The 535,203-nt window shown below is 40.5% G+C and overlaps 3 protein-coding genes and 1 long non-coding RNA gene across 12 annotated transcripts; 1 reads left to right on the top strand and 3 right to left on the bottom strand.

Moving 5' to 3' along the window:
* Window positions 1-172,413: 172,413 nt before the first annotated feature.
* LOC102972644 (cytochrome P450 26A1) lies at window positions 172,414-176,650 on the bottom strand. The gene is made up of 7 exons (XM_015536646.2): window positions 175,697-176,650; window positions 175,290-175,514; window positions 174,766-175,056; window positions 174,492-174,662; window positions 173,852-173,986; window positions 173,112-173,264; window positions 172,414-172,857 (listed from the first exon to the last, which is right to left on the bottom strand). Exons 1-7 carry the CDS (start codon window positions 175,883-175,885, stop codon window positions 172,516-172,518), a joined length of 1,506 nt encoding a protein of 501 aa, XP_015392132.2. The 5' UTR covers window positions 175,886-176,650; the 3' UTR covers window positions 172,414-172,515.
* Window positions 176,651-179,684: 3,034 nt separating this feature from the next.
* Window positions 179,685-188,822, bottom strand: LOC102972355 (cytochrome P450 26C1). Its single transcript, XM_042961020.1, has 6 exons — window positions 188,203-188,822; window positions 187,424-187,648; window positions 186,665-186,940; window positions 185,246-185,401; window positions 183,009-183,338; window positions 179,685-181,072 (listed from the first exon to the last, which is right to left on the bottom strand). Exons 1-6 carry the CDS (start codon window positions 188,404-188,406, stop codon window positions 180,695-180,697), a joined length of 1,569 nt encoding a protein of 522 aa, XP_042816954.1. The 5' UTR covers window positions 188,407-188,822; the 3' UTR covers window positions 179,685-180,694.
* A 139-nt stretch (window positions 188,823-188,961) lies between these two features.
* EXOC6 (exocyst complex component 6) lies at window positions 188,962-488,852 on the bottom strand. Of its 9 annotated transcripts, XM_042960758.1 has the most exons (23): window positions 397,815-397,870; window positions 372,725-372,819; window positions 364,482-364,653; window positions 362,944-362,991; window positions 362,764-362,854; window positions 359,820-359,865; window positions 343,481-343,685; window positions 332,356-332,508; window positions 330,937-331,005; window positions 319,462-319,545; window positions 314,435-314,481; window positions 314,182-314,302; window positions 313,060-313,131; window positions 308,262-308,359; window positions 301,718-301,823; window positions 297,370-297,479; window positions 289,403-289,514; window positions 288,702-288,836; window positions 269,104-269,283; window positions 245,483-245,624; window positions 228,085-228,158; window positions 192,943-193,055; window positions 188,966-191,351 (listed from the first exon to the last, which is right to left on the bottom strand). In XM_042960758.1, coding segments are annotated over exons 2-23 (2,313 nt in total). In that variant the 5' UTR covers window positions 372,727-372,819; window positions 397,815-397,870; the 3' UTR covers window positions 188,966-191,218. The 9 variants fall into 9 exon arrangements, 8 of the variants coding, with proteins under 8 accessions (XP_042816694.1, XP_042816689.1, XP_042816688.1 ...); XM_042960755.1 differs by lacking the exons at window positions 372,725-372,819; window positions 397,815-397,870 and adding an exon at window positions 438,183-438,737 and having other exon boundaries at window positions 188,965-191,351; XM_042960754.1 differs by lacking the exons at window positions 372,725-372,819; window positions 397,815-397,870 and adding an exon at window positions 387,659-388,211 and having other exon boundaries at window positions 188,965-191,351.
* Window positions 479,328-482,469, top strand: LOC122231911. Its single transcript, XR_006209205.1, has 2 exons — window positions 479,328-481,075; window positions 481,179-482,469. It is a non-coding gene; the product is annotated as an uncharacterized LOC122231911 (long non-coding RNA).
* Window positions 488,853-535,203: the final 46,351 nt, after the last annotated feature.

The raw sequence follows: 535,203 nt of genomic DNA, 5'->3' as shown, positions 1-535,203 counted from the left end.
ACAGGTGTCATCACAGCTGTCATGAACAGTCACGGGCTAGCCTCCTAACCCTTTGGAGTTATACTGTACCCACACCCAAACTGCTACTTTCTTACAATGTCACATCATCTTGCTTATAATGAACAGAAAGAAGGTCAACAGCTTTCATCTAATTTAGGAGACACTCTAATGATGTAAAGGATACAATGTATTTAAAATGGAATTGTCTTGGAGGAAAAAAAAAATAGGCTCCAAAGAAGACCACTGTTCCAGGCAAGGTTGTTATTTTGAACATTTAACAATCAGTATGGCATTGACACCAGCCAATCAGAACAGGTGCTTTACCCCATCACAATGGAGAATGGCTAGTAAAAGCCTAGAACCACCATACCAATACGTGCAGGTTGAATATTAGCTTTCCTTCCAGGGAACCCCACCAATATGTTCTCCCACAGTGCCTCACTCAAGGAATACAGGCATACCTCAGAGATATTGCAGGTTTGGTGAATGTAGCAATAAAGCGAGTCAAATGACTTTTGTTGGTTTCCCAGTGCATATAAAAGTGAAGTTTCCACCATATTGCAGTGTATTAAATGTGCAGTAGCATTATGTCTAAAAAAATAATGTACATACCTTAATTAAAAAAAAAAAAACTTTGGTGGGGTGCCTGGGTGGCTCAGTCAGTTAAGCGGCCGACTTCAGCTCAGGTCATGGTCTCGCGGCCCGTGAGTTTGAGCGCCGCGTCGGGCTCTGTGCTGACAGCTCAGAGCGTGGAGCCTGTTTCAGATTCTGTGTCTCCCTCTCTCTGACCCTCCCCCGTTCATGTTCTGTCTCTGTCTCAAAAATAAATAAACGTTAAAAAAAAAATTTTTTTTTTTTAAACTTTGGTAAAAAAATCCTAACCGTCACCTGACCTTTCAGAATCCTAATCTTCTTGCTGGTGGAGGCTCTTGCCTCTATGTTGGTGGCCACTGACTGATCAGGGTGGTGGTTGCTGAAGGCTGGGTGGCTGTGGCACTTTCTTAAATTAAGACAACAACGAAGTTTGCTGCATTGATGTGCTCTTCCTTTCATGAACGATTTCTCTGTAGCATGCGATGCGTTTGATAGCCTTTTACCCACAGCAGAACTTCTGTTAAAACTGAAGTCAGTCCTCTCACATTCTGCCTTTGCCTTATCACCAAGTTTATGCAACAGTCTAAATCTTTTGTCGTCATGTAAACAATCTTCACAGCATCTTCACCGGTAGATACCACCTCAAGAAATCGCTCTCTTTGCTCATTCCTAAAAAGCAACTTCTCATCCAAGACAGTCTCATCATGAGATCGCAGCCATTCAGTCCCAGCTTCAGGCTCCACTTCAGATTCCGGTTCTCTCGCTCTTTCCGCCACGTCGGCAGTTACTTCCTCCACGCCAGTCCTGAGCCCCTCAAAGTCATCCCTGGGTGCTGGAGTCAACTTCTTCCAAACGCCTGTGAATGTTGCAATCTTGACCTCTCCCCATGAATCACAAGTATTCTTAATGGCATCTAGAATGGTGAATTCTTTCTGGAAATTTTTCAATTTATTTTGCCCAGATCCATCAGAGAAATCACTATCAGTGGCAGCCACAGCCTTACAAATGTATTACCTAAATAATAAGAATGGAGAGTCAGAAATGACTCCTGGATTTATGGGCTGCGGAATAGATGTAGCGTTAGCAGCTATGAAAACAGCATTAGTCTCATGCATCTCCATCAGAGCTGTTGGGTGATCAGGGGTGCTGTCAGTGAGCAGTGATATTTTTGAAGGGATCTTTTTCCTGAGCAGTAGGTCTCCACAGTAGACATAAACCATTCAGTAAACCCTGTTGTGAACAGATGTTCTTGACCGAACATCTTTGTTGCTCCATTTATAGAGCACAGGTAAATTCAGCGTAATTCTTAAGAGCTCTACGAGTTTGGGTATAGTAAATGGGCAGTGGCTTCAACTGAAAGTCACCAGCCGCGTTAGCCCCTAACAAGAGGGTCAGCTTCTCCTTTGAAGCTTTGAAGCCAGGCACTGACCTCTGTAACTAGGAAAGTCCTAAGTGGCGTCTTCTTCCAATAGAAGACTGTTTCTGGTATATGGACAAATCTGTCATTTAGCATGGCCCCCTTCACGAATTACCTTAGCTAGATCTTCAGGATAACCTGCTGCAGCTTCTACATCAGCACTCGCTGCTTCACTTTTATGTTACGGAGACGGCTTCTTCGCTTAAACGCCATGAGCCAACCCGGCCTCAAATGTTTCTTCTGCAGCTTCCTCACCTCCCTCAGCCTTTACTGAAGAAAGTTAGGGCCTTGCTCCAGATTAGGCTTTAGCTTAAGGGAATGTTGTGGCTGGTTGGATCTTCTATCCAGACCGCTAGGCCTTTCTCCGTATCAGCAATGAGGCTGTTCTGCTTTCTTATCCTTCGTGTGTTCACTGGAGTAGCACTTTTAATTTCAAGAACTTTTCCTTTGCATTTGCAACTTGGCTAGCTGGCTCCAGCCTCTGGCCCCTCTCAGCTTTTAACAGGTCTTCCACACTGTGCGTCACCATTTCTGCTGCTGATTTAAAAGGAGAGACATGCCATTCTTCCTTTCACTTGGAGGCAACTATAGGGGTATTAGTTGGCCTAACTTCAGGGAATTGAAATTATTGTTGTGTCTCAGGGAACAGGGAAGCCTGAGAGAGGGCGAGAGATGGGGGAACAGCCAGTCGGTAGAGTAGTCAGAACACACACGTTTACTGATTAAGTTTGCTGTCCCACATGGGCGCAGTTCATGGCGCCCCCAAAACAGTTATCATAGTGACATCAAAGAGCGCTGATCACAGATCACCATCAAAAATAGAATAATAAAAGTGAAATTGTTTTAAATTAGCAAAATGTGGTGCAGAGACACAAAGTGAGCAGAGGCGGCTGGAAAAACGGTGCCAATAGACATGTTCGATATGGGACTGCAACAAACCTTCAATTTGTGCAAAACGCAATACCTTGTGAAGGGCAATCAAGTGACATTCAGTAAGACAAGGTTTGCCTGTAGTTGCTGAGTGGATAAGTGAACGGCTAGAAGGAAAGTCTTTTCCTCCTTTGCCTTGAGCAACCGGAATGCACTAGCGTGGTTCCTTTGAGTAAGTGGCTGTGAAGCTCCATTAGGAATGAAATAATTCCCAGAGAGAGTATTAAGCTGGCTTTCTGGGTAACACCCTGCCCCCTCCTCCCATCCCCCCCCCCCCGAAAATGCTTCATCTTGTCAAAAGATAATGGTCCCTCATTTGAGGTTGTTAGCCGCCTGGTGACCTATAAATGATAGCTAAAAGCTGGAACTAATCACAGTCCAGTCAGATTGTCGCTTCGCTGTGAATTAAATACCACTTAGTCCTAACTGATTCTAGCAAGTGCCACCATTACCGTTGGAACCTTCATTAGGAAAATAAATCTCCATCAATGTCTTGGGGTTGACAGGGAACTGAAAATCCTGACAGGCTAACACTTGATTTTGGTTTTGTTCCTCCTTTCTCATTGTAGGGTGACGGGGGAAAAATACATATATATATATATATATATATATATATATATATATATATATATATATATATATATATGTCACAATTAGACCTGCATGTTGCTTTAAAGAGCTATTTAAAAGGTGGGCTGAATTCTGGAGCCCATTTTGGCAAGGGAATGGAGGGGAGCTGAGCAGTCTGGTTTTCCAGCTGCTGTGGCCAAGTGGCAGTTCTCTGCCCCTCTGAGTTCACCCCAGCTCAGAGGATTGTTTGTCCAAAGACTGGAGCTGACTTGTTTCACCACTGTTGAGCAGATGTTATTACAAATACAAGGAGAAGGCAAGGGTGCTTTCCAGAAACTGCTGTTCAGTTCAGAGAAAGTACAACCTGACAGCCATATGGGGAACCAGCACTGACAAGGATTTCAAAGTTTAAAAACCCTCTACAGTTTAAATATTTCATGCTAAATAGATTTCTTTGTGCGGCCAATACGTTCAGGACTCGGGACCACATGCACGTAGGCTCCTCAAGCAGATGAAAATCCCGTTCCAAAGAATGCTTTTCAGAGTCTGCTTGCTATGGAATTAGTTCATAATGGAGTCGATGTTGTAAATAGATTAAGCACCCCCCATCTTTGCAGCCGAGTTTTGTGTTTGTTTAGCGTTGAATGGCAACTCCCTAATCTTTCTTAGGTTAAACATAATGGTGTCCCAAGGAAGATCAAAGGAAGGCTGCTTTTCCCTTGGATATACATCCCCGAAATGAAATGCCAGAGTTCATGAAGTTCAAGAAAAACACAAGAGAAACGTGTAGCACAGACTAACTGTGAGACCTGACGAGTAAGGGAATGTAATGAAAAACACAGGCCTGCCATATGTATGGTCAAACTCATAACTTCAGGGGTTCAGCTTCGTAGGAGATACAGACTCCAGATTTTTACTATCTAAATAAACTTAACAGGAAAGAAAAATTATAATTTTTTTGGGCGACTCCACGGTAAATTGAATACTTCTCAGGGCAACCTGATTTTGCCAGAGTTTATCTCGACTCCTTAAAAAGGCCCATTCAGCCCTTGACTAATATTAATGTGCTACTTCCGTATGTTTTCACAAAATCTGAGAGCCAAACCCGTAATCCTCTCCCCGTCATATTTCAGCTCAGTCCTGCCCCAGTAATGATCAGGGAGAGGACCGGGAATATCCAGCTGGATCCTGATGCGGCACGGCAGCCTCTCAGAAGAGGCTTCACTTGGGTCGACAGGATAAACAAAATGAACGGGTGGAATCCTGTCTTCGAGAACATGGGGCCAAGGGGTTGCAGACGTCTGGAAGCCTGTGAGCTCACCCGGTCGGTCACGGCACAACGCTGTGACTTTGGACATGTCCTCGTCGGCCTCCTTTCCCTTGTTTGTGAAAGTCAATGGTGAATGAAATGAGCCTGTCTGTCCTGGCACTGTTTACGGTTCCACTTCTCTGTGGCTTGGTTTCCTCACCTGGAAAATTGGGACAATAATCCTTGCAGAACGATTACGAAGATAAAATTATTACAAATATACGCAGAAGTGTTTAGAAGAGTGTTAGGAACAAAGTAAGCATGCAATGTATTTTAGTTAGTATCGCAAGGATCACCGATCATGGTCATTACCACAGGACAAGAAGAGCCAAAGAGATATGGGCCCAAGCGCTTCATCCATGGTCTGCTTTTGAAAAATGTAATTGGAGAAAGGATGTGAGTTGCCGCTATCCCAAACGATGCTGATTTCCTTCTGAGTTCTAACTGCATATCCGAAGTACAGAAAACAGGTAAAACCGCTAAGAGACTAGGACCGTTCCCTCCACCAAATTAGAGAGAATTACCATATGATATAGCAAGTCCACTTCTGGGTGTCCGCATTTAAAAATTAGCAAAATTAATATTAAGAAAATGTTTTGAGCTTTTCTTAGCAAATTGTAATTGTCAATACTTCACAGTGGGAAGAAAAAAAAAGAATCAACTGGAAGTCCCCAGGCTGGGTAGCTCTCTCAGCCTGTATCCCCCAACACAGCCATGCCCCTGCCCTGTCCACTCAGGGCCTCCCTCCCTCCTGGACCCTCCTCACTCTCCCCAGCTGCCCAAGTCAGCCACAACACCAAGGTTCCAGGAAAGTACAGTTAGCTGCTTTTTCAAACACACTCCTCTCGGAAAAGAACATGTGAACAGCCAATATGGAAAGAAGCTTACTGTCATTAGTAAGAAGGAAAATACAAGGTAAAGCCACAATGAGGTGTCCTTTCCCACTCCCCAGATGGGCAAAAATTCGAAAGTCTGACATCAAAGATTCATGAGGGATTGAACAACGTATATTTTGACACAGCTGGTGGGAGTATAAATTGGCAAAACCACTGTAGAAGACAATGTGGCATTATCTGCTAACAGTGGCATTCCCTGCTCCGTGACCCAGAGACTCCATGCCTCAGTTTGTATCCTAGAGAAATGTCGACGCTCAGGCACCTGCAGACAGACGGAAGAATATTTGAAAGAGCAGGACCCTGGAGAGACCCCCATGCCCATTAATAGTAGTTGCCTAATACAGTGAGGTGTAGTTCTGTAGCAGAATGCTGCAAAGCCCCGAGTGAATGGATTGGGAATGAATCACAGCCGCACACGAAATGCTTAGTAACAATGTTGAGTAGAAGAACAAGTCAGAGAAGAATACCTGCAACATTCTTTCTTTTATATACAATTTAAAAACATGTTTCTCCGGTAGCCACACGGTAGATCTGCTAAGACAAAGCAAAGGGTTGACGGCCTGGGGAGATGGAGATCTTTGGGGACGGGAGGAGGAGACCAAACCAGGGAGGGGTTCACTGACGGGTCCAAAGATAATGGTAAATGTTTCTTTGAACTGGGCAGCGGATACACGGATGTCTGTCCATTGAAGCATTATTCTTTTTTTTCTTTTTTTTTCTGTTTTTTGAGACAGAGAGAGAGAGACAGAGAGGGAGGGAGACACAGAATCTGAAGCAGGCTCCAGGCTCTGAGCTGTCAGCACAGAGCCAGACACGGGGTTCAAACTCACCCACAATGAGATCATGACCTGAGCTGAAGTCAGATGCTTAACCGATTGAGCCACCCAGGCGCCCCTTTTGAATCATTATTCTTTATGTTACATACTTCGTATAGACATATTCTTTTGGAGCCACTATGTGATTTTTCAGAAAATTTAAAAGTTGCTTCTTCTCCCAAAATGATTGTCCCCTGAGGTTAAATATGAGGAACGGCTTTTTGCAGAGTTGATCTGTGAACAAACACACAGTAAGTCTTGTAAAAGTTGTTTATCGTGGTCATTCAAAACCGCAGGTAGAGCGAAGGTCAGAAGAGTGGCGGAGTCCAGACAGGAAACAGAGTGCACATAGGGAGTTCAGGAGATGTACCTCTGCCAGGAAGTGAGGGGCGGAGGAGGCGGTGGGCTGCCCTGGGGGGACAGGGACCTCGGGGGCGATGCGGGCACGGCCAGCCACGTTGCCCAAAGCAGAGCAGGACAGGGGCAAGTGCCTCATCTCTTCCTGCCTCCTGTCCTCAGTCTCCCGGCAAGGCCTCCCACGGGCCAGCTGTAACTTGACAAACAGAGTTTGCCTCGTTTGGCCCCTCGCATGGAGAGGAGCACAGGGCAAGGGCGGGGAATGGAACTGAGTGGGGATGGGCAGGACGGGGAGAGCCACAGACAAGCCACAGCACCTGTCTACTGTGTGCGGATTCTCCTGTTTAATCTCGGCAACGACTGGATTGGGCAGATGATACATTGTTCCCCTTTTACATAAGAGTAAGGTTCAGAGAGGTTAAGGAACTGGCCCAAGATCGCTAAGCAATGCAGTGGTGGAGTCAGGACTGAGACCTGGACGATCTGACTCCAGAGCCACTCTATCTGTGGATTCCATTTCTTGATATCCCACTGAAGGGCGTAGGTCAGATGAAATAGTAACAAAACCTAACTGGGGGACCAAAACCTTAAGGACTGAATGAAACCATTTCATGACTGTCTTTCTCCCCACAGGGCCACATTTTTACTGTAATGTTCATCCCATTACATCTGTCAATCCTACACCACATTTGTCTCAGGGACTGAGACAAGGGCTTTCAGAGGAAAACCAGTTGACCTTCCTCATCACACGTGTGCCCTCGGTGAGTGTCCACTCCGGCTCCCACTGGCTCGCAGCGAGTTAGTGAGGACCCTGGATGCGAGCTCATGTCAGCCCTGGAGGGAGACACTGTGAGGGAGGCTACAGACAGGGGAAATCTGAGCGGCGATTCTCCCCTTACACCTGCAGCCTAGAAGGCCCAAACACGCCCCCTAGTCACTCTCTCTTTTTTTCCTTATTGCCTTTATGATTTTAAATTAATTCATATTCATTACAGGAGCTTCTGAAAAACACACACACACACAAAACATGAAAATGAAAATTTACTACTGTTAATATTTTATAATACTTCCTTCTGGTCTTTTTTTAAGCTACAAAATTAGGTTCCCACACCCAGAACTTCCCTGCCCTTGCCTTCACAAGTCTCTACTTTTATAGTTTGCTTTCTCCCCCTTTTTAAAATGGTATTTCTTGAACACTTTTGCACAGCATGGAAAAAAACTAATGCATAACAGCCATGTAAAATTCCATCATATGCATCTACTATAATTGAACGAATCCCCTATCAATGGACATGTGTTGTTTCCAATTCTTTGCTACTTTAAGAAATGCTGCTTTAAATACCTATGCACCAAGATCTTTGCCTGACTTTCGGGGCCTCCAGGTCTATTAAGCTGTTATCATTATAAAGGCAAGTTAGCGTTTGTCCTGTTCACCCAACCTAGCATATGACACAGAGCAGCCATCACTGAAGGAAGAAATGAATGGATGAATGAATGAATGAATTTCTCTTAAATTTAACTTAAGAATAGCTCTTTAAGTTAAATCCCTAAAGGAAGACAGAATTTTCACTAGGTTGAAACATGGATAAGAGAAGAAAAAAATACGTCAATCCTAAGAGTCAATATGGTTGTTCTTATTTAGGTTTAAAAAGTGACTCGGAATGTCCAGGAAGCTGAGGTGAAGAGAAAAATATCATATGGTTGCTTTTACCTACTCGGTAAAAATCTATCAGGTCCTCAGAAAAAGCAAAGTTATTTCTTAAACCAAAAGATGATAGAAATGTCTCAGCAGGATCTTAGTACAGTTCCTAACATTTGCTAAGTCCAGTAAATGTTAGCTGGTGTTGTTGTTCTTATCTGTAAATTATAGAAATATCTATGTAACAGCTTTTTTTTTTTTTAGAATTTTACTTAGTTAGTTAGTTTATTTTGAGAGAGACAGAGAAAGTGCGCAAGCTGAAGAGGGGCAGAGAGAGAGGGAGACAAAGGATCCAAAGTCAGTTCTATACTGACAGCCTGATGGGGGACTTGACCTGAGCCGAAGTCAGATGCTTAATTGACTGAGCCACCCAGGCACCCCTATAACAGCTTTTAATAAAAGCCAGAGCATGATAGGAAAGCACAGTCCTTTGAAGGACTATGTCGTTATGGCTGCCATATGTAACTATCAAGAAGAGTACAGCTTTTAAATGCTTTCCCATATATTTTTCCCAGCCTCCAGATGTTTCATCACCAGCTGGGTGATGATGCTCTCTGAGAAGGGCTGGCCTCGTGCACTGGAGATGTGCCGTCTCCGTGAGCCCCACATGCAGACGGATGGCATCCAGGAGTCCCTTATGCTAGACGGAAGCCATGTCTTCTCAGCACAGGAATGGGTCCAGGCCAATGCCACGGCCATGTGCTCTGTCGGTCTCCCACAGTCTCACTTGTCTCAGACATTTTCTCTTACTCAAGGATGCCACCAAAGCGCCCACCTTATCACTCCAGACCTGGTTGCACACCCAGCCCCTGCTGCCCAGGAAGGCTGGCACATTCAGAGCCCGTGATGGCATAAAAGTACTAAAATGACGATAATACTTCCTTCCCAATAGTTTTGACCTCAGAACAAAGACACCAGTGCTGGGGACACAAGGAAGCTGGTAGGATATCTTTGCAGTACCTGTGGGAAGATGGTTGCTGCCAGGCACTTTAGAAGGGCCCAAAGAGGGCACTTGCTTATTTGAGCTGATTCCAAGCCCCCAGGATGGACATTTCAGGGGGGGCCTCCGAGGTCTCTGGGGGTTATCTCTGTCACCTTAGAGTCTAGAGTCTCTCACTTCTCTTTGCACATCCTCTTCTCTCCTCTCCTTTCTAGTTCTTTCTCACACTCTCCTTTCATCTCTGCATCTCCTGTCTCCCCATGTATGTCTTTAACCCCTGCAGGTGTTACTTCACAGTACTTAGAGTTGAGAAATCTGCCAGCCAACAGGAGCAGGGCCCCGTCTTCCTAGCTCTGTGTTCCTGAAACACCATGCCTTGCGCCTGGCCCACGATGAATGCTCCTTAGTGAGTCCTTGAATAAAGTAGAAAGGACAACTGTACCGAGTTCAGCCGCCCCATGTGCCACTGCTTCTGTGTAAAGAAACGATACATGGGTATGTTGTGAATTTTTACCCCAAATACCTTAACACACAGGGGAATGGACTTAAAGCCTGGGGTTTTACCTGCAAGTTTGAAGCTTGGTGAAAGTCTTGCTTTAATTTACACATTTATTCTAACTTGTGCATTCCATTTCACCATCTTTATTTTAATCGGATTTTGGGGCTTTGTCTAGTATTACATCAAATGCAAACTGCCTATACATTTTCATCAAACACGGAGGACTTATTTGGGGTAATCTAACTCAAAATATAGGCTCTATGGAGCATGTGATACTCTCTGTGGGTCTCTTCCATCCCAGAGAACCTCAAAGAGAGAGGCTACCACTGTCCTCTCTCCAACCCCCAGCTGCCAGTGAACTGCTTCTCACACGGGCTCTGTGTCAAGTGCTCCAGGACAAAGAGCAAAAAAACACATGTACGGGTGGATTTAATAATGATTATGGTTTACCTGAGCGGTGCTGGGGAAGGGGGGCAGTCATATAAAAATAAAGTTGTAAATAACTAGTTAAATTGCTCCTTCCCCCACCCCCACTCATCACCTTCATCAATCTTTATTACAAATTATACTCCATGTCTTTCCTGTGGCTTTGCAACCCCCTGGCACATATACACAAGGAATGTCTTCCCCCTGTTTAACAGATCTTTATATTCTCCTAGTCTAGCACAGTCTTGGTGCCTAGTTGGTGCACAGAGACACATAGAATCTCCATGCCCAGTAGCTCTGACCAAGTCTCATGGTGCTCAGCGTCTTGTTGGGGAAGCAAACACATAAACAAACCGTTAAAACATGATGTGACTACACATACAGATACACTCTCCAGAATCAGACTGGCTGGGGTCAAGTCCTGGTTCCCTTGTCCCCCATACTAGCCAAGTACAAGTCGTGCAGCCATTCTGAGTCTCAATTTCCTTTCTCTGCCATAGAGATGGTAATCATGGCACAGGAATTAAGAAAGTTTTTTGATAATAAAGCACTTAGCACAGTGCCTGGAGTTCAATAAATGTGAGCTGTTATTATTATAATTATTATGATGAGTTCAACAGAGGAGTATAAAAAGATTAAGCATGCATCTGGAAATGTGGCCTAAAGCATTGGAAAGGAGAATATTCCATCAGAGGATCAGCCAAGATTTCTTTGGGAGAAGTGGAAGGGTGCAAAGGTCCGCTTGGGTCACTTCTTCTGTATTTCAAATACTGTCCACAAGATGGCAGCAGCGGCCTCACGTTCTCACTTGGCCCAGAAGGCATTCCATTCAGCCTGCATTCCACTTAACCCCGCCCCAGACAGGCATCTCTGGGACATATTTTAAGTGGAAGGTGACCAGCACCGCAAACTAAAGGATGCCCTTCCTTCTGGAATGCTATAGAAGTCTGACTAGACAGACAAGGACGCTCTGGCTTTGGGAAAAACTTGGAAACTGCCCATTCATTCATTTATTGGTTCATTCCTTCAACAAATATGTAGAGACCCGAAGACATCCCAGGCACCGTGCAAAGAATATGGCAGAGAAGGCCCTGCTCTCATGACCTTAGGGCCAGTCACACACAAATCAGTGGTAGATCACTGGAAGATGTCTCCCATCAAACTAAAAATTACCAGCCTGTGGAGTGAGGTAATAACCCACTGAAGGTCAAGCACAGAAAAAAAATACACGTGATAGCAGTCCCTGTTGACTCTGCTTTGTATATGCTGAAAAGGGTAAGAAGGAATTCAAAGTACTAGAAGTTGGTAGAATTAAATAGCAATTGGGGGTTTTGCCCCCTGCAAAATTACTTATGTTCTTTTTTGCCCCCCTTCTTTAAACTAGAAATCTGGGCCAGGCTAATGGAACCTGTCACCAGGAATGTCTGGGGCAGTTGTACAAGGTTACATTCCAGGCTCCAAGCAAAAAAATGCCAGCAATTTGCCTTTTGTCAGCTGCAAATTAAAGTAATTTCCACGTAGAGAGTTTCTTCTGCTGGTGGTGAGCACCCCAAAACACCGTGCCTGTTTGCAGTAAGACTTTACCCGGCCGGCCGGCCGGGGCAAACCCACCTGAGGTTGAAGGCACCTCTGGGTTGTAATCAGGGGATGGTTTGCTTGGCTCCTCTTTCACTGCAGCCTCCAACCCAGTGGGAATTACGCAGGGCTGGGAAACAGGGATGGCTATGTAGTCAGTGTTTCATGGCCCTTTCTAGAATATAGGACAAGAGAGGCTCTCAGCTTCAAAAAAATAGAAATTTAGGGACACCTGGGTGCCTCAGTCAGTGGAGCATCCAACTTCAGCTCAGGTCATGATCTCACGGTCCATGAGTTCGAGCCCCACGTCGGGCTCTGTGCTGACAGCTTGGAGCCCGGAGCCTGTTTTGGATTCTGTGTCTCCCTCTCTCTCTCTGCCCCTTCCCCGCTCATGCTCTCCTAAAAATAAATAAACATTTAAAAAAATGAAGAAAAGGTAAATTTGTGTGTGCTGCCATACCCAGCACTACGGTGACAATTAAAAATAGCCATCATTACTGAAGGTGCCACATAGCCATGACGCTAAGAACATTCCAGCCACGTATCACTGAATTATCAAAGAAGGCAAAACAAGTATTATTATCCTCATTTATAGATTTGAGCCTCTGAGAAGTTAAGCAGTTTGGAGAAAGTCACCAGTATTAAGTGATAAAGGTGGGTTTTCAACCCTTCTTTGTGAAACTCCTAAACTTAGATACTTCACCCCGACACAGCCAGCTAACCATAGAGGTGAACAGAGAAATGTGTTGCCACCAAAAACAAAGAAGAGGTTATTCATTCATTGATTCCGTAAGTATTTCTAGAGCACTCACTTGTAGCAGACACTAGGCATGCAGAAGTAAGTTCTGGCAACCACGAATCAATCTCCAGCCAGAGCAACGGCCGCCACGATGGGTCCAAGCTTGGAGACCAGAGGCAAACAGACCAAAGAGGGAGGCCAGTGCCTGGGGTTTTGATCAAGAGCACACAGACAAGGCCCCTTCAGTTACAGATGTGATACAGTGTCACACACACTTAGAAGGCAAGTTTTATGTCCCTCTGAGCACTCGTCGTAACCCTGGAAAGAGCTATGATCTGTCCCTACCCCCCAACACTCACACCCACCCCTCCCTCTGTTCCAGAGCCGGCACCTGCCTGGGGACCCTGAAGATTCCAGAATCTTTGCCAGCCGGCACCCACTCCCTCACTGTGTGACCTCATAGGAATTCCATCATCCTCCCTAATCTTTCTGGGCCTCCTTTTCCATCTGTTGGATGGACGACCTGAGGTCTCTTCTGGCTGAAACATTTCTGACAGCTGCCGTTTACTGAGTACCGACTATGCCCCACGTGCTGCTCCAGATTCTTACAGTCATTGCCTTGTTTAATCCTCACACACACCCCACCAGTGAGGGCAGCACGCCCACTCTGCAGATGAGAGTTAAGACTCACAGATAGACCAGGTGACTTTTCCAAAGCCATACAACTAGTAAGTCGAGTACCAGGATTAGAAGCCAGGTTGGCCCAACCCTCAAGGCCCCAATATTTCTCACTGCCTGGAAAGAAAAGAGGCGAAGGTTTACTGTGTCCTGTGGATCATTACGCAGCCCCACCGCCCCCCGTTCCCACTTACACAGCCCTCACCGAGTCCTTGCCACCATCGTCTTCCAGCTTCCTTGGCTTTGTTTCTGGGAAACGAGGTAGCAGACGCACCCTTGCCTGCCATCATTCACTCCGTGCTCATGAACTGTGCCCCTGGCCTTTGGCCTCCTAAGATCCTGCACTCCCACCCTGGGCACCCCCAGCCCGAGCCTGGACACCACATATACCTGTGGATACTCTGCCTCCAAATTCTTGAGCTCCGGGCCCCTGTCTCCAGTCACAACCACCACCCCATCAGCACCCTCACACATCCCACCGGCTCCTGGCCTCACTTGACCTCCTCCTGGACAGAATCCCTCCAAGCCACTTCCCTGCATCTCAGCCCTCTCAGCCCTCCTCCCTGCACCTCTGAATTGACTCCCTCCTTTCCAACCTGGCACATCACAACTTAACAAGATCTCTCCTTCAGTGTTGCCCCCACAGCAAGGTGACCTCCTCTCTAAGCTGCATTCACTCTCTGGGCCACCTCCTCCAGAAAGGACTGGTCTTTCTCAAATATTTCTTTCCCTTCTGGCATCTTCAAACTTTCCCTCTCTTTGAGCATGTTCCCCCACAACCCCCAGCTTGGGAAATCTCCCCAGCTGGACAGATGGTGATGTTTCTCTACTTGGTCACTTTTGGAAGACCCACTCTTCACACCCTGTTCTCGCCATGTCTGACAGCCCATTTCCCTCCCCTAAAACACCACCCTTCAGACGCCGTCAACTGCAGCTTCTAAATCTAATGATCTTTTCTCAGTGCTTATTCCTTTGGACCTGGAGAGGTAGAATTTGCTATCAACCCAGCTCCTCATGACTCCACTGCTCTCAACTTTCTCCTTCACATTGCCTTTCGGCTCTAAGCTTCCTGACCGCCCTGAGCCTCAGTTTCCCATCTACTAAAGGAGAAGAACGAACGCCAACTTCGTAGGGTTGTTGCGGGCCCTGAATGAGACACCATGTGCCTGACATGTTGAAGGGCCCCTAACTGGTTGTTGCTACAGTGTTGCTTTTCTCTTATGTTGGGAGAATCTCTCTTCACTTAGCAATCCTTATTCCACCCCACAACAGAAAACACTGCAAGCCACTTAAGGGTGGAGATCCTTCTGGCCCTAAGAAAACCCAGGAATCTGCCTTGCACACAGTAGGGCACAGTTCACAGTAGGCACGGTTCACTGTTGACAGTGATGGCTGCCTTATAACCTCAAGCTACTTCCCCAGTCTTTTAACTTCAGTAAACCACGAATGCTTTTTCCACGACCGATTTGGCTGTTTAACGGTTTCAATCCTTTGAAAAGGAAAATGACTCCCTTATTTTTCACTTACTTTCTGGTGTTAGAGCCCTTTGATGTTCCAAAGGCCTTTCAAGAAAGCCTCTTTAGAAATAGGACCTTGGTTTTTGCCACAGGGAAGTGAACTTGAACCCCAAAGGTTGAGCTGGGACCCTGGAGTCCCAGGCAGGCGTTTTTTCCTCGCAGGCTCCAGGCCTGACCCCAGCCCAGAGCTTAGAGAAAATGCTATTTTCAAGGTCTTCATCCTTCTCAAAGCTGTCATTTTCGTCAGCCCCACTGGGCATTTTGACAAATGCCTTTGCTAATTACTTAATTATTTTGGCCTGCAAAAGTGTGGGGGCTATTTCCTTAAAGAAAAGAGGGCTTAGTTAGTCCATTCTTATCCATGCAAAGGCTTGAAAGTAGCCTCCTTCAATCCTATTAAAGTGTTTGGCTAACTAAGAACCCCTACCAGTCAAATTAACTCAAATATATTATGATGCCAGAACACAGAGGCACAAAGCCCTCCTCCCTCAAAGCCAGGCTAAAGCTAGCATCTGTTTTCTTATGCCACTGGCTCGTTTCTTCTAGTTCAAGCCTCTTTAGCATGGAAAAGAAACCTGTGCTTATCTGCTGACTTTCAATTAAAGAAACAATGAGGCTAAGTGGCGTCAATGTGTCCCTCCTGGAATTAGCCAGGAGTGTGAGCCTGTCACCCAGTCATCAGCACAGCGGGGTGCACTGCAGCAGGAAACTGTGGAAGACATTCTGCCCCTGGTGGGAGGTTTTCCCCAGCTTGGCCAGCCCTGACGTTCTCTCCCTAAGAAGGGCCCTCTCTGAGCTTCCTCTCTCTTGGGTACCACCGAATATGCCGAGCACGTCCATCACACTCCCTGGCTGTGTCTTCTGGCACCCTGGAGAAAAGGTCTTGACTAGTTCATCCGCTCAGGGAACACGGAGGCCAAAAAAACTCCGAATCAAGCCCGAAATGCAAACTGCAAACTGCACTGGGAGGTGTGAATTATCCACAGTGGTTGTCCACGGTGATCAGATACACAGCCAGCGGCCTGGTCCAGAGGCTAGCGCTGTGCCTGGCACCTGGTAGATGCCCCATAAAGGGCGGCTGGGTGTGGAATACAGCTCCTGCCCCCCCTGCTGGGGTCCCTGGGCTCCAGGAAGAGTGGAGTCAGGGCACAGTTGAGTCTTGGTGGATCACTGGAGGGGGCAGGGGACTCACAGGGGCTCCAATTAGGGTTGACCCAGGTATTTGTTTGCACAGCTGGGACCAGAGAAACTGAGCTGACCCTGGGTCTTTCTCATGAAAATGCAATGAGAGGCAGAGCTGCCCCCGAAAATACTAGCATCTTACGCATAGTGAAGGAACACTTCACTAACTCAACGAGCTTCAGACAAAGGGATCTGAGAGACACAAGGAAACTGAGGCCTGGAGAGGGGGAGGGGCTCGCCTGAGGTTACACAGCCAGGTAGAAAATAGGAAAAGCACATAATTCATTCGCTATGGTGACTGGAAAAGATACAATTCAGGGGGATGAATTTAACCAAGCGTCTGTAGAACCCACAGGAAGAAAACTTTAAAGTTTTAGCGAGATTCATAAAAGAAAACCGGAGTAAACGAGAAGACACGCCCTTCTTCTGGATGTCATTCTCCCTCAATTAATGTACACGCTCAATGCATTTTGACTTAAAATACCAAGAGGATTGGGACGGGGGTGATAAAATGAGATCAGGATTTATCTGGAAAAATAAACATGGGAAATATTTGGTTTGGAAAGGCCAAAGAAGAATGAAGTAGCACTAGACCTATTAGTTATTAAAATACATCACGAGGGGCGCCTGGGTGGCTCAGTCGGTTAAGCCTCCGACCTCGGCTCAGGTCGTGATCTCACGGTTCGTGAGTTTGAGCCCCGCATCGGGCTCTGTGCTGACAGTGCAGAGCCTGCTTAGGATTCTCACTCTCCCTCTGCCCCTGTCCCCACTCCTCTCTCAAAATAAATAAAGTTTTAAAACTAAATAAAAAAATAAAATACATCATGATACAACAATTAAAAACAGTTTATAGTGCAGAAAAAAATAGCGTTACAGTAGGGGACCATAAATAGACTGAAACACACGTGGAAATTTAGTTTATGATAAAAGTGTCACTCCAATTTAGTGAGGAAAGAGAGTTCCTCTGCCGGTGATTTGGGGTCATGGCTAATCAGTTGGACAAAGTCATGAAGTGAGACCCCCTACCTCAATCCTTAACACCAAAATAAATTTTAGTTGGATGCGAGATTTAAACTGTAAAAAGGAAACCACAGGATGTCTCAAAGAAGGCATGGAAAAGGTCTAAGAGTGGAGAAGAACTTTCTAAGCAGACCGTGAAACCCAGAAACAGGAACAATCGATACCTTTGACTACATAAAAATGTACAATTTCTGTAGGGCAAAAAATTAGTGCCAGAAACAAAATAAGATAAATAAGAATGGGAAAAAAAGGTTTGCAACCTACGACCGATAAACGGTCGGTTTCCTGTTTTACAAAGAGCGCACCCCAATCGGCAAGATCTGCAAGTGTGACTCAACAGAACAGGAAAAGGAGGCGAACACGCAGTTCACAGAACAAAAGATCCAGGTGACTTGGCAGAACTTACAATGGCGCCACTCTGGTCCATTAAACAATCTCTCCTCTGGTTTATTTTCATCAGAAAATCCACCGGTGGAATTTTTAGTTGTGTATTTGCTTCAGATTGCCATTGCTATGTTTGTTCCCCCTGAGCCCGCTCTCCACTGGGGAGTCTCAGGCATAGCCCACAAAGCCAGGACAACACCAGGGGACAAACCCCCTACCTGCCAGTCCCCACAGCCACTGCCAGCCCTCCCACAGGTACAGGCCAGTTTCCAGGGCAGGTGCCCGTGCTGCCCTCCTGCACTCGAGGAAAGGGACAAAACCCACACCATTTTAAGGTCGTGGAATATTCACACCACCTCCGGCTAATGCCTCTCTCACTGCTCTAGGCTCCCATAATAACCAGAAAGGTGGAATCGATGGTTAACACTCACTGTGGGTTTAAGTTTCCTGCAACTCCAGCTACCTAGAATGCAAAGAATCCACAACAGAAGCAAAAAAAATTGGCTCTTAACAGGGGTCACTCTTTCCCCAGAGGAGCGACTGTCCCTTGTCAGTTCTGGCTTTATGCACAGTCCCATCAAGGCTGGCCACCTGCTGATTTCTCAGACTGTGGCTAGTCTGCCATAGTAAACCGGCTGATGGCAGAAAGGCTGGTTAAAGGCACACAAAGTGAAGGGTAGCACAGAGGTGATGCCTCAGGGACAGATTCAAAGAATCAGCTCAGTGATTGCCTAAAATCACATACTGTGGAATATTAACAAATGAAGTACTGATGCGGCTCAGGGTCAGTAACTCCCCTAGTTATTTGTTTCTGTTTGCTTTAAGCATCAGCCACGTTGTAAGAGCAACAGGAGAACCAAGGAGTGACAGTGTGGAATCCTATGAAACTTCTAGCCTTGATCTTCAGACAAACAGATAAACAGGAAGCTCAGCATAAACAGGAAGCTAAATGGACTGAGTTTATGTCACTTAGAGTGTTCTCCTGTTACAAATTAACCAGAGCCCCAGGTTCCTCAACTATAAGTAACAACGCCCACCAAAAAAGTTTTATTGTCACCTTAAATAAGGTATGTCAAGGGCCTAACAGGCACCAGGCGTGGGGCAGACACACGATAACAGGAGCTTCACTGTTACCATTCTGGTGTGTTTTCTTAAGGTCAATTTCTCATTTTCCAGGGGGTCTCAGAATCAATCATCATTTTTCTTTATAACATTAAATCAGTATCCTCTGTCCTTCTCTCTCTCCCACCCACACCCATACCTCTTACATACCTTAAAACACAAAGGTTCTTGGGACACATGGGTGGCTCAGGTGGTTAAGCATCTGACTCTTGATTTTTGGCTCCTGTCATGATCTCAGTTCAAGCCCCACATTGGGCTCCATGCTGACAGCGCAAAGCCTGCTTGGGATTTTCTCTCTCTCTCTCTCTTTCAAAAATAATAAAAAAAGAACACTTAAAAGTTTTTATTTAAAAAAAGCACAAAGATTCTGTATTTTGGTTGATCACAGGCTAAAATCCTTCATTTTCAATGCTTCATAATCGAAATGGGCTCACATGTAATGGCTGTGTGCTGGGCACTGGCCTCAGGATTTCACGTGAATTAACTCATGTAATCCTCACAACATTCTCGTGAGATATTTTTATTGCCCCCCATTTTACAGATGAGATTGAGCACAAGGAAATGAATGACATTACAGGTCTCATAGCAAGTAAGTAGGCCAGAGAAGGACCTGAAAAAAAGCATGAACATGTGTGTTCCATAGATTATCATTAAACCTAAGTGTGTACACATGCACGCACACACACGTGCACGCAGCTTCACGAGGTCGGGGGTGGGGGGGGTAATTTGGGAACAAGGGGTAGGAGGAACATTTGCTTTTTACTTCTGAACCTTTCGAATTTTTTGGTGACTGTTCTACTCCTTCAAGAAATTAATTGGAAGGTTCCCACTCAAGCTGCTCACCCCCTCTCAGGGGTCCTCTGCCCCTGCTACCAGGTGTAGGCCTATCTCCAGGCCCCCAACGCCCACTGCACACAGGACAGTGTCTTGAGGGCAAGAGTGCCAGGCTGGGCCCGTTTTAGTGTGGAGACAGCTGGACCCCAGGTCACAGACAGCTACGTAGCTCACTTCCAGAAACCAACTGTCAGGGGTGACACTCCTCCAGCATGGGTTTAATCTGCACTGCGCTCAGAGGTAGATGTTTGGGGTGGGGAGGGGGCCCTCTTCACCTGATTCCCATTGTCAGCCCTTGGTGTCAGAGGAGACAAAGGCTTGCATTCCACAATTAGGGACAGAAGGTTTAAAATGCAAATTCGTGGAGGGGCTCACAAACCCTTGTGAAAGAGTTTCCACTTAGGTGTTAATTATTTCCACCTCCTTCCTGGGCTGGGCAGAGGAGGGGGCAGTAGGGAGGGTGTGGGGGAGGGGAAGAGAAGGAGAAAGCCCTTGTGGGCCCCCCAACCTGTGGGGCCCAGAAGAGTGGAGGGTGGTGTGGTGCCAAGGGTGAAGGTTGGGGGCACCTCCCTAGTCACCCCTCCCCCCTCCCGGCATGAGGCAGAACTAACCAGAGGGGCACCCACCGGCACGCCCTGTCACCAGCACTTCTCTAGACTGGGAAAGCTGGGCAGAGCCACGCAAGAGCCCAGAAAAAATAACCACCTGCAGGTCTCCTGCTCCACACCGAGAGGAGATACATACCTGTGTGCCCAAAGATCCAAGGGGCCCAAGATCGGTGCTATCTGAAGAGTCATCTGAGTAGGATGGGCACAGACTTGAGTGACTTGAAGGGTCTTGTCCCCTGTCTCCCAGAGAGCGGAAGCCACCAGGAGAGCAGAGGAATGTGTTAGGACAGTACTCAAAGATGAGAAGCTGAATAAATGATACCGAATATCTCTGCATTCTTTGGTTTAAAAATGGCAAGAGTAACACATGTTTATTCAAACATTACAGGAGAATGTAAAACTCCCCCTCTCCCCACTGAGTTTAATGCAGGTTTTTCCAGAACATTGTATGTATGTATGATCAAATACATCTGTAGAAAGTTTTACACTAATGAGATCACGTTCTATGTATTGTCCTATGGCTTTGCTCTTTTTCTCCACTCAGTAATATATTGTAGATATCTTTCCATATCAGTGCATTTGATAACTATGGTTAATATCAGTTGTTTACATAAATACCTCACAAGAAGGCATGTTCATTGTTTTTTCTGATTCCAAAAGGTGGCACATATTTGAAGCAGAAAACCTGGAAAGTCTGGGAGCCTGGGTGGCTAAGTCGGTTAAGCGTCCGACTTTAGCTCAGGTCATGGTCTCACAGTTCATGAGTTCGAGCCCCGTGTTGGGCTCTGTGCTGACAGCTCAGAGCCTGGAGCCTGCTTGGGATCTGTATCTCCCTCTCTCTCCATCTCCTCCCCTGTTCACACTCTGCCCCTCTCTCTCTCAAAAATAAGTAAACTTAAAAAAAAATTTTTTTTTAACTTGGAAAGTATGCCAAAGTATAAGGAAGAAAACAGAAGCACCCACAGTACCAGCACCCTGAAATACCCACTGTCCCCACTTTGCCTGCTTCGTGCAGGCCAGGGCTCTGTGGCGCTGGGGGTTCCTGCGGTGCCGGTGCTGATGGCAACCAGTAAGTGAGCTTTCGCAGGATGGGCTGCTGCAGCAAACGCAGCAAACATTATCCACAGTCCTTGGCACAAACCTGCATCAGACTGGCACTGGGATACAAGTGCAGGGCCTCAGGGGTCCATCCGTCCCTGATCCAACAGTGCTGGTGTCGCCCACTTCCTGCAGGAGGCGGGGCTTGCCCTTATTCTACCAACTCTTTTGCCGGTTTCTTCTTTCTCCCCAGGAAATGTATCACACACTCTTCAACAATCTCGTTCCTCCCCTCCCCAGACCACTAGACTATAAGCTCCGTGAACCAAAGACCATGTTCTGTTTATCTGTGCCCGACACAGGATCGGCTCTCAGTAAATGTCTGTTGAATAAATGAATCAACTAAGCCAGTCTACATGCACCCCACCTCCTGGCCTTTGCTTGTACCATTTCCCCTGCCTGCGGCACGCTTTCCTTCCATATGAAGTGTCCGTGCCTAGGTCCTGCTTCAAAGCTCATCTCCAAGCCTTTCCCGGCAGGCTCCTTTCTCTTGACTCAAACCAGCCCTCATTTTCTCTATATTTTGATTTTTGCCAATCATTCACCACATGGGCCGGCATTCACAGCCCCATCCACCATATATATATTTTTTCTTTTGGAAAGCTGAGCCAAGGGGGAACGGCTTTCTTTGGTGGGTTGTATTGCTTCAGTCTCAGAGTGGAGGTTAGGAGGCTGCCTGTGTGAGCTGTCTGCCATACTTTCTCTTTCTTGGTCTGGTTTCCTCTTTTGTAAACGAAGGGATTGCCCTACGATCATTCTGTGGTTTCTTCCAAGTGCCAAGTTTTAGGATTCCAGACTTGGATGTATGTTTCCATTTATTTCGTAAGAACTTTCATTTTGATACGAAGTCTCACCTTCGGATTTCATGAACCTGGATTCCTGGCTTCAATTTTAAGACTACGCAATTGGAAAACACAACTGGCCTTCATTTAATTAGAGTGGATTTTCAAGAGTAATTCTTGAGTTTGCTAATTAGTCTTTCTTATTCCACATCATAGTTGTAATTTATGATGTACGGACAGTGCCCTACTTCTGAATGACTTAGTGAGAGCTGTGATGCCTCCTTCAGCCACCACTTTTCCATTTTTCCCAGAGAAGATCTGGCTTCTGCTGCCTAAGAATCTGGTCTGATGCTGATGCTACCCTTGTTATCAAAGAAGTCAACACCTTTGAGATCCCCGAAGCACTAAGGAATTCCACTTTCCAGAGCTCTTTTCTATTTCCCTTCCCCTACCACCTACATACAGCTCCAATTACACCAAGCCTAATGTCCCTTTCCATGACAGACATTGCCTCTCACCTTCTCCCAGCTAGACTAGTCCCCAACCCATCTATGAAAGTATATTGTGTTTAACTTCAGTTCCTGTATGTTCTATTTCTGGAAGTTCTATTTGGTTCTTTTTCATATCTGCTAGATTTTTTTTTCTAAATGTGTATTTACTTAGACAGAGAGATTGTGAGCAGGGGAGGGGCAGAGGGCGGGGGGAGAGAGAGTTCCAAGCAGTCTCTGCACTGTTAGCACACAGCCCGATGCAGGGCTCAATCTCACAAACAGTGAGATCGTGACTTAGGCTGAAATCAAGAGTCAGATGCTTAATCAACTGAGCCACCCTGGCACCCCGATTTTTTTAGAGTTTATGATTCCTTAAAAATACATTCAAGTTTATGATTTATATAATGAATAAACTTGTTTTATAATTTGTCTCTGATAATTTCACTCTTGAAGGTAGGTGCAAGTTTGTTTTTGTTATCTGTTGTTTCTCTTGATTTTTACTCTTCTTGCATTTCTTGTGTTAGCCACAATATTAGAGGATAAAAATGCTTTAAATGATACACAGAAACAAAATTCTCCAATCACTCATTTTTTTTTAGAAGAGAGAGAGATAAAGCACAAGTGGGGGCAGAGAGAGAGAGAGAGTCTTAAGCAGACTCCACACTCAATGCAGAGCCTGACAGGTGGCTTGATCCCATGACCCTGGGATCATGACCTGAGCTAAAATTGAGAGTCAGACACTCAACTGACTGAGCCACCCAGGTGCCCCTCTTCAGTCATTCTTAAACAGTAATTCACAACCATCTGGATGCAGGAAAAAGGGATATGTGTTAGAAATACTTGTGTAAGCCCAGGATCACCTGTCAACGTCTGTTGGAGTTCAGTCTACTGAACTCTTGATCTCATCTCTTTGTAGAGCTGACTTCCTGTGACCTTTCTTCCTAATTCATCCTTGGCTATAACTCACCCACTGTCCTCAGGCTTACCTTATAATTGTATGTGAAGTTTGCAAAGGTTGTCACATCCGTGACTACTGTGATTCTCCCTGCAGTCCTTTGAGATAGACAGATCTGGTGTTTTATCCCCATTTCCCAGACAAATGGGGATAAAACAGTTTCAGTGAGTTCAAATGTCTTGCCCAAAGTCAGAAGGGTACAGAATAGGGAGAGAAATAGCAGACCCTGGTGCTCTTTTCCCGGTAGTATCTCTTCATTGGTGGATTATAGGCAGCTGACCTCCCAAACCACTGCATTTCTTGTCAAGAGATATTTCCTTCCAGCAGTTGGGTTGAAAAACATGACTTTATGGGAATGAGCCACATCTTCCTTGGTCACTTGAACTGGCTGGAAGGCAACAGCTCCTCCAGCATGGCACTCCACTCTCTTTCTGTGAAACCTGGATTCCCACACGTGGCCAACCCAGAAGCTCTTGTGATTTCTCTTTGTCCCAAGTGAGAGGAAGAGCAATCACCAGGCGAGGTGGAAGGAAGGAGGAGGGACAGACCTCATTAACAGGAGCGGAGGAACCACGTCTGTTGGGTCAGACCTGTTAGGGCTAAAAGCCCCTGGAGAAATGTTGCACCTACTTGTAGAAACCTTTACAGCAGGAAGAAGGAGAGACAGACCACTCACGGAGCCCCGGAAAATGAGGTTTTAGAAAATGCCTGCAATAGTTTGAAAGTGGACATTTTTTAATGGCTGGAACGCTCCCCTGGGGTGTGAGAGGTAGGGAATAGTAAATAGCATTTTCAAAGATTTCCCAGCCTCTCTGTCAAGCTGATGACTGCTGGAATGTGCAGACGCAGAGGTAACAGGCCAGACACTTTTTTCAGTGAAGCAATCTAATAGGGATGCAATAGAGAGGGACTCCTTTTAGAGCCGCAAGGACCCTCGAGCCCCATGAGAGGGTGTGTGACGCCAAAGCCAGACAGACCTGGTTCACAATGCAAGCTCTCCAGTGACTGGCTGCTGACCTTGGGCAAATTGTTTAAGTTCTTTGAACTTCAGTGTCTTCATCAACAAAATAGGGATAGCAACAACAGCACTGCCTATGCTATAGGATGGTTTAGAGAGAATGAAACGACCTGAAACATTTTAAGTGCATGGCACACTATTAGCTAGTAATGCTACCCTACATTTTATAAATAGAGTCACTGAGGTCCAGAGAGGTGGCTTGCCCAACGTTATCCAGGAAAGGCTGCCTGATGGGTGGTCATTACAGTAAAGCACTTATTTGGATTTTTAAAAAGCTTTTCTTAAAGATTCAGTTTCCTCATCTGTAAAATGGTTATGATATATGTTCTCAATACTTTATCCAGAACCTTGGAGCCAGGTTTTCTAAGCTTAGAAAATTCTATGTAAATACCAATTTCCAGTATTTCTGCAGCAAAATGTGAGGGAGTTTACATTAAATGGGGGAAATGAAGACTATATATTGTTTCATGTTGGCTCAGGTCAGACTTCGCTAACCTGCTAACATGAAATTGTAGTAAGAAGAATTTTGGTTTTGGGTGCTCTGAAATTTCAGATTGTGGATATATGAGACCTACTTCAGACGCTTTGGAGGACTCTACAAGATGGCCCACCCCAAGAGGCTGGAAAAGGTGGGAGCTCTATATTTAAGTTGATTAACTATTATCACCAGCTAGTCCAGTGCTCCACCACAGTGCTATAAGCTGTTAAGTCGTGGAGAATGTCCGGACAGGATATGACAATCTCAGAGACCCTCAGGAAGATGTCTACCCTAGCACTCAGCCCAAGCACACCATGCCCTTCCTGCAGGGCTGAGGAAGAGAAGAGAAGGGGGCGATGCCCGGTGAAAACCTCCCATACCATCAGTCTGAACTATGAGCCCCTTACGAGCTCCCTTGAAGCACCACTGGAGTTCTACAGAGTAGGAGCCCAGATTCTGGAGCCTCTAGAAACTGTGTAGGTTATTTTAACTGGGGTATAAGGGGGATGATGCTCTAAACCAGAAACTGAAACCTCAAGGGCTAGGCAGGTAATGTAAAGGAACAAAAGAGTTGGGTGTGGCCTATGGCAAGTGGGAAAATACTTGCCCATCCCAAAGGGAAGATGCCACCCACCTGAGCCATTGGTTTCCATGTGGGTATTTAAGCCTTGCGTTGTTTGACCGATTGAATTTTCAAGAGGAGTCAAAATCTGAAATATGTGAAACATCCTGACTTTTACTGGTGGCCACTAATATTTTTAAACAGTGTACAAACACAACAAAATGGCTGTGGACCTCTGATCTAAATAATCGTAGTGAGGGTAATTTAAGTGAGAGTTTACTACATGTTAGGCAGTGCCATAGAAGTACTATGTGCTTACATTTAGTCCTATAGCAACATTACGAAGGAGAAGCTATTTAGTGGCATTTTACAGAGCAGGAAAATTGAGGCTCAGATTACATTACATAAAAATGGATAATGTCTTACAAGTCAATAAAAACTGTAACCTTTGGGGGTCTCTTCTTTCTACAAACAGAAGTCATTCACATCCGTACTGAAAAAACAACTTCTCAATCTTTTACAAGTTGATACTCAAAGTTAGAGAGTCTGGACTTTGAACAGTAGTTGTCTTCATCAGCTCAGGCTGACATAACAAAATACCCCATGCTGGGTGGCTTAAAGAACAGAAATTTATTTTCTCACAGTTCTAGAGGCTTGAAGTCCATGATCAAGGTTCTGGCCGATTCTGGCCATCTGGTGAGGGCTCTCCTCTGGCTTATAGAAGGCCATCTACTTGCTATGTCCTCACATGACCTTCCTTGATGCATGCACATGGGGCAGTGGGGAAAGAATTCTTTGGTGTCTCTTCTTATGAGGACACTAATCCTGTCAAATCGGGGCCTCACTCTCGTTATAACCTTAATCACTTCTTAGAGATCCCATCTCAAAAGACAGCTACAATGGGGTTTAGGGCTTCAACATATGAATTTTGGAGAGACACAAACATTTAGTTTCTAACAGCTAATAAACAGTAAGTCAAATGAAATGATAAATCCTTGGAGCATCAGATGATTCTGAGGTTAGTTTACCAGACAGTTCTCTCTCTGACATTGAAACAAGAGCATGTAATAACTTCTTTGTCTTCTTTCTAGGTTTTGGAAAATTTTTCTTAATAAGAACTTTGAAATAAAATCTTAATGAACCATTCCTGTTAACTCAGGAAAGCTGTTTTACTCACATGAAAATAAAAGTTAGCACTGAAAATTGCCACACGAATACTAGCAAACCTTTATCCATTGATTCTCTTGTTAAAATATTCTTTGTATCCTTACCAAATTAGTCTGTCATTATAATGCTTCCTTAGGACAGGCTTGAAGTTTTAGCTTCTCTTTCATTGGTTACATTTTTTTTTTCTTAGAGCCTGCAAGTGGGGGAGAAGGGAGGAGGAAGAGAGGGAGAGAATCTTAAGCAGGCTCCATGCTCAGTGTGAAGTCTGACACAAAGCTCAATCCCATGACCCTGGGATCATGACCTGAGCCAAAATCAAGAGTCAGACACTCAAGCTGAACTGACTGACCCACCCAGATGCCCCACATTGGTTACATTTTAAATTGGTGATTCCTTTTCAGAGTCACTGGAGCCTCTTGCTAAGATTAGTGCAGTCCTCTAATTTTATTTCACACACCCCACATTTATGAAGCATACATCATTGTGCCAGGCACTGTGCTCAGGTTTCTTGAATATGCTATACCATTTAATCCTCCCACTAGCTCTGTAAGCCAGATGCTATTGACCCATTTTAAAGATGTGAAAATTGATGCTCACAGCTTGTAAGGAGAAATGCCAGAAATCAGACTTGGGATTTCTGACTCCAAGTCTGATGTGCCTGCCATGGTTGAGTAGTCTAGCTGCTACAGTATTTCCTGGAAAGACTGAAATGGTGATATTTATTAACTAAACAAATCGGTGGTCAGCACTAAACAACATATTGGTAGACTCTAGAGATCAAGCAATGAATACCATCAATAGAGCCCCTGTCCTCACAGATCTTCCAGCCGAAGACATAGCTTATCTTATCCATTTTGTGTCATTTCTTCTTCTTTCAATTTCAGAGAGTCACATTCTATAAACTTATTCCAGGATCTCAGGTAAACAGTCTGTTTGGGTTCCTTAGTCTCTGGAATCTGAAACACAGGCAATTTTGCCAAGGAAGCTTCAAAGGCAGGGCCATGGCCAGAGCCCCCTAGACACCTGAGGATGTAGTTTCCCAATGGCACTGGTATCAAATGCCTCCAGCACTGAATTAAGCCAGGATCATTAATACATGAGAAATAGACGTCCAAGAGTATTTCTTTCCTAAACGAGGACTGTCTTCCTGGGCAATCCACTCCACTGGAATTCTTTCTGTTTCACGGAAGGGCTCACTGGCAAATACTCTTCCTTGGATTAAAAAAAAAAATGGCTATTTAAAGATGCAGCACAAGAAGAATGGGATTCCCTTCTATATTCAATTTTTCTTGCTTTATTCCTCTGGCTCTACAACTTAGGATGACAAGAGGAAAGCAATTATATCCATTTAATTTCACAGATGGATGAAAACCTCAGAGAACTGGCTGTCCCTCTCTATAAATAAGGAATAAATAAATTGTAAAGACAGAAGCCAAGACTTGGCCAATATTTCCAATCAGGAAGCTGTCTCTAAACTCGCCAATTGAACTACATGGTGGGAACTCAACAGATGGATGAAAGGATGGATGGGTAGATGGTTGGGTAATGTACTGAACTAATGCTTATGGTGGCTCTTGACTCCATTTTTCTCTACTACAAGGGAAAAGTGGGAAGATTTACTGGTCTAGCCAGGCATAGTTTGTGAATTTTTGGAAATCTGGGTTCAATACGAAGAAAGTCTATAGGCACTTGCTATCTGGACCTCCAAAGACTTAAAGAAATTGAGTTTGCTGGAGCTGATCATATCACTGGACTGAAAACACATAAGTGTGCCCTGACTCATACCCATGAGTTCAATGTCCTTTGAGCTATTTTTATTCTTTATTTTGTATCCATAGCATGATTTCCCCAACCCTGAATAACTGGGCTTACTTGATTACATTCAGCATATGTCTTCCCTGGAGGTTTTATTGCCATATTATTGTTCTCATCGGCCTATTTATGCCATAGAATGAAAACACTACATTCTGAAAAGGACGGTGTGTTTTTTGTGTGAGGGAAAGAAAGACTCATAATTGGTTTTGATTGTTAAACATTAAGAATAGGCCCTGTCATCTCTATTTAAACTCAGTGAAATGAGAAAACGAAGTTCCAGCTCTGAATGAATAATCCATATTGCCTAAGTAGAGTAATTATAAAGGGATAAGTGGAGAGAAATGGAAGGAAAAATAAAGGCCATGACGCAGCATGACTGAGAACAAGTGTTCAAAATACTGCCAGTCCTCGCGTCTCCATTAACTGCCTATGTGTCCTTGAGCAGGACAGTGAGCCCCTCTGCCCCTTGTTCCTTCATCTACAAAAAATGGGGATGGGTCCTGAGGATCTCGTCCCATTTCAAAACCTTGCTTTTCGCACCAGAATCTTGCTATTTACTAGCATTGTGAGTTTTTCAGAGGAAAACTTCTATGAGATCCTTATTTCAGATAGAAACTAGCTTTATTTTCTCCCTTTCTTTGGTTTTACCATTCCCTCCTTTCAGCCCCAAGTCACCTTTGCTCTTTCAGGTTTCTCAATGTTATTTTTCTTGCTGCCCTTGACTCTGTCTTTCTTTTCTGTTGACATGTTCTCCTGGGCATTCCTACTGCTTACTGCAATGTCAATCTCAGAGAAAACTGGGTTGCAAGAGTTGTGAACTCTGATGTTGAGTCAGAACAGATAAATAGCATGTCCATGGAAAAGGTACTTGAGGTATTTGCCTCTGAGGTAACTGTCATGAGCCAAGGTTTCACATCAGTACTTTCTAATATTTGAGTTTTTAAAATGGAGCCTTTAAGAGAATGCTTTTGACCCTGCAAGTCCCCTTTAGGAATGCACTTCACAGGAGTACAAGGCTATAGATTCAGAAATGAGCTCTGTGGCATTGTTGGGAAGAGTCAAAATGGAAACCATGTAAGGGCTCTGCGATGATTAGAAAAATCATGATACATCCAGGCAACAGGCAGCCCGTTGGGGCTCTGTGATGTTTTCAGGACACCTTATTCAAAGGTGCCTTTAAGTGGCCTAAACTCTGTAACGATTTTCTTTGTATGGCGCAGCAACATGAGCTTCCTACTAACACCCTTTAGATAGTAGTAGGGAAAGGCCATGATGCTCTACTCCATTTTGCAAATAAGTGTGTATGCCTGTAAACTTCTCCTTGAGGTGCAGGATCAGATTTTTACTCTCTTCCTGATCATAAATGAAGTCTTATGTCCAGATTAACTGACATCTACTGAGCTCTAACCAGGAGTGCTGGGTGCTAGGACTAGAAAGATGATCAAATTCCTGGCCTCAAAAGGTACACAGACACCCAAACAGACAATCATAGTATAGTGTGTGTATGCCATGAAAGGGATAACCTCACAAAGCTGTGGGAATGTGGAATCTGAGGTAAGGGGCAACCCAGTCCAGGCTGGCAGGAGACAGTGGGGATGGGAGGTGGAAGGGCAGGGAGAGTGGGGGCTGTGAAGAAAGGTTTCCTAAAGAAGATGATCCAGAACTTAGAGAGACTGACCTTTCTGGGATCAGTCAGTGCCCAAACATCCTGTAAATCTGCGTAAGACTTCTCTCCGCCTATGACTTCCTCTTTGCCCTCTTTTCTCTTCCAACTCAGCAGGAGGCACCCCACCTGTTACAACTGGTCCCTCCATGCTTCTCATTCTGATACTCCAAGGACAGTGTGGTTATGTGTTCAGAGTTTTGTGTTTTTTTTAATATATTTTTTTAATTTTTTTTTAATGTTTATTTATTTTTGAGACAGAGAGAGACAGAGCATGAACGGGGGGAAGGTCAGAGAGAGGGAGACACAGAATCTGAAACAGGCTCCAGGCTCTGAGCTGTCAGCACAGAGCCTGATGCGGGGCTCGAACTCACAGACCGCGAGATCATGACCTGAGCCGAAGTCGGCCGCTTAACCAAGTGAGCCACCCAGGTGCCCCTTAAATATTTTTTAAGACTTTTTTTAATGTTTATTTTTTTAGAGAGAGAGAGATAAAGAGAGAGAAAGAGAGAACATGAGTTGGGGAGGGGCAGAGAGAGATGGAGACACAGAATCTGAAGCAGGCTCCAGGCTCCAAGCTGTCAGCACAGAGCCCAACACAGGGCTCAAACTCATGAAACACAAGATCATGACCTGAGCCAAAGTCGGATGCTTAACTGACTGAGCCACCCAGGCATCCCTATGTGTTCAGTGTTAATTGTTAGACTTGAGCCTTAGTTTCCACATCTGTGAAATGGCATTAATCATAGTTTCTAAGCTACAAAAGCAAAAATAAACAAGTTGGACTACATCAATCAAACTAAAAAGCTTCTGCACAGCAAAGGAAACCATCAACAAAATGAAAAGGCAATCTACTTCATGGGGAGAAACATTTGTAAATCATATATCTGATAAGGGACTAACATCCAAAAAAATATATAAAGAATTCATACAACTCAATTGCAAAAAAAATCTGATTAAGAAATGGGCTTAGGGTTTGAGTAGACATTTTCCAAAGAAGACATACAGATGGCCAACAGGTACATGAAAAGATGCTCAACACCACTAATCACCAGGGAAATACAAATCAAAACCACAATGAGATACCACCTCACACCTGTTAGAATGGATATTATCAAAAAGACTAGAAGTAACAAGTGTTGATGAGGATGTGGAGAAAAGGGAACTCTCATGTACTGTTGGTGGGAATGTAAACTGGTGCAGCCACTATGGAAAACAGTGCGGAGGACATTAAAAATAGAACAATCATATAATCCAGCAATTCCACTTCTGAGTATTTATCTGAAGAAAATGAAAATACTAACTCAAAAAGATATCTGCACCCCCATGTTCACTGCAGCAGTATTTATAATAGTCAAGATATGTTAACAACATAAGTATTCAGTGATGGATGAATGGATTCCAATATATATATGCTGAAATATTAGCCACAGAAAAAGAATGAAATCTTAACATCTGCAACAACATGGATGACCTTGAGGATATTATGCTGAGTGAAATAAGACAAAGAAAGGCTAATACTATATGATCTCACTTCTATGTGGAATCTTAAAAAAATTTAATTAAATTAAAAAAAAAAACAAGCTCAGGGGTATCTGGGTGGCTCAGTTAAGTGTCTGACTTCGGTTCAGGTCATGATCTCATGGTTTGTGGGTTTGAGCCCCACATGAGGCTCTGTGCTGATAGTGCAGAGACTGCGTGGGATTCTCTCTCTCTCCCTCTCTCTCTCTGTCCCTCCCCCCATCTCTCAAAATAAATAAATAAACTTAAAAAAAAAAACAAGCTCACAGATCTAGAGAACAGATTAGTAGTTGCCAGAGGTGGGGGCTGGGGAGGGTGGAGGAATGGGAGAACTGTTTTGCTTTTTTTAAGTTTAAATAAATTGAATTAATAAAAATTTTTTAATCATGGTATTTATCTTATAAATTTATTAACAATGAAAGCTTTCATAAATGGTTGATTATGTACCAAAAACTATGCTAAGCACTTTTACACATATTATCCTTTCATTTAATTCTCAACCGGTGAAGTAGTTATAATGCTATCTCCATTTTATGCACCTGGGAAATGACCATAGCGTACTCAAGTAACTTGCCAAGGCTACCAACTTGTCATGCTCTTAGCCCAGTATCTTGCTTCAAGGATTAGGTGAAATAGTGCCTATAAATGCTTAGCAGAGTGCTGGGATACAGCAAGCACTCAGTAAATGTTAGTTATTGTTGTTGTGGGGGATAAGCTCCATTTAGTGCAAAGACTTGACTGTTTGGGTTTTGCTTTATCCTCAGCACCCTGCAAGAACTATGCCTGACACATAGAGGTGCTCAAAATATATGTGATGAAGGTATTATTCAAGAGTCCTTGATCCTGTTTTATTCTCCCTCTCCGGGCCAGCTCCTCTCTCAGCACCTGTTAAGTAGGGGGTCCCTGACATCTTAGGACAAGCCTGAAAATAAATGGGCTTTTTAAATCTGCGAGCAAATCACTGACACGGTTTGTCTTTGGTGGCTTTTCTGACTGCCTTCAGTTTTTGCCAGGATATCTAAGAAGATCCTCGGCAGTAGTACTTAAGGGAAAGGAAAGGATGAAAACAAAGATATTGAAGTCATAAAGCCTGGGGGTTGAAAGGGTGAGTTCTGGATTTATGCTACCTGGACTCCAGTCCTGGCTCTGCCTCTTTCTAGCTCAGGCAAGTTACTTAACTTATCCAAGGTTCTGTTTCCTCTCACTTAAACTCAGACAATAATAATTAGCACATACTACCTATCTTGTTCGAAGGATGAGACAATACAACTTACGTGCTCTGTGTCTGGTTCAAAGATTGCAGTAGCAGCCCAGGAAAAGCACAAATCCAGGGGCTGCCCTCAAGTTTCTTTTGGTTACCATTCTCCTCTGATTCTTCAGAAACTGACACTCACCAACAGGAGTCCTTTTGCACTTGCAAGTTTGCAAATAAAGGGAAAGTGCTTTTATTACCATTATCAGATATTATTATTAATTCTACCCGCTAATGGAAATCATTGCAGCCAGCATTATGTTGGTAAGTGTTTAACAGGCTCTCAAAGGAGGAGGGGAAGGGGGAGGGGGAGGGGGAGGAGGGGGAAAAGAGAAGAAAGCCCTGATTAGAAGCATCTGCTGATGTCCCTGGTATAAACACGCCCACTGTGGTTGATTTTAAGCTACAAATGGATGCTATTGGATGTGGAGTTTGTAAAGAGATGCTAGGGACCAGCTCCGACCTGGCTCCAGTGATTGTGTCATTTCATCCAAAGACACTCACTTAGAAAGTGTTGATTACATCCCTCAGTCTCACTTGACTTTTTCCTTGCCATTACACGAAGAATGAGACGTACCGTGCACCAGAGGCAGTGCTGCGGACTAAGCCAGCCTCCTGGGGTCACATCTTACTGGTCTGTGACCATCATTTACTGGTCTGTGACCTTAGATTTGGGTAGTTATTTACCATCTTTCTCCTTCAGCTTCTTCACTGGTTAATTGGGACTAAGATATAACTGACCTCCTAAATGTACGTGGACATTGTGTGACGTGCTGGCATGTGCCTGGTGTACATGTGTAGCTCATGTCGGTTGTTATCATCAGCATTGAGCTAGCACAGGGAATTCTTGCTGCCAACACAATTAGGGGCTTACATTTGTATAGAAACTCTTCATTCATAAAACACTTTTCACATGTTATCATATTTGACTTTCATAATAGCCCTGTGTTGAGACCACCCTGCCCCACGGTTGAAAAACCTGAGGGCCGGCATCTTATGGGTGATGTTGTGGCTGTTAGGTTGATCCTTGTCTTTCAGCCCTTGCTCCCAGGTTCAAGTTCTGTCTTAAGCAGACACACTGGAGAACATGAGTTTACATCATGAAATTGAGTCTGTTCCTGAAACTCCTTTAAAATCTTCAGAGTTATCAGGAATGAATCAAAGAACACATGATTTGCTATGTAACAAGGCAGAAAACACATCAAGAGGCCTGAACGGGTGTTCCAGAGACCCAGAGTGCAATTACCCTTGTCTTGATAACCCTGAGAATCACGATGACCCAGGCATACACTAATATACACACTTAGCTCACAGCCTCGCCCCCCAGCTCTTCCTCTCGCAGCCACTGAAGGACGCTCTCGGAACCATGTTTTCTTCCTGATTCCCAGGTGTGCTCTGCTGGGGTAAGGTTGCCTAAGGAGTCCCAAGATGGGTGAGATATCATTGTACCAAACAGTGAGGAAATAAGTTGCTGAGAAAGAAAGCACTGCAATGTGCCTAATATTTTCTATTTAAACATTTGCTCCTTGCAAATTCACTACTTCAACCATTTTAAAGAGTGCAATTTGTGGTACTTAGTACATTCACGATGTTGTGCAACTATCGCTGCTAATTCCAGAATATTTTCACCATCCCCAAAAGAAACCCTGTACCCATTAGCAACACTTCCCATTCCCCACCTCCCTGCCACTGGCAACAACAAATCTGCTTTTTTTTTTTTTAATTTTTAAATTTGAGTACAGTTAACACACACTGTTACATTAGCTTCCGGTGCACAACATTAGTGATTCTACAAATCCATGCATTATGCTGTGCTCACAGGTATAGCCACCCTCTGTCACCATATGCTATTACAATACCGTTAACTATATTCGTTATGCCATGCCTTATTTCCCCATGATTTATTCAGTCCATAACTGGAAGCCTGGACCTCCCACTCCTCTTCACTCATTTTGCCCATCCTCCCACCCTCCTCCCCTCTGGCAACCATCAGTTTGTTCTCTGTATTTATAGGTTTGATTCTGTTTTTGTTTGCATATGATCCAATAATTCCACTACTGGGTATTTACCCAAAGAATATGAAAACACTCAAAAAGATACATGCACCCCTATGTTTACTGCAGCATTATTTACAATAGCCAAGAAAGATATGGAAACAACCTAAGAGTTATCTATAGACAAATGGATAAGGAATATGTGGTATATACACGCAGTGGAGTATCACACAACCTCAAAAAGAAGGAGATTGTGCCATTTGCAACAACTTAGAGGGTATTATGCCAATAATCTGTTTTTTGTCTCTTTGGATTTGCCTATTGTAGACATAGCACATCTTTGGAAGCATAATGTGTGGTCCTTTGTGACTGGCTTCCTTAATTTAGCATCATGTTTTCAAGGTTCATCCGTGTTCCACCATGTAACAGCACTTCATTCCTTTTTATGACTGAATAATAGTCCATCGTATGTATATACCACATTTTGCTTACCCATTCATCAGTTTGTGGATATTTGGGTTATTTCCATGTTTTGGCTATTGTGAGCAGTGATGCTATGAACATTTGTGTACACATGTTTGATCATCGGCCTTTGATTCATTTTGCTAGGAGTAGAATTGCTGGAGCATATGGTAGTTCTGTTAATTTATTAGTGATGTTTTCTTCTTATCAAAGATAAACCTAGGGAAAAGCTCTCTTAGAATATGAGCTTTGGGACCAGAGAAACCTGACTGAATCTCAGCTCTTTGACAAGCAGCTAGTTGACCCTGTAAACCTTTCTACACGGTTGATGGAAGAGCAATACCTTAATGACCGTAGCATTACTAGTAAAAATACTTTATTGTTTCCCAGACTCAGAAAAAGAAGAGGAATTTCTCTCTTTTTTAATGAGGCTGAGGCTTTACTTGGTATGTCCAAAGTTCCAAGCAGAAGTGGTGCAAACAAGGTTATGTTGAGTCAATAGACTCTTACTAGCTCCCAGCCCCATCTACTCATCAAATCAGACCTTATTTAACACATATTCTCTCCCCCAACACTCATTTTCCAGGATTCCCAAGGGAGTCTGGTCTCCAAATACACAGCAGTGAGTCTGCTTGTGGTCCTCTGCCTCTGCAAAGCACCACGCCCTGTCCCCTACCACACCACTGCCCACTGCAGGGACTCTGTCGCTGGTCCCCTTGGATCTGCAGGACTGCCCTTCAGTCTGGGCAGAATGGAAGAGGTGTGGGGGCAACTAGCCCTCTTCCTGCTCAGTGTGACATTTTGTCTCTTGGGCTCTGAGCCAACAGAGCCAACGGTGCTTGGGCACAGTCTCCAAAAGTCTCCCTTGCAGAGGGCTGTATCTGTGACAGGGGGACAGAAACAGTGATCATTTCCTCCATTCTTCCTCCTTCCCCAGGCACTCCTGAGGGGAAAAAGCAATGACAGCAAACTCTGCACCCTCCTCTCTCAACCAAGAACCAAACTGCTGTGCACATCAATTCATGCAAGCAGGCCTTGGGGTACATGGCCACCCTATCCCCTCCCAGAGATCCCTCCAGCCCAGCTCGGCATCGACAGCAGCTTTCATAAATAGTCTCAATCAGTCCACAATCTTGTGAGCTAGCTAACCTTATCCCATTTCATACACTGTAGAAAAGTATCATAGTATGAGTTGTTCAATATGAAAACCAAACAGGCCAAGCCAATGTGGCAAGCAACAAATTCAGTGAATTCCCATCCATCATCCGTGGCCAGGGATTTTGTTATCTTAAGGCACATTGCTGGAATGCCTGGACACCTGCATATAAACTTCCCTTTGTGGCTTCCTTTTTCTAGCTAATTGTTCAAGAATAACCCTGCTGATCCCCTATCTTTGCTGGCTATGGTCTTTTATGACCCCTGACAGGATCCCAGACCACCCCTTGGTATGTAAAAGTTTTAGACAACTCAGGGTCTGTGAAAACAGATGCCAATCTCGGCTCCCAAAAGGCTACGATGGTAGGACAAGTCAGGGTCTGGCCTAGTTGTGTTGTTTACCCTGGCCAACAGGAAGAAAATGAGGTTCTGGAAAACATGGATGTAAAAAGCCTGCCATCCATTATGGATGGAGGAGGGGATTTTGAGATTTAGATAAACCTGGGCCAAGATGCTCGCCTGGTTTTGTCCGCCTTTTTAAAGGAGCCCCAGGACTCATAGCAAGCCTCCATTTCTGAGGACTGCATGTTGGTATCTAATCACAAGAGGGGAAACTGAGGCTCGGAGAGGCTAAACAACTGCCCAAGTTCACACAGGTGGGCCAAGCCAGGACAAGATCACCCCAAACTATGAAGTTAGAAGTTGGAGCTCTTGCTTCAGGCCTGGATGGCAGAAGAACTTTTCTCCCAACTCCAAGCAGTGACCTCAGTGTGGCCCCAGGCTACTGCAGCTTTCCAGGACCTGCAAAGAGAACTCCAGGGGGTCTTGAGCTTGTACAGGAAGTAATGACACCTTCCTTTTCACAAATCTCTGACTGAAATTTAGCATTTCCTTCAATCATCAATGCAAGCAACAAACTACAGGACTGTTGGTAGAACCTGGGACTCTGTTACTGAAATCACGGATGTTTTCATAGCATATTCTTGTTACAGCACATATATCAAAATATCATTTACACTCACAACTGTTTCAAAATTAAGGCAGTTATCAGGCCTGCTCCTAGATCTTATTTACTGTATTAGTAAAGGAGCTGATGTATTTCTATGTCACAACTTGTTTCTAATATATATATCGGTAACTGTATATCAATGTAATTGTTTTCCTTTGTGATCATGTTATATCTAACACACACACAGACACACACACACATAATTTTATGCATTTTAAAACATTATTTGGCACATTTTCAACAGCCAAAAGGTAGAGGTAACCCAAGTGTCCACTGACAGATGAATAAACAAAATGTGATGTGTGTGTGTATACATATATACATATACATATACACATATACATATATATATGTCTATACATATGTGTGTGTGTGTGTGTGTGTGTGTGTGTATATATATATATATATATATATATATATATATATATATAAAGGGAAAGGAAGGAAATTCTGACACATGCTACAACATGGATGAACCCTGACAACACTATGCCGACTGAAAAAAACAGTCACAAAAGGACAAATACTATATGTTTCTACTTCTGGGAGGTACCTAGAGTAGTCATATTCATAGAGACAGAAAGTAGAATGGTGTGTGCCAGGGGCTGGAAAAGGATTGGGGAATTAGCGTTCATTGAGTACAGAGTTTCAGTTTTGTAAGATAAAAACAGTTCTGTGGATGGTAGCACAACAATGTGAATGGTACATTCACCCTTACATGTACCCTTTAAGGGTACATGTAACCTTAAAAATGGGAAGGAAGGAAATTTTATGTTATGTGTATTTACCATAATTAAATATTTTTTAAATTGCTGGCAATGCAATCCACAGACTTCACCAGACTGCCAAAGAAGCCCACGGCACAAAAAAAAGGTTAAGAATACTGCTCTTTTTTTTTTTTTTTTTTTTTGAGAGACAGAGTGCGCGCGCACATGATGGCCTGTACATATGCACACATGTGAGCGGAAGAGGGGCAGAGGGGGAGGGAGAGACAGAATCCTAAGTAGGCTCCATACCCAGCACAGAGCCCAACATGGGCTCGATCTCAGCACCCTGGGATCGTGATCTGAGTCAAAATAAAGAGTCAGAAGCTTAACCGGCAATCCCTATCAAAATAGCACCAGAATTCATCACAGAGCTAGAAACAACAATCCTAAAATTTGTATGGAACCAGAAAAGACCCCAAATAGCCAAAGCAATCTTGAAAAAGAAAACCAAAGCTGGAGGCATCACAATCCCAGACTTCAAGCTGTATTACAAAGCTGTAATCATCAAGACAGTGTGGAGCTTGGCACAAAAACAGACATCAATGTAACAGAACAGACAACCCAGAAATGGACCCACATATGTATGACCAACTAATCTTTGACAAAGCAGGAAGGAATATCCAATGGAATAAAGACAGTCTCTTCAGCAAATGATGCTAGGAAAGCTGGACAGCGACATGCAGAAAAATGAACCTGGACCACTTTCTTATACCAAAAATAAACTCAAAATGGATGAAAGACCTAAATGTAAGACAGGATGCCAGCAAAATCCTAGAGGAGAAAGCAGGCAAAACCTCTTTGACCTCTGCTGCAGCAGCTTCTTACTAGACAGGTCTCCAGAGGCAAGGGAAACAAAAGCAAAAATGAACTACTGGGACCTCATCAAAATAAAAAGCTTCTGCATAGCAAAGGAAACAATCAACAAAACTAAAAGGCAACCAATGGAATGGGAGAAGATATTTGCAAATGACATATCAGACAAAGGGTTAGTATACAAAATCTATAAAGAAATTATCAAACTCAACACCCCAAAAACAAATAATCCAGTGAAGAAATTGGTAAAAGATATGAATAGACACTTCTCCAAAGAAGACATCCATATGGACAACCCACACATGAAAAAATGCTCAACATTACTCATCATCAGGGAAATACAAATCAAAACCACAATGAGATAGCAGAATGGCTAACATTAACAACTCAGGCAACAACAGATGTTGGTGAGGATGCGGAGAAAGAGGATCTCTTTTGCACTGCTGGTGGGAATGCAAATTGGTGCAAACACTCTGGAAAACAGTATGGAGGTTCCTCAAAAAATTAAAAATAGAACTACCCTACGACACTACTAGGTATTTATCCAAGGGACACAGGTATGCTGTTTCGAAGGGACACATGCACCCCAATGTTTATAGCAGCACTATCAACAATAGCCAAAGTATGGAAAGAGCCCAAATGTCCATCGATGGATGAATTGATAAAGAAGATGTGGTATATATATATAATGGAGTATTACTCGGCAATAAAAAAGAATGCAATCTTGCCATTTGCAACTATGTGGATGGAACTAGAGGGTATTGTGCTAAGTGAAATTAGTCAGAGAAAGACAAATATCATATGATTTCATTCATATGAAGAATTTAAGATACAAAACAGATGAACATAAGGGAAGGGAAGCAAAAATAATATAAAAATGGGGGGAACAAAACATAAAAGACAAATATAGAAAATAAACAGAGGGTTTCTGGAGGGGTTGTGGGGGGGATGGGCTAAATGGTTAAGGGGCATTAAGGAATCTACTCCTGAAATCACCATTGTACTATATGCTAACTAACTTGGATGTAAATTTAAAAATAAATTAATCTAAAAAAAAAAAGAAGCTTAACCAACTGAGCCACCCAGGCACCCCAAGAATGCTGCTTTTAAACAAATAATGAAGGGGCGCCTGGGTGGCTCAGTCGGTTAAGCGTCCGACTTCAGCTCAGGTCATGATCTCACGGTCCGTGAGTTCGAGCCCCACGTCGGGCTCTGTGCTGACGGCTCAGAGCCTGGAGCCTGCTTCACATTCTGTGTCTCCCTCTCTCTCTGGCCCTCCCCCGTTCATGCTCTGTCTCTCTCTGTCTCAAAAATAAATAAACATTAAAAAAAAATTTTAAACAAATGATGAAAGCTACAATATTTTTTTAGTTGAGAGAGAGAGAGAGCAAGAGTGGGAAAGGGAGAGGGACAGAGAGAGAGAGAGAGAAAGAGAGAGAGATAATCTTAAGCAGGCTCCATACTCAGAATGGAGCCTGACACAGAGCTCAATCTCACAATGGTGAGATCATGACTTGAGCCAAAATTAAGAGTCAGATGCTTAATGGACTGAGCCACCTAGGTGCCCTGAAAATTATACATTTTATGGTACAAGAGGGTCCATACCCCATCTCCCATACTCTATGCACAAAACTTCCATGCTTCCCTGCTGCTTGTAAAATGGAAGGAGTCCAGCAGCCTGAGGACCTATTTCCATCACTTAGTAAGTGGGTGACTATGAGCAAGTCACATAACCTCTTTCAGCTTCCTTCATTTCAAAATGGAAATGAGCATCCCTGTCTCTCCTCCTTCGTGGAGCTGTGGGGAAGATCAGGGGAGGCCATGGCATCTGTGACTTCCCTCACTGATCCCTCTACCCACCATGAAATGCTCCCCTCAGCCTGTAGAACCTTCCTGCATCCTGCCCCTCCACAAAGTCATCTTTGACCATTCTGGCTGAAGCAATGGCTCCACATCCACCTTCGATTAGTGGATGATCTTTCACCCACTATACTCCCCTTCTTCACCAGCAATCAAGAGCAATGGCTTTGGAATTAGAGTCTGGATGTGATCCTCAGCTTTGGCACTGACTCACAGCTGTTAAGTCTTAGATGGAGAGCAAGCTACTTAGCCTCCCTGAGGTTTATGAAATATGAAATGGATGAGAATAGTCACTTCATTACAACTGTTGTGCCAATTCAATGAGATAATAAACATAAAATGCCTGGTACAGAGTAAATATTAAGTAAGTGGTAGTTAGTACTCTTATTATTCTTGTACAATAAATACCTTCGGACATGGATTAAAAATGTGTACCCCCACAGAACCTTAGACATGATAATAATAATTGATTAGCCTCACAGGCTCATAATAAATATTGGATACACAGACAAGGACAGAGAAATACTGTCTACAAATTATCTGTCCAAACACATCACTCTTCGGACCTATTAGGTGAGCAAAGTAGGTATTAGGATTTCTCTCTCTTAGAGGGTCAGAAACTCTAAGAGGTAAGTAGTATCATCATTATTCTTATTATCCTAAGAACACAGACAAATAGAACACAGCTAATGAGAGGCAGAACCCTATGCAGCCTGTCTCTAGAGCCCAATTCTTAACCTCTTTACTATACTGCTTCCCAAATGGGCATAAAATACAGCTACAGTAAATGATTCAGAGTCATCAAAGCAACAGGAAACAGAAAGCATAAAGTCTTCTCCCTACCTCACACATTCTAGTCCTTTGTGTATACTCTGGGGCAAGCCACAGAATCCCGAGCCTCTGGTTCCCCACTTGTTACCAAGATAATGTTGCTTACCTACAGGGTTACTGTTAGGAGTCAATGCAGTACAGACACAAAGCACCTACCACTTAGTACGTACCTAACTTATAACAGTCCCCTCTCTCAATCCTAGATTGGAACCCCTTGACTTTGGCAATCTCAGGAAAGAACTTTGTTTTAGAGTGAACATGACAGATTCCTATCTGATGGAACACCCACATCATCAGCAGGAAGCTGGAGGCAGAAAGAGGGAAAAGAGCAATTCTGTGCTGGCCTTGGTCTAGTGGCTCTTTTCAGACACTGGAACTAGACAGAAGAGAGACTGGACCCAATAGATGGCCAATACCTGGGCTCTTGACACCTTTTTGGGGATTTCCAGTTATTGGTGTTCACGTGCACAGAGCAGAGGATGAGAACGTGAAGTTCTGACAGTCGTGTGTTCTCTAAACCTGGTGATGGGAGCACAGAAACAGGGTGGAGGGAAGAGAGAGGGCACTGGGAAACCAGAGCAGAGTCAAGTCTCATTCTGTATGCTCAGTGGAATTTGTGCAGCTTCCTGATTTCTTCAAACAAACAGCTTGGCTCTTTATATAGGTTCCTAGATCTCCACTGTGCCCAGTGAACTGCCAGCCGAGTCAGGCAGGTCCAGGGTCTGTCCATTACCCCCACCATACTCACTTCAGCCTTCTACATGCCAACGACATCTATCAACTCCCTGTCAGTGAACAGTTTGGCCTGAAATCTCCCTTTCTCTCTCCTCTTTTTTTCCTGATTATAAAGAATTACAATTGACTTCAAGAGGTCAAAGCATTCTTCATGGATGGCCTCAGCCAAGAATACCTTTGCACATGGCCTGCTGCAGATCATTTTTAGAGCCAACTCTTCAGCATATGATGCAGTATGCCATGGAGAAGATGTGGGAGGGAAACAGTAGGGTTGTGTTCCAGAAAGGGAGCATATAAATGTAGACTGAATAGAGACATGACTGAAGGTCTCTTGAGGGGCAGGTTGGGAACAATTAACCTTCAAGCCAGTTTCCTCTCAAAGTGTGGTCACAAGCCACTTCCATCCGAATCGGCAGGAGTGTTGGGTAACAATCTACTCAGATTACTGAATCAAATTCTCTGGGGGTGGGACCCCATAATGCTCATTGCTAAAGCAGCCCTACCCCAGCTCTGATGAGCTCTAATGTTTGAGAACCACTGTTTTCAGCCTCACCACCTCAGTCTAGAGCAGGCATTCCACCTTTCCAAAATGGGTCATTTCCATGTGTATGACGCCCACACCTCCCACCCTACAGCATGTCCCCTCCATCATCACACCCACTCACCCACTTCTTTTCCCTCCTATCTTCTCATATCTAACTTGATGAGCAGGTAAGCCTCAAGTCAAACTTAATATTTTAAGAATAAGACCTAGAAATAAGAATTCCAAGGAGAAAAAAAAAACCACTCTGTAATCATACTTTCTCGCAAGGGGGAATATAAAAATGGATATAAAAGGGCCCTTTCATCTCGACTTTCTATAAATGTTTAAAATAGGGTTGGTGATAATTAATGTTTCTATAAGTATATGCTTAAGAAGTTGTTACAATCAGCCTTTGTCTGCTCGGAGCTGGCAGCCTGGACCCACTGCATTTCAGAAGGGAATGTTTGAGGGTCATTTCACATTGCCTCACTCCTGGCAATCTGAGAGCCGCTATAATTCTGCCAAAGAACATAGAGGGTTTCCCAGTCAAGTTCCATCCTGATTTTGATTATTGTTTATCTCCAGTCCCTGTCTGAATAGTCGTAGTAAAATAGAGGAAGTTTTACTCCTGAATCCGAGGTCAGCTGGTAATGAACCATGGTTTCAATTGCATGAACAGCTGCTTCTTTTATAAGCAAGGAGGGTTCACTTACAGTTCAGGGTAACACAGAAATAATTTAAAGAACAAGGACGCTTCTATTCATTTCTTGATTTTTTTTTATGTTTTTGAAACATTTTGACATTTGAGTGGCTGTAGAATGTGGATTATTGACTAGACTCAACAAGGGAAAAAAAGAAGCCAATAAAGTTAAAAAAAATAAGATATACAATATTTCTTGACCCACCCCCCACACCCTAATCATTATATAAAAATTTAATTTGTGTAGAGTGAGTTCAAATAATTGAGCACACATTTTTTAAAAAGGTACACCGAACATTTTTTAAATTTTTACACCAGATACCTTCAAAAAGTTTCAAAAACATAAAGCAAACCTTCCCTTCCCACCCATCCCCCCCAAAACACTATCATGTGAATTTTTACAAATGGCTCTTCATTTAAAATTAAGACATAAAATGGAACTTTTTGAAGTTTGCATTTTCACGTTGCAAATGTCTGGCACTTAGCCAGCAATAGTATGGGATGTACTGCTCGGCTCTGAATCTGCAGGGACCTTGCAGGTCACACAGCCCAGCCTCCCACCTGCAGAAAGAAGAGCTGCCACCACATCCCTGAGAGCCAGACACAAGCCTAGTGATTGAATAAGCATGACTAGTGTCAGGAAACAGCATCTTCCACTGCGGCCAGTTCTGCTCATCACTACTGATCTCTTCAAGTTGGCACTATCTCTCAACATCAAACATGAATGTACCCTTGGACCCAAAAATTCCACTTGTAGAAATGTATCCAACCACTAGACTTGCCCGTTCGCAAAATGGCGTTATAACAAAGTTCTGCAATCCGGCTCTATTTGGAAACACCCTAAATAGGAGACCAGTTATATAAATTATGGTACATCCCTGCTGAATGTTACTATGTGCCAGGCCCTGCTCTAAGTGCTTTGAATGCATCAATTTATTTAATCCTTTTTTTCTTATAATTTTATGCCATCGTGCTAATGAAAAACCTAAAGCAAAAAGAAATGTAATAACTTGCCTAAGATTTCACAGCTAGTACGTGGTGAAGCTGGAATTTCAGACCAGACATTCATTCATTCATTCTTTTATTTATTCAACCATTCAATAAATATTCATTGTGTGCCTACTGCAATATACCCTACAGGACACTGGAACAAAGTCCCTGCTGTCACAGAGCTTGGTTTCTAATGGGAGGAGATGAATGATAAACAGCCAAACAAACGGATACATATTGTGCCAGGCTGTGCTAGGAAGGAAAATAATGGGGAGGTAGGGGATATAAGATGATGGTGGGATGCCATTCCAGATGAGGTGGCCTTTTTGTTTCATAGGCTTGACTGCAGCAAAGGAGCAGGCTGCAAGGCTAACCAGGGGCAATCTGGCTTCAGTACATGCATGTTTCCCCAATAGGACTGAACACCTCTCTGCCAGTAACACAACAAAGGCCACTCTGTGTGCAGCTTTGGAAAGTTCTACAAGTTTTTCTCTGAAACAATGTGTGAGCAGTGTGAAGAGTGTGGGGTCTCTTCTGGATACGTACACACGTGTCACATTAATAAATGCACATATTTTCCAGAAGGGCACAGAAGAAACAGACAGCAGTGGCCGCCTCCAAACTAGCAAAGGGAGTGAGACCTACCTTTACTATATGTGTTTTTGTATTAAAATTTTATTATGGATTGTTTGACATCTACAAAAGAATACGTGCAACATAGATGCAAGTTATGTGGTACAATTTTTAAAAATAAAATGTGGATAAATCCCCCCAGAGAGAGTACCTCACTGCTGGAACATGTTCAGTGCCATAAAGGCTACCTGTGGGCTCTTCCTCTACCCTATTCTTGTGTACCCCTCCTCTTCCCTCACATGTATCACCTTCTTGAGTTTTGTGTCCATTATTCTCTTGCCTTTTTTTTTTTTTTTTTTTTTTGAGAGAGAGAGAGCAACAAGAGCAAGCGCACATGTGCAGGGGAGGGGTGGAGAGAGAGAGGGAGACAGAGAATCTTAAGCAGGCTCCATACCCAGCACAGAACCGGACAGGGGGCTCTATCTCACAACTGTGAGATCATGACCTGAGCCAAAATCAAGAGTCAGACACTTAACCGACCAAGCCACCCAGGGTGTCCATCTCTTGCTACTTTTTTCAACGTTTTTTTTGTTTTTTGTTTTTTTTTAAATTTATTTATTTTTGGGACAGAGAGAGACAGAGCATGAACGGGGGAGGGGCAGAGAGAGAGGGAGACACAGAATCGGAAACAGTCTCCAGGCTCCGAGCCATCAGCCCAGAGCCTGACGCGGGGCTCGAACTCACGGACCGCGAGATCGTGACCTGGCTGAAGTCGGACGCTTAACCGACTGCGCCACCCAGGCGCCCCTCTTGCTACTTTTTTAAACAACTTTATTGAGATATAATTCACACACCATATGATTCACCCATGTAAAGTGGACATTTGATGGTGTTTGTTATATCTGTAGAATTGTGCAACCAACAAACACAAACCACAGTTTTAGAACATTTTCATTACCCCCAGGAAAGCTCTATGCCCATTAGCAGTCACTCCCCATTCCCTCTAAGAACCTCCCACCTCAGCCCTTAGGCAACCAGACATTTACTTTCTGTCTCTATGGATTTATTTATTAATTTCATATAAATGGAATCACTGGGACTGGCTTCCTTTACTCAGCATGCTTTCAAAACTTGTCTGTGTTTCTGCATGTAACAGTACTTTGCTTCTTTTTATTACCAAATCATATTCTATTGTATGGATATACCACATTTTATTTAGCCACTTACCAGCTGAAAGACAGTTGGATTGTTTCCATCTTTTGGCTATTATGAACAATGCTGTCTCTTATTATCTTTTAAAAATAGTTTTATCATATAGATACAGGTTTAAGCAATATATTGTTTCATCTGACTTGAAACTTGGGGTTTATAAAATCATGCTATATGTAGTCTTCTACGACTTACTTTTTACATGTCAATATTAAGTTTCTATGATTTTTCCATTGTATGGAAATTTTTCCATTGTATGTTGTTTCATGTATCTGTCGGTTTTTCACTTCCATCACTATATACTACTCCATTGTATGAAAATACTATATAATTTGTTGATCCATTCTCCTGTTGGTGGACATTTGGTCATTTCCAGTTTGAAGCTCTCTATCTTTCCCAGAACATTCTTGTATACATCTCCTGGTGCACATGTGCAATAATTTCTCTGGGAAATTCTCTGGGGTAAATTCTACGAGGCGGATGGTTAGGTCATGGAGTATAGAAACGGTGACTTCTTCCAAACAGGTTATATCACCAGCGATGTGTAAACATTTCTATTGACCCATATCCTTATTTGGCATTAACACTTTAAAATTTTGTACCATGTGTTTATATGTTTTTTCAAAAAATAAGGCAATTTTGGGGGGCTGGCTCAGTCGGTAGAATATGCAACTCTTGACCTCAGGGCTGTGAATTTGAGCCCATGTTTGGTGTGGAGATTACTTAAAAATAAAAACTTAAAAAAAATAATTTTTAAAACATTCTCTCTCATTAAGAAGTCAAGTCTGCTGACCTGGAATCTAGCCCCTGGCCCCTGCTCTGTTCTTCGGAGCTGTGCAGAGCAAATCTAAATCCCACTGTCTGAAGTGCCAACCCTCCATACATTTGAAGATAATTATCTTATTTGTTTAATCCAGTCTTCCCTAAGGTACCTAGATAATTCAAGGTGAGAAAACAAAAGTTAGGATTGCATGTACCCTTCCTTGATTAGATATGGAACAGAATTCCCTAGTTCCTTAGGAGGCTGATAGGATCTTTGTCTGGAAAGAAGCTCTGTGGGCAATGAATTTGGGACTGCTGGTTTAAGGGCAATGAGGGCATTTTCTTGGCCACAGGACTTCTCAGAACTACTTCACATTATAAATTTCTGAAAGAGGTCTTAGAATTAACCAAGCACTTTCTAAGAAACAGGCCAAGCTGGCCTTAAGACAAAGTGGGGAACTGGTCTGTGGTTCCCTTGACTTATTTTTATTCACTTTGTTTCCTTTAAGCTTATGTCTTCCTCCTCACTGTCCCTGTACTTCCCACCAAAAACATTTCTCATAAGAAAAAAAAATTTATATCAGAGATCTAGAACTCTAGTGTGAACTTTTAGTGAAGTCTTGTCTTCCCCAGGGGTTTTAGCCCTCAACTCTAGCACAGAAGCTTTGACTCTGGATGAAAGTGAATTCCAAAAAGAAGTAACTTCAAAGGAAGTATTGAAAGCATTTTCCTTCTTTCCTAATTCCTGCTCATTGCTGTGGTGAGAAAATGCAATTTCAAATGGCAAAAGCCAAATGAGATATTGCATGGTAATGTGTTTTATCAATGATCATGGACAAATATTCTGATGGTAAGGATTATATAATAATAGTGAACATTTCTACTTTACAGATAACATGATATTAGCCCCCCCCCACCAACAACTCTGCAAACTAGATGTTATCTGCATGTTACAGATGAGGAAACTGAGGCTTACCCAAATCATGCAGTTCCAGAAGTTTCTGTCTGATCCCAAAGTCCACACACTTAGTGCCTTGTTCACCCACCTTCATGGTCAACATTGGTCTCGTCAATTACTTGCCTTACAAACTCTGTTGTATATGACTCCACCTGATCAAAAGCACAGCCGCCATTCAATTGGCCTTCCTAGTTTTCCTGGAATACTAAGGGTCCCACCTCCTATAAACCCACTTGGGCTTCCAGGACGTAATTCTTAGCTAACCTCTCTCTGACAAGAATACTCTAGGCTTAATTTTGGCCTCTTAAATCTTCTATGGTCCCAGCCATCTTCTCTAGAAGGATGAAACCAAATTTCACTGACTATTCTTGGTGGATCCCAATCTTGATCCCATTCTAACCAGAAATGTGCCAACATGCCTTCCTTGACTGATGTTCCATCATGATGTTTGGCCTGAAAATTACCCATATAGAGCACTGTTCCTTTTAATCACCACTGAGGGTTCACTCTGACCCAAGCTTACCAGACCACTCTGACCCAGATATCTGGGGTTAGATACAGATTCAAGGGGCACCTGGATGGCTCAGTCGGTTAAGCATCGACTTCGGCTCAGGTCATGATCTCACGGTTTGTGAGTTCGAGCCCTGCGTCAGGCTCTGTGCTGTCAGCTCGGAGCCTGGAGCCTGCTTCAGATTCTGTGTCTCCCTGTCTCTCTGCCCTTCCCCCGCTTGCACTCTGTGTCTCTTTCTCTCTCAAAAATAAATAAAACATTTTAAAAAATTAAAAAAAAAAGTAGTCAAGAATGCCAGGGAATCCAAATGAGGGAGCTCTCCCCTCCTAGTTTTGCTTTCCCTTGTGTTCACAGACACCTAAGGGTTAAAAAAAAAAATGGGTTCCTGGATTCAGTTCTGGCTTCTTGAAACTCCATCTCTCACTTTGACCAGGTCACAACACTCATGGGGTTCAGGAACAATCAAGGGTGTCCTCAAGGGTTCTGATCTGAGAAGAAATACTACCACAATAATAAAACAGTTTCAGAGTACCTGTTCCCAAACACTGCCTTCTGGATGAATCTGCCTTATTTACAAGTGCTGCTGTTCTCAATGGTAATTTCCTCCCTCCCTTCCTTCTGTCTTTCCTTCTTTCCTTCCTCCTTCCCTCCCTTCTCTTCCTTTTCTTTTTTCTTTTCTCTTTCTTTATTTCTTTCTTTCTATTTCTTTCTTTTTCTTTCTTTCTTTCTTTCTTTCTTTCTTTCTTTCTTTCTCTTTTTCTTTCTTCCTTTCCTTTCCTTTTTCCTTTCTTTCTTTATAACAAAAATACAAGAAAACAAATCTACACTTGTATTTATTTACTTTTCAGTAAGTTTAAATCCTTGAGGGGTACAGCATCACATGGATTCTGTGGCCAATGGCTTTAGCAAGAAGGCTACTTTGGAATTTGGCATGAACTATGCCACTGTTTCCACGAGTTACGTCTCCCCGGATTACTCTGGTTTTGTTTGGTTTTCCACCAGGAGTCACATGTTGTTCTTTGCTTCCTATACACAAGCACATCTCTTGCCTAGATAGAATTCAGCTTCATCTCGAGCATAAACACCTTCAATTTTAAGAAAAGTCATGTGCTCCCTCTGGTTCCAGACACTCCCCTGCCCCTTTAGCCAGCAAAAATGGCCTTGGGCCATAGTCTTCCAGACATATTAGTCATTTCAGGAGTCCTGTTCACAGCAGCCCTCGACAGGCTCCAAGATGGCCCTCAATGGTCACGTCTATACCATATGAATTTGGCAATGACTAATGGGACCAGGAATGACATCTGACCCAATGAGGGGACTATCCATAAACCAGTCAGCAACCTATACCTTGTATGGCCTGGCTCAAGAAAATGAGGTTCTCTTTTGAGAATTTAAACTAAGAGCCTCCAAGGGAAATTGTCAGGTGGCTGCGGTGGTGGCACTACCATTGAAAAGCCAGGAGAATGGACACAGTGGTAGCCATTATGGTTATGTGCAAGGTGAGACTTGGGGGAAAGAAGAAATTGAAACCACATAGGAAAGCCAAAGAGAGAAGGGAGAGTAGACATGTGCTGAGAAAAGCCAAGAAGCCATGAGACAAGGAGAAGAGAGACAGACAGACAGATAGAACCCTTGCAGAGACAAGCCCCTATTCCTAATGGCTCTGGGGTTTCCCATCCTAGTTCTAGTGAAATGTGGTTGTGTTGAGCTCTTTAATACATATTTTGTTGTGTTTTCCTTTTGGATTCTCATAACGAAGTCCCCTTTTCTGGAACATATTCAAATGGGTCTCTGTTCTTAGAAACCAAAAGGATTCTGAGTAGAATTCCCCAAATTCTAAGGACCAGTGTCTACTGCCCCACCAGTTTGGCCCAAAGCAAACACTGCTAATCCATTTAAAACGTGGAAGCCCATTAAGAGAAGTTAAATTGCTAGGACACTTAAAATGTGGACAGGTCCATTTTTTTCCATTTGTTGTAGTTTTTAAAAAGCAACACAGACGTGCAAATATACACAATAATTTTATCTAGTATCTTATAATTCCACAGTCTTGTTTAAGAACAAGAAAATGTATTATACATACACTGTTTTCATATAACATGACTGAGTTTGAAGGTTAACATTTAAAGTTATATTTATTTAGACAATCACTACAAATTGACTATTGGATTTACCTCTACTATCCACTAAATTAGAATTTCCAAGAGGGAAGGGCTTTTATTTTTTTTTTTTCAACGTTTTTTTTTTTTTTTTTTTTGTTTTTTGTTTTTGTTTTAATTTTTGGGACAGAGAGAGACAGAGCATGAACGGGGGAGGGGCAGAGAGAGAGGGAGACACAGAATCGGAAACAGGCTCCAGGCTCCGAGCCATCAGCCCAGAGCCTGACGCGGGGCTCGAACTCACGGACCGCGAGATCGTGACCTGGCTGAAGTTGGACGCTTAACCGACTGTGCCACCCAGGCGCCCGAGGGAGGGGCTTTTAGATTTTTAGTATGTTTGTCAACTGCTATATCTCTATTCCAAGTACCTAGCACACAAATAATTAATTGATTAATGGATTTAAAATATCCATTTTTAAATTGAGTTATAAGCTAATAATTGTAAAGGATTTTCCAGATGAGTCTCTTTCTTTTCAAATTTTTACTTCACTCAAATCAGGCAAAACCTGAGAGCAAAAGAAATCATCCCCATCATCACAAGGTTCTAAACACTGCTGTCTTTTAAGGACAAACAGACACTAAAAGTGTTAATTTGTGGGAAAAGCTCCAAGGAAGAAATAAGGGGGAAAAAATTCCACAACTTATTAGGCATATTTTGTCCACAGAGAAATTGGCCTATATTTTCTGAGTTAGCCCTTTTAGTATTTTCCATTTCACCCAATACTTGACTTTTATTATCTTCATATATGCCTAAAAATGGGGGTTGTTTGGACAAAACAGAGATAAGTTGGAGAGACTCTAAGTCATGGTTAGAGACCCATTTCTGACACTTACCAGCCATGGAACAGATCTTGGGCCTCAGCTCTCCCACCTCTAAAGTGGTCAGAGAAGAAACAGGACAATCTCTCATTTCTTTTGAGTGCTAATCGTCCCTGATTCCAGACTGCTCACTTTCACAGATATATTCAGTCCTTTGCTGTATTTCTAGACCTAGACGGTTTCCTTCCCACATGGCAGAGATAGAGCTCTTAGAAGCCAGGGGAGACAGGGGCTGGGTCCTGCTGAGAACCTGCCAGCCTGGCACAGGCAGGCTATGCCTGGAAGTCACCCAGACCACATTCCTGATCCAAACACTCAGCGTCTGCGACATATGAAAGTACCTTTCCAACTTCAAGACCCAAGCTCTGTGTCAATTATTTAACCCACTCCAATGCAGGGAGTTTTACTTAGATTGCAGACTTTAAATCAGACAGAAGAGAGTTTTACCATTGGATGACTAATGGATGGATCAAGGAAAAGTTTCTAAAGTGTGTCTTTGCTTCATTCTCCTTTTTCAGGTGGAGAAACCCATCCTGAGGTTTCAGTCCCCATTTCCAGATTAGAGGCACCTGGACATTTTCCTAAAAATACAGATTTCCGTAAAAATACGGATTTTTCCTAAAAATACGAAATCTGCGACTTAACAAGTCCTCAGGTGATTGTGAGGAGCAGCTGGGTTTAGGACATACCACTATGAATCTCAGCTTAGGATTCTGGACTATTCCTGTGGGAATGCAGTACTCTGACTGATAGAGAGCTGATCTATGGGGACTCGCTGTAGAGGTGTCAGACATTTTAGATTTCATCAGAAGTAGCCATTCCAAGGCAGAAGCTGGGGCTCAGTCATCCAGTGTGAGGCTCCTCTCCCCACCGGTCCCAGGCAGGTGAGATGCCAGAGGCACCTGACAGTAGGGAACTGATCTCCTGGAAGGTTCAAATCTTTTTCCTTTTTCCATTCCCAGAAAATGTGCCTGTCAGAGGCAACAATGCTGACCAAGCCCCAAACGTGAGCTCAGCTGGACAAAGTGGACTGCATTGAGCAGGACTCCATGTACTTTTTTATAGCCCCAAGCTTGCTTTCCCTGCAAACTTCTTACTCTGAAAATTCTCAGTTCTATAGAAAAGATGAAGAAAACAATGCAACACACATCTCTATACTCTTTATCTAGAAAATTCAGTTCACATTTTATCATATTTGTGCCCGATTGTTCCTTTCTTCCTCCATTTTCTTCATATAAATACGTCTTTCCCCTTCAAAATCACTTGGGAGTAAGTGGCAGGCATCACAATACTTCATAGCTAAGTACTTCTGTATTTGTTTCCAAAGAACATGGACACTGTGCTCCATAAACACAATATAACCATCACAGGAAATTTCATATCAATAAGTACTATTATCTAATATAGGGTCCATATTCATAGCTCCCAAATTATCCCATAAATGCCCTCCTTTCTAACGTTTCCAAAAATATTAATGATCCAATCTATGATCACACATTGCTTTCAGTTGCCATGACAGCTTTTTTCTGTCTGTCTCCCATGATAGTGGTATTTTTTAAAGCATACCAGAAAGTCATTTTGCAGAATGGCCCTCAAATTTGGGTTTCTTCCCAAAGTTGATTGTTTCTTCATGATTAGGTTCAAGTTAAATGTTTGGCAAAAATACTACACAGGTGACCTTGTATCCTTATGGCAGAAGACATATTTGATTACTTATCTCATTTTAGATGATAAGTTTGATCATTTGACACAAAAGTACTTTTGTTTTCCTATAATGAGTGGACATTTATAGGGTGATATTTTGAGACTGTGTGAACATCCTATATCCTAATGGTTTTACCCAGTGGCTGAGCACCCACTGATCAACATTTACTTGCTCCAGTTATTGAATGGTGATTGGAAAATCATGATTTACTAATTTTGTTATTCCCTTTCCATTTCTTTGGTGACGTTTTTCTATGAAGAAGAGCTTTCCCATCTTTCTCTACACTTTCATTATCATTATCATTATTATTATTATTTGAATATCTCAATGGGCTCCTTGATCTTTTATTTTGTGTTATTATTTATGACTTTCACTATTCTTTTTGATGCTCCAATTGACCCAAACTTTACCAATTTGAGCTTCTTCAAGGTGGCTCCTATGTCTTTTTGACATCTCCTCAATGTTTTGCACACTTCCTTACTTGGAGTACTTTCTGGAATGACAAGACATTCCAGATCAACCTTGCATTTTCTCTTCTCTAGATCTGGAATCAGCCATTTCTCCAAGGAGTTCTGGTACCCTTTGAACTCATTACCACTGGGGCATCATTACTTCTAGGCCTTTGGAGTGGACAGAAATAGGAAACACATATCCATTTTTAAAGTATGTGTTTGTACAGTTACTTCTGATTCCAACCTAATACCAAAAGTTCTTCCTCTCCTTCCTTCATTCCATGGCCATATCTCCTTTCCCCCACAGTAAAATCCTAGCTCCCAAAATACCAATCTACTCACTCATTTACTACCATATACTCAAAATAGCTTAGGAATTACTTCATCACAATCTCTTCTGACCGCAAGCTGCCTAAGTTCAGGGGAAGATTTTTTTTCAGTTCAGTAATCCTTGGCCTACATCCCACCAAGGGTGTTCAGTAAGAGCACTGTGTTCACAAGTTCCTTGGATGGGTTCTTTGTTTTCCTCTGCATGGTTATATTGTCACTTTGATTTACAGTTAAGTTCAACTAAGCTTTTAATAAATATTGAGAAAAGCTCAAGGTTATAGTCACAGACAGAATCTGGAGGGAAAGACCCATGTTGCTAATTCAAAGCAAACTCATGCTTTCTGTCACAGAGGGGGTTGGAAGCAGAGGGGTCAACAGGATCCACATCCTCATAGGAAAATCGACCAGGATCCTTCCACCTCCACATGAAATGAAATGATCAGAAAATGAAAACACACACATTTGCAGAGCTGATGCCAAGTAAAGTTCCCCAGCTCAGACCTTTTAGCATCCAGGTTTGTCTCATTGCTCTAATGCATCTTGACTTGAGAAAGGAAAGCTGTGAACCAAGAACATGGGACACAGAGAAACAAAGTAGACAAGGAAGAGTCTAACGGAGAGAGAAGGAGAGAAAGCCACAGAGAGAGAGGGGAAAACAAAGACGAACAGGATGGCACTGACATCGAACCAAGGCCGTGTAGTGTCCTGCAAAGCCCAAGCTGCACTGGTCTTGAATGGACCTTCCCTGAATTCTCCTCTTTACAAAGGGGGTGAGTTTGAGTTGGAGGACGGGCCCTCCTGTCTGGGCTAATTCGACAGTTGGGAGAACCCCAGCCAGCTCTAGAGCTCCACAGTTGTGAACATGGGCTAAGCCTCTGGTCCAGTGTTGGCCAGACTCAAGCTGCAGCTATGGGCGGCGGCAGATGCCTGTGTTATCAGGATGCCACAGGGGGGTGCTGGCGTCCTTGTAAGACCTCCTCCCTAGTTTTCCGGGTATGACTCTGCTCAAACTAGGAATCTTCACTTTCATGGGCCATGCCATGGGCAGGGAAGAAGGAGAAGAGCTGAGTCCATCCTTTCTGATGTCTACTTTAGGAGGTCATGGTAAACACACACACACACACACGCCAGAAAATTCCACATCTGACTTGAGAGTGAGAAATCCCAGCGAGGGATAAAGATAAAGAGGAGCTGAGGGTCTGCCCTTCCTGCAGATGTACTTCCCCCACCCTCCTTGGCACTGCTCTCCACTGGCCAGCCTGCTAATGGAGGGACCACTGTGGACTTTGTGGGCTGTGGAAGAGTTCCCCCCACTGCTCCTCTGCTCTACCTGCTCTTTGGAAAGCAGTTAATACATATTCTCCCTAAAGTAAAAACCCAGATGTGATTTAAAATGTGATCCCTCCAAGAGAAACGTGAGTTTCAACAACAGATCCTTAGGAAGTAGAGGCTAGGGCAATAATGGTGGAGACTCAGACAGGCTTTTCCAAGCAGAATTGACATTCAGGGACAGCAGCTCCTTGGACTCCCTTCAGATCATGACACTGACCACTTACAAATCTGGCTCTGAATGGAACAAGATTTGGGGGATGCTTGGACAATTCTGTTCCCTCCTAATTAATCTTCTGCATTACCATAAAGCTCAAGGGCTTGAGTAAATTCAAGAGACACTATAAAATTTACTTTAGTAACAACCAGCCAAAATCTCACACGATTCTGCCCAACATATTCCATCCAATCACAGCAATAAATCAAAGCACTGATAGGAACCAGCCAAATTAGAGTATTACACCCCCTCCCTCCACCCTACACTTGTTCTTTGATACAGAGCGAAATGCTGGCATTGTTCTTTCATGAAGATGAATAAGGGAAAGGTGACTGGACATGGTATGAACCAAAGACCCAAGATGGAGGGAGATGTGACTATCACTATCTTCTGAGCTTTCTCAGAGGTCTGGAGAGCCACAAGTCTTAAAGAAGAATAAGAGGAAGGAAGCTTCCAGAAGCACCATTTCTGGAAAAATATGAAGCTGAGAGATGAGGTGACAGGTTTACTAATGGGAAAAACTGTTCTGAGACACACTGCTGGTGCACTGGAGGATATGGGGAGACTGAGCCAAAGGTTCAAAGAAATCTAAACAATGAAAAGAAATGAGCAGTAATTAGCCTCAGGAAACTAAAAAATTTATACAAAAAAATAAATGTCATAATAGTACACCACTTGGCTCAGCATTAAACAAGACTAACAGTTGGTTTTTTTTTTAAGTTATAAGCTTGTTAGCATTATTTGACTTTTTAAACTGTGTTCAAGTATTATTTTGATAAAAGCTAATTTGAAAAGCTTTTAGTGACTTTAAAATCTTCTTAAATTTGTTAGAGTAAGTAGATCAGACCTGAATTCCGTGTGGCATTTGGCAGGAAGTTAGATGTTGACATCCAGTGGTTTTATTCTCTTACCTCTTTTTTCTAAAAGGTTCAAGTTCAGAGGGAAGTCAGGGCCTTGGAATGTGACATCAGATCATGTCTCCTTGAAGTGGTGGGAATATCCCTGTGAGCCTGAAATTTCCCTGGCAGGACAGCTCTGGGGCTGAGAAGCAGTAGAGGGGTTCCAGTCCAGGTTGACAGTGTGGGGTAAACTTGAACAGTTCATTCCACATCCCACTCTTCATATCCTGGGCTCCAGTTTGCTCATTGCTAAAACTGCCAGGGCAGGGAAAGGCACAAGCTGGTTAGTTACCATGTCCTCCAATCATGGAAGTTGATCAATTACCTCCCACATCCCTACTGGTCACAGGAGTTAAGCTATCAGCCAGACTCACACAGGCTCTGCCCTCATATGGATTACAGTCTAGTTGGGGAGACAGACAAGAAACCAGGGAGCAGGCAAATACATAATGCAAATTCTTGAGATAAAAAATGATGGAGGGCAGGGTGTGGGATGCTTATTAGATGTGATGGTCAGGGAAGGCCTCTCTGAGGAGGTCACTTCCGAGCTGAGGTTTGAGTGATGAGAAGAAAGCAATTTGAGTTTTATCCAAAATGCCATGAGGAAAGAGGATTTAGAGAACCTTAAGTGGGTTTAAGAGGGAGCTATGTGATGTGGGCTGACTTGTGAGTTTCAAAGCATCCGCTGGCTGCTGTGAGAGGGCAGCAGGGGTGAAGTGGGGGACACCCTGAGAAGCTGATGCTGCCATGCAGGCAAGTATGAGGGCAGCTGGAAGGAATGACTAGATTTGCCATGGAATGGAGGGCCCTGAAGTATTTCTGCAGTTCCTTCCAGCTGGAGAGTCTATCACCACCTTCAGCTGGGCTCAGAGAGTTTCACCCTCTAGCCTTGGAAGGATTGGGGCCATCAAGTCATAAGCAGCGACTTAATGGTGACTCCTAAGGAAACTGAAGACCCAGACAGAGCCTTTGTTCACTTAAGAAACAAACAAACAAACAAACAAACACCCCACCCTTTTCACCAGGCAAATATAGAGATGCACCAGGGCTGGTAGTTTGGCCTGTGAGGATGATCTGAATTTGACCCCAGCAGTGCACTGGCTGCCAGATGGTATATGGCAGCTCTGTCCTCCAGGTGAGAAAGGCCATACGGCAAAAGTACACACACACACACACGCACACACACACACACACACCATTTAGCATTCTTTCAAAGGGTGACAGCCCCTCCACCCCACCAGCATCACTGCCAGCTTCAGTTCCTGATCCAACTGCTTCATTTCAGAAATGAGTAAACTGAGGCCTGGGAGAGGGGCTACAGCTTGCCTAAGGCCATAGCTGTGAAACGAAAGGGCAATGCTAAGACCTGTATTGTTCTGCCTCCCCAGGCTCCAAGGACCCAAGTGCACCTGGTCAGCCTGAGTCTACTGCCATCCTGGGCCTCCAGGGACAGCCTGGCTTCCTAGCCCATCTGGGTGTCCTTGAGCCGACCCCTGGTCAGAAGCATCACAGGGCAAAGGATTTCCGTCTGTGCCTGGAGGGAATGCTTAAGCACCCTGGGGAAGAGACTTTCTGACTTTTGCAGGCAAGGAATTAGGAGCCCTTTGAAGAGATTTCCTTCCCAGAAAATGAAAGGTTCGGACTGGCCGTGAGATGTCCCTTGGCGGTGCGCCCGCCCAAGTCTCCTCGCCCAGCTGCCCCTGCCTGACCCGCTCCTCCCCTAAGATCCTGCAATTCCTGGGGAGTCTGATACCCAGTGACAGCCCAGGCAGGCCTGGGAGGGAGGCAGGGGCACCCAAGAATCCACAGCAACAAACGGAGGGAAAGCAAGTGGGGTGGGAGGGAAGAGAGAGAGAGAAGGAGGGAAAGAGGGAAGACCCAAAGGGGAAACGGAGGGAAAGCAGACAGGAGAGCAAGGATGGCCTCAGGCTCATTAACTTTAAGGCACTGTCTGGGATCTAGACCCTTCCTCAACTCCCCATCCACATTTCTGGTCTATGTCTGTTCAGCCCCATCTATGTTCATTCGTTCATTCATTCACTCGGTTCATCAGTATTATTGAATGCCAGGCCTTGTGTGGGGTGTTGGGGCACAGACATGAGCCAAGCAAGCCAACGCCTGCCTCTGTAGAGCCCAGACAGACAGATAGCTGTCAAATCAATAAAATACAAATACAAAATAAAAAAACGATAATAAATCCTAAGAGGGAAAAGAACAACCAGTCTCTGAGCACATAATAGGGGGAAATGGACATCATATTTTGGGATCCCAGGACCCTGAGATTGAGATAAGTTTCCTTCCTCCCAAGTTTTTGTTTTGAAAATTTCAAACCTATAGAAAACTTACAAGATTATTACAAATAATACCTTATCCCCTTTATCTAGATTCACCAATAGTCACCATTTTGTCACATTTGCTCTCTCTACATATACTTTGTTGTTGTTGTGGTTGTTGTTGTTGCACCATTTGAAAGTCATAGATGATTTTTTACCCCTAAACATTTCAGCATATATATTCTAAAAACAAAGATATTCTAAATAACCGCAATGTCTTTTTTTAAATATTTTTTAAACGTTTATTCACTTTTTGAGAGGCAGAGACAGAGCATTAGTGGGGGAGGGGCAGAGAGAGAGGGAGACACAGAATCCAAAGCAGGCTCCAGGCCCTGAGCTGTCAGCACAGAGCCCAATGCGGGGCTTGAACTCCCGAACCATGAGATCATGACCTGAGCCGAAGTCGATGCTTAACCGACTGAGCCACCCAGGCACCCCAATAACCACAATGTCTTGTCCCATCCGCTAAGTTTAAGATCAAGAGCATCAATATTCAAATTGTTATGAGCTAAACTGTATCTCCCTAAAATTCACATGTTGAAGCCCTAACCTCCCACCCCCGTACCTCACACGTTACTGTTATGTGGAGATAGGGCCAAACTTAACAGAGGTAAATAAGGTAAAACAAGGTCACACACATGGGCCTTAGTTCAATATGACTGTATTCTTATAAGAAGAAGACATTAGGACACAGATGTGTACATACAGAGGAAAGGACACATGAGGATGCAGTGCCAAGGAAGCCATCTGCAAGCCAAGGAGAAGAAAAAACCAAATCTACAGATGCCTCAATCCTGGACTTCCAGCTTCCGGAACTGTGGACAATAAAATGTCTGTTGTTAAGCCACCAGTCTGTGGTACTGCATTACGGCAGTACTAGCAGACTACTACATAGACCGTAATCAAATTTTTCTAATTGTCCCAATAATATTCTTTATATCAATTTTTTTTAATTTTTTTAACGTTTATTTATTTTTGAGACAGATAGAGACAGAGCATGAACGGGGGAGGGTCAGAGAGAAGGAGACAGAATCTGAAACAGGCTCCAGGCTCTGAGCTGTCAGCACAGAGCCCGATGCGGGGCTCGAACTCACGGACCGTGAAATCATGACCTGAGCCGAAGTCGGCCGCTTAACCGACTGAGCCACCCAGGCGCCCCGATATATCAATTTTTTTTTAATCCAAAAACCACTCAAGGATCACAGGTTCCATTTGGTGGTCAGTCTAGTCTAGTAGAGCCTAGAGCATTTCCATAAATCTAGAACCATCTTCCCCACCTTTCTCTTTCTCGTCTGTCCTGCCACTGACATTTTGGAAGAATCCAAGCCAATTATCTTGTACAGTGTCCCGGAGTCTAGATTTGTTTGGTTGTTAGAGTCTGGTTTAATATTTGGGGCTTGGGCACTGCATGAGTGATGCCGTGTGGATGAAGCAGTGAGCACTCCAGGTAGGTGGAAATGATCTAAGCTGGCTTTCAGAACACTTGGTTCTGTGGCAGGCACTGCGCTGAGCATCCTAGGTGTATTCCATTCACAGAGGGTGATGAGAGGGTGTGCAGGGGGGAAAGTGCAGGGCTTTGGAAACACAAGGAGAGTGAGGCACAGAGGAAGAGGAATTTCATGATGGAAAAGGTAAACTGAAGCCAGAATAGACACCTGATGAACGTCAAGTTAAGGCACCTGGTTTCATACTAAGGCTTTAGGAACCCTTGGAGGTATCTGGAGGCCATGCAGAGTCAGGGACATGCTTGTGATCAGAAAGCCCAGAGGGTTCGGGTGGCCTGCCCAAATCACACAGGGAATAACAGAGCTAGAACTGGAGCCCATGACTCCTGATCCCTAGGAGTTGTCTACACACTATTAATACTTTAGCTCAAGTGCTTACTGGATGGTTAGAGTACCCCCTTGGGAATCCCGGAGCTCAAGCCCAGGGAGGACGAAAGATAGGACATGGAGGAGTTTAGTGGGAATCAGGGAGCCCACTAGTCTCTAGAACCCAGCTCAGACTGAGATGTAGTCTATGAAATTCCTGGTATACAGTAAGTGCCAAATAACCATCTGTCTCTTTCCTCCCTTTTGTTCTTTTGCAAACTGCTTTCACATTGCCTAGGCCATTTCTCCTAAAGAATAGCTCTATACAGTGATTAAGAAGATGTTCTCATTCAACAGATTTGAAAATCTGAGGCCCAGAGAAGTTCAGAAACAGTTCACAAAGGAGTTCACACTAGGGGTAGGGTGCCATGGTGGATTTCCCAGGATCCTCCAAGGTGCCCTGTGTCTCTTGGACATTTCAAATTCCATGGCATTCTTTTATCTCTCTCCAATTTGCTGTATGAAAATAGAGTTGAGCAAAAAGGTGAAGCAATTGTGGACTGGGCTCTAGGTTTGCAAAAGAATTTTTTTTTTTTAAAACAGCAACTCCTTGCTTTTCAAACCCATTTGTGAGCACTGCAGCAGCTGTGCCAATGAGGTCCCGGGTACAGACATTGAGCCCAGATGGGCCCAACCTGGAAGGATGGGGACAGCCAGGGTTCAGTGTGTCATATGGCAGTCACCACTAAGTTCTAAGACCCATGTGCACCTGGAAGCCCCTTCCAGGGAGCCAGTGCCAGGGTGAAAATGGGCTAAACCACAGCCCAGCCTGTGGGAGAAGAAATGATCCCATGGCTGCTGGCCCTAAGGGAGGAAGGGGCCTCTGCCAGGTCCTGTGATTTTCTCTGGAGCCAGGCCCTGCAGGTAGATCCTGAGACCCATGTGAGAGCCTGCGGGCAGCCAGGCTGCCCAGGCCTGTGCCAGAGGGAAAGGCTGGTGACAAAGACAACCAAATTATGCCCCCAAACCTTGGCTACACATGGCATTGATCACTATGAGACACTGTAGACCTGGCTTGGCATCTCCAAGGCCTGTGATGGGTCTGCAGGAGAATAAATAGGAGAGACACAGGTGATCAGGCTCAAATTCTCTGCCTGCCTTGTCTCCACCAAAACAAGCCACTCATCCACAGCACCCCTCTAATCCTTTCCCACATTCCCTTTGTTCCTGAAGAGGATGCGCTACAACATATCATCACCAACAATGGCTTACTGAGGGGGACAAAGAGCCAAGCAAGACCTAATCCTTGCCACGAAGAGGCTTTCATAAGGAAGTTGCTGAAGAGGAGGTCAGTCACCATAGCACTTTGATGGGTTAGTTTATGGGGAGAAAAAACAAGTGACAAATAATCCCAACATAGTACTTGGCCCAAAGCAAGAGCTCTGTAAGCTTGAAATGAAGTACAGACAAGAAAAGAAGTGAAGGAGGGAGGGAGGGAGAGAAAGGGAAGGAAAAAAAGGGGAAAGGGAGGAGGGAGGAGGGGAGAGAGGAGGGGGGAAGAGATTAGATAATAGTGACCCTGCAGCAATTGTTTGTAATGCTCTGGTGCCAATAGAAAACACTCTGAGTTCTGATATAAAAAGGCCACAGAACCTTATATCCTTGGGGCCCACACAACTTTCAGGCACACAGGCACACAGCCACATCCACAACTAAAGCCACATCCACTTAGGCAGACAGTAGACCTCACTCTATAGTCTCAACCCCCAAATTCCCCATAGGTCTGCAAGGACTCCTTCACCAGTTCCTCTCCTCTCCTCACTCACTCAGGCACTGGGATGGACCGTCCCGACCTGCCATGACCACATCACATTCAGGTCACACTCTCAAACACACACCACATCCCCAGGGATATGGCCATGCACACAACGCAACGTACAAAGTCAAACATGCAATGACCCTCAAACTCTGTGACCACCCCTCTCTGTAACCATGTTCACAGCCACCCTCTCTTCCCAACCAGAATCACACTGATGGTCTCTACTTTGGCCAGATTCACACCCAAAGGCAGTGGCTGGGGCTAGACCGGCTGGAAGGGACCGTATTCCTGTCTCTAGCACCACAATGTCAGATGGGGATCAGGGCTAGATTTTGTGACAGGGATTCCTACCTTCCAATAAAGTTGTCTTTGCCTCCTAAAGAGTATGTGTGTTGGGAGTCGGGTGAGGGGCAGGTAGTTGGAAAAGAAGAAAGGGAGAGAGACAAAGAAGGAAGGAGAGGAGATACTCAGCCTGAAGTAATAGCACGGCCTCTCTGCCCTAAGCCTGCATCCTATAGCACCTTGTGAAGATGAGAACATTCCTCACAAGAGCAGGCATCTAGCTCCTGGACAGAGTCCTAGGTATCCAGGTTCTAGAATGAGGTAGATGTCCGGGTGGGGGGTGGAGGGGGGGGGGAGAAAAAAAAAATCTGCCTCTCTGAGTAATCTCAAGGGACACATCCTGGTTCCATTAAGCTTCTCAGAGCAGGGCAAAAATAGTAACAAATAGCATTTCACATTTGAAACACCTTAATGATATTGTCATCATGTTATTATAACCATGTACTTTCAATCCATTATCTCATTTTATACAACCTACCTTATTCGTAATGTCCCAGTTCCTGTGTACTCTTGGCCAGGAGAAAAGAAATCTGGGTTCCAGTTCTTGGGAAGGCCACTTAAACTCCTGGAGCATCAGATTCCTCACCTTGAAAATGAGGGAATGCTCCAGACCATGCCTGAGGCCCCTTCCAGATTTAATGTTTTATGCCCCCATGCATCTAAAGCAGCACTGTCCAACAGAAATATCATGCAAGCTGTATACATATTTTAAAATTTCCTAGTCACCACATTAAAAAAGTCCAAAAAGTAGGTACAAATATTTTCATAACATATTTTGTATTTAACTGAAAACATCCAAATGATTAGCATCTATTTAGTAATCAATATGTACAAAATTATATTGATCTATTTTACACTCTTTTCTCATACTAAATCTCCAAAATCTGGTTTGTATTTTCCACTCACAGCACATCTCCATTCAGATGCTAAATTTTCATTGGAAATACTTAATCTGTTTTTAGATTTCATAAAAACGTACAGTTGTAAAAGGAAAAGGTAGGCTCCACATACCTAAGCTGTTCCAAACATATTTTATAAATGTTTCCAATACCTGAATCAAGCATCTGTTTTTTAATTAAAGCTAAATGAAATGTAAGGTTTCGGTCTTCGGTGGCACTAGCCTCATTTCAAGTGTAACCTAGCAGCATCAGGCCGGTGGCTACCACACCAGACAGCTGGGCAGTGAGGGCTGGAACGAGGAGGGCGGGAGTGGGTCCAGTGTGGGGGGGTATCCTGCCCTCTGTTCACCCTCCCTCCCCCCACCCCACCAGGAGCACTGGACACACTGAGCTGAGAGTGATGGGGATCGAAAAGGAGCCCAAGCCAACGTCATTCCAGCGACACCTGCCCCACCTCCTCACTGTCTGTGCGCCAAGAAGCTAGAGTAGGGGCTGACCCACCTCGCCCACGGAAACAGTCTCCAGCTCCTTTCCAGGGAACGGTCGCCAACGTTTCCGCAGGCGGAGGCCATGTTTCCAGCTCAGACGTGAAGGCACGGGCAGGCGTCTGAGCTTCCTTTCCTCACTCAAAGGAATGCCCGCCGGGCAGCCGCCCAGGGCTGCAGCCCAGACTCTACGTGTCACAGCAGAGATTTGGGTTTTATTAGCACAGGATGGTGGGGGCTGGGGGTGGAAAGCAGGTAAAGCATTAGCATCAAAAAGCAAGGTCAAGCGGACATATCCACTTCTGGCTCTGCATTCTACCATGGTTTCAGGGAGAGTGGCTGGATTTCAGAGATACCACCTGGAACCTCACAGCCCTGAGTGAGGAGAAGCCTTGAAAGACGCTTCCAGGATGATCTTCGATGCGTCCTAGAGCTGTGGAGAAAACTGAAAACCAGCAGGGCCTTCACACATGGTGTTATATCTTTGTGGAAAACCTGAAAGTCAACTAAGTTAAACAACTTGCCCAAGGTCATGCTGCTATAAAGCTGAAGTTCAAATTCAAGTCTGACTGACTCCAAAGTCTGCACTCTTTCTACTAATAATAGCTAATAATAATCAGTGATGTTTATTGAATGGTGTCACGTGCCCCCCACCATGCTGGATGCTTTGTAAAAGTAAACTCAGACTCACACCATCTCTCTGAAGGATGATGTCATGCCCATTTTACAAATAAAAGGGGAGGATCTTTTCTTGCCTCTTCCTGGATTCTGGTGGTTGCCAGCAATCCTGGAGGCTCCTTGGTTTCCAGCAGCAAAGCCCTATCCCTGCCTCTGTCCTCACATGGCCATCATCCTTCTGGATGTCTTTGTGACTCTCCTCTTCTTCTAAGAATGCCAGTCAGATTAAGGGCCCACCCTACTGCATATGACCTCATCTTAACTGATGACATCTGCAACCTTATTTCCAAATAGGATCACACTCTGAGGTTCTGGGAAGCACATGAATTTGGGAGGACACTCTTCAGCACATTTCAGGGTCCAAACTTCAAAACTGACGGGTGAGTAGGTCAGCAAATGCTCCAGGCACACCATCCTTTGGTGGCACAATTCTGAAATTGCTCCATATGGTTTCCCAGAGGTTCCCCACTGGGACTGAGTCTCGTTAGCCACAAGAACCCTCTCATTAACGTCCCCATTATCAGCTTTTCTCATTGCTCTGTCTCGCTTTCCCCACTTCTTCATTTGGGCTTCCTGGGGTCACCTCCCAAAGAAACTACCTGTCTCCAGGTTTGTTTTATGGGGAATCCAAGTGAATGACTTACTTTAGGTTGAATGTAAAGAGAAAACAAACCTCAGGCCCTAAGTCTGTTCAGCATGCTCTGCCTCATGCAGGCAGCCAGCAGACTTTCCAAGGATTAAGATGATTGCTTTCTACTCCACACTGGTTTAAGCAGAATGCTTGCGGCCCCACAAACACTTTGTAAAGGACACCCTGTGGGACGAAACAGAGTTGGAAGACATGGGATATCTGTCAAAAGACAGTAGCATCGTGTACAATGATTTGGCTAACAACTGTTGAGAATTTTATCAGTCAGTCCTGAGAAATGGTACCAGCATCAAGAAATGTTTTATAGGGGCACCTGGGTGGCTCAGTCGGTTAAGTGTCTGACTTCGGCTCAGGTCATGATCTCACGGTTTGTGAGTTCGAGCCCCGCATCAGGCTCTTTGCTGACAGCTTGGAGCCTGGAGCCTGCTTCGAATTCTGGTATCTCCCTCTCTCTCTGCCCCTCCCCTGCTCATACTCTGTCTCTCTGTCTCTCAAAAATAAATGTTTAAAAAAAAAAAAAAAGAAATGTTTTATAAACCAAGGAAATATAATATACTAGCACAGAGGAAAGATCTAAGAAAGGAAGAATATAGAATGGTTATAATGTAAATTAGGAATTTTCCAAGACTGTTATCTATTGCAACCATCAAGTCTGTGGGTTTGTTCACAATGGGGTCATCTATCACTGAGTTCAACATTTTTCAAAATGTGTCCTGCAAGATTTTCCTGAGAAAAAAGTCTCTCTGGCCCAATCAAGTTGATGAATGCTGATTACTATTTACTCTTCTGAACAATGTATAGTTCATATTAGTAAATCAGGTTTTCTAAAATCTTTCTTTTGGAAATAAAATTCAGATTAATATTGCTCCCCAAACTTATTTTGGCATGTAACCCTTTCATCACATACTATCTATCTAATATCCTATAGAACCAATATTCCACAGGATCCACTTTGGGAAATACCAATCTATTTGACCTCTATGTGTGCAAAAATGTCTGCTCCAGCCCACAGGACACTTATTGCAGAGTGCTCCAGGGAAAAACTGCCCATTTTTGTCCACATCTCATGCCCACCCCAATCTTCAACCTCCTTTCTTCCTTTTTGTTCCTTTCTCCATTTGGTTTCGGTCACATGGATTCCTGGCCATGGGCTAAATTCCTCCCCGACCGCCATCATGGGTGGGCCTGACACGTGCTCTCATCATTGTTAAGCTAAGCTTCTGAGCGGCCCCCTCATCCCTAACTCTCCCAAGAGAAGAACAGGGCAGGGAACCCTCCAGGGGAGAGACATCTACACAGGAAGGACTTCATTGCCAATGAGGATCTGTGAGCATCCACAGGCACTCAGCATGATTAACATCCTCCTGCTTCTCTGGAGACACCAAAACCACTTTCCAACCATGGGGTCTGTTATGGGTTGAATTGTGTCCCTGCCCCAATTCAAACATTGCATTCCTAACACCAGTACCTCAGAATGTGACCTTATTGGGAAACAGAGCCTTTGCAGATATAAGTACTTGAGGTCACACTGGGTAGAGCGGGTCTTTAATCCAGCATGATTGGTGACCTTTAAAAAGGGGGAAATGCAGAGACAGCTGCACCCAGAGAGAGTACCATGTGAAGACTGGAGTGTCCTACTGCCAGAAGCCAGGAGAGAGGCCTGGACCAGATCTTCCCTTAGCACCTTCAGCAGGGGCACAGCCTGCTGACACCTTGACTGCATACCTCCAGCCTCCAGAAAGCGAGACAATAAACTGTGTTGTTTAAGCCACTCCACTGGTGGTACTTTGTTATGGTGGCCCCAGCACACTAACATGTGGGGGCGGAATCTCCTCCTGACCTCCTATTCCCTGTTCACCTGTTCCCGACCCAACTCCTTCAGAGAGAGGTGGAGGAGGGTAAAAGATAGCGCTGGCAGTTATGTCGATAGATTCAGGACCCCCCTCTGGCTGGCTCTTTACGTCCTCCTGACTTCCACTGTGTCTCTGACCTCTGTCCCATCACATCCCAGGCTCTTGTGACTAGCAGGAGTGGCACTCCCAGTTTCCCTCCCAGGCCTCTGGGCTCACTAGAGACCCCTGATGAAGGAACCACGGAGGTGGCTGGAAGTGCTGCCTGGCTGCTTGGCTGCCTGGCTGGAAAAGCATCACTGAGAGGGATGTGCTGAAGGCCGACCTCAGGGACAAGGATCCTGACTCACTCAGAGATGCAGCCAAAGCTACCAGCCTCCCCTTAGCGCTTGATCAGGCTGGATCCTCCACACTTGGGTTGTTGCTGTGGAGATGAGCAGAATGAGCTGCCTGTTTCTAACAGACAGAGCCACTGAATTTGGAGGTATCAGATAGACCAGGTTTCTCAAGCTCAGCACCACTGACACTTGGGCAGGACAATTCTTTGTTGCAGGGCTGTTCCATGCACCACAGGATGTTCAATAGCTCTCCTGGCCTCTACCCACTAAATGCCATTAGCCCCACTCCCCAATTTGTGACAACCAAAAATGTCTCCACATGTCTCAGTCTGTTCAGGCTGCTATAACGAAATACCAGACTAGGCAGGTACCTTATAAAATACAGAAATGGATTTCTCAGAGTTCTGGAGGCTGGGAAGTCCAAGATCAAGGCACCTGCATGGTCCTATTCCGGTGATGGGCCTCTTCCTGTTGAAAGGGGACACATCCTTGCTGTGTCCTCATCTGGCAGAAGGCACTAGCAAGCTCTCTGGGGCCTCTTTTATAAGAGCACTAATACCATTCATGAGAGCTCCACCCTCATGACCTATGCATGTCCCACCTTTAACACTATCACATTGAGCATTGGGATTTCAAGGTATAAATTGGGGCATGAGGTAGAGGGAAGAAATATTCAGACCATAGCACCAGACACTGTCAAATGTCCCCTGGGGCAAAATCACCTACAACTGAGACTCCTTGAGATGAACCAACCTTGATACTCTCTAATCTGAGGTCCTCACAATCTGAGGTAATCTTATTTTATTATTTCAATGATTTTAGGTTTTAAAAACCTATCTACCTAATCTCAGTTATATAAGAAAAACCTACAAAGAAAAAAATGAGGGGCGCCTGGGTGGCTCAGTCGGTTAAGGTGCCGACTTCGGCTCAGGTCATGATCTCACGGTCCATGAGTTCAAGCCCCGCGTCGGGCTCTGTGCTGACAGCTCAGAGCCTGGAGCCTGTTTCAGATTCTGTGTCTCCCTCTCTCTGACCCTCCCCTGTTCATGCTCTGTCTCTCTCTGTCTCAAAAATAAATAAACGTTAAAAAAAATTTTTTTTAAAAGAAAAGAAAAGAAAAGAAAAGAAAAAAGAAAAAAATGACTAGAAGAAAATGCTAATCATTATTATCTCTAAATGTTAGGTAGTAGCTTTGCCAGCGGATTGTCTTTTCTTTCTACTTCTGTGGATTTTTTTTGTATTTGCTATATTGAGCATTGATTCATTTTGTACTTGAAAAAAAAAGCCCTATTTTATGACTCAGGCATCTTCATGTTAAATGCAATAGTAAGACCCTATGCACACATAAGAAACCTAATTAAAAATCAGCAGAGCAAGATGATAAAGGAGAAAAAGCATGGTTTTCAGTAACTACCATTCACTCACTAGCCATGGGGATATTGTTAATATCCACCCTGCTAGGCTAAGCCATACCTGAATGTGGGAATATTTGTAACACATCTAGAGAATGTTAGGGGTTTAATAAATGCCACTTGCAGAATTTGTCCTTTCAGCTCAAGGACCTGCATCCATCTTTATTCTCTGCCTGTGCTAGTGTGGAATCCCCTCAACAGAAAGAGTCACCAGCATGCCCTCACAAGGCCCAGTGCGAACTCCCTTGGCAAATGAGCCTTTCTTCTTGTTAGGAAGAGTATAATGGCCATCATTACTATCATTATTATTGTGACAGGCTGGGACCCACACTTTTCACACATGGCCTCTCAGCTTCCTCTCAACCACCCTCTAAGGCAGGAATAATGATCCCCTTTTTCAGCAATGGAGAATCCAGTTCAGGTTATGTAACTTCTCCAAGGCTACACAGCTGCTACACAGCAAGAGTCAGCATCAAATAGTCCAGCCCACTCATTTTACAGGTGATAAACTTGAAGCTCAGAGAAGGAAGTGACTTGGTGCTCAAGGTCAGCCACAATGCCACGAACAAGAGCCAGATTCTTAGTGACAGTGTAATAGTCCACAGAACACACATGGGAAGTTCCTACGGGAGGAGGAGGAGGTTGGGGCTGCCAACATTTTACTAAGCAATTAATGAAGTCAGGAGGCAAGGATAAAACCATGGTTTCCAAAGTAAGATCTGGAGCCAGACAGCCTGAGTTCAAATCCTAGCTCTGTCTCTTACCAGCTGTATTATCTTTTTTTTTTTTTTTAAGTTTATGTGTTTTTTGTTTGTTTGTTTTTGTTTTTTAGTAATCTCTATACCCAACACGGGGCTCAAACCCACGACCCAGAGATCAAGACTCACATGCTCTTCTGAGCCAGCCAGGTGTCTCCCAGCAGTATTATCTTGAGTAAGTTACTTAAAGTCTCTGGGCTCCTACTTCCTCATCTCTAAGAGGAAAATAAGAATGTATTTAAGAATAAATAAGTGAATCCACATACACACTTGGGACTATACCTGCCACATAATAAATACTCAATAAATATTGGGTATTATCAAACTTTGCACAGTGAGCTACTAAGAAATTAGGCAGTGACTAAATTTTTAGTTTTATTCCTTGCCAAAAAGCATTCTTCCCATTATTTAAAGTAAATCACTATCATTGTGAAAGACAGAAACATGTAAGGGAAATATAACAATCATCCAGAATGGTAACTAATTAAAAACAACAAAACCCCCTTTTCTTTGGGAAATTTCAAACATACACAAAAGTATAAAGAATAGTATAGTGAGCCTCCACATCCATTCACCCAATTTTCTTAAATACCACCTCCTGGCCAATATTATTTTAGTTACAGCCTCATTTAATTTTCTCCCCTTCCACCTTCAATCTCTTAGAGCAAATAGCATGTGATATAATTTCATCTTTAAATATTTCAGAATGCATCTCTGAAACACATGAACTCTCTGTCCTTTTTTAAAGTTCTAATACCAATATCACACCTTAAAAAACTAACAATAAATATTTAATATCATCATATTACCAGTCAGTGGCCAAATTTCCCCCAGTTGTCACATAAATTTTACACAGTTTGTTTGAATCAGGATCCAAATTACATCCACATGTTGGATTGGTTAATGTTTCTTCAATTTCTTTTCATCTATAGATTCCCTCGCCATCTCTTCTTCCCCTTGCAATTTGTTTGTTTAGGAAACTGAGTCATTTGTCCCGTAGAGTCTCTGTAGTTTGGGTTTTGCTGATTGTATCCCTGCGGTATTACTTCACATGTTCCTCTGGACCATGTGTTCCTTGTAAATTAGTAGTGCTAGAGTCTTGGTCATTTCCGGGTTTGATTTTGTGCCAAGAATGTATTATGGATGATGCAGTGGACTTCCACTGGAAAACATGTAATGTCTCTTGATCTGACCTTTTGAGAAGCGAGCAGCCTTTAATGAGCATAGCCCAGATCCACGAATTTTGTTAGAGGTTACAAAACAGTGATATTCTAAACTTATCAGTACTTTGTATTTTTCAGCTGGAATGTTTTTGTAAAAAGAAACTTACTTTCATCACAATACACAGTCTACATAGGAAAAGAAAGATAAATGCTTGATTCTTTCCCTTTAATGGCTATCTTTCAAAATAAAGATTGCTAGTATCTTCCAAAGGTGACAAGCAAATGCTGTTGCTATTGTTTGTTTCAGTATCATTACCAGTTGGTATCTATAGTATCGATTCATGGAAATGAACAGATTTTACATTGTTTCAGTCATTACAGTTATTAATCTCACAAATGCTTAATTTATCTGAAGTTTTTCTTCTTTTTCTTTGCTCCTAAGTAGAATTCATATTATTTGATTCTTAAACGTTTGGTAGAGTTTCCCTGTGAAACCATTTGGGCCTGGGGCTTTTTTGTAGGGAAACTCTTTATGTTTTGTATTTCTTCTTTGGTAATTGGTGTGTGAAGACCCTGTCTCTACTGAGATTACTTTATATAAGTTGTATTTTTCTAGAAAATTATCCATTTCATCTAGGTTTTCAAGTACTTTTGAATAGACTTGAAAAAAAAAAACAGACTCTTGCATTTTTCAGATTTCCTCTGCTTCGATGGTTTTCCCCACTTACCCACTGCTACCATTTCTAATTTAATGTGTCTATGCTTTCTACCATTTATTTTTTAAATTAGTTTAGCTGATCGTTTGTATATTGTATTGATTGTTTCAGCCCTGGGTTTATTTATTAGTTCTACTCTTTTTCTACTTTCTAACTTACTGATTTCTGTTTTTATCTTTATTGATTCCTTTCCTCTATATCCTTTTGGCTTACTTCATTGTTCTTTTCTATCATTTTGAGTGGGGTGCTGGATTCATTTATTTTTATTTGTGCTTATAGAGGTAAATGCTAAACTTTTCCCCCATTAGCTGCTTTCGCTGAATGTATTTTCATTATTATTTTCAAGGAATTCTACAATTGCATGTGGTACTTCTACCTCTGACCAACAGCTATTTATTAGCATGATTTTTGTTTTTTTAATTTTCAGATGAAATTGTCTTAGTTTTTCTATTTGTTAATAATTATTAGCTTCAACTATATTGTAATCAAAGAGTATTCTTTCTGTTCTTTGGTATTTAGGTTTTCTTTGTGGCCTAAGGTACGGTCACTTGAGAAGAGGGTGTTTTCACTACTACGGAGGTTCAGACTTCCACACAGATCTATAAGAGCTACCTTATTGGTTATGAATTTCAATCTTCTATATCTTTATCATTTACTTGATCTTTCTGGGATGAGAGAGATGTATTCAACTCACCTAGTATTACTGGGTTTCTATTTCCCCTGCATCCCCGCATCTCCAATTGTTAGTTGCATAAACAGTAACAACTGATATATCTTCATTGTGAATTGCTGCCTTTAGCACCTTATAGTCTCCTTCTTTGTCTCCATAGTGCTCTGTGATTTGAATTTCATCTTGTCAGATACCAAGATTGCAACTCTACTTTTAGGTTTTAATTTGTATTTAATATTTCTTTTTTTTTTTTTTAATTTTTTTTTTAATGTTTATTTATTTTTGAGACAGAGAGAGACAGAGCATGAACAGGGGAGGAGCAGAGAGAGAGCGAGACACAGGATCCGAAACAGGCTCCAGGCTCTGAGCTGTCAGCACAGAGCCCGAGGCGGGGCTCGAACTCACAGACCGTGAGATCATGACCTGAGCCGAAGTTGGACGCTTAACCCACCGAGCCACCCAGGTGCCCCTGTATTTAATATTTCTGCCTATCCTCTTATTTTTAACCTCAGGACTTCTTGTTTTAGGTATATCTCTTGTGTACAGCAGAATGTTGGATTTTGCTGTGTTAGCAAAACTGAAAATCTTTCTTTTATATAAGCAAGTTAAGCCCATTCACATTGATTGATAGGATTGATATGTTTGACCTCAACTCTGTCATCTTACTTTATCTTGTGACTAACTTCTAACACAATTTTTGAGCCCTTTCCTTCTTTGAGTAACTTTCCTTCGTTGAGTAACTTTCCTTCTAACTTTGTAATCCCTTTCCTGGGCGAAGTTCCACATGATTCGCTTTTGTTTCCCCCATCCTTCGTGCTGTTTTTGATGCTGTTTTGTAGTTCATACTGATCATATATCCGTCTTGTGGTCCTAAAGCTTGGAAACCTCCTCAGCCTGTTAAAACACTTAAGAGTCAAAGCATTAGTCGGCTGCAGTGTTCCATCACGAATGAAGGAGTTGTTTAGAGAGACTCACCCAGGCTTGCTTGACTTAGGAATGAACCCAGAGTTTGGAAATTAAAAGACAAAGGGTGTTAGGAGAGGAGAGAAATGTTTCTGGGAGCGTTTCTCCTTACTTAATGAATTACTAGGAGATTTGTGGCTGCCCAGCCCGTTCGGGTAAGTCTTTCAGCATGTGGACCAGAAGTGTCATGGGCTTGCTCCACTATATCCTCGCTGCCCTTTCCGTGAACTGTGACACTTCCTGTCACCAGTTTATTTTCACTTCTCTCCTGGCAGCTGTCCACTGTAGTCGGCATGCATTTGAAATCATTTGCTACTTACTTGAGAATTCACGCTAGGGAGAAAGGGAAGAAAATAACCATTCCTGGGGACACCACATCGCCATGAATTTGAAAGAAAAATCAACATTGCAGAAAGCTCATTTCCACCTTTTTTTTTTTTTTTTTTTTTTTTTTTTTGCCACCCAAATGACTGTGGATTAAGGACCCAGAGAATGCCAAATAAACTGTAGAAGGGAAAGAAAAGTTCAAGTCAGTTACCGGGAGGGGGCAGGGGGTGCCGTAATGAGGCCACAATCCCTTTGGAAGCCCCGCTCAAGCCAGGCAGCTCTGCAGGCCGCCAGGCCTCTCTCTTACGGCTGCTCTGGGTTCAGCGCCCATTCCTCCACCACAGGCAGAAGCCGCACGTGCTCAGGATTTTCTTGGGATTTTCTGGAGAGCTTTGGTTTGGTCTTGGAGGTGTAGGTTCTATTGTTTGTAAACTAGAAACAGGAAGCTGAAGTTGGGGGGGAACCTCAGAAGAAAGCAGTATGTCCGGTGGTCACTGCAAGAACTTTAGTTCAAATAGTCTTGGGTTCAGATCATACATAGGGCCGACACTATCTTTGTGACCTCCTGAGCATCAGTTGCCTCATCTAAACAATCAAGAATATGGTAACATACAGAGCTTCTGTACATCTTAAATGAATTAATATTAAGTCAATGGTCCTCAAAGTGTGGTCCCCAGATCAGCAGCATCAGCATCACCTGGCAACTTGTTAGAAATGCAAATTCTCAGTCCTTAACCCAGGCCCACTGAATCAGAACTCCAGGGGTTGGCCTTGCAATCAGTGTTCTGAAAGGCCCTGCAGGTGATTCTCTTGCCCAATGAAGTTTGAGAACCACCGGTGTAAGTAAAGCATCTAGCAGAGAGTCAGCAGCATATTAAGTCCTAGATAATTGAAGCTCTGAGCATTTTCATTACAATTCGGTCCCTGGATTTGATCGTGCCAGAGATAACTCCATCCTGACTTGCTGTGATGTGCTTATAGGAGATAATGAGGAATCATTTTTTCAAAAGTGAGTTGGAGTTGGATTTCTGTCACTTCCAACCAAACAAGTCCTGACAAATATATACCAGAAACAGAGCAAGGATCCAATCTGTGTCACCTGCCCATGTTATACATACCTGGTCCTATCTGGCACTGGTGAAGCAGGCACACTGGGGAGTCTGTGGACATGAGGAACTGAAGTGACTCTTTTAACTGCCTCCCATCTACCCACTCTGATGGCCCCCCAGGAGCCATCAAAGTCCTTACCCTAAGAACTCAGAATTAGGATGGAAAGAGAGTCTCTGTCTAGAACTGTTGTATGTGAATTCTGACACAGTGGGTAACTTTGCATCTGCCCCGCAGACCAAATATAGAGAGAGCTGGTGCACAATGTGAATGTCACAGAGGTCCAGACAAAAGCACAGCAAGAACTCCCTATGCCCATTTCCCACTTCCCAACTCCGCCATGCCATGATGTATTCCTGCTCTTAAATTTAGCAAGATATTCTTGAATCTCATTAATAAATTACCTCTCTTTGCTTTTAAAAGTTCAAGTGTATTTCTTTACTTGCTTCCAAAAGAGCATGAATGCACACACAATCAAATGTAATACAATCTCATGTGCAGAGGAACTCCCGCACTAGAGTACGAGGGAGGGCACAGAGTGGGTGCTAAACTGGGTTTATTCCCATTGATGCAAGTGGAGTATAAAGCATAATTAGACCGGAAAACAAAACCATGCAGAAGGGAGAGGACGGAAACATTTTTGCATCAGCATTATGTGGATGGATAGGCTCTTAGAAGAGCACCAGGGGAACCAGATACCTTGGGAGCACCCTAAGGGTGACTGTAACCAGGCCATGTGAGAATGTGGGTAGGATTATGATTAGGAAGGTGTCTTCAAGTCTCCTTATGGATGGAAATGAGAAATTTTGAGCTATGGCAGCTCTTACGATCAATCTGGCTGGGAAAACCACAAAGTAACTATTAGCTTCTATTTGTTGTGAACCTATTGATTCTTCCTTAAACATCAAGTAAGCGTTGTATAACCTAATAGAGATGAGCTCCTTCCTGGCTTAGCCCAAGCCAGGAGCTGCTGTCACTGAAACAACAGTCCAACAACCAAAAAATTATAAAATCTTTATCACTTTGTTCCCCCTCTCAGCACCCTTGGACACTGTAGATACCATTTAAATGGTTCTTTGTCTTTGGGCACCTATCCATGTCCAGGTCTCCTTGAAGATGAACTCTTACTCTTGTTGGATGACTAAATGCCCCCTGCCTTCCAACTTAGAGGTAGATGGTAGTGCTCTTCCTGCCTTGGCTTCCATCAACCACCAGGAACTGGGTCCTCCATCAACTCCTTCCTTTGTCCCTATCACGATCTAATTTTTCCTGACATTCCACAAGTTCTCATTCTGAGAAGGCAATTCTTTCCTTCTTTCCTTCTTTCCTTCTTTCTTTCTTTCTTTCTTTCTTTCTTTCTTTCTTTCTTTCATTCATTCATCTTTAGTCTAAATTACTTGTTGCATAATAAATCACCCTAAAAATTCATAGTTTGAAACAGCAACAACCACTTATCATCTCTTACGGCTTATATTGGTTGGAAATTTGGGAGTGGCTCAGTGGGGCAGTTCTGGCTTGGAATCTCTCATGAGGTTACAGTCACATACTGGCTGGGACTGCACTGTCTGAAGACTTGGCTGGGGCTGGAGGATCCAATTCCCAGGTAGCTTACTCACATGATTGGCAAGTTGATGGTGGCTATTTGTTAGAGATCTTTGTTCCTCTCTACATGGACTTCTCCATAGCACTGCTTGAGCGTCCTTGTGACATGGAAGCTGGCTTTCCCCAACATGAGAATTTCAAAAGTAAGAGAGTACCAGGTAGAAGCTATATCTTTTTTTTTGACAGTCTCAGAAGACACATAGCATTACTTCTGCTACATTCTATTTGTTAGAAGTGAGTTACCAATGGCCCACATTCAAGGGGAGAGGAATTAAACTCTGCCTTTTGAAGAAAGGCATGTCAAAGAATTTACAGACATATTTTAAAATCACTGCAACAACCAAGTATCTGTTTCCATGGAAATAAAGGGGGAAAGACTATAGTTCCTTCTTCCCTTTACTGAATATTTAAATACCTATAATCAGGGAAGGCTACCAGGATTCAAATCCTGTGCCAATTCCCACTTATTGCTTGCAGCTTCCAAGGGCATTATGTTACACAGGGTTCTAAGGTCTCATTCAGGTCCAGCAGGAAAGAGTGCCAGGGTTGATTAGTGATGTCTGCCATAAATATCAGAGCAGTGAGTACAGGCATGTGAGTCAAGTGTTTGCTATTTCTGTGGCAGGTGTTTAACCTTGTGATAGAGTGCTTGCTTCGGCAGCACATATACTAACCTTGTGATAGAGACAAATGTGAATACCACATAGGCCTAGCTCTCCAACTGTTTACAGTCTATTTACTGAAGATTATAACTTCAGTCTTTTTTTTTTTTTAAGTAAGTTCCACACCCAGTGCAGAGCCCAACACAGAGCTCGAACTCACAACCTTGAGATCAAGACCTGAGCTAAGATCAAGAGTCAGATCCTTAATTGACTGAGCCACCCAGGTGCCTCTCCATTTACTGAGGACTATAATGGGCATAGTGAGCTACTCACTGAATTCCATTCACCCCTTCTTTCGTAGTGATGGAACTATAGCTGGACACCTGGGTGCCAGCAGCTACATTCTCTACTCTCCTTCGAACTTAGGTGTGACCATGTGACTAAGTTTTCTCCAAAGTAAGTAGCAATAATATATGCCACTTCTAGCCTAATGCCTTAACACTAGGCCATACCTAAGACATGGTGGAGAAAAATACAGAAGGAGCAAAGGTCTATGAACAACCATGTGGTATGCCTCCTGGCCTTTTACATGAGAGAGAGAGAGAGTTAAATGTTTTTGCTCTTTAAGCAACTGGTCCTGGGGACCTTTTTCTTATAGCAACTAATATAACAAACACAGATGTGATACTTAATAAATGCTACAAAATCTTCACGTAGTACAGGATAAATACTCAAAAGACAACATAAACCGATGCAAGGACTAAATGAGTCCTACGGAATATTGGTGGTATTTTCAGCAGCAATAGCACCTAACTGTAAATAGTAATGACCCCTAGAATTGTTGTAAGGGTTAAATGAAATAAGAAGTGCTTTACCCCGGTGCACAAAATAATGCAAATATTTAATAAATGTCAGCTATTTTGTTCTTATAAATTCACTTTTAAACACTGGTATCATGTTTAGGCAAAAGATATATACACCAAACTGTTTTGTGTGGCTAAATACAAATCTGCTCCATTATTCCTTGTGTTTTCAGGGCCAGGTGTCTGTCTTGCCCACTAATCCATTACCTGATATGCAAGCAAGAGGATATCCAAGGCAAGAAAGCGAATGCACAACACGGATATGGCCTTAGTCTCTAAAGAGTTAATTGTCATCATGAAATTAGAAAACTAAAACCATGAAAGAAATTTAAAGCATTAGAAGTAAAATCAGTTATTCCAGGTCTAGGCCAAGGCAGTCTAAGTATCAGACACGTATTAATATTTTTGAGCAGAGCTGCTGTATAAGCACGAAAAGATGCACTTAGAAGAGAAACACACACCGCACAAATACATGATGGCAGAGAATGCCCCTTCTTCTTCACAAAGATCCCTCAGGAAGAAGAGCACAATGCAATTATCAGGAATTATACTCTTGGTTCTTCCTCAGCATCAGGAACAAAAACACCTTTACCTTTGTTTGTTCTTTCTGCACACTCTTTTGAGGCCCGGGACCCCCTCCGACAGTCAATGTGCTGATGTGTGGAAGCTTGGAGGCCACAGCTGTGGGAAATGAGACAAAAGATATGATCAGTTCCTGCCCTCACCAAGCTTACAATCTTCCTGGATGCTCACACAGGAAAAAATAAAAGAAACAAACACAGCCAATGAACAGTTAAATCACACAACCCAGCTGAATGCTGCTGAAGGCAGAGAATGTTAGTGCTAGAAGAGATGATGGACTTGGTATTGGTTTTCTTCTTATGGTTGGTAATTGCTTATTAGTCCAATTCCTGCTTGTATTGCATAAAAACATACATTCCAGAGCCAGGTAGAAAGAGATGAAAACTCACCACAGATTGTTTTTTGACTGGACGATGAGAGGGACTTTTTTGTTTGGGGGTATTTTTGTTTTGTTTTGTTTTGTTTTGTTTTGTTTTGTTTTGTTTTGTTTTGTTTTGTTTTTGGAATGGGGGTTGGTAAGGAGAAGGTGGTGGGGAATAAAAGAAAGAAGAGAGAGGACTTTTGTGTCCCTCCTTCTGGGGCAAACTCAGAATGCCCTCGCCGTACCCCCCAACTCCCTTTTGACCTTGGGTTGATTCTACTCTGATCTCTATTCAAGGAGAATCAAATGAACATATTTCAAGTGTCAGATAGCCTTCCAATATATTTGTTTTTACTTGTATATAAACTATCAAGGATTTCTCACTGGGATTTGAAGCTTTCAGAGCTCCCTTCCATTCCAAAGATGGCTTTGTCTTTTGAAAGTCTGAGAAATATCCCTTCAGCTGTATTTGAGATGTGAGAGAGTCAAGTTAGGGTAAAAAAAAATTTTTTTTAGCTTAAAAAAATTCTCAGACATTTTTTGCTAAGCCATAAATCAACAGTGGTTGAATTAAAACAGATCAAGCTTGGCTTGGAGTTAGACCTCCATGAGGTCTCTGGCTAAGCTTGAAGGGAAAAAAAAATAAGTTAATACTTTTTTAAAAACCAACTCCTGTGCATGTCCAGTTGGAAGAAAGCAAATCCCATTTAATGAGAGCCGGCTCTTCTAATCACCCCTACGTTTGTATCTACATAGCATTTCTGCACGTTGGCCCCAAATCTGGTTTTCTGTCCCTTTCCTTACACATACACCAAGGCAGACAGGGAAGAAAATGGAACTTATTTAGAGAATCCAGAGCCCACATTTAAGATAGTGTGGCTTGCCTAGGGAATTGGTACGTAATCCTTAATATTAACTTTGGTGAGAACATAAATATTGGGTCTTTTGGTCCCTGGCTTCCAAGCAGCAGCTTCCAGAAAGAGCCTTCCATGATGGTCTACTCCCCAAGACAGAATGTCTGGACACTGGAAGGAGGCTATATAGGAAGCTGAGAATCTCTTTCTCTTGAATGGGTCAAATCTAATGGAAACATCTTTGTTTTCACAGCTAAAAAACAAGTAGAACGTCATGAATGATTTCCAGAGGCAGCACCTGCACAGAACCAATGCCTCAACTGTTCTGATTACAAATCCTTTGGACGTCTCTCTGAATAGCAACATAAAAGAAGTTTCCAAAGCCTTGGGTTTTGGAGGATGCATATTACTTCCTAGGCACTACAAGCATTTGCTTCTCTGGGTCCACAACCTTGGAACTTGTATTACTTAAGTAACATAAGCATTTCACAATTGTATATGATTTTTTTCTTGTCTTCTTTCTTTCTTTTGTAATTTTATTATCCATGTTTAATTTGGGGCAACATATCTCAAAGGAGCTCTCCCCAAGCCCTATCTCAAGTTATAACCATTAACTGATTCACCTTGCTTTCTTTTTGACTAATGTAATGAGCAAAACAGTCATTTCATGGACAATTGAAGCTCTGGAAAGCTAAAACCCAGGGAGATACTTCACTAATGTTTATATAGGATAGACAAATATCCATTAGACCTAAAAATCTCTGGTTGATTCAGTTATCAAACATAACTATAATGATATTACATAAAGAAAATGGAAAAGTCAGAGCACCTGGGTGGATCAGTCAGTTAAGTGTTAGACTCTTGATTTCGATTCAGGTCATGATCTCATGGTTTGTGAGATCAAGCCCCACATCTGGCTCTGCACGAACTGTTAGTGCAGAGCCTGCTTGAGATGCTCTCTCTTTCCCTCTCTTTCTCCTCCTGCCCTGCTCACACACGCATGTGCTCTCTCTCTCAAAATAAATAAACATTAAAAAGAAAAGAAAAGAAAAGAAAATTAATTCTAAGTACAAAAAAGTTGTATTTAGTCTCTGATCTGGACTATCAACCTGTTGCTTTGGCTCTTTTAAGCCAAGTTTCGAAGAAGGTCTTCACAAAACATGTTAATACACTATCCAGCTTATAGGATGTTAGCATTATGCAGCCTATAAGATTGTTAAAAGTTACATCTTTTTAAAAATATTTTTAATGTTTATTTATCTTTGAGAGAGAAAGAGACAGAGCATGAGTAGAGGAGGGGCAGAGAGAGACAGAGACAAAGAATCTGAAGCAGGCTCCAGGCTCTGAGCTGTCTGCACAGAGCCCAACCCAGGGCTTGAACTCTTGAACGACGAGATCATGATCTGAGCCAAAATTGGTCACTTAACCAACTGAGCCACCCAGGTGTCCCAAAAGTTACATCTTTAATGCACATGCTGATTCTTCCTTGGTTCTCAGAGTATCAAATCTCTGCTAACTTCTTTCTTTCTAAAACTCTCAACACCAATCTTTCCTAGAAAGTCTTGTATCTTTCTTGTATCCGCTCTAACTTTTTTTTTGTAGTAGAAGCCTATGATGTCTCTTTATTTCCAAGGTTTCTGATTCTCTTCCTGTAGCTATGGAGATGTGGACTGAATTATCATGGGGGTAGAACTAGCAACCAGATATGGAATCATAATTTGCATACATTAATGCATGCATTCACCAGTTCATAAATTAAATGTATTTCAAAAATGTGTTATTTGTACTTGACATGCTTGTTCCCCATAGAGACCATATTATGAATGACAAGCGCAGTTTAAATGGCTCTTAGAAATGCATTGATATTATTATCAAGTTGAATGGTAATATTAGTTGCCGTCTAGTTTCCAATTATTTGCGTTACACCAGGAATTCTAAATTGTAACTGAGAAATCCAGACGCAGGGATGGCATCTTCCCCAATGCAACCCCAGAAACCAGAAGAGAGCCTCCATCTCCCAAACCCCACACCCAATGCCCCAGTAGCAAAAGGAAGTTTTTCTACCTGCTCCTCTTTCCAGATTAGAGACAAAAGAGGTAGTATTATAGTCTCATGGGCAAAGGATAAAACTGGTGTCTAAGTTTGGCTGCACAACCTATGGGAGCTTTGGGAAGTTATAAAACTGCTCTGAACTTCTGTTTCCTCCTAACACTTCCCTCTGAAGATATTAATATCTACTCACTGGATTGCCATAAGAGTTAAGTGAAGTAATGTATAGAATGCCCTCAGCACATGGTAAGTGCCCAATGAATAGCAGCAGTGATTTTCATCCACCTAGTCCCTTCCCAGTCTTGGTGGTGGGAGAGGACTTCACTCCCATCTAAATTCTTCCAGCCCCCCACAATGATACAGGTGTCTACCCAGGACCCCCTGTACCGTCTTTGCAATGAACCTCCCCCCAGCAACTGCAAGGCTAACATAGATTTCTTCAGGTTAAAATAAACAAACAAAAAACACTGGTGGTGTTTACAAAGAGGGTTTGGTAAGCCACAGCTGCCCACGCCTGTTGCCAATCAGTTCCAGCCACAAGCCAAACCAGCAGTAAATGCGGGACCCTCCACCAGACTGGGATTAGAGGGAGAACAAGAGGAGAGCTGCTGGTCAGATCAGTTTGGCTTTCTTAAAACAAAGAAAAATGGTGAGGCTGATACATTTGATGATGGCTAAAAAATAAACATTTAGGTCATCTTAACCACCTTTTAAATATAGATTCTGGTGCTGGGTCTATTTTAAAAACAGTATTAACATATTATGTAGACCAAAACTTTCCAAACTGTAGAGTGCAACCCATTAATACAGTATAAAATCAATTTAGGGGGTTACTATCAGTATTTTTTAAAGAAATAGGATAAGATAGGATAGGATAGGATAGGATGGAATGGAATGGAATGGAATGGAATGGAATGGAATGGAATGGAATAGAATAGAATAGAATAGAATAGAATAGAATAGAATAGAATAGAATAGAATAGAATAGAATAGAATAGAAAATACATCAAACAAGGTAGCAGTGAGTATTGTTTCATGAAACTGGGTTCACATATAAGATGTATTTTTTTTACTGTGGGCTGCAGTAAAAAATTTGAGTGCCGCTGATATGGACAGATTCTTCAAAAGGACTGTTTTCTTGTTAAAGTATTATCTACATTCATTAATACAAAGTTTTATTTTGAAAGTTCACAGAACTAAAAGTACTGCTCCTGCAAACATGCACGAGCGCACGTGTGCGCGCGCACGCGGACACACACACACACACACACACACACACAAATAACTTGAGTTCTAGCCCAGAAAAAAACCTGTAAACTTTGTTAGATTCAGAGAGGCTTTGGGATTCAGTTGTCCAGGACAGTCAAGTCAAGTCAAACAAAATTGAAATTCACCAAAAAAGTAAAGCAGATGTGGTTATAAAAATACTGGTCCAAATGGAAAGGATTATTTGGTATTTTATTAAAAAATGAAGGCGAAATGATCCCTATGAAAGGGAATGGGGGGGGGCAAATGGTACTTTTTCCAATAGTGCCTAGTGCATAGTAAATACCCAATAAATATTTTTAAATAAATGAAAATGATAATGTTACAAGGATAACCAGCCATGACTTTCAGAAAGCTTTTGTGGGAGGAAAAAAAAACCCAAGCCACAACTCTTGGGAGGTTTGACCAATAAAATGACATTTAGTAAGAGTTGATGGAAAACAATGCTAGGAGTAATTCCACATTCTGGGTAGGAGAGAGAATATCTGTCCTGGTTATTTTCCAAATTCTACTCATTCCTGCCCTGACCCAATCCATTTTCTATCCTTTTCTGCCCTGTTCTGTGTCCTTGGATGCTGATCCCCTTAGGGACTACATCATCTGTCTTTTTTGACCTCGCCCTTGGCCAGTGGGGTTTGGCTAATGGAGATCAACAGGTGGGAGGAGAAAGGTCAGCCTATTTGTTTCTGCTCCTATTCTGCTTCAGCATCTGATTCTGGTGGAGGCTGCATCCCGCCGAGGCTGTGGTTTCACCAGCTCCTTCTAAGGCACCAGCTTCACGTGCTCTCCAGTAACACTGGCTCCTTTTCTTGCCCCTTCAGGTCCAGAAGTGGTGCTGGATCCCCACTGTTGTTAGTCTCTAGATGCCCCAATTTCCCTTGGAGGTTCCCTCAACCCTGATTACCCCTCTATTAAGTGATCATTTCCCCAAAGTCCCTTAATTTGAACCATGTGGGGTCAATTCTGTTTCCTGCCTACACTCTGAGAAGTCTTATAGCTAAAGCATATAAAATTAGTTCTTTTTAATTGAAGAATGGCACAAAATATAGAAGCCAACAACTTTTCAAAGCACCATCCCCTCCATCTTTAATAAATGAAAAAGCATTTTAAGCTCTTGAGAAATTTCCAAGTCCTTGAAAATAGTGTTTAGTCTTGTAGAGAACTGTGAGCATTTCGGTGACTAGGCATCTGGTTGGTTGGTTTCTGGATAAAGAGAAATTTCCTGCCATGAGATATGAGGGTTGATAAGGCCCATCTGGGCTGGCAGTATGGGAAGTGCCTCAGTAGGAATATTCAGGTCTAAGGGCAGGAGGAAGGAGGGGTTTGGTGACCAGGGAAAGGGGAGAAGGAATGGGTCTGGCTTCCAGAGTTTTGGCAAGGAACGGAGAACGAAAGACAGTGTTTGAGACAACATAGAGGGCAAAGGCACAGCTTGGAGAAGCTCCTGGGAAGAGACTGAGCAACTCCCATGCTGCGGATTCATCAACTGCAGCGACGCTTACATCTGGGTCCCTCTCTCCTTTTGCTCCCCTCCCCTGCTTGGTATTGGCCACTCAACTATCTCATCCTTTTTTTTGTTTCTTCTCAACTGCTAGGTGAACTCAGTCATTCACCTTCTTCCAGCAGTACTTTTTTATCACTATTCTTGGACTTGGAGACTTTAACATTTTCTAGTTTTACTTCCAACCCAGCACGTCTAATGTGATGGAGACACTGGTAGGATCAGAGGCTAGGTGCAGACCAAACAACAGAAGGGTTAGTGAGTGGAAAAAGTCAGCAGTCTGCCCCCAAATGTGGGAAGACACACCAGGGCAATGTGCCTTCTTACTGGTGGAAGTGAGATTCCTGAGTCCAGGGACCACGTCTGTCTTGTTCATTGCTGTCTCCCCAGTGCAAGGCACATAGTAGATGTTCAGTGAATACTCATATAATGCATCATGGTGTCAGAAACCAACCAATAGTTTGTCTAAAACATCTATGGGCTGAGCAATGAACCCAAAAGTCAGGTGGGCAGACTCTAATAAAAAGCATATTACCCTAAAGTTAAAAAACATTGTGACTCCAACATGATACACTTATATCCTAACTTGAAATACTTCACCAAAAACCGGAGCCTCCACTGGGGAAGTTCCTTGGACCTACAGAGGCCCGTTTGCTCCCTACTGCCCCTCTCCCCAGATGAAAGGGGGCCCATCTGGCACATGCTGCTAACCAGATGTGCTGCAGGAACCAGCATAAAGGTCTCCCTGTGCTCACAATTCCTGTCTAGGAAGTCAGAGAACTTTTGGGAAATGCAGAGAAATGGCCAAATTGGTTTGCCATGGAATGTATAAACCCAACTGACCCCATGATTGGATTTCATCCTCTGACCACAAGAGTGCCAGGCAAGGAAAATGACTGAAGTTTTCCCCATCTAGGGCCCACGAAGACAAACTGATTGACTTTAAACTTTTAGATTTTAATTTGCCCTCTACCCAGATGGCCCCTAGGGATGGATGGAACCATGCTTCTCCCCTGAAAACTGGTTTAACTCTTTTTTTTGTTGGGGTTTCTTTGAAGATGGTATTATCTGATGGAATTTTTAAAATGTAATACATACTATTTTTCTAATTATAAAAGAAGTACATATCTATTGTAGAAAGTTCTGGAAGTCCCAAGAAAATATTTTTAAAATAACATTTAAAAATCAACTACAATTCCTTCACCCAAGAGATAATCTCACAATTATAAAATTGACACTTTGGTATATTTCTTATTGGACTTTTCATATGAATGTGTGTGGGTATGATGTGTATTTTTTTTTAAATCAGGACCGATATTTTTCTAGCATAAATTACCCTCTTATAAATAAATAGTCTGGAACATAAACTTTCTCCACATTTCTGTCCACATTTCCCCAGGCCTAATTTCTAAAAAAAGTAATTTGTGAATCAGACACAAACATTTTTGAGGCTCCTATGCTTGCATATTGTTACACTGCCCTCCAAGAAGGTTGTACCAATTTTTGCTTTATCTGGTAGTATGATTTTATTTTTGGAGGAAGTTTGCTTCCTTCCCTCCCAGTGTTCTATGAGATGAGACTCTGGGGCAGGGTAAGGCTTTTGAGTGACACAATCTGTCTGTGACAGCTGATGGCAGCCCACATGGACTTTTCTCCACTACAGGTGAAGAGGTGAGTTAGACCACCTCAGGAATGCTTTCCACCCATGAATCAAAGACTGTGCACTCAGGGATCCTCAGCCTCCAGCCCCTTTCACTCATTTAGGTACCAACGAGGGTTTGGCAGGGAGCATTATTAACATGTATTTTATTATAAGCACCAATAATTATACAGAACCAAATAAAAATCTGTCAAGGGAAAGGGCTTGAGGTCTGATGCTTGGAGATGGCAAAGATACTCCCCATGGAAGGTCACACAGTAACAGTGTTTGGGTGTGTTCAGGTAGGGTGATGAATCCAGGTATTTAATGACTTTTGGGCTGCCCTAACTTCTGATTCCCTTTCTATGTTTGAAAACTTCCACACCAAATGAGCTTCGGAACATGCATTTTCTTCACCTGAAAGCCAGATCCTTACTTTCCCAGCCTCTCTTGCAGTTGGATAGGGGCCTCTGATCCAAGCTGGGGTAAGCAGATGTCCACCCCAGACTCAGAATTGGGAGCTGTTGACTCATGAAGCAAGATAAAGAATTCTTTTCTGCAGTAGTGACAGTGGCAGCAACAACCGGTTTCCAAATGGCTGCAGTGGTGATGGCAGCTCCCAGGGTCCAGGGCTGGTGGTAGAGGGGAACAGTTCTGTAGTGAGGACTTGGCTGCACACCTTAGAGCATTTGTTCTAAGCCTGTTCCCGCCCTGTTTTCTAAGCCTGTCCTCTAACCTTCCCAGTGATTCTGTGAGCTCCTTGATACCTTTTCAATAAATTCCTTCTCTGCTTAAATCAATCTGTTGCTTGTCACCAAGGGCCTTGACTGATATATTAACAGCCTCTTCAGACTCCGTGTGCTCATCTATAAAATGGGACTATTAGCGCCACTTCAGAGCCCTGAGATGAGGACTAACGAAAGAGGACATGAAGGCACCTAAGCCAACACCGTGGCACATACTAGAAGCTCCATATATAGTGGATCTTCACCCTTGTTTCCAATTTTGGGAATCTGAGGTTACCAGATCCACAGAGATCAGAATATATTGGGGAGAAGAAGAATCAAGCTGTGTTCATCTCACCTGTCAATATCACCAACATCCTCTTGTCACAGTCATTTACCCAATGCCCTGCTGTGTTCCTGGCACCGTGCTCAGCAACACGCGTACCCTGCCTCTAATCCTCACAACACTGCAAGGTCCATATCGCTCCTATCTTACAGATGAAGAATCTGACACTTTAGGTGGCTCACAAATTGCCAAAATTATCCCAAGGACTTTAAGCCCAATGGAGCAGATGCTGGAGGAAGTGTGCAAAAGTCTAGAGAATTCTCAGAAAGATAGAAAAGCTTGAGATATGGCCATATTGAGACATACACACATGACCAATTCAACCATTTTGACCATATCAAAGCTATTAAACGGTTTGAGGTTTCAGAGTTGAAACCCTGACCAAGACTCCTGTGAGTTTAGTCAAGGGGCCAAAATAACCGTGAGACCTGAGAGTATCGATGGGTGTGGGATGGTGTTTATCAGAAAAGATAAAAGATCTTGTGAATTCTTACAAACCACACATACCCGCCCTCACTACCACCCCAAAGGAAAGGGACTGAGTGGCGGCAGCTGACACAAGAAGATCCTGAGACCAGTCTTAGATGGCTTGCAATTTGGGGAAACACAAGAGAAATTTTTGTCATGAAGACTCATAGTCCAGCTTTACTGTGTCGAGGCACTAGGAGTAAAAAAATTTCCAAGGTCAAAAATAAAAATACTAGTCTCGAACAGTGCAGCTGGAGTGACATTGCAATGACAGGAAAATGTAAACTATGTGAGAGAGGGAGAGGCAGACATGCACACAGACAAGCCCTTCTCAAAGTGGGGACTCCAGGGCTCCAGGCGTCTGGAAAGAGACGCCAACCCGCCCAGCAAAGGCCCTGTGCTGCTTGCAGGTCTTAAAAGCCAGGCTATACTTTGGCTTCTGAAATGAAAAATTACACCAAAGAGATGCCTGATTTTTATTAACTATCTTAAAAGGAGTCTTTCACTAATTCTGGGGAAGATATTTTGCTTGAGTGTTTTCCCACTTTGGCAAATATAACCCAGAGGGGGTGGATGGAAGGGGTTTTGCCCTGGGCAAATGGTTGAGCACAAAAACCCTGCTGACTCCAGGAACAATTTAAAGAAGAGGGAAGAGATTTCCTTGAATCAATATGGTGGAGCCAAAATAAATGGCTACTCTGGTTCTCTTGAGAAAACATTATTGCATTATTTCACAAAGAGATCTCTGATGCAACGGACCAGACAGCATACTAGGAGACCTTGGGTGAGGATTCAAAGAGTCTGGGCTGTGGCCTCGAGCCCCTGAAGCTGGTTGCTCAGCCACCATGTGGCGGGAGCAGCAGAAGGGGTGGAAGTGGCTTTGGATGGGAGCCACCCTTGACAGCATGTGAACGGACCCGGGGTTTTGACAGATTAAAGATGACTCCTGCAGATAAGGCAGGAGTGGGTGGCGCCAGGGCACTCACCCAAATCTCTCCGCCAACAGTGGCAAAGCAAAAACGCACATGGACAATCCTGGATCCGCAGTGAAGATTTTGGAAGGAAATCTTAGCAAAAAGCCAGAGCAAGAGACGGGAGCAATAAATCAGGCCGGGAGAAAGTCTGAGCCGAAGGATGCTGCTGCCTCGTCTATCACTCCCCGGCCAGCGGAAGCACACGTGGGTCCCAGCCGGCATTGACTCTAGCACCCTGCCAGTTTATTCTGGCTCCGAGAAAATGAGAACATCTTGGCTAAACATGTTGGGGGCAGTGAATGATTTTCAGTAAAGTAATTTTTCCCCAAAGGGGAACTGGAGGCCTGGAGCCTCTTACATCAGGCAAAATCTCTAACTACAGCCTGGTGGCCCATACTGAGGCTTACAGGGACAGTTCTCATCATCCTAAAAAGCTGATGGAAGAAAGAAAAGCAAGGCAAAAGAACCAGTCCCCATCTCTCAGAGATGTTTCCTTAGGTACCACACTGCTGATTAGGAAAAAAATGTGAATAGTGAAATGCTAACCCAAACCCCCCAGTCACTATAGTAGAGTGCTTCAAAGTCCAGAATTTTGATTCAGACCTCTGAACCTCAGTTTCCCCTTCCATATAATAGGTGCAGTAATTCCTACCTCATAACATAAGGATTAAACAAAGCACAAGACCTGGGTGTGGCAGCTGAGATCATTTACAACCACTTCAGAAAAGCGGTTTTCCAGAGAGTATGGCAGTTCATGGGAAAGATCCTCCACTCGTTGAAATTCCTAAGCAAATGGCCCAAGAAAAGCAGGGAACAATTAACTTACTAATTGTGTGTTGGTAAAAAAAAATTGGAAGGAAGGAAGAACAGAGGGAGGGAGGGATCTACTTTGTACTTTTCAGACTCTGCCTCTTCCAATCTACCCCTTACCATGAGGTCAGAGGGACCCTTATAAACCCAGATCCCTCTGACTAGGTCTTGTCCTTGTCCAGAATTTGCACTAGTTCTCCACACTCTAAGGAAGAGGTCCAACATTCTCCAGAGGCCTGGACAACAGTGACCCCCTCCCATGCAAGCCTGAAGAACTCTCTCCAGTGGTTCTCATGCAGGGTGGCACTGACCGCCACCCCTCCCCCCAGGTCCCCTCTCACCTTGGAACCTCTGGAAATGTTTGAAAGGTTCTGGTTGTCACTATGGAGTGCTAGGTGGGGAAGGGACATAAACCATGTGCAGCCTACTGAGGAGTCGGCCATGTCTTATGACAGTCCTGGCCAAAATGTCAACAGCAGCCCTGCTAAAAAACCCTGAGCCCCTCTGCAGTGTCCCCTGCCTAAAATGTTCTTCCCTTCACTCCATTCCATCTGGGGGTCTCCCCGAGCCCTCCAGCATGGGCCATGCCCTCCTCCCCATCCCCTTCCACAGACCTTCCACTCTGGGGAAGGTAGTCCACTGAACATGGTGGAGATGGCCTGTCATCTTCAAAGGTCTAGTCCAAAATTGATCTCCTCTAGGAAGACTTCCGGGACCCCTACACTCCCCCAACAGCAGAAATGATGGTTCTCTCCTACATGCTCCTTTGAACCAGCCTTTGCAGGACCCCTATTCACACTGGGTTACTTAGCACATCTGCTTCCCCCCACCCTGACACAGTGAGGCTCAATTATACATACTGAAGGAAGGAAGGAATGATGACCTCTAGTTCTCTTGCTCATCCATGAGCACATGTAAAACACAATTCCGGAGGGTAGGAGTCCACCTTCTCCAGGAAACTGCATGGAAGTCTTGCAAAATTAACTGTGAAAGCACATCACTACCAGCATTCTTGAACTCCGTTGCAAGCCGTGTTGCTGAGATGTCTGCTCTTCTCTTGACTTTTTTCTGTGAATTGAAGTATTTTTTCTGGGTCATTAAAAGTTGTTTGATTTGGTTAATACCTTATTTATTTAATAATAGATTCCACCCTGGAAGCCAAGTTCAGGAACTAGGAGGCAGGGTTGCTATTTCTTTGATAGAGATCTCCTTGGCTCCAGTCATCTTAGTCCAGGCATGCTCTAGGAAACAGACTCAAATTGAACATTTGGATTCCTCAGGGAGGTGCTGCAGTGGTGGAGACAAACACATAAATAACTATATGAAGCAGAAGGCGGTTGGTGCTGAGCAGAGGGGCAAGCACACAGAATAGAAGTAGGAAATAATACGTGGTGAATAAATAGAAACCAGCAATCAGTTGAGAATAGAGGAGACAGCAGGGACACAAGTTATTTCTATAATGATCATCTTTGTCTTAGCTTAAGAGGCAGCCCAAACTGTGATTATGACATTTGATTATTGTCTTACATTAATTAGTTGCCAGATTCATATCCTTCAATCCATTCACTGCCAGAGTACGCACTGCCACAGGTTGATATTCTGAAAATATCCTTCCTGCCTCTCTCCCCCATACTTGATTTTCAAAGCTTCCTATCTATAATCTATAGACCAAAGTCCTTAGCTTGGCATCTGGGGGTCTCCCCGAGCCCTCCAGCATGGGCCACGCCCTCTTCCCCATCCCCTTCCACGGACCTTCCACTCTGGGGAAGGTAGTCCACTGAACATGGTGGAGATGGCCTGTCACTTTTGTGATCTGATCATGCTGTTCCCGTTATCTGGAATGGCTTCCCCTTTCAACACCTCCTGATTCTGCCTTTTCAGCTTCAATTTCCCTACACTTGGTTGCTGAGATTCCCAAAGTCAAACCCTCCCAAACAGCCCGGCTGATTTTTTTCAGCCAGATTCAGAGCTTGGCAGCCCTCACGGCCAATCAGCTCTGGTGTAAAGGATGGCTTGCACGATCCAGACACAGCTAGGGGAGGCCGCTGCCTTAAGCACCCCCCAAGCAGGTTCAAGGCCCTGAGAATGGAAGGAAAAGAGGTTGAGAAGTGTGTAGCAAATTGAGCTTGTTTTTCACTTTTGCTTTTCTCATCACTGACAGCTTTTGCAAACGACCCAAAAAGAACTTTATTCTTCTTTGCAAAGTCCTGTTGGACAGGAATCCAGGTTCAAAACCTGGCTTGTGGCTTCAGGAGGGAGGCTGGGACCCACCTGGCTAAGGATGTCACCTCATCTTCTCCAATCCATCCCAGAGCATGAAAGTGCAGACCCAAACTGTCTTCCTGGTAGCCCATGGCTGTTCTCAAAGGCTGCCATTTCTATCCTCACCACCCAAGGACTCAAGTGAAAACCCCTTCCCCTTGAGGCCAGAAATTAGGGGAGCTGGCTCCCAGACCATCTCTGCCACCTTGTAGCTGGGTGCACCCAGTTAAGCCATTTAACCTCTGGGTCTCTATCTCCTCAATCGCAAGCTACAGATCCTGGCACATACCTAGCCAGACTGTTTAAGGATTACAGATAATGAAGATACTGATGCAAAGAAGAGGACCAGTGGCTGCCAGTTATGGTGACCTCTGGACAGCTTTGGGGGCTTGGTCCTAAAAACTAATGCAGAGTAAAATCCATACAGGCAGGTTAGTCACAGGGACAGAGCAGAGATCCACAGTGAGAGAAAGTTGGACTCTTCCTGCATGTGAAATGCTGCCCACCACCTCCACCCCTGCCAGGCAAACACCCTCAATTCAGCCGTTCTGAAGCCCGTGCAGATCATCTCAGGCTGCCCCCTAGAAGTTTTCTTTCTTTCCTGCTTTCCCACACATCTTTCTTTTATTCTGGGGTCACTGCCATGCACACTTTTGTCCCTTGAGAGCCTATACCCCTATCCCACTGTTCTGCAGACACAACCAAGGGGCACAGACCAGACCAGACCCCTGCCTTCACCCCCTAGTGTCTCCCCACAGAAGTCTCTTCCTCTCCCCACCCAATCTCTGCCTGACAGATGTCAATCATTCCCCCTGACATGTATTTTCTGTGGATGCTTTCTGAATGAATGAAAACTCCGGTCATTATTCACCATCGTACAAGTTCTTAAAAGAATGCCACCAACTCTCTCCTGTACTGGCCTTCTCAGGAGACACACAGCCCCACTATGAAGGGCAGGTCAACCAGAAGCCAGGCTGTCAAATCTGAGCAGCCCCGTTCACCCAGCCACAAAGGCGGTGATCCCCGCTTCCCCTTCCAGCCTTACACCCCAGGAAGACAGACCGCCTTTAACTAGGTCAACCAAATGCAGTCTTCACTCTACCCTCTCCGCCTTTATTGTTGTGCTGCTCAGTGGGAGGCACTGAGTTTATTGTGATGATTTATGTCAGGAAAATAAAACAGAAAGTTTCACCGATTCTTGACTGAACTGGACTAGACCTTCTTGTATGGAAAAGCACACTGGTAAGGACAATAGGATATCATCTGACTGTCTCCACTGGGGGAATTTTCTAAAAAGTGTTCTGAGCTGGCTATGGCTAAAATCCTGGCAACTCTGAGATAAAAGTCAGAAAAGAGGGAAACTGCTTTCAAAAAGCCAGTCCCATTTAGCTCACGAGGAGCCATCTGTCACAGGACTTGACCTTCTCACCCCTTCTCTTCCTCTCTGCTTCCACAAATGACCGAGCATAGCTTTGCTCTCATGACCCATAGACCAACCTCTTGGTAAATAAAGGGGAATAAACAACTGCCGTATAAAAACTCACCTTGCTCAGACCAACTCCCTCGCCCCAAGCCATCTGTCTCAAGCTGCCCCTTCACGAATACGCGCTGCACCGTAAAAACCAATGGGAAACACATTTCCTTGTAACAAATGAAGAAAATGTTGATGTGGCATCATGTCGTGTGCCATGGTGTTGAGGACGTGCCGGGGACAAGCTGAAAGACACCCTAACCCAAGGGAGTTTGTTATCTTGTTTGCTTTACCCCTGAAGGTAAAGCTGCACAAACACAAGGTTTACAAAACGAGGGGTTCTTGAACTTCATTTGTGTGTGTGTGTGTGTGTGTGTGTTTATTAATAGACAAGTGAAAATACAGCATTACTCTCATTTCTCATGAAACTCTCGCTTCGCCCTACACTTGTGTAACCAGGTCAAATCAAGCCTGAGTTCCATGAGAACACGGATTCTAACTTTAACAAATACATGAAGTCATGACCCTTTTGTTTTGATATGCTGCTGGTTCCAGACAGGCAGAAAAGCCACCACTAAAACCAAGAGGTATACAAGACTTCACAATTTATTAAGAAGATTAGCCGGCCTTAGTTTGTCCACTAATGATTAGTCACAAATGTTCCCTTGGAAGCCTCGGAGGTCAGGTAATTCAAGGAACAGTTTGGTTTGATTTCGCTTCCCTTTCTTTTTGATGTGTGACTGTGTGCTGTAAATTAAGGGCTGTTTCCCGTACACCCGTTCCTAACCAGATTATATACAATACGACAAGCCCACCTTAAATATTGTATGTTTTTTCACTTTCCACTATATTTGTAGAGCTGCCTGCTGTGAAATTACAAAGTTCATGGTTCAGCTGAACTTTTGAACTCAAGTGAGGATTTGACACAGCAAAACAATCTAAATGAACCCAACACGAAGTTTTCATAGTCGAAACTGCTTTTCAGCCTATTGTCTGGGGTAATTGGGTAGGAAAGTTCTTTATTGATGTTGTAAAAACTACCAGTTTAATAACAGGCAGAGGGAGTGGAGAGGAGTGGATGTACCTTGGAGCGTCTAAAATCACGCTTCTTTGCGAGTTCACTGAACTCTACCTGACCCCATGAGGAAGGTCTCCCCAGGATAACCCACCAACTCTGGGTTTTGTAACTGAGTGGCTGTAGCCTGCCAGTTCTTACTACCTCAGGGCGAATGACTTCTCAAGTGCTACACAAAATTATAATAATATTCATTTAAAAATCATTACCCAAAAAAAAGAATAGCCACTATAATGGCATCAAATGGCTACTAAGTGCCAGATCCTTTACCTAATTTTTTTTTCATTCAATTGTCAAAAAATGCAAGGAGGCTGCTATTATCATTCTTATTTTATAAATGAGGAAACCAGTACCAGAGAGATTAAGCAATTTTCCCAAGACCACACAGCTAGTATCTGATCTCTCTGTGTCCTCAGATTTCTCATCTGCAAGATAAAAATGTTGGACAAAGTGACCTCAGATTTGACGCTTTAGGTGCTGGATTATGCACATGCAACAAGTGCAAAGGGAAAGTTCTATGTAGAAGACGGAGAAGCTTTCATTCATAGTGACTCACTGAACCCTATCACAACCTATGAGGCAGGTAGGATGACCCCCCCCCCCACCAACACTTTCCTGAAGAACTGAGTTCAGGTGGCCTCACTGACTTGCAAGGTCACACAGCTGGCAAGAGCAGAGTTAAGATAAAATTCCTGACTCTAAAGCTTATTCTCCTTCCTTGACTGCAAAGTCAATGTGATGTCATTCAGGTTTCCAAGCTTCCACATCCCAAATTTGGATTGGGTTTGAAAGGAAGCGTTGGCAGGCTAAGGGTGGGGAAAGAAAGTTTGTTTTGTTTGGCTAAATATCAGATTGATTCCTGCAGAGGTTTTATTTTAAAACTGAAACATCATCTCCTGGATTGGGGAGCAAATGTGCCCAGAAAGCTCTCCTGCAGTGTGGTGCTAACTCCTGTTACCACTCTGTGCCCACCACCCTTTGGTGTGGCTGCTCCTGAGAAAGCCAACAAAGAAAGCCTGCTGGACACTGACCATTGAGATAAGCTGCATAAAATGCTTAGTCTAGTCCTTCAGTACACACCTAACAAAATTACCTATGATTGGATTTTTATTATTCCTCTTTTGAAAATAAGAACATTGGCAGCCCCACTCCACACCCCAGCCAAATGGGGTCCAACAGGCTTTATCTCTTCTGTTTTACATATGCCTCTTGTGAACAATATATAGACTTTGCTTTTTAACTTGACAATTTTATCTTTTAATTGAATACTTCATGTATTAATATTTAATGTGATTACTGACTTGTATGGGTTTAAATCTACCCTTTTATGGGGCGCCTGAATGGCTCAGTGGGTTAAGCATCCAACTTCAACTCAGGTCATGATCTCACAGTTTGTGAGTTCAAGCCCCACATCTGGCTGTGCTGTCAGCACAGAGCCTGCTTCAGATCCTCTGTCTCCCTCTCTCTCTGCCCCCTGCCCCACTCATGTGTGCTCTCTCTTTCTCTCTCAAAAATAAATAAACATTAAAAGACATCTACCATTTTAGGGGCGCCTGGGTGGCGCAGTCGGTTAAGCGTCCGACTTCAGCCAGGTCACGATCTCGCGGTCCGTGAGTTCGAGCCCCGCGTCAGGCTCTGGGCTGATGGCTCGGAGCCTGGAGCCTGTTTCCGATTCTGTGTCTCCCTCTCTCTCTGCCCCTCCCCCGTTCATGCTCTGTCTCTCTCTGTCCCAAAAATAAATAAAAAACGTTGAAAAAAAAAATTAAAAAAAAAAAAAAGACATCTACCATTTTATAATTTGCTTTCTTAGCTGTCCAGCCCATTCTGTGTTCCTTTTGCCTCCTTTCATGTCTTCTTTTGAATCACTCCAATATTCTATTATTCTACCAGTCCCACCATTTTGCTTGTAAATATATACACTCAGACTATTTTTTAGGGGCTACCCTAAAGATTATACATTCATTATCAAGTACTAGCATTATTTGATATTTTATTTCTTTCCTATTAACTACTCCTACACCACGTGATGCCATGATTATGTATTTTAACTTTATCAAATTCAGCTGACCCTTAAACACGGGTTTGAAATGCACTAATCCACTTACATATGGATTTTTTTCAATAAATATATTGGAAAAATTTTTTGGAGATTTGCAACAATTTGAAATAATTCACAAACCACATAGCCTAGAAAAAACAAAAAAATTAAGAAAGTTAGGTATTATTGCAAGAACATAGTGTCTAATACATATAGCATAGAAAATATGTGTTAACCAACAGTTTACATATCAGAAAGGCTTCCGGTCAACAATAGGCTATTAGCAGTTAAGTTTTGGGGGAGTCAAAAGTTATGTGCAAATTTTCAATTCTGTCTGAAGGGGGGCAGATCAGTGACCCTACTCCTGCATTGTTCAAGGGTCAACTGTATTTTTTTTAAGTTTATTTATTTATTTTGAGACAGAGAGAGAGAGAGAGAGAGAGAGAGAGAGAGAGAGAGTAGGGGAAGGACAGAGAGAGAGATAGAATCCCAAGCCAATGCAGGGCTTGATCTCATGAACCTCAAGATCATGACCTGAGCCAAAATCAAGAGTCAGGGGGTACCTGGGTAGCTCAGTCGTTAAGCATCTGACTTCAGCTCAGGTCATGATTTCATGGTTCGTGAGTTTGAGCCCTACTTTGGGGTGAGCACATGCTCCACTTTGGGTGAGCATGAGCCCCGCATTGGGTGAACATGAGCCCCACTTTGGGTAAACATGAGCCCTGCTTCTCTCTCTCTCTGCCCCTGGCTCACTTGCACCCTCTCTCTCAAAACAAAACAAAACAAAACAAAACAAAACAAAACAAAACAAAACAAAACAAAACATCACGAGTCAGACACTTAACTGAGACACCTGGGTGCCCCAAGGGTCAACTGTATTTCAAACTACACTAGATATTATGATGATTTTATACAGTCAATATTCATTTAGATTTACCAAACATTTGCCTTTTTAAAATGTTTATTCATTTTTGAGAGAGAGAGAGAGAGCACGAACAGGGGAGGGGCAGGGGGAGGGCGGACAGAGTATCTGAAGCAGGCTCCGTGCTGAGCAGACAGCCCGATGCAGGGCTCAAACCCACAAACCATACAATGATGACCTGAGCCAAAGGTGGATACTTAATTGACTGAGGCACCCAGGCGCCCCTTGCCTTTTTGTTGCTGTTAATGTCTTCCTGCACCTCTGAGCTTCCACTTGAGATTATTTTTTTCTCTGCTTAAAGAACATCATTTTATATTTCCTTTTTTGTAGTGTGCTGATGATTTATTTTCTTACCCTTTGTCCTTCATAAAGGATATGTTTTGAGGCTTAGAATAGTAAGTTGGCAGTTCTTTCAGCACATCAAAGATATAATTTCATTGTTTTCTGACTTCCATTGTTTTACTGAAAAGTCATTTCTTCTTTTGAGAAGTTAGATGTCAGTCTAATTGTTGCTCCTTTAAGTAATCTATATTCTTTCTCTGGCTGCATTTAAGATTTATCTTGCCAAGGTACCTGGGTGGCTCATTAGGTTAAGTGTCTGACTTTGGTTCAGGTCATGATCTAATGGTTCGTGAGTTCGAGCCCCACATCGGGCTTTGCATGCTGCCCTCGTAGAGCCTACTTGGGATTCTCTCTCCCTCTTTCTCTCTCTCTCTCCCTCCCTCCTTCTCTCTCTCTGCCCCTCCCCTGCTTGCACTTTCTGACTCTCTCAAAATCAATAAACTTTAAAAAAATTATATATGTATAAAAAAAGATCTTGTCTTTGGTTTCCAGTAGTTACTGATGTATCCAGGTGTATGTTTCCTTATATTTAACCTGTTTGGGTTTGAATCTGTGGTCTGATGATTTTATCAGTTTAGGAAAATTTTTAGACTTCATCTCTTCAAATATCATTTCTGCCCCACTTCCTCTCCTCTCTACTTCTGGGATTCCAAAAACATGTATGTTAGATCTTCTTCTGGACCCTTTACGTCTCTTACCCTCTCTTACATATTTTCTTTATTTTTTTTTCTTTTTATGTTTCATTCTGGATCTTTTTCACAGACCTATTTTCCATTTGATAAATTGTCTCTTAAACTGTGTCCAATCTTCTATAGAGCCTATCAACTGTATTCTTAATTTGTGTTATATTTTCAGTTCTAGAGTTTCTATTTGATTCTTTTCAAAATTTATTATGTCCTTTATTATAGTTTCCAGATCTCTGTCAAAATTTTCAATCTTGTCCTTTATTACTTTGAATATTAAACATAGTTACGTTATAGTCTGTGTTTGAGAATTCTAATATCTAGGGCCCATCTAAATCTGTTCTTTTATCTGTTGTTTCTCTTGGTATCATTCATGTTTTTTCTTATCTCCATGTGTGCTCGGCTATTTTTTACTATGTGCTACATGTTGTGTCTGGAAAATTATCTGTAGAATTATTTTGAGACCTAGGGTATTATCTTCCTCTAAAGAGGATTTATATTTACTTGTTACAAGTTAATAGGGACACTAGCAATCCCTACTTCCCTTAATCCAGTTTTAAGTACTAATATCAATCATTCAAAGCTAGGCTGAAAAAGCCCAAAGTTCACTTTTTCTCCTAATGTGAAACCTTGAAGATTTCAACCCAAAGGGGCAGTGGTGAGAGGGAGCAGCCAACCATTTTTATAGTTGAATTCCAAACTTTGTTCCCTTAGTCCTTTCAGATTGTTAGAAGTGCTCTCAACGACCATGTCCAGATTCCACAAACACTTTAAGAGCCAGGATCACCTTTCTGGATTTCCTTCTTCTCTTGGATCTTCGACCAGTAGTTGTTCACTCCCTGTCTTTTTTATGTCTCCAAATGATTTTTTAAAATATATTTTGTTTAGCTTTCCTAGTTATCCTCAGCAGGAGGGCTGATCTGAATTACCTCATCTATAATTATTGATATTGGAAACTTTCAAATTTTTAAAAAATGTCCTTTACTTTGAGATTGTTCTCTTTCTAGATTTCTTTTGGCATTAAAGTGCTTTTCCTTATATGAAGTGATGATCAAAGTGAATGAAAGTTTTATTTTTGTGTGCTCTGTTTTTAATATATTATTTGACAGAAAATAATATCAATATTATAAAAGACTTCAAAATTATTTTAAAGTTTTAATAATTCATAAGATGATTTCTAAGTCCTAGGACCACTGCACTGTTATAACAAACCTATAGGGTAAGTACTATCATTGTTCCCATTTTATAAACGAAGAGACTGGTTCATAGAAATTTCATACTATGACTTGCTCAAGATAGTACAGTTAGTAACAACTGAGTCAGATTTCAAGTCCAGGCTTAATCTTTCTCTAGAGACTGAGGAGTAATTTAAAAATGTTTTAATTCTCTATTGTGATTAAATATACATAAAATTTATCATTTTAAGTGTAAAGTTCTGTGCCATTGAGTACATTCACATTGTTGTACATTCACATCACTGCCATCCATCTCTAGAACTCTTCCTCTTCGCCAGTGGAAACTCTGTATCCATCAAACACTAACTCTCCATTCTTATCTCTCATTCTACTTTCTGTTGTTATAAACTTGACTACTCTCAGTACCTCATATAAGTAGAATCATACCGTCTTTGTCATCTTGTGACTGGCTTATTTTTATTAGTCATATGTCATCAAGGTTCATCCATGCTGTAGCATGTGTCAGAACGTCCTTGCTTTTTAAGGCTCAATAACATTCCCTTCTATGTGTATACCACACTTTGTTCATTCATTTTCCAGTTGATGGACACTTGGGTTGCCTCACCTTAAATTTTTTATTTGCAATTTATTTTATTTGCAAACTTTAGTATGTTCATTCATCCATTGATGCATCCATTCAACAAATATTCATGAGTTCTTATTGTAAGCTCTGGAGTGTACAGCTGCAGTAAGATAAACAAGGTTCTTGCTCTTACACGGCTTTTATACTAGTGGGGAAAGAAGATAATAGACAAAATATATGTATAAATAACCAATAACAACATATAAATAACCAAAAAAAGTCAGTATAAGTGATATACATAGAATTAAGATAGGGTGATGTGATAGAAGTGAGTTGGAGACTATTTTATTTTTACAGGGTGCTCAGGGAAGATATCCCTGAGAAGGTAATACTAAATGTAAAACAGGAGCCAATGGGCAAAGAGTATTCAAGGCAGAGAAACAGCAAGTACACAGGCCTTAAAGAAAAAAAATAAGCTTGTGTGTTCAAGAAAAAAACAAAGTCCTGTGCTTGAGTCCCAGTGGATGAGAGGAAGAATGGTGAGGAATGAAGCAGGAATGGTAGGCAGTGCTTTTTAAGATGGGATAGGAAGTTTTTATTTTTTTCTCAGTAGGATAGAGTAGTAGACATGTGGGTGTCCCATTCATATCTTCTCAGCATTCACATCTAAACACAAAAGTCGTTTACTGTGATTATCTGCCTAAGGACTGTATGCAGGGCATGCCAAAAGTTCTGGGGATCAATGCCCCAGGAACCTTCTCTCTGGTGGGGCCCTGGTGGATAAGTGCCACCACCATTGCTGGATAGATCCAGGGAGTTGGTGGATAAACACCCTATCATGTACCTTGGCTGGGATAACTGAGACATGACCTCACTGTCTTTCAGAGTTCCTCAGCGGACTGGAGCTTAAGTTGTAGCTCCTTATTTAATAACACATCTTTTGTTGGCATCTATGTCTCACATCTCCGCTCCCTTACAGGCCTTTCCTGGGATCATCTCCCACAAAAACAATTTACACTAAAAATCCTTATCTAACAATCTGCTTTTGAGAGAACTCAAACCAAAATAGGAAGCCATCACAGGAAATCCAATTTAATTTTTTTTAATGTTTATTTTTGAGAGAAGAGAGAGAAAGAGACAGAGTGTGAGCAGGCAAGGGGTAGAGAGAGAGAGGGAGACACAATCCGAAGCAGGCTCCAGGCTTTGAGCTGTCAGCACAGAGCCCAATGCGGGGCTTGAACTCACGAACTGCAAGATCATGACCTGAGCCAAAGTCGGATGCTTAACCGACTGAGCTACCCAGGCGCCCCTCCAATTTAAGTTTTTCAAGAATCACGCAGGAAGTTCTGGCTTCCGGTAAGGATGGATTAGTTTATATTGGACTATTCCTCTTATCAATAATTATAAACCCTGGACAAAACAAAAACAGTAACAGTTCAAAGGCACTAGAGAGCAAACCCAAAGCCAGTAGCAACAGGAAGGAATAGACTCTAATAAAAGATAGGAACTGAAATGGATGAAATCTACTTTTATATAGATTTTCACTTGAGGGCACTCCTCAGTCTGCCTGGTACAGGATAGATGGAGCTCAAATATAAAGTGTCAGTTTTGTGAGGCTGAAGAGTCAGAGCTCTCATAGCAGCTGCAAATTGAAGGGAACTGTGAGTCTAGGGGGAGGGGGTGCAGCTCAAATTTTCCATACAAATTATCCTCAAATCTTTGACCACCCCCTGAGCTATGCATGCATGGGAAAGACTACAGGAGTCCAGTGGAAGGTAAAACTGGAGGACTAAAAAACTGGATCCACGTGGGGGATCCAGAATTTGGATTTCATGTCCCAGCAAGTTACAGGGAGTTGGTAAACACTCTGAGCTTTCCATTGAAGCCCCAAAGGGCCACACCTTAAGGCAAGAATCACATCTCAATACTAAAGGCTATGCTCTAAAACTAAGGGCAAAATCCAAATAAATCCACTCTAACAAAGCATAAACCAAGCCCTCACAGGATCATGGTGATTTGCTTGCTAGAATCAAACTCAATACTCTTTATAAGACAGGGGTGCCTGGGTGGCTCAGTCGGTTAAGCATCCAACTTCAGCTCGGGTCATGATCTCACATCAAGTTCTCTGCTATTAGCACAGAGCCCGCTTCACATCCTCTGCCTCGCCTTCTCTCTGACCCCTCCCCCGCTCATGTTCTCTCTCTCAAAAATAAATAACAACACTTACAATTAAACAAAATACTCTTTATAAGACAAAAACAGACCCAGAATATCTGTGATGTATTTTGTACTTTTTGTATTTCGTCAAACAAAAATTACTAGATATGTGAAAAAAGCAGGAAAATGTGATTAAGACATGAAAAGAAAGAAAAGCAGTCAATAGAGGTGACCAAATGTTAGAATTACCAGACAACAATTTTAAAATAACCCTGATAAGTAGGAACAGATAATAAAAATAAATAAAACCGACAAATAAAATGGAATTTATTGGAAAAGGTGAATATAATAGGTGAAGAAATGGAGAATTTCAGGAAAGATATGGAAACTTTAAAAAGAATCAAAAAGATGGGGCGCCTAGGTGGCTCGATCAGTTGAGCATCCGACTTCAGCTCGGGTAGTGATCTCGCAATCTGTGAGTTCAAGCCCCGCATCGAGCTCTGTGCTGACAGCTCGGAGCCTGGAGCCTGCTTCGGATTCTGTGTCTCCCCCTCTCTCTGACCCTCCCCCATTCATGCTCTGTCCCTCTCTGTCTCAAAAATAAATAAACGTTTAAAAAAAATTTTTTAAAGAATCAAAAGGAATCCCTAGAACTGAAAAATACAATACTTAAAAAATTCATTGAACATTAAAAGCAAATTTGGCAATATAGAAAAAAGAATTTATGAACTTGCTGACAGGTTAATAGAAATTACACAAACTGAGTAACAGAGAAAAAAGATTGGAAAAAAATAGAGCCTTAATCACCCCTGGGAAAGTATCAACTGGCCTAATATGTAATTGAAACCCCAAAAAGTGAGAAAAGAGAACTAGGTAGAAAAAATACTTGAAGAAACATTGGCCAAAATTCTTCCTTATTTGATCAAGGATTGAAGACACTAAGGAAGCCCCAGGCAGAATAAAGTTGAGGAAAGCCACACCTAGGCACATCAAAGTAAAACTCCTGACAACCAAAGATAATGATAATATCTGAAAAGAAGTCAGAGAAAAAAAATGTATTTCATATATGAGGACATCCATACAAATGGCAGTAGATTGCTCATAGGAAACAGTCTTTTCAGAAAACAGTGAAATATAATTTTAAGACGTTGGACAGGGAAAAAAAAAAAACACCTGTCAATCTAAAATTCTATCTCTAGAGAAACTACCCCTTAAAAATTATAGTAACATCTGGGTGCCTACATGGCTCAGTTGGTTAAGCGTCCAACTTTGGCTCAGGTCATGATCTGGCAGCTCATGAGTTTGAGCCCGGTGTCGAGCTCTATGTTGACAGCTCAGAGCCTGGAGCCTGCTTTGGGTTCTGTGTCTCCCTCTCTCTCTGCCCCTCCCCCACTCATGCTCCATCTCTCTGTCTCTCTGTTTCTCTCTCAAAAATAAACATTTAAAAATATTAAAAAAAATTATAGTAACATCAAGACATTTTCAGGTAAAGGAAAACTAAGAGAACTCATCACCAGCAAAACTGCACTATAACCAAAATGATGGGGCACCTGGGTGTCTCAGTCAGTTGAGCATCTGACTTCAGCTCAGGTCATGATCTCACAGTTCATGGGTTTGAGCCCCACATCAGGCTCTGTGCTGACAGCTCAGAGCCTGGAGCCTGCTTCGGATTCTGTGTCTCCCTCTTTCTCTGCCTCTCCGCTGCTCATGCTTGTCTCTCTCTGTCTGTCTGTCTCTCTCTCTCTCTCTCTCAAAACTAAATAAACATTTAAAAATTAAAAAAAAACGAAATGCTAAAGGAATTCTTTGAGATGGGAAATGATACAAAATGTAAATATTGATCTATATGACAGAATGAAAAGCACTGGAAATGGTAATTATATGGGTAAAGAGAAAATACTATTTTTATTCCTTTTCTTAAGTACCTTAACAATCGACTAAAGTAAAAGTAACAAGGATTTAGTGTATAGTTTACAACTTATGTAAAAGAAAAGTAGAAGAAAATAATTGCACAAGGATGGGAGGAGGTAAATGAAATCAAGTTGTGTTGCAAGTTTCTTATATGCAAAGTCATAAAATATTAAGGAAGATTGTGATTAAGATAAAGATGCATATTATAGTCCCTGGAACAACCATTAAAAGAATAAAACAATACTGGCTAAAAATTCAATATAAGAAACAGAATGGAATATTAAAAATTTTTTTTGGTTAACCTGAAAGAAGGCAGAAAATTAGAAACCAAGAAACAAACAAACAAACAAACAAAAAACCAGAGAGAACAAATAGAAAACAAATAGCAAGATTACAGATTTGAACACAATCATATCAATAATTACATTAACTATAAATGGACTAACTACTCCAATTAAGAGTCGGAGATTGTCAGACCCAACTTTATGCTGTTTACAAGAGACACACACTAAATATATAGGCACAGACATGGTGAAAGAAGAGGGATGAAAAAGATACAAAAACTGACCATGTTGACATCAGATAAAGCATACTTCAAGACAAAGAGAATTACCAGAGATAAAAGAGAGACATTTCACAATGATTAAAGAGAATATAACCATCCTAACTGTTTATACCTAATAATGGGGCTTCAAAACACATAAAGCAAAAACTGACAGAATTAAAGGCAGAAATAGATAAATAACCATAAATAATTATGGTTAGAGAGTGTAACACTCCTCTCTGTGATTGATAGCACAAGAAGACAAAATGTCAGAAAGTATATAGATTTCAACATTATTAAACAACTGGTCTAATTAGCATTTATGGAGCACTGAACAACTGCAGAAAACACATTCTCTTCAAGTGCACATGGACCATTCACCACGACAGACCAAATACTATGACCCAAACTTGAAATGCAACTAGACATTGTTATTCTTAAAAAGTCTCCTGCCACCCTGCTTTACTGCTTCTCACTATTGCTTTGCAGTTGCCAACCCCTCTCTTCTTCATCCTTCTTTTCTCTCTTTCTGTTCCTTTATTATGCTAATCAAGTTGACTGTCAATGTTTATTCCCTTAATTTTGCTAACTCATGTTCTCAGAATCTTATCTTCTGCCTGGAGAGACTCAAAGACATTTCCTACCTGCGGGAAATTTTTGTTCCCTACCGTTGTTTGATTTTTCACCCAACTGTCAATTAAACTGAATTTTACCAGCAGTTTGCTCCACGTCAAGAGTTCTGGCCATAAGATGGCTCTTTGGGGGACTTCATGGTGATCTGAGGTCCTCTTACTCTCTCTCCCTACCTATGGGTATACACCACGGCTGAGATGGGAAGACACATTCAGTAGACACACCAGAGTACATTCAGCTCATAATCTGCTTTCCTATGTTGCTGCTTTGAAATTGTCTTATTTCAGGCAGGGGTGAGTTTCCCAGTGGCGGTCATCCATGCTGTGATGATGTGCTTCCCCAGAAGAGGGAAGTGGCTGATTCCCAGGAACCAGCAGTAGCAGACAGGCTTGGCTCCTAGAACAGACAGCATGGCTCCTCATAGGCGGAGTGGGAAGCAGAGAGGCCAAGCCACAAACAGGAGCAGCCTCAGCAGACACTGGGCACTCACAAAACCAAAGACCAGGCCTCCCACAGCCACACCATGCACAGGCTTCCTCACTCAGGGCAGCCCAAGTGGGGAGCAGAACCACCAGCAGAATCTTCTACAGACAAGATGTAGTGTGAGAACCATGACCCACCCACTCTAGGGAATTCAGACTGGCAAAGAAATAGCTTTTCCTAAGTGAACAACATGCCAGTCCTCTGAAGACAAGAGACTTCAATACATCTTCCCTTGAAAAAATGAAAAAAAAAATTTTATTATTTTTTTAATGTTTATTTATTTTTGAGACAGAGAGAGACAGAGCATGAGCAGAGGAGGGGTAGAGAGAGAAGGAGACACAGAATCCGAAGCAGGCTCCAGGCTCTGAGCTGTCAGCACAGAGCCCAACATGGGGCTCGAACTCACGAGCTGTGAGATCATGACCTGAGCCGAAGTCAGACGCTTAACCGACTGAGCCACCCAGCCGCCCCAAAAAATGAAAAATTTTTAATGCAGGCTAAGAAAAATAGCAATTCCTTTATGATTTCTAGGCACTTTTCTACATGTTTGTACATATACTATTTCTAATTCTCACAATAATCCTGCAACTCTATGTGAGGCATTTTTTATTTTCATTTTACAGATTAGGAATTGAGGTCTGGAGAGATTAAGAAACTCAACCAAAGAACACACCAGGGACATGGTGGAAAAAGAGTTAAAAATGAAGATACAAATAGTTCTAAAGCCCATACCACACTGCTTTTTCAAGAATTCCCTTAGAACCAACAAAGATTCATTAAACACCCACATCTATAATCCTAAAAGAAACTAACTGCTTCTGGCCACTTGCAGAACCTCCCAACTTCACTGATACTCTTGCCTTTGTTCTCATCCCTTCCAACTCTCTGTTGTCTCTTGGCCAAGTGGCTTCTGGATACAATCTTGTCCTTCTGGCCCTTGGCTTGTCCAGTTTAATACCTCCCACTGAAAAACATGAGATTTATTTTTCTAGGCTCCAACTTCTGATATTCTGCTAAGGTCTTCCTTTGTACTTCTGGTTTCTGGTCAGAAGACCAGGCCTAGGCCCAGTGGGATTTGTAGGACTGTGATAATTGACAATCATCAAGCCCAGTGAAAAATTTAGCCCCTCCCACTTCTGGAACACACAAAGGAAATGGTCTCACAAAGGCCACCCATTAGAAACCCAGTACTACTAGAGTTACCTTTTCTTTCTTAAACAAATTTTATTCTTTAGAGCAATTTTAGGTTCACAGCAAAATTAAAAAGGAAGGTACAGAGATTCTTCTATATACTCCCTTCCTCTACACATGCATAGCCTCCTACACTATCAACATTCCCCAACAGAGTGGCACATTCACAACTGATGAACCAATATTGACACATCATTATCATTCAAATTCTACAGTTTACATTGGGGTTCCAGTGTTAGCTTTTTAAAAAATAAAACTAAGGGCATCTGGGTGGCTTGGTCAGTTAATAGTCCGACTCTTGATTTCAGCTCAGGTCATGATCTCACGGTCTGTGGGATCAAGCCTGTGTCAGGCTCTGCATTAATAGCACGAAGACTGCTTGGGATTCTCTCTCCCCCTCTCTCTGTTCCTCCCCCATTTGTGCTCTCTCTCTCTCTCTCAAAAATAAACAAAAAAAATGTTAAAAAATTAAAAACCAAACAAATTTCATTATGTTATTCTCTTCCTTAAAAACTTCTGTTGGACCTCTGTTACCAAAGTCCACATATCTCAGGGGACAGATCATCAGGATCAAACCAACTTTTCCAGCCTCATCTCTACATTCCCATCATACTGAATTTCCCATATTTCTCCAAGTAAGCATGACCTTTTATATCTCCATGCATCTGTACTTATTGCTTCTTCTGCCAAGAAAACCCTTTCCCCACACCTATAGAATTCTAAGCCTAGCCAATTTTTTCTCAGAGCTCCCATGGCTTTTTTGCATATATCCCCATAACAGTGGTTCAGTGAAATCCAATTCAGTAAATACTTCATGAGTAACCACATTCTGGGCAAAGAGCTAGGCATTGGAGCCATAAAGATGAGATAGCCAGTGTGTCTGTTCTCAAGATGTTCCTAGCCCAGTGAAGGCAATAACACCAATGCCATCATCACAAACACATCTATCAAGAAGCGTAATACAATTTACGGAAAAGTTAATACACAAAGAGGAGAAAGGTCAATTCAGTCTGGGGAAGTCAGGGAAACCATTACTGAGGTAGATGACATGAGCACAACTGGATGAGTATGAATCTGTGGATGAATGGGGTAAGGAGTGAAATCCCACAAGAATATTCTTGTATAAAGTCAACAAGGTAAACATGCTTGTATCTTTAAGCATTTCTTGAGGAGAAATGAAATTGGGACTATTTCATCTACGGAATCCATAACAGAATTCTGTACCAGATATATATTCAGAATAAACAGAACCAAAACTTATTATGTAAATTATAAAATGAGATACAATAGTTCTTTACTAAATAAGTGATAATCACAACCTGATCTTTTGAGATTGTACATCACAACTACTATTTAGACCAAAAAAAATCACAAATTAATTCCACAAATCAGAACACAGCATTGCCACAAAGATCAGAATTCAGTAAGCCACCTGAGGTGGTTGTTGATGTAGCACATGAAAATCAACTGGATTGGACCAATTTGAAAAATAAATTAATCAATTTATAAGAATGTATTTGTTGCCAAAAAAAGAAAATATGCACCTGGAAGATAGTTTTGATCAAATCATCAGAAAGATGAAAATTAGAAATTTTTAAAGTTGTGTCTTGCCTCCAACTGACTTTCACTCAGGCTTTACTACCCCTATAGTTTCCCCAGCTATGCAGTTGGGAGTTTATCACCAAGCACAGAGAATAATTTGGAGCCAGAACTAGGCTTGGAGTGTGTCCTGATGAAGATGGAAAGGACAGGTGCTTAAACAACTAAATTAAAATGATTTCTCAACAGAAATGGCTCTGAGATTTCTCTAGATGAGTGAATTGGTGACAATAGTTAGAAGGGTGAGCTGGGAGCTTTTCTCAGGAGCCCTATTTTTGTTTAAATTGTTTATTTGGAATACTTTTGTGAAGGTTTATAGAGCTGATGGGAAGACCAAAGCCCCCACAAGCCACATCAGGCACCACTACTATTTATCAGTCACCACCCTGATTTTCAAAGGAGTGGTCTACAGCGCTGTTTCTCCTTCCCTCTCGTTGAAGCCAATTTCTACTCCCTCTACTGAGGCAATTTTCTCAAAGGTCACCAACAGCCTCTATTGGAGACACACACACACACACACACACACACACACACACACACACACACACAAAGGCCTTTTCAAGTTTTGTTCTCTTCAGCTTCTCCATAAAATTTATATCCTGACCATAGAATTTATAACTTTCCTGAAATCCTGCTCACACTGCAAACCTTGGTTTCCAAGGAAATATGTTGTGCTAATTATTTTTCTCCGTTCCTTCCCAATTCTTATTCTCCATTCTCCACCCCATCCCTTACAGATACATGAGAGTTTCTCAAAATTAGGCTTGACCTATTATTCGTTCACTTCAATACTTCAATATCTCTTTTGAGATCCACCTATGTTGAAGACTTTAATAATCACCTTCACACAAAGGACACTAAAAGCCTTCACACTTCAGTTTTAAAGATCCAAAAGAACTTTCTTTTTATTTCTTGTCATATTTCATTGTCTAGGATTTCTAGCCCAGTGCTAGTAGTAGGGCTGATATGTGCATCCTTGCTTATTCCGAACTGTAGTGCAAAGATTTCTAACATTTTATCATTTAGTATTATTAGTATAGGTTTCTAGCAGATACCCTTTATCATATTGAGGGAGTTAGTTGCTATCCCTATTTTGCTAAAAGTTTTATGTTTCTGTGCTGCTTTTGGGCATTTTTGCCTTTTTCCCTTTTTGTAATGGTAAATTACACATAAAATTTTCCTTGGTGATAATTAAGTACATTTGCAGTGTTCTACAACCATCACCACTATCTAGTTCCAGAACATTTTCATCACCCAAAAGAAATCTATGCCCATTAAACAGTTGCTCCCCATTCCTCCCTTCCCCTGACAATCATTAATCTGCTTTATGTGTCTGTAGCTTTGCAGATTCTAGATATTTTGTAAACGGAATCATACAATACATAGCTTTTTGTACATAATGTTAACGTTCATACATGGGGTAGCATATACCAGTACTTCTTTTTTTTAATTTTTTTAAATGATTTTATTTATTTTTGAGACAGAGAGAGACAGAGCTTGAGCAGGGGAGGGGCAGAAAGAGAGGGAGACACAGAATCTGAAGCAGGATCCAGGCTCTGAGCTGTCAGCACAAAGCCCGACGCAGGGCTCGAACTCATGGACTGTGAGATCATGACCAGAGCTGAAGTTGGACGCTTAACTGACTGAGCCACCCAGGCGCCCCTACCAGTACTTCTTTATTCAAGTAATATTTTGTTTATTCACATTTTGTCTCTTCATTTACCAGTTGATGGACATTTGGGTTGCTTCCATTTTTTAGCTATGTGAATAGTGTTGCTACAAACATTTACATACAAGTTTTTGTTTGAATACCTGTTTTCAGTTCTTTGGGGTATTTACCCAGGAATGAAATTATTGGGTCATATGCTAATTCAATGTTGAATTTACTGAGGAACTACCAAACTGGTTTCCATCTTACATTCCCGTCAGCAATGTACAAGAGTTCTGATTTCTCTACAACCTTGCCAACACTTGCTCTTTTCCTTTTTTTGTTGTTGTTGTAGTTATTATTGTAACTATCCTAGTGGATATAAAATAGTATCTGATTGTGGTTTTGATTTGCATTTTCCTAATGATGAATAATGTTGAGGATCACTTCATATGCTTTTTGGTCATGTGTATAACTTCTTTGGAGAAATGTCTATTCAATCATTTGTCCATTTTTCAGTTGAGTTGCTTGCCTTTTTGTTATTCAGTTGCCAATATTACTTGTATATCCTGGGTACTACATCCTTGTCAAATGTATGATTTAAAAATATTTTCTCCCATTTTTTGGGTTGTCTTTTCACTTTTTTGATCGTGTCCTTTGATGTTTTAAAGTTGTTAACTGTTATAAAGTCCAATATATCGTTTTTGTTGTCACTTGTGCTTTTGTTATCATATCTAAGAAACCCATTGCCAAATCCAAGGTCATGGAGATTCACACTTAAGTTTTCTTCTAAGAGTTTTATGGTCTTAGCTCTTACATTTAGGTCTTTTATCCATTTTAAGTTTTTTGCTTTTTGGGTGTGGGTTTTTTGTTTGTTTGTTTGTTTTTATGGTGTGAGGTAAGAAGCAACTTTCTTCTTTTGCTTCTGGATATCCAGTTGTCCTGGCACCATTTGTTGATGAGACTATTTTTGCTGCATTGAATGGTCTTGGCAACACTGTCAACAATAAATTGATCACAGGTGTTGGATTTATTTCTGGACTCTCAATTCTATTCCATTCATCTATATTTTCCTTATGGCAGGACCATAGTGTTTTTATCACAATAGCTTTGAAATTAGGAAGTAAATTTTGAAATTGGAAAGTGTAAGTCCTCCAATGATGTTCTTTTCCAAAATTCTTCTGACTATACTAAGTACTGTGCAATTTCACATGAATTTTTGAAGAACTTTCCCATTTCTGGAAAAAAAAAAAAGGATATTGGAATTTTGACAGTGATTGCATTGAATCTCTAGACCTCTTTGGGTAGTACTGCCCTCTTCACGATATTAAGCCTTCCAATCCATGAACACAGGGTGTCTTTCCAATTAGTTGTCTTCTCTAATTTCTTTCAGCAGTGTTTTGCAGTGTTCAGTGTATGAATCATGTATCTCTTTACTAAATTAATTTCCAAGTCTTTTATTTTGTTTGTTTTTAACTATAGGAAAAAGTGTCAATTTTATTAAATGTTTCTCTCAATCTATGATCTTATGATATTTTTTAGTTTGTTAATATAGTGAATTACACTGATAGATTTTCTAAAATTGAACCATCCTTGTAACCCTGACATAAACCTTACTTCTTCATGATATGTTATGCTTTTCATATGCTGCTGGGTGGAGGAAGGAAAAGATGGAAAGAAAGGTATCAGAGAAATGGAAACTAAAATCACAGGCATGGTGACTGATGGGATATGAGAGCTAAAAAATAAACAGGGATGATGGCTATATTTCTGGTTTGAATAACTGGGTTGACAGTAGTACCATTCACTCACATGAATGGGAATATATTTGAGAAGAAGATAAATTTTGTTGAGGACACACTGAATCTAGATGTCTTTGGGACATCCAAATGTGTTAAAAGGGTAAATACTAGGGAGTTTAGAATACTGACCCAAGATTGTTTGAAGTAATGGGCCATGAACTCTGAACCGGAAAAGGAAATGAAAATGGGAGTAAGGTATAACAAACACTGTTAGTTGTTTATGCAGTATCCATTATCCCCTTCTTCCTAATAAAATGCTGATTTCATTGGGGAGGTCAAACTTAAAAAAAAGGAAAGAAAAGAAAAGTCTGCCTTGCAGCTATGGGTGGGTAGTCATTTGACACAGTCTGGCCAAAGAGACAAAAGCATCAGTTACTAGGTGGGGCTTCCAGGAAGGCTCTCAAAAAGAGCTGATGTGGAGGGTCTAAGCCCCTCTTCCAGAAAAGCACGGTTGAAATAAAACTAGTTTGCATAGTGACTCATTTGGGTAATGGAGGCTGCTTTGGTGGCCAACACATCTGAAAGGGATTTGGGGAAAGGAACCTATTTTCTACTTAATTCTTGGGTAAGGAATCTAATAAATGGGATGACTAAATACCATTGGAATCCAAAGTTCTGAAGAAACATTCTCATTTGCCAGACCCATTTATTCCTATTCCTATTAAATGCCCTCAACTCTGAAGAGGAGACTCCTTCATTATGAGGTAAGGGGCAATACACAGTGATAATTCAGACCATGGGCTTTATGAACTCAGATCTGGACTCATGTCTCAGCTCTGCAAACTCTGTAGCATTACTTAACATCTCTGAGCTTCAATTTCCTCACCAGCGAAATGGTAATAATGATAATTCCTACCTTGTAGGAGTGTTGAGGGGTAAAGAATGAAATGAAATGTGTGTAAAGTGTATGGCACAGGACTTAAATATTAGTCATTGTTTTAATAATAATTGTTATTATTATTACTTATACATCAGTTTAAGTACACTAAAGTAGCTACTGCATTTTGTTTTATTTTATTTTATTTTATTTTTAAAGAGTGATGGAATGGGGTGCCTGGGTGGTTCAGTCGGTTAAGCGTCCGACTTCAGCTCAGGTCATGATCTCATGGTTTGTGAGTTCCAGCCCAGCGTCAGGCTCTGTGCTGACAGCTCAGAGCTTGGAGCCTGCTTTGGATTCTGTGTCTCCCTCTCTCTCTGCCCCTCTCCCACTCACACTCTGCCTCTCTCTCCTTCAAAAATAAATAAACAATAAATGTGTAGATAGCTTTGGGCAGTATTGACATTTTAACAATATTTATTCTTCCAATCCATGAGCATGGAATGTTTTTCCATTTCTTTGTATCTTCTTCAATTTCCTTCACAAGCTTTCTATAGTTTTCAGCATACAGATCTTTTACATCTTTGGTTAGGTTTATTCCTAGGTATTTTATGATTCTTGGATGCTACACATTCAATGCAATCCCAATCAAAATTGCACCAGCATTCTTCTTGAAGCTAGAACAAGCAATCCTAAAATCTGTATGGAACTACAAAAGACCCCAAATAGCCAAAGTAATATTGAAGAAGAAGACCAAAGCGGGAGGCATCACAATCCCAGACTTTAGCCTCTACTACAAAGCTCTAATCATCAAGACAGCACGGTACTGGCACAAAAACAGACACATAGACAAATGGAATAGAGTAGGGACTCCAGAACTGGACCCACAAAAGTATGGCCAATTAATCTTTGACAAAGCAGGAAGAATATCCACCGGAAAAAAGTCTCTTTAACAAATGGTGCTGGGAGAACTGGACAGCAACATGCAGAAGAATGAAACTAGACCACTTTCTTACACCATTCACAAAAATAAACTCAAAATGGATAAAGGACCTGAATGTGAGACAGGAAACCATCAAGACCCTAGAGGAGAAAGCAGGAAAAACCTCTCTGACCTCAGCCGCAGCAATTTCTTACTTGACACATCCCCAAAGGCAAGGGAATTAAAAGCAAAAATGAACTATGGGGACCTCATGAAGCTAAAAAGCTTCTGCACTGCAAAGGAAACAATCAACAAAACTAAAATTAGGCAACCAACGGAACGGGAAAAGATATTTGCAAATGACATATCGACAAAGGGCTAGTATCCAAAATCTATAAAGAACTCACCAAACTCCATACCCGAAAAACAAATAATCCAGTGAAGAAATGGGCAGAAAACATGAATAGACACTTCTCTAAAGAAGACATCCAGATGGCCAACAGGCACATGAAAAGATGCTCAACATCACTCCTCATCAGGAAAATATAAATCAAAACCACACTGAGATACCACCTCATGCCAGTCAGGGTGGCTAAAACGAACAAATCAGGAGACTATAGATGCTGGAGAGGATGTGGAGAAACGGGAACCCTCTTGCACTGCTGGTGGGAATGCAAATTGGTACAGCCACTCTGGAAAACAGTGTGGAGGTTCCTCAAAAAATTAAAAATAGATCCACCCTATGATCCAGCAATAGCACTGCTAGGAATTTACCCAAGGGATACAGAAGTGCTGATGCATAGGGGCACTTGTACCCCAATGTTTATAGCAGCATTTTCAACAATAGCCAAATTATAGAAAGAGCCTAAATGTCCATCAACTGATGAATGGATAAAGAAATTGTGGTTTATATACACAAGGGAATACTACTTGGCAATGAGAAAGAATGAAATATGGCCTTTTGTAGCAACATGGATGGAGCTGGAGAGTGTTATGCTAAGTGAAATAAGTCATACAGAGAAAGACAGATACCATATGTTTTCACTCTTATGTGGATCCTGAGAAACTTAACAGAAGACCACGGGGGAGGGGAAGGAATAAAAAAGTTAGAGAGGGTGAGAGCCAAACCATAAGAGACTCTTAAAAACTGAGAATAAACTGAGGGTTGATGGGGGGGTGGGAGGGAGGAGAGGGTGGGTGATGGGCACTGAGGAGGGCACCTGTTGGGATGAGCACCGGGTGTTGTATGGAAACCAATCTGACAATAAATTTCATATTAATAAATAAATAAACATGAAAAATTTTTGTTAATAAATAAAAAAGAGTGATGGAACAACATTATTTTTTTAAGTTTATTTATTTATTTTGAGAGAGAAAGCACATAGGAGGGGCAGAGAGAGTGAGAGAGAGAATCCCAAGCAGGCTGTGCACTGTCAGCACAGAGCCCAACGTGGGGCTTGAAATCACAAACCGTGAGATCATGACCTGAGCCAAAACCTAGAGTCAAACGCTTAACTGAGCCACCCAGGCACCCCACTACTACATTTTAAAAAACAATGATGTGTTTTTGGAAAGTCCTTCATTTGGGTTACTTGAGTGGACAGCATCATTTGTCAATAATCAAGGAAGTGATTATGGCACCTAATGACTACAGAACCTCAGGGAATAAGAGTCAGGAGCTTTGGGCCAAACTGCCTTCAATGCAGAACTGGCCTCTACTAAGTGGTAAGGAAGTACAGAGCAAGTGAGCCTGATCAAGCATGGGGCCAAGCTCCATGGATGGGGAAGGGCGGAGAGAATCTCAAGGAAGATAAGGTGACCAGGCAGGGACAAAATGGCCTCTTCCACTCTCTGGGTGCTGGGGAGGCTGGCCCAACTGCCAGCTCATAGCAGCAGACAGAGGGTGGAGCCTGGCCTCCCTCAAAGACAGATTCATCCATCATCCTCAGGTGTCATTTCTGGTAGAAATAGGCTTTCCTGAGATGACTGAAAAACATACCACAAGAAACTTCAGGGTTTTAAAAGGACATGGGTTTCTTCCTTTAAGAGTCTACAGCCGAGACAACTTGAGAAGCACAGCATGGCCTGAGGATCAGCTTTTTCCAGGGGCCAGGGATATCACAGTATCCCTGACCAGGAATGGGGCTAATAGTGGCAGGCTGGGGTGCAGGGGGAAGAGGAAATGCCTGAACACAGGGTTTTGCCTGGTGTAGCAGAAGATGTCAGTGCTCTGCCCAGAAGTGTTTGGATCCCAGCACCCTCTCCAGGCATACTGGCTCCCAGTATGTCTCCATTCCCAACAGCACCTGTGCCTCTTTTGATGAAGGGCTCCCCTCAAGCTATCAGAATTGCTTTCCCTGGGTACTGTGGAGAGCCAGAAGTACCTGGGAATTTATGTGTCCCTGGAGGCATCTCTTAACCAATGATAACAGCCCTCATCAGGACAATCCAGGAATGACCTACATGTCTCAGAGCTCCCCTGAGGGGTTGATCCAAAATACCCTCTGTGGGATTTTGCTTGATAAAACACCTTTGGCTGGCTTCCTCTCCTCCCTGCCCCATTCTCTCCTCCATTCTGACTTTTCCTGGAAACACTTGTGAACAAACCATATGACAGAGATCTTCCATGTCTCAGGATTTCTGGAGATCTGTATGCCTCACAGCAATGCCTCACAGCTGATCACCAGTATACACAATAAATAAATAGAGAACAGACATTTTGGTGTGCCCTAAACCACTTGTGTCCATTGACAAGAACGCAGGCCTGGACAGAACAGCACATGGTCAGAAGAGGAAAATCATTGTAACCTGAGGGCAGATAGGGCCAATACTTTGTCCTATCTGTGGGTAGAATTTCCTCTTCGCTTCCTTTTGTGAACGCCTCCACAAACCACAATGGGTTGGGTACAAAGTCTCTTTGACTCAGACCTGAAGGAAGTTCAATGTCAGGTCAAAAAACAAAGAAAGAGAGGGGAGAGGCCATGCCCAGAGAGGAGATCCAAGAGACATGGTGGCCACAGAGCATCACCAACCAGCCTCTGCTAGACAGCCAGGGGAGGTGGCACTGAGACCAGTGCCCCAAGGTTGGCAAATGCCCTGCCTCCTTTCAATCTCTTCTTTCTGTTTCTGCCACAGTGACCTATTTGGAATGGAGTCAGGGAAGACAGTACAGAGAAGATGACATTTCTGCTAGGTCACTGTGGTAGACAAAAAATAAATAAATAAATAACACCCCCTCCAAGATGTCCATGTCCTGTACCCAGAGCCCATGCCTATGTTTCCTTACATGGCAAAAGGGACTTCGCAGACATGATTTGGTTAAGGATCTTGAGATAGGACGTTGTCTTGGATTATCTGGGTGGCCCAATGTAATCACAAGAATCCTTTAAGAGAAACATAGGAGGATCCAAAAGAGAAATGTGAAGACAGAGGCAGAGGTCAGAATGATGTGGCCATGAGCCAAGGAATGTGGGCAGCCTCTTGAAGGAATACCTTTATTTTAGCAACATGAGACCCATTTCAGATTTATTACCTCCAAAACTATAAGAACTGTAAATAAATTTGGTTTGTTTTTAGCCACGGACCCTGGGGTAATTTGTAATAACAACATCAAGAAACGAATGCAGTCATAAAGGATGCAAAAGAGTTTTCCAGAAAGAAGTGGGGAGGCAAGACATTTTTGAGAACAAATACAAGAGCCATGATAGGTGTGGCAGAACATGGTGGGCTGAGGATACTGTAAATTCTTCCATATGCCAGAAAACCTGGTAGTGGACACAGTTTGTTGCCCATCCAGCATCAGTTTCTCCCTAATTCTTTCTCTATAAAATGGCACTTTTGCTCAGATCCCTCCTTCTACTTCATGAAGCGTGTGCCTCAGGAGAAGCTAGCACCACTCCCTACTCAGGAATAAAAGGGGCCCAGATGCCCTGATAGTGATGCCAGCCCCACACTGGTGGCTGATTGGGGAGTGGGTATAAGCCCAGTTCCGGCCAGTGAGAGATGAAGGGGAGTCTCCTGGGAAGGGGGGCCCTGAGGCATGTTCCTCATCTCTTCATCTTGGATACCTTCATCCAGACACATTGTTAGGTCTGGCTATGACTCCTGGAACCCCTCCAGCCATCTGCTACCCAGCTTGAGGATGAAGTCAACACACAAGGAAGAACAGAGCAGGGAGTTGAAAAGAACCTGGCCCTTGACTGGTAGCACGGATTCCTTGAAACCAACAACCTCTGGTCACCCTACAAGGTGTACTTTGTGGGTTTTGAGATGGCATCTTCCCGTTATTTGAGTCACATTTCTGTTATTTGCAGCCAAAAGCATCCTAACTGATACAGCTGCTTTTAGAAGGTTGAGGCCAGATTACGAAGGCCTTGAAGGCCACAAGGGATGAGAAAGGGAGCTACCTAACATCAAGGGATTAGACATTCTTAGCAGGGGAGTGTTTAGGACACTTCTAACTCGTGTTTAGGACACATGTTGGTGCACAGAAGTCAGTCTGAGATGGGGGAGACTGGAAAGAAGGAGGGAAAGTTACCACAACAGTTCCCCCTGAGGCAATACACAGGTCTGAATGAAAGCAAAAGGGGTGTCTGGGGGGTGAGGCAGAGGAAGGACCAGGTTCAGGAACCATCAGAGAGCTGGGAACCTCAGTGCACATGGAGAGTAGTTGGGGATGACGACAGGAAGTCTTAAAAGTATACATTACAGTAATCCCAAGAATGAAATATTTTAAATGCCTTTTAACATCTAACTCTGTTATCAGAGGGAAGCCTTGAGTCTCCTTTTTCAATGGGGCTCAAGCTCGGAATTATAGTACGTCAAAAGAAATAGTAACTGAAGTCAACAGAGATGTTAAGAGTAAGATTAACACCTAGAAATGCTGCAGGTCCATAACCCTCCCCCAGAGAAAGGGACCAACAAAGTGCTTTTTCTGTCACCTCTTGGATGCATATGAAAACGTGTCCCAGTTTAAACACCTGGAAGGATACCAGGGTCCTTCCTCTGCTTTTTGTTCTCCAGTTTTCCATCACAGGACAACCCAAGCAGTGTCCTTGGCAATGACACTAGCACTTCTGCAGTAGCCATGCCAGGGCCACTTTTCAATTAAAAAAACCTTCATTTCAGATTTTTGCCCCAGGTCAGAGATTCCTTTCTCAGGTACAAATGTCAACATAACCAGGGAAATGGGATGATGGAAAGGAAACCCAGAGCTCACATATTCCAAGTGGCACCTGACTTTCTGGCTCTCCACTGCTAAGAAAATACCACAAGCTGTTGAGAAATGATTAATAATCCTAAAACCATAAAGTGAAGAGTGATCAACACCACCACGATTTGAAGTATGAAGAGTATCTTGTGGACAATCTGCACGTTTAACGTCATAAAAGATGTACGATGAAAGATTTCTGCTCCAGAAGCAGCTACAGGTTTGCCTTCCCCTTTAGTCTGACTCCCATTCAGCCCCTATATTTATATATGTTAATATATTACAGTTTGAGATTTTCGGGTTATATTTCACAGATGACATTTTTAATCTGCCTCAAAAATGTAAACATAGCAAGGGTGTTCTGCAGACACACTGCCTGGAGCAACTGTCAAATGGAAAATTCGGTGGAAAGTTTAGCCTGTCTCCAGTTTAACGAAGTTGAGGAATGCTACAAAAGCAGGTGTTGTCTGACACAAGCAATAATTATCTTTCACCTTGATGGATGTTAGTTTAATCTGTTCCTTACATGGTAGCTTGGTCTCAGCTGACTGAATTTAGCGCCAGAAAAGCAGATGAGAGGGTGACTGTGGCTGGTATGTGACACTATTTATAAGACCAGGCTTTGGGGGCAGTTTTGATTGATTTTCATAAGGGGATTTAACCATTTCTCCTGTTTGCCCAATAAATATTTAAATCTAGATGGATATCACAGTACTCTGTTAACATACTAACATTTTCATTAATGGATTTTTAAAGTTTCATTGAGAGGATGATTTAATTCAATGACTTTAGCAGAAAAGGGAAAAGGAGTTACTAGAACATTCTCCTAAGACACAAACAGACCCTATGTATTAATGCTCCGGGAGAAGTTACTCAGCTAGCAGAACTGGGATGTTAGCTGGGGGGGAGGTAGGGGAGACACCTTCCAAATGCTGAGTATAAGCAGCCTGACTCAAAAGCGTCTGAACTGGAGGGCTGAGAATTTGAGGGAGCACTCATGTATCCAGCGGTCCCAGAGAGGCCTGTCTGTGCTAAAGGAGAAGTGGCATTGCCACTGTATGACACCTTCTTTTCAAACTCCTGGCAGCGTTGTTTTTTTTTTTAAACAATTCAAGAAGATGTTAATCTTGGCAATCATTTGGACACAGTTTTGTCAAAAGGGGAAATACTCTATCACCCCCGGATGTCAGGAATACATATTGTAGATCATCTTCAGAACAAGGTCGGAGGAGCTGAGCAAATTCGATACCTGTAATAGTTAGGTTCCTCCCATGAAAGTAGGCAGGGTGCAGTGGGTAAGGCTGGGTCCCTGGGTGGCCTGGACCTTGGCTCCTTCACCTACCAGCTGGGTGGCCTTGAGCAAGGCACTTACTTTCTCTAAGCCTCAGTTTCCTCATCTTCAAATGGGGGTGATGATATTGCTTACATTACATAACCCCATGGAGGATAAAACGACAAATAAGAGACATGTATGCGTGTGCATGCTCTCTCAAAGAACTGAGAATACAGTATGGGAAGCAGAGGTGCATGAATTATTGCAGAACAAATGGGATAATGACCAATGGTAATGTGTAAACAAAGCATCTGGGAACAAGAAATGATTTATCCCAACATGAGCAGGGCCTTGAAAAATGAGTAGGATCTCAGCAGCACAGGGATGTCGGCAAGTGGGGGAGACAAGCTGCAGCAATAGAGGAGTGCAGACAGTAATCTCCCCACTGACAGAACACAGTGAGGAAACCAAGCGAGGTTTTCCTACCATATACCCCTGTGCCAAATGCAAAGCACAGGGAATAGTCAGGGCTTTTTAGAAATACTGTCCTCGTCGGCCCAGATTAGGCTGTTTCAATAAGCCCAGAGCAGAGCCATCAGTTCAATGCGTACGAATAAACCATGAGCTGTACACAAGCCAGTGTCTTCTCTGGGCCCAGCCCCAGGATCAGAGGCCACAGGGACCAAAGAGCTGGAGAGAGAGCTGGCAGGAAGTAGACCCTGTGTGCACGGTACTCAGACGCCCCTTGTTTTAACAGTTACAGACATACTCCAAACTGCCCAGGCTTTTCCCTTGATTTCATTCCCAACTACTCCCTCCAGGAGTTCCATCTGGGAAACTCTCTCCGGCAATATTGGCTAACACTTACTGAGCTCCTATTATGTGCCAGGCACTGTTCTAGGCTCTCCACACTCTGGCGGTAGGTACTACTGTTATGCCCTTTACGGAGAGGCAGACACTCATATTAGGTCAGCCTATCTATAGAAAGCACAGCCCAGCAGCTTCTTGCTGTGCCTCACTGCCCTGTGATTGCTTCGGTTACTATTACCCTGACTCCCCCAGAATGCTAACCAGGCCGCCACTGGGCTCCTGTGGACCACCTAACAGGATCTTCTCCTGTTACCTGGGGTTCCTGCAGCAGAGGTGTTGGGTTCCCAGTGACAGCTCTTGCTTTAGCACCAAGCCCTTTTCCAGAGCACCCTTTGGTGAGGGGTTTGGGAGGGGAGTGGGCATGGGAATGCAGCCAACGTGTACCTGGATTCTTCTTAGCCCTGCTGCGTAATCTGTCCCCTCCAAACCTCCTAATTCCACGTGACCTTCCCACCAGGGATTTCACAGTCCTCTCTCAAGCCTGACCCCCTTTGGGGAATCCCTTCCCAGGCTATCAGACAGAACTTCATGTGTCCAAACCTAAACTGCGAGCAAGTTCAAGTGTGCCCTCCAGGTCCCAATAAATAAGATGAGACTGGGCCTTCAGTTCAGTATTCCTAAATGGTCCATGAAAGAAGAGGAGTTTCTGTAACATTCTGTGATAAGAGACCCTTTTGCCCAGAGCATACAGAAGGCTTCCGAAGATGGTGATCTCTACCCCAGCCTCATATTCCATGTAGAAATAGCCACATGCTGGGGCAACTGGGTGGCTCAGTCAGTTGAGCATCTGACTTCACCTCAGGTCATGATCTCATGGTTCATGAGTTTGAGCCCTGCGTCAGGCTCTGTACCAACAGCTTGGAGCCTAGAGCCTGGAGCCTGCTTTGGATTCTGTTTCTCCCTCTCTGCCCCTCCCCCACTCGTGCCCCCCCCCTCTCCCCCCCCCCACCCTCTCCTCTCAAAAATAAACATTCAAAAAAATTAAAAAAAAAAAAAAAAAAAAGAAATACCACACATCTGTAATTCTGAGGTCTTCCTAGAGGCCCAGGTCTGTGCTGATGTCCCTGGCAGGAGACAAAGAAAGCCCTACCTCACTGTATCTGCCTACTACCTTACCTACCCATGCACACCCAGGATGCACCCAGGATGGCTATTCTGCTCCAGAGCCAGAGCCAGATGGCCCAGTATGATCAGGAAATATTAATATATAATGACTAAGTCAGCTATGCTTGCCAACAAGCTCATGACAATATTAAAACTTCAGTGTTCTGAATGTAATAATATCCACCATTTATTGGGCATTGTCCATCCAAGCAGTTTATAGAGTCTAATCCATTAATTCTCTCAATAGCAATAATATGCGGGTATTACTCTATCCATTCAGAAATACATACATATATACATACATACATACATACATACATAAAAGGTTTAGAGAGGGAAAATCGCTTCATCCAAGTTGCACAACCAGCCGGCGGCAGAGTCAGAATTTAAACATGCACAGTCTAACTCAGAGGTGAGCTCTCGTCTGGCATGCTCTAGTCTCTCTTTAACAGACATGAAAGTTAATGGCATGGGTTTGTTAATGAGCTTCAGACCTGTTGGTAAATTCAGGGGCATGAATCCTAGTGTAAGAACTAGATTTTTCATTTGTGCTTTCCTGGGAAAAGCCTTCTTATCCACTCACCCTCCATGAGCGAGAATATGTGTTTTTCCTCTCTGATCCACACCCTCCAATGTCCATGGTCTGGTGACCTTGACTTCCTAACAGCCCTATCAGCTTCCTTCCTTCCAAACCACTTGGCACCATGGGGGTGAGGCAGAAGATGCATACCCCTGTAGTTCTCCTCATCCTTAGTATGAAAGGATTAAGGTTTGTAGGAAACAGTGAACGACCCCTATCCCCTTCTCATTTTTGTTATTTAATATATTCAAGTTCCAGTTATTGTCTCAGTTCTATTTGCTGCTTTCTTTTCCTCTTCCATCCCTAACTGGGTAGAGGCCCCTTGTCTGTTCTATTCCCAAGTTCAGTCCTGAGACATCTATTCCTCCCTAAGCCAAAGCTTTCAAACCACAAAGCCAAGAGCTGGCAGAGTCTGAAGAAGGGCCCAGGGCAGTCTAGCTGCAGATCTCACAACCAAAGAAGGCGTCTTCTCCACCAAATAGCCCCAGGAAAGACGGTTCTGATCTCCCTAGATGGGGCCAGGAGAAGCTACGGGCCCATGGCAATCCCTTCACCCACTCTTGGGGAAGGAGGCAGACAGCAGGGCTAGGAAGGGTGAGGGGTGGCATTTTAGGAACCCTCTGCCCGGGTCAGCAGACAACCTGCAGACCCAAATTCCAGACGTGGAAGTTCAAAGAGCTTCACGGGCCCCACCCATGTCAGCTCAGCCAAAGCCACAGAACCAGAGTGATGCTAGCCCACAGCTGGAGTAAAGTGATAGTTTTGGGGAATCAAAGGCTCAGAAGAAATGACATGATCAGACCTTAGTGAAATGTTGTCTGCAGTCAGGCAGTAGGAGTTTATCCTATCCCACTGTGGCCACAGTGCACCGGCCATGAGGACTATGAATGCTTCTCCAGCTCTGGGGCTTCCCAAACCCTGGAGGAAAGCAGCCCTCATAGATAGTGACTATAAGGTCCTTCCCTGGATTCCCTCGTTTCTTCTCTAGTCTCTTTCTTCCCTCCACCCTCATGAATAACTGGGCCTTTTCTACCAATCTGGTCCTCCCTCTGGGCCTTGGTTCCATTTGGAGGGGTAAAGCAGATCCTTGCGGTCCTCCAGACTCGTAGAGGGCACCAGATCTTTCATGCTGTCCACAGTAAACCTTTACAATAGAGACAAATGCTTACTTGGTAATAGTGGCCACAACTCTGATGCACTGTCCTCCTCACAGAGCCTCCTTTTCCTAGAAAGGGTGAGAAGAGAAAGGGTAGAAAGAGATGAAGGGAGAAGAACAACCCAACCTGCCATTCACTTATCACCCTAGCAACTACTCAAATGCTAAGTATCTCAATCTTTCCAGAAAAAGTGCCCAACATGGTGCTTGACACCTAATAAACACTCAATGAATGTGTTGAACTGAATTAAAATTCACACATTCAATTTCTAAATTTAAAGTCCCCAGAACCTAAGGAGAACCAAGAAGGCAAGCACTCTGAATGTACATCAGGAACTTATATAGAGCACGAACCACATTGTGACAAGTCCAGTGTAATGGCCCAGAAAAAAAATACAGATTTTCAAGAAAATGGCAAAGCTCATCAGTAATCCACAGACCTGGTGGGTCTCTCTTTCATGACCTCTTCCAGCTCATCAGGAAAGCTGGATTCCTGAAGATTTCACTCCTGGGCCAAACTCAAGTAGGTCAGATGCAGGTAGCTTTCCTTCTAGGAAGGCTTTCCTTCTAGGAAGGCTCTCCTTGGTTATAATCCAGGGACAAACCTATGGTCAGACCCAGGGACAAACCCAAACCCAAAAAGTCTAGAGTAGGAAAAGAGGGAGAGGAACACACACTAAATCCAGTGAAGCTATACTAGGAGAACAATGAAAATTTAAATGTGTCTGAGTGTATTCACGCATACATACACAAACACACACATATATATACACACAGAGAGTGAGTGAATCCCAGCATCCTGGAAGTTTACTTTGACAACTATAAGAAATAGACAAACAGAAATGAAAATTGACCCAGGTGTTTGCCATGAGTTTTTGCAACTCAACATTTAGTTGGCTTAATCATGTATTTTCGAATGCTTAATACATTCCCATTCTAGGGCTGGAGACGCAAAGATGAACATAACATTATCTATGCCCTTGAAGATCTTAAGACTTGCGGGGTGCCTGGGTGGCTCAGTCGGTTGAACATCCGACTTCGGCTCAGGTCATGATCTCACAGCTTGTGAGTTCAAGCCCCACGTCAGGCTCTGTGCTGACAGCTCAGAGCCTGGAGCCTGCTTTGGATTCTGAATCTCCCTCTCTCTCTGCCCCTAACCCACTCGCATTCTGTCTTTGTCTCTCTCAAAAATAAATAAACATTGGGGCACCTGGGTGGCTCAGTTGGTTAAGCATCTGACTTTGGCTCAGATCATGATCTTGCGGCCCGTGAGTCTGAGCCCCGCACTGGGCTCTGTGCTGACAGCTCAGAGCCTGGAGCCTGTTTCAGATTCTGTGTCTCGCTCTCTCTCTCTCTGACCCTCCCCTATTCATGCTCTGTCTCTGTCTCAAAAATAAATAAATGTTACAAAAAATTAATAAATATTTTAAAAAATTAAAAAAAAATCTTAAGACTTGGTAAACTATAGCTTCCCTTTCTCCGATGTCCATTTTGAGCATCTTAGAGGTTACATGGTCCTAGAAGAAGAAATTTGGTGTCAAAATCTGCCTTCATTACGGATAAACCAGCCACAGGCAGCTAACACAAGAATAAACAGATATTAGTAATCATTGATGAAACCACTTACTAGGTGCCAGCAACTATGCTAAGTGTTTTGCCATATATTATCCCCTTAGATACAACAACCATGTGCATTAGGCACTATTACTATTCAGCTTTACAGGTGAGGGAACAGAGGTGAGGGAGATGAAAAACTTGCTCAGTCATGCAATTAGTAAGTGTTAGAGAGGGGATTTGGACCTAGATCCATCTGACACCAGAGAAGCAAACTCTAAACTGCTAAACTGCATTATCTCCCAGGGTTACATAGTGGTTGCTGAGGGCATCTCACCAATCATGTCTTATTTGACTCTGGGACAGTAACTCCAACAAAGGAATGAAGAAATCACACTGAAGCAAGTATCTGAATGTCAGGAAGGATTGTAATTCCAATCAACTGACAAAGAAAGAGTCCAGAAGGCCTCCTAGATTAGGTGGGAACTGGAAGATGAGGTGAGGAAGATTAGGTGGGAACTGGAAGATGAGGAAGAGAATGACAATTTCAGTTAGTGCACATATATGGCTAGAGCAGAGAAAATGAGAGATTGGGTCAGAAGGGAAAAGTGGACAGACTAAACTAAGGACTCTTTATTGGAGACCACATGGAGCCTTTGGAAGATCATGAGCGGGAAAATGGCACACAGGAAGCTGAGGAAGCAACTGAATTGGGGGAAGGCATTGGACAATGACAGATAGATGGGAGAGGCCAATGCCAGAGTCAGAGAAACTCTGATGGGAAATGATGGGATGGGGTAAAAAGGGGTGAGAAGACCTGAACAGCCTCCATGGACACTTTCTATCACATCTGACCTCTGGTAATGAGAAGGTCCTGAAGAAAAGAAGGGAGGGTGGAGAATGGAAGGGAGAAAGGAAGAAGGAAGGAAGCTTTAGCTGGGTTTGGAATCTGACGGGAGGAAGATGAAAGACGAAGACAACCAAATCTAAGTTCAAGTCTATGCATCTTGAACAATGGTGTTGTCCTTAACAGAAAAAAAGAAGAAAGGAAAACCAGGTTTGCTGGCTGGGGTTCATGGGGGCTGGGGTGGCAGAAGCAGAGATGAGTTTTATGTTCACATTCTTTAAGTTTAACACAACAGAACCATCACTTGCGAATATTCCACACAAGCCTACAACCTAGAAGAGATCCCAAGGCCAGACTACAAATTTGGGAGTCATCTACTTTAAGAGGATCAAATTGTTCTCTGCGCCTAAAGCAAAAAGGAAAAAAAAAAAAAAAAAGAACCTGAAACCTTTCTGATTATGACCCTTTTTTCAAAGTGGGGTGGACTCTGAAGGGTAGAAGTAGTTAGTCATTGAGTGTCCATTTGACAAGTTTTGAATTTGGCACTTGCCACACATTATCTCATTTTATTGTCTTCCCCACAGCCCTGTGAGGAAGGAGTTATTTCCCCATTTCACAAGGCTCCGAGCAGTTGGCTAGATTGTACAAGATCACACAGTTTGTACATAGCAGAGCTAGGATTAGAAGTCTGGTGGGATTCCAAAATCCAGAGTTGCTTGTTGTTGTAGTCACAGAGCTAGTGGCATTAACTCACTGGTTTACTCAAAGATCAAGGTCAGAACGGTCCTCTGAACCATTAGCCAGCAAACACAGACCGACTCCAAGACCCTGGAATGTGGCTGCCAGCTTTCGAGCTTATAATGCTGGGCCATACATATCCACAGCTCCTGGGAAATTCTTCTGTCACAGACACTTTGGCACTGGTAAGAGAGCCATGGCCCATTCAACCCTTCAGATTGGAATACAACCATGTTAGCAGAAATGGCTACCTTTGATAGTAATAGCAAAGATTTTCAGAAATCCTAAGAAAGTTGAACAAAAGTATTATTCAAAAGACAAATTAATTTAAAACCCATTTATGAAATCAAGCATTCAGTTTCCCATAGGACATTGTCCAAGAAGACTCTCAGGCAGCAAAGCAGCTCTGAAGCCATTTCCTGAGAAGTGTGTAAAGAATTCCTCTTTTTTTATACATATATAAGGCATGTAAGAACTGAGATTCTTTTATGTTAATTAAAAATGCCAAGTTTGATTCTACAACACATACTTCACTCAAAGACAATCATTCTGCAAAATAGAGCCGCCAATAATTGGACCCTTCTACAGCCTGGCACCTTTCTTTCCCCTTGGGAAGGAGCCGTCTCCTAGAAATGCAGACAGCTCGTCCCCAGACACAGGGAGTCGTCACCAGCCTCTAATAACTGCTTGTCTTGCCAGGAAGACGGGCAAGCCAGGGCAAGCCCATGGCCTGCAGCATCTGTGTCCAATTCACTCTCCTCAATAAGCAAACTTTCTTCTTACCCTGAGAGTGGAGCAGATATCAGGCAGAACCATTTCATAAACTCAGACCCAGCAGAGGTCCATCTGGGATGCCACCCGCCATGCACGGTTTCTAAAAGGTTTTTATTGCAAAAGAACCCTTCACTGCAGACCTTCCTATTTCCCATAGCCCATGGCTGTCCACACCTCCCCCCCTCAAACACCCTCTCCCAAGCAGCCAGCACCCCATCCAGCCCCAGCTACTTGGGTCATGCAAACGCTGTTTCAAATGGACCTGTCCAGGAATCCTGCTTCCATGGTGGGAACTGGAAGGGGGTTTAAAAACCTAACTTTGAAGTTATGAAAAATTACTCTTGACAGTTTTTGAATGAGTAGAGTTGTCTTTGGGAGCACAGTTGGATCCACTCGTTCATCAGTGAGCTGCGGCTTTTTCCTGGGGTGTCAAGATGTTTGTTTGGTGTGTTGTTCCTGTTTGTTTTCATTGGCTTCTACACTCAAACAGGATTCCATTTTGCAAAGCAAATTCCCCAAATACAAGAAACTTTAAGAATTTTATGATTTCATTGCTAAGTGCAGCCTTTTATGAATAACTCTGGCCACCTAGTGGCTGGGTAATCTACATGATAGTAGCCTTGTTGGAGGAATGAAAGCTAAAGACAAACTTGGCAGCTTCATCCTCTTGAGGAGGAAAAGTGGTGGGCTCTCCCAGGAAATGAATCTTTCTTTGCCAGTATAAGCCAGGCTGCAGAAACATCCATCCTAGCTAGTTCATTGAGTCACATGAACTAATGGGTTCATAATGGGTTGAGGATGAGTTTTTCTTGTTACTTAGGACATTGCAGAAATCTCTTTTCTGAGTTTTTCACACACGTTCTTAAAGGCAAGGACAGTGTCTCTTGAGTGCCTAGCACTCCGTGGTAGTAGTTCCCATTCTACAGAAGAGATAACTGATGCTCAGAGCTAGTCTAACAGCTACTATGCAGTGGTGTCAAGACTCAAATACCTGCCAGTGGCCAGCTCTTACTGATTTTCTTTCCTCCCCTGGGTCAGTCCCAAGAATAAAGTCTCTGAGCTTCACCAGTCCTAACCATGTCCTGTGGGCTCTATAGCAACTTTTCCTGCTTCGTCATTCTCCTTCCCACCAGCCTTAAACCCTCTCACTTATATTAGGTGGAAGGATGAAGCTCAGGGTTGAGGTGGGAGGGAGAGGGAGGGGGAAGAGAGATACTTATAAGTAGTTGAGGGTCTGGTTCTATATATAGGTAAATATGTGTATACGTTACCATGTACTGAGTACCTACTATCTAAAAAGCATCCTACGACCTGGCATAGAGAAGGTATTCAATTAATGTTCAGTGAACAGAGATTTGAGTGAATTCACAAGCAAAGTTTTAGAAATCATATTGAATTTTTGCATTTATATCTTTGAGGGGAGTCCCAGGCACTGCTAACCAGCTCAGTGACCCTGAAGGAAATGTTCTCTATGGTACCAGTCCATTCATCTGCAAATGAGAAACTAGTCTAAGAGTGCTTTTTGGTCTTTCCTATCCAGGCATCATGGGAATCTATAACGCTGGTTTGTGAATTTCTTATCAACATGATGGGCCCCCCCATGTCTGTCAGATAGCTCTGCCATTCTTTAGCAGTCCTTGATGCTCAGTAAATACCTGTCAAGAGGCCACTATGGCAGCTGGCTCTACCCAAAAGAGTCCAGTTTCCTAGAAAGTCAGTTTCTGTCAGATGAATTCTATTTTGCTCCTGGTTTACATTGTCAGAAATTAATTTTGCTTGGGCTGCCAGGAAATAACAGCTGCAAGATATAATAAAAGCACACTCAGAATGTCAGCAATCAAAAGAAAAGCACACAGTTTTCCATTTCCAGCAATGTAACGACCTAGGTAACTGAAACACTATGGCTACCAAAAAAAAAAAAAGTTTAAAATGCTAAACAAAATATAGAAAGTCCTCCTTTAAATAAGCAGAGAAAGTTCCAAAAAATAAGAGTACCTCACCTCCCTGAGGCCAAGGTTGAAGCAAGAGACCAGAGCTCAGTGACTGCCTATGCTGGGGACACCTATGGATCTGCAGGTACTTCATAGTGAAGAACCAGACCAACTTGCAGAAAGCCAGGACTCGAGTAGCCTAGGCTCTGAGAAAAAGCTGAACTAGATGAAAACCCACCCTGCAGGGGCATACAACAAAGAAAATGGGCTGACATAGCATAGTCCTGGCTCTGGGTAAAACTAATAATACCAAAAATAACAATAAAATTTCCCTGAGATTTTATAACCACGAATTTGACCACAGACAGAGATCTAGGGCCACAAATTATAGTACCTGCATTGCCCCCCAAAAAAGGCAAGGAAAATTTCATATAAAATAAAAATTTTAAGCAAATGAGTTCACAATCAAAAATTACATAAAACAAAAGGAAACAAGCCACCAAGAGTAAAAGTCAGAAGAAATAACCAATAACAGAACCTGATTCATAAAGACTTCAGATATTAAAATTATTAGATACAAAATATAAAATAAGAATGTTTAATGTTTTTAAGAAATAAAAGAATCAAAAACACAAATAAAAACACATCTGAAAACAAACCAATTCTAACTTCTTGGAATTAAAATATTAACATTTAAGTTTAAAATCCAATGAAAGGGTTAAACCACAGGTTTAAAAAAAAAAATCACAACTAAAGAAACCAAATAGATGTGAAGAAATTAAACAGAAGACAACACAAAAAGAAAACCAAGAAATATGAAAGAGAGGGTAAGTAAACAAAAGGTCTCACAGACATCTAATTGATATTCCAGAAGGAGGTAAAAGAGAATGTTGAAAATTTTCCCAAATTGATCCAATTCCAATCTCTTATTCAGGAATTCCAATGAATTCAAAGCAGGATGAATTCTAGACAAAGAAAGGATGTTAAAAGTAGCCAAAAAGCCAAGATAGAATTCTCAGAGGAATGAAAATTAAGCTGACAGAAGACTTCTCAACAACAATGACAGTAGTCAGGGGCACCTGGGTGGCTCAGTGGGTTAAGCTCCTGACGTCGGCCTAGGTCATGATCTCACAATTTGTGAGTTCGAGCCCCGCATCCAGCTCTGTGCTGAAAGCTCAGAGCCTGGAGCCTACTTTAGATTCTGGCTCTCCCTCTCTCCCCCTCCCCCACCCCCGCTCATGCTGTCTCTCTCTTTCAAAAACAAACAAATGTTAAAAAAAAAAAAATGACAGTAGTCAGTAGACAGTAGAATAACATCTTCAAAGTGCCGAGAGAAAATAACTTCCAACCTAAGATCATGTACTTAGAGAAACTATCTTTCAAGAATAAGAGTAAAGACATTTTTAGGTAAACAAAAGTTGAGAAAATTCACCAAAAGACCCTCACTAAAAGTGCCTCTTTTTTTTTTAATGTTTATTCATTTTTTGAGAGAGAGACACAGGGCATAAGAGTGTCAGAGAGAGAGAGAGGAAGACACAGAATCTAAAGCAGGCTCCAGGCTCTGAGCTGTCAGCATAGAGCCCAATGCAGGACTCGAACTCACAAACTGCAAGATGGTGACCTGAGTCAAAATCAGACACTTAACCAACTAAGCCATCCAGGTGCCCTTAAAATGCTTCTTAAAGCATATTCCTCCAGGAAGAATTTACCCCAGAGGGCTATCTGAGCTACAAGAAGGCAGATGAAACACAAGGTATACATGTGAGTAACTAAATAATTCTGACTGTAGAATCACTACTAATAATGTTAACAAGAAGCACTTCACTTTCTAAAAACACAGCCATACTCCACTCTGATATTTCTCTGAATAATATTCATTCTTAAAAGAAACCAAAGTGAAAACACAGCTTTAACAAATATTTTTTACCCTTCCCCACTTCTTTCCTCATGCCTCCTTGCCTTCAGTTTCTCCACCTTCGGGTACATGAAGTTAAAAGTTAAACTGGCCACACCATATCTAAAGATAGAAGCAGTCATCAGAGTGTCAAACACCATAAAAAGATCAGCCAGGAAATATTTGGTGACCCAAGTAAGAGCAGTTTCGGTGGACTCTGCTGAGGTTGGAAGTGAGACACAGTAAGGGGAGAGGGGGAGGTAAGTAGCGGATGAGATGTTCGCAGGAGGACAAGGACAAGCACAGAGGTTCAGGGGCACCTTGCGCATCTGCAAAGAGCTCTTATATAGCCCCTACTCTAAGACTAGAGGTAATTCTGCCCAGGGTAAACCAGGATTCACTTAGCAGAAATTCAAACATCAGGAATACATGAATTGTGTGCAATCCAGAAGAATTAATATCCTTCTCTTTTAAGACTTATTTCTTCAAAGTTTGTGAAGATGATACTTTCTGAGTGCTGACTCCATACCAGTCATACAGCACTTTAGATTATTGTTTACTCCTCAAATGAACCTTATGAGGGGATCGCTATTTTTATACAATAAGGAAACCAAAGCTTGAGCAGTTAAATAATTTGCCCTAGGTCATGGAACTAGCAGCGGATCAAGTCAGGATTTAAACCCAAGCCAGACTAACTTCAGAGCTCATGCTCTCTCTCAGTTACTGAACTTTTTGCCTCCCTGAACTCTCTCCACTATAGGACTCTATTTACACTTTAAGTGCAGACCACCACGTGATAATAAAGCAACTGTGTGTGTATATATATTTAACTTATGTTACCATGTGTATATTTTACGTAATATGTTAATAACAAAAATCATCTATATTCTATTATAAATGTATGTATTACTTGTTTTATTTTATTTACTTTAATATAAGGCAATGACTTAAGGTCTTATGAACTCTGTAACCCACAGTCTGGGGCATCACTATTTTAGAACGCTCTCTGTCTTATTTGTCTTTGTCTTCTTTGTCTTTAGCACACAGCAGGTGCTTAATAAATGTTTGTTGAATGAAGTTCTATGACTTTCTCGTAGTCTGTATATACATTCATGCTTTTGAATGGAGACTGTTTAGAGATTTAATAGATGATGCCAATAAGGTAAGGATTAAAAAAAACAAGACCAGTTTTCCAAAACATGGTCCAAAAATCTCTGACAGAGTCAGGAGAGATGGATTCCTTTTCCAGGAAAATAACTACTTAGCTATTTTACTTCTCTGCAGTGGTATAAATACTGTGGCGTAAACATTTAACAACAGTTTTAAAAAAAAAGGCCTTGATTTATACCACTTGCTGATTTCCATGGTATAAATACTCCCGCCGTGGCTGATTTCCAGGTAACATGCCATTACTTGGTCACGGACATCTGTACTGATACCACTTTGAACAGAGCTGGAAAGAGACATGTAGTAGCCCATCATTTTCTAGTATTTCCACCCTACACATCCAATAGACACAAATAACCCCAAGAGCTTCAATTATAGAAAAACACAGTAAAATAAATAGGAAGTAACACATTTTGAGTATGTATGACCTATGTCTTTGTTACTTATTTAATGAATAATTTATTTCATTATAATTCAGCTATGCTTATATAACTTTTTAAATGGTTGTGTTGAACAACCACATTACAAAATTCCTGAAAATGTAACAACACCTCCTCACAAGCCACCATCAACACAGCCCTGCTGCCCTAGATCTCATTTTTCTCATCTACAAAATTTTCAGAATCATCCAAAGGAAACAGCTGAGGATTTTTGCAAAGATTTAAACTACAGGGATATTTACCACATTGTTATTCATAAAATCATAAACTATAAACAAACTAAGCCTCTGACAACAGAACAGCTACTACAACAACAACGGTAACGTTCCCCGAACACATACTGTGTGCCTGGCACCACAGTCTACTCGTTCCTAGCCTCCAGTTAACAAATTCACCAGCTGACCACCCATCATTCTGAAAAACATCCTGCCTGCAGCAAGCTGAACATCTGGCCTAGCTGGCCTCTCTCCCATAGACTGTTCTTGCGAGTAAGTCTGTGCTCTTCACAAGTAAGGTGTGCTTGGGGGGGCGCCTGGGGGGCTCATTTGGGTAAGCAACCAACTCTTGATTTCAGCTCGGGTCATGAGCTCACAGTTTGTGAGTTCCAGCCCTGCATCGCCCTCTGTGCTGTCAGCTTGGGATTCTCTGTTTCCCTCTCTCCACACCTCACTGCTCTTGCTCTCGCTCTTTCTCCCCCTCTCTCAAAAATAAACATTAAAAAAAAAAAAGTCCTTGTCCCCAAGCCTGCCTACTTGTTACACTGTGTGCTCTAATTAACCATTACATACTGCAAAGAAAAAAGTGTGATGAGAGAGTTACTATTTCTCTGAATCTCATTTCAATGATTTGGAAAGATTGCTCAAGACAAAAAAAAAGTCTTTCAAATTAGGTGGGAGAAAAACAACTCAAAAGATGGGGGAGATCATAAATATAAGAGAGTGTACTCAGGGTACACACTTACACCAAAAAAAAATTCTTTGCTGTTTATCTGAAATTTAAATTAAACCGGGTGTCCTGTATTTCACTGGCCACTCTACTGGTGACCCCTCTACATACTCCTTATCCTAAACACCCCAAGCATCAGCTTCAACTCACAGGAAAGTGTTTTATACTTATAGTAACTTTTGTGTCCCTACAGACGCCTGTCTGCCAGGAGAAAGAAAATCATTCTCCTCCTCTAGGACAAGGTTTGGGCCTCTGCTAGTCTGAAATGAGGGACTTCCCTAAAAGACAGCCTGAGCAGCTGGCTTTGTGGGAACCAGAAGTTCCCCAGGAGGTCCACAATGCTCTTAGTGCTTGGGGGCAGTGAAAAGGCAAGGCACCGCCCATAAGATAACCCTCACCTACTTGACACTTTTGACCAGGACTAGCCTAGCTCTTAACTAGGTCTGGGAAGCAAACCCAATTTCCCACAAGACCCCCTGTGCCCTTCTAGCAGCTCATCTCATACATCCAAACCCCTTTGAAATCCCCACTCCAGGATTAAACCCATCTTCAACTACAAATGAAGTCATATACATATCCTTCAAATGAGTCCAAATTCCGCTTAAACAGGAAAATGCCCTTCCCAGGCACGTCTGCCCAGAATAGAAGGTGAGACATTGTCTAAAAGCACTAGAGCATTGCACAGAGCACACGTGTGTAAACTTTTCCCTTGTCTTAAGGACCATCTATTTGGATGATGCATTTTGACACCCCCATGAAAGGTGAGGTTGCTTTTGCAATGAGGAAATTGCCTATGATTAGGGGAAAATGTGCAAGGACAGGAATGCCTCTTTGGAGCACCTCACATGCAGTAATAGCTGCCATGAAAATGACCCCAATTTTGCCTCTTCTCACTGGGGAACAAGAGAGGAATTTAACTTCTCAGCCTTTTGAAGGGGTATCCTTGGCATTAGTTTGGGATGTAGGGGATTTCTAACTTTCAAGAAAACCTATAGGTTTTAGGCAGAGGTCGCAGGAAGGCCCAGAGCTGGAAATCACATCTTGGATTTTGGTGAATGGAGATTTTACAATGATGCTGTTTGATAGTGGAAAAACTGAAAAGGTCATAATAGGATCGCTAAAATGAATGAGGGGCCTCACGGATAGAATTCTCTGTTGCCAGTAAACAAGACTAGTTAATGATGTGGAAGACATTCAATACACAATTAGGTGAAAGGTTGCAAGGGCGCCTGGCTGGCTCAGTTGGCAGAGCGTGTAACTCTTGATCTCACAACCCTGAGTTTGAGCCCCACATTGGGTATAGAGATTACTTAAAAAATAAAACTGAAAAAAAAAAAGTTTCAAAACATGTGCAATAGTAATTCACCAACATGTGGGCAGTGGTAATCTCTGAGTGGTAGAATTACTGATTATTTTCTTTTTGACCAATATTTATTTACTTTTTTTAAAAACAATGAACATGAATTGCTCTCATAAAAAATAAATCAAAAAAATTCATCCTACACATATTAAAAGCCTTTAAACACTACAGAACCAAAAAATTGTGCTTTTAATTCAGGTAAAAACCAAGGAACCAAAGATCTATTAAAATCAAACCATGGCAAAGAAATTCAGTGGGCCTTCAAACCACTCTCCACCTAATAGAAATGATATTTTTGAAACTTTGGGTTTATAGACTCCCCATGAAGCCAAAGAGGGTATATGTAAGCTATAAAGATCACAATGATAACACAGTGAATGAACAGCTAGTACTTCCAGAACTGTTCCTTACTCTGCACCAGGTATCAGGCTAAACACTGGATTACCTCACTTAATCTCTTAGCAACCCTAACAAATAGATACTATGATTATTCCCAGTTTTCAAGCTTGAAGATGTAAAGTACCTTGCCTAAGGGCCCATAGAGAAGAAACAGGTGATTCCGACCTCTGCCCTCACGTAACGGTTTCCTCACTTTCCAAGTGCCACACCTCTGAGTGTGTCTAATAAATAATGTCTCTCAGCCATTAGGGCAGCATCCTGACCTAACTGTCACATCAAGGTCTTTTTTCTATTCTGATTATCAGAAAAGAGAAACTTTAAAGGCACAAAGAATCTTTGTACTTTCTTCAGGAGTTCTGGGTGAAAAGCTAACCCAGGTTTATGTCCTGTGCACCAGAACCAAGGTCAGCAAACATCATAAAAGGTAGAGTCTGGGGGCGCTTGGGTAGCTCAGTTGGTTGAGTGTCTGACTTCAGCTCAGGTCATGATCTCACAGTTTGTGGATTCAAGCCCCACATTGGGCTCTGTGCTGACAACTCAGAGCCTGGAGCTTGCTTCAGGTTCTGTGTCTCCCTCTCTCTGCCCATCCTCTACTCACGCTCTATGTCTGTCTGTCTGTCTGTCTGTCTCTCTCTCTCTCTCTCTCAAAAATAAATGTAAAAAAAAAAAAAAGGTAGAGTCTGGTCAATCAGCTGGTTATTTGTAGAACAACCAGTTGGCCTGGATTGCTTTTTTAAATGTTCTAATCAGGTACCCCACTTCTATTCCCTACTCCTACTCCTGTACCAACCATCCCACCCAGGGAGGAAGAAAAATCAAGGTGGGTATATAATAAATATAGTCTGCACAACAGGGCAGGGAATGCAGACTAACAACCAGGTGTTTCTCTACACAACAAACAATCTTTTGATGTTTGTTTTTGTTTTGTTTTGTTTTTCTCCCTGAACGGCTGTTTGGTTATCTTGTCTTTGAAAACTATGGCAACATAGAAATATACTGGCCCTCTCTTCCTGGGGTCTGCGAGCTCCGTTCCCCATTACCTAGACAAAAGTAATACAATCTTGACCTCTAAATCTATAGGTATTTACCACCAAGACTATCAACTACGCTACTTGTGAGACTTTTAACTCGTGAAATGATCCCCACAGCCCAGATCTCACTAGCAACATGGCAGTGAGGTCTATTTAGAAAGAGCATAAACAAGGCAAAGTTAAGAGGAAGCTGGTGCCTTCCCTACACAGGCCTCCTTGGCATTAATCAGGGAAAGGGTGTGTTTCAGGAGTGCCGCTTAAAGGGAGTAAGAAAACCCGAGGCTTCATTCCATAATTCTTATTCGCTACTACAGCCGTGAGGCCAGGATGTGTGTTTAAAGCCTCTTTAATTCAAAGACCTGTTATCTTTACTTGACCTTATTTCCTGTCATTGGCAAGAATCAAGCTGCTTCTATTCCCCCTAATAGCCATATAGTATAACTCTTGCTGGGAACAACCGCTGTGTGTACCTTCCTTTGTGGCAGGCCGCAATCTTGGGAAGTAATATGTCTGTTTTGAAAAGAGTCATTTACAGCCTGCTGTTTGACCTAAGGGATCCAGGAGCCCACCCTTTTCTGGCCTCATACACTGTATTTCCTTCCTGGGTTTTTCGCAGGTTTAATGCAGCACAGGTGGTGGTGTTTCCAAACCAGGTGTCTGAGGCTAAAGACATTTGCTAAAATATTCAGCTTATATCTTTCTTTTTGGCTTGGAATTTAGCACTGTGAACTGCGGAGACTTGGTGATGGCTTTACTTGATTTTTATTACATTTTTTACTGTACTTTACACGGTCTTTCCTCCCTGCAGTTTGCCAGTCCCTGGAGATGCTATAAAGTCCTTGTAGTTTACTTCCCCACACTTCTCAGTGTCCTGTCGATGCCACACACACACACACACACATACTCTGCCCACTCTCCAGTTGACTGGGTATAGGCCTAGGGCTGCAACTACCTATCACTTTAAACATGGAGACATCAGAGTCCAGAGATGGTAAGGGACACCCCCACCCCAACCCACCCCCACCCATCCACCTCTGCCCTCCTCCACCCAGCCCCCTCAACTACATAGTATCATGTAGTTGATGTGACAAGGAAGGCCTGAATCCTGTCTGGTTCCCTTTGACATCATAATGGTTTCTTTAGTATAACAGAAAACCTTTTACTTCACAGTGTTAGGAGGACGAATAGAGTTGTGTTTATATCATAAGCAATGCATATTTATATATTATAGGATATAAATAAAATTTCACATCTATTTGTTTGCTTACTTAGTGTCTGTGTCCCTAACTAGACTCTAAGCTCCATGTGGGAGGGAACCAGGTAGATGGGAACCTAGAACCTTAAACAAAGGAGCTCAAAAATTTTTAAAAAGGGTTAATTTAGGGGTGCAGTCAGTTAAGCATCTGGCTTCAGCTCAGGTTGTGATCTCATGGTTCGTGGGTTCAAGACCTGCATCAGGCTCTGCCGACAGCTCAGAGCCTGGAAGCTGCTTTGGATTCTGTGTCTCCCTCTTTCTGCTCCTCTCCTGCTCCCACTCTGTCTGTCTCTCTCTCTCTCTCTCTCTCTCTCTCTCTCTCTGTCTCAAAAAAAAATTTTAAAAATGTTTTTAATAAATAAATAAATAAACATAAAAAATAAAAAGGGTAAATTTACAGATTTACAGATGCTAAACAGCACCATGGTGAAGAAATCATCAAAATCCAGATTGCAGAAAATATACAGGACAAACATCAGTTTCTTCAACAAATATGTTTCAGGGCCAAAAAAAAGAGGGAAGGTATCTACAGATTAAGAGAGATCCAAGGAAATGTATGAATCAGATGTGATGTGTGGCTCTAACTTGAACCAACGAAATGTTAGATTGATGAGATAATCAGGAAAATCTCAGACTGTATGGATGTTTGTTAATATCATTATTTTCTTTTAGGTGTAATAATAATACTGTGGTTGTGTTTAAGTAAGAGTACCTGTTTATTAGAAATACGCACCGAAATTTACAGCTGAGCTGACAAAAATGTCAGGAATTTTGTGCAGATAATCTGGGGTAGGAGGGGTGATTGGGAATAGAGATGAAAGAAGACTGGCCTCAAGTTGATAGTTGTTGAACCCAAAGGAAGTCTATCTGGGAGGTCCATGGGACTATTTTGCCATTTTTGTATATGTTTCAGAGTTTCTATAATAATTTAGAAGGAAGGAAAAAAGGGAGAGGAAGGGGAAAAAAGAAGGGAAGGAAGATCTCAGTCTTTGCTGTCAAACTTGGGTTCAAGCCTTGGCTCTCCCATTTGCCAGCTGTGACACAGTTACTACTAATCACCGGGTTCCTTAACTGTAATCGGATGAAAAATAGCACCTGTCTCCTAGTGAGAATCAAATAAAATATATGTAAAGTGTGTCTAATAAATAGCATGGAATAAATGGTAATTGTTGTGAAGACCAAATGTTAAACATGTTACCAGAGTATAATCGATGCTAAAAATAATTACACTTTAACAACAAAAATAACTAAATGGCAGAACCCTTAATAGACCCCATGCACTGTTCTAGATGTTAGATGTTCTGCAGTCAAAACTCATTTAATCCTCATACTTAAAGTGAATCCTCTCCAAACAAGATGTAAAAGTTTGTAGTAAAGGGGCACCTGGGTGGCTCAGTCAGTTAAGAATCCGACATCAGCTCAGGTCATGATCTCGTGGTCTCAGTTCAAGCCCTGCGTTGGGCTCTGTGCTGACAGCTCAGAGCCTGGAGTCTGCTTCAGATTCTGTATCTCCTTCTCTCTCTGCCCCTCCCCCACTCGCACTCTGTCTCTCTCTGTCTCTCAAAAGTAAATAAACATTGAAAAAATAAATAAAAGTTTGTAGTAAAGAGTGACACACTAAAGAGTGGCAAAAGTGATGGAAATTTATCTTTCAAGAATGAAGATGGAATGGGAGAAGATATTTGCAAACAACAGATAAAGGGTTAGTATCCAAAATCTATAAAGAACTTCTCAAACTCAACACCCAAAAAAACAAATAATCCAGTGAAGAAATGGGCAAAAGACATTAATAGACACTTCTTCAAAGAATACATCCAGATGGCCAACCGACACGTGAAAATGCTTAACACCACTCATCATCAGGGAAATACAAATCAAAACCACAATGAGATACCACCTCACACCTGTCAGAATGGCTAACATTAACAACTCAGGCAACAACAGATGTTGGTGAGGATGCGGAGAAAGATGATCTCTTTTGTCTGCTGGTGGGAATGCAAACTGGTGCAGCCACTCTGGAAAACAGTATGGAGGTTCCTCAAAAAATTGAAAATAGAATTACCCTACAACCCAGCAATTGCACTACTGGGTATTCATCCAAGGGATACAGGTATGCTGTTTTGAAGGGGCACACGCACCCCAATTTTAGAGCAGCACTATCAACAATAGCCAAAGTATAGAAAGAACCCAAATGTCCATCAATGGATGAATGGATAAAGATGTTATACACACACACACACACACACACACACACACACACACACACACAATGGAGTACTACTCGGCAATCAAAAAGAACGAAATCTTGCCATTTGCAACTACGTAGATGGAACTAGAGGGTATTATGCTAAGCAAAGTTAGAGAAAGACAAATATATGACTTCACTCTTAAGAGGACTTTAAGACACAGAACAGATGAGCACAAGGGAAGGGAAGCAAAACTCATATAAAAACAGGGAGGGGGACAAAACATAAGAGACTCTTAAATATGGAGAACAAACAGAGGGTTACTGGAGGGGTTGTGGGAGGGGGAATGGGCTAAATGGGTAAGGGGCATTAAGGAATTTGCCCCTGAAATCATTGTTGCATTATAAGCACTAACTTGGATGTTAAATAAATAAATAAATAAATCTAAATAAAAATAAATCGATTATATCTTACATTAGACCACATTTGGAAAATAATAGTAAATGTGCTCCAATTCATAGAACAAACAATAAATGACTAAGTTTTGAGGTTTTTGGTACAATTTTTCCTACATTACATAATAGCCTAATAGTAATATCCTTTTATTTTGTGGCATAATCATAAAAATAGTCATTCTCACAAAAATATTAGAGGACTTCATCCATTTTCTGAAGACTTTTTAAATATCTCATATTCGAATCATTCGCTTTGGAATCGTCCTGTCAATTATCTCTCCTCCAATTAATAGGTGGACAAATTCTGCCAGATTCACATTTGTTAACAGCTTTGTCTGAAATCAAGGAATTCTCCAACATCACCCTTCAGAATGCTTCATGAAGTCCTGCATCTTTGCAAAATTTATTTATGGTTTTAATTTGGATAGATGCTGATGTTAGGTTGGGTGGAGGGGTTAGAGGTATTCAAAGGGTATTAATTTTATAAATTGTTACTTATTAGAGAATTCTACTCCCCTGTGCAACCTGCCAATTGTTGGAACTAGAATACTGGATCTCTGCTGACCTCCTATGACAGTGCAAGTTTCATGAGTATCATGTATAGCCCCATACTCCTGAAAAGCATTATTAGAACTGACATTAGAATACTTCAGTCCAAAATGGTTTAGGCCTAATTATCTTTACAATTCCCCCAAATCTCTATCTCTCATTGATTTTTATGGATGTGGAAGAAACAACATTCTCCTAAACCCATCAGACGGACAAAGCTTGGAAGAGCACCAGGGGCTACCAAAGGCAACGTTAAGAAGTTAAATATGTATCTTGGCCTTTTATAGCTCAGTGTTAACCAAAATTCAAACTCTTGCCACTTAACCAGAGAATTCCTTTCAATTCAATTCATGCAAATAAATAGTTCAGCTCTAACATACAAAGTAAAATGGGGAATGTCACCACAGGGGACAAAAGTATCACTGCATTTTAGCCTTACCTCCTAATATAGACATAGTCTTCACTGATTATTTTAAATAAGGTCTAATTTGGGGCGCCTGGTTGGCTCAGTTAGTTGAGCATCCGACTGCGGCTCAGGTCATGATCTCACAGTTTGTGGGTTTGAGCCCCACATTAGGCTCTGTGCTGACAGTTCAGAGCCTGGAGCCTGCTTCAGATTCTGTGTCTCCCTCTCTCTCTCTCTCTCTCTCTCTCTGCCCCTGCCCTGCTCATGCTCTCTCTCTCTCTCTCATAAATAAATAAACATTAAAAATGTTAAAAATAAATAAGTAAATAATGTCACAATGTAAAAAAAAAATCTGAGCAGATTGGACAGAGATTGGGGGAAAGTACATAAATATAACATGAGAGATTTTACTTCCTAAACCACATAAAATCTTGCAAAGATAAACACTTTATAGCCAGCTGAGTTTATATCCATAAACATGAAAATCTGCCTATACCAATGTTGACCAAACTTGCCTGAGCACGTGGGGAATCAAGTTTGGAGCATGTTAAAAACAGATACTCAGGGGGTGCCTGGGTGGCGCAGTCGGTTAAGCGTCCGACTTCAACTCAGGTCATGATCTCACGGTCTGTGAGTTCGAGCCCCGCGTCGGGCTCTGGCCTGATGGCTAGGAGCCTGGAGCCTGCTTCCGATTCTGTGTCTCCCTCTCTCTCTCTGCCCCTCCCCCGTTCATGCTCTGTCTCTCTCTGTCTCAAAAATAAATAAACGTTAAAAAAACAAAAACCAAAAACAGATACTCAGGCTCCTCCTATAGAGATTCTAACCAGTAAGTAGTTCTAGGAATAGAGCCCAGGAATTGATACGTCTTATCAAACATCCCAGGAATCCTTAGGTTCACATAAATTTAAAAAACACTGACTGAGTCAAATTAGAACTTTAAAAGCCCCTGTTAAACAATGAACACAATGCCTCCAGCTGATCTCTGGAGTCAACATGGAGAGTAAACCGAAACAGGCTTTGGCATCCAGCAGATGTTAGGTTGGATCTTGACTTTGTCCCTTAGTTGCTCAGGGCCCTTGAACAAGTAGCTACCATTACCAAGCTTCTTTTTCCTTATATGTAAAATGGGTGTAACATCAACCCACAAGTTTGCTATAGAACTAAATAAGGTAAGTGTGAGAACTCTGCACTATATATGACTGCTAGTAGTCAGCGTGCTCCATTGATTCCATTCATCTTTTATATTGCTGGAAAACAGGCCCAACAAAGAATACGATAGGGCAATACAAGCTATGAGTGTTGGCATCCTTTATACGGGTCAGGTGTATACTGCCATTATCTTTCTCTGCCAGCCCCCTAACCGCTGCTTCCCATTCATCCCTCACCCCACAATCACACAGGACTTCTTCGGATGAATGAAAGTAGACACAACCCAGCTGTATTGTGCCAGTGGAGCCACCAGGGGACAGGCTGAAGAACTAATTTTCTCTTCCCCTCAAGGGGCTCATCTCCATGCTGCACTCCCGCCTTTTATTGTCACCGCTTCCCCTTCCATTACTAGCATCGGGCATTGCTTGCACTTGCAACCTCTCACTTTTCCTTCCCTCCTTTTGCTCAGAGGCCTCAGAAAACTCTTCCTCTTACCTGCCCCCAACATTCCACCTGTGTTCCATCTGGACACCAAAACCAAGCTCAACGGAGTCTGATGAACCGAAGAGCAGCTGTATGAGCTCTTCCATCAGAAGCACAGGACAGAAAAGCCATCCGTTCAAAGGTAAAGTTGGAATAAAAAGCATTGCTATCAACCTGGGATCCTTGCGCCTCTTTCTTAACCTTTAAGAAAAACTTTCTCCAATACCAACACTCATGACCAGTCACAATTGATTTCTGTTTTCATCTTTTTTTATTGCTGCTCCTGGAGGTGAGGAACCCTTGTCCAGGCTCATGCTGGAATCACCAAGGCCTGTAAATGTGAAGGTAGAGACATTCCCCCTACTCTGAATTGTTTCTTGACACTCATTCTGGTGTGCTCTTCAGAGGCGAGTAGAGAAAACCCTGTGGCTACTGGCCTGCTCAGACCCACACTGAGTTTCTCCCCTCTTCTGTCTTTCTCTCTTTTCTCTCCTCCCCATTCATTGCCTTTCCCACTTCCCAATTCAGCACCACCAGACCTGGATTAAAATTCTGGCAATATGACCTACTAGGTGCATGACATGCAGTAACTACCCTTCTGAGCCTCAGTGTTCCCATCTTTAAAATGGGAGTACTGACAGTACCAACTTCATAAGGTCACTGTGAAAATTAAATGTATTAATAAATTTAGAAAATGTGTGTGTGCATGTACGTGTGTGCACACAAGAGGATGTGTGTGCCTGTGTGTGCTGTACTCAGCTTCATGGCTGGCACAGAGTAAGCACTCAATAAATGTTAGCTCTTGCTTTTTAGTTCCTTTGTGTTTTTTACCTATGCTGGTGTGGGCTTGCCAGCGACCCTGAGAGAATATTCCTGGGCTCCTCAAGTGCCAGACTCATTCTTAATGCCAGCGATGTGTTTAAGTAGCAGCAGAGAAGGAATGAACAAGCTTTGGTGGGGGTAAGGAGCCTGCTGGACTTTTCCTAAAGGAGATTCACTTTTCTTAGGTCCTGGTTTTCAAGCCACGACAACTTCTTCAGGTCAGGGACCAACAGAAGCCAATTTAACCTTTGAACACACTTTAATTTTTTACCCAAGGTAAGGATACATTTTAATTACGTGATTATAAACAAGGCATGATTATTGAGGATAATTTGGGAAAACACAGAAAGGTTCAAAGAAGATAAAAATCACCTGAAATCCCTTCCTTCCAGAGAAAACCACTAACATTTGCAGCCTTTTCCATATGCATATAACTCTATGTTTGTTAAAAATACACTCCTACCAATTTTTAATGTTTTTGTTATGTGTTTATGTTCTGCTTTTGTCACTTATATAATGAACATTTCCCAGGATTAAATATCTGTCAAAAATGACTATAGTGAGGCGCCTGGGTGGCTCAGTCGGTTAAGTGTAGGACTTCGGCTCAGGTCATGATCTCATCGTTTGTGAGTTCGAGCCCCGTGTCAGCTCTGTGCTGACAGCTCAGAGCCTGGAGCCTGCTTCGGATTCTGTGTCCCCCTCTCTCACTGCTCCTCCCCCACTCACACTCTGTCTCTTGCTCTCTCAAAAATAAACATCAAAAAAAATTTTTTTAATGACTATATCATAACCCATTATGAACATTTGCCATAATTATTAACATAGCCTTCACTGTTTCCAATTTTATACAATTCAAACAATCCTGAACATTTTTATCAGAAATTTTTTATCCTCAATTCTGAGTATTTTGGGGGAGGCGAATATCCAGAGGGGGTTTTGCCTGGGTCAGAAAGGAATGCCTCTGTAGATATTGCAAAATCTTTCAGGAAGGTTGTACCGCCTTACAATCCCATCAGCAAAGTCGCAAGGCCCTAAGAGGCTCCTTTGTAGTCTCGGGGTCCCCGGTGAATAGCCCCTGTGGCTTCAGACTAGAGGTTGTAAAAGGTTACTTACGGGAGCACTGGAGAGGGATCGACACTGCTTCCTGCTGCTTGCTTCAAGGGAAGCTCGGGTGTATTAAAGAGGCATCATGCTTCAAACAATTCCTGTGGCCTGACACCACCCTAAATTTCTCCATCATCATTTTAGCGAAACTCCAAAGGCACCTGCACGCAGAACAACACTGCGAAAGCCACCAACACTACCCGTAATTAAGTAACTCAGCCCGTCATTACTCCCTCCCTAACACTAAGCCCAAGTGGTAACTCTCCGCTCCCTTGTTTCTCACGTGTCTCCCCACTACGCTGTAACCCCCACGAGGCGCCATCTCGTCTCAGATATCGCAGTACGCCCCGCCCCGCTGGGGCCGTCTGCGCAGGTGCGCCGCTAATATTGTTGAATGAATGATTCCTCTCGTCCTTCAAACAGCCTTCTATACCACACCTGCCCGTAGGTGCTGGTTTTTGTGTTTGTTTGTTTTTTTTTGAATTTAGGTAAAGATACGTTATTTACAAATATTTAGATTAATAGCACTTGTTACCTCAAATGAAGAGTACAGCAGTCTGATGAGTCCCGTCACAAAAGCAGTAAGACCCACTGTAACTAACTTTGGGAATCAGGGTACTGCACCCAAACAAAACCACAGTATTTAGTTTGCTGCCTTATATCCCTTATATATCTTGTAAATCCTCCCCCCCCCCAAGTTTACAAGTGTTGTTTTGGGGCCCATAAACAGATGAGAAACTTTAATACTAGGGGCTCCTGGGTGGCTCAGTCAGTTAAGTGTCCAACTCTTGATTTCGGCTCAGGTCATGATCTCACGATCGATTAATGGGATGGAGCCACCTCCCACTGCCCCCCAATCAGGCTCCACACTAACTGTGCAGAGGCTGCTTGGGATTCTTTCTCCCTGTCTCTCTGCCCCTCCCCTGCATGTGCTCACGTGCATGCTCTCTCGTGTGCTCTCGCTCTCTCTCAATAAGTAAACTTAAAAAAACTTTAATACTGACTTATAATATAGCCAGTTATTATATCACCAAGCAGGATGGAGTATCTTGATTGACAGACTATTTCGTCAACAAAATCCACTGCTGTTCCCCAACTTGCCAGATTTAGAAAGTCACTTGAAGCAGCACCACCAGCACAAGGTATTGGCTCCACCACTGCTCCACTGCCTCCACGGGGCTGGAACTCAATACCAGATTAGAAAGTCATATTGGCCTAGGAGTCACCTCTGGAATTCCAATTCTAGTGGGATATTTTAGCTGTTCAATTTGCCCAGCTGAAATGTTCACAACACCACGAGGCTAGAGTAAGCTAGACTGTCGGGAGAATTAGTTTGCTGTCATTTAAAGTTCGAAGTGCCCAAATTAAATGTACCCCAGCCCTCTCACTCACTAGTTACATGACTCTGAGTAAGTTACTTATCCTTACAGTGCCTCAGTTTCCTCATCTGTAAAATAATCCTAATGGTATCTTTCTCATATTGTCTTCAGGAAGACGAATGAACAAATACATGTAAAGCACTTGGAATAGCACCTTGCACATAGTAAGGACCAATGAAAAATCGCTGTCATTGTCATTGCTGTGCAACGGCCATCATCCCTTCCTGAAGACATAACCTTCAACTCTCTCCTTCAGCCCTACCCTCACCCCTTCTGGTTCCTCCTTCTCACATCTCAGTCATTTGACGACCTCTCGAGCACCAGCAACTATGCTAAGGGATAAGGACACAATTTGCCCTTCTTTTGGTATCCAGTACAGGAGACAGATAAGAAGTTACACCTGTATGATAAAAGTTAGGATGGGGGTAGAAGTGGGCTGCCTTTGGGGGCATCTGACCCAAGCTTGGCATACCAGAAAAGCTTTCCTGAACAGAAAGACCCAGAAGATAAGCAGAAATGAGACAGCTGTGGGTCACAGGAGACAAACACAAAGAAGCAAATTGTAAGAAGAGAGCAGAGCACACAGAAAAGCCTGGAGACAAGAGAGAAGGCAAATCCAGGGCATAAGAAGAGCTTCTTAGGACAGGAACAATTGGGATGCTAGGAGGGAGCACAGAATTCTAAGGGAACAGGCGTTGAACCCCGCAGGGCCAGATCATCTTAAGGAGCTTGAGTTAGTTATAGTGGGTCTTATCGCTTTTGTGGCAAGACTTATCAGAGACTGGTTAAGAGGCACAAGACCCACGTAGAATGGTGGCCAGATCCAGGGTGTCAGTGGGAAGTGGAGAGGGAGAGAAATGAGTGAATATGTGAGAATTTAAGGGGAGAGTGAGCCAGCCATGGTGAGGGACTGGATAGGAAGTCAGGACCCTCCTCCAGACCCTGACCTGGCCCTGGATCCTGCAGTGCCTCCGGGACCACCTGCCTGTTTCACTCACCTGGAAACCCAGCGGCTCCCACCTTCATTTCTCACTCAAACAGCTATCCTGCCCACTGTTTCCCTGCCTGGATGGGCTTTCCAGGCACAGAGATTGCTCATCCTTCCGACCTCTGCTTCAGTAGCACCTCTCAAAGGGGACTCCCTGTGCTCCCCCATGATTCCCTCTCAAGGCACTGACAGCATGCATCTGTAGCCTGCCTGATCCCCACACCCCACGTACACTTTGAATGTCAGATCCTGATGCCTGTTTTCCATCATCTCCCAGACACCTGGCACTGTGCCTCCCACACACTGGGGCTCAACAAAGATTTGTGTGGAGTGAAGGAAACACAATTCGTCCCCGACCATCAGTTGGGGCAATTCCCTTCATAATGCAAGCCTTGTGCTCCTCTCAAGAGGCATCTCCAACTTTACCCTTACATTCACATACCCCACCATTCCCTTATGGATGTGCACACACACACACACACACACACACACACAGACATCACACGCATGCACATACAATTTAGGCTCAACAATGCCAACCTGACTACAATTCCCTAAGTACAAGCCTGTACACAGTTTCCCCTACAGCCCTCTTATCAGTCCAGTCAACTCCTATCTATCCTTCAAAGCCCAGCCCAGACATTACCACTTTCAGGAAGACTTTCCTCACTATTCTGTCCCAGCTAAGTTACTCCCCCCTTTCCTCCCTGCTCCCTCTGTACTGTATGGTCATTTCAGTGTGTCTGAATTCTCTACACATCTCCCCTACTAGACTCAACAGAAGGTACGTTCTACCTTTCAACTCTGGAGCTCCAGAGCCAGGTTTCTGGAATAACACTATACTTGTTACACAGGTTACCTCCTCTATTCCGTTCTGAAAGACCTGCCCCAACCTCCCAAGGCCCTGGCACCAGCAGCCTTTCTGCTTTTAGACATGGTGCTGACTCTTGATTTGGTCTGCCTGGTCCTTGCCCTTCAACAGCCAAGGGCTAGCAGCAAATCAATATCCCTCCGTTGCCTTCATCCCCAACATTTTCATACAAGTAAAAGTAAATACACAAAATGGACATAGCAAACAAGAAACCAGGTACAATGGCTTCCTCTGGGAAATGAGAGAGGAGGTCTGGGGAGGGTAGGAGACTTCTTTTTGGTAAATGCCTTTTGTTGAATTTTATTACAGAAACATATTAGTTTTTCAGCTACGTTGTAATAACAAAGTCATTACTTAACAAACTGTACATCAAAGGCAGAAAGTCTTGAGATGGCAAAAGCACCATAGGTCAAAGGCCTCAAGGAGCGTGTGAAGGGGACAGGGGAAGGGGCTTCTGGGCCCATCTGTTTCCCCATCATCCCCACCCTCCATTGCTGGATGAACAAGTAGAGACATCCCCATACCCTGACACCACCACCATCACCAAACAAACAAAAATAGAATTGGTACTGTCCTCCCAATCCACCTGACCCAAGAGTTACAGGTACTGTCCTACAGGGCAGGAGAGAAAGCCCACACACCCATAACGAATGTGCCCTGGGGACTGTCTATCCCAGAAGCTGTGACCCAGGGCCTCCCCTCTCCCCATGAAGAGGGCAGCATATACCTTTATCAGCCTTACAGGGCTGCACATGTGTAAACAGCTACCCAGGTATGGTGCAGCCATAAAATGAGCACTGGGTACAAATGTGAATGGAGAAGAGATTAAGGATTTTTTGTTCTGACCATAGCTTCAGTTGGTTAGTGTCTCTGGGTCACATCTCCCCCTCCCCACCTATGCATATGGATGACCCAAAGCCATGTAGGCCCTGTTCCCAGCCACTGGAGGGGACTGGGACACCCAGTCCTGACATCAGGGCAGTGAGACTAGGGACCACTGGTGCTCTATGCCACCTCTTCTCCCAAGAGAAAGTAGCTCCTTTGTCCACAGGGTTGAAGCTAGACTGTGGGCTTCATGGGCTGGAAAACAGGGTGCCCGGTTTGTTTTATCCCCACCCCTTTATGAGCCTTGTTGAAAGGTCCTGTGTTGAACCTACCTTTGGCCATTGCGTCTCTTCATAATTATGCACAAGGCAAGGAAAAGCAACAACTGTAACTCGACACTTGGCAATTCAACTTGGCCACCTAAATAACTGCTAGCATGGGAATAAAACGCCCTGCAACAATGCAGACCCTATGGCTATTAGGGTGATTTACTCTGGACCACATGAAGTTCAGTGGCCGGGAAAGAGGGCTGAGCCTGAAATGGTCTTTCACGCTCTGTCGTAAATTCAGATCATGGCTTCAAAGGTGGTGCCAAAGTATTGGTAACCCAAAGTCAAGGGGCCTAGGTTTTGTTTTCCAGGGCAAAGGGACATCATCAATGATGGGAGAGCTCTGTGGAGGTGACCCAGGGATGGGTTCCCAGCCACCTCTCCCCTCGCTGTGTCCCTTTGGCCGGAGGAAGGGGCATAAAAGGTGTCAGTGGCCCCAATGCTCGGTAAATCACTGGGTCTGAACCCAGCTGGGCTGGGTGATGGCCTTCAGGGCCCTTTCTCCTAGAGGCCAAGCCCTGTGGGCCCCATACTCAGTGACCCCATGGATGGGTCACCAGAAGTGTGAGACCAGACAACTTGCTCAGTCACCAGAAAGGACTTCTTCCAGGGTTAGGGAGAGGTGACAGGAGAAGAGTCCTCAATTCCCCAAAAGAAATGGCCTCGACTGTCTCTCTGGATGGGAATTTTATTTCACAGAGCTCTCAGGAAAACACCACATGCTCATACTGACAACTGCATATTCTCCAACATTCATTGAGTATAGGCTTTATGCCAGGAATAGTGCTACTGAAAAAAAAACTTTTTTTTTTTTTGTTTCAGAACCAAAAAGACCAATTGGACAAAGTAGATACACTTCATGTGAAACAGGTACTAAGGTCATTCATCAACAAGAGCTCCCATCTGTTAAGGGAAGGCTTTGCCCAATATTGACTTCTAGAGGTAAATAGGGTTAGAACCGCCATTTTACAGGAAATTGAGGTCAAGACCTCACCACAATTTCACAGCTAGCTGCACCTAGGTGGGTACATGCTCTTTTATATGACATTGCTACGTTTAATTTACATTTAAAAATTCAGATTTGGGAATGGTGCATTTACACTTAGTGAGCAGGTCATTTTAAGTATTAAAAAAACACTCATTTTTATATACTTTTACACATTTTTCTACATTTTCTACATTTATTTTATTGGGTGCAGTAGAGAAACAAGTTGGCACAACTCCATCCTAAGATGGATATTTATTAAGTGGAGAGAGTTACCAACCAGAGTGACCCCAGGGGGACCGGGGGTTCAGGAGACCTGGGGTCCAGTCCCACCATATCATTGGCTTGCTGTGTGATCTTAGCCATCTTCCTTTCCCTTTCTGTGCCTCAGCTCATCTTCTAAGATGAGGAAGCTTATATCTCAGACTCCCCCAAACCAGTCCTGGAGTTGGAGTTTGCATTGGTGCACTGGGAGGGGAATCTGCCACCCGACACCCCATCCTGAGAGGGTGAAGGTTGTTAGGACCCTTTATTCTTGCCTTACTGTGTTGGTCAAGCTAGATGTGCACTATCCTGGAACTGTAGAGAAGCCTCAAGTTTTATGTAGGACAAGCTTCCCCCACTGACACTGCCATAAAGACCCGGCCCAGGGATGGCAAATAGATTTTATTTTGTTTGCATTATGTCAGTCAGGTCCAGTCAGAGGACAGAAATTGCATCAGTTATTTTAATAGAACTGAATATAAAGAATTGTTAATTAGGTAGCCAAAAGGGCAAATAAAAAAACTCTATGTATCAAGGGCAAATAAAGAATTCTATCAGCTATAGGAAACAGCTACCACCCCTACAGTCAGAGCCCAAAGGGAACTATTAAAACACAGAAGCTTGGATGAGGAGACCACGGAAGCAAACCTCCGACCCTTGAGGAAGGGGCTGGCAGGCTGGGGCCCAAATCTCTTGAACACCTCCACACCCCACACTCAACGTGTCCCATCTGGAATTCTTTTATTTTTTTAATTTTTTTTAATGGTTGTTTATTTTCGAGAGAGAAAGTGACAGAGCATGAGCAGATGGGGCAGAGAGAAGCGGAAGAATCCAAAGAAGCTTCCAGGCTCTGAGCTGACAGCACAGATCTGACAAAGGGCTTGAATTCACGAACCGTGAGATCATGACCTGAGCTGAAGTCAGACACTTAACTGACTGAGCCACCCAGGTACTCCTTGAATTCATCTTCCCTCTTCTCCTGAGATTTACCATGGTCTGCCTTCTCTATCCTAGTGATTGTTACTTCCATTTCTAGCCATTTCAGAGAGCTCCTTCACTCTTGTTCCTCACATCCAGTTAAGAATTCCTATGATTCGACTCCCTAGAGCTGCCTGCCTCTGTAGCCCTTCTCCCCAGGTACCTGAGAGCAGCCATTGTATCTCATGAAGACAACCAAATTCTCTTACAAACTCCTTTCCCTTCCCTTCTGCCTTGCTCCCTTTCAGTCCAGCCTTCAATGCCTAAAACCAATCTACATGTATTAAAGTTCCCTATTCAAGGGCTTCTTATTACTCATGTTCTAGAGCTGGAACTTTGGCGGGACACATATGGCTCTTCATCAACTGGAGATAACGTCCTGATCTTCAGCTTTATCTAGTCACTCTCTGTGCTGCCTGCTGCCTGCTCCAGCCACACTGAACTACTTGTGCTTTCTAGGTCTTTCTAGTTCCTTCTAGCACTATTTTTTTTCTGTTTGTACCTGGTAAGTCAGACCTATTTTTACAACTGTTTCTAGCTCCTCCTCTGTGTAGCCCTCTCAGATTCCCAACCTGTTTGATCAGAGTTGATAAGTTCTTCCTTGAGGTGACTTCTGGCATCTTTTAAAACATCCCTCCCTGGAGATGTTATATTAAAATCACCAAAGTAGACTTCAAGACAAAGAATGCTGCAAGGAAGACATTTCATGATAATAAAAGGGGCAATTCTTCAGAAGGTATAATAATCCTAAGCAGAGGGGTACCTGGGTGGCTCAGTTGGCTAAGCATCCAGACTCTTAATCTTGGCTCAGGTCATGATCTCATGGTTCACGACACTGAGCCCCAAGTCGGGCTCTATGCTGACAACAAGGAAACTGCTAGGGATTCTCGCTCTCCCTCTCTCTCTGCCCCTCCGCCACTCACGCTTGAGCACGCGCACGCTCTCTCTCTTTCTCAAGATAAGTAAACTGAAAAAAAATCCTGAGTGGGTATGAACCTAATAATAGAGCTTCAAAAATCATGAAGTAGAGGCACCTGCATGGCTCAGTCAGTTAAGCATCCGACTTCAGCTCAGGTCAAGATCTCACAGTTGGTGGGTTTGAGCCCGGCATTAGACTCTGTGCTGACAACTCAGAGCCTAGAGCCTGCCTCAGATTCTATGTCTCCCTCTCTCTCTGACCCTCCCCTGCTGACACTGTCTGTCTGTCTCTCTCTCTCTCTCTCAAAAACAAATAAACATTTTTAAAAAGTCATGAAGCAAAACCAAAAGAGATAAAGGGGGAAATAGACAAGTCCACAACTGTAGTTAGAGATTTTGACACTCCTCTCTCAGAATTTCGTAGCGTAAGTAGGCAAAAAAGTCATAAAGGACACAGAAGACAGAAGCAACCACATCAAGTACTTTGACAACCAATTCAAAAATATTTGTGCAGCTTCTTATAAAACTAAACCCACATCTACCCTTTGATCCAACAATTCCACTCCTAGGCATTTACGCAAGGTAAATGAAAATCTATGACCACAAAGATTTTGTTCACAAATGCTTACAGCTCTTTATTCAGCCCCAAACTGGAAACAGCCCAGAGGTCCATCAGCAGATGAACAGATAAACAAATTGTGATTCATCAATAACCTAGAATTTTACTCAGCAATAAAGAAGGACAAACTATGCATGCATCAACATGGATGACTTTTTTTTTTTAAGATTTTATTTTTAAACATTCTCTACACCCAACATGAGGCTGAAACTCACAACCCTGAGATCAAGAATCACATGCTCCACCGACTGAGCCAGTCAGGTGCCCTAACATGGATGACTGTTTAAAAACATTATACTGAGAAGGGGTGCCTGGGTGGCTCAGTTGGTTGAACGGTTTGTGGGTTCGAGCCCGGCGTCTGGCTCCACACTGATGGTGCAGAGCCTGCTTGGAATTCTCTCTCTCTTTATGCCCCTCCTCCACCCTCTCTCTCCAAATAAATAAATAAACTTTAAACAAAACAAAAGCATTATACTGAGCAAACGAAGTCAGATCTGAAAGAGCACATACTGCATATCATTTACATGAAGTTCTAGAACAAACAAAACTAATCTACAGTGACAGAAAACATATTAGTGGTTGGCTGGAGGAGGTATGAACTCCAACAGACATGAGGAAACTTTCTAAGGTGATAGAAATATTGTATTTTTTTATTGTGATGGTGATTACGCAAATGTATACATCTGACAAAGCTAATCGAACTGTAGACTATAAAATGTATGCAATTTACAGTATGTAAATTATACCTCAAAAAAAAAAAAAGAGGCTGGGAATATAAATGGTCTGGCCACTGCAGAAAACGGTATGGTGGTTCCTCAAGAAGTTAAACGTGGAGTTATCATATGACCCAGCAATTCCACTCCTAGTTATGTTCCCAAAAGAACTGGAAACAGGTACTGAGACAGACACACGGACAGGCACATTCATTGCCTCGCTACTCGCAATAGCCAAGAGGTGGAAATGGCCCAAATGTCCATCAACAGATTGCAGTGATGGTTTCATGGGTGCCTATGAATGTCAAGATTGTTGCATTTTTATACTTTATATATGTGCCATTTATGGTATGTGAATGATTCTTCAATAAATCTGTCAAAATAATACAGGCATAACAAATTTTTGAAACCTGCCCAGAATCAGCATTTTTGTTCAGAATTTCTTGCAGCTGCTGTTTTCCTGGTCACTTCCTCTCCCTGCTGCATAGAGACTGGGATGGGGCTGGAATGGCTGTGGTCAGCAGGGCATCAGGCTCTATCCCATCCCCATGTGGCCCAATACAAGCTCCAGGGCCTTTTCAGCTCCCTCACCCACAACTCCTCCCCCAGATTCCCTGGAAAGGCAAAGCCAACTCCCAACCCCTACTGATGCCCCCACCTTTCTGCCCTTCTCAGTATGTGTGTCCAATTGTCCCCCACAGCTTATCAGTTGTCCCCAGGCAGCAGCTGGAGTGTCTGCAGTAGAGAACCCCTTCCCCTGCTCCAGGCCCTTCTCTCATCTCCCTAGGCTGAGGACAGCACCTCCAGGGCCCTTCCTGTTTCCTAAACCCCAACCCAGCCCTCTGTCAGTTATTTCCAGGATGTCGGCAGTTGTCCCTTGGAGGAGATTGAAACAGTTTGGCTCTGCATAAAGCTTCTATTTGCATTAAGGAGTTTGTCACACATGCTAATGAATGGTGAGCAGACACAGAGGTGGAAGAAGGGGGGTGGCCTCTAACGAATTCTTCCTGGCTGCTGGCTGATAAGATGCAGACAAACAGATGAGTGGGGCCTCTCCTATCTCCTGGACTTAGGCTAGCTCACCTTCCCCAGCAGCTAAGCCCCCAGGCCTGTGTGCTTCTGAGGACCCCCTGGGCCAGAACAAGGCAGGAGCGGATGTGCTGGCCCAGTGAGGGTGGTCAGCTGGAGGGTTGGCAGGGCCCGACCCCGGACGGTTCCCCCACCTTGGCCAACTTCTGGGCTCCTAAGCCAAGACCCAGGGGTAGCTGAGCAACTTAGCCAAGGGCTTCAACACTTCAAGAGAACTCTCTTCTCCCTCCTTCACTCTTACTGGATTTTTTTCTTTTGACAAGAGTAGTTCTTATGTGTTGTATGGCATTTTGCAAATAAAGAAAACGTGGAAGGGGTGCCTGGCTGGCTCGGACGGTGGAGCATTCCACTCTTGATCTCAAGGTTGTAAGTTTGAGCTCCACCTTGGGTGTACAGATTACTTTAAAAAATAACATCATTATGGGGCACCTGGGGCTCAGTCAGTTAAGCTTCCCACTTTGGCTCAGGTCATGATCTCACTGTTCGTAAGTTCAAGCCTCACATCAGGCTCTGCACTGATGGCTTGGAGCCTGGATCCTGCTTCGGATTCTGTGTCTCCCCCTCTCTCTGCTCCTATCCCACTTGTGCTCTCTCTCTAAAAATAAAAAAACAAAAATTTTAAAAATCAAGAAAAAATCGGGGCGCCCGGGTGGCTCAGTTGGTTGAGCAGCCGACTTCGGCTCAGGTCATGATCTCACGGTCCGTGAGTTCGAGCCCCGCGTCAGGCTCTGTGCTGAAAGCTCAGAGCCTGGAGTCTGTTTCAGATTCTGTGTCTCCCTCTCTCTGACCCTCCCCCGTTCATGCTCTGTCTCTCTCTGTCTCAAAAATAAATAAATGTTAAAAATTAAGAAAAAATCTTTAGAAAAAGAAAACAGAAGAAAATGAAGCCACTGTGGTGTGATTCCATCACCCAGAGATAACCATTTTCATTTTGCTTTCCTTTCTTCCTTCCTTTTTTATGCATATGTTTTCATAAGCAGCATCATAATAATGATGGTAATATTTATTGAGCAAGTGCTGACTATGCACTAGGGGTCATACTAAGAACTTCACATGGATTATCCCTTTTAATTTTCACAATAACTCTGAGTGATGATGTGATTATGACCCCCATTTATGGGGTAATTTATGGAGTAATTAGGCTTAAAGAAGTTAAGCAGCTTGTCCAATGTCATCCAACAATGAAGTGGTGGGGCTAGGATTCCAACCTGGGAGATCTGGTTCCTGAACCCACACTCTCATCCTCCATGCTTTGACTAAATATTCTGCAAACCTTTTTCTGAGTCCTTAGACTTTGGTTTCACTTTTGATGACTAAATGGTAAACTATTGTCCAGATATACCAGGATCTACCAAAGCCCCAATCAGTGGACCTTGGTTGTTTTCAGTGTTTTCTATAATACATTCTCTGATGAACAACTTTATAGTTAAGTATTTGCTCAAAAACTAAAATTAGAATTTTGGGGTCAAAGCATATGTATAAATTTAAGGCTTTTGGTACATGTTGCCAAGACTGTCCTCCAAAAGTAATGACCAAATTATACCTCTACATCCTTATCCACACTGGACTACAAAGTGATTAGAGGCAGCTCAAATTCTGCCACATGAATAATACAATTTAGATTAATTAGGGGCTCGGGGTAGCCTAACCTTTTGCAGTGGAAATTCCATCTTCCCCAAGCAGAGGAGCTGGAGCCAGAGGTGGGGCAGGGAGGATTCTAGGGCCAAAAGCTCAAGACCAACTTCTGCTTCATCGAATCAGCTGAATAATTCCAAGCTTCTCAGAAATGCCTGTTCACCCATTGTCACAGGACGGTCACTGCCCGCGTCCAAGAGAAGAGTGTGTGCAGTGCCCCTGAGTCCCCCAGCTGCTGAGTCCAGCTGGCGGCAGCACAGAGAAGGGAGAGCACAGGGACCCAGGAGCCAGGACTCACGGGTTCTTATCCCAGCCCTGGCATTGCTTCTGAGCATGAGTAAGTCACGTTAAGCCTCATTTCCTTCACCTGCTAATGCTGGGAGTGCTAATGCCTAGAGTTCCCACCCCCCCCCCACCCCCTGCCGCACCCTGTATCCCAAACTAGGGCAAATCCGTGCCACACAGTCCCCTCCATGTGCCGTCTCAAACTCCCACCCTTCAAACCGCTTCCTTTAGGAAGGGCCTAGTCCCTTTTAAAGGTTTACCTGATGTTAAGGGCTTATCAGACCCACACAGGATAATTTCCTTTTTGATTAACTCAGCTGCTTAGGGATCTTAATTACATCTGCAAGTCCTTTCTGTCATATAAGGCATCCTAATCACAAGGCAAGCCCACCAGTCACCAGTCCTCCCTCACTCAGGAGGGGGGGACTATATAGGATGCATACCTCAGGGGTGGGAATCTGGAGGCCATCCCAGAATTCTGCCTACAGCAGTGACTGTGTGGACATGAGAGGAAATGATGAATGAAGGAATGCATGAATGAATGAAGTGCTCACCTGTGCAGGTGGCAGGGAAGAGAATGGTCTAACCGGGCACTAACTTTGGGATATACCCTAGAAATCAGAATTGGACAGACCCCGGGTTCACTTCACTCTTCAAGGAGCAGGGACTGTGATAGCTCCCCCCTTCTCCCCAGAGACCTTACAGAGAAGGTGAATGTGTGATTTGTTCTCTGAAGTTTGGAGCAGGGGTAAGTGATGATAATCCAGACTGGAGTAAAGACAAAAAAAAAAACAAAAAAAACAAAAAAACAACAAAAAACAAAACAAAACAAAGAAAAACGGCCATACTCTCTTTGTAAGGCAACAAACTTTGATTCCAAACCCCATTTTCCACTTCCCTTCCCTTCTCCCACCTTCTGAGTGTTTATACTGTCCCCCCCCCCCACCCACCCAGAGGAGCATCCTCTCACAGAGAGCCACTCTGCCTGCTCAGAGAATCCATCTGAGAAAGCCATATACATTCACCCAGCCATTAGAGACTATCCAGGAAGCCACCACCACCCACACTGAGCAAGTCCATGAAGAAAGGCAGGGCCCTCAGCGCCGTTAACTCCAGGTCTCCTCTTTGTAGCCCATAGAATCACCCTAATCCATGACCACATTACTCCTGAGTATCACATGAGCCCAGAGGGTTACACAGGAGCCAGAAAGAATATTCTCAGGGGGAGAGGCTGAGGCCACTTCACCATCGTTTGCCTTTCCCTGAGACCAACCAGGGCCTGGTGGTGACCATCTCAGATCCCCCCATGTATAACTCAGGATGCTTTCCTCATCTAGGGGACAAGAGGGAGGGCCATCCTGGTCTGTAGCCGGTGACAAGACGCCTCACTCAGCCTCACTCATGCTATCAACCTCAGGCACAGGAGTCCTGCCTCTTTCCGAGACCTATAATGGGCCAGGTACCTTTTGCTGGAAGCCAGCGGTATAGCCATCCAAAAAAATCCTTACCCTCAAAGACCTTATATTTGGTGAGGAAGAGAGTCTGTTAACAAGATAAGTAAGTAAATACTATAACTTATTAAATGGTGTTAAAGTGCTCTGAAAAAACAAAACATAACAATGCTGGTAAAGAGGAGAGGGAAGGCTCAGTCAGGGGAGGCCCAGGGAGGAAGGAAGCAATTTTAAATAGCGTAGGCGGGAAGGCCTCCCTGAGAAGGTGACATGTGAGCCAAGTTAAGGCTTAAAGGTGAAAAGGGAGTGAGTCAGCTGGATATTTGAGTAGCTGCAAGTGCAAAAGCCTGAGGCAATAGTGTGCAGAACAGCAAGGGGGCCAGATGCAGATGGAACCACAGGGGAAGAAACAGGAGATGGGACCAGGGGGCACAGAAGGCCTCCTCAGACGTTGTCACACCTTTCTTCCGCTTTTGTTCAGAGTGAAATGGGGGCCCTTACAGGGTTCTAAGGAGAAGAGTGCCAAGAGCCTACTTGCATTTTAAGGACACCTTATGGCCCCTATGTAGAAAACAAACTGTGGGGGTGTGCAGGGGTGGGCAGCCTCCCTGGGCCAGGAACAACAGGTCAGGCCCAAGGGGCCTCAGATCACAAGATAGTGGTTCTCCAGAAACAGATCTTGAGCAAATGAATTGGAAGTCGGGGTCTAAGGCCAGCTGACAGTCTGTGAAAAGCATAAGGCAGGAAGGGGACAAGGGGACATGGTTCCCAGGACCTCAGGAAGCTGGATTATAGCTAATGGATCAGCCAAGTAGAAAGAAGAAGTGGGTGGGATTAGCAATCTAGCTGGCCAGCAAGCCAGTAAGCCTCCTTCAGGAGCCTTCAGGCAGATGGTATTTGCCCTCTTCCCAAGCACTGTTTTGTTTTGTCCTTGTCCACTCACCAAATACCTACGGAGCTCCTACTATGTAGCAGGTACCTTGAACACAAAGCAGTAAACAAGACAATCAAGAGCTCTCTGCTTAGTGGGAAAGATAGTCAACTGATCATATAAATAAGAAATAAAATAAGTACGGTTCGTAGCAAGTGCTGTGAAAGATACAGTGTTAAGATAAAACAGCAGGGAAGGTCTCCTAAAGAGGTGATAGTTCAGGTGAACCTGGGCAAAGACTCAACCACCCAGTCGGGGAAGAAGAGTATTCCAGGCAGAGAAAAAACAGCATGTGCAAAGGCCCTGGGCAGGGGCAATCCACAGCATTTCTAGGAACCAGAGGGAAAACTCTATGGGTTAGAAAATGACACAGCAGCCTTGGTACTTCCTGCTTAGTACAGGGCTGTGGGGGGCCATGAGGAGAAACAGGTTGCAGCTGCCAGGGTGCTGGGGGTGGATGTGGGTCCTGAGCTCCGGCCATGCTCACTCCGACAGAGACCCCAGAAAATAACTGTCAGCACCAGTGGTTCCCAGACTGACTCTGAATGAAGAGCAAAGGGCACCAGTAACCATTGCTAAATGGTTCAAACATTTTAATAAGCTTGTACCTGAAAATGTGATCTGGAGTATAGGAGCTTGCTAACTGTTCTTTACCCCGTGAGAGTCACATTGCTGCTCAAAAACAGAGACAGGAGAGAATATAGACACTGTATTCCTTCCAGGTAGAACTCCAAAATAAAAGAATTCTATAGCTATATTTTTAGCTCAATTTTGGGATGAAAATAGAAAAGGGAAAAATAAAATCCACAGGAATGCCAGGTGAACGCTGCCTTTGCCACACAGGGTTGTCAAATCACATAATCTTCCAGTTCTATTGCAGAGAGCGTAAAACGTGTAGAATTAGATAGATGACATCCCACTAAGAGAAAGATGCTACTTCTTTTTCTCAACACAATAGAGAAAAGTGATAGAACTCTTCTAGACGATACAAACAGGCAAACAGCATTACTGACAAGAAGAATCAAAGCACTTTCCCCTTGGGCCTCAGTTTCCCCACCTAGAAAACAACTCAAGTGCTTCTTCTAGCTCCATGGCTGTGGCTCCTAAAGACCAGAAGTTGGGAGGCAGATTTGAATTTCCCACCTGTTTGGACCACATATTTGTATCCCCCTCCCCCCCACCCAGTTCATATGTTAAAACTCTGCCCTCACTGTGACTATATTGGGAGACAGGGTCTGTGAGGACGTGATAAAGGTTAAGTGAGATCATAAGGCCCTAATCCTATAGGGTTGGCATCCTCATAAGTAGAAGAAGAGACATCAAAGTTCTATCTCTCTGCCATGTGAGGACACAATACGAAGGTGGCCACGTGCAAGCTCTCCCAGGAACTCAATCAGCTGGCACCTTGATCTTGGACTTCCCAGCCTCCAAATCTAGTGAGAAAATACAATTCTGTTGTTTAAGCCACCAGTCTGTGGTATTTTGCTATGGCAGCCAGAGTGGACTAAGGCATCACCTCTTCCTCAAAATTGGGGGGGGGGGGGCGCTTTCTACAGTGATAGTTGCCTGGCATCACATCCTGAAAGCCCCCAGAACACATGTAGTCTTATCTCAAGGAGAGCAGCCACCAGAGGCATGAGCAGGAAAGGTTCTTTGGGAAGCTCCAAAACCTGCCCGGCCCTCAGTCCTTAGCCACTGCACTGCCAGGACCTGAGAGCTGAAAAAACTTCTGTCCATCCCTCTGGGAATCCATCCAGCCTTCTCCGTGCATTCCTGCTGCCTTCTCGGTGGGGAGAGAAAGCCCTACCTGGCAAACGGGCAGCCTTGGATGCAGGAAGCACAGCCCAGGCCTGAGTGGCCTAGGAGACCTGGCCGCTCCCGACTCCTGACGTGTTCCCCCAGCTTTCCTGCTGGGACGTGTGGAAAGTGCCAGACAGGCCCCCATGGAGTGCTGGGGACTGGATGGCCCCTCCTCCAACCAGGCTGCAAACACCCCCATTTACATAGAGGCTCCCCACTCTTCTCTTCCCTCATCTCAGTTGACCCTTTGCCTCCCCTGAGGCTCACAAAATGCCATTTCATTTCATTGTGTTTTCACTCAGTCAGGAAGACCACCCTGTTCATTAATAGGAGGACAGAGATAACAAAGCAGATCTTCAACCTTTGTTTGTTTTAAGAATGAAAGCAATTTCCTCAAAATCCAATTTTTAATGTCTTTTTTTTTTTTTCAATGTCTCAGCTTCCCTCTATAGTTCTCTCTCTCTCTTAGGCCTACATCAAGTCTTGTGCCCTTCGGAGTTACCTCCTGGAGAGCTGTTAAAAAAAAGAAAACCACAAAAGCCTTGCTCCTCCCCCCCACCTTGGCCTCTAGGCTCCATGGCTTCTCTCCCTCCTCCCTCTCTGGCTGGTCCATCTCTGGTTCATCCCCCTCCTCCCAATTCTTAGTGCCCCACCCAGCTGACATCATTCTCTCCCTCCGGACACGTCTCCACAAGCCAAGCTCTCCTGGAAGCAGATCTGGTGCAGCCTGCGGACACCTCCACCCGGTGTCCCGTGGGTCTCCACTCCACAAACCAACCGCCCCTTCCCCAAACCAGTGCCTGCTCTCAGTCCCCATCCCTCTCAGGGACCTCACTTGTGCCCAGTCCCCATGGCTCTCAAGCTGGGGCTCCCTCCTGCTCATCTTTCCCTGACCTAGAGCATCCCTGAGCCCCAGCACATCCACCTCCCCGATGTCTCTGACTTCTGCCCCCTTCTTGACACACCCAATCGTGCCCTCACTTCCTCTCATATGAACTCTTCCAATAACCTCCCAACTAATTACCAGCTGGGGAACTTAGGACAAATCACTCCACCTCCTTGAGTTTCCATTTTCCTCTCCTCAAATTTGGTGTAATGACACTCACTGTAGAGGGCTGTGGCGAGAACCAACTGTGGTCACAGGTATAAACATAAGTCACTTAGCACCGCGCTCAGCATGTGCCAAACAAATGTTAATCCATTTCTCCTTCCCCCACTTCTTCAGCCCTGCTCTCCAGCATGTGGTTTACCCTCTAGAGACAAATCCGATTTCTAGAGTGATAGTTTGCCAAACACACCCAGCAATTTTCTGCTTCCAATCATCCAGCTGCAAAAGTATTGAGTGTCTTTTTTTTTTTTTCCGTCTGAAACCAAGTTGATATTGTATAAAATTATCTGGTTATTTTGATTTATCTCAAATATTCAGATCAGGAGGATACCTGAATTTTAAAAAATAATTACGCTTTTTTAAAGCTTGTCTCAGGAAGTTTTTATAAAACCAAGGAGAAAGAACTCATTCCCATTAGGCATTACCCTTCCTACCCACTCTGCTTTTGGAAGGATTTGCAATCCAAATTGAGGATAAACTGTATTTTCACTTAGAAAAACACATTCCCTCTAGCAATGAAATTCTCTTTTGAAGAAATGCCCCCAAAAAGAGCCATATCTTTATATGTGCAACAATTTAGCAAGAAAATGCTATTGATCTTTTCTCGTTCTTATTCTTTCCCATCATCTCTGTAAAGATGGACATTTAGAACTGCACACTCACACACACACACACACACACACAATCTCCTGTGTCTTTCCAGATTTCTTCCAACAAATCCCCACAAATGACAGACCTCAGATTTAATTTAAAATTATTTTAGCTGACATCAGCTGAGGCCCAGATCCTCAGTGTCAAGACGGAACAGAAAACTGCATAAAACCCATAACTTGAGCTGAATTATCCTGACAATTGCCCAAATTTCTATACCCACTGAGAGAACTACTTTCAGACCGACATAGAAGAAAAAGCACATTGGTGTATTAGGTGATGGCTCTTGGAGCGTCCAGTGTGGGAATCAGGGGACCGACCTTCTGGCCCGGACCCCTGACTGTACCTCTTCCAGCTGAGGGACCATGGACGTGCTGATATCTCTGAGTTTCAGTTTTCTTATCTGGGGTTGTTGTGAAGATTACAGTAATTAACTCGTGTAACGCAGTAAGGACGAGGCCTGGCACATGCTAAGTGCACGGTGACAACAGGAGTTGTTATTATTCCAGATAAAATCAGTGTGGTTCCAAGTAGTACAAACCTGGAGGCAGTAGAATGTAATGACCAGAGACTTTTGCTTAGATATCCTGGGCTCAAACCCTGACTCCAGTACTCACTGGCTGTGTGACTCTGGGCAAGTTACATAGCCATCCTGTGCTTCAGCGACACCGTCTGTAGAAAAAAAAAACAACAACAGTCATTTAAATTGTACCTGGAATCATGGAAATGTTGTGAAAATGAAATGAGACAATATGAAACACCTAGCACAGATGGTAAACGCCCGGTGAATTTTGTCTGTCATGTTTCCTTGCGTTCTACAAAAATAAAGTTAATTAACTGCTTCCGCAACTACGCGGAGGCTTCCAAAGTGGTAGATTTTCCACTTTGGTGGGTTAGTAGCCAAATTGCCTCGCAGTACGCCTCCAGTTCAAGCGGCATCCCCACAGGTGAGCGGATGGCAAGGCCCCTCAGCCGGAAGGAGGTCAGACATTCCCTCGCGCCGGCACGTGGGCACGTGACCTGCGCTCACCCAATCAGACGCTCACAACTGGCAAATCGGACATTGTTAAAGCAGGGGGGGGGCGGGGCTGGAGGTGGGAAGGCTGGCGTCTCGGGTTTTTCTCTCTCCTAAGGTTCATGATTGCAAAATCAACACATGCTCTTTACAACCAGGAGAAGTAGCCCTAGATACATTCAGAAAGTGTGATTAATCTCTTTGCAAAACATCCTCAATTCTCCTCGCCAGTTTGCTAAGTCCCTCTGCAGCTGGTTCTCCCTAAGGTCATAGCCATTGCTCAAGGTCAGCGGAAGTCTATTGTACTCACTCTGTTATGGCTCCGGACTTTTCCATAGTATAAATGCATCACTATTTTTTAAAAACACTCCTCTTTGGACAGGAACCTTTTGGATATCCATTGCAGTTTTCAATGTACATCCTCATTGACCAAGCAACTCCCGTTTCAGTAATCAATCCTACAGAAATAAAGCACTAGTTTTCACGTAAGGCTGCACATACAAGGCTACTTATGGCACATTGCTTGCAATATCAGAACCTGGAAATAACCTAAATGCCCAGCAATCTCCCCCAATCTGTGTTGTTTATGGCATTTGGTGTGAGGGGAGAAAACTCACTGTGAAAGGTGTTTAATGAAAACCACTACTCAAACCCAGGTGAGAATTGGGAATTTTAGATTCCTTCCAACAATGAAATTTGAGACACTTTTCATTCTTGGGGGTTAGGGGAGGCAGGAAGGAAAAATGAGATAGGTGTGTCAAGGTGGGAGCACCACAGCACAAGTGGGTCATTGTTAGGTCTATTTTACTGACGTGGACAGCAAATCTGAATCCTTAGACAACCCAAGTTCAGATTTTGCTTCCATCCAGAGAGTCTCAAACCACTTAATGCATGAAACTCACCTGGGACTCTTGGTAAACTGCGGGGTGATTCAGCAGGACTGAGGTGAGGTCTGAGTTGGCACACCTCTAGCAAGCAACGGGATGATACAGATGCTGCTGGTCCGTGGACCACACCTTGACTGTAAGGATCTAATCGATTCACATCCGCTATCTGAACTGAATTTCCCTCATTTGTCAAATAATGTCGTTGATTAGGATGGTCATCCATGTGAGTTTTCCCAGGACTATCTCTGTTTTTGCACTAAAAGTCCTGAGTCCCAGGCAAACCAGGACAGTTGGATTAGGTCAGAGTCAGGCACCTCAGAAGCCTGAGAAGTCCTAAAAATGAATGAAGTAGGCTGGTTGGGGACTTTGGCAAACAGAAGAACTTAAATATCCACTCTCTCAAGCTCTACCCAAGATTTTCCAACTTGCAACCTTGGCCCAGATGATCCCTTAGAAATTCTGAGAAACTCTGTAATAGATTTTTTCTGATGGCAGCTATAAGTGTCCATAGGTAATGATGAAAATATTAGATGAAATGAAATATTACAATGAAAATTTTAGAAATCAATGACTGTCCAGAAACAAGATGAAAATAGTTTAAAGAGAGGGCAGAAAAGGAGGCTCCCCATCGATTCGAACACTTAGTATGGTAGCCAGCCCACAACGATTCTCAACTCCCAGTTTTCACATCCTTATGTGGGTCTCTTCTATCCTGAATAGGGCTAACCTGTCTAGTCCCTAGGATATTGTGATGACAACTGTACTTCAATAATAATTTTTTTGGAATAATTTTTTGTGGAAATGATGGGGCTTGACTTCCTAGGCCAGGTCATTGAGGCTTCTGTCTTACTGCTTTTTTAGATCACTTGCTCTAGGGGAAGCCAGCCGCCATGTTGCAGGGATACCCAAGCAGTCCTGTGGAGAGATTCATATAGCAAAGTACTGAGGCCTCCTGCCAACAGCCGTATGAGGGAGACATTTTGGAGGTGGAACCTCCAGCTTTAACCAAACCTTCAGAGGATATAGACCCAGCCAACATCTTAACTGCAACCTTAGGAGAGATTCTGAGATGGAACCACTCACCTAAGCCACTTTCTATCAAACTCCAAAAATTCCCAAGGACCCAAAAACCCAAGAAGTTGCAAACTGGAAGCCAGTAGGGCTGCAAACAAGTTGTATCTTGCCTGCATAAGTTTCTGTTAATGTGAATTAGTTACCAAATCTAAAAACCAGGATATTCCCATGCACAACTGGATTTCCAGCACCTCCTGAAAAATTAGAAGCACTTTTATTCCGACAGATCAAGGACAGGCCAGAGCTGAGCAGCACCCGCCCCTCCAGAGGGGACTGGCCTGCCCTGTATCAGCACACACTGCCGCCCCCCCCCCACCCCTCCCGCTGTCTCTCTCCCTGCCTAATGCCACTTGTTAACATTACATGCTGGCCCTCCTAAGACTCCTCCTTTACTTAGAGATCAGAACCCTTTTCACTGGTGATTCTCAAAGTGTGGTCCAGGGACCAATAGCACCTGGGAACTTGCTAGAAATGCAAATTTCTAGCAATCCAGAAATCCAGAAATTCTGGGGTGGAGCCCAGTAATCCGTATTCCAACAAGCCCTCCAGGGGATTCTGACACATAAGAAAGAACCACTGTTTCTCACAAATGAGGTTTTTGCTTGGGGGCACTGTATTAGTTTTCTAGGGCTTCCATTAAGAAGCTTAGAACAGCAGAAATTTATTCTCCTAGTTCTAGGGGCTAGAAGTGTAAAATCAAAGTGTCAGCTCCCTCTGGAACCCGGAGGGGAATTCTTCATTGACTCTTCCTGGCCTCTGGTGGATTGAGATACGTCACTTCAATCCTCTGTCCCTACATGGTGTTCTCCACGTGTGTCTTCACATCATCTTCCCTCTGAGTGTGACTGTCTCTGTGTCCAAATTTCCCCTTCTAATAAGGATTCCAGCCGTGTTGGATTAGGGCCTACCCTAAGACCTCAATTGAAGTTGATTATCTCTGTAAAGACCTTATGTCCAAATAAAGTCATATTCTGATGTCCTAAGTGAGGGTTAGGACTTCAGCATATTTGGGCGGAAAGGTGGGGGAATACAATTTACCCATAACAGAAACCATTTTCTGCTGGTCAGCAAAAAAAAAAAAAAAAAAAAGACAAAATCCTGATGATCTGGCTCTACCAGTGTGCAGACTGAGCCCTCGGCCGCACCAGAAATGCCAGAAGTCTTTACCTTCAGCCAGGCTTCATGTCCAATCCTTGGGGGCCACTCAACTCCAAGTTCTCAAGGCACCTGTGAGAGCCCGGGCACTTTCAGAGACACAGGAGGAGCAAGAACCTGGAAGCAATTTGGTCTTAAATAATCGGCTCACCTGCCCTTTTTCCCTGGCACATGTATAAACAAAGAATACGATTTTTTAAATTGAGGGCTAATCATAATGTATCGAACACTGAACTGCCAGTCCTAATTCTGTGTTGTGACTTTAAATTTCTTTGAGCCTCAGATTTCTCAGGTGTACACCGAGGGGTTCGGATGACCTGTCTGTAATCTCCCTTCCAGCTCCAAAAGTCTGTGACTAATTGACATTAAAGGAACTTTCCATTTCAGAATACCTAATCCCCTCCTCTATCATTGCATAAGCCACTGTTACGTTGACTGTATGACTGTATGTAATGAATCAATTCATGTGTTTTGTCAAATATCTATTATAAGCAAAGCCCCTTGTCTTCTTTTCACAATGCATTTGAGCTAAGTGAACCCATTAGTGACTTCAGATAAAAATCCGGAAGCATCTATGGTCAAAAATGAGTGAGTAGCTTTCCAACCCCCCCGCCCCCCGCCGGACAATGGAGGGGACTGGCAGTCGTGAGAACTGCAGTGTGGGTCAGCTTCTGTGCTGCAGGGGTCCGGTTATGAGTACTGCAACATGATAACCCTCGCCCAGAAAACCCACCACGTAATCCAGGGCTAAGTTTCCACCCTGTCCCAGGTTTCTAACTCAAGTTGACTCTACTTCAAAAGAAGGAGAGCTTGTTTGGCCTAATACCCATGAAGTGCCGATTTCAGGAACACAACATGCTGTTAAACCACAGCCGTGTAAGCTTGTGGCCACTGAGATTTTCCAAGGATGAGTTTCACTTTTCAAAGAAAAACATGGCACCGCAAAGCCAGAGAGACATGAGGTGACGGGTGTTGGTTGGCCCCAAGAAGCCTTCTCTCCCAAAGAACACCTACTATGTGTGGGTGTGTTCTGGGTGGGGGCCAGGGAGGCACAGGAGGGCGGGCTCACTTTCCAGCCATGAGACAGTGGCTGCCTCAGACTAGCTCTCCAGAGGGGAAGAGAAAGGACAGCTGGGCAGAGTCCGGCGTGGACGCGTGGCATCGTGCAGGCTGGGGAGCACTGGAGAAGGTGGCAGGGTGTTACAACCCTAGAAGCTGGGTCAAGTGGATGCTCAGCAAGACACAGCCGGGCGAAGCCCCGCTGCCAGAGCAGATGCAGAAGCCGGAGCTGGAAGCGCTCGGCCACAGGGCGGGAGGGAGGGTCCCCAGCAATCCACACAGGGGACTCAGTGTCTCTGTGAGATCACATGTCAGGCCCCCTGGGCTCCCACCTTCATATTTGGCTCCCAAGTTTGGCAGAATGGTCAACAAGAGCTGCTGAATGCCACTGGAAGATGACGCGGGTATGTCCTGTCTCCCTAGATTGGAGTTCATCTGCATTTCAAAGGAAAGTGAGTAGCTGCGGAACTGATACAGAATCAAAACTCAGAGAATCACGACTCTTTAATTTTGTGAAGGAACTAGGGGGTGATTGAACCTAACCTCTCCTTCCATGTCAGAATCCTTACAGTGGCTTAGTTTTCCAGCTTCTGTGTGGATGCCTCCACTGACAGGGAGCTTGTTCACTTGTAAGGTAACCTGTGTCATCACCAAGGGGATCTAGTCACCTCAAAATGTTTTCCTTATATGGTGTTAACTTCTTCCTTCTAACTTACCCTCCGAAGTGCATGCTCTGTCCTTTGAAACAGGCCTGAACCTGTATTTTCTGCAACAACCCTTTAACTATTTGAAGGCGGAGCCGCCAAAACCTCTCTAAACATCCCCAGTTCCTTGCATGGTACTTTTGTGGGACGGCTCCTGGACCTGGTTAAGGTCATCCGAACACTGCCCCTGTCCTTCGAAGAACGTGTTCTCCCCTTCCCCAAACTGAGGGCCGTTTTCCAGAGATACCAACAGCAATGTAGGTCAGATTGTGGGCTGTATGTGGGTAACGCTGGACACCTGAGCCAGGTGACCTCAAAGACCACAGATCATGGCCACTTCAGGAACTAAATGGTGATCCGGATCCACCCAGGGTGCCCAGGGTGACCCTTCCAGAGAAGCCAGGCAGCCTTGACCGGGCCTGAGGCTGAGTACTTGCTAAGCCTGGGAAGTCTGTAGCCTCTCATTGTTTGGGGTAAAAGCAGGCCCCGGGCCAGAGTCCGTGGATGCTGGATTTCATGGACACTGGTGGGGAAAACCACTGGGCCCTGAGGTTGGCATAGAAGGGAGAAGCCCGCCCCCTTGTGGACCTCTGGGGTGTGGCAAGGTGCAAAAGCACCCTGAAACCTCACTGATAAGGGATCTAGGGGAACAGCCACTTCCTGTCACGCTCCCATTTTACTGGTCGCCTCTGGCAGCCTGCAAGAGAAGTGATCTGGCCTGTCAGAGGGCAGGGGAATGGTAGCAGGGGACACATCCAGAAGTTAGGAGGTAGAGACCCCTGAATCAACTTGTCTGCCAACAGAAAGTTGGAGATAAACCAGGCAGGTGTTATTAGCTGCTGGGGAAAAAAAGAAAAAAGCAAAAAGCAAAAAAAAAAAAAAAAAAAAGGCAGCAGGAGGCCTTTCCTCGTTCAGCCACTCCCTGGGTGGCCCCAGGCAAATCACAGTCCCTCAGTGGGCCTCCCAAGGCTGAGCTGGGTGAAGGCTACATCCCTCTGAATGCTCACACATTATAGACCCAGCTGGAGGTTTCCACATGCCTGTACTGACAATAGCTTGTCATTGGTGGTGCCACACCCCCTGACTGAAGACAAGAGGGTTTATGGGGTGGCCGGGGCAAGGGCACGTGTGGAATGGGAGGCAGAGGGCACCGACTTGGCCAGCTTGGCTTCCCCACCAAGGCCCTGGAGAGCACACCATGACGTTCAGCATGCCGCAGGAAGCCCTGCAGCCATTTCTCACAGGGGTCTCCCCTACCTTGGGCCAATCCTAAATCTAGAACAGTCACCTCATCCTGAAACACTTCTCCACTGAGTGATGCCTGAACACTGACCCAAAGGCGTCCGTGTCATAAAATATGCTTGCCCCAGCTAGACGTGATCCAGGCCTGTTTAATGTTCAATATGGCAGTCCACAAACATTGATTCTGCCTCACGTCCAAACATCTCTACACTGTCTTTACGCAGCACTAAGCGTATTATCAAAGGTTGTGTTTTTAACGTATTTTCAGGGTAAATTCTGTACCACTCTGTAATCGATGAGCATAATTGGGCTAAATGTAACCTGGGAGATTCAAGCCAGAAGTGCTTTCCTCAACATTCTCCAGATGAAAGATAGAGGCAAATTTTAAAAATTGCATTATATTTTTAAACGGTTCGATATTTTTCCTGCACTGTGCTCACAGAGACAGAGAGTCACCAAAGATGTTATTTTAAAACACTTAACTGTCCTCTGGCAAAATGAAAGGTATTGAAACCTTTATAAAATATGGCCTTGTATAAATTACCTGAAATAATGTCCTCAGGCTAATGTGCTTCTAGCTGGAAGGATCTGGGGCAAATATTACGAGGGGAGGGGTCATCTTGCACACCAAGTTTCACTAAAGCTTTGGCTGAAACTAAATAAGCCTGTAATTTCTCATTAAAAAAAAAAAGCATTATAAAGTTATTATAAGACATTTTCAGTTATTATACAAATACCCCTTAAAAATTAGAGGATTCCAGCAAGAAGTACAATCCAAGTTCTACCTAAAAAGTAAAGTCAGGTGGAACATGTAACTCTAATTGCAGACAGAACCCTTTCCAAACACCTATTTAGACCACCCAGCTTCTGCAGTATTGCCAAATTCTAAAATTGTAATGAAAATTTTAAAGTCCAAAACCTACAAGCCATCAGAGGTTCAGCAAGCAGATTGTGCCATTTCAAAACTGAAAATGTGCTTGCATAAGCAAGTCACCGGGGCTAACCTTTCTGGATAGAGAGTCTGGCCTCCAGTTCAGAACATGGCTATGCCAGGGTCAGAAATGTGACCAAACTGCGCTTTCACGGAGGTTAGCCAAGGTTCACAAGGTCATGACTGGGCCATTTTATCAGTCCTGTCAGGCTCACACCCTATTGCCTGGCATAGATAAAAACTTTATCTGTCAGCTTGCTAAATCTACTCCTCCCGCCTTATTTTCAATAAAGAAAAGCCTGGACTAGCTTATCTAAACCAGAGACTGGCCTCTTCCAATACTGTTTTCAGATGCAACTTCTGGTCTCATTTTGGGTCACTAACTGTCCATAATTAGAGTGACCGGCTTCCTCTTACCTGAAACCTTCAGAAAAACAGTGCTGGCACTCTGCAACAACATAGATTCATTATGTTTATTAAACGTACTAAGTTTATGGCTGAAGGTTTTAGGTTAGAGTAGGATGTTCTCAAGCATTACCTTTTCAAATTCATCTTTCCCCAAAGCAAAGCAAGCAAAAAAAAAAAAAAAAAAAAAAATCTAAAATTAACTTTGATAGATTTTCCAAACAGGGAATCTAAACCACAGAAACATTTACAAATGTTGAACTAACTCACACTCACATTTGTATTTTTCTGATAACTGTGAAGAGAAAAAGCAGCTAAAGTTTCTTCCTCACAGAAAATAGATATGCGCAGATAACAAATAAAGCCATGCAGGTAGATGCTTAGAAATCTGGCTAAATATACAAATATAAAACCAGTGAGCTTTCCCCCCACAGGAATCTTAAATGCAAGACAAGCACCTTCAGATTTTACTTTATTTGGAAACTATCCAAATTCATTATTTTAATATTTAAAGACTGTGGTACTGTAGTAGAGACACATAAATATTATAATATACATTTAGAAATTAAATATAATAAAATCAACATGACACTATGTAAAACCTCATGTGCACTTCAAATAAGTCTGAAGGCTGGGCATTCACACCCATCAGGTTTCCCCCTGGAAACGGGTGAACCTTGCAGGGAGATCATCCACAGGGTACACGGTGGGACTAGTTTTCATTGTAGGAGGTCCATTTAGAAGCCGCCAGTCACAATGCCTGGCCAGCTCCACTGTAAATATTTTGAGAAGAATTTTTGCAAACTCTTTCCCTACGCAGCTCCTCAGGCCGCCTCCAAATGGAATGAAGCTGAACCTGGACGCATCCTCTGGGTGAGGCAGCATAAATCGGTCAGGATTAAATTCCTCCTTGTTGGTGAAGATATCTGCCACATCGTGAGTATCACAGATACTGTAGATAACATTCCAGCCCTTGGGAATCTGGTATCCCTGCAAAAGATTATGAAGTCCCAAGGGCTGACAAACTGGAATCTAACTTTCAACAACAAAAAGTTATCACTGATAACCGGACCAATTATGAGTTGAAAAAAAGGGATGTGTGGAGAGAGACAGGGCAGACAGACATTTTGATGGTGGAAACACGTGCGCACAGGGGGCAGGATGATGACATCAAAAGCATAAGAAATTGAAACCAATGCACAGGGAAGCAAGGGGAGATTCAAAACCACAACAAATTAACTTACATTTAATTCAAAAGTCTTAAGAGCGACCCGAAACCCTCCTGGAACTGGGGGATTCAGTCGAAGGGTCTCTTTAATAACACACCCAATGTATTTAAGCTGTCCCAAAATTTCCATGTCCAACTTGTTGTCTTGATTGCTTTTGCAAAGTAAACCCTATCAAAACAGTCATACAGAGGTGAGCGGTTATTTTGTGCTCCAGTAAAATCAGCCCAGCAGACGTAAACAGGGCTTAAGTGGCGGCTAGACCCAAAGGGCCCCATGTTGGGAGTTTTCCCCCTGAGGGGGAAACTGTGAGCAGCTAATGACCATTTGCCTCCACCCCTTGGCCCAAATCCACTATCTATTTACAACTCCAAGAGAAGGCTGCTCCCCACTTAGAACCACCAAGTTTTTCCCCCCGCCCCCATCACCACCACCACTGTCACCACCACCTAGGAGTCCCCATTCATGCCCTTGAAATACAAATTCAAGAAAGTGGAATCCAACTGAAAATCTCCAATGCACTGCAAAAAGTGGAGAACGCATAGGAATACAAGGATCAAACCCTGCCTGAGTGGGATCACAGCTCACAATTCCTTCCTTTTTATTCACAAAGCTAATTCTCTTTCGTCACCGGCCCACCCACCCCTTGGCCCTGCGCTTTCAAAATACTCAGAGAAGTCAGCACACTTACATATTGGCAAGATGGCTAGGGGACAGCAGAATTTCTCAAGCTAATTTCAAGGCCAGTGTCCCCCTACCTTACTCTTGAGCTCCTCTCGAACCTTCTGGAGAACATGGGGGTAGAGCCCCAAGTAAGTAATCAGAGACGTGGCTGCACTAGCTGTGGTTTCGTGTCCTCCAAAGAGGAGTTCGGTTGAAGATTGCTTTAGTGCCTAAGGATGGAATAATTCAAACGTTTTTTACAAGTTTGCATGCAATTTTACACAGCAATTACTCAGAACCCAACTGAAGGTTCTGGAAAGATGAGCCGAGCTAAAAGTTTGTTGATAGAAAGTCAAGGAAGGCTACACTTTTAAACATAATGCATAGTCCCTTTCGTTCAGCTAGAACAGGGAGGCCAGTAAAATCCCACTACGCTGGGAATTCTTGAATGAAAGCCTTGGTTGTATTAAAATCGCCCAACATTCTTTATTTGTATTTTGCAAATTCCAACGTTCCCCGGAAAGCCTGGTAGAGCTAGGGGACGCTCCCTGTTCCGCCGCATCCTCTCCCACAGCTCTCCGGACCCGGTGTCTCAACGTTCCGGGTCCCATCCCTGGGGTCTGGGCGGTCTGCTGACTGTGGAGTCTGGGCGTCACCTTTGGGGACCCCAGGTACCGCCCTTGGAAAGCCAGAGGACCCAATTCCGCAGTGCCTCTTCCTGGAATTGCCACTCACCTGCATGTCCAGCCTCTCTCCCCTCTCCCACGAGTGCTCAATCAACAGCTGCAGCGCATCTTTGCAGCCACCGCCCGCCTCCGCCTCCGCCTCCGCCGCCCGCAGCCCGCAGATCTTGGCGCGAATGTTCTCCTCTATGCGCGCGTGGATGAGGTTGCGCGCCTTCATGCCCTGAGGGCAGAGAGCGCACCGCAGTGAGCTGACGCCGAGCCCCCGCGTCCCCGCGTCCCCGCGTCCCCGCGCCCCTAGCTCCTCACGCTGCAAGCTCCCTTACCCGGTACAGCCCACTGAAGGGCACGTCGATGGGCAACGAGAAGAGATTGCGGGTCATTTCCTCGAAGGCCTCCACCAGCTGCTGCTCCGCGTCCCCGCCGTTCGCCAGTCGGGGCTCACAGCCCAGCAGGATGCGCATGGCGATGCGGAACATGAGGCGCTTCACCTGGGGGTAGACCAGGAGGCCGCGCTCGCCGGAGCTCAGCCACTGCTCCAGGCAAGTGCCCACTTCTTCCGCGATCACCGGCACGTAGTACTGGAGCGCCTCGCGGCTGAAGGCCCGCATAATCACCTGGGCTCCAAAAGAGGGAAAGTGTTAAAACCGCCCCCCTCGCCTTCCGGGATCCCCTTCCAGCCCCCCTCACCCCTGCCAGACCCAAGGCACTTCTCGGCTGATAGAGCTAAACTGGGCTTGAACGGGTCCCAACCGACATCTCGTGCAGCTAGCGCTCGCCCGGCATTTATCTGCTAGAACCCCTCCAGGGGACAGGGTCCCCCTCCCTGTCCGGGCACCGCCGCCCTCACCTTCTTGCGCTGCTTGTGCGAGGAGTCGTGCAGGTTGGAGAGGCAGCCGGAGCCCAGGATGGTGCGCACCGACGCGGGCCAGTGAACCGACACCAACCGGTGCTCCCCGAGCAAGATGCGCCGCACGTTGTCGGCGCCCATCACCCGCACTGTGGGCCGCCCGAACAGATGCGTCTTGTAGATGAAGCCGTATTTCCTGCGCTTCATCTGCAGGAACTTCCTTCGCTGGGAGAGGAGGGAGGAGGAGAGAGACAGGCGTGAGGGGGCGCCGGGGAGCGCCGCGCCTCCGGCTAGCCCGGATCCTAGCCATAGTCACCTCCCTCAAAGGGACGCCTACCCTGGCTTCTGGAAGCCCTGAGCCCAGTCGGGCTCCTGAGAATCGTCCTGTCCCGCCCAAGCTCCCTTACCTGTAGCACCATCTGCAGTGTTTCCCCAAAGAAGGGGAAGCCCATAGTTCCGGGGGGCAAAGGGAGCGCGCAGCTGCGGTCGCGGCTGCTCACGCAGTACAGGTCCCAGAGCTTGATCGCGGCCAGGAAGAGCAGCAGCGGTAGCACGAAGGTGCAGAGCGCACTGGCCAGCAGCGCCGGGAGCCCCATGGCGCGCCGCGGCCTCCCGCGCCACCTGCCGCCGTCGCCAGCGCTCCGAACCCCGCCGCGCGCCCGCTTTATAGGCGGCCCAGGTTGCTGCCCACGTTACCTTGGTCAGACAATTAGTTCACCCAAAGTTCATCTTTAATTGCGGATTGGGCCCCTGGCTCCTCCCCCCGCGAGGCGCTGCCCAAAATCTTTAACCGTTTGTTCCACGCCGAGGCAGAGGCGGCACGGTGGCTGCTTCCCTCCGAACGCGCCTCCTGGGGTGCGAGGCTAGAGAGAAGTCTGCCTCCCCCTTACAAGGTGTGCGGGGCTGACCGAGACGGCGGCAGAGGCCGACTTGGGCTCCGGGGAGCGGGAACTCCAAGCCCTGGGCTTCCTGGTGATCTTTTTGGAATCCCTCGCGCCGGGTCCGACGGGCGGTCCCAGAGCTGCCTTCAATGGCTTTTCATTTTCAGGCGCCGTGTGGGCTCCCTTCCACCTGCTGGCGGAAGCAAAGGGAAGTGCGTTCAGGGACCGACTAGCTTGCCACGTCCCACGCTGGGGAAACTGAGTTCCAGAACGCAGAGCAAAACGCAGACCTCCCGAATCTCCCGAAGATCCCGCAGAAGAGCCCAGGGCCGGAACCTAAGCGAGAGCAGGAGTGGTGTGTGTGTGCAGGGCGGGGGTCAGACATGATGGGAGGATCATAGATCCCAGCTCCCCAAACCCCTCAAGGAGGTCAGCACTCATGAAGTCTTGAAAGGTCCAACTTAAGGGTACAAGAGAGCCTCCAGATCCCTCAGGACTCCAGGTGTAACCTTGCGCAAGTCAGAGCCCCAACTCTGACGCCCCCAGCGGGAGACCACAGGGGCAATTCATCCACGGCTCAGCGCTCTGAGAACCGGCAGCAGCCGGCCGGATTCCGAGGGCCCTGGGACTCATAGCCCCAGCTAGGCAGAGAGGAAGGGGATCCTTAGGCCTGGGAAGATGAGGTGACAGAGATGGAGAAAGGAAAGCCCAGGAGTCTGTGCTCCGGCGCTCGGCTCCATCTCTACTTGCACGACCTGGAGTGAGTCACCACAAATCCTTGCTCCTGTCTCCTTCTCCTTAATATGAAGGCGGTAATTCCCAATCCGTCTACACAACACCCCGGGATAGTTGTGTTTTCAAGATGGGCTTCTGGTTGCAAATACTTTCCCCAGTTCCGCGCACTAGATTACGTCACCAGGATGACCTGGAGCCTTCCTCCGCTCTCACGGCCCCCGCCCACCGAAGCCACCCGGGTGAGAGGGGTGCTTGGCCCTGAACCCAGGCCTCTGCCGGCCGTTAATGGGAGTGTTGAGAGAATCCATCCTCGGAAGCAAGTCTGGCCCTTGCCCAGCTGCAATCAGCCGCTCCTGCAGCCGATGCCTGATGCCCGGAGCTCGGGCACTGCGGAGTGCACGTGCGCTCCCCACTTCTCACCTGGTGGGGCCACACGCATCGCATCCTCAGTTTGAGCGCCGGACTCACCAGCCGCGCGGAAAACGAAACAGAATACGTTTGTTTAAAACTAAACGCCGGCTCTTGCAGGAGCACGCCGCACGCCTCGGAAGGCGTCCTTTGTAAATGGAAAACTCTTTGATCCTAAGGGCTGTTAAATACGTGACCCTCCCGCGGTGGTCCCCAAAGCTGGCGGGATTGGAAAATGTGGAGTCCTAGGGACTGCACGGTCCCGCAACGCTCCACGCCGGAGTCGCCACAGAGCTTGCTTGGCAGTCTGCGTTTCCCGCATAACCCTACTCGGTGTTTCAGAGGCTCTAGAGAAGGGTCTTTCCCACCGTCATTTCATCTAACCGTTTGGCGACTGCAAACGGTGCCAGCCAACTTCTGGGCACCGGCAGGAACCGCGCGAGACGCACCAGAAGTGATTCGCAGAAATCCTGGGCCCGCCCCTTTCTAGACAGCGCTCGAGCCGGTGAGCAAAACTGGCGAGCGGGGGCGTGACCTGGGGCCCATTCCCAATCCTCTGGCCTGACCTGCCTGTGACCCCTGCAGCCCGGACCGTGACATCCGAGTGAACTCTGCAGGGCCACCTCGCCAAGTTCAGCGCGCGCCGGGTCACAAGATGAGTGGGGCCTGCGTGCTGGAAATTGCCGGGGGAGGGGGAGAGTTCTAATAAATCTGCCCATCGAGACACGCGGGGGCGTCCAGCGGGGTTGTCAGGCAGGAAAGGATTAAATGTGAAAGTGAAGATCATTAAAGAACATCTTGAATGGGGGAAGAGGTCAATAAATTATCAACCCGATAAGAACTTTGATTAGAAAACTTGCCAAGCTTTCTTCAGTGGTGGTGGGCGGGATGAGGATTGGTTCCGGGGGAAAACAAAATATTTCCAAGATGTTTACAAAATAGCCTCCCGGTTGCTAAGGGTTGGGGGTGGAAGGTGTGTTGTTTTTGTTTTTGTTTTTTGGGTTTTTTGTTTGTTTGTTTGTTTGTTTTTTTGCTGGAGGAGGGGAGTGAGGACCCAGAGGGAGACCCGAGTCAGGTCAGTTCCCAGCACCCTTCCTCACCTTTTACCCTCCAATCCCTATCCACATCTTGGGCACCCATTCTTGTCTCAGGGTGTTACACTCGCTGTTTCCTCTGCTTGGGGAGCACCTTTCCCAGATCACCGCTGGCTGGTTCCTTCCGAAGTCACATGCCACCTCCTCACGGAAGTCTTCCACCTTCCCACCCTGCAGAGTCTAGCCCCCAGGTACCAGGTATTACAGCCAGCTTTTATTTTCCTGACAGCACTTACCACCGTCTGACATACTCTCGCTCTTTCGCTTGCTAGTTTATTTATTATCTACCTCCTTCGTAAGCATATGCAGCCCGTGAGGGCAAGAACCAGTATGCTCCTTCCTCAGAGAATCTGGAACTACTGAAGCAGGAGCTCAGATATTCCCTGAAATTACTGAAAATGATGTATCGCTGGGAAATTGAAGCTGCCCCTGCTGGAGCTTATAGTTAGTACCAATCCCAGAGCAGGTAAACCAGGTCTCTTACCACATACACCATGGAGGCTTTGGAGAACCTCCTTCCTATGTTTCTCCTCTCTTCCCCCCAGTCGAAATCCACCCCAAGCCTCGATCCTCCTGCCCCCTCCCCCTGGTGGAGCTTCTCAGCCCGGATGTTGTCTGCAGCCTCAGGGAGCACCCTGAGGACAGGCCCCGGTTCTGCCATTTTTGCTGGCTCCACTGCCTCCCAGAGCCCATGGCCTGGCGCCGGGCCTGTGATCAGCAGTGGGTGATGAATTGCCCTGCATGGGGGTTATGGCAGTGTCAGCGGAGCTCTCTCGGAAGGGCCCGCTGCGCTCTTGAGCTACTGGCCCTGCCTGCGCCTGCTGCTTCCCCCTTTCCTTCTGGCCCGGGGATCCACCTTAAGCATAAGGTCAGGAGGGCACTAGCTTCCTTCTGGTTCACTAAGGGGTCAGCTTGGGGCCTGGGCGGCAACTTCCCTGGCTCACCCATCATGTCCAGCTGCCCTGGCCTGTCTGAAGATGGGTGGCAGGTTGCAGTGGGCTGTTGGGAATGGTGCCACTGGAGGCTCTTGGCTTTGATTTAAACACCAGTGGAAACCTCTGTGTCAGAGTCCTTAAGCCATAGGGATCACTATGAAAGGACAAAGGGCTGAGCCCTACATGGTAGCCACAGGCCCAGAGGCCCGAGCAAGGAGTAAGTGATGGGGTAGAGGAGTCCAGACGGGGTGGGCAGTCCACTGGCCAAATAGCCCGGGAGCGCATTGCTAGTTCCTCAGGGAAGTCTTCTGTTTGTCCTATGCCATAGGAGGCATAGGAGGGGGTTGAGGTAGTGAACCGGAAGGTCCCTGCAGCCAGCTATTACAGAGAGAATTCTCAGCCCAGCTCTTGGGATGTGCTCAGGAGGAGAGCTCTGGTCATACTCTGGGGTGGGTCTTTCCACCTTCCCACCAGGAAGAAGCTGCCCAGCTAAGCCTTAGCCTCCTCGCTCAACTGCTGCCGGGAAACTTCCTTCTTGGCCTTTCTGTTATCGCTAGAAATATCCCAAACCTCTCTGATTATGTCTCAACCTCCCATGAAAATAATCCAGCCTTAGAGATATCTCCATGTGCCTGTTCTCCCTTGTATATGTGGAAAGATTAAACACGTTCTCGAAGTAGGAATTTTTCTTTTAAGTCACCAGCAGAATCCAATGATATTGAGCTGTTCAGAGCCCTGGGAGAGCCCACAGTCATGTTTCTGCTGAGACTGAGACCAGCAGAGTGGCCGCAGGTCCCAAGCCGAGGCCCGCTCCCTGAGGGCCTTCTGTTGGGCGCCTTCTCGGTATGTCTTAACTGTAGCCCAAAGCCAGACCGGAGATGCGCTTCTTCCCAAGGGTTGCAGGTCCCAGCTGCGTTCGCTGGGCCTCTGGCACGGTCCAACCCTCCCCTGGCAATCGTCCCCGCGGCCCCAAGATCCATGTAACCTCCTGGGCTTGGCACAGGGAGGCGAGGACCCGCAGCTCCTAGTGAAGATCTGTTCCCTCCATCCCTGTTAGCAAACCTAGTAAAGGTTTAAGAGGCTGGGCTCAGGACCTTTCCTTCCTCAGGGCTCAGAGCCCAGGAAGCACCTTCCCACCGGCCTGGGCGCTTCTCCCGGGCTCCGCGGGCGCAGTGGCGGGGGCTCGCGTTCCTCCGCCCTCAAAGTCTGGCACAGAGCTGCATTCGGTGACCGTTTGTTGAGCGAGTGAGCGAGCGCCCTGCCCGGCACTAAGAAACCTAAGAAGCCGCAGATGGGCGGCGCTGAGAGCGCGCCGCTGCCGCTGGCCAAGCCTTGTTCCGAAGCGCAGAGGGTCAGAGGCGTAGCCCATCTCGCGCCGCCGAAGGCGCGAGCGGGTGGAAAAAGAGCCGCAGCCCGTCCACCGGGTGCACGATGGGCACGGTCTGCATGGCGGGGAAGGCAGGCGTGGCCAGTTCCCAGCGCGCCGTGCGCACCAGCTCCACGGCCAGCAGTTGGAGCACGGCCTGTGCCAGCTCCTGGCCGAGACAGCTGCGCGCTCCGCCGCCGAAGGGGATGTAATGGAAGCGGCCGCAGGCGCCCCGCGACTCCTCGCCCGCCGCGCCGAAGCGCTCGGGGTCGAAGCCCTCAGGCGGACTGCCGTACACTGCAGCCGTCTCGTGCGTGTCCCGGATGCTATACATCACGCTCCAGCCCTTGGGAATCTGGTAGCCCTGCGGGGAATGAGGAGACCCACCTGACCACGAGGCACCTGGGACCCAGGCCCGACCCGACCCTCCACCCCGGGTGCAAACAACAGGCTTCCAAAAATCGGCAGGAACGTTCATCTAACCCGGAAGCTAGGAGAACGCTCTGCGTTCCAATTTCCGCTCCTTTTCTGCTGAGCTGTGTGACCTTAGGATGGATACTCAAGCTCTCTGAGCCTCAGTTTCTTAACTGGTAAAACAGGAACAAAAATGCCCGTTTTGTTGTTGTGAGAATAGAATAAGTCTGGCATATATATTGATGGTCAGTAAATGTAATCTGTTGTTATGTATGCTTCAGTGTTTTGTTTTGTCTTGTCTTTCTTTTTTCTTCTGACATTAGATCAAGAGACCTAAGTTCTAGTTCTGAACCCACTCTCTGCATGGGCGGGAACAACACAAATGACAGGGACCCTCATTCCTCTATGATCTCCTCAATTATAAGGCTCTTCTTTGCACTGAACTGAAAACTGACTCTCTACCCGAACACCCTCCCACCCCCATTCCACTTGCCGTACAATCATATTCAGGTCTGGTAGCCACACTTCAAGGAAGTGAACATGGGACTCAAACCCAGGCATCCTTAAAAGGTTGTAAGGCAGCCTTCATGTTTCCTCTATCCACCTTCAGCTTTTTCAACTATTCTACTTTTTGATGTGTCTTCCAACCCCCTAACTCTCCTGCTTCCCTAGCCTGAATAGCTTCAGGATGTCTATTCAGTGGGTCTCAACAGGTGACAGATCTTAGAATCACCCAAAACATTGTCTCTCTCTCTCTCTCTCTCCTCTCTAGGCCTCAGTTTTCCCATCTGTAAACTGGACAATGGCTCTCCCTCTGCTCCCCCTGGTGGACCTGTGCTCCTCTTCCTCTGTTTCCCTTAGAGACTGTAGAATAAAGTCTGAATTCCAAGATGCAGCATCCAAAACACTTCTAAACACCTCATGATTCCACCCACCTTTGTCTGAATGGTCCCCCTCTCTGCTGGTGTGCTGTTCCATTTCAAATGTCAGCCCCCAAAACATTTTGGTGTCATTCCTTACTACAGATCTCTATCTTCCTCACATCCATTTGGGATGAAGTATAGGCCCTGGCCTCCTTTCTCTCCTGATGATTTCCTCCAGGGCAGAATCCCGGTGGCTCTGGTTCACTCCACCCCTGGTGTGGAATGGGCCACAGATGTTCCTTGGCTGTTTAAAGCGAGGGTCAGGGAAGGGAGTGCCCCATCTCTGCTTGGAGCCGCCCAGCGACTGAGCTGGGGGTCGAGGGGGACCGCAGCGACAGCCATTCAGGCAAACATCCTCAGTTCGCAAGTTTAGGGCTCCACTCTGATGCTGCCACTGTGCCGCCCAGCCCTGACACCACCTGACTGACGTGTCAGAGCTGGAAGGGACCAAGACCACTTCCTTCCAGAGAGCAAACTGAGGCCCAGAGCGAAGAGGGAATTGCCCAAGGGCTTAATACAAACGGAGCCAGATCCGGCTAACAATGGCCGGTTCCTTGCTTGTGAGGCAGCAGAGGGTGGGGTACGGGACACAGTTGGGGGCTCTCCTTGTTTCCCACCCACACTGGCTAACGGGAGTGCTGCTAACGGGAGAAAAGTATGTCTTATTCTAAAACTCGGTTCTGATTGAGTTGACCGACCCTCACCGCCGCTGAAAGCTCAAGTAGGCGGGGTTCCTAGTCTTATCCGCTCACCAGGCGCCAGGCTTCGCGCCCCCTCAACCGTGCTTCCCGGTAAACCGGACAGGGCTCGTCGCCCTTCGTAGGCGGAAATCGGAGGCCCCGGGGGGGGGGGGCGGGAAGAGGTGACCTCGCGGTCCTAATCCCCCCGACCCCGCCCGGTCGACCCCGCCCGGTCGACCCCGCGGCAGGAGGCGGCGGGGTGCGGGGCGGCGCGCGCACTTACGTCGAGCTCGAAGGTGCGCAGCGCAGTGCGGTAGCCCCCGGACACCGGCGGCAGGAGGCGCAGCACCTCCTTGACCACGCAGTCGATGTAGCGCAGACGGCCCAGCGCCGCCAGGCTGAGGTCAGGCTCGCAGCCGCAGTCGGGCCGGGGCCCCGTGCCGCCCCCCGCGGCCCCCGGCGCGCAGCCGCAAGCGCGCCCCAGCCCCTGCGCCGCCAGCTCCTGCCGGATCTTGGCGACGGCCGCCGGGTGCTGCAGTAGCAGCAGGACGAGGGACGTGCTGGCACTGGCCGTGGTGAGGAAGGCGGCGAAGAGGAGCTCCACAGCCGTCTCCTGCAAGACAGCCCGGGCGGCGCTGAGTCTCCCGCAGCGGGCCCTGGCCGCAAGGCCTCCCGGCCCTATGGCTGGGGAGCAAAGGGCCCAAATTTACCGTTGAGCAAAAGCCACAGTGGCGGCTCCGTAAGCAGGCCCGGAGTCGATCGAATCCCAAGTCTGCCCCTTGAGAAAGCCACATGTAGCAACGGCCCAAACCAGGATCTATCCACTTACTTTGGAAGGGCTCCCAGAGACGCGAGGAACTTATTCTGTGTGCTATTCTTAGTGCTTTAAGCGTTACTCCTTTGATTCTCATCCCAACCCTATAAGGCACAATTACTGCCCTCGTTTTACAGAAGTGGAAACTGAGGCTCCAAGAGGCGTTCAAGGTAGTCCCAGCGGTCGGGCTCAGGAGTCCAGTGCTCTAAACCACCTGGTGGTGCTGCCTGAATTCCTGTTGGGCGTCCTGACAGTGAATTGGGATGGGAGGAGGACAGAGGAAGGCACCTGTAGCAGCGGCGCCAGCCTCCAAGCAAAGGAGTCATCAGGGCTTCCTCCTCCAGCTGGGTGGAGTGGTCCAGTGAGTGATTAAACCTCTTCTTGGTCTGCACTGACTAGTAAGCACAGAGGAGGGCTTCATCCTCCAAGCCCCAGCACTTACTGCCTCCCTTTGCCCTCCCAGCTCCTGGTGTCTTCGTTCCTAGTGGCACCCACAGTTTGTGTTTATACATTTATTTATTTGATCATGGGATGAATGTGTACCCCTCCCTTCCCGCACCTTAAGGCCAGGGGCTGTGTTTTGCTCACTGCTATATCCTCAGTCCCAGTGTAGAGCCTGACACCAAATAGATATATCATAATATCTGTGGAATGAATGACCTGGTCCAAGGCTAACTGCCCGCCCTGGACAACATGGGGAGTCCCAGTGTCCTTCCTGGCCAGGCCTAATCTGCTTGGCCTGCCCCTGATGCCCAGACCAGAACTGAAGATTCCTGATCAGTGGGTTTCTTCCTGAGAATCTGGAGGGTGTTGTCACACCCTGTCAAACACTCCTCTTCAGAGCTAGGAACTATTCCTATCCAGGGGCTCTCCCAGGACTCATTTACTTCTAACCCCCTGGATTCTTGCAGCTCTCATAACCCCAGGTGTCAGGAGACAGATTATTAGCTCTATTCTCAAAGAAGAAACTAAGGCTGAGCCTTACCCTGCATGGGTCTTGGAAAGTGGGAAATTAACTCAGAAAGACTGGTAGTTGCTTTTGGAAGGGTTGAGGTGTTCCCATTTCTAACTTTCCCCTGCCTCCCCAACCTCTCCACTCCTTTTTGTGTTCTCCAGCAGGTCCTGGGGGCCATTCCAAAGCTTCTCTCCTTACTTCCATTGCCTGTGCTCTATGCATACATGGGGAGGGGTTCTAAACTTGGAGAGACTACGCAGTGGCCAAAGAGGTTAGCAGTGCCAGGTGACAAGGTGGCTCAGGGAAGGAGAATGTCGATTTCCAGAAGAAGAGGGAGCTTCAAGGAAGATATGGAGTTTGACCCTGAGCCCTTAGGGTTTGTAGAGAAAAGGAGTGGAGGGGGTTTCATAGACTGGGGACTGCAGAGGCAAAGGCATGGAGTGACAGAGAAGGGGGTGGGTGAGCATGTCTGTTTGTGGCCAGAACCTGTAAGTAAGGGCCGAGAATTCATGCCTTTCCACACTCCTACAGAGAGGGATGGTGACTGGCCCAAGGCCACAGAGCCGGTGGGTATGGCTAAGCCATGGCTGGAACCCATGTCTCCCCTTTCCCCTCCCCCTAAGGAGTTCCCAGGGCTTAAAGTGGAGCCAAACAGGACTCTGTTAGGGGCCGGGAGGAAAGGATGTAGCATGTGTATGGAGACCTGCTAGGAATGCAAAAGGGGGAGAAGTAAAACCTTCCCACCACCTACCTTCAGCTCCTGCACTGAGAGCTCATGGCCCAGCTCCCTAGTGCTGTGGATAATCATGTCGAGGGCGTCACTCAGCTCGGCAGCCTTGTCTTCGTGAAGCTTCTCTGTGATGGCCTCCTCCAGGTACCGATGTAACTGGTCTCGTGCCCGGATGCCCTGATATGTGGGGAGAGAGGGGAAGTGGGACAGGAAGTCTGAGGGGGCCAGGCCTGCACACCTAACCCCCAAATCTTCTTCCTTGGGCTGCTCTGGTCCACTGAGATCCAGGTGTCAAGTTTCTCAGCTTAGCTTCATGCCTGGCACATAGCAGGAGCTCAATAAATGCTCAGGAATTTATCCGCCATCTCTACACATAATTCTCTCTTGGTGATCACATTCTATACTGTCCCTGGTAGGGTGAAATCAGTCCATTGCCCTTTGCCTTCACTAGACTAGGCAGGGGCAGTGGGCACCAGTGTAGACAGGAAGGCACACTTTAATGGATCCAAAAGAGCTCTGGCTTAGAGAACACTACTGGAGGTGGGTCTAAGCATTAGCCTCTGTAAGCAGGTAGGCAAGAGGTAGGCAGTTCAGGGAGCAAGCACAGCAAAAGCATCTGAGCACTTGGGTTTTCAGATCATAGGAGATGGGGTTCAAATCCTGCCTCTGCTGGCCGGGTGTGTGATCTTGGGTAAGTCACTTAACCTCTCTGAGCTTCAGTTTCTTCACCAGTAAAATAAGAATAATAACACTTTAAATCAGAAAAAGCATTCAAAGCCATCAGCCTACAGCATGCCCCTTTATACATAACCATTCTTTTTATTCGGGGAAACAAAAACCAAGGCATCAGGACAGTGAGAAGCCCCAGCTTACAGACAAGGAAAAGGCAAATTCGGCCCTCCTGGTTGCTCTCTGGGCCTGGCCCACAGCTCTGAGGTCTGAAGAAGCAGCGGTTCTCTGATCCAGAAATTAGTGGGGCCGGGGCCGGGGCCGCGGACGGGAAGCCGGCACCCACACGTCTCCGACCCGGGCTAGGCCGGGGGAGTGTCTGCGGGGCTAGTGTTCCCATCGGTTCCGCAGCCATCCGGGCTTCCACAAAGGCGCTGGAGGCCGGGCCAGGGGGCACCGCTCTGGAGCCGTGCTGGGATGACGGGCTGGGTGCCCACCACGGAGACCCAAAGTCAGGAAGCCAGCGACTGCTGGGTCGAGCGCGCGGGCCCGGCAGGCGCGGCCCGGAGAGGCTGGGATCGCACAGCCAGTGAGGACAGAGGCCAGCCCCGACGCCCACCGCCACACCATGCCACCTCCCCACCCTGGGCGAAGCCTCGGTTCCCCGGGAGAGGCGACGCGTGGGGTGCGCAGAGAGACTGGTCTTCGCCTGGAAGACACACCCACGCTGGGAAGCCCCACGAGGAAGGTCTGAGGCCAGAGCGGCAGTACCTTGCGCAGGCCGCTGAAGGGTACGTCCAGGGGCAGCGAGAAGAGGTTCTCTACAAACTGCTCAAAGGTCCGGGCCAGCTCCGCGCACTGCGCGTCGTCCAGCCGTAGCCCCAGTAAGATGCGCGCAGCCATGCGAAAGGTAAGAGCCTTGGAGGCCTGGTAGACAGCAACCGGCCGGCGGGCCGCGCACCAGGAGCGTACCTCGCGCCGTAGCACCCCCTGCAGGCGGGGCACGAACCGCTGCAGCGCCGCACGGCTAAACGCTCGAGCCAGGACCTGTGGGAAGCCCGCGGCGTCAGCACTGGCCATGGTCCGGCTTCCTCTGCTCCGCGATTCCAGAGGCACCAGAATGCCAATGTCGGTCCCCTTCTCTTCTCCTAAGCGGCCCAGACCTAAATGTGTTGGCTTTTGCTATCGCCATTCCCAGACTCTAAATCTCTGATGTTTACAGTCCCTCCCATCCATCCAGGTTCCAGCTGCCACTTCCTCCGGGAAGTCGTCCCTGGTCCCTCTCTAAGGGGGGCTTTCTGGTCCCTTTTCCCCACCCATTCTGGTATCATCCACACATAGAAGATTGGAGATGAAATGCCCCTTAAGTCCCAGTCCTAGCCTTATAACCCAAAGCGGCAAAAGGTAAGGGACTGGACCAAAGCCACCACTGGTTAGCCAGGGGGCTCTGCCAGCTTCCAAGTGTGCCCCTAAAACCTAGCCCCGGCCTGACCCACAATAGGTGCCCAGGAATCGCAGGTTTTGGCTCACCTTGCGCCGCTGCCGATGAGGCTCACCGACTGAGCCGATCAGGGTGTGCGAGCCCAGTAGGATGTGCGCGCTCTGCGGCCACTGGCTGCGCACCAGGCGGTGCTCGCCCAGCAGGATTGTGCGCACGTTCTCGGCGCCGCTCACGCGGATCACCGGCCTGCCTAGCAGGTGCGTCTTGAACACTGTCCCGTAGCGCTCCCGGCGGGAGCTGTGGAAGCGAGAGCCCTGCAAGCGAGGCGGAGCGAGGCTGGAGCTGCTGGGTCTCGGCTGGGGGTCTGGCCCAGGCCTCCCAACCGCCCCTTGGTAACAACTCCCTGCTCCAGGCCGGCGCGTGGAATCTCTACAAAACCGAGTCTCAAATGGGCCTCCCGACTACCCTATTGAAATGTAGATTCTCCTGTTCCCGTTGGGGCGAGGAAGAGACTGAGGCTCAGAATGGGGATGTGAGTGCCCGAGGGCTCATGGCTGAGAGCGCCCGGGCTTCCTGATTATGTGCTTGCAGGGTATAGAGCGAATGCTTCTTAGAACCCCTCTGTTCACCCTGGCGTCGTGTCGTGTCGTGTTTAAGTAGCGCTGGGGAGAACCCCGGTGACATACGGTCCCTTCGAGGGAGCAGCTGGACAAAGGCGAGGGCTGTGTATGCTCTCTGGGGCCCTGGGCTATAGGTCGAGACCGGCTACGAACCCTGGGAGCACACTGAGAGCGAGGAGGGTCCCGTGGGAGTCAGGGAGGAAGGGGTCATGTCGGGGTGAGAGCACGATGGGGTGTGAGCCACTCACCTGAACTAACCAGTGCAGCGTTTCGCCGAAGAAGGGCCAGCCCATGGAACCCTTGGGCAGGGGCAGGGCGGAGGCCCGGTCCCGGCTCAGCGTCCAGCGGAGCGTCCAGAGGTGCTGGGCCAGGCTGAGCAGCAGGCCGGCGCACAGGAGAGCGGTGCCCGCTGCCCCCAGCACTGACAGGCAGCTCAGCCCCCAGGGGAACATGGCGAGCCTGCGGGGGGCGGCCAGGCGGCTCGGAGCACTGGGGGCGCGAGAGCTGGGGCGCTGGTAGCACGCAGTGCTCACCTGTTCGGTCCGGAAAGGGCCTGGGGCTTGGGGACCAAAACCGAGATTTATAACCTCGGACAGGGACTTCGCTCCAGAAGCAGACCCGTAGTAGAAGGCGGCAGTGACCACACGCCCTTAGGGAACGTGCCTTCCTCTAGTCCGACGCCTTCTGGGCCCAAATGCCAGGTCCTCGCTGGGGTGCCGGCTGCCTGGGGACCGGGGACGCCCGGCACCCGCGGCACCTCCCACCTCCTCCCCGGGTCAGCGCTCCTTTGATAGAAGCAGCGAGGGAGAGCCGAGGAGCAACTCACCGGTGTTGCCAACTTGGGCTGCGGTCACCGGGGCTGTAGACCCCCGCCCCACCTCCCTCTCTTCCCGGCCCACCCTGGCCACATTTATATAGATATTGGCTCCCTCCCTACGGACCGGTCCCGACTCATACAACGTGACGTGCCCATGCATATTTAAAGCCCTCCGAGCAGAGTAGTGATTGGAGGCGGTGGGCAGCGGCACGCTCACCCAGGGACGAGGAGTAAGGAGTGGCAGCCGCCGCGGCGCTCCGGCTGGGCTGGGGGCCGCGCCCCGCGCCGATCCTCGGGCGGGGCCTGCGATTTCGCGCCAGAAGTGCCCGGCTGTACGCCGCAGCCCCGCGGGTGGGCGAACCCCGCGCTCTCGGCTAACGCGGGCTCTGTGGCATCCCCACCCTCGGGGTTGCAGGTGCCCCTTCCCCTTCCGGCACTGCAAGGTGAAAGGGTTATCCCCTTTGCTCTGTTTCAGTTCCCAGGGAAACCGGGGTCTTAGATGCCTCGCATTGCAAGCACCTACAAGGGGTAGCCGGGGTCGAGATTCCCGGGCATCCCCACACCGCCCCGGTTTCTGACCTACCACTTCGGGACCCCTTCAAAACATGGTCGTGCGTGTCACTGCTGCCCAGAGCTTCACTGAGACACCCTAGTCCCACCAGAGGTAGAGATCTCCGGGCGCCCTACGGGTCTCAAGGGCCGATTTCACCGTTCCTTCCCACTCCGGAGGCCACCCCGCTCGACCCCAGTCAGTCTACCTGGTTGCTTCTCCGTTTTGTGTGGGTCCGTCCGAGGGCTCCAAATGCCCCAGGGTTCGTGCGGGTCCCTACAGTGCCACCCGCGGGTTGGCGGGAAGGGGGCGGGATGTTGTATGTATTATAGAAGAAAGGGAACCCCACACCATCACCGCCGTGGACCCACGGTGGTCTACTGCAAGCAGTCCTAAGGCGGCGTCTCTCCGGATCCGGGGACGCCTCAAAGAAAGCCAGAGAGAGACATCCCGAATGCCCTGCAGGGCTGGGTAAGGCGCGCGAGGGGCAGCCACATTCCACAGTCTTCAAAAAGAGCTAGCTGTTCACCGCTCTCTTCTAATTTCCAGATTTTATTGTGCCTGAAGAATTACCATGTTCTCCATGTAGGTTTTTTTTTTTTTTTAAATGTGCAGTACTTTAGGATTGAGGCGGTCAATAAATACTTGTATCTTTGTTTTGGTGACACTCCCCATTCCAATAACTAGGGAATAACATCAGTCTTTCTGAAGGAAGCAGTTATTTTAAATCAGGAAGCTCTGAATAGATGCAATAGCAATGCATTTTCAACTTGCTCAACATTTTTAATATTTCATCACAAAATCAAGAAATGTACATATAATTCTTTACACTTATTTTACAGAGTTAAGTATAAGTTTCTTACAGGCATAAATCCTGAAGATGGAAAAGAAATATTCAGCATAAATACAATGAGAAGAAAGTTGCGATCAGACTGATATTATCATTAGGACCATGGTGGTAATTTACACAGAAGAAAATGTACGTTCATTTCAGATTTTCCAGAGTTCATTTGGTTTGGCTTGTTTCCATACCGCGGACAGGTACTGAGATCTGCTACTGAAGAAAGGAACCTGAGCCCTGTGGTAACTTCTGTGTGTAGGAACATATCTACCCTAGCACAAGCAGCACCTCAAGTAGCTTACCCCACTTCGTTCCTGCCTTCTTTTAACTTGAATCAAACCAAACCAAATAAATCCTAGAATGGGGTCAGCTACAAACAATATAGTTAGAAATATTAACCCTGCTCAACAGCAACACTGCATCTCAAGAAAATACAAACACCTTTTCTTCATATTCAGAACCATTAAATTAAACCATCCAAGGAGAACAAATAATTCATATTCTTACAGAAATCAAGTTTGATTTCAGGGACCTTTAAAGATTTGTATACCACCCCCTGCCGAATCTGCAGAACTGGAAAATTTAGTCTACTTAAATCATATTGAGATGAAAATAAAAGTTAACAGTCACAAAATGACAGTGAAATACTCCCATATCAGACATGATTGCATTCCAAAACTGGATACTGATGAAAAAGAACCCAGAAAAATCATTCAAGTCTGAATAGAAAAAAATACTTATATGTAGAGGCATATAAGGTTTTTCTAATGTATTTACAATCAATTTCATATACAATTTTTGACCTGATTTATATGTTTTACCTTTTTTCCCTAAAAGTGAAAAAAATTAATGTCACCTTTTCCACATATAAAATAGTATCCAATTATTTAAAAATCCGTAGAAATGATATTTTTATTGTTTCTTGTTTACTCTCTCATTAGTGTCTTTTTTCTACTCCATTTTTTAATTCTGCAACCAAATTACTGTATCATGACCTGTGCCTGTTAGAGATCAATGTTGAATCACAGATTTGGTGTCACTGAGTGCAATCGAAGTCTAGGTGTGCTGGGACATACCATTCACCAAACTTCTTAGCTGTTTCACGACTGTCTCTATCAACTTCTGTTTGTCTCGATCATTCTTCCTGAACTGAGCAAATATGTTGTTCTTTTTGCTAGTATCCTTCATCCTAGGAATATATGTGAATGGAGAGGCTTGGTAAAAGGAAATTAAAAGCTATGCTGTCATAAGTAAATTATCTTGGCATGCTCTGAATTATCTCACACCAGTCCTATGCTTGAAAAATATTCTTCAAAGAAAATAGGTACTAATAAAAATACATAGATAGCAACCACACAAAAAATTAGCAGCTTCATTTTACATTCTATATGAAGTAGTGTTTTTGCATTAGTATGTAAATCTAAAGTATGTTACATTTTCTAATATCATACTATTTTCTAATATCATTCCACAAAGTATGCTAAAATACATACCCTCTATGGACTCTGCAAATCACATTCATAACAAGACAAGGTGAAAGAAAAATAACATTAGAAAATTTAAAGCAATATTTATTTATTTGTTTTTGGCCTCAGTAGTGTTTCATGATATGGTAAATTTACATTTATTTTATTTAAAAAAAATTTTTTTTAACGTTTTATTTATTTTTGAGACAGAGACAGAGCATGAACGGGGGAGGGGCAGAGAGAGAGGGAGACACAGAATCGGAAGCAGGCTCCAGGCTCTGAGCCATCAGCCCAGAGCCCGACGCGGGGCTCGAACTCACGGACCGCGAGATCGTGACCTGAGCTGAAGTCGGCCGCTTAACCGACTGAGCCACCCAGGCGCCCCTACATTTATTTTTTTTTTTTTTTTTTTTTTTTTTTTAAATTTTTTTTTTTTTCAACATTTTTTTATTTATTTTTGGGACAGAGAGAGACAGAGCATGAACGGGGGAGGGGCAGAGAGAGAGGGAGACACAGAATCGGAAACAGGCTCCAGGCTCCGAGCCATCAGCCCAGAGCCTGACGCGGGGCTCGAACTCACGGACCGCGAGATCGTGACCTGGCTGAAGTCGGACGCTCAACCGACTGCGCCACCCAGGCGCCCCACCCCTACATTTATTTTAAACATCTCACATCAAATACATCACAGATATTTGAAATGTGGGAAAATAATAGATATTTTTCATACTGATAACCTAAAATGAAATATGATTAAGCGAAAGGAAAATCTGTCACATAGTGAGGGAAAAGTAACCCCTAAACTTCTGTCATTTTTAATTGGACAAGATGCACCAGCAAATGTCCTGTTACTTCAGTTCTTACTATTTTATTTTTTCTATTTATTTTTTTTTTATCACATACTTCTCTATCTGCACAAAGAATCCAAGTCCATCATGGTAGGATATCGACAGCAAACATGCCAATTGCTAGCCACATTTTACAAAACACCTTCTTTTCTGTGTTATACCATTAAAAAAAAAAGTTCCAATTCTCACTCATCTCCAGTAAACGTATTCCTAAGGCCAATTAAGCCTGCTATTGAGGATGCAATAGGAAAATTTTTGTTCACATGAACATAAACAGCAATCTCATATAAAAACTACACCAACACTGCACCAAGAAAGAAAGAGGCTTATGTTTTGGCCATTAAAATGGACTGAGCTTTTAAGCTCCATTTAGACATTTCTCTTTTGTTGAAAATCTCTAGTTCTTCAATCATCACTAAATCACAAAATGCTAAAATGTTATGCAAAAATGTTTTCAGAATATACTCACTTCTCCAAAAGAGTAAGAGCTGTGTTTGGATTCACCCGAAGGTACTTAGAAGCAGGCTGTCCATAATCAGCGAGATAAGTAGACCAATCCCAAACCATAAACAGGTCAAGGAGCTGAGGAAGACAGGGCAAAAATGTTAAACCAACTTTTGAGTATTTATCCACAGCTAACACATAAAGTATATGTCATTCTTGATCCTTGATCTTAATGTGCCCTCCTTCCTAGGTGGAACAGAATAAGGAATTCAATTTTTAAACTTTATCATTAACTATACTTTATAACCAAAATAGCATGTACTATCTTTTTACTTTTGAAATTCCTAAATTGGCAGGGGATGATTTTCTAATACGGCACCTGATTGCATTTTCAAACAAGTGTACAATAATAAACACACTGTTCATAGAATTATATTAACACTTGTACTGATGTATAGAGATTTAATCTTTACACATTATTCAGTTTATACTCATTTAATTAGTAAGGGTTGGTGCTACTACCTGTTTGAAGAATTTCAAAGAACTTAAATTGAACCTTTTTTCTTAGAGGTTAAGTATGTTTACCTTTCAAAGAAGCCGTTTGTACCTAGACTTTTCCCAAAGTAATTTAAACCAAAAGCTCAGATAATCTCAATTAAGTGCATTAAACAACCTCTGCTGAATTCTCCCTGGTGACAGATCCTCAGTAGTGTTATGAAATGTGGGCTTCAGGACTCAGCCTGTTAACTCTAGGCAATCATTTTGTATAAACAAACAACAACAAAAAGAAGCCCTCTTGTATTCCATAGTGTTTTAAAATTGACTATTTGCTTTATAATCTCCAGTGAGAATTGTTGTCAAATATGGAAGTAATCTTTTAAAAGCAATGCCATGCCTAAACCAAAGCACCAAACTCCTTATCCAACTTTAAAACCCTAATCTCCCTTAAGCCATTTAAAACCAACTTCCTATCCCCATTTGAATTGTTTCAGAAAGCTAAATACTTTACTTACTACCTTCCTTCAGTTTTTATATTATTCTTTCTTCTTGTTTTTTAACTCACTTTATAAGTAAGGGGTGTACTGGTTTTGCTTCCAATTGAAGGAAGCATTTGTATTTACTCATAGGACATGTGAGCCAACCCATGGGCCCTAAGAGGGATAAAACTTCTGGGGTGATTAAAACCTAAACAAAGGTTACAAGAAACTAGCTCTTCTATAGGAAGGTAATGGACTTGTTTGACTCTTTTCTTATCTAACATAGAGACTTCCCTGTAAAAGGGTGAAAATTCTATAATGAAAATATTAACTGTTACTAATAAAATAAAAACCATTCTATTTTCCTTTGGACAATATTCTAGGCTACATCCAAAGTTAAAACATGGGTACAGGATCTACACCGAAACAATGTTAAAAGAATATATTGTCTGAGAGAGAGAAGTTATTTAAAGTTTAAATTTATTTAAACTTCTGTGTAATTTTTGACTCTTGCTTGGCAACAAGTACAGTTTTCCCTCCTTGTGAAAGGAGGGAAAAGTTATTTCCACACACACCCACGGTGAAAATGAAAACTGGCATAACGTCTCTGGAATGTGATTTTGTAATACCTGGTTAAGAACTTTATAGAAATGGTCGTTCTTTTTGATTCAGTAATCCTACTTCTAGGAATCGAACCTCAGGAAACAGTAATAAAGGTAGAGAACAATGATATTAATCTCAAAAATGTTATTTGTGTTATCAAAAAACTGAAGGGGAAAAAAACACCTGAAAACGTCCAAATCTCAATATTAAGAGAATGGTTAAGTAGTAAGGTGTATCTATCTGTAAGATGAATATCATGTAGTTATTAAAATTGATGTTCACACAAAATTTTAAGTATCTGTTAAGATGCTTATGCTAAACGTTCCTACTAAAATTACATAAAAACCCATCAAAAAAGACTGGAAGCAAATTTGACTGAATGCTAAGAATGGTTGTTATTTGTGCGGTAGGATTATGGGCAACTGTTGTCGTCTTCTTTATTTTCATAACATCCCACAATGGACACGTATTAACTCTGAGTTAGAAATAAAGTTTGCCTATTTATATATTAAAATAAATTTCAATAATAAATACTCCTCACACAGTTGTTAACAAAAGCCTCATTCTGAAGGATTCTTCTTTTAGGTATAAGTATGTTTGCACAAGTGTGTGTGGGCATGCGCACAGTCAGCAGAAAGTAACCACTTAATATACTGGCTGTAATCTCCCTTTCTTTCCAGAAGGCATTAGCAACATGACCTTTGGGATTTGGAAGAGGAAGAAGCCTTAAAATAAGTCTCTTTTTCTCTTGGGCTGATCTACCCCCAGGTGGGAAAGGAGGAGTCCACTTAATGAATTTAAAACCTACACCAACTCCAGCTGTGAATACAGAATTGACTCTTTTACACAACAGCACAAAAACAGATAAAGAAATACTATGCTTACAATTTTCACAAACTTCACAAATGCTTAAAATTTCACAATTTTCACATATTCATATGCAAGTCTCTTATCACTAGAAATAACAGGAACCATAAAATTTAACCTGCTTGCCTCCATGCAGACAAGTCTAATCTACATACTTTCAAATTTATACTAATACTTTATAGAAATACTCACCGTGCATCATTAACTTGTAGATATCTAAGGAAATCTGCATAAGTCTGCACATTCATGGTTAAGTAATATATTACCAATGTGGATAAAAGGCCAAGAATCTAGATAAGATTCATTTATTCATTCAACAAATATTGACTGCCCACCTTTTTTCTTTTTAATGTTTGTTTTTGAGAGAGAGAGAGAGGGAAACAGAAGGGCAGGGAGACAAAGAATATGAAGCAGGCTCCAGGCTCTGAGCTGTCAGCACATAGCCTAACGCGGGGCTCGAACTCACTGAACCCACGAGATCATCACTGAGCTGAAGTCTCATGCTTGACTGACTGAGCCACCCAGGCACCCCTCAAATTTTCATTGAAAGTCCAGCTAGTTAACATACAGGTAAGCTCCAATCAATTTAGCATGAAGATAGAAGCTACTGATTTCTTAGGAGCAAGTGACTGGTTGCTCATTATTCTCAGCCAACAAACCCAGTGGCTATAGACTCCAGCACCATTCTGTGTCTGTGCCCCAAAGGATGCATACACATGAGTGCAGAGGAAATACAGGGCCAGGAAGCACACTGATCCCATAGTCTGATTTCTCATTTCCATGTGTGTAAGGATTTTTCAAAAGCAGAATACTGCATTTAATAAGTAAATAGAAACAAACTTCACAAAGCTAGGCAGCCAAACTCATAGTGTGTCCAACAGAATGTAACCACTCAAGAGATATTCAAGAGGTAACTAATTGATGATGCCAGACTATTCCAAGTTTACCTGGGAGCTTTTTCCTTAGGCTTCTCAAAGTATAAAACTTGAACACCCTACAGACTTCTCTGGCTGATGCTCACAGCTTCCTGAAAAAGGTCAACGTTGGTCTGTGGACAAACTAGGGTGAGTGAATGCAGTCAACTGACTTCCCTCCACTGCTCCCAGTCTTTCCCTGGGGCACTGGTAAAGAAAATAGTTTCCCTCAAAGTAAAGAATTGGGTCTAATGTTAGTAGAGTTAAATCATCTTCCTAGAGAAAACACTAATATTTCTGAATGGTCTATCAGTGTCCTTCATCCCTAACTATTACAAGGTCCTGTTTCACTTTTTTAAATTGAAGTAGAATTGATATACAATATCCTATTGGTTTCAGGTATACATTGTAGTGATTTGTTATTTTTATACATCACAAAATGATCCCCAAGGTAAGTCTAGTTACCATCTGTCACCATACAAAGTATTACAATATTAATGACTATATATCCTATGCTGTACATCACATTCCCATCATTTATTTATTTTACAACTGGAAGTCTGTACAACTAAGTAATCCCTTTTACTTAGTGTGCCAACCCCCCCAATCACTCCCCTCTCTGGTAACCACCAATTGATTTCCTGTACCTATGAGTTTATGTCTGTTTTCTTTGCTCATTTGTTTTTTTAGATTCCACAGTGAAATCATACAGTATTTGTCTTTCTCTGACTTAGTTCATTCAGCATAATACTCTCTAGGTCCATTTATGTTATCACAAATAGTAAGACTTCATTATTTTTTATGGCCGAGCAATTTTCCATTATATATATATATATATATATATATATATATATATATAATATATTAGATTTATATATATATAATATACATATATTAGATTTATATATATATATTAGATATATATATATACACCACAGCTTCTTTATCCATTTATCTGTTGATGGATACTGTTGATGGATACTTAGGTTGCTTCCATTATCTTGGCGACTATAAATTATGCCACAATGAACATACTGGGTGTATACAGCTCTTCAAATTGGTGTTTTTGTTTCTTTGGATAAATACCCAGAAGTGGAATTGCTGGATTTTATGACAGTTCTATTTTTAATTTTTTGAGGAACCTCCACACTGCTGTCCATGGTGGCTGCATCAATTTATATTCCTACCAACAGTGCACAAGGGTTCCCTTTTCTTCACATCCTTGCCAACACTTGTTATTTTTCTGTCTTTTTGAGAACAGCTATTCTCATAGGTGTGAGGTTACATCTCATAGTGGTTTTGATTTGCATTTCCCTGATGATTAGTGATGTTGAGCACTTTTTCATGTGCCCATTGGCTATCTGTAGATCTTCTTTGGAAAAATGTCTATTCAAATCCTTTGCCCAATTTTTAACTGGATTGTTTAGTGTGTGTACACACACACACACAAACACACACACACACACACACTTTCACACCCACACTAAGTTATGTACGTTTTTTACATATTTTGGATATTAACCCTTTATCAAATGTATGATTTGCAAATATCTTCTCCCATTCGCTAGGTTGTCTTTTTGTTTTGTTGACAGTCTCCTTTGCTCTGCAAAAGCGTTTTAGTTTGATATAATCCCATTTTTTAAAGTACAGATCCACTGAAGCAAAAGATATAACACAAAGCTAGGACATTATTCTTGGGTCCTACCTAACCTTATGCCAGGCAGTTATGGCATGAGCCCATTTTTATAGGCTGCTACCCATGCCTGCTTTGACCAAAAGGCATGTTCCCTGGTTTTTGGAGTGGTTTAAAAAGAACACAACTGCTCTGGAGCCACAGTGTGATAGGAAGGGATGAAGAAACTGGAGTGGTGCCAGAAAAAAAATCACTGACACTCACCTTCACTCTACACAGTCATAGCCTTGGGGTCTACCTCTCACATCTGGTCAGGTTTCACAGGATGCACTATATCCTTAATATTAAAACCTAAATTATGGAAAACCTCAATTCTCTACCTTAAGCTTTGCTCCCTTCAGATGGCAGTACACAAACAATACATTTGTTATTAATTACACAAAATCTCTCTCAGTCTTGTAAATAAACAGTAAGACACAGCTTTGACAGGTGAATTTATTAATTAACATATATACCTGAAATTCAAAGATGTAGATCAAACATGAACAAAAACAAAAATCTTCCCTAGATTATTCAAAAGCAATTTTACAATTACTTATTAAAGGATAAAGTCAGGTATATTATAATGAAAATTGGTATTAAGTTCTATAAATGGGTTTGTTCCAATAGTCAAGTAAAGTAATTCTACCTTAAATCCTTTTGGGAAGTAAGCAAAGTATGGATCATACAAAAATGAATAGCAAAATAATATGCCTCAGTTCTATCTCATCATGATTTATAAGATTACCTAAAATTAGTATCCTAACTTCTTTTTTCACCAAGGATTCAAAAATACCCTTCATAACTAATCTGATAACATAAAGTAGATTTATGCCAATATCTGTAAGTGAGTTGTAAGTTTCACTTCCTCAGCATTCCTTGTGTGTGTCCAGCAAACAATAAGATTCAGCCTTAAGGAAAGAAATGGTTGCATGGGTGGTCCCATTTATATGCTCAAAATAGTTGAATCGCTTCAGAATCACTGAAGAATTCATGTGTGTCAAAGCATTTGGCTTGCTGACAGTTTCTTATCCTGTCTCACTCCTGGTCTACCCCCCAAGAAACTTGGGGTCTTGGACCTGTTGAAACCACTTTATGCAACTGACACAATGAATCTAGGCCAACTTAAAACCATTCTATGGAACTCTTGAAGTGACTTTCTGTCTTTGTAAAAGTGAACCCAGATTGCCAGGTCATTTTTTCCTTGAATCTGGTTTAACTTTCTTTGTTTTGAGTCTTTTGGGTTTTGCTTTTGAAGCACCTCAGGGGCAGTGACCCAAGACAGAAGATAAATAAAGTTAAGCCAACCTCAAGAGAAAAGCAATTGGGGATACCAGGTTTGCTTTTGTAAATGTGAACAGTGACCTGGGGGCTCAGGGTCAACCTTAGTCCCCCAAATTCCCTTTTCCAAACACCAATTCCACCTGGGATCTCAGAGTTGCTCTGCAGATTCCAAAAGTAAAGCAGAAGATCATTTTTCCTTTGCCTCCAAAACACAAAGCCAATGCAAGGGTTCCTAGAGCGCTTTGGAGATTTAAACAACAACAAAAATCCTAAACCATAATACAGCTTTAACAAAGAAATATGAACAAGTAGTCACTGGGGATTCAAGAAAACTGGATCTTACTAAATTAACCCAATGGGGGGAAATACAAGTCTCCTTTTTTCAAACAGATATTAAAATCAAATGATGAGCTTAGTATAATTTTTAAAGCTCTTAGCTCTACCCCCTTTCCAGCTACCTGAAAACACCACATTTGGAGAATTCCATATGAAGCACAGAAGAGAAATTTAAGTAGCAGCCAGAAAGTACCTAGGCAAAAACTGTAAAGAAGCAGTATAGTGCCTCCATCCACATCACTTTTTGCCTTCAGGGGTTAATTGTCCTTATGCTGCCTCACACTCTCTGATACACCTGACCCCTAACCCATGCCTGCCCTCTTCAAATGTCCCATGTGCCAAACCTGTTCTCAGTCAGCCTTTCCACGCCCACCTACGTAGGACCAAGAGCAAGCTCTGGGCACGGCCCTCTGCAGAGACCTTTTAATAGCACTGATCTCTTCAGGTTATTTCACTCAGATGAACTGCACACAGAAGAAGAATGTTCTCAAGGTATTTAAAAAAAATTTTTTTTAACGTTTATTTATTATTGAGAGACAGAACGTGAACAGGGGAGGGGCAGAGAGAGAGGGAGACACAGAATCCGAAGAGGGCTCCAGGCCTTGAGCTGTCAGCACAGAGCCCGATGCGGGGCTCGAACCCACAAATGGTAAGATCAGACCAAAGCAGGACGCTCGACTGACTGAGCCACCCAGGCACCCTTCAAAGTATTTTTGATGGTAAGCTATATAGTAGTCAGAGATAAACTAATTGGGTGGGTTCAGAATTTGGGAGAAGAGGCAAAAAAATGGGATTTATGTAATCAGATTTGTACATATCCACATTTGCTTTAATTGTTTGGTCACTATCATAGCTAAAATGGCATACAAATACATGCTATGTGTGGTTTTATGTGTTTAATTTCTTTATTAAAATTAATTTTACCAAGTAATAAATGGTTAATAATCAAATAAAGCCTATCATAGGGGCACCTGGGTGGCTCAGTTGGTTAAGTGTCCAACTTTGGCTCAGGTTATGATCTCACAGTTTGTGAGTTTGAGCCCCGCGTCAGGCTCTGTGCTGACAGCTCACAGCCTGGAGCCTGCTTTGGATTCTGTCCCTTCTCTCTCTGCCCCTCCCCACTTGTGTTCTATCTCTCTCTGCCTCTCAAAAATAAATAAATGTAAATAAATAAATAAATAAATAAATAAATAAATAAATATTAAAAAAAACAAAGCCTATCATAAAAAATGATAGTCCACTGCCCTACCCTTCCCATTCTCAGAAGCAATCAACGTTTAACTACTTCTGTTTTTAATTATGGTGATTACTTCAGTGTCTCTATGCTTATTTTTCTAGTTTTTTAAAAGTTTATTTATTTTGAGAGAGAGAGAGAGCACGAACAAGCAGGGGGAAGGGGGGGAGAGAGAGAGAGAGAGAGAGAGAGAGAGAGAGAGAGAACGCATCTCAAGCAGGCTCTGTTCAACACGGAGCCCAATGCAGGGCTCAATCTCACGACAGCGAGATCACAACCTGAGTCGCTATCAAGAGTTGGACACTTAACGGACTGAGCCATTCAGGTACCCCTCTAATTTTTGATTTATCAGCTTGCAGCTATCACATATGATGGTTTACCTTAATTATACAACCTTCCTATTTTTGGTAGCTGGCACAATTTTTCTCCATATTTTGCTTTTATAAATTTATGAAATATATATAATCTTTTATAAATAATATATAAAAATATATATTATAAAAATATAAAATATAATTAAACTTCTTGCTATGTCACCTTAAAAATGTTTTTTTTTTAAATTTTTTTTTAACGTTTTATTTATTTTTGAGACAGGGAGAGACAGAGCATGAACAGGGGAGGGTCAGAGAGAGGGAGTCACAGAGTCTGAAACAGGCTCCAGGCTCTGAGCTGTCAGCACAGAGCCCGACGCGGGGCTCGAACTCACGGACTGTGAGATCATGACCTGAGACGAAGTCGGCCGCTTAACCGACTGAGCCACCTAGGCGCCCCTGTCACCTTAAAAATGTTTTAAGACAGCTTTGAGATATATTTCACATACAATACAATTCATCCATTTAAAGGGTACAAATCAGAGGCGCCTGGGTTGCTCAATCGGGTAAGTGTCTGACTTCAGCTCAGGTCATGATCTCACAGCTCGTGGGTTTGAGCCCCACGTTGGGCACTGTGCTTACAGCTCGGAGCCTGGAGCCTGCTTCAGATTCTGTGTCTCCCTCTCTCTGCTTCTCTCCTGCTTGCACTCTGCCTGTCTTTCTCTCTCTCTTAATAATAAAAATAAGCATTAGAAAAAATAAAGTCTACAAATCAATGGTTTTTAATATACTCACAGAGTTGTGCAGCCATCTCAATCAATTTCAGAACATTTCTCTCATCCAAAAGAATTCCCATGCCATTAGCAGTCACTCTCCAAACAGGGGTCATATAACATGTGGTCTTCTGTAAGGAGCTTCTGTCACTTAGCATAATGTCTTCAAGGTTCATCCACATTGTAGCATGTGTCAGTACTTCATTCCTTTTTATTGTCAAATAATATTCTATTGTATGGTACCAGCTTTGTTTATCCATTCATCAGTTAATGGACATTGGGTTATTTCCATTTTTCAGCTATTATGAATGATACTCCTGTGAATGTTCATATACAAGTTTTGTGTGGATATATGTTTTCATTTTTCTTGGGTATATACCTGGGAGTAGAACTTGTTTCATAAACTTTTAAGAGGATCTTTCGACTCTCCATTTAGTAATATAAGAAATTAACACCTGAGGGGCACCTGGGTGGCTTAGTTGGCTAAGCGTCCGACTTCAGCTCTGGTCATGATCTCGCAGTTTGGTGAGTTCAAGCCCTGCATCCAGCTCTGTGCTGACAGCTCAGAGCCTGGAGCCTGCTTCAATTCTGTGTCTCCCTCTCTCTCTCTGCCCCTCCCCTGCTTGCACTCTGTCTCTCTCTCTCTCTCAAAAATAAATGCTAACAAAAATTAAAAAAAGAAAAAGACATTAATTTCTGGTTGAGTTTTAAAATAATCCTTTGGCAATTGGGGTTTAAATTATGTATACTACATATTTAAACCCAAATAACAATAGATGTTTAACTAAAGTTTCCTTGAATTTATTTATAAATGCAGAAAGATGTTAATGAAATCATTATCAAGAATTTTGCTAGCCTCTATTTCTGAAAAGCAAAATCCCTATATTTTCCAAAACAGGAAAGAAAATCTCAAATAGTTTCCTCAGGTACATTTACCTGAAATAGTTGAGTATGACTTTGATTTTTATAATACCTTTACATATATACTTGGCTTGTTTTTCTTTGGTCGTGAGAATACCTAGTTCCGCTTCCTGATATTGAAAGGTGGGTTACACAGTGAACAACAGAACCTACCTAATTACCCAAACCAGAAATGTGCATACGGTCTGCTTTGACTCCTCTCTTTTACAACTCCAGAATCTAACTTATTACCAAATCATGCCAATTTAACCTCCTAAATATTTCTTGAATTCACTTGCTTCCTACTTTCCATCCCTACTACTACTGCTATCTTAGTTCAGATATCATAATCTCTACCCTGGGGACTTTGGTCTTGGCTATCCCTTCTAATAATGCAGATCTATCAATCTCCACACTGCTTCCAGAGAGATCCAGCTAAAATACAAATGTGATCACACCATTCACTTGCTTAAAACCATCAATGGCTTCCCAACTTTTTCAAGATAAAGTTCAGGTTGTTTAATATGACATGCAAGGTGATCTTGCACCTACCTATTCCAGGTTGGTGAGGAGGAAAAATCTTGGTCTAACTGGACTAAGAATCAAATTGACATGAGACAGATTAAGTGGAGAAAATTAAATAACTAACCTATGGAGAATCTACACAGGCATGCAAATTTCAAAGACAATGAGCAAACATGAACCTTAAATGAGCTAGAGACAGCTGAAGGGTCTGAGGATACAAAGGGAAGAAGGACCATTAGCAGGAAGGAGATGTCTGGAAAACAAAGGTTGCCCTATTATGCAGAGAAGTATCTTAGGTGAAAGGGAATCGCTGTTAATAGCACTCTTCCTGGTACAAACTGGCAGTTGAGGGGGAGGTAAGGAGGTTTTCCTGTATCTGCTGGGTTTTAATTGATTTTAATGCAAAATAGTGTTCATGCCAAAGTGGCTCATCTTGGGTTGGCCTACCCTTGGCCCCTACAAGGTCAACCTTTTGGCTTCCTCTCCCGCCTTGTAATTTAAACTCCTATACAAGGAACTCCTAATAGTTCCCTTAAAAACCATGATGACCCCCAAGACATTGCTCATTTTCTTCTCTGTGTGGAGTCCCCTTCCCCTTCTTTGCCACCCGTGTAACTCTTTATTCCATAACATTTAAATCTCTTAAAATTTAAATCTTGCCTCTCTTAAGAAGCCTCCCCAGAACATTTTGGGATGGTTTTCTGTTCCTCTTTCGTGTCCTCAGAGAACCTGCCACATCTCTATCATGGAATTTTTCACAGTATATTGATGCATCTGCTGACCCGCTAGAGAAGTAAATATTGCCTTTACTTCCTCCTAATAGTGTACTTTGTAAGTGCCTCAAAACTGGCAGTTTGTGTTGCTTGTATGTGTATCTTCATATTTGGCCCCATACCTGGTATACAGTAGGCACCAAGTAAATGTATAATGAGATAAACTACATAGGTTACCTTTTGACACAGAATTTTGTGAGTCTACAGTGAACTCACTTCTGATATACTAATAAGATGGCTATGATATCTACTTTAATGTGAACTATTAATAATCTCTGAATTTTTGATAATGTTTTAATTATTCTGAAAGCTAACCTATTTATTGACTGATTTAATTTGTCCTAAATGCACTAAAAATGAACTAAAAATATTTCACAACTAAAGTTCTGCTCCTGAGATTACCTTTTGTAAACCAGTGATACCACCATTGAGCATGTTAAATAAACATTCCCAAGTCATACCTTTGATTTTCTGTCCAGATTCATTATATCAGCTGCCACACTTATGTAACAGGTAGTTTACGTAATGACTTCACCAGTAAAGCTCTCACTTCTAATACTCAGAAAATCAAACCATGAAACTCATAGTAAGAGGTGTTCACTAGACTTTCAATTCTCTAAGTCATTTTGCTTCCTCGAAGCTATGGAGAAATAAGATCTGATTGCATAAACTACGTAAGAATTAAAACAACAAAGGAAGACAATATGGATTAGCCAATGAAGAAAGACTGCATGCCGAAGTGTCTATACTCCAGGATACAGTACTTGCTTGAATGAAGGAAGCTAGACAAGGCTGGAGCTTCATTATGTGCTCCTTTAAAGTGCAACTGCAGGTAGGGACACCTGGTGGTTCAGTCAGTTGAGCTTTCAACTCAGGTCATGATCTCAGGGTCATGATCTCATGCCCTATCAGTGAGGAGCCTGCTCAGGATTCTCTCTCTCCTCTCTCTCTGCCCCTCCCCCTGCTCATGCAATGCTCTCTCTCTCCCAAAATAAATAAATAAAACATTTTTTAAAAGTGCAAATGTAAGAAGAAAAAGGAAGAGGGAATAACCACTTTTTAAAAATTTTGTGAATCTGAGTGGATATTCCTCTCCCTACAGTTATGATTTAAAATAAGGCAAATGTGGGGGTGTCTGGGTGGCTCAGTCAGTTAAGTGTCAGGCTCCTGGTTTAGGCTCAGGTCACAATCTCACAGTTTGTGGGACTGAGCCCCATGTCAGACTCTGTACTGACAGCGTGGACCCCCTTGGGAGTCTCTCTCTCCCTGCCCCTCCCCTGCTCGCTCTCTCAAAACACACACACACACACACACACACACACACACACACACACATACATAAAAAGTAAAATAAGACAAATGAAAACTTGGGAGAATCTAATAGATGGACTCATTTAGTCTTCAATAAAATTAGTCATAGGGTCCCTAGTGGCTCAGTCTTTAAGCATCTGACTTCAGCTCAGGTCACGATCTCACGGTTCATGAGTTTGAGGCCCGCTTCACGTGAGTTCAAGCCCCACTTTAGGTGAGCATGAGCCCTGCTTTGGGCGAGCTCCGCTTCTCTCTCTCTCTCTCTCTCTCTGCTGCTCATGAGACTGCCCCTTGTGGGATTCTCTCTCTCTGCCCCTCACTCACTTGTACCCTCTTGCTCTCTCTCTCAAAAAATTAGTCATATACGTTTTACTCTAAAACTTTAAGAAGTCAAGTAATGTGTATTATTTATAATTTGCCATTAGTTACAAATACTGACTTTTAGCTTTTGAAAAAGCAAAGTTAAACTAAAATTAAAACCAGATACTTCAGCCCCTAGAGTCACGTTGTCATTCTATTCTTTAAAATGACAAAAATAAATAAACTTTAAAAAGGGGTGCCTGCATGGCTCAGTCAGTTAAGCATCTGACTCTTGATGATTTCGGCTCAGGTCATGATCTCATGGTTTGTGGGATTGAGTCCTGCAACCGGCTTTGCACTGACAGCATGGAGTGTGCTTGGGATTCTCTCTCCCCCCTCTCTGCCTCTCCTCTGCTTGCATGCATGCATGTGCCTGCACACACGCTGTCTCTTAAAAATAAATAAACTTAAAAAAAATCTATAAAATAAAATAAAATAAAATGGAACTCAGGCCATTTGAAATTAATAAAACAAACCAAGACCATGAAATCCCAACCACTTCAGGAGGAAAAGGGGAATAGTTTCCACGGTAATTCCTTAGTAGGCAGGGACAAAAGTGGAGACCCAGTTCCAGTCACTGCATAACCAGACTTCACTTTGGTGAAATGGGGAGCTGAATTTCAGATGTGTATCTCATTTGTTCTGCTTTCTAGAGATGAGGTCTCAGTTTTATGTCTTAGAATATAAATACAGATGATTTACCATTTTGCCATGGATTCCCACAGGAAAGCAGAGTTAGCTAGACTACTATGAATGATGGAAATACAGAATATAAGAATCTTTGTGGTCTCCATTTAAGACAAATATTACACTATCTTGGTGAGTATTTGTATTTAAAGGGGCTTGTATCCTCATTCGTCTCTCTCTTTCAAATCTTAAAAATAAAGATTTTGTAATCTTTATTCAAACAATTTAAGAAAGTATTTATTTAGTTTACTTTTGTAGAATCTGAAAGGCATTTCTTTTATGCTAGCCAATTTATTAACCCTTAATTATCCAGTTACTTCCAAACCTGATTGTATATGTAATTACCTTTTGCCAGGTGTAATAATTTGGTCAATAAACATGTCAGAACACTTGCTGCTTAGTTCAACAGATAAATTCAGTTTTTCCACAGCCTCAAGGCATAACTAAATTTGAAAAAAAGGGCAGTTATCAAACTGCCCTGAAGCTGGTTCACTAAGGTAGAAATACACAGCAGGTAGCCATGGCTTACTTTGGGGCCTGATGCTTGCCTGAGTGCTTAATTAGTAAAAGATTTCTGGGACAGGGTAACGGTGACAACCCTGTGATACTCTGATGAATGCAGGTGTCCACATGAACCTCAAAATGGCCAACAGACAAACTTTAAGATGAAACTTAGTTAAAAAACATCTATTGGTAAAGACCTACTGGCATCACACCTTAACTACAGGTTACAGAATTAAAATATGAAAAGAGAAACTAAATACAAACAGCAGGAGGAGGTCTCATCTTCTTGGGAACATGAATGCAGCCAATGGAATTAAACAGATTGTGATCTAAGTGCTACAATGCTTGCATGATGCGAATCTGTATTATAGGAGTGCAAAAAGAAATCCCTACTTGACCTCTGGATAACCTAAACAGGAAATTAGGACATTTCTAAGCAAAACAGCCTGTGTCATACTGTTAAAATAATTATTTCCATCGACACTTTGTATTAGCAATGTACATTAGGCCATCAGAAAAAAACTCAAGCCAAAAAAACTCAAGCCAAAAGAGTTTCTTCCCTGTAACAGATAAAACAGCAGTTGGCCCAGTGCCCTCAACACAGTTGAGGGGGTAAAATTTATTGATAATTAGGAGGACAAAGAAGGGGAGAGAGGAATAATAAACAGGTAAGAAAGCTGGAAGCATTCTTTAAATATTCATAGATCAGTTGGAAATGAATTATTGAAATATACTTTTTATTTTTTAAATACTTATTTTGAGAGACAGAGAGGGAGCGGGGAGGGGAAGAGAGAGAGAGAGAGAGAAAGAGAGAGAAAGAGAGAGAGAGAATCTAAAGCAAGCTCCATGCTGTCAGCACAGAGCCTGACACAGGGCTCGAACTCACCAACTATGAGATCATGACTTGAGCCAAAATCAAGAGTCTGATGCTCAATGAACTGAGCCACCTAGGCACCCCAATAAAATTTATTTTTTTAAGTTTTGCTTAAGTAATCTCTACACTGGACACGGGGTTCAAACTCACAACTTCAAGATCAAGAGTCGCATGCTCTGTTGACTGAGCCAGCCAGGTGCCCTATGAATGGAATTTCACTCTTAGTCAGCATCTGGGATATTAAGAGAGTATTCGATGATTTTAAGAAAATATCCAACAAACACTACAACTTAAAATGAGTCAGCATTTTTTTTCGGAATAATTTTTAAATATCTGCTATTTGGTTATGGTGCTTCAGAATGTTAGAGACCGTCACCATTTGGTTGGGAAAATCAAGCCCCTCCAATGTCTCACCTAATCAATATTCTATGGATATTATTTGCTTATCCGATTATATTTCACTTGGATAAGAAGTGCTGTTTCTTATGACACCAATATTATTTATTTATTTGTGTTTATTTACAATGTATTTATTCTACGCCCTATTCAATTCCCTCCCAACTAAGTTAAAAAAAAAAAATCAAGGTACTTTCATTTTGAATTAATCATTTAAGGGAGTTGTAAACTCCGGGTCTCAATTTCCTGTTCTGTAAAACAAAGGAGTCATATTTGCATGTGACAAGCACTCTATTTGACACTAGCAGGGAAATGATGATGATGACCCAGTCTTTGTTTCAAGCAGTTCTTTAGTGTAATGGAAGAGATATTCACATAAGCATAATCATGAACAAAGGTGCAAATTACACTGGAGTTATGTACAGTTATTATTGGAGCATCCAGTCTTGTTTGGGGGTGAGAGGTAAACCCAAGAAGGCATCTGAGGTAGTACCCAAAATGAGTCTTAAAAAGGAGTTAATCAAGGGAGAGGCAGTGGTATTTCAAGCAGGTGGGACAGCATGAGTAAAGGCACAAAGATGGGAAACAGTTGTGCTTCTGGGGACTGTCATACATTTTAATGTTGCTTACACTTATCAGTAAAGGAGTAGTACAAAAAGGCTAGAGAAGAGGACAGGGGCTAGATCACAAAAGGACATATATGCCTTGTTCAGGAACTTTGGGAAATTTTTAAACAAGAAAGCTCACATGGTCAGACTCATTACTTACATATATAAATACAACAGCTCTGTGAAGAATGGATTTGAGGAGAAAAAAACTAAGGATGGGAAAAATAATTAAGAAACTGTTGTGATAACCTTGAAATACACTGGGATAAACAAGTAGGTAGCTGGGAAAGAGAGAAGCGGATGGATAGGTAATAGGGCAGGTAGTTAGGATGGAAAGAGGAGAATGGGTTTGAGAGGAAAAATCCCTAGGACATGATGATTGAATGGGGGGCATGGCAGAGTGGTGCCATCAACCAAAACAGACAACATGAAAAGATCTGATTAGAGAATGAGGGAAGATGATGTGTTGACAGCTTTGGTCACATAGGATGTAGGACACATATCCCAGTGGAAATGTTTATCAAGCAACTGCATATATATCTAAGGCACACAGCATTTGTGCCAGAGATATGATGGAGAGTGGATGAGTTCACCCAGACAGAGTATATACAGAACAGAGTTGTAAGTACAGAAACCTCAGGTACACCAACATTTGGGGGGCAGAGACATAAAAAGAACGTTAAGAGAGTAGCCTTTGAAGAAGAGAGAATTTTAATTTTTTTTCAGTTTATTTATTTATTTTGAGAGAGAGTAAGGGGGGGAGGCAGAAAGAGAGAGAGAGAGAGAGAGAGAGAGAGAGAGAGAGAGAGAGAATATCCCAAGCAGGCTCTGTGCTGTCAGCACAGAGCCAGATACAGGGCTTGATCCCACAGCCATGAGATCATGACCCGAGCCCAACGCTTAACTGAGCCACCCATATGCCTGAATAAGAAAGAATTTTAAAGAGGAAGTGATCAACATTATCAAACACAACAGAAAGAACCAATAAGGTAAGGGCTAAAAAGGTCTAGTGGCATTCCTTGGGTGACCTAAGTGAATGCTGTTTCAGCACTGTGGCAAAGCAGACAGTTGACTCAGGAATGAGTGAGACATGAGGAAATAAGGAAACAATCAATTATAAATAATTCTTTTAAGGAATCAGTATACAAAGGAGAAAAAAAGAGATCAGAAACAGTTAGAATGAGACTAGAGAAGATATCCCCCACCCACTCTCTCTCTCAGGCAGGAAAAATTTGAACATGTTTTTAAGCTAAGGTAGTTATGAAAAGGATAAAGCAAAGGAAAGGCAGATGAATAATGAAACAAGTCTCATAGAAAAATGGGGTCAAGGGCATAGGAAGACGAGAGAATCCTGAATAAAATGGTTACCTATCATAGGAGTCTGAAGGAAGGAAAATGATGAATGTGAATACAGATAAACCGATTGCAAAAGTAACAGTGAGAGATTAATGGTGATAGAGATGAACGAAGGAAGCTCAAAGGGGCTGAGGCTCTCACTCAAAAGTGGAAGAACAATGGTCTACAGATGGAAATGGGGGCTAAGAGAACAGGCTCTCTCATTTCACACTGTGCAGCCTATAAAAGAGTGCGTAGTTACCACTAGAGAGGGCTACTGGTTTAGCAGAGCCTCACAATTCTAAGACCGGAGGGAAGAAAACATTCTGCCAAAGCAATGAAGCTGTAGGGCCTAAGTTTACATTGGAATGTCTTCAGATGGCACATCCTAAGAGGGCTAGAAGAAGCAAAAAGATACAGAGTTAAACAAACCAATGAGTGAATGAGACAGGAAATAGGCAGGGAGGGCCGGAAGGAGGGGAATAAGAAAGCAGGAAGAGTAGGGAGAAAGTAGTTAACTTCACTGAGTAATCAAACATTTTAATCTTCTAAAATGAGGGATGCATGGTTGGGAAATGCCAGAAATGACAGTGTCTGACACCAGGTCTCAGGAAAAAGTGGTGAAGGCGGCCATGTGGCTTTTCAAAAGGGCAAAGAAGCCTCTATTTGAATGTAGAGGTTCTCAAGACACCAGGAACAGCCTCAAGAGCCCTGCCTGGTTAAGGGGAGAACCTGTAGGAGGTTTGGTTAGATTTTCTTACGTGCCTTCCAATTCTCAAACCTTAGGATTTCATGACCATGAAAATCACTGAATCACAGACTGAAGGTAACTGGAAGATGATCTGACATTTAAGAAAACATAAGAGTCAAAGAAAGAGAGAACTATAAATGTAAAACACTCCAGGGACTAAACTGTCACTTACTATTAAGTACTAAGCACTGTAATATACACCTAAGAAGGAAGTTCAAGGAAAATACTATAAAATATTAATTCTCAAATCAAATAATCCCTTCAGCAATTTCATTCTTTCAATATATATTAATAAAACTTTTCATCATGACTATATATCCACTTGACTCTTAAGAGGTCACTATTGACCCAAAAACCCCACCAAATTTCTTTTAATATATGGTTTTATGGATATCAGAGGTGGAATGCACCCCTTCGGAGTGCTACCTGAGTATCGGCAGTGTTGAGTTCTCTCAGCCATCTAAATGTGAGGATGGGTGGCTCTGCGGGCCCCTAACGTCTCACTCCTAAGCCTGAAGTATGTACATACACCTAGTTTTTTGGGTATGTTTGCTTTCACTTTCCAACCAAGTTATGAGTTCTTCAAGGGCAAAGGTAATAGCTCTTCCTTCTCCCTTAGGGTACTCAATAAAAGCTTGTTGCACTGAACTAAATTATATTTCATAGAAAACTTTGAGAAGCTGAAGTTTAATGACTGTGTCTTTTCTGCAACAAAAGGAAAAGCAGAGAGATTAATGCACACACACACAAAAAGCTTTTAATTTAAACCACTGGAAAAGCTCTGCATAAATATTGTTTGATTAAAAAAAATTTTTTTTAAATATTGTTTGATGGGGCGACTGGGTGGCTCAGTCAGTTAAGTGTCTGACTCTTGATTTCAGCTCAGGTCATGATCTCTCGGTTTGTGAGACTGAGCCCCACATCGGTTTGTGAGACTGAGCCCCACATTGCACTCTGTGCTGTCAGTGTGGAGCTTTGTTTGGGATCCTCTCTCTCCCTGTCTCTCTGCCCCTCCCCCCTGCTTGCACACACTCTCTCAAAATAAATAAATAAACTTTTAAAAAATCAAAAAACAAATTGTTTGAGTCCGGGGCTCTTTCACACACAGATTACCTACAAGGGGGCCTGAGAGACTGATAAGAGTCTTATACAAAGTTCACTATCACCTACTGTTAATTTTTCTTTATCTCCATTTCAGACCATTACTTGTATCTGTGTACAGCTTTTCACTTGAACATCTCATTCCAGTGAAGTACAGGCTTTTCTATACTTTATAAAAGGGAAACTGAGCTTCAGAGAGATTAAATGTCTTGTTCAAATTTATATGTAAAGTAGGATTAGGATCTAATTTCCTCAATTTATAAATTAAGTGCTTAAAACAACCAGATTAGGATGGTTTAATTTACACAAGATTTTCTTTTATTTGTATGTATAACCAATCAGCTTTCAAAAAGAATGCATGGTAAAGTTTTTTAGAACACTGTTGTAGATTCACGCTGGATATGGCAAATAGTACAAAGGCAGTCTAGAGAATTTTGTTTCATACAGTGAAAAGATCATAATAGTGAATATGGTGGTTCTAGTTTTAATACTCATTAGTATGTTAAACAGTGCATTATTGCTGTTTTTTCTGACAAAGCATTTAAATATTTAAACTTCTCATTAACTATCCTTCCAACTTGCAGAAATCTATAATAGAAAAATTTTTTCCATTCAATAAATAAAACAATTATCAGGGAAAAATAAATTTCTTCTTTTTAAGTTTATTTAGTTAGAGAGAGAGAGAGAGAGAGAGGGAGAGAGAGAGAGAGAGAATGAGGAGGGGAGGGGAGGGGCAGAGAGAGAGGGAGAGAGAAGATCCCAAGCAAGTTCAATCTCATGAACTGAGAGATCACGACCTCAGCTGAAATCAAGAGTCAGACACTAAATCAACTGAGCCACCCAGGCACTTGCAAGGAAAAATAGTTCTCATAAATGAATAATAAGGAGTTTGGCAAAAATGTGAATTAATGTTGAGAGAAGAATAACGTTCCCTGTTGCACAGTGTCAATATGGAGTTTATATCTAATACTTAATGGATGCATAATATTTATAAAAGACCAGCTATCACTATCCTTTCTTTACTGCTGGTAGACAATTCTAAAAATTTTAACCTATCACTCTCAGTGAAAAAAAAAAAAATACCACGAGTATTGATGATTAAATTTGGGATTGCCTCTCTTTACATTATACATGAACTTATAATTCTCCATCTATGGAGACAAAGATTTACTCCTTGTGTAACACACTGAAAAATGCACCTCAAAATTAATCACAACATGTAATATTTATAAGAAATATTCCATATTTTCCCAAATACACACTTATATGTATAATTTTTTCTTGTAAATCTGATACTTTTCTTTATAATCCTATTGCTAAGTTAAGTACTTCTCTTAAAAATAATTCTGAATGGAAGGGCACCTAGGTGGCTCAGCTGAATAAGCATCTGACTCTTGATATTGGCTCAGGTCATGATCTCTCGGTTTGTGAGATTGAGCCCCACACCAGGCTCTGTGCTGACAGTGCAAATGGAGACTGTTTGGGAGTCTCTCTCTCTTTCTGCTCCTCCCCCACTCGAGTGTGCATGCATGCTCACTCTCTCTTTCTCAGAATGAATAAATAAACTTAGAAAAAAATGTCACCTTGGGGGAAGCTGGGTAAAGTGTACATGGGACCTTATGGAACTATATTTGTAACTTTCTGTGAGTCTATAATTACTTAAAAATAAAAATCAAAAGAAAACCAATGAGCATTGTATTATTTTTGTAAATATTATGGTGTTGGTCTGCTTATTTGTTTTTCTGGTTTTCAAAAAATTATTTTAGAGGGTAATTTTCCAAACTACAAAACAGCTCCAACCTTTATCCTCAAAACAACCACAACAATCTATGCAGTCAAAAGTTATATCAATAACTGAAGGTATGAGCATAAATCACATATGTAGTTAAGCAATAAACTGTAAACCTCCAGAATTAGGACACTGGAACAAAAAGGGACAAAAAGGCAAAAGTCATTTAGGTTCAGACTAATCCTTCATAATCTAAGCTCTTGCAAAGGGCAGCATACTTTTCTAATATCTGGACCTTAAGGTAAATTTTGTGAGATGTCTGGTCTTGTTATATTCAAGAGTAAACCCAGAGACATCTTCCTTTAATTCTTTGGCACTTCAAATGAATTTAGGATTGTCTAAGGAAAAAAAACGTTTGCTGGAGGAGCTGTGTGAACAAGCTTGTTGTCCTGCTACTCTACCTAGTCAAGCATTCGGATACTACAACTTTGGCAAATCCCATTAATACTTTAAGAAGTCAAAGACTTTAAAACTTCTGAACAAAGTTCCTGTGAAGTAGTCACAGGGACAAGTTTAAGCAAGCAGAGTGTGTATACAATATAGTAACAAATATAATGCAAACAAAAGAAGATTTGTTTAATTATAGTGGAAATAATTGTTATTTAAAAGTGCCTCCTTCCTCATCATAAAAGAACAAACTGGACTAGTGGCAAAAGAATTGTATGTTATGATGCCTTAAGATTAGAAACAGAAGACAGAAATTTCAAAGTAAAGTCTTGGCAGACGCCCAGTCTCCACAATAAGAATTATGGCCAAACAATTCTTTCATAACCTCCAAGTCTTGTTCATGTCCCTTTAGGTAGACTCCAAAGTTGTACATTTTAAATCAAACACAAGCCTATGTATTTATCAGGCTTTGTCTATCTTTCTATGGTAAAGTATATCTGAACTTCTTTCCTAAACTTTATAACCATTTGGGGGTGTGGTAGAGAGGGGTTATTAGACTATGTATAAAAGAGTGGAAGTGAGGGAATAATGAGAACAAGGAGGGGGGTGCCCAGGGTACTTCCCTTATCAGGCAATACTGTTACAAGGACCTACGCTCCTCATGGTTCACCATGATGCAGATCTGGTACACCAGCCTCACCATCACCCTGATGAAGTGTGGGAAGTACAGAGATGGTAACTGCCAACTCAATCAATTAATGGCATCTGTGCAACACACGCTTCACATAATTCACTAATTTTAGCAATGAAGATTAAGCACACCATGGAAAACATCCCTCTCAGAAGTAAACTGTACTTTTCCCCACACACTTCATTAAACCATTAAGCTATATAGTTGAAACAGTTCAGGAAACAGTTTCCTAAGGTCATATAATAGTTATTAAGAGAAGTAGGACTCCATCCTATTTCCTGATTTCCTACAAGAGTGTCCTCGTCAACACACCATCTGGATACTTCAGCAGCTTTCTTTTTTCACTCCTTAACTTCTATCCTTTAGCCAAGATACCTGTCTGAACCTACTAATCTTCAACTTTATCTTCACTGATACCAACTAACTCATCTCTCAAATGGTCTAGTCCTTATTTTATTGTCTACTGTTCAATTCTATTTCCTCAGTGGGTGGCTATAGGAGGCACTTAATAAACATTTGCTGAATAAATGAATGAGTAAATGAAGAAAGAAGTGAAAATCCGTACATATAACGCAGACAGTTTTAGCATTCCATTCACAAATGTTTATTTACATGCTGTCTTCTTCCAAAGGGGCTTTAAGGGGCAACTTATAAAAATACTTGCAAGATAAACACAACTTAATAATCGAGAAAACTCAGGGCCGAAAGAAAGTGAAGGTAGAATAGAAGATGTTGGTACACAAAATGTATGTGATGCTATCCTATACAGCTAGCTATAAAGCAGTGAAGCTATTTTTAACAATAAAGGAAATATATTGAGGTAACTCACAGTATTTCGGTTACTAGAATACTAGTTACTCAGGATAAATGCAACTAATTCCAATAATGAAGACAGCAACTTCTGAGTCTACATGAAGGCACTGTGAAATATAGTGAACCACATCATTAGTAATTAGTTAACGGCAATCTAGCATCTGTAGCCTAGACTACCAAAATGATCATCTGCTCTTGATTCTCATGTTGTCCATTTCCAATCTACTTTCCTCAGAGCAGCCAGAACAATCTTTTAAAAATGTAAATCAGAGTATGATACTAATTTGTTGAAAACCCTTGAATGGTTTCCCATCATACTCAACGTCCCAAACTACCTCACAAGGCCCTCAAGGCCCTATACGACCTGGCTCTGATAACCTTCCCAACTGCATGTGTACTTCTTCCCCATGCTAATTTATAGCCATACTATTATCCTTTCTCTCTCTAGGCAGCACTTTAGGACTTTGCATCTGCTCTTTCTTCCTTCTGCTAGGAAAGCTATTTCCTCCTATTTCTCAACGGCATTCACAGATCTACTAAAATACCACCTCCTTAAAGGTGTTCCCTGAGAACCCAATACAAAGTGGTCCACCTTACCGCCAGTGATTTTAACACTAACCGGTTCTGTTCTCACAGGATCGAAATCTATTTAAAATTCTATCTGAAACTATTTAGCAATCATCACTGTTGTGGATCTTCCTCCAACAAAATGAGATTGTGACAGTGAGGATTTTGCCTATCTTGTTCACCGCTTGCATCCCCAGCATTTAAATAGCAGTGCCCAGAGGAGGTGCTCACATAATTTGTTCAGTGAATGAAGAAATATCTCAAAATAGAATAGCTCTTGGTGATCTGGCTTAGTCTGGACAGCTTTTGGCTTCCCTAGAGCAGTGGTAGCTGAATAACTGTTGTTAAGTCCTATACAATGCCTTTGACAATGTGCTGAAAACACTGGACCCTCTTCTCAGAAAAATGTACATACAAACAAAAAAATTTTTTTAATGTTTTTATTTATTTTTGAGACAGAGAGAGACAGAACATGAGCAAGCGAGGGGCAGAGAGAAAGGGAGACACAGAATCTGAAGCAGGATCTCACAGAATCTGAGCTGTCAGCACAGAGCCCGATGTGGGGCTCAAACTCACAGACTGTGAGTTCATGACCTGAGCTGAAGTCGGATGCTCAACCAACTGAGCCACCCAGGTGCCCCCATACATACAAAATTTTGCATGAACCTCCTAAAATCAATCCATGGTCCCCAGGTTAGAATCCCTGATCCACAGGTATGTAAGGGCCTTTATGCAATGCAATCTACATTTCACCAATTCCTGTCAATGAAGTTGAAGGCTGAGTGTAAAGAAAATCAATACAAAGCTGCAAATCACTCCTAACAGATTTCTCTACAAAGTGGTAGAAAATGAAGAACAGCCCTGGTGAATGGCTGCCTAGTCTCCTCATGCAACACACACTGTACTGGGAAGCCCAGCTCTGCAATTCATCAGGGAAGAAAATGGCCTATGTGTTGATGACATATACAGTAAGAAAACAGATTTGTAAAGGGAGAAGCTTATGGTTGCCTCTTTAAAACGGCAGAGACTACACTGTTGTTCCAACTAAATGAGATCATACTGGATCAGGATATGAATAGAAAAAGTCAAGTTCCAGGAACTGATAAAGTTAAAAAAAAACACAAAAACCAAAAAAACCCACCTAAACTGAGGCGCCTGACTGGCTCAGTGGGTACAGCATCCAACTCCTGATCTTGGGGCAGTGAGTTTAAGACCCACGATGGGCGTGGAGCCTACCTAAAAAAAGAAAACTCAACTAAAAAGAATTGATTTAATATTCAGAATGGTCCACGAACTCTTCTGAAGGAAGAGAAACTTCTGTGGGTACCTTTAATAAAAAGATGCCTGCTTAGGGTCACAAAGTGACTTTTGAAAATGTATTCTTTAAATTATGTCGGATCAAAGAAGCAACAGAAGGTAAGAATATATTTAGGTGTAAAACTCCTCCTTTGCCTGCGAGGGACTTGGGGGTCAAGTTAAAAAGTTCGGCTGAACAAAGTAGCTTTTGTCTCTGACCCCTTCTTGCTTTGTAGCTGTGGGTGCTTACAGCTAAGTTAGTGTGTAAAGTAAATCATCTGGGCAAGAAATTTCTACAAGTTCTAAAGGACTTAGAACTTTGTTCATCATATTTTTAGTACCACTAAATAGTAATACTCATTTTTCTTGGGGTTTTTTTTGGTGGCAGTTTTGGCTTTAAGGTGTTTATTTTGGCAAGTATTAGATTTTCTGTCTTAAGGAAAGGTTCAATTAATCTGGAAAAAAAGTCACTTCAACTATATTTCCTTTTCAACACTAAGGGACGCTCTTTACAACAAACAAAATATAGAACTTACCTTGATCATTTTATCAAATAATCTCTCCTTCAAAATGTTCCCATCTCGCATACAGTGTATTAAAGGAAGAAAAGTAGCAAATATATCCTTTATTTTCCTGCGTGCGTACTGTGGCTCAGTAACAACAGCCCTGATGATTCACTAAGGAATCCGACAACTGTTAGGATTTGAACTCCACATGAGCTGGTGTTTTAATTTCCCACTTAAATCTTTTCATTCTTCAGGAGCAATCTTGTGTTACCGTTTCATGCTTCTTAAAAACAAGTTATTCTGTATGACTGACTGACTGGTTTACTGCAGCTAAGCAGCGTTAATCCTCTGGTAATTATCACCCTTCATAAAATCCTCCAAATGTTTTTTGTTTTGTTTTAAAGGGAAGTACAGCAAATTACTCTTGAAAATCTATTTTTCATCATTTTTGTATCATTTGCATTTTAATATTTAAATTTCATCTATCTATTGAAAGACTCATCTATTTGCTATCGCAGCTCTCTTAATGAGACAGCTCTAGGAATCTATAAAGGAATGCAATGGTGGTCCACATAATTCAGTGTTAAACTGTGTGCTGTAGAACACTGCTTTGCAAGACAGTAAGAGATTTTCATTTGTGAAAAGTATTCAGTACTCAAACAAGTTTGGGGGCAAAAGGGGAAACACCTTTACTCTAAGACTTCTCAAAGCCTTTAATGTGCTAATGAAATCATGAATTCACAGAGAGGGACAAAATATGTCGGATTTCCGAAATTTATTTGGCCTTAATCTATTTTCTTCTTGACTCATTGTTCCAAACAATACTAGTTTAATAAATGCTCCTTTATTTAATTCTGCTTTATATTCAGTCATTGCTGATCACTTAATTAAGGTGTATATTACCTTTGTCTAAATTCCTATAATTCTCCTGGCCAAAATATTTCTTTATCCATAAAAGAATAAGCAATTGGTTTTGGAGTGATGACAACATTTCTTAGAAATAACTTATATTACTATTTGAGTATCCATAATGATGACTGAGATAAATCAAGAAATGTCTGTTACAGTTTTACTTGACAAAGCACAGAAATGTATCATGTATTTTTATAAATACTCTCCTCAAAAAACAACTGAAATAGAAAAATAAAATTTACTGCTTTTCAAGTATAAGTTTATATAGAATATCAACTTACATAGAATATCTCAATTCCTAATAAAGGTGTTTCTGTACCCCCCAAAATGCTTTTGAGTATAGCTAAAAAATGTGCATTCACTTATTCAACATGTACTGATTGTTCACTATGTGCCAAGAATAGCGTTTAGGCAATGGATGTGCAGCAGTGAACAAAAAAGGCATGATTCTTGTCCTTGTGGGCTTATAATTCAGCTTTTTCTTTTACATTGCCTGCACTGTTATGAATACTTACTCTAGAATTGTTTTGTTTTAAAAAATACCTTTGATGTGGTAAGACTATAGTTAGGCTGGTATTAAAAAACCTCAAACCTACAACTAATTTGCTCATGAGGAATGGCATGAACCATGAAATATAAGCATATAGTTAACTGGAAGGCAATAGAAACCATTTTACTTGTACATTAGAAGCACATATCATTTATATCTCACAGTCCTGTATTTTACAATTACTTTACATTAAAATGCTAGGAGATTCAGTTCTTTTCAAAAATTGGTGCTGGGTCAATTGGATAGCCATATGGAACAAAATGAATCTTGAGCCTCCACTCCATACCATGCTCAAAAATCAATTCCAGATGGACTATAAACCTAAATGTGAATGGTAAAACAATAAAACTTTTGGAAGAAAAAATAGAAACATATCTTTATAATTTCAGGGACAGGCAAGACTTCCTAAACAGGACATTAATAAGCACTAACCATAAAGGGGAAAATGGACTTCATTAAAAGTATGAACTTCTTTTCATCAAAAGGCACCAATAAGAGTAAACAGACAAATCACAGAGCAGAAGACATTTGCAATACATATATTTGACAGAGGACTCATATTCAGAATAGACAAAGAACTTCTACAAATAAGTAAGAAATGGACAATCCAATAGGAAAAAAAAAAAAGGCCCCCCCCCCAAAAAAAAAAATCCCTGCACAGGTTATTTACAAAAGAGGATATTCAGATGAACAGTAATAGGGGTGCCTGGGTGACTCTTGATTTCAGCTCAGGTCATGATCTCATGGTTTGTGAGTTTGAGCCCCGCATCAGGCTCTGCGCCGGTGGCACAGAGCCTGCCTGTAATTCTGTCTCCCCCTCTCTCTGTCCCTCCCCTACTTGCTCTCTCTCTCAAAATAAATGAAAATAAATTTAAAAAACCCAAATGAACAATAATATATGAAAAGGGATTCAATTTTATAAGTCAAATTTAAAAAATGCAGATTAAAACCACAATGTAAAACTACTGTATACCCACTGGAATGGCTATAAAGGAAGAGGCAGATAATACCAAATGACGACAAGGATGTAGAGTAGTAAGAATTCTTCTACACTGCTGGCTGAAGTATAAACTAGTACTCTTGTTTAGGAAAACTGCTTCACAGTATCTATTGTAACTGATCATATGCATATCCCCTGACGTAGCAATTCCACTCCCAGGTAAACACCTTAATAGAAATTTGCCTGTATGTTTACCCAAAAACATGCAAATAAATGTTCATGTTAGTACAATTTGTAACAATAAAACTGCAATCTATCAATAGTAGAATGTATAAATTATGGTATGTTTTGTATGATGACAGACTGCACAGCAAAGGGAATGAAGGAACCATAACTACATGTAACAACATGGATAAATTTCACGAACATATTGAGCAAAAGAAGGCAGAACCTTCTAAAAAATTAATACTACATGATTTCATGTATACAAAGTTCAAAATCTGGCTGAATTGATCTGTGGTGTCAGAGGTCATGAGGGGGTTACTCTTTGAGAGGGAGAACGGTAATGGCTGAAAGAACAGTAAGGGGAAGGGTCTCTTGAGGCACTTACTGCTCAAGTTTTCTTTCTTGATCTGGACGTTACCGAGATTATTTCAATTTGTGAAAATCAGCAACAGTACACTCAAGAATTGCCTGAATGTATGTTATACTTCAATAAAGCATCTATTTGAAAAGTGTTATGAGATGCAAATATATTTTGTGTAATTCAGATTCTTCAGAGGAATGATTACTCCTTTTTCCCCTAGTTTGCCTAAAATCAAATACTTGAAAACCAGATATAATCCTAGATGGGGAAAGGAATATTATAAGGTCACTTATGACACAGAACTGTCATAGGAAGAAAACAATGGTAATTCCTGACTCATACCCAGGCTAACAGGAAATACATATTTGATTTTTCCTTTAAGGCTTTAGACTACATATTCCCAGATTTTTAAAAGGCTCTTCCTATGACAAGGTATCTGGTCCCTCACTAGAGCTGGAATTTTCTCTGTATCTCTGCAATGTGTGTCTAAATCACTATGCAAAACTCAAGGCACCATCTTAACAGCCCCAAAGCACGGTAGTCTAACCCAAATATGACACTTAACTAATGCAGTCTAAGAATTCCTAGCACGCTGTTGGTTCATTTGAGATTAACTAAAACTACCAGACCTTTTTCATATTATAAGTCAGATTTTCTACATCTTGTATTTTTAAAAATTTAATTTGAAAATATTAAATACAGGGGGCACCTGGTTGGCTCAGTCAATAGAGCATGTAACTGGTTTTTTTTAATATTTATTTATTTTGAGAGAGAGAGAGCAAGCAAGCACGAGTGGGAGAGGGGCAGAGAGAAAGAAAGAGAGAGAATCCCAAGCAGGCTCTGCGCTATCAGTGCAGAGCCCAACACAGGGCTTGAACTCACCAGCCATGAAATCATGACCTGAGTCCAAATCCAGAGTCGGACACTTAACCGACTGAGCCACCCAGGCGCCCCAGAAGAGCAAGCGACTCTTGATCCCAGAATCATGAATTTGAGCCCCATGCTGGGTGTAGAGATTACTCTAAAAAAAAAAAAGTGAAAAACAGTATTTAATATTTTCCTTGCTAAATTTAACTTTGTTCACTTTCACTTATCACTCAAGCCTACTAAGAACACTTTGATTCTGTCTTCTATCATCTTAGGTACTCGGAGCTTTGTGTCATCTATACATATAATTCGTATTTCTTCTATGTATTTATTATCTGGGTTATTATTTTAAAAATATATTGATTCCAAACCGTCAAAGATAGACATCTAGAGGGTGCTTAAAGAAGCATTTCCCAAAGTATGTTTCATGTAATACAACCAAAACTGAGTAAGGGAGATGTTCTGTGATGAGTTTGGGAAATGCGGGGTTACCACAGAATTTCTCAGTCCTTACAATTCTAACGCACATGGTAAGTGTTTGAGAGGGAATTAGAGTATAAAATGTTTCCGAAACTTAGCTGACCTGGAAATGCCTTTAAAGAAATTTTTTCTCATCTTGAGAAATCAGTGTTCCCTGGAAAGACACTTTGAGAAATAAATACTGCCCAAGGGTAGTAATGATCCAAAGCCAACTTCTTTAGGCAAAAGACAGTTTTATTTTTATTTACTTATTATTATTTTTTTAAGTAGGCCCTATCCCCAATGTGGGGCTTGAACTCATAACCCTGAGATCACAAGTCACATGCTCTACTGACTAGGCCAGCCAGGTGCCCCAAGAGATCGTTTTATTAGCTTCAAATCCACCTAATTGCATTACCATCCAACCTACCTAAACTTCTTAATATTGTCTAAAAGTTTATCAAGACATTTGTTGAATGCAGCAATGATATCTTACAGTCTAATTTATCAGAAAGTGAAACAGGATCAGGTAAAGAGGCTTTAGTATTAGGATTAGTAAGCCATGGATGCTCAGTCTACTGTGAGAGTTGGGTTCAGTAAGAAGCTATACAGATGAGATTTAGATTTTGAAGTTTCCCACAAAATCGGCTACATTTTAAAAGTTTTGGTGATTAAAAACTAATCTTTAGTTACCTGAAAAATTCACTTACATGGGACACTTCCTTTTCTAATGATATTTAGTGAAATATTTCTGTGTATTAAGAATGAGTTATAGGGGTACCTGGCTGGCTCAGTTGGAGAAGTACACAACTCTTGATCTTGGGGTTGTGAGTTCAAGCCACATGTTGGATTACTTAAAAAAATTAGTTATAAAAAATGATCACTGAATTCTGTATACCATCTAGAGAGTATTATAATAAAAAAAAGCTGGAATTCTTTAAGGCTTTCATACATTGTAAAAAATTTTACAATTCATTTGAAATCCATTTGAAAGATTATTTAACAAAATAGACGGTCTTTATAGAAAATAGACATGTGTAAGTTTCCAAAGTTCTTCGTTCAGTGAATTAATTTCAGAACTGGGGGTAGGAGGATGATAGGATCTACTTACAAAAAAAGTTTACACATACATATATTAAAACAGCACATCTAAAATTGACTGAGACAGTACCTTCATATAATGCAGTCCCAGTACCACTAGTCCTCTGCATCGTCTATGGGGTAGAAGACCTTAAGATGTTGTTGAGATAACTGGCTTCCATTAGCAAGCATGTGATTGGCAGGATGATAAAGTCTTTTCACTCACAGGTCAGCTATTTCCTTTTCTTTAAAAGAGGGCAATTCTGATGATCCATCTTTTAGCTACAGTCTCTCATTGAGTCCCAATTCTCCTGCCTTCAGCTTTGATATGGTTCTAACTTTCCTCTTGTATCAGCTCATACTTGTCATCAACTCCTCTATTCAGAACAGCAAATATCAGGAGTTTGACCTCAGGGCAAAGTCCGGGTGGGCAGGTAAAATTTGACCACTGGACCTACTTCCTAATCTTTCATACCCAGCAATTCATGAAGCAGTATCAAATTCAAACTAAAAAACAGAAGCATGACCCCTTATAAGTACTATGAAAAGGGCTCTTTTGCCTTTCTAAGTATACTTGAAAAGAACTGTCAGCCACCCTATTAAGACAGAAATGGATCACAGACTAGAAAAAAAGAAGGAAAGGTGCAGAAACCCAACTGAAATGTAAATAAAAGTGTTAGCACCCTCTTTATGTTTGGTAATACAGTACTTCATATAAAAGGTATTAAAATAATATTCCATGAAATGTCTTTATGAAGTCAGGAACATTAAAACATTATTGAAACTTTAAGACATCTTTATTTAAATAACACTGACATCGGATACAAAAACTTCTATCACCTCATATGAAACATCAAAGACTAATTTTATTTTCAGTCAATTCCTATACTTGGCATTTCACCACTTAACTGTTTACAGATTAATTTGAAAAACAAATGTATATGAAAAATAACTATCTTTGTCAAGTTATTAAATCCAAGCTTCTAATACCGTAAAATTCAAGTATGTCTCAGTGGTCTGGCAGCTAAAGACAAAAATTAATAGCATCTTGTTTCAGGATACAAAAGTACAAAAATAAAGCATGATTAATTTTTAACATTAATAATCACGGAAAATTATTTTAGCCTCCTTTTAAAAACTAGGATAATACATTAAAAATGAGCTCATTAAAATTTATCCACTAGTAACTTCCACTGCATACTAAGTATCATACTTTTTTAAAGTTTATTTATTTATTTTGAGAGAGAGAGGGGGGAAAGGGCAGAGAGGGAGAGAACCCCAAGCAGGCTCCATGCTGCCAGCGCAGAGTCAGAAGTCAGGCTCGATCCCACAAGCCAGGGGATCATGACCTGAGCTGAAATCAAGAGTCAGATGCTTAACTGACAGAGCCACCCAGGTGCCTCTAAATATCATACTTTAGAACTGTGGTTTTTTAGTTGTTTTTTTTTTTAATATTTATTTATTGAGAGAGAGAGAGAGAGAGAGAGAACAAGTGGAGGGGCAGAGAGAAAGGGAGAGAGGGAATCCCAAGCAGGCTCCACACTGTCAGCGCAGAGTGCAGAACTCACGAACCGTGAGATCATGACCTGAGCTGAAATCAAGAGTCGGACGCTTAACTGACAGAGCCACCCAGGCACACCAAAACTGTGTTTTATATTAAATAGTTATTTCTATATAAATCTTTAACAGCTTTACATGTGTCATAATAGATTTCAGAATTCTAAATATTTCTGATAGATTTTTTTTATTCACTTAAAAGTTTCTTAAAAAGTTACACTAATGAGGAAGAGTCAACCAGGACTTAATGTCTGTAAGTGCACCTACATGAAAAGTAAATTCAACCCAAAAGACTTGAGATTTTTATTAATATTTCTAAGTATGCCTTAATAGTAATTCCATGAGGGAATGCTTTACATAGGGTTGTAAAAAGGCCTTCTTTGGTGTCTTTGAAGGAAGAAAGTACCTGGGATCAGAGTTTTAATCTGCACTGAGCCAACCACCTATCTGAACAAATCAAAGAACAGAATTTTTACCCATAGTTTCAAAAACTATGTGGTCCTATTCACAACTCTTCAATGAGATTACCAACTAGTTAACACCATACAAATTCATACAAAACTGAGAAAGTATCACATAATAAATTTCAAATTTTCTGGGAACAGATTATTCGTATATAATGGGAGATATCCTCAAATTACATACTCGTTAGCTTGGAGAACATATTCATGTCCTCGTAACAGGGAAACTTAACCCCAGTACATGGCTGTAACCTAACTGAAAAATGAACATACAACCAAGCCTATTTCCAGCTTGCTAAAGGACTCCATTTTTTGTATCAGATCATCTTATTCAGGGCAATAAGACTGCGACAGAATTCCTGAAAGAAATAGACCTACCTTCAACAGAAAGAATACCTTCTAGTAAACTAGAATAAAAGTTCAGAGTCTACCTTCTTCATTTTCTACTATCTTCTCCAACTTAGTAAGGCTAACCATTTACAGATCTAGGTCATCCATAACATTGTTCCTGGTGTGGCATAACACATGAGTATTGACTGCAGACAGAAATAAATATTAACATATATGTTCAGTGCTTTACAGATAAAATTGGGAGACAGGAATAATTTTTTCAGTTTCCTTCAAAACCTAACTTGAAGATATACCATTTATATCTACATGACTCACTGTCCTATAAGTATTCCTAAGCAGTTTGTGGGTGTTTTGTTTCTCTAAAAGAGTTTTAAGCTCCACAAGAACTAAACTCTCCCTTATATTATTTTTGTGTCTATTTCAACCACATCACCTCTCTCCAAATAATCAGTACATAGTAATACATCTTTATAGAACACTGGTATGGAATTAAAGCAAAAACACCTCTATTCTCAAACATTTACTGAAATCACAATTCTTTAACTGCTGAAATTGGTCCTGCTCTAAACATCACTGTTGGTAGAGTCTATTTATATCAATGGTGGGGCCCCATCCCAGTCATCTCCATCCCCAAAGGGGCTGGGACCATTAATAAACATTAATCACAGTGTTGTTGTTGTTTTTTAAGATTTTATTTTTAAGTAATCGCTATACCCAGTGTGGAGCTTGAACTCAGAACCCCTGGATCAATAATCACACGGCCAGCTAGGTACCTCCACAGTGGCTTTGTTTTAATTCCATCTCCATTTGGTTCTTCTTGTCAAGGGCAGCAGTCACTCCTGTTGTCAATTTTGTATCCCTGAGCCCTCTACCTTGGATCCACCCCCCCTCCATACTCCTGTGCCTCTCAGCTCTATTAAACTCCTTAAGCTTAAGATTAAGAAAAAAAAAAGGAGGAGGGGGGAAAGAGGAAGAAAGAAATAATAAGAAAAAATATGGGAGACATGGATAAAGGGTAATAGGAACTAAATAAAATGACGAGTGTAGAAATGTCAAAGAGTAGTAAAATGATTAGAAGAGATTAAAAATGATTAGGAGATATTATACTGGGGCACCTGGGTGGCTCAGTGGTTTAAGCATCTGACTCTTGATTTCGGTTCAGGTCACGAGCTCACAGTTTGGGAGTTTGAGCCCCACATTGGGCTCCATGCTGATGGGGCACAGCCTGCTTGGGATTCTCTCTCCCTCCCTCTCTGCTCCACCCCTGCTCTCTCTCTCTCTAAATAAACTTTGAAAAATTATCATATTTCTTACTCAGAGTTACATGACCAGAAAAGAATTATGTTAATGTATAATTACCTTTTTAAAAGTAGTTTTATCCTTTTTTCTGGAGGCATACAGATAATTTACTGAAAAAAACATTCTTGGGGCACGTGGGTGGTTCAGTCAGTTAAGCATCTGACTCTTGATTTCGGCTCAGGTTATGATCTCATGGGTTCAGGAGATCGAGCCCCACGTCTGGTTCTGCACTGACAGCTTGGAGCCTGCTTGGGATTCTCTCTTTCCCTCTCTCTCTGTTTGTGCATGCGCACGTGTGCGTGCTCTCTCTTTCTCAAAATAAATAAACATTTTAAAAAAGCATTCTTTATCACTGGCAAAATATTAAGCAAGGGGCTCCTTTCTACATTGTAATAATTTACATTTGACTTGGGTCCTGACACTAATTATATCACCAATTTTCATATAGGACCATGAAATCATTAAGAAATAACTCAAACTTCAGGGGTGCCTGGGTGGCTCAGTCAGTTGAGCATCTGACTCTTGACAGCAGCTCAGGCTGTGATCAAGATCATGCTGAGTGTGGAGCCTGCTTGGGATTCTCTTTCTCCCCCTCCCTCTACATCTTCCCTGCCTCACACACATGCACTTTCCCGCTCTCAAAATAAATATATAAACATTAAAAAAAAAACAAAGAACTCAAATTTCAAGTGTCATTACACCAAAGTATAAAGTTATTTAGTCATGTGCTTAGAAGGTAATGACCAAGTTAGATATTCACCAATGAGAATGCTCCATGAGGTTGAGACACCAAATAGAAATAGAAGTTCAGAGAGAAGGGCCAAACTCATAGTTATCAAAGAAGCAATTTTTCAAAGAAAGGTTGTTTCAAGGCAAAAGAGCAAGCATTCCTGTAGCATTAGAAAAAAAAAAAGACAACAGTTGATGGCAATAAGTGAGAACTACATTATTACATCTTACTTGTCTGAGGTCAATGAATGCTAGCTGCAGGGTATCCCCCTGGAATCCTGGCACGGGCTCAGAGCTGGCAAACACTATTTAAAAAAAAAGAATAAAAACAAATTGTGAAATATACAAGGATTTAGCCACTAAATTAATTTCTACTCATTACAAATGTATTATAATATTTACACATAATCATTTCAAATGAAGGCTATTTATGGCCTTCAATTTCCACTACTAAGAATGCTCTCCACACCCATTACCACAAATATTTTAATAATTTTAATCTTCTAATCTACCGTTTAATCACTGTAATCCTTAATTACAATAAATTTAGAATGGTTATCCCAGAAAAAGTTCAAGAGTAGTAATATACTTCAATCAAGAAAATTTTTCTGACTCTATTTAGCCTTAGGTGAATGATTATAGAAGCATTTTGAAACTATACCAATTCCATGGCTGTCAACATATTTCAAAAATTCTCCTTTGTTACAGAACATGCTTATAAAAATCCTACCTCTAGCTAAAAGCAATAATGGGCAGACACATAAAAAGTCAGCTTTATATGCAGACAACAGGTAAAGTGTTCTAAGTAGCAAAATGACGATGATGCAGGAATGTCTGTTCATGTCTAATAATTTTTTTCCATAGAAGGAATCTCATCTCTTTAAAAACTAAAAAATACTCTAAAACTGAAAAATACTTCAAAAATTTTTTTCAACAATTTTTTTACTTGAAAATTTTTAATACTAGTAACATAGCTTGTTTAGTTACATTGAAGACAATTCCAGTATTAGTTATTTTGAAGACAAAAGACTTTTATCTCACAAAAAAGACCTTCTCACTTTACATGAAAGCTTCTCTGATAAAAGAATGCCAGCAAGCATTCTCTCTCCTCATTAATATCTGAGTTTTCCTAAAAAACATTACAGATTTTTCATTTATGAATTTATGTAAGTCAGTATTTTAGAAGCCATTTAAATTTTCAACCTATATATATAGTTCTTGGAATAACAAAAATAATTCTAAGTTCAGTGCATTATATGTGAAATATAGTTTAGAAAGGCTCAGAATCATGTATTTGAATTTAAATACATGAAAGCTTAGCATAGCTTAATTTATCTGGCGCTTTTAGGGAATGAAAATGTCAAAATAAGTTTTTGTTGCTGCTCTTGTTTAAAGATAGTGTTAATTTTGCTTTAAGCATTAAAACTTTTTAATCTTAAGTATTTTTTGATGGAATTTTAAACTGTAACATAATACTTCCTTTGGTTTTAAACTTTTTTTTTGAGTATTCTAAATATTATTCAAACATTTCTTAATTCTCTGGATTACTGTTAAGAACATTTTTTATTCTGTACAGTACAATACATTCCCAGGGCTGCCGCAGTATTAAGGTCCTTTATTTATTTATTTATTTATTTATTTATTTATTTATTTATTTATTTAAATAGCTCAGAATGCTGTGCTGTTTGGGTTCTTGTATCTAGCCTTTATAATTTTTCTGCCTTCTCTCTTGCAGTTTTAACATCAATTCTTATTCCCTGCTCTCTCACTCATCTTATTAATATGCTACCTTTTATAGTCTTAAACTGGCTAGTCAGCTAATCAACTACTAGAATTGTGTCTAAAGAGCAAATACAGCCTGAGCAGGGGCCTCTCCCACAAGTAAGGTAAATGGGTTTTATATATGCCTTTGAGTATATGTACTTTTCTAGTAAGAGTAACCTTTTTGCTACTCAGAGGTGTATCATTTTTTCCCTTTATTTCTTGGTTCTCTGCTATGTACTTAACTACATATGTAGTTACGGCCATTAGATAGGTGACTCATTAGATAGATAGGTGACTCACTTTTCTCAGGCCCCCTATTTCCAGAAAACTACGATTTACTGAGCAAATCCAGCCATACTTCTCAGTATTTAGTGTAATTCATTCACATCATTGCCTTTTCGTACAGCGAAGAGTAGCATACTTTCATACTGTAGCAACCCCATCACCCCCAACCATGTCCCCAGTAATTGAGTTGTCTTTCTCTAGTACCATCAGGTCTTAATTGAAAAATAATAAACAAAATTATAATAACCTATTAAAAGTAAAAGTATTTTTTTAATGTTTACTTATTTTGAGAGAGAGTGTGTGTGTGAGTCAGGAGAGAGGCAGAGAGAGAGAGAAGAGAGAATTCTAAGAAGGCTCTGCACGGACAGCGTGGGGCTTGATCTGAAGCACTGTGAGACCATGACTTGAGCCAAAATCAGGAGTCAGACACTTAATTGACTGAGCCACCCAGGTGCCCCAAAAGTACTTTTTAATTTAAAGAGTAAAAAGTAGTTTTCTTAAGACCACCCAGTATATTGTTGGCTGTTTTGACCACAATCTCAGGCTACTGTTTCCAAGTAACAGTTCACTATGAATCCCTAATGGTTTCCCACCAAGGCTGTAAATGTTAGCTCAGCTTCTACCATTTCCACGTATACATACCCATACACAGAAAATAAATACTTCCTTTAACACAAGGAGACTTACTTTATATATCAGGCATAAAAATAAACTCAATTTCAATTATTATCTAATTCTCCCAGATTTCTCTCCCAGATTAAGATTAATATCTTAATCTACCAGAATTTTTCTGGACTGAAAATAATCTGCCATTTTCTTCTCTTTCAGAAGTTCCTATTTAAGGCACTGTAGTTTAAGCCCCATTACTTGGCATCAAACCAAAGAGCTTAGTGTCAAAATTATAATAGTACCATACATTTAAATAGCACCTCACAGTTTACAAAGCACTTTCTCACACACCACCTACTTTGATCATCACAATAACTTATTTTAGTAAATAGGACATGCAGATGATGGATCATAAAATCTTGCAGCTAGAAGAGAAACTCCCTTTGAAATACTTTCACTAGTCTCCTGAAGGCTTTTAAAAGCCACTCAGTACTTCATTTCATAGATTAAAAAACTGAACATGTCGTGACATTCCCAGGATCACATAGCTAATTCAGATCTCCTAGCATTCAATCCATTGATCCAGAATCTGATCAAATATTTAGCCTCTATCTTTTATCCTATCTCTCACAAGAACCTAACTAATATGGAAGTGCCACTTACTAATTTATAGCTCTCAGGCTTCTTCTCAAATGTGTTCTAGGGATAGAAGACAATTTAGCAATCTGATAGTCATCTGGTATCGAGGACCATTTGTAATTATATGCTATTCAATTTGTTCAATGGCTTCATATTTTTTTCTTCTTTAAAACTCAAATTCACTCAGTCCTGTTGTCTCTACCTTCTGAAACATCTTGAGTCTGAATCTGACTCTACCTTAGTCCAAGCTATCTTCTTGCTTGGATGTTAACACACACTCCTTTCTGATCTCTCTGCTTCTTCTGTGCCACTCTTCCATCCACTACTCCCTGTGTGATTTATGTAAGATATAAATGTGATTGGTGCCACTTCATAGTTTAACATTTTTTTCAATGGTTCCCCATCACCTTCACAATAAAGCAAGACAAAAAAGGTCCTTTATAATCTGGCCCGTGCCTATTTCTTTAGCCTCATCTCTTACCACTTCCCTAGGAGCACCTTAAACTCTTTCTATACCAAACTACCTGCACTTCCTTGCATATGCCACAGTCCCTTTCCATAGTTTCTGTTATCCTTCTGCCTGGAGCAGCCTTTCTCCCCTTTTTTTCCATCAGATAACTCTTACTTATCCTTCCATTCAATCATCACCTTCAGTGAAAAACTTCCATTATCTTACAAGCTGGGTGAGTCTCTCCTTGTTCTCACTGCAACTTCCTGTGCACAGGCTAACCACACCACCCATTTTGCTATCTTTTAATTGTTTGCCTTTCTCCTCTTCTTTTCCATCAGATAACTCTTACTTATCCTTCCATTCAATCATCTTCATTACCCCACAGGCTGGGTTAGCCTCTCTACACCACCTATTTTGCTATCTTATAATTGTTTATCTGTCTGGGTCTTCCCACCTGACCAGGAACTCCCTAGGGTAGAGAATATATTTTCATTTCCACATCCCTATCACCTAGCACGATGCCTGACATGTAATGAGTAGTCAATAGAAGTTTCTTAAATGAATGAAGGAAAACTGAACAAATGAACAAATAAATTCTAAAGGGATGCTATCCAGTCTTGGTAATTGATATATTATGTAGCTTGTTGTTTAGCTCATGAATGGCGCTGTCCAATAGAATGTTATTCAATAATGGAAATGTTATGTATCTGCACTTAACTGAATTTTTAGTTAATTTAAGTTTAATAGCCACATATGGCTAATGGACTGTAGAGCTAAAACATTCTGTGTTTATATACTACATTTATTTCAAAATAATTGAGGATGGCTCAAAAACATTAGGGGTATTGTTTTTACTAATTAAAACTAAATTGTTGAGTTCTTCCACTAAACAAGAAACTTGTGAGACGCAGAGATCATTTCTTTTACTTTTATATAATCCATGTCTGGTGTATCGGAAATATCCAATAAATGTGTTGAATGAATGAATGAAAATAAAAATAATTCATTTCTCTGCCGACTCCATAAAACGGTCATCCCCCAACACTTGCAGTGCAGCTCTTCCTGCCCATGGGTCCTGTCCCTGTGCTTTAATAAAATCACCTTTTTGCAGCAAAAAAAAAAAAAAAAAAAAATTCATTTCTATTAATATTGCCTATTGGTCCTAATAATTTTATTTTTTTTTAATTTTAAAAAATGTTTATTTATTTTTGAGAGAGAGACAGAACGTGAGCGAGGGAAGAGCAGAGAGGGAGGGAAACACAGAATCCAAAGCAGGCTCCAGGCTCTGAGCTGTCAGCACAGAGCCCGACATGGGGCTTGAACTCACAAAGGCGAATTTATGACCTGAAGTTGGACACTTAACCGACTGAGCCACCCAGGTGCCCCAATGGTCCCAATAATTTTAGAGATAGATTTCAACCTCTGAAGTTTTAAAGCATTGAATATTAATTTTTGGAATCCCTTTAAGTATTATCTTCAGATTCCTTCTTGGCTCATCCAGATCCTCATTTTGTATATGATTTGTCATATTTTGGGGTTTCTAGGTTTTCCCTCCAGTCATCTTTTCACTATTTCTATTTAATAATCCTACTTTCCTATTATGATATCTGTGTCTGTGTCACTTAGCCATGCCATGAGGGGTATTTTTAAAAAACACGAATTGGGAGTGCCTGGATGGTTCAGTCCGGTTAAGCATCAGACTCAATTTTAGTTCAGGTCATGAGCTCATGGTTCATGAGTTCAAGCCTTGCATCAGGCTCTGTGCTGACAGCAGGGAGCCTGCTTGGGATTCTCTTTCTCTCCCTTTGTCTCTGCCCCTCCTCTGCTTGTGCTATCTTTCTCTCTTTCAAAATGAATTAAAAACCAACCAACAAACAAACAAACACGCATTGATCCTGGTCTTCCAATAAAATTTAAACATAGTTTCCAGGAAAAAAAAAAGTTTCTGGGCTTTCTAAAGTTTTGTTTTTTGTTTTTGTTTTTTTAGGGGGGTCAGAAAAAGGCAGCAGAAAGAGTGAGAGAATCTCAAGCAGGCTCCATGGTCAGCATGAATCCTGACATGGGGCTCACTTCCACAACTGTGAGACTATGACCTGGGCTGAGATCAAGAGTCTGAGGCTTAACTGAGCCACCCAGATGCCCCAAAAGATTTTGTTTTTAAGTAATACCTTCACCCAACGTGGGTGGGGCTTGAACTTACATCCCCAAGACTAAGACTCTCATGCTCCACTGACTGAGCCAGCGAGGCACCCCTAAAGTATTTTTTTTAATGTTTACTATTTATTTTTGAGAGGGGGGAAGGGGTAGAGAGGAAGACAGAGGATCCTAAATGGAATCTGTGCTGACAGCAGACAGCCCGACAAGAGGCTCTAATTCATGAACCATGAGATAATGACCTGAGCCAAAGTTGGACACTTAACTGACTAGGCCACCCAGGAGCCCTAATCTTTTTTTTTTTCCTTAAATAAAGCTAGTATAAAACTTGGGGGGTTTTCCCCTCTTTTTTTAAACATTTATCTATTTTGAGAGAGAGAGAGAGAGAGAGAGCGCGCGCACATGTGGAACAGCACAGAGATGGGAGGGGCAAAGAGAGAGGGAGAGAGAATCCTAACCAGGCTCTGCCTTATCAGCACAGAGCCCCACACAGAGCTCAATCCCATAAGCTGGGAGATCATAACCTGAGCTGAAATCAAGAGTCAGACACCTAACTACTAAGCCACACAGGCACCCCTGGGGTTTTTTTCTCTTAAATGTCCAATTTGACCATTTATTTTTTGAAAGCAAAATACCTTCATGATATACTCATTTCCTCTTATTTTATGCTAGAATATGGAACTTCATAATAATAAATGATCCAAAGTTTTAAAATACCCTAAAAGAAAGACTAGAAAGGGAGATGTCTGATCTTACTGGGAAGGTCATTTAAAATAACAGAGTAAACCTCTGCTATATCAACCTAACCAGGAAGAGGACAAGTCTGAATTAATTTAGAAGAAAACTGAAAGCAAAAAATAATACATGCTATGTAAACTGTGATTATAATGACCAAAAAATGTCTTCCAAATTACCCATCTCTTAAGTTTTAAGATACTAAAGAATATTTGTAGATAAAAACACAAGTTATTTGTATATATAACAAAGCAATTTGCCTTCAGGATCTAAATAAAGACGTGCAGGATTTGGTATGGGAGTACAAAGACTGCTAGGATGTCAGACTGTAAGTATATATCCTGGCATGGAAGTACAAAACCTTCCCTGAAATTAAATACAGAGGAAATAAGTCCTTAAAGAATCTTGTCCTAGGCAGACAGCTATTTTACTGTGGGGTAGGGAATGTGCATTATTTGGACAACATCTACACAGGACATGTAGAATTGTCAGGGGGTGGGGGGGGGAAGGGAAAGAAAGAGTCATAAGAGCAAAAAGACCAAAAGAATTGACAAATGATTGAAAGAGAGGGTGAGGAGGTGAGGCTAGTCTGAAGACTGCCTGTGGATGGCAAAGCAGGGGCATATAAAATGGAATAATTTTGTAACTAAATAAAATGACTGAAAATAGTCTGCATATTGAAGAGATTCCTTATGATTCTGTTTCTTGCTAGAGCTGAAGATTTAAAGTAGCTAGGTAGAACTCAAATTCTGGCTAGGCAAAGAAAGTATTTGAAGTGCACCAGTTGTGTCATTAGAAGGAATGACTAAGAGCACCATCTAGTGGTTTTTCTGATCATGAAGAACTCATGCCTGGGAGTCGAGGGTCTTATTAGAATTCTTGAGTCTTAGACTTATATTGTTACATGTGGTTGGCAGCAATGGGGTATAAGCCTCTAGGACCAAATGCCCCTCTACATTCGTCACCTCACTTTTATATAAAGTAGTATCTAATCATCGCTCCTGGAATTACATATGGGCAAAGTAGTCTTATCTGATACCTTATGTCTATTAAAACCAGGACCAATTCACAGAGGCAAAATAGCATCCAGAAAGAGACACTGGGCAGGCGTCTGGGTGGCTCAGTCTGTTGAGCAACTTTGGCTCAGGTCGTGATCTCACAGTTTGTGAGTACAAGCCCCACATCAGGCTTGCTGCTGTCAGAGCAGAGCCTGCTTTGGATCCTCTGTTCCCTGCTCTCTTCTCCTCCTTTGTTCATGTTCTCTCTCAAACAAAAACAAAAACAGAAACAAACAAACAAACAAACAAAAACAACAGCAACAACAACAAGAAAACTAAACTAAAAAGAGGCACTGGGGCGTCTGCGTGACTCAGTCAGTTAAGCGTCCGACTCTTGATTTTTGCTCAAGTAATGATCTCAGGGGTTCATGAGTTAGAACCCTGCACTGGGCTCTACACTGACAGCTGCTTGCGATTCTCTCTTTCCCTCTCTCTATGCCCCTCCTCTGCACACTCTCACTCTTTCTCTCAAAATAAATAAATAAACTTAAAAAAAAGAGAGAGATACAAAAATACTGTTCTATGGATATATCCACACGATTTTCCCTGAATCCTTTTATTTGGAGGTATAGATCTCTTTTCAAGACTAGCATTAAGAGGCCTTGAGGTCAAAGCCGTGTGTGCGTGCACAAAGACACACACAATCCATAAAGAGCCTTCATCTTTTTTTTTAAGTGGGCTAAGCCTTTATCCAAATTGAAAAAGACCAAGGCCTTTACATGTAGAGATTCATCTGTTCCTCAATAACTCACCATTGAAGCAGAGGCTAGTACTCTTCAATCTGGAGCTTTTCTAACACCTATGGATTTAAGATGTTAAACTCTTAGGAATGGATACCCTCATTTGGATATTTATATAGAATGTATTAAAAAGGACATTCTAGATCTATTTTGGGGTACTTCAACTCTTTCTGATTGCCTGATGCTCTGGAAATACTCTGTATTTTGTTAGTGATGTAAAAGATTTCAGAGATACCCTTATAAAAACTTAAGAGGACATTTTGATCTTTTCCTCTATGCATTTGCATTTGTAAGGAACCTATGTCGGGGCCCAATATATAACAGGTGTTTAGTAAGTACAAAACAAAAGCACACATAAGATTTAGAACATCTGCTTCATACCAAGCGTGGAAAATCCTCTTCCAACCAAGAAGCAATTTCTCTGAAGTTATACAAAGTCTATTATAGGATCAAAGGTTCTATGCAGCTTTCAGAGGCAGCTACATTTGCAATTCCAAATGGACGCCTTCCTGACTTCTCCAGCCAGGTAGTTATAGTAGCATTGTGGGTTATAGTCAAGTTAATCAAAAGTATCCACTTCATTCATGCATAGACCCTACCTCATATTCTTAATCTATATAAATTTTTCTCTAAATTAGGTCTACTTCTTATACTTTCTCACAGTACCAAATACTTCCAAAAAATTTAACAATTTACAATCATATTTACCAGGTGCAATTATTTAATGATTGCCTCCCCTGGGGTTAAATCCCAAGACAGTAACAATCTTTTCTATTTTGTTTATCGTTGTGTTGCCTAAATACCAAACACACAGTAGATAAGGAATTAATTAGTGTATTTACTCCAAAGCCCCACATTGCTTTGCCTTAAATTTTTCTGCATCTCAATCTTAAACTAGGATATATCTTGGAAATTATCAATTTCAAATCTTACATTTTATAGGAAAAATTGAGGCCTCTTGATTGTCGGTTTGTTCAAAGTCACTTGCCCAAAAAGAGCCAGGACTGGAACCATGGTCTCAACTTTCTGACATATATTCAGACCATCTTAAGGCTGATTTGAAAGAATTTTTAAAAAAATTCTATGTAAGGGGGCACCTGGCTGGTTCACTAGTGGAGCATGTGTCTCTTGATCTTGGGTTATAGGTTCAAGCCCCATGTTGGGTGTAGAGATTACTTAAAAAGTAAAACCTTAAAAAAAAAAGTTCTACATAAGTTCATATAATTCTGCATTCCTGAACCCAGACTTTAAAAAAAATTTTTTTCAATGTTTATTTATTTGTGAGAGAGAGAGAGACGGAGCACAAGCAGGGGAAGGGCAGAGAGAAAGGGAGACACAGAATCTGAAGCAGGCTCCAGGCTCTGAGCTGTCAGCACAGAGCTGGACACAGGGCTCGAACCCACGCACCGTGAGATCATGACCTGAGCTGAAGTCAGACACTTAAGCGACGGAGTCACCCAGGTACCCAACAGGCATTTTATCAAGTTTTGCCTAGTATGCGTTAAAAAAGAAAACAATCCAAAAGGGTAGTAAAAATAACCCCATAAGAATACATATTGTTTTCATAGAGATTTTCTTTTTTTTAATGTTTATTTTTGAAAAGGAGGGAGGGAGGGAGAGAGAGAGAGAGAAAGAAGGGTAGAGAGAGAGGGGGAACAGAGAATCCCAAGCAGGCTCCACATGGTCAGTGCAGAGCCCTATGTGGGGCCTGAACTCACCAACTGTGGGATCAATGACCTGAGCCGAAATCAAGTGTCAGACACAACCAACTGAGCTACCCAGATGCCCCATCCCATAAGAATATATTAAAGAAACTTTAACTCTTTAGCTCAGAACAGATAAGAGTTAAAGGGTTAAACATACTCATAAAATATGTTAAGAACTTTTATAAATGATCAGTTACATCTGTATCAACAACTTAAATGGTCTTGAGTTAAAGTATAGCATATCAGTTGGCCTTAACTTTTTGACAACAAAGGCAGAACTTTAAGAGACAAATGTAAATTATAGAGACTTTTTTTTTTTAATTTTTTTTCAACGTTTTTTATTTATTTTTGGGACAGAGAGAGACAGAGCATGAACGGGGGAGGGGCAGAGAGAGGGAGACACAGAATCGGAAACAGGCTCCAGGCTCCGAGCCATCAGCCCAGAGCCTGACGCGGGGCTCGAACTCACGGACCGCGAGATCGTGACCTGGCCGAAGTCGGACGCTTAACCGACTGCGCCACCCAGGCGCCCCTATAGAGACTTCTTGATTTGTTAATTTGTTTATTTATCAACAAATAATGCTGTGAACATAGCATTCTGCAAGGTGCCTACAACTAAAAATTCTATGTTGAATCTAACGATCTATCCTGGATGTTAAATCTCTCTTCTTCTCTCTCTGCCCCTCCTCCTCTCCCTCTCTCTTTCTCTCCCTTTTCACACTTGTCCTCAGTATCCAAATCATGACATGCATTCTCTAGGTCTCTTCCACTGTGTGATTCTAACCATCTTAATCATATCAAATTATACCATTACCCACTCAACAATTTTATGTATTTCCTCCTCCTAAAGGTCTGGAGTCTACCCTTTTCTCTTCATCCCCACTGCCCAAAGTCAAGCTCTTTTTATCCGTCATGCAAAAAATTTCTATAGTCTTTTACCAGGTTTTCCTACTTGCATTATCTCATTTCAGTTCAATTTCCACATGACATAGAGTTAACTTTCTATGATAGATTTTATCATATCATAGTCCTGATTAAAAAGCTTCCATAACTCTCCACTGCTTATTAAAGTCCAAGCTTATTAAATAAAGTCTAACTTTTTTCAGCCATATCTTCTAACGCTTTCATCATGCATCTTGTAGTCTAGTCACACAAGACTGTTTGAAGAGTCCCTAAGTGTTCTCTCACCACAGTGTTTTAGTCTATGCCATTCCCTCTGCTCAGAATGCCCTTCCCTGCTTTTGATGAAATCTTACTCATCCTTTAAGACCCAGTTCAAATTTCACTTGTATCACGGTCAATCTTCTCAACCCCATGGAGTGAAGAATTGCTCCCTCTCTACTACAATGTATATTTATGCGAAGAATCATTATTAAAAAATAACTGTTGGGGCACCTGGGTTGCTCAGTCGGTTAAGCATCCGACTTCAGCTCAGGTCATGATCTCACGGTCCGTGAGTTTGAGCCCCGCGTCGGGCTCTGTGCTGACAGCTCAGAGCCTGAAGCCTGTTTCAGATTCTGTGTCTCCCTCTCTCTCTGCCCCACCCCTGTTCATGCTCTGTCTCTCTCTGTCTCAAAAATAAATAAACGTTAAAAAAAAAAAACTGTTATGTCCTATTGTAGTTATTTACATGTCTGTCTCCTCCCAACCAATCAGACTGAGATCTTTGAAGCTTCATTCATCCTGGATTTCCCAGTACATAACAGGTAATAGGTTCTCATTAAACATTTAAATAAATGAATCTTCTTATAAATCAGTTGACTTTACATGGGAAAAAAGTCAGATACAGATTGAAATTTTAGTGCAAGCCAGTTTAATTCACAAATATGTGTGTCACAAGGAATACTAGAAAAAATTGTTTAAAGCAGTAAGTGAGCACAAAGATCACTGAGAAGTCTTTCACCACCAGAAAAATAAAACAAAACAAACAAAAACTAAAAGCACTTGGTTGAATGATGACAGAAACTAAATTATTTCCATCCTCCCACTTCCCCAGCTTCAGTGAGATGTCCAATGGTTTCTACCAGCAGACTAACACTCTGAGGCCTAGGAAATATAATGTTTTCACAAAGTAATGATGATGGAAAAATAAACACTCTGTTTTCTGATCAAACCCAATTAAAGGAAACTCTAATTCAGAATAAAGACCATTTTGATGCTTATATTTCATGCTCACCTCCTATTGCTTAAATTCTTTGAAGTAAGCCTCAAGTTTCCCAGGATCTCTGATGGTTCATGGTCTCTAATTCCTGATCCCTACTACCTGAATTCCTTGGACTCTGGATCTCTTGCTAGTATTAACACAGAGTAGTAAGATTTTATGTTAATCTCAAGAACCAGTCACTGTCTTTTAAGTAACAATTTCTGAGCATCTTGAAGAGAAAGTAATTACTATGAGTCTATATGGATTTATGAAGAATGGTAGTAGTATCATTTTCTTCTTTTAAAGGGTAGATTGATTGAGAAGAAAAATCCAAAGGTCGTTATTATCCCTATATGCAAGGTATCTGACAAATTTGCTCATTACTTTGAGCAAAACCATGAGTTAGGTTCAATTAGGGAATTAGTAACTGGCTGAAAAAAACCTCTTAAGATACTCATAAAATTCTGAATAATGGAAACAAGTCAATATGAAGGGCAGGCCCATATAATGTGGTACTCAAAGTTTACTGTGCATCAAAATCACCTAAGAGTCCTATTTAAGGAGAAACTGCTGGGTCTGGTGCCCAGAGTTCCCAATTCAGTAGGTGGGACCCAAGAATTCACATTTCTAACAAGTTCTCAGGTCCTCACCTGGGGATCAGGTTCTGAGAACCACTAATGTCCTGTAGCTCATGACATAGTTATATGGTTTTGTTCAACATTTTGCTAGTAGCCTCGTTAAATACATAAAAAGCATGATTACAAATCTGTGGATGATATTAAATTTTGATATAAAAAGATCTCAATAGGTTAGTTGTGGGACAAATCTTAAAATTTAATAGGGATAACTTTAAAATCCCAAAACAAGTATAGGATAAGAAAACAGAGCTTAATAATCTCCCTCCCTCAAGAGGCAAAGCATAAGAGACTCTTAAAAACTAAGAACAAGCTGAGGGTTGATGGGGGGTGGGAGGGAGGGGAGGGTGGGTGATGGGTATTGAGGAGGGCACCTTTTGGGATGAGCACTGGGTGTTGTATGGAAACCAATTTGACAATAAATTTCATACATTGAAAAAAAAAATAATCTCCCTCCCCCCACCCCCTCAAGCACACACACACACACACGCATATAAAGAGAGGAAGAGAACGATACAGAGGTTTTAGAAGACTACAGCTTCAACAATAGAAGAGTATACTCTGGCAACCAAAATAGGTAATCGTAGTTTAGGTTTTATTAATAAAGTACAGATTATGGCACAATGTATTTGATAGTCCAACTGCAGATTAGACTGGTTCTCCCACAACTGGGTATCTCTGTAGTCAACTTTGGGTACCAGACATTAAACAGAAGGTAGTCAAACCAGTTTGTTCAAAGAAGATGTTTGGATCTAAAATGGTATTACATGAGAACAGTAAGAGGAATTGTTGATGTCTGGCCTTCAGAAGATTTAGAAGGATGGAAGAGCAGTTTTCATATAATGGTCTTGTGGCTGAGGATTTGTTTTTTCTCTATATGACCCTAGGCAGAACTGCCACATACAGACTGTATCGGACTGCTTACTACATACGGGTGTCCAGCTGAGGAGAGGAGAGGGGAGGAAGGGAAGGGCTCACATTTCACTTGATAAGCCATGTGCCTTGGTGGGGGTTGAGTCCAGCTGGGAAAGGGGTGAACTTTTTCTAGTTCATATAAAAGGGACAACTCTAGAGGACCTTTTCCTTATAGTAGGGATCCCACTTCTAATTTGCACAAAGGCAGTGGTGACAGTAGCCAAGGTAGAACTAGCTCCATTGAGAGAAGTTGAGAGAAAGGGATTTCACCTCACTTTAAGAAACTGATAGAGTGATGTATTATACGGAAACACATTTTCTGAAGAGTAGTTAATCCCCCAAACTGGATGTTCAAGGACTAGCTGGACAACTTCTTGGCAGGGTTATTTAGAGAGGATTTCAAGGTAGATGAGTATGTGTATCTTTATTACCAAGTGAGTGGTGAAACTCCATGATCGTTTGGCTTTTAGGATTCTACATTTGAACTACCTGTCTATCTTCTTCCTGATCCATACCCCAATTGATTCCTATGGTATCCAGATCCCTTCTCTTCACAAATCTATGATGCATTCTAGCCTTCCTCCTATCTAGCCAAATCCCTCTCCCCCTCTGCCTGCCCCAGTATGTAGAAAGCATACACACTGCATTCATACTGAAAACAAACCTTTTACCTTATTTTTTAAACTGTTTATTTATTTTGAGAGAGAGAGAGAGAGAGAGAGAGAGAGAGAGCGAGCATGAGCAGGGAGGGGCAGAGACAGAGAGGGAGAGACAGATTCCGAAGCAAGCTTGGCCCTGTCAGCACACAGCCTGATGCAGGCTCAGTTTAATGAACCATGAGATCATGACCTGAGTCAAAATCAAGAATGGAACACTGAACTGACTGAGCCACTCAGGTACCCCTAAACTGTGTATTTAAAAAAACTGCTTTCTGGAGTGCCTGGCTGGCTCAGTCAGTACAGCATGCGACTCTTGGTCTCCAGGTTGTGGGTTTGTGCCCTACGCTGGGTGTAGACATTACTTAAAAATAAAATCTTAAATTAAAAAAAAAGAAAAGAAAAACAAGAAAAAGAAAATACTGCTTTCTTCCAGGTTTAAAAAAACAAAACTACTACTTAAAATGAAATGAAAACTTAATTCTCTTAATATATTCATTAGAAAAAAAGCTGTTTCATTTTTAAGTGATTTGTGAATCAGTCACTAAAAGTCATGATGGGGGTAGAGAAAGTCTTTTACGCCAGAAAGAGAGTGGAATAAACATGGAAAATGTAATGTTGGTTTATATTTGTTCCATGAGTACTAAATGTATGATACTGTATTAAATAATGATTAAGTAATACATGATAAGTATTAAGGAGCAGTGCCAACCATAGGCATAATCTTAAAGAAAGCTGAATTATCTTGGGTGGTTTGTCTTTGAATTCTGGTCTCTCCCTTTCCATATCTATAGAGTCTGAACCTTGGCCCCCATCAGGCTGGGGGTTACCCTTCTTGTATTTGAACTCAGATTTCCTGAGTTATACCTCATACTTAGGATTCTTCTTGGTCTCTTCCAAGAGAACAGTGCTTTAAGAAAATATCAACAGAGGCGCCTGGGTGGCTCAGCTCAGGTGAATGTCCGACTTCGGCTCAGATCATGATTTCGAGGTTTGTGTTCGAGCCCTGCGCCGGGCTCTGTGCTGACAGCTCAGAGCCTGGAGCCTGTTTCGGATTCTGTATCTCCCTCTCTCTCTCTGCCTCTCCCCTGCTTGCGCTCTGTCTCTCTCTCAAAAATAAATAAACATTAAAAAAAATAAAAAAGAAGAAGAAAATATCAACATAAGAAGTTAACTGAAGGTAGAAACTATCCTATAGAAAGCAGAGAGGCACAGATTTGGGGGTTTATATACCTTTCGGTAAGTAGAGCCAGGCTAGCCTTTTATGAAGAGGGAAGAGAACACAAATGAAGGGTTGAACCACCCAATTATTCTGAATCCATTCAAGATCTAATAACACAAAATGCCTAAAGCAATATTTATGTAAGATATTTACATATGTAATGTCATATAAGATAACTTTTACAGAACTTTAAAAAAAAATCAGTTTCAAACTACTTGTAGAATGGAATAACAATTACTTTGAGCTTAGAAACTTGGGGGAAAAAGTGTTTTTTAATAAATATTTTTAAAATACAATATAAAAATATACATATTTTTTATTGTTTTAAATGTTTATATACTTACTTTTGAGAGAGAGAGGAGGGAGGGAGGGAGCAGGGGAGGGGCAGAGAGAGGGAGACAGAGAATCCTAACCTGGCTGTGTGCTGTCAGCATGGAGCCCAAAGTAGGTCTAGAACTCACAAACTGTGAGATCATGACCTGAGCCGAAATAGTCAGATGCTTAACCAACTGAGCCACCCAGGCATCCCTAAATACCATTTTTAAAATGATAGTTTTATTTTGAGAAAGATATATAATAAACGTTTTCTAACTAGAGAAAATAGAAAGGCTTTTTAGGAAAAGAAAATGAATGCTTCTCTTCCCTAAGGAAAAACTAATTTCCTTTTCCTTTGTGAATAAGCATCTCTCTTTTTTTTTTTTTGAAGGGAATAGGTACGTTTTAAAAAAACTTTGGACTTATTTTTTTGTGCTGATCTTGATCAAACAGCTTACATGATTATTCTTTTTAATATTAATTATGTTTTTCTTAGCAGAATGCCTTATACAGTGGGCAAATATTCAATAATTGTTGAAAAAAAGTCACTCTTGCTTCAGCTGCAAACTGCTGATCAACATCAGCAAATTATTGCAAAATTTGCCTCAGACAAATATTTTATAATCCTTCTTGTGCCCCACTGATTTCCAATTTATCAACAGTGGTGCCTGGCTGAATTGTCAACCAGAGACTTTCATTATTTAATCGGTGTACCATTCATTTGAAAGCAATGTTTGAAAATTGCTCTGTATACTTACATTCTTTATTTAAGGTTATAATTTAAGGTGATAGAACACACATCCAGAAGCATATATAAACAAGGCTAATAACCAAACAGCACATCTCAGTTTGAAGCAGACTGGCTAATGTCAACATTAGATAATAGAATCTGCTCACCTCTTGCCTACAGAAAACAGTGAAAAACAATGGCAAAGGTAAAAGCTTAAAAAATTGGGGGGGGGGGAATGAGAACCAAATATTCAGAATATAAAAGAAGCTTCATTTGGAATGTGGGGTCCTAAGATTATCTTTCCAGCAATTACCTAAAAAGCTATCTACCAGGGTGCCCGGGTGGCTCAGTCCGTTAAGCATCTGACTTTGGCTAAGGTCGTGATCTCATGGTTCCTGGGCTGGAGCTTGCTTGGGATTCTCTCTCTCTTCCCCTCTCTCTGCCCCTCCCCAATTAGTGCTTTCTCTCTTTCTCAAAATAAATAAACTTAAAACAAAAACAAAAACAAAAACTGCCTACCGATAAAGTAAGAATGACAAACTTAGAATGATTTCATTCATTTATGACCAATGTTAGGAGTGTCCTGGCAAGAATGACCAGAAAAAGGACTGGGGAGGAAAATGAATCATTTTTCAATTATCCCAGTCTGTACTGCCACTTCAGTGCTTTCTAGATAGAGCTCTAGAGGCCCTAAACTGAAGATGAGGTATTTTTCTCTTTCTGGAAAGAAGTCACTTCTAAGGCTGCTGAAAATCTCACTGATCCAGGCCTTTTCCCTCTTTTCTGAACTATCCTTCTATATACCATTTTTTTCATATAATTTAAATATAGATTCCTAGAAATGCATGAGATTTAACCAGTAAGGTACTTACATTCACACTGTATGACATCTAAGTTAAACTGCTGAACGGCTCCCATGCTTATCTGTTTTAACTCACTGTCCAATAGCATCTGCATTAAGGATGTTGACAGATGCTGGCAGGCTGACATGCAAGCAGTCTGGGCAACTTTCCCCTGTTTAAAACAAATACCAAAAACAAAACATAAATAAGCAAATAAGTAAACACAGAAATACACCATAAAGTATCAGAAAAGTTATATACCTGACATTCTTTTTGTTGTCTTTTAGGGGGTACAACAGTGATTATTGGCCTTTCTATTTCTGTATTCTGAGTGGCTATGCTTTTAGCACAGGAATTAAAATTAATCTTGTTTACTTATCCTCCTCAGGACACAAATACCATTGAAGTTCTAACTGCACTCAGGAAAATTAAAAGACAGGTAAAAAACACATGAATTATTATTTTAGACCTCTTGAAATGTCCTACCAACATGATTTCAAAATCATCTACAGACCTAAATTTAGTTTTTTTTTTCTAAATTTAGTTTTAAAATCATCTGATAATTTAGAAATATATGGTTAAGTAAACTACAAATATTTGTGGTTTTCTTTCACATTTGTATCATTATAAAATATTTTCTACCATAATAGCTCCTAAAAACTACAGAAATTTTCCCTGATAGCCTTAATTAAGGCTACATGTTTCATCTCTAGATTACAAAGCTGAATCACATTACATCACTTTTAGTATAAACTGCTTCTTTAGACAGATTTCAATTAAAAGCTTAAAATAAATTACAAATTACTATAAAGACTCTGTCCTGTATAGTTTTCCTGTCTAATACTGCTCCTAGTATTTCTGTCTTCAACCTACAACGATGTGATTTGGTGATGGACTAACTCCTGTGATAGGATTCAAAGATCCATGAATATGGTCAGAAATAATGACTTTTGGAAAATGTGCCATGTTTTGCCTCATCTGCATTAATAAATATTTACTCAGTGCTATTTGATAATTATTCTTTTCCTACTTTCACAAAGGCTAATCAAGTCATGAAAAAATCTCCTAAACATAAATGCTTCACTAAATTAGTACAGAAATGTTTTACACAGTTGATCTGTCAGGGAAGTAAGAAAGAACATAAATATATTTTTCAGATATTTATTAGAACATTTGTTCATTAAACTACACATTTAAAGTCAGGCTAGAAACAAGGCAATCTTTTTGAGTAAGTCTTTAGCATCTAGACACTATGCAGTGAAAAACTGTATCTAAAATGGAATCTCAATTTCTCAATCAAAAACGTAGAGATAAAAGCCAATGCAAACAATATATTTGACAGATACTGATGAACTGCCAAAAAGGAATGTAACAAACAATGCAAAACCCAGCATGCTTCAAGATCCCCCAAACCCAAGAGGAATTAGTCTGGGAGACATGCAGCTCCATTCCCCAAGCACCATAATATCAATATGAATGGGAGGGGGACAAAAACGTAGAAAGAGGAGAAATCAATGGCATGTAATTTAATTATAATGTAACAGGCTTGACAATACTTAACAGGAATGTAATTTTGACCCAATGGAACAACTACTGCATTTTAGTTTCATGTACTTCTCCATCCAATCAGCTCCATGTTCTACTTATGTTGCCTCTATAATATACTAACTGCAAAACAGATTAATAAATTGCCCCCTAAATTACTATTATATTCATTTCATAAGTAAACACACTGTACAAGGTAAGTGGTATAATTTTAAAGTGATACTTAAAATTCAACATGGGTTCTGAAGGTACAAAAGACTATATAACAATAGTACTGGAGCCAAAAATGATGGTAAGAGTACAGAAATAGAGGCAGCTATTCCATAAACTTAGTGGAAATAGGTAACACACACACACACACACATACACACACACACACACACACACACGTGCACGCTAATTTAACTTTTTGTTTAAACAACATACGTAATAATAAAACCCTAATACTAAATTTCTTCTGATTAAACATATTAAATACAGGCTTATTGTTCTCAAAGATACAAGATTAAAGTATTTGTAAAATATTTTATAAATCTTCAAATGAAGTAAGTTCTTTTTATAGCCCCAAATTAAAGTTAATATAAAAGGTTTGGATTCTGTAAGTATGTTAAAAGTTCTATAAGATTATACATTTTAAAAAAATGTTTAATTCCTAACCATAAAATGTGCACAAATATTCATAAATTTCCATCTATTACTTATATTTAGAGAGAAAATGTTTAATGTTCCAAATATTTACACACCCAAAAAATACCTATGGCAATTCATTTCTGATGTAGCCCTTGTACATTTGGCATAAACAAAACACCCCTTTCTGAACATTACTATTGTTTTTATTATTGACATTCTTATATTATCATTTTCTAAACAAAAATAATCTAAGTACTTTTGCAATGAATAATCTTTAAAAACTAGCCTGTTTCATTAGAGATGCTCTGTTTTTTAACAGACAAAACCAAAATAATAAATTTCAAGCACCTAGAAATTTCTGCTGCCCTCATCTGAAAAATTAATTGCAACTATTATTAACATTTTCTTTCTCTTTAACACAAAGTTCACCAAGTAAGTAAAAACACCTGCCAAACTTTTAAAGGTAACTACTTTTTTACCCTCCTCTAACATTTTGCTGAAAAACAACTTGCAAAGAGAGAAAACCCTTAGACAAACTTCTTATATTTCAAAGGAACTTGTAAAAGAGAATCTGCTGACATATTAGATCCTTTTTGCATTACCCAAAAGCTTTTCTTCTAAGAACAATTGTGGTAAGGAGACATTTGGCTCCTAGGAAATTCCCAAAGGGTCAACCATATGCATCCTTCCATGGCACCTTCACAGCGCTGCTTTCTAGATCCATGTCTCAAAAGCAGCTTTCATCATTTACTTGTGTGTCAGTCAATATGATTTATGGACTGCATTCAACAAAGTCAAAGCATATAGAATGAGAAATATGACTACAATCTGCTAATTTGTTTTGTATTGAGCCACTTAAGAGTCAAAGACCTGATGTCAGACTGAGACCAGCAACACAATTAACCAGTCGGTGACAGATTCATCCATCCTCCCTGCCAGGCTGTGCCAATCAAAGACAGCATGAGGCGACATTTGGTGAAATCAGTAAGAAAACTCATTCTCTAGGCAACCTATGTGAGACCTTGATTGACACTTTTTGAATTTAGTTTGTGGAACACAGCCACTCTTTACCCAATAGTCCCTCACTGCAAGCTGTGAAATAAGGCTTTTAATGCCAATCACAGGAACAATAAACCACAAACCACCAACCCTCAGTTTAAAAGGAATCAAGAAAACACATCTGTATGTATGTCAAGCCAAATTTCTAAAATAATTTACTATTATAGATTAGGCTAAAGATACTCCATTTCCTTTGAAACACCGCAAAATGACATGGTAACAAAAATACAACACATTTTATTAGATTATGGCTCAAAACTGTTTTGGTTTCAAAGTAATGTTTTGATAGATCTACTCTGATATAATAATAGGAGAAATGTAGAATACTTAAAAACTAATTTGACACATTTAAATTTTCATTTGAAGTTTTCATTTGTGTCTCACCATTCTCTTATTTCAAAGATCTAATAAAAAAAGAAAGGTTTGATTTCAACAGTAATTATTTGAAAGCATTTTTCAATGCTGCTTTCATTCTCTCTCAACTACATGTAACATAAAAATGTGCTCTTGAAATCACAACCATTCTTTCTGTATTGGTCTCCCTTCCTTAAAGATCCCAGGAGAATCCATTTTACTCTATTTATATTCCCACAAAAGGTCAACTTTGCACAATAAACTACTTTTTATTTAAGTAAAAAGAAATATATAGACTCAAAAATATTGTGCATTGCATTTATTGTTCTTTAAATTGATAACAGGTTTTGTTTTAAAAGGTTACATAACTCTTGTCAGAAAAAAATGGAAAACTGAAGTAAAATCATGGTCAATTTGAATATTAACTCTAACACTGGCAACAGAACTTATTAACTAATTCTGATTCTGTACGGCTTTTTACAATTATTTAAGTTATTAATTTTTTAAGTTGTTTAAATTAAAGCAGTAAAATATTGCCATATTATTCTAAATCACTGCCTCTCCATTTGCTGCATAAATTTCAGTTGAGACTGTGAAATAGTCTTTTCAAAGGAAAGGCAAAAGAGAAAGGGAAGTATTGATGAATTGGTCAGTCTCCCAAAGAGCCACAATGCATAGCCTTTTTAAAAACTAACAGACTAAAAGAGTGAAGTCTTTCATCAAATGTGAAGTAAACACTAAAATTAGAAATAAATTCCTAATTGAAATATGAGAAAATATGTCTAGTTGAAAAGTAGATATTTTAACTTAAGAAATTTATTATTCTTCCATTTTATATACGAACCACTAATCTAAAGTTTTACTATATAAAACTACATCTTGCTCATATGTAAAGAATGTATTAAATAAATCATGAAAAAACATACCTAAAACATTAGAATACATGAAAATTTCCCCAAGATGACTTCACAAATGCACAAAGATCCTTCTAGCTCCTAAAATAGGCTTCTGTCTGAACACTGTAATACTGACATATAGAACACTGAAATGTCTCAGATTCCCAATAATACAGAACGGGTGAGTTAGAAAGGGTTAAATATCAAGATGAATTCCTTCAGTGAGTTTTAATAACTTTATAACACTATCTTGAAGACAGATTTTTGAGATTATGCCAAAAACATTCATAGGTCTATCAAAATATACTCAACTCTAAACACCTCCAACATTCTCCAAAATACCTCTTTGACACCTCTATAGTCTTCTCATACCCTTTCTATCTCCCCCTAAAGTAGCTCTAGCCCCAAAAGAGTTGGTTCTCACATCAGCTAACCATAATCCCATAGTGAAGTAGGAATTCCCATTCTCCCTTTTCTGGCTTTTCTCCTCCTAACAATTCCCAATCATAAGGATATGAGACTGTAACACAAATGCTTGCTCTTAGGAACACACACACACACACACATACACACACAGAGATTAAATAGAACACAATCATTTTAAAGTTGGGGGAAAAAACTCCCCAAACTGGGAAAACTTTAAGATAGCTGTAATACATGGCTATTTCTCTTTCATTCAAAACTTCCTATAGGGCTCATCAAACTTTGGTGGCCTTTTATTATTTTATTTTATGTTTTTAACATTTTTTCATTTTTGAGAGACAGAGACAGAGCATGAGTGGGGAGGGGTAGAGAGAGAGAGTGACACACACACACACACACACACACACACACACACACACACACAGAAACCAACGCAGGCTCCAGGCTCTGAGCTGTCATCACAGAGCCCGACGCAGGGCTAAAACTCGTGGACCGTGAGATCATGACCTGAATTGGACGCTTAACCGACTGAGCCACCCAGGCGCCCCTAATTTAAAAAAAAAATCTTCTGAGCATGGCCTTAGATGATATGCAATAACATGACTTTTAGCTTTCTGTAAATATCATCGTTGATGTCACGACATCTTCCAACTCATTCTACCTTTAATAGGTAGAAAGAGAATGCAAAGACAAACAGAGCAGTAACGGTCCAGAAAAGGTCAAGGTTTTGAAGAAATGCCTCTGCTTCCAAGCAATTGATAATATCAGAAATCAAGATAAAATGGTGAAAGCTGCATGCACTTTTGCCCAGACTAGCAAGAAGAGGAAACCAGTTTATGCTGTGTGGGAGCTGACAGGGATTATTTCTAACTCTTAAGCCTACTTGATAACAACAAATTGGGTAGTTAAGCATATGTTTAAGTAGGGAAACAATAAAATATTAAGGCTCTATAACTTTTCTCACTTGGCAACTGTAAGGAAAGGGAAGTTAAAGATGCGCTGTAATTTTCCCTGTGAAGACAGGGTACTATGACTAAGCCACAGAATTTAAGAGTGAAACAATGAAGCATCCCAGGAACTGTTTTAATAACAGCTCTGTGATAGCAGAGCCATATCTTCATTTCTTTACATAAGCACCCAGCTCAGAGTATAAGGGCTATTTAATCATTAAAATGTACTAGTCTGTAATCCCAGTACAATTTAAAATTTGCAAAGAAGTTGCCAGAATCACTAACACGTTAGACAATATAAGTCGTTTCCACATGGCCATTAGTAAAATGGAAAATGTCAGTCAAGCCAACTGACTCTCTCTTATTAACATATGTAGGTAGGTGGCTGACCATCATAAATGCAGCCACATACACACAAGGATAACTGAGAGCAGACTTTTGTCATCCAAAGATTTAAATTTAGGTTTTGACCTTTTAAGAATCTGAAATTCCAGTGCAAGTAGGGCTTAATTTGATGAGGCACACATTTGAATAATATGCTCTGTGAAACTGGGTATGGGTGGGGGTGGGGAGGGTGATAATCACTGGGAGACTGAATGCACTCAATGTAAAGTCCCAACCTTCGAACTCTGTGGCTTTGCTGTCTTCTGTTAGTTGACATGGAAACATAACTCTTGTTAAGGTCTACACTTTTCAGGTACATTTTATAGCACTTTCTGAAAGAAATTACATGGCATAGCAGTATTCTCAAATTTTAATATTCTCAAAGTTTTGGGGTATACTCATTCAGAACATCAAGGGCTTTCTGAATAGGTAATTTCACTGGGCTAAGTCTTAGACTGTGGGAATGGGGTTGGGGTAGATACTGTCAGATTCACTTCTAGTTGAGGAAGTACCTGGAAATGGATTTTTTAAAAGAGTAAGGGAAATGTATCAAGTGGAGGGAGGTTATATATTTAAAACAAGACAAAATCTATACAAAGTGGGAGGGACTGATCAAGGTAAGTGATCACGTTAAGTTTTTTCTTGATTGTCATTTGCAAGACAATCTTGCAAATGACATTCAATGATACTCTGAGAGTATCTACAGTATGCCTTGCCAACTGCTCCCTTCTTGTTTCCAAAGAATTGACAGAGGCTTTTAATCTCAATGCTACCATCTAACACACTGATTTTCATAAGTAGAAAGATTTAAAACAACATGACAGCTTTCCTACAATACCTAAGGTCTCCCGAATGAAAGAAAAGGAAGTGATTAAAATGTTGCTGGCCCTCTGAATTCCTTCCCCGTATGTAATATTTGTCTGCACATGCTCTTTTGGTGGGATTTTCCAAAGGCCAACCTCCTTACTTTTTGTGTTACAGTAATTTACATACTCTTTCTATAAGTATGTATCAGCATCTTGGCCTGCTGAATTTTGTTACCTCTGACCTGCAAACATACTGTAAATATAAATGCACCAAAGCTGTTCCACCTTTCCCATCAGCTCTATCCTCATCCTTTTCCATTCTTGTTAGGCTCCATACAGGGAAGTAAAAAGAAAAGCAGGTTCTTTGGCACCACTAGATAGGGGCTCGCACAGGAAACCTCTGACTTCATCTTTCCCTATCGTCTCCTATCTTTCTCTTCAAGGGATCTGACCTCCTTTTTGCTGTCTTTATCTGCTCACGATAAAAACATAATTCTAACTCATACATTCTCTTATTTGCATATTTTATTCCTTTTTCTTCTTCCCTGATTTCAACTTTTATCCATTTAACTTTGGAGAACAAATGATCTTTTGTATTTTTCTTTCTATTGTGGAATACAAGTTAAAGGGGAAGATACCATTTGCATTCCTAGAACTTTACCATTGCTATCTGCAACAACTTAATTAACTTTCTAAATGTGAATTCTCTGTTGTCATCTGGTAGTAAAACGTTCAGATATTGCATTTTCATTTGTTTTTAGTACTAAATCTTCCTGTTCAGAATGGCACTTTGCTCATAAAGCCAGCACCAATGATCTAGTCTATTTCATTGATAGTTATTAAAGAATAAAGTTATATGATATTTGTAAGTGTGCATATGTATGATGCACATGCCTATACATACATTTAGTCTATGGGCTGAGAATAATCCATTCCAATTATATCCATTTATATCTCATTGATCTGTTACTTATTGGTTAGTTCATGAGTTCTTTCCTAATCCACTAGCTTTCTACTAAATCTCTCATACTGTTTCCTTCTAAACTAAAAGCCCTCTGTTACTATTACTTCTTCCAATTATGCCCTGAATCAAACTGCTATTTTCCAAACTTTTAACAGCAGAAATTATTTAAGTGTGCTATGTTATATACACACATAAGACTTACAACTTAATGCAATTAAATCTCTCACCAAGATTAGCCAGCATCAACTTAGTAAATACTTAAAAGGATTAAAGTTACAAAATTCAAGTACATTAATTTTCAACTAAAAAGCAAGATTCTCTTTTTCCCCAATTAACTTTTTTAGTGAAAATCATTTAACTATTTTATTACATTAACAAAAAGCCTAAGAAAAAATATAGTGGTGCCTAGCTGGTTCTGTCAGTGGAGCATATGACTCTTGATCTCGGGGTCATGAGTTTAAGCCCTACCTTGGGTGTAAAGATTACTTAAAAATATATGTATTAAAATAAAAAAGCTTAAAAAATATAAATTCCATTTCTAAGAGTGGGTTTTAATGGTTTTCAACTTTTTTATTTACATTCTTTCTCAAGGTGCTTTAATTCTCTCCAATGAACTGATGACTGTCAATGGTTTGTTCTAGTTGATTTTGTGTACCTGGAATTAACTTATTACATAAAGTATGGAAATGGGTATCAAAAATGCCATTAGAATACCTCCTTTATCATCAGAGAAAGAATTATCTCATATAAGTAACTTTTTTAAAACACTGGACATTCAAGTGTCACACCTTTTAAAATTTCTCATGCAAATTTATACAAAATTGACCCCAAAATCTATTGCTGACTTCTTAAATAGATGATAACAATTTGAGCATTTTGGATTTTTTTTTTTTTTTTGGATAACAGGGTTAGTATCACTTCTGAACATCACTTCTGTATTTTGAACATGTATATGACTTACCTGCAGGAAATCTGTTAGCAAGCTTAGTAAGTACTTAACAATTACTATAGCAAATGAAGAAAAAGTTGAAGTGAAAGCTTGAAGGTCTGTCCCTTCAATGGGACGAAGTACTTGTCCTTAGTGCTGCGAATTCACAACAGGTTATTTTGGTGCTATCATGTCTTTTACTTTGTTTCAATCACTGCTCAACTTATAGGTGTGAAGAGAGTTGTAGTTTGAATTAATATGTTATTCCTTCATGGAGATGTGCAAGGAAAGAGTAAACATACAAATGTTTCTAACCACTACTGAAACCACCTTTATCAAGTAACTTTTGTATAAACATTTTCAAAATTTTTGCCTATGAATAAGGGTACAAACTTTCTCTTCAAAACTAGAAAGTATTCTATATTTGACAAATAAATTCGATTCAAAAATTCTGATTTTGCAGTATGCTTTTTATATTCCTTATGTGTACAAGAAAATTGCTTTTATAACAGACCATTTCTTTACTATTTCTCTCATATTAATTTAAAAAATACTTATTAAGGACTTCCTCTGTGTAAAATATTGTTTAGGTGCTACAGAAGATATAATGAGTGGATAACAGTTCCTGACACAAAGGGATTAAATTCTAATAGCAGAAAGAAGGCGAGACTTCAAACAGCTATAGTAGAGGACAAAATATAAACAGTACTGTAAAAGTGGGACAAAGTATCTACATAAGGTTAAGTGGAATTAGCAAATGTTTCATGAAAGAGGTAGCATTAAAGATGCTTTTGGAAGAGATCCAGGAGTTTTACAATTACAAATGAAGCCAATGTAGAAAGTAAAAGACAGATCCAGGACACTGGATTTTCCACTTTGAATGCCCATATTGAGTAATGGTCAGAAATGTATCTGGAAAGAGGCTGAGATAATTCCTTTTTGTTAGCCTGTGAAATTTTGACTTTAGGTAAGCAAGAGACTTTGAAGCTTTTCAACAGGGAAATGTGATTAGACTGTACTCTAGAAAGAATAATCTAGTACAGCTATGTATGATGAACTGAAGTAAGGAGAAACTACTGGCAAAGACTAATTAGAAAACAATTACAATCATCAAAATTTGAATTTTGATAACAGGAATAGGAACAGAAAGGTTAGGAACATTTTAAATTTCAAATGCTAGATGAGATTTTTTAAAGCTAAGAACTTTTAATATCTACACATTCAAAAAGTATTTATGAGTTCTTATTCTGGCCATTGAGAGCTCACAACTGGAGGTCAAAAGAAGAAACACAGTAAAACGCAAAATATGATGAAGCCATGAAAAAAGGTGAAAGCTAAGGCAATTCAGGGGAGCAATACTGGGTTTGTAGTGAAAAAGAAAAATGTGCACTTGGTCATGAATCATACTGGGTTATGCACTGAGATAGATTTCTACAAGTGGATTTTGGGATAAGGTCTGTAGAGAAAAAGCACTCAGGAAAAGCATAAACAGTCTTAAAAGCAGGTAATAATAACAGCTAGTATTTTTTGAGTGCTTATTATATGCCAAGTGCTTTTCTAAGTACTTTATGTATACTATCTCATTTAACCCTCACAAAAATCTATAGGGCATATACCCTTACAGCCCTCACTTTATAGATGAGGAAGATATCTACAAATTGTGCCCTGTCATGCATGGGGTGACCACAGTGAGGTTTTCCAAAGCACTGCACTCACCACAGATGCAACCATAATACTAACTTTCACAATCAAGTCCCAGAGAATCCTCCTGTTTCACCAAAATAACTATTACCTTCAAATGTAGGTTTCCACAAAACTACAAACATATGAAAAATATTGACAAGATAATTAGAATTTACCATAGATAACCAGGCAGAGAAAAATAAGCCTGCAGGAGGTTCAGTACTATCCAATTCACATGCTAGCTTTGGCTTGCATTTACTTACCGGCATGGCTGCATGATCATTGCTGTTAGTCTAAGAAGGAAGTCAGCCAGGAAATCAGATAAAAAAGGAAAATGTATTCCAATAGTAGCAGAGGCAGTGTTTAAAGTAACAAAATACACTACAAAACAAGCAAGCTGGCTCTGTGTGTTTGCTATAATTTAAAGGCATTAATTTATTACATAAATGTGATCATTTTGAAGATTTGTATATTAATTTTCACATCTATGCCAATCAGATAAATCCTCCTCCAAACTTCTGTTTACCTAATCAAGTCGTCAGCATTAAAATACCAAGGGGGTACCTGGGTGGTTCAGTCGGTTAAGCGTCAGACTCTTGATTCCAGCTCAGGTCATGATCTCATGGTTCATTAGAACGAGCCTTGCGTCGGGCTCTTGTTGACAGCTTGGAGCACGCTTGGGCTTCTCTCTCTCCCTCTCTCTCTGTCTCTCCCCTGCTCGTGCTCTCTCTCTCAAAAATAAACTTAAAAAATATATATTTAAAAAAACACCAACGTGCTAATACTAAATTTGCTGAACTGTCAACTTTAGAAAACACCAACTCTTTGATAGGGTTCTTTGCTATAGAGCAGCTGTTCTCAAATTTTAATTTAAAAATGCTGATTCCTAAGCTGAGGAAATTTTAGTGCATTTAGGTCTAGAGCCAGCACTGGAATCTGAATTATTGACAAGTATCTCTTCCTGTAGGGAGCTTGGATGGCTTAGTCGGTTGAGCATCCAACTTCAGCTCAGGTCATGATCTCGCAGTTCAGTTCAAGCTCTGTGTCAGGCTTTGCGCTGACAGAGTGGAGTGTGCTTCAGATTCTCTGTCTCCCTCTCTCTCTGCCCCTCTCCCTGATTGCACATGCATGCTCTCTCCCTCTCTCTCTCTTAAAAAAATAAACATTAAAAAAAATTTAGAAGTATCTCTTCCCACAGATGATTTTCATACAAAAAGAAATAAAATGTCCATTTCTGCAGACACACACAAAAACTATACTGAATATACGATTCTGAAGATGCCTAGAAAGGATAAGCCACTATGCTTCCGCATAATCTGCCACTATAGCACAAAAGAAAAGACTCAAGGAAAGATGGCACACTAAATTATCTTATAACCATTTAAATGTATTTTCTCCCCAAAAAGTGAGTAACAAGTCAAAACAAAAACGAAATCATTGGTCTCAATTTAAATATATATAAGCTCCCACTGAAGTTCTGTACCAAATATACAGTACTACCTTGTTCCTCTAAAATATTAGGGATTAAATTAATTAAATATTAATTCCTTAAAATAATAAAGATTAATAAAATTAAACTAAAATTGCCTTAAATACTATTTTTTAAATTATCTAATTTACTTTTCAAATTCCACTAATAAACTATATAATATTTAAGTACTACTTTTTAAAAGAAGAAGTATTTACCCTGAAACATGGATTTAACTTTATTATATTAAACCAATGAAATTCAAAATCTATTTATTAGTGGTAGCTAAACATCTGTGTGGGAAGGTGTCCTCTTCACCAAACACACTATGAATAAAAAACACTACAAGTAGGAATGGAGGAACAGGCAGACAGACCATTCTAATTAACCCCAGTAAGCAGTGGGCTAGCAACTATGTTAGCCAGACAATTCCTTCTTCTGGAAGACTGGGCTAGACTCTAGATAATCTCTAAGTCCTTTCTAGATTTAACTTCCAATAAAAGTCAGGCAACAACATTTAACATTAAAACCACATAAGTCATAGGACTTATGTTTTCATCATAGTTCATACCATATCATTTGTATGACTTACAGGTAACAAATCAGATCAATGTGATTCATTACCATTATAGATTTTTTAAATTAATATCCAAATAAGTAAAACCAATTTGTAAGCATGTGTGTGTGTGTGTATATATATATATATATATATATATATATATATATGGTTATGTTTTCACTTGGTAAGCACTAAAATGTATTCAAAGCTGCCTATGCCACAATTTAAAAACTACAATCTTTTTTTTTTAATTTTTTTTAACGTTTTATTTATTTTTGAGACAGAGAGAGACAGAGCATGAACGGGGGAGGGGCAGAGAGAGAGGGAGACACAGAATCGGAAGCAGGCTCCAGGCTCTGAGCCATCAGCCCAGAGCCCAACGCGGGGCTCGAACTCACAGACCGCGAGATCATGACCTGAGCTGAAGTCGGCTGCTTAACCCACTGAGCCACCCAGGCGCCCCTAAAAACTACAATCTATATTTTTAATACAATTCTTTCTGGTGTCACGTGAAAGAGAGGGCGATTAAAACCTCTGATTGTATAGTTGACTATTGAAGTTCTCCTTTACAATTTTCAGTCAAGTAAAAGGACATGTGAACCCATATACTTAACTCAGAAAAAAGTTTGAACCAAAGAATAAAAAACATAAAAGGGTAGGGCTGAAAGAGAAAATAAGGTGCCAGAATGAATAAATCTATGTTTAGCTTGGGACTTTACATCTGCATGAAATAATGATGCTTAGAAACATAATATTATATACAAGGACCTTAGAGATGATCTAATCCAATCATATTACTTCAAAGAGAAGGAGGCAGGTTGTTCAGAATCAAGATGGTAGACTAAGTTAATGTTTTTGCTTCCCATCCACCCTGAGATACAAGTGAAATAAAAAGCACAGAGCTGTGAAAAGGAATAAATGTTTAACAGTGGAGAAAATGAAAGTACTTGGGGGAATTCATAAAGGGGTAAGACACTGCCCATTATATGCTAACAGGAACTACAGTGGAGCTGAGAGCCAGCTGTGTATTAGAGTTCAGAGATGGCAGGCATGAGAGAGGATGGAAATCAAAATTGGGATGGAAAAATAGGGAAGGAAACTGAAGATTTCTCACACACTGTGCCAATGATCCCTTACCTACAGAGCATGGTCAATTTTCATAATGAAAGAATATTTAGGGGACAGCTGAGGCTTCTGGTATAGGTGGAAAGAAAGAGAGAGGGAAGGAAAAAGAAAGGGGGAAAGAAAAGCTCTGCTCATTCTGGCCTGGGGCAGTGATAACAGAAAGGCAGAGAAGGCTACATAATTTAAGAAGCTCAGTGCAAAAGGTAAATGTGGAGCCCTTTGTTCAAAAATTATTAAGAACCGCAAGAAAACAATAGCTGAGCACCAAATCACATGCAGGGGCCTTCTAAACTCAAGATCCACGCAACTTCACAGGTCACACATCTATGAAGTTGACCCTAAAGAGAAGAGGCCAGAATCTCATGGTTAGCTCCACACCTCCTCACTCTAAGAGGAATCCTAGGCAAAATTAACCCCATTTTTTAAAGTTTTTACTTATTTATTTTGAGAGAGAGAGAGAATCCCAACAGGCTCCCCACTGTCAGCATGGAGCATAACGCAGGGCTTGATACCACGAACCGTGAGATCATGACTTGAGCCAAAAGATACTTAACTGAGACTGAGCCACCCAAGTGCCCCGAAACGACCCCCAATTTAAAAAAATTCCCAGTCGATTTCTACTCAGGGGAAAAGTTTACCAAAAAATAGGGTACTTACACAGTAGCAAAGAAGCTCATATTAGTTCTCCAGGCCTTCTTTTTTTTTTAATTTTTAAAAAATGTTTTATTTATTTTTGAGACAGAGAAAGACACAGCATGAGCAGGGGAGGGGCAGAGAGAGAGGGAGACACAGAATCCGAAGCAGGCTCCAGGCTCTGAGCTGTCAGCACAGAGCCTGATGAGGGGCTTGAACTCATAAACCATGATATCATGACCTGACCCGAAGTTGGACACTTAATTGACTGAGCCACCCACGCGTCCCCAGGGACTCTTTATTAAAAGAGAATGAACAAAATGAAGAAACAAAAAAGTATTCAAGGGTAATTAGATAATTTAAGAAACTGAAAATATCTATCAAAAAAAAAAAAACCACCTTCTAATACTCGGGAAGAGTTGAAAGATAACATATCCATTTTTTTAAGAATAGTACTCTATGACAGAGGAACATTAAAAAGAGAAGTGCTTCACTAGAAATTAAAAGTTAATAAAATATTCTATAGAAGGACTAAAAAACAGAATTGGGAAAATCTCCCAAAACAGAGCACAAAAAAAGATAAAGAGATAGGAAATGAAGGAGAGGATAAAACACATAAAGAACTGCTCTGGGAATTCAAACATCTAACTAAATGATTTCAGGAAAGAGAGGACAGGAAATGGAAGGAATAAAATTATCTAAAAAATAATTATCAGGCACAAAGCCATTCAACCTAGAATTAGATAACCAGCTAAACTATCAATCAAACATAGGACAGAAGAAGATATTTTATGATATGCAAGGACTGAAATAGGAGGAAGTTATTGAGACAGCTTAGCAAACCAACCAGTGAGGCAACAAAAACATGTGGAATCCAGGAAACAGTTCTCTACCCAGAGATCAGAAAAGGAAAATGTCAGGTTAACAGCTACATAGCAATTCTACCAATTCCAGAGAGCAACTGGTACAAATTCGAAGACAAAGGCCTCTGGAGGCACCTGGGTGGCTCAACAGATTGAGCATCCAACTCTTGACTTCTGCTCGGGTCATGATCTCCCGGTTCGTGGGTTTGAGCCCTGCATCAGTGCAGAGCTTCCTTGGGATTCTCTCTCTCTCCCCCTCCCCCTCCCCTGCTCTCACTCTCTTCAAATAAATAAACAAATAAACTTGAAAAAGAAAAAGACGACAAAGGCCTCTGTAGTCAGAAGATAGATGAAGAATTAATAAAGCGAAAGGGTGGGGGGACTCATACTTTATCTTACATAGAATTAAGATACTGACTAAAGCAGGGGCGCCTGGGTGGCTCAGTCAGTTAAGTGTCCAACTTCGGCCCAGGTCATGAACTCACAGTTTGTGGGTTCAAGCCCCACATCGGCCTCTATGCGGACAGCTTAGAGCCTGGAGCCTGCTTCAGATTCTGTGTCTCTCTCTCTGCCCCTCCTTTGCTCATGCTCTCTTTCTGTCTACCGGAAATGAATAAACATTAAAAAAATTAAAAAAAAAGATACTGACTAAAGTAGAGGAGCAAGAAAATAGGAATATAATTATTTTATATAAAGAAACAATAAATAGAAGAAATAAAAACAGTATTAACAATCAATGGGAGAAATAGGGGGAAAGGAGATGTTGCTATGCACACACCTATCTTTCATAGTAAGGAATCACTAGATAGTCTCTATCTTTATTAAGATAACCACCAGAAGAAATAAAAACATATGGTGAAAAATGGCAGTCTGGGAGAGTGGGACGAGGTGTCAGGAAAGAGCAAGGAGAGTGGCTATCTTCCATCCCAAATTCTTCTGGACTATTTGACTCATTTCTAGGTACATGTATTAACTGGAATAAAAGTAAACTGAAACAAAACAACCTTTATTTTAGGCTCTATGAAATCAGACAGATGTTAACAAATTAATCCAGAGGTTGAATGATGTGTCTGTTTCCACAGTGCTGGTTATTGGAAGAATCAGGCCCAGACTCCAAATCTCAAAAGTTTTAATATAGTGGTGCATCTTCAGAAAAAACATTTTAAGGAGAGAATGATTTTTTTTAAGTAAGCTCTACACCCAATGTGGGACTTGAACTCATGCCATCAAGATCAAGAATTGCATGCTCTACACACTGACCAGCCAGGTCCAAGGAGATGTGATTTTTTTAAGTTTATTTATTTTTGAGAGAGAGAGTGAGCAGAAGACACAGATTCCGAAGCAGGCTCCAGGCTCCCAGCTGTCAGCACAAAGCCCCACGTGGGGCTCAAATTCACAAACTGTGAGATCATGACCTGAGTCAAGGTGGCATGTGTAACTGACTGAGCCACCCAGGTGCCCCGAGAATGATTTTTTTAAATATTAAAAAAATTTTCTGGGGGGCGCCTAGGTGGCTCAGTCGGTTAAGCGTCCGACTTCAGCTCAGGTCACGATCTCGCGGTCTGCGGGTTCGAGCCCCGCGTGGGGCTCTGGGCTGATGGCTCAGAGCCTGGAGCCTGCTTCGGATTCTGTGTTTCCCTCTCTCTCTGCCCCTCCCCCATTCATGCTGTGTCTCTCTCTGTCTGAAAAATAAATAAATGTTAAAAAAAAAATTTAAAAAAAAAAAAATTTTTTTTTGATGTTTATTTATTTTTGACAGAGTGAGAGACAGAGCATGAGCAGGGGAGGGGCAGAGAGAGAGGGAGACACAGAATCCGAAGCAGGCTCCAGGCTCTGAGCTGTCAGCACAAAGCCCGATGCAGGGCTCGATCTCATGAACCTTGAGATCATGACCTGAGCTGAACCGACTGAGCCACCCAGGCGCCCCGATTTTTAAAAATATTTATTTACTTATTTATTTTGAGAGAGAGAGCGTGAGTGAGTATAAGTGGGGGAGGGGCAGAAAGAGAGGGGAAGAGACAGGGAGCGAGAGAGGGAGAGAGAGAATCCCAAGCAGGCTCTGTGCTGTCAGTGACAGTACGGAGCCTGATGCAGGGCTCGATCCCATGAACTGTTAGATCATGACCTGAGCTGAAATCAATAGTTGCACACTTCATCAACTTAGCCACCCAGGTGTCCTGATTTTTAAAGTTAGATACTATCCATTTCTGTCCAAATCATATATCTTCATTTATTATTGGATATATATTTGTTTTTCACTTAAAGAAACCATAATATGTTTCAAAATTATATATGGAAATAAAAATGCATGTTAAAAAGTTAGTGGCACCAGATACATTTAGTAGGGAGGGAGACTATGGCCCTACACATAAAAAATTTACAAAGGATACTAAATTAGGCTGTCAATAAAACACTTATGGCCTATGGCTGGAAGCAATCAATTAAGTGAAGGGAAAAACCCTTCAAAGTAAACAATTAAAAAGGGAAATATTTTAAAAGGGAACTAGATGGGGGAAGTAGATACAGAATTTAAAGATCGAATAACATTTCCCTGTCCTGAAAGTAGTTCCTACTATAATATTTTTAATTTTATTTTTGAACATACATACTCTGATTTATTTCTTGAGTTAAAAGTAAATCATTTTTCTTTGGCAATGTGATTTTAAAATCTATACCATATTTAGTGCTATGCTGGTAAATGTTTAACAACAATTCTCTGGGAAAAAAGCCTTCATTCATAAGATTTGCTGATTTCCACAGTCTAACTACTCCTACCTACGGCTACCAATGTGATGTCACTGAATGCACAGTTAGGCAGAGTTGTGCACGATAGGCTTTCATAATATGTATTGCCCACCACTATTTTAAAGCCATTTTCTCCCAGTAGAAAGGCATCTCTAATCTTAGAGTAAGAGATATGGGGAAATGATTCTATTAACAGATATTCTTTTTATAAACAGTTTTTTAGGCATCTATTCTGTAATAAAGATGCCAAACTCATTATTCCTAGCAATCATGTCTATTTTTTTTATCATTTGTCACAAGACTTATATTAATGCATTAAACCAAAAGTTAAGCATATTTGAAAGCAAAGAAACATATATCTTTCTTGGAAGAAAAACTGGTACTTACAATTCAAACAGAAACAAGATCAGTTTATTTAAGAACTTTAGAGTGGTAGCAAATAAAAGCAGAGAAAACTACATTATGGCTAAAGATAAAATGGAATTCTGAGAAAGGAAGAAATATGAGAAAACTGATCATTCATGATCTTCCATTTACTTCTACTATAAAAGATAACCATTTGTTAGCATAAAATTTGGGTAAATTGGGCCCCTTTGCAAATACACATATGAAGAAATTAAAGAGTCATTACCATTCATACATATCCTTTAGTGGTTGTAAATCCATAAAATTATCTTTATTGAAACAAACACATGACTATTAGCATTTATGAAGAAAGTAAATGTTTGTTGTTCTTTCTAGAAGCAGACCAGTGCTGGGTTTTTCGGTAGTACACTCACGGTAAAATGTTAGTGAATTCCATTGGCAGTCTTCACGAACAGTAACTACGTTTGTTCAAGTTGCTTAACAACCTTTTCTATTTACATATGTGTAAGTGGTGAATGAATGTTTAAAAGCTTCTTAAAATTCCTTTGGTTTTAAGTTTTCTAGCTAATATAAAATCTTACTTTAAAAAAACAAAACTTACTTATAAATCAGACTTAAACTAAGTCTCATAATTGCATAGAAGAAAATGACTTGTATAATACATGCCAAAATGTTAACAGTGGTTATCCTTTGACAAGATAACAGGTAATTTTTATTTCTTCTATACTTAGATGTATTTTCTATTGTCAGGAAAAAAATATGAGAAATAAGGGTTATTTACATATCTGAAATACTATGAATATTAATATTATTTCAGGGATTAAATTTTAGATTCCAAGAATATTAATCTAGGGATGAAATAACATTTTCTTCACAGAGTAATGAGACTTCACTGGCATCTGTTAGTCATTATAAGCAGTGCACTCAACTTATACTTATTTATTCATATCAATACACTTTATAGTGAATATCTTTCACAATCAAATTTTTTAATGGCTATATAATGCAAAAGTATAGAATTCAGAGCTAAATAATATCAAGCTAAAAATGTAGGCATCAATACAACACACAAAAAAGTAAAGTACATTAAAATGAAACTAGTACTACAAAGGGCCTTAAAACAGTAACAGAGGAAGAAAAAAGAAAACAAAACTAACATTATTAATAGTACTTACTTTATGCCAAGAACCCTGCCAGGCGACTTTTTTACATACTATTTTAATTCATCCTATCTATGACAGTCCTATGGGAAAATGAATTATACCATTTTACGAAGGTAAAAGGTTTAGAGGTTAAGCAACTTGCCAGGATTCTGGAAATAGTAAATTATAAATCTAAGGTTCAAGCAGAAGTCATGCTAACTCTAGAGCCCATCCTATGCTCTCCCCACTTCAGCAACCTGGACCCCAAGAATGATAAAAGATAAACGGGTTTTGATTTAATTGAGTCATAAAAAGGCAATTTCCCTTGAGGCAGATAATATATTTAACAGGGCAGCTTAACATTTTGGGTAATGGGGTAATACTAGTCATTACTGCAAATACTGCCTATTTAGCTTGTTGTCAATTTCTATGGTCAGCAGAGAGCTGATGAATAAGTATTTTCATATGGAAGCATATTAAATTACTTTACTTTTCCCTCTCTTGCATAGACCTGTACTGGCTGAAACAGTGCAAGTGAAGAGACATAGGTAAGGGAAGTAATATACCAATTCTCTCACTCATCCAACCCTAGAAATAAGAAGTGCCTACAGTGAATATTATTGCTGGTCTTCCAAATCCTACACCTTTCTATTGCTACCATAATGTAGTTAAAAAGTGAAAATAACAAAAAGTTCTTTCCCTGGGCTCCAACAAAACCATTATTATCCATTAATTTCTATTGTTCTCATATCTTGTGAGCAGACAACAAAATTGTACTGGTTGGATAATAACTTTTTGGAACCGTTGGAATCTTTCCCAGGAATGTGGTTAGTAACTGGACATCATGATTACCTGTGATTGAGAAAATATTCTTTTACAACAATGGCAGAGACTGACAAAAACTAAATACACAATGACACTAAAAGTGGAGCTTTTAAACTAAGTGTTCTGTCTTAGGTATTTTTTAGGGTTGTGCAGTCAAAGAATCAGCTTCATCCCACAGCATCAACTTTTGTGTCTAATTATTTGCACTAATAGCCAATACTTGCACCATCTGAAAGAGTGATCCTTGGTCTCACAGCTCGCGTTGACTCTAACTCACTGCGTTGACCCTGAACAATGTCAAGCTAGGATAGTTAGGGCACATGGCCACTCTCCATGTCTGTGAGTGGGATAGCTACTTCTGTTAAAGCTGACTGATTTGGGACTAAATGTGATAAATAATCTTCTGAAGCTTGAGAATTGAAGGAGTCCAGAATGGGCCTCTCTATCAGGGTCCAAGGGTAACCTGAAACTAAGGAATTCTTTTCAGCCTAAAGCATTCAAACAAAAATGGTAGCTTACACAACTATGTTGCTTAGAAAAACAATACATTTAATAATACTGCTTCTGATCTTTGCTTAAAAGAAAACAAGACAGTCAAATATTTTATACAATTTCAGTATTTCAGGGAATATACTAAGCAATAATAAAATTATCAACTCTAGCTAAAACTTAGTATAGTAAATAATTTAATATTTTTGCTTTGGAATTATGTTTTTAGTTTATTGCTTGAATAAGCATATACTGTTGTCACATCCATTTTCTCTTTTCTTAGCTGTGAAATACAATTTCCTATTTATCTGATCATGTCCTATACTTATTATTGTATTTGTTGGTCTGCACTGTACAGCAGCTTATTTCCTTTACAGGAAAACCGATGTTAAATAACATAAAAATCCAAAATGGCATATGAAGAATCCCCTAAAACTATACAAAATATCATAATAGATTACACGAGCGATCTAGTTAGTCCAAGAAGATCTGTCTCTCTCAGTGTTACTACAGTACAAGAAAGCAGCCTTTCCCTCCAGATGTTAGCCTCCTGAAGTGAGATATTTGCCCCAACCATTTCTAACATATAACCTCTCTTAATCTTCTCAATTTATGCACAAAATTCCTACCCATCATGTTGTGCCAAGCTGTGAAAGATATTGCAACATAAAAATATGATGTGTATGTATCTGTGTACATGTGCGTGCACACAGATCTGTTTACTTTTGTACACTGCTTTTGGCTAGAAACATGGAGATGGATGCTGGCAACGTGAATTCAAATTAATTCAACAATTATTTAAAATATACTACATGAGGAACATTTTCTTAGAAATTAGATGAAACAAGAATTAAACATATATACAGGTTCCCTTTTTCAACACAAAGAGAGCAGTTAGGAATATAATATAATCCCTGGGTAAGCTTCTAAAATCTCTTTGGCACAGATCCACTATTTAAATCTCTTTAGGAAATTCTTCTATTTATTTTTTAGCAACACCTGCCTTCAACTATTCTAAATGGTCCTCTGGAGCAACTCGCAATGGAAAGTCAAAAAATTAGGAGAGTAACTTTTTTTTTTTTCCATTTTAAACAGGAGAGATGGGCGGAGGCTGTTGGGGAGGCTTGAGATTAAGTATTTTTGTGTTCAGCTACACCTCCTTTCTTTTTTCTTTCTTTCTTTCTTTCTTTCTTTCTTTCTTTCTTTCTTTCTTTCTTTCCCAGGTGGGGTTTTTTCCTTGTGTTCAGCTACATTTTATTGTGAAATAAAAAGGTCAACAATTTTTTTTTCTATTTTATTTGTAAAAGAATTACTCCACTCATGTTTTAATAGTTCTATTATTTCTGAATACACCTAATGAAAAGCATGTTCATCCCAAGATAACCTCTTTGGTCTTTGCATTCCTCATCTGAAGAATCCAATGCTTCAGCCTATTCAAACCCAAACATCCCTGTAATTTATATATATATTTTTAATGTTTCATCAATAGATTGCTCAAAATGTAGATGCATTATTACTATGTATCAGGATAAAACAATGTTCCAGCTTTACTCCTCATCTCTGGCCTAAAAACACCTAATAATTTCTTGGCTTTTCTAACTGGAAAAGTCATTGATTATACTGACTTTAATGAGAACTACCCCTATTAAGAGTTTATTTCAAGATGCTCAACGTTGCTCCTCATCAGGGAAATACAAATCAAAACCACACTCAGATATCACCTCACGCCAGTCAGAGTGGCCAAAATGAACAAATCAGGAGACTATAGATGCTGGAGAGGATGTGGAGAAACGGGAACCCTCTTGCACTGCTGGTGGGAATGCAAATTGGTGCAGCCACTCTGGAAAACAGTGTGGAGGTCCCTCAAAAAATTAAAAATAGACCTACCCTATGACCCAGCAATAGCACTGCTAGGAATTTACCCAAGGGATACAGGAGTACAGATGCATAGGGGCACCTGTATCCCAATGTTTATAGCAGCACTCTCAACAATAGCCAAATTATGGAAAGAGCCTAAATGTCCATCAACTGATGAATGGATAAAGAAATTGTGGTTTACATACACAATGGAGTACTACGTGGCAATGAGAAAGAATGAAATATGGCCTTTTGTAGCAACGTGGATGGAACTGGAGAGTGTGATGCTAAGTGAAATAAGCCATACAGAGAAAGACAGATACCATATGTTTTCACTCTTATGTGGATCCTGAGAAACTTAATAGAAACCCATGGGGGAGGGGAAGGAAAAAAAAAAAAAAAGAGGTTAGAGTGGGAGAGAGCCAAAGCATAAGAGACTCTTAAAAAACTGAGAACAAACTGAGGGTTGATGGGGGGTGGGAGGGAGAGGAGGGTGGATGATGGGTATTGAGGAGGGCACTTTTTGGGATGAGCACTGGGTGTTGTATGGAAACCAATTTGACAATAAATTTCTTATATTGAAAATAAAATAAAATAAAATAAAATTTGCATACATTAAAGTTCAAAAAATAAATAAATAAAATAAAATAAAATTCATTACACTGGAGAAAAAAAAAGAGTTTATTTCAATTTAAGTCTAAACCGAATTTCAGGGTTTTGTTTTGGTTTTGGTAGAAACAAAGTTGTAGTTATTTTGGCTGAAAGTAAAATAAATTAAAACTTCAAACAATTGGCTAGGTTATTAGAATTCTTCACAAATAGACATGTAATAATGGAAAGAAAATATTCAAGTCATGAAGTTGGTTTGAGCCAGTAAATCTCAAATTAAGATTAAATTCTACATATATTTTAGTAAGCAAAATTATAATACAATTTTCTGGGATTTTTCATACTTACAGGTAAATGAGTAAACACTTGAAAGATGCTTCTTAAAAAATTAATAAGATCCATTAAATAACCACTAGCTCTTCCATCTGGCTCAGACATTGTCCAGTCATAATCAGCAAGCTGAACAAATTCATCAATTTTTTGATTAAGTTTGGTATATATTTCTCCTTCTGCTGCATGTCGGGCATCCTGATAAGGGATAAAGTAACAAAAACAAAAAGTTATAGAAGCAGATAATTTAAAAACCTTTCTTGGGTGCCTGGGTGGCTCAGTTGGTTAAGCATCCAACTTCGGTTCAGGTCATGATCTCATGGTTTACGAGTTTGAGCCCCACATCAGGCTCTGCACTGACAGTGCTGAGCCTGCTTGGAATTCTCTCTCTCTCTCTGTCTCTCTTTGCCCCTCCCCCACTCTTGTTCTCTCAAAAGAAATAAACTTAAAAACAAGTGTTCTCAAAATTCTAAAATTTACTTTATATTTTCTTTGATCTAATATTTTAGTCATTTATTCAAAATCCAAGAAAATTGTTAGTTTTTTGGCTGGCAGTAGTCTATTTGACTGACATCACTTTTTCCCCCCAACCTCCTTTATGGGGTAGGATAATTTATGAGTTATTAATCCTGAACTGTTCTCACAGCTTTAAGAAGACTCACAGGAGAGACAGAAGTTTAAAAACAGAAGTTGTCAAGGACACAGAAGACCACCTCTGTCCACTGACTGAGAAGAATAAAGTTGGATGGTAACAGAAGAAATGGAATAGTTTCTGGTGTCTTAAGTTCAAGAGGAAAAAAAGAAAAGAGAAGAAAGAGATAGTTAACTTCTCAGAGGAGGAGAAAAGAAAGGATGAGAGTGATGCAAAAACACCAGAGTAAAGATCTCCAAACAGTCTCTCCTCCATAAAAGCAACAAGAAAACTTGCAAAAATAGTCAAAATCAACTTTTCCAGGACTCTGGAAATTAATTTAAACCTTGCAGTAATCCAAATAGTGTTTATTCAAGAAAAACAGCTTGGTAAGAAAAGGAGCATTGCAGGGTTTTAATGTGCCCTTATTTCCATTCTTCTTCCCCTACTTTAGTTTCACAGTATCCTTGAAAATCAACATCCTACAACTATGGTAAAAAACAGTAGCCTGACAGCCATCAAAGGGAACAGAATGGGCTTGGAGCTCCTTCAAAACCACATTCCTGGAGAATTATCATTATTTCAACTACCTGATGGTTTCCTGGAAGACCCCACTTACAGGGATGTCTTTCTTTGATTTAAATTGGGGCTTGTCCAGTGCATAAAGCCTTTTCTCTGGGGACATTTGTTGAAAACAATTAAAGGTAATTGTTGAATATGGCATATGCCTGAAGGAATGGATAACAGGGCACACAGTCAACTAACTTTAGCTTAAAAGGAAAACCTGGGGAATGAGATATACATAGATGACTTTGAAAGGCTCTTATATATTCCTGGGAATCTACAAGGCTATGTACACATGTAGGGCTATGCACAAGCTCAGAAAAGACCTGAGAAGGCTCTAAGCTCTCATTTATGACTGACCTTGAAGCTCTGTACAAGCATGAAGTAAAGGCTAACGTAGAGTTGTCAAATGCCTGAGTGTTGAAGGTATGCCCCAGTACCTACATAGAGTTCTTCAGCAAAGACTGGGAAACTTATTGGTTCTAGGCTTTTCAGGAAATCTGTGTCCAGTCATTAGTTGGTCACTAAGCTAACCAAGCAGAGACTTCAGTGGCCACAGAGGAGAAAGAATAGAGACTTTATAGAATTAATTCAGAAAAGTCACAACCAACCAGCCAACCAACCAACTTTGGGAAGAGAGGAGAATCAGATTTTCAGAATTGCCACAATATATTATTTAAGTGTCCTGTTTTCAACAAATTTATGTCACGCAAAGTAACAAGAAAGTATGACTCATATACAGGGGGAAAAAAAGCAATCAACAGAAACTCTTAGTGAGAAGGCCCAGTCATTGAACTTTTAAGACAAAGACCTTAATTCGGCTATTTAAAATATGTCCAAAGGACTATAGGAAACCACATCTAAAGAACTAAAGGAAAATACTGCAATGCCTCACAAAATATAATGTAAGTAAAAAGGCAGAATTTTTTTAAATAGAAATTCTGGGGGTGCTGGGTGGCTAAATCAGTTGAGCCTCTGACTCTTGATTTCAGCTCAGGTCATGATCCCAGGGTCATGGGATTGAGCCTTGCATCAAGCTCCATGCTGAGCGTGGAGCCTGTTAAAGATGCTTTCTTTCTCTTTCTCTCTCTCTCTCTCTCTCTCTTTCCCTCTGCCCCCTCCCCTGCTCACACTCTTGCTCTCTCTCTCAAAGAAAAAACAAATTTTTTTTAAAATAGAGGGTCCGTCAGTTAAGCATCCCACTCCTGATTTCAACTTGGGTCGTTATCTTACAGTTCCTGTGTTCAAACCCGGCATGGGGCTCCATACTGACAGTGCAGAGCCTACTTGGGATTCTCTCTCTCCTCTCTCTGCCCATCCCCTGCTTGTGCTCTCTCTCTCACTCAAAATAAATAAACTTTAAAAAAATAGAAATTCTGCAGCTGAAAAGTACAATAAGTGAAATGAAAAAATTACTACAGGGGTTCTACAGATTTGGCAGGCAGAAGAAAAGGATTAGATTAACAACATAAACCAACTAAATCTAACAGACATCTATAGAATATCCCACTCAAAAACAGCAGAGCATGAATTACTCTCAAGTTCACATGGGATGCTATCCAGAATAGGGCATATGTCAGGTCATAAGGCAAGCCTTAAAAGGACTGAAATCATACAAAGTATGTATTCTAACCACAATGGAATAAAATTAGAAATCAGTAATAGAAGGACATTTGGAAAATTCACAGATATTGGAAATTAAACAACAGACTAAAATAAATAACCAATAGGTCAAAGCAGAAATCATGATCAAAATAAGAAAACATTTTGAGATAAAAAAAACAAAAACACAATACCAAAACTTATGGGAGGCAATGAAAGCAGTGCTAAGAGAAACTGTTACAGTATACATGCCTATATTATAAAAGAAAAAGAACTCAAATCAATAACCTAAACTTTCACCTTAAAAAACTAGAAAAAGAAGAAATGGTAGTTGTGGGTTCTCATTCAGAAAACAGCACTCTGATAGAGGCCACAGATTAGGCACTGTGGCCTTTGAACCATAGCAAAAGATCCCCATGTCTATGCGTTTCTTTTAAAGGCTCATACAGACTTAGGGAACATCTTGTAAGTTAAAAGTTAAAACTAGATGGATCTCTGCCTTTCCCTCAGTTTTTGTTTTGTTTTGTTTGTTTGTTTTTGAACTGCACAAGGCCCTGGAATACTTTTTACAAAAAGGTGAACAACTTATCACTCTGAACAGTAAAGCATGAGGGACAATGTCATATTTCTGACAAAACTAATACCTATTTAGATTTCTTAATTTTTTAAAATGTTTATTTACGTTTGAGAGACACACGAGAGAGACAGAGTGTGAGCAGGCGAGGGGCAGAGAGAGAGGGAGACACAGAATCCGAAGCAGGCTCCAGGCTCCGAGCTGTCAGCACAGAGCCCAACGCGGGGCTCGAACTCACAAACCGTGAGATCATGACCTGAGTGAAGTCAGACGCTTAACCAACTAAGCCACCCAGGCGCCCCCCCATTTAGATTTCTGACTGATACTTCAGTATCACTAACCATTAGTAGTCACATATTATGTTTGAGTAGAGTTTAATCTAGTTTACATTTTATATCATGCCTATGAATAAGATCACTATAAAGACACTGAGATGAGTATCTCACAACTCAGGGAGAGATACAATACTGTAGTTCTCCCCTTATTCACGGTTTCACTTCCAGTGGTTTCAGTTAGCCATAGTCAACAACAGTCTGGAAGCAGATGATCCTCCTTCTGACCTTTCCCCAGATGGTCAACAGCAGCCGAATGCTATGTCAACAACGCCTACATCATTCACCTTACTCCATGTCATCACATCGGCATTTTATCATCTCACATCATCACAAAAAGAAAGGGGAGTACAGTACAATAAGGTATTTTGAGAGAGAGACAGATAGACCGACCATATTCATATAACTTTTGTCGTAGTACACTTATAATTGTTCTATTTTATTATTAGGTATCGTTAATTTTTTTTAATTTTTTTTTCAACGTTTTTTATTTATTTTTGGGACAGAGAGAGACAGAGCATGAACGGGGGGGGGGGGGGGGCAGAGAGAGAGGGAGACACAGAATCGGAAACAGGCTCCAGGCTCCGAGCCATCAGCCCAGAGCCTGACGCGGGGCTCGAACTCACGGACCGCGAGATCGTGACCTGGCTGAAGTCGGACGCTTAACCGACTGCGCCACCCAGGCGCCCCGGTATCGTTAATTTTTTACTGTGCCTGATTTATAAGTTAAACTTTATCAGAGCTAGGTATGTATTGGAGAAAACAATATAAATAGGGTTTAGTACTATCCGAGGTTTCAGGAATCCACTGGGGATGGATTGGACATACCCCTGAGGATAAGCGGGGGGGGGGGGGAACTGTGTAACAAAACATGACTAATGCTATATTATAGGTTTAGCAAAGTATCCTGAGGAAATAGCTACTACTTATTTGATAAAAAGCTTGACGGAGATAGTATGTCATTTGAGCTGCAACTTTAAAATATATTATCAGAAACCCTAAGTATTTTAGTTTGTGCGCCTTAAGAAATTTTCAGAACAGTGTACAAAATGGTAAACATGAACAACCAAAATGTGCCGTTTTCATATTTTAAAATGCTTTTTTGCCTCCCTTTCCAATTTTCACAACGTCTAACCACTCACTACTCACTGCCACATTGGGCTGATAAAACCCAACTACTAGTAGACGTCTTTCCATCGGTGTGTGCCTGTTTTCACAGTAGGACTGGAACGGGAATTCCAAGAAAGATTTTTCTTCTCTCCCCACTCACATTAATATGCATTAATTAATTGCATTAGCCACAGCAATAATATACATCTCTTTAACCTAACAGCATTAGGAGGAGATATCCAAGATAGCAAATGCCTACAGCCCACAAAGCTATGCCACAACACGTTTTATTGATATCATTTAAATGTCAATGTCTCGAAGCAATGTAAATGTTTATTTACCACTTTGCATTTTGCCTCAGTGTTCAAAATCAGCCCCCTCTATTTCATGTCTCACTACCTTTACTGAATCTAAGCAGATGAATATCAATCATTATAGAGCTGAAGTGAGACCACTATTCTAGAAGGCATCCACATAAGGGGGGCCTAAAACTCAAAACTGTATTAATTATCCCATAATACCCATTTCCCTTATATCCCAAAGCAAAGACAATTTGAAGTCTGATTGCTCCTAACCTCTACTATACGTACTCAAATAGCTCTATGTGATTTTTCTTGCTTTTCTGGGATGTCTCCAACATAGGCAGAAAGAGAAAGAGCTGACAAAATTCTAAAAACCAGTATCAAGAGACTCCTCTCCCCCAAACTCGCAGAGCTAAAGTACTTGGTGAAACTTTACACATTTTTAAATAGCTGTTCCTTTAAAATTCTAATTTCAACCTAATTTTTTTAGTATTTTTAAAAATTAAGCTTATTTATTTATTTTGAGAGAGACAGGAGGAGGGACTGGAGAGGCAGAGAGAGAGAAAATCCCAAGGTGGCTCAGCACTGTCTGGGCAGAATCTGATGGGGGGTGGGAGAGCTCGAACAAGAGAACTGCGAGATCATGACCTGAGCCAAAATCAAGACTGGGATTTAAAATCAATGATATACTAGGGGCGCATGGGTGGCTCAGTTGGTTAAGTATCTGACTTTGGCTTAGGTCATAATCTCATGGCTTGTGAGTTCAAGTCCCATGTCGGGGTTCAGCACAGAGCCTGGAGCTTGCTTCAGATTCTGCGTCTCCCTCTCTCTCTGCCCCTCCCCTCCTTATGCCCTCTCTCAAAAATAAATAAACATTTAGAAAATTTATATTTAAAATCAATGATATACTGAGGTGCCTGAGTAGCTCAGTCGGTTAAGCGTTGGACTCTTGATTTCAGCTCAGGTTATGATCTCACAGTTCATGAGTTTGAGCCCCACATGGAGCTCTGTTCTGAAAGTGTGGATCCTGCTTGGGATTCTCTCCTCCTGTCTCTCTGGCCCTCCCCTGCTTATACTCTCTCTCTTTCAAAATAAACATTAAAAAAATTTTTTAATTAAAAAAAATCAATGGTATACTTTTAAAAAGTTTATTTATTTATTGAGTATTTATTTATTTACATAATCTCTACACCCAACGTGGGACTCAAATGCATGACCCCAAGATCAAGAGTTGCATGTTCTTCCAACAAAGCCAGCCAGGTACCCCAATGATATACTTCTTAATTACCCTTTTTACTATACAGGATTTTATTAAAAGAATATTATTTCACATTTTCCTGGATTTTTTAAAGCAATTTGGGACAATTAAAACATTAACCAAAAGTTGAGATGGAGAGAGGAACCAAATATCTAGAAATCTTGAAGTCACGAGGAAAACAAACACAGTATTTATGTGAAGAAAGAAAAATTATAAAAATGATGAAACCATCCACATTATAATGAAATTAATTTATTACAAGTATATGCTTTCTGGATAAAGTGATTCGAAGCCCACTAATTTTCTGAAAAGGAACTAAGAAAAATAAATAAACCACAAATGTATTTATTACTTTTTGTTGTTATTATCTGGAGTTCTGCTAGTTACAGCTGATCATTGAACCACATGAGTTTAAACTGCATGGGTCCACTTATATACGAAATTTTTTCAATAAATACTCATACAGTACTGTAAATGTATTTTCTCTTCCTTATGATTTTATCATTTTCTCTTCCCTTACTTTATTGTAAAGATACAGTATATAATACATATACAAAGTATGTGTTAGTTGACTGTTATCATTAAAGCTTTCTGTTAACAGTAGGCTGTTAGTAAAGTTTGGGGAAAGTCAAAAGTTACATCGATTTTTGGAGTGCCTGACTGGACTGCCTCAGTCAGTAGAGCACGCAACTGTTGATCCTGGGGTCATGAGTCCAAACCCCACCTTGGGTGTAGAGCTTACTTAAATAAAGAAGTTATACATGGATTTTTAACTGCAGGGGGTCGGGGGGAGGAGTCAGCGTCCCTAACTCCCAACACTGTTGAAGGGTCAAATGTAATCTATTTTTCTGAGATGATACCAAGAAAAGGTACTACTTTTCTCATAAACTATCCAAGCCAAGATAACTTTTCTCAACATAATAAATGTAATTTGGGGCATTTAAAAAAATGTATATTTTTAAAAGTTTATTAGTACTTTCCACAGTTTATAACAGCAAACAAAGAAATCTAAGGCAGTAGGTGGCTGTGCTGTGTGAAAGAAAAGTTTCAGACAGTAGTCCTAGGCAGGAACATGTTTTAAATTCAACACCTGAAAGAACCTTGCTAAGAGCTAAGGATTCTCCTCATAATCCAGGCAAATATAGTCATCAGAAAACATACATACATGAACCGCATGAACTGACTCACTACATTTTATTTTCAAAGAACGAAGAGCAAGCAAAGAAACAAAGTTTTCACTGCATTTCTTCCTGTACTTATACACAAGAATATACACAAGAATACACTAAATTATTTGATAAGATATTTCTAAAAAAGATTTCTAATTTTAATTTAGAGACTATTAAGAAAATTAGTTTGGACCTCCTGGTTAAGTTCTACTACAGCTGAAACCAAAATATTCTCAATCCTTAAGACTCCACCAGAAAGACAGGAACATATCAACTAACTCCTAAATTAAATTTTTAAAGATTTAACTTAGGGGCACCTGGGTGGTTCAGTCAACTGAACATCTCACTTTTGATTTCGGTTTAGGTTAAGCCCGGTGTCAGGCTCTGCACTCACAGCACAAAGACTGTTGGGGATTTTCTCTGTCTCAGCCTCTCCCCTGCTCACAAACACTCTCTCTCTCTCTCTCTCTCTCAAAAATAAATAAGCTTAAAAAAAAAAAATTTAGGGGCCCCTGGGTGGCTCAGTCTGTTAAGCATCCGACTCTTGTTGGTTTTAGCTCAGGTCATGATTTCATTGTTGGTGAGTTCCAGCCCCATGTGGGGCTCTGCACTGACAGCGGCAGGACTGCTTGGGATTCTCTCTCCCTTGCTCTCTGTCCCTCCCCCGCACGCATGCACACTCTTTCTCTGTCAAAAATAAATAAATACTAAAAAAATAAATAAATAAATAAATAAATAAATAAATAAATAAATAAACATTAACAAAAAGACTTAGCTTATAAACAAAACAATTAATTCTTCTGCTTGTTAAAGAAACAGTGCCCTCTGGAGGCAAAAGTCCCACACAATTTGAGAACTATTTTTCATTTCAATATATAAGAATTAAATGATATCATACGATCAGTGGTTCTCAACCACAGGTGTGCAACAGAACTACCTAAGGAACTTTTTAAAATCAACACATGCACAAACTCCAGCCAAGTCCTCTTGGAACATGAGCATGTGTGTTTTACATAAAAATTAAGTAGTAATAGCTAAACATTTTAGGAAACATCTATGATTTACTATCATCCACTCCCCCTTCTTTGGAACAATCTCCAAACATATTTTGGAAAATCACTCTGCCCCCTTTCACAGCTCTATCTGGTCTAGATCGGACTGAACCTATATCTAGCTTCAAGTATGAATCCTGATGAATTTAGATGAATTAGCAATTATCACCCTCTTACCCAAAAGGTGTTACATAGCACCTCATAGAGGGAACCACTCACTCTTCCTTTAGATGATAGAGCATGAGGATCTAAGGATTGGAACTGTGACTGAGCAGCCATTTTGTTACTAGAAGGAGAGAGCCTACAGCTGCTGAGGCACCACATGTAGTCGGACAATGAGGCCAAAACTGCATAAAGCGGAGCTGAAAGAAGGACACACCAACTGGGTTCCTGGTAGCATCTGCTGAGCAGCAGGCTTCAGCTTCACATGAAATCTTCCCTATTCTGGGATTTCCAGTCACATTTAGCTAATAATTTCTCTTCATCATTTAAGGCAGCTTGAGTTGGTTTTTCTGTCAGTTCTTGTCAATTTTCTGTTAACAGCCTGACTAATACAAGTATCTTATTTAAAACATTTTATTCAACATTCTAAAAAAAAAAAAGGTTACACTTAATATTACTCATTCGGAACAAGGGAAACCTTTCTTGGCATTTTTCTGAGCCTTAAAAAAATTTAAGCCAGAGATATAGTTGGAACTGTCAAAATGAAAGCGCTATGTTCGCTGGCTAATGTCTTCCTGCTCTAGTTCAAGATGATGATGCTCCAATAATCTATGATCTTGATCTAGAAATATTAGTAGCATATACCATCCAATTCATTAGCCACTTTCACTACTGCCACTGCAGAGGGGAAAAACAGATACAACTAAACATGGAACCCTACTAATTAGTTATGACAGGGAAGGGCTGTGATTGGGATAGTAAAAAAGAAATAAATCTAAGATAACTACAGGTTTTCCAGGAAAGGAAGCAAATGGTACTACCACTGTAAAAAATTAGATAGGCAGAAAGAAAAGCCAATTTAAGAAATTATGATTTTTTTATTTGGGTATTTTATTTAAAAAAAATTTTTAATGTTCATCATTTATTTTTGAGAGAGAGAGGTAAGACAGAGCACGAGCAGGGGAGGGGCACAGAGAGCAGGAGACACAGAATCTGAAGCAGGCTCCAGGCTCTGAGCTGTCAGCACAGAACCCCATGCAGGGCTCAAACCCACAAACCGTGAGATCATGACCTGAACTAAAGTCGCCTGCTTAACCAACTGAGCCACCCAGGCGCCCCTATTTAGATAGTTTGGATGTCAGTGTGATAATCAGGGAAAATTTTTTTTATTTTCATATTTGGCACCTAAAATCAATCGAAAAACAAAAAATGATTGCTTGCTTATATACTTCAAATTAATTTAGTGAAATGGCTACTTTTCACCAGATTTTTTTCATTATACTATATTACTATGATTAAAAAACAAAAGTTGTTGATTTTAGGGTATATATTGTACCTTATACTCATGCAAATCATACACCTCCACTTGATAAATAACACTCTGGGTTAAAAAAAGCTTCAGATCTGCTCCATAACTGACTAAGAAGTCAAATATAAAAAGCCAAGGAAAACTTACATTAATTAGAAGACCTCAAGTTTTCATAAAGTTCTGGAAATCTCTAAAAATTTGTCTTCATAAAAGAACACAGTCAACATAAAGAATTAACCAGGGATTCATAATCTCATAGTTCTAAAGTCAGCAAGTCACAAACAATATACTGTATATTCCCTTAGAAGTACAGGTTACTGTAGGAGTTATAGTTAATTATGCCAAAACAATTTCCATGGAGCAAATCCAAAGAATTTCTTAGAGTAACCAGAGTTAGATATGTAAGCTGAAGCTTACATTAGCCTTTGCACAGAAAGCTATGAACCAGATGAGGGATAAAGAAGCTGAAAACAGAAATTTAAGGAAACTGATCCTGACTGCTTCTAGAATAAATTATATTTTCCCCCAGAATAAACATTCAAAACACAATGAAACCAAAGCCAAGTTTTAAATAAACTATGCATGCTTATTAACATAAAACGAATAAATATAATTTTACATTCATTCTTCTGAGTCACTGTATTTTAAGTTCAGTATCTTTGAACTTTCTGATCTTGAGCTTTCTAGTTTCTGTGAATGGTTTTCCTTTTTAAGTTTATTTACTTAGAGAGAGAGAGAGAGAAAGCAGGTGCAGGGGAGGGGCAGAGAGAGAAGAGACAGAATCCTAAGCAGGCTCCACGGAGCCAGTGCAGAGCCTGATGTGAGGCTTGATCCCACAAACCGCGAGATGGTGACCTGAGTCGAAGTCGGACACTTAACCAACTGAGCCACCCAGGGGCCCCTCTGTGAATGGGTTTATACCAGTTCCTGCCTTCCCTCATCTCTTCTGATTGCAAATGTCTTCAAGATCCAGGCAGGTAACATGAATGAAAATGTCAGGCAAGGTGACTGTGGCAGGCAGGATGATTATAAAGCAGGAATCTCATCTAAAGGTATTCAAATTCACAACTCTATAAAACCAAATCAAATATGTCTACAGGACCAAATTTATCTACTTATTATATATACACTGTAATTATTTTTTGTAGTTATTTCCCCTTTTAAATTAACAAATTCTAGTGGTTAAGAACCAACCCAATTCAGCAGCTAGCACAGTACAACAGAAATATATTTTTGCTCAGTAAACATCATTTAATATAGCCTGCCAGGCCAAAACTATGTATAAGTTTAGAAAAAACTTCCAAGCAATTATCACTTTGTTCATAAGAACGTGTTTGGGGATACAATAAAAGCCTTATTATCTGAACTCTTAGCTTAGACAGGACAAAATCTTTCATTTCTTATTCCTCATCAAAGTAGTCTGTCCTAGAAAATCCTAATTCCTTATTCGGCCATTTCACTTCCAGCGATATGCAGAAAAGGGTGATATATGCATACTTCATTTTATTGCACTTCGCAAATACTGCAATTTTTACAAATTGAAGGTTTGTGACAACCCTGCATCAAGCTAAGTCTAACCACACCATTTTTCCAACAGCATTTGCTCATTCTGTCACATGATGATAATTCTCCCAATATTCAAAACTCTCATTACTATTCTATTTGTTATGTGATCTTTGATGTTACTATTGTAAGTGTTCTGGGCACCAAAAATGGCCTGCATATAGGTCAGAAATCTTTTTTTTTTTTTTTTTTTTTTTTTTGAGAAGGAGAGCACACGCTAGTAGGGAAGGGGCAGGAGGGAGGAGGACAGAAGATCCAAAGTGGGCTCTGTGCTGACAGCATGAGCGGTCAACCATGAGATCATGACCTGAGCCAGTCGGATGCTTAACTGACTGAGCCTCCCAGGTGCTCCAGAAAAACATGCTCTTCCTTTTCTTGTCCTACTGAACTAAGTAGGACTCCCAAATGATGTTGAAAAGGAATGGTGAGAGGGAACATCCTTGCCTTGTTCCTTAGTGGGAAAGCTTCAAATTTCTCACCATTAAGTATAATGTTAGCTGTAGGATTTTGTATTCTTTATCAAGTTAAGAGAAGTTCTTTTCTATTCCTAGTTTATTGAAAGTTTTTCTCATGAATGGGTGTTGAATTTTGTCAAATACTTTTTCTGCATCTATTGATATGATAATTTGTTTTCTTTAGCTTGCTGATGTGATGGATTATATCAGCTGGTTTTAAACAACTTTTTATTGTAGTTGACAAACAATGTTACATTAATTTCAGGGGTATAACAGTGATTTGACAAGCTTATATATTATGCTATGTTCACCAGAGTATGGCTACCATCTGTCACCATACAATGCTACTACAATACCACTGGCTATATTCCCTATGCTGTATTTTTATCCCTGTGATTTATTCATATATTAACTGGTTTTAAATGCTGAGCTAGCTTTGCACATATGGGATAAATCCCACTTGGTCATGATATAGAATTCCTTTTATAAATTGTTGGATTCAATGTGATGATATTGTGTTGAGGACTTTTGCACCTATGCTCACATGAGTTAGTAGTCTGCAGTTTCTTTTTCTTGTAATGTCTTTGTCTGGTTTTGGTATTAGGGTAATGCTGGCCTCACAGAACGAATTTGAAGTATTCCCTCTGCTCCTATGTGAAAGAGATTATAGAGAACTGGTATAATTTTTTCCTTAAATGTTTGGTAGAATTCATCAGTAAACCCATCTGGGCCTGGCACTCTTCCTGTTTTGGAAGGTTATTAATCATTGATTCAATTTCTTTCATAAATACAGACCTATTCAGATTGTCTATTTCTTCTTGTGTGAGTTTTAGCAGATTGTGTCTTTCAAGAAATTGGTTCATTTCATCTAGGTTATGAAAGCTGTGGACACAGAGTTGTTAATAATCCTTGACTCTGCCTTTCTTCCTTGACTCACATGTTATTTAGAAGTGTGTTGTTTAATCTCCAAATATTTGGGGATTTTCCATCTTAGCTTTCTGTTATTGTTTCTTATTTAATTCCACTGTGGTCTGAGAGCAGACACTGTATGATTTCTATTCTTTCAAATTTGTTAAGGTGTGTTTTATGGCCTAGAATATGGTTGTCTTGTGAATGTCTCGTGAGCTTGAGAAGAATGTATATTCTGCTGTTGTTCAATGAAGTAGTCTATAGATGTCGATTATATCCATGTGACTGATGGTGTCATGGAGTTCAACTATGTCCTTACTGATTTTGTTTGCTGGATCTGTCCATTTCTGATGGAGGGATGCTGAAGTCTCCAACTATAACAGTGGCCACATACTCATTCATTTCTCCTTGATGTTCTATCAGTTTTTGCTTGACATATTTTGACCCTCTGTTCCCAGGCATATGTATACTATTGATTCTTATGTCTTACGGAGAATTGACACCTTTTATTGTGATGTAATGCCTCTCTTTATTCCTGATAACTTTCTTTGTTCTGAAGTCTGCTCTGTATTAATATAACCACCCACTTTTTTGATTAGTGTTAACATGGTCTTTCTCCATCCATTTAATCTATATGTATCTTTATATTTAAAGTGGGTTTTGTAAATAACATATAGTTAGGTCTTGTTTTATTGATCTATTCTGATGATCTCTTTCAATTAATATTTTTAGTCTATTGATGTTTAAAGTGATTATTGATACAGTTGGATTAGTATTTGCCATATTTGTTGTACTTGTTCTTTGTTCCTACTTTTGTGTTCCACTCTTTTTCTGCCTTTTGTGATAGTATTTGCATGATTCCATTTTCTTTCCTTTCTTATCAGTTATGTTTTTTTAAAACTTTTTAGTAGTTGCCCTAGAGTTTCCAATATACATTTATAATTATTCCAAGTCCACTTTCAAATAACACTATTCTTCCTCTTGTACCATTACCGGCATTCATTTCTCTTACATATAAACATATAAGCATACATAATTGAATACACTGTTGTTATCATTCTGAACAAACTCTTATCTATGCAATTAAGAATAAGAAAAATAAAATTTTTTATTTTACCTTCATTTACACTTTCTCTGATGCTTTTCCTTTCTTTATGTAGGTCTGAGTCTCTGACCTAGATCATTTTCTTTATCTCTGAAGAAGTCATTTTAACATTTCTTGCAAGGCAAGTCTACTGGCAACAAATGTCCTCAATTTTTGTTTGTTTGAAAAAGACTTTCTCCTTCACTTTGGAAGGATAATTTCACAGGATATAAAATTTTAGGCTGGTGGGTGTTTTTCAATACTTTATAAATATTTCATTCCATTCTCTTCTCGCTTGCATGATTTACAATGAGAAGTCAGAAGTAATTCTTATTTTTGTTAACTCTAGGTAAGGTGTTTTTCCCTCTGGCTTCTTTCAAGATTCTTTATGTTTAATTTTGTGCAGTTTGAATATGATATGCCTAAGTGTAATATTGGTATTTATCCTGCTTGATGTTCTCTAAGCTTTCTGGATCCATGGTTTAGTGTCTGACATTAGTTTGGGGAAATCCTCAGGCAATACTGCATCAAGTATTGCTTCTATCCCTTTCTCTCTTTTTCTTCTTCTAATATTCCCATTGTGTTTATGTTAGAGCTTCTGTTCTTGAATATTCTGTTTAATTTTTTTCAGTATTTCTTTCTCTTTGACTTCCTGTTTTACAAGTTTCTAGTGACATATTCCCAAGCTCAGAGATTCTTTCCTCAGCTGTGTCTACTAATGAGTGCATCAAAGGCATTTTTCATTTCTGTTATGTTGCTTTTGATCTCTAATATTTCTTTTTGTTTCTTAAATTTTCCAGCTCTCTGCTTACATTATCCATCTGTTCTTTTATATTGTCTATGTTATCCATTAAAGCCCTTAGCATATTAATCCTAGTTTTTAAATAGATTATTCATCTGATAATTCCAATATCCTGACATATCTGAAACTGGTTCCAATACTTACTCTAGCTCTTCAAACTGTGCTTTTTGCCTTTTAGTCTTCCATGCGCACTTTTTCTTGATAGCTGGACATGATGTACTGGGTGAAAGGAACTGCAATAAATAGGACTTAAGTAATATGGTTGTAAGGTGTGAGGGGAGAGGAAGTGTTCTATAGTTATGATAAAGGTGACAGGTTTGCTTTTAAAAAATTTTTAAGTGTAGTTGACTGGGTCGCAGTCTTTAAGTAAGCTTTGCCCCTTAGCTGTAAACTTTGCAAGTGCTTCTCATTTCTACCCCTTAGGTGGGACAGGATGGCTAGAGCAGGCTGGAGTTGTGTATTTCCCTTCCCCCAATTTGGTTAGGCTCTGATAAAACCCCAATAGTTCAGGCACTGGTACATAGTTTCTTTTGAGGTTAGGTCTGAAGAAGAATAGAATACTTAAGGAACAGAATGGTCTGGTCTATTTCAAAATGGATCCTTTTTCCTCCCCCTGCTGAAAGCACAAGAAGATTATTCTTCGGTCCTCAGTGGGAGAACTTGGTAGAGCTCCAGGAGGTACAACTCACAAAAGTGTGAGCCCCACTATGATTGGGTCCCCCTGGAGTTTTAACTCTGTGACTTGTCCACATTGAACCTCCAGCAATTTGTCAATTACAGTTCAGGTTTCCTAACCCAATACTGGTTCCTAGGGAAGTTTCTGCTCCGTTAAACTGTGGTTCTCGGTATTTTCCTATCTGTCTTTCTCCAATCAAATTGTTGGAGAAAAATTGTTGTTTTTTTAATCAAAAACAATTTACCACTGTCACTTTAACCATAATTCTAAAAATACTCTGCTACAGTCAACCACAGATTTTAAAAAGGCAAATTAGATAAAGAATCAGAAGCATACTCCTTCCAGGCATTTACAGTTGACATCACCGCCAGCCCTCTTTAGAGTGGCAGGATGGAAAAACTCCCTAGAGCAAAAGTTAAAGAGCTCTGATGCCAGAGAAAAAGAACAAGGCCATTTCTCTACTATACAGATTAAAAAGGTAATGGTATTCCCATTTTCCCCCTCCATTCTGATGCAAATCTTTTCAGGCAGAAGTCTTAAAGTAGCTCTCAGTGTGGGTCCAGGTTAATTTCAAACAGCTGAGGTACTGCTTGAGGGCAGGAACTACTTACTTAACCTCTTTTGTATCACTCACAGATTTAGCAAAATGAAAGGCATGCTAACAAGAGAGTTTATGTAATATTTCATAAAGTAAGGAAATATGGTAAAAATCAAACACTTTGTGTGTGCATCTGTGCTTTTTGGAGGGGAAACATGGGATGTGGGCAAAAGAGTTCTTAGGTGCTTATTTCCATAATCATTAGGCAACTAAATAGGAATATATTTGCTAGGGTCACTGGACTGAAAAGAATTAGGCTAAGAGGTTAACTAAGCAATTCATGCTAATGTCTGTAATCAAGACTGTACACTTTAATCAGCTCTGTGAAAGAGGCAACAGACTGACTATTCCCTAGGAATGGAAATTTCTCCTATCTCACCGAATAATTCACTTGATTATTGATTTAATAATTTTCACTACTGAATTGCTTCCTCATATCAGAGTTTAAGTCAGAGTCCTCTTGAAACAGGCAAAAGGTAGAAATGACAACAGCTCTTATTCTCATACCATAAAACAGAAAAGGTTTCCTGAGTTCCATGTGAAAATAAAAAACAAACAACAAAAAAACAAGGATGCTCTACATTTGTGGAGCTGCAATTGATTTCCTGATTTCCAAGAAAATCCAAGGAGTATCCAAGGAGTTGTAGTTTCAACTAAATACCTGTAACTTAAGGGACCACTGAAATGATGAACCAGAACTAACATTTCTAAACACTTCCTCCCAACAGGCAGATTTTGAAAGTACAGTTCCAAGATCCCTTAATCCAAAAGCATCATGTTCCAGTATCTTTAGTTATTTGACTTATAACTGACAAGAAAATTTGCTTGAAGATCCCTAGTTATACCAGATGTCAAGGCAGTTCACGTTTTAATGAAAGTACAGAGTCAGCCTGTTAAATTTAATGTTAACAGTTAAGATGCTTACAATTCCAGTCCTTAGTAAATCTCTTCTTGACAGTGTATGAGTAACACATGGACATAAGGACAGAGAGCAAAAGTGAAAAAGAAGAAAGATTGTGTAAAATCTAATATAAAAGAAAAGAATTTGTCTCTGGATTAGAAAAATGCACAAAAACTTGTGGACTTTCTTCCCATACTATGGTACTTATCACACCATATTGTCAAGTGTCTTTTTATAGTTTTTTCTCTTATGAGCTTATCGAAGGCAGGGATACATTTTTATATTCTCAGCACCTAATAGAGTACTCAGAGCACAGATGATGTACAACGAATGGCACCGTGCTAAATATCCCCTTTAAACTTCATAATAATTGTATGAGGTAGGTAACACCTTACTACTCAAATTTTACAGAAAAAAAAAAAAAACCCAGGAAACATTAAAGAATATGCCCAAAGTCACACAACTGTCTAACTCCAGAGTATATGCCCTTAATTACTGTACTATACTATCTGCATAAATGAATGCCTGTTTTGTCCAGTTTCTGTTCAGTTTTAGTAACTAATTTTATCTACTCACTCAGACATCATCTGCATTTGTGCCTTATGTATCAGGATGACTATATGAGCTCAAAATCACCAGAAAAACATAAGATTTGGGGACCAGCCAGATAATTTTAGGAGTGACGAGTCATTTCTAGACTTCACATTTTCAAAGTGTGGTTACAGTTAACATTAGTTATTTCTAAATACAAGAATACTGAATTTTTTTAATGTAAATGACTGTACTATAATTTTAGGAGACAAGCTGGGTAATTTATTTTTTTGATTTAATTTTTTTAAATTTACATCCAAGTTAGTTAGCATATATGGATAATTTATAATACAGCAAGAGTCGAAACATAAGAACTCTTTAATAAGAAACTTAGAAAGGGCTATGAGGTTAAACTAGCCAGCCTATTTTTTCTTAATTTTTTTTAATGTTTATTTATTTTTGAGAGAGACAGATAGAATGCGAGTGGGTTGGGGCAGAGACAGAGGGAGGCACAGAATTCAAAGCAGGCCCCAGAGCCTGACAGGGTGCTGGAACTCATGAGCTGTGAGATCATGACCTGAGCCGAAGTCGGCAGCTCAACAGACTGAGCCACCCAGGTGTCCCAGCCAGCCTATTTTAAAGAGAAGAGGGGTGCCTGGGTGGCTCAGTTGGTTAAGTGTCTGACTTTAGCTCAGGTCATGATCTCACAGTTCGTGAGTTTGAGTCCCACATGGGGCTCTGTGCTGACAGCTCAGAGCCTGAAGCCTGCTTGGATTCTGTGTTTCCCCCACCCCCCCTCTCCTGCTAGCACTATCTTTCAAAAATAAATAAATATTTTTAAAAATAATAATAAATAAATAAAGAGATCAGGGTCTCCTGGATGCCTCAGTCAGTTAAATGTCCAACTTCTGCTCAGGTCACGATCTCACAGTTCATGTGTCAGGGTGTCTGTGCTGACAGTCCAGAGCCTGGAGCCTGCTTCAGATTCTGTGTGTGTGTCTCTCTCTCTGTCTCTCTGCCCTTCCCCCACTCACATGCTGTCTCTCTCTAAGAAATAAACATGAAAAAATTAAAACAATAAATAAACAAAGATAAGAGACCAGGAAATAGTTTGTATTAGTTTAATAAACTATTCAATGAAAACGTTTATATTACTAGACTATGCCAGTATCTCATGTATATGACCCCAAATCAATAAAATTATAAAATAGTTTATAAAACAAATTAATGAAATTATTTAATCTTCCATTCTGCTTAAAAAAACCATTAATTAGGGGCATCTGGGTGGCTCAGTCAGTTGAGCGTCCGGCTTCGGCTCAGGTCATGATCTCACGGTTTGTGAGTTCGAGCCCCACGTCAGGCTCTGTGCTGACAGCTCAGAGCCTGGAGCCTGTTTCAGATTCTGTGTGTGTGTGTCTCTCTCTCTGCCCCTCCCCCGCTATTGCTCCATCTCTCTCTATCAAAAATAAATAAACATAAAAAAATTAAAAAAAAAACCATTAATTAATCTTTTGGGACATCCTACAGTATTATACAAACAGAAATCTTTCCATTCAGAAAAAGGTAGGAATTCAGTAACATGTAACAAGGTTTGTAAATAAAATATTTATTTTTCTTCATATCAGAGCCAACAAAGAGTGTGAAGCCAATTTAACACTTACCTAATTCATCCCACATTTTTAATTTCCAAACACACATGTATATACATTACATACAAAATTAATTATGGAACTGTGAGGTATTAATGGAAATCCAGTTAGGCTGATTCAGCAATACTGTAAAAGTCTTCAAAACATGAACAAAATGTAATACAGCTTTAGGAAATCAATATATTTTTCTCCATTTTAGTGAAGATGTTTAAAATGCCAAAAGGGAACTGACATTTATGTACTTTTTGTTGACAGTGAATATCTCTAATTTTCAATTGTTTGGAATATAATGGAATCAAGTACATAATAAAAATTGTCTTTGATTTTTAAAAGTTTGCTTAGAGTGATGGAAATAAAAACTTTTTGGTCGGGGTTTTACATACCTTAAAAGTAGAAAGTCCATAAAGTCTTGTGGTATGAACAGTCTCTTGAGAAATGTTTGTGATGTTAGTTATAAAGTCCTCCAGGTACCTGCAAGCTTGTTCCAGGTGTGTTGTGTTGATGATGATCTGCACCAGCTGGAAAATACAAAATATGTCTGGTGAGATGCAGGTTACATGTACACAAAATCATTTGGTTTTTTATTTTTATTTTTACTATTTTTTTTTCATTTGGTTTTTTAAAATGGATTGTTACTTCCAGCAATTGTGCCATTTTTGTACAATTATAGCTTTATAGGATACAAGGGATTATCTGATTTCAAAAGCCTGCTGCAAATACTATGAATGCTATCACTTAAAAAAAAAATAATCAAGAGTCTGCCAATTGATTTAAAATAACTCTTAAAGTACTTTTCCAAATTTTATACATTTACCAAGTAAAAAATGAGTATTTTCACTTTTCATGTAAAGTCTGGCAATCATAAATCTACATGTATTTTCTAACATCATCAACCATCTACCATATTCTCCATGTATACCTTTTCCCCTCACATGGTTTGAATTTACACTGACAAAACAAATCTACTTCTACTAATAAACTTAAAATAGAAAGCCAGTTTTACAGGATGATGTTTAGCAATACTTCATAAAACTTTTTGCATATAACGAAACATTTAGCTATTAGTATTTTTTTTTTAACTTACCTCTGTCAAACCTATATGAGGTTTTCTAATAAGGTTCAGTAAACAGCTACTCAAAGTTCTGGTCAGCAGCAAATTTGTAGATTTTCTAAGCATATCATCTATTTCTGTTGAGCTAAAAATAAAGACTGATTATTATTTAGCTTTTCACAAAGGTATGGTTAGCTTCCTAAATAATTTAACGCAGTTTACTAAAATAATTTCCTCCACCTCATTCTTTTGTATCTTTAAATAAGTTACTCATATTTATTAAATCCCAAAATTAAATTCTGTCACAAAAGGGACATTTTTTTTTTTAATTTTTTTTTCAACGTTTTTTATTTATTTTTGGGACAGAGAGAGACAGAGCATGAACGGGGGAGGGTCAGAGAGAGAGGGAGACACAGAATCGGAAACAGGCTCCAGGCTCCGAGCCATCAGCCCAGAGCCTGACGCAGGGCTCGAACTCACGGACCGCGAGATCGTGACCTGGCTGAAGTCGGACGCTTAACCGACTGTGCCACCCAGGCGCCCCTAAAGGGACATTTTCAATAAAATAGAATGTTCATTTATGGCATAATTTATTTTATTAAATGTTTTATTTATTTTTGAGGGAGAGAGACACACACACACAGAGTACAAGCGGGGTAGGGTCAGAGAGAGAGGGAGACGAAGAATCCGAAGGAGGCTCCAGGCTCTGAATTGTCAGCACAGAGCCCAACGCGGGGCTTGAACTCATGAACCATGAGATCATACCTGAGCTGAAGTCGGATGCTCAGCCAACTGAGCGATCCAGGTGCCCCATTTATGGCATAATTTAAATGTATTCAGTTAACCACCACAGTAAAACCATGGGGTACTTAGTCTAAGGAAATAAAATTATTCTTAAATCATGACTCCACTATGGGACACTTTCAAAAACACTTCAAATACAATACAGCTAAAATTATTATTTTTTTAATGTTTTATTTATTTTTGAGAAAAAGAGCACGAGTGGGGGAGGGCAGAAAGGAAGGAGAATAGAGGATCCAAAGTGAAGCAGGCGCTGCGTTGACAGCAATGAGCCCAATGCAGGGCTTGAGCTCACAAACTGTGAGATCATAACCTGAGCTGAAGTTGGACGCTCAACTGACTGAGCTACCCAGGAGCCCCTACCAGTAAAATTATGTTTAAAATGCAAATTGATGTGAGCTCTTTCTAGATATAAGTAATTACTAGATTTAACTTTAATATAATTAAGCTATCCATTTCCATTGAGATTTTTTTTTTACGATTCAAAGAAATAAACGTAATTACATACACTAAGTTTAATTTGGTATAAAGAAAAAAAACCTCTACAATATTCCTTAACATCTTAAAAACTCCTAGGCTAGCACTAACAAGCTTTTTATTTTCTAGGCCTTCAATTTAAGTAAATAATGACTTCTTCACATATATATGGATATATATAGCTTTGTTATCAGAACAGTTAAACTGTCTTTACACCAAGTTTTCTCAGTCTTAGCACTATTAACATTTTAGGCAAGATAATTCTTTGGCTGTCCTGGGCTTTGAAGCAGCATCCCTGGCCTCTACCTACTAGATGCAAGTAGCACCCTTTTCCCTAGTTGTGACAGCCCCAAATGTCTCTAGACAGTGCCAAATGTACCCTGGAGGGCAAAATTACCCCAGCTGATAACCACTGCATTAAACATAAGACTAAAATTTTAGCATTTTATTTTATTTTATTAAAACATTACTCCTGAAGCACATTTACTAGTTTATTTTTTAACTGCAAATAGAGCAAGATTTGACAAAATATACGTGCTTCTCACTACTACTCCAATGTTTTTAATGCAGGCACTCTTTTCAATACCTGCTAACCCTAATTCTGGGAGACCTAAAAAGAATATTTCTCTGATTCTTTACAACTAAAATCAAGACCTCCCAGACATACTCCCAGTGGGGCTTCAGGGTTTCTTGGTATCAAAACTCTCAAACAGAAAACACTTTCTAATCTACCAACAGTGTCCTAGAACAATCAATGTACTCACCCTGATAAAAAGAGGTGGTCGCCCACTCCTCTGGTTTCTTTTCTAACACTCTCAAATTATGCTTAAAGATACCCTGAAAAGCATACTTCCCAGATGAAATATCCTGCAATACTTAGGATAGATAATGCCCTTTGTTTCAATTCCCTGAACTTCCTTGAACGCTGAGTCAATGCATACTTTTTTCTTGCATAAGTAAAAGTAGAGAAAGAAAACCTATCAGCACCTACGTCCTATTTGTACCAACAAGATTTACCTGACAGTGACCAGTAGTGTCTCCACTACATTTTTATCCCAATTGAGCATTTTTTTTCTTAACTCCTTGTCCTTTGAGCCTATAAGCTGTACTCTTTTGTACTACCTTTAAAAAAAAATTCATGGTAATTAAATCTTAATTATAATAAATCTCCTAAAATTTTTTATAGCTTAACCTCTTCTGCAAACTGAAATTTCTTAAAGATCATATTAGGTCCAGATGTTTCCTCTGCAACTAAATAGTTGAGACTTTGAAGTCTCTTCATGAAGTCATTTCATTCTCCAGTCCTACTTTTATTCAGATATAAAAAGAAAGCCAAACATTTGTACTACAAAGCTCTAAAGCATCTTCTGGTTCTAAAAATCTAACTCCAAAATCTATTTAAACATAACAAAAGAGCTTTAAATCCAGAAAGTGATTTTTCCCATAACTTTTTAATGATAAATAAAAAAACAAAGGAACTCTAATAGCTCAATTTCAGGTCACAGATACAAATTTTTAAAATAAAAATATGTCAGAAAGCTGATAATCTAAATTCAGATTTACATAGTTTTATTTTTTTATTTTTTTTTTTTTTTAAATTTTTTTTTTTCAACGTTTATTTTATTTTTGGGACAGAGAGAGACAGAGCATGAACGGGGGAGGGACAGAGAGAGAGGGAGACACAGAATCGGAAGCAGGCTCCAGGCTCCGAGCCATCAGCCCAGAGCCCGACGCGGGGCTCGAACTCACGGACCGTGAGATCGTGACCTGGCTGAAGTCGGACGCTTAACCGACTGCGCCACCCAGGCGCCCCCAGATTTACATAGTTTTAAAGTAACTATGCTGCGTCTGTCTGAACTGTTGATTCTCTCATGAGCAAAATGAAAATAGCTGATGTATTTAATAAAGCATAATTTTTAAAAGTGCAAAGATAAGTCTTGTTGAATAAATAACTTATGATCATAGTTCATTAGAATGACTAGATATTGAACTAACAAAAGTAACAAATATTTTATCAAAGATAGAGTCTGGCTGGGGTGCCTCAGTCGTTTAAGCGTCTGACTTCGGCTAGGGTCATGATCTCCTGGTTCATGGGTTCGAGCCCCACATCGGGCTCTATGCTGACAGCTGGCTCAGAGCCTGGAGCCTGTTTTGAATTCTGTGTCTCCTTCTCTCTCTGCCCCTCCCTGTCTCTCTCTTTCTCTCTCTCTCTCTCTCTCTCAAAACTAAATAAATGTAAAAAAAAAAAAAATTAAAAAGATGAGGGAAAAATTGACAATCTTTTCTGCTGTAGCATTAGTCCACAACATTGACTTTCTAGAAGGCTAGGCATTCACATACTGAAAAAGTCAGAACTGAGGTGGCAATTCTAGTTCTAGTCAGTCATGAGAGAGGCTTTAGGGAAAATTATACATAATATATTACAACTAATGACTTTTATCTTTGGTGTTCTAAATGCAATAAAGAATCAAATAACAATTAGATAGCCAATGTCTCTCCTCTATAAATAAAACAAAAGTTAATTCTAAATTTCTCTACTTTCTACAGTCAATAACCAGCATTTAGATTAGATAATAAAAAGTATGTGTTAGGACCATGCAAATTGTATACACTACCAATTTAAAAAAATGTTAAAGTACTCTACATTTAAAGTAAAAGATGAGGGGAACCAGTATTATAGATTCAAGACTACAACTTCAAGAATAATTCTCAAATAGGGGCGCCTGGGTGGCTCAGTCAGTTGGGCGTCTAACTTTGGCTCAGGTCATGATCTCACGGTTCATGAGTTCGAGCCCCACGTGGGGCTCTGTGCTGACAGCTCAGAGCCTGAAGCCTGTTTCAGATTCTGTCTCCCTCTCTCTCTCTGCCCCTCCCCTGCTCGCACTCTGTCTTTCTCTCAAAAATAAATAAACGTTAAAAAAATTTTTTTTAAAAGAATAAGTCTCAAATAGAACATTTGAGCCAAGTTGTAGGATGACTTTTTTTTGCTTATATATATACAATATTTATGTACATAATATATATTAGATATACATATATATACATAATATATGTTAGATATACATATATAATATTCATATACATATTAGATATACATATATGATATTTACATCTAATATATATTAGATATACATATATGATATTTATATCTAATATATATTAGATATACATATATGATATTTATATCTAATATATTATATATACATATATAATACTTATAATATATTATATATACATATGTAATATTTATATTATATATAATATACACGTATATATATATATACATATTTTTTTAATGTTTATTTCTGAGAGAGAGACAGAGTGCAAGTACAAGCAGGGAATGGGCAGAGAGAGAGGGAGACACAGAAACCGAAGCAGGCTCCAGGCCCTGAGCTGTCAGCACAGAGCCTGATGCAGGGCTTGAACCCACAAACTGCGAGATCATGACCTGAGCTGAAGTCAGCTACTTAACCGACTGAGCCACCCAGGCACTCCTGTAGGATGAGTTTTAAAGACATACTTCTTGTTTCTCCCTTTCACTTGCATATGTTTACCTCGAAAGAACAGATGAATACATGCATCATTGTTTCCAAAGATGACTAACTATAACCAGAAACTGAGAGCTTCACCTACAGGTAATCAAATTATTAACTTCCCTTAACTTATTCATCTAATTATTCACAAGCACAGGTAATATCAGGCTCCTTATGCTCCTCCCTCTTCATCGCCACTGATCCTATTTCAGTCTTTCTTCATCTCTCTTCTTGAACCACTGCCTTCACCAGTTCAACATGACTATTTTTTTTTATCCCCCTCTAACGTATTATCCACATTAAGGTCAGAGTAAACTTTCTAGAATATAACTCTAGTAACGTCATTCCTTACTTAAGAATTCTTCAACAATTCCCTGATACTTACAAAATAAAATATTAACACTCCAAGTTCCAGTCTCACTTCTAATATTATAGTATCCCATCCTCTCTGAAGTACCTATGTGCCTATCATATGCCAGGCAGTATACCAAGTGCTTTATACACCTGTATTACCTCATTTAATTCTTGCAACCACCCTATGAATTATTTCACTCGTTTTAGAGGTGAGGAAACTTGTCCAACATCTTACTACAACTGGTGAGTGTCGCCATCAAGATTAAACTAAGGCCTAAGTCTGAAGCTTATATTCTTAACCACTGCATTATACTGCCTCTATCCAGATCAGAAATTTAAAGTATTAAATAAAGAACAAGACAGGCATAAATTATTGGGGGTTCTCAGACCATTTGAGTTCCGCAATTGAAAACTACCGCAATTGAAAACTACCATCATAATCATTTGTTATTTATCTTCAGTTAATATTCATATATATCCATCAGTTTTCAAATGCTGGATTATATGGTGTGTATTGTGTTGTGCCGTATAAGGAACACAGTATCTTTAGTGAGTTTTATGACTGAGGTTAAAAGCTAATGTCTTTAAAATATACCTTTAGAGACTCTTGTATAAGAGGTGGTAGAGTATTATGAAGCTTAAAGCAGTGGTTCTGAAAGTTCAGAATGCATCAGAATTACCCAGACAACTTGGTAAAACCCAGGGCCCCACCCTCAAAGTTTTTGCTTCAGTAGGTCTAAGGTGGCATTTCTAACAATTTCCCATGTGATGCTAATGCTGCTGGTCCGGGGACTAAGCTTTGACAATCACTGGCTTGTGAGAAACACATAGCACAGCAGATGCCATGCATTAGGTATTTATCTTCCTTTCTTTTCCTTCCCTCTCAAACTCAGATGTTATTCAGGAACAAAAGTTAAGAAACCTTTTAAACCATCTCTATTCACAAGGAAGAAGCAGTGTAAGACCTAAGATCAGAAAACTCTTTTACCCTGGCAGGGCACACATTTCTTCTTCCATTTATTTATGTGCTCCTTAAATCCAAAATCATGGTAGCTTACAATAAGAGACATGTACAATACAATACAATACAATACAATACAATACAATACAATACAATAAAAACAGCTGTCATTGTTCTGTTTCAACTTGGAAAATAAATATTATATCTGAACTGTCTTCATGCCTTTCTTATGACTTAAAATTCAGAAGAATTTCACACTGAAGGTATTTCCTGCTATCCAATATACAAATTAAGAATGGAATTCAGAAAGGGAGACTATAAAGCCAGCATCACCACTCTCTCCTCCAGAGTGTATTCACAATTAGAAGTATGTGAGTGACTATAATGCATGGTCCATCTAGGTAGCTGGAACAAGGTGTGGCATAAAGATTAATGTTCTAATATTAACTGATTATTCCTTATATGCCAGACACTTTCTCTGATATGGGAGTCTTAAGGCCTGCTCCTTCATCCCAGCTCTCAAACTAACTAGCTGGGTCATTCTGGGTGATGTAGCCCCCCTGAGCTTCAGTTTCCTTATCAGCAAAACAGGGATAATATCACATTGCCCATCTCCATAAATGTAGGGTATTGCTTTCATCACACCAGATAAATGACATTCTCTAGTCTAAGTTCAAGTTGGCTACAGCTACCAACAGTTGTTGTGGTGCTCTCCATTACTGAGTATGATACCTATTTGCTACAACCTTCTTTACTTCTATGGATTTTGTTTGAATCCTCATTTTAAACCTAATTAAGGAAAAACAAAACTATTGAGAATATCATCTTTTTGACAAGGGAATGACATAAAGGAGGGATATTGTTTAGCTACTGCTACCTTAGCAATAGAAAAACTAAAAAGCATAAGATCTAAACAACTAAAGAAAAAGGGGAAAAAAAGGAATATTGATAAACAAACTTAACAACAAATCCAAGGTATGAGCCTTATTTGGACCATGATTCAAACATACCAACTGTAGCAGCCCACGTGTCCACTGAGTGGACTAAGTGAAATAAGGCTAAGTGAAATAAGTCAGTTGAGAAGGAAAAATACCGTATGATTTCACTCATATGCGTAATTTAAGAAAAAAACAAACCAGCAGAGGGAAAAAAAAAAAAACTGATAGTTCCCAGAGGGGAGGTGAAGGGGGGCGGGGAGGATATGTGAAATAGGCAAAGGGGGTTAAGAGTACACTTATCATGATGAGCACTGAGTGACGTGTAGAATTGTTGAATCACCTATATGGTACACCTGAAACTAATATAACACTGCATGTTACCTATACTGGAATTAAAATTTTTAAACTTAATAAAACGTTTTTTAAAAGAGTAACAGTATCAAATTGTTATTCACAAACAAACATACCAACAGTAAAAAGACATCCTGGGGACAATCAAGAAAATAGTGATATGGACTAGGGAATGGAATAGTGTTAACTTTTAAGTATGAAAGCTGAATAATGAAATGTCTTTATTTTGTTTTAGAAAAACATACTGTTTCTAGGGGTAAAGTGTCATTATTTCTGGAATTTGCTTTAAAATACTTCGGCAAAAAAAGTTAGACAATATGGCAAAATGTTTATTATTGCTACAGATGCTGAGAACTCAGGAGTTTCATATCCTATTATCTCTATTTTTATGAGTTTGAAGATCTACATTATAAAAAATAAAAAAATATATAACATCAAATTTATAGCAACTTAACTCCAATGTCGCTAAAATATGCAAGCTTTTCCAATGAGATGATAATCCATTAAAGAATCAAGGCCTGCAAATCAAGTGTTACTATTTCACAAAAATAGCTATGATGAAGACACATTTATTAGTAAACTTACCTCCGGTGTAGTGACTCTGAAAATTTAAGGCTAGCATAAATAAATTCTTTAACTTGAATGTAAATATGAGGCACTGACTGAGACATGGGAAATTTCTTTGGGAAAGATTGCTGTAGAAAGAAAAACAAAGTTGATATTGTTTTTGAAATTTTAGAAAAAGATATTCTAATCACCTGAAAGTGTAAAAATTAAATTGCTTTCACATTTGAATAGGAAATGACTGCATCTCAAAGTCTACTGTTACATTTCTAATCATGTTTGAGATTTTAAAGAAAACTAAAATATTTCTGAGAAAATAGTGGCAATTTACCTGTTTCTTAAATCCTATTATCAGACTTCTAAGAAGCAGAGAAAGTACATATCAATACCACTGTATGTTCTGATGAGAAACATCCTGCAGAAGAGGTCTAGCTGTCTGTTGCTTTGCATTCATAATACAAGAGTCAGGTTGGCCATGTAAGTTATGGGCCATCTTCCTGGCTCAGTATCATCAATTAATTCTAAGACTCCTCTCACTCACGTTCAGTGAAGGCTTGACACCAACAAGGTATCTATTTCATTCCATAATTCCTGTAATACCTTACAGCAGTGCAGCCAATGGTTTACAGGGTACCTTTTGGATAAAGTGCTTTATCAGCCAAATTTTATTAGCAAATTCTCAGTCTCCAAAAGGTAAATTCTCTCCAAGATTTCTACCCAAAGCTCCTATTTACACTTAATGAATTCTAATTTATACTTCCATCTTCACATTTGTTGCAACGTAGTTAACCAGTGAAAGTATTCTCACCAAGGTGACTAGTGACCCCACAGATGTTAAATCCAACAGACTTTGCCAGCTTTCACGTTACCTGATTTATCTGAAATATCTGACACAGTTCCCTCCTGATTCTTAAATGATCTCTCCTTCCTTGGCATCCATGCCCCACATTGATTTTCCTTATTTGTCTACCTTCCCAGTAGCTCTTCCTAGTCTAGCCATCTCTTAATTATTGCTGTGCCTTAGGGTTCTAGCCCACATCTTCTCTCTCTCTCTCTTTTTTTTTTTGTTTCTTTTGAGAGAGGGCGCACACAGGAAGAGCAGAGAGGGAGAGGAAGAGAATCTCAAGCAGGCTCCAAACTGTCAGCACAGAGCCCAATGTGGAGCTCAAACTCAAGACCTGTGAGATCATGACCTAAGCTGAAATCAAAAGTCAGACACTTAACCAACTGAGACACCCACGTGCCCTGCACCACACATCTTCTCTTCTTACTACACATACTGTCCTTGGATGATGTTGCCTAATATCATGACTTCAATCACCATGCAAGCACCAATATCCCAAATCTGTTACTCGAGGCTAACTCTCCTGAAGTCCAAATCCATATATCTAACTGCCACTTGGACACTTCCATTAGGCTGTGACATTTGGGACATATTCAGTAGATCCAATAGTGCAATTACCATCCTTTCCTTCTAAATCTGCTCCTCTGGTATTTCCTATCTTAGTAAATGCTACTACTCTTTAAGGCAGAAACTTGGCTATCATACCTGACCCCTCTATCTTCATCATCCCTCATATGCAAATAACTACCAACTTCTGTTGGTCCCCACTCCTAAACATATCTTAAATCAAATTCCATGGCCATAACTCCCACTCAGGTCACCAATCTCTCTTACCAAGATAACAGCAACAATTCCCTAGCTGGCCTCCCAGCCGCTAGTCTTACTCTTATCTAATCCATTTGCCACACATTGGCCAAAGAGATCTTTCTAAAGCACAAATCAGATTATGTTTTTAGTGGTTAAAACCTTGTTGTGACTTCTCAATAGCCCTCAAGATAAAGGCTGAACTCTCTAACACTGTTTATAAGCTCTAGAATAGTCTGGTCCTTTCCACTTCTTCATCTTCATTTCTTGATCTTCATCTCTTGTACTTTATCAACCTTGCATTTTATACTACAGAAATAAAGCCTTTCTGCATGCTGCTTCCTCTATCTTAAGGAGTGCCAAATTCTGTGAATTGTAATTTCATGTTTATCCCTCACTTGACTGTAAGCTCTTTGACAGCAGAGACTGAAAAACTACCAAATAGCACAATGTCTAGTAGATGAATGATCAACATCTGAATGAACGAAGTATTCTTAGGTACCTCTAGTAGAAGGAAACTTACAACTGGCTGCTGGTGAAACAGTCATATACAGCAGTGTCTCTCCAAAACTGGTAGGTTCAATCTTTCCAAATTTAGAGACTCAATCGGGAGTACTACAAAAACCAACCAAAAAGTTGGTATTCTTTAAAATCACCTGATGATAATGTAAGTGCTAATTCACCTCCAAATTATGCTTTACAGAATAATGAACCCAATACTGTTTAAAAGGCATTTCAGCTTTAAGAACTATTTTAATGACATTAAAGACAGAATATAAATAAGTTCTTCTTTTAGCCAAAGAGTTCTTATCAAATTAGCATAGTTATCTGCAAAAAGACAGATCTTTGCATATATGTTCAGTCTTACTTCTTGCTCACCTATAATATACACTAAAAACACAATTCAAGTTATTTGAGAGGCAGTTTTACATCTTTTCTAATAGTTTTAAATGAAAATTATACTCAAATTAGGAAAAAATTGAATATATAAACACACAACCAAGAGAATGTTACTAAATAATTTTATGAGTTTTTTCAGTTTGCAGATTTAAATCTTCCAAGTGGTTTTTATTTTAACATTAGTTCTTCTTTTCAATAAGTAACACATGAACCAATGAATATAACTCGTAATGAGCTTAATCCTAAGAGATACTGCATGTTTTGGAAGCACCCTACAAGCAAAGTCAAACTTCCTTTTAACTATAAACCTATTTAGAATGACTTAGTGTAATTAGAAAGGACATTAGAGATTATTTAGTTCGACATGGACAGATGTGGCACAAATGCCTAAATACGGTAAGACATCTGCCCACAAGCTATAGGCAGAGCTGGCATGTGAACCTGGACCAAATCCAATGTTCTTTATATAGATGCTACACCCTGAACAAACTTATTACCAGTAACTAAAACAAAATAAAACCAAGCCACAACATGCAGAATATTCTGGTCTTTTGTGTTCATTAAAATACAACTATTATGTATATGCAGTGGCAGTCTTGGCTATAATCTAAAAGCTATGCATTTAATTACTTGGTCCTATATTTAGTGACTATTATACATAACATGTCTAGTTTATTTATTTTATTTATTTATTTATTTATTTATTTTTTTAACGTTTATTTTTGAGACAGAGAGAGGCAGAGCATGAATGGGGGAGGGGCTGAGAGAGAGGGAGACACAGAATCGGAAGCAGGCTCCAGGCTCCGAGCCATCAGCCCAGAGCCCGACGCGGGGCTTGAACTCACGGACCGTGAGATCATGACCTGAGCCGAAGTCAAGTCGGACGCTTAACCGACTGAGCCACCCAGGCGCCCCACAACATGTCTAGTTTATACATACATAAAAAATAACAAAAATTTGGTCATAGTTCACACATTCACTGAGAATTCACTCTTGTTCACTGTGAAGAAATAAAAACATAGAAAAGGACTAAATTATAAAGAGTTAGAAAATAACAAAGAAAAGTAAAGAGAAAAAAAAAACAAGAATAAAAGTGACAATAACAGGAAAGATGATGCTGTTTTCCTGGGAGATCAGATTCTACCCAGAGATACTAGATAGGTTCAAGTGTGTGCTGATGTGTATGGATGATCACACATATGCAATCATGTGTATTCCCACAATACTCTATGTGCTGGTCTCTTTCCTTTCTCTATCCTGTCTTTTGTTAACATATCTTGACTCTAAAAATACATATTCCCATTTCAGGAAAAAAATCTACAGGTGGCAACTGCCTTCATACAACCCTATTTAACCAAGATAAACTTTTTGCAGAAGTGTATTTCTAGAAAAGAAAACATAAAATAAGATCTTCCACAATGATGAACACTTCAGATCAATTCTCCTCTCTTTCCCTAGAATATTCTTATTCCTATAATCTACTTGACATTTACTTCATCTAATTTGGAATCTATATAATGTTACTAATACCTGTCCTGGGAATTCACCTAACATTTGGGACAACTGCTCCTAGTATCCCCAGAAAAATCCCTTCTTAACTTCACAAAAACAGTAGTAGTAGTAGTAGTAGTAGTAGTAGTAGAATACAAGTAGTAACATAATCTTTAACAGTCAACAGAACATAACTGAGTTTCTCAGATAACACAATAACAACAAAAGCCTCAAAAGAAGCCACTCTCACAATGTCAGGTTAATATTATATAGCAATAGCTATTCATGAATTTGTTTCAGAGAATTCTTAAATTAAAAACTAGCTTATACCTTTTCAAGGTCTGGATCTTGAAAGGGAAATTTACTGATGACTACTTTATATTCTTCTTCATTAACAATAGGGATGGGGCTATAATTATCTTCTTCAAAAATGTCCCTGTTGAGAAAGAAGAGAGACTTGAAAATATAATATTGAAAAGGTATCACTGAAGTGATATAGAACAATACTTTTTTTATAAACCAATTATTACAAAAGCATTTTCGTTAGTCAGTTAAAAGTTGAAATAGGAAAACACTGCCTACTCATCCAGAATTCTAAAATTCAATACCAAATAAATCTTGTCCCTCAAAATTCATATGCAGTCTCTTCCTTCCACTTGTTTTACATCCTCTCAGCACCTCAGTTTTAGTTTTTTACTCAAGAACAATTCTTAAGATGCACAGTCTGAACAAACTCATTATCTACAACTAAAACAAAGCCATAAGATGAGTATTACAGTTGTATTTCTTGATAGGGACAATTCTCAAATTGTAAGTCTTTTCTCTCTCTCTCTTCTCAATTAGATCATTAAGTGCCCCGAAGATGTAAACAGTGCCTTCGATTTAGTCTTTTCAAAATGCTGTATTTACAAAAGGACCTTTTATATTTAGTAAGGCAATACAATTACTACTCACGCAATATCCCTATGCTCTCCATGTGCTCACACAGCCCCCACACAAACAGGCAGAGACATATCACTAGTTTTGGCCACTGGGTTGAGAGTGGAAGTGACAGGTGTTGCTTCAGGTCCAAAGCATTTATGAGCTAACTGTGTGACTCTCTTTCCCATGGTAATAGGGAATACTACATGTCAAGAATGTGTAAACACAAATGCAAACAGCCTGGATCTAGGACTACTAGACCCAGTAGGGACTTCTGGGTGAGAAATAAAATGTCTCTACCCACCCGCTGAGATAGCGGGCATTTTTGTTACTATAGCATAACCCAGACTGTCCAAATATACCTGCTGTCCAATCGTCAACTTTCTTTTAACCAATAATTCAGCTTGACTAATATTTATTGAGCACTTATTGTGTGCCAGGAGCTGGAGTAATTGTGATGAAAATTCCCTAATTCACGAAGATAAAAACAAGATCTTTGTTTTCAACCTAACAGAGGAGATAAAGACATGGAAACAAATTATGTTTATAATAATGCGTTATACATAATAAAAGGGGTGCAAGTTTCAGAAATAGCACAAAGGAATAAATGATTAAGTTTATCAGAGTAGGTGGGAGATGATCTCATGGAAAGTTTTATAGAGAAGCCATGGGCTCTGTAGGGCCTTCCAAGATGAAAAAAGAAATAATTCCTTTTTTTTTTTTTTTTTTGAAAAAAGAAATACTTCTAATGAGATTATGGAAGAACAGCATTTCAGAAAGATGGAACATAACAAGCAAAAGCATAAGGGGTAAAAAAGTATGAGTGTGGGAGTGAGTAAAACCATAGGTAGTGCAGTACTACCAGAGTGTAAAGTACACAAGGGATACGGTGTACATGAGGCCGGGCAGGGGGACAAACGGAGTCATCCAGATTTTGTCCTGTAGGCACTGGAGTACCATTAACAGGTTTTAGGCAGAGAAATGTGGTATGTCCATTATGTGGAGGATAAATTGGGAGGACAATAATGAACACAGAGGCCAGTGAGAAAGACTGAAGAATAATCTAGATTAAAGGTGATGAGGATCTGAATTAAAGCTGTCCTAGTGGGGACAGAAAGGAGGTGGCAAAAAGAAGAGGTTTAAGAAATAAAATATATACATAGGATTTAAAAACTAAATGAAAATTATGAGGGGAGGTATATTCTGGATGAATCTGTAATTTCCAAACAGGGCAAATGGACAAATGATGTATATGGCACCTCATTAGAGACATTTGCTGAAGTATGGAATACAAGAGAAGGATATGATTTCGACTGGATGACTGATATCTCATTGATAAATGGGGTCTGGAGCCTTGATGAGATTGGAAATAAAGGCACAAGTTTGTAAATCCTGATGGTGCACAAAATAGTTACAATAAAACTCTGTTCGGGGTGGGGGAGGAATAAGACTCTGTTTGGCTAGAGGCGCCTGGTGGCTTAGTCAGTGAAGCATCTGACTCTTGATTTCGGCTTGGGTCATGTTCTCATAATTCGTGAGATTGAGTCTTGCATCGGGTTCAGTGCTGACAGTGAGGGGCCTACTTGGGATTCTCTCTCTCTGCCCCTCCCCAGTTCTCTCTCTCTCCTTTTCTCTCTCTCAAAAGAATGAAATCTTGCCATTTGCAACAATGTGGATGTAACTGGAGGGTAATATGCTAAGCAAAGTAAGTCGGTCATAGAAAGACAGATGATTTCACTCATATGTGGAATATGAGAAACTTAACAGATGATCATAGGGGAAGGGAAGGAAAAATAAGATAAAAACAGAGAGGGAGGCAAACCATAAGAGACTCTTAAATACAGAGAACAAACTGAGGGTTGACGGGGGCGAGGTAAATGGGCGATGGGCATTAAGGAGGGCACATTTGGGATGAGCACCGGGTGTTACATGTAAGTGACGAATCACTGGGTTCTACTCCTGAAGCCAAGACTACACTGTATGTTAACTAACTTAAAAGTATAAACAAACAAACAAGATATAAAATAAAAATTTAAAAAAGACACTGTTCACCTAAAATATCGCGAGAGGTTTCAACTAATCCTACTTCCTTCCTTTTTTTTTAAATTTTTTAAATTTATTTTTTATTTATTTTTAGAGAGCGAGAGAGAACATGAGCTAGGGAGAGCGAGACGCAGAATCAGAAGCAGGCTTCAAGCTCTAAGCTGTTAGCACAGAGCCCGACATGGGGCTTGAACTCATGAACCTCAAGATCATGACCTGAGCTAAAGCTGGATGCTTAACTGACTGAGCCACCCAGGTGCCCCAATCCTATTTCCTTCTAAATAGTGTTTTAAAATAAGGGTTTAAAAGACAAGTCACACTATAGAGAACAAATAGATGGTTACCAGAGGGAAGGTGGGTGGAAGTATGGGTGAAACAGGTACAGGGAATTAAGAATACAATGAATTATTATCTTGGGGGCACCTGGATGGCACAGTTGGTTAAGCGTCTGGTACTTAGTCTCAGCTCAGGTCATGATCTCACTCACAGTTCATGGGTTCGAGCCTCTCGTCAGACTCTGCGCTGTTGACATAGAGCCTGCTTGGGATTCTGTCTCTCTTTCTCTCTGCCCCTCCCCCACTTGTGCTCGCGCGCTCTCTCTCCCTCTCTCTCTTAATAAATACATTTTTAAAAAAGTATACAAGTATCTTGATGAACACTGACAGAATTGTTGAACCACTATATTGCACACCTGAAACTAATATAATACTGTATGCTAACTATACTGAAATGAAAATCTTTTTAAAAGGCAAGTTACAGGTTAAGAAACTACCAGAAGACCATAAACTACTTACTTTATACAAATGCCAGGGAATCGGTTAATATGAAAGGCAAGATAATTTAATGAATGGTACTTTCACATTCTGAAAATGTTAATGTGGTCTTCAAAGTGACTGTTTACTGAACTGAATTCTATAAACATTTACTGAGTTCCTACTCTGTGTAAAGCACTGTACTTGGGGCTAGGCAATCAAGAATATAAATATAAATAAAACACTGGCGTTCACAATATAGCTGGAGGGAACCATATACACACATAAATAAACTGTAACAGATTATAAATTCTATCATGGAAATAGTCAAATCTTAATTATTCAGTACTGATGATAACTTTTACCTCTTAGCCATTGTTGTCACTTCACTACTTGTGAAGTCAAAGTTTATTTTTGAAGATATATAGGTCAGGAATAAGAAAAGCTTAAATTCTGCTATTTTTCCCCCCAAATTTTATTTTTAAGTAATCTCTACACTCAACATGAGGCTTAAACTTAAAACCCTGAGATCAAGAGTCACATGCTCTACCTACTGAGCCAGCCAGGTGTCCCTCTATTACTGCTTAAAAATTTAGGCAAAAGGCATGATCTAGAAGGGTATTAAAAGTAGAAGTAAAAAAAAAAAAAGTAGAAGTCAAAAAACATTTGAGAATTATACAGAAAACAATACTTCATGGTTTTTCCCCATCTTGGGCGACAATCTCACTAGTAGAAGTCTTATGATAAATAAGACAGCTGGCTCAATACAAATCTATCAACAATTATAAAAACTTAAACACTCTTCTGAAGACGGCAAGTTATTAACATCAACCCTATAAGTAAAGATTTTATATATAAAGATAGATTATATCACATTACATCAAAGCGTAGACATTATAGATTGCCACCCATCAATAAGCACTACCCATATTTCTAAAATACTGAAGATCAAAAATTGTTGATGCATTATATGTTTCATCAAGACTGTCAACAGTCCCCTTGAGACAACATCCTGACAATATAACCCCTAAGAAATGTTAATACAAAAAGTGCAAATAAGAATTTATTTGGTTGATGTTAATAAAAGTGAAAATACCTAGTGAACAACTCAGGTATTTTAAAAAGATTTCTATCTGGAGCCCCTGGGTGGCTCAGTCAGTTAAGCATCTGACTTCGGCTCAGGTCATGATCTCACAGCTTGTGGGTTCAAACCCCGCATCGGGCTCTGTGCTGACAGCTCAGAGCCTGGAGCCTGCTTCGGATTCTGTGTCTCCCTCTCTCTTTGTCCCTCCCCTGCTCCCATGCTCTCTCTCTCTCTCACAAATAAATAAACATTAAAAAAAATTAAAAAGATTTCTATCACAGTATTCAGGTCATCTCTGTTTAGTTTTGAAAACTGATGAGGCAAATGTCAAGCTGATGTTAAATCATTTAACATATTTTCTGTTTTAATCTCATTAAATATTACTGCCACATCATTTCTATATTTGGGTGACCTAGATGTAAGATCTCAAGATTTACATTTTTATTTTTGAAAGAAAGAAAAAAAGAAAGGAAGAGAGGGGAAAGGGGAGGAGGGGGGAGGGAAGGAGGATGGAGGGATAAAGGATTTTAGAATTAGGGAACAGATTTCTCTTTTCATGGCAATACAAAGTTATATACATTATAACAGATTATAAAATACTTTTTCCATACCCTGCAGGCAAGTGATTAAAGCAAAAGTAATTTTCCTAATTAGATGCTTTAAAGATTTTTAATCTAGTTACATTGTTTATAAAAACAGCACTTTCTCCAAACAAATTTTTTTTTATTTTTTTAAGTTTATTTATTTTGTGTGTGTGTGTGTGTGTGTGTGTGTGTGTGTGTGTGTGTGTGTTGGGGGGGCGGGGAGGAGAGAGAGAGAGAGAGCCCGCGTACGTGTGCAAGCAGGGGAGGAGCAAACAGAGGAGGAGCCTGACAGAGCCCATCAGCAGAGCCCTACTCAGGGCTCAATTTCAGGACTGTGAGATCATGACCTGAACTGAAGACCAAGAGTCAGACGCTTAACCGACTGAGCCACCCAGGCGCCCTTCCAAACAAAATTTAAAAGCTATAAATCTCTGTTTCTAATACTAAATACCTTTGAATACTTACAGCCTTACATCTGTCATTTATGGGGGAAAACAAACTACAGAGATTAGAACTAAAAGTAGTTCAATTAAAAATTTATTATAGGGGCACCCGGGTGGCTCAATTGGTTAAGCCTCTGACTTCAGCTCAGGTCATGATCTCACAGCTCATGAGTTCGAGCCCTGTGTTGGGCTCTGTGCTGACAGCTCAGAGCCTGGAGCTTGCTTTGGATTCTGTGTCTCCTTCTCTCTCTGCCTCACCCTACCTGTACTCTGTCTCTCAAAAATGAATATACATTAAAAAAAATTTTTTTAATTTTATTATAAATCTTTCAGCCATTATGGAAAACAGTATGGCAGTTCCTCAATTTATTAAACATATATCTGCCATATAATCCAGCAATTCCACTTCTGGGTATATTTTCCAAAGAACTGAAAACAGAAACTCAAACATGTATTTATACATCAGTGTTCACAGCAGCATTACTCACAACAGCCAAAAGGTGGAAATGACCCAAATATCAAAGATGAATAAATAGATAAATAAAATGTGGTGATATACATACAGTGGAATATTATTTAGCCTTGAAAAATGAGATTCTGGTACATGCTACAACATGGATGAAACCTGGAAACATTATGCTAAGTGAAATAATCCAGACACACACAAAAAAACAAACACTGTATGAGTCCACTTACATAAAATACAGAGAGTAGTCAAATTCATAGAGATAAACTACAATGGTGATTGCCGGGGCTAGAAGAAGGGACTAGGAGTTAATGTTTAATTGGTACAGTTTCAGTCTGGGAAGATGAAAAATTTCTAAAAGGATAGTGGGGATGGTTGCAACAACATAAATATACTAATGTCACTGAACTGTACATTTTAAAAAGGTTAAAATGGCAAAATTTGTTATGTATATTTTACCACAATAAAAAATAATTATAAGCATTTTTATTGCTAAATGTGAAATAATATAAGCATTTTTATATTCTAAAGTATATAACAAACTTTTTCCTTACATTAAGGTTCCATGGCTTTAGACTAACCTGAAAACTCCAGCCCATTTCTTAAGCAGTGTTTCATTGTACTGATCTCTTATTTCAAATAAAAGGTCGAAAAGTCGGTTCACTGGAAAACCATAACCCTAAAACACAACACAAGCAGATAAACAAGTCAAATAAGTAAAGGTATACATTAGAGAAATGTTGAAAATATTGGAGAACTATTTGCAAGTGATCACTACATCATATTGTATGTCATTCCAACAGCATAAAAATAAGTTATCCTTTTGACTTTCTACTAGGTTGCATGAGATAAGAGAGTTTAGAAAGACTTTTATGAAGCTGGAATAATTTTTCCATTTCTCCTCTCTCTTTTCAGTCTGGATTACATGGTTAACCTTCAAAAGTAGTAGAAGTCAAAACTGGAGAAAAAGTTCAAGATTAGTGACCTGCATATATAATGGTGTCTTGGGAAGTGGCCCTAAAAAGGATAAAAGAAGAAAAGAGAATATATTTTGTCTGAAACACACTAGCTTCATTTTGCACCTTCAATTTAAGATTGACTTCACTGTACAGGGGAAATATACACCTTTCCATCAAATATACACTCTCCAAAACTTTATTCCTTTCGAAATTCATTGAAATCTTACCCATTTCAGGACCAAATATTTCTGCCCACCTTACAGATTTGTCCTTTTTCCCCTTCAAGGTTTCCCTCTTCTTTATTTTTGGTCATACTCTGCTTGCAGGAACTGTTTCATGGATTATTTATTCACCATTGTCTTTAATTTCCACTAGTTCCTTTCCCTTGGCTAAATAAATATGCTAAACGACCTCCCATCTTTAAGCCAAGAAAAATAAGAAAAAACAGTAAGAAAAACAAAAAAGCCTTCCTCAATTTGCTGTGCCTGCCAGCTGCCTCCCTTTGTACTCTCTTCATATAGCCAAACCTACTACAATCTAACTCCCACTGCTATTCCTTTAAAACTTCTCTCAACAATGTCACAGATTACCTCCTAAGTATAAAAGTCAATGATCTCTCACTCTACATTACCTCTCTCCTGAAACTTGTCTACTTTGAATTCTGTAACATCACTCTCTCTCTTTGTTCTCCTTTTATCTATGAACAGTTCTTCCAGTTTTCCTTTTTCTTCTATCTCCATCCTTCGATGTTTTTCTTCTAGGTCTCTAGCATAATGTGAAGTCTACTGACTTCAAACACTATTTTCTCTGATTATTCTGAATCTACATCTCTAGTTATTTGGAAACTCCAAATATTTAACTCCAACACCTGTTAGACATCTCCAATGAGGCTGCCAGCAAGCAAACACACTAAAGTTAACTTATCTCTTCCGTTTCTAACTAAACCAAGTGTTTTTCCTATTTCCTATCTCTGTTAATAGTTCTACCATCGATTCAGTTATTAGGAAGAAACTTGAAAAACATTTAAATGACCCCACACTCAAACACATCATTTAACAAATCCTTTTGATTTTACCTCCTTAACAAATCTCTTTCAAATCCATCATTCTTCTCCACCACTTACTTTCTTTTTTCCAGAAATATTCCCAGTGCCACTGCTTTATTTTGGTCTGCCACATCTCTTGCCTAGACCATTATAAGAGCTTCCTAAACTGAAATTTCAACTATCTGTCTCTTTCAAGTCAATCTATTACAAGACTCTAAGACTCTCAAGATTATCATTTAAAAGTGCAAATCTGATCACGCCATCCCCCTGGTTAAAAACTACAGAAGACTTACTGAAGTCCCACAAGACCTGCCATAATCTGGGTCAAACTACCTTGTCAGTTTCATTACCACTATTTGCCCTTCTTTGCTCACACCCATCTTCTTTCTATCACCATACTATCCCTCTATCTACAGTTTACACATGGTATTTTATTTCCTTTGTCATTCATGTCCCTTTCCTAGTGTGTATTTGCTGAACTCATCTTTTAAAACCCAACTCCCATTTCAACTTTCTGTACAGACTTTCCCAATCTAGAATTACAGTCAGACATTCCATCTTCTGTGAGCCCAAAGGTTTTTAATATATTGCTATATTAGTATGTTTTATACATCTTATCTGTTTAAACTGTAAATTTATTGAAGAATTTTTATTTCCCTATTGTCTGATTTTTAGGTCTCTATCGTTTTATATATCATCTAGCTACTAGCACATAGTGGGTGCTCAAAAAATGTTAGTAATGAATCATAAATGTTTACTTGTGATTTACTTAATACGTAGTAAGCGGAACTATAATATGTTGGTGTTATTTTTTAATGTTATTGTTTAGTCAGCATTGTTTTAAGTAATAAAATGACATATGAAAAGAAAACTTTCCTTAGGGTGGCAAAGGGCCAATTTTAAAAACTAAGTATTATGCAATGTTTTCTAGTTTTTATGAAAAGACCCTCCCCAATTCTTTAATTAAAAGGTATAACTTGACCACAGTGTGTAAGACCTACCTAATACTCAGCCTGTCAATTTTCAGTGGAATGAAAATGTTGCAGGATTTCTGAATAAGTAATATGGATTGGTTTGTCCTCCTCAATCTTATTTCAAAGCAGTAAGATTAGAAAGGTATGCTTACAAGGGCTTATACACCTATCACTGTTACTTTCTAATGCCTCTATTACCTGAATATTGTCTATTACTCTTCTTTGATTCTCTAGAGAAATCCTTGGAACCATGGCAAATATTCTAGATTCAGTTGTACTCAAAGTGTCAGTTCAAGAACAGTTTGTTATGGCTTACCAAGAGATAAGGAGCTTGCACCAGAATATAAATGAATGAGGCTAACCTACATAGAAAAATTCTTGCTACAAAATATATGCCAACTAAGCTAAATTTTGTACTTAGTAATGTAGTTGATTTACACTCGGACAGAAGCTCCTTTATGTTATGGACCCATAATAAATAATTTGTGGACTAGTAACATTTCCGGACCAGTGAGTGGTATTCCCACCATGCTTTAAGTAGCAATGTTTTAAGTCATTAAGGATAGCAAAACTCCCTCAAGTTACTTAGAGCTAGACCTAAAAAAATTAAGGTGGTCTCCAATAAAACTTACCAAGTTTTTTTTTTTGCAGAGAAATCAATAATATTACAGGTATATTTGTCACAAAATTTATGAAAACAAAAAATCCACATTATCCTGGTGTTACAGTATAAGGCATACAAATTAATAAAGATATAAGACAATAAAACAATTTACTAAAGGAACTTGTAGAATCTTCTTCAGTTTAAGAACAAAGTAGACAACTATTATTCTAGGATGGAAAAACTCTAATGATGAAGCAAATAGTTTAAATTAGCACTTCCTAAAACATATTACATGAAGCTCTATACCTACAAGATGTCATATGGGGGAAAAAGATTCAAAGCTCAAATATATTGGGAAAATGCTGCATAAGCACCTTCCTTTTGGAATCATATGGTATAAATTTGCTCTGAAGAGGCTATTAGTGAAGAAGTCTGTTTTACTTCACTTATTTCCCAAATGTTTTGACCACAGAACTCCTTTTAAAGTAACATCTATTATCACACTTTGGAAAATGCCAATCTATATTTCAGGAAATGTTATTCCAACCATAAAAATCCCTTAAGTTTAAACATGAAAACAAAATGCAATCAATTCTTGCCCATCCGTGATCAAGTAAAAGGGACAAACTTAAAACTTTGATACTGAAAATCACAAAGGCATTGAGTTTTGAGACAATTCAGTTTAAACCTTATTTTTTTTTTTAATTTTTTTAAACGTTTATTGATTTTTGAGACAGAGAGAGACAGAGCATGAACAGGGGAGGAGCAGAGAGAGAGGGAGACACAGAATCCGAAACAGGCTCCAGGCTCTGAGCTGTCAGCACAGAGCCCGATGCGGGGCTCGAACTCACGGACCGTGAGATCATGACCTGAGCCGAAGTCGGACGCTTAACCGACCAAGCCACCCATGCGCCCCTAAACCTTATTTTTAAAAAGAAAAAAAACAAGACACAAAGAAGTAAAGTGATTTGGTCATTGTCATAGTACACCTAAAATTAGGAAGGAAATGAGTGGAAACAGCTTTCAAACTATATGTTTTCTTTTTTTTTTTAATTCAAACTATGTTTTCATATTTATTATCACACTTAAAACAATCCTGAAAACTAATAATAACCCGATTTTCACAAATGAGGATCTAAAGTTTAGAAAACCTATAAACATATAATTAGTCAATAGTAGGGGCAGAATATAAACTCAGGGTCATGTGTGACTTCATAAGGCAGTGCTTATATCTTCTAATTTCTAATTTTTTTTAATGTTTATTTACTTTTTGAGAGAGACAGAGCACGAGTGGGGGAGGGGCAAAGAGAGAAGAAGACACAGAATCCTTAGCAGGCTCCAGGCTCTGAGCTGTCAGCACAGAGCCCGACGCAGGGCTCGAATCCATGAACCATGAGATCATGACCTGAGCCGAAGTCAGATGCCCAACCGACTGAGCCACCCAGGTGCCCCTTTATCTTCTAATATCTAGTTCAGGGTTCTTTTCACTATCACATGGAGTTTTTTTTTCTTTAACTACAAAAATAATTTATCTACAAAAGAAATACTTTATTCTCTCTGAATAATCAATATTTTAAAAGACGATAATATTCCCTGAGTTCTGTCCAGGGTTCATAATCAGGAAGGGGGTAAGAATGAAAAGTCTTGGGTAATAGGGAATACCAATACATAAGCAAACATCTGGTTACTACTAATCTACCACCACTAATCCATAATAAAATAAATGAGCATGATCTGTATTTTATATATCTTTAAGTGCTCAAATAGTCATAAATTGAATGTTATATTATCACCCACCTGCAAAGTATCTGCAAATAATACAATGAGATTCTTCAGCTCCAGAACAAGATCAGGATCAGTACAATAAGACTGGGGTAGAGGTGGAGGGGTGGAAATACAAACAAAGAAAACAAATATAAACCAGAGTCAAATAAAATATAACCAGAAAACAATATAAACCAGAAAACAAATAAAACCTGAAACATTTTCCTTTAATATGCCAGGCTTATAATAAATTTAAAATCTTGATTATTAGTTAAATCCATGGCTGGCTTCCTGTATTCAGTAAAAATTCTTAGGGAAAGACCATAACATAATTATTCTTTAATATGTTAGAAAAAGTTATAGTTCATTGGACAAACAAGTGTATAAAGAATCTACATTCCTGATAAATAAAAAATGTATATTTACAATCTAAATACTATATAAGCTAATAATCCTTTAAAATATTTTCAATCTCTATTCCTAGTAATAAAATTATAAATAATTACAAAATTTTAAGTATGGGGAGATTTTACTGAAGGTAAGCTACTAAAACTGTCTTAAGAAAACATCTACAATAAGCAATTATTAGTTTCAACAGTCTTTATAGTACTAGTATATTATTTCTACAAAAGGTGTATTATGCAAATTTTGATCATTTTACTTTAATGCATAAAAAAATTTCCCATTACATAGAAGTTCATTATTTCAAATGGTTTAAATTTTGACAATTGCATATTTTTAAGAAATCTGTAATTATATTACTGCAAACAAATTATAAACATCGAAGAACAAGTTCTATTGAGTTTTAATGGTGGAGTTTATTTTGGAAACAAAGAATTTGGAATGATAATTAAAAACCCTTTCTTCACGGTGCTTTTCAGTGATCTAATGAAGAGGTCAGTTGAGACTAATGAGACCAGCTTAATTCTTCATTTTCTATTAATGCTGGACTAAAAATGTCTTGGGAAGCCCCAGTCAGTTGCAAAATTACAACCCAGCATAACCAGACAAAAGCCCAACATTACTGCTTCCAAATCTGAAATGCTACCAAAAATGCAGAATGATGGAGGTACGGTTTTCTTCTGACATCATGCATTTCAGAAGTTCCTGAAGTAACTGAATTAAAAACTTAGTAACATAATTTGGCTGACTTACTGAATGAGCTCTAAGGACAGCAATTATCTTTGAGAGGGCCATGTTCCAAAGTTCATCAGTGTATGCCCTGGTTACTAATCCTTGGGTCACATGTAAAATGTGATCTTCCACCACAAAGAACCTAAAAACAGTAATTACCAACATAGCATGTGTTAAAAAAAAAAAAAAAAAATTAAAACCCAAACAGAAAACAAGCAGTTCTGACATTTAACATAATATAAAAATAATATTTATCTCCATTTTAGATACATACCCTACAATTTGAGTGAAATATCTTCTATAGCCATCAACTGTTTCATGCTTTAAATGAAAAATAAAAATCAATTTAAACCAATAAATACCAGTAACAATAAAGTAAGTTCCAAGTCACTACCATATTTATTAACAAATATTTATTGAGGGTCTACTATATGCTGCATACATTTTTAAGGTATTAGGGTTACACTGGTAAAAAGCAAAAAGCCCTTACCCTCATGGAACTTGCATTCAAAAAGAGAAAGACAATAAACAAGTTAAAAAGTAAATATAACTTCAAAACCTTCTTCACAGTAAGCTAGTTCAAGCCACCATAATTTCTCACTTGGGCTATTATATCATTCTCCTACCTAATCTCCCCAGCTTTCAGGCTTGCTCCCTTCAGTCTATTCTCCAGATACCTGCCAGGATGATACTTTTCAAAGAGTAATCAGATCATTATATCTTCCGCTAAAAACCTTCCAATGACTTTATATCTGATTCACAATAAAAGCCAAACTCCTTAAAAATGATCTACAATTGCGTGTTAATAATTTTAACAAAAGGTATACAGGAAAATATTTGACCATTTGAACTTCATTCTTAGAAGTTAATTACATGAAATATTTCATTATTTTAATTACGTTCAAATGCTGTATTTTGCATATTTCATAAATGTGATCAAAATTTTCAAACATCTAAAAAAATTTTTCAAACATCTGGGTTTTTTTTTCAGGTTGTGGGGAAAGAAATAGTTTTACCTTTCAGCTTTAAAATACTATGATCAGAGATGGGGCACCTGGGTGGCTTAGTCAGTTGAGCAAACAACTTCAGCCCAGGTCATGATCTCGCAGTGTGTGAGTTCGAGCCCTGCGTCAGGCTCTGTGCTGACAGCTCGAGCCTGGGGCCTGCTTCTGATTCTGTGTCTCCCCCTCTCTCTATCCCTCCCCTGCTCATGTTCCATGTCTCTCTTCTTCAATAATAAATACACATTAAAAAATTTTTTTAAATAAATACATAAAATAAAATATGATCAGAGAGAATGGAATCTACATGAGACCAGATGTTTGATATTTCTGGATACTTGCTTTATTAGATAGTATATTAGTCACATTTTATAATACGCCATGTGTGCTTGAAAAGAAGAGGTTTCTACAGTTGTTGAAACAGGCTTCTATATGGTTTATTAGAACAAGCCTGTTAAGCATGTTGTATATTCTTATTGATATTTTATCTATTTGGTGTATAAGACACTGAGACATGCTTAAAAATCCACTACAGATTTCCCATTTATCCTTTTAGTTTTGGCAATCTTGTATTAAATATTTTGAGTCGATGTTATCAAGTGCTTATAGGTTTCAATTATTTTTTATCAACACTAAGACATGAATATTTCATTTTTTATCATTCTAGATTTTTTTTAATATTATATGAAAGTATATATTTTGTTTCCACTCTTTTACTGGTTACCCCAGAAATTGCATTATGCATACTTAAATAATCAAACCCTAAAATCAATCAATATTTTTACTCTTCTGGACAATTTAGAAAACTGTAGTATAGTTTCATTTCATTAACTCCTACCTCACATTTATGCTTTTGTTGTGTATTTTAATTTTATCTTGTTTTAAAGTCCATAATATTTTATTAACATTATTTTCTATGGTTGACATAGATTCACCCACATATTTATACTTTCTTTGCTATTCATCCCTTCCAGCATCTCATATCTTCCATTTGGCACCACTTTCCTTTTGCCTGAAGTAGATTCTTTAGAATTTCCTTAGTAAGGGTGTCTTAGTAACAAACTCTCCTCTTCTTTGTCTGAAAATGTCTATCTTTGCCTTTGTTTCACTGGATATAGAATCCTAGGGTGACAGTTATTTTCCTTTAGCATTTAAAATATGCCACTGTTTTTATTTCTCATGGGTAAAAACCTAGGAGTAAGACGGCTGGGTTGTAGCATAAGTGCATGCTTAACATTGTAACAAATTGACAAACTATTTTCCAAAGAGGCACCATAGTTTTTACACCCACCCGAAGTGCATGAGGGTTCCAGATGCTCCACATCTCACCAGCACTAGCTATGATCAATCTTTTTAATTTTAGCTAGTCTAGTAAGTATGTAGTGGTATCTCACTGTGGTTTTAATTTGCATTTCCCTGATGAAACATTGATATTGAACATCTTTTCATGTGCTTATTTCTCATTTGTATATCTAGACAAATCTCTACTTGGATCTTTTATCCATTAGTTTGGCTTTAATTATTTATAGTTATACAAATTCTTCTATATTCTGAATATAAACCCTTTGTTAGACATGAGTTTTACAAATATTTTCTCTCCATCTGTGTCTTGTCTTTTCACTTTCTTGCCAATGCCTTTTGAAGAGTAGTTTTTCATTTTAATGTTCAATTTAACAATTTCTTTACCTTATGGTTTATGCTTTAGGTATCTCACTTAAGAAAATACTGCCTAACCCAAGGTCACAAAGATTTTACCCTTTGTTTTTTTTCTAAAAGTTTTAAAGTTTCATCTCTTGCATTTGGGTCCATTTCTTGAATTGCTGATTGAGGTAAAAGTCAGTATTTTTTTGCATATGGATAATTTAATTATCTTGTAGTCAAAAGATTTCAAGTCTTTTATATTTCCTGAGATTTATTTTATAGCCCAGCATTTGATCTACCTTGGTAAACCTTCTATGTGCATTTGAAAAGCATGCGTATTCTGCTATTTGGGGAGGAGTATTCAATAAATGTCAATTAACTAAAGTTAGCAGATACTATTTTTCAGGTCTTCTATTTTCTCTTTATGGTCTGCGATTTCACTATAAGATCTCTCAGAATGTATTTCTTTTTACTTAACTTACTCGGGATTCCTTGGATATGACTCTGTAAAAGTTTATAGTTCTTGTCCATACTGGAAACTTCTCAGCCATTATGCCCTCAAATACTCTTCTGTCTCACTTGTTCTAGCTTCTCTTTCTGAAATTCCAACTAGGTATGTTAGACTTGCTCTCTGTATCCCCTCTGTCTCTCTTCGGTATTTTTATCCTCTCATCTCTCTGTGAGGCTTTCAAAGTAATCTCTTCAAATCAACTAAGAATTCATCAACTGCTAAACCTATTCATAAAATTTTTAATTTTGATTATTAGATCTTCAATTTCTAGGTATTCCACTTGATTTTTCTTCACTTTGGTAAGTATTTACAGTTTCTTGTTCCCTATTTATATCAGCAAGCTTGCTTTTTATTTAAATATATTCAATAATTACTATATTAAATGGCTAATAATTTGGGGCATCTATCATAAATCTTTTTAATCTTAGTATAGTAGGTAGATAGTGGTATCTCACTGCAGTTTTAATTTGCATTAAATTCACAGTTACTCACAGTTCATGAGTTTGAACTCAGGCTCTGCTGACAGTGTGGAGCCCGCTTGGGATTCTCTCTCTCTCCCTCTCTCTCTCAAAATAAATAAAAATAAATAAATAAAAATAAGTGGCTAACAATTCAAACACTAAAAGTCTCTTATTAGGATTTATTTCTGTTGCCTACATTATATATTTATGTACACACACACACACACACACACACACATATATTTTTTTTTTTTCCAGAGAGAGCACAAGCCGGGGAGAAGGGCAGAAGGAGAGAGAGAATCTTACCCAGGCTCCACAGTCAGCACAGAGCCCAATGCAGGGCTTGACCCTACAACTACAGTACCATGACCTCAGCTGAAATCAAGAGTCAGACACAACTAACTGAGCCACCCAGGAGTCCCTCTGTTGCCAATATCTTTAATGATTCTCAGTTGTTTTATAATTATTTTTGACTGTGATTTGCTAATTTTCCTTGAAATTATGATATGAAAGTTCAGAGATCTGCATTTGTTTCTACTGGCAATATCAGCATAGAAATACTTCAAACTAAATTTTCAACCTGAGATTTTTTTCAATTATCCAAGTAGAATAAATCTGTGTAGCAAACACATGTGAGAATCCACTTGTTATGTATTCTCAGAGATTTTTTTTCGCCTTGTTCCTTCAGCACCAACATTTAAGATAAGCAATGTCCTTACAGTGTGTGGAGGAAAGAACAGAGAGGTTTTGCTAGATTTTTAAAATATATAACATTGTGTCCATTTGTTTTTTTTAAGTAATCTCTACTTCCAATGTGGGGCTCAAACCCATGACCCCAAGATCAAGAGTCGCATACCCTACTGAGTGAGCCAGCCAGGTGCCCCCAGATGTTTTTTATCTCTAGGTCATCCTAATAATGAGGCTCTAATTCTTTGGAGTCTTAGCTTCACAAGGGAGACAACCTCTTATCAGCTACTTTGGGTGGCTCTCTGTACACCCATGTCCTCAAAATTCATGCTTTCCCATTCAACAGATGCCTCTAAGATAAAAGCCACAATTAGTGCTTAATTAAACCTATCTGGATTTCTGCCTTCATTTAAGTTTCCCTGTTTTATTTGTTCTATAATGGGATATACTGTATAAATTACATACAATAAAACTCACTTTTTCATGCACTGTTTTCACAAACACATCTAGTCATATAATTATCACAAGTGCAATTCCATACAGAGCAATTCCATATTCACTTAGTTTTTCTCCTAACTATACTTTTCTACCAAATCCTCAGTGCAGTTAAAAATAATTTTTAAAATGTTTAAATGTTTTATCCAGCATCTTTAGTTGTTTTGTCAGTAGAACAATTAATCCAAGTACATAGTCTTCCATGTTGTCAGAAACTAATTATCACTCCCTGATACTTTATATATCTTCTTATTTCTCTTTTTATTTATTCACTATTTTATTTGTTTACTATCTATCTCTAATAGAATGTAAGCTCATGAGAGAAGGGACTTACCTGTTTTGTTCACTGCTATACCCTTAGCACCTAAACCAATTATTGGAAATGGTAGATAGTCAATAAATATTTGTTGTTGAATGAATAATGATACATGCTCTGAAGAAATTAAGGTGGGGTAAGAGGTAAAAAATGACAATATAACCAATTCAAAATGTTCACATAACTTACCATATTTGACTGGGGCTGCAATACCAGTCTTGCTTGTTTCTTCCTTTGTTTTCGGTAATAATTTTCAAATGTTTCCTCATCACCCTAAAATAAAATCAGCAGAGTAATGAAACATAAACATACTACAAAACAGATAACTTCTTTACCACTAAGAATCATTTAAATTTTAAAAAAATTTTTTTAACGTGTATTTATTATTGAGAGACAGACACAGAGCATGAGCAGGGGAGGGGCCGAGAGATGGAGAGACAGAAACTTAAGCAGGCTCTGATAGCACAGAGCCCGATGTGGGGCTTGAACTCACAAACCACGAGATCATGACCTGAGCTGAAGTCAGACGCTTAACCAATTGAGCCACCCAAGCGCCCCTCATTTTAAATTTTCTAACAAGCGGAATATAACTGAAATGGTATTTCATACTGATGTCAGGAATAAATTTTTGACTTTATAGTTCAAAAAGAGTAACCTTGTTTGTTATCATGACATTTAGGAAGACTAAATGTAAATTCAAGCAATTTAACAGTTGCCCAACTTATCACTAAGGTTTTATAGATTTCTGACTGACTAACTCAAAATATGGCTGTCAGTGAGGAGAACTAAATAAAGAAATTGGCTGTAAAGTCTCAACTTCTGAAAATAATGTATAAGACTCTACATGATCTGGCACCTTCTTCCATTTCCTGCCTCATCTCAGTATATTCAATATAGCATTTTCTTTTCACTTCCAGACTTTTGTACAAGCTATTCTTGAAAAGTGCTTCCCAGTTGTTTCTCTATATGACTTATATTTATCCTTCAGGACTCACTATAGATGTCACTTCCTTTAGAAAGCCTTCCTCAACTTCCTGAGGCTTGCTATTATCCGTGTTATCCCACAGTAATCTGTATATCCATATCACTGCACTTATCAACTGTGTTATAACTTTTTTTTTTGAGAGAGAGAGAGAGAAAGAGGAGCATGTGCAAGGGGGGGAGGGCAGAGGGAGAGGGAGAGAGAGAATCTCAAGCACGGTCCACTCCTAGCACAAAGCCTGACGCAGTGCTCCATCCCATGACCATGAGATCATGACCTGAGCTGAAACCAAGAGTCAAATGCTCAACCGACTGAGCCACCCAGGTGCCCCTGTGCCATAACTTCTTAATTAGCAGTCTATTGGTCCATTGTCTAATAGCACTTTCTGTGACAATGAACATTTTCTATATCTGCACTGTCTTCTGTGGTAGCCACGAGATAGATATGGCCACTGAGCACTTCAATGTGGCTAATATTACTGAGACTCTGAATTTTAACTTCGTTTAATTTTAATTAATTTAAATTTAAATAGCCACATACAGCTAATAGCTACCACACTGGATAACAGAGATCTATCTTTACTACCTGACTCCAGTCTTTTAGAACATGGTCCTGTCCAACCAGTTGGCCGTTGTATCCTTATTACTTAGCACAACATTTGGTTCATGGAAGGCAATCAATTGCTATTTGTTGAATGAATGAATGAATGATTGAAATGATATATCCATTTCTTTTGTCTTCCTCTCTGCTTAAAAGGAGAATCCATCCAGAGTGAGAAGAAAGGACTAGGAACCCATTCCCCTACTCAAGACTCCAAACAGAATCCAAAAGAAAAAAAAAATTACTAGGGAAAAAAAAATCAAAACTCCTATTTTCACAGAAAAAAATTTTTGATAGTTTTACTATTTAAGTAGTTATCCAAAAAAAATGACTTTTAAAGTTTTTTTTTTTTTTATGTTTATTTTTGAGAGAGTGTGAGCAGACGAGGGGCAGAGAGGGAGACACAGAATCTGAAGCAGGCTCCAGGCTCTGAGCTGTCATCACAGAGCCTGATGCAGGGCTCGAATTCACAAGCCACGAGATCATGACCTGAGCTGAGGTCAGACACTTAACCAACTAAGCCACCCAGGCACCCCAAAAAATGCCTTTTCTTAATGCTACAAAAACTAAACTCACAATGCAAAAAATAAGTTTACCTAGGTAACCCCTAGGGCAGCTCTCCCAGTATTTTTGTACTCAAAGAATTAAAAGAATTTCAAAAAAAACTATGATCCCCCTCACACAGTTTTTATTTTAGTAACTAAATTTTTTCCATTATGAGTTTAAATAAATACAAAGGACGCAATTTCAAGTATATTATAAATAAAACTATTACATCCTCATTTAAACATATCCAATGGTTATCTATAATCATTTAAAAAATATATGAACATGCTCTTCCTTAATATTTAGAAATAAATTACAGTTTTCCTTTTTCTTTTTTAATTAATATTTTCAGACTACCACCCTTATAGATATTTTCTAATTTAATGTGTTTTTTTCTAATACTGTGTATTTTTTTAAGTAAACTCTACCCCTAATGTGGGGCTCGAACTCATGACCTTGGGATCAGGAGTCACATGCTCTACTGACTAAGCCAGGCACCTCTCTAATACTATATTTTCTAGTGTAGTATGTTTGTATTTTTATTTTATTCCTGAGACCATAAAGATTTAGGTGTTAAGGTAGCTTTTTCCTTCTAGGTTGAATTATCATTACAATTAAGAAAGAACTGATCAATACAATCTAAGTATATTATAATTTTAGATAATTAATAAAACAAAACCTAAATTTTTATTGGAAATTAGTTTCTTAATATGATGAATGGGGCTTTCCTGTTTTTGCACCTAACAACATACTTTTTAGCTAAAAACTCTGAACTACAGATTTAGTGTATTTAATTTACCGATAAAATACCCACCCTAAAACCCAATTAGCAAGGGCAGTCCTCACAATCAAACTATTAAATAAGGCAAGTGTATTAGTATCACAGAAAAAAATCTGACTTCATGTTTTGACTGAAATAAATATGTTAGTATGCACTATGGGATATAACATTATGAAAACCACTGAGAAATAAATTATAAAATTAGTCAAGATTAAGATTATTTAAATCCAAGGTGACTGTTTTATCCATTCATGTACCTTAAAAAGCAAGGTAATAAATCACTTTTCATTACTTAAATGCTGAAGTAATTACTGAGAGTAATTACTGAGAGCATTACTTAATGCTCTCATTACCAAATTTATAATAATGCAATGTAATATACAGATACAATTGTAAGTTACTTACAAAAGGAGGAGTATGATTAAAAAAAATCAATATGCCTTCAGTAAATATGTGGACATACATAAAATTTTGATGTTCAATTTTGGAAATAAAATAAAACCAAGTATAAAAGTCAGGTACGACACATTAATTTTGTTAGATATGGTAGAAACTAATCAGTCTAGCAGCCAGTTTTTATTTTATTTTAATATGAAGTCAAAAATATCACCAATTTGGCAAATGGCTTTTAACAGTTTTTCTGAATCACAACTTACGTGAATATGAAAGAATGGGTTAGTCAATGTAACTTCGAAACTTTAGCAGCCCCAGAAAATACTCCAGTTATATTTAAAAGATCCCACTTCACTAACTCATATTATTTTGGCTGTTTTTCTTTACAGCAAATGACACATCCTAAGGATGAGTATTAAGATTAGCCAAAAGCACTGTCTATATTTAAACACATACATCAGTTTTACATTCAAATTTTCCTATGTTCTTGCTTCTGTACTCTCACAATATTCCCTCTTAAAAAGCAATATATTCACTGTCAACAGCTAGAGAACAAAAGAGATCAGGACCTTAAATGAAAATTGGTCATTACTCCCACCTACCATGTGTCAGAACTAAGAATATCCCAGGGCGCCTGGGTGGCTCAGTCGGTTGAGTGTCCGACTTCTGCTCAGGTCATGATCTCACTGCTCATGGGTTTGAGCCCCCATGCTGACAGCTCAGAGCTGGGAGACTGCTTCAGATTCTGTGTCTCCCTCCCTGTCTGTCCCTCCTCCTGCTTGCACTCTCTCTCCCAAAAACAAAAAACAAAATTAAAACATTAAAATTAAAAATAAAAAGAACTAAGAATATCCCACCACAAGACAAAATATATTTTTTCTAACATGGTTTATCCTTTTCTGCACAAGAAAAGAAAGGCACACTTATGTGTACACACTCCCTTAATTAACCATTAAAGGAGACTTCTTTATTTGGTACACTGGAAGTTTTTACACGACAATGCACAAAGGCAGTTATCAGTGAAGGATCAATACAATGAGTATCAGTGATGGACGTGTCTTTCTTTTATAAAGTTAGTGTGGTAACCTCCAAGATGGCCCCAAAGATCTCTTGCGTAGTCCCATCCCACAGTCCAACCAGGGGTTGATCTATGTCACCAGTAGGATATAGCAGAAGGTATGTCATTTATGATATTAGATTACAAAGGACATTATGTCTTTCCTTTCAGCCTCCCTCAGATCACTCACTCTGGGGAAGCCAGCTGCCATGTCATGAGGATTGTCAGGCAGCCTTGTAGACAGCCTATGTGGCAAGGAACTGAGGCCTTCTGCCAATAGTCATAACAGAGGCAAATCACCCAACCCTTGTCAAGCCTTCAGAGGACTACAGCCCTCACTGACATATTGACTAGAACCCCATGAGAGACTTTGGGCCAGAATGGCCCTGCTAAGCCACTCCCAGATAGCTAACCCTGTAAAATAATAAATGTTTGTTAAGTGCAGCAGTAGATAATTAATATAACATCTTAGGTAGTTTTTCTATAAATAGACACCAAATGATACAATAAGGAAGCATTCAAAAGGGAGACTGTTCCAGAAGTGAGGAAAGCAAGGAAGGACATGAGAGGAAGCCAATCAAGAATGCCAGATTCAGAGTCCCTGAACAGCTCAGTCAGTGGAGCATGTGACTCTTGATCTCAGGGTTGTGAGTTCTAGGCCCACGCTGGGTGTAGAGATTATTTAAAAATAACAAAATGTTGAAAGATTTTTTTTAATGTTTATTTATTTTAGAGAGAGAGCGCGTGCGCATAAGCAGGGTAGGGGGAGGAGGAAAGGAAAAGGCAGAGAAAGAGGGAGACAGAGGATCCAAAGCGGGTTCTGTGCTGACAGCAGAGAGCCCGATGAGGGGCTCAAACTCACAAACTGTAAAATCATGACCTGAGCCAAAGTCAGACGCTTAACCAAATGAGTCACCTAGGTTCATTAAGATTAATAACAAAATCTTAAAAAAAAAAAAAAAAAAAAAAAAAAAAAAGAGTGCTTGATTCAGGCAAAAAAGTCTTGAAGAGGATAGGCTTCAACTTGATCCCACAGTAAAACTCTAAAGAATAAATTATACTGCAGTGGGATTTTTTTTCTTTTTTGGTTTTTGATTTTTTTTTTAGGGGAGTAACCTGTTCTTTTATTGATGCAAGTACCTCCAGTCACACCAAAACTGACATCTTACATTATGGTACAGCTTTGTACTCAGAGTTCATCTCAAAATACCAAATATCATAGTTAGGGTATGCATCAAATTGGGAAAATAAAGGAGAGAATGTAGGCACATGGCCAGGCAGATAACAGAACAGATGACCCAGTTCAGTGCACACTGATGTGAAAGCTCCTTAACACATGTACAGGAAATGTTCTAACATTGTATTCCAAATATATATTCTCAAGTTCTAAGCCCTAATTTATCTCAACTATAAAAACAAAACAGTATGTACAATCTAGAACATCTGAAAAGTGCAAAAACACTGTAACAATACTGTGTAAAGATTTGTGCTCCCCCCAGGGCTGAGGACTCTAAGGAACTTCTAGCTGTTATGAAAAGAGATCCAAGGGGATCTGGGCAGAGCACCAAAAGTAAGAGAAGGTGAGCTGAGGTTCCCAGAGAGATCATTTTTAGGAAAAACCGGAGGATCTAAAAATTCTTTCCTTAAAAATTCTAGGCCAGGACCCTTTGGAAAACCTATAAAACCCCTAAAAGTCTGAGGACAGCAATTCTCACATTACCTTCAGTATTCCTTATTTTAAGAAAAATGGTCCCTGTACACACAAACTTTATAACATGGCCAGCTAAGGAAATTCACATAGCTCTTAGGATTTCTCAAAGCCTTAAAAATGATAAGCTATATTGTGGTTATTATTTGCAGCATTTTCCAAAGAGAACCTTTTTTCCCCCAGTATACCTATTTTCCTTTCATGGTGCATACATCTGTTCAAACAGAGCTTGGACAATGCTACCTTAAGGATTTTGGACATAGAGTTCTTTGGCTAAAATGGACTTACAACCAAAACACCTAGTCCTTGAAATCATATATATTAATGAAACCCTTCTATGATAATCCTTTTATCATTTACTGAGTGTTACTATATACTGGGCACTATGCTAAGCATTTTATTACTTCTATTTACTCTAATATCCAACATAGCTTTATAAATTGTTATCCATATTTTGCAAATAAGAAAATCAACTGAGAAGACTAATTTGCCCAGTTACTACTAGAAAGTAGTGGAATGAAATAACAAATGAAAGGAAAATAATTATAATAATAAAGAGGAATTAGCTTTATCAAATTTTGGTCATAATTTTACTTTTACCAATTTTTGGCCATATATACCAACTAGAAGTTTTCTTGATAATGAAAGTTTATTTACATTTATAGAACAGTAAAACCTTGCTCACACAGTAAAAAAGGGAAAAGGTCTTGCCTGAATTAGTCAAAACCGACTTCTTTTAAAATGCAGGTTTCTTAAATTTACAAATTCTTTAAAGAAATAAAAGATATAAAAACATACAGAGAACTAAAAGTAAGTTATCAAAAATTATAAATCAATAGTTCATTATAATAACATAAATTCTGAGACTTTTCATTAATTTGAATATTTGGCTATTTGACTCACAGATTCTTTATGAATAATCACAAAGCTGACTGGAGTCTAAAACTTTCTATCATTCTATTGGTTCTCTACCACTGACTTTTGATCATTTTGATAATTTAATTAGGCTTTTGTTTCTTTCATTTTAAATCATGAAAAATGAAACATAATCTAATACCCAGCATATCATTCTCAGGAAAGCCACACTGAAACCTCACATAATATCTGTTGGTTCAACATTTTTTTGCACAAGGTATAAAAGACATATTCTTTCCCAGAGATTAATGCCTGTTGACATAAGCTACCAGGATAAAGATATATGAAATAATGTTATTAACATTTAGTGTGGTGTTAAAGAGCCAATTACTAATTCAGCAAATTTTTATGAAGTATCAGATGCAATGAAAGGCACTAGGGAAAGAACAATAAACAACACTGTCATGGTCACTATCCTTGTGGATCAAGCAGACATAGAACAAGGATAACACAAAGTAACAGAAGTGCCTGTTGGCACTCACTGCAGTTTACTGGGCCCATGTAAGACAGGAAAATTAAGCATTATCAAAGCAAAAAATCATTCTTCTCCACTAAGACCAAAAACCTATAGGGAAAAAAAATCTAATTTGAAAGGAGTTTTTAAAGAATCAAACCACAACACAAGCCACTTTAACGACTGAGATAATTAAGAACCTCATCTTGATTAGAATCCAATATGATCTAATTTAAAAACAAAACAAAGAAAAAAAAGAAAAGAAAAAAGAAAAACTTGAGATCAGACAACTGGAAGCCAATTTTTCTCTTTTTTTTAAATTTTTTTTTAATGTTTATTTATTTTTGATAGAGAGAGAAAGACAGCATGAGCAGGGGAGGAGCAGAGAGAGAGGGAGACACAGAATCAGAAACAGGGTCCAGGCTCCAAGCTGTCAGCACAGAGTCCAACGCGGGGCTCAAACTCACAAACCGTGAGCTCATGACCCAAGCTGAAGTTGGATGCTCAACCGACTGAGCCACCCAGGCACCCCTGGAAGCCAATTTTTCAATGTTACTATATATATCAATGTAATCAATGTAATCTTGATGGAACCTATCCTCTCTCTCAGGTTATAAATGTGCGTAAATGTATATACTACTAACTGATATTATAAAAGATAAAACACTAAATTTGAAAAGAATCTAAGCAGTTAAAGTATTTTATAATCATACACACATTTGAAAAATTATTTCATCATAGAATAGACTAAAAGTATGATTGTTTTTACACAATAGTATAATTTAGGGGTGCCTGGGTGGCTCAGTCGGTTAAGCGTCTCTTGGTTTCGGCACCAGTCATAACCTCATGGCTCCTGAGTTTGTGCTGTAAGCATGGAGCCTGCTTGAGATTCTCTCTCTCCCTCTCCTTTTATTTGTCCCCCAATCATGCACATGCGTGCATGTTCTCTCTCAAAATAGTAAACTTTAAAAACAAAATAAAAATGATGCTATAATTTATTACAGCTTTACCAACAAAAAAAATTTTATAGGTCTATTCAAGAATGCTCAACACACTTGAAACATCACTAATTTGTAAAACAATACATTTAGATTGATACTGTGCTTATCACTTTTATATTGGCTCATAAGTACAGAGTTGGTCCTGCTTTTACTAGAGAGCTAAAAGAAAAAATTAAGCTAACTAATGAAGATAATGCTATTTGCTCTAATTAACATAATTACCATTCCTTTTCAATTATTTTAATTTTAACTTAATCCAATTTCAGTGAGTAATCCAAACCTCAAAACTCCTTACCTATAAATGCCTTCTGTAGATATAGTTAAATATAAATGCCTTCCATAGACATATTCTAAGTGCTGAAAGAAAAAGACCAAAAATTCTATATCTAGAAAAACTACTCATAAAAACCAGAGAAGAAATTAAGACATTCCCAGATAAACAAAAACTGAAAGAATTTGATGCTAGTCGACCTCCCTAAAAGAAATACAAAAGGCAGTCCTTGAGGCAAAAATAAAAGGACACTAGACAGTAACTCTAATTAACATGAAGAAATAAAGTCTCAGTAAAGGTAATATAGAGGTAAATATAAAGACAGTATAAACATACTTTTATTTTTGTAATTCCATTCTGATTCAGAAAACAACTATACAAATAAATAGTTATATTATGGTTTATATGTATAAAAATGTAAGTAGTATCTCAATAATAACACAAAAGAGGAAGATTAATATGAACTAGATTGGTTTTTTTTTTTAATGTTTATTTATTTTTGAGACAGAGACAGAGCGTGAACAGAGGAGGGGCAGAGAGAGAGGGAGACACAGAATCCGAAACAGGCTCCAGGCTCTGAGCTGCCAGCACAGAGCCTGAAGCGGGGCTCGAAACCACGAACCGTGAGATCATGACCTGAGCCGAAGTCGGACGCCTAACCGACTGAGCCACCCAAGAGCCCCTAACTAGATTGTTTTAAGGTAGGATGTAAATTATAATCTCCAGGGCAAACACTAAGGAAATACTATATATATTACATGTGTGTACATATATATGTTAATTATCATATATTACGTTTATTTATATATTTAAATATATTTATATATAATTAACATACATATATATGTAGTTATGTTACTAATATATACATGTTTAGACATGTTAAAAGAAATGACAAGAGAATTAAAATGGTTCATGAGAAAACATCTACTTAATGCAAAAGAAAGTATTGGAGGGATAGAACAAAAAAGAAATAAGATATATTAAAATAAATGGTAGGTACAAATTTGATCTTATCAGTGATTACATTCAACGCAAATGAACTATGGGGCTCCTGGGTGGCTCAGTTGGTTAAGCATCCGACTTTGGCTCAGGTCATGATCTCATGGTTCATGAGTTCGAGCCCTGTGTCGGGCTCTGTGCTGATAGCTCAGAGCCTGGAGCCCGCTTCAGATTCTGTGTCTCCCTCTCTCTCTGCCACTTCTCCACTTATTCTCTGTGTCTGTCTCTCCAAAAATGAATAAACACTAAAATAAAATTAAAAATTAAATTAAATTAAAATGAAATGAAATGAAATAAAAGCAAATGAATTAAATTAAACACTCCAATCAAAAGGCAGAAATAGGCAGACTGGATTTTTAAAAATTCATCTATATGCTATCTACAAGAAACATACTTTAGATTCTAAAACACAAAGAAATTGAAAATAAAAGGATGGAAAAATATACCATGCCAATAGTAACCAAAAGAGTTAGAGTGGCTATACTAGTATCAGCCAAAATAGACTGTAAGCCAAAAAAAAGAATACACAAAGAATGACATTTCATAATGAAATAAAGTTAATCCATCATGAAGATATAATAATTATAAATATACATTCACCTAAAAACAAAGCCTCAAAAATACATGAATGAAAAGTGGCAAAACTAAAGGAAAAATAGATAATTCAACAGTTACGATTGGAGACTTCAATATTACCACTTTCAATAACAAATAGGCAGAAGACCAACAAGGAAAGAAGATTTGAGTAACAGTATTAAATCAACTAGACCTAACAGATGTCTACAACACACCACAACAACAGCCAGATACACATTCTTCTCAGATGCACATGGAACATTCTCCAAGATAAACCATATGTTAGGCCATAAAACAAGCCTCCATAAATTTAAAAGGCCTGAAGTCATACAAAGTATGGTCTCTGACCACAGTGAGATAAAATTTGGAATTAGTAACAGAAGAACTTTTGGGAAATTCACAAACATATGGAAATGAAACAACACACCCTTAACTACCTGTTGGGTTAAAGAACAAATAACAAGAAATTAGAAAATATTTTGAGATGAATGGAAACAAAAAAACATACAAAAACTCATGGAATGCAGCTAAAGCAGTGGTTAGAAGGAAATTTATAGCTGTAAATGTCTGTATTAAAAAACAAAAAAGATCTCAATCAATAACCTAAACTTCCAACTATGTGAAAGAAGCCAAGACACAAAAACCCACATTTACTATGACTCTATTTATATGAAATATCCAGAAGAAGCAAATCTATAGAGATAGAAAGTACATGAGTGGTTGCCAGGGGCTGAGGGTGGGGAGAATGAGGAGTGATTATTAATGGGTAAGAGGTTTCTTTCTTTGATAATGAAATGTTCTGGAATTAGTTTATTTATTTTGAGAGGGAGAGACAGCATGAGCAGGACAGGAGAGAGACAGAGAGTATCCCAAGCAGGCTTAAATTCAAGAACTGTTATATTGTGACCTGAGCCAAAACCAAGAGTCAATGCTTAACTGACTGAGGCACTCAGGCGCCCCAATAATGCTATTATTTTTCGAAAGAATAATTGTTTAATCAAAAATGAATATAATGTTGAAGAAGTAAACATATGTAGAAGCAATATATTTTAAAATAATTATGATGCAACACTAGCACAAATATAAGAAGGGTGAAATGAAAGTATATTGTTAAGGTACTTCTACATGAAGTGGTATATCACTTGAAAGCAGATTATGATAATTTATAGAAAAAAGTAAGTGCTTTACTTGCAGGGAATATTTCACAAATATTTATGCATGAAGATTTACAACTCATTGAATTTATGGTAAGCCTTTAGAAAAGCAGGCCTAAAATGTGTACATGTCTTTCTTATTATACAGACATTTATGTGTATATACATACATATGTGCACATATACACAGACACAAACACTATACATATACAAAAGATACTCACCAAAACAGAATAAATGTGTAAACATCGGTAAACAGGAGAAAAATCAACCAGATCCTGAACAGTTAAGACCTGAGAAATAAAACCACATTTTAAATATCAAACTACTAGCTTACTGCTGGATAATGTAAGTTAAAGATAGACAAGGAGACTCATAGACTTCATGTTATAACATTTATCAACTATAAAAATCACATAGTATTAACACAATGCCTTTTAATTGTCTTGGCTTTTATTCAATAGTTCATTCTTTATGTATTAATCATCATTGTTGAGTATTTTAGATTATAAGGTAATTAAAGGACAGAGACTGTATATCACTAACATGCTTGGGAGGAGAGAATATAGAGATTCTCTGAATACCGATTAAGAAAGAACAAAAAAGTAAATTTCAAAACCATTTATTTAATTTCCAGAGACTAATCAGGACTCACTAATTCCACATTAAGAAGACACTAAACTGTCTTAGGCAGTTTATTTGTCTGTATTCAGTACAGTATCAGACTCCACAACATATGCATATACATACAAATACATGTGTGTACATACACACATACATGGAGATACACACACATAAATGCATATAGTCTCACTCATCTTCAGGCATATAGTAGAAACATACATACTGAACATTCAGTTGTTTTCAAAGCACAGAGAAGACCATGGGCATACATTCATATGGTTTATCAGTTAATTAAAAGTTCTACTATGCCCTGACTAGGACCTTAGAAACAGAATTTAAAATCTCAATGACAAAGCAAAACTTAACAGCCTCCTCATGGTATTAACTAAATTCAAAAAACATTCAAAGGAAAAGACAGAAAGTAGGCTCAACTGAAGACTTTGTGTACAGAGTAAGATTAGGAATAAATTTGGATATAGAGGATGAAAGAAAGTGAATATTTAAGAATAATTTCAAGTTTTCTAGACATAAAACTTTTTCAAGAATTAAAAAACTTGCACCATATTAGAACCATTCTGTAATATCTCAGCACTAATGGGGGGTGGGGGAAGGTGGGCTTTCCAGAATTAGTCTAAACAAGGTCAAGCCATCATGAAATTAAAAGTTTGCCATAGATAATTAAAATGAGTGATCACTACAAAAAAAAATCATTACATTTACAATTTTACTGCTAATTATGGCAGAACACCCAGGTTCAACTACCTATGGCTTATAAATGTAATCTAGAATATATCCTGTTTCTCTGTCAATTACGCAGTCTATTATTTCAGATGACACATTGCTCTAATAGCTCATTACAAACTGATCTACATAAATCCAATTTGCACATAGGAAGACTGACAGTCACAAAGATGTACATCACAACTGAAAAGAAGAAATTCGTGGAAAAAAAAAAAGAAAGAAAGGGAAGAAGAAGAGGGAGGGAGAGAAGGAGGGAAAAAGGAAGGAACTCCTGTCACCTCTTCTTCATTCTCATCCTCTTCCTCAAATGCACGTTTCAATTCAACTTCATTCCTTTCTTCTGGAATTCTACCATTGAAGTGCATATTCTTCCCAAATTGTACACGATTTTGCTTCTGCAAAGCAACACTGAAGGTTTTCTGCTGTTGTGCCTATATTGGAAAAAGAAAAATTCAGATTATTACAACAATTATTATGATCAAAATCAGTTCAAGAATTTGTTCATATTTTCCCATCTTTTTAATGGGCTTGGGTAAAGGATTTAGAGTAATGTCTCATTTTTTATTCATGATTTATGTTCTCAGTCTTCTTTCTGGACAGTTGTGCCAGGGTTTATCAATATTATTTGAAAAGACTAAGAACCAATTTTTGGCTTTGTTGATCCTCCCTAATGTATTTTGTTTTCTATTATGTTGATTTCTATTCTTGATTATTTCCTTCCATTTTTTTTTTAATTTTATCTTACTGTGGCAAGTGTACTTAACATGAAATTTACTCTTAACAAATTTTTAAGTGTATATGCATTTACACATACTAATATTAATATATTAATACATTGCTGACTATAGGTACAAGGTTATGCAGCAGACCTCTAGAGCTTATTCATCTTGCCTAACTGAAACTTTAGGTTTGCTGATGAGTAACTCATTTCCTCTTTGCCCCAGTTCCTGGCAACCACGATTCCACTCTGTGAGTCTATGAATTTGACTATTTTAGATACGTCACAATTTCCTTTTTAAAGACCGTATACCACATACCACTATACGTATATACCACATTTTCTTAATCCACTCATCTGTCAATGGACATCTGTATTATTTCTGTATCTTGGATATTATGAACAATGATGCAATAAGCATGGGAAGTGCTAATCTCTCTCAAGATTCTGATTTCAATTCGTTTGGACTGATATCTATCTAGGATTGCTGGATCATACTGTAGTTCTATTTTTAACTTTTTGACTCCCCCTCTCTCTGCCCTTCCCTCACTCATGCTCTGTCTCTCTCTCTCTCAAAAATAAACATTAAAAAAAAATTAATAACTTTTTGAGGAACCTCCTCAAAATAGCAACTATACTATTTTGCATTTCCTCAACAGTATGCAAGGCTCTGATTTCTCCACACACCTGCCAACATTAGTTGTCTTTTGTTTGATAACAGCAATCATGAGAGGGGGGAGGTGATATATCCCACAGTGATTTTGATTTGCATTTCCCTAATGGTTAGTGATATTGAGCATTTTTTCATATACCTGCTGGCAACCTGTATGTCTTCTTTGGAGCAATGTCTATCCAAATCCCTAGCTGATATAAAAAAAATTTTTTTCTTTAATCTCTATTTATTTTTGAGAGAGAGAGACAGAGAGAGAGAGACAGAGTGAGAGTGGGGAAGGGACAGGCAGAGAGGGAGATACAGAATCTGAAGCAGGCTCCAGGCTCCGAGCTGTCAATACAAAGCCCAATGCGGGGCTCGAACTCAAACTGGCTTGAACTCAAACCATGAGATCATGACCTGAGCCCAAGTCCCCCTCTGAACCAACTGAGCCACCCAGGCGCTCCCCCTAGCTGATTTTTAAATCAGGTCATTAAGGTTTCTTGCTATTGAGTTGTATGTAATCCTTATATATTGTGGAAATTAATCCCTAATCAGACCTACAGTTTGCAACTATTTTCTCCCATTTTGTGGATTGTCTTTTCACACTGTTAATTGCTTCCTTTGATGTGTAGAAGCTTTTTAGTTTGGTATAAACCCACTTGTTTTGTTTTTGTTACCTGTGCTGTTTGGGTCATATCCTTCTATTTTCTTTGAATTTGTTTATTGTTTCTCTAACTCCTTGAGATGAATATTTATGTCACTGATTTCAGCCTTTCTTTCCTAATTCATAAATTTAAGGCTTTAAATTTCCCTTAAATGTGACTTTTGCTGCACCCTACAAGTTTTGTCATACTTTCGTTATAATTCAAAATATTTTCTGGTTTAAATTGAGTTTCTTCTTTGATCTATGGATTATTTAGAATTTTACTTCTTAATTTCCAAACCTACAGAGATTTTCTACTTACCTATTTTTTCTGATTTCTGGAATAATTCCAATATGGTCAGAGAACATACTATCATTTCAATCCTTTTAAATTTACTGACATTTGCTCCATGAACCAGAATGTAATCAATTTTGGTAAATGTTCTTTAAAAAATGTATATTCTGAAATCATGCAATATACTGACATATGTCAAGTAGGTCAGTGTTGTTAATCATATAATTTGAAAGGACTGTGTATTAATTTTGTCTACTGTTCTAGCATTTACTGAGAGAAGTGTATTATTAATATCTCCCATTATGATCAAGTTGTCAATTTCTTTTAATTCTGACAATTTTTGCTTTATAAATTTTATTTTATTATGGGAACAAATTTAGAATTATTTTCTTGATGAACGGAGTATTTTTATCTCTATGAAATGTTCCTCTTTCTTCTACTAATAATTTTGTCTTCAAGCCTGCTTTGATATTAATACATACAAATTTTTGCTTTATATATTTTGAGACTACATTATTATGGGAAAAAATTTAGAACTGTTTATTTTCTTGATTAACTGAATCTTTTTATCACTATGAAGTGTTCCTCTTTCTTCTAATAATTTTGTTTTAAAGGCTGCTTTGATATTAATACACACACATCAGTTTTTTTAATTGATGTTTGCATGAGGTACCTTTTCCATCCCTTTGCTTTCAACCTCTCTATATGTTTACATGTAAGGTATGTCTCCTATAAGCAGAATAACTTAATAGAAATTTTCAAACCCATATCAATTCTCCTTCTAACTTATATGTGGTTGTTGTCTTGCACTATTTTAAATAAAGGGGCAAAGGTAAGAGTTGATAGTAGCTGAATCTTATCAAAGTAAATATAATACAGGTATGTGAGAGGGAAAGGTATTATCCTTGTGCAAGTCATGATTTAGAGGTAGTGTGGGTCCAAAACCAACATGCCAGCAAAATAGTTGTCATAAAATAGTTTCTATAAATATGTAAATCCTATGTTTTTGTTTTACACAGCCAATATAATATATGCAATTTTACCCAAAATAGTTGTCCTGTTTACCTGTAACATCTCTGGGTTTTTAACTGGGATCATTTTCTGTCTGAAAATAGTATTTCTTTTATGTAGGTGTGCTAGAAATAAATTCTCTAGGTATTGTTTATCTGAAAAATATCTCCATTTCATCTCCATTTCTTTTTTTTTTAAGTAAACTCTATCCCCAACTTCTTTCTTTCTTTTTTTTAAGTAAACTCTAACCCCAACATGGGGCTCGAATTCATGATCCCAAGGTCATGTCTACCAAGATGCGTCACACGTCATACTAACTGAGCCAGCCAGGTGCTCCCATTTCACGTCCATTTCTAAAAGACATTTTTTGGTGGGTAAACAATTCTAGGTTGACAGATAAGATTTGTTAGCACTTCAGATATATTAGCTCACTGTCTTTTGGTTTCCATTGATTCTGCTGAGAAGTCAGCTATAAATTAGTATTATTACTGTTCTTTTAAAGATAACAAATTTTCCCCTCTGGCTGCTTTTAAGATTTTTCTTCTTTTCTTTACTTTTCTAACATTTTACTATTCTATGCCTAAGTATGGGATTTCTGTATTTCTCCCACTTAGAATTCACAACACTTTTTGAATCCATGGCTTCAAGGTCTATCCATATTATTTATGTCCATCTCTCTTTCTTCCCTTTTGGGACTATAATTACACATATGTTAAACTTTTCCATCTTATCTCATATGTCTTTAAACTCTTTATTTTCTATCCTTCTGTTTCTCTGAGCTTCAATTTGGATAACTTCCTCTGACCTACCTTCTGGTTAATTAATTCTCTCTTTAGCTGTGTCTAAGCTGTTCTGCCAACTATACACTGAGTTCTTAATATGTTCATATATTTTCAGTTCTGAATTTACAGATGGTTTGCTTTATGGTTTTAACTGATCTGCCAAAATTCTTAATCTTGTCTTATAGTGCTTTGACTATGCTAACTTTAAAGTCCATGTCTAACAGTTCCATTGCTTAGACTTTGGTTCTCATCCTAGAGTTAGCTTTATATGAATTACCAAAGCATATATTCCTCTTCATTTCAATGAGTCAAGTTAAATAATGATTCAACTATTTTAATGACCTTCGGTTTGGAATATTGTCAGTTTTACAAAAGAATTCCCACTAATTCTTTCTTAAGTGAAAAACCAGCCACATAAAATCTAAAATACCAGAAAAATTAAAAAGATATACATGCATGAATGTACATAAAATATGCTGCCTTAACTTCAATTGATTATTGCTAGTGAAAAAAAAAGTTTAATTTTCTGAAGCCCTAAAGTTACATGGGACCATTTACTTCCTGAGCTGGCATGTGTGTCTGTTGGTGGGAGGGAGTGGTTCACTCTTTGGCCAAAATCCCAACTCTATGAAATATCCACTAACCAACCTCACGGAAGGAACTACAGTATCAAGCTGTCCAAACTAACTTTGTCAAGGGTTTTCTGTTTTCAGAGAAGTATAAATCATTTTTTAAAAGCACTGCTTCCAAACTGTGTTGTATGCAAAACTAGCAGTATCAACAAGTATTTCTTGAGAAAAGGTTCTATACTCATTTAAGTTAAATAAACATTATATACTGTATCCCTTTGCAAGAGATTTAGAATTCATAACTGAAGAAATAGGCTTAAAATTAACTCAGACTTCCAAAAGTTATTTGACCATTTAGTCCCCTGTTTTCCACTATTAAAATGTGTGCCAGAAAATATAATATGGAAAGTGTTAACTGAGACTATGAATTTTAGGTATTTAATTGTTAATTAAACATTACTCTACTCACAGTGGGCTCATCTCTCACATTAGAAAGAGGGGGGAAAAACTACAAGTACTGTAGTACTACAAGTACTACAAGTTTTGTTTTTCACCTTACAAATTTTCTCTGAGGACACCTGGGTGGCTCAGTCAGTTAAACATCTGACTCGATTTTGGCTCAGGTCATGATCTCACAGTCATGAGGTGGAGCCCCATGTCAAGCTCTGCACTGAGTGAGGTAGCTGCTTAAGATTCTCTCTCCTTCTCCCTCTGCTCCTCCCCTGCATTCTCTCTCTCAAAAAATTTAAAAAATTTTTAAAAACAAAAAATTCTCCCCCAAAAAGCTAAAACTCAACTCTAAGATCCTTTAAAAAAATAACTTTTTGTGCGACTCAATTTGAGCATGGTACTAGATCCCAGGAAGTTAAAAATAAATTGGATATAACCCATCACTTAAAAAGCTTACTGCCTAGTTAAGGATACAAAATTAAGCAATTATAATGTAGTGTGAAAAGTATACAGGATATAGACTGAGGAGGAAGTGACCATCTCTTGCTGGCAAGAGTGAGACAGAGAAAGGCAGATTCCAAAAACTAGGAGATGCTTAAGCCAGCTTTTGGGGGAAAATGCAGGAATTCAGCAGAAAGGAAATTTGGAAAAATGGAAGGCATTCTAAATAGAGGAAACAAACTGTGTATTCAAAAATTTGTAAGAAATCCATTACTGCTATATCACAGGAAGGAGTACCAGGAGATGAGGCTTTTGTTTCACGCTGAAGAATTCAGATTTAGGTAAAGGGTCACTGGGAGTCACTGAAGAGAAAGTTGTCATACTCACATTTTAGAATAGCAAGCAAAAGACTAGAGATAAGGAGAATAATTAATTTGATATAACAACAGTCTAGGTACACAGAAAGGAGGATACAGAATCGATAGAAATTGAGAAGCAGAACTGATCGTTACCGAGTAGAATTTAGTAACAAATTACATAAAGAATATAAATACTCCTGAAAAGTCTAAAGTGTTCCCCAGTTTCTGCCTTGTGAAAACTGGACATATTACTCTGTGACATAATAAACATAGGAAAAATCAATACATTTTGTACGAAGATAGTTTACTTTTAGAAATGCTAGATTTGATGTGCCTACAGGATACTCAAGCAAATATATAACAAGTAAATCCACAAATGGGACATTAGATAATGGAATTAAGACATGATTAGGAAAGGTTTCTGTGATGAAAGGTCTGTTTAAGTTGCAGAGGTAGGGAGCTTGACGCTTTTTACAAGAAAATAATGGTAATAAACTCGGAAGAGTCCATTCCCTTTCAGTAGGAAATTCTCATAAACCTGAAATCCTAGGGCCCATGACTTGGTGGACTGCCTCAGTAGAAAGAGTCCAAAGCTGATTCATGAAAAAGAGGTCTGAGAAGATAAGTTTAATAACGAAACTTAGTTAAAACTGACTATATAATAGAACATGAACTTTAAGTGGTTTTTGTTTTGTTTTGTTTTATTTGTTTGAGAGAGTGCAAGAGGGGGAGGGGCAGAGAGAGAGAGGGTCAGAGGGTCCAAAGTGGGCTCTGCACTGATAGCAGTGAGCCTGATGTGGGGCTTGAACTCATGAACCGCAAGATCATGACACTCAACTGACCGAACCACCTAGGTGCCCCTAGAACATGAACTTTAAACTATCATTGATATCCTTGTGCTGAAAATACCTTACCAAGTGATTATGGGTTTTTTATCCCCATTACATACACAGAACTCCTTGCTCTTAGGAGACTTAGGAGAAAAAGTACTGAAGACATTGTGATGCTGAAAGCAAGAATGTAATGTTGAAGAACTCTCCAGTGTAGAAGAACACTCACTGATCAGAGACAATCAGTCAAAAGGACTTTCTTTATATCCTGAGAAGAAATGGGAGATGCTACAAGAAGAATCAGAGGCTCCCCTGATTCTCATTTTATTTATTTATTTTTTAAACCAAGAGTTGGATTTTTTTTTTAATGTTTATTTATTTTTGAGACAGAGAGAGACAGAGCATGAGCAGGGGAGGAGCAGAGAGAGAGGCAGACACAGAATCTGAAGCAGGCTCCAGGCTCTGAGCTGTCAGCACAGAGCCTGATGCAGGGCTCAAACTCACAGACGGTGAGATCATGACCTGAGCCGAAGTCGGACGCTTAACCGACTGAGCCACCCAGGCGCCCCCCCCCCCGATTCTCATTTTATTATAGAATGCATCAGTCCTATTAAGTATCTCTTGAAGTGTCAACAGTGAAGGACAAAGATGATCACTTCAGAGAAAAGCTATGACATCTCATACTTTATTCCACCTGAATAGTGAGGTAATATCCAATCTTTTTGGTTCCACTTTCCTGGGGCTTTCTTTTATTTTTTTTTTAAATGCTTATTTTATTTTTGAGAGAGAGAGACAGAGAGAGAAGGGGACAGAGGACCTGAAGCGGGCTCTGTGCAGACAGCAGAGAGCCCGATGCAGAGTTCACTCTTAGGAACCATAAGATCATGACCTAAGCTGAAGTCAGATGCTTAACCGACGGACCCACCCACTCGTCTTTCCTGGGGCTTTCTTAACGGATGTAGTTCTCTGGGATAATGACAGTCTCTAGATTCAGCATCTCTGGATTCTTCTGAACTCTAGCTTCAAACCTTATTCTCTCATACTTACTTAGTCTTTATCTTTTCCAGGCTATTAATCTAAGGTTCCAACTCTAGCCTGCTGGCCAACACTTCTACCACTTCTTTTCCTATGCTACTGCCCACAATGAATCACATTTCTATCCTTCCAATGGTAAGGAAAATGGCCTCAGACGTAGCTTCCAAAGGAAAGACAGGAAATTAACTTTGGCTTAAATTATCTTTTGTAGCTTTTGTTTATTCACAGAAAACAAATATATATTTTTATCAACCAAGTATTTATCTGAACAAAAGATGCTATCGAAAATAATTTGAGGGGTGCCTGGGTGGCTCAGTCGGTTGGGCGTCTGACTTCGGCTCAGGTCATGATTTCACTGCTTGTGAGTTCGAGCCCCACATCGGGCTCTGTGCTGATAGCTCAGAGCCTGGAGCCTGCTTTGGATTCTGTGCCTCCCTCTCTCTCTCTGTCCCTCCCTCGTTCATGCTCTGTGTCTCTCTCTCTCTCTCTCTCAAGAATAAATAAAACATTTAAAAAAATGTTAAAAATAATAATTTGAAAATCAAATCTGCTATAGCCCACCTGTAGATAAGCTACAGATAAGCAACAGTTAACGGGAAATTCTTTAAAAAGAAACAACTTTAAAAAACATTATTGCACAAATCTTACATTATTATATATGGTTTTCATTTATTATTAAAGTATATTGATCCTGATAAAGAATTTTCAAAATCTATACATCCCCAAAATAAACAATTTACTAAACAAATTTATTAAATCTGTTAAACAAATTAACATAGAATACTGTGCAAAGCTGAAATGATTAATAGGAATATAATGGAGATTATCTGATTTGAAGATAATTCTGGAAAAAGTTAAAGTAGAGGGGCACCTGGGTGACTCAGTCAGTTAACCATCTGACTTTGGCTAAGGTCATGATCTTGTGGTTCATGAATTTGAGCCCCACACTGGGTTCTGCACTGGTGGTGTTGAGCCTGCTTGGGATTCTCTCTCTTTCCCTCTCTCTCTGCCCCTTCCCCACTTTCTCTCTCTCTCTCTCTCAAAATAAATAAATAAACAAAAATAACTAATTAAAAAATAAGTTAAGTAGGGAAAAAGTTCATATACTGAATTTTAATTTCCTCTGTTGTGACAGTCTGATACAGATACATTGCTTTAATTAAAAAATAAAATAGGGGCACCTGGGTGGCTCAGTCAGTAAAGCGGCCAACTTCAGCTCAGGTCATGATCTCGCGGTCTGTGATCGAGCCCCACATTGGGCTCTGTGCTGACAGCTCAGAGCCTGGAGCCTGTTTCAGATTCTGTGTCTCCCTTTCTCTCTGACCCTCCCCTGTTCATGCTTTGTCTCTCTCTGTCTCAAAAATAAATAAATGTTTTAAAAAAATTTTTTTTTAAAAATAAAAAAATAAAATAAAATAAAATAGAGGCACTGGGTGACTCAGTTGGTTAAGCATCTGCCTTCGGCTCAGGTCATGATCTCACAGTTTGTGAGTTCGAGCCCCACATTGGGCTCTCTGCTGTCAGCCCAGAGCCCACTTCAGATCCTCTGTCCCTCTCTCTCTCTCTCTTTCTGCCCCTCCACTGCTCCTGCAGGCACATGCATGCACTCTCTTTCTCTCTCTCTTTCAGAAATAAATAAATAAACTTTTAAAAAATAATAAAATAAAGTAAAAAGCTTCTCTGGAAGCCCTGGCAGGAGAAGGAAGCGAAGGTCGCACCTGCAGGGCACTCTCTGGCTCTCAGCTCAGGTGCTACCCAGTCTGCCTCCCTCTGCCCCACCCTGCCCCACCCTGCCCCACCCTGCAACAGAGTTGCTGTGAACATCACAAGGACATGTTTTCATTTCTCACTGGAATTATCTGGAAGAACTGCTGATTCAAAAGGTAGGTACCTCAAGCTTCTCTAAAGTAGTTTCTAATACTTGAGAAAAAAAATTAGGAGGACTGTTTTATTTTTATGACACTGTGATTATTAGAAGTTTTAGTTAAGAAATTTTAAAGTATAATCACTTTAAAACTTTTTACTAAAAATTTCAAATATAAACAAAGTGAACAGATTAATATAATTAACTCCCAAGTACTCATCACCTACCTTCAACAATATTTATACATTCTTGTGTCATCTATGTATCTTTACCCACTCAGTGCACAAACACACACACACACACACACACACCAATGATTTTTTACAAATTTCTTTGAGGTCAGATTTATATATGCTGAGATGTATAGACCTTAACTGCACAATTTTGACAAGTGGATGCACTTTTAGCATAAGACAAAACATTTCCATCTCCCCAGAAAGTCCCTTCATGTCCCTTTCCAGGCAATCTCCCCAACCAGAGGCAACCATTGCTCTGATTTTCTTTTAAGTTTTATTTTAGTTTTGAGAGATACAGAGCATGTGTAAGCAAGCAGGGAAGGGGCAGAGAGGTGGGGGGAGGAGGGGTGGGGGAACATAGAGATCTGAAGCAGGCTCCATGCTGACAGCAGAGAGCCCAATGTGGGGTTCGAACTCCTGAACCCTGAGATCATGACCTGAGCTTAAGTCAGACACTTAACGCACTGAGCCACCCAGGCACCCCATGACTTTTTCCCTTTGGTTTCTCCTGCTTTACAACTGCAATATAAATGGAATCCCACAACCTGTGCTTTTTTGTGTGTCCAGCTTCTGTAGTTTAGCATAATGCCCAGGAGATTAATATTTGTTTTTGTACATATCAGTAATTTCATTCCTTTTTATTGCTAAGTAATACTCCATTATATTTTTATACAGCACAATTTGTTTATCCACTCCCCTGTTGATGCCCCTTTGGGTTGTTTCCAGTTTGGGGCTAATCGTGAACAGAGTTGCTGTGAACATCACAAGGACATGTTTTCATTTCTCACTGGAATTATCTGGAAGAACTGCTGATTCAAAAGGTAGGTACATTAACTTTATAACTGCCAAATCTTGTCTACTATTTTTTCTTCTTCTTATTGACCTGCAGGAGTTGTCAACTCAAAGATAATACTTTTAAGGAGACAGTAATTTAAAATCTTATGATAAAAGGAATCCCATTTGCCTCTGTTTGTGGTTCAGCTAATTTTACAGCAAATTTGTCTGCTGGCACAAGTTAATATTATACCTGACTTAACCAGGAGAAAGGCTGGTGAGTCAAGTTAGATTGACTTTACTTAAATACAGAATAACTACAAACCAAAAGAAAATGCTGATTAAATCCATTCCAAGCAAGATTCAGGAAAAATAAGAAAAGGGTTAAGCTAAACAAAAATAAGCATTTTAGGTAACTAAAAAAAAAAAAAAAAAGGTAAACTTTGGATATATTCTATAACTTACACCACTGAATAACATTAAATTAGGGGCTCCTGGGCGGCTCAGTCGGTTGAGTGTCCGACTTTGGCTCAGGTCATGATCTCGCAGTCTGTGAGTTCGAGCCCTGCGTCGGGCTCTGTGCTGAGAGCTCGGAGCCTGGAGCCTGTGTCAGATTGTGTCTCCCTCTCACTCTGCCCCTCCCCCACTCATGCTCTGCCTCTCTCTCTCTCTCTGTCAAAAATAGATATTTAAAAAAAATTTTTTTAAACATTAAGTTAAGAATTTTCTTTTTATTCTCACCTGTTTCATTGCTGTTTCACCTATTTTGTCAGAATGTTTTCGAATGCTTTCCAAAAAGTCTTTGAGATCAGACATGGAAATTTCTTTAATATCCTCACGGAGTTTAGGAAGATTTTCTATCATTAGCTGACAAAACCGGTATTGACTAACCCGGGGAAAATACACATTTTCTAATTGTTCCATAGTTTTTAGAGCAGAATAATACCTGTGAAAAGTTAAAAATAAAACTCTATAAAAAGTTATTACATTAATTTTACAAAATAATCAGTCCAAACACTCCAATCAAAAAGGACACAGTTATAGTTAAAATAGGAAAAATTAATATTTATTTCTATTTACACAAACTATAAACCATATGAACAAGTTTGCAGGCTGAAAATTCATGACTTATACTACCATACAGCTTCCTTATTTCATTTCATCTAAATCTATAACACCATAAGCAGTATCATAGTCATCACAGTACGTTAAATGTATACCTTTAAAAAGTTCCAAAATTTTTAATGAGAATATTTAGTTATTTGACATGTGCTTTCATAATATCTCTCCCATCCATGTACTGTAACATAAATAATGTACGGATTTAATTCAAATGAAAGTAAAATGTATACTAAGGAGATTTTTTTTTTAATTTTACACTATTTAAAGCACTTAGTAATAATAATAGGCATCATAAAAAACAAGTAAAAAACCACAGATTGATTTATCTTCAACCCAACAAATATATACTGAATGACACAGTGAGTATGCAGTAATTAGTAAAATACAGCCTATGCCCCAGAGAAACTGCTGTGTATTTTCATATACATACTTTGATTTTCTCTAGTCTTCTATGAGGTAGATGTCTATGGCAGACATTACTATTTACACTCTATAGATGAGAAACTGAAACACAAAGAGTATATAATTCGGCGAAGATATTATTTTTTTTTAAATATTTTTTTTTAACATTTATTCATTGTTGAGACAGAGAGAGACAGAGCATGAACAGGGGAGGGTCAGAGAGAGGGAGACACAGAATCTGAAACAGGCTCCAGGCTCTGAGCTGTCAGCACAGAGCCTGACGCGGGGCTTGAACCCACGAACTGTGAGATCATGACCTGAGCCGAAGTTGGCCGCTCAACCGACTGAGCCACCCAGGCGCCCCTCGGTGAAGATATTATAATTAATTGGTAGAGAAAACAAAACTCTCAGTTTCCTACAATAATATTCACCACCAAAATCCACTGAAAGTAGGTAGAGGGATTTTTTTTTTAATATGAAATTTATTGTCAAATTGGTTTTCATACAACACCCAGTGCTCATCCCAACAGGTGCCCTCTTCAATACCCATCACCCACCCTCCCCTCTCTCCCACCCCCCATCAACCCTCAGTTTGTTCTCAGTTTTTAAGAGTCTCTTATGTTTTGGCTAGAGGGATTTTTTTTTAATTAATCAAATAATATTTGACACTTTCCCATTGATTTGGATATTAAAAATGAGGAAAGGCACTATCTAGAGAACAAAAATTACAGGTGCCTGGGTGGCTCAGTCAGTTGAGCATCCTGACTTTGGCTCAGGTCATGATCTTATGAGTTCAAGCCCTGTGCCAGGCTCTGTACCGACAGCTTGGGGCCTGGAGCCTCCTTCAGATTCTGTGTCTCTGTTCTCTCTGCCCCACCTATGCTCGTGCTGTTTTTTTCTCTCTCTCTCAAAAATAAACAGTAAAAAAAATTTTTTTTAATTCAGTTTAAAGATATTTGTTGATTCTCCAGCCTATATTCCCAAAGATAGAGTATATTTTGCAAACTGTCACAAAATCTACCACTAATTTAAAAATTAGATGACTAGGGGTGCCTGGGTGGCTCAGTTGGCTAAGCATTCAACTTAGGCTCAGGTCACGATCTCAGCACCACCTGATGCTACCATGTAGTAATTACCTCAATTTGGCCACGATTACATCTAGTCAATATCTACAACAATTCCAGATCTATATGCTTACATCCTATTTTAAAACATATCATGGAAATTATCTTTAAAATTATTCTAGAACAGATTAATACCTACTTGTAAGTCAATTGCAATAATCTAGTGATGTCCTCATTATTGGCATTTTTTATTTTTTATAAATACTAAAATAAATTTCTCCCTATATTAAACCTCTACTAAGATGTCTGCTTTTATAAGTATGAGACATTTCAAAAAAATTATGTGTCATTCTTAAAGGGAAAACATGTGAATACTCTAATGGTTCTCCAGCCCACAGGGTACAAATTATGTCACTGTTCTTACTTTATTTGCCCTCCTTGAGCATTTCCAATTCACCAGATTTTTAACTATCATAGAAGTTGTTACTTCAGTCTCTACTATCCTAAATACAATATCCTACATATAAGAAAAAATTACAAGATACATAAATAAGTAGAAAACTGTGACCCAAAAGTAAAAGAAAAAAGTCAACAGAAGTATACATACAGGTGGCCTAGAGCTTGTAATTAACAGATGAAACTTTAACAACAATATGTATTATAGAATCTAATAAAAAAATAGTAGTTAATAATCATGAAGAGATGGGGAAGTGTAGTGGAGAAACAGATATTATAACAAAGAATCAAAATAAAAAGCTGAAAATAAAATATCATAATGAAGAATTCATTCACTCAATGGACTATTTAATAGCAGACTAGATACGGAAGAAAAAACTATTCATAAATGTGAAGACAACTAAACAGACATTATGCAAAATGCACAAATACATACACACAAAGAAAAAAACAGGATCTCAGAATACTGTGAGATCAATAAAAATAGGCTCAGTAAAGTTTAAGATAGGTCCAAAAATTTATCCAGTATGAAACAGAAAAGAGAAAAGGAGAGTTCCTAGAAATTACGGACATTAAATGATCAAACATACATATAACTGGAGTTCCCAAAAGAAAGGAGAGAGAGAAAATAATGGTGAAGAAATATTTGAAGAAATAAGAGACCCCAAATTTTCTAAATTGATGAAAAGTATCAACTCACAGATTCAAAATAAGCTAAATAACCTCCAAGTAATATAACTGCAAAGAAAATCACACCTAAGCACATCACAGTCAAACTTATAAAAACAAAACATATGAAGTAAAATCGTAAAAGTAGCCAGAGGAAAAAAGATCTAATTACAAATCTAATATACAAATCTAATTACATTTGTAATGTGTGAAATAAACACATTTCCAGATACACAAAGCAAGAAACTTATCTTCAGAAGACAGATGTGTACTACAATAAATACTAAACAAAATTTATCATGCTAAAGACAATTATACCAGTTAGAAGTCTGTATCTGCAAAAAGGGAAAAAGAGCAACAGAAAGGTTAAGTGGGTAAGTTTTATTAAAAACTCTCTTTTAATTATGGTTAATAGGTGTATGATATATATAACATATATGTATATCATAAGTAAATTATGTTAAAACAAAAACACAACAAACAGAGGGTGGGAATAAATACAATTATACTGTTATAAGTTTTATATTTTGATGAAGTCTAACAACATTATTTGAAAGTGAACTGTGGTGAGTTAAACATGCATATTGTGCTCTCTAGAGTAGCTGCTAAAATGTTTAACAAAGATATATACTAGTAAGTGAACAGAGTTAGAGATAAATATATATACTAAAAAAACTTAGTCATAAAAAGGAAGGAAGGAAGGAAGGAAGGAAGGAAGGAAGGAAGGAAGGAAGGAAGGAAGGAATCAGACAAACAGAAAACAGCAAGATTAAAAAGTCAACCATAATAATATTAAATAATTGTAAATGGTCTAGAACAAAGTAGAGATTGCCTACTGGATGAAAAAAAGTAACACCCAGCTATATGCTATTGGTAAGAAACACATTTTAAATATAAAGACTGAGGTTAAAAGTAAAAAAAAAAAGTCAAAGATACATCATGAAACATCTAGTATAAGCATGCTGGAATAACTAAAATGACCACATCAACACCAGGCAAAGTTGAATTCAAGACACAGAATATCACCAAAGATAAAGAAGGACATTTCATATGATACAGAGTCAAACAGTAAGATTATAAAACAATCATAAATGTGAATGCATTTAATAACAGAGCTTTGAAATACATAAAAGAACATTTAAAGAACTAAAGGGAAAATAGACATACCACAATAGTTGAAAACTTAACACCCTTTTCTTACCCCTGATAGAACTGGCCAACAAAACAAAACACTAAGGGAAAAGAAAATTTGAACTGTTTTAACACTAACACAACCTAACTGGTATTTCTAGAACATTAAAGCCACAACTGCAAAATACACAGTCTCTTCAAGCACACGTGAAATATTCATCAAGACAGGTGATATGCTGGGTCACTAAACAAGTCTCAATAAATGTCAAAGGTCTGAAATCATACAGAGTATGTTCACTCACCCAATAGTATTAAACTAGAAATTAATAATAAAGATCATAATATATCCCAAAAATCTTCCAAGTACTTGAAAAGTAAACAATACACTTGTAAATAACCCAAAAGTAAAAAAAAAAAAAAAAAAAAAAAATATTTTAAACTAAAAGATAGTAAAAACATTTCAAAAGTTGTGGGGTGCAAATAAAGCAGTTCTCAGAGGAAAATGTATAACTTTAAATGTGTGTAATAAAAAAGAAAGCCATAAAATCACTGTTCTAAATTTCTACTGTCTGAAGAAAGAAAAAGAACAAATTAAACCCCAAGTATAACAATGGAAATAATAAAAACAAAAACAGAAATCAAAGAGTAAATAAACTCAAATGTTAGATCTTTGAAAATATCCATAAAGTAGGTGCCTGGATGGCTCAGTCAGTTGAGCGTCCAACTCTTGATTTTGGCTAGGGCATGATCCAAGAGCCATGAGATCAAGGCCTGCATGGTTTCTGGCTCCACGCCCAAGTTGGGCTCCAAGCTAGGTGTGGAGCCTGAGGATTCTCTCTCCCTCATCTTCTGCCCTTCCCCCACTCAAGCATGTGTGAGAGCTCTTTCTCTCTCAAAAAAAAAAAAAAAGAAAAGAAAAGAAAACATCCATAAAATTGATAAGCCTTGTTTCATACAAATCAAGGCAAATTAATACAAATTGCTAACACTGAAAATGACAAAGATGAACATTTCTACAGATCCTGCAGACATTAAAAGGATAAAAGTTTATGCCAATAAATTAACTCAGATAAAGTGGTCAAAGTCCTTCATAAAACATAAGATATGAAAACTGTCCCAAGAAGAAATACCGGACTTCAAGCTGCATTACAAAGCTGTAATCATCAAGACAGTACGGTACTGGCACAAAAACAGACACTCAGATCAATGGAACAGAATAGAGAACCCAGAAATGGACCTACAAACATATCGCCAACTAATCTTTGACAAAGCAGGAAAGAATAGCCAATGGAATAAAGATAGTCTCTTCAGCAAGTGGTGCTGGGAAAACTGGACTGTGACATGCAGAAGAATGAACCTGGACCACTTTCTTACACCATACACAAAAATAAACTCAAAATGGATGAAAGACCTAAATTTAAGACCCGAAGCCCTCAAAATCCTTGAGGAGAAAGCAGGCAAAAACCTCTTCGAACTTGGCTGCAGCAACTTCTTACTCAACATGTCTCTGGAGGCAAGAGAAACAAAATCAAAAATGGACTACTGGGACCTCATCAAAATAAAAAGCCTCTGCACAGCAAAGGAAACAATCAGCAAAACTAAAAGGCAACAGACAGAATGGGAGAAGATATTTGCAAACAACATATCAGACAAAGGGTTAGTATCCAAAATCTATAAAGAACTTATCAAACTCAACACCCAAAAATCAAATAATCCAGTGAAGAAATAGGCAAAAGACATGGATAGACACTTCTCCAAAGAAGACACCCAGATGGCCAACTGACAACTGAAAAAATGCTCAACATCACTCATCATCAGGGAACTACAAATCAAAACCACAATGAGATACCACCTCACACCAGTCAGAATGGCTAACATTAACAACTCAGGCAACAACGGATGCTGGTGAGGATGTGGAGAAAGAGGATCTCTTTTGCACTGTTGGTGGGAGTGCAAACTGGTGCAGCCATTCTGGAAAACAGTATGGAGGTTCCTCAAAAAATTAAAAATAGAACTACCCTACAACCCAGAAATTGCACTACTAGGTATTTATCCAAGGGATACAGGTATGCTGTTTTGAAGGGGCACATGCACCCCAATGTTTAAAGCAGCACTACTGAAAACAGCCAAAGTATGGAAAGAGCCCAAATGTCCATCAATGGATGAATGGATAAAGATGTGGTACATATATACAATGGAGTATTACTCGGCAATCAAAAAGAATGCAATCTTGCCATTCACAACTACGTGGGTGGAACTGGAGGGTATTATGCTAAGCGAAATAAGTCAGTCAGAGAAAGACAAATATCATATGACTTCACTCATATGAGGACTTTAAGATACAGAACAGATGAACATAAGGGAAGGGAAGCAAAAATCATATAAAAACGGAGGGAGACAAAACAGAAGAGACTCTTAAATATGGAGAACAGAGGGTCACTGGAGGGGTGCTGGGAGGGGGGATGGGCTAAATGGGTAAGGGGCATTAAGGAATCTACTACTGAAATCATTGTTGCACTACAGGCTAACTAACTTGGATGCAAATTAAAAAAATAAATTAAATAATTTAGGGTAAAAAAAAAAGAAGAACAAACAAAAAAGCTATTAAGCTTAACATCTATTGAAGTAATGGGATTCATATCAAAATTTTGCCAGCGGGCCTTTGCTAAGAATACACTTAGGGCTTATTTCAAACTGGTTACTTTTTTCTTTCTCGGTTGGTATTTTTCTGTGATCTTCACTGGTAGGGCTCCACCAGATCTAGACTCTGGTAGGGCTCCTGAAGCTAAAACTCATTAAAGAGTAGTGGACTTCCTGGGCCCCTCCAAATTTTTATCTCTGAAGCCAGAACATGCTCAATCACCTTTAAATGTTCCTACCAAGCTCCAGCAGGGACTTCTGCTCTCAGTAAACTGTGATAGCCTCTATTGCCTGTCTCTCTAATTCGGGGTGTAGCAGATTGCCCTATAATTTCAGTTTTCCAATGGATCTAAAAAAGGTTTTTTATTTTCAGTTTAACTTCTTGTTGTAAAGACAGGAATGATTACTACAAGGCTCTTTTACATGTCAGAACAGAAACTAGAAGTTCCTATTTTCATTCTTTTTTTTTCCTTTTTCTTATTAATTTGTAAAAGCTCTTTACATATTATGGCTATGAGTCCTGTCACAAAAAAATAATCTTTCAAATGTTTTCTCCTAGTCTGTGGCTTGCCTACCAATTTTCTTACAAGAGTCTTTTGATAAATAAGTTTTTATTTGAAGTCCAATTTTCAATTTTGTATAGCTTTTTGTGATCCTTCTAAAAAATATCTTTGCTTACCCCAGTATTACGAAGAGAAACTCCTATATTTTCTTATAGAAGTTCTACAATTCTAGGTGGAGAACAAACACAAGATGCAACCGTATGTTGCATCAAAGGAATACTTTAAATATAAAAATACAAGAGAGATTAAAAGTAAAGGGATGGAAAAAGATACACTATGGTAACACTAATCAAAAGAACACTGGAGTAGCTATATTAATTTCAGATAAAGCAGACTTCAGAGCAAGGAAAATTATGAGATAGAAGTATTACATAATGATAAAATGATCAGTATCTAAAAAGACATAACAATCCTTAATGTGCATGTACCTAATAACAAAGTATCAAAATATGTGAGGCAAAAATTGATAGAACAGCAAGGAAAACAAATAAATCCACTAATATAGTTGAAGACCTCAAAACTCCTCTGGTAATCGACAGATCCAGCAGCCAGAAATTCAGTTAAGGATATGGTTGAACTAAAGAGCATTATCAGTCAACTGGGTTTCACGGACATTTACAGAATATACTTCATCCAACAACAGAATATATATTCTTCTCAAGCTCACATAGAACATTCGCCAATATAGGCCATATTCTGGGCTATAAAACACACCTTAAATTTAAAAGAATAAAAATCATACAAAACTAACATCATACTTAGTGGTGAGAAACGTAATGCTTCTCCCCATGAGATCAGAAACAGGCAAGGATGTTCCTCCTCACCACTCCTATTTAACCATCATACTGATATTCATTGCTAATTCAGTAAGAGAAAAAGTAATAAAAGGTATTCATATTAGGAAGGAAGAAAGAAAAGCCTTGTCTGCAGATGACATGATTGTCCATGTACAAAACCCCAAACAATCAACAACAAAAAAATTCCCAGAACTAGTCAGTGATTATAGGAAGGTTGCAGGATACCAGGCTAACATACCAAAGTCAACTGCCTTTCTGTAAACCAGCAAGGAACAACTGGAATTTGAAATTAAAAACACAATACCATTTACTTTAGCACCAAAAAATGAATTATGTATAAATCTAACCAAATATATACAAGATCTATGTGAAGAAAACCACAAAACTCTGATGAAAGAAATCAAAGAAAATCTAAATAAATGGAGAGATATTCCATGTTCATGAATGGATTTCACAAAAATTAACTCATAATGGATTACAGACATAAATGTAAGACACAAAACTCTAGAAAATAACACAGAAGAAAATCTAAGTGACCTTGGATTTGGCAGTGAGTATCTTCTGTTCTAAAAAGACATTGTTAAGAGACTAAAAAGATAAGCTACAGAATGGGAGAGGATATTTTCAAAACACATAGTACTATAAAATATAAAAAAAAACACTTAGAAGTCAACAATAAGAAAACCAACAACCATATTTAAAAGTGTAGGGGCGTCTGGGTGGCTGAGTCGGTTAAGTGTCCAACTCTTGATTTCAGCTCATGTCATGATCTCGTGGTTTGAGTTTGAGCCTGGCATCAGGCTCTGTGCTGACTGTGTGGAGCCTGCTTGGGATTCTTTCTCTCCCTCTGCCCCTCTCTCTCTCAAAATAAATAAATAAACTTAAAAAAATTGAAAATAAATAAAAATAAAAGTGTACAAAAGATCTGAACAGATACCTCACCAAAGAATATATGCACATAGCAAAGAAGCATGCGAAAAAAATGCTATCACATGCCAATACGGAATTGCAAGTTAAAACAAGATACTACCATGCATCTATTAGAATGGCTAAAATCCAAAACACTGACAACACCAAATCCTGGTGACGGTGTGGAGCAACAGAACTCCCATTGATTAGTGCTGAGAATGTAAAATAGTAAAGCCACTCTGGAAGACAGTTTGGCTGTTTCTTACAAAGCTAAATACAGCCTCTCTCTATGATCTAGCAACTGTACCCCCAGGTATTTACCTAAATGAACTGAAAAGTTATGTCCACACAAACCTGCACACAAACGTTTACAGCAGCTTTATTTTTAACTGCCAGAAATTAGAAGCAACCAAGATGTCCTTCAATAGGTGAATGGTGCATCCATACAATGCAATATTTTTCATCAATAAAAACAAATAAGCTATCAAGCCATAAAAAGACATGGAGGAATCTTAAATGCATATTGTTAAGTGAACAAAGCCAGTCTGAACAGAACACATATTGTATGATCCCAACTATAGGACATTATGAAAAAGGCAAAACTATAGAAAGGTCAGTGATTGGCAGGGGTTTGGTAAGGGAGGGATGGGGAAAGAGATGAAGCACAAGGGATTTTTCAGGCAATAAAGCTATTCTGTATAATGTTGTCACGGTAGATGTGACACTATGCATTTGTCAAAATCAACAAAACTGTATGATATAAGAGTGAACCCTAAACCCTATTATAAACTGTAGACTTAAAAACGTGTCAATATTGGTTCTTGAATTGTAGGAAATGTACTATACTCATACAAGAAACTGTGAGGGAGAGGAAGGCATATGGGAATTCTGTACTTTCTGCTCAATACGTCTCTAAACCTGGGGCGCCTGGGTGGCTCAGTTGGTTAAGCATCCGACGTCAGCTCACGTCATCATCTCACGATTCATGGGGTCAAGCCCTGCGTCAGGCTCTGTGCTGACAGCTCAGAGCCTGGAGCCCGCTTCAGATTCTGTGTCTCCCTCTCTTTCTCTGCCTCTCCCCTGCTCACGTTTTGTCTCTCTCTCTCTCCCTGAAATAAACATTAAAAAATATTTTTTAATGTGTCTCTAAACCTAAAATTATAAGCAAAGGACTTGAACTGACATTTTACAAAAGAAAATACACAAATGAATAGCAAATGAAAAGGCACTCAATATCAGTCATCAGAGAAATGTAAATTGAAACCACACTGAGATATCATTCTATATGTATCAAAATGGCTCATCTAGAACAGACTTACAGTATTGTATGTTGGCAAGGATGTGTAGTATCTAAAATTCTCATTGCTGATTGGAGTACAAAATGGTACAACCATTTGAAAAAATAAAAAGGTAGCCTGCACCTACACTATAACCCAGCAATTCTACTCCTGTGCATATATTAAAGAGAAATATAAACATCTGCCTACAAAGACTTGTACACTAATTTTATAATAGTCTTATTCATAACACCTCCGAACTAAAAACAACCCAAATACCCACCAACCGGTAAATGGGTAAACAAATTCTTAGAACTGAATACTACTCAGCAATGAAAAGAAACAAACAATTGGTATATGCAATAATACGGATGAATCTCAAAACATTTGGAGTGAAAAGTACTAGACAAGAAAAAATATATATTCTATGATTCTATTTATATCACTTCTGAGAAAATGTTAAACTAACCATTGGTGACAGAAATCAGAAAGAAGTTACCTCTGGAGGAGGGAGGAAGAACCGATTAGAATGGGGCATAAAAGGGTGATGGAAGTGTTCTAAATCTTGTTTGGGGTAATGACTGGAATAGAGTATGAGAAAAGCTTTTGGGGTAGAAATAATGTTCAAATCTTGATCTTGGTGGTTATAAATAAAGGTGTATTTGCTTTTTAAAAATTCATGGGGCTACAGGGGCACCTGTGTGGCTCAGTCAGTTAAACATCAGCCTTCAGCTCAGCTCATGATCTCGCAGTTCATGAGTTTGATACCCACATTGGGCTCTCTGCTGTCAGCACAGAGCCTGCTTTGGATCCTCTGTCGCCCCCTCTATCTCTGCCCCTGCCCCATTCACACTCTCTCTCTCTCTCTTAAAAATAAATAAATAAACTTAAAAAAATGTATATAAAAAAAATTCATGGAGCTACAGACTTATGATTTGTGTATCTGGGTCTAAAAAAACCACTAAACAAAAAACTTAAAAAAATAAAAAACTGCACCACAGAGTAAATATTTTACAACACGTGACAGAAAAGGGACCAACCCTCAAAATATGCAAAGATTTTAAACCTGTTGAAGACATGTTGAACTGGAGATAGTGGAATATCCATGTGAAAAGACTCAACAAGAATCAGAGATGTCAAAACCAAGCTCAGGATTCAAGCTTTGGGAGTCATCAGAACACAAATCCAGACATCTCTTAAAGAATGTGAAGTGATAGTAACTAACAAAAAACATTTTTTTTTTACATTTTGCAAATCAAACCAAATATATCTGTGGGCCAGTTTGATTCTGCAGGTCACTAATTTGCAACCTCTAATGATCACCAGGAATAACATCTGCTCACGCCCTTTATTACTCCATATGGATATTTATCTTGACAAAAATATGGCAAGGCACCAGAAGTGGGGTCCTAGGTATCTAGTGCAATGGCAGCCTGAATACATGCTTTTTACCTTGACTCCTTCTTGAAATTCCAATAAACTAACATGAAGAGATTTTTTAAAAAAGCATAAGCCCACACAGATAAAAAGAAAAGGAGAAGAGAGAACAAAATTTTAGAATGTTGAAAGCTGATGGACATGTGGTTAAAAAAAAAAAAAAAAAAAAAACTCAGCATATCTTAGAAAACTAAATTCTAAGTCACTAGTTGAGAAGCCAAGAATATTCTCTAGAATCTCCAAAAATGTCAATAATTTATAGGAATTCCACTACTGAGGGAAGAGGGAGTGAAAGGAGAGCTGAAGTAAGGAATATTGGTTGAAAATGTGCTTAAGAAGCAAACTCCACTTAGTCATCTGAGTCACCTTTCTGCATTTTGGCAAAATACTAAAGAGACTAAAATAGATAATCTCTGAACAGGGGAAGACCACCCAAGGCTGAGGGCAGTAGTACTGATATGAAAACAAGAGGATTAACAGAGTTTATATATACCAAATGCCCTCTTCATCACCTCAGATCCCAGAATGCTGGCAGTCAGATCTTTACCCTCCAGACAAGAGACAGGAAAAGTCTCCTCTAGGGAATCTGAGGGGCCCCAGAAGAAATAACTCCAGATATTAACATCAAAGGCTCACCAACTAAACAGCCCAGCTAGGTAATCTCACAGTGAAATTCACAATCAACAAGTCCCACCCACATACCAAAGCTTCCAATCAGCTATGTCCACTGTATTTAAATATGAGCAGTCAACCAAGGAATTACCAGATCTGAGAAACACCTCTACCAACAAAGTCAGAGATTAAAGAAAAAAATAAACAAAACAAAAATGCGGGGGGGGGGGGGGGGGTGGTGGAGGTACTCTGTGGAAACAGACTATATGCAAGGAGAGATATAAATAATAGATCTAAAATCTCAGAGGTAAGACAAAATACTGTTAGCAATGAATCAATAACAGGTTATGAAAGAAAGAAAGAAAGAAAGAAAGAAAGAAAGAAAGAAAGAAAGAAAGAAAGAGTACAAAGAAATATTTGGAGATCAAAACACAGTTCTTAGAAATTAAAAATCAGAGAGCAGAAATGAAATAAAATCAGCATTATTTTTTAGGAAATAAAAATGAAGAAATATCCTAGAAACTGAGTAGAGAGTCAAAAAAAATTGTTAAAGAAGAGTAAAGAAAATAAGAGGGCCAATCTAGAAGACTAAACATCACTATCTGTTCTAGAATCAAGAAAACAGAAAGACAGGGGTGCCCGGGTGGCTCAGTGGGTTAAGTGTCCAACTTCAGCTCGGGTCATGATGTCACAGTTTGTGGGTTCAAGCCCCACATCAGGTTTTGTGCTGACAGTTCAGAACCTGGAGCCTGCTTTGGATTCTGTGTCTCCCTCTCTCTCTGCCCCTCCCCCACTTGCACTGTACCTCTCTATCTCAAAATGAATAAACATTCAAAAAAATTTAAAAAAAGAAAACAGGCAAAAATAATTCAAGAAAATGTCCTAGAACTTAAAGACATTATCAGATCAAAGAACAGTTTCCAGGTTAAATTCCAGACAGGTTCACCAAGTATCCAGCACAATGGAAGTAAACAGACCCACATCAAAGCACATCATCAGGAAACTGCAGACCACAGAAGAGAAGATTATTCTATTTTTTTTAATGTTTATTACTTTTGAGAGAGAGACAGAGAGCAAGCAGAAAAGGGGCAGAGAGAGAGGGAGTCACAGAATCAGAAGCAGGCTCCAGGCTCTGAGCTGTCAGCACAGAGCCCGACGCGGGGCTCGAACTCACAGACCGCGAGATCATGACCTGAGCTGTAGTTGGCTGCCCAACAGACCAAGCCACCCAGGCACCCCGAGAAGATTATTCTAAAAGAGAAAAAAAAACAGATCACAAACTAAAGAAATCAGAATGGCTTCAAACTTTTCAACGGCAACCCTGGAAGCTAGAGGGCATGAGAGGTGTGTGTCTGGGGGAGGGGGGGGTAATAAGCCCACCTAGCAAGCAGATCTGTTTCTAAATACATTTCTTTACTAAAAGGAACTAGGGTACCTTAGGGGCACCTGGGTGGCTGAGTCGGTTAAGCATCCAACTTCGGCTCAGGTCATGATCTCACGGTTCGTGGGTTCAAGCCCCAAGTTGGGCTCTGTACTGACAGCTCAGCCTGCTTCGAATTCTGTGTCTCCCGTCTCTCTCTGCCCCTCCCCCACTCATACTCTGTCTCTCTCTCAAAAATAAATAAACATTAGGAAAAAAACAAGGAACTAGGGTATCTTGGAAAATGGCTATTCTAGGTCTAGGGCAAGAAAAGGAAAATGTGAGCTTGGAACATGTGTGATAAACAAGAAAGTATTCAAAGACAAATGAGGACACAGAAATTGGCCTGAGGGGTTCCCCTAGCCAAATATGGGACAAATTTGAACATAAAAAAAAGAAAAGATTATAACTATTTATTTTCTTTTTTAAGGTTTACTTATGTTTGAGAGACAGAGAGAGCAAGCAAGCATGAGCAGGGGAGGGGCAGAGAGAGAGGGGGACAGAGGATCCAAAGTGGGCTGTGCACTGACAGCAGTGAGCCCGATACAGGACTCGAACTCCCAAACTCCGAGATTGTGACCTGAGCCGAAGTCAGACGCTCAACCAACTGAACCACCCAGGTGTCTCAATACATTTATTTTTTTAAAAAAATCCATGAGTCCATAGTGATAATCAGAAAAAGGAAAAAAAAAGTAAAGGGAAATAAAAAGGAAGAGCTAAAAAAAAGAAAAGCTTCTTTATATTAAGAAAAATAGCTAATAAATGTCAAAAGAATGATAAAATTATTTTAAAAAATCACCATTTTGGAATGACAGAATTATAAAACATCACCATTTTGTAATCCCAATATAATAACTGATTAAAGCAAGAATCCTAAAACTAGTGGGTGAAAGGTTGTTAAGGAAATAGGACTCAAAATATCACCCCACAGATTACTTAGTAAATGCAAAGAGAAAAGATACCTTTCAAGTGATCTGTAGTCATCCTCTTAACCAAATGATCCAATTTAGCATAACCTAGAGACAATCTAACAGTATACGCCTTCTGATCTCATAGAGTAAGAGGTACACAATATCATTTATGTCATACTCATACCAAAAATATTTCATCTGAATCCAGTCGTGAGAAAATAAACAAATCCAAAATGGCTTGGTCTACAAGACAACTAACCTGGACCCTTTCGGGAAAAACAAAGTAGGAAGACTGTTGCAGGTTAAAGGGACAAAAAAGTACATACCAACCAATGTTTCAGGAAAGGAAAGAAAATATAAGATATCTGGGGGGGGGGGGGGGGGAGTGGGGGAACTGAATATAAATATTAGATTATGGGGGTGCCTGGGTGGCTCAGTTGGTTAAGTGCCCTACTTTAACTCAGGTCATGATCTCACAGCTCGTGAGTTCGAGCCCCGCATCGGGCTCTGTGCTGACAGCTCACAGCCTGGAGCCTGCTTCAGATTCTGTGTCTCCCTCTCTCTCTGCCCCTCCCCTGCTCGTGCTCTGTCTCTAGCCCTCTCTCTCTCAAAAATAACTAAACATTAAAAAAAATTGTTTAATATTAGATTATGTTATTGAAAAAATATATAATGCCCTAAATTGGAAAACAGTGAAGAAACAATAGAAGTTAGTTATTTAAAGGCATAAATGTAAATATCAAAATAATCCCTTAAAAGAGGTCAAAGGTTTTGCCCCTAGCAAGGAGGAATGATGAATGGAAGTAGGGAAGATGATATCTGTTTTTCTGCAACAAATACACAGAACTATTACCTGGATCTTTAAAATGTGAAGACATACAACTCAGATAGAAAAAGAAAATATATTCATTATATATATAAAACAAAAGACTTTCAGGATAATTTACGGTTCACGTATTAAGAATGAAAAAAATAATTCTACTAATTAGTATCAATTGGTAAAGGCCAATAAAATTCAATGTTTAGTACTATAAAGCAGGATATCCACAGATCTTTAAGTACAGATTTGTATATAATGTACTGTGATAATTAAGCAGTTATTAATAAACTAAGAGGAAATCACTACTTCCCTATTCTAAATGTGGAATATTCTCATTTATTCTGATTTTTCTGTTACTTTAAAATTGCTCATCTTTAAAACATTTTAAACATTATTACATCTAATGATTCTATGGTAATCAATAAAGTACTGCAAATTATTTTCATATGTCACGTATTCATTTTTTGTTATAATACAGAACATGACTGGCCTACACTGTCAAAATATAACTACTACACTGCTTCCATTGTGATCCCACAACACACTTAGCTTTTGATTGTATGCAATGTTAACACAGAAGCTAATCAATATTTTTTCACTCCTGTTCAGTTGTCTGTTTGTCCTTCATCAATATTATCAATCTTTGATTTCACTTATAAAGGACAAGGATCCACAAATCAGTGGCTAAGAATTGTTTTATTAAATGATCCTGACAGGCAAATTGCATGAAAAAGAATAAAGGTAGAGAGCAAAACTTCACATGACTCACTATAATTTATACTAAGTTTATCCATGCTTTCTTTAATAGAAAAAGAAGATTCCTATGAAAAATAAGAAAGAAACAACTCACCGTTTTGCACTCATCTGTTCTTTTAGCTTACTGTACATTTCCAGCACTGCATTAAAAAATAACTTATTTTAGCTTTCAAAATAAAAAAAAGTTGAGATGAAAAAATTAAAGGGAAGAACCTATTATAAATTCATCACTTTTCTCTGTACTTTAATTCAGGCTTATATTTTCAAATAAAATGTTATACTTCAAATAAATAAAAGACATTTTAATGTCTATGTATATTGAACATTACATTATTTATACACATTATCTGGAATTTGGAATACTTCCATATGCAGACACCTATAACTGAGGCTTTAACCAACTGATAATTATCATATTCAGAAACTTATATATCTTCTCTGCGGTGGAATTAGAAGTTTGGACTTTAGTTACTCAGGAAACAAAGCTGATTGAGATTAATTTTGATTCAATATCTCAAATAATATTCATATACCAAACACAAGCGTGTTATAGCTCACTAAGCAAAATTTTACACCAAATTGACATAGAAAAAAACCCTCAAAAGTGTACAGCAGAGAGTGAATTATAATAAAATCATAAATAAACATAACAAAGCAACTTTGTTTTACCATTTCTATTATGGACTCAGAAATGCAATTAGTCAATAAAAGTTGTTATAAGCTTCAGCAAGAAGCATTCAGCTTTGCCACCAAAAAAGGTTTTAATGCAACTATGCAGATTACCATTTATCCTTAGAATTTCAAAGTATAAAGTGAGTAAGTTATTATTGACTCATCAAGCCAGCTCACATTTTCACAGACCAGAAAGACAGAATACTTTTTTCCCAGATTTTCTATTTTGGCTACTTCCCAGGGGTCTTCAAGTTCATAGAAGACATTGTTCATTTATCTGAAATCCGTAATACTGCGATGGTGGCAACAGTGAACCACCTCAACCCTGTGGTCCCTATGTGTATCTCTATCACAGCCCCTATATTGCAAGCAAGTATTTCTCATATTTTCCAACCAAAGCATTACAGTGAACACATAACCTGGGAAAAAGCCTAAAACTGCTGCTACAAGTATAAACTTTCTTTGAAGTCTCCTGTTTTACCTCAACAACTCCTGCAACTTTCTTATCTATCTTATATTATTTCCATATAAAAATAATACTCTCCTCAAAAATAATCAAGTAAAACTAATGTACCAGGAAAATACATTGTTTACCCTATGACTTCTTATACCCTCTCATACTCCTAATCCAAGGAGGAGTTAAGCAATTGTACAATAATTAATAGCTTATTTGTCTTTATTCACATTAGACTGTAGGACTCTTCAGGGCTGGGAATGTCTCATTTTCAAATTTATACTTCCAATATCTACCATAATGGCTGACACAAAAAAGTATTTACGACTGGATAATTAGATAAAAGGCTAATAGAGGAAAGGAGGTAGTTCTCAATGTGGCTATTAGGAACACAATGTTTACATAAACTCAGATCACCTGCCCAGCCTTGAAAGCAAAAACAGTAGCAGTAACAAAAGTCTAATGTCTACTTCCCTTTATTTTTCTATTCCAAATAGCTGCATAGGGGAATAAGCCCAATTCAGCTTTCTCATTCTATCAGTACCCAAATTTTTAGGCTTATTACCATTTAGGGACAAAGCAATCAAACTTAGAGACTGTCTTCATGGCTACTTCACTGTATCTGATGGTGGCAAAGACATATTATTAAACATTACTAGAAGGAAGTACATTCTCAATCCTGAAACTGAACATAATAAGCAGACATTTTATTTACTCAAAGTTAGTGTGCAAGCATCCAAGATTAAACTGAGTAGAATTTCAGTGATTCTAAAAAAAAAAGAAAAGTTAATCTCACAAAGTCAGAAAACAATGTTTTTTAGCTAATAAGATCTGACAGTTTTTGGGTGCCTGTGTGGTTCAGTCGGTTAAGCATCCGACTTTGGCTCAGGTCATGATCCCGCGGTTCTTGAGTTCAAGCCCCACATCGGGCTCTGTGCTGACAGCTCAGAGCCTGGAGCCTGTTTCAGATTCTGTGTCTCCCTGTCTCTCTGCCCCTCCCCCACTCACACTTTCTCTCTCTCTCTCAAAAATAGACATTAAAAAAATTGTTTAATAAAATAAAATCTGACAGTTTTAACATATAATTTGTGTTCAAAGGTAATTTTATATTATATAAATATCACACAAAGCATCTCATTCTATTCTCCAGGATAAAGGTTCAGGTTCTTTCCTAAAAAAAAATAAGTTTAGAAGATGGGACACTAAGATGGATTCAGTTTACTATATGAAGAAAAGAGGACATACACATGCTTCCTTTTGTCTGAACAGGATACATCAGGGGAAAGAAAATACTGGTTAGTTTCTTCAGAATTTATTTGATGTCCCAGTAATATCTGAGCTGTAACAGAGATCAAAAACTCAGAAACCTAAAAAGTCAGTCTTTCCAAAACATAGGAGTAAAGGCAAGACCAAAGAAGTGAGAAGACCTAGCACTTTTGGATGTTTGCTTATTTTATCAGCAAAATGAGACTGTGAGCAAAGCAACACCAACCTGCTTAAATGACAAACAGAAAACAATGGAAAACTAGTTATAAAAAATGAGGCAAATTAGGAAAAGGCAAGGAAACGTAATGAAAAGACACTCTCCTCCATGGGAAAGTATTCTGAGGAAAAACAAAAAAGCAGTGGGAGGGGGGTGAGGGACAAAGGACAAACTAGGCGGGAGGAAATGGGAGAGGGAGAGGTGCAGGTTTTTCTAGGAACCTGATGTGACAGATCATCAAACAGGGACTTTATAAGATAAGAAGACCATGAAAATTCAAGGGCTAAAATGGGCAAGGAAGATAACCATGAGCTTTTGGGGGCAATCACCAAATAATCTGTAATTCCCATAATGAATAATGACCAAACACTATCCTTAGATTATAATTTTACCAAGCCAAGCATTACACTGTAGACAAGTTTAACTCACCTGGAAGACATAACTGCAATTTTTCTACTACTGTTGTAATATTCCTCTGCTGAATTCTACATCGAATAATATCTTCAGTCTGGACTATCACCTTAGAAAAGAAGAAATGTTCATATTTTTAAGCAAACAGTTAAACTGCATCCACAAATTGAGCATACAAGAAATATATCATATTCTCACCTCCTTTCCAGCATCTTGAAATTTTCGGTTGGTATCAGTAACTTGTACCTTAAAAATAATTTCACCTTAGTTAGACAAATATGCATAAAACTTCCCTGATATAACTGCTCACCCTTGTAATTAGATCATGCTTCATGAGAAACTTAGAACAAAGAAATGCAAATTCAAATTAACTCTACAGCTTGAACTTGAACTTTTGATTGAAAAGGGCTTTTGTTAACTTCAATTACTTATGACAGTTCTTTTTAACAGATTCTGTGGCAAACTTCTCAAATTTAATCTAGATTTTTGAACTTTACTTGCTTCTCTAAGTCTGTCAAACAATTCAAATCACTGACCCAATTGACCACTGGTCCCTTTTTGATAACTTCAATGAGGTCTATGTGCCATTCATTGTCTGTAGGAAATGGTGATTGCATTTTATGGTAATTAAACATTCATACTTTGCTGAATGCAAACACTGGGTGGTTGATTAACATCAAACACGGAAATCTCAATCCACAGCAACATTTTAATGCTGCAGGTGCAGACAAAGCTCAACTTCAAATTTTCCCACATATTAAGTGACTCATTAGGTCATCATCGTAAGGAAGCACATTCTAGTTTATTAAAAATCTCATTAATTTCTGAACAAAGATGCTCAGTGACCTCATTGATGCTGTATTTGGTCTCTTGTTATCTGAATATCCTTTATATAATGGTTTTTTAATCATAACCTTTGGTGAACCAGGGTCATTTTATCTGCTAAATTCTCCAAATGTAAAGAAAGATAAATAGCACAATTCTTAGAACTAAATATTTTGAATTCTGGCTAAACAAATCCAGGTCTCATTTAATAAATAACGTTTTTGCTCTGTGGCAGAAAATGCACACCAACTTTCTTTAAGAAAATTATGCTTTGCTATTAAACTAAGTTTCAATATTATTAAATAATTTTGAGAACATAATCACTTATAGTAAGTTTTTAAAGGTTTTTAGAGGATAGTTTTTATCATCATTGTACTAATTGTCTTTTTAAAATTCTAAAACTGCAAATGAGGTCTTTCACTGTATGAATTCTTTTCGTTCATTTCCCTGCATGGAAAGAAATCCTGTTAAGTCAATGCATTACTTGCTTTACAAAAAAGAGATTACTCCTGTCATTAGCATGACAACTATGTTAATAGAGCATAAAGAGCATTCCCAAATATACACACTAACTCACTTCTTGAAAATAGTACATTTAATAATTATTTGTACATATGCACTACAAACTAATACTTCAGTAATTTAATGACAGCAAAGGTAAAGAGAATTTTTTTTAAATAAGTTTCTTTTATTTTAAGTTTATTTATTTATTTTAGGAGAGAACGCGGGCGCACAAGCAGGGAAGGAGCAAGAGAAAGGGAAGACAGAGAATACCACTCAGGCTCCACACTGGCAGCATGGAGCCCCATGTGGGACTCATCATGCCTAAGCTGAAACCAAGAGTCGGATGCTTAACCAACTGAGCCACCCAGGCACCCCAAAGGTTAAGAGAATTTTAAAACATTTCTTACCTTCAGTTTTTCTGCATCAGTCCTTACTTTAAGGAGTTCTGTAATAGCATCTACAAAACCCTGATGATGAAAATTACACATCTTTTCAATTTCCTTGTCATGATTACGGATACAAGCATCTAACTTTTCCATAAACTTCTTGTGTGCATTTGGTTGGTCATCATAAACAGACCTAAATGTATACAAAAAGAAAGCTAACATTAACTTCCCAGTTCACCAAAATTTATTCTTTATTAGCCCATTCTTTGAAACAGCTAATATATTTTGGTTTTTTGCTTTGTAATCAGTATATTAAGGTGATATTCATACATTTCAAGAATTGCTTAATTCTGATATCCAGATTTAAGCCTGTGAACATGACTTTTTTTTTTTTTAACATTTTTAAAGTTTTACTCATTTATTTATTTTGAGAGGGGGGAAGGCAGAGATAGGGAGAGAAAAAATCCCAAGCAGGCTCCGTGCTGTCAACACAGAGCCCAACATGGGCCTTGAACTCATGAACTGTGAGACTGTCTCACGTTCAAGTCCCAACGTGGGGCTTGAACTCTCAAACTGTGAGATCTTGACAACTGAGTCAAGATCAAAAGTCAAGACGCTTAACCAGCTGAGCCACCCAGGCACCCCATGAATATGACTTTTAAACATACAATTAAAGCTATTAATAATAATTTGCTATAGTAGCAATATTACATTACAGTTACTTTGGAGCATAAGTTAAATGTTTAAAGTAAGCCTATAACATACCTAAAAAATACCTTCCTATCTCTTACATGTAAATTACTTCTCCCATGTAAAGGTCTCTTCACAAAGTCCTGCTCCCAAAGTCACTACCCTGAAGCTTTTCATGGTCCAAAGAGAAGGAAAAAAAGGATAATCAGGACTGATTTAAAAACAAAACAAAACATGGCACAGGAGAAGGGAATGCAATTCTACAAGTGCAAGCCCTCAAGCGGCAGCGTATTATGATAAAGCCCTTCTTTAGAAAGATATCATTTCTATCATGGATACCACAGGCCAGATGACATAGCATGCCTTCAAGTAACAGCTGAAGCCACAGAACAGATGCAGAAGTATCACAATGAATTCCACTTAATGTAACTATGGTTCAGCACTTCTCTCCAAATTAAGTTATTTGACTGACTGCCAGTTAAATACAAGTTTTAACTTCATAGCAACAGCTGATAATCTTTTTTTTTAATGTTTACTTATTTATGAGAGAGAGAAAGAGAGCCGGAGTAGGTGAGGGGCAGAGAGAGATGGGGGACAGAGGATCTGAAGTGAGCTCTGTGCTGACAGCAGAGAGCCTGATGTGGGGCTAAACTCACAAACTGTGATATCATAGCCTGAGCCGAAGTCAAACGCTTCAACTACTGAGCCATTCAGGCGCCCTGCAACAGCTGATAATCTTAAAACAAAACTGAGTTAATAGTACTGCCAATAGTAAAAATCATTTGTGCGAAAAATTATTTAATTTCTTTTTGAACATGTTAATATTAAATCAGTCACAAACCCTGTAGATACCTGGAAACTGCCTAGGTATCTAGAACTCAAGGTCTGAGGCTCAGAACATGAGTCTTTAACATACTAGTGCTCAAAAAAGAATCACTGAGTAAATGATTAAGGACATGATGATGAATTTCATCATTAATGATGAACAAACTCCTGATTTCTACAGCATTTACTATGTCAGGACATACTCTAAGTACTTTGTACAGTAATTCCTCACAACAAGCCTATAAAGAAGGTGTTGTTACTACCCTTGCTTTACTGATGTTATAGATTATATAACTGCCATAAATTCCACAGCTAGCAAAGGGCAGCTGGGATATAAATCCTGGCACTATGTCTCCAGAGTTCATATTCTCAAGTACAAGGCCATATTGCAGTCACCACGATGTTCTCTAAACATGGTGTACACATTCCTACTGTATCTCAGCTCATGCTTTCTCCACATAGAGGGCACCACCCTCCCAGCCAACCACCATGCAGAAAAAATTAACCTTACCCAAAGAAAGGTTTGGCCCTTGTCCCCAGCTCCTGGGAGGTAAATCTCTGGGATGTCCTGATAGTTGTCTTTGTTTACTTGAGGGTCTTGGGCAATGCCAAATAATCTTAAGCTAGCAATGTGATTTACAATGTGACTTACAGTGGATGGGGACCTTGGGGCCACATCATATCAGCTCTGGAGAGTCCATAGATTAAGGGTAAACAACTCACAGCAGTGTGTCATGTGTATGTGACCAAACCCTAGGAAAAACCCTGGACACCACAGCTTAAGTGAGCTTCCCTGGCCAGCAATATTCCATGACTACTGCCACACATCATTGCTGGGAGAAGTTAAGGGGTGTCTATATGACCACTGGGAAAGGACAATGGGGAGCCCCCACTTAAAACTCTCCTAGACCCTGACTTATGTGCCTCTTCCTGATGTTAATTTTAATGTTTCTTTTGCTGTAACAAACAGCAACTGTGAATATAGAAGCTTTCTAAATTCTGTGAGTCCTCCTTCTAAATTACTGAACTTCAGAGTAGTCTTGGGGACCTCCCAATCTGTGCCCCCCAATCTGTTCCTCATTATTTGAGATTTAGTTCAATTCTCATTTCCTCCAACAGACCTTCGTCAATCATTTCCATGCCAAGTAATCTCTTCATCTGCAGAATAGGTAAATTTACAGTCCTTTCCACTCATTGTGACATGTAATTATATATTATCCTTTTACTGTAATTTAAGCCTTTCAAATATATGTCCTATATTTTATTTCTTCGTATCATCCAAAAGCTTCCTGAGGGGCAGCCTCCATGTTATAGGATTTTAATGAGTATCTATTAATAATACTAGAGACAGCAATATTGGATAGCTATTATCAAGAATTTGAGCCTTGGGGCACCTGGGTGGCTCATCTGGTTGAGTGTCCAACTTCAGCTCGGGTCATGATCTCGCAGTTTGTGGGTTCGAGCCCCATGTCAGGCTCTGTGCTGTCAGCCTGAGCCTGGAGCCTGCTTCAGATTCTGTCTCCCTCTCTCTCTGCCCTTCCCCCACTCATTCTCTCTCTCCAAGAAATAAACATTAAAAAAAAAAAAAAAATTGAGCCTTTAAGACCTGAGCTAGAGCTAGGCTCTAATCTTGGACATCTTCTCTTTTCTACCTATACTATTCTCTCAATCTCATCCAGATTTGGAGCTTATTATTCCATAAACAAATGGACACCTCCCAAATGTATGATTCTAGCCCCAACCTCTCCCCTAAACTTCAAACTCATATATTTCTCCACCTGGGTATGTGATAAGCACCTCAAATATGTTCAAAATGAATCCCTACCTTCTTCCTCAAAACCTGCTCCTCCCACGGTCTTCCTCCATCTCAGTAAACCTCACTCTTCTAGTTGCTCTGGCAAAAAGCCTTGAAATCACCCCTGACTGTTTGCATTCTCTCACCCTCACTGCCAAAACAATCCAGTAAATCCAACCACATCTCACAACCTTTACTGGTGCCATCATGGACTAAGCCACCATTATGTCTTGCCTAGAATTCTGCCAACTGCTTCTGCAATCAGTCTCCTTGATTTCACCCTTGGTCCCCTTCAGTCTGTTTACAACACAGTAGACAGAATGATGCCATTAAAATATAAATCAGATCCCGTATCTCCCTTCTGCTCAAAACCCTATTTCTCTTATAATAGCCCATAAATCGCTATATAATTTTGCCCCATGTTATCTCACTGACCTCACTTCCTAATACTTACTCTCCACTTTATTCTGTGCCAGCAACACTGACCTCCCTGTAGTTCCTGCAACACACCAAGCACATTCCTGTCCTATGCTTTACACACACACTATTTCCTTTACCTGGATCACACTTCTCACATGTGGGATGCCTCCCTTACCAATTTCAGGGTTTTTTTTTATCCCCTTCCTGATGAGGCCCTTTCTGGCTACAATATCTACATTATAAACACACACACACAAAATTCCCTTCCCTGCTTTACTTTTTTCTGTTTTCTGAAACAAAGTAGTTTACTTTATCACTGTATCACTCTTACCACTATACTCGAATATATGCTCAATTGCATACTTTTATTTATTTTGTCTTTGCCCACTGGAATGTAAGTTATATGACGGAAGAGCTTTTTGTCTGTTTTGTTCCCCAATGAATGCTCAGCACTAGAATAAATAATACTTATCACATAGCAGATGCTTAATAAATAATTGATGAATAACTCGATGGATAAATGGATGGAGACAGATGGAATCAGAACGGACACTGACTAACTGTTCTATGTCAGAAAAGCCCCTTCTCTAAATCGCAACTTTCTCAACAATAAAATAGGGATGAAAAATAGTAGCTACATCAGAGAGTTATAAGGATTAAATTAGTAAACACATGAAAGATTCTTAGCAGTAACTGACATATGGTAAGTGCTCAATATATACACTGGCTACTAGCATAATATGCACATAAAAAACAACCAAATCCTTATTAAAGAGTGAACTGGCTGTTGAATAGGTACTGGTTGCAATATCAAATATAGCTACCCCATACTAAAGGAGCTGACTACCACTAATACTTGACATCTGCATGGGGCCTTCTGTATTTTTTATATCCAATGTTTTATTTCTTATACAGCACCAGAGAAAATATTGCCTCCTTTTCACAAGTGAGGGAGTAGGCATAGAAATGGCAAATGGTGGGGTGCCTGGGTGACTCAGGTCGTGATCTCACAGTCTGTGGGTTCGACAACTATCAGCACAGAACCTGCTTTGGATCCTTTGTCCTTTGTCCCCTCTTTCTCTGCACCTCCCTTGCTCACTCTCTCTCAAAAAGAAAAAAAAAAAAAAAGAATTGGCAAATGGCTTGCTCATTTGCTAGTTATTAGTAAGGGACTGAGGCAATACTACAATTCCCAGGATACTTTTTTGCTTCCCTTGTGCTTTTCCTATAATTAATACATATAATTAATAAGAATTCTTAAACATTACTCCACAGGAAAAACCACATGCAAGAGAAAGTTAACCTGATATTGGTGTGCTATAAACAAATTTGTATTTCATAACTTTGAACACTTTATTAAAGTAATATATATACTCATTTCTAATTTTTTTTTACCTATTTGAATAAAAGTTTGAAATTTATCTGACTCTTAAAATACCAGGTAGTAAACAAACATACCAAAACAACTGTCCTCTCTTTTTTTTTTTCCTGTTACAGCTGTAGCACTGTACCAAAAATCTAAGAGATATTTTAGAACAACCCTACTACAATGTCTCTCCAAAGAGGATTTGACTCTGTTTGTGAGTGCAAAGGGCAATATTATTACCTCTTTTAAAAATAGTAATAACAGGGGTGCCTGGGTGGCTCAGTCAGTTAAGCATCCGACTCTTGATTTCGGCTTAGGTCATGATCTCGCAGTTCGTGAGTTCGAGCCCTGCATTGGGCTCCACACTGAGAATGTGGAGCCTGTTTGGGGTTCTCTCTCTCTGCCCCTCCCTCCCTCTCTCAAAATAAACAAACTTAAAGCTGCCTTTTAAAAAACAGTAATAACATATAAACAGAAAGAAAAAAAGTTATTTTCCAGAAGTCTATTTTATTCTAGAAAGTTCTTAAAGCCCATCTTCTAGTATATCTTTCTAATTTATTCTCCAGGATTTTAAAGCAAAACCACTCCCGTCTTATAGTAATTCAGGACACCGCCAGTGCATCTATTATAGCATCACAGGTGAATGACTCTTTCTCTACAAAGTACATCAGAACATACGCAATACCCACCCACCATTAATAGAAAACCAAAGCCTGAAATGGGTGAACTATTTACATTCCATGCCTTCTGCTGTTAGAACTGTAAGCCCCAATAAAGGAAATAAAAATAACATAAAGGAATCAGTACTGTGAATGATCCACCTATAACTAAGTCTTAGTCTCTCTTGACTGTTACACCACTGATAACCACTTGCTGTTACAGACATAAATACAAGCTGCAGTCCAAGCTGATATAACCACACATCACCCATAATCTACACCAATGAGATCATCCTGAACAGAACGCACAGGAATAAAGAAGCAGAGATGAGGAAACGTTCTAAATCACAGGAATAAAATGCATTTTTTTAAAAGCACTGACGGTTCAAGCAAGTGCCAGAATCCACAATTCATGATTAGACAGAATTTGGCCTTAAAAACGACCCTAGAAAGTTCCTAGTTCTGACTTTCTTAACTTCGTAGATGCAGCACAAATCTAAAAGCCAAACGCAAGCACTCAAAATGGAATTAATCAATACATGTAGTTGATTTAACCCTCTACCCACTCTGATGAAAAATTATATTCGAAATAACTAGTCTGATAATTTGCTAATAAAGCCAACAATAAATAGCTGGGTGAATAGAGAGAAACAGGAAGGGAGAAAGGGTGGGTATGTATAAGATCCCTGGAAAAAGGAAGAAAGCAGAAACAATACCTCTCCCAAGTATTTCTTGACACCAGAGGCATAGTAGGAATTATCCATCTTTTCTCTGAAGAAGCCTATGTTTAATTATAGAGATAATTTGGAGAGACGGTGGAGGAAGGATACGGAAAGCAAAAAAAGGTGTGCACTCCCTATCAACAATTCCCCACAGTGACTAAACTGACTAAAGAGGAGTCATATATCTATTGCTTCTGGCTTAATGTGGTAAACATCGAAAAACAGTTAACAACCAAGATTTACTATTAAGTACTTTGCATGCATTACCTCATTATATTCACTACAGCTTTACAACATAGATTCTATTAGCATCCCCATTTACAAATGTAGTTTGGGAAGATTAAGACTTTAGGTCCAAAGTCACACAGTAGTAGAGCCAAGATTTAACCCCAAGTCTACCTGACTCCAAATCAGTGCTCTTAACCATTATGTCATACAGACTCTCCGATCAGAAATGGGTGATAAGCAGCATGAAATGCAGAGAAGTTACGAGTATAGCAACTAACCAGATCACCTTTGAAGATCAACAATTGAGAATGACTCAATAGGGAATCCCTGATGTGCACTGTTGCACCCATCAGGTGAAATCATCCAATGGACAGAAAAAAAGGATGAGAACTGAGGCATAGCTAATTGTTAGGCAGTATTAAATTACAAATGCAACAAAATAAAGAGGAGCAAAATATGAAGTAGAGAAATCTAAGGGCCCCATACTCATCTAACCTTAGGCAGAGACTCTGAAAAGTCTATTTTTTTTTGTCTCTAAATGACAATCATTACTCTTTGAAATTTTAATTTGCAGGATAAGAAAGGAAATGCCATGCAGTGCTATTCACTCTTTGAATCCTAAATTGGTTAACAGTTTTATCCATCTAATTATTAATGTGCAGATATATTACTGATCTAACTTTCAAGCAATATATAATTTTAATGAAAATAATTTTTCTTCTTTCAAAATGTCCCTCAGAATGCTATAATGTCTACTGCAGGCCTAATTCAAATCCTATAAATAAATACACACAGATATATGGCAGAACCAGGAAGAGTGAACATCAAAAAGTTGGTAAATTTTCCACCATCCCACATCCACTAAGCTTGTAAATTAGTGCTCCATATACAGAGGAAACTTGAACAACAAGGATGTGAACTGAGCAGGTACACTTACAAATTTTCTTCAATACAGTATGGTACTGGAAATGTATTTTCTCTTCCTTACAATTTTCTTAATAACATTTTCTTTTCTCTAGCTTACATGATTGCAAGAATGCACTATCTATAAACATATAAAATATGTGTTAATTGACCGTTTATGGTATTAAGGCTTCTGGTCAACAGTAGGTTATTAGTAGTTAAATCTTTGGGGAGTCAAAAGTTATATGCAGATTTCCAACTGCACAGGGGGTCAGTGCCCTTAACCCACACATTGTTCGAGGGTCAAGTGTACATATAATAACTTCAGGGTAAGAGAGTTCAGTCTTCCCTTCCAAAAGCTCAGCACAATAAAATCTTATTTCTACCAAAATGTAATGCTAATCAGGCCAAAATGCAATGTAAAATCAATTTTAAAAGAAGAGATGATTTAAAAACTTCATGTGAAGATAAAGATGGACCATGATACACTAAAGATTTTAATTTACATATTTTAATTTTAGCAAGTAGGAATGCATAAAAATAATGTAGGTCTTAAAAAAGCATAGCTTAAAAATTCTTTTAAGTACACATTTTCTATCTTCATTATATCTAATCTTCCACACCAAAGCAAAATGTTGAAATATGAGTTATCATACATTATTTGATCATCTGATGTATCAGGTTTATGGCTTTTAAACAAGTAAATCAGCTTTCAGAAATGCCTTCTTGAATTGTATGCACAGGGCTCCACCTAGTGGTAATAAAATAGATACAAGAAAAACCAAAATATCATTAAAACGTTAAAATTGGCTCTTTAAAAATTAATGTTACCAAATAAAATGTCTTAATGGAGGAACTCGGGCTACTTCGAGTTTTTGGACAGATGCTATATTATTTATTAATCATATTCAAGGTTTCTTTTCTTTCCTTTTTTTAAGGAAAACCTCCTTCTTTCTGACAAAACAACATTCTTAAGATATTACGTGAACAAGGGCTTTCTTATTACTGGTAACATACCAGGATATTTTTTGCCAAAAGGCACATAATATCCTCATACCATTTTTGGTACCTTTTTCTTTCACTATATTTTCACTGTAAAAAAAAAGCCATCACAATAATTAAAAAGAATAAAATGCACACGTTTCTCCTACTATTGGAAAGTAGAGAGCTCCCATGAAACAGGAATGGTATAAAGTGAAGAAGCCATTACTCCTAATTTCTATGGAAAATTTTTTTAGCATTCCCATTCCCAGACGCACAAAATAACCTCTCTTAGGCTTTTCTGATATACTTTAGGAAACATCTTGTTAACAGATGCACAAAATAAATCAAGATAAAACACACATGCTCACACAGTTCAGAGCTATGGTGGCTTGACACTGAGTACAGGTCCCCAGAAAAGAACCTGACATTGCCACTTTTGATGCTTATGCTGCTGAACACAATTTTCACTTTTTGCCTTTTTCCTAAAAAGCAAAAATCTTCTTTGGATTTCTTTCAGTTAGTGGAAATCGGTACTTATTTAGGTCTTTTATAAAAGTGAACTGATGGGGCGCCTGGGTGGCTCAGTCGGTTGAGCGTCCGACTTCAGCTCAGGTCACGATCTCACGGTTCCTGAGCTCTGGGCTGATGGCTCAGAGCCTGGAGCCTGCTTCTGATTCTGTGTCTCCCTCTCTCTCTGCCCCTCCCCCATTCATGCTCTGTCTCTCTCTGTCTCAAAAATAAATAAACATTAAAAAAAAAAAAATTTAAAAAAAAAAGTGAACTGATGAAACACAAACTTTCAAAGAGCAGGGGATACCTGTATTTATTTGCTGAGAAATGACTTTTTAACTTTTAATAAAATGTTTATATTTTTTAAAAAATTGATAAAATCTCAATATACCCAATCCAATTTCTCTAACCTACCTATGTTTACTGGAGCACCATAGTTCCTTTTCTAGACAAAATAAAAATGGCTTTTCTCTATCTCAGAATCCTGTGTTCTCCAATAGCATGGATATGCTGGTGCACAACCACAAAAGAACAGAGCAAAGCCCTACACAGAATAATGTGAAGATATTCCCCTAAAGTGACTACCATTAAAATATTGGACATTGGCAGACTTTCCTATGAATCTTTGAAAAAATATACATAATTCTACGTAGCAATATAAAATAGAAAGAAAAAAAGCAGTCAATATAAAATTATCATACCTAGTACTCCTCTAACATTTTCCCAACCATTTTATCACATATATCAAGCATGAATAACAACATTCTCATTAACTTTCCCTGACACCCTGTAATCCAGGAGCAAATAAGAAATGAAATAGCTCCAAGACAGTAACACCTGGATAAAAGACAAAGGAGTATTCTTTCCAACAATACTCAATATTTATTAAGTACTGACTGTAAGCAATAGAAACTGAAAATCAAGTGCAGAAACAACTCTTTAACTTCTATTTATTTGTATATCACTATCTTTTTAAAAATTCATCTTTCGGAGCACCTGGGTGGCTCAGTCGGTTGACCTTCCAACTTCGGCTCAGGTCATGATCTCATGGTCTGTGGGTTCGAGCCCCACGTCGGGCTCTGTGGTGACAGCTCGGAGCCTGGAGCCTGCTTCAGATTCTGTGTCTCCCTCTCTCTCTGACCCTCCCCTGTTCATGCTCTGTCTCTGTCTCAAAAATAAATGAACATTAGGGGCGCCTGGGTGGCGTAGTCGGTTAAGCGTCCGACTTCAGCCAGGTCACGATCTCGCGGTCCGTGAGTTCGAGCCCCGCGTCAGGCTCTGGGCTGATGGCTCGGAGCCTGGAGCCTGTTTCCGATTCTGTGCCTGCCTCTCTCTCTGCCCCTCCCCCGTTCATGCTCTGTCTCTCTCTGTCCCAAAAATAAATAAAAAACGTTGAAAAAAAAATTTTTTTTAAATAAAATAAATGAACATTAAAAAAAATTCATCTTTCATTTATTTGTACCTTTTATTTGTGTAACACAAAAAATTTATTTTCTAATTATTTAGTGTATATTTCATCTTCCAATCTCCTTGAGAACTAAAGGTATCTTCTATTTCTATATTCAGTTCACAAGTGCCAAAATGATGCAAACTGCAAACCTTAATAAAAAGAACAGGCTCACTAGAGGGCACCCTTCACCAAAAAGTAAAAATCCAAATATTTTCTTTGACTATTGCATCAAAGTATGGTGTGAATCGCATATTCAACCTAATTAACAAATAAAAACTATGAAATCAAAATAACATTTCCTCTTTTTTGAAGCTGCTTTATCCTGATATCTACTGCTTTAATGTAATGGTTAAAAATAGCAGAAATGAACCATAAACACCATAAAAATTCTCTGGCAATTCTAGGCTCATAATAATTTTTGGAGGTCCTAGAAAAGATACCAACATAAACATATCTGAAGTAAAAACAAGAACTTGGGGCACCTGGGTGGCTCAGTCAGTTAAGCATCCAACTCTTTTAATTTTGGCTCAGGTCATGATCTCACTGTTCCTAGGATCAAACCCTGCATTGGGCTCTGTGCTGACAGCAGGGAGTCTGCTTGGGATTCTTTCTCTCCTCTCTCTTTGCCCCCCCTCGCCTCCGTCCTCGCTCATGAACACGCTTACACACTCTAACACACTTACACACTCTCACTCTCTTAAAATAAACATTTTTAAATAAAAAGTAACAGTAAAAACAAGACCTTTACTAAAATGTACAATATATTAAAAATGAAAGCCAGATGTATTTAATTTGAACTTTGGAAGAAAGCATTCAGAACTATGCATTTAAAAAATAAATATATACTAACTAGTATTAATTTGATTTTTATAATGTGTTTTTCAAAAGACAAAAAAAAATTGCCAAGTAAGTGTAATTCGTAAGTAGTATGGAGGAAAACAGAAACATGGTTACCCTGATATAAGGCTGATCCAAATTCACATTGATCCTGACCATACAATCCACTGCTGTACAGAGAAAGTCACAGCTTTGCAGAAAAACAGTAAGTTGAGAAAAACAATTCTGTGTCCACTCAAAAACAGAATGTAAGTAACAGAAATAAATAAATAAATAAATAAATAAATAAATAAATAAAAATAAGCTTTTACCTTTGTATTAGTGTTTTGCAATCTACAAAGCCATTTTGCACAGTACATCATTGCATTCGATTCCAAGAACCCTTGGGAAGTAGACAGGATTTTATCTCTATCTCACAGATGAAGGAACTGAAATTTTGAGAAGTTAAAGGATTTGCTCAACACCATGTCCCTACTTTTTAGGCCAGAGCCAGGTATACAACCCAAGTCTTGGACTTATAAGAAGTGTTGGAAACTATTGTACAAAAAAGGTAAAAGCAGCTCACTGCACACAAATCACCATCCGATTACTGAAATTATTTACCTTAAATCTGTCAGTTAAATATTCATTGCTCATTCCCAGAGTACCTTTCTTATTATCAATCATGACAATGCCTCTATTAACTTAGTCTGTCAAAATTAAGCTCCTTTATAATAAGGTTGGCCATACCCAGGCATCAACAATACATACACACACTCTCACAAACCACACAAAAACTAGTTGCCTGCCTTCACATTCAGACATGAAAGCAAAAAAACACACCGTTGTACACAGATTCTATTAGGCCTGGTCTACCAAACTGAAAAGAACCAGCCCTTCTAGTAAGACAGGCCTAAAAGCAAACCTGATTTATGTTCTTTTTACCATAGGAATGAATGAAAGTATAGGAATGAAAGGGGTAGGTAGGCAATGTTGGTGGTATTTTGTTTTTTCCATCATTTAAAACTGAAAAAAGGTATGGAGAAGATATAAGGTCAGGGATTTTGCTTGCATCAAGCAGCCCCTTAAAGTTACCAGAGCCCTGTATCTATCTGGGAGCTGCAGAGGAATAAGCGACCTACATCACTTTTTTTGTGAGTTAATTTCAGTATCTGAGCCTCCTCTGACCTAGCACAAGTTTAAAATACAGTACCTTCCCTCCCTGAGTACAGCCCTGGTCATATTCCTTAGTGTTCCAAATCTTAATGTAAACCTTTCCATTTACTTTTAAGTTAAAATTTAATACAGCTTTTACACTACATCTTTAATTATCTGATATTCTAAATTAGAAGGCAAAACGTAATGATTAAGAGTACAGATAGGCTCTGGGGTAGGCGCCTGGGTGCCTCAGTTGGTTAAGTGTCCAACTCTAGATTTCAGCTTAGGTCATGATCGCACAGTTTGTGTGCTCGAGCCCCACATTCGGCTCCATGCTGGCAGTGTGGAGCCTGCTTGGGATTCTCTTTCTTTCCCTCTCTCAGACTCTCCCCAGCTTTCTCTCTCTATCTCAAAGTAAATAAAGTTAAAAAAAAAAAAAAAAGTATAGATAGTCTCAGAGGCAAAATGGCCTATGTTCACATCAAGCTCCACCACTTACTATGTGCCTGGAGCTAATGACCTAATCTATCTCTACCCCAATTTCTTTATCTATAGAATAGGTATGTAATAATGGTACCTCATTTGCTTTTTGTGAAGATTAAATAATACATTTAAGTGTTTAAAAAACAGGCACACAGTAAATGTTCAATAGATGTTAGCTATTACCTATTATCTACATGATTACTTTTGCTTTGGGAACAAAGAACCTAAAAAATTATTTTAGAATTAATATCATTGTTTATAGAATTTGATAAAAATAAGAACCACTCTAAAGGTACAATAATAAGGAAATAATTAAACACGATGAAAATTTTATACAATGCAATTGGAACCTCATTTAACAAATATTTAATACTCAAAATTTAACATGTTGAATAGCAGAAATCCTTTCAATAAACATTCAACAAATAAAAAATATTTGTCATTTCTAATCTAAGAATTAACTAGAATTAATGTCAATTGTGATTGTTCTTCCGTAGTAGGAAACAAGTGTTTTTTTCACCTCTCTATTCTTCTATATTTAAGTTTTCTATAAAACAAAAAGGGGTTTGCTTTTCATTAATTCAGTTCAAAAAGTATTTATTGAAAGTCTGCTGTACCCAAGGCATTATACTATGTAACATGGTCGAAACTAATCAGGTATGTGTTGACAATCATAGGCCTCAGGGACAATTTCATTAGACCTGCATTTAAGATGTTTGTTTAAAATATACATACTAAAACATATATTCACAAACAACTAAATAACATTGTACAGCATTTAAAAAGTCCATGGCGTAAGAATTCAGACACAAGAAAAAAATACATATATATATATGAATATACAAATATATCCACCTAGAATGCTGTGTTCTAAGATGCAAAGATTTCATGGAGGAGGTTAGACCTAAAATGAGAATTGAACGATAGGTAATATGTGAGTAGGTGGAGAAATAAAGACAGGGTAATCAATCATGGTAAACATAGGCAGAAAAGAACATGGCACTGTGAAAAAGGCAAACAGTTTAACTAATTTGAAGGATGTACTAAGTAGTAGGAATTCTTTTTTTTTTTTAATTTTTTTAAATGTTTATTTATTTTTGAGAGACACACACAGTGTGAGCAGGGGAGGGCAGAGAGAGAGGGAGGACACAGAATCTGAAGCAGGCTCCAGGCTCTGAGCTGTCAGCACAGAGCCCGACGTGGGGCTTGAACTCATGAACCACGAGATCATGACCTCAGCCAAAGTGGGAGGATTAACCGACTGAGGCACCCAGACACCCCTAAGTAGTGGGAATTCTATTATAACTCTTAGATCAGTTAATCTTTATTTGGACAGTGGCCTGGGAGTGACCAGATCCTCCTCTATGATTTTGATCAAAGTTGGATCTTCTCCCCAAAAAAGTTCGCAAACACAACTGTAATAGACACTTTCTCTCCGAGAACTGATGACCAACTACAAAGTTGGAAAAGCAATATAGCGTCTTCCATTCACAGGTACATTGCCCCAGAGGGGTACAACTGATCCAAACTGGTTCAATCAGATACACTCTTTCATGAATTCTGAATTGGAATTCAGAGACAGTCAGCTATATGTACCAACTGACACATGGAAGCTGTAGGTGGTCATCCCCCACTAACTGCAGAGGGGAGAGAAAGCTCCACTTCAGAGGAAAATGAAGACAGAGAGAAGCAGGAAGGAGAAAGAAACAGTCTTCTACCTCTTTGTCTTTTAAGAAGCATGTCTGTCTTAAGAATTTTGTGAGATACCCAGAAAGCTTTCATTCTTTTTTTTCCAGATTTCCTCAAGCTAACTCAATTTGGTTTGGTACCTACGACAACGACAAATCCCTAAGACGCCTATCCTTGCACACATTTCACACATACACAAGCATTTCTTAAAATTATAAGGGGTTTAAAAACCCCCTCATCTGACCCACACACTAGAGTACATCTTCCCAACTGAATAGGTTATAGGCATATATAATGATCATCTCTCAATCTAACTTTCTGGTTGTGCCATGACATAAAAAATGTGGGAAGCATTACCACAAAATAATCCATAAATAAGGGTCCCATAAAGGCATAGGTTAAGTTAATAGACACCTGAGGAAATGAACATGTCACATGTCAAACGGGGTGGGGGGGAGGAGGAGGAAGAGAAAGAGGGGTAGGAGGAAGAGGAGGAGGAGGTGAGGGAAGAGAAGGTGGAAGAGGAGGATCAGCAGCTGCCACCACCATGTAGCTTTTACACAGTACTTTTAATTTTTCCAAAACATCCACAACACTGTACAGCTAAGTAAAGAATTTGGGATATGCTAAGTATCTTAAAATACCACTGTCAGGTAGCTAAACCAAGTAGGTATCCTGAATATCCAAAGCAAGTGAGTTTCTAGCAACTCCAGAAGAAAAAAAAAAAAAAAGTATAAACACAGAATCCAATTCCTTGCATCACATAATACTGAAAAAGATTTCTTATTTACAAAATATTCACTTTCTGTGTTATTTTCCCATGAAACATTTCATCTAGTTTGCCACATGCATTCTTAGAATGCTTTACAAAATAATGCTCAGGTGCTTCCTCTTAATTCAACTGGAGACATTCAATTGATATTCTGTCAAACAATTTTTTAAATGACAAAGTTGACAGACCATAATTTTTTTAAAAAAGGATACAACCATATCTTAAAGGATTATACAACCTGTCAAAGCATCAAGATCAGGCAAAGGCAAAAAATACAGGATGATGTTCCCTCTATTTCTGATTTTGAATTTTATTTGCCTTGTTTCCCTCCATATGCAATTTCTGTGACTGGTTCTCACTAACAGTATCCTGTTCCCATGCATAGGCAAGAGCCTAGTACAGTCTGTTAGTTAACATTACTTCTTATAACTAGGGTCAACATTCTATAACATTGACATTAACGCTTACTGTTAATTCTGGGTAACAACAAAGTGCAATGCTAATCGCTAATGGACATCCTCTAGAGTGCAACCTAAATTGATAATCGGCTAACACAGATTTGCAATAGACTTCCTCCTTCCTGTTTTTACACTCCTGACCAGAGATGTCTCTTCCTGTTGACTTGTGTTACTTGGTAAAATGCAAAAGATGAGAAATGGAAACACCCAATACATACAAAATTGTATTTGTCCTCTAGGATTACAAATTGAAATGCTAAACAAATTTTAACTGAAAATGCTTAAAGCAGATTAATGACTGCAGATGTAGACTGCTTTCTTAGACTTTGGAAAGTCAAACAAAATATGTTAAACTGTCTAAAGCAGATCTAATGTGATGTCTGCCTAATAGCTTAAAAGATAATCTATATACTGGAGAGTACTATGCTAAGTGAAGTCAGAGAAAGACAAATACCACATGATTTCACTTATATGTGGAATCTAAAAAACAAATGAATAAACAAACAAAAAGCAGAATCAAATCTATACTTTTATACATATACAGAACAAACTGAGAGTTGCCAGAGGGGAAGGGGGGAAGGAGGAGGGGCAAAATGGGTAAAGGAGAGTAGGAGATACAGGCTGCCAGTTATGGAATCAATGAGTCATGGGAATGAAAGGTACAACATAGGGAATACAGTCAATGGTACTGTAATAGCATTGTATGGTGACAGATGGTAGCTACCCTTGTAAACATAGCATAAGCATAGAAATGTTGACTCGGATGCTGCACACATTAAACTAATATGTCAACTATACTCAAATAATGATAATGACAAAAAACTTTTTAAATTAAAAAATAGGCAGAATCACTGGGAACCCCCTGAAAAAGGAGCAATGAGGTGAAGGTAGCCCCACCAAATAAAACAATAAAGTCTCTATAATTGAAAGTATGAATAGACATACAGACAATGAACAGAATGAAGAATCAAGAGAAAGACCCACCACATATGAAAATTCAATAAATGATAATGGCAGCATCTCAAATCAAGGTGAAAAAAATATGTTTTTTAAATAAAAAGTGTTAGGATAGTTGGACTGCCATACAAAAAAAATTTTTTTTTAGGTAAAACCAGGGCACCTGGCTGGCTCAGTTGGAAGAGCGCAAGACTTGTGATCTCAAGGTCATGAGTTTGAGCCCCATGCTGGGTGTAGAGATTACTTAAATAAATAAATAAACTTAAAAAAAAAAAAAAGATAAAACCTGGAGCCATTCATTATACCATACCCAAAGAAAATTAAAAAAAAAAAAAAAAAAAAAAAACAGAAATGTAAAGGTAAAAAATAAACCATACAAATACCAAAAGAAAACATAAGTAGATTTCTCTATAACCTGGTACTATGGAAAACTCTCCTATGGCTCAAAATCTAGAAGAAAAAGATTGATAAATTTCATTTTCATAAAAATTAAAACCTTTGACATGGCAAAAAAAAAAAAAGGCAAGCATAGTAAAAAACAAAATAAAAAAAAAAGATTTCCAATAATGGCAAAAAAAATTGTGAAAAATTTTGAAGTGGATGAAAAGGATTACTCTTACACATTTTCTGTGCCTTTCACTGTCTGGCCTATTTTACATCTCTATACACTGTGGAACTGATAGTAAAGCAAGTTATTCTTGTTCATGGAAATACAAAACATTTCAGCCTATGGAATGCAAGTAATTACTGCCCTGCAGATAGTCACCACTTATGTCTCTATTTATAAATCTATTTCAGCATTCCCAAATGCCTGTACTGTTTTCTGCCATTGTTTTTGAAACCGTTGTTAATGCCTTATTAGATCCCTCAATAATTAACAAGTTAAATAAAACCTTTGCCATGTATTAATTTTATATCTGTATGAGAGTCATGATTTTATCTTTTTTGAAAACTCTCTTTTAAGTTTTGGAAGTTTCACCAAAGTGCCCAGTGGATTCGCCTGACACAGTCAGGAAACTGGACTGCCAGAGAATTGTACCTCACGAGCTGCCTAAGCTTAGGCACCTCTTTTCTTGGATCCCAGAAGTAAAACCCAAGTGGAAATACACATTTAACTTTGCTGACTCTTACTTCTCTGCTTGTTGTTACCGCTTCTTCTCCACAGATTGTATGTTTTGGTTTGATTTTTAATTACTGCGTGGCCAATACATTATTACCCTAAGTGCTAACAATGACTAAGAATTTGGTTTCATGGCTTAACCATTTATTTGGTGATCCCAAACATGGATGACAGAGATCTCTTGGGTAAAAGATAAAAGACACACTCTGGCTTGATAATCTTTTTTTGTCTATTTAGAATTTTATGCCCACCAAGAATAAGTTTTTGGTATCTGGACCAGTGAGGTTTTTCGTTTGTTTTTAAGCTCCACAATTCATGTCTCTAGACCTGTAGGTGAAATCATAGACACAAAGCTATAAAGCTCTGTATCTGCAGTTCAGAAAGTTTTACCTCTCATTAAAGGAACTCTGTTTTCACTGGCTCAGTGGTTAAAAATAATAATAAGTACTTGTATAAATAGATTATAAAACTCCCAGAAAACAAGTAAATTAAACTTCTTATAGTTTATTTAAATGTGTTAGACTTAATAAATTATTCTTACAGGAATTAACTCAGAAATATTTTTAAATTTTTTCATTTTTATTTTTTTAAGTAGACTCCATGCCCAACATGGGGCATGAACTAAAGACCCTGAGATCAAGAGTCACATGTTCTACCGACCCAGCCAGCCAGGTGGCCCTAAGAAACATTTAAAAAGTCCAAGTTCACATAAGTAAAGTACAACTTTGACACAAGTCTAGTTTAATAACTCTGCTTTAAGAAAAAAGCTATTTATTTTCTCTGATTGATCATTTTATTCTACTTAGGTTTGTTTTTCCTAAATGCATAAACATTTACTTTTCAGATAAGCTAACATTAGCCTATATAAATATTTTATTTAAATAGCTAAAATGTAAATTTGTGTTCAACTAAGTTGAATCATTGTTCTGACAAACTTTTTATTACAACATGTATTGACACTGATTTCCAAGATCTTTTAGGTAGCTTATAACTTTGATATTAAGGGGCACCTGGCTGGCTCAATTGGAAGAGCATGTGACTCTTGATCTCAGTGGCGTGAGTTAAACTAATAACCATTGGTCATCTAATTTTTTTAAATGGTAGAATTTTAGAAGAGGGATTACTACCCATAATTTACTCTATATACTGTTTCTTATTTTTATAGACAAGCTATATTTGCTATAGACAAGCTATATTTGGAGGACGTGCTAATAAAAGTGTTCATTTTTGCCACTTTAAGAAGGTATAAAAGGGACATTAGTGTCTGCAGGGAGTTGTACTGGGTGTGCCCATGAGCTTTGCTAGTCTGATAAAATGCTGGTTGTATGTAACAGACAGTTCTCAATGTTCCACCTCAGTGTTTCAATGTGAAATGTAAATTAAATATAGTTTTGGTTAAAAGTTTAAATCATTACCAGGGGCACCTGGGTGGCTCAGTCGGTTGAGCGTCTGACCTCAGCTCAGGTCATGATCTCACAGCTCATGAGTTCGAGCCCCGCATCAGACTCTGTGCTTACAGCTTGGAGCCTGGAGCCTGCTTCTGATACTGTGCCTCCCTCTCCCTCCCTCCCTCTCTCTCTCTCTCTCAAAAATAAACAAACATTACAATTTTTTTAAAAATAATAAAATAAAATGAAATTTTGCAACATTTGCTCAATTTTATTGGGTTTGCTTCCTTGGTTTACCAGTTAATGACATGCTTATAATATGAAAGGTTATTCTTTATCTTCCGTACAATTTGCCTAGGTAGCAGCAGTGGGTCTATTTTGCCAAAATAATTTTCTGTTCTTCACATGGACTTTATTATATTCTTGATTATTTAATAAATAATTTTCCTCTCACTTATGAAAGAACTAAGGTTCTTTACAATCAAGTTACCTATGTTTATTTTTTAAATACTTCACTTTCACTTTAATTAAATAAGTACCCAAGTATTGCTTCTCAGACAATATCTGGTAACTGTTTTGATTTTATTTTCTTTTATTTATTTATTTATTTATTTATTTATTTATTTATTTATTTCTGAGACAGGGACAGAGCATGAGTGGGGGAGGGGCAGAGACAGAGGGAGACACAGAATCAGAAGCAGGCTCCAGGCTCTGAGCTGTCAGCACAGAGCCCGACGCGGGGAGGGGCTCGAACTCACAAACCATGAGATCATGACCCGAGCTGAAGTCAGTCGCTCAACTGACTGAGCCACCCAGGCGCCCCAGTTTTGATTTTGTTTTCTAAAATTTGGAGCCTAAATAAAGAAAAAAAATAAAACTTTCAAGATATGTTTTATACCTAAAACTGTCTTTGAGATTTCCCAGAGCAACTCTGTAAGAGCATAGTTAGTTGTTTACTTTCAACTTACAAAAAGATATGCTAGAAATAATTAGGTTTGTTGTACTACTGTAGTAAAACTTGCACTGGAAAAGTCAAATTAGAAGAGATGCTCAGCCTTCCTACATTAAATTTGTATAGGTAATAAGTGTCATAATACAAACATTTCTGAAATTGTGCTCTTTATGGGAAGTCCCTAAAGATTTGTCAATTTGCTAGCTGTGATTATGTTTCCACTAGCCAAAAATGTTTAAAATAGTAATGCACTGTACATTACAGAAAATTTCACCATTCCAATATTAGTTATAGTAATAAGTTAAACATAACCATTAAGTCTAACATGGATAGTTTTTGTTTTACTCTGATGCTTGCCTAAATTACCTCTGCTAAAAGCTGTAAGTCAGAGTTTGCGTCTTCAATAATGAAGAACAGTATTATAGCCTCATGTCAAATTACTGATATTCCATAAAATACACTTTGTTTAAGTTAAACACAGAATAACTATATGACCCAGCAATGCCATTCTTAGGTATATACAAAAAAAAAATATTGAAACCAGTATTCAAACAAAACCTTGTACATGAATGTTCATAGCATATTCGTAACACCCAAAAGACAGAAACAATCCAAATGTTCATCAATTGATGAATGGATACACAAAATGTGGAATAGCCATACCACAAAATATTGGTCAGTCTTAAAAAAGAAAGAGGTATTGATACATGCTACAACACTGACGAATCCCCAAAACATCATGGAGTGAAAGAAGCCAAACAGAAAGTCACATATTATATGCTTCTATTTAAATGAAATATCCAGAATAAGTAAATCCACACAGAGACAAAGCAGAATAGTGGTTGCCAGGGGCTAAAAGAAGAGGAGGAATGGGGAATGACTGCTTATTCCTTCTGCAATAATGAAAGTTTTGGAATTAGACAGAGGTGATGGTTATACTTTGTTAATGTACTATAAATTCAGTACTAAATGTCACTGAATTAAACCTTTAAAAATAGCTTATTTTGTTTTGTGAAATTTACCACTATTAAAAACAAGAAGCTTCCAGAATTCACAAAGCTGTTTCCTAGTAAAACAACCATACTTAGTAAAAGTTATTTAAAACAAACAAACAAACAAAAATTCTAAAGTCTCTGGAGGTTGTTCTAAGAGCATACAGCAAATGAAGAAACATTTATTCAAGAAAATCTACTAAACGCTTGATAAGAACAGTAAGTCTGTGGCCCTTGAACCATGACCCACATCCTTCCTCTGTAACCCCCAGCTCAGCATGAAAGAAGCTCCATCCTGGGTGGGTGTGGCTAAGAAGGCAGGGTTTCCTCTCCCCCTAGGTTTCAGTCAAGGGTGGAAAAAAAGGACAGACATCCAGTATTTCCCATCCTCCCTCCCACCAACTTTGTGTTCCAAGTAAGTGTGGTCAAGAAGGTTGGGGGCTCCCTTCTTCTACCCAGTCTCCCTTCCTCCACTCAGCCCCCTGAAAGGGTCACAGAACGCAGCCAGGAATATTAGGCTCCTAAATGCCTCACTACAGCTCACTCACAGGACAGAGGCTCTGAGCACACCAGAATTTACTCCCATATCCAGAGTCTTGCTCTTAAAGCAAGGGTGTCTAAGAGAAGCAAGCCACTGTTCCTAACCCAGCTTTGGAGAAGTGGCTCCCACAGGGAGATACAGGAGGTAAGTGCAGACAGCTGCAAAGCTCTCCCCAAAGAAAGTGACTTTATCTAAAACAGAGTGTAGAGAAGTTCAAACATAAGGGCACTCTTGAAAACAATGGTGATTTTGGTAGCACACAATTGAAAAAGGAGGCTCACAGGTCGCCTAGTTTACCAAAGAGAACTATGGAAAGAAAAGATTGAGAGCCCTCCTGCAGTCAAAACACATCTCAGACACTGGCCTGAAAAACCTCCACTGCACTCAAACACATGTTTGTACAACATGCTCATAGCAGCATTATTCATAACAGCCAAAAGATGGAACCAATACTAGTATGTATTGATGAATGATAAACAAAAAATAATGTATACATGCAATGCAGTATTAGCCAGCCTTAAAAGGAAGGAAATTCTCACACATGCTACAACATGGATGAATCCTGAAGGCATTATGCTAAGTGAAACAAGTCAGTCACAAAAGGACAAATATTATATGATTCCATATATATGAAGTATCTGGAGTATTCAAATTCACAGAGACAGAAATAGAACGGTCATTGCCAGGGGCTGGTGGGAAAAGGGAATGGGGAGTTAGTGTTTTAATGAACACACTTTCAGCTGGGGAAGATGAACACATTCTGAGGATGAATGGTAGTGATGGCTACAGAATAACTGTGAATGTACTTAATGACACAGTATACTTAAAAACTGCTAAAATGGCAAATTTCATACAATGTATATTTTATCATAATTTTGAAAAACAGGGGTGCCCGGGTGGCTCAGTCAGTTGAACAGTCACCTCTGAATTTTGGCTCAGTTCATAATCTCATGGTTCATGAGATCAACCCCCGGGTCGGGCTCATGCTGACAGCCTGGAGCCTATCTGGGATTCTCTGTCTCCCTCTCTCTCTGTCCCTCCCCCCCGCCCCCACATGCTCTTGCTCCTGCTCTCTCTCTCTCTCTCTCAGTAAATAAATAAAAACTTTTTAAAAAATAATAATTTTGGAAAACAAGATACAAAAATGAAGATTAGAAAATTAGAGGATTTCACCCCCTAGAAAAATCATTAAGCCAGGAATAAATGTAAAAACTAGAGAGATAAATAAAACAGTTATACCATTTATTCCTTTGACATTTATGGAGTACAATCTGCTTAGATGGGTTCTAGCTGCTGGAGTGTGCAATAAATCCCTGTTACCTGAGGGTGCATTCATCTCCCAGCTGCTGAGGACTCCCAGCTGCACCCTCCTCTGGAGACCAACAAGTGGGAGGCACGTGGAAGTCATGCCACACAACACACACACACTCTAGGGGCAACCTGCAGCAGATGAGAAATTTGTGGAGATGAGGGAAAAGAGAAGCCCCGTGGCTCAAAGGAGAACAACTCCCTGATGTCATTCAAGCTCCAGAGCTACCCTTAGACTCAGGTGATAGTCAGTATCAAGAGTTACTACAATGTATTATCTAAGCTTTCTAGTTTTCTACAACAACAAATTATGAGATAAACAAAGAAACAGGAACTGTGAGTCATACAAAGAAAAAGAAACAGGCCCCGTGAGATGGCTCAGATGTTGGATTTCACAAAGACTTCAAAGTACTATAATTCATAATAGTGAACAGAACTTTACTTAAATTAGTAAATGAAGGTATGATGACAATGTCTAATAAAAGACAATATTGATAAAGATAGGTATTATTTCAGGGGCATCTGGGTGGCTCAGTCAATTAAGCATCTGACTTTTGATTTTAGCTCAGGTCAGAATCTCATGGTTCATGAGATCAAACCCCACATCAGGCTCTGCACTGACAGCACAGAGCCTGCTTGGGATTCTCTCTCTACCTCTCTCTGCCCATCCCATGCTCTCACATGAGCACAGCTCTCTCCCTTTCAAAAATAAACATTAAAAAAAGAAATTATTTTTAAAAATGGAAATTCCAGGGGCACCTGGGTGGCCCAGTCGGTTGAGCGTCCGACTTTGGCTCAGGTCATGATCTCGCGGTTCCTGAGTTCGAGCCCTGCGTCGGGCTCTGTGCTGACAGCTCAGAGCCTGAAGCCTGCTTCAGATTCTGTGTCCCCCTCTCTCTCTGCCCCACTCCTGCTTGTGCTCTGTCTCTGTCTTTCAAAAATGAATAAACATAAAAAAAATTTTTAATGGAAATTTTGGAGTCGAAAATCAGCAATAGAAATGAAAAAGGCATTAGAGGATGTCAACATTAGATGTGAACTGGCAAAAGAAAGACTATTTGAAAACAGACTAATAGAGATTATACAATCCAAAGAACAGAGAGAAAAAAAAATGAAGAAAATGAACAGCACCTCAGACAAATGTAAATGCCATTAAGCACATCAACATATACATGATGAGGGCACCACAGTAATATTTTATGATGGTAAAAAAGTCAGAAAGAATGTTTGAAGAATATTTGATGGAATTATGACTAAAATTCCCAATATGCTAAAAAATAGTAATCTGGACATCGAAGATAACCAAGGAACTCCAAGAAGGATAACACAAAGAGATCCATACCCAAGCACATCATAGTAAAAATAATGAAAGACAAATAGAACATCTTGAAAGTAGTAAGAGAAAAACCACTTATCACATACAAGGTTATACTAATAAGGTTAACAGAAACAATGGAGGCCAAAAAACAGTGGGATGACATATTCTAAGTGCTAAAAGAAAAAACTGTCAACCAAGAGTCTAATATCCAACAAAACTGTCCTCGAAAAGTGAAGGTGAAACAAGAATGTTCCCAGATCAACAAAAACTGGGAGAATTAGTTAACAGCAGACCAGCTTATAAGAAAAACTAATGGAAGTTCTTCACAATCAAAAAAGTGAGCCCAGATGTCAATATAACCACACACACACACACACACACACACACACACAGAGAGAGAGAGAGAGAGAGAGAGAACACTAGTAAAGCTAACTGTGTAATTATAAAAGATAGTATAAATAGCATCTCTCTTAACTGACTTAAAAAGCAATTGCAAAAAACAACATGTGCATAGTTCTATTTGTGGGCCTAACATACATAAATGTAATATATTTGACAGTAAGAGCAAAAAGGAGGTGTAGGAGCAAAGCTGTATTGGAGTAAGAAAATGACACAAGATGACATCCTACAACCCAGCAAAAAATAAAGACAATCAGAAATGGTAATTAAGGGTTAATACTGTTGTAACAAACTCTATAAATACATACTTGCTCTTCTTTCTTCTCTCAGCTTCTTTAAAAAACAGAAAGTTATATAAAATAACAATTACAACAATGTACTGTTGGGTTTGTAACATATATAGACGTAAGACCTATAACAAAATAGGACAAAAAAGGGAAAGAGAAAATAGAGATATAAAGAATTAACATTTCTGTATTTCACTGGAATTAAGTTAGAATAAACCTGAAATTGATCCTGAGAACCACCACTAAGAAATAACTTTTAAAAAAAAATTTTTTTTCAACGTTTATTTATTTTTGAGACAGAGAGAAACAGAGCATGAACAGGGGAGGGGCAGAGACAGAGGGAGACACAGAATCTGAAACAGGCTGCAGGCTCTGAGCAGTCAGCACAGAGCCCGACGCAGGGCTCGAACTCACGGGCCGTGAGATCATGACCTGAGCCGAAGTCGGCCGCTTAACCGACCAAGCCACCCAGGCGCCCCAAGAAATAACTTTTTAAAAGATACTGAAAAACATCATTAAATTAAAATGTTATACTGGAAAAATATTCACGTAATAAAAAAGAGTGCTGAAAAAAGGAACAATGAAGCAAAAAGGAAATGTGACATATAGAAAACAATAAGTAAAATGTCAGTAAAATAAATATAACTAGATAAATAACAACATTAAATCCATAAATGGATTAAACAAAAGGCAGAATGTTAAAATGGGTGACAAACAAGATCCAACAATATGCTATCTATAGGAGGCAATCTTTAGATTTAAGTATAAAAACAGGATGAAATTAAAAGTACAGAAAAAGACATATGATGCAAAAAGCCACCATAAAAAAGCTAGTGGCTTAACTAATATCAGACAAAATAGACTTTAAAACAAGTCTACAGATAAAGAATATTTTATGATAGTAGAAAAGTCTATCAATCAGGGATATATGACAATTATGCACATACAGCGCACACCAACAACAGGGTCCAAAACAACACAAAATAAAAGCTATCCATTATCTAACAATGGACATTCCTCTCAAGTGCACATGGAACATTCTCCAGAACAGACCATATGTTAGGCCATAAAAGCCTCAATAAAATTAAAAGAACTGAAATTATTCAAAGTATGATTTCCAACCACAATGTAATGAAATTAGAAATTAATAGAAAGACACTTGAGAAATTCGCAAATATGTGGACATTAACACACTTCTAAGTAACCAATGAGTCAAAGAAGAAATCATAAAAGAAATTTTAAAAATACTTCAGGACGAAGTTAAAGCAGTGCTCAGAGGGAAATTTATAGCTGCAAAAGCCTGTATTTAAAAATGACAAAGATCTCAAATCAAGAGCCGAAGTTTCCATCAGAAGGCAGCAATAGAAAGAAAACTAACACAACACAAGCAGAAGAAAGGAAATAATAAAGATTAGAAATGAAATAATTAGTAAATAGATAAAAATCAATAAAATGAAGAGTTGTTTGGTTTTTCGAAAAGATCAACAAAACTGACAAACCTTTAGCTAGGTTGACCAAGGGAAAAAAGACAGACTCAAATTACTAAAATCCAGAATGAAAGAGGTCATTACTACTGACCTCACAGAAATAAAAAGGGTTATAAAGGGAATGCTATGAACAACCGCATACCAACAATTTGATAACCTAGAAGAAATGGACAAGTTTCTAGAGAGATACAAATCTGATTCAAAAAGACTAGAAAATCTGAACTGATTTCTACAAGAAATTGATTCAGTAATCAAAAATCTCCAAAGAAACACCATATGGCTTCACAGATACCAAATATTTAGAGAATTAACACTAATCCTTCACAAACTCTTCCAAAAAAGTGTAAGAGGAGGGACACTCCCTAACTTATTCTAGGAGACCAGCATTACTCTAATACCAAAGCCAGATAAAGACATCAAAAAGAAAACTAGACTTTTATCTCTTGCAAATATAGATGTAAAAATACTCAACAAAATTGTAACAAACCAAATCCAACAGCATAGTAAAAGGATTATACACCATGACCAAATGGGATCTATCCTAGGAATGCAAGAGAGATTCAACATTAAAAAAAAAAAAAAAAAAATCAATGTACTATATACCACATGAATAGAACAAAGGAGAAAAAAACCCACATGGTCATCTCAGTTCAGGGAACACTAACCAACTCACTCTCAGATACTATTCTCATACCAAAACCAGACAAAGGCATCCCCAGAAAATAATAGACCAAAACCTCTTATGAATATACATGCAAAAATCCTAAACAAAATACTAGCAAACAGAATCCAGCAACATATAAAAAGGATCATACGGTATGATCAAGTGAGATTTTTCCCACAAACACAATGATGGTTTACATCTGAAAATTAATGTGGTATACCACATAAATACAATAAAGGATTAAAAACCACACAACATCTTAATAGATGCAGAAAAAGCATCTGAAATATTGAACATTCTTTCATAATAAAAACATTCAAGAAACTAGGAATAAAATGGAACTTCTTCGACATAATAAATGGCACCGTGAAACTTCCACAGCAGCTCATGAGAGTGCCTGTTGTTCCACAACCTCACGGATACATGGTATGGTCAGTCTTTTTAATTTTAAACATTCCAATAGTGTGATTCACTGTTGTAGTTTTAATTTGCATTTCTAACGACTAATGTTGTTAACCATCTTTTCATGCACTTATTTGCCCTGTGTGTACCTTCTTTGGTGAAGTATCTAAATCTTTTACCCATTTTTTAATTGGATCATTTGCTTTCTTATCTAGGCCCAAAGACTTTTTTTATACAGTGTGGACACAACTTATTTTTTTTATTTTTTTTAATGTTTATCTATTTTTGAGAGAGAGAGAGAGACAGAGCATGAATGGGGGAGGATCAGAGAGAGAGGGAGACACAGAATCTGAAACAGGCTCCAGGCTCTGGGCTGTCAGCACAGAGCCCGACGCAGGGCTTGAACTCATGAACCGCGAGATCATGACCTGAGCCGAAGTCGGACGCTTAACCGACTGAGCCATCCAGGCGCCCCACAACTTATTTTTTTTTAATGAGATATGTGATTTTTCAGATATTTTCTACCTGCCTGTGGTTTTTCATTCCCTTAATGGTATCTTTGATATCCACATGTTCTCAATTTTGATGAAGTCCAGTGTATCAATTTTTTCTTTTATATATTATGCTTTTGGAATAGTATCTAAGAATAATCTCCTTAACCAAAGTCACAAAGATTTTTGCATACAGTTTCTAGGAGTTTTGTAGTTATGCATTTTATATTTATGATCCACTTTGAGGTACTTTTTAAATATAGTGTAGAGTATGGATCAAAGTTAATTATTTTGCATATGGATATACAATTGTTCCACCCATTATTTAAAAACACTACCGGGCCTCCTGGGTGGTTCAGTCGGTTAAGTGTCCTACTTCAGCTCAGGTCATGATCTTGTGGTTCGTGAGTTAGAGCCCCGCACCAGCTCTGCGCTGACAACTCAGAGTCTGAAGCCCACTTCAGATTCTGTGTGTGTGTCTCTCTCTCTCTCTCTCTCTCTCTCTCTGCCCCTTCCCCGCACCTGCTCTATCTCTATCTCTCAAAAATAAATAAATGTTAAAAAAATTTTTTTTTAAACACTACCATTTTCTGGTGGGTAAGCATCCAACTCTTGGGTCTCAGCTCAGGTCACGATCTCACTGTTTCATGAGTTTGAGCCCCTCGTCAGGCTCTGTGCTGGTAGCTGGGGGCCTGCTTGGGATTCTCTCCCTACTTCTCTCTCTCTATCCCTCCCCCCACTCCTGCTGTCTCTCAAAATAAATAAACTTTAAAAAAACTACCCTTTTTTAATGAACTGCCTTTATGTCTTTGTCAAAAATTAATTTGACCACATGTATGAACCTATTTAAGGAGTCTCTTATTCAGTTTCATGGATCTATTTATCTCTTTTTTTGTGAGTATTTATTTTTGAGACAGAGGGAGAGCAGGTGCATGCCAGCAGGGGAGGGGCAGAGACAAACGGGGACAGAGGATCAGAAGCAGGCCCTACAATGACAGCAGAGAACCAGACACAGGGCTCTAACTCAGGAACCATGAGATCATGACCTGAGCTGAAGTGAGATGCTTACCTGACTGAGCCACCCAGGTGCCCCGTGAATCTATTTGTTTATCTTGATGCTAGTATCTCACTGGCTTGATTACTATAGCTTTACAATAAATCTTTTTTTTTTTTCAACGTTTTTTATTTATTTTTGGGACAGAGAGAGACAGAGCATGAAGGGGGGAGGGTCAGAGAGAGAGGGAGACACAGAATCGGAAACAGGCTCCAGGCTCCGAGCCATCAGCCCAGAGCCTGACGCGGGGCTCGAACTCACGGACCACGAGATCATGACCTGGCTGAAGTCGGACGCTTAACCGACTGCGCCACCCAGGCGCCCCTACAATAAATCTTAAAAACAGGTAGTGTAAGTCTTCCAGCTCCATTCATCTTTTCCCAAGTTAGACTCTTCTAGGTCCTATGCACTTCTTTTTTTTTTTTTTTTTTTTTTTTAATGCTTATTTATTTACTTTGGGGGCGGGCAGGGGTGCAAAGAGAGAAAGGGAGAGAATCCCAAGCAAGCTCCACACTGTCTGCTAAGAGCCCAAACCAGGGCTCAAACTCACAAACTGTTAGATCATGACCTGAGCCCAAATCAAGAGTGAGACACTTAACCGACTGACCCACCCAGACGTCCCAGTCCTATGGATTTCCATAGAACTTCTGAATCAGCTTATTGATTTCTACAAAAAAAAAAAAAAAAACCTTCTGCCGGCATTTTGATTTTGTCCAAATCTAAAGACCAATTTGGGGAAATTACCTTGATAGTTTGTCTCTTCCAAGGAATTTGTCCATTTCTTCTAAGTTGGCAAATGTATCGGCATGAAACTGTTCATAATTTTCCTTTAATATCTGTAGAATCTGCAGTGATGTCACCTCTCATTCTGATACTGGTATCAGGAATTGGTAATTCCTGATAACTGGTATCTTCTCCCTTTCTTTCTCAGAGATTTATCAACTTTACAAATCTCAAAGAAATAGGTTTTCATTTCACTGACTCTCTCAATCATTTTTCTATTTCCCTTTTCATTGATTTCCAGTCCAATCTTTATCATCCCCTTTCTTTATCAGCTCCTTTCTTTGGCTCTTTTTGACTTCATTTGCTATTCTTTTCCTAGTTTCTTAAATTAGAAGCTGAGGCCATTGATTTGACACCATTCTTTCCCAGTGAAGACATTTAACACTACAAATCTCTAAAGATTCTGTGTGCTGTACCCCACAAATTCTGATGTGTTTCCATTTTATTTAGTTCAAACACCTTCTAATCTTTTTTTTCTGGTTTCTTCTTTCACCCATGGGTTATTTAGATGTGTGTTATTCAGTGCCCAAATATTTAGGAATTTTCCCGTTTTCTATTATCGACTTCTAATTTAATTCCACTGTGGTCAAAGAGCCATATTGTAGGCCAGCTCCAATGAAAAGTCACATGCTTCTCATTTAATCATTAGGAATAAAAAGTAAATCTGGAAGGGGCACCTGGGTGGATCAGTCAGTTAAGCATTTGAATCTTGGTTTCAGCTCAGGTCATGATCTCATGGTTTTTGAGTTCGAGCCCCACTGCGGGCTCTGGGCTGACAGTGTGGAACCTGCCTGGGATTCTCTCTCCCTCCTTCTCTCTCTGCCCCTCCCTCACTCTCTCTCTCTAAATAAATATACAAACTTAAAAAAAAAAAAAAAGTAAATCAGGAAAAGGTGAGGCTGAAAAAGTCTCCCATGGAGGAAAAAAATAAAAACAGAAACAGTATCAGAAGCCAGTAGGCCAACTAAAAGATAATTGGGAAGTAACAAAAACTAATCTTAATAGTAAGCTCTCTGAACCTCAATTTTCTTATTCCTATACTTGCAAAGGGGGGTGGGTGTTTAGATGCCCAGGACATTAGAGACCTTACCTATTTGTTCACTGCTCTGTCCCTAACACCAAGCATGTGATAGGCACCTTGATGTCCAGGATTCGCTTCAAAATAATCCAGGGTGAGGGAGAGTGGATAGGGGAACAGATGGAATGACACTGGCCAGGGTTGAAATGAAGCTAGATGATGGCTTCATGGTGGTTCATTATACTATTTTACTTTGTATCTTTCCAAAAAAAGGGTTTTTTAGAAATTTAATATTAGCACTTATTGGAACCTAGAGAAAAATCAGTAATAGCTTAAACACTGTTCAGGAGAAACGACTGCTAGCTGTGCCTTCTGCGTGTATGTAGAGTGTGCTTGAAATGAGATGACAAGTGTGTGTATATATATATACAGGGTAAGTATGAGTCACTGGAGTTGACCAAAGAAACAGCATAGGTTTCAACAAAGTGACACAATTGCCCAGCAAAAGAGAACAGAATAACAGTGTGAATACATATATTCTTTTTGTGTTACAAAAGTCTCAATATATTTCAAAGTTTTCTTCTAAGTTAATTTCCTCTCTTTTCAAAGATAATGCCTACCATTTTTTCCCAGCAGGAAGTCTCTCCTTCATAACCCATACTATTTTTAAAAATTGGCTGTTCTGATAACTATACCACATACTGTACTCTTTCAGTTTCACCACGCAGTAAGGAAAACAAAGCTTCCTTTTAATCTATGACTTCTACTTTCATCACCAAACGTACAGAGTTTTATGAAAAGAAAAACTATGTTGGAAAATTAAGGAAATGCACTAATTATGCTTATCGGAGCATAGCAGGAACTTCATGTGACCAAAAAAAACATTCATCAGGTGCCTACCACATGCTCGGTGTTAGGGGCACAGCAGTGAACAAATAGGCAAGGTCTCTAACGCCCTGGGCATCTCAACACCCACCCCCTCCCCAAGTACAGGAGTAAGAAAATTGGGGTTTAGAGAGCTTAAATGATTTTTGCCCACGACTGCACACTTCTCCAGTAGTAGGACTAGGGCAAAACACTCCAGACTTTCAGGGCAAGGTGAATTTACATTATAATTTGATATGGCTTCACTTGATACTACATCCAAGTCCACAAAACATACAGTGCTTCATTTCGAGGAAGTGTATCCTGAAGAAAATACTGTTAAAGCACAATCACGCCTAAGTACCTTAAGTGAATAATAATTTCATTATTATCCTTACGAGTTGAAACCTTATATTTAAAAGGCACTTATTCTTTTTTTTTAAGTTTACTTATTTACACATTTTTAAGTAATCTACACCCAAGGGAGGGCTCGAACTCACGACACCTAGATCAAGAAGAGTCGCGTGCTCTTCCGACTGAGCCAATCAGGCTTCTCTAAAAGGCACTTATTCTCGATGAGAATGCCTAACCTAGTCTAGTGGATCACAACAGTGCCCGGCTGATATTCTATTATTATATTAGGGCAGCCAAGTATTCAGTCTGGAATATTCATTATCTAGTACTATTTTTAAAGGGTGCCTCTTTTTTAAAAATAAATGGGAAAGTTAATGCAAAATTAATGAAACGTTCGTAAATAGTTAAAAGCTTCCCTAACTCCAGAAAGCGTGCCGGGCGAGCGCTCCTTAACACTAGCGCGCTCCTGAGCATCAGCTCCTCCCCGCTAGCTCACGCTCCTTTCTCGCCCACGCTCCGCTCACTCCCACTCCCGCCGCGCTGAGGGATAATGGTGCCGGCGTCTCCCGCCCAATTTCAATTCTCCCACGCTCGCCGCAGCCCCTGGCGCCTGGGTTTCCACCTGCGCGCGCCTCCGCGCCTCAGTCACGCCGGCTGCTGGCAGTTAACCTTCGCCCCAGCACAGCCGCCTGCAGCCCCGCCGGGAGCCCGGGAGGCCCAAGGCGCGTCCTCCAGACCCCAGGCCAGGGCGGGGCGGCGCCGCGGATCCCGCGGTCAGAGGCGCCGCGGTGGCCACACCCACCGGCTGAGTGGTGACAGCTCCTGCAGCTGAGGCGGGCCTGGCCGACAGGTGCAGCCGTCCGTTCGGCCCCTCCCCGCACGGGCCGGGCCCAGGTCTCGGCCCGCCGCCCTGGAGCGCCCCCGCCCGCCTCTGCGCGCACCACCTGTCGGGACGCCCCGCGCGCGGCCGGTGGCTGACGCCCCGCCCGGCTCCTCATGAGCCGCCAGCAGCGGCAGCGCGAGGTCCTGGGGGAATGAGAGCTTTACCGAAGGGTGGGCCCCACGCAGGCGGTGTCGGTGCTCTCGATCTCCTGCAAGATCCGCTCGTGCTCCGGGACGGTGCCCAGACCCTCGCCATTCTCCGCCATCTTGGCTGGAAGCTGAGGAGCCGGTGAGGCGCGGCGCCGCGCAGACGGCGGGGGCGAGCGCCCTGAGGCGCGCGCGCAAGGGGGTGGGGAAGGGGGCGTGGCGAGCGGGGAGATGGCGCGGGGGCGCGCGGAGTGCGTGGGAGGCAGCACGCGGGCACGCGACCGACTCCCGGGCTCAGCGCCAGCACCTGTCCGAGCGCAAGGTGCTGCCCGCCCAGGCGAGGAGTGAAGACGCGTCGCCTTCGGCTCTCCCCAGCTACTTGCCCCTAGTTGCTATCTAGTGACAGACCTGGCTTTCCCGTACATTCTTGTATTCTGTGTGCCACACCCTCTGCTACGCGCTGGAAATACCTGAATAATGAAGCAGATCGACCGTGAAATAACCACCCTCGATCTGTAATAAAAACTACGGGAACATTTAACGAGGAGGCCTGATGTACTCTGTGTGGTGGAGAGTCAGAGAAAAGAAAATGTGCACTCAATAAAAATTGTGTGTGGGAGTAAGATTTATTTTAGGAATGTGCCAAGAAAATCCCATGACTACTGTTCTGGGTGCGTTCACATCTCTGCCTGCGGGAAGTTCACGGTGGCCAGTCTTGACCCTTTATGGCAAGGATACAAGAGAGGCTCAGAGCAACGTGTGACTTCATGCCTAGGCCCTTCAAATCCTTGAACCCAAGTGCCTTCCAGTTGCTGTAGCTAGGATGAGGAGGGGTGGAAACTCTTGAGAGGAGCAGGCATCAGAGAGATGGGAAAGAGGCGGCGTGGCTTCGCAAAGTACTAATGTAGGAGAGTCCTGCATAATGACTTGTTGTGGGACTCTGAGTAAACCAGTTTGTCATGACCGAAGCAGCGACTGAGAAAGATAATCAAGGAATGCAAACCTAGCCCCAAGGGACAACTATTTTCCAGTCCCCATTAATCCAAGGCTCTGAACTCCCCCCCCCCCCCGCCCTTTCCTTACATTTATTTATTTTTGAGAGACAGAGCATGAGCGGGGGAGGGGCAGAGAGAGGAGACACAGAATCGAAGGAAGCTCGAGGCTCCCAGCACGGAGCCTGATGCAGTCCTCCAACTCACAAACTGAGATCATGACCTGAGCAGAAGTCGTGGCTCAACCAGCTGAGCCACTCAGGCGCCCCACTGAACTTCCCTTTGAGTGAACCATGCTCTTTCCTATCCAGCTGTGTAACTCACTCCCTTCAGTGAGTTTTTACTAGAAGCTTACCTCCATCCTCCTTCCCACAAAATTCCTGGGAGGTGGTATTGCATGGGCTCTGAACACAGGGGTCCTCAATTTAATTCCCTGCTCCTTCACAGCTGGGTGACACTGAGCAGGAACCTAGTTATCTTTTTCAGTTTCTGCATCTGTAAGTGACCACAACTGTAGGGTCTACCTCATCTCACTGTCTCATATTAGTTTTCTTTTTTTTTTTTCTTTTTTTTTCTTTTAACGTTTATTTATTTTTGAGACAGAGAGAGACAGAGCATGAACGGGGGAGGGCCAGAGAGAGAGGGAGACACAGAATCGGAAGCAGGCTCCAGGCCCTGAGCCATCAACCCAGAGCCCGACGCGGGGCTCAAACTCACGGGGCTCAAACTCACGGACCGCGAGATCGTGACCTGAGCTGAAGTCGGACGCTTAACCGACTGAGCCACCCAGGCGCCCCTCATATTAGTTTTCTAATGGTGCTGTAACAAATTACCACAAACTTAGTAGCTTAAAACATTCAGATATATTATCTTACAGTTCTATAGGTTAGAAGTCCAACAGGGGTCTCACTGGGCTAAATTCAAGGTGTCACCATGACTGGTTCCTTTCTGGAGAATTCATTTCCGTACCTTTATCAGCTTATAGAGGCCACCCAGAATTCTTAACTCATGACCCCCTTCCTCATTCTTTAAAGCCAGCAACACCGCATCTCTCTGACCATTCTCACATCTCTCTCTCTGACTCTGACATAGGCCATCAAAAATTCACTGCTCTTAATGACCCCTGTGATTAGTTTGGACCCAACCATATAAGTCTGGATAATCTTCTATCTTAAGGTCTTAACCTTAATCACATTTGCAACAACCCCTTTTATCAAGTACAACATATTTACAGGTTCCAGGGATGAGGATGTGAACCTTTTGGGGGAGCCATTATTTTGCCTGCCACATACAGTAAGTGCCCTATAAACATTACTATCATATATAAATGCTCTATTTTCCATTAATCTGAAATTTCTGTCCTTCCCGAAAAACAACTCAAATGTATCTCCTTCATAAAGATTCCCCTATCTCATCACAACCTTCTCTGCTAACTCTAGATTCAATTTAGCACACACTTGTCCACTCCACTACCAACTGTTTTACTAGTGTGCACTTGTTTTGAATAGTTCCTTTTCATACATCTGTGAGTTTTGTTTGTTTTTGTACACTTGGTCCCCAAGGAATCAACATGTGACTGATCTGAGTACACACTGGCTTAGAAGATCAAGGAAGCTCTGCTACATCCAACTGCCCATTCTGCCAAGAAACCCCATCAGAAGCCTATTTCCACTGTCTCAATGGTACAGAAAAATCCAGATCTTCTCTGGGAAATCACACTTTCTCAAGATGTAACAATAAGCCAAAGGAAAAAAAAAGTCTTCCTGAGGCCACCAGCACTGTCACACTATGTTAAAGACCTGACGTTCAGAGATGACTTTTTTTTTTAATTTTGCAATTTTGTATAGTTCCCCCTTGGAGTTCTGCATGTGGCTGAGAGAAAGGGGTTTTGAAACCAGACAATGCTGAAGATCAGAAGCCACTGGAAAGAATTCAGGATGAGTTAGAAAGGAGCATTCCAAACAGTTCTGAGCATAAGGCAAGAATTTGATTAATCTGTGATTGGTAACAATTTGGAATTATATATATGAATTTTATATAATTTATATAATTATATATATGGAATTTTATATACTTATATATATATAAGTATATAAAAAAGTTTATATACTGGCATTAAATACAGCATTTTATATAGTTGTATTCAGTTGTCTTAATAGAAATCTCTAGTATTAACAGAAAATGTGTACCTCAAATTGCATGATGCCCACTTTTATCAAGAGCCTCAATGCAAGAAACAATATTTATGGACTTTTGTCAGAGGATATAAACTTCATCCATTCCTCTGGTTATTTAAAATTTTATCTGTGAGTCAAGCCAAGTCCCTGTACCTAGACCCCACTGTTTGGGCCCTTCATGCCATTGTTTTTATTGAGTTCTAAAAAACTGAATCTTTTTCTTAGCTGACTGTGTCTCCAAGTATCAACAACCACCATCTGGTGTTAGTACATCTGAATTTCAGGTTCAGCTCTTGAGAAGGGAAAATAAACCTTTTGAAAATTGAACCTGAGACCAAAACATATGAAATGAAGACAACATTTGTATCTTCCTACAAAGAGAATGGAAAGCCATTTCTCCCTGCAGGAAATGGCAGACTCTCTTAGCTCAGTCAATGTGCAGAATTCATTGTTCTGAAGAGTAAAGCAAGGTGAAGAGAGCAGGGCAAGTGGTATAGGCCACCCTCTTATTTGGCAGCTGTCTCCTAATGGAGCGTTCCTTTCCTGAGCATTCATTAGCCAAGACTTTTTCCCCTTCTCTTCACCAATCCTGACACCATCTACCCAGACCCAGACCCTGTTCTGGGAAGCCAGTCCTGCTTTGCTACTCCTCACTCCAGGCCTATTTCAACACCTGCCCATAGAGATTACTGCAACATAAGCAGCGGCATCTTCCCCTCAAGTCAAGTCAAGACAGAAGGAAGTCCATATTACCACTTCTCCTTCCGAAGCAGCTTTTGCTGGTTCCCTTTATGACTGCTGACATTTCCGTTAGCACCTGAAATTTTTTGGTAAGAACTTAAAGCTAAATGTTCTAAATAACTATGTAAATTCAAATTTTAGACATAGATATAACAAATGTATAAATGTGCAAAAAAAAAAAAGCCTATTATAATTCTATTCTAAGTGATACATTTCTAAAAGACCAAAATAAAAACCATAGTAGCTATATATTGAGCACTGTTCGCTAAGCCCATTATATCATCTAATTTAATCTTTACTAACTTAATGAGTAATTTAACTGGGTATTTAATTAGTACTAATTTTACGGAAATCTAATTTAATCCTATGGGGTACTTTCCACTATCTCCACTATCTCCAGTTCCTTAATATGAGGAAACAGACTTATAGAAATTAAGTCACTGGTCCAAGGCCACACAGCTAGTAAGCTGAAGAAGGTGGAGCTGTTAACCAGTTCCTGTTTCTCCCACTAATAAAAAAAAGTCAGTCAAGAAGCCTGTTCCAATATTGTTTTACCCATGGGATAGATGATTTACCCAGTCTGGTCTGAGGAAGTTGGAGGCACACACAGACAGATTGGGTTATTTTTCAGTCAGTGGATATTAACTTCCAGAGATCCACTCAAAATCTCTCTTCAGGACTCCTAGGAAGGAAAAGGTAAACTAGGAAGACTGGCAGGACAGGAGATGCACTCTGTGTCCAGTAGGAAACTAACCAGCAAAGGCTAGGGATTTAACCTGTAAATAAACTTTTAGTCATTAATGACTTAGACTTTGAGCCACTTGTCTGCAGACTCATAACCAATCTTCCAAAGCCCCTCTTTCTGAGGAAAGAGGCTGTAGAATGCAGCTGCCTTGGTCTGGCATTTAACTACTTGGGTTCAAATTCCAACTCATCTTTTACTAGATGTTGGGCCTCCAGACAGCCAGTGAACTTGCCTAAGCCTCAGTTTCTTCAAGTGTGAATTAGGGAAAATAACAGCTCCTAGCTCACCAAGTTGTGTGGGAATTAAAGAAGATAATACATGCATAATGTTTAGCCCAGGGTTCAGTCAACCTTAGCATTAGAGACCAGAACTATCAGACATTTTTTTAATGCTTATTTATTTTCGAGAGAGAGAGAGAGAGGAGAGAGAGCTAGTGACGGAGGGGAAGAAAGAGAAGGAAAGAGGATCCAAAGCGGGCTTTGTGATGACAACAGAGAGCCCAATGCAGGGCTCAAACTCACCAGCCAAGAGATCATGACCTGAGCCAAAGTCAGAGGCTTAACCAACTGAGCCACCCAGGTGCCCCCAGACATTTATTTTTAAACCAGGAAGCCCAGAATTTAGCTTCCTCTTTGATAAAATACATATAAAAACCAGACATATAAATGTTCTTTTTTTTTTTAATCTTTATTTTTGGGAGAGTGAGAGAGAGACAGACTGAGAGCAGGGGAGGAAGAGAGAGAGAGGGAGACACAGAATCCGAAGCAAGCTCCAGGCTCTGAGCTGTCAGCACAGAGCCTGATGTGGGGCTCGAACCCACAAAACCATGAGATCATGACCTGAGCCAAAGTCAGACACTTAGCCTACTGAGCCACCCAGGCGCCCCTCAATGTTCTTTTTTCTAATCATTAACAAAATATCCTAGTTTTATATCAGGGCTTTCTGAACCTGAACTTCATTTTTTAAATGCTTGATGGATAGAAACTGCCTGAACTTTGTTTCCTGTCGTAGGGGAGGAAACAGGACCATGTCCTTGGGTAAGACTCGTGGTTCCAGATCGACTTCAGTGAGCCCTCCAAATCTCAGAGAAGTCAAGTGCCTCTTTGCTGTCCGGGGAGGCTGTGCTCATCCTTTGAAGTACATATTGTGATGGTAAACAAATTGCTGAGTCTGCCTCCACTTCCAAGCACAGGCACAATTCTGTATTGTTGACCGTCCAGCCCAGTGAATAGTTGTTAAAATGAATGAATCACATGCAGATACTTCCGGTGTTAAGCTTAGTGTTGTGACACCATGTTTCATGAGGTAGGTACACCTCTACAGAAAGATTCCCCTCTGCATTCCTGGGAACCCTAGAGTTGACTCCCTGATCTTCATCTTCTCAAGGCTGTGCTAGTATCATTCCAATGCTTCTTAGGGAGTGTAAGAGCCGTCATTACATAATTGTAGAACTGTATCGAGGTAAGTAGAGGCAGTTCTTTATACTTTGGCTCTAATAACGTACCCCTTATTGGTGCCTTTTAGCTGCTCTTTGGGGTTGTCTTGACAGCTGCAGTCCTTCAACTTCTGTCTTGTTGGCGCAGCGGCCTCCAGTGGCCACATTCTGTAAATGCAAGAGGATGTGAATTGAGTCCAGCCAGGCCCCAGAGGATTCCTGCTGCAAAATCAGGTCCAGGAATCCGTTGTTCCATAAAGATCTGGATCCCGTGGTGGAAAACAATAGAAGGAAATTTGAAATTGGAGCCAAATAAAGTCAGTTTTTCTGAAATATGGGCCAGTCCTCAGAGAAGCTCAAAAGTAATTAGCCCCAGGTTCTGTTCATTCAACAACTGTTTTTACTGAATGCTTTCTGAGCGCCAGGATCTGTGCTAGGCTCTTAGGGCTGCTCTGTCGTTATGTGACATGTGCAGTTGTTCTTGGATTAATGCTCTGCCATCACCATCTTGTAATTCTTAATAATTTTTGAACAAAGGGGCCTTTTTTTAAATTTTACATTGGGTCTGGCAAATGATGTCACTAGTCCTCCTTTCAGACCAATGTCCTGAAAGCTCCATTAGCTTGCTCATCCCAAAGCTAAACATTTTTGAGTCCATAATCAGGCAACTAAAGAACAATATTATTTTCTCTGAGTTCCATTCTAGCTTTTCCTTCCTCTTCCCTCCAACCTCCAGCTTATAACATCAACTGTTTTCTCTTCTCTTTCCTTCCATCTCCTCACTGTTGGTTTTGCTATTCATCATCCTGTTCCATGCATTCTCTATTCCTCACTCTTGTCCCACTTAGCTTTTCTTTATTCCTTTTGCCCTTTCTCCCTCTCCTCTCACTTGTCCTATTGTTCTTCTGTTGGCAAAATGGATTTGGAAATGTAACAAATGTCATGTAATGAAATAGTACTAATGATGACGATGATAGCTGACATTTACGCCTTGGCCGTTCTCTGCAAAATAGCATCCCTGGACCTCCCTATGCCTCACCCTGTTTTGTTATTCATCAGAGCACTTTAATACCACTTTTTTAAAATATAAAACTATTGATTGACCACTGTTTACCAGTATTTACAATAAATTAAACATTATAAGGCCGGATAACATTCCAGCTACAAAGTTATTGTTTCTCCTGGTTTCAGCTGAACCAGTAACTCAAATACAGAGACGATTGAGCCTCCGTGTAAGGAATGAGTTGAGATAAAGAAAACACATGAAGAAGTTAGATTACAGAGGTTTGTCCCCCCATTTATTCCAGCAGGTGCTACACTGCCAACATCTCTAACCACGTGATTGTGATTAGGCTTCCATGAATGAAGTCTTGAACATTCCATGAATCATGACCTTTTGGTCCATATAGCACCGGGATTTCAATTTTTTGAAAAGGAATGGTTCACTAGAAGGAAACTCTAGATGCCCATTTAACTAAGTTTTGCTTACCTAACTAAAACACACCAGGACTTGTCTAGTTTTCTCATTTGGGTGGGGAGGTTGTTGATAGTGACGAAATTTTCCTTTCAGGGATCTTGCAAATAAACTTGTATTTATATGACTGTAGATATGGATATGGATGCTAATATAGCTGTTTTTACATTGTCCAATTTAAATTGTTTACATTATGTTTAAATTGTACAATTAAAAAATTTGAAAGGTTAAGGCGTCAGGAAAAATTCCAATTTAAGTGATTTATTTCTTAGGTTGCTGAAATGATGGCATCCCAGAAACGTGGTCTTATCCATAGTTACAAAATGCTGTTTTTGTTTGGGTGAATGTTAAAAAAAAAAAGAAAGAAAACCATTTAAAAGTGTATTTTAAGTACACACACACATACAAAAAAACAAAAAAAAAACCCCAGAATGGTCCTTAGGCATATAGGAGTTAAACACAAATTCTGACCAAGTAACAACTATGAAGACAACCCCCAACATTTAGAACAGGTGTTCTCTAATGCTGGAGAATAATACGCCATGATCTCAAATATTCTTTTCTGATATAGGAAGCAACTACAGAAAGCTTTTATTTGTTCAAAGTAACCAATGCTAGAGAGGCAAAGAACCCCAACACCCCCCCAATCCTACTTCAAAATGAACATAGCAAAATTGATTTTCATTAGAATGTTATTTCTTCACACTAATAAATCAAAAAACCAAGACCCAGACGCCATATATATACCAACACAAACAATTACTGAGCTGCATCTCCTGGACTCGAGCCAAGTTAGTCTCTCTGCATAAAAAGCAAGTACAATTTGAGGACATTTCATATTTTCCTCTTTTGCCAGCACCAGCTCTGCCTCTTCTGAATCTTTCCATTTCATGAGAAACATGAATTCCCCACTGCTGTCTGTGGCACCAATTTTTCATTCAGGATCAAGCCCTCTGGCAAAGCCTCTTGGTTCAGCAGCAGAATCTCTTTTCTTCTTTGACTTGCTATCATCAGAGTCACTGTCAGGTAAAGATTTTCTATTTATACCATCTTTTCCTTTACTTGTTTTTTGAGAATTAAGAAATACTGCATCTGGGGTGCCTGGGTGGCTCCGTCGAGTAAGCGTCCAACTCCTGATTTCGGCTCAGGTCATGATCTCCCAGTTCATGGGATCAAGCCCCACATGGAGCTCTGCACTGACAGCACAGAGCCTGTTGGGGATTCTCTCTCTCCCTCTCTCTCTGCCCCTCCCCTGCTCGCTCGCTCTCACTCTCAAAATACATAAACACTTTTTAAAATTTATTTTTAAAAAAGAAATGCTTCAGTTAACTCTGGCCAGTCTAAGTTTCTTCAGGTTCCCAAGTGTTGTCAGCATCTGTAAATCCCTTCCACTTCAGGAAATACTCTACCTTCGATTCACTACACGTTGGTCCAGTACTTTTTCCACCACAAATTCTTCAGGCTCTGCCTCTTCCACTTTTTTTGCTCTTTCTATTCTGTTTCTTCCCCAGTTTTTGCAATATAGTTTTATTGGAGACCCTTTTTCTTTATGGCAGACTTGCAGAGCCTCCCAGCTGCTCTGGGTCCAGGGTCTTCTGTGTCTCCAGCCTGAGTTGCCTCAAGCTCCAGCCACATCTGAGGGGGTGGCCCTGGGGAGCGGTGCCAATACTACTTTTTTATTTGCTTATTTCTAGCTTCCTTCACTAAAATACAAGGTCCCTGTGAGCAGGAATGTCCAGGTCTTCATCTTGCTATATCAATAGCAAGACCACTGACCATCCTAGACCATTGCCTGCTGCGTTGTAGACACTCCATAAACATGTATTTACTGAGTGAATGAACAAATAACTGAGTGTGCTTTACTATGTAGGAGGCATTACATTAAATACATTTCATGCCTGGGGCACCTGGGTGGCTCAGGGGGTTAAGCAGCCTACTCTTTTTTTTAAATTTTTTTTTATGTTTTTATTTTATTTTTGAGAGAGAGAGACAGAGTGTGAGTGGGGAAAGGGCAGAGAGAGAGAGGGAGACACAGAATCCAAAGCAGGCTCCAGGCTTTGAGCTGTCAGCACAGAGCCTGATGCAAGGCTCGAACTCACGAAGAGTGAGATCATGACCTGAGCCAAAGTCGGCCGCTTAACCGACTGAGCCACCCAGGCTCCCTGAAAGCAGCCTTCTCTTGATTTTGGCTCAGGTCATGATCTCATAGTTCCTGAGATCGAGTCCTGTGTGGATGTCAGCCCAGAGCCTGCTTGAGATTCTCTCTCCCTCCCTCTGCGCTTCCCCAGCTCACAGGTGTGTGTGTGTGTGTGTGTGTGTGTGTGTGTGTGTGTGTGTGTGCATCCCCGCCCTCAAAACAAATAAACTTTAAATACATATATACACACATACATACATACATACGTACATTTCATGCCTAATTCATGTAATCATTTCAGTTAGCTCTCTTAGTAATTATAGATGCAAAATTCGAACCTACATCCTTCTGGCTCCAGAGCCCATTCACTTCACCAGTAGATAAACAAACTGTTCCCCTGGTTAGAATACTTGGTTCCCAGGTATAAAATGTTTTTTAGCTTTTCTCTTGTGTTGCACTGAAGATAAAATAGCTAATGCTATCATTTAAATGTTCAGCAGAAATTTGGCAACTACACAGCCCACAGTCATCGGGGACCCCAGGCTTTCCTGAGATGCTGCAGACACAGCAGGCCTCAGTCACAATTAGGCCCACATTTATTTCTGGACAGTTTCTCTGGACTCCATGTTTTATCCACAACATGTAGCATATTATGTCACTCTCATCAGAAATTAAATGTGGTGATGATATTACATTAGTATGAAATATAAGCATTAGCAAATATAGTTTTGAAAAGAGGATACCTCTCTCCTCTGGATGTTATACAACCAAAATAAAATTTACATTACTCAGTATTTATTTCCCACTTGCTCAGAATTTCAGTATGTTGTGAATGCTTGTTTACTTCAACATTCTATACACGTATTAAATTATACTGGCATATGCATCCCAGGTATAAATTAGACATAATAATAATAGCTAATATTTATTGAGCATTTACAGTGTACTAGGCAGGCCTTGTGCTAAGCACTCTGTATATATTAACCATTTGAGATGGGTTATATTATAAGAGTTTGAGATGGGTTATATTTTTAGAGTTTCAGACACTAAGGGCAAAATCAAACATCTAATAAAACCTGCACCTTTGATGTTAATCATTATCCTTAAGGGGATAAGATTTAATAGAAATATCACATTTCTGAAGATATAAACAGCAAGAGCATTGCAGAATGTCTACAGCTGATTTAACAAGTTATATTTTTTTTAATCACCCCAAGATTTTATTGTGTATATGGTTTATACTATTAGGTGGATTTTTTAAAAAATGTTTTCTGTCCCTTCCTAAAAGCATGTTATCTTCATTCCTAAAAACATTAAAGTCAAAGAAATAACAATATCCTGTTTGCTCTTAAGCTGGTAAAACTTCATGGTCAGCTTTTGGAAAAGAGCCCGAGAGAGTCTGTGAATACAAGTGTAAAACAATTATGTTATCATAAAACAATTACAAAAATTTCTTCTGGTACGTCATCTTGTACAATTCCCTTTTCCTCCTATTTTTCCCAGACCTCTGTAAGGCCATTCTTTGGATATGTCCCCTTTCTCTACTTCCTACTAACTTTGCAGTGCCCTCAACCTGCCCTTATCTTCTCTCAGATCCAGCTACAGCAGTAAGACATGCTGTGATGTGTGAACCCTGTGACTTCAGGACCTGTCCTAAGAGGCTAACAACATACCTGCAGAACCCCGAGAGGCATAATGAGCCCAGGCAACATCCAAGTTGGAGTCAGGACCCATGGGGTGGGCCAGGTCTAATGGGCAAATCTGGCAGCAGGAAGTCATAGTGTGAATGCAGTAAATGTTATGAACACTGCCACTGCCCCATCCTAAGTACATAGTGGCCATCACTAATTTATCAGAATCATCCCCAAAGTAAGATTCAGGCAGCTGCTACTGATGCATTGGAACTGATTTGCTGCTTGAGACCTACTGACCATCCTTGTTAAAGGACGTTGGTGATGCTGAATAAGACTAGTCCTAGTGGTTTCTGGGAGCGTGGCTCCAGACAGCCCTGAAGCCTACCAGGGACAAGCACGCCTCCCAGATGGAAGAGCTAGCAAGGAGCTGGACATATCTAGACCCAATGGAGGGACTGGAGTGAAAGTCAGAAAATCTGAAGACAGGAGCCCCTGGGTGGCTCAGTCGGTTGAGCGTCCGACTTCGGCTCAGGTCATGATATCACACTTCATAAGCTCAAGCCCCACATGGGGCTCTGTACTGACAGCTCGGAGTCTGGAGCCTGCTTTGAGTTCTGCTCTCTCTCTCTCTCTCTCTCTCTCTCTCTCTCTCTGCTCCTCCCCCACTCATGCTCTCTCTCTCAAAAATGAATAAATATTTTAAAATTTGGGGGGAAAAAAGGAAAGAAAATCTGAAAAGAATGAGAAAATCCAGTGGAAATTGGCATACAGTGGTAACATGGTGAAAACAGTTGTGCCCAGGACAGAAGGGTTAAGGCAGCAAAACTAATTCCAGATCCCCACCTGCTGGTGAGTTTCAGCCTACCAGCAATCTGAATACCCAAAGCCAAGCAGGAGACCTTTCCTGACATTTCTTCCTTTTCTCCTAAATTCATTCACCATCTGTATGGCTAATCTCAAATTCTACTTTTCTACCCTGGAATTTTATTCCCCAAATTCCACTGTTGTAGCTACCTGTGATGTCTTTAATGAATATTTCACCGACAACACAAACCATGGAAACACATAAGGTCTCAGCTCTCCCCTGAAACTCTCTCTCCTTTAAACTCAATAGTCTAGGCAGTTGTGCCATTTTACATAAAGAATGAAAACAAACGCAGGACCTCAGAATCATCTGATTCTTGTCCACTTTTCCACACATACAAAAAAGGAGGGCCAAAGGAACAGACCCAAGGTCCCATTGGGGGAGTCAGGCAGAGACAGGCTGGACTTTCTGAGAGAAGCCTGCTGTGGGAGCAGCCAAGTCTGAGGTCGGGAAGAGGAGGAATGCAGCTGGGCAAGGCAGAAGAGACTGTGGACCACTGACAGTCCCCAACAGCAATTCCCCACAGCCCCTCGGGGAGAGGAGACCCATTCTCGCACATGATGTGTGGGGCTGAGTGCTAGGAAGCTTGCACACCCTGTGAAAGAAGAGCTGTTGAGTCTCCCTTCAATGACATGAGCAGAAACCATCTCTGAGCCCTGAGTCACTGAGCTCTCGGGGCTCACCTTGTCAGAGAAGGAAGTCCCACCTGGCTCTGATCTGAACACTGACCGTAAGCAGGGCACCTCAGACTCCCTACCTGGAAAACAAAATGGGCAGGGGGAGGGAGCTCACAGAGGCTAAGATTTTATGACAGAAAATGTTTGTTGGGGCGCCTGGGTGGCGCAGTCGGTTAAGCGTCCGACTTCAGCCAGGTCACGATCTCGCGGTCCGTGAGTTCGAGCCCCGCGTCAGGCTCTGGGCTGATGGCTCGGAGCCTGGAACCTGTTTCCGATTCTGTGTCTCCCTCTCTCTCTGCCCCTCCCCCGTTCATGCTCTGTCTCTCTCTGTCCCAAAAATAAATAAAAAAATGTTGAAAAAAAAATTTGAAAAAAAAAAAAAAAAAAAAAGAAAATGTTTGTTGAAGCAGTGCCTTGCATCTCTGACAAGGAAAAATGAACAGGAGAACTATTAGAACTTCTCTCTCTCTCTGTCTCTCTGTCTCTCTGTCTCTCTGTCTCTCACTCTCAATTCCCAGATGCGAGGCTTTCCTTGAGAATGTTTCTCTCCTGTGTGGTCAGCCCCATCCTCTCACTGTCCTACCCTTCCCTCACTGTCCCCTCCAGCCACCCCCCACCACCCGCCCCCAGCAGGGCCCGTGCAGCCCAGCTGGCCAGTCTGCATCCAACCAAATGCACCTTCCACTGTCTCTGCCTTTAGAGCTTGTAGCTATTCAAATACTTGGACCACCTCCTCTTTTTCCCTGAAATGATAACTTTCTCTCTCAATTGCCTCCTTTCTTTTGCTTCACAAGGTCACCATTAGTTCAGAAGCTCATACAAATCAGTTCAAGAAATATTTATCTAGCTACTCCGCTGGTAGAATATTTTGCAGAAGATACTAAAATATAAGGAAGACACATTCCTGCCCTCAGGAATCTGTAGCCTGAAAACGGTTATAAAATAACAACACACACACAAGTGAGTCAGAATAAATGCTCTCGATTCTTTGGGGGCTTCAAAGGATGGGCATTCACATGTGGCTGGGGGATCAGGAGAGGCTTCATAGAAGAAAGAGCATTTGAATCGTGAGGTAGGGCTGAGTTAATAATTAATAATAATGATAATAATAATAATAATAATAATAAGCAGCCATGAACACGAGAGGAAGAAAATCTCAGAACACATTGTCAAATAGTTAACAAACTAGTTCAGCCAAAATGGAGGTCCTGTCTTGATTTTCCAACCCTCATATTTGGCCACACAAGCTGACGTGTTCTGTAAGAGCAGTGGAACAGAATAGTTGACACTGGAATATCGATGCATGCATAGGTATGTATAGAAAGGCATTGAATGTCAGCCTAAGAAGTCTTCATCTAATAATTATGAAAGCAAAGATTTAAGAAAACTAATTTTAGTTAATATTGTCCCACATAAAGTTTTATTAGGAGCTCTGAGTCTACCCTCCACATAACACTGGGGTGTTTTAGCTGGAGCCTTTGGAAGAGAGTGTTCTCCCGGCTTGTTCAATAACCCAGACGTGAGGTTAACAGTGAGTACTACAGGCCCACTCTGGTGGTGACAGGGCAAGACCTGGAGAAAATATCAGTGCTGTCTCCCCTCTTGAGGGTAACATTGGGAGAGTGTTGTGATGACCAGATCTGCATTGATTTTTTTCTTCAGGAAGACCAGGTACAAGACTGGGGATATTTGCCCTAGCAACAGAGGGTAGGAAAGCTCCAAGATCCAAAGCAGGAAGTCAGGTCCAGTATCAAGGAAGACTAGGGATAGTTCCGTGGACGGATGACATGTATAGGCATTGGCCAGGGTTATGAGACCAGGGAAGAGGGTCAGGGGTTGATGACCAAGGGCTCTGAAGCAGCAATGGCAGCAGAGGCCACAGTAACTAACACATGTCTAGGCTCCCCTCACCCTTTACCTTGTTTCCCTTTAGACTTCTGATCTAGCCACGAGGCAAATGCACAAGTTCTAGAAGGCACTGGTACAGTATAAAGTTTGTTCCATACGGAGAAAACTACTGAGCTTCTCACTAGTAAAACAGCTCAGGGCGGGGGGTGGGGAGCCAGGGACCTGGTGGCTTAGTCCGTTAAGTGCCTGACTTTGGCTCAAGTCATGATCTCTCGGTGGTTCGTGGGTTTGAGGCCGCGTCAGGCTCTCTGCTGTCAGCACAAAGCCTGCCTGCTTCTAATCTCTGTCTCCCTCTCTCTCTGCCCCTCCTCCCCCTCTCAAAAATAAACATTAAGGGGCGCCTGGGTGGCTCAGTCGGTTGGGCGGCCGACTTCGGCTCAGGTCATGATCTCGCGGTCCGTGAGTTCAAGCCCCGCGTCGGGCTCTGTGCTGACAGCTCAGAGCCTGGAGCCTGTTTCGGATTCTGTGTCTCCCTCTCTCTGCCCCTCCCCTGTTCATGCTCTGTCTCTCTCTGTCTCAAAAATAAATAAACGTTAAAAAAAATTTAAAAAAAAAAAAAAAAAAGCTCTGGTTTCTTCTACCTATTAAATAGGGTAGAAATAACCTGCCCTTCTTCATGGGATGTTCATGGTGCTTGGATAAAATGAAAATGTAAGGAAAAAATTGTAATGGAGTTTAATCATTTTACAACTGCACCTACATATTGATAACCCAAGAATCAACCAATAAAGAGCAATACCTTCCCATGCCCTCAACACTACCCTAGGCCCTCTGAAGATATTCAAAATATATTTAAATGCAAAATCAAATTTAATTTTTTGGAAGAAATTTACTCAGATTTAAACTGTAGTATATTTCTTTTTTTTTAAATGTTTATTTATTTTTGACAGAGAGAGAGAGAGCGCGCGCGCGTGCGTGGGCATGAGCGGGGGAGGGGCAGAGAGAGAGAAGGAGACACAGAATCCGAAGCAGGCTCCAGGCTCTGAGCTGTCAGCACAGAGTCCAACGCGGGGCTCGAACTCACAGACCGTGAGATCATGACCTGAGCCGAAGTCGGACGCTTAACCGACTGAGCCAGCTAGGCGCCCCTAAACTGTTGTGTATTTCAAAGCAACTTGGCCCTGGGCCCTTTCTGAGGATGAAGAGACAATACCCCTCCCCCATCCTTTTATTTAATTAACAAATATTAGCCAACAAATATTTATTGACTGTCACTATCAAATTCAGTGGTTGCCATTTCATTCCCACACTGATAAGTGTCAGTTACAGGCAGGCAGGTAGAAAGAATTAAATTTTAAAAGCTGCTCTTTTAACACAAAGATACATGGTCTTTCATTTTAATCCTGTTCTTGAAATGTGCAAATTAATCCCCATATTACCAAAGAAGTTATTTTTAAATCGTATGTGGAAATAAAATTAAAAAAAAGAAAAACGTATCTGAGAGGCCACCACATCTTCGAGAGTAGCAACAATGAAAATAAACATTTTACTTCTTTTTCCCTAAAACTCACATCCACCCAAATAGAAACTGGTTTCACTGACATGTCTAATTGTTCTCAATGTTTCTTGCTAAGTGATAGTTTAGAGAAAACCTTTGAAATCTCATAAGATGGGATACGTATTTGGAGATGGCATGACGCCCTTTTTGATCTCTTGAAATTCTATTTTTTAAACCCTGTGGTGATGAATCAGGAAACAAATATAATCCCCAAAAAAGTGGGTTGTTTATTGCAGTTTCTCTAAAGATAAGAGATAAGGTTAGGTATATACAGAATTGTACCTATTTTTTCAAAAACTATTTTTTATTCTGTTATGGAGAAAAGTATAAAAAGAAGTGAATAACACCACCTGAACACCACTAAAGAAGAAACAAATACAAAGGAGTCCTACCTTAAAGTCGCTTCAATGGGCAGCTCAAAAGACTGAATCTCAGCCAGGACGTTCTCGTAAGTCTGATCCGGGTCTTCTTCCAACATTGCTCCACATGCCCCTGATTTTCCAACTGCAGACATCGTATTTTGAGTGTGCAAAATGGTTGTAATTTACAAAAAGCAATGTGGGTTTTGTTGTAATTATCACAAGCGTTCTCTCTTGTTCACCCAGAGTAGCAGCAAAGGCTGAGCTCACAGTCTGACTTCATGCTATCAAAATCTTCGCTTCCAAGAATGTTGCACAGCTGTTGCTGTCCAGTCTCTACTTATAACATTTTACTTATTATTAACCTTGACACAGTTCAGAAAGTTCCTGCCTGATGTCTGCTATGTTTATTTATTTGTTTCTCAAAGATAGTGACTGCAACCATAAAAAAAATTACTACATAGTATCGACTTGTCAGGGCACATATTTTAATTATTTATGCTAAATACAGAATACAAGCCATGCTCCTACTTATTCTTGTGATTATACCCTTGCCAACAAACCCAAGTAGGTAGCTTGTCCAGGAAAAATGTAACCTCTTGTAGGATATGATTTTGGGGTCACTGGGCTAGTTCCTTGGGTCCCCCTGTCCTCCACTACTCCACCATAATCACTGTTGTGTGTTTGTCCGTTTACAGTAAGAGCCATTCCTTCTTCCGTCCCCAGCTCAAATCCTTGTTGGTCACTTATGCGTCACTGTGAACGAGTCTGCCAGATCCCTTCCGCAGAATAGGTTTTGATGGAGAGGGGGAAAGTGCAAAGATGCCGGGATGGGAAGGGGACAGGCTGTCACTGAGAGGAAGAAAGAATGCAGAAAATAAAGGCCCAAAATATCAAGGGCAAGTGTGGCCTACAGCCAGCCTCAAGATGGTCTAAAATTAAATGGCACATTATTTCCCATTACCATTTTCATTAGATCTTCCTCAAGCCCAAGTTTAACCTCATGTTTTCTTGCCCAGTACTAGAAAGTTGGTATTTAAAGGGATGGCTAGTGGGGTGCCTGTGTGGTTCAGTTAAGTGTCAGACTTTGGCTCAGGTCATGATCTCGCCAGTTCGAGACCTGAACGGGGGGCTCTCTGCTGTCAGTGCAGAGCCTGCTTCATGTCCTCTGTCTCCCTCCCTCTCTCCCCCTCCCTCACTCGCGCTCTTGCTCTCAAAAAGAAATAAACATGAAAAAAGTAAAATAAAGGGATGGCTAGCAATATTCTTCCATATGAACCTTTTTTTTTAAGTTTTTATCAGATTTTTAAATTTTGCTCTGTAAAAAATTTAAAGTTCTTTCTCCTAAAAATGTAGTGTTTATATAACCACAAGGCATATGTCATCAACTGCATCAGTTTTTCATTCCTCCCTGCACCCATACCCTTGCCAGTACTTCACCAAGGGCACAGTGTTCCCCCTTGACCCATGACTCTGGGCTTAGCCTGTGACTTCGGCCAGCCAGCCCTAAGGCACGGGGTGAGAACTCTGAGCCCAGGCCTTGTGAGGCCTCACGTATTTCTCTCTGTCCTCACCCACCTCTGCCATCACCTGGGAGCGCAGGCCCTGGCTAGCTCGCCGGCCCAAGGAGGATGAGAGATACGTACATTCACAAAACTGGATTCACAAAACTGCGGAGAGAGGCACATACTCCCATCCAGCAGCCGCAGCTCGAAGTGAAGCCGCCCACCCAAACCAGGGTGAGGCCAAATGTGCCCCCACTGAGCCACACACACAGGAGCAACAATAAATGGTTGCTGTCTTCCCCCCACTGAACGACGGTCACTCGGCAGGGGCAAACCAGCACAGCCTTCTTCACTCCAGCCCCACCTCGGCCTCACCTCTCTGCCCCGCCGCTCCTCCCCCGAAGGATGGAACGAAGCAACAGGAATATGCCTCCCACAATTTCCTCCCGCAGGAAGTGGTGATGCCCTCCTTCAAGACCTGACACGGAACAGTGACCTTCCACCTTGTGTTAAAGTCATTTGTGTGGAAGGTTTTTCATTTCTACGAAATTATCAGATTATTTCAGAACAGAGCGTCTATTTTATTCACACCTGTGTTCCACGTAACGCTTAACACACTGCCTTGTATGAATGAACGGTGGCAAAAGCGACAAGCTTAAGAGTTACCTCTGCCTTGTTAGGAAATGTTGGTCCAAATTATGCAAAACTCTGACAGTTCCACACTGAATTTATCAGAATCTGAGAATATGTACATGCAAGGTGAGAGATCACTTGGTCATAAGAGGACATCGGTCATCCCTGTACTATGTTGTAGAGAACAATTCATAGGTGATGCCACACACCCATGAACATATACCTGTGATGACCCATCCAGCCCTAAGTAACATGTAGTTAAAAAACTACACGGATTCTTCCCCCCACCTACCCCAGATTTTTATGTTTCAAATTTACAGGAAAGTTAAAGAACCCAACAGCCATATACCATTCACCAGATTCACCAATTGTTAACTTTGCCACATTTGCTTTCTTTCTCTCTCTGTTTATTCAAGGGGATTTTACAATGTAGGCATATGCTTTTACTATATGTTGTGAGAAAATTGTATTCCATTATTGTTTCGATTTATTTTTAAGAGAGATAAAGAGAGAGAGAGAGAGAGAGAGCACGGAGGGGCGGGGTGGGGGGGTGGGGGGAGGAAGTCCGAAGCAGGCTCTGTGCTGACAGGAGCCAGCCCAATGTGGGGCTCGAACTCATGAACCTCGAGATCATGGCCTGAGCCGAAGTGGGAGGCCCAACCGACCAAGCCACCCAGGCACCCCAGAAAATTGTATTCCTCTAAAGAGAGTATTTTTTAAACAGTAATAGTATAGCAGTATGCTACACAGCAGCATAATTAATAAATCACAATAGCTTTGACTTATTGTCACCGCATGACCCCATTCCTACTACACAGTGCCATCATTTGCTTCCTGCACAGCCAGCTCCCCCAGGAGATTCAAGGTCTTTCAACCTGTGCCCTCTGCTCCTCAGCGCTCCCCGCCCCTCCTCCACTCCCACCCCACTCTCTTCTCCTCCCGCTTCTGTTAAGTGCATTGTCCCTCTGCCTCTTACTTTCTTCTAAGCTGTGTAAGACACAGGCAACAACTTCCTGTTTCCACTGGCTAACCAGCATCTTCCTTTTATTCAAAACTTTCCTTGAGTGCCATTTCCTGCCGGAAGTCCACACAGATTGAATGAGCAGGAGACCATCTCCTCCCGAAAGTAACAGTTAAGAAAAACAACCTCCCCTATCCCATAGTGCTGACAACAAATTCACCAAATAAGGAAAAGAAAAGGAGGAAATGGAAACATTTTTAAACAGCTATATTCCAAGATGCCCATAAAAGAGAATGGTGCGTGTGACTGGAATGTTCCCGGTCTCCACCCTTAACCCCTCCTCCCAGCTGCGGCTCAAACTGTTTGGACTACTTCCTAGGATCAAGCCTGACCACCGACTGGAGACATTTAAGTGGCCAGAGGCCAGTGGTTCTTGTTCCTCCCCAACCCCAAGGCAATGCCTAGAGACATTTAAAAAATGTTTAATGTTTATTTTTGAGAGAGAGATAGAGAGGGTGAGAGTAAATGGGGAGGAGCAGAGAGACACAGAGTCCAAAACAGGCTCTAGGCTCCGAGCTGCCAGCACAGAGCCCGATGCAGAGCTTGAACTCACCAACAGTGCGATCATGACCTGAGCCGGAGCTGGAGGCTTAACCAACTGAGCCACCCAGGTGCCCCCTGGAGACACCTTTTAATGCCAGAACTAGAGGTGGATGCTACTGACATCAGTGGCTAGACGTGCTACTAATACAGTATACAGCACCGTCCCCCACAACAAACAATTATCCAGCCCAAAATGCCAATAGTGCTGAGGTCGGAAAATCCTGCCCTAAGCTGATCTTTAAGACACATCATTAGGTTCTGCGTGGTGCTGATACAGGCCCTGTGACTGAGTCCCCTGAGTGGGCTTTTTTCTTCCTCTGAAACTGAGTCTCTGTCTTGTTAGTCTACTAGGAACACTAGCCCCTCTAGAACCAGAGACCTTAAAAAAAAAAAAAAAAAGGTTACTATTCAAATAAAACTTATTGAGGGGCGCCTGGGTGGCTCAGTTGGTTAAGCATCCGACTTCGGCTCAGGTCATGATCTCACAGTCTGTGAGTTCGAACCCCGCATCGGCTCTGTGCTGACAGCTCAGAGCCTGGAGCCTGCTCCGGATTCTGTGTGTGTGTGTGTGTGTGTGTGTGTGTGTGTGTGTGTCTGCCCCTCCCCTGCTCACACTCTCTTTCTCTCTCTCTCTCAAAAATAAATAAGCATTTTAAAAAATTCAAATAAAACTTATTGAGTACAAAGGTTTTGGAAAAAAACCTCAGTCTTCTTAACTTTATTTTTGAATAAAATTATCTATTTTATTTATTTTTGAATAAAAACTTTTCGGAAGAAAAAAAACCTCAGTCATTTTGAGGTAAGCAGAGATTGGGTCCCTATTGTTGTTTTGCTGCTATTGTTACTATACCCACAGCAATTAACACCATGGCTAGCACAAGTTAGATGCTCAATAAATATTTGTTCAATAAATTATCTTGACACAGCAGTATAGTGCTTTGTAAGTAACGGGCAACGAATAGATATTTATTCATGATTATCACAGAGTTTATCTTACAAAAGCTACTTCAAATAAAGTAGATAAACGTTGTTTTAGTTATATTAGTATTATTTTTCAACATTAGGAAGCCTGTCAAGATACTCAGTTAAACTTTAAGACTGCAGCATTATTATTGTTAGGGTACTCACAGCAATAGGGTTTGTTATAAGAAAGTTAGTTTTTCCAGAAATACCTATGACATCCAATAGTGGTTCCACAGGGCCATTCTATATTTTTTTCTATCATCTTCAAAATTCAGGATGTAACACTTCATTACAAAAAGCATTTTGGTCTTTCAGTGAATCGGTGTTTTCTCAATAAGCTATATTCTTAATGCGCTTTGAAGAATAAAATTGTTTTCAAAAATCTGTTCTAAATTTCTGCTATAACTCAGCACGTTTTTCTGTTCATAAAATCTTCGGGGCCATGGTGTTTCTGTGAATGTTATAATATCATTACCATTATCTGAGTTTCTATTCCCTGGAACATGCCATGGTTTTGGATGTCTCTGAACCTTTATACATGCTGCCTCTTTTATCTAGAATACCTTCCCCACACCTGTTTTCTTGTCTGTACCACGGAGAAGATAATAGTAACCCCCACCTCATGGCTGCTGTGAAGGCTACATGATTCTTAAGCATTTATTAGGTAGAGCACTCAGGAGGGTGTGGCACCTGATGAGCGTCAGGGTCCGCTGTTTCTATGACCTCTGAGGCTTTGTTCCCACCTTGTTGTACAGATTTGCTACTATCCCCCATAACTTTTTTTTAATGTCCATTTGTTTATTTTTGAGAGAGAGAGAGAGAGAGAGAGTAGAGGAAGGGCAGAGAGGGAGAGAAGGAATCCCAAGCAGGCTCCATCCACGCTGTCAGCACAGAGCCCAATGTGGAGCCTAAACCCTAAAACTGTGAGATCATGACCTAAGCTGAAGTCGCATGCTTAACCGACTGAGCCACACAGGTGCCCCCTCCCCCATAACTTTTTTGAGCATGTTGTCTTTACCAAAGCTCTGATCCCTTAGTATTATTGTTTTTGTTATATATTTATCTACCTCACTGGACCACAAGCTACACAAAAGCAGGGTATGGGCCTTATGCTTCTTTATAGTCAAAGCATTCCACATGATGCTGGGCGCATAGCAGGCCTGGACTCAATGACTGATGAGGGACTGGAAGCCTTAAGAATGATGGAAACAACACCAGCCAAAACAAGTATGAGGGGGTGTCCACTGCTTGATTAAATTGATATTTTTCAGACAAAAATTGGTATTTTCCAATTTGACAAGAACATTCTAGACTAATTGTTTTAATTCACTGTGATTATTCCTTTTCTTTATTTCCAAGCAAATCTGGGTTTCGTTAAGAGGCAGCGAAGGCAAAATCTCTAATGTCTCAGTTCTCAATAAACATAATTGCTATAGCAGAAGTAGCTTCACCACGTGCATATTTTGAACTTACACCTCTTCTGTTCGTTATGATTGGGTCTTCTGACTGAAAAATTTTAGGGCACCTTGTTGATCTTTTCCCAAATGTAAGTCTTCAGCATTTGAATCCTGGCCAACAGTCAACAGTCTCAGCCCTATGGTCAGAGAGCTAGATTATGGCGCCACCTCGTGGTCAGTTTTTGGCACATAGTCTGTTAAAACTGGCTCTTGCTCTTCCAGGTTTTTAACTGTTTATATCGGTAATTGCAAAACGTCATGAAAAATCACTAAATACCTTGTTCTCTTTTTTCTAGCATTTCTGGCAACTTTTCGATGTGTCATTTATCCTCCATTCATCTAGTTCAGCGCTCTTCAGCAAAATAGAGAATTTAAAGACATGCTACAAGGCCTATTATCACGCTCCCAAAGATACGCTTTTCTCCCACCAGGAAACAAGGATCTTTAAAGTGAGAATTCGGGGCGCCTGGGTGGCTCAGTCGGTTAAGCGGCCGACTTCGGCTCAGGTCACGATCTCACGGTCTGTGAGTTCGAGCCCCGCATCGGGCTCTGTGCTGACAGCTCAGAGCCTGGAGCCTGTTTCAGATTCTGTGTCTCCCTCTCTCTCTCTGACCCTCCCCCGTTCATGCTCTGTCTCTCTCTGTCTCAAAAATAAATAAACGTTAAAAAAAAAATTTTTTTTTTTTTAAAATAAAAAATAAAGTGAGAATTCAGGGCGTTCTTGGGTGACTCAGTTGGTTTCGCGTCTTGATTTCAGCTCAGGTCATGATTTCACGGTTGGTGAGATCCAGCCCCGCGTCGGGGCTGAACCTACTTGGGATTCTCTCTCTCCCTCTCTCTCTGTCCCTACCCTGCTTGTGCACGTGTGTGTGCTCTCTCTCTGAAAATAAAGAAATAAACTTTAAAAACAGAAGTGAGACTTCAGGACACTAACTTCTTCAGGCCATGCTAGGAGAGGGTGGGCCACTGTGAGCTCTGCCTGAGCCCCTGCTTCCACATCTGGTAGGCGGCCCTTTGCCCATATTCTTCTCAACAATCATTCTCTTTTCCCTCTTTTGAAACCAAACAATTCCCTCAAAAATATGGTTTCAGGCATAAAATAGGAAATAGTACTAAACAAACGGAAATGTTTTGCTTTAAATACTGAAGCCATTTGTTTACATTATGAAATACTTTGCATTCAAAGTCCATAATTGAAAAGAAACATGAATCATCAATCACAAGGGGACTTTATAGATAAGAAATAAGCACTGGCCTGAACAATTGTATTAAACACGAACAACTCTTGTTGGGAGCTTTTGCTGACTCATTTTTCAGGAAGTGGGTTGTCCAGGGAGATTTTTACGGGAGGAACAATCGACAATATTTTCATATTAATAACCTCCAGTTACTTTATTGTTCTCAAAACTTTTGTTAATGAGTATTTTCCTGTTCGGTGAAGAAAAAAACATTAATCAAAAGACAAAGCCTAAACTGATTTCTTTTTATGTATTCTGGATTCTTGTCTTCTGTGATATTAAATATATTTAAGTAAGAGTTGTAAAACAACCTTATTCACTGAGCATAATATCAGGAACTATTTTGAATCTTTTTTAAAAAACATACGCGCTATAGCATATATTGGATACGTTACGCAGACTGATTCCAAACTACCACTTTGGATTCAAATCCCCTTCAAGCAACAGCAATGTTTCCACTTGGTTTGGTTCCTCTTCTGCCCCACTCCTTCTGAGATTTCTCTCAATTGACCCCTCAGTTAAGGGACAAACAGTGTGAGCTCCTCGAGACCAACTAAAAGATTAGGCCATTCACACAAGCTCCCCTCAGAAAACAAGGTCTCCAGCAGGACTGTAGAGAATAGACAAGGTCAGTGTGTTCCATGGAGACTCCCAAGTGCACACACTTTTTGGTCCATCCACAAGCACTGGGCCTCTCTCTCTCTTAGCTCATGAATGAGGGTTTGTGACACGGGGCTTAAGTCACCTGCCTGTGGGATTAGGGGAAGTAAATTGTGAAATAAGATTATTGTGTGATTATGATTTCTGTTAGTATAAACAATTCTCATACTTGTCCTGATTTAACACAAATATATTTCCCACAACATGCTCCTGCCCCCACCGGCCCCACAGACCCCCTCCCCCACCCCCGCCCCCCACAAGCCCTGGGGAGAAAGCCTCACTTTACGTGCACAATGTAGCTTTCCTTCTGCACCAGGTGATAAAGTGGGGCCGGTGAGGCAGGCAAGTAAGAGAATCAAGTAGGTTTCTGTGTAGTGCGCCAGTTACACGCACAGACCACAGACGCTGGAGTTGGACTGCCTGGGTTCAAATCCTATCCCTGCTACTTAGTAGCGATGTGACCTTGGGCTCTTTTCTGTGCCTGGAGTCTCCTTATCTACATAAAAGACAAGCTCCTATCTCACAGATTTGCTGGGGAGATTAAATTAATTAATGCAAATAAGGTCTTCAGAACAATGCCAGGAAAGTAAAAAGCATTATAAAAGCATTAATGTTATGACATTGACTGCTTGATAAGGAATGATGTTATGAACCACTGAGGGTGATTTTTTGTGTTTTGAAAATCAACCGCCTTATAATTTTGTTATGACGAGTAGTGCTGTTCTCTTTTCCAATGGACACATGTAGATGTTTCTCTGATGCTCAAAGATCAGAGTTTTGAAAATGTCAGTGACCCATAAAAATGCTTAGGAAACTAGTGCTCAGGTGCTTATTATAAAGTTATTTCCTGTGTACTGATCTTTATATTTTGTTAATTTATGTATTCATCTTTTAAAAGAAAACTAAATATTTAAGGGGTGCCTGAGCGGCATCTATTGAGCATCTGACTTCAGCTCAGGTCATGACCTCCCAGTTCGTAGGTTCAAGCCCTTCATTGGGCTCTGTGCTGGCAGCTCAGAGCCTGGAGCCTGCCTGGGATTCTGTCTCCCTCTGCCCCTCCCCTGCCTGTGTTCTCTCTCTCTCTCTCTCTGTCAAAAATAAACATTTAAAAAGAGAAAGAAAAGAAGACACTATATTTAAGAACCTACTACGTACCAGGCCCTTGGGGAGCCCACAGGTCAGTGGAGAAATTCCTCCTTTATTCCAGCTGGATTGAGAGCGGGAGCAGAGGGGTCTGGGAGTGAGGCACCTGCCGTCCACACCCAGGATGGCACATACGCTTTCTGGAAGAATCCACGCTGGCTGGGTGGGTCTCAGAGTGACGCCTGAACACAGATCCAACTCTAGAGCTCAAAACCAATGTGACATGGCCTCCCTGGTTCAATGGAGCTTCAGAACCCAGGACCATGCTTTTTACCTGAATCCTCAAACCTTCCATTCTGTGTATAGCCCCAGGAATAACCACCTGTCTGGGGTATCCCAGGCTCCTGGAGTTTATTTTTGGGAGTGAAGAAAAGAATCAACATTAGAAAAAGAACCCCAAATCTTGGAAAAGAGCCTTGAAAGAAAAAGAATCTGATAACAAGCTGCCATTTTCTTATGGTTTTCCTTCATATCTCCCTCATCCTCCTTCCCAAGTTTATTTCTGTCAGTTTGTCCCTTAAATGTAGTTGTTTCCCCGGAATCTGTCCCCAAGTGTCTTTTCTTCTTACTCTAGGCTCCTGTAAGTTCATCTTCCACTTGTGTGTTGACGAGTCCCAAATCCAGACCTACAATTGTACCTATTCCCTGAGTTCTAAATTTCATTTCTTTATTTTATTTTATTTTATTTTATTTTATTTTATTTTATTTTATTTTAGAGACGGAGAGCACCAATGGGGAGAGGGAGAGAGGGAGGGAGACAGAGAATCTTAAGCAGGCCCCACGCTCAGTGCGGAGCGGCTGGATCCTACAACCCTGGGATCCTAACCTGAGCCGAAAATCAAGAGTTGGACACTCAACTGACTGAGCCACCTGGGCACCCGCCCCCCGCCCCCAGTTTCATTTCTAACCCCCTACGTAACATCTCTACCAGAGTATCCTGTCACTTAGCACTTGACATTCAGTATGTCTAAAACTGAACTCACAACTTCACTGGCCATTTGGGCTGCTATAACAGAATACCGTAGAGTGAGGGGCTTAAACAACAAGCATTTATTTCTCACAGTTCTGGAGGCTGGAAGTCCACGATGAAGAACCCAGCAGATTCAGTGACTGATGATAGCCTCCTCCCTACTCCGTCATGGCCATCTTCTCACTGTGTCCTCACATGGCAGAAGGGGCAAAGAAGCTCTCTGGAGTCTTGTTTTTAAGAACACTAATCCTATTCGTGAGGGTTCAACCTCATGACCTAATCACCTCCCAAAGGCCTCACCTCCAAATACATCACGTTGGGGATTACATTTCACCATATGAATTTGAGGGGACACAGTCTATTAGCATGCTTCTCCCACTTTAAGCCAGTCTCCATAAACCAAATACCTACCTATTAATAATGATGCTATCCCCAAAACAGATATTCCCAACCTGCTCTTGCTCTCCAGATCAATCTCTGCCCATCTCTGATCCATTAGCTTTGAGCCTGGTCACCTCTGGGCCTTTGTAGATGCTGTTCCCTTTATACAGAATGCCTTTCCATCTGCCTACTTTGTGCACAAATGTCTATATATTCTTCAAGACTCCAAACAGTCCCCTCTTCAAAGCCACTCTAGGTTCTGGGTCATACTTCACATGGGACATAATTTAGACAGGGCAAGTACATATTTTATTTCCAATACTAAGTATGAGTTCTTTGAAGACCACCTCTGGGCCTTAGTCACCTTCATAGTTCTCAGAGTACTTACCATAGGACCTCATATGAAGAAGTCATCAATATATGTTTGTTGGAATAATCAATTAATTAATGTAAGAAAAAAGAATCCATGTGTTTTGACAAGTTGTGAGTTATTTTTCTTCCACTCATTCTTTGTCTTCATATCTCCCATTACCTATTATCACTTTTCTGGATTGCTCACCACTCAGAAATTTTGATGTTGTAAACCGTCTGCTTCACAAAATGTTTTGGAGTATAGTTGGTCTATAAGTCCTGACACAGTCTGGCTCCTTACAGGGACACCTATTGTGGAGTAAAAACTGAGCTAATGACTAATGTGAATTCCTTCACTTCAAACACCATATGATAAAAAGAAAAGTTTCCATTTATACCAGGTTTTACAGGGTTATGGTTCAATAGGTGATCTGTATGCTTCCTTTTTGCTTCTAAACACATGTGTTCCTTTGTTTCTCAGGAAGTAATCATCATGTAGCCATGGAAATCAATGAGTGCAAAGGAAATGTTGCAGGGGAATAACGAAGCCAACTAACTCAACTCCACAAAAGTTGGTCACATCCTAAAATGATTAAAATACAACCATCCAAAAGTTCTTAGAGGAAGTGTTAATTGGTACTTGGTATTTTGACAATAACTGGTTCAGTAATAAGAGCATGTCAAAAAGTCTAAAGCATTTATAAAATGTTATCGAGATGAGTGAACAAATATTTATTGAGTGACTCCTATGAACTAGGCCCTTTCACATGAATGCCCTCCTCTTGTTATCTCAACAGCCCTATGGAATAGCTATTTTTGGTATTATTTCCATTCTACAGATTAAAAAAAGCAAAAACCAAAAACCTTAGACTCAGAGGTTAAATGACTTGCCCAAAGACTAGTAAATGAGAGAGAGCACTAGCAAGAACATGCTCTTCCCACCAATCAGAATTCATCTGAGGGATGAATGATGCCCAGCTCCCAAGCTCTCAATCTCAAGAGGGAGCGCCTCAAACAGAACAAACCGCCCCCCGATGAACTTTCCACACTCATAAGATTCAACTGTGTCTTTCTTTGCTTAACCAGGCACTTGCAAGTCATCAACATCACATCCATAAAACTCTAACACCACCATCTTATTGTTCTTTTTTGCACAAATTTTGTAATGTTAAAATTTTCATAAAAGTCCAAAGTTTGTGTTACACAGAAGTCTGTTTTGTAATAATGCTTCAGTGAAAACTGACAGTGGTAGCAGTGTTTTAATTTTTATTTACAGTCTTAAAGTAATGGAGTTTATTTCAGGGAAAACCTATAGACTCAGTCTCGTTTATTTATAAGACATACCTTATCTTTGTTACAAATTATATTAATTTAAGTCCTATGACTGTTTGGCATAAGTTTATCACGTTGTTACCCACTTGTTTGACCAATTGTATATAGTTCAACATGAAAAAAGGTCTTTTAGAAGTGCCAGGTGTATAAATTCAACTGCAAAACGTTGGTCACATCATTACTGACAGTGTTAGAAATGAATATGTCAAACAAAACTTTGAGATTTGCTTTATCATAACCAACCAATCATTGTCATTTATTCTATTTTTTAAATTTTTTTATTTTAGAAAGAGAGAGCATGCATGCGGGGGAATAGGGGTAGACGTCTAGAGAGAGAGAGAATCTCAAGCAGCCCCACACTCAGCATGGAGCCTGATGCAGGGCTTGATCCTACGACTTTGGGACCATGACCTGAGCCAAACTCAAGAGTCATACACTCAACTGACTGAACCATCCAGGCATCCCAACTACTGTCATTTATTGAGGACCAGTTTTGTGCTTAGCACTATGCTAGGTTCTGTGAAAGAGCCAGAAGAAATACGTGAAAATGTAATTGGTAGGAATTACGTTAAGCATCAGGTCCCAGAGAAGAGACTAGAATGCCCTTTGTTCTCTCATGTAAAAGAGTCCAAATATGGACTAGGACAGTCTGGGGCAACTCCACAACACCATCGACATTCAGACTGCATCTAGGCTTCAGCCTTCTGTCTTTAGCATGCGGCTTCCACACTTAAGGTCATCCAGGATGAAAACACTGCTGAAACTCTAGCCACCAAGTCCTCAATTCAGGCAGCAGGAAGGAAGGTGGGGAAATGTCAAAAAGATTGGAACCATACTGTCTTGATGATTACAGCTTTGTAGTGCAGGTTAAAGTCCAAGACTGTGACACCTCCAGCTTTGGTTTTCTTGTTCAACATTACATTGGCTATTCAGGGTCTTTTCTGGTTCCTTATAAATTTTAGGACTGCTTGTTCTCAGCTCTGTTGAATGTTGGTGTTATTTTGATAGGGATTGCATTGAATGTATAAATTGCTTTGGGTAGTATCAACATTTTAACAATATTTGTTCTTCCAATCCATGAGCATGGAATGTTTTTCCATTTTTCTGTCTTCTTCCATTTCTTTCATGAGCTTTCTATAGTTTTCAGCGTACAAATCTTTTACCTCTTTTGTTAGATTTATTCCTAGGTATTTATGGGTTTTGGTGCAATTGTAAATAGGATCGATTCCTTGATATAGCTTTCTGTTACTTCATTATTGGTGTATAGAAATGCAACTGCTTTCTGTACATTGATTTTACATCCTGTAACCTTGCTGAATTCATGTATCAGCTCTAGCAGTTTTTTGGTGGAGTCTTTCAGGTTTTCCACGTAGAGTAGCATTTCATCTGCAAAAAGTGAAAGCTTGACTTCTTCTTTGCCAATTTGGATGCTTTTTATTTCATTTTGTTGTCTGATTGCTGCTAAAAGGCAACCGATGGAATGGGAGAAGACATTTGCAAATGACATATCTGATAAAGGGTTAGTATCAAAAAGCTATAGGGACTCCTGGGTGGCTCAGTTGGTTAAGCGTCTGACTTCGACTCAGGTCATGATCTCATGGTTCATGGGTTTGAGCCCCGTGTCAGGCTCTGTGCTGATAGCTCAGAGCCTGCAGACCACTTCAGGCTTTTGTGTCTCCCTCTCTCCCTGCCCCTCCCCCACTTGTGCTCTGTCTCTCTCTCTCAAAAATAAATAAACATTAAAAAAAATTTCTTTAATCTAAAAAGAGCTTACCAAACTCAACACCCCAAAAAAACAAATAATCCAGTGAAGAAATGGGCAGAAGACATGAATAGATACTTTTCCAAAGAAGACATCCAGATGGCTAACAGACACATGAAAAGATGCTCAACATCACTCATCATCAGGGAAATAAATATCAAAACCACAATGAGATACCACCTCACACCTGTCAGAATGGCTAACACTAACAACTCAGGAAACAACAGATGTTGGCAAGGATGTGGAGAAAGGGGAACCCTTTTGCACTGTTGGTGGGAGTGCAAACTGGTGCAGCTGCTCTGGAAAACAGTATGGAGGTTCCTCAAAAAGTTAAAAATAGAACTACCCTTTGACCCACCAATTGCACTACTAGGAATTTATCCAAAGTATTAAAAAATGCTGATTCAAAGGGGCACATGCACCCCAGTGTTTACAGCAGCGCTATCAACAATAGCCAAGTTATGGAGAGAGCCCAAATGTCCATCAACTGACGAATGGACTAAGAAGATGTGGTTGAAAATCAACCACTGCATTGTTGCACGTGCCTTATAAGGGCGGTTTCAGTGGAGAGTGGGACTAAGAGAGGAGAAAAGAAGAAGAATTGGCAACAGCAAGTAGATACAATATTTTTAGGAATTCTGCTATAAAAGGAAAGAGAAGAACAGAGGGAGAGAGAAACTGGAAGGGGAAGGGGAATTGAGAGAGTTTGTTTTTATGATGAGAGAATACTTACACAGTCCTGGGAAAGGGAGGGGAAAATTGATGCAGAGGAGGGTGGAGGATTGCCTGTAGCACGGTCCTTGACTGGGTAGGCAAAGGGGGTGGAAGCTGGTGTATACATGGAGTGGTTAGCCTTTGTAAAGAGTATATGGACAGTGGGGAGCCTGGGTGGCTCAGTCAGTTAAGCGTCTGACTCTTCATTTCAGCTCAGGTCACGATCTCATGGTTCACGAGATAGAGCCCCACATGAGGCTCTGCACTGATGGCACAGAGCCTGCTTGGGATTCTCTCTCTGGGTCCCTCCCCTACTCACACACTCTGTTTCTCTCTCAAAATAAATAAATAAACTTAAAAGGAAAAACAAAGAGTACACGGACAGTTCACCCAGTAGAGCAGGAGGGAAGACAGAGTCTATGAGCCCAGATACTGACAGATGGGTAGTTGTGGTTAAGGGAGCTTATGATGGAGTCTTCTTCTGATGGCTTCCATATTCTCAGTATATAGGAAGCAAGATCATCATGACAGTGAGGATGGGGAACGTGTGGTTGAAGTATTGAAAAGAGAAGAGAACGGCGTAAAATCATCCCCTGCCAGTAGAGTAAACGAATGAAAAGCCTAGGGAAATATAGTTTGGTTGCTGGGCAGCTGGAAGAGTCCACTCGAGATGAATGATCCGCAATTCAAAATGAGACCAGTCAGCTTGATGGTGCGTTTTTCTCCAGCTTCATTCAACTGTGTGGAAAGGAGCAGGGAAAAGGTGAATTGAATAAAGGTTGTAGTTTAGCTAAGTAAGCTTAACCAAGTGGGAGAGGGACAAGGAAATCGAGAGTATGTTCCAGGAAGTGATGAAAAATTTGACCACAGATTTAAGCTGAGTAAGGAGGGAAGTGAGGACCTGAAAAGAGTAAGCGGCAGTGAAAACACAGTTGGATTCATAGATCTTAGGTTCCAAAGGGGTTGAAGGATTGTTGAAATTCACAGAGTGTTTCAATGTCCACAAATATAAGCCTTAGTGATGTCCAAAAATGCTAGAACTCAGGGGCTTGCCAGTGTGAGCTCCCACATAAACTCACCCCAAAATAAATAAATCGGGCTTCCTTAACAAAATAAGTCAGAGAAAGAGAAATGCCCTAGGATTTCACTCCTATGTGGAATTTAGAAAACAAATGAACGAAGGAAAAAAAAGAGACACACACACAAACCAAGAAACAGACTCTTAACTCTAGAGAACACACTGATGGCTACCAGAGGAGAGGTGTGGGGGGGAGATAGGTGAAATAGGTGATGAGGATTAAATAATACATTTATCATGATGGCCACTGAGTAATAATATATGGAGTTATTGAACACCATATTGTACACCTGAAACTAATATGACACTGTATGTTAACTCTATTAGAATTACAATTTTAAAACTTCATGAAAGTATTTTTTAAATAAAATAAATAAATCAGTCTTCTCCCCTCTCAGTGACGGAGAGAGTGACCTCATAATGTGGCATGATTAAATCCTGTTGCTGGATTCCAGATTTTCACACACTTCCTGCCATTTCCTGCAAATGGCAAAGTAGAGATTCCAGTGGGCTCTCTGACATGGCAGAATGCCAGGTCAACCAAAGAATGTCTCATTTCTGTAGCCTGAAGAGAACTGAACATCAGATCTCAGGCAGTCTATTGTGTTAATCAGATTTCAAAGCAAGGTCACATCTGTTTTAAGCTCTCCCACAGGAGCTAGGTTACTCTTTCTTGAGCCCACTCTTGCCTCGGGTGTGGAATGGAGCGATAGACCAGAACCTCCCTGGCCAAGCTCTTTAGAAGGAACAATGAAGAGCCTAACGCCTTGGACACGCACAAGAAGAGAAAAGAAGCCCCAAATCAAACATCTCAGGAAAGCCATTCTTTCTGAGTGGAGCGCCAGGGCTCACTCTCCTACAGCCAGTATCAAGCGAATGCTCTCCCAAGCTCTTCATATGACTAACATCACAAAATATCTTAGAATCAAAAGGGCATATACACAAGTCGTGCTGAAATTCTTTCTCTTCGTCTCTACCACTGAAAACTCAAAGTTTCTTCTAGTGTCTAAAATTAGTGACTCCATAGTCAGGCATTTTCAATTTCCCTTATATAAAGTCTCTTGTCAGGATTTTAGGACTTTAAACCTTTGTCTTCATTGAGTAACACAGGCTTGGAAGAGAGGAAATGGTCAATTAATAGCCTCCTTTCCCCCCACCCCTTTCAGCTTTTTTTTTTTTAATCTCCCAGCAATAAATATAACACCAATTCTGAGTAAATGTGAGTTTATGTGGTTATTAACAAACAAAGCCAGCAAGTAATGTGTTCTGTTTTCCTGAAATTAAAAAAAAAGATGTAAAAAGTTTTAAAAAGTTTAAAAGAAGCAACAAACACTACTCCTCTTTCACTTTTTAGTCAAGTTGTACATACCTACAATACTTGTCACCCTTCACAAACCCCAGATCCTATAAAAGGTTGAACTTAGATTATAAGGTAAAGATTTGCCATCAGAGAATGGAACTGAAATCAGAATGTCCCGCTTCTGTGAGTTTAAGAAAAAGCCTTAATGGTTCTTTTTAGTGTGGGGTTTTGGGTTGAGTAGTATTTAAAGCACTAAACTGTCTCTCCAGTATTTGAAGGGATTAAGTTTAGAGTTCATTGTGTTGACTGTCTTTTGAAAGATTAGATAGTTTAGTTAGGCTCCTACTGACCATGTAAATGTCTCAGTGTTTATTGACTGTCTGCAGTCATTATCAAAGACTCTGAACACAATCGACACCTTGTAAACAGAAATCCCATTATTTTTGTGGTACTGATAAGATTTACTGAGGATTTGATTTTTTCATGATTGACTAGCCAGTTAAAAATATTAATACAGTACAGGAGAGCATGATAAATGAGTATGAAGTCAGTCAACAAACTTGCCCTTTTATTTTGTTTGGAAACTACAATCTCATTTTGCTTGTAGATTGTAGAAATAATGATCTGTACAGTACAGTGCTCTGTTTAAAAACACTTCTTGGGGCACCTGGGTGGTTCAGTCAGTTGAGTGTCCAACTTCAGCTCAGGTCATGGTCTCATGGTTTGTGAGTTCGAGCCCCGCATTGGGCTCACAATGCTCTCAGCACAGAGTCCACTTCGGATCCTCGGTCCCCCTCTCTCTACCCCTCCCCTGATTGCGCTCTCCCAAAAATAAAATATTTTTTAAAATAATAAAAATAAAAACACTTCTTAAATGCATTTGGATGTGTTATATGCATTTCTACTAACCCTTCAATGATTCACAAAGAGATTTATGGCTTTTTTTAAAGAAATATGTCTTAAATTTTTCAGCACACGGAAAAATTCTATGGAGAGTGTACTAATTTAGTTCGGGAATATTATAAGGGCTTGTTTGTTGAGGGATCTAGGTCTGCATTTAAAAATGTTTTAATCAAAACAAAATTTGGAAAGGCAAGCATAGACGTGCTGCATTTGACCACAGGTAAAAACCCATGGGATCAATGTTATTTTGATTCTGAATTTGGTGATCACTGCCAGGGAGTTGCCATGCAAACTCCCTTCCCCATCTCCAGGAAGGTTTGTGAAAGATGTGAAAGATGGGTAAAGAAGTGTGCCTTCCCTGGGGACCTACACAGCAAGGCTTCAAGAAAAGATGACTTTTGGCAGCAGTTTCATGAAGCAAGGAGGAGCCTTGCTGCAGGAAGCACTGGAAGAGATCTAATGTTCAACAGAAAACAGAAAGGCAGAACTGGGATTAGACAGTTTTGCCCGAGAGATGTAGAAAGGGCCCCCCCCCCCCACCTTGATTGCCTCACAATCAAACATAAATTACTTCATATAAAACACCATAACTTTACAATTAAGTCCCAACACAGCCTACCAGCCTCATCAGCTCCCAGCCTTTGATCCCAGCCTTCAGGCCTCTGGCCTCTCTTTTTGCTGCACCCTGCTTCCTCAGCACCTGATTTGACACGCCACCTGCTTCCTCACCTCTCCTCTCTAACGCCCAAATGTCAGCTCTTCTGTGATGCCTTCACAAACTCCCTCAGGCAAATACCTCACTTGCTTCACCGTCTGCACAGATTGCTATCATCTCTGTGTGCCCAGCTTCCCCACATCTGTAAGCTCCTACAGGGCAGGACAAATCTTATTAAAGCCCCTCAGGGTCTAGCACATACTATGTGCTCAATAAATGTATAGGGCAGGAAGAAAGAAGACACATACCCCTGCCTTTGCTCACTCGCCCGCCTTTTTCCCTTCCAAAATGAAACCTGCCCATCAGTGAAAAACCAACTGTGTTTTGAAGACATCCCTGACCAATGATCTCCCACCTCGGTCTAAACTCCCATAGCACCTAAGTGAGAATTACACAATTGACACTTAACGGACTTGTGTCCTCACCCTACTTGTGTTTTTGTATCTATGTGCTATTTCCCCAACCACAATCAAAGAGCTGTTTGGGGGGGGGGGGGGGAGGGGCGGAGTCTTTAACGTCCTCACATCACCCACAATGCCTAGCAGTGCTCAGTGGAGGGTCATTACCTACCAAGTGTTTGTTGATGAAGGAGGAGAGAGGAAAGGTCTGAAAGGTAGCCAGGAAGGTGATTTTAACAGGCTCCGTGAAGGAGGGCACATTCAGGACAGCCCAGGCCCAGACAGAGGACAAGCAATGAGGAGCTAGCTTGCTAGCAGACTGCCCCTAAATAATCAACCCTCAAAAGGAGACAAAGTAAGTCTGCCAGGTGTTTAACAGGGGAGGAAGAAAAAGGCCTGCACTTAAAGCTAATGACAAGCCAGAGTGTTGCAAATAGGAGCAAATGTCCACAGTCAGCTGCTGGAGTCAAACCAGGCAAAGAGAAAGTCCAAGAAGTGAGGACTTACTGAGCATTAATTATGTGCTAAGCATCTGATATACATTCTTTTCTAAAACATCTTTATTGAGGAGCACCTGGGTGGCTCAGTCGGTTAAGCGTCCAACTTCGGCTCAGGTCATGATCTCGCGGTCCGTGAGTTTGAGCCCCGCGTCGGGCTCTGTGCTGACCGCTCAGAGCCTGGAGCCTGTTTCAGATTCTGTGTCTCCCTCTCCCTCTGACCCTCCCCCATTCATGCTCTGTCTCTCTCTGTCTCAAAAATAAATAAACGTTAAAAAAAATAAATTAAAAAAATAATAAAACATCTTTATTGAGAGGGGCACCTGGGTAGCTTATTAGGTTGAGCGTCCAACTCTTGATCTTGGCCCAGGTCATGATCTCACAGTTCATGAGATCGAGCCCCATGTCAGGCTCTGCACTGACAGCTTGGAACCTGCTTGGGATTCTCTCTCTGCTCCTCCCTCTCTCTGCCCCTTCCCAGCTCACTCTGTAAATAAATAAATACGTCATAAATAAATAAATATTTTTAAAACATCTTTATTGAGATATAATTTACATACCATACAATTCAGCTATTTAGCCAAATTCAGTGCAGTTCACTGGGTTTTAGTGTATTCACAGAGTTGTGCAACCAAAAGCCCAATCAATTTTACAATATTCTCATCACTCCAAAAGAACCCTGCACCCACTAGCAGTCACTCCCCATTTCCCTCATAGCGTCCTTCCCCCATCCCCCCGCCACCCAATCCCTACCTCCAACTCTAGGGAACCTCTACTCTGCTTTCTGTTTCTACAGATTTGCCTATTTTGGACATTTCATAAAAATGTAATCATACAACATGTGGTATTTTATGCCTGACTTTTTTCACTTAGCATAGATTTTAAGGTTCATCCATGTTGTAGAGTGTATCAGAACTTTATTGTTTCTTATTGCTAAATCGTATTCCATTGTGTGGATATATGACATTTTATTTATCCATTCAGCAGTTCGATGGACATTTCAAATGATTCTTGACATGCATTCCTTCATTGTTTCTCCCCAATACTTCTGGGAGGCAGGTATTTGTGTTCTCATTTCACAGATGAGTGAACTGAGCCTCAGAAAGGTTAACTACCCTGCCCCTTCATGTAAATAATGGCATTGAGACTGAACCAAGTCTGCCTGAGTCCAGAGCCTCTAAGTTCAATCACCACCTGTTATTTGGCAAACACTGTCAATGGGGGCATATAGATCATGCCAAGTTCCAAGCACTCACAGACATCACTGATGTTCCCCACTGAGCTATAAATTTTAAAATGTGATAGTTGTGTGACATAGCAGAAAGACCATGAGCTTTGCAGCTAGACAGTCTTGAATTTGAATCCCACATACTAGCTTTGTGATTTGGGGTAGACTGTTTAACTTCTCTGAGCCTGTTTATTCACCTATGAAAATGCAGTTAATTCGTACCTTGCAGGATTAAATGAGCCCATAAACATAAAGTACTTGGCATATAATAGGTAATCAAAATATTATTCTTTTTTTGCAGTGATAATAAAATCAAGTAAAATACACACACACACACACACACACACACACACACACTTCCCTCAGAGAGAGGAATCTCAGGACGCTGGTTTGGGATATGCAGTAGTAAGAAATCCAGTCAGAAGTCTCCAATGGTAGGCAGACACAGATAAGAGGCAGGAGCTCAGGTGAGGGGTCAGGGCTAGAGATATAGACTTGGGGGTTATCAGCATGGCACTCAGGGTTGAAGCTGTGACCACTATCTGGGTTGAACCGGGCAGAAAGTAAAGAAATGAGTCCAATGCCTGAGCCTTGGGATGTCCATAGTTAATTCCAGGAGAAAGAATAACAAACAGTAAGGGTTATAGAATTTGGAGGTATGTAGTTATACCAGTATGGCATTTAATTTTGAAAGCCAAAGAAAAAATATATATTCAAGAAAGGGATAAGAGGTAGGGGAGAACGTTGAGAAGTTCATGTTGTAGAGACGTTTGCAATAATGAGAACTGAAAGCAGACCACTGCATTTTGTAGTCAGGCAGTCAGTGTGACTTAGATCCTGAGCATCCATCCATCCATCCATCCATCCGTTCCTTGTTCATTCAGCATTCACTGAACACCTGTGGTGCACCAGGCACTGGACTATGCCTCTGAGAAACACATGGATAAAGAAAGCACAGTCCTTTGCTGAACTGCACATGGCATAAAACAGAAGGGAAGTTCAGTGTTCTGAGACCCCTTCTGTACATGAGTTGGGCCCAGCAGGAGAAACTAGCTTCATGGGACAATTATGATAGAAAGATAGAGAATTTGCAAATCAGGAGGGAACTGAAGGGCATGTCAAAGGCAGGCTGAATGAAGAGGGGCTTTTTAATTTAATTTTAATAGGGGGATTAAAGAGGCGGGAAAAGCGAAGGCTGACACATCTGGGTTCACATATTTGACACAAATGTCATCTGAGGCTTCTTCTCTCCTTGGCTCACAGTTGGAATGTGGCTACGTGAGTCTATCAATTTTTGAAACTTGGGGTGAATTTTTTTAAGGTTGACACTGCATTTTGAGTGCATATATGGATCATTTCTTTCTTTCTTTTTTAAGTTACTCTATTTATTTTGAGAGAGGGAGAGTGGAGGAGGGAGAGAGAAAGAGACAGAATCCCAAGCAGGCTGTCAGCACAGAGCCCAACATGGGGTTCAAACCCACAAACCATGAAATCATGACCTGAGCCGAGATCAAGAGTTGGATGCTTAACCAACTGAGCCACCCAGGTGCCCCTATATTGATCATTTCGTTCCAAGAATCTTCAAGGATACAGAATTTTTTCTCCCAAAAGCTTGAGTAAAATGAATCCTTCAAAACAGCATACTATGTCCATCCTTTAATTCATGTAGGTCAAGTTTTAGCCACTACAGAAGCTAGAGATTCCTCCCCTTCCCTCATTCCCCAACCTTTAGTCAAGGTAGCCCCCCAGCGGAGAGACAAGTCAAGGAATGGGGGTCAGGATGCCATGGCATCAAGTCTGTGGCATACTTCCTATTTCTCATTAAAACACATAGATAAAGAACAGTGAAGAAAAATCAGTTCAGAAGTTACAGGTAGAAAACCAAAAACAGGCATTTAATAGAAATGGAAACGCTGAAGTTAAATAAAACCAGAAGCCCAACAAAGGCAAAACATTGTGACACATTTAATACTAAAGGATAAAACAAGTTGAAAGAGCTAAGTAAAGAAAAAAAAAAAAAAGTTAGAGAACTAAGCTTGAAAAAGCTGAATAAAGAAAAGCCACAAAAATAAAAAAGACTAAATACTGACAAGCTGAAGTTACAACGAAACTTTTAAAACTGGATGATGCAAAAATGTTAGTAACATTACGATAAATAAAAAGGAAGACGATAGGAGTAGATTTTAATTTTTTTTTTAGTTTATTTATTTTGAGACAGTGTGAGTGATGGAGGGGCAGAGAGAGAGGGAGAGAGAGAATTTCAAGCAGGTTCCACACCATCAGTGCAGAGCCCGACAGAGGGTTCGAACCGTGAGATCATGACCTGAGCTGAAACCAAGAGTCAAACGCTTAACTGGCTAAGCCACGCAGGCACCTCAGGAGTAGATTTTTAAAAGTCTAATCAAAATAGTCGAGGAATAAAAAAGAAAATAATAAAATGATAAGGTAAGAGAATAAAAATTATTCAAATACTAAAATCAGATTAAATGTAAAAGAATACAATTATATGGGGGCACCTGGGTGGCTCAGTGGGTTGAGCGTCCAACTTCGGCTCAGGTCATGATCTCACGGTTTGAGTTCAAGCCCCATGTCGGGCTCTGTGCTGACAGTTCGGGGCCTGGAGCCTGCTTCGGGTTCTGTGTCTCCCCCTCTCTGTGCCCCTCCCCTGCTCATGCGCTGTCTTTCTCTGTCTCTCAATAATAAATAAACGTTAAAATTTTTTAAAAAAGAATACAATTATATCAAATACTAAAATGCATAAAATTAGTGAAAATCAAGTTAAGAGAAATCAGGATTTAAAAAAACACATTAACAAAAATATGTGAATATTTTTAAAGCTAAGGTGTTAAAAACAAATCTCTGATAAGAATTAAACACACATCTATAGGGAAACACTGACAGGTAGTGTCTGTTCATAACATGATCCTCTGGGTTGAATGAAGCCACACCTACCGTGGTTCCTGATGGAGGGCGAGGACAGAGCCCAGGGAATAACAGCAGAGCAAGATTTCTCTCCTGCATCTTGATGGGGACACAGTACCAAGCCCTGGGTTCCAGGGCAGCTGGGAGAGGCCAGGCCTCCCCAGGATTCTGCTCCACCCTGCAAAAGTTCTTGAAAGTGATAACATCAGAAGACAACTGGTCACAGGGTGAAGGGCTCACAGGGTGTCAGCAAGATGTCCCTCTCTCGCATATAAAAGAAGTATCAGTTAGGTTAGGGTTAGCTGCAAGTAATATGGATCCAGAAAAAAAGAGAGTTCCACAACCTGGAATTGCATTTCTTTCTCGTGTATCCATCCAAAGGTAAGCCCAGGCTCAGATGATAATTCTGCTCCCTGAAGTTCTCAGGGTCTTGGGCTCCTTCCAGCTTTCTGCTCACCATTCATAGGACCCTACACTCAGGCCTTGTCCTCATGACCCAGAGTGGAGGTCCAGCCCCTCTCTCCAGAAGGAAGGAAATAAGAAAGGGCAAAGAGAATATACCAGTCAGCCCTTTTTTTTTTTTCTCTTTTAATTTTATTTACTCCTGAGAGAGATAGAGAGACAGAGCATGAGTGGGGGAAAGGCAGAGTGATAAAGGTACACAGAATCTGAAGTAGGCTCCAGGCTCTGAGCTGTCAGCACAGAGTCCAACACAGAGCTTGAACTAATGAGCCGAGAGATCATGACCTGAGCCCAAGTCGGATGCTTGACCGACTGAGCCACCCAGGCGCCCCAGCTCCTTTTATTTAAAGTTTATTTATTCATTTTGAGAGAGAGAGAGAGAGAGGAATAGAGAGTGAGCAGGGGAGGCACAGAGAGAGAGGGAGAAAGAGAATCCCAAGCAGCTCCACGCTGTTAGCATGGAGCCCAACGTGAGGCTCAAACCCACAAACCGTGAGATCATGACCTGAGCCGAAACCAAGAGTCAGATGCTTAACCAACTCAGCCACCCATGCATCCCATTAAGGAAGGTTTCCAGAACTGCCCCCACAGCAGTTGTAAGTAACTAAGTAACACTTAGCGGCGAGAGATGCTGGAAGATGTAGTTGCACCTGCACAGCTGCACATTTTGTTATGACGGAAAGTGAGAATGGATCCTGAGGGTCATTAAAAGTCTCTGTCCTGGTTGGCTGTAACATCAGCACCCTTCTCCCTTCCTCTTCTGAAGAAGGTGCATTTATTTCAGGTGAGAGACAATTTTTTATTCAATATATGAAATTTATTGTCAAATTGGTTTCCATACAACACCCAGTGCTCATCCCAAAAGGTGCCTTCCTCAATACCCATCACCCACCCTCCCCTCCCTCCCCCCCCCCATCAACCCTCAGTTTGTTCTCAGTTTTTAAGAGTCTCTTATGCTTTGGCTCTCTCCCACTCTAACCTCTTTTTTTTTTTCCTTCCCCTCCCCCATGGGTTTCTGTTAAGTTTCTCAGGATCCACATAAGAGTGAGAACATATGGTATCTGTCTTTCTCTGTATGGCTTATTTCACTTAGCATCACACTCTCTAGTTCCATCCATGTTGCTACAAAGGGCCATATTTCGTTCTTTCTCATTGCCATGTAGTACTCCATTGTGTATATAGACCACAATTTCTTTATCCATTCATCCGTTGATGGACATTTAGGCTCTTTCCATAATTTGGCTATTGTTGAGAGTGCTGCTATAAACATTGGGATACAGGTGCCCCTATGCATCTGTACTCCTGTATCCCTTGGGTAAATTCCTAGCAGTGCTATTGCTGGGTCATAGGGTAGGTCTATTTTTAATTTTCTGAGGAACCTCCACACTGTTTTCCAGAGTGGCTGCACCAATTTGCATTCCCACCAACAGTGCAAGAGGGTTCCCGTTTCTCCACAGCCAGGTGAGAGACAATTTTAAGCATCTTTGATAACCCATATCTTGCTAGAGGAAAGAAGACTCCAGTAAAACTACATGAACAAACACTGGCATAAATATGAATGTTTCCACACACTGTGAGAAGGGTCATGATTTGATCACAAGACGCCAACACCTTACCCTGCTCTAATGTGTCAGGAATCTGAAAATGAAAGTTATTATACGGTGGTAAAGACCCAAGTTTGCCTCTTGATACAAAGGAAGTCATTAGATTTCTGGTTTGGTTTCTGCCTTCTATTTACTTCCCTCAATGTTCTGCCCTGAATAAGTTACCCACCCGGATAAGCACCCTTTCTCCCCATTTCCCCCTCTGGGATACACTGTTGGACCCAAAGAAATTTACAGAGGAATACAGAAGAATGTACAGGTCTCCCATTATACTTCCAGCACTGTATTAGTGACTAAGGAGTATCACAAAAGGAAAAGCCTTCAGGCCCTGTGACAAGCAGATGCATTTATAGGGCCTCAGTTTTACTTCCGTGTAATAAAGGAATTGAACTGCATTTGGGGGTTCTATGGTCTGTGTAAGGATATACTAAGTAGCTGGTCGAAAACGCCAGATCTCACATAGATGAATAAATTTTAATGTAACAGTATGAAAACTCTAGTGATGTGATATCAGATTCCACACTGTAATTACCCTTTAAGAAACTGTTACTTGTCCCATGTTAGTGAAATATCAAAAAAAAATCACAATTATCTGAGAATGCTATTAAAATATCCTTCTTTTTTCCAACTACATACCTGTATGAGACTCCCCAGACTTCAACGAAAACAACGTATCACAACAGATTCAATCAATGCAGAAGCAGAAAAGAGAATCCACCTGTCCTTAATAAAAGCCTGGATAATAAGGAGATTTGCAAAAATATAAAGATGATACCACTCTTCTCACCAAATTATTTGTTGTTTTGGAAAATACAATTATTGTTCATGAGATGTGTATGTTAACGTGTGATGTTTTTATTGTTGTTATTTTAAAAGAGATTAATAAATAAATATTTCAACTTTTAAGATGAAAAAAAATGATAAAATCCAAGAATCCAAGCCTTCCAACCTTCCCCTCATACCACCACTGCCAGCACCATGAAGGCTTCTGGTTCAGCAGGAATGAGGCTTGGACTAAGAATGTCCATTCTTTTTCCTTCTTCTTCTTTTTAAACTTTAGTTCACATACAATGCAATATTGGTTTCAGAAGTAGAATTGAGTGATTCATCACTTACATACAACACCCAGGGCTCATCGTCACAAGTGCCCTCCTTAACACCCATCACACATCCAGCCCATCCCTCACCCACCTCCATCTGTCAACCCATAGTTTGTTCTCTATCATTAAGAGTCTCTTGTGGTTTGTTTCCCTCTCTTCTCTTCCCACCCCCCACAATATATTCATCCATTTTGTTTCTTAAATTCCACATGTGAATGAAATCACATGGTATTTTTCTTTCTCTGATTGACTTATTTCACTCAGCATAATATATTCTAGCCCCATCCACATCATTGCAAATGGCAAGATTTCATCATCTTTGATGGCTGAGTAATATTCCATTATACACACGCACACACACCCCACATCTACTTTATCCATTCATCAGTCCATGGACATTTGGGCCCTCTCCATGGTTTGGTTATTGGTGATAATGTTGCTATAAATATTGGGGTGCATGTACCCCTTCAAACCTCTATTTTTGTATCCTTTGGGTAGATACCTAATAGTGCAATTGCTGGATCATAGTTCTATTTTTAGTTTCTTGAGGAGCTTCCACACTGTTATCCAGAGGGGCTGCACCAGTATGCATTCCCAACAGTACAAGAGGGTTCCCCTTTCTCTGCATCCTCACCAACACCTCTTGTTACTTGTGTTGTTAATTTTAGCCATAATGACAGGTGTGAGGTGGTATCTCATTGTGGTTTTGATTTGTATTTCCCTGATGATGAGTGATGTTGAGCATCTTTTTATGTGTCTGTTTGCCATCTGTACGTCTTGAATAGAAAAGTTTCTATTCATGTCTTCTGCCCATTTCTTCACTGGGTTATTTGTTTTTTGGGTGCTGAGTTTGATAAGTTCTTTATAGATTTTGGATACTAACCCTTTATCAGATGTGTCATTGGCAAATATCTTCTCCCATTCCGTAGACTGCCTTTTAGTTTTGTTGGTTGTCTCCTTCACAAGAATATCCATTCTTGATGATTCCCCCAAGTGGTTCTGATGCAGATGGTACTCAGACTACGTTTTGGATGGGAGGTCTCTGTAGCCCTCCCACCCCTAATTATAAATAGGAAAGAAAGGAAGAGAAATATATTACTTGAAGGACAATGGAGAGATTTACAAATGGTATTTTCGTTTCCTCTGAGTAGATTTCAGGGCCAATCATGTGATCTCCCCTCACTTTGAGTTAATGCTTCAAAGTGTCATGGCTTCCTCACCTGTCCTTAAACCTGCCTATCCGGCCAGTGTGCATTTAGCTATGTTTGAACTGAATGTTTCCTTTGGTAAAGCTTTCCTCCATTATAGTCATTTCTCAAAGGATTTATAACCTTCAAGGTAAAGGTCCCTGAAACAGGACTCGAAGGATGATCTCCACCATAGACTCATTAAGACCACTTCAGGTACATTAATGTCCTCGGTCCCCAGATTTATTGCAACACAGTAAAAACTCTTTTTAGAAAGCATACTCTTAGTTCCATTTATCCAGCACGCTTTTCCAGAAAGAGATTAGAAGTAAAATGATTTGAGATAGAATCAAAGAATTCCATCTTTTTAATTAGTGTGTTAAACACAGGAACACCTAATACAAATATTTGACTATGTGGTCCAGCATTGGCTCTGAGGTCACCAGGGTAAATTTATAGGAAACTCTGAAGGCCCTCACAATAATTTTCTTTGGTTATGACTTCTCGAATTGCTCTTCATTGCCAATAGCACTGCATTTGGACATAAATAAAATTTGCTGAATTAGGGCACTGCTCTGGTTAAAATGTTTAATCTTCACTTTAAATGGGTGGTGGTCATTGAGGCCCTTCTGTTTTGTGGAAGAGGGTACCTTTACACAAGGTAAGTTCTTTTTACACAGCCTAATGACTCACTAATTTAAAATCCTTTTTGGGTAGATGCCAGGTTTGTCTGGTCAACATGGGGGCGGAGAGGAAGCAGAAATCTGTTTCAAAAGTATTTTATGTTAGTACAATGCTACGATGCATAGTTTATTATTGAACATATTATGTAAATAGTTTTATTACGTGCTTCCGTGGGGAAAAAGTTGCTAATCACATGCTTAAACAGTATCTGCTTTGCACAAAAACCTGTCTCACAAAGGAGATTTAGTATTTCATCACTGATGCTTTATATCACGGGCTCTGGACTGTCTGTGTCTAATGTGCCAAATTTGTTCCTTGTCTGAAGTAAGAAGCAGCTGTGCTATGGAGAGAGAAGAGGCAAAGAACCTTGCACAGCCAGGACAACATGAGGACAAAGAGAGAGAGGAAAAAGCCCTAGGGACAGGGCATGGGGTGGAAGAGTGTGTGTTGTATTTCAGAGCACCTTTAAATGGACTTTTACCTTTCTATTAAGTTTTTACTCAGGGCTGTCTTTAAATTCTGTGTTAGGTAGAACCCTGAAATGTCTCCCTTTTACAGCACACTCCTCCAATATCACCCCAAAACTGCCCACCCCCTACACAGCACCTAAAAGTTTCTTTGCCTCTCCAGGGCCCAACCTAGTGCCCGGCACTTGGTAGACATTCACTAAAGGTTTGTTGAATGAATGGATAGTTGGATGGAGAGAATAGAGAACCACCAATTTAACACATCTTTTAAAGTACAGATCTCTTCATGAAGGTTAGAGGTCTGTTGGTTGTTGTCATGAATGTGGATGGGTTGAATTAATTTCATTCCTTGGGAGAAGTTGAAGTGACAAAAAATTTGGAGTATGAGACACTAGCAGAGAGGAGAGGAGAAGGCAGGTCCTGTTCGGGACATCAGTGAGCAGCCAGAAGCAGAAGCAACATGAGGGCTTTGAGCCCCTGGAGGATGGTGGTGAGGGTGTAAAGAATCCCAGTGAATTTTCCAAACTAGGATCACATCATTTCTGGTTGGACACGGTATCTCTCCTGAGCTTTAACAAAATTATTTTCTTTCTATTCATCCTCCACCCCAGTTTCAAGCCCCTGAGAAGCCAAGGTATCCTCTAGAAAAGAAATGCTTGCAATTACTTATTTTGAGCATCTCAAGGGGGAAATGGCATAGCTCCAAGAGAGGGCTCGGGAAAGTTAGAGAGGCATCAGCAGTGGCTCTCAGCCATACAGTTTGAACAATTTATTTAATTTCCCAATCTCTGACAGACCTGCCATCCTCCTCTCAGAAAATGATGCTATTTTCATCACCAGAAACAAGCCATTACGGGGGTGCCTGGGTGGCTCAGTCAGTTATGCGTCTGACTTCGGCTCAGGTAATGATCTCATGTTTCATGAGTTCAAGCCCCGCATCCGGCTCTCTGCTGTCAGCATGGAGCCCACTTTGGATCCTCTTTCTTCTTCTCTCTCTCTGCCCCTTCCCCACCTGCTCGCTCGCTCGCTCTCTCTCACACACAAAAATAAATAAACTAAAAAAAAAAAAAAAAAAAAAGCCATTACATTTATGTTAGAAAGAGCCTGTCCAGGGGTGCCTGGGTGGCTCAGTCAGTTAAGCATTCGACTTCAGCTCAGGTCATGATCTCACAGTTCGTGAGTTCAAGCCCCATGTTGGGTTCTCTGCTGTCAGCGCAGAGCCTGCTCAGGATTCTCTGTCTCCCTCTCTCTCTGCCCCTCCCCCACCCCTCTCAAAACTAAACAAACACTAAAAAAAGAAAGAAAGAGCCTGTCCATTGATGAGGAAATAGTTATATTATAGACGACTATGCAACAGTTTAAAAGAATGAGGTTGATAAAAATCTACCAACAAGAAGAGTTCTCAAAAGCCAAATTCTTAAATGAGAAAAGCAAATTGGGAAAAGTATGCTATTTCACCAATTTCTAAAAAACACACATGTCAACAATATATTTCTGGATGTATGCATATATGTAAAATCATACAAATAGATCTAGAAGCACCACACTGGTAACACACTGCTCCTAGAGACAGGATTAGGACCAAAGGAAAACTGATCACAAGTAACTTCTGTTTTATCTGTATCAGTGCTGGAAACAAACAAGCAAAATCAAATTATGGCCTTTTCCTCTGGAAAATAAAAGAGCTTTGAAAGAGGTTCCTGGATGGCTCAGTCTTAGGTTAAGTGCCTGACTTTGGCTCAGGTCATGATCTCACCGCTCGTGAGTTTGAGCCCCACATCGGTCTCCATGCTGATAGCTCAGAGCCTGGAGCCTGCTTTGAATTCTATATTCCTCTCTTGCTCTGCCTCTCATCTGCTCGTACTCTCTCTCTCTCTGTCTCAAGAATAAATAAAAAAAAAAAAGAGAGAGAGATATTCACGAATCACTCATTCACATTCTGGTGGGCCTCTGATACTCTTGACTTACTGAGTCATTATCTCCAAAGGCTAGAAAGGGCCTACTCCATGTTTCTGTTGTCCATTACAGTTGCTACACAAGGCTAATGAGCACTTGAAATGTGGCTAGTCCAAGCTGAAATAGGTTGTCCCAAAATATACACCAGAATTCAAAGATTCAGTAAAAACAAAACAAAACAAAGTAAAATACCTCATTAATAATATTGTGTATATTTATTACAGGTTGAAATTATACATTAAATAAAATATATTACTTAAATTAATTTTATTCATTTATTTTACTTGTTTTTCATTTATTTTACCTTTTTAAATGTGACTACTGGAAGATTTTAAATTACATCATGTAGCTTATGTTACATTCCTGTTGGACAGTGCTGGTCTAGGTGATGAAAATTTTAAACATGGCAATTACCTGAATAATCCTATTAAATTTATACAGTAAACATTTTTTTTCTATCGAAGAAAATTTAAATGTGTGCTTCATCAGCTTTGGATCCATTTTGGCTGGCTTACATTCAACACATGCACTGAGTAGGTATCTCCAAAACTTCATACTGAGCTTCAGGTAAAGCTCATTACCTTGTAGGATTATAATGAAGATCCCAAGAGATGGCCTGTTTAAGGAGCTTAGTCTGGAATTGTCTAAATGTGAAGTCATCTTTGGGCTGGAGGCTGAAACCAAATTATCCTTTTACTTCTCCCATTCAATAACCCTTCTAGGCCCAATAAATGTAAGTGCTCTCATCCTTCCTCAATTCAGTACTAAAAAGACACCCATTCAATTCTCAATTGCTCCACACAGATTTTTTTAAATAATTTTTTTTCCAAATTCACCCCACCTAATTTATTACCTATTTCCCTTTTTTCTCCCCTTTGGGTTGCTTCAAGCTTTTTCATCATATTCTTCTAAAATTAACACCTCATTCTCAAACCTCTTCATTTTCTCAGCAACCTCCTCCAGGTGACCACCTCTGCCCTCCCGTTGTTATTTGCTGCAAACACAGACCTCCTAGAAAACCATTTATTCAGACTTGGTGATTTGGACACAGCTGTTTATTTGAATCAGCCATTTCCTTATTGTTCTAATTTCACTTTCAAATTCTATTTCCTTGGTTATTTGCTTCTCAGATTACAAATCACTTTTTTCCAGAAAGGAGGGAAAAATTTAGTACATATGGTAGCACTGAAGTATTTTCTCCAGTCCTTTCTTATAAAAGTAGTTGAGCTTAAACTGTATGTTTAAGAGCTGTTCAATTCCCTGAAGGCGAATTAAGCAAATTAAGACAAATTAATTTAAGGCAAATTAAAAAAAAAAAAAAAAAAAAAAAAAAGAGGGGCGCCTGGGTGGCTCAGTCGGTTGAGCGTCCGACTTCGGCTCAGGTCATGATCTCACAGTCTGTGAGTTCGAGCCCCGCGTCGGGCTCTGTGCTGACGGCTCAGAGCCTGGAGCCTGCTTCGGATTCTGTGTCTCCCTGTCTCTCTTCCCCTCCCCTGCACATGCTCTGTCTCTCTCTGTCTCAAAAATTAAAAAAAAAAAAAAAAAAAAAAAAAAAAAAAACATTAAAAAAAATTTAAAAAAAAAAGAGTAATTGAGCCAGACGTGTTTTTTCTCTTAAGAAAACAAAAGTTTCAAAAAAAAAAAAAGAAAACAAAAGTTTCTCCCTAGTCCTCCGCTGACATTCCTAACAAGGAACCTTAAAGGACACAAGGAATAACAATAGCCAACATTTATAGAGTCTGTTATAAACCCAGCACAGTTCCATGCACTTGACATTTAATTTTTTTTTTTTTCTTAACAGCAATTCCCCAGCCTGCTCAAGAGGAAATTGCTGGGTAAAAGTAGTAGTTCATTACCTTGTCTTCTATTTGTTTTGTTTTGTTTTTTTCTATTATGCACCAGGGAAAACCCTGGTCATAGGTTTCCCAATCCCTGGTTTTGAATATTCACACCCAAAGTCACTAATCTTTCTTGTTAACACCTTGTAGTTTGGCCCTTGATTAATTCAACCAGTGATTAGCACTTCTACAATAAGTGTTAATCTCTCTTTTAAAATACCTCAAAGCTCGGCCCTTTATTGAGGCTTTCTGCCCCAATCACAGTACACAGGAGAGGGTTTCCCTATTGTGAGTGGTATCTACAAGGCATTTCCCATGCACACCACCAGCTTGGGAAAGGCCTGCTTCAAAGTCCTTTGTACAATTAAAGCATGGACTCATAGGCTCAGGTTTGCACCCACCACATGCAGTAGACTCCAAATGTGTACAGCCATTAATTATGTTAAAAGCAGGAGGCCAGCTACTTCGACACCAAAAGGGCATAAACCTCCAGAGGGCAACATGGGCAGTTTAGCCTGGGAGGAGGGGATTCACTGCTGGGTAGTGCTTTCTGGTTCCCAGCCACGAAGCTGGTCAAGCATGAGAAACAGAGCCTTCTTAGAAGCAGCCAGCATAGCCGTAAGTGCCTCGGCTGGCAGGTGTGAAGGCCTCAGCTCTCCAAGAGCAGTTCTCTCCCTGACAATGTATGTATGTGAACTAACGCATAATTTCAGGGAGGTACCCTAGTCCTTTCCATTTCACAAGTGAGGATATGGGTTTACTTTAGAGGCATTTGTCTAGGCTCACACTCTTGAAGTAGCAAGCCCTGAGAAGGCACCCTACGTGAAGAAAGACAAACATAACAAGCTAACTTTTCCTTTTCCATTTAAAAGAGAACGGCTTTGATCTTGGGTTCATGGTAGGTGGTCAGCTTTCATTGGAGGCTATAGTTTCAACACTTTAAAAAGTTTCATATAAAGGCAAACTTCCCCACATGCCCTCCACTACTTGTAGCTGGGGGAAGGGGGCACTCAACATAAAAGACTATTCTAAAAGAACACTCCAACTAATTTAAATATTTTTCTTTTATAGCACAGCAGTGATGCCACAACCCCACCTTTAGGATGCATTTACCCATTAGCCCATTCTTTCCAGTCATCAACTCTTTGACACAGGCATAGCGAATATCCTCATTCCATTTTACAGATAAAGTGGAAGCCCAAAGGGGAAGCCCAAAGTCACCTAAATATATGATCACACAGCCATGATACTGAGTGGAGGTAAGATTTATATGTGGGTCCCTCTAGCTTGTGTGGCCAAGAGCATAAGCATGCTCTATTGGGCTCTTTCTCAATCAGAAGGATCAGAACTTGGCATAAGCTATTTATCAGCAGCAGAGCAAGGGCTGGAAAAAAAATCAGTAAACGTCACACTTGCACTGGGGTGAAGGGAGAACACGTTTGTCTACAGTAGAGTCAAAAGGCTTAGGGAGCAACAAGCCCAGCATGGTGGTAGCAGTCCATTATGCAAAGACCCAAGAAACTAGGGTAGAGAGAAGTGGGAATTCCAGAGGAGTCAAGGGCAACTGTGGGTAAAGGCATGCTTTCATTACACTTTACCCTCACTCTCTCCTAGACCAGATGGACCTGGACCAATACATGGTTCTTGAGCTTTAAAGTAAGATCTCAGTGAGGGGAGAGGGGTGGCTTAATAAAACACAGGTTCTGGGGGCACCTGGGTGGCTCAGTCAGTTGAGCATGTGACTCTTGATTGTGGCTCAAGTTGTGACCTCATGGTTTGTGAGATCCAGCCCCATGTAAGGCTCTGAGCTCTGAGCCGATGGCGCAGAGTCTGCTTGAGATTCCCTTTCCCTCTCTCTCTCTGCCTCCCCTCCCCCACCCCGCTCATGCTCTCGCACGCTCACTCTCTAAAATAAGTAATTTTTAAAAAACACACAGATCCCTTGTTCCACCTATTCCTATGAATCAAAATCTATGAAAGTGAGAATGTGCATTTAAACAAGCTTCCTAGGGATTCTGGCCACACTTGGAGAAGCATAGGCCAGATTGCAGGGGAAAGTCTGCAGGTGTGTGTGGCTTCCTGCAGCCAAGACAGCTCAGCTTGGTTCTGCATTGAATGAGAGCAGATAAGCAGGGGAAAGCTTTTGCATGAGCTGAAACAGGAAAGGACAATTACTATAAGAAGTGTGCAAATCCAATGAGAAAATGTTCCAACTTTTCCGACAGTGGTCCAGCATTGCAACGGTGTAGGCGTACGAGATTAGACAGAAGAGCTGGCTACCTGGACATCTATTACCAAACTAAGTCTAATGCCAGATATGAAAGAGAAGATATCACTACAGATCCCATGGGCATTAAAAGGATAATAAAAGAATATTATAAACAACTCTATGCCCACACATTTGATAACCTAGATGAAATGCACCAATTCCTTGAAAAACACAACCTGCCAAAACTCACACAAGTAGCCAATCTTGGGGCGCCTGGGTGGCTCAGTCAGTTAAGCATCCAACTTCGACTCGGGTCATCATCTCACGGTTTGTGAGTTCGAGCCCCGCATCGGGCTCTGTGCTGACAGCTCAGAGCCTGGAGCCTGCTTCAGATTCTGTGTCTCCCCTCTTTCTGCTCCTCCCTCACTTGTGCTCTGTCTCTCTCTCTCAAAAATGAATAAATGTAGAAAAAAAAATTTTTTAAATAGCCAATCTGAGTAGGTCCATATCTATTTTAAAAAGTGAATCAATACTTAATAATCTTCCAAAACAGAAAGTGCCAGGCCCAGATGGGCCCACTGGTGAATTCAAAGAAGAAATTATACCAATTCTCTATCCTCTTTCTAAGGATATCCTCCTTCAGAGGACAGAAGCAGAGGAAATCTTCTGAACTTGTGCTATGAGACCAGCACTACCCTAATATCAAAACCAGACAAAGATATTGCAAGAAAAGAAAACTGCAGGCCAATATCTCTTATGAACACAGATGCAGAACTCCTTAAGAAAATATTAGCAAATTGAATCCAACAACAATGTATAAAAGGAATTATACACCATACCAAGTGGGACTTGTCCCAGATATGCAAGACTGGTTCACAATTCAAAAATCACTTACTATAATCTATCATATCAACAGGCTAAAGAGGAAAAATCATATCATCATATCAAAAGATGCAGAAAAAGCATCTGCCAAAATTCAACAAACACCAATTCATGATAATAAAAAAAATCTCTCAGTAAACTAGGAGGAGGATAACTTCCTCAACTTGATAAAGAATACCCACAAAAAAAAACCTACAACTAACATCACATTTAATGGTAAGAAACTTAAAGCTCTCCCACTAATCAGGAACAAAGCAAAAATATCCCTTTTCACCATTTGTTTTTAACATCATACTGGAGGTTCTAGATAATGCAGTAAGACAAGAAAAGGAAATAGAAGATATACTGACTGGGAAAGAAGAAACAAAACTGTCTTTGTTCAAAGATGACATGATCATCTACGTAGAAAATCTGAAAGGAATGACAAAAAAATCTCCCATAATTAATAAGTGATTATAGCAAGACTGTAGGATTCAAGTTCAATATACAAAATCAATCACAATATACAAAATCAATCACTTCCTTATATACTATCAATGAACAAGTGGGACTTGAAATTAAAAAAAAAAACATAATATCATTTATATTAGCATCCCCCCAAAATGAAATACTTAGGTATAAATCTAACAAAATATGTACAAGATCTATATGAGGAAAACTACAAAACTCTGATGACAGAAATCAAAGAACTAAATGAATGGAGAGATATTCCATGTTCATTCATAGATAGGAAGACTCAATATCATTAAGATGGCAGTTCTTCTCAACTTGATTTGTAAATTTAAGTCACTCCTCATCAAAATCCCAGCAGGTTATTTTGTGGATTTTGGCATACTGAGTTTAAACTTTATACGTAAAAGCAAAAGACCCAGAATAGCCAACACAATACTGAAGGAGAAGAACAAAGCTGAAGAACTGATAATACCCAACCTCAAGAATTACTATAAAGCTGCAGTAATCAAGACAGTGTACTATTGGCAAAAGAGTAGACAAATAGATCAGTGGAGCAGAACATAGAGTCCAGAAATAGACCCACATAAATATAGTGAACTGATCTTTGACAAAGGAGCCAAGACAAATGGAGCAAAATAGTCCTTTCCACAAATGGTACTAGAACATTTGGATATCCACACACAAAATAATGAATCTAGACACAGACATTGCACACTTTGAATTTAACTCAAAATGCATCCTAGACCCAAATGTAAAACACAAAACTGTAAAACTCTTAGAAAATAAGATAGGAGAAAACCTAGATGGCTTTGGGTATGGTGATGACTTTTTAGTTACAACTCTAAAGGTATGTATACGCTGGACTTCATTAAAATTAAAAAGTTCTGCTCTGTGAAAAGACAGTATCAAGAGAATGAGAAAACAAGCCATAAACTGGGAGAAAATATTTGCAAAAGACATATGTGATAAAGAACTGTTATCTAAAATAAAACCCAACAATAAAAAACGAACAGCCTTACACTGTGGTGAGCACAGCATAATGTATAGAGAGGTTAAATCAGCGTGTTTACACCTGAAACTAACGTAACATCATGTGCCAGCTATACCTAAATTTAAAAAAAATTTTTTGAATGAATAACCTGATTAATAAATGGGCAAAATATCCGAACACATCACTAAAGAACATGTACAGATGGCAAAGAAGCATATGAAAAGATGCCCAACATCAAAGGTCGTTAGAGAATTGCAAATTAAAACAACAATGAGATCCCACTACACACCTACTTGAATGGTCAGAATCCCAAACACCGACACCACAAATGCTGGCAAGGCTGTGGAGCAACAGGAACTTTCATTCATTGCTGATGGAAACGCAAAATGATAGACACTTTGGAAGACAGTTTGGCAGTTTCTCGCAACACTAAACATGTTCCTACTGTATGATCCTGCCATTGTGTTCCTTGACATTTACCCAAATGAGTTGAAAACAGATGTCCACACAAAAACTTGCATACTAATGCTTATAGCAGCTTTATTCATAACTGCCAAAACATGGAAACAACTGAGATTTTCTTCACTAAATGAATGGATAAACTGTGGTACATGCAGACAATGAAATAGCATCCAGCACTAAAAAGAAATGAGCAACCGAAGAGGCTACACCTGTGTGGGGGCAAGGGGTTTATGGGAGATCTCTGTAACTTCCACTCAATTTTGCTGTGAACCTGTACTGCTCAGGTCATGACCTCATGGTTTGTGAGTTCAAGCCCTTTCTCAGGCTTGGCACTGACACTGGGGACCCTGCTTGGGATTCTCTCTCTCTCTCCCTCTCTTTCTGCCCCTCCCCTGCTCACACTCTCTCTCTCAAATTAAATAAACTTTATTTTTAAAATTAAAATTAAAAAATTAAATTAAAAAATAATAAAATTATTATTATAAAATTATAATAAATAAAATGTCATAATTATTACACAGCACTTGGTCTTCCAAAATGCTTTCAAATTTATACTGAAGATTTAAAAATATTTGGGCATCTGCGTGGCTGAGTTGGTTAAGCGTTTTACTCTTGATTTTGGCTCAGGTCATGATCTCGCAGTTGTGAGATGGGGCTCTGCATCAGGCTCTACACTGACAGCACGGAGCTTGGGATACTCTCTCTCTGCCCCTCCTCTACTCACATGCTCTCTCTCAAAATAAATAAACATTTAAAAAATATATCTACATAAGTGACTATGTTATAAAAGGGACATTAAAAAGACCAGTAAGCTGGGGCGCCTGGGTGGCTCTGTCAGTTAAGCGTCCAACTTCAACTCAGGTCACGATCGTCGGGCTCTGGGCTGATGGCTCGGAGCCTGGAGCCTGCATCGGATTCTGTGTCTCCCTCTCTCTCTGCCCCTCCCCCGTTCATGCTCTGTCTCTGTCTCAAAAATAAATAAACGTTAAAAAAAAAAATTAAAAAAAAAAAAAAAGACCAGTAAGCTTAGCTTTAGTGTCCAAGAAAACACTGGAGAAAAAAATAATAAACCAATTTTTAAATCCCACAAGAGAACAAAGTACATGATACTGACTTTAAAGAAAATTCTGGTCAGGAGAAGAAGGCAGATTATACAGAGTAGCAGCAGAGCAGAACTGATCTGGCTAATTATCGTGAGACTTTTGTCCCACCTCCTCGGGCTTTCTAAAAGGTCAGGAAACAGGAGTTTAGTGATATTGTTCTTGGCTGGAAAGGGAAACATTTTCAATGAATTAAAGAACTGCAGAGAGCCTTTAGAGGTCAGTTGTGGGTCCAGTGGTATTGAAAGGGTCTGTGGGGAAGCCTTTAATACAGGAAAAAAGAAGGTCACTGCCAAGGTGGTGGGATGGTCAGAGGGAAGAGGTATGCTACCAGGCACCACACTTTGGCAGGTCTTAACCAGAACTCCCTGAAAATTGCTCCTGGAAGGCCCCATCCCAGCTACAGAAACACTGATCTGGAATGTTCTGACACTGTTGAAGTAAGAGCCATGTGAAGCAGAAACAAAGACCAGATATGTACTTCTCCTCTTGCTTCCCCAAATATTCATTCATTCACTCTTTCCTTCATCAATATATATTGATAGAGTGCCTCCCGTGTGCTAGGTTATGTGCTAGGTGCTGAGGTCGCATCAGTAAATAAAACAGAGTCCTTGCTTTCGTGGAGGGAGAGGCAAACAATAATATAATAAATAGATATGTGATAACATGTTGGGATATGAGAGGTGCCATGAAGAAAAACAAGGCAGGTAAAGGAATAGAGAGGGATGAAGTATTGGGGTGCTATTTTAGATGGAGGAAGGCTTCTCTGAGGGGGGTGAAGTTGGTGCAGAGACCTGACTGAAGGTGTTTTTATTTTTTATTTTTTTATATTAAATATAATTTATTGTCAAATTGGTTTCCATACAACACCCAGTCCTCATCCCAACAGGTGCCCTCCTCAATGCCCAGCCCAACACCCACTTTCCCCTCTCCTCCATCCCCCATCAACCCTCAGTTTGTTTTCAGTATTTTAGAGACTCTTATAGTTTGCCTCCCTCCCTCTCTGTAACTTTGTTTTTTTCCCCTTCCCCTCCCCTTGGTCTTCTGTTAAGTTTCTCAAGATCCACATATGAGTGAAAACATATGGTATCTGTCTTTCTCCGACTTATTTCACTTAGCATAATACCCTCCAGTTCCCATCCACGTTGTTGTAAATGGCCAGACTTCATTCTTTCTCGTTGCCAAGTAGTATTCCATTGTATATATAAACCACATCTTCTTTATCCATTCGTCAGTTGATGAAGGGGTTTTTAAAGAACTAGATTTAGTAATATCAATAGGAACGTGATGAAATGTTTCCTGTGGTACTGCAGGGATTCTCAAAAATGAACTGAAAGGTGAAAAGGTGGTACCCAACTGAAAACAAGAAGTTGGGACAAGGAGACTAGAACATGACAAGCAGAAGAGGATGGTGAATTTTGGTATCAGACAAACATGGCTTTCAATCCCCGCCCTGCTGTGTGACCTTTATGAAGTTATTTAACTTAAGTCAGCCTCAGTTTCCCCATCTGTATAACAAGGCCCAAGTAAAGTATCAGCTTTACAGATTTATAAGACTTATAAGAATTCAATGAGATGATATATATGACTATCAAGCCCAGTACCTTGTCGTACTGTAAAAGTTTTTTTTTTAAGTTTACTTATTTTGAGTCAGAGTGAGTGTGGGAGGGGCAGAGAGAGAGGAGAGAGAGAGAATCCCAAGCAGGCTCCACACTGTCAGCACAGAGCCCAACACGGGGCTCAAACTCATAAAACTGTGAGATCATGACCTGAGTCAAAAGCAAGAGTCAGAAGTTTAACCGACTGAAAAACCAGGCACCTCTACTCTAAGTTTTTCAAATAATAGCTATTATTATTTGCCAGAATGTTACAAATTAGTTAATTTTCTTACCCCAAAGAATTTTATTTTGTTTTATCCTATTCTATTTTCAAATATTTATTTAAATTCTAATTAATTAACATATAGTGTAATTAATATTGGTTTCAGGAGAATGTAATGATTCATCAATTACATATAACACCCAGTGCTCATCATAACAAGTACCCTCCCTAATACGCATCATCCATCTAGCCCATCCCTCACCCACCTCCCTCCATCAACCCTGTTTGTTCTCTATCTTTAAGAGTCTCTTGTAGTTTGCTTCCCTCTCTTTTTTTTTCCTTTCCATATGTTCATCTGTTTTGTTTCTTAAATTCCATATGAGTAAAATCATATGGTATTTGTCTTTCTCTAACTGACTTATTTCACTTAACATAATATACTCTGGCTCCATCCATGTCTTGTAAATAGCAAGATTTAATTTTTTTTTGATGGGGTGTGTGTGTGTGTGTGTGTGTGTGTACCACATCTTCTCTATCCATTCATCAGTCAGTGGACATATTGCCCCAAAGAGTTTCAAAACAAATATGCTCAAAACATGCTCAAAAGAGAAGAGGGGTTTTAGTCTAGAATCCATGGATCTGTGTGTTGGGAATGAGAGTGTCCATGGATTGGTTTTTAAGATGTCTGTAAATCCCTGAAACTGTGTGCAAAATTTGGGGGATTATATGTGCATTTTTCTGAGAAGAGGACAACTGGCTTTCATTACATTATCAAAGTAGACAATGACCTCAGCAATTAAGAGTCACTGCTTTTTAAATGAGCGTTTAATTGTCTTTGTTATTTGTCTGATTTTCCATTATAGGTTATTCTGGCTTTCTGATCAGAAAGTATTTTTTTCCAGAACAATGTAAGTTTTAAAAATGAACAAAAATATTTAGAGGTCTCTCTCTCCTTACCATCTTATTAGTTTAAGGACATTACCTATTGGTGATAACATTCTCTCTTTTTTTAATGTTTGTTTATTTTGAGAGAGAGACAGTGAAAGCAGAGGAGGGGCAGAGAGAGAGGGAGAGAGAGCTCAAGTAGGGGGGAGAGCAGAGAGAAAGGGAGAGAATCTCAAGCAGGCTCTGAGCTGTCATCATAGAGCCCGACACAGTGCTCAATCCCACGAACCACGAATCAAGACCTAAGCCAAAATCAAGAGTTGGACAGTTAACCCTCTGAACCACCCAGGTGCTCTGATAACATTCTCTTTCATTCTCCTTTTCACTTGCTAGGGCGGGAAAGTGAGTTTTGTTTGTGTTTTTTTAGTTGATTTACTTATTCTGAAACAGAAAGAGAGAGAGAGAGAGAGAAGGAGCATGCCTGTGAGCAGGGGAGGGGCAGAGAGAGAGGGAGAGAGCGAATCCCAAGCAGGCTCCATGCTATCAGCACGGAGCCCTACATAGGGCTCAATTCCACGAACTGTTGAGGTCATGATCTGAGCTGAGATCAAGAGTCGGCCATTCAACCAAATGAGCCACCCAGGTGCCCCTGCAAAGTGAGTTCTTATTCACTTTGATATTTCTTAAAAGGTGCATCTTCTCCTTGGGTTGACTTTCTGATTCTATGCTTAAAAGAGACAGCTGCTGTTTCATTCTCCTTCTTACCTTTATAGCCTAATTTCCTTTTTTTTAATGGAATTTTCTTTTATTTATTATCTGTGAGTACAGCTGAAACCCAAGTTACATGAGTGATACACTCCTTAAAAAGAAGAAAGGAAAAAAAAAAAAACTATGCAATCTGAGTCTATATAATGGAGAGCTTCACAATTATGGACGAGACTTAGAATGCACAAAATATTACAGTGAAATTTACAAATTTATCAAAAACTAGTACATACCAATTGCAATTTGAGGAAATGACCCAGTGTTTTTATACTTGCATACAGTTTGCTAGGTCATTTGCTTCATTGGCCATATGACAGACTATGGCTGGCTCCTTCAGCCTGCCTGGTTGATTCTTTGGTAAGAAGTTAACAGTATCTGAAGAGTCGGGGCCTCCTGAGAGAAGAGAGTCTCTGAATACATTATTTGCTAAGACTCTTGATAGCAAAATCCACATCCGCCTTCACCTGGACTAAGCACAGAGAGAGAACTCATAGGCTGAAGCAACTAAAAAGTCCAGGAGTCAATCTTTAAATTTAGACTCAACCAGACTAGGGTCCCACACTATCAGGCCCTCTCTCCATCTGACCTCTGAATCTCAAAAAAGCCCCATGCATGTAGGGGTCCTGGTAGAACAGGACATAAGTTTCCCTACAGCCAGCTCTCCCAACAAGAAGGCTTCACTTCCTCAAATAAGTCCAATGGAGGTTCTTGCAGGAATTAGAGGTGTCCTGCTGTCCTCCTTACACATGCCTTGTGAATGGGGATGGTCCCTGTGATCCACATGGGGTGAATATGGGAGAGAGTAGATTCCCCAAAGAAAAACGGAGGTTCCATATCAGAGACTGTCCACTGCCACTCAGCATACATTTCCCCCCTTCCCTGCATAGAATTCTAATTATTCAGGTAGAATAGAGATCCCTTGATCGTAGGAAGAATTTGCTCCCTGCACTACAGGATGAATTATGATTAGAAATCTTATTCCTTCAGCCCTACTATTGTTCTAGGGCTGGTCATGTGATTCAGTTCCAACCAATGAGAAATAAGCCGAAGTGTGTTGAGTAGAGCATTTCGGAAAGATGTGCTTTGCCGGAAAAAAATATCTGCCATGATTCTTTCGGCTCTTTTGCTCTCTACCCTTCTTTCTACTAGGAATATGGATGTGATGCCAGGGAGGCAGCAGCCATATTGTCACTATAAGGCAATAAGCATGAGGATGCATGTGAATACCCCCTCCCAAAGCTAGTAGACCAGAAAAATGTAAATTTTCTGGGTACCTGATAGCTCCAATGAGCCCCTGCACTAGCCTTGACTGTCAACCTCCAGACTTATTATCTGATGCAAGAAACTTTATTTGTTTAAGCTACTGTTCATTGTGTTTCCAGTTACTTGTGCCCAAATACAATTCTAACTGCTGCAGATGCTATTACCAGAAGAATAGGGAATGGATCCTGGGCAGTCAAAAACAACCAATTTTCACCAGAGATATTGAAATACAGTAGTCCCCACCTTATTTGGGAAGGATACATTCCAAGACGCCGAGTGGATGCCTAAAAGCACAGATCATAATGAACCCTATATATATTATGTTCTTTCCTATCCGTACATGCTGATAATACAGTTTAACTTATAAATCAGGCATAGTTAGAGATTAACAACAATAACAGTACAATTACAATATACTGTAACTAAAATTATGTGAATGTGGTCTCTTTCTCAAAATATCTTACTGTACTGTACTCACACTTTTTCTTGTGATGATGTGAGATGATAAAATGCCTACATGATGAGATGACTGAGGTGACTGATGTAAGCATCGTGATGTAGCATTAGGCTACTACTGACCTAACAATACATCAGATCATCACCTCTGGACCACAGCTGACCACAGGTAACTGAAACTGTGAAAAGCAAAACCATAAGAGACTAATCTACCGATAAACCAAGGCTGGACTTTTCCATTTCTTCAAACCTGTACCAGGAAATCACTCTCTAAATCATAGAAAGGAAAAGCAAGAAGAGGTGGAAAGAGGATGCATAAAGGAATATGGAAGGGTATCTCAGACTGATTTAGATCACTCTTTCCTCACTGAGAACAGATAGGGTGATAAATACCCATTCTACCAATTAAAGATGAATCTGAGTAGGGGCATCTGGGTGGATCAATAGGTTAAGTGTCTGACTCTTGATCTCAGCTCAGGTCATGATCTCACAGTTGGTGATTTCAAGCCCATGTCGGGCTCTGTGCTGACACCACAGAGCCTACTTGAGATTCTCTCTCTTGCTCTCTCTCTGCCCCTCCCCAGCTTGTGCTTGCACTCTTGCTCGCTTGCTCTCTCAAAATAAATTAAACATTTAAAAAAGTAAAGATGAATTTGAATGAACAAGTTCTTTATTTTACTTTTTTTAATTAGTTTTCTTTATTTTTAAAAGGCAGGGAGACAGACAGAGAGAGCGCGAGTGGGGGAAGGGCAGAGACAGTGGGAGACACAGAATCCAAAACAGGCTCCAGGCTCTGAGCTGTCAGCACAGAGCCCCATGCAGGGCCCGAACTCATGGACCTTGAGATCATGACCTGAGCTGAAGTCGGATGCTCAACCGACTGAGCCACCCAGGCGCCCTGAGTGAACAAGTTCTTTAAAATGTTAACACCATGTTTCCAAGGAAGTTTACACCTAAGTCAAAAGAGAATAGACTCTAGGACTGCATTCAAATCCTATCTCTGCCCCCTTATTAGCTGTAAGACCTAGAGAAAATTATAGTTAACTGAGTCTCAGTTTCCTCTTGTAAAGGATGGGGATAATGACCTCTATCTTATAGGGTTGGTTTTTTTTTTTTTTCCTCTGTTAATTTCTTTTAAAAAAAATTAAGACATCATATACATCACTGGTTTAAAAGATGTTATAAAATGTATATCCTTGAACCGGGGCACCTGTCTGACTCAGTCAGTGGAGCATGTAACTCTTAATCTTGGGGTCAAGTTCAAGCCCCACGTTGGGTGTAGAGATTAATTTTAAAATTTTCTAAATAATATATTTATATATCTATATATACATATAGATATAATAGATAGGTAGGTAGATAGATAGATAGATAGATAGATATTTTTTTTTTATACCTGAACCTTTACACCTAGAAACCACACTCTCTTTCTGAGTTTCACTATCCTTTCAATTGTTCACAATCATTTACTCGCTTCATTTATTGGACCTATGAGCAAAGCACATGTACATCTAGCATATATTATTTTATATTCTCATGAGGAACTTGATCACTGGTTCAACCGCAGGAAACTTGCCCGGTATTTCCTACTCACTATGCATACTCCATAACAACACCATTAAGATGCATATTGTCAACTCCCCACATGAATGTAACTTTCATTCCCAAGCTGGGATCTTTGTCATTTTTGTCTACTACTATATCCCCATCATATAAAATAGTCCTTGTCTTAAATAGGGCACTCAATAAATATCTGGTGAATGGATGAATGAATCTTTAACCTCTGTTGGGTTCTATGATAGGTACACCTTCTTCCTATTTGAGCCTTCCTATTTCCCTAAGCATGTTGAAATCTGTTTATTTCCTGAAGTTCACATGAGGCTTAAAATTGTGAAATAAAGGGAAGGATGCTTTCTGACTTTAGTCACCTTAAGAGAAGTGGCAACATGCTGAAAATGACACAAATGATAGTTCAGGCCAGGTCATGTCAAATGGACATAAGCCAAAGATTTAGTCATTCTGAATTGCCACATCTTTTTAAGACAACATAATAATAGTGACCAGGCATTGTGCTAAGTACATTACATATATGATTTCATTTACTCCTTCAAACAATCCGAAAAGACAGGTATCATTACCCCCAATTTACAGATGAAGACAGTGGGATTTAGAGAAAACAATGTATCTAAGATCAATCACCCAGATAGTAAGTAGTGGAGCCAGCACCCAACTCAGGTCTGTTGACTCTAGAAAAATGCTCTGAATCACTTTGCCATATTGCCTTATCTGAAAGCCAAAGCCCCTGAAAATAGGAAATAGACCGGTACAGATGGGTCCAACCAAACCTAATCTTGAAGTAATCTTGACCCATGTATAAGAGATGGTCAAGATCCAAAATTCAGATTATTATTCATAGGTATCCAATACGATTAATTTCAGGTTCTCACCCAGGAAAGGGGCAGACCTTCTCCATTGACCAGCTGTTACTTATTTTAAATATCACCCCTTTGAATGACTTTTATTCACATAATATCAAAGTAGGTCACTGGAGATCAATAATATTCTACTTGAAAGCATACTTGCCAAAACATTTTTTTTTTTGAGACAGAGAGAGGGCACAAGTGAGCAAGGGGCAGAGAGAGAGAGAAAAAAATCCGAGGAGGGTCTCGAGAGGGAGACAGAGAGAGAGAGAAGAGAAGCAGGGCTCACCCAAAGTGGGGCACGAACTCACCCGATGTGGGACTCAAATTCATGAACCGAGAGATCATGACGTGAGCCGAAGTCAGATGCTTAATGACTGAGCCACCCAGGAACCCCAAAATATTTTTTAACATTTTTAAAGTTTTTATTATAGAAAATTTCAAACATACCCAAAAAGAGAGAGAAAGTAACAGCTATCCCTCACTCAATGAGTTTAATCCATTCCTAAAAATGCTTCCTCTAAATAAACAAGAAAACAAATTCAGTTAAGTGTATTAGTTTGCTAAGCCTGCCATAACATACTACAGCCTGGGTGGATGAAACAATAAAAATTTATTCTCTCACACTTCTGATATAATGATAAAAAATCACCACACCAAAAGAAAGGGAGTTGTTACTATATACTAACTAATTTGGATGTAAATTAAAAAAAAAAAAAATAGAAGACATTTAAAAAAAAAAAGAAAGGGAGTTGTTGCTTAAAAAGTGGTACATTTCAAGAGTCACTATAGTGAAAAGTCATTAAATGAGCAGTTGTTATATAAGTCTATACAATGAGCCTCCATGCTTCAAGTCACCAAGCTTCAATTATCAACCCATGGCCAATCCTGTTCCATCCATTCCTTCACCCAGTTTCCCCTCCCTCACCCAGATTAATTTGAAACAAGTCTAGGGGCGCCTTGGTGGCTCAGTCAGTGAAGCATCTGACTTCAGCTCAGGCCATGATTTCACGGTACATGAGTCTGAGCCCCACATCAGGCTCTCTGTGGTTAGCATAGAGCCCGCTTCAGATCCTCTGTCCCCCTCTCTCTCTGCCCCTCCCCTGCTTGTGCTCTCTCTCTCTGTCTGTCTCTCTCAAAATAAATAAATAAACTTTAAAAAAAATAAAAAAAGAAACAAGTCTGTATCATATTTCATCTATAAATTAGAATTATTTTTGGAAAAGAGACATTGATAAGCTTTGAATAGATCACATGCAAATCACAGTGAAGTAAAGTTCTACAAATACTCCCCAATATCACATCAAATTTCCTTATAAAAGACTCTTTCCATACGAAGCATTTATGGTTTAGACATGGTTTAAAAGCTCAATTCTGTCATTATTCGCTGTGTAATTTTGGCAAATTATCTAGTTTCTCTAAGCCTCAGCTCCCTCATTCAAAACATTGTTTTACTGAGTGTTTCACATTGTTGTACTGAGCAATAAAATAATATATAATGTACTTAGCATAGTCCTGCCATCATGAACACATAATAAAGGTCGCTAATTTGTTTTTCAATGTCTGGCACAGAGTAAATGCTCAATAAAGTGTTACTTACCACATGGTTGTTTCATCCTGACATCTGATGAACTTTGCTGGTTTGGTTATCCATGCTTGGTACTGCCAGTGAGACTGACTCTAAATCTAGAATCTTCTCCCAGGGATGGATCTTCCCTAAGTACAGCTCAGCTAACTAGTTCCTCCCCTTCTCCTCACATCCACAAACTAGTTAAAATTGAGAGAGCAGGGGCGCCTGAGTGGCTCAGTCAACTGAGCATCCGACTCTTGATTTTGACTCAGGTCATGACTCCACGGTAGAGCTCTGCATCGGGGCTCCATGCTCAGCATGGAGACTGCCTAAGATTCTCTCTATGTCCCTGTGCCCTTCTCCTCTGCTTATGCTCTCTCTCTAAAATTAAAAAAAAAAAAAAAAAAAAAAAAAAGGCAAGGAGAGCACACAACCTAGCCCTCAAGTCGGTACTTGAAAAAAAGAAAAGTCGGTAAAGCAGAAGGAAGAATTCACCAAACTACATCCGAACATGTGGAAGGTCTAGAAATAGCTCCACATACTAAGCATGAGAAGATTTTCAAAAGCAGTGTGGCAGTGTATGCAAATACGCTGCAACAGAGAAATGAGGAAAATGACAAGATGATAAAACAGCAGAGTGAGATGAAAAGGGAGACAGAGGTTAAGGAAACAAATCAAGGGCCAAAGCAATACTACTGAAGAGTTTTTTTAATTTTTTTTTTTTTTTTTTTTTTTTTGAGAGAGAGAGAGAACACATGTGAACAAGCGGGGGAGGGGCAGAGACAGAGGGAGAGACAGAATCCCAAGCAAGCTCTGTGCTGATAGCTCAGAGCCCGAGACGCGGGGCTCCAACTCACAAACCGTGAGATCATGACCTGAGCCGAAATCAAGAGTCGGATGCTCAACCGACTGAGCCACCCGGGTGCCCCACTACTGAACTATTAAGAAAATACGAACTAGGCTCTTTCATGTCAAAAACCAAAGGAGCAATATCTACCAAGTTTTGAGAAAAAGTGTGACTCAAGATTTTATATCCAGCCAGGCTATTTTGCCAAGGAAATGGAAAGATATTCTCAAGAGTACACAATATCAAGGAATACAGTTACTATAGACTCTTTTTGGGAAGGGGGGTTACTTGATGATGAAATCCATACACAAACCAGAGAAGAATTAAAGCAAAGAACTCCAGAATGAAGAAGATATGATTAAAAAAAAAAAAAAAAAAAAACAACTGATGCAGAACACTGAATTCACTTAAATATAGAACAAAGATTAACCAACTGTGGAAATTATGGTTACAAAACAGAATGTAAATATTAAAAACCATAACCACATAAAAATGAAATGAACCAACTAGACTCAGCAGAGGAAAGAGGAGACAGAGGACTTTTTGGTGTACTAATGTTCTTAGCTGTCCTAGGAGAGCGTGAAAGATGCTCTCTAAAAGTGCAACGTGAAAGTGAAAAATAAAAAAACCATGATGACTCAAAACTCTCAATGTTTATTATAATTTTTTCTAAATGTTAGGAGTATCTTTATTTTTTTTAAATATATGAAATTTACTGTCAAATTGGTTTCCATACAACATCCAGTGCTCATCCCAAAAGATGCCCTCTTCAATGCCCATCACCCACCCTCCCCTCCCTCCGACCCCCCATCAGCCCTCAGTTTGTTCTCATTTTTTAAGAGTCTCTTATGCTTTGGCTCTCTCCCACTCTAACCTCTCTTTTTAGGAGTATCTTTAAAGAACTAATGTTCCTTGTAATAAACAAACACTTAAAGTTCAATTCCTTCACTTTCACTTTTGTTCCAGCTTCATTTCAGTTCCTTTCTCTTTAGTCAAATTTAAATAGGATTAAATTTAATATCGTTATTTTGGCATATCTAGAATGACTCCATTCCTGACTAGCAATCTTTTTTTCTGTTTGTACACAGCACGTTTGACGCAATGTTCTCTTATAACAAGGGTTAATGGCAGATTTGGGGGTAATTTTTCACTTTTTCCTATCTGTTGCTATATTCTTCTTTTTCTTCTTCTCCTCCTCCTTAGTCTTCTCCCACTCCTCCTTCTCCCCACCCTCTCCTTCCCCTCCTTATTTTTTTAATGTTTTTTTTTTTGTTTGTTTCTGAGAAAAAGAGACAGACGGACAGACAAAGCACTAGCAGGGGAGGGTCAGAGAAAGAGAGGGAGACACAAAATCCAAAGCAGGCGCCAGGCCCCAAGCTGTCAGCACAGAGCCCGACATGGTGCTCGAACCCACAAGCTGTGAGATCATAACCTGAGCTGAAATCAGACACCCAACCAACTGAGCCACCCAGAAGCCCTTCCTTCTTCTTCTTTAAAGTGGATCTGCACTATGTTTACAAAAAAAAGCAATCAGTATTCTAAAAAGTAAAAGTGAACAGGAATAGAGTTGGGTCAACGCACAGAATCTTTGCCAGGATACACCATAGATACGACTTTAACAACCCTTATTTAGCAACATAAATGCTTTGTGAAGGGAAAACACCAGTTGTAAAGAAAATGGCATGCAAGCAGTAGCAGTAAAGAGGATAATGGACAAGGCACTGAGAGGGCGACCTGGAAAGGTTGCACAGGTTTTGGTTTGTGAGTCACAAGACCTTAGTTCTTGTTCTGGTTCAAGCACTTATGCTTCGTGTGACCTTGGATAATCTCATTGTCGCCTTGGATACGTCACTGAGCCTTTCTGAGCACCAAGTCCGATACTGCAATATATTCCCATTTATTTCTTTTAAGTATATTTGTTTATTTTTGAGAGAGAGAGAGAGAGATCATGTGCCCACAAGTAGGGGAGGGGCAGAGAGAGAGAGGGAGAGAGAGAATCCCAAGCAGGCTCCACACTGTCAGCGCAGTGCTGACACAGGGTTCAATTTCATGAATGGTGAGATCATGACCTGAGCCAAAATCAACAGTCAGACCCCTAACCAACTGAGTTAGTTACCTAAGTGCCCCCACAACATATTCCTATTTCTCATGAATAAGTAGGCATATGTGTTTTTAGGTAAAATATCATGATATTTAAATTCAGGGAATGCATCCAAAATATTCTCAACACTTATAGGCTAAACAGAGCATATGTGAAGTCATATTCATCCTTGGGGGCTTACTACATGGTGACCAACATCATTCACATACTCCATCAGTGGACAAAGTTGGACCTAATGGAAGCTTTCCAGTAGTCTGCTGGAGCCAGCTCCTACAGACTAACAAGAGCCAGTTATATGATTCAATGACATCACGTTGGTGGCTAAGGTCACATACTGACACCATGGGAATCAGAAAATGCTACAGATAAGCCCCCTGCCTCCCATCATAACTAAAGCATTTACTATAATACTACTGTAGCTACCTGTCCCAGCTGATCCTAGGGTTACTGTATTGTATGTCAGAGCCAGAAGAGATCTAAGATATCCTGCAGGAAATGAAAAGCTAATCAATCTGGCTAAGGCAAAAAGGCAGAAATTTAATTGAAAGAAGGATTGAACTACCAAACCTTAGGGAAACCAGAAATGTGGCCCTCTGATTAGGACAAGAAAAGACATAGGACTGTTTGCCACCCAGAATCCCTCTCTCTCCATCACTAGTGTTGGCCTCTCCCTGGGTGTTAGCTTTTTTTCTCTCTTTCAGCTTTTCCTCTGTGGCAAGATCAAGGCTTAGGGGTAGCAAAGAGAAGCACTTGCTCTGGAAGAGCACAGATCTGCCACTGGTACCTTCTTCTTCTGGGCTGAGGGAGTCCCACACCAGCAGCTTAGGTAGGAAACATAGGCTTGGTTTCAGCCCTCGCTGGTTTCCACCTGGGTGCCTGGGCATAGTGCACAAATTGCACAACTATACACAATGGCCTCATATGAACACATTCTCCAAAAGTGGAACTTTTCAATAAGCTTTAGCTAAGATGTTGATGTAATGATGTTTAGAGTGTGATGAAAATACAATAGGGAAGGAAGCGTTAGTTTGTTCAAAACAGAGCTGACACGGCGCCTGGGTGGCTCAGTCGGTTAAGTGTCAGACTTCAGCTCAGGTCATGATCTCACAGTTCGTGGGTTCAAGCCCCATGTCAGGCTCTGTGCTGATAGCTCAGAGCCCAGAGACTGTGTCAGATTCTGTGTCTCCAGCTCTCTCTGCCCCTCGCCCTCTCTCTCTCTCAAAAATAAATAAACATTAAAAATTTTAAGTAATAAAAAAATAGAGCTGATAGTTACACTTGGAAATCCAAGAGAAGGAGGCTCCCCTCGCCCTCCACCATTTTATAAAACTTTGTATTTGAGGATAATTTTAGATCTAAGAAAAATTACAAAGTCAGAGTTCCCACCCCAAGAAATGAAATGACCAGAGGAACTGCTTTTGTAACCTTATTGAAACTTCCAAAAGTATAAACATACAATTCCACTTTCTATTTAGTCCATTAGCAAAAAAAAAAAAAGGGAGGGGGTGTGAAGGCTGGGTTTAAAGTGCAGAATCTTGTGCTAAATTTATTCAAAATTTGTTTTGAAATAGTCACCAAGTGGTTACTTCCCCATACTTATCTCCATATAGTATCTTATATTGAAAATAAAGCCAAAGGAAGGAAAAGACTATTAGTAATTATGACAAGGGCAGTTCGTTCATTACCTTCATTCATTTGACAAGATGTCCACAATTTTTGATATGCCTCAAGCATATTAAGATAGAGGGCATAGAGTGATGTGGAAGATAAGCACCATCCTTACTCTAACGGAGCTTCTAGTTTAATGGAGACAGGCAAATACAAAGGTCTAGGGTACACAGGAAAGGAACACAAATTTGTGACATAGAATGACTGGGTAGGACCTGAGACAAACCAAAAAAATGTACTAAATAAAGTTCTTCAAGTTTAATTTTAAGAAAAGCAAAAAATATCTATGTGGGCCATGGAATACATCTGTAGGTACATTAGGCTCACACACCATTTGAAACATTAAATGAATTGCAAAAATAATTATGTAAGTGGAAGTAAAGACTATCTTTTTAAGTCTATGATGCCGTGAGGAAGTGCAGTAATGGCTTCTGACCAATTCCTGAAGAAATTACATTTTCTCAGAGATGTAAAAGATTAGTAGAAGTTAGGCAGTAAGGATTGGGGAAAGAAGATTTAAGATAAATGTAACAGTAGAGGAGATAGGATATTTGAAGTTTTGATACGATTGAAGGCCAGAGAATAAGGGGAAAAAGTCAAGAGATGAGCTGAAGAAGTTTCAGGGGCCAGATAATGACAGATTGCATAGGCTGTATTGAGAATTTCCAACTTTACTCTAAAACTAATCAATATTCATTAAAGGATTATAAACAAGGGAGTGATGTGTTCTTGCATGTATAGTTACAAGACTACTCTGGTTGGAATGTCTGGTTGGAATTGATTGGAGAGAGAGGTCAAGATTGGATGTGGTTGGAACAGTCAGGATGCTAATGCAGCAGTTCAGGTGAGATGTGTTGGACTTGAACCAAGGGGTTAATGGTCAAAATGGAGAGATTTTTTTTTTAATGTTTATTTATTTCTGAGACAGAGAGAGTCAGAGCATGAGCGGGAGAGGGGCAGAGAGAGAGGGAGACACAGAATCCAAAGCAGACTCCACGCTCTGAGCTGTCAGCACAGAGCCCGATGTGGGGCTCAAACCCACAAATTGTGAGATCATGACCTGAGCTGAAGTCGGTCACTCAACCGACTGAGCCACCCAGGCGCCCTGGAGAGATTTTTTTTTTTTTAATGTTTATTTATTTATTTTTGAGAGACAGAGAGATATACAGCCAGCAGAGGAGGGGCAGAGAGAGAGGGAGACAGAATCCCAAGCAGGCACCCCACCATCAGTGCAGAGCCCCACATGGGGCTCAAACTCACAAACTGTGAGACCATGACCTGAGCCAAAACCCAGAGTTGGATGCTCAACCAACTGAGTCACCCAGGCACCCCAAAATGGAGAGACATTTTATCATTTGGGATTAGCAATAGCTGGGACAGAAAACTCCAAATTACAATGGCTTGGACAGACAGATGTTTATGTCCGTCTCATATAACTGAAGTCTACACATAGTCAACCTAGAATTAGATTGGTGGCTCCACAATTTCCAAAGGACCAGATTCCCTCTATCTTGTTTCTCAACATGTGACTTCCACCGCCTAGTCCAAGATGGCTGCTCTGACTCCAATCATACTGTTTGCATTCCAGCCTACATGAATGAGAAAGGGAAAAAAAAAAAAGGTATGTCCCCTCCCCTTAAGAGCATTTTTAGAAATGAAGCATGACACTTTTAGTTACAATTCATTGGAAAGAACTCACATGGGCCCCATCTGGTTGCAAGGAGTGTTGGGAAATAAAATGGTTACTCTAGAGACTACAGATCCAGCTGAAAATCAAGAGTTCTATGACCCAGGATGAAAGGAACAACAAACATTTGGGAATAGACAACATCTTCTGAAATAGAAGTAGACGAAGTTGAGATATGTTTTAGAGATAAAATTAACAGGACTTAATGATCAATTTAACTGGGGATGGGGGGTGGGTGAGAAAAAGAGAAGAAACAAACCTGATTTCCATTATTCTGTCATAATCAACTGGATAAGTGGTATTGCTTTTCTGGAAATGGAGAAATGAAAAAAGTAACAGATTTGAGACAAGGAATAAGAATTAACTGCTGGGAACATGTCCATCTAGCTGGCAAAATTATAAGGGAAACAACTTATCAGTGTTCTTGTATACCCTTTCAGGGATGTTGTATGCCCATAGATGTTCTATGCCATACAGGCATGTGTGTGTACATCTGTGACCTGGGTGTGTACACACACATGTGCACAACACACACACTTTTTTTTTTTTTTTACAAAAATGATAGTTTTCAATTATACCATTACACACCTTGAATTTTTCACTATGTGTGCCAACAACATAGATTTATCATATTTTGGGCATTTGTCTTTCAAATCATGCAAGAAATTAAAAGTACAGTTACAAATTAAAATGCAATAATATTGGCTTTTTATTTACTTGTGTAATTACATTTACCCAAGATTTTTATTTCTTTGTATGGCTGAAAGTTGGACCTGAGAACTCCCTTTAACATTTCTTGTAGGGCAGGTCTATTCTTTTTTTTTTTTTTTTTTAATGTTTATTTATTTTTGAGACAATGAGAGAGACAGAGTGCAAGCAGCGGAGGGGCAGACAGAGGGAGACACAGAATCTGAAGCGGACTCCAGGCTCTGAGCTGTCAGCACAGAGCCCGTCGCCGGCTCAACTCACAAACCGCGAGATCAAGACCTGAGCCGAAGCTGGACGCTCAACCGACTGAGCCACTCAGGCGCCCCAGGGCAGGTCTATTCTTAACAAACTCCCTCCGCTTTTATTTGTCTGGTAATGTCTTAATTTCTCCTTCATTCTTGAAGGATAGTTTAGCCAGATATAGACTCTTGATTTTCCCCAGCACTTTAAATATTGCCTACTGCCTAAGAAATTGGCTGTTAGTGTTATTAAGAATCCCTTGAACATGAGTTTCTTTTACTGTTTTCCAAGATTCTGTCTTTGTTTTAATTATAATGTGTCTCAGTATGAATTTCTTTGAGCTTACCATACTTGGAGTTTGTTGAGCTTCCTGGACATATAGAGTCATCAAACTGGGAAGTGTTTGGTCGCTATTTCTTTAAGTAATCTCTCTGCCCCTTTCTCTGTCTCCTCCTTCTGGGACTCCCAAAACATGTATGTTGGTTGGCTTGATTGTACCATAGGTACCTTGGGTTCTGTTCACTTTTCTTTTTTTTTTTTTGTTCTTTCTGCTTCTCAGTATATATAATTTCAATTGTCCTATCATTAAGTTCGTTTATTTGTTTCTTCTCTCTGCTCAATCTGCTGTTGAATACCTCTAGTGAATTTTTTATTTCAGTTACTGTACTTTTCAGCTCCAGAATTTCTATTTGGCTCCTCTTTATAGCTTGTATTTCTTTATTGATATTTTCATTGTATTCATACATTATTTTTCTGATTTCTTTTAGCTCTTTGAGCATATTTAAGACTGTTAATTTTGGGATGCCTGGGTGGCTCAGTCGGTTAAGCGTCCAACTTCAGTTCAGGTCATGGTCTCATGGTTCATGAGTTTGAGCCCCGCATCAGGCTCTCCATTGACAGCTCAGAGCCTGGAGCCTGCTTCAGATTCTGTGTCTCCCTCTTTCTCTGTCCCTCCCCTACTCATGCTATCTCTCTCTCTTTCTCAAAAATAAATAAACATTAAATTTTTTAAAAATCCTTTGTCTAATAACTCTAATATCTGGTCTTCTGTCAATTTATTTTTATCTCTTAAGTAGACCATACTTTGCTGTATCTTTGTATAATTTTGTGATTTTTTTCATAGAACATTGTACATTTGAATATTATAATATGGTAATTCCGGATATCAGATTTTCCTCCTTCTCCAGTGTTTACTGTTCTAGATTGTTGAGGACCACTGCTGTCCATTTGTCTGTGATTTTTCCAAACTATTTTTTGTAGAGACTGTATTCTTTATTGTATATGGTCACTGAAGTCTCTGTTCCTTACCTGCATTCAGCTAGTCCTTCAAAATAGATTTCTTTGGAGTGCCTGGGTAATTCAGTCAGTTAGGCCTCCAACTTAGGTTCAGGTCCTGATCTCATGATTTGTGGGTTCAAGCCCCACACTGACAGCTCAGAGCCTGGAGCCTGCTTCAGATTCTGTGCCTCCCTCTCTCTCTGCTCCTCCCTCCCAAATAAACATTAAAAATTTTTTTAAAAAGAAAGGAAGAAAGAAAGATATTCCTGATGCCAAGAGTTTAAAAACCAAACAAACAAAAAATAAATATCTCTCGCATTCTTTGCTGATTGGCTATGTTGGGGCATTCTTTAATGCTCAGGCAGGCTACTTACAACACTGCCTTAGCCTTCACCTGCTACTTGCAACAAACCTAAAGATCATCCAGAGTTGAAAGCTAGGGTCTTCTGGGTCTTTTCTGAGGATGTGTCTTGTCTCGGGCATGCCCGTGGCTTTCTAAATTCCCCAGTATGTACACAGGCTTTTCTGAATAACCTAAGTTTCAAAAAAAAAATCTCTCCCAGCTTGCCTCCCAAGTCTTAGGCGGTCTATTGTATGTCTCAACTTTAATCTTTTTGCCCCAAGAAGCTGCAAGGTGGTTGTTGTTTTGATTTGTTTGTTTGTTTTTAATACCTTACAATGTCTGCGCTATGTCCACCATTTTTCTGTCCTGAGTAATCTCTGAGTTAGATGAAACACAGACATACCTTGTGTTAATTAGTCCTTCAGGTAGCCTTCAGAGTAGAGCAGACAAACACAATGACTTGCTAATAAGGTGTGCTCTGCTCTCTCTAGAACCAAGGCCAAGGTTCCACACTGGGAACTCAAGTTGCTATCTTCAAGACTGTCACTTTACTAGGGAGGTGTGAGGCAAGGGCAAGGGCAAGGAAAAATGCCACAGAGATTTCCTATCCCTTTTAGGTTCTTTTTCTTGATTCAACATTTGCTTCATTGCTCTAAATTGTTTACTATTTTCCTGAGTTCTGACAAAGTTGGTTTTACCAGTTTCTGATATTTTTTTATATTTCTGTGGAGGGATGGGTGTTTGGAGTTGCCTACACCATGCCAATGATATCACCTTTTGGTAAGCTTTTTAATTCTGAGATAATTTCAGACTTAAATTAAAAAAGTTGCAAAAGTAGTAAAAAAAAAAAAAAAAAGAATTCCTACACTGTTCCTATAGCTTTCCCAAATGTTAACATCTTTTATGACCAAAAAAAAAAAAAAAATCAAAACCATGAAATTAGTATTGATACAATACTATTAGCAAGTAGGGGGTGCCTGGATGGCTCAGTAGGTTAAGGCTCTGACTCTTAATTCCTGCTCAGGTCATGATCTCACAGTTCATGGGACTGAGCCCCACATCAGGCTCCAAGCTGACAGCACGGAGCCTGCTTAGGATTCTCTCTCTCCTTCTCTCTCTCTCTCTCTCTATGCCCCTCCCCTGCTCATGCACAGGGTGTGTGCTTGCTCTTTCTCTCAAAATAAATAAATAAACAAACATTAATTTATTTAATAAATTATTCGAAAGTATTCAAATGCTTCCAATTATCTTACTAATGATCTTTTTTTGGGTCCAGGATGGAATCCAGATCATTCATTTCATGTAGTTTTCATGTCTCCTAAATTTCCCCAATTTGGAAGAATTCCTATCTTTCTTTGTCTTTCATGACCTTGACATTTTTGAAGGGCACCATCTACTCATTTAAAGAATGTCTCTCAATCATATTTCCTAGTGGTTAAATTCAGGTGTATATTTTTTAAAAGAATACCACATAAGTAATACCGTACCCTTCTTGTTGCATCCTATCAGGAAGCATATGATGTTTATATTGCAGAGATAGTTTAGAGAGTTCTCAGCCTGTTTCCCCTAATGTCAACATCTTACATAAACATGGCATCTTCATTAAAACTACAAAATTAACATTGGTTATGAACAGTACTATTAACTATAGACATTACTTGGATCATCAGTTTTTCCACTGTCCTTTTTCCGTTACAGGACCCAATTCAGAACCTCACATTGCATTTAGAGGTAGCTCCTTTTTTATGTGACTACTCTCCCACTAACTCATAGCACAGAAGTCTCACCCCTTCCCTCTCTACATTAGAACCTCAATTCACTGATAATATGGTTACCAATGGCTACCAAGTTTCACTTCTCACATCTCCCCACCACAAGAGAGGAACTGCCCATATTGTCTGTGGTTCACATTAAAAAATCCTAAAGAAGGATTTTGATTGGATTGACTTGTGACAAATGGCTTCCACTAGAAAAATCAGATATGGCTGAGAAAGGAGTGTCTCATAATATAACATGGCTACTGAGGGCCTACGCTAAGGGAGTAAAGCTATTCCGGGAGAAGGGAAATCATTGTAAACTGGGCAGTGACCTCAGTTGACAGAAACCGATTAGCCCATTCACCTCATTTCACAGATGAAGAAACTGAAATCTGAAGAAATAAGTAACTTTCCAATGGCCCAGAGCTAGTCCTTAGCAAAATGAAGGCTAAACCTAGGCCTCCTAATTCCCAGTCCTAGACATTTGCCTCTATGTCCCTAGAACTACCATGATTGTGGAACTAATCCCAGGAATTAAAGAATCTGAAATTAGAAGCAACCTCAAAGTTTATCTAGCTCGTACTGATGTATGAATTTCCCAGTGTAACCAAGCTAACTTCAGAGTAATGGAAGCTATTCCTGTTTATTTTCCTCTAATATTGGGATTTCAAAATAAATTCACATTCAGCAGTTAGGATGCAAACTGTTGGGTGAGGCAGGAGAGGGGAGGAGAAGGATACCCTCAGCAGGTTTGTTAAACAACCTAGACTAAAATCATATAATACAACACCACACAGAATGTAAAAGAGAATAAAGAGATCTGCATGTGTGTTGACACAGGGAGCTGTTTCACAAGTCCTAAGTGGAAAACCAAATTCAAGTAAAAGGTGTGACTAGTGTAAATGTATTTATGTGGGAGACACCACACTGTTAACAGTCTTTATCAATGGTAGGTGGGATTACAGAATATTTTTTATTTTCTTCATTATACTTTCCTATCATTTGAATTATTAAACAAGTATGAACTGAAGATATTATACTGAGTGAAAGAAGTCAGACACAAAAGATCACAGCTATATGAATCCATTTGTATGAAATGTCCAGAATAAGCAAGTCCATAGAGACAGAAAGCAGATTAGTGACTGTCAGGGGCTGGTGTGAGGGAGGAAACGCAAATAAATTGCTTACCTTTGTTATGTCAGTTCATCTATAAAATAAAAAGAGTTGAAGCGGCTGGGTCTCTAAAATCTACTGAGGCTCTACCATTATGATTCTAGACACATTCAACTTTTATTCATTCTCTTGTAATTCAGGCTGACTGCATAAGCTATTTTTCTGACATCATATCACTGACTACTATTAAGAGGGAAGAAGAGGAGGGGCGCTGGATGGCTCATCAGTTAAGTGTCCAACTCCTGATATCAGCTCAGGTCCTGATCTTGCAGTCATGAGATTGAGCCTCATGTCAGGCTCTCCACACTGAGCATGGAGTCTGCTTGGGATTCTCTCTTCCTCTCCCCTGCTCACTCTCTCTCTCGAAATAAATAAATAAACATTAAAAAAAAAAAGAGGAAAGAAGAGGTAAACCACTACTTTCAAAGATCACAAATGTATAGATTCATCTAAGTCCAATAATGAATGTCAAATGATTACAGAAAGGAGCAAGAAAGTCAGACGAGTAAAAGGTAATGGTCATAGATAACATGTATTGAGTATCTTCCATGGGCCAGGCACTGTGCTAAATGCCTTATGAATTTTATTCATAGTTTCACAGGCAGTCCTTAGAAGAAAACTGAAATTCCAAAAGGGTAAGTAACTTTCCCAAGGATACACAACTAGTAACAGGCAAAGTGGTGTTGAAACTCAGGCCTATTAATACTCCAAAGTCCATGTTCCTTCCACTTACTCATGCTGTTTTCCAAAAAGAAAAAGGACTCAAGGAAAATGAGCTGGTGCCAAAGGCAAGGAAATGCAAAAGCAAACAGGAAAGAAAAGACAAAGAAAAATGAAAAGGAAATGATCAGTAAAAATCCAGGATTATCCCGATGCTTGAGAGTGGATCCTCTGTAGGCCAATATTCATGCTGATCCTCTGGGACACCTTCTGTATAATTATGATAAACTTTTCTTTTACCATAATCAGCTAAAAAAAAAAAAAAAGCTTCAGTAAGTTTAAAGATTCTTGTAACTACATTTCCATGAAGGAAAGTCTAAAAATCACTGGATTGAATATTATTGATTGGATATTATTTTGTCCTTTCCTTTTAACAAAGAAAGAGCTAAAGAGAAAAAGAAGTAGCTTCCAAAATAGATAAAGGAGGGGTAAATAAAAATAATCAGAATCAGTTGAAAGAATATGTAATATTTGGAGGAAAAATATTTAAAGTAAACAAATGTACAAATAACTAAGATAAAGAATCAAAGAGTTAGGTAAAATTACTATCAAGTAATTTTAAAGAAGTGAGGGAGAAGTAGAGACCAACTGTGGTTTTCCCAGCATGAGAAGCTGCTTGATAAAGGGCATTTAAAATCTGCGGAACAAGGGGCAAAGCATGTCCCAGACTTTGATTTGCAAAGGACACCAGACCACTTGCTGGTAAAAGTCATTTAGCAAAAATCAGGGAACAGCCAGTGGACAAACTGGCTGATGAGTCTGCAGGGAATGATTATTTCATTATGGAACCAAAGAAGGAAATGGAAAAGAGAAGGTGGTCAACCCTCCAAGAATGGCAGATTTGACCACCAGCCAGAGGAAAAATACTTCAGAAATAAGGTACTTTCTCTGAGTGAACCAGTTTTCAAATTAAACTTATCAAGTAAGGAAGGAAGTCCTCAAATAAAGGAAAGAGAAAGAACAAATAGCATGCATAAAACCAGAGTCAGAAAAGACCACTACATGTGATTTCATTTCTTGAGGCAGCCCAATCAACGAACTACCAGGTCTGAAATCTAAACCAAAGGACTGTTCATCAAGCTGGCTGCCTTTAGGGCTACGCCTGGAGCCTTTCCATCCATATTGGAAAGGAAGAAGTAAAATTATCTGTATCCACAAACAACATGATCACATATGTAGAGAAGACTGAGGAATCTACAAAAAAATCTAGTAAAACTAATAGCAAGGTCACAGGACACAAAGTCAACATACAAAAATCAATTATGTTTCTAAACATTTTTTTTGTTTTGTTTTTTAATTTGAGAAAGAGAGAGAGTGCAGGGGAGGGCAAAGAGAGAGGGAGAGAGAGAATCTTAAGCAGGTTTCACACTCAGCACAGAGCCCAACATGGGGCTTGATCCAGTGGCCCTGGGATCATGACTTGAGCTGAAATCAAGAGTCGACGCTCAATCAACTAAGCCACCCAGGCACCCCCAATTATATTTTTATATACAAGCAACAAAAAACTGGAAATGAAATTTTTTTAGGTCTATGTACAACAGCATGCAAAAACATAAAATGGGGATACATTTAAATAACAGCTGTGTAGGATTCTCTAAGGTTAAAAGTGAAAGTGAATACTTTTAGCCTAATAAGCACTCAGCTATCACAGTAACTATTGTGATGTAGGGAACAGGATTAAGAGGGAAGAAGAGGGGACTGACTTTTGTTTGAATTTTCATTCTGGGGTTGTCAAGTTGAGAAATTAGAACAGATCAAGGCAGAAGGATAAAGATGAGCTAAGTGATTCTGGAACTCAGCCTTCCATGTCCATAACCTCAGTTTAATAAAAATCAAGAGTTTTGGTATCCAGAACATACCACTGAGACTCTGGGAGTAGAAAAGGTGAACCTGAGGACGTATCTTAGTCCGATTAAAATATAATTTTCTTGGGGCACCTGAGTGGCTCAGTCAGTTGAGGTCCGACTTAGGCTCAGGTCATGATCTCCTGGTTCATGAGTTTGAACCCTGCATCAGGCTCGCTGCTGTCAGCATAGAGCCCACTTCAGATCCTCTGTCACCCTGTCCCTTTGCCTCTCCCCTGCTCATGTGCACACGCATGCTCTCTCTCTCTCTCTAAAAACTGAATAAGCATTTTTTTAAGTTTATTTGTTTACTTTGAGAGAGAGGAGGAGAACACAAGGAGGGAAGGGGCAGAGAAAGAAGGAGAGACAGAATCCCAAGCAGGTTCTGCTGTCAGCACGCAGCCCAATGTAGGGCTCGAACCCACAAACTGTATGATCATGGCCTGAACCGAAATCAAGAGTCAGATGCTTAACCAACTGAGCCACTCAGGTGCCCCAAAGATTTATTTTTAAAAGAAGGTAATTTTCATCTCACAAAGATGTAATTAAGATCAGATTTCTCTTTCCTCTGAGACCACTGACTTACAAGAAATAAGTAAAGCAAAAATAAGCTATAACTACTACTTCCCATTGTCTCTCTGCCCAGTAGGGAGAAGAGGGAGGTCCCTACTCCAAAAGTAGTGAAGGAGGTTGTAGCTTCCCATCCCTTCAGTCAGAACTCAGCACCCATTTAAAAGGGTAGGTATTGTTATAGCCACCTGTGGGCCCCTCATCCCCTCTGGAGAGGTCCAGAAATTCTGCCAGAAGATCGCAACTGGCCTAACAGTGGCTTCACAGACCAGGTAAAGTCCAACCACCTCTTGCTGCCCAGAGGAGAAAGCCATGCGCTATTCTGCTTTGGGGGTTTAAGCAGGATATTATGACTTACTGAGAGTGGCCAGATATTAAGGAGCTGGTCTGCCCATGCTCAAGTCATACACTGATCCTTTAAAGATTCACCATTCAAAGCCAAAGATAATCTTGTATTTCAGGTATTGAGCATTCAGGTATTTAGGTATTCAGAATTTGTGCCTACATTCAAATTGTTGCACTATAATCAAATTGCATCTGCCTGATTCAACTAATTCAGGAGATGGCATGGAGACTAATCTCATTAAAAATGGCAGATGTTGGGGCACTGGGGGGCTCAGTCATTAAGCGTCTGACTTCCAGTCAGGTCATGATCTCACAGGTGGTGAATTCGAGCCCATTGGGCTCTGCGCTGCTGGTGCAGAACCTGCTTGGGATTCTCTGTTCCCCTCTCTGCCCTTCCTCCACTTGCATGCACACACTTTCTCTCTCTCTCAAAATAAATAAATATATTCTTTTTAATGGCAGATGCATGCGTATCTTAGCCTGAAAAGGGGCATGTGACTCAATCCCGGCCAGTGGGACCTGGGTAGGGGCAGATATCTGCAGGCAAGCTAGTTGGAAGTTTTCCTTAATGATCAAAAATGAAGCTTGAGAATTGGGGATAGGTGAGCCTTTTTTGGACCTGTGGAGATAGCTGTCTACAATGTGATGACCGGAACTATGGCAGCCATTTCGAAACCACAAAAGCACAAGCTGAGTAAAACATAGCAGCAGAAGTATCTGCGCCCAAGACTGCTAAGCCACTGCCCAACTCGGGAATACCTTATCTTTAGATATCATATTCTAGAATAATAAACAATAAATACAAGTAAGCATTCTGAAAACATCCTAACTGCTGCACAGATCAATAAGAAAAAGACAACTCATCGGGGCACCTGGGTGGCTCAGTCGGTTGAGCATCTGACTTCCGCTCAGGTCATGATCTCACGGTTCGTGGGTTCGAGCCCCACCATCGGGCTCTGTGCTGACAGCTCAGAGCCTGGAGCCTGTTTCAGATTCTGTGTCTCCCTCTCTCTCTGCCCCTCCCCGACTCGCGCTCTGTCTCCGTCTCAAAAATAAACAAACATTAAAAAAAGAAAAAGACAACTCAACAGAAAATTGGATAAAGGATACAAACAGAAAACTCTCATAAGAGGAAATATGGATAGTCAAAAAAACATTCTAAAAGATGTTCAACATTGCTAATAATAAAAGCAACACCAATGAACAAGTTTTTTGCCCAGTAGACTTACAAAATTTAGTAATACTAGAGTTGGTAAGTATTTGAGGAAACAGGCCTTCTCAGATTTCTTAGCAGATCACAAACTGGTCCACTGATACACAATTTAACATAGTTTATTAAACTGTGAAATGTGCATCCCCTTCAACCCAACAATTCTACAGAAATACTCACACATGCACACAAAGATGTTTGTACAAGGATGTTCAGTATTGCACTGCTTGTTAAGCCAAAGAAAAAAATCTTAAATAGTGCAAGGTCCATGAGGAATCGAGTAAATATAGTCCACTCTACTGTGGAATAGCCACAGTCATACAAAATAATGGAGTAAATCTGTCTATGCTGGCATTTCAATCTATTCAAGATATACTGTTAAGGAAAACACACAAATTACAGAAGAGTAGGTATGCATCCCATTCTCATTTTTTTTGTGTGAGGTAAAAAATGTTTTTATATGCACTGAAATAAATCTGAGACAGTATATAACAAAGAATTATCACTAGAAGGTTAATATGAAGCCCTTCAATTTTAAATTTGACATATTTCTGTGTTTAGGAGCTTGTGTGTGTGGGGGGGGGGGTGTGTGCACGCACGTGTGTATGCATGTATTGCTTTTGCAATTAGAAAAAAAATGTATTTTAATATGATCAACCAAAAGAAAGACCTGGCTTTCCACTAGCATTCACTACTGTTCCAAGTGAGTTGTAGGCAAATGTCTCAAGTCTTCCCAGAGCCCAAGATGCTAGATTCCAGCCTGGGAATCTGTCTCTTGTGCAGAGCTTGAAGGTGACATGAGACTGGCCCTCCGGTCACGAACGGGAGCTCCAAGAGACAGCATCCAAGGACAAAAGCTAAAGAGATAGCCAAAGAGCTCACCCCATGGGGCCAGGCAGAGAGGCAAAATCCACTGGATGAGAACCTCTGACACCAAGCCAAAGCCAGCTGGCACTGAATGGAAGGTGTTTGTGGCTCTGAAGTGATCTGAACAGCTGAGGTGGAGTGTGGCTCACAGGGCATCTGCCACCTCAGAAGCCGGAAGGGAGGAAACCATCAAGGTAGGGAGCCATCAGTGAATAACCAGAGTATAAAGAAGCAATAAAGCATTATGCTTGTTTCAATTTCCTATTTAGAATGGTTTCAGACTTTCAAAAAGGAAAAGAAAAAACATTTACCTTCTTAAATTATAAAGTTTTTTAGGTGTAATTTAATTTCTTTCCAGTCATAGGTCTGTGAAAATTTGCATACTGCCATGATGCAAATAATTTTTTTTTTTTTCAGAGCACCTCATTATACTCCACTGGCTTGGAAGGATTTTATAAAATCAAGCCTATCCCTCTTCCTTTGACATATGATTTTGGTAAATGATCACCATAGCAGACAGTTGCTGCAAGATGGTACCCCCAACTCCCAAAACATTCATCTGGGAGGAAGAAGTTCCCTTCCCCATTTCTATCCCCCGAAAGCTGTTCGTCTGAGCCCTCTAGGGCAGGCAGCCATCGCCCAGTGCAGCAGAGCAGGGTGAGAAGTCCTTTTTAGGCAAGATATTAAAAGGAGTTGGCTGAGCAGATCTAAAACCCTTGGTCAACAGGGCGGGGCCAGCCCCGGGGCAGAAGTATTACTTCACAGTTGCATCGGCTTCCTGTGGCTGCCAATAGAGGCGGCATCTGGCAGCCAGCCCACCGCAGAGAAGAGGGAACTCCGCAGAGAAGAAACTAGCAACGAGGCCCCAAAGGTGGAAGTGCAGCCTGAGAAACTTGAGCCGGCCAGGGACTGTGCCGGCCTTGCCACTCACTCTGCAGGGTGTGGCGTGCAGGACCCCTCCGGCTTCACAAGACCGATATGCCTCCTGTGGTGAGCACATTCCATATGCACTTTTCACACACCATTTCATCCCTATCATTTATTCCATATCATAAGGCTATTAGGCAGGTGCTGTAACTTTTCCATTTTTCAGACAGAGAAACGGAAGCCCAAAGAGGTGAAATAACTTGCCCCAGGACGCACAAGCAGGAAACAGAGGAGCCAGGATTCAAACCCCCTGTGTGGCCATCCCTGGAGCCCAGACTCTGACCGCAGCCACTTCAGCTTTCAAGTGAAAATCAAGATGATGAGGTAAAGGTTAGTGCTGCCTCCAACTGACACTGGGGATTGGAGCAATCTTGTCTCCTCCCTTGTAGGTAGTATTTTGGGTTTCCTTCCTTGCACACAGCCAGGCAAATGACTGCAATTCTAAAAAGAGATAAATATAAAAACAAGAAGTGAAACACTACAGACACCTGAAACCCGACCATTTCTGCAAGCTCGAGCTAGCAGAGTCGCCTCGCAACAGAAATAGTTGTGTCCTGTTTAGATAGGCTTTGTTTTGCTACATGGCTGCATATGCAGTGAAGTGATATCAAGTCCTGAGGGTCCACTCCTTTGATGAGTTAAACACACAAAGGCCTACATTTTGATGTAATCTGATAGCATGTAGTTAAGTCCTAGACAAAGTGCAACTGTGAGGAAGTGATAAACCCAACTTCCTGCACAAAGCCGCCTGAGATAACACTTTCCATGGACTGGAGAAAAAAAGAGAGAGAGAGAGAGAGAGAGAGACATGATTGCTACAGAATTTTAAAAGAACTATTCCATTCTTAATAAATAAACCCTTCTCCATGGGGCTCCAGCAACAGCTAAATAAAACGGACTGCAGTCAGGTGACTATGTAGTATTTCCACATATGACTTAATTCTCACTTTTATTCATAGACAGTGTCAATCACTGGAGATTCACTTGATTTTTTTCTCTTAAGAGTACTCTAGTTCAAACTCGAAATCTCAGGTATCTTCTTGGCCAGAACATCCCTGCAGTTGACCAAGAACTCGAATTGAGGGAATTGAGTTTGCATTAACTGGCTTAATGGTGTTCCCACTGAGTCATTAAAGAGGTTGAATCAGTCTGAATAAACACACATTGGAAGAGTTGTCAGATTATGGAAGGACCAATAACTATTTCCACAATGCCAAAACAAGGTCAGTCATGGTTTCACTAAGGGTTCTCAAGAATCATGTCCTATCTAAACAACCAATAAGGGCTGACTGTGCTGGGAATTTTCTGTGAATACATTTACTCCTTTACTAATATAGCAAATATTGTAGAGATTTTTATCTCACAATATTCCCCAAAGAGCACCTACTATGTGCTAGGAAATACAATAGCAAACACAGAAAGAAACAGCCCCTTCCCTCAAAGACTAGTTAGGAAGATGAATAGTAAAGTAAACATAGAAATATGTGTAAATCACAAATTTTATTGAGTGCTTTGACGAGAAAGGACAGGGTGGCCTGATTTCGGTTTTGGATGAGGTGATCACTTCCCTGATGATGTGATATTTAGGCCTGAATCATTCAAGCAGACCAAGAGGGAGGGAAGACAGTTTCGGCAGAGAAAACAGGCCATATCAAGGCCTTGAGTTGGCAAACAGCATGGTGCCTTCAGAAGCTAAAGGAAGGCCATGTGTCCAGAATAAATTAAATAAGGAGAGAGAGAGAGTCTGATATAATCCTGGAAAGCACAGAGGAGCCAGATCAGGCAAGGGCCTTGCAGGCCATGTAAAGAAGTTTGGCTTTATCGTGAGCATACTGGGGATTATTCCAGAAAACACTGCTGAACCTCTAATAGTGTTTTGTTTGTACATTGTTTACTAGGCAAGGCTCTCAGAGAAATGAAGCAGCCCTAACATTCTTTGGGGAATATTGTGAGATAAAAATCTCTACAAGTAATCTGGAGCATTAAAGGTATTCCCCTCAGTTCAGCCAGTTCAGCCAAGCCACAAACTGGGAGGGGGGAAAAATCAGAATGATAAAAAAATTTAACGAACCATGTCATTTTATTATTTTGATATGATTATAGAGTCACATGGTTGTACATATAGATACACTCGCCATATGGACAAATCCTCTTGTTTTACAAAAGAAACTAAGGCCCAGAAATAGACTTTGGAGATGCCTTTGCTGCAGTCATTGGGATGAGAAAGTGAATGTCCTGCTGCTGAGAATATCACAATGGATCTGAAAAACTGGGCTTCCAACATGTAAAACCAGCTTCAAGTTTTCTTTCATTAGGGCTTCTTAATGTGTTGGTTTTATTCCACAATCAAGTGATGCTTTAAATCTTTCAGGCACAGGTTAATAAAAGTCATTTTTTCCTCTTGTGTCTATTTCCAAGCCCTGACCCATGTTTCTGAGAACCTACTCTGCGTAAACCCCACTGGCTACCTGGCCCTCAACTGATGGGTTTTGAAGCACTGAGTATGATTAGAGATTTGCTTTTGATTCTGAGGCTCGTGACAAGGGATCCTGGCCCTGAAGCTAGGGAATTTGCTGGTTTGAGATTGAATCAAGTTCTTAAAAAAAAAGATTGACACTTCAGGGCCAACCAGACATTGCCTTTGCTATTCTGATGACTTTCGACTTGGGGCTGAGTGGATTCCTGCTATGTAGTAGCATTTTGACCTCAGTACAGTTTCATTTAGTTGACCTCAGAGAAAATCCTCTACCTCTCTGGGCCTCTACTTCTCTTCAGATGATGCCTAAGACACTTACATGTCCAACATTCTATATGTTGGCAAGACAAATAAAAAAAGTTTAGAATCTTGACAGAAAATGTCCTTAGCACCTCACTTCCTATAATAGAATGGAAAGAAGGAAGGAAGGAAGGAAGGAAGGAAGGAAGGAAGGAAGGACGGACAGAAGAAGACTGGGGTTGGAGGAGAGAGAAGGAGGGAGGGAGAGAAGGTAAAAAGGAAGGAAAAGAAGGAAGAAGTCATTAGTGAACAAAACTAAGGAAGGAAAAAAGGCAAAAGCTGTGCTTTCCATACCACTCTGCAACCTTAATAGAAATAGATTGGGCTTGAGTTGTGAATAAGTTATTGTTTATTTAGCCATCAAAACACAGCCCAGTGGAGTATACCTAAGCATCCTTTGCAGATTAAGATTCTGGATACCTATGCGTCAGCAACTTCTGTTTAAGAAAACAAATGAAGTTTCAGGAAAAAAATTGTTAGAGAAGAGTTATGCTTTTTTTTTTTTTTTTTTTTGAAATATTTCAGGGTTGCCTGGGTGGCTCAGCCTGTTAAGGACCAGACTTCAGTTCAGGTCATGATCTCACAGTTTGTGAGTTCCAGCCCCGCATATGGCTCTCTGCTATCAGTGCGGAGCCCACTTTGAATCCTCTGTCTCCCTCTCTCTCTGCTCCTCCCTTGCTCTCTCTCTCTCTCAAATAAACAAATATTTTTCTTAAAAAGAAAAATAAATAAATTTGAAATGCCTTATATTGCAAAGATTTTGTAAATCATTGACATCTACGGAAATCACTTAGCCCAGAGGCTAGCACTTAGTAAGTACTCAGTAAATGTTATTTAATGCTATAATTCATACTACAGAGAACCAGAAAACTTGAAATCCAGACCTCTGAACAGATAGCTATGTGATTTAAGCAGGTGTCTCTGCCTCTCTAAGTCTGTTTTCCAAATCTGAAAGAAGAATGGATTGGATTCAATTGAATGAGGTGGCATACAGAGCTTCTCCAGCTGCTATTCTCCAAGTCCATTTCAATTGTGTTAGGGCCCCCATGTTTGAATTGAACATTAATATTTTAATGAAAATAATTTCTTTCTCACACCGTATTGTAAAGCACCTGCATAACTTTGCAGAGCATTTCTCTTTCCTTCCCTAAGCAGATTCTGGAGCACTAAAATTAAAGAGAAGTAAAGGGGATTAACATTTCCCTAAAAGGACCAATTGGAAGGGCAACTTCAGGGCACTAGTTAAAATGTCAGTCCCCTTAATAAATGTCCAGTTAGGGAGTCTGGTCCTAGTACTGCATTGTAGTATTTAGAGGACTGTGAGAGTGGGGTCAAGCTCTGTTGGCTCTTAACTCCATCACAACATCTGCTCAAGACTCAGGACTTCCTAAAACTGGATTTTAAACACCCCTAAGAGACTGCCATTTCCCTGAGGGTTTCTCTTCAAGTAAAAATGTTTTTGCCTCCCAAATTGAGTCAACACATCTGTTCCTACCTATCTTAAAAGCTTCATCAATTCAATAATTGTCCAAAAGGAAGAGGGAAAAAAAAAGCTATTGTGTGATGAAAACTTTTGGCAAATCTTATGAAAACACATTCTTAAAACATCTCTCATTTCTGAGAAACAAAGTAAAATGTATGAATTGTGTTTTGTTTCATGACGAACAAAATGATTCATTGCTACAATGAGGTATTTTGACCATATCTACATAAAACAAGTATGAACATTCAATTGAAAAAATAAAAATAACTCAATTAGAAAAATAAACTTTGAGTACCTCCTCTCTAAACGGCACTGAACTTGGCCTCAAAAAACTAGGCAGGTTGTCATGCTCAAGTTTAAGTTATTTAGGTGTTAGCTGTAGCTTCTATGCACTGAGAAGTTTCTTTACAGCTACTTCTCTGTGCTAACACAGTAGCCTCCAGCCACATGTGGCTACTGAGTGCTTGAAATGTGGCTGGTTAAATTGAGATGTTTTATAAGAGTAAAATACACACTAGATTTAGAAGATTTAGGGCAAAAAGAGAATGTAAAATGTCTCATTAATAATTTTACATCAATTATATATTAAAATGACACTATTTTGAATATGTTGGGTTAAAAATATTTTATTCACTTAGGGGCCCCTGGGTAACTCAGTGGGTTAAGCATCTGACTTTGACTCAGGTTATGATCTCACAGTTTGTGTGTTCGAGCCCCACGTCGGGCTCTGTGCTGGTGGTGCAGAGCCTGCTGGGATTCTCTCTCTCCCTCTCTCTCTCTCTCTCTCTCTCTCTGCCCTTTCCCACTTTCATTCTCTCTTGCTCTCAAAATAAATAAACTTAATAAAATATATGTACATATATACATATATGTATAATTGTGTGTGTATATGTGTATATATATATGTATGTGTATATGTGTGATATGTGTGTATATATATACACACATATACACATACATATATATATACACATATATATATATATATACACACATATATATATACATATACACACACAATTCACTTAAATTCATCTGTTTCTTTTCACCTTTTTAACATACCTATTAGAAAAATCTAAAATCTCAGGCGCCTGGGTGGCTCAGTCAGTTAAACGTCCAACTCTTGATTTCAGCTGACATCATGATCTCTCGGTTCATGAGTTCAAATCCCACATCCCTCCGTGCTGACAGCACAGAGCGTGCTTGGGATTCTCTTTCTCTCCTTCTCTCTCTCTCTCTCTCTCTGCTGCTCCCCAGCTCACACGCACGCGGGCACTCCCTCTCAAAATAAATAAATGAACTTTAAAAATATGAAAACAATTCTTAAAGTATATAATGAAAAAATACTCACCCTCACTTATAATTAAAGAAATATAATTAAGACAAAGTAAGGTAAGTATTTAAAAGTTTCATAATACCTACTGTTGATGTTGATGAAGGGAAACAGCATTTTCATATGCTATTTGTGGGAGTATAAATTGGTACAAGCTCTTTAAAGGGCAACTCAGCAATAGCTATCAAAATTTACAGTGTACGTACCCTTTTTTCCATTTCAGGAATTTTACCCTCGGTTATACTGATACATTGATGCAAATCTTGTGATAGCAAAAGACTGCAAATGATCTAAAGGTCCATAAATAGGAAACTGGCTAAATGTTTTGGTATATTCATAACTGGAATACTCTATTGCCAGTAAAAAATGATGATGGTCTCGATATTATTAGTAGTAGTATTAAGAATTATAATATTAAGAAATATTAAATGTAAAAGCACAGTGCAGGAATTCGTTATTTACTCAGAATTATTTGAGATTATATTTTCTGCCAACAAAATGGAAGTCTAAAATAATCATTAAATTGAATTATAGAAAAAAGTTATATTTTTTCTTCATCAGCTGAACTGGGGAGACTAAACATTTATACTTACTACATTTGTGTTTATAGAGGTCTTTCTGGAATCAGGACAGATTGAAGAGGACTAGGACTAGAAGATATCTTATGTAAGGGCAGGGCACATGATAGACACTCAGTAAAGGCTTGTTGTCATTATTAGTCATAGTAACTCAAGCTAAAAGAGATGCAAACTATACAAAGCTAGTGATGGCAGAAAAAAAAAGAGGAGAGAACCACGTGATAGCTAGAGAAAAAGTAGAGCTGGTGACTGATAGTGGGTAGGAGCTAGTAAACTGGAGCAAGCCTTCAGGATAATATCCAAAGTGGCGGGAGGAGCCAGGTGGATGAAGGAGCCCATCTCTGAGTCAAGACGTTTAGGAGAATGTGCAGCTTTGAGGAAAAGATAAATTCACTTTGGGACTTATAAATTTAGACAGCCTTGTGAATCTCCAAATATATCCGCTGGGTAACTGGATCCATCTCTCCAGGATTCAGTGGGAGAGGATTAAGTTAGAGTATCTATCTTCTATGATGAAAATGGAAATAAGAGATGAAGATGAAACAGAGATTAGAGATGGGTTGAAGATGAAAGATGGTGATGGAGAGGAGAGAGGAGAGCTAGGGATGAAGAAGAAGGATGGTGATGAAGATGAATGTGAAAGGAGAGATGAGAGATGGAGACCAAGATGAGAGGCAGAGATGGAGATGAGAGCTGGAGATGGAGATGAGAGCTGGAGATGGAGATGAGAGTTGGAGGTGGAGATGAGAGTTGGAGGTGGAGATGAGAGATGGAGATGAGAGATGGAGATGAGAGATGAGAGACGGAGATGGAGATGAGAGATGGAGGTGGAGATGAGAGACGAGAGATGGAGGTGGAGATGAGAGATGGAGAAGTAGGAGGCTGGGGAAGGGAAAAGGGGAGATAGAGATATTGGAGATGGACACAGAAATGAGGAGACAGAGACAGAGAAAGACAGAGAATCCCAGCAGCTCATATGTTGTGTGAATGGCCAGGCAACTTCTCAAAATGGCCCAACCACTTGTTGGCGGGACACCGCAGACTACATTTAACTTGAGTGAAGCCTCAAATGGCCATTCCATAGTGTGGGTGCTTGCCTTAGTGGCACTATTTCTCAGGACTAGTAAATTCAAGTTTGGAAGAGAGAATAATCATTCTTTTCACAAATCTTTACTAAGCACCCCCCCCCAGACACTGTACTAGGTGCTGAAGTTAATAGTGGTTGTAGTGATTGCAAATTATATCTACAAATTGTTTTACAATTATCTCCTCAAATGATAAAGCTATGAATGTGGGCCTCTTCCCTTGAATGTGGGACAAATTTAGTGACTTGATTTTAACAAACAAAATGTTACACTATGACTTCTGAGACTAGGTCATAAAAAGCAATGTGGCTTCCTCCTTGATCTCTCTTGGATCACTCATTCTTGGGAAAACCAGCTACCAAGACATGAGGACACTGGAGCGGCCCTATGGAAAGGTCCATGTGGTGAGGAACTGAAGCCTTCCACCATCAGCCATGTAAGGGAACCAACCTGGAAGGGGATCCTCCAGTTTCAGTAAAGCCTTTAGATGACTGCAACCGCAGAAACATTTTGACTGCAACTTCATAAGAGATCCCAAGCCACAGCCACCTAGTCAAGCTGCTCCCAAATTCCTGATCACAGAATCTGTAAGATAATAAATACCTATTGTTGCTGTAAGCCAGGAAGTTCTGGGGTAATTTGTTACCTAGCAATAGAAAAAGTGGTAGACAAGACAAACATGGTCCCTTCCCTCATTCTGGGAGCTGGTAATAACCTATTATTGCACAAATGTAGAAGCGACGTGAGTCAAATCATGCCAGCAAACCTGTACGAATGTTATAATGTTCCATCAACATGGAATGTGAAAAGGAGATTTGTTATATTGTTATATTAGTGTGACCGGGATATCAATTTGGAGTCTGCTTTGTCACCCAAAGGGACAGCGTGTCTTCATGACATGATCATTGTAGAGATGGTGGCAAATGATGGTGGGCTCTAGGGCTGTTAGATCTAGTGGATTCAGGTCAGAGAAAGTGCAATGGCAAACCAACCCCCATGCAAACCATGGTAAATGGAGAGCAGAGGCCAAGAGCCTCACCGAGAAAACTGGTCTACATCACCCCAGCCTCCTACTAGGTCTTCCTGCCTCTAGTATCAATACTCTCCAGTGCACCTCACATGGGAAACCAGAAGATTCTTCTTCAACCGCTGCTTCATTACGTAGCCTTCTCCTCTACACACACACAAATCTTAGCTAGGTTCCCACTCCTACAGGTAAAGTATCTCAGCCTGGCATTTACGGCTCTCCTCAGTCTGGCTCCAGCTCACCTTTTCATGATTCCCCTATTTATACCCCATCTTTAGATAAACTGAAAATCCTGAAGTTCTCCCAATGTGTCTTCATTTTCAGGCTTCAAACCTTTTGTCAAGTCATTCTCTCAACCTGGAAGCCCATTCGACCCCTCATCCACCTCACTGTATGCTAGCTATCCAACAAAGATGTTCTTAAATGCTTCTCCATGAAATAGTCTCTGATCCCTTTAGCTCATAGAGTATTTCCCTCTTCTGGATGCATCATTAATGGAATTGGTAGGATATAAGTCCTTTTCTGTCTACACTATAATCACACACATATATATTACACACATATGTGTGTAGCTCATCACCTCTACCAAGCTTCTTATAAGCTTCATCTTTGTATCAACTTGGTCCTAAGCTTCCTCTTTTTACCCTCTCCTCTCTCCTTAAATGATCCATGACATATAACTTCATCCATCATCTATATACTAGATATCTCCAGCCCTGACCTCTTGTCTGTGTTACAGACCTCTACTTATACCTGCTACGTAACATACTCTCATGGGTGTCTCAAGGCTCTTCACAGTCATCATGATCAGTGGAAACTCATAGTGCCCCCACCCAACTCAGGACTCCTCCATGTTTCCTTTCTCAGTAAATGCCATCCAACACCCAACCAGCCATCCAATTCTGCAAGCCAGAATCTAGGGGTCCTCTTTGAACTCTCCCAACTGTCAACCTCTGTGTCTAATCCATCACTAGGTCTTATTGATCTTACCTTCTAAATAGTTTTCAAATCCCAAACTTTCCTCCATCTCCACTGACACCCCCTGAATCCAAGCTATCATCAGTCCTCACCTTGTCCACCATCTTCTATCTAGTATCCTAACCAGCCTCCCCACATCAACTCTAGCCTCACAACTCCAATCCATTCTAGGTCATATGAATAGAATGGTATTTGGGTTTTAAAACTCAAATCTGTCCAGGTCATTGCTAAAGGTTTAAAGCCTTCAATGACTTTCCATTGTTCTTAAGACAAACATCCAAATCCTTAATATAAACTAACCACTGGACCCTCCATCATCTGGCCCATTTACCTCTCCAGCCTAATTTTGTGTTCAGTATTTCAGTCACAGGGGACTACTTTCAGTTCCTCAAAAGTGCTCCGCTCTCTACAGCCTTTACAACCATGAGATCAAGACCTGAGACGAAATCGAGTCAGACGTTCAACCACCTGAGCCACCCAGGTGCCCCTCCTGTTCATCCTTCTAATCTTAGCTCAGACCTCAGCTCCTCAGAGAAACCTCCCCAGCCAGATCTGGTCCCTCATTTACATGTTCTCATTGTTCCCTGTATTTCCTTTATTGTATTTATATTGCTTATAATTACATATTTTTTTTATTATTTGAGGGCAGAAATCATACTTGTTTTATTCTTTTACATTTTATCTCCAGTACATAAAGAGTATAGGAGCTACTCAACCAAATTTGCTTTAAAAACATTAAAGGAAGACATGAAGGAAGGAAGTAAAAAATTCAAGTAATCACTGACAAAATCTAGATAGACCAAAGTTCATCAAAATATATCTATGGACATATGTATTTCATTGCCAATATCTTGAATATACATTAAGTTTTCTTGAAACCTAAATTTTCATATTTTTCTCTATTTTATATTTGTATCAATTAGCATTTTACATGGCTGAAAATAACTGACCGCAGTTAAACAAACAGAGTTTTCATTTTTCTCTCCTAATAGAAGGTTTGAAGTAGGGCTAAAACAACTGGCAAAAGTCGTCAGCAAGGGTGCCTGAGTAGCTCAGTCGGTTAAGCATCCAACTTTGGCTAGGTCATGATCTCACGGTTGGTGGGTTTGAGCCCGACAGCTCAGAGCCTGGAACCACCTTTGGATTCTGTGTCTCCCTGTCTCTCTGCCCATCTCCCGCTTGCTCTTTCTCTCTCTCTCTCTTTCTCTCTCAAAAATAAAAAATAAAAATAAAAAGAAGTCAGCAAAATCACAGGCTCTTCTAACTTCTTTCTCTGCCACTCTTAGAGCCCAACTTTCTTCCTCAGCATTAAAAGCTAGGCTGTTGCCCCTCCAATATGCTATTCATACTCCAGGCAGAAAAAGGGGAAAGATAAAGGGCAAAATGTGTGTGTCAACTGGACTCATCTCTCTTTATCAAGAAAACAAAAAATGGCTTTCCTGGAAGCCCCACACAGGAAACTTTTACCTATATCTCAACCCCAGACTGGGGTTGTGGCCACTCTACCTACAAATGAGTTGGGGAAGGTATATGTTCTTAAACAGACATACTGTCTGACACACAACTGTAAGTATAATAATGAGGAATAAGGAGATACTGGAGATAGGAAGGCCACCCAAGAGTGTCTGTCACACTCTGCCACAAACAATCAGACTAACTGGATTCCAAGGCTTGGACTCAATCTCAGAAGCCTAGACGAAAGTGATCTTTTTCAAGTTGAAATTTTGAGAAAAGAAATTCAGGCTCTGCATATATGCTGCTAAGCTTGTATGGATGAAAAATGAAAAATTCTATCAAATACGTAGTTGTTTTATCTATGTAATACTAAATCTATCTGCTTAACCAAACACCTGGAATAATCTTTCCTCCTTAAAATGCTATTCTTACCACTGTATATTCTTTTTTTGAGAGAGACACAGCATGCACAAGTGGGAGAGGGAGAAAGAGAATTGCCCTTGTATGTTCTTAATTAAAAAATTAACTTTGAAGAAGTTAAGTCACTATCAAAACTTAAGCCTGCAATTAAAGCCTGCTGCCATTATGCAGTTTCATTCACACCTTTCATGCGTATATTTAGGTTCTGAGGGAGCAAATGAGACTCTCCACACATCCATTAAATGAAAAATGTAGAATAAGCATGTAGCCAATTCAGCTGTAGTTAAGACCTAAGAAATCAGAAGGCTAAGTAAGAAGAATAAAGAATGCAAGGGATTTACAGGGGCACCTGGGCGGCTCAGTTGGCGAAGCATCCAACTCTTGATCTTGGCTCAGGTCATGGTCTCATGGTTCATGAGACTGAGCTCTGCATCAGGCTCTGTGCTGACAGTGTGGAGCCTGCTTGGGATTCTCTCTCTCCCTCTCTCTTTGCCCCTCCCCCACTTGCATGTGCACAGTCTCTCTCAAAATAAATAAATAAATTTTAAAAAGAAAGAATGCAAGGGATTGATAGAGTTATTGAGCCCATTCTAGACAAAGTTTAGAATGAGAAAAGCAGAGTGATCTGTGGGGAGAGGTTTCCTCAACAGGGAAATGATGTTTGGTAACTCAGATGCAAGGACAGATGAAGTATGGAACATAAGCAACAAGAATATAACAAACAGGATATGCTTACTATGTGAAGGAATCTCTTTTTCAGTTAGTATCACTGCCTTTAATTAGTTCAATTCAACAAACATTTATTGACCATCACCTACGTGCCAGAAATTCTGGGAAAGGCTGGTATTCTTCCTTGCCCTGTTGGGCAAGAAAAAAAATATTATTGCTAGATGGAATTTTGGAGGGCAGATATTTCTAATTTCCCACTTTAAAGATAAGAATATTGGGACACCTGGGTGGCTCAGTCAGTCGAGTGTCAGACTCAACTGTGGCTCAGGTCATGATCTCACTGGTTAGGAGATCAAGCCCTGAGTTGGGCCCGAAGTGACAGCATGGAGCCTGCTTGGGATTCTTTCTCCTTCTCTCTCCATCCCGTCCTTACTTGCATGTGTACATGCACATGCTCTCTCTCTCAAAATAAATAGATAAATAAGGTTTTTTTAAATAATCAAAAATAAATTAAATTAAATTAAATAACCAAATAGGGGCTCCTGGATGGTTCAGTCAGTTGAGTGTCCAACTTTGGCTCAGGTCATGATCTCATGGTTCATGAGTTCAAGCCCCATATGGGGCTCACTGCTGTCAGCACATAGCCTGCTTTGGATCCTCTGTCCCCCTCTCTCTCTGCCCTTCCCCTGCTCATGCTCTCTCTCAAAAATAAATAAACATTAAAAATAAGATAAAATAAAATAAGATAAAATAAAATAAATAAAATAAAATAAAATAAAACAAATATAAGAATACTAAAGTCCAGGGGCAGCTGGGTGCCTCACCCTACTTCAGCTCATGCTGTCGAAGATCGTTGGTTCAAGCCGTGCATCAGGCTCTGTGCTTTCTGCACAGAGCCCACTTCGGATCCTCTGTCTCCCTCTCTCTCTGCAACTCCCTCACTAGCTCTCTCTCTCTCTCTCAAAAATAAATAAACATTAAATAAAAGAATATGAGGGTCCAGAAAAATTAAATGACTCCCTATCATCACCATTTAGTCAACAGAAAGCCACGGCTAAATCTAGGGTCTTCAGAGTCTCACCCAAACAAAATCCTTAAGACCTAGAGAGAGGTAATCTTCATGTCAGGACAACTTCTCACTTTCAAAGACAATGGGGTTTTGTTGTTGCTACTGTGTTATTTCTTTCTTACAAATAATTTACCACTTTCAAAGGCATGCCATTCAAAACTTCTCCCTCATTCTCAAAGTTGCCAGGCTATTTTTCTTCATCGTCATCAAGCATATTCAGCAAGCTTGGGTGAACCTACCCAATGCTGACCACACTTCTCTCCCCCCTTCCTTCTCTCCCACACCATTTCCTCTGTCTTCCCTCCCTACCCTTCAGCACCTCCATGCACACCCGTTACGTTGATCTACACTTGTTAATTAGTGGTTTCAAGATGCTCTGATGTTATATCAGAGGCTATGTCTCCCAACTACTTTTGAGAGCTCCAGAAAAACAAACTCAAGGTTTGGAATGAGAAGAACCTGGATTACAACTGGAGCTCTGCCATTTACTGTGTAGCCTTTGGTAAACTTTTAACATCATTAAGCCTCAGGCTCTTTGTGTGTTTAATGAGGAAAACCATACCTAATTCATAAGGATGATGCAAGTATTTCATAAGATAATGCCCCACAAGCACTGAATCGTATGAAGCTACACACTGGTATAAAATCAGGGCTCAATACATGTTATCACTTTTTTATTTGTTCCCACCCTCCCCTCTCTCCAAGGAATGCCTAACCTGTGTCATTGGTCAGACTTAGGTTCAAATCTTAGCTCTCTCACTGACCAGCTATACAACAGTGAGTGATTCTCATGACCTCTCTGAGCCTCCTAGAACAAAGTCTGGCTTGGTGGGCCATATCCAATATTTTCTGACTGAATAAGCTACAGATTTCTTATAAATAACACAGAGATAATAAGCCTCACCTCACATGATTGTTGGATGAGCTAAATGAGATCATGTAAAGCAAAGTATCTGCCATGTTCCCTTCTTCAGCTTAATTGATGAACTGATTACCTTGGAAGGGGATGGATTCATTGGATGCTAGATCAAGAGTCTTTAATTCACGTGATCTATTATTATTTACCTATATTTCTTTATTTGTTTCCCTCAATAGTTCTTGGGGGAGGGTATGGTAAGGACACATAATACCTCTCTTCATCTGAATTGTAGGTCAACTGAGAAATAAGACAAAGGACAATCAGATAAGGTTCAAAGTATCCCCTCTATGAAGCCGATATGGAAACTGGATTTATGTGAAGCAAGAGGCCCCCTTGCACCGAACCTGTTAGGCTGCCTTACCTACTCAGGAGCACTGGACCACCATGGGCCTCCCCACCCTCACCCCAGAGTGAAGACCTGCTCCTGGAGGAGTAGATCAAAGTGTATAGTCTCTACAGGCAGACTGCAACCCAAAGAAAGAATGAGAGAAAGAAGATATGCCCTCGCAGGCTCCTTTCCTCTCCCATTCAAGTAACTCACTCCATCTCCCCAGGGGAGCAGTGAAAATGGGGCAGAGGCCAAGAGTATTTGGGGAAAATCTCTTGTCCTGGAAAATAAAAAGTCAGCAAGAAGCATTCCAGGCATCTGCCACCTAACAAACTCTATATGCAAAATGGGTTGCATAGGCCTCCTCAGTCCCTCTGCCCTACCGCAAGAATTCGAGGGTACCTGGAATAGAGGTGAAGAGCCCAGCCTGGAGGCAGGCTGCCTAGTTTTGAATCCAGGCTCTGTCACTTACTAGTTCTGTTTCCTCTAGCAAGTTATGTACTCTTCCTGGGCCTCCATCTGGTCATCTATAAAGTGCAGGAATTGACAGGATGGCTGTGAGGATTAGATGAAAGGTCTATGAAGCGCCCCAAACACGAAGGGATAAGAGCAGAACAAGTGAAGTTATTATTACTGGTGAGTTTCTTATAAAAGCTGTAGGCTCCTTAGAGTAAAAGGTGAAATAAAATACCATGCCGCTCAAGAATTGCAAGCCAACTATCGAATAGATCTCCCACAAACCCAAAGCAAAAAATAATTACAGTCAACTCCCGATCATACTTGTGATCTTAGGACCATGAAAACCATCTCCCAGTGACATTACCTCCTGCCCCAACTTCCCTCTTCATTCTGTTAAACCAAAGTCTCTTTGATCCCTTCCAAATTGAATTACACACAACTTTCTTGTCTTAGTCCTTTTAAATTACAGTCCTCCCTTATGGATATCTGTGAGGAGACTGTCAAAGAGAAAAATCCTATGAGATTTTGTATATTCTTAGGTCAGAGTTCTGGCTGAGGTTGGCAGAGATAAAAGGTGTTGGTTTGGGGTTTGTGACGTAAGTGTGAGTCGTAGTTGCACTAAAAAAGAGTGGTCAGTTGGCTGCACTAGCCAAGAAGGATTCCTGGGAATCAGTCATACACGAGGAGGGCAGTGGGTATTCAAGGAAGGAAAGCTAAGAAAGATTCTAAATTGGAAGAGACTGGAAATATTTTACAGAAGTCTGAAATTTGTGTGGTGGGTGCTCTGGTCAGGACAAAGACCACAAAGCTGACTGAATAGATCTCTTCTCCTAAAACAGAAAAGCATACAATGGTGGTTATATGTGTAGTTTTGGAGTCAAATAGACCAGGGTTTAAGCCCCATTTTTACCCACTTCTTTGTTACATGACCTTGAGTAACTAACTCAAATATCAGTGTCCCTATGTATAAAACTGAGATAATAGCACCCACCTTAGGAGACTATGAAGAGAATTAAACAAAAGCAACGTGTATAAAATTCTCAGTACAGGGCCCTGCACATATCTGTGTCCACTAAAGTTGTTAATACTATCATACACAATAGAAAAAAACAGGTAAGGGGCTAATATCCAAAATATATAAAGAACTCCTACAACTCAATAACAAAGAGACAATCAATTTAAAAATAAGCAGGGGAACTAAATAAGCTTTTTTCCCAAAGAAGACATCCAAATGCCCAATAACTGCTTGAAAAATGCTCACCATCACTAATATTCAGGGAAATGTAAATCAAAACCAGCATGAGAGATCACGTCACGCCTGTTAGAAAGGTTATCATCAAGGAGACAAGAGATAACAAGTGTTGGCGAGGATGTGGAGAAAAGGAAGCCTTGTGCATGGTTTGTGGGAACGTAACTTGGTAACAGCCACTGTGGAAAACAGGATGGAGGTTCCTCAAAAAATTAAAAATAGAACTACTATGTGATCTAGCAATTCCACTTCTGGGTGTATAGCCAAAGGAAACAAAAATGGTATTGAAGAGTTACACGCAGTGCTATTCACAATAGCCAACGTATGGAAATAGCCCAAGTATCTGCCAGAAGATGAATGGATAAAGAAGATGTGGTGCCTATACACACTGGAATATTATTCAGCCATGAGAAAGAAGGAACTCCTGCCATTTGTGACAATATGGCTGCACCTTGAGGACACTGTGAGGTAAGTCAGAAATACTGTATGGTATCACATGTCTGTGGAATTTAAACGAGCCACGCTCATGAAAACAGAGTATAGAGTGGTTGTGACGAGTGCCTGAGGGATGGGGAAATAGTTAAGATGTTGTTTAAGGGTACAAACCTGCAGGTAGTAAATTAGTCCTGGAGATCTAATGTACAGTATGGTGATTATAGAGAACAGTACTGTATTAGAAGTATCACACTTGCTAAGAGACTAGATCTTTTTTAAAAGTTTGTTTATTTTTTTGTTTATTTATTTATTTTGAGAGAGAGAGAGAGTGTGTGTGTGTATGTGTGTGTATGCAAGTGAGCAAGGAAGGGGCAGAGAGAGAGACAGAATCCCAAGCAGGCTTCCCATTGTCAGCACGGAGCCCCACATGGCCTGATCCCAGGAACCGTGAGATCATGACCTGAGCTGAAATCAAGAGTCAGGTGCTTAACCGACTGAGTCACCCAGGTGCCCTCCTAAGAGATTGGATCTTAATTATTCTCACCACAAAAAAAAATAATAATTATATGATATCATAGAGGTTTTAGCTAACACTACAATGGCAAATATATTGCAATATATAAATATATCAGATCAACATGTATATCTTAAATTTATATAATGTTACATACATATCAATTAAATCTCAAGTTTTTAAATGGAAAACCTCTGGGTTAATTCATAGACAGTTTTGTAATTATTATTTTCTTCCTCATTATGATGAGATTATCCACTTAACTTTAGAAATTAAATATAAGAGGGGAGTCTGGGTGGCTCAGTCAGTTAAGCATCTGACTTCAGCTCAGGTCATGATCTCATGGTTTGTGGGTTCAAGCCTCACATTGGGCTCTGTGCTAACAGCCCAGAGCCTGGAGCCTGCTTCAGATTCTATGTCTCCCTCTCTCTCTGCCCCACCCCCACTTGCACTCTGTCTCTCTCTGTCTGAAAAATGAATAAACATTTAAAAAATTAAAAAGAAAGAAAGGAAGGAAGGAAGGAAGGAAGAAAGAAAGTGTAAGAAATGAACCAAGGGGCTCCTGGGTGGCTCAGTCAGTTGAGTCTTGATTTCAGGCCAGGTCATGATGCCAGGGTGTGAGATCGAGCCCTGCATCCATCTCCATGCTGAGCATGAACCCTGCTTAAGATTCTCTCTCTCTCCTTCTGCCCCTCTCCTTTGCTCAAGCGCTCTGTCTCTTGCTCTAAAATTAAAAATTAAAAGAAAAAGAAATGAACCAATAATTGAAACTATTACCAATTCTTTCCATTATTTCCAGTTACATGCTGGCAGGAAGCTTCTTGTTTTCTTTTTTGCAAGTAATCTCTACCTCTGACATGAGGCTCAAACTCAGGACCCTGAGATCCAGAATCACATGCTCTACTGACTGAGCCAGCCAGGCATCGCTGGCAGGAAGTTTCTTAAATCACAATATATACCCTATAAATCTTATGCTTTTAACCACTATGCATTTTTCCTATATTGAATCAATACTTGCATTCTTACTGCCATCAAAACTTCAACGCCTTTGGGTGATAATCGTATGTCAATGGAGGTTCATCAATTCTAACAAATGGACCACTCGGGTGGGGGATGTTGATACTGAGGGAAACCATGCATGTGTGGGGGCAGAAGGTATATATATGGGAAGTCTCTGTACCTTCAGTTCAATTTTGCTGTGAACCTAAAACTGCTCTAAGAAGTAATGTCTATTCAAAAACAAAAAAAAAAAGGGGCACCTGGGTAGCTCAGTCGGTTAAGTGATGACTCTTGATTTCAGCTCAGGTCATGATCTCACAGTTGGTGGGTTCGAGCCCTGAGCCAGTCCGGCTCTGTTCTGATAGCATAGAGCCTGCCTGGGATTCTTTCCCTCTCTCTCTCTGCCCCTCCTTGGCTCACAAGTGTGTGCTTGCTCTCTCTCTCACTCTCTGTCTCTAAATAAATATTTTTTAAAAATAAAAACAAGAACAAAAACCTGAAGTTGTTTCAAATTCCATCAAGTGAGTCAATGGGAGACATGCCCAGGACAAATCTCCTGAAATCTCTTAAAACTTCAATTTGGCACAGCAGTTTTAACTCTCCCTTCCCATTCTTTTCTCAGCTCTACCAACAGGGCCACCTTGGGCTTATGTGATGCCTCTGTGGGTCTGCAGTGGGAAGGATGGGAGAAGAAGAAGGCACCCTTCTTTAGGGATGTATAGCCTCAGGCCAGAGTCTCATCTTGGCAAGTGGGGCTCGGGCTGGATTCAGCTCCAACTGGCCTCCTCAACCAAGTGTCTTTGTGCAGGACACTAACTGCATAACAGTACACAGCAGCCCTATTTAGCCATTGGAATAATTTTGAATTCTGTATCTTATCCTTCCTCTGCCCAATCAGAAATGAAAGCCGTATTTCTTCGGGTAGTCATGAGCAGAGGAAAAGAAAAAAGTAAATGAGGGTCCCGCAGAAAAGACTGAACAGTGCCATTAACTCTTGCGAACCCTTAGCATCAAGATGCTTCATCTTAACGTTGGAGGACGTGGACTTGACTCTGCTCCACAAAAGCAAAGGAAGGACAGTATTTTTTTTTCTCACTATTATTTTCCCAGCCCTCAAAACAGTGCTTGGTAAATAAAAAAGGATTCAATAAATATTTATTGGCTGAGTTGATGTTTTTATAGGGATACGATAAAGCCAACTGCTGTGTTCCTTTCACAGACATGAGAATAATTCCCTTACAGCTTAGGCACAATAAAAATGCTTCAAACATTTTAAAAGTCTGTAGGAATCAAGAAGGAAGGCAGGTGGAACAGACATATACTTGATGAAGCCTGCAGCAAGCAGTTTACTAGTTGAGAATCTGGGCTTTGGAGTCAGAGACTGGATTCTAACCCCAGCTTTTCCATCCATTGAGTTGGGGACACTGCACAAAGTGATCTTAACTGTCTCAGTTTCCTCATCTCTAAAATGGGGATAATAATGCTCAGTTAGCAGGATTGTTAAGAGGATTAAATAATACTACACATTAGAAACATCTAATACAGTTACCAGCACATAGTAAACACTCAGTAAATGACAGCTATCATTAATGTTTCTGCATCTTCAGAAGGCTACGAAAAAAGTAAAGTAAAAAAGGGTAAAACTGTGCAAACATGGCAAAACCTTGACAGCTGGTGAATCTAGGTGATGCGTAAAGGGGTTCGATGCATTGGTGCTACTTTTACGTACATTTGAGATTTTCTACAAATTTCTTAAAGTTAAAAAGCAGAAAATACACAAAGACACAATTGCCTCCCAATACCAAATATTCAGTCAAGACAGCATTTATTCCCTCAGTAAATCAAACACCATGTGCAGGATATCCCATGCCACCTGTATGGGATGCTGGAGTCCCTGCCCTCAGAGAGCTTAGAGTCTAGTTGGAGACAGACATTAAGCACATAGTCACATAAATAAATACATAACCACAAATTAAGAAAATGCTTCACAGGAAATGATGGGGCTGTGGAGAGGTTATAGATGGACGAAGTTGACAGAAGGAAGTCAGGAAGGCCCCTCTGAGGAAGTTATATGTAAACAAAGACCTGAGTTGCTTAGCTGGATAAAGGAAGGAGTTAGCACTCAGGTGGTGATGCCACCATGGGCATAGGTCCCAAGGAGGAAAGGCCAGTGTGGCTGGAGCACAACTCAAGGAAAAATGTGGTTCGAGGTGGGGACTAGACAACCGGACAGGGCTTTGGAGGCCCTGTTGGAGCTTTGGGTCTTGGTCCTCTGTGTATTAGGAAACCTCAAAAGGGACTGACAGAGAGCCGTCCAGTCACTCAGTAGCACTTGCTGCCTCTGGGGACGGGAACTCGGAGATTAGATAAGAGACACTGAAGAGAGGGGCGCCTGGGTGGCTCAGTCGGTTGAGCTTCCGACTTCACCTCAGGTCATGATCTCATGGTCTGTGAGTTGGAGCCCCGCGTTGGGCTCTGTGCTGACAGCTCGGAGCCTGGAGCCTGCTTCAGATTCTGTGTCTCCCTCTCTCTCTGACCCTCCCCTGTTCATGCTCTGTCTCTCTCTGCCTCAAAAATAAATAAACGTTAAAAAAAATTTTTTTTTTTAAAAAAAGAGAGACATTGAAGAGAAACAATGTCCACTATATATGCTCTTCTGTACTGTTGATGGTTTTCTATTAAAAACAAATCAAGCCATCAACTTAAGAGGAAAAATATCCCCCGCCCTCAAAGGAGAAAGTATCTAAATCACACATGAACACACACAACATTAGGTTACACAGCAACAGAGGCGAAGACAGGCCACAGGCCGACAACAGATTTCAGCCTGCACAAAAGCTTTCCCAATGATTGTTTGATTTCAGCTTTCCGCGCATTTTCCAGCGGTGCAGCCCTTCAGAAGCCCCAGGCAGGGTGGTTCCCAGACAGAACCCTGTAGTTTTGAGAGCCCTTTAAGGCTGTGGCTCACGGAGCACTACCCAGGAGAGAGTACCAGGAGAGCGTATTCAGGCAGGCACAGCATGGTTGACTGGCTCCTGGGTGGTTTTCAAAAGCCCTTGAGAGTCCTTGCTCCAGGCTCAGGGAGGGCGTTTAGAGCAAAGTAGAGATGATACTTGTGGTCAGTGGTCAAAGAGGGGCCTCCTGGTGCCCTGTCTATAGGAACTGACATGCCGCTCTTTGCAAAACGTAGGAGCTTGTTAAAGCAGTCAGACAGCAGCTGATACACAGTTCATTTTGTGACGCTGGCCTTCACCGTGGCCTCTCCTTTCCTCCCTCCTTCTCATCCTGTCCAACCAATCATCTGATTACAGTTCTCTTGAAGATAGTCTTTGTGGCCTGCAAGAGTATGGTTCACAATTTACAAACAGTGGATTTTGCTACGCAGTGGCATTGCCAGTTATATTTTTCTTTCTTGTTTTTAATTTTTCTCCAATAAACATGCTTACTTTTATAGTACACAAGGGCATGTGGAAACCTCCTCTGATGTTTGCATTTAACTTTGCCACCAAGTCACTGGAAACTACTGCTACCTCCTGGTGCTTTTGTATTAGAAATACAAAGTGAACAAAAACAGGGTTTTTAGGACAGGCCCAGGGATAGGTCCTGCCAAGGCTCTGGGCTGATGTCCATACTTTTTTTCCCCTCCCACATTCCTCAAGGATCAAAGGTTCAACGTATTTCTCGATCCCCCAGCCCTACATTCCCCACACCCACCCTATTCTCCTAACACCTGCAAGCTGGGGCACCCTCTTGAACCATATTCTTCACTTCAGCTGCCTTTATAAATGAACTTTCTAAACTTAGGAAAGCAATACTCCACACCGCTAAGCAGAGGCAGTTTCACTAAGACAGATGGAAACAAAGAAATGGGACCACACTCACTTGAAGATTTGCATAGGCCCAGACACTGAAAGCTGGGGCCTCTAGAATTCAGCCAAGTTGTTCTGACGACTCCTGAAAAGTCACCTCTCCTCTTGGTCCACAGCCCCATTCAGTGATCCTCTACCCATTTAGGACGGAAGCTGAATGCATAAGGGCTAAGTGCCCACCCCAGGGTCAGATTGCCTGGGTTCAAATCCACATGCTACCAGTTCAGCTCTGGAGACCGGAACAAATCACTTCACTAAACTTCTATTTCCTCATCTGTAAAATGTGGGTGACATCTGAATTAAATACGATAATGGGTGTGATGCCGAGCAAGCATTGAATAGATGTGAGCTTTTTTCTTTCACTATATTCGCTGTGTTGTACTTTTCATCTCCATGACTGATTTATTTTATAACTGGAAGGTTGTATCTCTTAACATCCTTTATCCATTTCACCCATGTCTCCAGTCACCTCCCCTCTGGCAACCACCAGTTAGTATTTAAGAGTCTGTTTGGTTCTTTTGTTTGTTTATTCATTTGTTTTGTTTTTTAGATTTCACATATAAATGAAATCCTATAGTATTTTTCTTTCTCGGGTTGATTTATTTCATTTATTCATTTATTATCCTCTAAGTCCATCCATGTTGTTACAAACGGCAAGATCTCATTGTTTACTACTAATATTCCATTGTATATGTATGCCACATCCTCTTTACCCATTCATCCGTGGATGGACGCTTGGGTTGCTTCCATATCATGGCTATTATGAATTATGCTGCATAAATATAGAGGTGCATATATCTTTTCAAATTAGTGTTTTCATTTTCTTTGAGTAAATACACAGTAGCGAAATTACTGGATCACATGTTATTGCTATTTTCATTTTTTTGAGGAAACTCCATACTATTCTCCACAGTGGTTGTACCAGTTTGCACTCCCACTGACAGTGCACAAGGGGCTCCCTTTTCTCCACATCCTCGCCAATACTTATTATTTCTTGGGGAGTCTGGGGGACTCAGTCGGTTGAGCATTCGACTTTGGTTCAGGTCATGATTTGCGGTTTGTGAGTCTGAGCCCCGCATCAGGCTTTGTGCTGACACCTCAGAGCCTGGAGCCTGCTTCGGATTCTGTGTCTCCTTCTCTGCCCCTTCCCTGCTCATGCTCTGTGTCTCTCTCTCAAAAAATAAAATAAAACGTTAATAACATGAATTAAAAAGTACTTATTTCTTATCTTTTTAGTACTAGCCATTCTGACAGGTGTGAGGTGATATCACCGTGTGGTTTTGATTTATATTTCCCTGATGATGAGTGATGTTGAGCATCTTTTCAAGTGTCTCCTGGCCATCTGTATGTCTTCTTTGGGTCTATTAGGGTCCTCTGTCCATGGACGTGAGCTCCTTTAAATTTCAGCAATTCTGCCACTTCTTCCTGCTGCCTCCCACCCCATTTAAATTGATATTATTTAGACACTTTTTAAAAATATTTATTTATTTATTTATTTATTTATTTATTTATTTATTTATTTTGAGAGAGAAAGAGGGCGACTGGGGAGGGGCAGAGAGAGAGGGAGAGAATCCCAAGCAGGCTCCAGACTCAGCATGGAGCCCAACACAGGGCTCTATCTCATGACCTCAAGATCACGACCTGAGCCGATATCAAGAGTTGGATGCTCAACCAACTGAGCCACCCAGGCGCACCTAGACATTTATTTTAAATTAAAGAACATTCATTTGGGGTGCCTGGGTGGCTCAGTTGGTTAAGCATCCGACTTCCACTCAGGTCATGATCTCGTAGTTTGTGGGTTCAAGCCCTGCGTCGGGCTCTGTGCTGACAGCTCAGAGCCTGGAGCCTACTTCAGATTCTGTGTCTCCCTCTCTCTCTGCCCCTCCCCTGCTCATGCTCTGTCTCTCTCTGTCTCTCAAAAATAAATAAATGTAAAAAAAAAATTTTTAAGAACATTCATTTTTATTTCTGAATAATTTGAGGACTTTTGTCTAGGCTGCCTCTGAGGTGTCACAAACCTAAGGGAGAAAGAATTCCCTTTAGCAAGCTGTTATCAATCAATTGTTTAGTACAGTGTTCTGTGTGTGGAAGAAGGAAGAGCAGGAGAAGAAGACAGTGTGGACTGAAGGTCTCTACATAGAAAGATCAGAGGAAGGAGCCATCCAGGTGAGAAAGGGCCCTTTGGAAGAACTAAATGTTTTGCTTTGTCTTCAATAATATAGAGTGGAGTCGGGGAGCCTGGGTGGCTCAGTTGGTTAACCAACCGGCTTCAGCTCAGGTCATGATCTCACAGTTTGTGAGTTTGAGTCCCACATCAGGCTCTGTGCTGACAGCCCAGAGCCTGGAGCCTGCTTCGGATTCTGTGTCTCCCCTCTCTCTACACCTCCCCTGCTCACGCTCTGTGTCTCTCTGTCTCTCAATAATAAATAAACATTTTAAAAAAACTATAAAAAAATAGTAATATGGAGTGGTGTCAGCAGAGTCATAATAGGTTATTTGAGATTTCAGAACTATACATCTAGAATAGTAGTTCTCAAATGAGGGCAATTTTGCCCCCCAGGAAACACCCGGCAATGTCTGAAGATCTTGTTGGTTGCCGCAAAAGGGATCAGGGACGGCTACTGGCATCTACTAGGTAGAGGCTACACATCCTACAAGACACGGGACAGCTCCCTGAAATAAACAACTATCTAATTCAAAACATCAGTAGTGCCAAGGTTGAGAAACCTGATCTAAATCTCCACTTTTTTGAGAGAAAGGCATACTTACCTTTCTTTTCCTTTAAAAGATAAGTCCTCATTGAAGTCATTATCAGTGTTTTCAAATAGTGTTTTCAAATATTTTTATCCCTGACAATATGACAATGTCTTTAGGTTCAGCTAATAACAGCACCTGCCTTTCCTTTCACTGCTTCCGGGGCTCATCCTCCTTACTTTATGCCCTCACTCTATAAACACTTCCTTCATTTTAAGAAAGGAATCAAACTGCAGGAAAGCACTAGCCACATATGTTAATGATTACGTGATATCACAATAAAATTCCAGGCCTGGTAGCCTTCTCATCAATGCGTCTTTAGATTAAGTCAAGACACTTCACCAGACTGGGCTGCTGTCCAAGCAGATTAAATTAGAAGAGCTTGTAACACACTACAAACACACACACACACACACACACACACACACACACACACACACACACACACAACTTATCAACATGATTAATCAGAAAGAGTTTTACCGGCTGTTTGTTAATGCGTTTCACCAATCAAACAACTGAGGAATGTGACTGCTGGCTGTTGACCCTGGGAACCCAACACCACTATGCTGTGTTAAATTGATAAATTAGTTTAAAAGAATGTTTACCTCCCTTTACTGTATGACTCTCTGCTTGGCGTCCTTTTATGAGAGGATGAACCTGGCTTCTAGGAGTCTAATGTCTTCGCCTTAATCTACTACGGCAAAGAAGGGCTCACACAAAGAAACTGAGCTTACTATGAGTGTACTACCCAATACTCTGGAGGACCTGGCCACTCCAAAGCCCCTTCAGAGCTAAAGGCCGTATCCCTTCTCAGAAGCTCCCCCCTCTACACGTATCAACAAAGGGAGAAAAACAAAGGTCTCTTCAGGAAGCCATGAGCCTCTCCGGTGGGAACATTAGGACATGCCCTCCAATCACATTGTTTTTCCAAACTACTTGACTTTGGTAGCTAACTCAGGTTTGAGATGTACCATGCAAACACAAATGGCATTCCAGACAATCAACCATCACTGACCAGGAATTTAAGTAAAACAATCACTTACTGGCATTGGCAAGAGCCAGTGAATGCAGGCAGCAAGGGCAAAGGGGGTGACTTAAGAGTGGAGTGTTTGAAAGGAGCTGGCACTGGGGTCAGACCTAATGTCTTAATGGCTAAGAACAATTGCTACTGCTTATTGAGGTCCTATTATGACCATTGTGCAAGGCACTCTCTCTCCATTGGATCATTTAATCCTTGCCAGTGTTTTTATACTTCCTTGATTTGCAGATGAGGAAATGAAGGCTCTGAAAGACTGCACTGTCAGCCTTCCTTGAAAGTATTTGGAGGCAGGGCTTAGGAGAATTTGCTTCTGTGCAGACTTGAACGAGTGACGGGTTAGGTAAGGGACAGGGCCCAAATGACTCGTGCAAGAGCCCTGGAGAGAATGTAAGACACCCAAAAGTAACAAAGGAGGGGATACCTTGGGCATTCGAGGGAAAGCCAGGATAGAATCAGGTAGTCTGATTAGACCATCTGCAAGGGTCCAGAGCTCCAAAGTGTGGAATACAACTACTTGTGATATAAGGAATTGCAATAGGCATTAAATAACAATAAGTCACATAAAAAGAAGGATGTTAGCTTTTTCAGTTCAAGATTGGTTGTGTGGATTTAAATCAAAGGGGGAACAATATGATTGTGGTACTAATATGTTTTTAAGTGGCTACTTCCTTTAAAAAAAAAAAAAAAGAGGGGTACCTGGGTGGCTCAGTCGGTTAAGCATCTGACTTCAGCTCAGGTCATGATCTCGCATTTCGTGAGTTCAAGCCCCACATCGGGCTCTGTGCTGACAGCTCAGAGCCTGGAGCCTGCTTCAGATTCTGTGTCTCCCCCCTCTCTGCCCCTCCCCTGCTTGTGCTCTCTCTTTGTCTCTCAAAAAATGAATAAACGTTAAAGAAAAAAATTTTTTTTAAAAAAGACAAAAACTGAGCCTCCTGGATGGCTCAGTTGGTAGAGTGTACTACTCTTGATCTCGGGGTTGTGAATTCAAACTCCATGTTGGGTGTAGAGATTACTTAAAAAAATTAAATCTTAAGAAGAGAGAGAGAAAACAGGTCTTAGACTGAGATTCTTTTTTTTTTTTTTTTTGAGGAGGGGAACAGAGAAGGTAGGAGAGAGAGAGAGAGAGAGAGAGAGAGAGAGAGAGAGAGAGAAAGAGAAAATCCCAAGCAGGCTCCACTCTGTCAGCGCAGAGCCCAACATGGAGCTCAAACTCACAAACTGTGAGATCATGACCTGAGCCAAAATCAAGAGTCAGACACTTAACCAACTGAGCCACCCAGGCATCCCTGTATTATATTTATTTTTATAGTTACTTTCCATTTAGGTCAAGTGGTACTGGTTTCCTACTTATGGTAATAAGTTAAAGTTCTCTCTGACAATGATTTTATTTTAGAAGTGACTTGATGTAAAGAAAAGAAAAGAAAAGAAAAGAAAAGAAAAGAAAAGAAAAGAAAAGAAAGAAACTGGTTAAATGATAGGAAGGGTGACACGCAGGTAAGGTGTGTGACAAAACTGGTTAAATGATAGGAAGGGTGACACACAGGTAAGGGTGACAAAAAGGTAAGAGACTGGTCTGGGAATGACTGAGTTTTAGGTAACACTGCAGATACACAAGATATATTTTATGTTTGGTGTAGAATTAAGACCAAGGAAATCAAAGAAGTCATCTGGAGGACTGAAGGAAGAAGAGAGATTGAGCATCAGATTAGACATTCACAGGGAGGAAAGAAACAAAAGAAAGTCCCACTTAGAATTTGTGTTTGTTTGCATAATATTCTGAAAAGCAATTTAGCAAAAAGTTCGCTTTGTCTAAGGCTATACAATGACTAGTTAAAAAGGGGAAACTTGGGGCGCCTGGGTGGCTCAGTCAGTTAAGCCTGGAACTTCAGCTCAGGTCACGATCTCATGGTTTGTGAGTTTCAGCCCCGCATTGGGCTCTATGCTGGACCTGAGCTGGACAGCTCAGACCCTGGAGCCTGCTTTGGACTCTGCGTCTCCCTCTCTCTCTGCCCCTTGCCTGCTCTCCCTCTCTCAAAAAGAAATAAACATTAAAAAAAAAAAAAAAAAAAAAGGGGAAAACTCTCCCAATAAACTGGTTATTTTGTTTACTTAAAGGCAACTAATTAACAGCAGCAGGCACACAGGCATGCACATATGCACGCATGCACGTATGCACGCGTGCACCTAGGTGCCTGAGGTGAGTAGCTATTTGGGCATCACTTTGAATTACTCTGTGCAGGAACAGAATACCATAACATGGAGACAAAATTGATCTTTTCCCTGCAGCCAGGGAGCAGCTTTGCACGTGGTGGAGTTTGAGAGGTAGCATGCAACCTGCATCCTCCAAAAGAACCTCCGCACCAGCCTCCCCATTCACAGGCTCAGATCTGATACACATGCTATTTGGTTTATAAGTAGAAGCAGGAATTGAAATTAAGTCACCATCAGCTGTTCATACCTCAGATCAAACCAGTCCATGATGAGACCAGGACCCCTGGAAAAATGAGTCAAGTCCTTGAAGAAGAGAGGCCTTGGGTCACTGACGAACTTGAGAGGGAGTATAGATCTCAAAGGAGAGAGGGGGTGCCATCACACAGCAGGAGGGCCACTGAAGGCCATTTTGCCAGCTTCCCTATTTTGATCAGGGTCATGCCAGCTGGGATTAACATGAACCAATCATATTGGCATTTGCAAATGACAGTTTGGTTTGTTATTGTTGTTAAATATTTCAAAAGTACAGGAAACTGAAGGAATATTCTGGCAGCCATTTCTTTATTCATCACCCAGATTGCATACATATGAACATTTTTTAGCCTAATTCCATGAGCCATCTTTTTTGGAAGTGTGTTTCCTCAAGGGGCTCTGGGGTAAATCATGTAGTGGACAAGACCTTAGATATCGTCCTGGGCAATCCCATTCTACAAATGAGGCGGGGGGGGGGGGGGGGTGGGAAGAAGGCCAGGAGTGGTCCAGTGACTCACCCAAAGTCTGGTATCTGTACACAGCCAAGCCCTCCCCAGCGCTCCCCACTCCATCAGCTGCCCACAGGTCTCCAGCAGTGTACCTGCACCTCCCTCTGCCTCTTCAGAATCCCTAGACCCTTCCCAAAAGCTAGCTACTCTTTCTTTTTTCTTTCATTTCCTTTTTTTTTTTTTTCTAAGTCTGATGAAGATATACTGGCCTCCTCCTAGAAAGACTCTTTAGAATAGGACTAGCTCCTAATACACGGATAGAAGAGCCATCACACTTCTTTACAAGTCATAACAATGACAATAATGACAATAACTAATATTTACTCAATGCTCACTCTGTGCTGAGCCTTCTACCAAATGCTCTGTGGGCACTGTCTATTTAATCGTCACATGAATATGCTGGGGTCATCACCATGATTCCCACTTTCAAGATGAGATAACCAAGACTTTGAAATGTTAAGACTCATCCATAGACACTGCTGGAAAGATCTGGGACACCACATACTGCTGAGCCCACTGGGGCATGGTAGAGCTGATGTGCTTCACCAACTAGACCTCTCTAACATCCTCTGTCTCCCCATGACCTGAACGAACGGGATCCCCAAGCCTGGCTGTGCACAAGAAGTCCCTATGGAGTTTGTCAAAAATAAGATGCTCAGGGCCAGTGTTCACCTACTGAATCAGAGTGTTCTAGTCCACAGCCCACAAATCTGTCTTAAAACAACCTCCTTGGGTGCTGTTCATGGATACTGGGCCTGGGAACCCCTGTTTAAGGCTGTTGACTTTTTCCGGTGGCTAGAGCCAACGAGTCTAAGCTTTGAGGCCTCCTGCCCTTCTCTTGCCTTCCAAGTGGGTGCTTCTGTAGTTCTATGAGAGCAAGGGTGCTGTGTTGGGGCTAGAGTCTTGTAAGATGCCTGGCTGCTTAAGAAAATTCAGACTTCTGGGGCACCTGGGTGGCCCAGTCGGTTAAACATCTGACTCTTGATTTTGGCTCAGATCATGATCCCACAGGTTAGTGGAATCGAGCCCCACGTCAGGCTATGTGCTGACAGCGTGGAGCCTGCTTGGGATTCTTAGATCATGGTTTTGTTAGGGGCAGATAGAAAGCTGATAAACAATCCATTTGTTCTATTACAGTAGCTCCTAGCCACACCACTGGAGTTAAGCCTCCATGCTCATTTCCTTGGGGTAAGATCTCTCTCTACCCCTCCCCCCCACTCACTCTCTCTCTCTCTCTCTCTCAAAATAAATAAATAAATGTTAAAAAAAAATGAAAGAAAGAAAAGAAAAGAAAAGAAAAGAAAAGAAAAGAAAAGAAAAGAAAAGAAAATTCAGACTTCTTGGCCCTCCTGCCCAGAGGGAGAGTTGTTATATACAAGTAGAGGCCAGGTGGTCAGGAGACAGGGGAAGACACAGCTACTGCCAGCTGCCCCAGCCTCTCCTTTCTGAGAAGTCACTCAGACCCCTGTCAGGCAGCTGTCCTCCTGCCAGGAGAGAGACATTCTTCCATGTATGGCCATCAATGATTCTAGTCAGTTGGTGAGTCAAGTCCCCAACAGCTTGGTCAATATTATTGAACTGACTTCACAGCATCCCAGGGAAGGCAGAGCCAAGGAAGGTGAGCCAGAGGAGGGGCTGAGAGTCTGCCTGGTCATTTGATAGATGTGAAACTGAGGCCCAGAAGGGGAGAGAGAAGGGAAGTATCTGTATTTTGACCCCTATTTATCTATAAGAAAATTCAGGCTCAAAGAGATGTTGAGAGGCTTACCCTGAATCAAATAGTGTTAAATAGGCAAGTAGGTTATTTAGTTAGAATGGCCTTCAGGTTTACCGAATGAGCTTTCTGTACTACGTGAACATCTCTTTCTCTCTCTGTTTCTCTGGTACCTAATCAGTATGATTAGGTAGCTCTGGAAAATACGACACCTGTGTCAGTGGGTACAGAATTATTTGGGAAGTCATTCTCACCAAGCATTACACATATTGCCTACACTTCGTCTTTACATATCCACGTCCAGAACTGGGATTGAAGAACACACTGCTGGGTCCAAGCACATGTTGAATCCGGGGCTTGCCAAAGCCTGGGTTTCTGACTCATTTCTCTTTCCATAATCATATCCAATTGATCATTATTAAATGGTTCTTCAGCTTTGTCAGTTCCACCATTACTCAATCCACCCCCTTTTTCAAAATATATTTTTTAAATTTTTTTAAGAGAGACAGAGCACGAGCAGGGGAGAGGGGCAGAGGGAGAGGGAGAGAAAGAGAGAGAGAGACAGAAAGACAGAGAGAGAATCTTAAGCAGGCTCCACATTTAGCACAAAGCCCAAGAAAGGGCTTGATCCCATGCCCCTGGGATCATGACCTAAGCCAAAATCAAGAGTCAGATGCTCAACTGACTGAGCCACCCAGGTGGCCCTTAAAATATATTTTAAAATTATAGACAAATCAAGTGCCACATAGTTTCTTGCCTACGTTGTAAAATCTCCAGTTTTCAGGAAAATAACAGCCAATATTCATCGAGCATTTCCTATATACCAGGCACTATTCCAAGCATTATACGTGCCTTCTATTACTGAACTTTTGCAACAACCTTTTGACGTAGGTACTATTATTATCCCTAGTTTATACAGCAAGGAATCTGAAACTCAGAGAAGGTCTGTAACTTACCTAAGGTCCTACAGCTGGGATTCAAATCTGGGCAGACTTCCTCTAGGACCTGCCCCTTTCACTGTAGTGTCTCTCATACTTCTGGAAATAAGATTTGAGATACTGAGAACCATCTACCTTATTAAAATGTCAATGAACATTTATTGGGTGCCTTTGGTAAGGAAAGTCCTATAGTATTTACAAAGGTGATTTAAGAGATAGCCCTTCCTCTTACAGTGAGTCAAGCAGGTATTCAGTTAATATAATAAAAGGCAGACTGTCCTAAAGACCACACTGGAGGCAGAGATAAAGCGTGATAAAAACACATGAAAAGGATAGTCAATAAGCAGGCAATCAACAAGGACTTCCTGGAGGAGGTGGCCTAAGTAATTTCCTTAAATGACAAATAAGGCACTACTAGTAGAGATGGGGGAGTACAGTCCCCATCTGCCAGGCAGTGTGGTATAATGAGTGGGCTCCAATCCAGATGTCATCACTTACTAGCTATGCAGCTTCATCTGTGAGCCCTGGGCTCCTCATTTGTAGTCACATGGACCCTTCAGAGCCATGCTGATTGTGGTGGGCATAATGCATATGAAAATCTAGAACATCACACAGGAGGGGCTCACTGATGTGCTGTTCCCTTTTAAGTTCACTGAGTCATTTCAGAACGCAGTGCTCTGGGGCCGCCGTCCAACAAAGCCTGGTCTGTGTTCCTCTGAGAAAGCACTCTCGTCAAAGCTCTGCTTCAGTCAAATATTCAAAAGCAGACCACTTCAACTCACAACAGGGTTTGTAAAGGAAATGAGCATGGAGGCTTAACTCCAGTGGTGTGGCTAGGAGCTACTGTAATAGAACAAATGGATTGTTTATCAGCTTTCTATCTGCCCCTAACAAAACCATGTGAAATGAGGCATTAAACTCCGGGTTTTTTAAAAAGATGACAAACACTGGCTAATTTACTGGAGTAGAACATAGGGAGTCAAATGTTTAGTTTTGCATTAAATCTATATCTAGCATTTTCATTAAAAGGGGCAAAATGTAGACTTTATTGATGCTTCAGTGCCCATTTCAGATTAATGCCTAACATTTAAAACTGTGCGTGAAATTGCAAATGTATCAGCAAACACACAAGAAGGACCAGACTAAGTGCTGTGTGCTTATTCATAGCCAGCCATTTCTGCGGCGGCCCATGTGTTATTACAGGGGTTATTTGCCTACACTTGCCTAGGCTGTGAATAGTTAATATCCCTGATTGCTTAGTTAAATATCTTTTTAGACTGAGAGAGAGGACAGGGAAGGAATAGGGATCATATAATTTTTGTGTAATGAACAATTAAGTCATGATACCCTTCTTGATTTATAGTTGATATTTCCAGGGTAATTAGAGTTGTATCCTTCTGGAAAAAAAAAGCTGTTAGCTTCCTTAATCGTCATTCACGGCCACACTTTAGCTGAAGTAGCTAAGGAATAAAAAGGACTAAAGACCTTAGATTAAAAATACTTATTTTTCAAACAGAATCTAATTTATGCCACCACCAAAACAATAAGATGAAATTCTCCCCCATTATGAGATGAGAACATTTTTTAATAATAAGTCTTGACTCAGATATGTCTTAAATGAGGTTATCCAAATGGCTGGGGAGAAACTCTGTAATAGAAGTTATCTTCTATATCTTCACTACATAGAGTAATAAGAGATAAATGCTATATAAATGAAAAGTGATACAGTTCAGAATTAGGAAACAGGCTGGTGTGATTTGTATGGAAGTAGGCTTTGGAGTCAGACTCCTTGGCTTCGAATCCCAGATCTGGTCCTTGCTAGCAATTACTAACCGGCAGACCCCACCTGAATATGCAGTGGAGGGGGGTTAAGTTCTTCAAAGGGAGGGAGGTGGTGTCCCAAGATGAGAAACAAAAAGGATACAAGGAGATGGAAACAACAGATGTCTAGGCTACTTCAAGAATGATAATGTAACTGAGGGTTGGAGGGCAGGGACCAAAGGCCCACTCTCAAATCCACAGGACAGACAAGGGCTCAGAAGCTAAAGAATTTAAAGTAGAAGCTGAGGATTCACTTCAAACTTACATGAGGTGAAGGTCCACAGAACAGGCTCACATCCAGCCTCACTATACAACAGCAGCACCATACTGGGGATGTTCCCCAAGCACCTCAGACAGTGACGACTAGCCATGAGAGCAAGCTATATAAACACAGTGTCCAGGACGAGATTGACGATTGGTTTCAGAGAAAGAGGTGGGATGGGCCAGAGCAGAGAACCCATGGAATGATCTACGGACCTCCAAACGCTTTATTTTGACCTTGTGTTTAATCTTGTGTCTCATTCATTCAGGTATTCTCATAGCATACAAGATTAGACACTAACTACTGAGTGCCTCAGTACCACCCAGCACCCCCAACCGATCTGCAGGAGGATTTGCTTCTAGGAATACACACAGGGATTCAGATACTATCTCGAGGGATCTCTGCTTTCTGTTTGGGTTCCAGGTTCCCAGAGAATAAACCATCAATATCTAGGCCTCTATTTTCCAAACAGAATTCAAAGAATAGTAATTCTAGTGGAAATAATGGGTGCTACACAAGAGGGGTTCTATGATCAAACACATTTTTTAAGCGATTTCTACACCCAACATGAGGCTCAAACTCACAACGTCGAGATCAAGAGTCGGGTGCTCTACAGACTGAGCCAGCCAGGTGCCCCTAAACAAATCTTAAAGACACCCTCTTAAAGTTACATTTATGTCTCTATTCTGCAAGACTTCTCAGAGCCTTCAAGAGGATAATGTTCCAGGGTGTCTGGGTGGCTCAGTCAGTTAAGCATTTGACTCTTGATTTCAGCTCAGGTGGTGGTCTCATGGTTCATGGGTTCAAGCCCCACATCAAACTCTGTGCTGACAGTGCACAGCCTGCTTGGGATTCTCTCTCTGCCCTGCCCCCGCTTGTGCGTGCACCCTCGCTTGTGCACTCTCTCTCGCGCGCTCAAAATAAGTAAATAAACTTAAGAAGAAAGAAAGAAAGAAAGAAAGAAAGAAAGAAAGAAAGAAAGAAAGAAAGCCTCAAGGGAATGCTGCTCCCACACTAGTAACAAGAAAAAATATGGATAATCTACAAAACTCTCACTTTGTTGAGCCCATCAGAGAACTGAGCTGTAAAGCAACCAGAGAACTGAATTCTAAATGATGATAAGCCCTTCTGAGCCGAGACACAAGACACACCAACTATTTCTCTTCTGGCAAAGAATAAGAAGAATAGGCAATTACCACAGAACTGGGTAAGAAAAAAATTCTTAAAGGCTGAATATAAGCTAGCATAACAGCTTAAAAGCCCTAAGCACACCAGACACAAGAGGGATCCCTAGCTGCTTGCCATCTCTTTTCCATTGGCCTCTCCTGGGTACCCATGAGAAAGACTGTAAGCAGGCAGTAGACCTGAGAGATCTTTTCTCTTGAGGATACAGTCCCACAGCACCTGCCACGGTTTGAGTGTAGAGCCTCAACTGGAGAAGCCCTTTCATACCCTGAGTCCTGTATGAGGACAAGACGGGGAGGGGTGTCTGCCCCTGATACTGGGGCAAGAGACACACTTGTGCCTGGGATCCAGCTCTGACACAAAACAGAGGTCTGCTGCTGCTGTGTGAGGGACAGAAAACTCTGGTGGGCCCAAGAGCCCCAACCAATTCAAAGCAAAGTTGAGTTTAGCTGGGAAAGATAACAGGAAATCATAGTGGTTATTAGGGTGGGTAATGAAATCAGACAGACCTGGCTTGGGATCCAGGATCCACCACCTAATAGCTATGTGACCTGACGTACATTATCCAAAGTCAGTCAGCCTTAGTTTTCTTATGTAAAATAAGCAGGAGAGTAACATATCTTCCCCAGAAAATTGCTGGGAAAACTGGAGTCATGTAAGACACAGCACAGTCTCTGGTACATAGGAAGCAATCGATAAAGGGTGGTTGTCGCTTTAATCACAGCAGTTATTAGAAACTGATAAAGAGCAGTTAAGAATTAGTCTGCTAAGACTGCCATAACAAAATATCATATAGCCTGGGTGGCCTAAACAACAAAAATGTATTTTCTTTCAATTCTGGAGGCCAAGAGTCTGAGATGAGGGTGCCAGCATGGTTGGGTTCCAGTGAGAGCTATGTTCCTGATCTACAGATGACCAACCACCTTCTCACCGAGTCCTCACATGGCTGAGAGGGCAGACAGACAGAGACGTCTGATGGCCCTTCTTACCGGGTCAGTAATCCATCATGGGGGTCCTACTCTCAAGGCCTAATCTAAACCTAATTATCTCCCAAAGGTCCCCAGCTCAGAATACCATTAGTGGTTAGGGCTTCAAAATACAAATTTGAGGAGGCAACACAATTCTGTCCCTAGCAAGTTACAAAGAGCACTTTCCCAATTTAGTAAAAATTAGTTGTTTTTACCTGACAATTTTTTGGTTCCCCTTTTTTCCTGTTAATATTTGCCTAGTTTTCTTCTAGGAATTCACTTACCCACTTTCAATTCATGTGTGTTTCAGGTGGGGCTGACTCCTCCCATCCCTACCTTTAGGGGTGGGGACATGAGCAAGGCCTGGCCAACAATCATATTCCACATCTAGGCTAAACTAATCAGTTCAGACATAAACGCGTGTCAGCCAAGACAGTTCAATGAGAGAAAGTCCTGGAACTTTTTAATGTAACTACTGGGAAAGAGAAATTCTTCTAGCTCCTGAAGCTGCTAAGGCCGGAGTTGCTAACTGTGAAGAGAGACCCTGCCTGAGATGGAAACCTCTGCGTTCTGAGGAAGGAAGACCTGAAAGATGGTGATGGGGTCCTAAAGACATTGTCTGAGTGCTGGACCATCAAGTAATTTAACTGAACTAACATCTCTATAACATTAAGTGAACCTAAGATGCCTGGGTGGCTCAGTCAGTTAAGCATCTAACTTTGGCTCAGATTCATGATCTCACTGTTCGTGAGTTCGAGCCCTACATCCAGCTCTCTGCTGTCAACATGGAGCTTGCATCAGATGCTCTGTCTCCCTCTCTCTGCATCCTCCCGTGCCTCTCAAAATAAGTAGATATTTTAATAAATAAATGAACCCAAGCATTTTTCTCTCAAACCAGCTTGCTGTTTGACCAAATTTAATGTTTATTGTTTCAAAATTACATCAAGAGAAAATCTTTGTCACCTTGTAATAGGCAGAGTTCTTAGATACAACATCTAAAGCATGAGCCATTAAAGAAAAAATTGATAAGTTGGACTTCATCAAAATTTTTAAGTTCTGTTCTATGAAAAACACTGTTAAGAGAATGAAAAGACAAGCTACAGACTGGCAGAAAATATTTGCAAATCACATATCTGACAAAGGATTTATATCTAGAATATATAAAGAACTTCCAAAACTCAATAAAAAAAAACTAAAAAAATGGAGGAAAGACTTGAACAGACACTTTACTAAAGAAGATATACAGATGGTCAACAAGTACATGAAAAGATTTTCAACGTTATTAGTCATTACAGAAATGCATATTCAAGCCACAATGAGACACTATCTCACACCTATTAGTATGGCTTTAAAAAAAAACACACAAAACCTGACAATTAGGGCACCTGGGTGGCTCAGTCTGTTGGGCATCCGACTCTTGAATTCAGCTCAGATCATGATCACAGGGTTGTAGGATCAAGCCCTGTGCTGGGCTTCATGCTAAACATGGAGCCTGCTTAAGATTCTCTCTCTCTATCCCTCTGCCCCTCTCCCCTGCTTGCCTGTGTGCTCTCTCTCGCTCTCTCGCTCTAAAATAACTTTTAAAAACTGATAATAATAAGCGCTGATAAGAATCGAGAGCAACTGGGGAGGTGCCTGTGAAGCTCAGTTGGTTAAGCATCCAACTCTTGATTTCAACTCAGGTCATGATCTCACAGTTCTGAGATTGAACCCTGCTATAGGGCTCTGTGCTGACAGTATGAACCCCCTTGGGATTCTCTCTCCCTCTGTCTCTGCCCCTCCCCTGCTCACGTTCTCTATCTCAAAATAAATAAATAAACATTAAAAACAAACTGGGAGCAACTGGAACTGTCATATACTGCAGGTGGGAATGTAATATGGTACAGCCACTGCAGTGGATTAAGTAAGTGTCCCCCCCAAATTCATGTCCACTCTGAACCTCATTATGTGACCTTATTTGGAACTAGGGTCTTTGCAGATATAATTAATTAAGATAAGGTCAGTTGGTTAGGGAGGGCCCTAAATCCAGTGACTGGTGTCCTCAAAAGAAGAGGAAGGACACAAAGAGACACATGAGAGATGATGTGAAGACTGAGAAAGAGATTGAAGTAATGCAGCTGCAAGCCAAGGAATGCCAAGGCTGGCTAGGAGCCGTCAAGGTAAGAAGAGGCAAAGAAGGGTTCTCCCCTAGAGCCTTCAAAGAGACCATAATCCTTGGGGCACCTGGGTGGCTCAGTTGGCTAAGCGTCCAACTTCAGCTCAAGTCATGATCTTGTAGTTCATGAGTTCGAGCCTCAAGTTGGGCTCTGTGCGGACAGCTCAGAGCCTGGAGCCTGCTTCAGATTCTGTGTCTCCCTCTCTCTCTCTCTCTCTGCCCCTCTCCTGCTTGTGCTCTGCCTCTCTTTCTCTCAAAAATAAATAAACATTAAAAATAAAGAGAGCATAACCCTGTCAACACCTTGACTCAGGACTTCTAACCTCCACACTGTGAGGGAATAGACTGCTATTATTTTAAGCCTTCAAATTTGTGTTAATTTGTGACTGTCGCTCTAAGAAACCGAAAAACAGGTTGGCAGTTTCTCAAAATTAAACCTGCCTTTATCCTGTAACTCAGAAATCCCACTCCTAGAATATCTACCCAAGAGAAACAGAAACTTATATCCATAAAAACTTTTACAGGAATTGTTTACAGCAGCTTTATTTGTAATCACCAAAAACCAGAAATAATCCAAATGTCCTTCAAACGGTGAATGGGTAAATACACAGGCACAGGCATACTACGGAACGCCATTCAGCAATAAAAGAACTATCTCTAAACATAAGAACACAGATAAATCTCAAATGTATTATATGAAGTAAAAAAAAGCCACGCTCAGAAGGCCTACACTCTATGACTATTTGTAGGACATTCTAGAAAATACAAAACTATAGGGTCTGAGAGCAAATTGGTTATCAGGGTTTGGGGGTCAAAAGAGGGGCTGCCTACGGGGGCAGCATGAAGAGGGAGTTTGAGTGACAGAAATGTTCTTTATCCCGAGGGTGATGATGGTTATACACCTCTATGCATTCGTTAAACCCATAGAAGTCTACACAGCAAAGAGTGAATTTCACTGAATGTAATATATAAAAATAAACAAATAAAACTACATTTAAGATATAGGAGCAGCTTGCCAATATAATACGTTTGTGTCTTTGCTTTTTAAAGTCATGCATGGGGCACCTGGGTGGCTCAGTCGGTTGAGCTTCCGACTTCAGCTCAGGTCATGATCTCATGGTCTGTGAGTTCGAGCCCCGTGTCGGGCTCTGTGCTGACAGCTCAGAGCCTGGAGCCTGCTTCAGATTCTGTGTCTCCCTCTCTCTCTGACCCTCCCCTGTTCATGCTCTGTCTCTCTCTGCCTCAAAAATAAATAAATGTTAAAAAAATTTTTTTAAATAAACAAATAAATAAATAAAGTCATGCATGCTTATGATGGCAAGATCTTCATTTGCATAATTATTTGATACACCTAAGGTCACTGAAATTTCTTTCAACACTTTAGTTGAAAACATTATCAAGCACCACGCATACATACTCAATAGCTTCCTGTCCGCTGAAGGAAACTAATAGGAGTTCACAGTATTGACAACGTGGAGGGCTTCAACAGGAACCACTTTTGAACTGTTGTGATAATAAATCAGATTTGTGTAATTTTCTCAAAATAGAAAATAACCTCAAAACATCCATTTGAAAAAATATGATCACAAAAAGAGGAAGGTAGAGGAGGATGCAAAACTGTCTGAACAGTAACAAACCTTAGAAAAATTAAGTACTAAATGTGAAAGGAAAAAATGGGTTTCAGTATATCTATTTACCAGATCAACCCGACCGTGGGTTACCAATTGAGAAATGTTCACTAGTGTGGATTTCTAACCTTTTACCTAAAAGAAAACAATGTTATTAAGCCCCAGTGGTCCCTCATCTTTGACAGAGACAGTGTATATAATTCTTAAGAAAGCAGGCTCGCGGGGGTTAGATAACCTTAGTTTTAATCTTAGATCTACTACCAGATTTGTAACCTTAGCCAAATCACTTAACCTGTAAAACGTGAATATTCATATCTATATTACAGAGTTGTCACATGAATCATATGACAAAATGTGTGCTGAAGTTTATAGCAGTATCTGGAAGGTAATAACCCCTCAGCCAAAACAATCTTGAAAAAGAAGAACAAAGTTGGAAGACTCACATGTTGTAATTTCAAAACTTACCACAAAGCTACAGTAACCAAAAGAGTACGGTATTAGCGTAAGGATCAACATCTAGACCAATGGAATAGAATTGAGAGTCCAGAAACGAACCCATACATCTATGGCCAAGTGTTCTTCGACAGGAGTGCCAAGATCATTAGGTAGGGAAAGAAGAATCTCTTCAACAAATGGTGCTGAGACAATAGGATATCTGCCTGCAAAAGAATGATGCTGAACCCCTACCTCATACCATATACAAAAATTAACTCAAACTGTATCAGCAATCCAGATATAAGAGCTAAAATCATAAAATTCTTAGAAGAAAACACAGGGGGTAAATCTTTATGACCATGGATTTGGCAGTGGGTTCTTAGATATGACACCACAAGCCTGAGAAACAACAATAAAAAAAAATATATAGATAGGCTGAACTTCATCAAAATTTAAAACTTTTGTGTGTCCAAGGACATCATCGAGAAAGTGAAAAGACAACCTACAGTATGGAAAAAATAACTGCAAATCATATATCTGATAAGGGTCAAGTAAATTATATTATTAGCTTATCCAGAATATGTAAAGAACTCTGACAACTCAACAACAACCCAATTTAAGACAAACAACCCAATTTAAGAATGGACAAAGAGACCTGAATAGACATTTCTCCAAAGAAGATATACAAATTGCAAATAAGGACATGGAAAAAATGTTCGACATCATTAGCCACTAGAGAAATGCAAATCAAAACCACAATGAAATAGCACTCACATTGTCAAAGATGACTATAATAAACACACACACACACACACACACACACACACACACACACAAAAAAAAAACATAAAATAACAAGGGTTGGCAAGGATGGAGAAATTAGAATCCTCATACTTTGCTGGTGGGAATGTAAAATGGTGCAGCTGCTATGAAAAACAGTTTGGCAGTTTCTCAAGTTATTAAATACAGAATTACTATATGATCCAGCAATTCCACTCCTAGACACACACCAAAAAGAACTGAAGACAGGTACTCAAATACTTATACACACATGTTCATAGCAGCACTATTCACAATAGCCAAAAGGTGGAACCGATCCAAGTATCTATTAACTGACAGATGAAGAAACAAATTGTATATACATACCATGGAACATTATTCAGCCACAAAAAGGAATGATGTACTGATACATGCTACAACATGGATGAGCCTCAAAAACATTCAGCTAATGTTTTAGAAGCTAGACAAAAAAAAAAAAAGACCACACTTTGTATTATTCCATTTATGTGAAATATCCAGAATAGGTAAATCCATAGAGACAGGAAGCAAATTGGTGGTTTTCAGGAACTGATCAAAAGAGGGAATGGCAAGTGCCTGCTTAACAGGTTCAGGGTTTTATTTTGGAAAAACAAAAATGCTTAGAAACAGAATAAAGGTGGTGGTTACACCACTGTGATTGCACTAAATGCTACTGAATTGTTTATTTTTAAATGGTTAACTTTAGGGGCGCCCCGGTGGCTCAGTTGGTTAAGCATTCATCTCTTGGTTTCAGCTCAGGATTCGTGGGATTGAGCCCTGCATCCGGCTCTGTGCTAACAGCACAGAGCCTGCTTGGGATTCTCTCTCTCTCCCTCTCTCTCTGCCCCTCCCCCACCCAGGCTTTCTCTCTCAAAATAATAAAATAAAACTTAAAAAAATTAAAATGGTTATTAACTTTATGCTATATAAATTTCACCTCAATAAATAAAAATTTTATTGAGTATAAATTATACCTAGAAAATATTTACTTTTTCTGTGAACATCAATAAAGATTTGAAAAAATGGAAAAACATAAGCCTCCAATAAATTCTCTATTGTTTTAATCTAAGATTTTGCCTAATACATACACTGAACTAGTATAATTTAAAATATAGATGGACTGGAGGGCAGGGCACATGCTCCTCCATGTCAGATGATTCAGACAGCAAAACACTTAGAGCTTCTCAAATTGCTTCTCAGATTGGGTACTTTGTACATTCTGAGCCCTTTCATCTGTGGTACAAAAGTCATGAATGGGAAGACCCAGATACGGTAGAATCTAATGTAAAAGCTAGCTCTTTTATTTTATTTTTATTTTAGAGAAAGAGCACGTGGGGGAAAAGGGCAGAAGGAGACAAGAGAATCTTAAGCAGGCTCTAAGCTCAGTGCGGAGAGCCTGATACACAGTTGGATCCCAAAACCCTGAGATGATGACCTGAGCCGAAATCAAGAGTCAGACGCTCGACCGACTGAGCCACCAGGCACCCTACGGCCCTGTTCTCTATTCACAAAGCTAGCCCACACCTCAGAAGGAGAGAGTTGATTATCTGTAAGGATGAGCAGGAGCTCTCATCCTTGTGCTGCTGAAAGCAAACTCTAGTTCTCAAACTCAGCTACAGATATATGGAATACAAAAACCAAATTGTAAGAACATTATACTTCATCCAAAAACCAACATATTTTTAGACATTTAATATAGTAAAAGGGCCAAAAACGATTACTGAACAAATGGGATACTTGGTTAGATATTTCACAGAAAAATTGTATTTGGTTCTTCACTTCATACTGTGGGGCAAAAGAAATTAAGAGTTAAATGTAGAGAGAAGGAGCATCGGGGAGAAGGGAGAGTCTTAGGAAGAGTTTTCTTAAGTCAGGTAAATGCTCATTGCTCTCTCAATGAGGAAAGACTTTCTAAGCTTAAGAGAAATAAAGGAAATCATCGCTACATTTGACTACATAAAATTTCTCACATAAAAATTATAAGCACCTTTTTTAGAAACTAAGAAATATTTCTGTAATAAATAAAACAAAAAGTCATGTCCTCCAACATAAAGAATTCAAATAAATCCATATGAAAAGGACTGAGGCATGAAATGTAATATGCTAAAGAAGAAAAAGAAATAGATAAAATAATTCAATTTTTGATTAAAAAAATTAAACATAAAATTAAAATATATCATTCCACTCCTAGACCATTAAGAAAGATTAGATAGATAAGCTGCCTCACTGGTGAAGGTGGGGTGAAATGAGGCTTGTTCTCTCCTGACATAAACTAGTAGAACTTTCCCAGGAAATAATTTTACAATAGTTATCAATAATATTCATCCTTTTGGCTCAATGAATTGTTTTCTTTGAATGTACTCTAGAAGGAATGAAACTGAAATGGAGGTAAACTGTGCTCATTTTAGAAAAGTTACAACAACAAAACAATGTCATACAAGCCAACGATAAAAGAATTAAGCAATTATGGCGTCATTACGTAAGAATACATTATGTAATCATTAACATGGTATTTATAAAAGAAAGTATTTATTTATATGAAATGTTTTAAGGGGCGCCTGGCTGGCTCAGTTGGTAGAGCATGCAACTCTTGATCTCGGGGTCATCAGTTCAAGCCCCACATTGGGCATAGAGCTCAATAAAAACCCAAATAAATAATTTTAAACACAGATAACAAAATTGCATGTTCAATATACTCTTAATTATGATAAACCATAGGGAGTGAATTGGCCATATCTATCTAGGTACATACACCTTGATCCAGCAATTCCAATTCCAGGAATTTTTCCTAGATATGCTAGAGCAGAAATGATGTGTATACATGATATTTATCAAAGCATTGTTTGTAATACCAAAAGGCTGCAAACAACCTAAATGTACATTAAATGAGTTAGGATTCAGACATAAAAGGGAATACAATCCAGCAGGGTGGGGGAGGAGGAAGAGGAGGAGGAGAAGGAAGGAAAGAAAGAGGGGGAGGGAGGGGAGGGGAGGAGGGGAGGGGAGGGGAGGGGAGGGGAGGGGAGGGGAGGAGAGGAGAGGAGAGGAGAGGAGAGGAGAGGAGAGGAGAGGAGAGGAGAGGAGAGGAGAGGAGAAGCAAGGCAGAAGGGGAGCTCTATCCATACTGATATGGGAAGGCCTTCAAAATCTGGGGCGCTGGGGCGCCTTGGTGGCTCAGCTGGTTGAACGTCCAACTTTGGTTCAGGTCATGATCTCATGGTTTTAGCCCCGCATCGGACTCCATGCTGTTGTGTGGAGGCTGCTTGGGATTCTCACTCTCTCTATCTCTCTGACCCTGTTTGTACTTTTTCTCTCTCTCAAAACAAATAAATTTTTTTAAAAGCTTTTTTTAATTAACCCATCATTGTTTAAAAAAAAAAATCCATTGCTAAGTGAAAAAGGCAAGATAGAGAAAAGAATGTGTAGTACGTTATGATTTGTATTGAAGCAAAAGAGAAGGAGATCATTATAAATGTCCTGGCATATATGTAGATCATCACTGGAAGACTACCAAGGAAATCACTAAGAGATTGCCTCTAATGGTGAACTATATGGCTGAGGTAGGGAGAGAAGGATAGGAGGGACACATATTTTTTACTCTATTACCCTCTGTACTATTTATAACTATTCAAAAATAATTTTAAGATGGAAAAAGTCATAATTTAAAATTATTATACATATAAACATGTGGAGAAAACAAAACAGGAAATATCCTAAACTTTCTATACAATTTAATCCCTATATTGGTGGGATTATAGGTGATTACTGTTTTCTTCTATAGACATAATTTTTCAAATATTTCACATTGAGGATATACGGCTTTCATAACCAAGACAGATAGATAAACAGACTCATACAAAAAGATCAGGTCCCAGTGCAGTCCACTTATTTAATCTGTAGGTAACTGAAACAGCCCTTATCTACAAGGCAGATAATAGAAAACAAACTGTTGTAATTATAGTAATGAAAACAGAAAACAAAATTGAATAACCACTACTCTTAGATGATGGTAAAAGAGGTCTGTGAAGATTCCAAGGCACTTTTGGGTACCTTCCCTAATTTTCACTTCAAGAATTATCATTTTTCTTTTCCTTTAAGAGGTATTTTCAATGATCTAATCATACACTCAACTTTACTTGGAGGACTTTTTTTAGCTCCAAATAAAACAAAACAAAGAGAAAAAGGAGTGGAGGAAGGAAGAGCAGGGTCAAAGAAGCAAGAGGAGGAAGGAAGACAGCTGGCCAACCACAGACCTGCATAAGGTGGGCAGAATGACCCAAGTGAAACCAGGTGAGATGGACACAGGCACAGCCTAGGAAAGAGAGAGATGGCAGCTCTGGGTATGGGATGCTAGATAACTTCATTTGCTTGGGATACATTATTTTTTTTAATGTTTATTTATTTATTTATTTATTTATTTATTTATTTATTTATTTTTAATGTTTTATTTATTTTTGAGGCAGAGAGAGACGAAGCATGAACAGGGGAGGGTCAGAGAGAGAGGGAGACACAGAATCTGAAGCAGGCTCCAGGCTCTGAGCTGTCATCACAGAGCCCGACGCGGGGCTCGAACTCACGGACCGTGAGATCATGACCTGAGCCGAAGTCGGACGCTTAACCGACTGAGCCACCCAGGCGCCCCAATGTTTTTATTTTTGAGAGAGTGAACGTGAAAGAGAGAGAGGTAAAGACAGGGGGACAGATGACCCAAAGCAGGCCCTGTGCTAACAGTGGAGAGCCCAGTGTGGGGCTCAAGCTCACAAACCGTGAGATCATGACCTGAGCCCAACTTGGATGCTTAACTGAGGCACCCATGCACCCCCCAGACACTTTGATTATTGTTCTTTTTTTTTTTTTTTTTTTTTAGTTTTTATTTCTTTATTTTGAAAAAGACAGAGACAGCACAACAGGGGGAGGGGCAAAGAGAGAAGGAGGAAGAGGGAGGTTCTTAAGCAGACTCCTTGCTGTCAGTGCAGAGCTAGACATGGGCTCGAACTCACAAAACTGTGAGATCATGACCTCTGCTGAAACCAAGAGTCCGACACTTAACCAACTGAGCCACCCAAGCGCCCCTGATTATTGTTCTAACCACACTATGTTGTGGGATGAAGTGAGCACAAGAGGCCAAAGATGAAAACGAGGAAAGAAGAGAGCATTCATTGGTGGGGCAATTCTAAAATCAGGGCTGCCTTAGCTGGTTATTTATAACTTTGGAATGTCCATGTGTCATTAAATATTTTGCTGTGGACTGTTTGGTTAAGAGCTTTTATAAAGCCTAACTCAGGAACTGAAATGGAATGGAGCCATGATATAGCAAAAAAAAAATCATACTTGTACTCGCAATAGAAATAGGTTTCTCTTGGGGCGCCTGGGTGGCTCAGTCGGTTAAGCGGTCAACTTCGGCTCAGGTCATGATCTCGCGGTCCGTGAGTTCAAGCCCCACGTCGGGCTCTGTGCTGACAGCTCAGAGCTTGGAGCCTGTTTCGGATTCTGTGTCTCCCTCTCTCTGACCCTCCCCTGTTCATGCTCTGTCTCTCTCTGTCTCAGAAATAAATTAAAAAAAAAAAAAAAAACATTAAAAAAATTTTTAAAAAGAAATAGGTTTCTCTTTATTTTTTAAAATTTTTAAATATTTATTTATTTATTTATTTATTTATTTATTTATTTATTTATTTATTTTTGAGACAGAGAGAGTACGCATACAAGCAGGGGAGGGACAGAAGAGTGAGAGAGAGAGAGAATCCCAAGCAGGCTCCATACTCAGCACAGAGCCCTACCTGGGGTTTGATCTCACTACCATGAGATCATGACCCAAGCCCAGATGTAAGAGTCAGATGCTCAACTGACTGAGCCACCCAGGCACCCCTAGGTTTGTCTTTAAATATTGGAAATCCAAAGTACGTTTTTGACTCTGATCTTTAAAGTCATGCTGTGTCTTATTCAAATTTATATCCCCCGTGCCTCTCACAGTCCCTGGCACATAGTAGGTACTCAATAAATGTTTGTTGAGTGAATGGTTGAATTAATTTAATAATTTGATGGAAGAATTGTAATCAACATTTGAGTTCATTTAAATACTCTATTATTTGGATGGACAGCCTGGGTATTACTAGGAATGCTTTACCTGAGAACACTTCCCTGGGGTGAGCTGTTACAAGCTTTAATAGACACTGGGCCTTGACTCAACCCTAGAACTGACGGCAAGTAGAAAGGCAACCCAGCTCAGGAATTTGCCAGAGGGCCCACAAAATGAGAGATCCCTTCTACCCCTCATCACCTCAAATGCATAATCACTGAAATTTAGGAGATTAATATGTTCTTTAGAAAGATACAGAACAGGTGTGCCTAGGTGACTGAGTCGGTTGAGCGTCAGACTCTTGATTTTTGGCTCAGGTCATGATCTCACTGTCAAGAGTTGGAGCCCAGGGTTGCGGTGTGGAGCTTGCTTAAGATTCTCTCTCGCCCTCTCCTTCTGCCCCTCCCCCACTCACACAAGCTAAACATGGCTGAGCCACCCAGGTGCCCCTAGAATAATTTTTTTTTAATTTAATCTTCCTGAATGTAAAAATTAGGTAGTAGCTTAGCTACTAATATTCCCAGTTCTCCTGATATGTGATGGGCTATAGTCACTTGTTTCTTGACAATGCGCCCTGGTCTTTCTGCCTTTTCTCCTTCTGTGCACCTAGGAGTTGCACAGTTGTAATTCTTTGAATTACATATGGATCATGCCTTTTGAACAGTAAGTGCCTGGTTATAATATGTGAACAGTGATATTGTTTTTAAATGTGTAAATTTTGCAAAACAGTTTTTATGTTCAGATGGATTATTTAAAGTAGCATGAAAATTCATACAATGAACTACGACACAGCAGTTGGAATGAACGAATAACATCACACAATAACATGGATGAATTTTACCAACAAAAAAGTAAACTAGAGAAGCCAGAGACAGAAGAGAGCACAACGGTAGGATTTTATTTATATAAAGTTCAAAAATCAGCGAATGAATCTATGCTGTTTAGAATCAGGGGCGCCTGGGTGGTTCAGTCGGTTAAGCACCTGACTTCAGCTCAGGTCATGATCTTGCGGTTTGTGAGTTCGAGCCCTGAGTTGGGCTCACCGCTGTCAGCACAGAGCCCACTTCAGAGTCTCTCTCTCTCTCTCTCTCTCTCCAAAATAAATAAACATAAAAAAATAAAAAAAGAATCAGCATGGTGGTTTTCCTTGGAGCAGCCATGGGGACAGTGACCCAGTGACTGGAGATCCAGTAGGTCTGTTCTATGCTATCATATGGATTCCAGTTACATGAAGTATTCATTTTGTGAGCCATACACCCATGATTGTGAACTTTGTTTTACGTAATTATAGTTTAACAAGAAGCTTCCTTAAAAATAAAAATAAGAATAAAATGACACCATTTTAAAAAACAATTTCACTTGTTAAAAATACATATTTTATAAATACGACACTTCAAAAAACTTTCTGAGAAGGAAACACTACACAAATGTAGATAGGTTTTAGTGTCTCATGTTCCAACAGGACGGATAATACTGAATAATGGCTAAGATTCGGGACAATATATTCAAGAAACTGCAGGCTTAAATTCCCTGGTTACCACTAGCATTGTGCTTTTCTTAATGCCTGAAATGACATCTAAACAAGGGGCAGCTGCCTCGGGCAAAATGGCATTTGGGTGATTTCAAAGACCTTAATGATGTCAGGTAATTGCCTGAGGAAGCTAAAAATTTTACCTTCAATTAACTAATCAACAGCACCATACATCATCATGACTATCTCACTGCCTTCCACCTACATACTATTGGGTCAATATATGGGAGGCAGGTGTCTAAGAAACCACTTCCTCTGGACGTCTGAACCTGCACTCAGGGGCCATTTTTTAAACATTTATTGAATTAGTCTGGTCTAATTTACAATGAATGGAAAGTCTGTAGTAATGCAGATTCCATAAGCAGCTAAGGAAGGCTAAAACTTTGAACCAGAGTGTGAAGCAAACACATTTTATGTTCCTTCTACAATTGTTTCTTTGCAATTCAAGGAATACTTTAAGAGATCACTGAAAACATTTGGGTTTTCCTGCTTCCATTTGCTAAGTGGATGGTGTCAATAAAAACAGTAGTAATAACCACAAATGGTGTCATTTTTCAATAAAATGGGTATATTTTAAATAAAACTCTTGATTGAAATTGAGAAGTGTGAATTTGAAATTGAACAAAATTGCCAAATCTGAAGGGAAAAAGAACCAATATAAACCCACAAAAGCACTTCCTCTTAATATTCATGTCAGTAAGAAGAGGGGAAGAACATCTTCTTTTAGTGCTTGTAGCCTTAAATAGACCTCCTGTCCCCTGCCCCCACCCCACCCTTACCCAAGCCCAGCAGACTCTTCCTCACTTGCAGCCCCTACTATGCTTTCTGCTGTGCTCCTGGAACCATCCAGGAAAAGCTGTGTTTCCGTGGCCAACGAATAGGAAATATAACAAGAGTTATATGATACATGGTTTTCGCTCTCACTCCGTAGTAAAACATTTATTAAAAGCTTACCACATGTCCAACATAGTGCTCGATGCAACGGACACCATAGTAAGCCGCTGCACTGCTTATATATTCAGAAGCTTGTGGAACATTCATCAGTGACTCAGAAAAGAATAAATGTAATGATACTAAACATTGCATATAATAGGAACACCAAACAACATGGACCAGTGGCAGCCTCTTTTTTACCACCTTGAAAAGTATAAAGCATATTTTATAATGCTCATTTCCTCAGAAAACTGGAATAGTGCTCCAGCTTATTGGTTTCCTAGTGTAACAGAATAATGTACCACACAGACAGAAACTGCCTATCTCCTATACTGTATGGTAACCCCTTCCGAATTTAATGCTAGACTTAAATTAAGGCAAAAAGATTACATAAAATGAACAGAAAACCCCAATGCTCCTCTTATAGCTAGAATTATACCCTGCTTGACACATTCTCAAGAGCACAAGAGATTAAACAAGGAAGTTCACATTACAACATTGACTAGTAGAGTAATTGAGGTTTGGGACTTAACTTTTTAGTGACAGTTTCCTTATCTGGAAAATGGGCAAATAACAGTATCTACCTCACAGAATTTTTGTGAGGATTAAATGATAAAAATTATGTGAAGGACTTATATAATGTTAAAATGTTAATACATAGGAAATGTTCAATATGTGTTCATTCGTTCATTTAATGTATTACTTGTGGAGTATGTATGATGTGTCAGGCTGGAGATATATATGTAGCAGTAGACAAAACACAAATATTCCTACCCTCATGGCATTAACATTTCAATGAGGAGAAATAAATAATAAATAAGAAGATTACATTCAATTATAATAGGTGAAATAGAGAAAAGCAAATTGTGGGAGGGGAATAGGGAAGACGGGTTGTGATTTTAAATAGAATGGCTAGGGAAGTCCCAGCCTAGCGAGGTGAGGGAGACTGCCATGAGGATGGCTGTCTGGGAGAAGAGAATTCTAGAGAGAGGAAACTGCAAACCTAAAAGCGAAGAGCTCTATGTGACTGTAGGGAGAGAATACCAGTCCATAATCCCTTCTCCAAAATTCTGGAAACAAAACCCTCTGAAGATTCTAGTCATACTTATTCCCTGCCTTCTTTCACCTCCACATCAACCAACATGACCATGTCTCTCCCTGGAACAGCATTCCATCTCCTTTTCTCGGCCAGGAGCCCCTGGAGGGCTCTGCCATGACACTTTGTGCGTGTACCTCATAGCAGTCACCTCCACCACACCCCAGTGCTATCAAGTGCTTGACTCCTACAGGGACAACTATTATTACTCTTCTATTATTGCTTATCCTGGTCCAACAAGAATGAAAAAAAAAAAAAAAAAAGCTAAAGAACTGTCCTTAGAGGGATGAGGGCAGGATATTAAGACTCCAACAATAACATCTTCCTCAAAGGTAGGATCTCCACCTGAAAGCTGAGCATTTTTATATGTTTGAAGAAAATCTCGGCTGTAATTGTGACATATAAAGAATTTTTATTCTTTTTTTTAAATGTTTTTTAAATTTATTTTGAGAGTGAGAGACATACATAGCACAAGCGGGGGAGGGGCAGAGAGAGAGGGGGACAGAATCAGAAGCAGGCTCCAGGCTCTAAGCTGTCAGTAGAGCCCAATGCTGGGCTCGAACCCGTGAACTGAGAGATCATGACCTGAGCCAAAGTCGGATGCTCAACCAACTGAGCCACCCAGGCCCACAAGAATTTTTTATTCTTAATGGGGAAATAAAATGAATAAGGAAGTAAAATCCTGGGGGCAGGCGGGTAGATGGAGTGGAGAAGGGAAAGGAATAAACAGAGAGGGAAGGAAGGATGAAGGGCATAATTAAACTATAAAAGAAAAATATAAACAAGTTTCACAGAGACAAACTCAATAGGTATTTCTCTTCCTGTAAGTATTTTGGGGAGTGCAGGGTACCGTGAACTTTTTCCTGTAGCTGTATTTGGAAAGTGATGAGATTTTTAAATATTTAAGATTTTGAATGATACCAAACTTCCCTTTCAAATTAGAAAAAAAAATCTAATGGTTAGAAAATATGCCTTAAAAAATTGTTTTTAACGAGAAGCTGTCTCATTGGCTTTCATCTGGAAAATCGTTTGAAATTGGCAGTGACTTTTTTTTTTCCTTTTTTTTTTTTTTTTTGAGCAGCTACACGTTAAAGTGTTCAGTCACCTCGAAAACCTCGAGGCAACTGCCGGATGTTCCAAAGTCAAGATCCTCCACAGACAGGAAATGCCTCTGCCAGCTCCAAGGTCACCTCCCGGCAGCCCTCTCCATTGTCTGCACAGATTTGTGCACATCCGACTGAAAGCCAATCAAAGAGCCACCTTAAAAGAAGGGAGTCAGTGAGGGCTTTCTAGTTTTTCTAGCTAACACTTAGTGCCCATTCTGTACCACGTATAACGCTCCCTCTCAGGTGAGCTGCCCACCTCTCTAGGAACTGGGGCTGAGAATTCACATTTCCCAAGGTCCCCAACCAGCAAGAGACGTAGGAGACCTGTCAGCCATACTTCCAGCCCTGCTCTTATCCACCATGGTATAATTTCTGCAATAGGCGTCTCCACAGCCAGATCTGAAGGGGTAGCTGCTGTTCGGAGGACCTTGGATCGATTTTGGTGGGTGGTAGGAATCTCCAAAGTGCCTGTCATTTGGATTCAACAACAATACCAAAAAATGTCTCAAGGGACTGAAATTCGATTAGACAAGTACAGAGTCCAGCTGGAATCTCATGAAACCCCAAGCGACGAAAAGGAAATGTTGGTATAACATCTGATTATTTTTACAAGATACCAAACTCCTAACCATTTAGAAGCATCCTGGGTAACTGTTTGGTTCTCCACCTTCTGTCCCGTGTTAGGAGTCACAAAAGCCTCACCTCCAATCACAGATTTAAAGGATCATTGATATTCGATTTTAAAGAAAAATCGAAAGAGTGAGCTTCTGAGTTCACGTCATCTTCCACAAGGCAGTATAACTGGAATGGGAATTTTGGTAAAGACAGTCTGTCCCCAACAAAATGCACTTCCCCCAAGTCTGAATACATTTTCTTGAATCTCTACCCTGTCTCCATTAAGTAAAATGAATATTCACAGCAATGAAACCACCACCAAAAAAAAAAAAGTTGTCAGAAATGTTGAAAGAGAATAGGTACTTTCACTATCAGAGATGGTTTCCTCTTTTCCCACAAGATGTTTTATCAGCTTTCACCCTGAGAAAACCATAAAAAGTAAGAAAAAGTAACCTTATGCAATAGTTCTCTAAATAAAATACTACACAGCAGGCTAGTCATCCCTAAAAGGGATGTTGTTTAAAGAGTCAAAGTACATCATCCAACAAAATCAATATCCTATTAAGTTAGAAAGGGTTCTGAATATCAAAGACCGACGAACTGAATAACTTAAAGTATAAGTACATGACCCAGGGGATTAATCACACACTGTCATGGTGAAATTAGGGCAATTCTTCCAATCATTAACGTTTTGCTTACAAAAATGTGCTTTTCTGTTTGTCTTTCTGCTAAATGATAACCGTTTTCAAGTTGAATCTCCTGATAAAAAGAGTTAAAAACAAGACAGGAGTTGTGCTGTAAAGGTCATACATGCTGCTTCAACATGAAATAGCCAAAAGACAAACAAATGAAAAATGCCTGGATTGTAGGAAGAATTTGTAAATATTCATTGGCAATCTACAATGGGGCATTTTGAAAACACGTAATGCCAACCTGTGTCCTGAGAACACTGTATTTCTCCCAGTGAACATGCTCTTGATTCTTAAGAATATGTCTAGATTCAGGAGCACCTGGGTGGCTCAGTCAGTTAAGCATTCAACTTTAGGTCAGGTCGTGATCTCACAGTTCATGGGTTCGGCCCCCATATCAGGCTCTCTGCTGGCAGCACAGAGCCTGCTTGGGATTCTCTCTCTCTCTCTCTCTCTCTCTCTCTCTCTCTCTCTCTCAAAAATAAATAAGAATTTTTTAAAAAAGAATATGTTTAGATTCAGAACGTGAGTAACTTGATGAGGGTTGGGAACAGCTTTAAACTGGAAAACACCCTGGTTTCAAGAACTGTCTACTTTAAAACAAGATTTCACCCTTCAACTTTTCTAGTGCCAATCAATACATAAGCCTGTATTTCTCTGCTTGATCATCATGATACAGTTATTCCCAAAAATAAACATTAACCAGAGGTTATCTCTGGGAGTGAAACACACACGAACTGATTTCAGGATTGCTTTAATACCATATTAGGCCCACAAGCCTCCCATTTTCCAAAACTCTGATACTGACAGTCCCTTTTTCAAATGAGACTGATTATGATCCTTGAACCTGACATGTAACCTGTCAGGCAGGGTCTGGGAGTTGGGAGCCTGCAGCTGATGGGAAGGGAGACCCTCCAATTAGAGGTCAACTTTGGACCCCAACATTGAGAAGACACAGAGAACAGGGGGAACAATAAAGAGCTTGAAGTGAGTTGGTAACTGGGGGATTGGAAAGGATCACGTGGATCAATTAGACCATCTTCATTCCACAGATGAGAGAACTGAGGCCAAGAACTAAAATTCCAGCCCAAATTATTAAATTTCCAGGCCAATTCACACCTCTCTGCTTAAGGAACTGGTACTAATTTTCTCAGAAATGTAAATTCACAGGCAATTCCAGGAGCCTTCCTGAAATCTAAGGAGGGAGAATGTGACAACTCGCTAAAAGCAATGACCTTTTCACTCTGTCTTCACCTGAGTGCTCATGTCTAGGGAACCAGAGCCCTGGTCAGCCATGCCAGGGGTGGAGTCATTCCTTCAGGAGCCCTCAGGAGGCACCCAACTCCACAAACAACTAGAGGCCTCCATGAAGGCCCAGGCTAGAAGGAAGAGGTTTCTGGGCCTCTCCCCCAACAGGCCTCTCATCATTTTCCTGGAATGTCAGAGACCTGATGGCTCAGGTAGGCAAGCAACTGTATGCAATCCCCCGGCTAGTCAGAAACCTCAGGCCACCCTTCCTCTCAGCCCCACACCCACCCTTACCTGGGCGCTTCCATTCCCCCATCTCACAGTACCCATTCCTCGGCCCTTTGGCCTCCCCTCAGCCATTAGCCTCTTGCTCCCACCGGCCTAGACAAGGCCCTTCTTTCTCCTTCCTCCCTCTCAGCCATCCCCACCTTCTGCTCTCACCCCGACAGAAGTTACTGGAAGGGAAGCAAGTGAGAAAGGAGTGAGGGGGTATAGGTATAAGGGCCCCACCTGCTTCTACACCTTGGAACAGTGGTTCTCAAAACTCAGGGACTCCGACCAACAGCTTTGACACCACCTG

The sequence above is a fragment of the Panthera tigris genome, chromosome D2, assembly GCF_018350195.1.
Source record: "Panthera tigris isolate Pti1 chromosome D2, P.tigris_Pti1_mat1.1, whole genome shotgun sequence".
NCBI lineage: Eukaryota > Metazoa > Chordata > Mammalia > Carnivora > Felidae > Panthera > Panthera tigris.
The sequence above is the reverse complement of the archived record's forward strand: the minus strand, read 5'-3'. Positions and strand labels throughout refer to the sequence as shown.

Coding starts and splice junctions, on each gene's coding strand:
- LOC102972644 (XM_015536646.2), bottom strand. CDS start 175,885: ATGGGGCTCCCGGCGCTGCTGGCCAGTGCGCTCTGCACCTTCGTGCTA. Junction 175,057..175,289: donor CGCACAAGCAGCGCAAGAAG/GTGAGGGCGGCG, acceptor TTTGGAGCCCAG/GTGATTATGCGGGCCTTCAG. Junction 172,858..173,111: donor TTAAGACTTTTGAATTAAAT/GTAAGTTAATTT, acceptor AATCTTTTGCAG/GGATACCAGATTCCCAAGGG.
- LOC102972355 (XM_042961020.1), bottom strand. CDS start 188,406: ATGTTCCCCTGGGGGCTGAGCTGCCTGTCAGTGCTGGGGGCAGCGGGC. Junction 185,402..186,664: donor CCTTCAGCGGCCTGCGCAAG/GTACTGCCGCTC, acceptor CCCACATATCAG/GGCATCCGGGCACGAGACCA. Junction 181,073..183,008: donor TGCGCACCTTCGAGCTCGAC/GTAAGTGCGCGC, acceptor CATTCCCCGCAG/GGCTACCAGATTCCCAAGGG.
- EXOC6 (XM_042960754.1), bottom strand. CDS start 387,858: ATGACATCAGGGAGTTGTTCTCCTTTGAGCCACGGGGCTTCTCTTTTC. Junction 362,855..362,943: donor TTCAAGATGCTGGAAAGGAG/GTGAGAATATGA, acceptor TTCTTTTCTAAG/GTGATAGTCCAGACTGAAGA. Junction 343,686..359,819: donor GAACAGATGAGTGCAAAACG/GTGAGTTGTTTC, acceptor AACTTTTCACAG/GTATTATTCTGCTCTAAAAA.